The sequence below is a fragment of the Hippopotamus amphibius genome, chromosome X (genome assembly GCF_030028045.1).
Source record: "Hippopotamus amphibius kiboko isolate mHipAmp2 chromosome X, mHipAmp2.hap2, whole genome shotgun sequence".
Lineage (NCBI taxonomy): Eukaryota > Metazoa > Chordata > Mammalia > Artiodactyla > Hippopotamidae > Hippopotamus > Hippopotamus amphibius.
The window spans coordinates 21,852,892-22,427,997 of NC_080203.1; the positions used below are offsets into that span (position 1 = coordinate 21,852,892).

The window sequence follows — 575,106 nt, forward strand, 5'->3', positions numbered from 1 at the left end:
GATGCCTTCATTTGGAATTTTCCACTTTTAATAATGTGGTTTAAAAAGCCTATTACCTCTCTGAGCAGTTTACTGGCATCTAAATTATTATCTCACAAGTTGTGCTAATTATTTATTTTTATACATATGCAGGTTGGACTCAATTGTATCACTATTAATTAATACTTAATAAATTATTTTATATTTAACCCATTATTTCAACCTATCATAACTTTGGGCAATACTCTTTCTGCAGTATACCTTTCCTTGACCGTTGCCATCTATGCTATTGAAAATGAATCCTTTATTTCCTGCCTGTTTGGAAGTCATTTATAGTTTGCCTCCACCACTTCAAGGGATACCAAGCTCTAAATACTGTTTATTTCCTGCTAAAGCTATTAAGAAAGCCTCCTATTTGTCTTTATCTTCCTTTCTAACCTCTAGTTTGACTTCCTTCTCTTGGTATTTTGGGGCTTAGGAAAAAGGTTTTACTTTGAGCTTTCCATGATGATAGATATGTTAGTCATATTCCCCCTTCCTCCGTTTTGGTTATCTATTGCTATGTAACAAATCACCTAAAATTTAGTGGCCTAAAGCAACAGTTTTATCTTATTCACAGTTTCATGGATCAGGAATTTGGGAAGTTCTTGGCTGGTGATTTGTCTCTGATTCATATGGAGTCTGCTGAAAACCTAGGGCTGGATACTCCACTTTCATTATAACTTCTGCACCTAAATGTCTGGCACTTCAAGGTCTGATATCTTGGCCTCTCTTTCTCTCTCTCTCAACATGACACCTCATCCTCCAGGGCCTCTCCACATGACGGGAACTTCTCATAGCACTGGTAGTCTCAGGGTTGTCACATGTTGTCAGTCTTTCAAGAGGTAGGGAGTGGGAACTGTCAGACCACTTAAGAGATATTCCAAGAATGGTCACAGCATCATCTTATTTTATTGTACTAACCAAAGCAGTCACAGATCCCCTGAAGACTCAAAGAAATGGAGAAATGGACTTTACCTCTTGATGGGAGAGTGATGTTGCAGAACAGCACGTGGAATATGAGATATTATTATAGCTATCTTTGGAAAATATAAATTTCATACCTTCTATAGATTTCCAGACTTAAAAGTCTTATACTTTAAAATACATGTAGAAAAAGTGGACAATGAGAGAGAGAGAGAGAGAGAGAGAAATGTTCAAATAACATCACTTTCCATATAGAGGAAACTTCAGGAAGAAAAATTCAATGAATTGGGATATTTAACTGGAAGATAGGATCAAGTAGTGGATAAAGCAGGGATATGAATTCACAAAAATCTGGGTTCAAATCTTGCCACACCTCTTACCAACTTTATATCCAAGGGAAAACAACTCTACACATCAATAAACATTCATTGAGCACTTTTCATATGTTAAGCATTGTGCTGGAGATACAAAAATGCAACAAAGTTTAAGCCTTAAAGAAGCTCAGGGTATAGTAAGGAAGACTGACACGAACAAATATTTGTAATAGAATGTAAACAGTAATATAATAGAGGTACCGAGTACTTTGGTGGCTCAAAGAAAAGGAGTTATTATCCTGGGTTGTTCAGCAAATGCTTCACAAAAAAAATGAACTCTTGAGCTGGCTCTGAAATGATAAGAAAGAATTTGCCATACAGAAAGGTAAAAAGGATATTTTAGGAGGAGGGAACAGCCTAAGCAAAGACATAGAGTTATGAAACAGCTTCTTCAAGGAACTGAAAATAGTCATCCTGGATTACTTACATAGAAGATCTATAAAAATTTATATTAGTGAAGTAGGCAAATGATCATGGGAGCTATTGTATCCTATGTGAAGAAATATGAACTGTGTTTTGTTGTCCATAGGAACTTAAGATAATGACATGATCAGATTTGCACAATAGGAAGTCATTCTGTAGTAGGCAGAGTGCAAGAAAGATTGGAAGAGACTTATAAAGGCAGGGAGACTTGCAATTATATAGATGAGAAAGACCTGGAATTTGAGCCAATGCAGTTTTGTTTGTTTGTTTGTTTTTTATTGCCTGCATTGGGTTTTCATTGCTATGTGCAGGCTTTCTCTAGTTGTGGCGAGTGGGGGGCTACTCTTCATTGTGGTGCAAGGGCTACTCATTGTGGTGGCTTCTCTTGTTACAGAGCATGGGGTCTAGGAGCATGGGCTTCAGTAGTTGCAGTGCATAGGCTCAGTAGTTGTGGCTCGTGGGCTCTGGAGCACAGGCTCAGTAGTTGTGGTGCACGGACCTAGTTGCTCTGTGGCATGTGGGATCTTCCTGGACCAGGGATCGAACCCATGTCCCCTTCATTAGCAGGTAGATTCTTAACCACTGTGTCACCAGGGAAGTCCTGAGCCAATGCAGTTTTAATAGAGAAAAGCAGAACAACATGAGTCATGTTAAAGAATAAAACTGACCAAATGTCATCATCAAATACATATCAGGGTTGGAGAATAGGGGAGTATTTGATAAGACTCACATTTCTGGTGTTAGTAACCAGTTGTTTGTGTTGCTAATAAAACATACAGGAGAAGGTAATAGTTTCTGTGTGAGCTGAAGTACCTTTGAGTCAAGCCAGGGAAAATGTCAAATAGACAGTCAGAAATACTAAAATACTAACGGTCTGGACTAAAGATAGAGTTTTATCAGTTATCAAAATAGAAATGGTAACTGAAACCCTGGAAGTGGATCTGTGTGCAAAGTGAGAAGAAAAAGTAGGAAAGACCCCTAGGGGAACATCACTGTGTAAGAGATAAATAGAGGAAGAGGAACCTGCAGAGAAACAATTACAAGACTTGAAGGCATAGCATTAGAAACCATCGAAAATTAAACAGAGAGGAAAAAAAGATAAAGTTAACACAATGAGTAGTGGGACAATTTTAGTCAGCCTGAACATGTGATGTTCATTAGAAGGAAAGAAAAGCGGAGGGAGGGGGAGAACAGGAAAAAAAATTGGAAGAAGTAATGACTGAACATTTTCCAAATTAGATGAGAATTATAAACCTACAAATTCAAGAATCTCAATATCCCAAGCACAAAAGCATGAAAAAACTGCACTGAGGCACATCATATTCTAATTAATTAAAATTGTAAAAGAATCCAATGGGGGAAAAGCACATATTACATACAGAGGAACAAATATAAGAAAGACAGAAGACTTCTTATTGGAAACAATGCAAGTCAGAAGACATCAGAAGAAAATATCTTTTAAAAACTCTGGGGAAAAGAAAAGGCTAATCATGCCAACAATAGACAAAAGAAAGCTAGATTGGCTGTATCAATACCTGCAACATAGACTTCAGACCAAAGAGGGTCGTGTCATTCCTACAAATTCCAACATCTTGGGAAAGTTCCACCAATGTAACTACCTTGGCTCTGTGGCAAAGATTTTTCTGTCACAGAGAACTGACATGTTTGCTCTTGAGCCTAGATTTAAATGTATATCCCAGGCAGCTTTCTGAGTGCTCCCTCTATCTGTGCTTCTGTATACTAACTGTAACTCTTCCCAATAATAAGTTTTAGTCCTCCAAAGTGCTCCTAGTGTCATCTTTACTATTTATGACAATAATAATTATCATAATTATTATTATTTAAGACTGTTCATCTATTTTTTTCCTGTTTTAAAAGACAAATAAAAATCTGTTACATGCTGAGAATAAGAAATAATGAAGATATGATCTGCAATCCCACTCCTGGGCATATATCCAGAGAAAACGATAATTTGAAAAGATACACACACCCCAGTGTTCATTGTAGCACTATTTACAATAGCCAAGACATAGAAACAACCTAAATGTTCATCGACAGAAGAACATATAGAAGATGTGGTACATATATAAAATGGAACACTACACACCCATAAAAATGAATAAAATTATGCCATTTGTAGCAACCTAGAGATTATCATGCTAAGTGAAGTAAGTCAAAAAGAAAAAGACAAATGCCATATGATAGCACTCATATGTGGAATCTCAAAATGACACAAATGAACTTATCTGCAAACAGAAACACTCCCAGACATAGAGAACAGTCTTATGGTTGCCAAGGGGGAGGGGGTATTAGGGATGGATGGATTGGGAGTTTGGGATTATCAGATGTAAACTAGTATACATAGAATGGATAAACAACAAGGTCCTACTGTATAGCACAGGGAACTATATTCAATATCTTGCGATAAACCATAATGGAAATAATATGAAAAAGAAGGTGTATATATACATATATATATGTATAATTGAATCACTTTGCTGTATGGTAGAAATTAACATGACAATGTAAATCAACTATCCTTCAATAAAATAAATTTAAAGAAAAAAAGGAAAAGCAAAAGAAAGAGAGTCATTTCATAATGTTAAGGAGTCAGTTCATCAAAAATATGTAACGATCTTAGATATTATGCACCTAATAACAGAGATTCAAAAATACATGATGTAAACACTGGTAGAGCTGAAAGGAAATTAGGCATATTTACAATTAAGGTTTGAGATTTTAATAACTTTTTCAATAATTGATATAACATGTAGACAGAAAGTCAGTAAGGTTAAAGAAAACTGGAATAGTACAATCAATAAAATTGACCTACATGACATTTATAGAATACACCATCAAAAAGTATCAGAATAAATAAGCTTCCAAGTACATATCCTTTTATCATGACAGACCACATCTTGGCCCATAAAACAAGCCTAAATATATTTTTTAAAGATTAAAATTATACAGATATGTTCTTTGACCAAATTAGAATTGAAATTAGAAATCAATAACATAAGGATAAATGAAGAATCTCCAAATATTTTAAGACTAAACAATATACTTCTAAATAACCCATGAGTCAAATAAGAAATCACAAGAAAACTTTAAAATATTTTGAATGGAGTGAACATGATAATGCAAGATATCAAAATTTGTGGGTTTCAGCTAAAGCAGCAGTTGGAGGGAAATTTATACCATGAAAGCTTATATTAGGAAAGAAGAAAAGTCTTACATCAAGTTATCAGAAATCAATAAAATATAAAACAGAAACATATTAGGGAAAATCAATGTGACCAAAGCTAGTTCTTTGAGAAGACTGATGAAATTAATAACCTGTAGCCAGACTCACCAGTTAAAAAAGGAAGAAGACTCAATTTACCAATATCAGGAATGAGGTGACATCACTACAGATTCAACAAGTAATAAGGGATAGAAAAGAATATTACAGACAATTTTAAGCCAATGATTTCAACAGTGTAGGAGAAATGGACAAATCTTTAAAAGACAGAAACTACCAAAGTTCACTCAAGAAGAAAAAGATAACTTGAAGTGTCCAAAATGTATTAAAGTTATTAAAGAATTTGTAGTTTAAAACCTTCCTACAAAGAAAATTCTAGCCCTAATGGCTATTCTGGTAAATTCTACCAAATATTGAAGCAAGAAATAATACCAGTTCTACACAAACATTTCCAGAAAAATTAAAATGAGGGAATACTTTACAACTTCATCTATGTGCCAGCATTACCTTGATACCAAAACCACTCAAAGTCATCACAACAAAATATAGACCAATATCCTTCACACACATATTTTTTAGCAAATCACACCCGGTAATATATTTAAAAGATATTACATTATGGCCAAGTAGAATTATCAGAAGATTGCAAATTTGGGTTAGTGCTTGAAAATCAAGCACTGAAATTGAAAACTATTATAGGCACCAATGTTTGGAGTGCTGCTCCTTTCTCCCACAGTGGGCATTATGGGATTAGAGAAATCAGAGGTTTGGGGGGACCCAAAGCTGAGGCTACATAGTGCAGACATTGTATTCAGAGGACAAGGGGATGAAGATGCAGTCAGTACTAAATAAATGTGCCCCAAGATCCTAGTTAGACAAGGAAGGAAATGAACAGAAAAGGAAGGACTTGAGGCACTGGAGCTCTCGTAAGGCCAAAGAGCAGGTGACATGGAATTCAGCCATTGCTGTGAGATTTTGGTCACAATGGAATATTGGAGTTGAGTCTCCTAGGGGGTGAAGCCATGTCCAGTGATGTCACATGGCTGGTGATAGTTGAGGTAGTAAGAGGTTAAAGGTCAGGGAGGTATGAGGCCAGGTTGTGTGGGATGGGTCTTCCGCATAGATATTGTTGAGGTCACCTAGGATGATGGCAGGACCTGGGGTGTCAAGGAAACCAGAGATCCAGTCCTCATAAAATGGGGATGAGTGACCAGAGTTCAAGAAATGATAATCACAAAGGGAGGTAGATGATGGTATAGCAGGGTGCCCAATGCCCTAAAAGAGCATCGTGCCCTTGTATCTAGTGAAAAAGTAATACTACTATTGAAAAGATGCATCTTAATTTAGTTAAATTGTAGGGGTAAAGTTTTTCAATGCAGCCGACTTTGTTTTTCTGTTATGCCAGTTTTGGGAAGAGTTGGTTTGAAAACTTATCTCACTGCATCTCTGAGAGAACAAATTAAGATAATGGATTTAAAATGCTCAGCACAGATCCTGGCACTTAGTAAGTGATCAGTAAATGTGAGCTGTGACTATTAATATTATTATATTTTTGATTTATTTGACCCATTAAGTAATGTTATCCCTTTGGAAATTTCCTTCTATGGGCTAGTGTTTTCCCTCTGGAGCTACAAGGCACAGTTATGTCTTTGCAAATGACAAATCTTCAGACATCTAGAGACAGCCAAGACATCCCTCATCTCTAGGCAAAATACCTCCAATTTCTTCTGTTTCTCCAAGAACCTCCCTTTTAGAATCCCAGTGAAAGAATATATAACAAGATTAGTCGTGGAGCCTGATACACAGTAAGTTATCAGTATATCTTCTTTCCCTTCCTCACTGCACTGGCAACAGTTCATAGCCTCAGTCCCTAAAAGGATTGTTCAGGTGTGGCTACATGTTAATTGACTGACTTCAAAATGTCAATGCTAGGTTTAATTTTGAGAATCTAGAAACTGGTTGACAATGAACTCTTTGAGAATTAAGGATCATGGGATTTTAAAAAATCTTTTAAACTCAATTCTAGGCTTACAGAGGATACTCAATAATGTTCAGTAAAATGAAATAAATCCCCGATCTATGTTGTGCCCTCAGGACAAATATGTCTCTTATTTTATTAGTAAAATCTAACGGGCAAAAGAAAAATGTGTTTTATACTTAAAGTCAATTAACTGGCATACGCACTCACAATTATGATTCTGGAACTTTCATGGCACACCCAGTGTATTTTGTTATCAGTCTCTTATCATTTCTTCCCCACCAAAATGGAACCAGTGAGCTAGGCAAGCCAAGCCAACTCCCCGCCACCCACCCCTGCATTTGGGATCCTAGTTCCCCAACCAGGGATCGAACCTGCATCGCCTGTAATTGAAGCTTGGAGTCTTAACCACTGGATCACCAGGGAAGTCCCACCAAGCTGACTTTGACAGTGACCGTATGGCCTGTCCCATCAGCTTTCAAGCCACATCCTATTGTCACATGCAAGAAAGAACAGTAACACTGCACAATGGAGTGCGTGTTGGGGTGGGATCATCAGAGTGATTCCTCTCAGGCTGATTGGCACCTAGGCATAAAAGACTGAGATTTAAATGTTAGATTCTTGATTCTTATTTAGAAAAGTCTCTCTCTTCTCCTAACACCTCTCCTCAAATTGAGCACATTCTCTAATATCCAAGTCTCTGATCAGCACAACCTCTACTCTCTCTTCCCATCCATGACTATTTTTCTCATTCTGCTCCCCTTTTGGAAGAACTTTCTCCCTGCCCCCAAACAACTTCTTTTCAACTGTGTCTCCTTCCTCCCACCTCCACTCCCACTCCCGAAGTCATTCACACATCGCATCATTTATCTACCTTTTTGGGGGCTGAGTGCTCTTGAATTTAATTTTACAATGTTCTTCTTCAGAGATCACTCTCCTGCCTACACACAATCTTCCACCATTGCATTGTCTTTGGAAAAAACCATACCCCAACTTCAGACCTCATTCTCATTCAGACAATATGTAAGTCTTGATTTTAGAATCCAATCTTAGAATCTAATCCCTCATTTCCATAGAAATCATCTTGACTACTTGCACACCATTCATATGATCCTCAGGTAGGCACAGAGGTCTTCTTCATCTGTAGAATTAAAAAGTCCATATCTTAAAGGCCAGGAAAGATTTTAGGTCTATTTATAGGAACTAGTATTGAAACACAACAATATATCCCTTAAATTTATAAATACTTTTCTGGTTATTTTGACCTCAAAATTCATAGACTTGAGTCATTCATATTCCTTGGTTAATGACAGTCTTCATCACAAGGTATCTCTTTTTTGTTTTAATTAATTTTATTCTTTTCCTCTTTTCCCAACTCCAATCCCATTTCCTTTCTGCTCCCATAGACATCCACCCCAATATACTTAAAAAGCACACTTTCAATCATCATATGCATATTAATTTAGATACATGTGTAATCATGAAATTTTATAGTGTTTTTGCATAAATTGTATTGCACTGCGAAATTCCCTTTATTACTTTTTCACTCAGCATCATTTTTGTTTAATGATGTTGCTTTAGGTGTATTATTACAAACTAAATGCTTATGCCCCACCCCCAGCACCAGTTCATATGTTGAAGCCCTAAACTTCAATGTGATGTTAGTTGGAGACCAGGGCCTTTGGGAATTAATTAGAGTTAGATGAGGTCATGAGGGTGGGGACCTCATGATGAGATTAGTGCTCTTATTGGAAGAGACACCGGAGAGCTTGCTTTCTCTCCCTCTGCCACATGAGGATACAGGGAGAAGACACCATATGCACGTCAAGAAAGAGCCCTCACCCCCCAGAAACTGACCATGCTGTCACCCTAATTGGACTTCCCACCTCCAGAACTGTAAGAAAATAAATGTCAGTTGTTTAAGCCACCCAGCCTATGGTATTTCATTATGGCAGCCTGAGCTGACTAAGACTTGTATCTAGACTATTAGTTCTAATTGTCCATGGTAGTCTCATCATGTGCATGTATCACATTTTATTTGGCAGTCCACTAGTTATAGATATCTAGGTTTCCCTCAGTGCTATCAAACACAAAAATGATTGCGTAAGCATGCTTGCATGTGTCCCCTGATGGATCTGCTCCAGAACTATAAACTTGGTCATAGAGTTATGCATATTTAATTTCATTAAGCACGTCCAGATTACTCTCCAGAGTAGGTTTGCCAGTTCACATTCCTGCCAGCAATACATGAGAATATATGATTCCCCATATTGTCACCAGCTCATAATATTATCTGACTTTCTAATTTTGCCATTTAAATATGCATTTAGCAATATCTCATGGTTTTTCAACTTTACATTTTTCTGAGTACTACTGCAATTGGGCATTTCCCCATAATTTCAGATTCCCTGTTCTGTGAAAAGTCAATTCATTTTCTATTGAGCACATTTTTTTCTTGTTCATAGATTTTGAATGATTTATGTTTTGTATGTCATTAATAACTTCATCTACTTCCAAAATGAATTTGAGGAAGATTAACATAAAAATTCAGAGAGATAGGGCAGGTAAAAGAAGATCAAAAGAGTGATATAGAAAATGTCTATCCCAGTTCTTTGTCTGATTTTTTAAATTGGGTTGATTTTTTGCTATTGAGTTGTAAGAGTTCCTTATGTATTTTGGATACTAACCCATTGTCAGATAGATGATTTGCAAGTAGTTTCTCCCATTCCATCAGTTACCTTTTCATTCTGTTGATTGTTTCCTTTGCTACACAAGTAAAAAGCAGAAGCTTTTTAGTTTGATGTGGTCCCCATTTACCTATTGTTGTTTTTGTTGCTCTCGGTGTCATAGCCAAAAAAATCACTGCCAAGACCAATGTCAAGGAGTTTTTCCCTATGTTTTTTTCTAGGAGTTTCACAGATAGGCACTGAAATATTTATTAAGAGGATAGATATATTAAGTGCTCTTGCCAGAAAAAAAAAACACCCCAACCAACCAAACAAACAAAAAACCAAAGGGATACCAGGAAACTTTTGGATGTGATGGATATGTCTATTACCTTGATTGTGGTGAAGGATTCACAGGTGAAGTCAGGTGTCCAAACATTTAATTGTATACATTAAATATGTGCTGGATTTTGTATATCAATTATACCTCAATAAAGCTGCTTTCTTAAAAAATGTAGAGAAAGGCAGAACCAGGGGTGAAATAGTTACTTCTACATAACCAAGGGTAAAATACTTACCTCTACCTACGTAACTGTCTCCTGGAAGCCAGGACAAAAAGAAGAAATGATTCATTTTTTTAACACATGTTTTATGCTGAAGCTTTAAAATTTTAAATTCCCTTGGTCTCTTGGCTGAGTCTGAAGATAGAAAATAAATATGGTTTTGAGACAATAATCTGACTAAATCAAGCCTGAAAAATACAATCATCAGAACAACACTAGAGCAAATATTCTTTGGGGTTGAATCATCTCACTAATCATCATATCTGCAAAAAGCTTTTGAAACATTTGTTTTGGTATAAAAATATTTTCAAGATATGTTGGTTTTTAAGTTTTTCTTAAATTTGTTTTGAACTGTGGGAAGTAGAATGCATAAAAACGTTTGAAAAGGTTTTCTCAAAACACTGTGATGCTAAACAGCGTTTAAAGAATTTTGATTTGCAAATGTTGACTTCAAATGGTCATAAAAATTGCACTCCTCAGTGACAAATGAGTCTTCCACTGCTGGACTGGGGCCAGCTTGCCATGGATCCTGGCAGAAGGCTGCACGGAGTCAGCCTTTCAAGGGAGAGTCCCACTTGGGGACCTGGGTCACTAGGAGTTAAGGTTTATGAACAACAAAAAAAGCATGCTTGGGAGGTTCAGAGGCACAGTCCATAGACCAAAGGTCACTGGTGGTGCTTTGAGTGTCTACTAAGGAAATGTAGAGGGGTAAAAAGAAAGACATGGCCCCTCGGGCTTCAACAGTCATCTTGGGGGTTCTGCTACTTGTTCAACTGGAGTGGGTGAGGTTTTGCAAGCCACTTAACCAACCCTGGTTGACTGGTACTTCTGGATCTTTATGAATCCTAATATTCCAAAGTAGGAAAAAACACAGCAGAAAATACCACCATTTTAGTGTATACTGTGTTCCAAGCCCTGTGACAGGCACTTGGCAGGCACTTGACATATCAATGTTCTCAGCAATCCCATGAGATAGATAATAGTATTAACCTCATTCTATGATGTAGAAACTGAGGCTTAGAGACTTAAGTGACATCCCCAAGTTCACACAACTGGTAAGTGGGGAAACTGGAGCTAGAACTGAAGTCCCATACCTCCAAAACCTATGCTTTTAACCATTTCATGATATTGCCTGCCTCCTCTTCAATCAGCCATGGGATTAATAATTGATATTATTATATTCATTATATTAATAGTATCTTTAATATTGTCATTTACTGCTTATCAAGCACTTTGTATCCTTGTCTCCCTAAGTAGATTATAAGCGCCTTAAGAGTGTGAACTGCCTTTTTTTTTTAGAACTTTTATTGAGATACAGTTAACATACAATAAATTGCATATATTTAGAGTGTACTATTTGGTATCCCAATCTCTCAGTTCATTCCCCCCCAACCCTCCCCGCTTTCCCCACTTGGTGTCCATATGTTTTGAACTGCCTTTTATTCTTATACACCAAGAGTGCCTAATACAGCTCTAAGAACTTAGAAAGGAAGTAAGGAAGGAAAGAACTAATATTTATTCAGTACACACTACAACCCAGGCACTATCCTGAGCATTTTATATGCTTTATCTCATTAAATCTTTACAACCCTATGATGTGAGTGCTATTAGTATTCCTGCTATATAGATGAAGAAACTGAGGCTTAAAGAGTTTAAATGACTTGCTCAGAAATAAGTCAGACACAAAAGAGTGCATTCCGTATAATTCCATTTACGTTAAGATTAAAATAGGCAAAACCACTATATGGTGATAGATGTTATCACAGTGGCTACCTTTCCAGGGGGTACTGACTGTGAAAGGGCATGAGGGAGTCTCCTAAAATGCTGGAAATATTCTACATTTTGATCTGGGAGATGCTTACATGGGTGTATGCATATATAAAAATTCATCGGGTGGCACACTTAAGATTGATGCACATTTTTGTATATAAGTTATGCTTCAATCAAGAACAAATAATAACTTTAAAATGAATTACTTAGAGTATCATGATTAGTAAATGGCAGATCTGAAGTTTGAACCCAGTTCCATATATTGGGTTGGCCAAAAAATTCCTTTGGGTTTGTCCATAACATCTTACTGAAAAATCCGAAGGAACTTTTTGGCCAACCCAATACTTCAACTCTCATGCTTCCAGAATCCCTGCCTCCTCTCACTTCTCCCATTTTTTACATCAGCTTGGTCCTCCTCTAGATAATTTTCACTTCTCCTCACAGCTTCACTAGCTGAACATGAGCTGTGAGAAGAGAATCCACTCAATATCTCACCCTCCAGCGCCCTCCATGCCCCTCACTCAACACATGAACTTCCTTTTAATTAAGGGAACACATTTTAATCCTCATGATGCCAATAATTCAAGAGGAGGCATCCATCAAATGGACTTTAGTAATTAAAAGCTGGCGATGTTGAAATAATTCTTCGGCCTACCTTCTAATGATTATAGAGTTTTGCAACCATACACTGGAAATAATAAACAGCTTCAATTTAGTTAATCTATTCAATCTCAACAGTATTTATTGGTTAAAATATTCTGCACAAGCCATTGTGCTGGGTCCAGTGAAGACTAAACAGATGACAATAACAAAGTCCCTGAGGAGCTTTAAGTCAAGATGGGGAGGTAGATGTGCACAGGTAGTTCTGCTCTGCCAGAAGGTAGAATGCTCTTATTAGCATTAAACAGCTGCAAAATGCTATGGTAACTGAAGAGGAGAGTTTATTTTAATGGTGGTAAGATAGGGTGTGTCATGGAAGGCTTCAAAGTGCAGGTGGCTTTGAACTGAGTCATGAAGAATGGGACTTGAACTGGATAAAATCCTCAGCCTCATCCCTGATTTCTCTCTTTCTCTCTCTCTCTCTCATACACTACATCCAAACTATCCACAGGTCTGATGGCTCTGCATTCAAAACATATCTTGTCCAACCACTCTCTCCTCACTTCTACTACTAACACTCTGGACCTAGCTGTAATCATTTGTTACCTAGCCTGTTGTACAAACTTTCTAACTGGGTTCTCTCCTCCAAGTTTTGCCTCCAGGATTTTCTTCACCAGTGTTCACAGATCTATTAAAAACATCAATCAATTGTTGTCATTTGCCTACTTTTGTTGACTTATCATTTTATTTAGAATAATATCTCAGCTTTTTACTATGGCCTCCATAACCTTACATGATCTGGCCCCTGCCTAGCTCTCTGATCTTGTCTCTTCCTCATCTCCTGGCTCAGTACGCTTTAGCAACTCTTGCCTCTTTACATTTCTTGAAACTTGTTAAGCATGTTTCTGCATCAGGGTCTTTGCACTCTTAGTTCCCTTTGTTTGGAATGCCTCATCCTTCACCTCATTCAGGTGTCTATTCATTTGTCACCTCCTCAGAGAGGTCCTCCCTGAAGTCTCCAGCTAAAACAGGAATCCCCTCCATCATTCTCTACCCCTTTGTCCTGCTTCATTTTTCTTCATAGCTCTCATCGCCATTTGTCATTTGCTTATGTAAATATATGTACATTGATTTAACAACTGTCTTCCCCACTAGAATATAAGCTCCATCAAAGCAGGAGTTTTTCTCTGTTTTGCTCACTGTTAAATTTCCAATGCCCAGATCACTGCCTTAGCACATCAGTAGGTGCCAATGCATAATTGCTGAATGTAAAGTCAGAGATGGAGGGAAAATACATTCCCAGTGGAAAATTCATTCATTCAAAACAGTGTAAGTTTCTGGGAATAAGGTATGTCAGAGAAGGTGAACCTGATAAATGTGGTCTCTGTCTCCATAGAATTTCCAGTCTAGTAAGAGCAATTACAAACTGTGGAATAAATTCTTTGATAGGGATGAACACTGTGAACTACAGGAGCACACGGGAGGCCCTCACTACAATGACTACTACAGTGACTGGCCCATGGTATTCATTCTTTCATTTATTCATTTATCAAACATTTGTTGAGTACCTCCTCTATGAAAAACATGGTGCTTGTCAAAGGGAATTACATAGCTCACAGTCAAGTAGAGGAGACATATGCTCAATGCTGGGATATAGAAAGATTAAGGTGAAGGGTGGTGAATAGAAAGGAGGCAAGAAGCTGGAGGCAAAGAGGCCTGGGAAGAGGTTTTTGCAATAATCTAGTCACAAAGAAAGAAGAGCTGGCTTGAGCCAGAAGGGTTGGGGGTGGACCCAACTTTGCCCATGACCAGTCAAGTAAGATATGGCCATTTTCCCCAAGACCCCCTTTACATGACCTGAAAACCCCTTTATTGGGCCTTTAATTCTGTCTCCCCTTCCATCATTGTGCATGCTGGTTTCTCAATTGGAAGTGTCCCCATTCATCCTTTCTGACATTTCATGAGGTCATCAACACTGTCATATTCCATTGCACAAAACTGAAATCTTCCACTGGAAATAAAGATGGTGTGTGGAGATGTTTTCCTATTGCAAGGCAGTACTGCAAAGCCCTACTGCAGAGCCCTACTGAGCAGTGAAGTAGAAGGGAGGTAGAAGGCAGGCGGGAGGCAGACAGGAGCCAAGAGGGGTGTGAGAGGAGGAAGGCCCCTCCCCTGAACCAGCCAACTGGGACTAGAGAGCCTGACCAAGGGCCGAGTTTCCAGGGGCCCATTCCATTTCAGACGACTCATTTAGGCATCACTTTATTTATACACCTGCCTCATTCCACACTGCCTTCTGATCTGATCTGTTGATCCCCTCTGCGCCCCTCACCCTTTCAAATTAAAAGTCACCAGGATAGATTTCCTTGGGGGCCCAGGCTACACCTGTTTCTTGCACGTGCTCAGATGGGAAAATGGCCAAGGACTAAATACAACCACTTCGTCGTTGGGGAGAAAACTGAGACCCAGAGAAGTTGACAAAACAGTTTGAGGTCACACAGCCAATAAGTGGCTAAATCCTGATTTTGACTAAATGTGAGCCTAGGTCTGCTGATATTTCTAGTTTGGAGACAACATTTTCTTATCGTTCCAATGACAGGAACTCACTTCCCAATGGAGAGCTATCCTAAATCGAGGAATGTCATTTAGTGGACAAAGAGGATTCACTTTACAAGTTGGATTGCATTCAGCTTTGCAAGAAGCTAGGTGTATAGGTGTGAGAGTGTGGGAAAGAGGTGTACACACGCTAACTTCCCCACTCTTCAGCCACCCAGAAAACTGGGCCCATTACTAGTGTAAAAGGCTCTTTTTGGGATATGATAACTTTTTGAAGCCTGATTCCCACAGTAACCTGTAGGACCTCAAAGTTAGTGAGAGGTGATCTCATTATTTGAGCCTCTTCCAGTCCAACTGCAGGCCCCAGCCTCTCTCTTTCTCCCTCCCACTCCTCTATTGTCTCATTTTGTCTGTCACACTCTGTTACTCTGGTCTCTGCCACAATTTGTCCCTGTTTCTCTCCTCTATCTCTTGCTCTCTCCTCTTTCCTCTCTACCTCTATCATTCTCTGTTTGCCATCTCTGTCTCTATATCTCCATGGCTCTGTGTCTTTCTCTTTTTCTCTCTCGATGACATTTTTTTTTTCTCTTACTTGTTCACTCCCTCTTTCTCTCTCTTTCTCTCCCCTTCCCTTCCTCTCTCTCTCACTTCCAAAAAGCCCTCAAAGAATTTCAGGCTTCTAAGCTAACCAGCCAGAACTGCCCTGTTCAGCTCTTAACTGGCTATCTTCCTTAATCTTTCCATAAAAATAAATCATATTTCCAACCTAGATTAAAGACCTTCCAGGAAAAAAATCTGAATCTTTGCTCCTGGGCATCCCCTTCCAGAACTAGGAATAGGGTTGACAGCATACCAGGTGTTCAGAGAATACCCATTCCCTTGCCTTGGCCTACCCCATTGACTGTTCAGCAATCACAAAGCTATTCTTAACCCCATTACCTCCTCTTTGGAGCTGAAATAATTAATGGCAGCTGGAAAGGAGAAGAGCCTCCCATATGCTTTGAGATGTCTCCAACTCTCCCTCCACCCCCAGCAGCAATACACCATTGGTCCCAGGGCCTGGCCTCCTGGAGACAGAGTTGCCCATCATGAGCAAGAATATTCTGGTCTGATTCCCACAACACCTGTCACCTCAGTCCCTTCACCATCCTGCTTACAGCTTTCCCCTACTCTCAGATCCCAGTTTCAGTCTTACTGCTTACTAGTTGTGTGAGCTCATTTTTACTGTCTGTCTCCCCCATTAGACAGTGGGCTTCATAAGGGCAAAGTCTGTGTCTGTCTTTTTATCATTATATCTTCAGCACCTAGCACAATGCCTGGCACAGATTGGGCATGCAATACACATTTTCTGAATAAATCAGAAAATAAACCAATTATGCTCTGTAAATTATGCTCTGTAAATCTCCATTTTCTCTTCTATATGATGGGTGAAATACCAACCACCACTTCCTAGGACCCATAGAAAAGTGAAAACCAATAATATATGTAAAGTGACGGACATACAATAGGTGCTTAATAAATTTAAGGACCTTGCAGTGTTGTTGGGAGGACAAAATAAGATGACACGTAGAAGCTTGACACACAGTGCCTGGCACAGAGGAGGCCCTCAATAAATGTCTGTGCTCTTCCACATCTTTGCCACAGCCTGCAGCCAGAGCTACAGCGGGGCAAACTGGGAGTGAGCCCCCTCCCAACTCCTTCTAGGAATGGGGACTCGCACGTTCTGGTAGCCTCTTTCAACAGTTCTAAGCAGGTGGACACTTGGGGGACTGTAACTCCCAAGGCCCTTTCTTCAGCCCCTGCCCAGCCTTTCCTGGCTAATTAGATGAGTAACGGTGTTTACTGTCTCTGGCTGGGCAGCTGACGGATGGTTGAGGCTGCAGATCATTAACCTTTCCTGGGTTCCCAAATGTTCTCATTAAGGAGCCCTGTCCTATGTCTTTTTCCAGCCCCAAGCTGAGGGCCAAGGGGCTGGCTGGCAGGGTGGGACATGACTGCAGTGGTTCTGGAGAATCCCCTGCTACAGCTTCAAGGATTCTGTCTGCTTTTTTTCCCACTTACCCCTTCCTTCAGAAAGCCTCCTCCCAGAGATATACTCTTGGGAAACCCCCACCAATAATTTATCATCTTTCTTGCCACCCCTACATCTCACCAGAGTGTGAGGATAGATTTGGGACTGAAGGGCTGCTTGAAGGACCCTCAGAACTCCAGAATGTAGATAATAGAACCTCAAAAAGAATAGATACATGTATATGTATAACTGAATCACTTTGCTGTATGCCTGAAACTAATACATTTTAATCAACTATACTCCAATATAAAATAAAAATTTGAAAAATAGAGCCACAGGACACTTGAGGCTTACCCAAATTCTGCCTCTAATTGGCTATGTGACTTCAGGCAAACTACTTTGCCTCTTTTTGCCCTGTCTCCCTACTTTTGGAATGAGACTTTTGCTCTTGAATGGCTCTTCCAGCTCTTGGGACCTCCGTTTCAGAGGCAGAGGTGATGGCATGTTACTATAAGACAGGAATCAAGAGATGGAACTTGCAAATGGTGATCCTACTCCAGTCCACCAGCCTATCTAGTTTTTATCTAAGGGGACTCTTTAGTCCCTTGATGCTCCTCTTAAGGTCTCTATGCAAGATCATCTGCTCCCAGAGGCATAATACATGATGAGACTGTAAGAAAGTGAGTCCAAAAAGCTGGTGGTCAGGATTACTATGGAAAGTAGTGGTGGGTTTGGGGAAGCTGAGCATGTAGCAAGATAGGATTTGGAGGACTGTTACAAACAAACAAATCAATCAATTCTCCAAGCGCTCATGGCAGAAATATGCCTCCAGTTTCTGTACATGACTAGTTGTGTGACTCTGGATGAGTTGCTTAACCTTTCTGGGCCTTAGTTCCTTTAACTGTAAAATGGCAATAATAACAATCAGAGTGGTTTAGAATATTCAGTGAGAGAATGGATATAAAACTCCTAGCTCAGAATCTGCATTTTCCCAAAAGGAGTCAGAACCTGCCCCATTTGATCTTGATCAAGCCATCCCCTTCTCACTGAAATTGAAGGGGTAAAATTTTAGCACAGTTTCTCTCAACCTTTCCCCACTAGTCAGCCAAGAGGCTTGAAATACCCACCAGAAGTATCATTCTTTGAGGACCTATGGTACGTGTGTACTTTAGCTGGGTAAAGGTAAATTTTACCAGAGAGGAAGATGGAATGGAGTGAGCGAACACATTTGTAGGAAGAAGTTTATCTGATTATTCTTTTAGTACACAGGCACAGTGATGGGATCTAAACGAGAGAAGTGGAAATAACTGAGTCATGGAAAGACTTAAACAAGACATTAAAGGAAGAAATCTTCTATAGTTTTCCCTCTTCCTCTCCCCTCACTGTATCTAATCCATTATGGAGTTCTATATACCTCTTTGAATAGCTCATTTATCTTAAACTCAGTATGTCCAAAACTGAACTCAAAGTCCCACACCCAACCTGCTGCTCCTCCCTCTGTGCTCCAATGGCACCACCATCTACTGTAAGTCCCACGTAAGACACTTGGCTATGTCTTTCACTCATTCATCTCTCTATAGTTTGTGGTCAATCTCCAAACCCAGTATATTTCACATCCAAAATATGTCTCAGATCTGTCCTCTTCTTTCTGCCTTCATTTCCAAGGCCCCAGCTGTACTCCAGATCAGTTGAATCAGAATCTTAGGAGGTAAGACTCAGAAATCAGTATTTTTTAAAACTCCCCAAGAGATAGACCATGTTCTTAGATTGGAAGAATCAACATTGTGAAAATGACTATTTTACCCAAAGCAATCTACAGATTCAATGAAATCCCTATCAAATTACCAATGGCATTTTTCACAGAACTAGAACAAGAAATTTTATAATGTGTATGGAAACGCAAAAGACTCCAAATAGCCAAAGCAATCTTGAGAAAGAAAAATGGCGCTGGAGGAATCAGGCTCCCCTGACTTCAGACTATACTACAAAGCTACAGTAATCAAGACAGTATGGTACTGGCACAAAAACAGAAAGGAAGATCAATGGAACAGGATAGAAAGCCCAGAGATAAACCCAAGCACCTATGGGCACCTTATCTTTGACAAAGGAGGCAAGAATATACAATGGAGAAAAGACAGCCTCTTCAATAAGTGGTGCTGGGAAAATTGGACAGCTACATGTCAAAGAATGAAATTAGAACACTTCCTAACACCATACACAAAAATAAACTCAGAATGGATTAAAGACCTACATGTAAGGCCAGACACTATAAAACTCTTAGAGAAAAGCATAGGCAGAACACTGTATGACATCCATCAAAGCAAGATCCTTTTTGACCCACCTCCTAGAATAATGGAAATAAAATCAAGAATAAACAAATGGGACCTAATGAAACTTAAAAGCTTTTTGCACATAAACAAGACAAGAAGACAACCCTCAGAATGGGAGAAAATATTTGCCAATGAAGTAACTGGCAAAGGATTAATCTCCAAAATATACAAGCAGCACATGCAGCTCAATATCAAAAAAACAACCCAATCCAAGATTGGGCAGAAGACCTAAATACACATTTCTCCAAAGAAGACATACAGATGGCTAACAAACACATGAAAAGATGCTCAACATCACTAATCATTAGAGAAATGCAAATCAAAGCCACACTGGTCAGAATGGCCACCATCAAAAAATCTAGAAACAATAAATGCTGGAGAGGGTGTGGAGAAAAGGGAACCCTCTTGCACTGTTGGTGGGAATGTAAATTGATACAGCCACTATGGAGAACATTATGGAGGTTCCTTAAAAAACTAAAAATAGAACTACCATATCACCCAGCAATCCCACTTCTGGGCAAATACCCTGAGAAAACCATAATTTAAAAAGATACATGTACCCCACTGTTCATTGCAGTACTATTTAAAATAATCAGGGCATGGAAGCAACCTAAATACCCATCAAGAGATGAATGGATAAAGAAGATGTGGCACATATATACAATGGAATACTACTCAGCCATAAAAAGAAGTGAAATTGCATTATTTGTAGTGAGGTGGATGGAACTAGAGTATTTCACACAGAGCGAAGTAAGCCAGAAAGAGAAAAACAAATGCCGTATGCTAACACATATATATGGAATCTAAAACAAAACAAACAAACCAAACAAACAAACAAACAAAAAAACAGTCCTGATGAACCTCGGGGCAGGACAAGAATAAAGACACTGTGGCAGAGAATGGTCTTGAGGAAGCGGCAGGAGGGGGTTGGCGGGCAGGGAGTGGATGCTCGGATGAAGTGAGAGGGGAGCATAGACATACACTACCAAATGTAAAATAGGTAGCTAGTGGCAAACAGCTGCATAACATAGGGAGATCAACTCGATGCTTTGTGATGACCTAGGGGGGTGGGATAGGGAGGGTGGGAGGGAGGTTCAAGAGGGAGGGGATATATGTGTAAATACAGTCGATTCACTTTGTTGTACAGCAGAAATTGCACAACATTGTAAAACAATTATACTCCAATAAAGATCTGAGAAAAAAAACTCCCCATATGAGTCCAACATGTAGCCAAAGATGAGAACCACTGCTCTACACATTATCCGTGGTGATATTTTCAAAAACATAAATCATACCCTGTCACTCTCCTGCTGAAAACTCTTTACTGGATTGTCATTGCACTTGGAATAAACTTCAAGCTCTTTCCTGTGGCCTACAAGACCCTTTAAAAGATGGGTCCCTGTTGATCTCTCTAGCACCATCTATATCCTCCGCTTTTATCCTTACAGTTCAATCATATTGGCTTTCTTTCTGTACCTCCTATACACCTAATTCATTCCCATCTCAAGGACTGGCACTAATTGTCTCAATATTGCCAAGCTCAAAGATCAACCTTGAGGTCCCTGATCCATTTCAAGGAGAAAACTGTCTTATCTGTACAAGGAAGAAAGGTAAATCCAAAAACAGTGAAGAAGCTTGGTTCTCCCTTGAACTTTTCTCCAGTCATTCTCCACCCAGTGCTCCACCATATCATTTGAGATGGTTTGTACAGTGTTTACCTTATCATCTGTCACTGGTTTGAGGGCCTTGTGCTGGGCATTCCCATCTCTCCTGCACAGTTTTACACTATGCAACCTAGTTAAGATGGCCATCCAAAATGCAAATTGAAACCACAATGAGATATCACACACACACACACACACACACACACACACACACACATCAAAATAGCTAAAATTTAAAACAAGAACATCAATACCAAATGTTGGCAAGGATAAGGAGCAACTGGAACACACATACTCTCCTAGTGGGAGTACAAATTCATATAACCACTTTGGAAAATTGTTTGGCAGTACCTAAGAAAGTGAAAAAATACATACCCTATGATTCAGCTATTCTATACATAGGTATCTAGGGAAATGAGTGCATATGTCCACCAAAAACATGTACAACTATATTCAAAGCAGCAACATTATTCATAATTGCTCCTAACTGTAAATAACTCAGATATCCATCAACAGTAGAATGAATAAGTAAAATGTGCTGTATTCATACAATGAAATGCTACAAATACGACAAAGAAAGAAAAGAAAAAAGAACTACTGGTACATTCAACAACATGGGTGAACTTTACAGACATAAGGATGAGTGAAAGAAAGCAGAAACAAAAGAGGACATTGAAGAATAACAAAACTGATTGATGCTGATAGAAGTCAGACTATTACAGTGGTTCTTAAAGCACCAGAAGTACCTGAGAACTTGTTATAAATGCAAATTTATGGGCCCCACCCATATCTACTGAATCGGAATCTCTGAATGTAGGGCCCAGTCATCTGTGTTTTAACATGTCCTCCAGATGATTCTGGACTAATGGTTACCACCTAGGGGAGTATTGACTGGGAAAGGGCATGAAAGAGACTTCTGTGGTGCTTGAAATATTCCACAGCATCCAAGACAACAGGTACTATTATATAAAAAGAGAGGAAAATTTCAGAAAGGAATAGGAGGGGGTTGGGGTGTGGAAATAGGACATGGAGCAACTGAGGGAATTACAAGTGGCAGGGGTGAGGAGTGGAAGACAGTAACTCCAACTAGTGCTACTTGCATTTGCCAGGCTGGTTCTCTCCATTTGAACTCAGCTGCCTCTTTGCTCTCCACCCCCCACCAGCAAGCGTGCATAAGCCCTTCCCCCCAATTTGTTCTACCCACAGAGTAGTATTTAGCTGTGGGCCCTAGTTGCTGACCTCTCTGCCTTTGAAAGCTTCTTCCCAATTCATAGAACTCTCATCTCCTTAATGGGATGAGCCAGTTCTGTTCCAAGAGCCATTTCATTTGGCTGTGGCTCTGGGTGGTGATGGCAGGGGGAGTAAGAGATCTCTCTGAGTCTGCCAGAGTTATCATTTTCCTGTCCATTTTATCAGTCTACTTACTTTAAAAGAGTGTCAGGAAGAAGATGAAGTGCCTAATTGGGCCAAGGCTGACTGCTAGGGTGTATGTCCCTGCTGACACTGACCTGGGAGCTGGCCCAGAAAATTCACAGCACCCAACAGATTAGGAGCTGGTCAATGTTGGGCACCTAGAACTATAGATGATTCAAACTATAAGGACGTTAGAGGGTTTCTGGTCTATCCTCTCATTGGGTTCATGGGAAACTGAAGTCCAGGAATATACAGCAAGCTAGTGGCTCCCAGGAAGGGTGCTTAGTAAATGTTCCAGGTACATCATCCATGTGTCTCCCCAAAGAAGACCATTTGGAAAAGTGACTGCAGTTTCAGCTCCTATCTCTGCAAAGCTTGTCTTTTTCTTAGCAATGTTTGTCCTTCAGAGCAATGGGCTTCTGATTGGAATATGTTTCCTTATTGAAAAATTGTTTTATTGCTAGAGAAGGAGCATTCCCTTAGAACCCTAAGAGGTGAAGATGCTTACCTCAGGGACCAGAAGACTCAGGACCACGTGCTACAAAATGGTCTGACTCTCCCAAGAACCATATTCACACCAGTACTGGGTCCTAAAGTTTGGATTGGAGCAGCCTGATGCTCATTCCTTAGTTTGTCTGTGCCTCATACTGAACAGCACTGTGAACAATGCCCCTTCTTGCTGTGGGAAATACAGAGTTCTCTGCTTGGAGAAGTCTGATCTGATGAGGGAAAAAGAGATTGCATGGTGTGGTAGAAAGATTATCAAACCTAAAGACAGAGAAACATGGATTCACAGTCCCAGGTCTATCACTGATTAATCATGAGATATCAGTTAAATCATATCATCTCCCTCAGTCCAATCATATCATCTCCCTCAGTCCCAAATTCCCCACCTCTAAGATTGAGATCATGTCATTTACTTTCCAGAGTTGTCGTGTAGATAAAACCATGTCCATAGAGTACGTCACACACTGCCGGGCAATACCTCACACACTGCTAGGCAATAAGTAAAAACTCGATAAATGATATGTTTTTTTAGCTGGGTAATCTTGAGCAAGTCCTTCTAGCTCTGGAGCCATCAGGTTCCATATAATATTTCAAATGGAGATTATAGTATCTGCCAGAAAGCGTTGTTATAACAGTTAAATGAGGCCATGTTTCTAACAATGCCTTGCAAGATACCTGGCACATGACAGGCACTCATCGCCTGTCCACTGAATTTTAATAGAGACCACAGAGAACATACACCTAGGTAGGGGTTGGGCAGGTAGGGCCTAAGCCACTGGTTTCCCAAAAGCAAGGGTCTCAGCATTCAATTAGAAGAACTGGTAATTGCAGAGCCATCAGTGCTGGGTCATTTATCTTGAAGACAGGAAGCTGATCAGGGCTTGTTATGAGAAGATTTTATCCAGCAGCACCAGCTTGTTCAACATCAATTCCTGTCACCTGGATTTTTCTACGTTTCTCAAGTTCCCTGGGGGACCGTGACTGAATTTGTTTTGGAAATACAGGAAGAGCAGAGTCCAGGACACAGACTGGCCACAACCGGATGCCTTGACTCTATTCCTTGGACTATGGCAGCTTAGACTGACTTCTACGGGGGATGGGAAACACTCGGGCAAGTGGAATAAATAGACCACCTTTAGACAGCAAGAGAAGTGCTGGACTGGGGGCCTGAATAACTGCTTTGGGAGCATAAGTAGGCACCAAAATGTCTGCTTGGGAGGGACAGGAAGGACTTCCCAAAGAAGGTCACACTCGAAGCTGGCTTTGGAGGATGAGTAGGAGTTCAACAACTAAGACTAGAGAAAAGAAACAGTGCATATAACGGCAGGGGGAAGTGAAATAGCATGGCATATTGGGGTAAGGGATTCAATGAGGCTCAAGTGAAGACTGAGGAGTGGACAGAAGGCTGGATACGAAGAGGATTATGAATTTCCTTAGAGGACAAAACAAGGAGTGTGGATTTTATCTTTAAAGAAATGGGGAGTACGAAGTTTCAGCTGGAGCACAGTGACATGATCAGATTCGTGTTTTTGAAAGCTTATCTGGCTACACTGTGGAGAAGGGGCTGCAGGAAGGAGAGACAGAAGCATGGGAACCAGTTAGGAGGCCACTGTAATATCCAGGTGAGAAACAATGAAGGTCTGTTCTAGTGTAGAGGCAATGTGAGGCAACCAAGGATAAAGAAGAGGAAGTAGACCTTGGTGACTGGTTGGATGTGAGGGCTGAAGGAAAGCAGGGGTGAGGATGACTATGAAGTTTATAGTTTAAGAAACTGAGTAGTTAACATTAACTAAGATAGCAATATATGATGGGGGAGTAAAGAGTTATGTCTCATTTAAGGTATACAAAAAGATATCTAGGTGAAAATGACAAAGGATACTATTTATTTGCTATTTGTCCAGCATGGTAAATTATCTATGGCTCTTTTCCTGAGATGTTATTGACACATAATATATGTAAGTTTAAGGTGTATAGAATGATTCTTTGACTTTTGTATATATTACTATATGATTACCACAATAAGGTTAGTTAATTCCTCCATCCTCCTACATAATTATCTTATTTTTTTGTGGTAATAACATTTAAGATCTACTCTCTTAACAACTTTCAAGTATATAATGTAACATTGTCAACTATAGTCACCATGCTATACATTAGAAACAATTCTATGAGGTAGATACTATAATTACTCCAATTTAATGGATGAAGAAACTGAGGCCCAGGAAGGTTGAGTGACTTGCCAAGTCTAGTCTAACTCTAGACTTTCAGTATTTGTACTTGATCACTCTGCCACGAGAGACAGACAAAGCCTTAAGGACAGGTCCCAGCATACAAACTGTGAGGTACCTATCACTGTTCTGCAAATGGCCACCTGGAACCTAAACTGGCCACGTGCCAGTTTTCAAAGTCATTTCCTATCAATCATTCCATTTGAAACAACTTCTGGGGGCTAATCTGGGAAAAGGTACATTCCAGCCTGGGAGGCTTGACGCCACTTGACTGTTGACCACAGAAAAGACCCTTAGAGGCCCTTCCACCTGACCAATATCTAGAGGCTTTCATGGAGTGCCATAGCTCCTCGCATTTGCTCTGGACCTGGGCCCAGACACATTCCCAGTGGCTGCTAGGAAAACAACTAGTGTCGCTGAAACACACACAGGCATGACACCATTTATAAAGAAGCGTGAAAGTGTTGGGGAGTTTTTAGTACCAAGAGGAGGTATATCAGGGAAGACTTTTTTTGGAATTGCTCTATTTTGCCCATTTGCCTTTTGCCCAGTTTTAGACACCTCTCCTTGCAAGAGACATCCCTTCAATGATAACCCCCTGAACGGTCTTTCTTGGCTTTATTCTTTATTTGCCTCCTATCGACCATTTCCATCCTCAGGGGCTTTTCGGAGTCACTCCAAGACCTCTGTGGTTTTAATTAACCAAGTGGTTTGGTGCCATCAGCCTCCTTCCATCAATTTATTAGTCATTTCCTTCTTGGGCTCATTAATGAACATACTTAATAACACTATTTCCAGCCCCAAGTCTCTGGAGCCCTCCCCTCTTCGCCCCCCTCCGCCCCCCCAATGCCTTTCTCCTTGCCAGGAACTGATGGACACTCATACCTTGGCCCTTTCCTTCGGTACCAGTTTGAAATTCATAAATATGAACTTACTCTCCAGGGTTGGAGAGGAGTCTCTGGGCATGTGTGTGGGTGTAGAGATGCATATGCATGTGCTAGAGAGAGAGAGGTGGGGGGAGCCTGAGAGAAACAGACATAAAGAGAACAACAGGGAAAGATAATGAAAAATTTTCCATAACAGGGTTTTTATCCACAGGCCTTTTGAAAATCAGTCAATTAACATATAATGCATATCCTTTATACCCTCATCCACAACCTGCTCTCAGTACTGTCACTGTGCCACCTCCCCCCTCCCCAAACCATGAATTACAGCCTCATAAAATGTCATAACTGGAAGGGGCCTTAAAGACCAGCTAGCACAAATTCCTAATTGTTCAGATGAGAAAACTGGGGCTCATAGGGGGCCAGGCTATTATTCACCAGGGGTTGCCATGGAGGCCCTCAACCACCTTCCCCAATTGAACGTGAGAGGTATTAGACAGGCTGTTGGCTGCTGGCTGTTGATACCAGAACACACACACACACACACATACACACACACACACACACACACACACACACACTGAGGCATCTTCCATCCAGACTCCAAGAGCAAATCCCTGCTCTGGGGTTAAGAGAACAGGCTTAGGAGCCTGCTGTTTGGGTACAAATCTTAGCTCTACAAGTCACTGCATTAGTTTCATGGGGCTGATGTAACAAATTACCACAAGCTGAATGGCTTAAAACAAGAGAAATGTATTCTCTCCCAGTTCAGGAAGCAACAAGTCAGAAATTCTGATGTTGGCAAGGTTGGTTCCTTTTGGAGGCTGTGAGGGAGAAACTGTCCTATGCATCTCTCCCAGCTTCTGGTGGTTGCATGCCATCTATGGTGTTCCTTGGTTTATGGACACGTAACTCCAATATCTTCCTTCATCTTCACATAGCCTTCTTCTCTGTGTTTCTGTGTGTCCTCTCCTATTCTATGAGGACATCAGTCATTGAACTTAAGACCCACCCTAAATCCAGTATGATTTCATCTTAAGATGTTTAACTAATTACATCTGCAAATAATGTCACATTCTAAAATTCCAGGTGGACATAAATTTTGGGGAACACTAACTCACTACATCATGAAACCTCTCTAAGCCTCAGCTTCCTCCTCTGTAAAATGGTAATCATAATACCCCTCACATTCCTTGTTTGAGGTTTTGAAGATTAACTAAGTTAATAGATAGGAAAGCACTCAGAACAGTACCTGGCAAGTAGTAAGCACAATACTGACATTCCAGCCCCATTGAATCCAGGATTCACGGAAAATTCTGGTTTTTTTCCTTTCTTTTCCTTTCTTTTCCTTTTCTTTCTTTCCTTCTTCTTTTTCTCCTCCTCCTGCTCCTTCTTCTTCTTTTTTTTTGGGTAAACTTTATGTCTCCTATACTGAGAAACAATGTTTGGCATATAATAGGGGCTTATTAAATATTTGTGAGATGAATATATGGGTGTTTTCAAATCACACCCAAGGGAAGTCCATCTCCACAAGCTGATGGAACCCTGGAGGATTCACCCACACATTTCTCCAGTTGGAGAAGCTAGAATTTATCCAGTCCCTTGGGGAAACAACTGAAATGGCATGGGAGGTGTTGGGGGGTGCAGGCTTACAAACACTGATGAAGGGCACGCCTGGGCCACACACAGCACCAGGGGAAACCACAGATTAGGGGTGTTTGAATCACTTATCTGTGTGCGTACAGCTACAGCTACTGGGGTGGGAAGAGAGGTGGAAAGGGGAGGCAGGCAGGCAGGCACCAGCTGCTGGATGACCGGGTCAATGAGTGCCAGCAGGTCTCTAAATACAATTCCCCAAAAGGGTTCTGGGGACATTGCTAGCGGGGCTAAGAGAAACAGTCATGGAGCTTCCTCAGGGCTGTATCTTCAATTGGATATTGTCACCCAAAGGATGCCCTTACTAGGGAAAGTGCCTGGCAGGGGCTGAGCCAGCTGCCCAGCTGTCCCACAGGGCTCAGCTACCTTTCACTCCCTCCCCCCTAGGCAGGAATTTGTTCCTGGAGTTTGAGTGGAAGATGCCTCTCTGTGTGTGTGTGTGTGTGTGTGTGTGTGTGTGTGTGTGTGTGTGTGGTGTTCATGTAGCTGTTTGTTGAGGGGGAGGTGTTGCTCTCCAGGGCAGAAATGTGTAATCTAAGCCAGTTTCTAAGTCCAAGGCTAGCAGGGAAACTGAGATCCAAAATTAGCACACTGTCCTGAAGCCTTAGCTTGAATATATAAGGGTACACATGACAGGGTGCTGGCCATGGTGGGCATGGGGGAGAGGCATCAGGGAACCTGGAATTGGGTCACACTTAGTAGGAATGCAGGTCCACAAATCCATCCCCCCACCATCTTTCTCAGGACCGGATACAGTGTGAGATGGCCAGCTGAGAGACAGTCAGTGGCTAGGATTTGGAGCTCAGTGTATGACCTGATTAGGAATCAAGTTGATGGCCAGGGTAAGGGCTCAGAAATAGCTAACATTTATTGAGTATGTACCAGGTGTCAGGCACTATGTTAAAACTCTTCACAAACACTCCATTTGTTCCTCAGAATCTTCCTGAGATAGTTACCAATGGTATCTCATTTCTTCAGTAAAAAAGCTGAGGCTTAGAGGGCATATAGCTAGGAAGTGTTAGAGCCAGAATCATACCCTAAGCAGGTTGACTCCAAAACCCATGATCTTAACCATTAAGCTGTACTGTCCTCAAAATACGACCCATCCTGAGGCTGTGGCCAATGCTGGGGGTTTGGGCTTCAGGCAAATTTGGGGGTCTGCTTATTCGTGATTAGTATTCTGCCAGTGTCTCAGTTTTTGACTAATCGCTGCAGCAAATATGTAAGAATTATATTGAGGTAGCGCCCCCTTGTGGGTAGAGTGGTGGTAGCAAGTAAATAAGGTATTTTTGAAGTTTTTTTTCTTTATGGATTTTTTCTTTTCTTGGTGCGTGGTTGGGCCTAGGCTGCTTGCAGTCCCAGGAGGGCTGACTGGTGAAAAGAACATAGTTGTCACGAAAGTGCTGAGAGAAAGGCCTTAAAATGAGCCGAACTGAAGACAAGGGTCTGAGGCATCTAATGTGCTTAAAATCAAAGATGCTAAAAGGGAATTGAGAGAAGAAACCAAGAGATCAGGCTTAGTTTCTGGGGGAAACTGAGAAAACAGAAGTGAAAGAAAACCTGTTTGGGAAACCCCTAGGTCACACCTGTTACGATAATAAGCCTATGCTATTATCAATCAATCAATGTGTTTAATAATATTGTGTTACTAATGGAAATAATTCTAATTTATGGAATTCCTATGATGTGATGAGTGTTAAAATATGCAATCCTCATAAAAATCCTGCACTGTACAAATTATTCCTTCCATTTTACAAGTGAGGAAGGTGAACCTCAAAGGGTAAATAATTTGAGCAAGCCACACACTAGGAAATAGCGTAACCTGGATCTAGACCCAGATCTCTCTGGCTTCAGAGCCCCGGCTTTTTCTATTGTACAATATTTCCCCTTAAATTGTCATTAGCATCTGCTAATTCTATCACTTTTTTAATTTCCAATGGTATTTATTACATGTCTTCCGGGTGCCTGGCACTAATCTAGACTTATTTAACTCTCACGACAACCCTATGAGGAAGGCACTATCATTATTTTCTTTCTACAGATTAGGAACCTGAAGCACAGAGAAGATATGTAACTTGCCAAAGGTCACAGAGCTAGCAAGTGGCAGTATCAATATATTCTAATTCACGTCTATCTGACTTGAGGAGGCATGTTCTTAGCACTCTCATATACTGCCTCTCCAGAGACAAAGCAGACCCCCCAAAAGGCATCAAGCCACATTTCATTCTGTAGATGTCCTCAGAGTCAACTTGAGGAATTGAGTGACCAGATCCGTGATATCTAAAATAGTGCCCTCTCCTACCTCTCCCCTCTACATTTCCTTACCCGACTTCACTTGTCTTCACATTACATATCACTTGCTGATATTATTTCTACATTTTTATTCATCATCTGTCTCTCCCACCAGGCTGTGAGCTCCTTGAAGACTGGGACTTTGGTTGGTTTGCTCTACACTCAGCCCATAGGATGGTGTCTGGAAAGTGGCAGGTGTTCAGCAAATGTCGACAGGCTGAACCTGAGCCTGCAGGTTCTTCTCCTGGACTTCTCTGACAACCTCTCTTTTAGGTTGAGACTGAACTGGACAGATTTTTTTGAAGGCCACCAGTGACCTACATGTCACCATAGCCAGAATATATTTTAATTCCCCAACTATTGGACCTCTCAGTAGCATTTGGCCAAATGGACTTCCCCATTATTCATTCAACACATATTTCTTGAGCATCACCTAGTGGTTAAGTGCACAGACTCTGAAGTCAGACAGCCTGAGTTTGAGTCTCTGCTCTGCCACTGCTTAGTTGTATGACTTTGAGCAATGCACTTAACCTCTCTATACTTTCATTTCCTTATCTATCAAAATGAAGACAATAAGTGTATTCATCACATTCAGTTGTTGGTGAGAATTGAATGAGCTAATATTTTTAAAGCTCTTAGAATATACTGTGTATAAGCATTTGTTACTTAAAATAAAGTCATAGCAGCTATGGGGGATACAATGGTGATGAAAATAGACAAAAAGTCTGCCCTCGAAGTTTGCCATCTAGTAGGAGAGATAGAAAATAAACAAAGAAATCCATAACTTCGCTGTCTCTTTCACTTCAATCTAACCATTAAATGCTGAAATTCCTAGGCTATCCTTTTCTCTACCCCTTCCATTCATTCCCTCTTTCTTTCTCTCTCTCCCTTTCACAACCCTCTCCCTCTCTCTCTCTTTCTCTCACCCCCACGTGTGATCCCATCCATCTATTGTGTTCAGAGCAGAGCAGCCTGGCCCTGGATTCAGACTGCCTCTGCTTGAATCTTGTCTCAGAAATTTACCAGCTATATGATCCTGGATAACTTATTTAACTTCTCTGTACCTCAGTTTCCTCATCTTTAAAATGAGGATAATGAAGCACCAACTTCATAAAGTTACCATGAGAATTAGAGTTGTTAATCCACATAAATCTCTTAGGACAGCACTAGCACATAGTGAGTACCTAATAAATGTTAGCTATTTTAATCTATATGTTAAAGAGTCCAAATCTCTCCTCTGAATTCCAAACCACATATCCATCTGTCTTCTTGGCATCTCCAATTGGATATCTCAAAGACACCTCAAACTTGATATATCTAAAAGTCAAGCTAACGGCCCCTCCACACATCCCAAACTAGTCCTCTTCTAGTGTTGTTGCCTTCATGAATAACACCATCAACCCTGCAGTTACACAAATCCTATCCTAGGAGTTATCGCCCCTTCCTCTCACTCAGTCCCCACAGCTAATCCATCAATAAGTACTGCATCAATGAGTGTAAGGAGTTTAGCATCATGGTTAAGAATAAAGACTTTGAAGCCAAACATGGTTAAAATCCCAGTTCTACCACTTATTAGCTGTGAAGCCAGCCCTCTCTGAGTCTCAGTTTCTTCATCGGCACAATAGGGACAATAATGGTATCTATCTCATTGGATTGTTGTGAAGATTAAATGATTATCAATGTCTTAGAGCAGTGCCTATGATACAGAAAGCACTTGAAAACTGTTAGGTACTTTTTAAAATTAATGTGGGGTTTTTTTTTTGGTAGCTGTAACCTTATGATCATCCCTCCATATGTTTCTTCTATAGGAGTAGAACTGCAGGAAATGAATGCATGAAATGCTAGTGGTAAAATCTATATGGTAAAGCCGCAGGTGACCTTAAATCAAACAGAACAGCACAAATGGCTCAGACCCTCATCTACATTCTATATTTGTTAGAGGGAGATTGGTCCCGACCTGGTACTTCTGTCACTTAGAGGAGACAGAAGCCAGCCCAGAGTAAAATGATTTGAAACATTAATTCAATCAGTAAAATTTTATTAACTGAATACCTACTATGTGATAGACCCTGGGGGGATATGTGAATCAGCCCCAGGCCTGTCCTCAAAGACCTCACAGAATCTGAAAACTGGACAAGAAATGTGGAGGCTTCAAAGCACAGTGCCACTCCCCCCGGCCCCCGATAGGCCATGACCTAAGTGAGTCACTGAAGATTGCTCAGCACTAATTCCCTCATCTCTGCAGTTGGACAATTGATAGACAAATCTCTCTATTAAAAACCTCACTTAACTACTTCAGAACCCCTGCCCTGAGAAATAGATTACAATCCCAAATCTTGAGTCACACAGTCCAAGGATCAAATCCCAGCTTTACCACTTAGTAGCTACGTAATTTGGACGTAGTCATTCAGCCTCCCTAAGCCTCTGTTGCTTCATTTGTACAATAGAGTTAATAATAGTACCTACCTCAAAGAACTGTGGAGGAGTAAAAGAGCTCATCTGTATAAAGTAGTGAAAATAGTGCAAGGAGTAAGAGCTTCATTGCTATTGGCCATTATTCTTAACTACAAGTATACAGAAATATTCTGAGAAGGAATGGAAAAGACCATAAGAATGTTCATATATTGAAAACAGGGAAGAATATTCACAAGAGAAAATATTGTCTAATGTGCGAAAGCTCTGATCACAGCCCAGGTTTATCACACAATACCCAGCTGGGTCATAACAGGGCTCCAGTGTGAAAAGTAAAGCTAATTTAGGGGCTTAAAGTAATGAGATTAGAGGTCAGAAAGCCCTGGCTTTGAACCCCACTTTGTATTCCAAGGACAGCTTTCTAGAGGTGACATATTTGTTCCACAGTAATTTACAGTTCAGATGTGCTGTCATTAAGGAGAAAGTGGCCCTGGGTTGGGGCATAGAACCAGGATTTTCAGACTTCTTTGGTGGTGGAACAGAAATAGCATGCTTTTTCACTCAGTTTTGCTGTGGTTATCGTTTTGTTTGTTTGCAAGCAGATAGTGTCGGGTAATTGTTATGAGTATGGTCTCTGGAGCCAGACTACCTAGGTTTAAATTCCAGCTCTGCCACTTACTTGCTCGGTGACCCTGGGCAAGTAAGTTAGCTTTTCTGAGCCTCAGTTTCATCATTTACCAAATAGTAATAATAATATACCTCACAGGTTTGCACTGAGGATGAAATGAGATCACATATATAAAAATCATCTGCCCCATGTCCGGCTCTCAGTAAGCTGACAGCTCTACTATGCAGATGAGATACTGAGGAAGGGGGAGGCTGACAAATCCTCTTTACCCTAAAGCCTGTCCTCAATAGTGCTTAAAATTCTGTGAGTACAGCCTCATATCCTGAGTTAATTTCTCCAGATGCTTCCTATTGAAGGCAAATACACCTGGAAGAGGCCACACCCTCAACTAAAACCAAACTGAGTAGAGATTGGGTGACTGAGAGCTAATGGTCAGGCACAGAGGAGGGCTGGTCACCAAGGATAGAGGGACCCTGAAAAGAGGTAAGCTGGTATCAGAAAAGAATTTCACCAACCTCTCAACTGTACCTGCAGATGCCCTGGGTGCTGTGGGATGACTGGAAGGGCGCCTGTGCTCAGTGAAGGTCCAGGTGTCGCTTGTAAAATTATGAGATAGAGTGAAAATGTGCACTATTTCCCCCCATGCATATGCATGGTTTTCTTAATCAACTTACCTTTGCACCATTCATTTTTATTGCTTGTTCTCTCCACACCTCCAGTAGCTCTGCCAATGGGCACACCAGCCTGACATTTCCAATCTTGTTCCTACAAAGACTATTTTCCCAAAATTGCATTGTACAGTCCACTCACCCCTAACTCTGGTAGGTCCCAAATAAGCAGAATTTTATTCAACTAGTAGTTTTTAGATGTTTCTGGGATCTTTTTTGGTAAAGTGGAAGGAAAATGGGCTGACTACTAAGGATTTCTAAGTTTGAACCTCAGTGTTGCTGTGTGATCTTGGCAAAGTTGCCTAACATCTCTGAATCTCAGTTTCTTCATCTTTAGAATAGGTATCATGACACACTGCTGATGATTGCTGTGAGGATGAAACAGTATGGCGTGTGTAAATACGCCCTTCTCAGAGGTTACTCCTTCTAGGTTCTGGAATCACTTAGCATGTAATGGGGGATGAAGAATGGACAGGAGGCAGTGAGTGGAGTCTGGAGGGAAAAGGGGAATAATAAAGAGAGATGCAGGTGTGAACAGAGGAGTGCTAGAGGGAGTGTACCACCTTATAGTTTCCATGTTCCCTGTGAAAGAAGAGAAGCCACTGAGTGCAAGAAAGTGGGAGTGGGCAGGAGGCTGGAGGTATCTTGGGATCAATCTTTAGTGCTAATTTTCACATGTTGATTGTGTATAGCTGTTGGCCCCTCACTCCGGTGATCTCAGTGCCCACAGCTCTAGAAATTTCCTTCTTCTCCAAAAGATCTGCTTGGATTAGCACAGCACAGATTCTCCATGACAAACATTGTGCATGTAGCTGCTACTCTTCCCAATTGCCTTGTCCCAAAGATTACTTTGGCCCCACCCAGAGCTCTTCCAGGCATCTTATATGCCGTGGCTTGTCATGAATTTTTCTCTTCCACTGTCCTAATGTATATGAATGCAGTGAACAATCAGCAGGTCTGTTTGAACTGGAAGCTTCCTAAAGACAGGATCAGGTTGGTGTAGTTCTCTCCATGGAGAAGGCAGAAGCTCAGAGACTCCTTAACAGTATTGCCTCCTGTAATCCTCTTTTATACCACTTGGGGGCAACACAGAGGCCCATAAGCCCCTCTTCCACTTGTCGTCATCTTTTCCACATGTTGAAATGTGTCTTTTAAATTTTTCTATCTCCCTTTCTTCTCTCTCCTCTTTTCTCCTCCTCCCCTTCCCCTCTTCTTTCTCTTTGGTTGTCTTTTTCTGTTTCTCCACCTCTCTTTCCCTCTTTAAATAAATATCTCAATAAATATCTCTTTCCATCTATCTCTCTGCCTCGTGTTTGTATGTGTATGTATATGTGTCTCTCTTCTCTCTATATATATATATGTATATGTATGTATGTATATATATATATATGTTGTTTTAATATAAATCTTTGTTTCAGTCTATCAGCCTCTCTCTCTTTGTCTCTCTCTTTGTTTGTGTCTCTGTCTCTGTCTTTCTCCCTCTCTCTCTCCCTTTCCTTCACCTTCTCTCTTTCTCCCCCTCTCTCTCCCTCTTTCTTTCTCCCTTTCCTTCTCCTCACTGATTCTTTCTCTTTCACCCTGATAGAGTGTTTCTCAGGATTTCTTGAACCCTGTGGAATTCCCACACAACAGATGGAGAATGTGAGAAAGTGCTTGAAGGAGGTGGCAGTGGCTGGAGCTGAGGAAGATTTACTGCTGCCAGAAAAGGAGAGGGAAGGAGCTTTTCTTCTCTCCATCTATAAGTGGCCTGAAACAAGCCCTTTGGAATCAGCTCCCCCACCCTTCAACTACCTAGCTTCAAAAGAGGCCCTGCCATCCATTGCAGCCCCTCTGTCCCATGAGAAACAGGCTGCCCTCCAGGTTGCAATACAGTGAAAGGAGCCTGGAAGGTGGACATCATCACAGGCCAAGGGGAGCTGTGGCTGATGGTCTAGGGAGCCTTACTAGGGACATGGGAGAGGATACGTTTCCATACATTTGGCCCCAGGACCTTTTCCACTTAGCCAATGTTCCCATGAACATACTCAGAAAATATCCCAAGGACACCTGATGTCAGGGACATAATATTTGAATCAAGCCTCCCCCCAAATGCTTCTTTATGTTACCCTAAACTGCCAGTCTCATCCTCACTCCCTGACCCAGGCACTTGGCATGTAGAGAGGCTCAAACTTCAGGCAGGAGGCATGCCTGTGACCTTTATGAGCTCCTCCAGTGTTGGACTTCTCTGATCATATGCTATGTTTAGGTTCAACACCTGTTTTGCAGCAGAGTTCTGCCTCCCCCTCATCAAACTTTGGGGTGAAAAGAACCCTGAAATTGAAGCCAGAAGCCTTAGTTTGGGGTTCCAACTCCCACAGCCCCCCTCTATTGCCACAGTGGTCCCCAGTGGTTTTAGAAAGCATCTCCCAGTTGAATAATTCTTTCATAACGTATATATATATAATCTCCCCCAATTATTGACTCACTTTCATTACACTGTTAAACTATGAACTATGTGCAAAAAGACAACAGGCTGCAAACTCCTGATTCTTATGGCTGATACCCAATTATAAAGCTGAAACAAAGTTCCAAAGAAGTGTAAAACAAAACTACAAAACCACTAAAATTCAAACGAGCAACAATGATTTTAATAAGGTGGATGATGTTGTTTTTCTAAAATTAAATTGCTGTTCAGATCGTGACTGCAGTGCTGACTGGGATACAGGTTCTTTTCAGTTCGTCGTGCTGTATTATTGTGTGCCAGGCGATGACTCAGCTCCCGCATCACTTTTTTCCTATTAGATCTACTGCTAAACTGTCATTCTTACAGCCCTCAGGGACATCATTTGGCCTTCACTGGGACTAAGCCATCATTTATGTATTAAGTCTTCCTATGTTCTTTTCTCATTAGTCCTTGACAATGCAAGTAGGACAATGTGAAGCTAATGAGATCTTTTATACAAAATGTGGCAGAGATTGCTAGTTATCTACCCCACAAACCGCCCCCTTCCTCCCATAATGTGTCCAACTAAAACGTTGTAATCCCTGGCCTCCCTTGTAGGTAGGTGTGGCCCTGCCACAAAGCTCTGGCCAATGAGATATAAGTGGAAGTGTTATTTGGGAGTTTTTGGAGATCTCCTAAAAGGGGTGGGGGCTGGTCTTTCTTTGCCTTTTCCTTCCTGTTACATCTTGAAATGAGCAAGTATTAGCTGGAGCTATAGCAAACAAGTTGGATCAGGAGGATGAAGGCCACACCTGAAGGATGGCACAGCAGAGAGCTGGGAATTACAGTCCCTAACAACTTCATGGAGCTACCATACAAAACCTACACATCTGATCTCTGGACTTCTTGACATGATAGAGAATTAACCTTCAACTTGTTTAAACCAACCATTTTAGATGGCTTTTTCTGTTACATGCAAACTAATCTGATCCTAATACACCAACACAGATATAAATGAGGGTCCAAAAATTTTATGGCCGCCCTTAATTTTATGAGGTAGCCATCCAGATTGATGATTCAAAATAGGCTTATATCATTCATTTTAGAGTTTCATTGTAATAAAAACACAACTTTAAAATTATCACAGAAAACACTCTAACCCCTAAGAATATTCCATACCCCAAGAGATTGCCAGAAGAAACTTTAGCTTAGTGGTTATGACCCAGAAAGGATCTAGGAACCTAACCCTCAGGTGATGAGGTACAGACCTTTGAAATTCTATTAAGGATCACCTGACCTTGAGCTTGTGTCTCAGTCTAGCACAGGGCTAAGTGGGAAGCTTACGAGAGAAGGGCACAAGTGTGGGGCAAGAGGGCAAACAGTCCCATCCTACCAAAACCTACTCCCCAGCCTTCCATCAGACCCAGCTCCCTTTGTCTTTGCCCCACATAGCTGCACAGAAGACAGCTCCTGATGGAATGAGAAACCATAAGCCAAAAGAGTGACTATCATTGCTTCCTAGAACACCAGGGGCATGAAGCAGGTGACAGGAAGGTTGGGGCCAAAGCACTAGCCAAGAAGGGTCAGCTTTCTATTCCTCCATGGGGACCCAGCTGCTGGACTTAGCCGTGGCCCTGGAAACTTGACTCCTGTGACTGAAATCCCCATGCTAATTTCAAATTTAGCCCTGGGCCTTGGGCCACTTCATAAACTGCCTCCTCATTTGTTCCCCTCCCCACCACCGCCTCAGAGTTCAGGGCCAGAATTTGGTAGACGAGGGGGGGCTATGAAATATGAACCTCAATTTGGCCTGCTTAACCTGTCTCCAAAAAATAAATCTTAATCAAGTCACTGGAGAGAATCCCTCCTGCCCTCACCACAATTCTTTCTCTCTCTGCTCGCTTTGTCCGCCTTCCACTCTCACCACCCATTCTGCCTTCCTGGAGTCCTTGCCCTTGGCCAGCCTGCCTTCTCTTCCCCTCCACGCTTTGCTGGGCCCCACAGGGCGAAGTAGTGGAAAAAGCACGTGTTTGGGCTACAGAATGAAAGTTAATCCCGGATCTGCCACTAACTAGCTGTGAGATCCAGGGCAAGTCAATTCAATCCTCTGAGTCTGTTCCCACTCCTGGGAAGGGGGGGTAGTAATTCTCCCAATAAAGTTGCCATCACGATTTAATTGACACAAAAATATGTAAATGTTCCCAACACCTAGTAGAAGTTTTCAATCAACACGTGTGAGTGTGTGTGCACATGCGTGCATTGTCCCCGCTAGGCATAGCTATTCCCGAAATCTGACTCTCTTCCTCTGCTGCCAGCCTCAGTGAATGGCAACTGCTGCCAGCCAGAAAGCAAGGAATCATTCCTGACTCATTCCTCTACCTTGTCTTCCACGTTCAATCCATCACCGACCAAATCCTGTCAATTTTACCTCCTGGTCTATGTCAGATACTGTCCCATAATACCATGTACCTCTGGCACTGCTTTGAAAAGTTGCAGTTTTGCATAAATGGCTGTGATCATTCATGCTCACCTCCCTTCTCATCACTGTATTCCCAGTGCCTAGCACAATGCCAATTAGGTGCTTAATAGATATTGTTGAATAAATGAATGAGGTAAAGGTAAGCCATTTGAGATTCAGAAAAGTTAAGCAACTTGCCCAGAGTCACACAGTAAGCACCCAAGCCAGGATGTGAACTAAGATTTGTCTGATTCTGAATTTCGTGCTCTTAATCATAGTGTTGGCAGTGGTGAGACCAATATAGCAACAGAGTGGGACATGGTACAGGTATGAGGTAAGGCAGAAGGGTTCTAAAGTAACCCTTTGTATATTTTTGCTTGGGGACTAGGCTTGAACTCTTTCCCTTTCCTGGTTAGGGACTGCAATCAGTGTAAGTCTGGATCAGGATCCTAATCTGGTCAAGATGGGGTCTTCACCCTTTTCTATGTCCATGCCACGGTGATGTGGGCATAGTATAAGCGCGCGCACGTGTCTGTGTGTGTGTGTGTGTGTGTGTGTGTGTGTGTGTGTGTGTGCGCGCGCACGCGCGTGTATGTAGGGATCAAGGAAAAGAGACAGTCAGGCCTAGACCAGGTAAAATGGAGCAAGATATGATCGATACAGAGGTTCCCTAAAGCCTGAAGGCAGTAGGGATGGGGAGTTAGCACCACCTGGTGGACTCCAGGCTCATTTCAAGTAAAAAATGAGTGGTGAGGAAAGTATTGGAGAGTCTGGGCTGAAAATGCAGGAGCAGAACCATAATAGAATTCTATTCATTATTGATGAAACTAGCATGCTACGTGCTAGTTTAATCCTCACAGCAACCCAGATCAGGAACCAAAGACCAGAGTGGTTAAGTGACTTGCTTGAGATCACACAGCTAAGGGATGACAGAGCTAGAACTTGGACCCAGGTCTTCCTCTCTAGAGCTCACCTTTCTGCTATGCTATATGTTGTACGATGAAACCATGAGGAGCATAGGAAGGAACTTTTAAGGAAGAACAGAAGTCAAATCTTAGGTTGGTTCTGCTCAAGAAAAGCACCAAGCCACAGGCTTCTGGGCTCTGATGCTCCCAAACTCCCTCTCAAGCTGCTGATAAACAGCTGGCAATAATGTTAAGACGAGCTGTCATGTCCTGAGGGCCTGCCACACTGGCCCAGTACCCTATTCCGATGCCATCCCCCTCACTCTGCCTCCTATTTGCAGCAAGTTCTTGATGCCTGAGTGTATCAAAATGTTAATGGCTACTCTCTTGGATCTTTTCCTGTCCCAGCATCTCTAGGGAAGGAAAATAAGAAAGTTTAGGAAATCCACAAACCATAGGGATTTGATTAAATTCAGTTAAATTAATAACATTGATTGTCTGTTCTAGTCTGGTTTTGTGTGGTCTTTAAGGTTACAAAATAGATATGTACCTGAAATATTTAGCTCCTGGCTCTAACACTTATCAACTGTGGGGTCTTAGGAAAGTCACTTCCTTTCTCTGATTCTTGGGTTCCTCATCTGTAAATGGAGATAACCATTCCTTCAGGGGCATTGGGAAAGTTAAGGGAGGATGTATACAAAATACTCTAGCACAGTACTGGCACATGCAATGCTATTATGAATGACCAGCCACATCCAGCATAATATACCCTGTTCTAGCAGATCTTAATGCATTCATACATTTCATTGTCAACACAATTAACAATCTTATTCTATCTATTAAGCTACAATCCATAAGGAACCCAATGACCAAACTTCTGAGTGATCAAATTCCTGAGAGATCAGTCAGTCTAACTGGGACAAAAGATGAACTGGAAAGGTGTAAGCACTTTCTGTCAAAGGTCTGTTCCTAGACTCAGAAGTGCACACAGCTCTAATAAAGGCTTTCATACACATTAATTTTTAAATAGATGAAATACATTAAACATTACACATGCTAGGGAAACAATGATTCATTTTTAAAACAGAAAGAAAATAAGTGGTCAGCAAGGCCTACAGTCGCATGCTTGAAATATGTCAGTGTCAACATTTATAAACTGAGAGGCTTGGTTTTCTCATGATCACTGGATGCTTGGCACACATATTAGCTGAAGACATCTATGAAAACCTCACTTAGCTGAATATTAGAGACCACACCTGACTGTTTGATCTTGCTAGAAGAAGATAGCAGATGGCACTTTGGAGGCTTCCAGTGATCACAGCTGGGCCTATAGGCTTTGACGATGAATGGGTCCATAGCAAGACATACAAGTGAAACTGCAGTACCACAGCCACCAGAGATATTAATAACAACTCCAAGAGTACTATTTACAGATACCATGGAATGAATGACTCCCTCTGGAGTCCTATGCAGAACAACAGAGGAGAGGGGATGATATCCCAGGTAAACGGTACACAATACATTGTCTAGACTGTGTGGCTTCTCTGGGTTGGCCAGAGTCTAGCCTAACTATCCAGGCCAGTCCATGGCTCTGCTTGGTGGGTGGAGTTATCTGCTTGGTATGTCTGGAGTTATCAGTCCCTCCAGAGTGGTCAATGTTTCTAGTTTATCAGTGTGTCCAGAGTGTTCTTTCTGTCTGGCAATCTCAACCATTGGTCATACCTCTGGATATCTCCTCTACCTTTCCTAGGCCTGTATGATGTTTCTCCAGCTGGACATACAACCTGAGAATGGTCATGGTTAAGCTTGGGAGCAGGGAAAGATTTGAGGTGGTTCACAATTCCTTCCAGGACTCAGGGTCCTTTGGCCTTAGCAGTATCTCATTAGCCTGGCCCCTTAAAGGAACTGTCTCTACTAGGAGGCAGCGATATACATAAGTCAGCTTCAGAGGGAAACCTGACCCACTCCAGCATGTACTCCAGGTGACTCAGGCAAAAGGGCTCCCTCTCTCTCAACCACAGCTTCTCCCCAAACCAGCCTTTCGCTCCAATACAGCCTTGCCTGCTACCTGACCTCTATGGACCCAAGACCTGCCCCCTGCAACCTTCCAACCTTTGTACAGAAAGGGCGGGTAGGGCAGCTCTATGACAGCCACAGCCATCCAGTCACAAGGGAGCAGGGTTTTGGAGTCAGATACTCTGGATTTGAGGTTCTTCTTTGCCACTTACCCAGCTATATGACCTTGGGCAAATTGCTTAACTTCTCTAAGACTTTATTTCCTTGTCCATAAAATGGGAGTAATAATAGCATCTACTTTGCAGAGTTGTTGATAGGGTTAAAAGGGATAATCCATTTAAGCTACAGCATAACCTTGGGCAAATTACTTAGCTTCTCTCTGCCTCAGTTTCCTCATCTTTAAAATACAATGAATAATAATATGTATCTTATAAGTATATTACAAAAGTTAAATGAGTTAAAATGTGTAAAGCACTTAGGGCAGAGAGTTACAGAAGTGCTTTGTAGGTGTTTGTTACATAAGGCAATATCAGATTCTTCTTCATTCATTCCACAAATATCTAACAATTACCTGTTATATGCCAGGCATTGTTCTTGTCCCTAGAGATGCGTAAATGAATAAGATCAGCGAGATTTCTTACTTTTGTGGAGCTCAGAGGCCAGTGAGGTAAGACAAACGACAAATAAGCTAACAATAAAATACACAAGGCAAATATAAAATAATTTCTAGGGAGAAATGAAACAAGTTAAAAGGAAAGAGAGTGATGGAGAGAAGGTGTGGGGCACTGTTTCATAAGGTGGTCAGAGAAGGCCTTTATGAGAAGGTGACACTTAAGCTGGAACCTGAGTATGAAAACAGGGAGCCAGATCTTGAGAGACAGGCTTCCAGGCAGAGGGAAGAGATAGTGCAAAATTCCTGAGGTTTGGTTGGAATAGAATAAGGGAAAGAAAAAGTAGTAGGAGATGAGGGCAAAGAGGGGGACAGAGGCATGATCATGTAGGACCCTAGGGGCCAGGTAAAAGAGTTTAAGTTTTATTATAAACACAATAAGGGAACCAATTTCATAGTCTACTGCTTGTTTTACATAGGGGAAACCAAGGCCCAGTGATGAGAAGTAATTACCCAAGATCACACAAAGAATTAGCAGCAAACCTGGGGTTAAGACCAATCTTCCCTCATTCCCCAGCATCACGCATTCGATTCCTGGTCACATCATATTCTGTGCAAATTATAGCATAACATTGCAAATTCACTGAATACAGTTTCCATGAATGAAATTGATGACCTGAGAATGGGTTTCAGATCATTTATTCATCAAGTCCTATTAAGCACATAATAGTGCTCAGTCCCATGCCAGATACTGACGATGGGTAAGCACAACAGAGTTTCTGTACAGAGAGGCACTGAAAGATGCCAGCCCAGCCCCACTTTTTCACGTCTCCTGGGAAGGACAAGGAACTCTTGCATCAGTAGGTAGTACGTGGGAGTCTGGCAGGAGGAAACTGGAATGTGGTCTCATACACAAGAAGGCAGCAACTTGATGTAGGGAATGAACTATATATTCATTACCTTCTCAAGGCAACTAAAAGAACTTATTTGTAAGGGAATGCCGTCTCACATTGCAGAGTCCAGCATTAGCCAAAGAGAAAATGTCAGCCTGGTGCTCGTTTGTTCAGACTCTACTTCTATAATGCCGCACTAATTCAATCAAGTCTATCTGAGACATCCTGTCATTCCCTTCCTGGAGCTTAAATAATCTGGTATTTTCCAAAAAAATTCTAATAAATAATTATTTATAACAAAAGGTAAATAAGTTTAGAATTCATGAGAGGGACAAACAATTTTGCCTACAAGATATTAGTTTATGATGTATTCTTTTGGGGTTATTTAAATAATATGTTTACTTTGTTAAGAAAAATTACAAGATTATAAAGAAGAAATTTAAAATCACCTGTAACCCTACGACCATTAACTTTGTAGTCTTTCTACTGTTCTTTCCCATGCATAGAAAGAGTTAAACAATTAAGATTATATTTATATGCAAATGTATATATTGTTTTCACTCTAAAATTGTGAATATTGTACCAACTCATTAGATATTCTCAAAAATCATGATTTCACTAATTCCTGTATAATATTCCAATAAAAATACATGCTTCAATTTATACAGTCCACCCCTAGTGTAGCAGTTCCCAAAGTGTGAAGATATTGTAGCATTTGCTTAAAAAAATAAAATAATATTTATATTTTAAAAGGTGATCCAAGGTCAAATGAGTTTTCAAATCCTGGTTCAAACAGTTCACAAGTTTCTTTTCAGCAAGACTGATCTCAGAGCCTTATTACATCAATATGTGTTGGACTTCCCAAGGGAATATGGAATGCAGCATTTCTTGTTTGTTCATGGATCCCTTCACATGTGGAGCACCTCATTGGACCCATGCTCTATAGAACAAATATAGTGAGATACCGCCCCAGTGTAGACATTTAGGATGTAGCAGTGTTTTACTCTTATAAATCATTTTGCCATAACCATATTTGCATGGAAAGCCTTGTGCACGACCTGACTTTCTCTCTAGGAGAGATTCATTGGGCAGGAACTATTGGGGCAAAAAAAACAGAGTTCTGATTCTGCCCTGTTTAGCTTTCTTGCTGGGTCTTGATGGACCCCATCTCACAAGGGAGCCCAAGAAAAAGAGCCTTGGTCTGAGTTTCTCCCTGACCATCTCAAGGTCTGCCTCTCTGTAGTAGAGGTTTGTTTGGTTTTCTTTTGATAAAGTTTTTTATTTTAGAATGGTTTTAGGTAAAAACTTGGAAGGTAGTTTTTGGAGAAAGTTCCTATATACCCAACATCCACTTTCCTCTATAATTAACATCTTATACCAGTATGGCCCTTTTGTTACAATTAGTGAACCAATATTGATACATTACAATTAACTAAAGTCCATACTTTGTTCACATTTCCTTAGTTTTTACCTAATGTCCTTTTTCTATGCCAGGATCCCATCCAATATACCATATTACATTTATCAGATCTTCCTTGTTTTTGATGACCTTGAAAGTTAGGTATTTTGTAGAATGTCTCTCAGTTGGGATTTGTCCAATGTTTTTCTCATCATTAGACTGTGGTAATGTGTCAGAGGTCAAGTGAGAAGTCAAAGGTCAAATGCCATTCTTATCACATCATATCAAGAGTATACACTATTGATATAACATCACTATTGATGTTAACCTTGATCAATGGACTTCAGATACTGCTTGTCAAGTTTCTCCATTGCAAAATTACTCTTTTCCCCCTTCCCACACTGTACTTTTTGGAAGGAAGTCACTGCTCAGAGCCCAGACTTGAGGAGTGGGAGTTATGCCCCACTTTGGAGGCCATTTTCAAACAGAAGATAGAGTTATTTATTTGTGCATTCATTCTTTGAATGGTTTCTTTGGGTCCATATATTGTGCAGGATGTCATGGATGTATTAAATCCAGTCCTTCTCCTCTAAGAACTTAATATCTATTTGGACACATGGTCCAGAGATGATATCATGTAGACAAAATGTAGCATTGACAACCGTGAAAGGTGTTTTCTTAGAATTCAGAATTCGCTCATATTATAGAGAAAAGCAAGCATCAAACAAGTACATGATAATAAGAGCACTCACTTCCCAGTAAAACAAGCATAACTGGTAAAGTTGTTTTTTAAAAAGCAACCATTTAAAATTTTTCTCAAAATTGTTCTAAGGCAATATAACAAGTGAAGAAATATTTATTTAAGAAAATCTACTAAATCTTGGTAAGAACAGACAGTCTGTGGCACTTGAGCCATAACACACTCCCTCCCTATTCCCTCTCCAGCTGAGCCTGACAGGGCTCCTTCTCCTTTCATCTCCCACTCAGGGGACTCAGTATCTCACCAGGCAGAGCAGGACTCCAATATTCATCATTCCCCCTCCCCAGCTATGAGTTGCAGAGACTAAATTCCTGGTGAGCATGGCCAAGAGGAATGGTGAAGGATCCTTTCCTTCACCCAATCCCCACTCATAGGGCAGAGGATCTACCCTAGGTATGGCTGGATAAGAATACCAGGGCCCCAATCACCCTTGGCCCTGCTTCCTCATAAAGCAGCAATCCCACATGGGAGAGGCAAGCAGAGACCAGAGGCTACTGCCCCTGCCAAACAGCTTCGTCATAAAGCTTGGGTGTCCTTCCAAGAAAAGTGGCCCATTGTCCCCACACCAGCTCTGGAGCTGTGGCTCAGAGATTTTTGCCCGGTGGCAGGGGCAAAAATTATGAACAAATGACTGATTCCTGGAAAACATATTTTAATGCACCACCAGAGTCATAGTCCTAGAAGAAGAAAGATATATAAGCAGTAATCAAGCCTCATCATCTCACAGAGATGTCCTCAGCTTACTGAACACCGCTTCCATGGACGCACACACAGAGGGTCCAAAAACAGCCCATCCTTTGAAAGTGAGAGTCCTCTGTGGGCTCAGTCACAGGTCAAAGTGCTATCACTCTTGAGAGCAGCGAAGGGATGGTAGACCTAAAGCTGGATCACACATCTCCAGGCTGGGATTCTACATATTAGATTACCTTTTTTATATGTCTCTTCAGGTTCTCCTTATTTTCTGCCTTACAGTTTAAGAAATGGGGCATGGCTTGGGAGGAATAAATCAGCTCATGGAAAATTCCTTTAGCCCATAACTGGCACACAGTAGGTACCTAATAAGTGGGAGCCATTATTACCTCTCCTACTAGATTGAATTTCCTTCAGACTGTAATTCTTATTCTAGGTAAGCAGTTCTCAATCTCATGAAACCTGTTCTCTTTTTTTAATACACTTTGTGACATCTCCATTATTATCCTGAAATGAAATTCACAGATAATGAAACCCACCTACACACATGACTTCAAAAATATCAGTATAATGCTCTATGATGTAAAAAAAAATGAAGGGAAATAATTTATAATTATTCACATATTTATGTTACATGTGAATCAATATGTAAATCTCAGGCACTGACAACAGTAGAACACATAAGATGAAGTGGTCAGTATGAAATCACCAAGAAAACACCAATTACAAATGTAGACTGATAGAGAAATGCTGTATCAGTGACTAATACTCCGAATGTTATTGATGTTGCTAACATGATTTTTCAAAATAGAGAAAAACTTATATAGTCCCTAAGAAAAGAAGTACAATTCCCTCTCAATTTACAATGTAGTTTGGCTCCTAGAAATTCAGTGTCTACCAAAACACCTTATATCATGTAAAACAGATTTTGATTCTAGGCTCTGATAATTTACAAGCAAGTTTTTCACCTACATAAATTTCCAGCAGGACATTTGAAAGTCTAATGACACACAGGAGTATTTTTCATTATGAGGACTGTCCTACAATTGTATTTCTGGATTCTACCTGACATGTGTCAATAAGAGCCTCCACTAACTCTGAAGAACTACTTAGGGTATGATATCTTCTCACTGAGAACCTTTAGAATCACAGATCCAAAGCTGAAATCATAAGCAAAAATGTACGTGTGTGCACAAGTGCAATGTTAATTCATGCCTGTGTGGGGGTGCATAACTTTCAGATTCTCAAGGAAGTCCATTAGCCAAAAAGGACTAAGAATGTCTGCAGGGATCCTGCAGCATACAACTCTCTGTGTCTTCATCCCCACAATGCACTCAAACGATATAGCCATATGTCACTGAATTGAACAGGATAATGTAGGTGCTGCCCAGCAGCATGAGGTGGGTGTGAGGTTAGCTCAGTTGGGTGGCAGAGCAGAATGTGCCTCTGCAGGGAATTGTGTAGTTTATTGTTTAGGAGGGCTGGCTCTTGAAGTCACATCACTTATTATTGTAGAGCTCGATATGTGGAGATTTAATCCCTCTTCTTGCTGCTTCTTCCTTCCCCAACCAAATAAAAACTTTTGTTTTAATAACCAATCACATTCAAAGGCTCATTAGAGTCAGTCCTTTGGTTAAAGCCCTGAGACTCCAAGAAGTTCCTGAAAACATGCACATCTGTTTCTTGAGAGGAGCACCACAGCAGCACTTCATCCAGCACAATGCCACCATGCTGAAGCAGGTATTCAACTTGGGAGTGGTGAGCAAAACAAAGAGGAAGGCACCAAATGCTGGACCACAGGATAAGGAGGTGACTGAAGCCTGGATTGGGAAGCAGGCAGAGGAATGTCAGGAGAATGGGGTTGAAGGTGCTGCCCAGACAGAAGGGGAAAGCTACGAAAAGGAATTTTCAACAATGTACACCAGCCTGTTCTGATCAATTAAAAAGCTAGTCATTTAGGCATCAAATACTAGTTACAGTGGGTATATACCTCAGTGGTTAAGAGAGCAGGCTCTGCACTCAGAAGGTTTAGGTTCAACTCCTACCTCCACCATGTACTGTGTAACCTCTTTATGCCTCAGTTTCCCCTTTTGTACACTGGAGAGGGTGATAATACTTACCTCATAGAGTTATTAGGAAAATCAATACATGTAAACAGCTTAGAACAGTGCTCGATGTACTTGATAAACGTTAGCTTTTACTGTAAACACCACCTGGAACCCTATGTGTACCTTGGTTTGAAAGAAGGAAGAATCTGAGGATATTGGTCTCACCTACCCCATTTCAGAGGGTCTGTGATTGGTATCTTCTTACTTTTAACATTCAACAGATACTTTGTGCCAAACCCCTCTCCAGATGCTGTGGAGGATGTAAAGATGAACAAGTTAGCTCCATGTCTTCAATTACTATTTATTTGCTAACAGCTTCCAAATCTATAGCTCCAGCTCAGACGTCTTTCCTGAGTTCCACAGACATCAACTGATTCTTGCTGAACCTTTCCACTCAAAATGCTGACATGTACTTCCATGTCATTATGTCAAAGAGAGAACTCTTCCACACACCTCCCAAACCAGTCTATTCTCCTGTGTACTTTACTGAAGTTAATGGCACTATTATTCACCCAGTCAGCCAAGCTAGATACCTAAAAATCATCATTGAAGCCTTATTCACTCCTGACATCTAACCATCAAATTAAAGCCATTGATTTTACCTACTAGATACTCCTCAAATACGTTCATATCTCACAATACCCCCCTACAACTACTTTAAGCCCAGCCATCATTACTTGCTTGGATGACTCTAACAGTAATACTCCTGCTCCCTCCAGTACATTCTCCAGTGATCAGTTGAAATGAACTTAAATATATATATATCATGTCACCACCCCACCACACACACATACATTTAAAACTTCTATGGAAGAAAGTGCAAATTCCTTAACCTGGCCAACAAAGCCTTCTTCATCTCTTTCTCTCAAGTTTCATCTCAACAATGACCCATCCTACTTCCTTGGCACCTTCTTTCCTAATGTTTCAGCCACACTGCCCTTCCTTCACTTCTTCCAAGATGTCAGGCTTTTTCTCACCTCAAGACATTCACCAAGCTGTTCTCCCACCCCAACAACTAATTTTTACTAGTTATTCAAGTTGCAGATAAAATAACACATCATCAACGATTTCTTCCCTAACCGCTCAGATTAGGTCACACCTCCCAGTTAGGTGCTTTTACTCCCTAACACTTATCATGCATGTTTAATATCTGTCTTCTCTAATAGGTTATAAACACACTAGGGCAAGGACCATGCTTTAGTCACCATTGCATCCCCAAATACCTAGCATAGTGTCTTTGTACACAGTCAGTGCTCAATAAAAATCTGAGATGAGGAAGGAAGGAAGGGAAAGGAGGAAATATGGAGGGAAGAAAAGAATGAGGGAGTGAGGGGAGGACTGCAGACATTTTACTACATATGAAATAAATACAACAAGTTCCCAGATTCTGGAGAGCTCCTAGAGTGGGTCAAGCAGACAATTCCATACACTGATATAAGTGCTATGGTAGAGGTATGTACAGGGTGCTAGGAGAAGTCAGAGGAAGAAGAGGATACCCTGTCTGGTAGACCAGGAAATGCTTCACAAAGGAGAGGACATTTGGGCTGGTTCTTTTTCTAACAGCTTTATTGAGACATAATTCACATACTATGCAAGTCACATATTAAAGTGTAAAATTTGATAGTTTTTAAAATATATTCACAGAATTGTGCAACCAATCACCAACAATCAATTTTAGAACACTTTATCACCCCCAAAAGCTCCATACCCCATTAGCAATTATTCTCACTGCCCCTTCCCTCCAGGTCTTGGCAACTACTAAACTAATCTATTTGCTGTCTCTATAGAGTTGCATATTCTGGATATTTCATATAAATGGCATCATACAAAATGTGGTCTTTTGTGTCTGACTTCCTTCACTTAGCATAATGTTTTCAATGTTCATCCATTTGTAGCATGTATAAGTGTTTCATTCCTTTTCATAGCTGAATAACATTTCACTGTGTGGATGTATCAGGTTTTGTATATGCATTCATCAGTTGATGGACATTTGAGCTGTTTCCACAATTTGGTTATTATAAAAAAGCTGTTATCAACATTTAAGTGCAAGTTTTTGCATGAACATATGTTTTCAATTCTATCTATAACCCATGGAATTGCTGGGTTATATAGTAAGACTATGTCTAACATTTTGAGGAACTTCCAAACTTTTCCAAAGAAGCATCACCATTTTACATCCCAATCAACAGTGTATGAGGGTTCCAATTTCTCCATATCCTTGACAACACTTGTTATTGTCTGTCTTTTTTTATTATAGCCATCCTAATAAGTGTGAAGTGGTATCTCATTGTGGTTTTGATTTGCATTTCCCTGATGGGTAATGATGCTGAGTATTTTATGAACTTATTGGCCATTTGTATATCCTTTTTGAAGTTATATATATGTTCAGACCATTTGCCCAATTTTTAGTTGGGCTATTTTAATTTTTTTTGAGTTGCAACTATTGTTCATATATCCTGGATGCAAGTCCCTTATCAGATTTAGGCTTTTCTACATTTTCTCTCATTTTATGGAATGTCTTTTCACTTTTTTGATGGTGTCATTTGAAACACAAAAGTTTTTAACTTTGATAAAGTCCAATTTATCTATTTTTTTCTTTTGTAACTTGTGACTTAGGTGTCATATCTACAAACATTGCCTAATCCAAGGTCACAAAGACTTAAGGTCATAAAGAGCACTCTTCTTGATGTGTAGCCCATCTTCTGGGCTGGTCCCTTTAATTCCCATATCCCACCCAATTGTCTTTTCCTGATCATTATATTCTATTCAGTACTTTCTGGTTTTCTTTTTTTTAAGTTATTTTTAATTTTTTTTTAAATTTTCATTTTATATTGGAGTATATTTGATTTACAATGTTGTGTCAGTTTCAGGTGTGCAGCAAAGTGATTAAGTTATACATATACAGGTAGGTATTCATTTTCAGATTCCTTTCCCATTTAGGTTATTATAGAATATTGAGCAAAGTTCATTGTGCTATACAGTGGGTCCTTGTTGGTTATCTATTTTATGTAAGGGCTAGTCAAAAATTATCCACACTCTGGCTGTAGAATTGATAGAAGTTTTAATATAACCAGAGTGAGGATAATTTTTGACTCACCCTTGTATATAGTAGTGTGTACATATCAATCTCAAACTCCCAATCTATCCCTCCCCTCCACTCTTTCCTTTCTGGTTTTCTTAATTGATTAGGTACTGCTTTGGGGACAATAAAAATGGCCTCCCTAATTCCCTGTTCTGCATTGATCAAGCCATAGGCAGCTGGTTCTGTAGGTACCAGCAAAATGATAAAATTGATTTCCCCCATTATTTACATCTATGCTGACCAGTGTCCCCCCCTTCACAGAGTTGCTGAGAACATCTAATGAGATAATAAGAGGCCTACTCTGACCACTCCATCCAATGTATCTGCTACTCAATTCCCTCTGTATTATATTTCCCTGTTTTATTTACTTTATAGCAGAATCATTACCTGACATCTTATTTTTTTTTATGTTTATAGTCAGTATCCTCTAAGACATCTAAGACTTCATCGAAGAGCAAGAATCAAGTTTGTCTTGTCCATTTCTATATCCTTAGCCCCTATAACACTGCCTTGTGTATAGTAGGTTCTCAAACATTTGTTCAATTAATGAATAAATGAGTGAACATATAAGGCAGCTATTATGGTGCCTAGTGCATAATAGATGCTCAATAATTATTAGCTGCTGCTGCTGTTATCATTACTGCCATTACCATCATCATTACTGTCATTTTCATCACCATTACTATAAGACCTGAGCTACATCAATAAAATGAGACTCTACTGTAGTCCTTACTTCCTGTGAACATACTGGATTCACTCCAAGAATAAATGTTATTATGTAGGCCCACTAAGTGGTTAGGTGGCCTTGGGCAGGTTGCATTTCTTTCCGTCCCAGAGCCTCAGGTTCATTCATATATGTATATATATATATATATATATATATATATATATATATATATATAGCAATATTGTATAGTGATTCCATGCACAGGCTCTGGAGCACATACCTGGGTTTAATACTAGCCTTTGTCTTTTACTAGTGATGTGATCTTGGACTAATTACTAATCTCTTTTAGCCTATGTTTCCTTATCTGTAAAATGAAGATAATAATAGTATCTAACACCACAGGGTGGTTGTGAGAGTTAAATGAGATAGTACAGGTAAAATGATTAGCACAGTACCTGGCACAGAGTTAACATTCAAATAATAACTATACCCCAAAGCCTTAGCCTCTGGCAGATCTTATGAGAAAGGCTTCATCTAATTATGGCAACGCAGGTCAGTGGGTGGAAAACTGCCAACTCTCAAATGCCATTCCTGGCTTGGAGATCATGGGATGTCTGTTTCTGCTGCAGACAGTGCCCCTGGACATTTAATCACTACTTTCTAGTGGTCCACTTTTCCCCATTGGCATCACGATTTGAGCCAAGCCAAAACAGCAGGGGAAATTCAAAGTCACATTCTCCATTCTGATGCACACCCCACATTCCTGAACCTTCCTCTAACAAAATATCATGGTGTCTGTGTCTCTAAAGCCCAAGATAAGTCATTTGGACACTGTTCCTATTCAACATATCTGCAAACATCTTCACCTGCATCAGAGGAAATAATTTAAATGTCACATAATTTCTTATATCAATATTCTTCTGCACTTGATTCAGTTGGATGATCATGAAACTAATTCCTTGCACTTACATAGCTTGATAGCTTTCAAAGAAATTTTACATTTGTCACTTGGAAGGATACAACCAACTGCAGAATGAGGAGGGTTGGAGTCATTCAGCCACTTTGAAACTGAATAAAGAGATATCACAGACTTCCTGACTTTTAGTCTGGAGAATTTCTCTTTGGTACCCTAACTCCCCAGGGAAGACTAAATAATTTACTTCTCTCAACAGCTGGAAAGTTATCTCTTCATCTTGTAACAAAATCTGCCCACTTTTCCACTGAGCAAATTCTAGCCACTTTCAGAGTAATTCGTATGTGACCCTCAGTGTGGACGTCCCTGCTGGATTATTGATGCTTATTCCCCTGCATGGAAACTGCAGTCCGTCCCTTTCTGTCTTGGTCTTTGCCAGTTTGACCCATTTGTCAATTTTTAATCTTTAGTTATCAGTCCCCACCCAGGCGCTTATTATAAGCTGCCAGTACATTTCCATCTTGTCCATCTTCTCAGCTTCTGAATCTACCACATGAAAGGTCATATTTCTCTATTTCAATTTCTGCTAATGGCCTTAACAACACTTAATGGGAACAGAAAGGGATTTCACCTTTCAAAAGGTGTCGATCAACTTTCAACAAGTTCCCCATTAATTCTGACTGTGTTTCCAAAGATTAAATGAGCAGGACTGTTGATGTTCACTACCCTGGGGCTGCTTCGTGATGTGCAATGTTCCACTGGATCCTTTTTGCTGTCTGAAGGCCACTTGTGGTCTGGCAAGTTATATTTAATCATAATCATCCTGTTTGACAAATGGTCTTGGGGGCCAGTCATCTCACAAGCACATTATCTGTCCTCTTACAATTGAGTAGCACCCTTGAGCTACCAAACCACCCCACTTTTTGTCAAAAAGCCTAAATCAAACTTTCCAAGCTCAGGAGTTAATGAACCTTCCCCAGCGCTATATCATGCTTCTGGTGTGTTTGGGGGAGTTGAAGAAATGAGGTGCTCAACATGCAGTGCTCATTGAGTTGGTGGTGGGGGGCTGGAAAATAGAGCAGCATATACATGGAGCCTTACAAAGGGGTCTTTTAGTTCTTACAGACAGGGTTCTGGGACAAGACCAGCAAGAGCTGTAAAGAATTTTTCAGAGTGGCTGCAAGTGTCTCACGTGACATTTTGGACACATATTCCTTATCTACTGCCCTAACTCTTGTTTCAGCAGACTTACATGGGAAAACAGGAAGAAGGTGAAGATTACTGAAGGGAAAGTGCATCCATTTGTTGCGTCAGACTTCTTGCGAGTCTATGGTGAGACAACGTTGGAGACAGACACAGTCTGTGCCCTCAAGCACTGTAGTCAAGTCAAGGAGACAGACAAGTAAGTAATTATACATTAGAAGACAGTGGAGACTTAACTATTAAGGGGAAAATGCAGGCTGCTGTGGAAAGATGGAAAGGGGTACCTAGGAGATCAGGGAGGATCTCTTTGAAGACGAAACAGCCAAGCTGAGCTCTAAAGAATACCAAATAGGTGGACCAGTGAGCGAAACTGAGTGAGAAGGAAGAATGTCCCAAACATTGAGAATAACATGTGCATTCAGCCAGGAGACAGAAAGGAAGAGAGAGAGAGAAGGAGAGAGAGAGAGAGGCGAGGGAATATGCCTGGTATAATGTCACTAAGTATGACTGAAGGTCAAAGATGAGGCTGGCATAGTGTGCAGAGATGAGACCACAGAATTCCACCTGCATAGGCTGTGCTGGGAAATGAGCTGGGATTTGAGTAGCTCTACAATTTCTGTTTTCTACTGTATATAGAGTATCAGTATGAGGCATCTCAGGGCCAGAAGAAGTGAAAGAAATTGAAGATGCTGTCCTTGTCCTCAAGGTGTTCAGAATTCATCTCGAGTACAGAGTCCAGATTTGAAAAAACTTCAGAAGTCTGCAAGGCATAGTGGTAGGGATTTGGTGTGTCTGTAAGGCTTAGATATCTACATAGTAGCTGGAGGCACCTGAGTGAGCCATAGAGAGTAAGGAAAGACTTAGGGAAAGGATGGAGCCTTACTCAGAAACTCAGGCTCCTTCAGCTCCCTCACACCAGCCTCTTGGCCCTAGACCTCTGTCTTCTTGGGGTTAGTAACACACTCCAGCAAGCCAGCTAGGGCCCTTGTAAACACGGTGAGGCAGACACTGACCTTCAGCAGCTTCTGCTAATGCACTGAGCTTCGCTATAATTATCCATAAAATAAGCACAGGTGAGAGCAGAGTTGGTTGCAGTCACCCTGAAAATTCTTTCCAGAGAAAACCTTCTACACCCTGCTCTCCAAGCACTTCATACTGCCTCCCTATGGTGGTAGTTTATCAACATAATTACCATTAATTTTGTCCTTCCATATACACTGTTGCTCTTTCCCTATACAGAGATAGAGTTTATTCCTCAAGTCCCCTTAAATATGGGCTGGCCTAATGACTGCTTTGACCAAATGAATAAGGTGGAAGTGTCATTATGACAAGCTTAGCCTTTAAGAGAACTGGCAGTATCTACTTCCTATGCTTGGAATGATCCTTCTGTTAACCTAGCTGCCATGCTGTGAGAAATCCAACCTAAAGGGAAAGGCCACATGTAGGTGCTCTAGTCAACAGCCCCCACTAAGCTCTGAGCTGAAATCCAGCATTAACTGCCAGCCATGCAAGTGAACCATCTTGGATGTTCAACCCAGTTGAGCTTTCAGGTAACTGTAGGCCCAGTTACCATCTGATTGTAACTGCATGAGAGACACCAAATGAGAACTTCCCATCTGAGCCCACTAAAACCCCAGAACCATTAGAGATAATAATAAATTGCTGTGGTCAACTACTAACTTATGGTATCATTTGTTAAGCAGCATCAATCTCAGGGCCTTGCAACTGGGTAAATCCAGGGCTCGGCAAACTTTCTGTAAACGGTCAGATAGTAAATATTTTTGGCTTTGCTGACCATATATCCCTGTCACAACTACTCAATTCTACCAGTGTAATGAGAAAGCAGTCGTAGACAAATGGGTGTGGATATGTTCTGATAAAATGTTATTTACAAAATCGGGGGGAGGGCTGAGGCCTTTGCCTTAGTTTGTAACCCTTGGGCTAATTGGATAAAACAGTCATCACACAATATCAAAGACTGATAACTAGGTAGGCCTTTCCAGTAACTTTAGCCTTCTAACAGGAGTTTCCTGGAAACACAAAGCTTTAACCCAATGTTTCCCAAAATGGATTTTGTAACACAGGCATTAAGGGAGGGAAATGTGCTGTTGACAAATTTCTTAAAGCTCTGGATTAAATCTAAGTTATACAAGATCTTATATTGCCAGATTCCTCAGAGCTTTTGCATGCTTATCCCAAAGAAGTACACTGCTTGAATTTCAGACCCAGTGCCAGGCTGCTGGGGGGAAATTTTTTAAATTAATTTATTTATCTATGGGAAAATTTTTAAATGAGGGAATTTGGGGTGTCAGTTCTTCCTATAGGTAAAACCAGAGCTGCTGCTTTTATCTCACCTTCTCTGACTGCTCTTCTTCAGGCTCACTTTCTCTGTAACACTCCGGCTTTACCAAGAATATGCTGCTTGTTATTGACATTTACTCTCTTAAAGCCCTGCCTTCCCTGATATGTAAAGCTAACAATTCTTGCAATAACTGTACGCCAAGGCCCTATTCCAAATTGGCGGAGCATTTTTAGCAGAGTGAAGAGTTAGAGTAAAAGCCCTAAAGAGGCAGTGTGCCTGTTGTGCTCATGGAACATCAAGGAGGCCAGCACGGCTGGAAGAGAGTAAGTAAGGTGGAGAATACTGAGAAATGAAGTTAAAGAGGTAACTGGGAGCTGGATGTTATAGAACCCTATAAACTATTTTTTTTTACATAGATATATTTATTTATTTATTTATTTATTTATTTATTGGCTGCGTTGGGTCTTTGTTGCTGCACATGGGCTTTCTCTAGTTGTGGCAAGCGGGGGCTACTCTTCATCGTGGTGCACGGGCTCCTCGTTGCCATGGCTTCTCTTGTTGCGGAGCACAGGCTCTAGGCATGTCGGCTTCAGTAGTTGCAGCACATGGGCTCAATACTTGTGGCTCATGGGCTCTAGAGTGCAGGCTCAATAGTTGTGGCACACAGGCTTAGTTACTCAATGGCATGTTGTATCTCCATGGGGCAGGGATCGAACTCGTGTCCCCTGCATTGGCAGGTGGATTCTTAACCACTGTGCCACCTAGGAAGTCCCCTATAGACTATTATAAGGAACTTTACCTATAGTTCTGAATGAAATAGGGGATCATTGTAAGGTTTTTGCAGCAGAACAAAAGCATGATCTAACTTAGGACTTAAAAGCATAATCCTGTTTGCACCAAAATACAGAAACTCAAAATAAATGAAACAAAAATGGACAGAGCTGAAAGAAGACGTAGACAAATCCTTAATTAGAGTTGAGGACTTCAACCTTCTCTCAACAACTGGTACAATTATTAGATAGAAAATTATCAAGGATATAAAAGATCTGAAAAACAAAATCAACCAGCAGATTGTATATATATGGAATCTAAAAAATGGTACTGATGAACCCAGTGGCAGGGCAACAATAAAGATGCAAATGTAGAGAATGGACTTGAGGACACTGGGGGAAGGGGAAGCTGGAACGAAGTGAGAGAGTAGTATTAACATTTATATACTACCAAATGTAAAATACGTAGCTAGTGGGAAGCTGCTGCATAACACAGGGAGATCAACTCGATGATTGCTAATGACCTGGGGCAGGGATAGGGATGGTGGGAGGGAGGCTCAAGAGGAGGGGATACGGGGATATATGTATAAATACAGCTGATTCACTTTGTTGTACAGCAGACACTGGTACAACAGTGTAAAGCTATTATACTCCAATTAAGATCTGAAAAAAAATAAAAATAAAAGATAAAGTGGCATTTTCAAAAGTATGTTCAGCTCAGCTCTAGCCTTGTAGACATGTTCTATGTAACATACATTTCGGGGACATTAGTTTGAGAAATGTACATTATGACTTCTCTGAGATGTATAATAGGCAATAGTGCAATAAATGCTGTATGAAATAAAAACAAATCAACCAGCAAGTTCTAATGGACATGTATAGAACACTTCATCCAGCAACAGCAGAATACACATTCTTTTCAGGAGCCTATAGAACAAAGCCAAGATAGATCATATCCTGGAATATAAAAAAAGCCTCAACAAGTTTAAGAGAATTAAAATCATACACAGCAGTGTTCACTAACCAGAATAGAATCAATCCAGAAATCAATAACCAAAAGATAAGCAAATACCCAAACACTTGGAAACTAAAAAACACTCTTTTAAATAATCCATGGGTCAAAGAAGAAAACTTTTTTTTTTATGGCAACTGTAAGCACTTTATTTGTTTATTTATTTACTATTTTTTGGGGGCGTACACCAAGTTCAATCATCTGTTTTTATACACATATCCCCATATTCCCTCTCTCCCTTGACTTCCCCCCCACCCTCCTTCAAGTACCCCCCACCCTCCCCGTCCCAGTCCTCTAAGGCATCTTCCATCCTCGAGTTGAACTCCCTTTGTTATACAACAACTTCCCACTGGCTATCTATTTTACAGTTGGTAGTATATATAGGTCTGTGCTACTCTCTTGCTTCATCTCAGCTTCCCCTTCACCCCCCGCCCCCCCCAAACCTCGAGTTCTCCAGTCCATTCTCTGCATCTGCATCCTTGTTCTTGTCACTGAGTTCATCAGTACCATTTTTAGATTCTGTATATGTGAGTTAGCATACAATATTTGTCTTTCTCTTTCTGACTTACTTCACTGTGTATGACAGACTCTAAGTCTACCCACCTCATTACATATAGCTCCATCTCATCCCTTTCCATAGCTGAGTAATATTCCATTGTATATATATGCCATATCTTCTTTATCCATTCATCTGTTGATGGGCATTTAGGTTGCTTCCATGTCCTGGCTATTGTAAATAGTGCTGCAATAAACATTATGGTACATGTTTCTTTTGGGATTATGGGTTTTTTCGGGTATATGCCCAGTAGTGGGATTACTGGATCATATGGTAGTTCTATTTGTAGTTTTTTACGGAACCTCCAAATTGTTTTCCATAGTGGCTGTACCAACTTACATTCCCACCAACAGTGCAGGAGAGTTCCCTTTTCTCCACATCCTCTCCAACATTTGTTGTTTCCAGATTTTGTGATGATGGCCATTCTGATTGGTGTGAGGTGATACCTCATTGTGGCTTTGACTTGCATTTCTCTGATGATGAGTGATGTTGAGCATCTTTTCATGTGTTTGTTAGCCATCTGCATGTCTTCTTTGGAGAAATGTCTACTTAGGTCTTCCGCCCATTTGTGGATTGGGTTATTTGCTTTTTTGGTATTAAGCTGCATGAGCTGTTTGTATATATTGGAGGTTAGTCCTTTGTCTGTTGTTTCATAGGCAACTATTTATTCCCATTCTGAGGGTTGCCTTCTAGTCTTGTTTATGGTTTCTTTTGCTGTGCAAAAGCTTTTAAGTTTCATGAGGTCCCATTTGTTTAATCTTGATTTTATTTCCATGATTCTAGGAGGTGGGTCACAAAGGATCTTGCTTTGATGGATGTCATAGAGTGTTCTGCCTATGTTTTCCTCTAGGAGTTTTATAGTGTCTGGCCTTACATTGAGGTCTTTAATCCATTTGGAGTTTATTTTTGTGTATGGTGTTAGGAAGTGTTCTAATTTCATTCTTTTGCATGTTGCTGTCCCATTTTCCCAGCACCACTTATTGAAGAGGCTGTCTTTTTTCCATTGTATATTTGTGCCTCCTTTGTCAAAGATAAGGTGTCCATATGTGTTTGGGCTTACTTCTGAGTTCTCTATTCTGTTCCATTGATCTTCCTTTCTATTTTTGTGCCAGTACCATACTGTCTTGGTCACTATGGCCTTGTAGTATAGTTTGAAGTCAGGAAGCCTGATTCCACCAACTCCATTTTTCCTTCTCCAGATTGCTTTGGCTATTCGGGGTCTTTTGCATTTCCATACAAATCGTAAGATTCCTTGCTCTAGTTCTGTGAAAAATGCCATTGGTAATATGATCGGGATTGCATTGAATCTGTAAATTGCTTTGGGTAGTACAGTCATTTTCACGATGTTGATTCTTCCAATCCAGGAACATGGTATGTCCCTCCATCTGTTTCTGTTGTATTTGATTTCTTTCATCAGTGTCTTAAAGTTTTCTGCATACAGATCTTTTGCCTCCTTAGGCAGGTTTATTCCTAGGTATTTCATTCCTTTTGTTGCAATGGTGAATGGGAGAGTTTCCTTAATTTCTCTTTCGGCTCTTCCGTTGTTAGTGTATAGGAATGCAAGAGATTTCTGTGCATTCATTTTGTATCCTGCTACTTTACTAAACTCATCAATTAGTGCTAGCAGTTTTCTGTAGAGTCTTTAGGGTTTTCTATGTACAATATCATGTCATCTGCAAAGAATGACAATTTTACTTCTTCTTTTCCAATTTGGATTCCTTTTATTTCTTTTTCTTCTCTGATTGCTGTGGCTAAAACTTCCAAAACTATGTTGAACAATAATGGTGAGAGTGGACACCCTTGGCTTGTTCCTGTTCTTAGAGGGAATTCTTCCAGTTTTTCCCCATTGAGAACGATGTTGGCTTTTGGTTTCTCATATATGGCTTTTATTATGTTGAGGTAATTTCCTTCTATGCCCATTTTCTGGAGAGCTTTTATCATAAATGGATGTTGAATTTTGTCAAAAGCTTTTTCTGCATCTGTTGAGATGATCATATGGTTTTTGTCCTTCAATTTGTTGATATGATGTATCACGTTGATTGATTTGCGTATATTGAAGAATCCTTGCATCCCAGGGATAAACCCCACTTGATCATGGTGTATGATTTTTTTAATGTGCTGTTGGATTCTGTGAGCTAGTATTTTGTTGAGGATTTTTGCATCTATATTCATCGGTGATATTGGTCTGTAATTTTCTTTTTTTGTGACATCTTTGCCTGGTTTTGGTATCAGGGTGATGGTGGCCTCATAGAATGAGTTTGGGAGTGTTCCTCCTTCTGCAACATTTTGGAAGAGTTTGAGAAGGATAGGTGTTAGCTCTTCTCGAAATGTTTGATAGAATTCGCCCGTGAACCCATCTGGTCCTGGGCTTTTGTGTGTTGGGAGATTTTTAATCACTGCCTCAATTTCCATACTTGTCATGGGTCTGTTCATAGTGTCTATTTCTTCCTGGTTCAGTCTTGGAAGATTGTATTTTTCTAAGAATGTATCCATTTCTTCCATGTTATCCAATTTATTGGCATATAGTTGCTTGTAGTACTCTCTCATGATCTTTTGTATTTCTGTGGTGTCTGTTGTTACTTCTCCTTTTTCATTTCTAATTCTGTTGATTTGCATCTTCTCCCTTTTTTTCTTGATGAGTCTGGCTAATGGTTTATCAATTTTGTTTATCTTCTCAAAGAACCAGCTTTTAGTTTTAATAATTTTTGCTATTGCTTCCTTCCTTTCTTTTTCATTTATTTCTGCTCTGATGTTTATGATTTCTTTCCTTCTGCTCACTTTGCGGTTTCTTTGTTCTTCTTTTTCTAATTGTTTCAGGTGTAACGTTAGGTGGTTTATTCGATAATTTTCTTGTTTCTTAAGGTAGGACTGGATTGCTATAAACTTCCCTCTTAGAACTGCTTTGGCTGCATCCCATAGGTTTTGGGTTGTTGTGTTTTCATTGTCGTTTGTTTCTAGATATTTTTGGATTTCCTCTTTGATTTCTTTAGTGATTTCTTGGTTGTTTAAGAGTGAATTGTTTAGCCTCCATGTGTTTGTATTTTTTGCAGTTTTTTCCCTGTAATTGATACCTAGTCTCATGGCATTGTGGTCTGAGAAGATGCTTGGTATGATTTCAATTTTCTTGAATTTGTCGAGGTTTGATTTGTGACCCAAGATGTGATCTATCCTGGAAAATGTTCTGTGTGCACTTGAGAAGAAAGTGTATTCTGTCATTTTTGGGTGGAATGTCCTATAAATATCCATTAAGTCGAGATGATCTGTGTCATTTAAAGCTTGTGTGTCTTTATTTATTTTCTGTTTGGATGATCTGTCCATTGATGTAGGTGGGGTGTTAAATTCTCCCACTATTATTGTGTTACTGTCGATGTCCCCTTTTATAGCTGTTAGCATTTGCCTTATGTATTGAGGTGCTCCTATGTTTGGGGCATAGATATTTACCATTGTGATATGTTCTTCTTGAATGGATCCCTTGATCATTATGTAGTGTCCTTCCTTGTCTCTTGTAATAGTCTTTACTTTCAAGTCTAATTTGTCTGATATGAGTATTGCTACTCCAGCTTTCTTTTGACTTCCATTTGCATGGAATATCTTTTTCCATCCCTTTACTTTCAGTCTGTATGTGTCCCTTGGTCTGAAGTGGGTATCTTGTAGGCAGCATATAGAAGGGTCTTGTTTTTGTATCCATTCAACCAGTTTGTGTCTTTTGGTTGGAGCATTTAATCCATTTACATTTAAGGTGATTATTGACATGTGTGTTTCTATTACCATTTACTTAATTGTTTTAGGTTTGTATTTGTAGTTGTTTTCCTTTTCTTGTGTTTCCTAGTTAGACAAATTCCTTTAGCACTTGTTGTAAGGCTGGTTTGGTGGTGCTGAATTCTCTTAACTTTTGCTAGTCTGTACACCTTTTGATTTCTCCATAAAATCTGAATGAGATTCTTGCTGGGCAGAGTATTCTTGGCTCTAGGTTTCTCTCTTTCAGGACTTTCAGTATATCCTGCCATTCCCTTTTGGCCTGAAGAGTTTTTGTAGAAAGGTCAGCTGTTATCCTCATGGGTTTTCCTTTTTACGTTATTTGTTGCTTTTCTGTTACTGCTTTTAATATTTTTTCTTTGTGTTTAATTGTTGTTAGTTTGATTAACATGTGCCTCAGTGTATTTCTCTTTGGGTTTATTCTGCATGGGTCCCTCTGTGCTTCTTGGACTTGGTTAATTATTTCCTTTCCCATGTTGGGGAAGTTTTGCACTATAACCTCTTCAAATATTTTCTCAGACCCTTTCTTGTTTTCTTCTTCTTCTGGGATGCCTATGATTCAAATGTTGGTACGTTTAAGGTTATCACTGAGGTCTCTTAGACTGTCTTCTATTCTTTTTATTCTTTTTTCTTTTTCCTGCTCTGTGGCAGTTATTTCCCCCATTCTATCTTCCAACTCACTTATTCGTTCTTCTGCCTCAGTCATTCTGATGGTTATAGCATCTAGAGTATTTTTAATTTCAGTTATTTTGTTATCCATTGCTGTTTGTTTTACTGAGTTCTTATGAACCGTTTCTTGTACTTTCTCTATTTTGTTATCGAGATTTTGTATCATTTTTACTATCATTACTCTGAATTCTTTTTCAGGCATTTTTCCTATTTCCTCCTCATTTATTTGGTCTTGTGGGGTTTTTTCCTGCTCCTTTGCCTGCATGGTGTTTCTTTGTTTCCTCATGGTTGTCCAACCTTTTGGGGTTGCTTGTCCTGGCAATAGAGGTGTTTATAGAAGACTGTCCAAGCCTCAGACTAATGTCCAAGTGTTGGGTTAAACAGATACTAAGTCTAGGAAACACATACATGTATAAGACACACAATTACTGAATCCATTAGGACATAAGGCTCTGGAAAGACCTGACAGAACCCCAGTATGCTATCAGATATTCAAAGAGAAACCTAACAGAAATTGACAACGGAAACAGAACAAATCAGAGACAAAAGCAAAAGCAAACAAACAAACAAATAACACCTTACACATACAAACACTAATCCAGGGAGATTTTGTAAGCTAGGATCAAATATAGAAAAGAGCTAGAGTACCACCAGACAGAATGGAGATTCTCAGAATGAAATTAGACAATTGTACTAAGAACTAAGATAAAGACAAAAACCTAATATTAAATACCAAGGCGGTGCATCATCTGGAGAATAGAGCAAGGACTCTGAGCAGATCAATAGTGTTGCTTATACGTATGTTAAGATAAAATAAACTAAAAATGGCTGGGAGAAAGGGGAACAGAAGAGCATAGTGTAATTGGAAATATGCAAATAAAAGGAAAGGAATAGAAATGTATAAAAGATAGGGATGAAAGGAATGTACGAGAGATATATTTTCCGTACTACCAAAAACTTAGAAATAGAAGTATATTAAAAGGGAAAAAAATAAAAATAGAATAAAATATAGCATTAAAAAAATTATGTTATAAAACTTGTAGATCCCTTAGGACTAAGATCGTAATTAATAAAGAAAAAAAAAAATCCAGCACTGATCCCAGAATGGACCAGTTCAATAGAATTGATACTAATATTTCTGTTTCCTTAGAGTCTCAGCTGTAAGTGTCCTTCTACTTGCCTTGGGTTTTTTTGCATTATTCTGTGACCAGCAGAGCTTCCTTTATTGTTCATCTGTAAGCATTGGTGTGTAGGGAGGGAGAAGGTACAATAGTGGCTCCTTCCCCTGGGAGTGAGTGAGCAGTGGTGCAGTGTTGTTTCAGTTGGGCTTGGAGGTGCCTGTTGCAGAGGGACACCGGTGGCTCAGGTGTAAACAGAAAGTCTCAGAGTTGGGCCTCTCTCGGTTTTTTTTTTTTCTTGGCAGCCTCCCTGCTGCTGGCTAAGGGGTTTTAATCTAGCCCCACCCGAGTGCCTGAGGGTGCTTGTTATCCCTGAGTGCCTTAGGTGGCCCACAGGGCGTCTCTCCACTGCCTGTTGCAGAGGCACCTAAAGAGAGAGAGAGGCTATTCCCGCGGCTCCTCCCCGCCGCCTGTGAACCTGCAGCTTCCACCCGCCATCATGGCCAGGCAGCTCTCAGGGGCAGGCAGTCCTAGCCGCGGACCTCTTCCCTCCTGTCCTCTCGGTCCATCACCTTACTGGCAACAATGTTTCTCACCCTGAACCAGCTCTCCGGTTCCCACGCTCCTGCTCCCGGACCCTCTGTTGAGCTGTGAATCGACGTCTCCGTCCAGGGACACTGAGCTGCAGTGCGGACCCTCCGTGTGTTTCTCACTCCCTCCCATCTGCCACAGCTCTGCCGCTTCACCCTCTTTGAGCTGTCGTAGATGCCTCCCTACCGGTTATGTCAGGATCCTTGCGGTCCTTTCTGGTATCCAAGGTCGTCTGCTGGTGTTCAGCTGGTTCTCTGTGGGAATTAATTGCATCCTTCGGAGCATTCCCAGTGCATCTGTGGAGAGGGATGCATTCCACATCCCTCTACTTCACTGCCATCTTTTTCTCCTGTCCATGGAAGGAATCTTAAGGAAAATCAAAAAATACCTTGAACTGAATGTAACTGAAAATACATCATATAAAAAATTGTGGTGGAGGAAGAAAGATGGTGGTGAAGTAGAAGGACATGGATTGCATCCCTCTCCACAGATGCATCAGGAATACACCAAAAAACGCAATAATTCCCTCAGAGAACCAGCTGAACACCAGCAAATGACCTCAGACACCAGAAAGCACTGCAAAGATTCTGACATAACTGGGTAGGACAGAGGGAAAAAAAGAAAAAAAGAAGGAGAAAGAGGAGGAGAAGAAAGGAGAGGGATGGATCCCACACCCTAGGAAGGGGGGATCTGAAACAGAGGGGAGATTGCCGAATTCAGGGAAATGTCCCTTATCTGACAGGGAAACCCATTCTCCAATGGGAAATTTCCCTGGGTCAGAAGGGAGGCATTTGGACTGTTCAAAGAGGGTGAAGCAGCTGAGCTGAGTCACACGGGAGAGAGTGAGAAACGCACGGAGAGTCCACACCACGGCGCAGCGTGTCCAGACTGAGATGTCAATTCACAGCTGAATAGGGGGTCTGGGAGCTGGAACTTGGGAACTGGAGAACTGGTTCAGTGTGAGAAACATTGTTGGCAGTGGGGAGATGGACTGAGAGGACAGAAGTGAAGAAATCTGCAGTGGAGAGTGCCTACCGTGGAAAGCTGCGTGGCCATAGTGGCAGCTAGATACTGCTGACTCACAAGCAGAGGGGAGGAGCCATGGGTGTAGCCTCTCTCTCGGCCCCTGCGAGGGACCCCTCTGGGCCTAGCTAATGCACACAGGGATAACAAAGTCCACCGGGCAGGGCTGGCCTAGAGTGCCTGCAGCTGAGAGCCAAAACCCCGCAGTGTGGCCCAGCTCTGGAGACATTCTGTTTACACCTGAGCCTCCAGCGTCCCTCTGCAACAGGCACTGCCATGGCCGACTGAGCTGCCATGACCCAGGCAGGGTACAATGGCGGAGTCATAGCAGGGAGGAGGAGCTGCGGTTGGAGTCTCTCTCTTGGCCTGACCAACCAAGCCACCATGACCCAGGCAAGGCGCCACTGCTCACTCACTCCCAGGGGAAGGAGCCACTATTGTACCCTCTCTCTCCCCACACACCAGCGATTACAGATGAATAAAAAAGGAAGCTCTGCTGGTCACAAAATAATACAAAAAGCCCAAGGCAGGTAGAAGGACACTTACAGCTGAGACCCAAAGGAAACAGAAATATTAGTATTAATTCTATTGATCTGGTCCATTCTGGGGTAAGTTCTAGTTTTTTTGTTCTGTTTCATTTTGTTTTTTTTTATTAATTATGATCTTAGTCCTAAGGGATCTAAACATTTTATAACGTATTTTTAATTCTATTTTTATTTTTAGCCTTTTTAGATATTTCTAATTCTAGCTAAGTTTTTTGTAGTGCTGACTGTATCTCTCCTACCTTCCTTTCATCTCTATCTTTTATACATTTCTATTTCTTTTTTCTCTTTTCATATTTCCAGTCACACTACGCTCCTCTGTTGCCCTGTCTTCTATCCATTTTTAGTTTATTTTATCTTAATATACTTATAAGCAATATTATTGGTCTGCTCTGTTTCCTTGCTTTATTCTCCAGATGACACACTGCTTTGGTTTTTATTATTAGCTTTTGTCTTTATCTTAGTTCTAAGTATAATTGGCTGATTTCATTCTGAGAATCTTCAGTCTCTCTGGTAGTAATCTTGCACTTTATTATATTTGATCCTAGCTTTCAAAATCTCCCTGGATTTGTGCTTGTGTGTGTGTGCTGTTTGTTTGTTTTGTTTTTTTGTTTGTTTTTCTTTAGTTCTGTTTTGGTTTTGATGTTTCTGTTGGTTTTCTCTTTGATTGTCTGATAGCATACTGGGGTTCTTATGTCAGGTCTTTCTAGTGCCTTACATTCTATTGGATTCAGTATTTGTGTGTCTTATACATGTATTTGTTTCCTTAACTTAGTATTTGTTTGACTCAACACTCTGCCATTAGTCTGGGGCTTGGAAAGTCTTCCTTAAAACCCTTTATTGCTGGGACAAGCAACGTCTCAAGTTTGGACTACTATGAGAAAACAAAGAAATACCATGCAGGCAAAGGAGCAGGAAAATGAACACACAAGACCAAATAAATGAAGAGGAAATAGGAAAATTGCCTGAAAAAGAATTCAGAGTAATGATAGAAAAGATGATACAAAATCTCACTAACAAAATACAGAAAATACAAGAAACAGTTAATAAGGTCTCAGAAGAAATAAGGAGCAAACAAACAGTAATGAACAAGACAATAACTGAAATTAAAAATACTCTAGATGCTATAACCAGCAGAATAACTGAGGCAGAAGAACGAATAAGTGAGTTGGAAGATAGAATGGGGGAAATAACTGCCACAGAGCAGGAAAAGGAAAAAAGAACAAAAACAATGGAAGACAGTCTCAGAGACTTTGGTGACAACATTAAGTGCACCAACATTCGAATCATAGGCATCCCAGAAGAAGAAGAAAAAAAGAAAAGTTCTGAGAAAATATTTCAAGAGGTTATATAGTGGAAAGCTTCCCCAATATGGGAAAGGAAATAATTAACCACGTCCAAGAAGTGCAGAGAGACCCATACAGAATAAACCCAAGGAGAAATACACTGAGGCAAATATTAATCAAACTAACAAAAATTAAACACAAAGGAAAAATATTAAAAGCAGCAACAGAAATGCAACAAATAACATATAAGGGAAAACCCATAAGGATAACAGCTGATCTTTCTGCAGAAACTCTGCAGGCCAGAAGGGAGTGGCAGGATATAATGAAAGTCCTGAGAGAGAAAAACATACAGCCAAGAATACTCTGCCCAGCAAGAATCTCATTCAGATTTGACAGAGAAATCAAAAGCTTTCCAGACAAGCAAAAGTTAAGAGAATTCAGCACCACCAAACCAGCCTTACAACAAGTGCTAAAGGAAATTTTCTAAGCTGGAAACACAAGAGAAAGAAAAGACCTTCACAAACAAACCCAAAACAATTAAGAAAATGGTAATAGGAACACACATGTCAATAATCACCTTAAATGTAAATGGATTAAATGCTCCAACCAAAGGACACAAACTGGTTGAATGGATACAAAAACAAGACCCTTATATATGCTGCCTACAAGATACCCACTTCAGACCAACGGACACATATAGACTGAAAGTAAGGGGATTGAAAAAGTTATTCCATGCAAATGGAAGTCAAAAGAAAGCTGGAGTAGCATATCAGACTTATATCAGACAAATTAGACTTTAAAGTAAAGACTATCACAAGAGACAAGGAAGAACACTCCATAATGATCAGGGGATCAATCCAAGAAGAAGATATAACAATTGTAAATATCTATTCACCCAACATACGAGCACCTCAATGCATAAGGCAAATGCTAACAGCCATAAAAGGGGAAATAGACCGTAACACAATAATAGTAGGAGACTTGAACATGCCACTTACATCAATGGACAGATCATCCAAACAGAAAATAAATAAAGACACACAAACTTTAAATGACACATTAGACCACCTTGACTGAATTGATATTTGTAGGACATTCCATCCAAAAATGACACAATACACTTTCTTCTCAAATGCTCACGGGACACTCTCCAGGATAGATCACATCTTCGGTCACAAATCAAGCCTTGGTAAATTCAAGAAAATTGAAATTACATTAAGCATCTTCTCGGACCACAATGCCATGAGACTAGATATAAATTACAGGGAAAAAATATAAAAAATACGAACACATGGAGGCTAAACAATACGCTATTAAACAACCAAGAAATCACTGAAGAAATAAAAGAGGAAATCAAGAAATATCTACAAACAAATGACAATGAAAGCACAGCAACCCAAAACCTATGGGACACAGCAAAAGCAGTTCTAAGAGGGAAGTTTATAGCAGTACAGTCCTACCTTAAGAAACAAGAAATATATTGAATAAACAACCTAACCTTACACCTAAAACAGTTAGACAAAGAAGAACAAAGAAACCGCAAAGTGAGCAGAAGGAAAGAAATCATAAAGATCAGATCAGAAAGAAATGAAGAAGAAAGGAAGGAAACAACAGCAAAGATCAATGAAACTAGTATCAAGCAGTATCAGCAGTATTTCATATTGTGGAACTGAAAACCACAGCCACAGAAAGATAGAGAAAATGAAAATGCAGAGGACTTTGTACCAGATGAAGGGACAAGATAAAACCCCAGAAAAACAACTAAATGAAGAGGAGATAGGCACCATTACAGAAAAAGAATTCAGAATAATGATAGTGAAGATGATCCAGGACTTTGAAAAAAGACTGGATGCAAAGATCAAAAAGTTTACCAAAGACCTAGAAGAATTAAAAAGCAAACAAACAGAGATATGCAACACAATAACTGAAATGAAAAATACACTAGAAGGAACCAAGAGCAGATTAACTGAGGCAGAAGGGCGAATAAGTGACCTGGAAGACAGAATGGTGATAATCACTGATGTGGAAAACAATAAGGAAAAAAGAATGAAAAGAACTGAAGACAGACTAAGAGACCTCTGGGACAATGTTAAATGCACCAACATTCTCATTATAGGGATCCCTGAAGGAGACGAGAGAGAGAAAGGACCTGAGAAAATATTGGAAGAGATTACAGTTGAAAACTTCCCTAACATGGGAAAGGAAATAGCTACCCAAGTGCAGGAAGCACAGAGAGTCCCAGGCAGGAGAAACCCAAGGAAAAACATGCCAAGACATATAGTAGTCAAATTGACAAAAATTAAAGACAGAGAAATGTTATTAAAAGCAACAAGGGAAAATGACAAATGACATACAAGGGAACTCCCATAAGGTTAACAGCTGATTTCTCAGCAGAAACTCTACAAGCCAGAAGGGAGTGGCAGGATATATTTTAAATGATGAAAGAGAAAAACCTACAGCCAAGAATACTCTACCCAGCAAGGATCTCATTCAGATTGGATGGAGAAAGCAAAAGTTTTACAGACAATCAACCACTAATAGAATTCAGCACCACCAAACCAGCCCAACAACAAATGCTAAAGGGACTTCTCTAAGTGAGAAACATAAGAAAAGGAAAGGACCTACAAAAATGAAAGCAAAACAATTAAGAAAATGGTAATAGGAATATACATATCGATAATTACCTTGAATGTAAATGGACTACATGTACCAACCAAAAGACACAGACTGGCTGAATGGATACAAAAACAAGACCCATATATATGCTGTCTACAGGAAACCCACTTCAGACCTAGACACACATACAGATGGAAAGTGAGGGGATGGAAAAAGATATTCCATGCAAATGGAAATCAAAAGAAAGCTAGAGTAGCAATACTCATGTCAGATAAAATAGTCTTTAAAATAAAAATTGTTACAAGAGACAATAAAGGACATTACATAAAGATCAAGAGATCCATCAAAGAAGAGGAGATAACAATTATAAATATATATGTACCCAATATAGGAACACCTCAATACATAAGGCAAATGCTAACAACTATGAAAGAGGAAATGCAAGGCAGAAATAGAGACATAGATGTAGAGAACAACACATGGACACCAAGTGGGGAAAGCAGGGATGGTTGGGAGGGAATGAATTGGGAGATTGGGATACCAAATTGTACACTCTAAATATATGCTGTTTATTGTCTGTTAACTGTATATCAATAAAAGTTAAAAAAAATCAATGAAACTAAAAGCTGGTGCTTTGAGAAGATAAACAAAATTGATAAACCGTTAGCCAGACTCATCAAGAAAAAAAGGGAGAAGATGCAAATCCACAGAATTAGAAATGAAAAAGAAGTAACATTGGACACCACAGAAATACAAAGATCATGAGAGACTACTAGAAGCAACTGTATGCCAATAAATTGGATAACCTGGAGGAAAAATGGATAAATTCTTAGAAAAATACAATCTTCCAAGACAACCAGGAAGAAATAGAAAATATGAACAGACCCATCACAAGTATGGAAATTGAGACTGCGATTAAAAATCTCCCAACAAACAAAAGCCCAGGGCCAGACAGATTCGCAGGTGAATTCTACCCAATATATTGAGAAGAGCTAACAACTATCCTTCTGAAACTCTTCCAAAATATTGCAGAAGGAGGAACACTCCCAAACTCATTCAACGAGGCCACCATCACCCTGATACCAAAACCAGGCAAAGATGTCACAAAAAAGAAAATTAGAGGCCAATATCACTGATGAATATAGATGCAAAAATCCTCAACAAAATACTAGCTAACAGAATCCAGCAGCACACTAAAAAGATCATACACCATGATCAAGTGGGGTTTATCCCTGGGATGCAAGGATTCTTCAGCATACGCAAATCAATCAACGTGATACATCATATCAACAAATTGAAGGATAAAAACCATATGATCATCTCAATAGATGCAGGAAAAGCTTTTGACAAAATTCAACAACCATTTATGATAAAAGCTCTCCAGAAAATGGGCATAGAAGGAAATTACCTCAACATAATAAAAGCCATATATTGAGAAACCAAAAGCCAACATCGTTCTCAATGGGGAAACACTGAAAGAATCCCCTCTAAGAACAGGAACAAGACAAGAGTGCCCATTCTCACCATTATTGTTCAACATTGTTTTGGAAGTGTTAGCCACAACAGTCAGAGAAGAAAAAGAAATAAAAGGAATCCAAATTGGAAAAGAAGAAGTAAAATTGTCACTCTTTGCAGATGACATGATATTGTACATAGAAAACCCTAAAGACTCTACCAGAAAATTGCTAGCACTGATCGATGAATGTAGTAAAGTAGCAGGATACAAAATTAATGTGCAGAAATCTCTTGTACTCCTATACACTAACAACAGAAAAGCCGAAAGAGAAATTAAGGAAACTCTCCCATTCACCATTGCAACAAAAGGAATGAAATACCTAGGAATAAACCTGCCTAAGGAGGCAAAAGACCTGTATGCAGAAAACTATAAGACACTGATGAAAGAAATCAAAGACGACACAAACAGATGGAGAGACATACCATGTTCTTGGATTGGAACAATCAACATTGTGAAAATGACTGTACTACCCAAAACAATTTACAGATTCAATGCAATCCCGATCATATTACCAATGGCATTTTTCACAGAACTAGAGCAAGAAATCTTACGATTTGTATGGAAAGGCAAAAGACCCCAAATAGCCAAAGCAATCTGGAAAAGGAAAGAGTTGGTGGAATTAGGCTTCCTGACCTCAAACTATACCAGAAGGCCACAGTGATCAAGACGGTCTGGTATTGGCCCAAAAATAGAAAGGAAGATCAACGGAACAGAACAGAGAACCCAGAGGTAAACCCAAGCACCTATGGGCACCTTATCTTTGACAAAGGAGGCACGAATATACAATGGAAAAAAGACAGCCTCTTCAATAAGTGGTGCTGGGAAAATTGGACAGCTACATGTCAAAGAATGAAATTAGAACACTTCCAAACAACATACACAAAAATAAACTCCAAATGGTTTAAAGACCTCAATGTAAGGCCAGACACTATAAAACTCCTAGAGGAAAACATAGGCAGAACACTCTATGACATCCATCAAAGCAAGATCCTTTTTGACCCACCTCCTAGAATCATGGAAATAAAATCAAGAATAAACAAATGGGACCCTATGAAACTTAAAAGCTTTTGCACAGCAAAAGAAACCATAAATATGACTAGAAGGCAACCCTCAGAATGGGAGATAATACTTTCCAACAAAGCAATGGACAAAGGATTAATCTCCAAATTATACAAGCAGCTCATGCAGCTTAAAACCAAAAAAGCAAATAACCCAATCCACAAATGGGCAGAAGACCTAAGTAGACATTTCTCCAAAGAAGACATCCAGATGGCCAACAAACACATGAAAAGATGCTCAACATCACTAATCATCAGAGAAATGCAAGTCAAAGCCACAATGAGGTATTACCTCACGACGGTCAGAATGGCTATCATCAAAAAATCTAGAAACAACAAATGTTGGAGAGGGTGTGGAGAAAAGGGAACTCTCCTGCACTGTTGGTGGGAATGTAAGTTGGTACAGCCACTATGGAAAACAGTTTGGAGGTTCCTTAAAAAACTACAAATAGAACTACCATATGATCCAGTCATCCCACTCCTGGGCCTATACCCAGAGAAAACTGTAATCCAAAAAGAAACATGTACCGTAATGTTTATTGCAGCACTATTTACAATAGCCAGGACATGGAAGCAACCTAAATGCCCATCAACAAATGAATGGATAAAGAAGATGTGGCATATACATACAATGGAATATTCCTCATCCATAAAAAGGAATGAAATGGAGCTATATGTAATGAAGTGGATAGACCTAGAGACTGTCATACAGAGTGAAGTAAGCCAGAAAGAGAAAAACAAATATTGTATGCTAACTCATATATATGGAATATTAAAAAAAATTGTGCTGATGAACCCAGTGACAAGACAAGAATAAGGATGCAGATGCAGAGAATGGACTGGAGGACACAGGGTTGGGGGGGCGTGGAGTGAAGGGGAAGCTGGGACGAGGTGAGAGAGTAGCATAGACATATTTATACTACCAACTGTGGAATAGATAGCTAGTGGGAAGTTGCTGTATAACAAAGGGAGATCAGCTCAATGATGGGTGATGTCTTAGAGGGCCGGGACGGGGAGGTTGGGGGGCAGTCGTGGGTGGGAGGGAATATGGGGATGTGTTTAAAAATACAGCTAATTCACTTTGGTGTACCTCAAAAACTTGTACAAGAGTGTAAAGCAATTATATTCCAATAAAGAGCTTAAAAAAAAAGGAAGTGTTGAGAAAGAATTGTCTGACACTGTCTGCTTATATTAGAAATAAGGAAACGTCTTAAATCAATAGTCTAACTTCCTACCTCAAGAAACTAGAAAAATAAAATAATTCCAAAGGATGGAGAAGAATGTAAATAATAAATACAAAAAGAGAAATCAATAAAATTAAAAATAAGAAAACAATAGAGAAAATCAATGAAACAAAAAGCTTTTTCTTTGAAAAGACCAATAAAATCGACAACCATTAACAAGACTGAGAAAGAAAAAAAGAGAAGGTACGAATTACGAATATCTGGAATAAAACAGGGAACATCATTACAGTTCCTGCAAACATCAAAAGAGAATAAGGTAATAGTATAAATAACTCTATACATATAAATGTGACAACTTAGATAACATGGATCAACTCCTCAAAAAACACAAACTATCAAAACCAGGTTGAAATAGTCATTCCAAATATACCTATAATTATCAAAGAAATTGAATTCATAATTAAAAACTTCCCCTCCTGGAAAAATCCTCCTACTAAACATTTAAAGAAGAATTAACACTGATTTTACACAATCTCTTCCAAAAAATAAAAGGAGGAATCCTTCCCAGCTCATTTTATTAAGCTAATATTACCCTGATACCAAAAATCACGCAAAGACAGTTAAGAAAAAAAAAAGGAACGAAGAAAGGAAGGAAGGAAGGAAGGAAGGAAGGAAGGAAGGAAGGAAGGAAGGAAGGAAGGAAGGAAGGAAGGAAGAAAAAGAAAGAAAGAAAGAGAAAGGAAGAAAGGAAGGAAGAAAGGAAGAAAGGAAGGAAGAAAGAAAGAAAAAAAGGAAGAAAGAAAGAAAAAAGAAAGGAAGAAAGAAAGAAAAAAAGAGAAAGGAAAATTAAAAAAAGCTAAACAACAATATTTCTGGTGAAACTTGATATAAAAATCCTGAATAGAATATTAGCAATGGAACCTAGAAATGAATAAAAGGATTATACACCAATAACAAGTGAGATTTATTCTAGGCATGTGAGGCTAGTTCAATACTTGAAAATCAAATAATATAACTCATCATGTCAACAGGCTAAAGAAGAAAAAGTATATGATTATATAACTTAATGTATAAAAGGCATTTGACAAAATCCTATACCCATTCATGCTTTAAAAAAAACACCCTTAGGAAAATAGGAAAAGAGAGCAATTAACCTATAGATCATTTGAGGGAGAATTGATGTGCTTACTATGTTTATTCTTCTAATCATAGTCTTCTAATCCATGAACACAGTATGTCTCTAGATGTGATATGAGCATGTTATAAGGAGCACTTACAAGAAACCTACAGCACACTATACTTAATGATGAAAGACTGAATGCTTCCCTAAAAGGTCAACAACAAGGCAAGGATATATACTCTCACCACTCTTATTCAACATGGTACTGGAAGTTGTAGCCACTGCCATTAAGCCAAGCAAAAGGAATAAAAGGCCTACGGATTAGGAAGGAAGAAATGAAACTGTCCCTATTTGCAGATGACATGATGGTCTAAGTAGGAAATCCAAGGGAATCTATTTTTAAAACTCCTAGAACTAATACATATTTCAGCAAAGTCGCAGAATGCAAGATCAACACACAAAGATCAATTACACTTATATATACTAAAAATGAACATGCAGAAACTGAAAATAGAAACACAATACCACTGGCAGTCACTCCAAGGAAATGAAATACTTTTGTATGCACTTAATGAAACTTGTACAAGATCTGTAGGTTGAAAATAACAAAATGCTAATGAAACAAATTTTTAAAAGACCTAAATAAATGGAGGGATATACTGCGCTCATGGATTAGATGACTCACTACAGTAAAAATGTCAGTTCTACCCAAAATGATTTATAGGTTTAATACAACTCATAAAAATCCGGGCAAAGTTTTATGTAGACTTAAGAAAGCTTATTCTAAATTTTATATGGAAAGGTGCAAGCCCTAGAATAACTAAAACAATCTTGACAAAGAAAAACTAAGTGGGAGGAATGACTACTCAACATTATAGCTACAGCAATCAAGACTGTGTGGCATTGACAGAGATCAATGGAACTGAATAGAGAACCCAGAAATAGACCCACCCAAATATGCGCAACGGATTTTTGACAAACTTCCCAGAATGTTTTAATGGAGGAAGGATAAACTTTTCAACAAATGTTGCTGGAGCCATTGAACATTCATAGGCCAAAACAACAGCAATAAAAACAACAACAATGACAATAACCTTTAAATAAACCTCACACCTTATCCCCCCCCCAAAAAAAAGCCCCACAAAAAATGCTTAAAATGCATCACGATCAAGCACAAACATCAGTTAGCAGTGCCAGAAGGGGACTACAACTTCATGGAAGATAGCAAAGATCATAACTACGTCAACCACCAGGATCTCGGTACTGGAGTCTTCAAGGAAAACACAATACAGTCAAGCACTGGATGAAACAACACTTTACTCACCTAGAGAAGTAAGAGCAAGACCAGCTCCAATAGTGGGTATTGGTCGCTCCCAGCAACCACAGCAGGGAACTTGGCCTACACTAACCCCTCATGTCCCCACAGGTGACAGATACAGCAATGGGGTTGGCCAGGTGCCATATGACGCACACACTTAAGCAGAAAAAAGGAGTCACATTGAGTCTGAAACAAAGAAAGATATTCCCACACAAGGCGATAAGAATGGCACAGGCTGTGAGGGTTTCTTATCTTTTGGTTAGGAAGTGTTCTAGGTCCAAGGCTCTGAGTGGGCAAGCCTGGGGAGGGCCGACAGGTCATGCAGTGACTGCTTTTCCAACAATGGACTGAAATGTAAAACACAAAACTATAAAACTTTCTCTAAAAAGTAAGAGAAAATCTTCAGGGTCTAGAGCTAAGCAAAGATTTATTAGACTTGACACCAAAAATGCGATCCATAAAAGGAAAAATTGATAGATTAGACTTCATCAAAATAGAAAACTTTTTCTCTACACAGGACTCTGTTAAGAGGATGAATCAACAAGCTGCAAGGTGGGAAAAAATATTTGCAAACCATATATCCATTAAAGGACAAGTATTATGAGTATATAAATAACTCTCAAAGCTCAACAGTTAAAAATAATCAAATTAGAAAACAGGCAAAATACATGAAGAGAGATTTTACTGAGGAGGATACATAGATGGTAAATAAGTACATAACAAGATAGTCAACATCATTAGCCACTAAGGAAATGCAAAATAAACTACAAAGAAATGTTATTACACACCTATCAGAATGACTAAAATTAAAAACAGTGACAACACCAAATGCTGGCAAGGATACAGGGAAATTGGGTCATTCATACACTACTGGTGGGGATGTAAAATGGTACACCCTGGAAAACTGTTTAGTAGTTCCTCAACATGTTAAATATAGAGTTCCCAAATGACCGTGTTATATAAATGAGTCAAAGATGACCTCAGTATATTGGCCCTATGTTTTTTGTTTATTTCTTCAAAACAGGTCAGCACCCATTCTATCAAAAGCTCATCAGCACCAAGCTTTAATTTTTTTTGGGGGGGGGTACATCAGGTTCAATCATCTGTTTTTATACACATATCCCCGTATTCCCTCCCTTCCTTGACTCCCCCCCCTCGAGTCCCCACCACCCTCCCTGCCCCAGTCCTCTAAGGCATCTTCCATCCTCGAGTGGGACTCCCTTTGTTATACAACAACTTCCCACTGACTATTTTACAGTTGGTAGTATATATATGTCTGTGCTACTCTCTCGCTTCGTCTCAGCTTCCCCTTCACCCCCCGCCCCCTCCCATACCTCGAGTTCTCCAGTCCATTCTCTGTATCTGCATCCTTATTCTTGTCACTGAGTTCATCAGTACCATTTTTAGATTCCGTATACGTGAATTAGCATACAATATTTGTCCTTCTCTTTCTGACTTACTTCACTATGTATGACAGATTGTAGTTCTATCCACCTCATTACATATAGCTCCATCTCATCCCTTTTTATAGCTGAGTAATATTCCATTGTATATATATGCCACATCTTCTGTATCCATTCATTTGTTGATGGGCATTTAGGTTGCTTCCATGTCCTGGCTATTGTAAATAGTGCTGCAATAAACATTATGGTACATGTTTCTTTTGGGATTATGGTTTTCTTTGGGTATATGCCCAGGAGTGGGATGACTGGATCATATGGTAGTTCTATTTGTAGTTTTTTAAGGAACCTCCAAATTGTTTTCCATAGTGGCTGTACCAACTTACATTCCCACCAACAGTGCAGGAGAGTTCCCTTTTCTCCACACCCTCTCCAACATTTGTGGTTTCCAGACTTTGTAATGATGGCCATTCTGATTGGTGTGAGGTGATACCTCATTGTGGCTTTGACTTGCATTTCTCTGATGATGAGTGATGTTGAGCATCTTTTCATGTGTTTGTTGGCCATCTGTGTGTCTTCTTTGCAGAAATGTCTGTTTATGTCTTCCACCCATGTGTGGATTGGGTTATTTGCTTTCTTGGTATGAAGCTGCATGAGCTGCTTGTATATTTTGGAGATTAATCCTTTGTCCGTTGCTTCATTGGCAAGTATTTTCTCCCATTCTGAGGCTTGTCTTCTTTTCTTGTTTATGGTTTGTTTTGCTGTGCAAAAGCTTTTAACTTTCAGTAGGTCTCATTTGTTTATTCTTGATTTTATTTCCATTATTCTAGGAGGTGGGTCCAAAAGGATCTTTCTTTGATGTATGCCATAGAGTGTTCTGCCTATGTTTTCCTCTAGGAGTTTTATAGTGTCTGGCCTTACATTGAGGTCTTTAATCCATTTGGAGTTTATTTTTGTGCATGGTGTTAGGGAGTGTTCTAATTTCATTCTTTTACATGTTGCTGTCCCATTTTCCCAGCACCACTTATTGAAGAGGCTGTCTTTTTTCCATTGTATACGCGTGCCTCCTTTGTCAAAGATAAGGTGCCCATATGTCTTTGGGCTTACTTCTGAGTTCTCTATTCTATTCCATTGATCATCCTTTCTATTTTTATGCCAGTACCATACTGTCTTGATCACTATGGCCTTGTAGTATAGTTTGAAGTCAGGAAGCCTGATTCCACCAACTCCATTTTTCCTTCTCAAGATTGCTTTGGCTATTCAGGGTCTTCCATACAAATCGTAAGATTTCTTGCTCTAGTTCTGTGAAAAATGCCATTGGTAATTTGATCGGGATTGCATTGAATCTGTAAATTGCTTTGGGTAGTACAGTCATTTTCACGATGTTGATTCTTCCAATCCAGGAACATGGTATGTCCCTCCATCTGTTTGTGTCATCTTTGATTTCTTTCATCAATGTCTTAAAGTTTTCTGCATACAGATCTTTTGCCTCCTTAGGCAGGTTTATTCCTAGGTATTTCATTCCTTTTGTTGCAATGGTGAATGGGAGAGTTTCCTTAATTTCTCTTTCTGCTCTTGCATTGTTAGTGTATAGGAATGCAAGAGATTTCTGTGCATTCATTTTGTATCCTGCTACTTTACTAAACTCATCAATTAGTGCTAGCAGTTTTCTGGTAGAGTCTTTAGGGTTTTCTATATATAATATCATGTCATCTGCAAAGAGTGACAATTTTACTTCTTCTTTTCCAATTTGGATTCCTTTGATTTCTTTTTCTTCTCTGATTGCTGTGGCTAAAACTTCCAAAACTATGTTGAATAATAGTGGTGAGAGTGAACACCCTTGTCTTATTCCTGTTCTTAGAGGGAATTCTTCCAGTTTTTCCCCATTGAGAACGATGTTGGCTTTTGGTTTTTCATATATGGCTTTTATTATGTTCAGGTAATTTCCTTCTATGCCCATATTCTGGAGAGCTTTTATCATAAATGGATGTTGAACTTTGTCAAAAGCTTTTTCTGCATCTAATGAAATGATCATATGGTTTTTATCCTTCAAGTTGTTGATATGATGTATCACGTTGATTGATTTGCGTATATTGAAGAATCCTTGCATCCCAGGGATAAACCCCACTTGATCATGGTGTATGATTTTTTTAATGTGCTGTTGCAGTCTGTTAGCTAGTATTTTGTTGAAGATTTTTGCATCTCTATTCATCAGTGATATTGGTCTGTAGTTTTCTTTTTTTGTGACATCTTTGCCTGGTGTTGGTATCAGGGTGATGGTGGCCTCGTAGAATGAGTTTGGGAGTGTTCCGCCTTCTGCAATATTTTGGAAGAGTTTGAGAAGGATAGGTGTTAACTCTTCTCGAAATGTTTGATAGAATTCGCCCGTGAACCCATCTGGTCCTGGGCTTTTGTGTGTTGGGAGAGTTTTAATCACTGCCTCAATTTCCGTACTTGTGATTGGTCTGTTCATGGTTTCTATTTCTTCCTGGTTCAGTCTTGGAAGATTGTGTTTTTCTAAGAATGTATCCATTTCTTCCAGGTTATCCAATTGATTGGCATATAGTTGCTTGTAGTAGCCTCTCATGATGTTTTGTATTTCTGAGGTGTCCATTGTGACTTCTCCTTTTTCATTTCTAATTCTGTTGATTTGCATCTTCTCCCTTTTTTTCTTGATGAGTCTGGCTAATGGTTTATCAATTTTGTTAATCTTCTCAAAGAACCAGCTTTTAGTTTTATTTATTTTTCTTATGGTTTCTTTCCTTTCTTTTTCATTTATTTCTGCTCTGATCTTTATGATTTCTTTCCTTCTGCTCACTTTGGGGTTTCTTTGTTCTTCTTTCTCTAGTTGTTTGAGGTGTAAGGTTAGGTTGTTTATTTGATCATTTTCTTGTTTCTTAAGGTAGGACTGTATTGCTATAAACTTCCCTCTTAGAACTGCTTTGGCTGCATCCCATAGGTTTTGGGTTGTTGTGTTTTCATTGTCATTTGTTTCTAGATATTTTTTGATTTCCTCTTTGATTGCTTTAGTGATTCCTTGGTTGTTTAAGAGTGAATTGTTTAGCCTCCATGTGTTTGTATTTTTTGCAGTTTTTTTCCTGTAATTGATATCTAGTCTCATGGTGTTGTGGTCTGAGAAGATGCTTGGTATGATTTCAATTTTCTTGAATTTGCTGAGGTTTGATTTGTGACCCAAGATGTGATCTATCCTGGAAAATGTTCCTTGTGCACTTGAGAAGAAAGTGTATTCTGTCGTTTTTGGATGGAATGTCCTATAAATATCAGTGAAGTCAAGATGGTCTAATGTGTCATTTAAAGCTTGTGTGTCTTTATTTATTTTCTGTTTGGATGATCTGTCCATTGATGTAAGTGGGGTGTTCAAGTCTCCCACTATTATTGTGTTACTGTCGATGTCCCCTTTTATAGCTGTTAGCATTTGCCTTATGTATTGAGGTGCTCCTATATTGGGGGCATAGATATTTACCATTGTGATATGTTCTTCTTGAATGGATCCCTTGATCATTATGTAGTGTCCTTCCTTGTCTCTTGTAATAGTCTTTACTTTCAAGTCTAATTTGTCTGATATGAGTATTGGTACTCCAGCTTTCTTTTGACTTCCATTTGCATGGAATATCTTTTTCCATCCCTTTACTTTCAGTCTATATGTATCCCTTGGTCTGAAGTGGGTATCTTGTAGGCAGCATATAGAAGGGGCTTGTTTTTGTATCCATTCAGCCAGTCTGTGTCTTTTGGTTGGAGCATTTAATCCATTTACATTTAAAGTGAGTATTGACATGTGTGTTCCAATTACCATTTTCTTAATTGTTTTGGGTTTGTATTTGTAGGTGTTTTCCTTTTCTTGTGTGTCCTACTTAGAGAAGTTCCTTTAGCACTTGTTGTAAGGCCGGTTTGGTGGTGCTGAATTCTCTTATCTTTTGCTTGTCTGGAAAACTTTTGATTTCTCCCTCAAATCTGAATGAGATTCTTGCTGGGTAGAGTATTCTTGGCTGTAGGTTTCTCTCTTTCAGGACTTTCAGTATATCCTGCCATTCCCTTCTGGCCTGCAGAGTTTCTGTAGAGAGGTCAGCTGTTATCCTTATGGGTTTTCCCTTATATGTTGTTTGTTGCTTTTCTCTTGCTGCTTTTAATATTTTTTCTTTGTGTTGAATTGTCGTTAGTTTGATTAATATGTGTCTTGGTGTATTTCTCCTTGGGTTTATTCTGTATGGGACTCTCTGTGCTTCTTGGACTTGGTTAATTATTTCCTTTCCCATGTTGGGGAAGTTTTCCACTATAACCTCTTCAAATATTTTCTCAGACCCTTTCTTGTTTTCTTCTTCTTCTGGGATGCCTATAATTCGAATGTTGGTACGTTTAAGGTTATCACTGAGGTCTCTGAGGCTGTCTTCTAATCTTTTTATTGTTTTTTCTTTTTCCTGCTCTGTGGCAGTTATTTCCCCCATTCTATCTTCCAACTCACTTATTCGTTCTTCTGCCTCAGTCATTCTGCTGGTTATAGCATCTAGAGTATTTTTAATTTCAGTTATTTTGTTATCCATTGCTGTTTGTTTTTCTGAGTTCTTATGAACTGTTTCTTGTACTTTCTCTATTTTGTTATCGAGATTTTGTATCATTTTTACTATCATTACTCTAAAATCTTTTTCAGCCATTTTTCCTATTTCCTCTTCATTTATTTGGTCTTGTGGGTTTTTTTCCTGCTCCTTTGCCTGCATGGTGTTTCTTTGTTTCCTCATGGTTGTCCAACCTTTTGGGGTTGCTTGTCCTGGCAATAGAGGTGTTTATAGAAGACTGTCCAAGCCTCAGACTAATGTCCAAGTATTGGATTAAATGAATATTAAATCTAGGAAACACATTCATATATAAGACACACAATTACTGAATCTGTTAGGACATAAGGCTCTAGAAAGACCTGACAGAACGCCAGTGTGCTATCAGATATTCAAAGAGAAACCCAACAGAAATTGACAACTGAAACAGAACAAATCAGAGACAAAAGCAAAAGCAAACAAACAACAAATAACACCCTACACATACAAACATCAATCCAGGGAGATTTTGTAAGCTAGGATCAAATATAGAAAAGAGCTGGAGTACCACCAGAGAGAATGGAGATTCTCAGAATGTAATTAGACAACTGTACTAAGAACTAAGATAAAGACAAAAGCCTAATATTAAATACCAAGGCAGTGCGTCATCTGGAGAATAGAGCAAGGAGTCTGAGTAGACCAATAGTGTTGCTTATAAGTATGTTAAGATAAAATAAACTTAAAAAGGCTGGAAGAAAGGGGAACAGAAGAGCGTACTGTGGTTGGAAATATGCAAATAAAAAGAAAGGAATAGAAATGTATAAAAAATAGGGATGAAAGGAAAGTATGAGAGATATTTTGTCCGTACTACCAAAAACTTAGCTAGATATAGAAGTATATAAAAAGGCAAAAAAAAAAAAAAGAATAAAAAATATCATTAAAAAATTATGTTATAAAACTTGTAGATCCCTTAGGGCTAAGATCGTATTTAATAAATCAAAAAAAAAAGAATAAAATATATCATTAAAAAATTGTTATAGAACTTGTAGATCCCTTAGGGCTAAGATCGTATTTAATAAATCCAAAAAAAAAAAAAAGAGAGAGAGAGAAAAAAAAAAATCCAGAACTGATACCAGAATGGACCAGTTCAATAGGTATTGATACTACTATTTCTGTTTCCTTAGCGTCTCAGCTGTAAGTGTCCTTCTCCTTGCCTTGGGTTTTTTTTTTTTTTTTTTTTTTTTTGCGTTATTCTGTGACCAGCAGAGGTTCCTTTATTGTTCGTCTATAAGCGTCGGTGTGTGGGGAGGGGGAGGGTGCAATAGTGGCTCCTTCTCCTGGGAGTGAGTGAGCAGTGGCGCACTGTTGTTTCAGTCAGGCTTGGACGTGCCTGTTGCAGAGGGCGCTGGTGGCTCAGGCGTAAACAGAAAGTCTTAGAGTTGGGCCTCTCTCGGGGGTTTTTTCTTATTGATGCTGTTGTTTTGTTTTTTTTTTTTTCTCTCGGCAGCCTCCCTGCTGCTGGCTTGCAAGGGGTTTTAATCTAGCCCCGCCCGAGTGCCTGAGAGTGCTTGTTATCCCTGAGCGCCTTAGGTGGCCCGCAGGGCATCTCTCCACTGCCTGTTGCAGAGGCACCGAAAGAGAGGGAGAGGCTATATGTGCGGCTCCTCCCCCCCGCCCGTGAGCCTGCAGCCTCCAGCCGCCATCATGGCCGGGCAGCTCTCAGGGACGGGCACTCCTCTCCGCGGACCTCCTCCCTCCTGTGCTCTCAGTCGGTCACCCTACTGGCAACAATGTTTCTCACCCTGAACCAGCTCTCCGGTTCCCACGCTCCTGCTCCTGGACCCTCCGTTCAGCAGCGGATCGATGTCTCGGTCCGGGAACGCTGAGCTGCGCTGGGGACCCTCCGTATGTTTCTCACTCCCTCCCGTCTGCCACAGCTCCTCCGCTTCACCCTCTTTGAGCCCTCGTAGATTCCTCCCTACCGGCTATGTCGGGCTCCCCACGGTCCTTTCTGGTGTCCGAGGCCGTCTGCTGGTGTTCAGCTGGTTCTCTGTGGGAATTACTGCGTCCTTCCGTGCATTCCCAATGCATCTGTGGAGAGGGATGCACTCCACGTCTCTCTACTTCGCCGCCATCTTTTTTCTCCTTAAGCTTTAATTTTTTTTAAGCTCTTTATTAGAGTATAATTGCTTTACACTGTTGTGCCAGTTTCTGCTGTACAACAAAGTGAATCAGCTGTATTTATACATATATCCCCAGCTTTTTAGCCATTTAGAGCCTGCCTGCTTTGCATATCCCACAGAACTACACCCAACATCTGTTAGCCACAGATTAGATAAAAGCCCTCAAGCCACTGTTGTCCTTCAGAGTGCTCTGACCCAGAAAGTCCCCACCATATTGTTGAGCAACATCACCTAGGCATGTAAGCTCTCCTTATCTTCCCTTGAAGTCCACTTGTCATTCACCACTTAATAAAATTAAAAGGGAGAAAGTTGGATCCAGAAACAGATGTTCACAGAGGGAAGATGATGTAAATATGGCCAAGTGATGATACAGGTAGAGGGACTGATGCAGCTACAAGCCAAGGATTAATAGCCATCACCAGGAACCAGGAGGAGACAACAAAAGGTTGAGTCTCATAGGGAGCATGGCTCTGCCAACACCTTGATTTTGAACTTCTAGCCTCCAGAACTGTGAGACAATAAATTCCTGTTGTTTTAAGCCACACAGTTTGTGATACTTTGCTGTGGCAGCCCTAGCAAACTAATAGTCCATGGAATATCACTCAGCAATAAAAGGAATGAACTACTGATAAACATAACCACCTGGAGAATTACGCTGAGTAAAAAAACAGCAGCAAAAAGCCAATCCCAAAAAGTTAGATGCTGTGTAATTCTCTATACATCATTTTTGAAAGGACAACATTTCAGAAATTAATTGTTGGTTAATGGTTGCCAGGGCTTAAGGACAGGGCAGGGGAGTGGTGTGGGAGGGACATAGGTATGGTTATAAAAGGGCAACACAAAGAATCTTTGTGGAAATGTTCTGTATCTTGACTGTGGTGGTGGATACATGAACCTACATAAGTGATAAAATTGTATAGAACTTAATACACACACACAAATCAGTACAAACAAAACTGGGAAAATCAGAATAAAATTAGTGAATTGCATGCCAATATCTTGGTTGTGATGTTACACTGTAGATCTGCAAAATGTTACCATTTGGAGAATTGACCAAAGTGTCAGTGGATCTCTCTGAATTATTTCTTACAACTACATGTGAACCTACAATTATCTCAATAAATTTTTCAATTAAAAGAAAACATTGCTTGGTTGTTAAGAACAGATTATAAGTGCAAAGAGTGACAGAAGGGAGAACAGTTAGGAAACTTTTGCAGAAATCCAGGATAGAAATGGATGTTGTCTTCAATGAGGAGCAATAGGGTAGAAGCAGTAAGGAGAAGTAGTTGGATTCCAGATATATAGTATTTTGAAGGTAGAACTAACAGAATTTGCTGACAGATGCATGTAGGATGTGAGAGAAAGAAGAGTGTCAAGGATGACTTCAAGGTTTTAAGATGGAGAAGGCTATAGGTGAAGAGGGTTTGGCAGTAGAGTTGGGGGAAGGGATCAAGATAGTAAAGCTAGGGGATTACATATCATCAAGAGAATAATTGTAGATAGAGAAAAGGAAAGTCTAAGAACTGAGACTTCAAAGAAGGTTCTCAAGGAAGGGACTCAAAAAAGATATCTCAAAAAATTTAGGTTATCCAACTATGAAAGTATGGAACATCCAAGTGTGTGGATTCACAAACTAGTTGCAATAAGGAGTCTGCAGCGCACAAGCTAAAGATTTTTGGGCTAGGCTATCTTGAGTTGGGGCATGGGCCTCATGACTTGAGTTTATATGCCACCTAAGAAACCCAGGAGAAAAGTACCCTCCCTCCCCTGCACCCACTCCTCCAAAAAACCCCTCAAACGACACAAAGCAAAAAACAGCAGGTCCAAAGTGGCTGATTTCAAATTCTGTAAAGAATTCCCTGAGTGGGCAGAGACTCACTGTGTAAATATTGTGAAGAACTACTTCATTCTGCCACCTGATCTTATCTTTCCACTGGGAGCTTGGCTGTTTCCCCCAGATCCAGCCTGTCAGTCTTATGGTTGATACAGACTCCAGGAGATGTACAATCCTGGCTGCCACCCTCCCCATCATGCTTCTCACCCCATCTATTGGCTGGTTCTTAACTCTCTGTACTGGTATTAGAATTTCCCTCTGGGAACCCAATTAGGGCGTGCTCACCAAGCAAAACTAATGTGCCCTCTGTAGGAAGTATATACAGCAGTGTTCAACATGTTGGCCTGAGGGGACTTGAAGCAGCAAACAGACAGTGTTCCCATAACACCTGTCACTCCTGGACAGAACCAGAGGGAAAGTGGAAATAAGGGAGGAAGGGAGAGAAAATGGGGACACTTTGGGACACAGCTGCCACATACTGCTGCTCTGTCATGCCTGGAAAAACAATGAAAGCTGAAGGCAGTTGCTCAATTTTCTCGGCTCCTGGTGAGACTGCAATATCTCTAAGCCAATTAGTTACATAGACGGTGGTAAGGTTGCTCAGTCTGGAGATGCGAAGCATGGAAAGAGTTAGGGAGGAGACAGGAGCTATTTTCAGTTTTAAGGAACATGGCTGTCACTGTTGGTGACCTGTGAAGGAGGGAGAAAACTGGTGTTCTGCATTGTGGCTTCAAATCTCAAACCTAGTAGTGTTAGCAGGGTATGGGAGGCAGAGGAAATGGGCTTAGCTGGGGACAAACCTTTCTACAGCCAGAGCCTGCTTGCTATCAACCTGCCTCTCCATCCTTGGTATAAGTGGTTGGTGCTTTCTAGGGAATTCCATGATTGCAGACATGAGGGGGAGGTGCAGAGGACCAGAATCATCTGAGGCACTGGTCAAAAACACAGATTCTCAAGTCTCACCTCGGGCCTCCTCAAAAAGATTCTCTGTAGGAGGGCTCCCCCAGATGATGCTCATCTGAAGCCTATCCAACAGTAGTCTTTGAAAATCCCTGAGCGAGTGGCTCTTTAAGACCCTTTTCAACTCCAAGAAGCCAGGACTATTGTCTCTAGACCCAATGCCAGCCAACGTAGCCTAGAGAGAAGTGGGTCCAGGGAGAAGTTGCTTTGCAGAGCCAAGGAAAAGGAGACAAATGCCTTTCAAGAGGCTCCAGCTCTTCTGGCAAAGGAAAGTACAGGAGTGTCAAGAATCACACACCACTCCTGCCTTTGGTGACTATACTTTAAGCATTAATAATAGCTCACATGCTCACATATATTGAGAGTCTATTATGTACCAAACACTTTGCTATGCACTTTACATTCCTTTTCCTTCCTTATAATAACCCTCTGAGATAGATATTATTGCCCTATTTTATGGAAGAAAAAGCTAAGACTCAAAAAAAGAAATACACTTGCCCAAGACCACACGGCTCTTAACCACCGTGCTAGGCCTGGGTTGCCTCATTCAAGTAATAGAGGAGCACATTGGCAAAGGCCTTTTGGATTCATTAAAACTAAAAGAACCACTCTCATGATTTTACTCTCAAGTCCCAGGCAGAATTGAAGATAAGTTTTGGGGATGTCTTGAGTTTTATTAACCTTCAAGTCCTACCTGCTTGATTGTAAGGGTGATTGTATACCTCTGTCTGCCCTGAGTCCCACCACTTTCCTGCCTCCACACCATGACCCACACTAATCTACAAAGTGCCTTTGTGAAAATTAGAAAAAGGTGTCCCTTCTAATACATGTTACCCAATGGGCACAGGGCTTGGAGAGCAGTTTGAGACTTCAGACAAATTAGAAAACGATGGCACTCTATCTCTTTGAGTGGATGAACCTCTGCATCAGTTGTATAGCTTGGGAAGAGGAGAATGGGCTGGATTACAGCCTTCCTAAACTCCCTTGGCCTTATATCTTTTCACAGGGTCCAATCTGCTCAAATCTACACAGCGGACCTTGTGGCCACCCTGTCCAATACCTCCTCTGGTCTCTAGCCCCAAGGGTTGCCTAATCTCAGGGAGGTGAGAAAAGAAGGAGCTCCTCACTGAGGGACACCCAGGCATTGGAGAAGAAAACCAGAAAAGTGCCTATTGAGCTTCTTGGATATGTAGATTAATATTTTTTGTCAAATTTGTGAAGTGTTCAGTCATTAGTTCTTTGAGTATTCTTTCTGTCCCTTTCTCTCTCTCCTTTCTTTCTGGGATTCCCATTATGCATATGGTAATACACTTGATGGTGTCCCACAAGTCTCTGAGGCTTTGTTCAGTTTTATCATTCTTTTTTCTTTCTGTTCCTCAGACTGTATAATCTTGATTGATCTGTTTTCAAGTTTGCTAATTCTTTCTTCCGCTAGCTCAAATCTGCTACTGAACCCTTCTACTGAACTTTTCATTTAAGTGATTATAATTTTCAACTCCAGAATTTCCATTGTGTTATTTTTATAATGTCTATCTCTTTATTGATATTCTCCATATAATGAGAAATTGTCACCATACCTTCCTTTAATTCTTAAAATGTTGTTTCCTTTACTTTATTGAACATATTTATAAAAGTTACTTTAAACTCTTTGTCTGCTAAGGCCAACATCTGGGCCCACTCAGATACAGTTTCTGTTGACAACATTCCCCCCCCCCCCGAATATGGATCACACTTTTCTGTTTCTTTGTATATATAATAATTTTTTTTTGTTGAAAACTGGGCATTTTAGATAATATTGTAGCAACTCCAAAACTAACCTCCCTCTGGGGTTTGTTGTTTGTTTGTTTGCTTAGTGACTTGGCTGGACTAATTCTGAGAAGTTTATTTTCCCTGTAGTGGGTAGCCTCAAATATTTCTGCTGAGATTTTTTTTCCCTTTCTTTTTTAAGTCTGGATTCCTAGGGGTTGTTCATGAGTCAGCATCACTTAGTGGTTAAGCCATCAATTAGTCAGAAGTTGTGCATAAGTCCCTAAATCCAGTGAAGTTTTCATCCTTTACTGTTGGATCTTGTGTGGCTTGGAGACTGCTTCCACAGTTCAGGGGAAAACCAATCAGTCAGGGACTTGTATTTTGGAAGCACTTTCTCTAGTCATCCCTAAGAAATTGCAGCATGGAGTACAGAAGTCTTCCACACCACAGAGGATGAGTGTGATTTTAGCGGCCTCTCTTAAACTCTTTCCCTGATATACCTGTTAAACTTATGTCTGGTCTCCCTCTATTGGTATCACCAAGCTGTTATCCTCCTCTGATTTGCTAGCCACTGTGAGCTTTATAGTGTTAAACAACACCCTGGGGCATGAATTCCTTCACTCTCAGATCCAAATGAAGTCTACTCTCTCTGGCTGGGCCAGATCTGCCAGTCTCTGTAGCTTGCCTCACAACTCCTCCCAGGAAGAACCTCAGTGCTATGGCATACAAGGATTTGGGGGACACTGTTCTTCACTGACTAATCCACCCAGATCCTCCCTATAGAGCTGGTGCCATGAGTTAATGAAACAGGCACCACCAACTGGTTCCTGTTGCCCACCCAGTATAGATTTCTATAGCACAGAGATGGGAGAAGTGGGATATTCACCAGGTTCCACCACCTTTCCAGTATAGATGTTCCAGACCAGGCAACTGGGGAAGATACAAGTTGTTTACTAGGCTGTATTTGAGTCAGCCCAGTCTGCCCAGTGTAGCTGGAGTAGTTTTTCTACAGATGGAGCTGGGGGAGGGATGGGTGCTGCTCAACAGTCATGGCCTGCCACTGTTCTTGCAAGTTTCAATCAAATTTGTTGAAACAGTGTCTCTCAATTTTGTGTAAACCTGTTGGTCAATCTCCAGAGACTTTAAAAGGTTTTTTTTTTTGATAATTTCGACCAGTTTAATAGATGCTTCTCTGGAGAAGAGGATTCCATGAGCCCTCACACTAGAGAGGGGATTGTGTGAACTTTTTCTCTAAGCCTAAGATCAAGACCATAGCTGCAGGTGATTGACAACCAGAACCAAGGCTGGGTAAGTAGTTGGGTGAGAAAATAAAATCACCATCATTATGACACATGCAAAATATGTATGCTATAGCCACACTTGAACTGAGTTTAGGCCTATTTTATCTTCATAGGATGTCACAAATCCTTGTTTATATAGCCAAAAACAGACTCATAATCCATCAAACTTGCATAGCACCTGCCTTCTGGGAAGCATGATACTTTCTCTGGGTTTACTCTTCCACCCTACTATAGCCAATAAGTGTACATTCTGACACAGTACAAGTCAGCACTAGGGGGAGGAAAAAGCCCTCAGAGTTTCTCCCAGTCTAATGGAACAGACAAGACATACATGTTAAAACAAACAAACAAACAAATAAACACCACGTTGCATGGAAGAGGTGAAAGAGGAGACACAGTAAGGCAAAAAATGAGGCCAAATCCTAGTTTGGCCTTTTAACAAATTTGTGGCCTTGAGCAAGACACTTAACCCCACAATGCCTTCACATTGTTCACACCTTTAAAATGGGGGTATTGATGCTTATTTCACAGGGCTCCTAAGATAATTGAATAACCTACCCCCTGCTTAACTCCTAAACCTATTTCAGAGCTAACAACCCTTTTTGCCTGATACACTCAGGCCACACTGATTTCTTTATGATTCTTGAAAATACCAAGTCCTTGCCTGCCTTGGGGTCTTTGCACAATATATTCTCTCTGTCTGAAGTGAATTTTTACCAAGTCTTCATGAGGCCAGCTCTCCTCTCATCATTTAGGTCACAGTTTAAACATCACCTCCGCAGAGTGGCCTACCCTGAAAATGAAATCTAAAACAAAACAAAACCAAAAAATCCCTGGCTTCTTCCCACTCCAGTCACTCTATTGCATTATTTTATTTCCTTCATAATGCTTACAAATACCTGAACATAGAAGCAATATACTTAGTGGCATAGTGCCAAATTGCCTGGGTTTGGATCCTGGCTCTACCACTTTCTAGCTCTGTGACTTTGATCAAGTTATTTAATTACTCTGAGCCTCAGTTTCTTCATCTGCAAAATAGGAATAATAATAGAATCTACCTTACAGTGTTGCTATGAGGACTAGATGAGTTAATACAGGTAAAATGTTCAGCACAGTATCTGGCATTTGGTAAGACTGTCTCTCAATGTTAACTACTATGGTAGCCAGCCTCCAAAGTGGCTCTCTTAAATGATCCCTACCTCCTGGTATTCAGAGCAGGGTTGGTCTGTGTGATAAGACAGAAGTGATGGTATGTCACTTTTGAGATTAGATTATAGAAGATCTTATCTTCCATCTTGGACACTCTCACTCACATCTGCTCTCTGTCTCTCTGGGATCACTCACTCTGGGAGAAGGAAACAACTTGCCATGTCATATAACTTCATGGAGAATTCCACGTGGCATGACAAAACATAGAAGCCTCTGGTCAACTGCTGGAGAGGAATTGAGGCCTTCCCACAAACACATGAACAAACTTGGTGGCAAATTCTCAATCCCTTGTTGACAGCTTGACTGCAGTCTCATGAAAGATCCTGAACCAGAAGTATCCAGTTAAGTCTCTCCTGGATTCCTGACTCTCAGAAACCATATGAAATAATATTAGTTGTTTTAAGTCATTAAATTTTAGAGTAATTTGTTATGCAATAATAGTTAACTAATGCAGCTATTAAATTATCTTGTTGGTCTACCTGATTATTATCAGTCCTCTCTTCTCTACTCTATCCCTAGACACTTTTAGTGGACTGCTGAGTTTAGAGTGAGTACAAGCATTTTATGTAGTGAGTATACTTCAACATTTCTCTAGAGGGTTTGAATAGCTCTTGTTTTGTTGTTACTATACTGTTTATGGTGTCATGGAAAGAACACTGGGCTACAAATGGAAAGTATTTTTACTAGATACCTGAGTGGTCTTGGATAAGTTATTTCACACCTCTGAACATTCTCATCTCTCACATGGGGGAAATAATACCTTCTATACACACCTGTAAGGGTAGCTATGAAGATGAAATAATTGATGGGAAACCCAATGAAAGAATAAGCAGTATCAGGACAATATCAAATCCCCTCTAACAATTGTTGTTATTGCTGTTGTTGATATTTATAGCTATGGGGAAAAACATCTTCCGAATTTAAAAAAATTATTATTAATTTATACAGTGATATGTGGAATTAAAACTCTTAGGTAGTTATATTATACCAGTGTGTTTCATTCAGCCTCCAATATGGCAGTTCCTTAAGTAGCAATCTTTCTGTCAAAGCAAAGATTTTCCCCTAATGAACCAAGACATCATTCTCTTTCAACGACTGTAATTTTTTCCCCATCATATTAATTCCCTTCACTCTTAGTCTGATTTTGCAATTCCTTCTTGCCAGCAAACAGCTCAGTATTGAAATAGTTCCCACATCTTTCAAGCAACTTTCTCTTTGAGCAAATAACAGCCCAAATAATAACTGCCCAAATAAATCCACATAACTGCAAGTAATTTGGAATCCACACTTTTCTTTAATGCCCTGAGTTCCTCATTCCCTGGTCTGCTGCGTGATGCCCTTCCATTAAAGTACACGCTTTAGGGATTGATTGAATAAACTATTTCTATCTGCGCAAGGAAAATTATGTAGCTGTAAAAAGGAATGAAAAATCTTTCAAAGTACTGCCACTAAATGATTCCAGGGCATAATGTTTGGTTTTTAAAAAGTGCAGACTAATATATAGGGTATGCTACCTTTTGTCTGAGGAAGAGGGAGAACAGGAATGTGTATTTATATCTATATTTTAAAACAATATTAGGAAGATAAGCCAAAAATAGTAAGTTGGCTACCTATAAGAGGAGGTGGAGAACAGGATGAAAAGAACAGCTAAGCTTACATAAATGTATCTTATTTTGTACATTTGTCTTTGGAACCATGTAGATGTTTTACAAATTATTTTAAAAATTAAATGTCAAAATATCAAAACAATCACTAAAAGTCAGAACACAAAATGAAACTGATGATGGAGATGACCTAAACTTAACCACTGAGAAAGGAATTATTTCAAGTGATTTTAAAACAATAATTTGACTATACATTACTAGTGGGTTATACCTTAGCAACAAAAGCGACTGCAAACAAATCTTAAAGTGTTATCAATAACCATATTGTTAGCAAAATATTGGCATTGTTATGAAACTTTAAAATGTTTTAGAATAAAACAAACAATTTTACTAATGTCATTGGGAACCAAGATTTTCAACATTTGAGAAAAGAGATACAAATATAAAATAGAATAAGAAAAAATTCTATAATCCTATATTTGAATTAGAAATATTAGCATGAATTCATAATGCAGTTTTTTCTTAACAGATATTTAATTCATAGCTCTGATCATAGAAAAAGCCTAGAAAATATGAACATAATAGCAAACTAACCACCACAGGCATTCAGATTGTGGTCTCTAAATTCTTCTTAATTTTATCCATTTCAGTGTGTGTGTAGTAGTATATCATTACCATTTTAATTTAATGGCTAATGTTGCTCAGCATTATTATTAGCCTTTGGTGGATACTCTTCTGTGAAATGTCTAAGTATTAAGTCCACCTTTTATCAGGTTATTTTTATTATTGGTTTGTATGAGTTCTTTAAATGTGTGGATGTGAGCATTTTGTCAGTCATATATTTTGCACATATATTTTCCAGTACAATGGTTTGTCTTTTCATTTCCTTAATGATGTCTTTTGATGTCTTGACATTTTTGAGTTTTACAAAATACAGATACCACTTTTTTCCTTTATTGTTAGTGATTTATGTATTTGATTTAAGAAATTGTTGCCTACCTTCCAGTTCACAAAGATAATCTCCTATCTATGGTTTCTTCTAAGAGTTTTGCAATTTTAATTTTTGTATTTAACTTTATGATCCATTTGGAATTAATTTTGTATATGGCGTAAGAAGTGAATCAAGGCTTTTTTTTCAATATCAATATCTAGTTGTTCCAGCACTTTACTGTTAAGAAATAGACTCCATTTTGTTCCATTGATCTATTTTTCTTATGTAACTACTACAACTGTCTTAATTATGGCAGCATTATTTTAGATATTAAATCAGATAGTGTAAGTTCTCCTACTTTAATCTTTTTTCAAGATTATTTTCACTATCCTAGCCAAGATGTATTTGTATATAAATTTTAGAAATAGCTTGTCAATTTCTACCAAAAAAAAAGCCAGCTGAAACTTCAATCAGAATTCCATTGAAAGTAGTCATCAACTTGTGGAGAATTCAAATCTAAAAAATATTGAGTCTTCCAAGTAGTGAACATGTTATATCCCTCAATTTATTTCGGTCTTCAATGTTTTGAGTATTCAGTTTAGCAGAACTACACATTTTTCATTAAATATATGCCTATTCATCTTATACAATATTTTTGATGCTTTTGTAAATATTTCTTTACTTTTCATATTCGAATTATTTGTCACAGGAACACAATTGATTTTCATATATTACCCTTTTATCTTGAAACTTTTCTATTTTTTGAAGATTCCTTAGGATTTGTATTTAAATAATCCTGTTGAGTATGGGGGGAAAAGTTTAACTTTCCTTCTTCTCAATCTTTGTGCTTTTTTTAATTTTATTTTTTATTTATTTTTTATTTTTTTAACTTTATTTATTTGTTATTTCTTGGGGGGTACACCAAGTTCAATCATTCGTTGTTTTTTTTTTTTTTCCCTTAATCTTTTTTATTTATTTTTTTTGGGGGGTACAACAGGTTCAATCATCTGTTTTTATACACATATCCCCGTATTCCCTCACTCCCTCGACTCCCCCCACCCTCCCTGTCCCAGTCCTCTAAGGCATCTTCCATCCTCGAGTTGAACTCCCTTTGTTATACAACAACTTCCCACTGGCTATCTATTTTACAGTTGGTAGTATATATATGTCTATGCTACTCACTCACTTCATCTCAGCTTCCCCTTCACCCCCCGCCCCCCCCAAACCTCAAGTTCTCCAGTCCATTTTCTGCATCTGCATCCTTGTTCTTGTCTTGTCACTGAGTTCATCAGTACCATTTTTAGATTCCATATATATGAGTTAGCATACAATATTTGTCTTTCTCTCTCTGGCTTACTTCACTGCATATGACAGACTCTAAGTCTACCCACCTCATTACATATAGCTCCATCTATTCCCTTTCCATAGCTGAGTAATATTCCATTGTATATATATGCCACATCTTCTTTAACCATTCATTTGTTGATGGGCATTTAGGTTGCTTCCATGTCCTGGCTATTGTAAATAGTGCTGCAATAAACATTATGGTACATGTTTCTTTTGGGATTATGGCTTTTTTTTTGGGTATATGCCCAGGAGTGGGATTACTGGATCATATGGTAGTTCTATTTGTAGTTTTTTAAGGAACCTCCAAATTGTTTTCCATAGTGGCTGTACCAACTTACATTCCCACCAACAGTGCAGTGAGTTCCCTTTTCTCCACACCCTCTCCAACATTTGTTGTTTCCAGATTTTGTGATGATGGCCATTCTGACTGGTGTGAGGTGATACCTCATTGTGGCTTTGACTTGCATTTCTCTGATGATTAGTGATGTTGAGCATCTTTTCATGTGTTTGTTGCCATCTGTATGTCTTCTTTGGAGAAATGTCTATTTGGGTCTTCCGCCCATTTGTGGATTAGGTTATTTGCTTTTTTGGTATGAAGCTGCATGAGCTGCTTGTGTATTTTGGAGATTAATCCTTTGTCAGCTGTTTTGCAGGCAACTATTTTTTCCCATTCTGAGGGTTGCCTTCTTGTCTTGTTTATGGCTCCTTTCGATGTGCAAAAGCTTTTAAGTTTCATGAGATCCCATTTGTTTATTCTTGATTTTATTTCCATGATTCTAGGAGGTGGGTCACAAAGGATCTTGCTTTGATGGATGTCATAGAGTGTTCTGCCTATGTTTTCCTCCAGGAGTTTTATAGTGTCTGGCCTTACATTGAGGTCTTTAATCCATTTGGAGTTTATTTTTGTGTATGGTGTTAGGAAGTGTTCTACTTTCATTCTTTTACATGTTGCTGTCCAATGTTCCCAGCACCACTTATTGAAGAGGCTGTCTTTTTCCCATTGTATACGCGTGCCTCCTTTGTCAAAGATAAGGTGCCCATATGTGTTTGGACTTACCTCTGAGTTCTCTATTCTATTCCATTGATCTTCCTTTCTATTTTTGTGCCAGTACCATACTGTCTTGGTCACTATGGCCTTGTAGTATAGTTTGAAGTCAGGAAACCTGATTCCACCAACTCCATCTTTCCTTCTCAAGATTGCTTTGGCTATTCGGGGTCTTTTGCATTTCCATACAAATCGTAAGATTACTTGCTCTAGTTCTGTGAAAAATGCCATTGGTAATTTGATCAGGATTGCATTGAATCTGTAAATTGATTTGGGTAGTACAGTCATTTTCACGATGTTGATTCTTCCAATCCAGGAACATGGTATGTCCCTCCATCTGTTTGTGTCATCTTTGATTTCTTTCATCAGTGTCTTAAAGTTTTCTGCATACAGATCTTTTGCCTCCTTAGGCAGGTTGATTCCTAGGTATTTTATTCTTTTTGTTGCAGTGGTGAATGGGAGAGTTTCCTTAATTTCTCTTTCTGCTCTTTCGTTGTTAGTATATAGGAATGCAAGAGATTTCTGAGCATTAATTTTGTATCCTGTTACTTTACTAAACTCATCAATTAGTGATAGCAGTTTTCTGGTAGAGTCTTTAGGGTTTTCTATGTACAATATCATGTCAACTGCAAAGAGTGACAATTTTACTTCTTCTTTTCCAATTTGGATTCCTTTTATTTCTTTTTCTTCTCTGACTGTTGTGGCTAACACTTCCAAAACTATGTTGAACAATAATGGTGAGAATGGGCACCCTTGTCTGGTTCCTGTTCTTAGAGGGGATTCTTTCAGTGTTTCCCCATGTAGAACAATGTTGGCTTTTGGTTTCTCATATATGGCTTTTATTATGTTGAGGTAATTTCCTTCTATACCCATATTCTGGAGAGCTTTTATCATAAATGGATGTTGAATTTTGTCAAAAGCTTTTCCTGCATCTGTTGAGATGATCATATGGTTTTTGTCCTTCAATTTGTTGATATGATGTATCACGTTGATTGATTTGCGTATATTGAAGAATCCTTGCATCCCAGGGATAAACCCCACTTGATCATGGTGTATGATTTTTTTAATGTGCTGTTGGATTCTGTGAGCTAGTATTTTGTTGAAGATTTTTGCATCTATATGCATCAGTGATATTGGTCTGTAATTTTCTTTTTTTGTGACATCTTTGCCTGGTTTTGGTATCAGGGTGATGGTGGCCTCATAGAATGAATTTGGGAGTGTTCCTCCTTCTGCAACATTTTGGAAGAATTTGAGAAGGATAGGTGTTAGCTCTTCTCGAAATGTTTGATAGAATTCACCCATGAACCCATCTGGTCCTGGGCTTTTGTGTGTTGGGAGATTTTTAATCACTGCCTCAATTTCCATACTTGTCATGGGTCTGTTTATAGTTTCTATTTCTTCCTGGTTCGGTCTTGGAAGATTGTATTTTTCTAAGAATGTATCCATTTCTTCCAGGTTATCCAATTTATTGGCATATAGTTGCTTGTAGTAGTCTCTCATGATCTTTTGTATTTCTGTGGTGTCTGTTGTTACTTCTCCTTTTTCATTTCTAATTCTGTTGATTTGCATCTTCTCCCTTTTTTTCTTGATGAGTCTGGCTAATGGTTTACCAATTTTGTTAATCTTCTCAAAGAACCAGCTTTTAGTTTCATTAACTTTTGCTATTGCTTCCTTCCTTTCTTTTTCATTTATTTCTGCTCTGATCTTTATGATTTCTTTCCTCCTGCTCACTTTGGGATTTCTCTGTTCTTTCTCTAATTGTTTGAGGTGTAAGGTTAGGTTGTTTATTCGATATTTTTCTTGTTTCTTAAGGTGGGACTGTATTGCTATAAACTTCCCTCTTAGAACTGCTTTTGCTGCGTCCCATAGGGTTTGGGTTGTTGTGTTTTCACTGTCGTTTATTTCTAGATATTTTTGGATTTCCTCTTTGATTTCTTTAGTGATTTCTTGGTTGTTTAAGAGTGAATTGTTTAGCCTCCATGTGTTTGTATTTTTTGCAGTTTTTTCCCTGTAATTGATACCTAGTCTCATGGCATTGTGGTCTGAGAAGATGCTTGATATGACATCCGTTTTCTTGAATTTGCCGAGGTTTGATTTGTGACCCAAGATGTGATCTATCCTAGAAAATGTTCCGTGTGCACTTGAGAAGAAAGTGTATTCTGTCGTTTTTGGGTGGAATGTCCTATAAATATCCACTAAGTCGAGATGATCTGTGTCATTTAAAGCTTGTGTGTCATTACTTATTTTCTGTTTGGATGATCTGTCCATTGATGTAAGTGGGGTGTTAAAGTCTCCCACTATTATTGTGTTACTGTCAATTTCCCCTTTTATGGCTGTTAGCATTTGCCTTATGTATTGAGGTGCTCCTATGTTTGGGGCATAGATATTTACCATTGTGATATGTTCTTCTTGGATGGATCCCTTGATCATTATGAAGTGTTCTTCCTTGTCTCTTGTAATAGTCTTTACTTTAAAGTCTAATTTGTCTGATATGAGTATTGGTACTCCAGCTTTCTTTTGACTTCCATTTGCATGGAATATCTTTTTCCATCCCCTTACTTTCAGTCTATATGTGTCCCTTGATCTGAATTGGGTTTCTTGTAGGCAGCATATAGAAGGGTCTTGTTTTTGTATCCATTCAGCCAGTCTGTGTCTTTTGGTTGAAGCATTTAATCCATTTACATTTAGGGTGATTATTGACATGTGTGTTTCTATTACCATTTTCTTAATTGTTTGGGGTTTGTATTTGTAGGTGTTTTCCTTTTCTTGTGTTTCCTACTTAGAGAAGTTCCTTTAGCACTTGTTGTAAGGCTGGTTTGGGGTGCTGAATTCTCTTATCTTTTGCTTGTCTGTACACCTTTTGATTTCTCCATAAAATCTGAATGAGATTCTTGCTGGGCAGAGTATTCTTGGCTCTAGGTTTCTCTCTTTCAGGACTTTCAGTATATCCTGCCATTCCCTTCTGGCCTGCAGAGTTTCTGTAGAAAGGTCAGCTGTTATCCTTATGGGTTTTCCCTTATACGTTATTTGTTGCTTTTCTGTTACTACTTTTAATATTTTTTCTTTGTGTTTAATTGTTGTTAATTTGATTAATATGTGCCTTGGTGTATTTCTCCTTGGGTTAATTCTGTATGGGTCCCTCTGTGCTTCTTGGACTTGGTTAATTATTTCCTTTCCCATGTTGGGGAAGTTTTCCACTATAATCTCTTCAAATATTTTCTCAGACCCTTTCTTGTTTTCTTCTTCTTCTGGGATGCCTATGATTCAAATGTTGATATGCTTAATGTTATCACTGAGGTCTCTGAGACTCTCTTATATTCTTTTTTCTTTTTCCTGTTCTGTGGCAGTTATTTCCCCCATTCTATCTTCCAACTCACTTATTCGTTCTTCTGCCTCAGTCATTCTGCTGGTTATAGCATCTAGAGTATTTTTAATTTCAGTTATTTTGTTATCCATTGCTGTTTGTTTTACTGAGTTCTTATGAACCGTTTCTTGTACTTTCTCTATTTTGTTATCGAGATTTTGTATCATTTTTACTATCATTACTCTGAATTCTTTTTCAGGCATTTTTCCTATTTCCTCCTCATTTATTTGGTCTTGTGGGTTTTTTTCCTGCTCCTTTGCCTGCATGGTGTTTCTTTGTTTCCTCATGGTTGTCCAACCTTTTGGGGTTGCTTGTCCTGGCAATAGAGGTGTTTATAGAAGACTGTCCAAGCCTCAGACTAATGTCCAAGTGTTGGGTTAAACAGGTACTAAGTCTAGGAAACACATACATGTATAAGACACACAATTACTGAATCCATTAGGACATAAGGCTCTGGAAAGACCTGACAGAACCCCAGTATGCTATCAGATATTCAAAGAGAAACCTAACAGAAATTGACAACGGAAACAGAACAAATCAGAGACAAAAGCAAAAGCAAACAAACAAACAAATAACACCTTACACATACAAACACTAATCCAGGGAGATTTTGTAAGCTAGGATCAAATATAGAAAAGAGCCAGAGTACCACCAGACAGAATGGAGATTCTCAGAATGAAATTAGACAATTGTACTAAGAACTAAGATAAAGACAAAAACCTAATATTAAATACCAAGGCGGTGCGTCATCTGGAGAATAGAGCAAGGATTCTGAGCAGATTGATAGTGTTACTTATATGTATGTTAATTTAAGATAAACTAAAAATGGCTGGGAGAAAGGGAACAGAAGAGCATAGTGTAATTGGAAATATGCAAATAAAAGCAAGGAATAGAAATGTATAAAAGATAGGGATGAAAGGAAGGTATGAGAGATATATTTTCCGTACTACCAAAACCTTAGCTAGAAATAGAAGTATGTAAAAAGGCTAAAAATAAAAATAGAATAAAAGATAGAATAAAAAAATGTTATAAAACTTGTAGATCCCTTAGGACTAAGATCATAATTAATAAAGGAAAAAAGAAAAAAACAAAAAAAAACAAAACAAGAACAACAAAATAACCAGAACTGATCCCAGAATGAACCAGTTCAATAGAATTGATACTAATATTTCTGTTTCCTTAGAGTCTCAGCTGTAAGTGTCCTTCTACTCGCTTTGGTTTTTTGTATTATTCTGTTACCAGCAGAGCTTCCTTTATCGTTTGTCTGTAAGCATTGGTGTGTGGGGAGGGAGAGTGTATAATAGTGGCTCCTTCCCCTGGGAGTGAGTGAGCAGCAGCGCACTGTTGTTTCAGTCGGGCTTGGAGGTGCCTGTTGCAGAGGGACACCGGTGGCTCAGGTGTAAACAGAAAGTCTCAGAGTTGGGCCTCTCTCGGGGTTTTTTGTTTTTTGCTTTTTTTTTCTCGGCAGCCTCCCTGCTGCCGGAGTTCCAAGGGGTTTTAATCTAGCCCCGCCCGAGTGCCTGAGGGTCCCTATTATCCCTGAGCGACTTAGATGGCTCCACTGCCCGCTGCAGGCACCGAAAAAGAGAGAGAGAGGCTATGCCAGCGGCTCCTCCCCCCTGCCTGTGAGCTTGCAGCATCCAGCCGCCATCATGGCCGGGCAGCTCTCAGGGGCGGGCACTCCTCGCCATGGACCTCTTCCCTCCTGTCCTCTCGGCCCGTCACCTTACTGGCAACAATGTTTCTCACCCTGAACCAGCTCTCCAGTTCCCACGCTCCCACTCCCGGACCCTCTGTTCAGCTGTGGATCGACGTCTCAGTCCGGGAACGCTGAGCCGTGGTGCGGACCCTCCCCGTATGTTTCTCACTCCCTCCCGTCTGCCACAGCTCCACAGTTTCACCCTCTTTGAGCTGTCGTAGGTGCCTCCCTACCGGTTATGTCAGGATCCTTGTGGTCCTTTCTGGTGTCCGAGGCCGTCTGCTGGTGTTCAGTTTGTTCTCTGTGGGAATTATTGCGTCTTTTGATGCATTCCCAATGCATCTGTGGAGAGGGATGCATTCCACGTCCCTCTACTTCGCCACCATGTTTTTCTCCCTGCGCTTTTTATTTATTTTTATTTCTGTATTGTACTTATTACAGCCTCCAGTATAATGTTGAATAGAAATGGTAAGAACAGATGTTTTTACCTTCTTAACTTTAAAGGGAAAGCATTTAATATTTTACCACTAAGAATTATGTTAGCTGTTGGTTTTTCTAGGTACCTTTTATCAGGCTGAAGAGGTTCCTTAGTCTGATGAGATTTTCCTCTTAATTCTGAATTGATGTTGAGTATTGTCAAATTTTTCTGCCTTTGTTGTGATTATCATGTGGTTTTTTAATCTTTATTCTGTTAATATTATGAATTACCTTGATAGATTTTTGAATATTAAATAAAACTTTGATCCTTGAGGTAATCACTTATTGTTTATGATGTATTATCCCCTTTATATATTGCTGGATTCAAGTTGTTAATATTTATTAAAGATTTTTGTGTCTATGTTCATAAAGGATAACGGTCTGTAATTTGCATTTCTTGTAATGTTCTTGTCAGGTCAAGGCTGGGTACATAGTTTGTGGGACCTAGTACAAAATGAAAATGCAGGGACCCTTGTTCAAAAGTCAGGGAAAAAGTGTTGTTAAAGGTACAAAAATATCAACGTTTTCCCTTAAGATATTTTATTGTATATAAAATGCAGTAACGGTAACAATGACACATGAATAACAACACAAACTTACAAATTGCAAAAAAAGTGTCGCAATTTTATATAATACAATAAATAATATTTTATTAATGTAATATCTTGACTGGTCATAATGTTCTTCTGGCTCACTCTGCAAAATCCTTTATTGGATATTCAAAATTTATACTTTTAACAATCTTATTTTCAATTATAATGAAAGCAACATATATTTATAGGCTGTGATAATATTGGAATACATTTCTGATAAATAATTTTGAAATATAAATTGTGATACACTTAGAGTTGATGATTCTCAGGGAACAATTTTTCTATAAAGATCTAACTCTTCACAGAAATTAGCTTTCTGCAAGTGTGAATTTACTTTTCAATGCAAATTTATACAACGGTGTGTTGAGAACTCTAACAATGGCCCCTAAAATGTCATGCCCTAATCCCTGGAACCCATGTATATGAAGAGATACCACTCTTGTGATTGTAATATTATATGGTACCGTTGGCCTTTATTCAGGTGAGCCTAGCCAAATCACATGAGTACCTTTAAGTGCATAGAGTTTTCTCCAGGTGGTAACAGAAAGAGAAGTCAAAGAGATTTGAAGCATATGGGGGATTTGAAATGAGAGTTCCTACTGCCAGCTCTGAGGTAGTAAGATGACATGTCAGAAGTTAATTTTTTCCTCAGGTAGAAACAAGTCAGTAAGTCCTGCCCACACTGATGGGGGAAGTAGGGGGGTGGAGGTTGGTAATAATTAAGTTCCAACTCCTGGAGGGGAGAATCTACATAAATTATGTGTAATTCATTTGTAAGGATTATTTTTCTCTATTCCTCCATTAATTTGTTCACTCATTTATTCCATTAAAGACTCATAAATATTTTGTATTTCAGGTTATAATCCAGTACTATGTTATTTATACTTTGTTGTCCAGACTTTTCCATCTTTGGCCATTGGGAGCTCTTTCAGATTCACTCCCATGTGCCTTTGACATGCCCCACCATTTTTTTTAGCACTTCTTTACTTTTTAATACTACAAGATGCTCCAGGTTCATCTTGCATTTTGCTTGAACAATTTTTTTAAATAGTAAATTAAACAGATTCATATTTATTGATATGACTAATAGGTTTACTTTGAACTTTGTCATGCTATTTTATTTTAAATTTAATGTGTGTATCAGTCAGGGTTAATACAGACAAGTAGAGTAAGTAGGATGTGTGTGTGTGTGCATTCATGTGTGTGTGTGTGTGTGTGAAAGTGTGTGCGTGGAGAGAGATTTATTATAGGAATTGGCTTATTCAGTTGTGGGGGTGGCTAAGCAAGCCTGAAATCCATAGTCATAAAGGAAAGATCACGGGCAGGCTCAGACTCCACAGGTACAGGTCAAAGCTATTGTCCACAGGCAAAATTTCTTCTGTCTTTCGGAGAAAACTCAGCCTTGCTTTTAAGGCCTCTCAATTGATTCAACTGGGCCCATTCAGATTATCCAGGATAATCTCCCTTACTTAAAGTCAATGGATTAGGGGCTTTAATTGAATCTGCAAGTTTTTTTTACATCAACACATAGTTTTTGAATAACTGGGGGCTGTAGCCCAGCTAAATGCACACATTGCAAGAGCAATCATGTTGTATGTTATCACATATACTGTGTTTTTCTATGTGGTCTCTCTTTTTTTTCTTCGTATTTAGGTAAATTTGTAGCTGTGTTCCAAAGGTTACCTTTCTATTACTACCTTTTATAATACCTGTATTCTCCTTCCATTACCTGATTTCTCTGATTTAATCTTTGATATCCATCTATACCCACATGTTCCCTATGCAAAAAAAAAATAGAACTAATCTCTAAAGGTATAATTAAAATTTAAAAATCCATAAATAAAAGGAGACCTGGATCTTCACAGTAATATGGCTCAGCATGTACCTGGGAAAACTGACCCAGTTAACACCAAGAAAAATGCCAGTGCAACTATTAGACTTTATAAAGGTAAAGAAATAATCTTTAGAGCCTCTTGGCAAAAAGTGAAGTAACTTCAAATGAATTAAAATCAGCTTAGCATCAGACTTCTCAATAGCAACATGGAAAGCAGGACCACAACAGAGTAGCATTTTCAGGAAACTCAGAGAAATACAGTGTGAGCCAAGGATTTTACATCCAGCCAAGCTGTCCTTCAATTATCAATTACAATTTATCCAGCATTTCTATGGTGATTTTCAGTTACAATTTAATCATCATTTCTATGATGATATATTCCATCACTTTCCTGAATTTAGTCAACTCATTTCATCTTTCTGTTTTTATGTCCACTTGATATGTGTAGTTTTTCATATATCAATTACACCTCAATAAAGCTTTTAAGATAAAAATATTTTAAATACACATATACATAAAAACTAAAAATATTTTTAAATAAATAAAAGTTAAAAGCTGTATAAAAATTTAAAAATAATGAATGTCTAATTGAAAGTATTTTTTTTTACTATTTTGTGATATATTACAATTTTCTTTTGCCTCATGCTTGATCTGGAGAGAAATTTTCATCACTGAAATATTTTGATTTTAATTTTATGATTTTGTTCATATCAGATTTCTGTTCATTTTTAAACAATATATTTCCCTCGATAAGCAATAACAGTTGCATTAGAATGTAGAGATTAATTATGCTTCTTGATTCAGGAGTGCCTTTTTGTTTTTGTTTTTGGTGATGGTGATGGTGATGATGGTGATGATGACTGTGGAGTGTTTTTTGATTGTCATTCATTTTTTGTTGTTTCTGTAGGATTTTTAATTTTTCCCTCTCCTTCTTCCCTTCATCAAGCCTCCATGGGGTGCCTCTTTTCCAATTTACCTCTTTTCCCCAGAAGAGGTAAATTACTGAGACTTCCTTCTGTGGTCCAGGAACTTTTTTAAATTAAATTTTTATTTTTAGATAATTGTAGATTCACATGCATTTGTAAGAAATGATACAGAGAGATCCTGCATACCCAGTTTCCCTCAATGGTAACATCTTGAAAAAGCATAGAAAATGCCACAACCAGAATACTGATATAGATACAGTCAAGATATAAAATATTTCCATCACCAAAATGATCACTCATGTTGTCCTTTTACACTCACATCCACTTTCCTTCTACCCCACCACTCCCTTCTTAACCTTTGGCAACCACTAATGTTTGCAATTTTTATAATTTTGTCATTCCAAGAATGTTACATAAATAGAATCACACAACATGTAACTTTTGGGGATTGCCTTTTTTTTTTCTCAGCATAATTCCCTGGACATTCTTGCAGGTTATTGTATCATAGTTTGTTCCTTTTTATTGCATGCATATACAACAGTTTAAAGATTCACTCACTGAAGTATATTTGGGTTGTTTCCAATTTTGAGCTGTTTCAAATAAAGTTGCTATGAATATTTGTGTACAAATTTTTGTGTCAGCATAAGTTTTTATTTCTCTGGAATAAATGCTCAGGACTATGATTGTTGGTTATATAATAACTATATGTGTAGTTTTTTAAAAGAACTTTTATTGAGATATAATTGACATACAATAAATTTCATGTATTTAAAGTGTACAACTTGATATTTTTTTCTTATTAGTAATGTATATATGGCAATCCCAATCTCCCAATATATGTGTAGTTTTTTAAAGAAAACATCAAGCTGTTTCCCAGAGCAGCTGTACATTCCCCACCAGCAATGTATGAGAGATTCAGTTTTCCCGCACTCTTGACAGCCTTTGGTATTATTGTTATTTTTTATTTTAGCTGTTCTATTATGCATATAGGGATATCTCTTTGTGGTTTTAATGTCCACCATACCAGTGGCCAATGATGTTGAATATATTTTTCGTGTATAATGTTAGCTGTAGGTTTTTTAGTAGATGCTCTTTATCAAGTTGAGGAAATTACTCTCTATTTCTATTTTTCTGAGCTTTAACCATGAATGTGTTGAAATTTGCAAAATGATTTTTCTGCATTAATTGATATAATCTATGATTTTTTTTTCTCCAACTTGATGGTGGATTACATTGATTACTTTTCAAGTACTGAACTGGCCTCTTAGCCCTGTATTAAATTCAACTTGGTCATAGTGTGTAATTTCTTAATGTATTAAAGAATTCTATTTGCTAAAATATTGTTGAATATTTTCATGTCTATATTCATGAGGGATGTTAGTCTGTAGTTTTCCTTTTTATATTGTCTTTGTTTGGTTTTGGCATCAGAAAAATACTAGCTTCATAAAAAGAAGTGTTCCCTCCTCTTCTATTTTCTGGAATACATTGTATAAAATTGCTAATTTTTCTTTAAGCATTAGGTAGAATTCTCCACTGAAAGCACTGGAGCTTTCTTTTTTCAGAAATTGGAAAATTATGATCCAATTTCCTTGGTAGTTACAGAGCTATTCGATTATCTATTTCATATTTGATGAGTTACTATTGTGCTTTCTGATGAATTGGTGCATTTCAAGTTTTCAAATTTGTGTGCATAAAGTTTTTCATACTAGTCCCTAATATACTTTTGCTGTCTGCAAGGTATAAAGCAATATTCCAAGTCATTCCTAATATTGGTAATTTATGTCTTTTCTCTTTTTGTTTTTGTCAGTATTGTTAGAGGTTTATCACTTTCATTGATCTCTTAAAAGAACCAGCTCTTTGTTATATTGATTTTCTCCACTGCTTTTCTGTTTTCAATACCATTGATTTCTGTTCTTATCTTTATTATTTCCCACCTTCTGCTTGTTTGGGGTTTATTTTGCTCTTTTTACTTTTTTAAAAAAAATATTGAAGTATAATTGACTTACAATATTATATTAGTTTCAGGTATACAACATAGTGATTTGATATTTTTTACATTACAAAATTATCACCATAAATCTAAGTTACCATCTGTCACCATACAAAGTTATTACAATATTATTGACTCTATTCCTTATGCTGTATATTACATCCCCTTGACATTTATTTTATGACTGGAAGTTTTCATCTCTTAATTCCCTTCACCTATTTCATCCATTACCCCGCCCTCCTCCCCTCTGGCAAACACCAGTTTGTTCTCTATATCTATGTGTCCTCTTATGTTTTGTTATGTTTGTTTGTTTTGTATTTTAGATTCTACCACATATAAGTTAAATCACTTGGTATTTGTCTTTCTCTGTCTGATTCATATCACTTAGTATAACACCCTCTAGATCAATTTGTATTGTCACAAATTGCAAGATTTCATTCTTTTTCATATTTTCACAAATGGCTGAATAATAATCCTATATATGTATATATGTATATATAAATCCCACATGTTTGTCTGTTCATCCATCGACGGAAACTTAAGCTGCTTCCATACCTTGGCTACTGTAAGTAATGCTGGAATGAACATAGAGGATACATATATCTCTTCAAATTAATGTTTTTGTTTTCTTTGGGAAAATACCCAGAAGTGGAATTGCTGGATTGTATGGTAGTTCCATTTTTAAATTTTTGAGTAAACTTCAGACTGTTTTCCACAGTGGCTGCACCAATTAACATTCTCATCAAGAGTGCCCGAGGGATCCATCAAAGCAAGATCCTTTTTGACCCACCTCCTAGAATCATGGAAATAAAATCAAGAAGAAACAAATGGGACCTCATGAAACTTAAAAGCTTTTGCACAGTGAAAGAAACCATAAACAAGACTAAAAGGCAACCCTCAGAATGGGAAAAAATAATTGCCTATGAAACAACGGACAAAGGATTAACCTCCAAAATATACAAGCAGCTCACGAAGCGTAATACCAAAAAAGCAAATAACACAATCCACAAATGGGCAGAAGACCTAAATAGACATTTCTCCAAAGAAGACATACAGATGGCCAACACACACATGAAAAGATGCTCCACATCACTAATCATCAGAGAAATGCAAGTCAAAGCCACAATGAGGTATCACCTCACACCGATCAGAATGGCCATCATCACAAAATCTGGAAACAACAAATGTTGGAGAGGGTGTGGAGAAAAGGGAACTCTCCTGCACTGTTGGTGGGACTGTAAGTTGGTACAGCCACTATGGAAAACAATTTGGAGGTTCCTTAAAAAACTACAAATAGAACTTCCATATGATCCAGTAATCCCACTACTGGGCATATACCCAAAGAAAACCATAATCCCAAAAGAAACTTGTACCATAATGTTTATTGAAGCACTATTTACAATAGCCAGGACATGGAAGCAACCTAAATGCCCATCAACAAATGAATGGATAAAGAAGATGTGGCATATATACACAATGGAATATTACTCAGCTATAAAAAGGGGTGAGATGGAGCTATATGTAATGAGGTGGATAGAACTACAGTCTGTCATACAGAGTGAAGTAAGGCAGAAAGAGAAAGACAAATATTGTATGCTAACTCACATATACGGAATCTAAAAATGGTACTGATGAACTCAGTGACAAGAACAAGGACGCAGATACAGAGAATGGACTGGAGAACTCGAGGTATGGGAGGGGGTGGGGGATGAAGGAGAAACTGAGACGAAGCGAGAGAGTAGCACAGACACATATATACTACCAACTGTAAAATAGATAGTCAGTGGGAAGTTGTTGTATAACAAAGGGAGTCCAACTCGAGGATGGAAGATGCCTTAGAGGACTGGGGCAGGGAGGGTGGGGGGGACTCGAGGTGGGGGGAGTCAAGGAAGGGAGGGAATACGGGGATATGTGTATAAAAACAGATGATTGAACTTGGTGTACCCCCAAAAATATAAAAAAAAAAAGAGTGCCCGAGGGTTCCCTTTTCTCCACTTCCTCAACAACACTTGTTATTTCTTATCTTTTTGATAATAGCCATTCTAACAGTTGTGAGGTGATATCTCATTGTGGTTTTGATTTACATTTCCCTTATGATTAGCGATGTTGAGCATCTTTTTATGCGACTGTTGGCCATCTGTATGTGTTCTTTGGAAAAATGACTATTCAGGTCCGATGTCTATTTTTAATCTGTTGTTTTATGTTGAATTGTATGAGTTCTTTGTATATTTTTAACCTCTTATCTGATATACCACTTGCAAATATCTTCTCCCATTCAGTATGCTGCCTTTTCATTTAGTTGATAGCTCCCTTCACTGTGCAAAAGCTTTTTAGTTTGATGTAGTCCCATTTGTTTATTTTTGCCTTTGTTGTCCTTGCCTAAAGAGACATGAACAAAAAATATTGCTAAGATTGATGCCAAAGAGCATACTGCCTATATTTTCTTCTAGGAGTTTTATGGTTCAAGTCTTACATTTAAATGTTTAATCCATTTGGAGTTTATTTTTTATATGGTGTGAGAAAGTAGTCCAGTTTTGTTCTTTTGCATGAGGCTGTCCAGTTTTCCCAACACCATTTATTGAAGAGGCTTTTCCCCTTGTATATTCTTGCCTCCTTTTGTCAGAGGTTAATGACCATATAATTGTGGATTTATTTCTGGGCTCTCTATTCTGTTCCATTGATCTATGTGTCTGTTTTTGTGCCAGTACCACACTGTTTTGAAATAGGAAGGGTGATACCTCCAGCTTTGTTCTTTCTCAAGATTGCTTTGGCTATTACGGGTCTTCTGTGTTTCCATACAAATTATAGAATTATTTGTTCTAGTTCTGTGAGAAAGGCCATTGGTATTTTGATAGGGATTGCATTGAATCTGTAGATTGCCTTGAGGAATATGGGCATTTGAACAATATTAATTCCTCCATTCCATGAGACTGGTATATCTTTACATTTGTTTGTGTCATCTTCAATTTCTTTCATCAATGTCTTACAGTTTTCTGAGTATAGGTCTTTTACTTTCTTGGTTAGATTTGTTCCTAGGTATTTTATTCTTTTTGATGGGATTGTAAATCAGATTGTTCTTTTAAGTTTCTCTTTTTGATACTTAATTGTTAGTGTATAGAAATGCAACAGATTTCTGTACATTAACTTTATTATTGTGTTACTGTCAATTTCTCTCTTTATGTGTGATATTATTTACTATATGTAATTCAGTGCTCTTATCTTGCATGCATATATATTTACAATTGTTACATCTTCTTGTTGGATTGATCACATTAGCATTATGTAATGTCTTTCTTTGTCTCTTGTATTAAAGTCTTTGTTTTAAAGTCTATTTTGTCTGACACAAATATTGCTACCTTGGCTCTTTTCATTTTCATTTGCATGGGATATTTTTCCATCCTTTCACTTTTAGTCTTTGCGTGTCTTTAGATCGTGAGTCTCTTGTAGGCAGCATATATATGTATCTTGTGTTTTTGTCTATTCAGCCACCCTATGTCTTTTTATTGGAGCATTTAGTTCATTTATATATATTGTTATTTTAAGTTGATGATCTCAAGTTTGAACTCATTCTAACAACCCTACACTTTTACTTCCCCCCTCAATGTTTAATGTATTTGACATCATATCTTTTTGTCTCTTAACTACTTATTGTGGATATAGGTGATTTTACTACTTTATCTTTTAACCTTACTACTAGGTTTATAAGTGGTTGATCTACTCCTTTATTTTATGTTTATGTTTAAAATGAGAAAAAAATTTTTTCTTTCATAATTTTCATATTTTTAGTTGTAATCTTTCCTTTTCTGCTTAGAGAAGTTCCTTTAACATTTCTTTTAAAGTCAGTTTCATGGTGTTGAACTCTTTTAGCTTTTGCTTGTCTATAAAATTGCTTATCAATCCTTCAAATCTGAATGATAGCGTTACCGGGTAGACTATTCTTGGTTGTAGTTTTTTTTATTTTCATCTCTTTGAATATATCCTGCCACTCCCCTCTGGCCTGCAAAGTTTCTGTTGAAAAGTCAGCTGACAGTCTTGTGGGAGTTCCCTTATACACAACTATTTGCTTGTCTCTTGCAGCTTTTAAGATTCTCTCATCCCTAAATTTTGCCATTTTAATTATAATGTGTCTTAGGTTCATCTTGTTTGGGACTCTCTGTGCTTTCTGGACCTGAGTGTCCATTTCCTCTCCCAAATTAGGGAAGTTTTCAGCTATTATTTCTTCAAATAAGTTCTCTGCCCCCTTTCTTTCTCTCTTCTCCTTCTGGGACCCCTATAATGCAAATGTTAGTGTGCTTGATGTTGTCCTGGTGGTCCCTTAAACTATCCTAAATTAATTTTTTTTCTTTTTTCTGTTCAGCTTGGGTGATTTCCATTACTCTGTTTTCCAATTTGATAATCCATTCCTCTGTACTATCAAATCTACTGTTGATTCTTTCTAGCATATTTTTCATTTAGTTATTGTATTCATCTTTGTTTGGTTCTTCTTTATATGTTCTAACTCTTTGTTAATCTTCCCACTAATCTTCCCATCCATTCTTCTCCTGAGCTTGTTGAACGTCTTTTTGTTGCTGTTGTTGAACATCTTTATAATCACTACTTTGAACTCTCCATTGGGTAAATTGCTTATCTCCATTTTGCTTAGTTCTTATTTTGGTTTTTATCCACGTTACTTCATTTGGAATGTATTCCTCTGTCTCTCATTTTGCTTAATTCTCTGTGTTTATTTCTACATATTAGGCAGGCTGGTTACGTTTTCCAATCTTGAAGGTGTTACCTTATTTAGGAAATGTCCTATGGGGCCCAGCAGCACATTCCCCTCTGTTCACCAGACTTACATGCTCTAGGGGTGCTCCATAGGCAGGCTGCATGGGCCCTTCTGTTGTGGTGGGGCCAACTAATGTGGTTTCTCTGATGGGCAGAGCTGTGTCCTGGGGCATCTGGCTGCAGGGCCAGTGACCCTGGGACTAGTATTTGCCCGTTGGCGGGTGGATAAGACCCCAGAGCTAATAGGGTAGAGGGAGGACTCCAAAAAGGCTCTTGCCAGCACCAGTGTCCTCATGATAGAATAAGCCCCCAAAGATGGGTGCTGTCTGCATCTGTATCCTCAGGAGGAATCCCAGTTCCCTCCTGCTTGTCTTGGAGGTTCTTTGAGATCAGCAAGTGGGTCAGGCCCAGGATCCTTTCAAATTACTGCCTCTGCACTCAGTCTCAGAGAGTGTGAAATTTTGTGTACACACTTTAAGTGTGGAGTCTCTGTTTCCTAATACCCTCTGGCTCTCCTGTATTCAAGCCCTGGTGGCCTCAAAGCCAGATGTTCTGGGGGCTAATCTTTCTCATACAGGACACCCAGGCTGTGGAGCCCAATGTGGGGCTCAGACCCCTCGATCCTTGGGGGGATCTTCTGAAATTGTGATATCCTCCTGTTTGTGCATTGCCTACCCAGGGGTGTGGATCTTGACTATACCATGTCTCCAACCCTCCTACCTGTCTTGTTGTGGTTCCTTCTTTATATCTTTAGCTGTGGAACATCTTTTCTGCTAGAATTCAGGTCGTTCTCACAGATAGTTTCTCTGTAAATAGTTGTAATTCTGATGTGTCTGTGGAAGATGGTGAACTCCAGATCTTCCTACTTACTGTTTTGGCCACATCCCTTTTTCTGCTTTCTTGAGGTGGGAATTTAGATTGTTGATTTAAAATATATCCTCTTTTCTAATGTAAGCTTTTTAGTGCTATACATTCCATTCTCAGTCTTCTTTTACTTGTGTTCCACAATTTTTCATATGTTGTATTTTCATTTTTATTCAGTTTAATGTATTTTTGTATATTTGTGCTCATTTTAAATTTTGCTTGCAAGTTTCTCTTTGGCTCATGGCTTCTTTATAAAAGTGTCAATTAATTTCCAAGTGTTTAGAGATTTTCCTGTTATTTTTCTTTAATGATTTCTAAGGTTTTTTTCCCATTGTAGTTAGAAGACAATATCTGTATGATTTCAACTCTTAAAATTTGTTGCAGTTAAGTTTTATGGTACAGAATATTGTCTATATTTGTATATTTTCTGTGGACACTTGAAATAATGTGTATTTTACCATTGGGTGCAGTGTTCTATAAATGTTGATTAGAAAAAAAAAAAAAGTTAAATTCCACTCCCTATTCTGATTTGCACCTGTGTGAGGCTCTCTTCCTTGTTCAATTGAAAATTAGTTACTCTTGGGAGCCTTATTGGAGCTGGTGGATGAAAACATTAAAATTATTGAGAACTGTGGTTGTAGAAAAAGCTTTATAATGTGAGGGGCCAAAATAAATGGTTGTAAAGGCATAAAATTTAAAAAATGTTGATTAGATCCTGTTGGTTGATGGTGTTCTTGAATTCTTCTATATCCTTGTAGATATTCTGCCTAATTGTTCTACAATTATTGAAAGACTGATGTTGAAATTTCTAACTATAATTGTGGACTTGTCTACTTCTCCTTTCAGTTCTTTTAGTTTTTGCTTCATGTAATTTGCAGCTGCATTGTTTGCTGCATGCACATTTAAGATTGCTTTGTCTTCTTGGTGGATTGGTCATTTTATCATTATACAATGTCCCTCGCTGGTAAATTTTTTTTTGCTCTGTAGTCTACTTTTTCTAATATATGTATAGTGGTGAAAAATTTGAGTTGCCCAAAGTACATGTTTCCAGCTGAGGTAGAGCAATACAAGGCTCTGCCTTCTTGTTTCAGCTGTCATAGAATTGATGGCCAAAGGATGGAGATGATAGGGGGCAGCTCAGAGTAGTTCAAGAAATTCTGTCTCTGGGGCCAGTTGGATGGCATTTGAACCCTAACTCTGGCACTTATTAGTAGGGCAGCCTCAGGCAAGTCACTTAACGCTTTTGAATGTTTCTCCTCCGAAAAATAAAAAAAAAGTTTCTATCAGGATGAATTGATTTTAGGATTGAAGATTATAATCTATGTGAGAAATGTGCAGATGTGTACTAGGAATAATAAACATATAGTTGGTCACAGTACAATAAATTGAACTATGTCAAAAGTAAAGCATTTTCTCTTTGAAAGACACCAAAAAGAAAATTAAATGGCAAAGCACAGATTAGGAGGAAGTATATAAAAAACAAATGTCTGGCAAAGCAATTGTATCTAAAATACATAAACATCTTTTATAACAATAAACTAGGCAAAAATATTTTAAGAGACACTTCACAAAGGAGATAGTATGGGGATGGCAAATAAGCATATGGAAAGATGGTCAACACTTGCCAAAATGGTTAAAATTCAAAGACTGTTCATAAAGAGTGGTGGCAAGGATGTGGAGAAATAGGAAATCTCATAAACTGTTAGAGGGTATGTTAAGTGGTACAACTAGTTTGGAAAAAAGTTTGGGAGCATTTTACAAAGTTGAATATGCACATATCATACAACACAGCAGTTAAACTCCAACATATTTACCAAAGAGAAATGAAAGTATATGCATATACAAAGACTTGTACATAAATGTTTGTAACACCTTTGTTCATAATAGCAAAAAACTAGAAACTCAAATGTCCATCAACAGGTGAATAAACAAATGTCTGTATATCCATGCAATAAAATATTACTCTGCAATTAAAAGGAACATACTACAAGTAACATCAGCATACCAGGACTCCTGAGGGGGAAATACCTTAATACACCACAAAGCCCTCGATAGTGTAGATGCCTACAACGTGCTTATTGGCTGAAGGAGTTGGGGAGTGGGGGCAGAGAACTCTGGATCAGCCTTTGTTTGGTTTCTTCATATTTGAAAGTGGAGTTGGTAAAGGCTGTAGTGTGTATACTACTCCTTAGCTCCCCCTCTGCTGGCACCAGAGCCTACTTGACCCACACTTGAAGTACTTAAGTCTTCTCCCTGGTCTAATTGAACAACATGGATCTGAACTGCACTGGTCCACTTACATGCTGACTTAACGTACTACACGATCCGTAGATGGTTGAATTGCTGATACAGAGATATCTGTAAAGTTATATACAGACTTTTGACTGCGTGGAGGGGGTCGGCGTCCCAACTCCCACGTTGTTCAAGGGTCAACTGTAACTACCATTGGAAGTTGTTACAATTTATGACATCACGGTTAAAAACTTAAACACTGTTTCACTAACTAGCTCTGTGAGTTAGTTAGTTAACCTTTCTGAGTCTCACTTTACTTGTCTGAAAGATGAAGATGCTGAAAAATGTGGCTGTCAGGATTAGATTTTTTTAATGCCTTAAATTCTTAGCTCAGTCCTAGCATGTGGTAAGAACTCAGTAGTACTTTTAGTGCAGTTGGGTCTGTAGCCCAGAGGCATTACACGTATTATCTCTAACATTCTACACTCTTCAGACTCCTTTCCATGTCTCGCCAGCCTCAAAAGGCACCCACTTATCCTTAGGGTGCCCTGGATTCCCACAGTGCCTGTTGACCACCGCTGGTCCAGTCTCACATCCTCTCTGAGCTTTCCCTCCAAACTCAATTTCCTATACTATCCTATTCATTATCTCTTGGTATCCACCAGGTGGCAGCAGAGAATGGGAGAAGACCATAAGCTCTGAGCAAAACTTCCTAAAGGCTTTTGAATTCTGAGGGGGTTTCCTGGAGAACCAAACAAGACTTTCTTATGGGGGAGAGATTTTGTCTTTTATTTGTTTAAAGCCTGCCCCAAAGCAAAATGCATGGACTGTCTTAGTCCATAAGTCAGGTTATGGCCCTGCGCATACTTTTCATTCATGCATTTCTACCTTCCCTCACCCTTCCTTTCAAGCATTTGGGCCAGGATGACTTTCTTTTAAAACAAAGCATGTCCCTGACACACTTTCAAAAGGTTCTCTAAATCTTTTTAATCCTTTTGGTTGGGAGACAGCCTCTCCCCGTTGTTTTCCCAGTCACTAGCTGGTACTTCCTGGAAGATGTCCCATTAAAGACATTTCTATGAGGTTGGGAGGACAGAAGGGAGGATTAGCTGACTATGGTTGGCTAGATTTACAAGGTACCTTGACTCTGGGATCCTTGAAATTCTAGACTTTGGGCATTTTATCTTATACAGTAGAACATTATTGGAATAAAATATTATCCAAAGACAGGCAGATAATTAGTGAGGTTCAAAGTGGAGGGAGAGAATTAAGAGCTCTGAGAAAAAGAGGTGGATAAAGAGTGCATAATATACATCATTTTCCACAATTGTAAAATGCGGAAAATAACAGGTGCTGTCACATAAGGTTATCATAATGAATAAAAGAGTTATTCCTTGTAAAACACTTGTGAAAGCACCTGACGTAGAAAGTGCTATCTTTAATTTACTTAATTGTAGCACTACAATTATCTTATTATTACCAGTCCTTCATCACACTGAAGCCCTCCAGATAGGGTGCTTTAGGAGGCTAACCTTTTCCTGGTTCTTAGGCACTTCAGTGACTCCTGATTCCTACCACCGTGAATTCTTTCTGACACACCACAGGATCGGTGACATCCTCCTCTAAGAAATCTTTGTTGATTAACCCCCGCTTTTAGATAAAACCAGTGAGCAGCAAGGGGGCTGGTGATGAATGAGTAGAAAGATGTCTCAAAAAGCCAACATATGGCCTATTTGTGGGACCATCACACTTGTGGGTATCCGACTGAGCAATTTTTAGCACCAACAAGAGAGCTAGGACTTTCTCTCCAATTCCATTTCCCCGGCTTCTTTCTTCACAGTAGCTCTAGCCATTTGGACTCTGCAGGAGCTTCCCAAGCTGGCCTGAGTGATTATTTCCTCACCCAACTATACTACATCTTCATGTGCTGTTTTCTGTGATTCGACGTTTATTTATTTCTAGGAGAATGGGAAACATAAAATGTCTGCGGTCATAGGGTGCAAACCATTATTTTATAGAAAAGGCTTCAGCCCAGAGATGGGAGTGGACTTGCTTAAAGTCACAATGCTAGCATGCTTATTTCTTCCAAAGAGTCTAGGCTCCTTGAGGGCAGGGACCATGATTCCTACTTGATTAGTATTTCTCTCTACATAGTACCTTACATGGTGGAAAGCTAATGATATTATAAATACCAACTCATCTTAAAGTCAGAAGACTTGGTTTGTGAGAAGACATCACTTATAACTCATGATCTAAGTTGAGTCAACACGCTCTAGACTTTGTTTTTACCTCTGTGAAATGGGGTTAATTATCTCTGACCCATCTTCTTCACAGAGTGTGGTAAGGACAAAGTGAGGGAATGGGCATAGAAGTTACTTATAATCTATGAAGTGTCAGCCAAACTGAGGCACTTAATAGGTCTGAGCTAGGCATAAAGAAAATACCAAGCATATGCTCTCTAAATGAATGGAAACCTTCTCCTGCCATAGGGCCACCAGCAGAGTGGCCAGGACTTCAGAAGGCAAGGTGTACAGAGTCGCAGGTAACTGAATCTCTCTCTCCTATCTTGGGAAAGCTATCCAAGAGCAGCAGCCCATCCCTAGTTTTCCTGAGACACAGGACCTATTGTCCCAAACCTATCCTGACTTTCACTCACATTGTCTCTAACCCGTTTCACCTTTTCAGCTTTCCAGGTTCTTTAAATCCTTCTCAGGGAGTGAGGTGATAGGCTACAACCAAAATTCCTGGTCATAGTAGCCCCCCAAGAATTGGCCCCTCCCCACCTCTTCACTATTTACTAGCATGCACTAAGGACAACTGCACTGCACAATTCTGGGCTGAGGGGTGGTGAGAATCATGATGGTTGCCATGATCCTTGTGGTCTAGGTGACTAGTGCCCTCTGGTACACAACTCCAGGAATACAATGTGACTGGTGCCGGCTGCACATACTCAACATTCCCATCTCTGTGCCCTACACAAGGCTACTTCCTTTGCTTCAAATGTCGCATTCCTCTCCTCTCCACCCATTCAAACCCACCCCATCCACTGAGGACCTGCTTGACTTCTAACTGCTGCATGAAGTTTTCTCTGGTTTCTCTAGCGCAAGTTGACATCTTCCTTCCATGAACACCTGACATGAGGAAAGTGCTATCCTAATTTATATACAGGCAGACCTCAAAGATACTGCAGGTTCAGTTCCAGACCACTGCAATAAATGAGTATCGTGATAAAGGAAGTCACATGATTTTTTTGTTTCCCAGTACATATAAAAGTTATGTTTACACTAGATTGTAGTCTATTAAGTGTGCAATATGCATAATATATGCCTAAAGAATCTACATAGCTTAATTTAAAATTTTTTTATTGCTAAAAAATTCCAAAACAATTACAATAGTAACATCAAAGATCACAGATCACCATAACAAATATAATAATAATGAAAATGTTTGAAATATTGCAAGAATTACCAAAATATGACACAGAGATATGAAATGAGCAAATGCTGTTGGAAAACTGGTGCCAACAGAGTTGCTCAATGCAATATCTGTGAAGCACAGTAAAGCAAAGTGTGATAAAACTAGGTGTGCCTGCAATTTTAGTACTACAATTATCTTACTATTAGCAGTCCTTGGTCACAGTGAAGCCCTTCAGACACCATGCTAAACCCTTCTTGGCTCTCAGTCGCTTCAGTCTTAAGATTCCTATTTACTCCCCTCCCTTAAAGTCAGCATCCCACAGTCTAACATGTTTAAATGTCCTCAAGTTTCTTCATGTGCTTTAGTCTTCTTAATTGTATTACAGGGCAGAGACTATGTCTTAGATTCCTCCTAGTGTTGTGATTAATATAAATAGCATTAAACAAATAATAAGAGCTACTGTTTATTGAGCACTTATGGTAGGTCAGACTCATCAAGTGAGACATGCTTTAAATCAATATATGTCATTCAATCCTCATAGCAACCTTGTGAGGCCAGTACTATTATTCATTTTTTTAGGCTCTTTATTGGAATATAATTGCTTTACACTCTTGTAGCAGCTTTTGAGGTACGCCAAAGTGAATCAGCTCTATTTATACATATATCCCCATATTCCCTCCCTCCCACGACTCCCTCCCACCCTCCCTGTCCTGGCCCTCTAAGGCATCACCCATGATCGAGTTGATCTCGCTTTGTTATACAGTAACTTCCCACTAGCTATCTATTTTACACTTGGTAGTGTATACATATCTGTGCTACTCCCTCATTTCGTCCCAGCTTCTCCTTGGCCACTCCCCCCAATCCCGTGTCCTCCAATCCATTCCCTGCATCTGCATCCTTATTCTTGCCCTGTCACTGGGTTCATCAGTAACATTTTCTTAGATTTTGTACATATGAGTTAGCAAACGGTATTTGTTTTTCTCTTTCTGGCTTACTTCGCTCTGTATGACAGACTCTATGTCTATCCACCTCATTACATATAGCTCCATTTCATCCCTTTTTATGGATGAGGAATATTTCATTGTATATATGTGCCACATCTTCTTTAACCACTCATCTGCTGATGGGCATTTAGGTTGCTTCCATGTCTTGGCTACTGCAAATAGTGCTGAAATAAACATTATGGTACATGTTTCTTTTTGAATTATGGTTTTCTTTGGGTATATGCCCAGTAGTGGGATTACTGGATCATATGGTAGTTCTATTTGTAGTTTTTTAAGGAACCTTCAAACTGTTTTCCATAGTGGCTGTACCAAATTACATTCCCACCAATGGTGCAGGAGAGTTCCCTTTTCTCCACACCCTCTCCAATACTTATTGTTTCTAGATTTTTTGATGATGGCCATTCTGATTGGTGTGAGGTGATACCTCACTGTGGCTTTGACTTGCATTTCTCTGATTAGTGACGTTGAGCATCTTTTCATGTGTTTGTTGGCCATCTGGATGTCTTCTTTGGAGAAATGTCTATTTAGGTCTTCCACCCATTTGTGGATTGGGTTATTTGCTTTTTTGGTATTAAGCTGCATGAGCTGCTTGTATATTTTGGAGGTTAATCCTTTGTCTCTTGCTTCATTGGTAAGTATTATCTCCCATTCTGAGGGTTGTCTTCTTGTCTTGTTTATGGTTCCTATCGCTGTGCAAAAGCTTTTAAGTTTCATTAAGTCCCATTTGTTTAATCTTGATTTTATTTCCATGATTCTAGGAGGTGGGTCAAAAAGGATCTTGCTTTGATGGATGTCATAGAGTGTTCTGCCTATGTTTTCCTCTAGGAGTTTTACAGTGTCTGACCTTATATTGAGGTCTTTAACCCATATTGAGTTTATTTTTGTGTATGGTGTTAGGAAGTGTTCTAATTTCATTCTTTGACATGTTGCTGTCCAATGTTCCCAGCACCACTTATTGAAGAGGCTGTCTTTTCTCCATTGTATATTCTTGCCTCCTTTGTCAAAGATAAGGTGCCCATAGGTGCTTGGGTTTACCTCTGAGTTCTCTATTCTGTTCCACTGATATTCCTTTCTATTTTTGTGCCAGTACCATATTGTCTTCATCACTGTGGGCTTGAAGTATGGTTTGAAGACAGGAAGCCAAATTCCACCAACTCCATCTTTCCTTCTCAAGATTGCTTTGGCTATTCGGGGTCTTTTGCGTTTCCATACAAATCGTAAGATTTCTTGCTCTAGTTCTGTGAAAAATGCCATTGGTAATTTGACAGGGATTGCGTTGAATCTGCAAATTGCTTTGGGTAGGATATTCATTTCCACAATGTTGATTCTTCCAATCCAAGAACATGGCATGTCTCTCCATCTGTTTGTATTGTCTTTGGTTTCTTTCATCAGTGTCTTACAGTTTTCTGCGTACAGGTCTTTTGCCTCCTTAGGCAGGTTTATTCCTAGGTATTTTATTCTTTTTGCTGCAATGGTAAATGGGAGAGTTTCCTTCATTTCTCTTTCTGCTCTTCTGTTGTTAGTGTATAGGAATGCAAGAGATTTCTGCGCATTTCTTTTGTACCCTGCTACTTTACTACATTCATCGATTAGTGCTAGCAGCTTTCTGGTAGCATCTTTAGGGTTTTCTATGTACAATATCATGTCATCTGCAAAGAGTGACAATTTCACTTCTTCTTTTCCAATTTGGATTCCTTTCATTTCATTTTCTTTTCTGATTGCTGTGGCTAAAAATTCCAAAAATATGTTGAATAATAACAGTGAGAGTGGGCACCCTTGTCTTGTTCCTGTTCTTAGAGGGGATTCTTTCAGTGTTTCCCCATTTAGAACAATGTTGGCTTTTGGTTTCTCATATATGGCTTTTATTATGCTGAGGTAATTTCCTTCTATGCCTATTTTCTGGAGAGCTTTTATCATAAATGGATGTTGAATTTTGTCAAAAGCTTTTTCCACATCTATTGAGATGATCATATGGGTTTTATCCTTCAATTTGTTAACATGATGTATCACATTGATTGATTTGCGTATATTGAAGAATCCTTGCATCTCAGGGATAAACCCCACTTGATCATGGTGTATGATCTTTTTAGTGTGCTGTTGGATTCTGTTAGCTAGTATTTTGTTGAGGAGTTTTGCATCAATATTCATCAGTGATACTGGCCTGTCATTTTTTCTGTGACATCTTTGCCTGGTTTTGGTATCAGGGTGATGGTGGCCTCGTTGAATGAGTTTGGGAGTGTTCCTCCTTCTGCAATATTTTGGAAGAGTTTGAGAAGGATAGGTGTTAGCTCTTCTCGAAATGTTTGATAGAATTCGCCTGTGAATCCATCTGGCCCTGGGCTTTTGTGTGTTGGGAGATTTTTAATCACAGTCTCAATTTCCGTACTTGTGATGGGTCTGTGCATATTTTCTATTTTTTCCTGCTTCATTCTTGGAAGATGGTATTTTTCTAAGAATTTATCCATTTCTTCCAGGTTATCCAATTTATTGGCATATAGTTGCCTGTAGTAATCTCTCATGATCTTTTGTATTTCTGTGATGTCCATTGTTACTTCTTTTTCAATTCGAATTCTGTTGACTTGCATCTTCTCCCATTTTTCCTGAGGAGTCTGGCTAATGGTTTATCGATTTTGTTTATCTTCTCAATGAAGCAGCTTTTAGTTTCATTGATCTTTGCAATTGTTTCTTTCCCTTTCTTTTTCATTTATTTCTGATCTGATCTTTATGATTTCGTCCCTCCTGCTCACTTTGGGGTTTTTTTGTTTTTTCTCTAATTGTTTTCGGTGTAAGGTTAAGTTGTTTATTAGATATTTTTCTTGTTTCTTAAGGTAGGACTGTACTGCTATAAACTTCCCTCTTAGAACTGCTTTTGCTGCGTCCCATAGGGTTTGGGTTGTTGTGTTTTCATTGTCATTTGTCTCTAGATATTTTTTAAGTTTACTCTTTGATTTCTTTAGTGATTTCTTGATTGCTTAATAGTGTATTGTTTGGCCTCCATGTGTTTGTATTTTTACAGTTTTTTTTTCCTGTAATTGATATCTAGTCTCATGGCATTGTGGTCAGAGAATATGCTTGATATGATCTCAATTTTCTTGAATTTACTGAGGCTTGATTTGTGACCCAAGATGTGATCTATCCTGGAGAATGTTCCATGTGCACTTGTGAAGAAAGTATATTCTGTAGTTTTTGGATGGAATGTCCTATAAATATCAATTAAGTCGAGATGGTCTAATATGTCATTTAAAGCTTGTGTGTCCTTATTTATTTTCTGTTTGGATGATCTGTCCATTGATGTAAGTGGGGTGTTAAATTCTCCTACTATTATGGTGTTACTGTCGATTTCCCCTTTTAGGGCTGTTAGCATTTGCCTTATGTATTGAGGTGTTCCTATTTGGGTGCATAGATAATTACAATTGTTATATGTTCTTCCTGGATGGATCCCTTGATCATTATGGAGTGTTCTTCCTTGTCTCTTGTGATAGTCTTTACTTTAAAGTCTAATTTGTCTGATATGAGCATTGCTACTCCAGCTTTCTTTGACTTCCTTTTGCATGGAATATCTTTTTCTATCCCGTTAATTTCAGTCTGTATGTGTCCCTTGGTCTGAAGTGGGTTTCTTGTAGACAGCATATATAAGGGCCCTGTTTTTGTATCTGTTCAGGCAGCCTGTGTGTTTTGGTTGGAGCATTTAACCCATTTACATTTAAGGTGTTTGTTGACATGTGTGTTCTGATTACCATTTTCTGAATTGTTTTGGGTTCGTTTTTGTAGGTCTTTTCCTTCTCTTGTGTTTCCTGCTTAGAAAAGTTCCTTAAGCAATTGTTGTAAGGCTGGTTTGGTGGTGCTGAATTCTCTTAACTTTTACTTGTCTGTAAAACTTTTTATTTCACTGTCGAATCTGAATGAGATTCTTGCTGGGTAGAGTATTCTTGGCTGTAGGTTTTTCTCTTTCAGGACTTTCAGTATATCCTGCCACTCCCTTCTGGCCTGCAGAGTTTCTGCAGAAAGATCAGCTGTTATCCTTATGGGTTTTCCCTTAAATGTTATTTGTCGCTTTTCCCTTGCTGCCTTTAATATTCTTTCTTTGTGTTTAATTTTTGTTATTTTGATTAATATATATGCCTCAGTGTATTTCTCCTTGGTTTTATTCTGTATGGGACTCTCTGCACTTCTTGGACTTGGTTAATTATTTCCTTTCCCATGTTGGGAATGGAACCTCTTCAAATATTTTCTCAGACCCTTTCTTTTTTTCTTCTTCTTCTGGGATGCCTATGATTTGAATGTTGGTAAGCTTAATGTTGTCACCAAAGTCTCTGAGACTGTCTCCCATTATTTTTGTTCTTTTTTCTCTTTTCTGCTCTGTGGCAGTTATTTCCCCCATTCTATCTTCCAACTCACTTATTCATTCTTCTGCCTCAGTTATTCTGCTGTTTATATCTTCAAGAGTATTTTTAATTTCAGTTATTTTGTTGTCCATTACTGTTTGTTTTGCTCTTTAGTTCTTTAATTCCTAATTAACTGTTTCTTGTATTTTCTGTATTTTGTTGTCAGATTTGATGTCATCTTTATTATCATTACTCTGAATTCTTTTTCAGGCAATTTTCCTATTTCCTCTTCATTTATTTGGTCTTGTGGGTTTTTTTCCTGCTCCTTTGCCTGCATGGTGCTTCTTTTTTTTCTCATTTTGTCTAATTTATAGGATTTGCTATCTTGTTTCTGCCCTCTGCCCCTTGTGGTGGGGTTGGTCCATTGTCTTGAGTAGGCTTCCTGGTGGCGGTTCTGGTGTCTGCTTTCTGGTGTGTGGCTCTGTGTCTTTTCTCTCTGATGAGCAGGGTCGTGTCAGGTGGTTTGTTTTAAGGTATCTGTGACGTTAATATGGCTTTAGATAGTCTGTGTGCTGATGGGTGGGTTTGTGTTCCTGTCTTGTTTGTAGTTCGGTGTGAGGTGTCCAGCACTGGCAGTTGCAGACAGTTGGATGAAGCCAGGTCTGATACGGGGCTCTGTGAGAGTTCCCTGCAGTTAATCTTCCCTGTTTCTGAGGACTCCCTAGTAGTCTAGCATCATGGATTCAGTGCTCCCTCCCCAGAGCCTCCTACTTGAACATAAGGCACTAGAAAGACCTGACAGAAGAAACCCGGTATGTAATCAGACAATAAAAGAGAAAGCCAGCAGAAATTCATAATCAAAAACAACAACAACAACAAAAACCCACACACAAACAGAAATCCAGGGAAGTTTTGAAAGCTAGTATTAAGTATAATGAAGAGCAAGAGTACCATCAGACAGAATGAAGATTCCCAAAACAAAATCAGACAAGTATACTTGGAACTAAGATAAAGACAAAACCTAATAATAAAAACCAAAGCAGTGTGTCATCTGGAGAATAAAGCAAGGCAACAGAGCCGAGTGATAATATTGCTTATAAGTATATTAAGATAAAATAAACTAAAAAAGGATAGAAGACAGCGCAACAGAGGAACATAGTGTGACTGGAAATATGAAAAGAAAAAGAAAAAAAATAGAAATGTATAAAAGGTAGAAAATAAAAGAAGGTAGCAGAGATACAGTCAGTACTACAAAAAACTTAGCTAGAAATAGAAATATATAAAAAGGCTAAAAATAAAAATAGAAGAAAAAGAAAGAAGAAAAAATTATATTATAAAACATGTAGATCCCTTAGGACTAAGATCGTAATTAACTAAAAAAAAAAAAAGCTAGAACTGACCCCAGAATGGACCAGATTAATAGAGTTAATAATAATATTTCTGTTTCCTTGGGGTCTCAGCTGTAAGTGTACTTCTACCCACCTTGGGCTTTTTGTATTACTCTGCAACCAGCAGAGCTTCCTTTATTGTTCATCTGTAAGTGCTGGTTTGTGGGGAGAGAGAGGGTACAATAGTGGCTCCTTCCCCTGGGAGTATGTGAGCAGTGGTGCCCTTCCTGCGTCGTGGTGGCCTGGGCAGTGGTGGCGGTGTCTGTTGCAGAGGGACACCAGTGACTCAGGTGTAAACAGAACGTCTCCCCAGAGCTGGGCTACTCTGTGGACTTTTGGCTCTTGTCTGCAGGCACTCTAGGCCAGTCCTACCCAGGGGCCTTTGTTATCCCTGAGTGCGTTAGCCAGGCCCAGAGGGGTCCTTCCTTTGGTCGTCACAGGTGCTGAGAGAGAGAGAGGCTACACCTGCGGCTCCTCCGCCCTGCTTGTGAGTCAGCAGTATCCAGCCGCCACCATGGCCGCCCAGCTTTCAATGGTAGGCATTCTCCGCTGCAGATTTCTTCCCTCCTGTCCCCTCAGTCCATCTCCCCACTGCCAACAATGTTTCTCACCCTGAACCAGTTCTCCGGTTCCCACGTTCCAGCTCCCAGACCCCCTATTCACCTGTGAATCAATGTCCCAGTCCAGACATGCTGTGCCGTGGTGCGGACCCTCCATGTGTTTCTCCCTCTTTCCCATCTGCCACAGCTCAGCCGCTTCACCCTCTTTGAACAGTTCCAAATGCCTCCCTTCTGACCCAGGGAAATTCCCCGTTGGAGAAGAGGTTTCTCCGTCAGATAAGTGATGTTTCCCTGAATTTGGCAATCTCCCCTCTTTTTCAGATCCCCCTGCCCCAGGGTGTGGGACCCATCCCTTTCCTTTCTCCTCCTCCTCTTTCTCCTTTTTTTTTTTCCCCTCTGTCCTACCCAGTTATGTCAGGATCTTTGCAGTCCTTTCTGGTGTCCGAGGTCTTCTGCTGGTGTTCAGCTGGTTCTCTGTGGGAATTATTGTGTCTTTTGATGTATTCCTGATGCATCTGTGGAGAGGGATGCATTCCATGTCCTTCTACTTCGCCGCCATCTTTCTTCCTATTATTCATTTTTCACAGACAAGAAAACTGAGGTTAAGAAAGGCAAGCTGACTTGCCCATGCCTAAAACCACTCACAAGGAGCCTGGCTCCAGAGCTCACTCTAAACCATTATCTTATTGTTTCTCAAAATGTGGTCTGCATAAACCACCTGCATTAGAATCACTTTGGGTGCACATAACAAACCATTTGCACCCTATGCCAGCTGAGCTGAATCAGAATCTCTGACAATACACTCCAGAAATATTTGAGATTTTATGCACGTAATTGATGTTAGACTAAAGTTGAGAACCAATGTACTGTACTTAACACATACATGCTAATTGACACAGAATCATGCATGTAAATGCATACCCATGCACGCACGTAAATAAAAACATACCCATCAACACAATAATATTTTATATCAGAGTGGTCCTTAGGGATCAGTGAGGGAAAGTATCCATGGAGTCTGCTTTTCCAGTCAAATCATGACATTAACAAATCCGAATAATGAATTTTACATTCCTGTCTCCATAGGAAAAATGGGTATAAAAATATCTTGGCCTTGCTGGATCTTGGCAGTGGAGGGTGGGTGGCTGGCTAGCTGCCCAGACCTACAGCCCATCCTACCCCCTCCCCACCCCACACAATGTCTATGAATCTGTTCATTCAGTTATGCCATAAGCCAATTTCAAAAGAAAGGGAAGGTGCAAAAGAGACACAAGGTATATCAAAATCTTTGCTTGGCTAAATCTTAGCTGTTTTGGACTTGAATAAATTACTTAATCTCTCTTGCTTCAATTTCTTCATCTGAAAAATTGAGATGATAATAACAACAGTAGCCATTTCATAAGATTTTTATGAAGGTTAAATAACAGTACATTTAAAGAGCTTGGAGTCTAAGTCTTAGAACAAGAGCTTGACAAGCTATAGTCCATGTTAGTAGAGTAGTATTGTCAGGTTTTGAGCTTAGCTTCCAGGCCCTGTTTCCAGCTGGATTACAAGTGGGTCTTTAGGTGGAGGACCCTGGAGTGTTTGTTAATGTGGTGTGGAAGGATATGTTTTTGGGTATGAAACTGGGAAGGAAGAAAAATAAACATATTATTTGCTTATCACTTCCTCTCCTGTCATAGTAATTTATTATTATTTATTTTATGATGTGAGGCTTTACTGCAAAAAAAATTCAGTGTCCTGACAGCTGAATTTCTAGCTTTCAAGTCAAGCCTCATATATACAAGCTAGGGTGGCATGTAAAGTAGTCTTGAAAGGAATAAGGGACCCTCATTTGGGTGAGGTCTACATCATCATCAACTTTATGCATTTATAAATTATGAGAGTGGCACATACTATATTAGGTCCAGGTATAGACACTATTCCCAGTTATTACATTCATTTTTTCTGGTCTAGGCAAACACTTTGTAAAGATGTTTCACATTTTCTATTGAATTTGTTTCTAGGAAAAATCTCATTTTATCTCTATTATAGATCTCAATTAATTAAAGATGTATATTGTAAACTCTAGGAAACCACTCAATGTTTAAAAAGAGGTACAAATTAAAAGCCAATAATAGAGGTAAAATGGAATAAAAATGCTTAATGCGCAATTTTTAAAAAGTGTAAAAATTTAAAAGTCAAAGAAGAAATGGAATAAATAGAAAACAGCTAGCATGATGGTACATTTCAAGCAAACTGTATCAATAATTACAGTAAGTGCAAGTTGTCTAAATATACCACTTAAAAGACACAGATTTTTCACATGGAATAAGAAAGCGAGACACAATTGTGTCCTCTACAAGAAACCTACTTTTAAATAAAAAGACCCATATAGGGTAAAAGGAAAGGGAAAAAAAATGTTGTTTTCTTTCCCTGGCTTTGGCAGACATTGCCAGGTGTTGGATAAAGTGAGGAAGGTGACATCAGAACAAGACAGCAAGGAGGAAAGAATATACATGTCTAAAACTCCTCATATAAAACCCTTAGGGTTTGACGTTTTCTGAAATTCAGAATTTGGGGTATTTTGGACAGGCAATATGTTGAATATATGGTATATTATATAACACCTCTGGTAGGTGTTACAAACACATTAGTATTTCATAGTGAAATGGAGAGTCACATAAACAGGTTAAATAAAGACTATACACAGCCTCATATCAATTCAGGTCAAGTTTTGCTGCCTAGTGAGTTTTGGTGGCAAACTTATGAAACGTTTGGTTTTTAGAGATTACTGAATTTTGAAATTATAGATAATGGATCACGGTTTATGGTCAGTTCAATCAAGGAGGAGAATAAAGAAAAGTACTGAGACCCACGAATGAGGCCCTGCTGAAGCCTCCCTGGTTGTGGGTTAGTGGCCCATTCTTCACTTTTTCCAGGCAGTGATAGCACTTGTCCTCCAGCCTGAAGCCCCCAAAGTGCACAGTACTTTGAGTGTAGGGTTGTGGATCACTTAAGGAAAGGTTTATGCCCACTATACATGCAGAGAACATGACCTTAGGATAGAAGCACTGCATACACCATGGCCAAGTGCTGACCATGGGTGTCATCAGGAAGGACTAGAACAGAGCAGCTCTGATGTGCTCTTTTAATATACTGAATTCATGCACAAGATTTTATCTGGAGAAAGGGTAGTAAACTACAGCCAAAGAATATGTGTCAACCATAGCATTGAAAAGTACATTGGATTGTTTCATTGAAATTGGCTAAGAGAGTAGAACTTAAATGTTCTCCCTAAAGAAAGGGAGGGAGGAAGGAAGGAAGGGAGGAAGGAAGGAGTAAATATGTGATGTGTTAACTCATATATCTAACCATCATGTGTTCACTTTAAATATCTTACAATTTTATCTGTCAATTATACCTCAATAAAGCTGGAAAATAAAAAAAATGGCTTCTTTAATTTTATTCTATTTGAAATTTGGAGATGTGTAGATTCATGTGTTTTATCAAATTAGGGAAGTTTTTGGCCATTATTACCTCTAATATGCTTTCTACCCCTTCCTCTCTCTTTTCTCTCCTAGGACTCCCATTGTGATTATGTTGGTCTTGATGGTGTCCCTTAGGTCCAGTAGGAGCTTACTCAGCCATATTGAAGGCAGAAATATAATCAATTCCTCTTGACCTCAGCATATAAATTTCCTAGGGGAATATTTGGATGCCTGATATAATGTAGATAAGCCAAGTCATGAGAAGACTGTGGAAATGATGGAAAGTTGGCCGTAAGTTTCATAGAAATACAGTTGGCAGGGCTGGTCCTTAGGTATAGACAAAAATATAGAGGCCTACTTCAGTGACCATCTACCTTTTTTCCACTCCTGTATTCATCACATGCATAATACACCATTAGTAATTCTCATTTTACACTTAGTGGTTCTCGTGGAGGGGGTGCCCTAGAGCACGTCTACCCCCATGGAGCTTACGGTATGCCCCCTTCTGTGCACTCTCAGTCCCTCATAGGTTCACTGCTGTAGTGAATGGCATAGTAGAAGCCTCACATCTTCCTACCACTAAATCCTTCCTGACATCAGCCTGCAGCAAAGTCCACAATGTCCATCAAAAGTCATTTCTGGAGGCTGGGGTATTCTGAGGCAGCATGATAAACCAGGGAAAACTTCAGCTGACGTTTGGACATATTTAAGTTCTAATCTCACCTCTGCCAGTTATTAGCTGTGTGACTTTGAGAAAAATCACTTAACTTCTCTGAATGTATTTCCTCAACTGTAAAAGGGTGATAATAATAATACGAACCACTCTACAGAGTTGTGAGAATTAAGTGAAACGAACTTTATACAGTCAAGGGGTGAAGGTGAGATGTAAATCTTACAAACTTAATACAGGCCAAGTGGTGACATGCAAAGAGCATAGCATGGAGTAAGATAAAACTGGATTTGAAACCTGGCTCTATGTTTACCAGCTGTGTGACCCTGCTAGTCTCTTAATTAGCTTAACTGGTTTCCTCATCTATATAATAGTGATAAAACCACTTACCATAAAGGACAGTCATGAAGATTTAATGGGAGAATGTAAGTGAAAAAAACATGTGTGCATGCATTCCACAAATATTTTTTGAACATATGGGACTATGATGAAGATCAGTGTAGTGTGGGGAAAGGTGGGGGAGTACTTTAGAAAGGGTGCTCAGGAAAGCCCATTACTGGCACTAAGAAGGTGATGGAAGAACTTAGCAAATGGGAGTTTCCATCCTTTGCAAATTTTTAAAACTTGCACTACTTCCACCCAGACAACTTTTAAAAGGTTCTCTCTTTCAAGAAGCACATATCCACTTCCCTGGGGTACAGCTCCCTGTTGACCAGTTTTTTCCTTTCATCTCAGTCTCACGTGTTGCCCTTCCAAAGCATAAAACTCTGAGACAGCAAGGACACTGTTGGTTCTGATTCAGTAATCAGCCTCTTTCCATGATTCCTTCTCTGCATTATGCCTGCTATTTTGTTTATAAGAATCCTTGTCTTTTTCAAAACTTTTTTAATGACAACTTTATTCAGATATAATTAACAAATCACTATCACTGACCATAGGCTGAGGAGCAGGTTATCTTAAGTCTGGTCAGAGACCAAGCTGCTAACACTGAATATGGTGCCTGTGTTTAATCCTAGGCTCCAACCAAACACCTAACCTAAGACGTAGCCTGAATACGTAACTCTGGACTTGGAGACTTAACCCTAATTTCAGACTGAGCCCTTAACCACGGTCCCAGATGGAGACCTCAATTCTATCCATAAACTGAGCCTCTTTATGGCCGTACTCCAAGGCTTTAATTCTGATTAAATTGAGTTCCTAAATCTAGTCACATACTCACTGCCTATGTCTGGTCCAAGACTAAGTAGTTATGGCCAGTCCCGGACTGAGTCTCTAACCTTGATCTCCTATTGAACCCTAACTATGGACACTGATAAGCCCTTAATTCATGATATAGAGATCCAACCTATGATCAGACATAGCTTCTAAACCTGTCCCAGGCTGAGTCTCAAGCTTGAGCTGCAGACTGTGACCTAACTCTGGGATATACTTAATATCCTCCACTGACCACAAAATGAGTGCTCAGCATACACACTCACTGAGCTCTAACCCCGACCACAAACTGAGGCTCTAACTCCGTCACAGCCTGAGATCTGATCTTGGAAACCTACCCAGCTACAATTTCCACCGACTTAGCACTAACCAGAAAATGACCCCAACATTGGCAACAGAATGACTACTAAACTTGGCCTCACAGAGAAACAAAAACATGTACAGAGGCTAAACTCTAAACTTGGCCGAAGACTGTGCCTTAATCCTGGCCAAGAAATGAAACCAAATCTTCTTCAAAACTTGAGGATATATTCCGACTGCATCATATGCCCTAATCCTGTTCACAGATAGAACCCTGAACATAGCCACAGCCTAAGACTTAATTCTGTTCAAAGCTCAAGTTCTAAACCTGACCAGATACTGAGTTAATAAAGTTGACCATGGAATAACCCACTGAACCTGAGCCCCACCACTGGCCACTGATTTTGCCTCTAAATCCTATAGCCTCTAACTGCTTACAAACTCAGTTTCCGGTCACAGACTGAATTCTTAACTCTCATCACAGACTGAGCCCATAAGATGAACCTCCAGCCTGAGTTTCCACCCTGAAAATAAAAGTTATGCTTCCAAAATGGCTAATGACTGATCCTGAATCTTTGAGGTAGACAGAACCCTATCTCTGGCTAAATGCTAGCCTCAGACTGAATCCCAACTTCGACCACAGCTTTAACCTTAATCCTAGCCACAGACGTTGCGAATACCAGAAACTGAACTGTTCAACAAAACTGGGCAAAAACTGAACCCAAACTTTGAATATGAGTTAAGGACCAAACAAAATAATTACTTTTCAAAGTCTTTGCTAAAAACCTATCAAAAGATTAATTTTAATCCTGAGCACACATGCAACTCACCATGGCAAAGGGTGCACCATGGGAGCTCTGTTCCTGGGTACATTCTGAGCACCGCCGTGGGACAAAGACTGTAAATCCTGCCCATAATCTGAGACCCATAGACTGAACCCCAAGCCTGGCTAAAGAATGATTCCTAACTCTACAAGGTTAAATCAAAACCCTCCTCATATTATTAGAACTAACAACAGGCTAAGATTGAGTACTAACCTCTATCACGGACTGATTATTAACCCCATAAACAAAGCTCACGATATCAGTGGCCACAAACTGAGCCCTAGCACTAGCTTTAGATTAAGCAATCAGTCTGGCCACAATCCTAGCCCTAAACTGGGGAGAGATGTACCCATGACACTGGGCAGGGTAGGGGTGCTAAAAACTAACACAGACTGAACTCTACTACTGATACCAGAATGCCTGCTACACTAGCCAGAGTCTAAGTCCCAAACTGACAACAGGACATGAACACTCTGAACTCAAACGCTGGCAACAGCCTGAGCCCCAAACCCTGATTGCAGCCTGAGTCTCTAAATCTAAACACAAGCTGGATCCTATGTGTTGTCCATTCTCACACTAACTTTATTTGTAGACTGACATGTAACATCGGTAGCCAACCTGAGAAACATGTTTACACTCTTATCTTAGCTCTAAGACCTTCTTCATAGTAAGTCTTAACCTGGCCATTGGTAATCCTCAAACTCTGGTAAAAGGTAATTAGATACAAAAATCAGTTGCATTTCTATACATTAACAATGAACTATCTGAAAATTAAAGTAAGAAAACATCTCATTTACAATAGCATCAAAATAACAAAATATGTAGGAATAAACTTAACCAAGGAGGTGAAAGACTTGTACACTGGAAACCTATATAACACTGATGAAAGAAATTTAAGAAGATGCAAATAAATGGAAAGACATCCCTTGTTCATGGATTACAGACTTAATATTGTCAAAATGTCCATACTACCCAAAGTGGTCTACAGATCCAATGAAATACCTATCAAAATCCCAATGGCATTTTAAACAGAAAAAGAAAAAAACAATCATAAAATTCATATGGAACTGAATGGATAGTTGTCCAAAGAAGACATACAAATGGCCAACAGGTATATGAAAAGATGTTCAGGGTCATTAATCATCAGGGAAATGCAAATCAAAACCACAATGAGCTATCATCTTACACCTGTTAGGATGGCTATTGCCAAAAAGGCAAGAGATAACAAATGGGACAACATCTAACTAAATAGCTTTTGCACAGTGAAGGAAACTATCAACAAAATGAAAAGGCTGCCTACTGAATCGGAGAAGATACTTGCAAAAATATATCCAATAAGGGGTTAATATCCAAAATATACAAAGAAATCATACAACTCAACATCAAAAAAACAAAAAAGCAAATAACCTGATAAAAACTGGGCAGAGGACATGAATAGACATTTCTCCAAAGAAGACATACATATGGCCAACAGACACATGGAAAGATGCTCAACCCCACTAAATATCAGGGAAATGCAAATCAAAACCACAATGAGATATCACCTCATACCTGTCAGAATCGCTATTATCAAAAAGAACACAAATAACAAGTGCTAGGAAGGATGTGGAGAAAAGGGAACATTTGTGCACCATTAGTGGAAATGTAAATTAGTGCAGGCACTATGGAAAATAGTCTAGAGGTTCCTCAAAAAATTAAAAATGGAACTACCATACTATCCAGCAATTATACTCCTGGGTATTTATCCAAAGAGAAGGAAAACACTAATTCAAAAATATCTATGTGCCCCTATGTTCATTGCAGCATTATTTACAATAGCCAAGATATGGAAGCAACCTAAGTGTCCATCAATAGGTGAGTGTATAAAGAAGATGTGGTATATATTTATACAATGGAATATTATTCAGCCATAGAAAAGAATGAAATTTTGCCATTTATCACAACATGAATGGACCTAGAGGACATTATGTTAAGTGAAATAAGTCAGGCAGAGAGAGACAAGTACTGTATGATTTAACATATATGTGGAATCTAAAAAAACAAAACAAATGAATGAACAAAACAAAATGGAAACAGAATTATAGATACAGACAACAAACAGGTGGTTGTCAGGGGGGAAGAGATGGGAGGAGGAGAGAAATAGGTGAGGGAGATAAAGAGGTACAAACTTCCAGTTACAAAATAAATGAGTCGCAGATATGAAATGTACAGTGTGGGGAATATAGTCAATAATTATATCTTTGCACGGTGACAGATGGTAACTAGATTTATCATGATCATTTTGAAATGCACAGAAATTGTGCTATATGTGCACCAAGAACTAACATAGCGATGTAGATCAATTACTTCAAAAACAAACATAGTAAAAGAGATCAGATTTGTGGTTACCAGACACAGGGGTTGGAGGGTCGGCAGCAGGAGGAATTGGATGAAGGCAGTCAAATGGTACAAACCATTAGTTATAAGATAAATAAGTACTAGGGCTACAATGTACAATATGATCAATACAATTAACACTGCTGTATGTTATATATGAAATTTGTTAAGAGAGTAAACCCTCTGCCCTTTGGTAACTATAAGTTTGTTTTCTACATCTGTGAGTCTGTTTTTGTATATAGATTCATTTGCATTATTTTTAGATTCCACATATAAATGATATCAAGGTGAGAGGGAGGGAGAGAAGAACAAATTAGGGGTATGGGATTAATAGATACAAACTACTATATATAAAAGATAAGCAATAAGGATTTACTATATAGCACAAGGAATTATATTCAATAACTTGTAATAACCTATAATGCAGTATAATCTGAAAAAAACTGAATCACTTTGCTGCATACGTGAAACTAACACAATGTTGTAAATCAAGTATACTTCAAAAAAGAAAGAAAGAAAGGAAGAAAGAAAGAAAGGAAGGAAGGAAAGAAGAAAGAGGAAGGAAGAAAGAAAATAATCAACTTTTGATTGAGAGAGAGAGTACATCCTAATAGTTCTCATCACAAGGAAAAAAATTGTTTTCTATTTCTTTAATTTTGTATCTATATGAGATGATGGATGTTCACTAAACTTATTGTGGTCATCATTTCATGATGTATTTAAGTCAAATCATGGTGCTATACACCTTAAACTTATACAGTGCTGTGTGTCAATTATATCTCAATAAAACTGGAAGTAAAAAAATCAGTTAAAAAAAGTGTCAGCGAGGATGTGGAGAAATTGGAACTCTTATACACTGTTGGTGGAAATAGAAAATGGTATAGTCACTATGGAAAAAAGTAGGAGGTTCCGCCAAAAATTGAAAATAGACATATCATTGACATATATATATATATATATATATATATATATATATATGATGTGATATATTTATGTGTATATATATAAAATATTATTCAGCTTTTAAAAAAAAGGAAATTCTCCAAATTGTAATGTTTCCCTTTGTGCTATAGGAATAGGATTAAATGGGGGAAGGCTAGGATTCATAAGGCCTGTATATGGGGGGAGGGCAGAGATGAAACAATGAGGGTTGTGATGATAGTGAATAGCAAAGAGTGAATTCTGTGTGTTTTTGCTGTAGCGCTGAAGTGAAGAGATATTAGCTTGGGCTGTTCACAGAATAGAGCATCATGATTTTCAGTGTTTGAGAGAAAATTGATGGAAAAAGTTTGCAGTACTTGACATGTATTTGCATGCATGAAATAAAATTATTTGTCCACCTTAAAAAAAAAAAAGGAAATCCTACCATTTGTGACAACATAGATGAACATTATGCTAAGTGAAAAAGCCAAACACAGGTGGACAAATATTCATAATTCCACTTATATGAGGTAACTAAAATAGTCAAACTCATACAAGCAGAGAAAAGAATTATGGTTGCCAGGGTCTGGGGAGAGGTGGAAATGGGGAGTTATTGCTCAGTGAGTATAAAGTTTTAGTTTTACAAGATAAGTAAGTTCTAGATTTACAACATAGTGCCTATTGTTAAAAATACAGTTTTATGCACTTTGAAATATGTTAAGAGGATAATTTCATGTTAAATGTTCTTACCACACCAAAAAAAAAAAAAAAAAAAAGAAAAAGAAAGAGAAAAAAAGGAGAAAAAAAAAGAAGAAAAGAAAATTCACAAAAGAATAGAAGGAAATTTTTGGAGGTGATGTATACGTTCAGTGCCTTAATTATGGTGATGGTGTCATGGGTATATGCATATGTCCAAACTTATCAAAATGTATACATTAAATATGTGGAATATTTTGTATATCAATTATGCATAAACAAAGCTTTTTCAAAAGAAACAGAAGGGGCATTGCCCATGATTTTTGTCCCTTTAATCAGGAAAATAAATTTTTCCATAAGTCAAAGCATATTTCTTTTTGTGCCTCTGATGAAAAAGCACCTGAGAAAAGTAGTGTGTGTGTGTGTGTGTGTGTGTGTGTGTGTGTGTGAGCTTTTAAAGTCTATATTTTGAGGAAGATAAGGAAAAGTGGTGCTTCAAAGGTTTTGGGTTAACCAATCAACAGTATTTGCCACAGCAGGAGCTCTCTAAAATTAATATCATTATTAAAGAACTTATCTATAAATGTTTGACAAATTATTCTCCCAACACTCAATCCAACTACAAATAATTATAAGCTTCTTTCAAGTGTCTAAATAAGCAAAAATAAGTGTATTGTGTATGGAACAATACTGGAATTATATAAACCAGAACGTTAGTAGAAAATCAAGAGCTTAATCAGATAGCACCAACACGAGCACTCAGTGAACAGAAACTCTACACAGTCAAAATGGGACAACTACCAGCAGAATCAACTCTGACACAGGCCAAGTTGAAATGCTAACACAGGTCGCTGACTGAATCAGGCTCTGGCTGCAGAATGAGCTACAACACTGGCTACTGTGACTTAGCTCCTCAGATCATTCCAATATCAGCAAAGACAGAACCCTGACACTGGCTAAAGTCAGAAAACACACCTTGGACTTACTTTGGCCAAATACGCATCCCAAATCCTGCTCATATTCATAGCTGAAATCCTGGCCACAAACTATACTCTAATACTGTCCATAGATGAAATGTTAACTTTGGTCTGAGACAAAACTAGGGCACATCATAGGTGATATCTCAACATGGCAACAGACTGAATATTAAACTTAGACACTGACTGTACATTAACAATAGCCACAGACTGAGGCCTAACACTGGACCAAAAATGAACTCTAACCATGAACACTAATTGAAACTTTACCAGATGAGAGACTGAACATAAATCCTGTTCAATTTTTAATTTAGCCTGTCCCAAAGCAACATAATCAGCATGAACTGCAAACCCCGACAGAGTTATGATACTGGCCTTTACTGATTCTCAAACCTAAAAATGAAAGTGATTCCAACACTGACCAAAAACTAAAGTCAAACCTTGAGCTGAGCGCTAACCCTGAATATGGTTTGTCTAAGGCTGGTGCACAGACTGAGCCCTAACACTAATCTTAGAATAAGTCCTCTCTTATATAAACTAAATTCTAATACTGACTAAAATTTGAACCCAAATCTTGTACATTGACTTCACAATGAGTATAACCCAGGCTACACTGGACTGAAGGCAATCCCAGAGTGAGCTTCCACACCAGTCAGAAATATACTCTGATCCTTGTCACAGACAGAACCACGGCTATAACACTGGGGCCTAACATTGATAACAGGCTGGGCCCTAAACTTGGTTCCATGGTCCTCTAACCATGGATCCATACTGACTTGTAACAATAGCAACAGATTGACTAAGCCTTAACCTAAGCTGAAGATTGAAGCCAAATACATTCCACGTTATTAACCTAAACCCTGGCCGTGACTTCAGCTGTACACTGGCTCTTAAACCTTAACCTTGGCCTACTAATTGCTCTATAAATCCAGCCAGACTGATTTATTCTGGGTCACTATTTCACAAATTCATCTTCTTAAACTCAAGCATTTTTTCCTGGATGTATTTTCAAGCATACTTTCTGCCAATATTAGATCAAGTCTCACCTTTATATGTGTAAACACACATACACACACACATTCCAATAAGCCTTGTAGAAATATTGTGTCACTGCTATGTGTTTTTTTCTTTTTTTCATTTTTGGCCACACTGCAAGGCTTGTGGGATCTTAGTTTGCCAACCAGAGATCTAACCTGGGGTCCCAGCAGTGAGAGTGCAGAAGTGCAGAGTCCTAACTACTGGACCGCCAGGGAATTCCACTTTTATGTATTTTAATTATTAACCTTATTTATTAATAGTTTCCCCCTATTAGAATATAAGCTCCAAAGGTAAAGGATATGGTCTGTTTCTCTCCCCCCCCATTCTCAACATATAGAATTGTGCCTGGAATGTTGTAGGTACTCAATAAATATTTGTTGAATGGATGAATGAGTAGTTCCTTGTTACTCTTCTGTCCTCTCATTTAACCTCTCTGCACAATATTCCAGTGATTCTACTTTGTTTTCTGTTGGTTCATCTATCAGGCCATTCCTTCTCAGCTTCCTCTGAAGGCACGTCTTCCTCTACCTACTACTTGAATATGGTTATTTTCTAGGGTTCCATACTTAATGTTTGTCCTTCTAAAAATTACTATCTAAACACTGTCTACATGTAATTTAATTTGTATTTACTTAATTACCATTTATAATTGATGTATCCCAAATGTTTAGTTCTAACCCAGATCTCTCTCCTGTGCTTCCAGACCTACATTTCCTTACAGCCTACGAGGCATCTCCACACAAATGTTCCACAGATTACTCAAATTTTTAAATGTCCCAAACTGAATTCCCCCTATCCCTCACAAAACATGCTACTCTTTCTGGGTTCCCTATCTCAATGAATGCTACTACCATTCACTCTTCCACATCAGAAGTTGGGAGTCACAATGGATGCCTTCCTTTCCCTCCCTTTTCATACCCAAATTATCACCTAATCCAACTGATCATATCATTTCCTCACTTAAAATCCTTTGATGGTTCTTTACTGCTCTCAGGTTATATTTTGAACTCACTGGGTTGGCCCCTATTCCTGCCCCATCTAGTTCCTGCAGTTTGGAAGTTTTCTGGTTGTTTCGGGCACTCTCTCACATGCTTATTTCTCTGTATGGGATGTGACTAACTTCCCTGCCCCAAAGCTGACAAATATCTTACTGGTTCTCCAAGGCTCATCATTCAAGCATGGCTTTCTCCAGAAGTGGAATGAGTTCTTCTCCTATGGTCCTACACAACCCTACATAGAACTTTTTAGAACACTCTGCACATTGTATAGTCTATCTCCCTTCTTGGATTGTGAACTATTTCAGAGGAAGGACTATTTTCCAATTCTGTAGCAATTGTGCCTAGCCCAGGGCCTTGCACAAAGCAGTATGCTGCATAAATTACTGAATCTATTAAATCATCTTCTTCCTTCACGTCAGTTTTTAAAATTTTAGGCAATTACCTTAGCAAAGTGCAATTCCTCTTTCTGTCCTTTCATTCCATTTGTGAGTCAAAAAGTTGTCCTTATCAGTAAAATTGTAGTAACCCAATTGTAACAATCCATTCAGCTATAAGGATTCACCTCTAACAAAGATAAGTCAAAAGTTAGGCGTGAAATTAGCCCTAATAAACAACCATTTTCTTCAACCTTTTAATCACTTGAAAGTGTTTAGGTGTCCCACATACTCCTTTACCCACATCTGTAAACATATTTTTTACTAAAAAGATAGTTCCTTAAAGAAATATACAGTTATAAGTTGTATATTTGTTCTAAACTGTTGCATTTACTCCAATGATCGCAGCCAGTGTTCATCATAGCATGGCTTCATTGTAGGTTAAACAGGTTTCTTCTGGCTGGCTTCCATCACATTTCTATGCCTATTATGACACCACTTCAAAGGAAGAAATATGATTCCCAATTAGAAACAAAGTATACATTTTCCAGAAACTTTAAAGTGATTCTAATGCACATCGTCCACACACAACACACTTTGACAATTTTAAAGGACCAGTCAGAATTCTAAGCTTACCAGAGCATAAATATTTTTTAAAAAGCCACTGAATCAAAACTCAACGAGAATTTCAAATCACGATATAAAGTGTTTACCCCCCAAATGCTAGTAGCTTAACCAACAGTAAAATCAACCTAGAACCTTCACCTGTCCCCACAAGAACAACCCCATACCCCAAGACGGGAGAATTCGCTAAGACAGCACACTCCAAACTACAACATCCAGAATACCCTCCTCGAGCCGAAACTCTGGGGACAACAGGAACCGGGGGAGAGGCCTGGCGGGGAAGGAATTGTGGGTATATAAAAAGAAGTGTCTTGACTCCATCTACCACAATCCTCTGTCTTCACTTGAGTCTCTCCGCCAATGTCAATATTGGATTCCACCCTCCCCATCCCGCTCCCCCTACTAGGAAGAACCGCCTCCAGCGACTTCAAACTACATTTCCCATGAGGACAAGGGCTCCGGCCGCCGGCTTCCCTGGTGACCAGTAGCCAATAAGAGACGCGGCAGCGGCCGCGAAGTTGGGGAGAGTCTAGCCTGGGCCTAGGCGCCGGGCCTAAGCCGGCAGCGCCAGGTGGGAAGTTAAGACTGTCGCTCGGCGCGGGGCGCCGCAAGGGCACCGCCTGCCCGGAAGCTACCGTGCCGGCCCGATTTTCCGCGGCTCTATGAGGAGTAGCGCTTCGGTAGCCGGGGAGCTGGAGGTCAGAGAGACAGAAAGCCTGGACGGCTGAGGCTGGGGACTGTGGGACTGAGGGGGGCCTAGAGAGGAGGGTGCTTCCGGGGCCTCGGGCCTCGGCCCAGACTCCGCCCAGCTCCGCCTCTGCGGGTGTGGGGGTGTCCGGCCAGGGAGGCCGGGTGGGCACCTGAGCTAGCCGTGACTGTTTCCCTGGATCCTCGGGAGCGTGCCTGCTTTTCTCTTTTTCCTCAAATCCGCCCGCTGTCTTTTTCCTCCACAACGCCATCCCGTATCTCCCACCCCGGCCTTGTGCCTCCTCAGACATCTGAAGTTACGGTTCTCCACCAGGGTCTTCCCTGGGCTGCTTCTGGACTCTCCTTACTGCTTGCAGGAGTTGGGCGATCTCTTTTTCCTCTTTTCTTTCAATTTGCACTTCAGGTTTGGGCACACACCCGTCCCAATGCACACACACCGCATTCCTTTGGGGGCATGGGAATTCCTTGGCACGCCCTGGGCGTGAGTTTTTGTCAGCTTTTCACTTTCTGCCACTTTGATGGTGAGATCCGGATCGTCGCCATCTCTTCATTGGCCCCTCCAGCCGTTTGCCCCTTCCCTGACCAGGTCTTTGGAGCGGAAAGGGTTTCCCCTCAGTTTCCAGAAGGGATGGGGAGCAGAAGAAGGAAGGAATCTCGCTTTTGAGAAATATGTGTTTAAGGTTCAGTGCAGTGTTCTGATAAGAATAAAAGGCAAGTTAGACCTATTGTAAAAACCGAGTGCTTCAGGGCTTTCCAGCGAGCATTGAAGTTGGCAAATATTTAAGGGGCACATCAACTACAGAATAAAGTAGACTGTGCAAAACGAGACTGTATTATTTTATTATTACAAACGCGTGCAAAAAGTGCTGAGGGGTTAGTGGAAGGGGATACTGATGAGGTGGGGGGTTGACCTATGGAAAGTCAAGCCGAACCCTGGAAGTGCTGAAGGCTTGAAACTCTCATCTAGCTTCCAGATCAATCCTGGTCAGCTTTGGGAAGGAGATGAATTTTAATTTGGGTTCCAAAAGAGTAAAGGGGACTTGAAATGGGCAAAGAGGAGGGAGAAACTGCTTCCTCATACTGGGCTTGGAATTTGAGAAGGGTAGATAGAAGAGGCAGCACTTGTATAACAGGTGGGCTTCCCTGACTGGAGTAAAACATGTCAGTAGGGATAGATTGGGAAAGAAATAGTATTGAAACGCTTGGGATCATAGTAATAGGACACTTTAAAGCATCCACATAGTTTGGATATTATTCTGTATCAAATAAAAGCAAAAAGTTAAGATTGGGTGATTTTTGTTTTTCTCATCCTAGGGGAAGCTGGTTTGAGATCAATTCTTGGAGAACACAAAGAAGTGTGGTGGTATGTTCCAGGTGTGAGTTTAAACCCAAGAACTTTGTCTTATAGACTGTTTTGTTTGTGGCTATTCTTATCTACACTTTATAGTTGTTACTTTTAAAGCCTGGTGATATAAATTAATTTTCTTAAGAAATGCATTTGCTGTCTTTGTGCATCATATTACCTGAATTGTAGTCATTTCATTGGGCAACAATAATGATTGTTATTTATTGAGCCCATGTAATGTTCCAGGTGCTTCATAAGCACTTTGTCACATTATCTTGAGTCTTATGAAGTAGGTACTGTTCTTCCCACTTTTCTAGAAGAGAGAACTAAAACGTCAAGAAGTTAAACAACCTACCTAAAGTCACATAGATTGTAAGGAGTTGAGTTGGGGTTTGGGTAATACAGATTTCTGACTCCAGAGCCCATGACCTGTCCACCATAGTTTGCTGGTTACTTTTGTTCTTGACTTTCCATTTATGGTAAGGAGAGATTATTGTGAGATGTATTTGATCATCTTGGCAAAAACACAAGTGATTCACTTTTAGTTTCTATGTCAGTATGTGTCTGCTGTAAAGTAGCTGCCAAAAGCAAATTAGCTTAACTGCTACTGCAGCCGTGGCTAGTTGTGTCTGCCAAAACTGTAGTCAGTATTACTATCTTTGAATTAGATGATTTTCTTTATAAAACATGTCATACCTCTAAGCTATTTGGACCTTTGGCAGTACTTTAGGTTTTATTTTATTTTAGACTTTAAGTGACCTTCTAGGTCAATTGGTCTCCTCCATGACCTTTGCCCCACATGAAGTGTTGAGGATACAACAGAGTAGGAGGTGTGAGCTCTCCTAGGTTTAGTTGAGGAGATAGGTGCCCATCATTCTGAGATAATGTAGTATGCAGTATAACAAAGACAGGTGCAAAGTGCTATGGGAGGATGAAGGAAGATGTGACTAACTGTAAAGGGGAGTCAGGAAGAAGGCTTCTGGGAGGAGGTGACGTGACAGATAGGTCTTGAAGGATAATGAGTTTGCCAGGCAGAGAAGAGTAGAGGGGAGGCATTGTAGATAGAGGAAACAGTCTGTGAAAGACATGGGGTTTTTACAAGAGCAAAGAGTGTCCATTCAGTATTGAGGAATTCAGCATGATTGGGGTGCAGATTTGGGAAAGGAAGGTATAATGGTAGAAGAGTCTGGAAAGATAGGTCAGGGCTGATTTGTGAAGAACTTTGAACACAATGATAAAAAGTTTAGATGTGCTCACATAGGCCAGTGTTTCTCAAAATGTATGGCATCTACCATGGTAGTTATGTTGTATTCCCACAAACATTTAAAATTTTATTAATTATATATTCTAATGTGGCTTACAAAAATTAAAACTGAATTACATCATCAAATCTAAGGTTACTTAGGATACAGCTTAGTGAAAATAGAAAGTAACCAGTTTTAAGTTGATTTAAAGAGAAAAATTAAATAATAGTACACATGGCGTGTAAATATGGGAAAATCAGCAAGTAATACTCAAATGACTGACACTTGGAAAATACTGCTTGTTGGCAATAAAAGAAAAACATTAAAATGTTTTAGATGAGGCGTGCCATGATCAGGTTTTCACTGTATTATGCACTGGAAGGGGACAATGCCAGTTAGGAGGCTGGTACTCTGCTCCAGAGAGAGTTGGTGAGTACCCGAGGGAGCAACATATGAGAGGAGGGAACAGAGTTGAGAGACATTTGGGGGTAGAATTTGTAGGACTTGGTAGACTTGAATATTATTATTTTATCAGTGTCATCTGAACTATTTTAAAAGCCTGTATGCCACTTGCCTATTATCCTCTATATGCTAAAATGAGCATAGGATGGCCTAAATCAGGCTGTGTACATATATCCATTAAGGTAACAGAGGAGGCTGTTATCACGAATGGGTTTGGGTTACACATGAGCATCCTCACTGCTTTACTGAGTGTCCTTGAGAGCAGTGGCGCAAACATACAAAGAGTATGAATATGATCTGTGATCCTTAGCCATCCGAGAAACTCCTTCAAGACTCATTTCAAATATCAACACCTCTGTGAAGCCTTTCCTGCAACTCCCCTCCCTCCACCACACACACACACACACACACACACACACACACACACACACACACACACACACACACACACACACACACACACACACACACACACACACACGTATGCACACAGGAAGCAATAGGCTCCTGGCTTCCACAGGACCCTGCACCTAGCTCTGTTCTAGCCTTGTACCACACCATAGTGTGTTGGTCTGTGGATGCGTCTGTCTCTTCCCTAGACTGGGAGCTCCTTGAGAGCAGGGACCAGGTCTCATTTATCTCCACACCCAAAGCATCCAGAATAGTACTTGGTACATGGTAGACACCTAATAAATGGTGATTGGATGAAAAGAATGAACCAACATATTCACATGAATATAACTGCAGACCTTGGTACCATAGAGTGCCAAACACTAAAAAGGAAAAAAAAAAAAAAAGATTAGCTGTTTGCCACATTTGCTACTTTTGCAGAACAAAGCAGTAAATTAAAGTGACCTGGGTGTATAATTTCACTAGAGGTTTCTTTCTTTCTTTCTTTCTTTTTCTTCATTTTCTCCCACTCTCCTGTGGTTGCTGTTCTTTTTTTTTTTTTCCTCATCATTTATCCACCCAGTCTCCTGTTCCTCAGGCCTGCCCATTGCTCCTCTCCTCTTGACAGAGTTCACATTGCTCCTGCCCTGATACTCTGCCAGGGATCCATTGCTCTTCTCCATCCACCAAATCCAGTTGACTCCATCCTTGAAATCACTCTGAAATGGGTCTCCTCCTACTCATAGACACTGCTAGTGGGACTGTAATTTGATACAGCCCTTCTGGAAAGAGTTTGTCAATATGTATCAAAAATCTTAAAATCGAACATAGCTTTCAACCTCCTGCTTCAACTTCTAGGGCTTAATGCTGAGGAAATAAATGTGAAGTTTCTAAAAATTTAGCTCACAGCATGTCTAGCCCAGAATTTGTTTATAATAGCAAAAGAAAAAAGAAAGAAGGAAAGAGAAAAAAATAACATTTTATGGATAAATGTCTAATACTAGAGGTTTAAATTAAATCAGTTATGGTACATCTGTGGATTACTAAGTAACCATGTAAATTGATGTTACCAAAGAATATTTAATGATGTGGAAAGTTGTTTGTGATATATTTAGAGAAAATTCAGGTTATAAAGCTGACACCTCACTTTGCACACACACACATCACACATGCACACCCCCCACATCTGTGTGCACATAATAGGAAAAGTCCCATAATGCTAAACACACAAAAAATTATTAATAAAGTTTTCCTGTAAATAGAAAGATTACATATGAGTTCTGTTTTTAGCCTTTTCCGTATTTTTTTACTAATCCTCTATAAGGACGTATTTTTACATTTTTAAAAAGTTATTTAAAAATGCTTTCCCTATGTCCACTCCTATTACCATTGCCTTAGTTTGGGGCACACTGCCCCCTCCTACCCCGCAACACACATATGACTTCTACCCAGGATTACTGCTGCCTCCTGCCTGCCTCCCTTCCAATCCTCTCTCCACCAATGCTGACATAATGAATGATGTTTCTAAATCACAAGTCTAAAGCTATCCAGCTCTATATAAAATAGTTCAAAGGCTGCCCATTGTCCTGAAGATAAAATCCAAATTTCTTAGACTGCTTTATAAAACCTTTGAAAATCGGCTCTCTGCTTTTCTTTCCAGCGTCACTTTTTCCTCCCACGATTTACTTTTTCTTGGAGGCTTAGGCCAGTGCCTGGCACATAATAGATGTTTAGCTAATGCTAACCAAGTATCGGTGTGGATTGTATGGGTTGACTATTGTGTGCCAGGCAGTCCACCAGGGTTCCATTTCATCCTCAGAGTAAAAATGTTAAATACACACAATAGTTATCCCTATGTTACAGATGAGGAAAGTTGATTAAATGAAAATGGAAAGAAAAGTAATCATAATAAAGAACATTTTTTTGAAGAAAAAAATCAAACTCCCCTGCTATAACACAGCTTTCATTTTCCTACAGCCCCTGCCAGTCTTTGTCAGTATGCACACAGACTTTGTTCATTCCCTTGGGCAAGTTATATGTGACCACAGCATAGCAAAAACAGCCCAGACCGGCATGATCTCACCACATCACGATTCACATTGTGTTAATGTACAGAAATCTTTCCTTTGTGTGTATAACACTTCATGCAGGAGAGACAGAAGAGCTCCAATTGCTCTGTTTTTCTTTTTGTTTTGAAATTCTCTGTCTTTTGGGATGAGGATGTCAGCAGAGAGCTACAGAAAACTGTGATAGAATTGAATGTACAAGAAACAATGTGTCTCATGGGAGCCAGTGTCATTGGTTAATTTATTTTTTTAAAATGTCGTGTAGATGTATTTTCCAGCAATCTGTCCCCAGGGAAGACCTTGGTTGAGTTTAACTGTTAATCGTATTTACAGAATGCAGCCCATGCGTGCACTGTACTCTTGCATTGCTAAGTGATCTTAGACATATGTAGTGGATTACCATAACGACACACAATCAGGTGAATATCTGATTTTCTCTACAGAAACATATTGGTGTCCATATTGTCATTCAGGATCCTGCCATGTGGTCTTTCCTTCATTTTCCTTACAAATAATACCCATTGTGCAAAAAATGGATGCTCTTTTAAGGATAGAAGTCCTAAGCATGAATTGTCAGAATAAAACGATATCACCTTGTAAAGATTTCTCACTGTTAAATACTCCAGGAAAAAGAATGCATAGTTCTGCTCCATGATCAAATAAGTTGAACAGAGAAATTATAGGTAGAGTTTCCATTCGTTTGATGAATTATTGTGGGCTTATTATGTGCAAAGCACTCTGCCAGGCACTGCACTATATACTTGTAAATACCCCTTTTTCATGCCTTCCAGACAGACAGACAGACAGACAGACAGACAGACAGAGAGATCTAGTGTACATCCAAGAATGAGTGTGAAAGAGCAAATGAAAGAAAGAGAAGGTTTCAACAAGCAGGTCCATCATATAAATGAAAATTTACTCCACTGAAAGCTGGTATACCGGCCAGTAGGGATTTATTCTTTCTTTTTTTTTTCCTGTCTCTTTCCTCTGTAGGATATATAGGCAAAAATGAGCTACCAGATAGCTGATAAGCAAATGATCTACTTCTCTGTTTACAAACAGTTTGAGGGAAGGAACAGTGACTTTCTGTACGTCCAGCCCTGCACAAACCTGCTGGTGATGTTGTGAGAGTTATGACTATGTCAGCTTTTCCAGGGTTCTGTCTCTGCTGTGGAGATTTGGCAGACACCTCAGACAAATTTTATGTCTCTTAAATCTTCCTTAAGCTAGGCTTGGCTTTTAGATTTATATGTACAAAAAAAGCGAAGTGTTTACCAGTTTGACGTTTTTGAAGATCAAAACAGACTCTGGTTTAAAAAATAATTCAGCATACACCACTTTAGTCTACAGAAAGGGCTAATTGCTTTTGCTATTTGTTTAAAACAGCTGAAATGTTTGCTTTCTAGAAGTGGCAACTGATCATACCTCTAAAGATTTATATGCCAGACCTCAGTGTTGCTTCCTCTCTTTCATGCCTGCAAAGTGTAAAGTTTTGCTGAAGTCTTCATTGTCCTTTTTTGCCTTTATTGATACACAGTATAAAACAATGTAGGACGGGAGGTGCGGTGAAAGATATTGGCAATCTAGGAGAAAAATAAAAGATGGTTTTTATTAGCTCCTCCCTGCCCCCCTTTTTGGCTCTCAGTTTTTCAATGGTCCTTTAAGCATAATAATGATAGGTGAGAATAGGAACTGGAGAACTTTCCATGACTACTCATTAACAAGGCTTGTCCAAATGTATCTGCAGGCAGAGCACAAATACAAGTTTGGCTATAATTCAAAAGAGTTGAAACACCATGTAGAGAATGTTACCTAAACAACATTGCTTCAGTGGTGAACTGTGAACATAACTTGGGGGAAATCCCCAGTAATGGCCCTTCTCATCCACTCCAGCTGCTCTTCTTTTTAGCCAGCAACAACTGCCAGTAAGAGCTTCCTAGGGTAGAAACTGTGCCACAGTAAGGCCCCAGAATATGTCCTACCATTTCTTCTTCAGTCAAGTCCTCGAACACACTTCACTAGGATTACTTTGGTCACATAATATTCTAATTTTCACCTTTCAAGAGATGCTCTCTTTGAATTCAAGGGGCACTTGATATTCAAGCTCATTTACTCAATAGACATTTAAGCACATATACAGGACCAGACCTTATGCTAAGCGCTAGGAATGCAGTGATGAATTAGAAGTAGTCCCTGCCTGCCCTTAAGGAGCTCTCAGTCAAGTTTGGAAGATGGACACCCAAACCAATAATGATATTACAATGGCAAAGGTGCTCAGAGAAAGAGCTATGTAAGGCGCCCTGGGAACATGATGGAGGAAATTACTGCTAGGGGTGGGCTACTTACAGACCAGAGTCTTAACTATGCTGAATCACAAAGGATGAGTGGGCATTGCCTAGAATCTCAGTGGACAAGGAGGTGGTGGGAAAGAATTCCAGAAAGAGGGAATGCCAACACATGCGAAGCAGTCATGGGTAAAAATGGACAGTTAAGAAAAAGGTGAGATACTGTGTATGAACCACTGGGAGTGTGGAAGAGGGGACAGGATAAGGATCTGGAAAGCTATCTTGTGGCCAGTTGGTGAAGGATGTCTGCTTGTTAAGGAGTTTGACCTTTATCCTGTAGGTGGGGATGAGCCAGCAAAGGGTTTTAAATGGGGAGTAACATGATTGGATTGGAGGATGGGCTTTATGGGGAAAAAACTGGAGACAGAGAAAGTCCACCTTTTGATCTGGCAGTCTGAGAGGCCTTCCCTAATCACTTGCTGCTATTCAGGAATGCCATCTCCATGAGGTTTTTGTTCAGTATACAAAGATCACTTTGAATAATTGTTTCCTTCTACACACAGGACATAGCTTCCTGCACTCCTTCACATGTTGTTTGGCTGAATATTCATTTTTTCCAACTCAAATCAGTGATCCCAGTAGTAATTGGGGTTTGATTATCATGAAGGAAATCAGAGTTTCAAAGCATAGCTACTAGTTTAAGATACTGTATGGGGCTTATTTATTGCTTACTGAGTCGGTAGGGCAGAGATGAGTGCTGGTAAGCTCCCTTTGGGGGCTGAGGGAGGGAAAGGGACAGAGGCTGAAGAGTTGGCTGTTTAAAAAATGGGCAGCATCCAGAATGTTGGAAATCCCTAAAGGCCACATCCAGATAAGGGAAGTAGATATAAGGGCCAGAAGTACATGAATATAAAACAAATGCATATTAAAGGCAACTGTGCCCAAATTGTTCTATCTAGCCAATCAGTTTTGGAGCATATTGTTTCTATGACTCAGATACTGTAAATGGTTTCCCATTATCCATAGGATGAAGTCCAAACTCTTTAGCCTGGCATTCAATACTTTCCGCAGTCTGGTTCCATTCTGTCTTTCCAATCTTCATACTTCTGTCTTACAGAATTTATCTGGCCAGCCAGTTACCCTTTCAGACACTGCTTTGGCATTCCCTCATCTGCGCTGTGAGCACTCTCAGGGCAGTGACTGTGTTTTTAACCTCTTTGGGTCTGCCACAGTATCTAGCACAATGTCTTGCATATAGTAGGCATCCAAGTATATCTACGGGTTGATTATTGTTCCCTCACCCCATTCTTTCCAATTTCTGTACTACTGTGGACCTAATATCCTCTCTACTAAAAATGACAACTGAGGCATTAGGTGAAAGGGGTCAGTTTTCAATAAACTTACTTTTAAGTTTTTATTTTGAAATAATTGTAAATATAGAAAAGTTAAAAGAATCATATAACGACTCATATATCATTCACTCAGATTCACCAATTTTTAATATTTTGCCCTATTTGGTTTATGCTTCTCCATGTAAATATGGTTATTTTGTTCTGAAACATTTGAAGTTGAAAAAGCTGTACCCCTTACCTACCCCTCTCCTTTTTCCCTTGACCTTTTATGATGAAAGAAATTAAATATACAGAAAAGTTGAAAGAATCATACAGTGAACACCCATATACCCACCATTTAGAGTCTATAATTAACACTTTATTTGCTTTATCACCTGTCCATCCATCTATCCATCTTGTTATGCATTTCAAATCAAGTTGCCGACAACTGTATAATTCTTTCTAAATTCTTCAGTATGCACATCATTAACTAGATGAACAAACCATTTTGTGCTCTGAAATCAACCAAATCTTCCAATTATACCTGCATTTACTGTGTTCCCAAAACTCTGGTCTACCTGTGGATCCTAGATCTGTTTGGCCTTGGGACATGTCTCTTTGATTAACTTCTGGATGTCCCTCCACTTCACCTAGTGCAGTGCCAGACACACATTCCATAAATACCACTTGATGCTGATGAGCAGAGACAGAGCTAGAGCCAAGGGAAGAATCACAAATAAAACTAGAATAAACTGAGGGAAGAGAGGAGTATATGCTAAGAGGGCCATGGGTGAATGAAATAGAAGCTGGAACTTGAAGAATGGGGGGGAAAGGGGGCCTTAGACCACATGGTACTTCCAGCAGTACTTCTATCTGCCACTTTCCAACCCTCTCTTTAGAAAGATAGATTCCAGGAAACTAGGGACAATTGCTGCTCAGTAGAGCACATGACAAGTCTCCTTGCTACTACTTAGGCACCACCAATTAGTATAATCATGTTGCTTCATGAATATGCTAATCTACTGCAAGATGCAGCTTACTTTTAAAGGGTATGGATGGGCCACTGAAAACCTCTTTCAAACTAAATCTGTGCTACAGGCCAAAGAGCACTTGAGTTCAATGAATCCTAGTTTCCTTTCTCTTTATAACCTTTCCTTTCTTGCTCTGTTACTTGTGAATGCAAGTATAGCTCTAATATGCATTTATTGAATAATTATTTTGTGTCAAGCTCTGTGCTAGTTGCTGTCACATCATTAACACTTTCCAACAACCCAATGAATAAGTACTACTTCTTTCTCCATTTGCCAGGTAAAAAAAACTTGAGACTCAGCATGGTTAAGTACCTTGTTAATAAGCCAGAACTCAAGAAACTCAGGTTTGTCTGACTCCAGAGCCCAGTGGTCTTTTTTTTTTAATTTAATTAATTAATTAATTAATTATTTATTGGCTGCTTTGGATCTTCATTGCTGTGCGTGGGCTTTCTCTAGTTGCAGAGAGTGGGGGCTACTCTTCATTGCAGTGCGCAGACTTCTTCTTGTGGTGGCTTCTCTTGTTGCAGAGCATGGGCTCTAGGTGCATGGGCTTCAGTACTTGTGGTACGTGGGCTCAGTAGTTGTGGCTTGCAGGCTCTAGAGCGCAGGCTCAGTAGTTGTGGCACACGGGCTTAGTTGCTCCACAGCATGTGGGATCTTCCTGGGCCAGGGCTCAAACCTGTGTCCCCTGCATTGGCAGGCAGATTCTTAACCATTGCACCACAAGGGAAGCCCCAGAGCCCAGTGGTCTTAACCACATTGTTGGATGAAATTTTTTAGAAAGTCGTCTATCCAGTATAAATGCAAGGAGGTTTAAATTCACTGTATTGACTCAGCAGGTGATTTATTCACTAAGCAAATCCAGTTGAATCACTGAATTAAGAAAATTCAGTCATTCAGACTTTAATCATTAAAACGTTGGTATAGTAATGGATTCAGATTGCTTGAGTTCAAATCCCAGATCTATCACTTACCAGTTGAGTGACTTAACATCAGTAAGCCTCAGTTTCCTTGCCTATAAAATTAGGATGATAATACCTACCATACAGCTGTGTTGCAAGGACTGATTAAAAAATATAATGTAAAGTATCATGCCATGTTTGGCATGCAATAGGTGCTCAGCATAATTTAGTGCACTTTCTTCCTTCTTCCTTTGTGGGACCAGACCACTCACCTGTAGCTTTCATTTGAGGAAAACAAACTGCTCCTGAAATATTTTTTGAAGAGAAGCATTCTGAAAAGGAATATTAGGCTGACTGTTCCCAAGGTACATTTGCCCAATGAGCAAAAACAGTTGCCCAACTCTTATGTGAAGCATATTCAAAAAAGCAAGAAACATGAACCCTTAGGAGAGTTGAGGTGGTCCATCTCTCTACTTTGGAAGATTAGGGCCAAATTTTGACATAATCTATTTTGTCACTAGACTAAATTTCATAATTGGCATAGAGTATTAGACCTTGGATATTGGTCATTTCAAAGCAAGCCCAGTCATTTCAAAGCAAGCAAGCCAAGTCTAAAAGAGTATAAGTGACTTGACCAAGGTCAAACAGTGAAAAAATAGGAGAATGCAGTTTTCTCAACTCCTTATTTAGTGCCATTCTGTGGTTCATTGTGGGCTCTCAGGTGAAACCAAGTCTTGATGTGTGCTCTTTGAACTGATTGGACTCTCAGGATTTGGTACAAGTTTGATTGATTCAGAAAACATGAAGCTTTGGTCTAGTTCAAATCGATTCACTAGTTGTTGCTTTCAAACTATTAACATTTCTGTTTTGTTTGGGGTTTAGAAAATTAGTCTTGTTTCTCTCAGTTTAGGTTCATGGTTTGGTTCAAGTTCATCGTTATTTGAAATCTTCCACTGGGATTTTTGTTTTTGACAAAAAAACTCAGAATCCAAGGAGGTTAACAATAGGAATTCATTTGAAAAGATCAGTCAGGCTTGGTAACAGCTGCTGAGAAGTTCATGTGGATTAGGAAATCACTAGTGCTTACATTCTGGAGATTGAAATCAAGATGATGGAAACATTGCAATGGATTTTGGTGTATATGTTTGTGTATTTGTTTTTATCAGTATTCTCTGATGCTTTAATTTCCATTCTTGCTAATCTAGGTTGAAACTGCTGCCTTCCACTCCACTTTATTGTCTTTTGGTACATGCTGTCAGTCATGTTCTGGATATGATCCTCATCTTTTGATGGTGGGGAAAGAAGCTAACAAAAAATTGTCTTTCTTGTCCTTTTCCCTTTACTTTGAATGGCCCTTTGAGGAACTTGGGGAATATGAATTTCAGCTTAAATGTATGGAGGAGTTCAGTTGCAATGCCCAAAGACAGAACAGCCTAATTCTGAAATAAAGCCTTTGTTCCTTTCTTACCAGTGGGTTTTTAAAAGTCTCAGGCCAGCTTCCTTTGCCGAACCTGAAATTGGGCTGACACCTTTATTAGTGGCCAGCCATGCCACAAGTGAGGCTATGGTAGAGGGTTTCAGTGATGAGACTCCTAGAGAACTGTGTCCCACCTGCCTGGCTTTCCACATGCCAAAGGAAAATGAGTTCTGATGCTAGGTCTATCAGTGCTTTTTCAAGCTCTTGACTGTTTACCTAAGCAGTCAGGAAAGCTAGGGTTGCAGCTGTGGTGGTAAATGGACCATTCCCAGTACCTCAAAAGATGAGCACTTTCTAGGAGGTGAGGTTTTGGATGATTCCAGCAAATGTTTTTCTGCTTAGAAAAAAAAAAAAAAAGCACTCACTTTAGATTCTTTCACTCTCCTTCCCTCCCCTCTCTTCTCTACTCCTCTCCCCACCCTTTCCCCTCTTCCCCCTTTAATGGCTCACTTGCTACTAGCTACCATTCACCTGTCTTTGTGATTCATATTACCTATTTTACCCATTGATTTTATATTGATTTTGGATATTTACGAGAGTGAGTCAAAAATTATCCGCACTCTTCTTATATTAAAACTTCTGTTGGCTGCACTGTCTTATCGGCACTTTCTGTTTAAGGCTACTGTCTCCCTAGTCACTGCTGTGCAGGTGTGAACATGTTACATCAGTTCATTTGTAACTGTGGTGTGAGCAAAAATGGATGCCCCACTTGTGATTTGCATGAAAGAAGAGCAGCGTGCGGTGATTTGTTTTTTTGTGATCTGAGGGTGTGCACGTCCGCACACTTCTGCCCACACTGTTGACACTCTGCGAAAACTTCATTTTGAGGTGTTAAAGCATCCTCCCTATACTCCCGATCTTGCTCCATCAGACTTTCACCTATTTGGTCCCCTGAAAGCAGCCCTACAAGGATGAAGATTCACTTCTGAAGAAGTGAAGACAATGATGCATTCATGGCTCACAGCTCAGCATAAAACATTTTTTAATGAGGGAATGTGAAAGCTTGTTTACAGATGGACAAAGTGTATTGAAAACAAGGAGATTATGTTGAAAAATGATGTATTTGTCTTTTCTAAAAGTTAATTAAAATAAATTCTATAGCCAGACTGTGGATAATTTTTGACTCACCCTCGTATTTTACTGGAATTTTCAGTATGGCAATGACATTCAAGGGGGCAGCTAGAAAAAAGTTTTCTTTCTTCTTACAGGAAGTGGGCTGGGCACTTGTTTGAGGACACAGATGGCATTGGAGGGGGCCAAAGGGAGCTGACATCTGATATTTCTGCTATAGCTCCCACCTTTCTTTTGGCTGCTTCAGATTTGGCCCATGCGGACAGACACACACTTGGGAAACCACCATACAGGTGAAAATCAGGACATGTGGGATTTGGCTGAACCAAAGGTCCCCAAACATTGCCTGGAATATTTAGTGCCCCAGGTGTAGCCACCCCAGGACTTCGTGTGCTAAAATTGTGTACCAGCTGAAGCCAGCTGGTCACTGTATATATAGTGTATCAAGGCAGCTTGGAGCCTCATGAAGCATGAGTTTGGATTCTTACCTTGTGAATTTAGGTTTAGGTAATCAACCTGAATCCTTTTCCACACACTGGGCAGTGAGGATGTACCAGGTTAATAGAAAGATTTGACAAAAGGAGGTGCTCATTGTCTGGTAGCTTGCATTCCAGATGGGACATGATACTAGACCTTACAAAAAATTAACTGACTTTTTGTAAAGGAAAGAAGGAATTAGAGGACTTTCATATCTTTAATAAACTTTTGATGTATTATATATCAGATTTAAATTTTTTCTTTTCAAAAAATTTTCCTTCTGTGGAATTTTAAGAACAAACAGTACTTCCTTTTAATTTTAAAATTGGAAGAATTGGATAATGTTTCATGAAATTATATTGGTCCTTATTATTTTCCTTATATGATAGAGGTGCCTCATTTCAGTCATTTAGGCAAGATTTGTCCCAGGGTATAATAATAATAATCCTATACAATTTTATAGCTCTTTACAATTTACAAAAGTGTTTTCATATCTATTATCTTATTAGCTCTTCACAGCAATCCTGTGATGCAGTTAGAACGGGTACAATTTGTAAAATATGGGAACTTATGCTCTAAGAAGTTAAGTGACTTGTCCAGGGTAACACAGCTAGAAAGTTGTAGAACTGGAACCTGAACCCAGGTTTCCTGATACCCAGACCCAGTACTCCTCCAATTGTGTCATGTTTCCTTCCTAAGAGACTATCTCCTTTTTGTTCCTACTCATGATTCATTTTGAAATAAGTCAAAAAAATGTGCTTCAATTTAGCAGATGAGTAAAACTAAAGCACTTACAGGTAAAGTGCCTTCCTAAAGGTCACCTAGCTTCTCACCTTGACTTTAACTGAACTATTTTTAGGTATACATAAATTGTTTTTCAGTGTTAAATATATGCACAAAAGTTGTGTGATCCATTGATTATAGGTATGAAAGCTGCACCTGGGGAATGGGACTAGGGATGAAAAGTTGGCTTAAAATAATTAGCTTCTTGCCTTTTTGTTAAGAGATGTCATGTTCAATATAATTTAATTTCTTTATACTTCCTTTGCTTCCAGACTTTTAAATAACAGTTCTTTAGGGAAAATTAGCACATATTCATTCTGAATGTTGATCTCTTAGGAACAAGGGTAGCTGGAGGAAAAAGAAAGCAGAGGGGTGACTTTCCATGCTCTATAAGAGTGGACAAGCATTATTTTGTTTGGGGCTACGAGCTAAGATTTCTTCTAAGGCATGCAAATCGTAAAGTTCTGATTTGTCAACTGCATGCTGTGTCTTTAGGCACTGATGTATGAAATCCCGAACGAATTCTCCGATGAGCATACTGCTAATTGCTTCTCCACCTGCTCTCCAACCTCCGCCACTCCACCCCCTCCACTCCCAATTCAGCGTATAAGTGTCCGTCATTGGAGATGGATGGTGACACATGCAGTAATAGCAATTCATAAAAGCCAGTTCCAGCCCTTGTCTTCAAGGCTCCTGGATTTTCCACTGCCTGCTTTTGTGTAAGTGAAGTGGATGGAAGTGCTACTGGCATCAGAATCCACCTCCCTATGCTCCGTTGCTAGAGCTCAGTTGCTCGGCTGGAGCTGAGCTAAACAGAAGCATCGGATCTGAGCTGAATTGTAGCTGCTTTTTTTTCTTTTTTCTTCATTGGGGGGGTGGGTTAGGGATAGTGTGTAGTGGGGGTTTGGGTGCTTTGGCTTTTCTTTCTGTGGAGAGAAGAGGTTAAGGGGAGAATAACTCACGGTAGAATACAACGTGAAACAGTTCCCTGAAGAGTGTCACGATGTTCCTAGTACAATATTCAGGTATAGTATGTTTTGTTTTATCTGAAATTTTCCTTTGGTTTCAAAGTGCATTCCTCTCTTATTTTGCCTCCAGTTCAACTGTACTGAAGGACAAATAAGGTTCTAATGAGCTAAACAAAATAGCTGCATAAAATATGCCTGCCCCTAGCTATAATGTTTGTAGCAGATTGCTATGTAAAATCTGGGTTCTCTGTTAAATTGGTAGTCCTGATCCCTTAATTGTGCATGCTTCTCTGCTGTATTCTTGTATTGAATTTCTCAAGTCTTATGTCTGCAACTGGTAGTATGTGATATAGCCTAGAGTGTTTGCACAGAAGACAGTGATTTGGAAGCAAAAAGCAATTTTTAGAACACTTAGTATGTTGTGTTTCTCTTGAGCTTAACTCCTGTATTTGTTAATTGGTTGTCTAGATTTGAGATATAGTTAAGAGTAAGTAAATTTCAAATAGGAAGCATTCCAGAACACATTTGTCTGGTAAATTTATTTTTATTTCATTATTTAATTCATATTGATGAACATTATATTATTTTTGTTTGTTCTCCTGGTAGAAAAAAAAAGTGCTGAAAACAGCAAGGCTAAATATGCCAGCTCCAAACCATCTGTATTGTAAAATATCATTGGACCAGAAGTGTTCCTTAAGTATTCTCTTAAGCTTTCAGAAACATATTGGTCCATAATAATGAAGAACTTGGAGACTGATCAGGTATTGGTGAATGTTGTTGGAAAGGCTTCTTATACAGCAGTTAGACAGAAAGGATCCTTCCAAATAATAAAAAAAAAAACCTTGAGAAAGTTTCACTTTCTTGCTGAACAGAACAGAAGCTTAGTTTCTACAACCACACGTTTTGATAAGTTTGAATATCATTTATTGTCAAGGACTTACACCTCCATTCTTGCTTTATTGTCCTTAAAATATTGTGCTCCTGTGCTTAAGAGCTAAAAGATCATGTTCTGTTTTGATACGTGGTTTGACAGTTGATTTCGCTCCTCATTAATTGGACAGCATGCAGATGATGTGGAGAAGTGAGTGAGTGACAATATTTCAAGGTTACGCTGAAGAGCATACAGTGAACCTTAGTGCCTGGACCAACAGCTGCTGAATTGAATTGTCTGCAATTAAAGCAACAGCAGGTTTGTGTAGTCTCCCTGCAGCCCGTTTATTTGAATTTATAGCTTCAGTTTCTTCTTTGGGTAGCGGTTGGTTTGTTTCACTAAGTGTTGGAGAGTTGTGCTTGTTGGATGTTTTCTCCGTACTCTAATGCATGCTTGACTCCAGAAGAGCCGTCTCTGTACATTTTTAATGTGCGAAGTTGTTGAGGTTTTTCTCTTTGGATTATAACCAGAGAATATCTTGTTTTCTCCACTGCAAAACTAAATAGATATATTTTCATGGAAAATATTGCTTTACTCAATAAGTAGAGGTTTCTCATGGACCTGTGTTACTGGTTTAAATTTCTGGCAGTGAAAAATGCTGGAAAATGTTATGCTACTGGAATTACTATATCTGGAACGAAGTTCTCTATGCTAATAAAAGTGTTTATGTTAAAAAAAATAATGACATTATCTTCTTGCCGTCTTTCAATTCCAGGGTGACCTACTGAATAATGTCAAAGCTAACTAGGTGGCATTTATGACTGAATGTTGTATTCGTATCCTAATAGTGAATACAGGCTTAATTCTGTCATGGTTTTATTTTATTAAAAATCAACTTATAATTCCAGTATAGTTGTTGGTTATTGACTCATAGTGGATATGATATAAAACGTTTACACAATGATTTAACATACACTTGATCAGTCTTTTCTCATAACCACCCTGTGTGAAGTCAGTGGCATTATGATCTTCATTTCAGAGGTAAGAAAACTGAGATTTAGAGGATAACTGACCTGAGGTCTCACATCTAACAAGTGGCAGAGCCCAAACTCATAGGTTAATTGATCTGATTCAAGAATCTGTGCTTCTTCTTACCCTTATACCAGGCTGCCTCTCAGTTGATGGATCCAGGGTAAATTTTACTTAGGCTACTAGTCAAGAACACCAAGTTCAGTCATTTACTTAAAAAATGTGTTATTTGATAGAACTCTAGAGATTTTTTCTGAGCTATTTTTAACACAACATTTATTTTACTATGTGAGTGCTTTCCAGATTAATTTTATAGATTATGTGGAGAAACATTACTATTTATTTTGGTTAATTTATACATCAGTATGAATGAAGGTAGAGCCTTGTAAAGTTATTGGGAATTAAAATGTACAATTGAAAAGGTTAGTGTGGAATATTTTCCTTCTAAAACAAGCTAGTTTGTTTTTAATATTCTGCTCAACAAACATATACAACTGTTTTGGTAAAAGTATGTGTATACTTTAAAATATACTGGCCAAATATGAAGGGCTATATTTTAAAATTTGTGTGTTTTATCTAGATCAACAGAAAAAATATATAGCTAACTCAGTTTTACACTTTTCTATTTTTATCTATCTATCTATCTAAAACAGATGAACTTTCTCATCTTTTAAAATTTGCAAATGGTTTCTCAATTTTAAATTCATTCATTTAAAGGGGAAAAACCACACGTTCTATACCACTGAAAAGAATACTGTTTAAAACTGTGTTATCGCTTCAGCAGATGAATCTAGATACTTGACTAGCTCATACTAGTTCTCTGGTAAAACGTTCTTTAAAACCTCTACAGGAAACATTCTTGAAGCAGTCATTCTTAGATCTGAATTTATTAGAGACTCTGCCATGTACTGGGGAAATGGCTGCATGTTCACACCACAGACAACTCTTCTTCAGCATTTGACAGTGACTATTTGAGAATATTGTCAAGAAAATGAGTCAGAGATAGTGCAAGTATTGTTATGACTTGTTTATGAGACTTTTAGAAAGATGGTAGTAGAAATGTTGTCTCAGATACCATGTAATTAGAATTTACCCTTATCTAAGATATCTTTATACTTTAACATATCTTAAAGTAAAGCTATTCTTTATTTTCCCCTTCTAGTGAAAAGGAAAGGAGGATGATATAAAGCCCTCTTGTCATTATTTAACTTAAATGGAATTTGACACTTAAAAAAATACAGGAGGGAACTTGAGGGAATGGGTCAGGGTTAGAGGGAAAACTAGGCATGTGACTGGAAGCTCCATGTTAAACTTGGTTTCAGGTGGCAAATTTCCTGTGCAGAAGCTCTGGCTAACACCCCTCACGCCATTCCTTTTTCTGGAAGTAAGCACTTTAAATATAAATGAAAAAGAGCTTATTAGGGTTTTTAAAGAAATTGATATTTTTTGATTGGTGAAAGAAGGTCTTTTATCTGCAGAATAATCATTTTTCCCCCTGCTGTTTGAGGCCAAGAGAAATTAGAGAGGGAGTAGATTTCTCGGTTCTGGCTGTTTAGGCTGGTTATCCGATGGATTTTTCCCTTCATTGTACCTTTGAGTGTGTTTTAGGGAAGTGAAAAACAGGTCTTATGGATGGGAGTGTAATGGTTAGTTTACACCAGCCAGTGGTTTGCTGGAGCTGACTTGGCACTAGTTTATTTAAGGGGAATCACTAGGAATATTTATAAGCTGAAAAACTTACTCATATCTGTCTTTTTCCAAAAAGGACTTAAGATACTCATTTTGAGTAAAATTAAGGCATGCTGCCTATGCAGGACAGTATACTGCAGATGTCCCTTGGGCTGCTAAATTATACTGATCACCATTCCTTAGATATAGCACTGATACTTTCAATGGTTATTGAGCATTGAACATACCGCAATTAAGTGTGTGTCTTTCGCTCATACATACACATGATAATAATAGCTAACATTTATTGAGTGCTTACTATGTGCCAGGCCATGTTATAAATGCCTTATATGTATGAACTGATTAACCTTCGCAGCATTCCTCTGAGGTAGGTAATATTATTTCCATTTTAAGGGTAGAAAAAAATGGGACACAGAATTTATCAATAAGTAACCTGCCTACAGATCACACAATTACTAAGTAGCAGAATCAAGATTCGATTACAGGAAGTCTGTCTCCAGGGCCTAAGCCCTTAATTACTACTCCATTGTCTATACCTTCAGAAGACATAGACGGTGTAGAGCTGTCTGCCCACCAGACTGCTGAGAAATCTACTTTCTTTCTGACCCTCATTGCTGGTACTTTCTATTGTCAGAGTCTTGATGGATCATTGCATTCCCAACAGCTTCTAAACACTGCCACTACCCATGCTCTTTCAGATTTTCAGCTTAAAAAAATCTTTCATATTCTGTTTTTTCTCTCTTGATTCCCAGCTTTTTGCAAGAACAAACATTGTCAACTAGAGTGCAGGTTTTCTTCCATGCAGCCAAATGACCAAATCACAGCACCTCTTCCCAGCATCCCCTCTCTTCCCACTCCATTTTATGCCTAGCTGTTAGTGTCCTTCCTAAATGCAAATCTTATATCACTACTCTCCTCAAATACCTTCTAAAGGATTTTTTTTCCCAAACAGGCATTCACTGCTGTCCGTGGTCTTGTCCCAGGTACCTAGAATGCATCCATACCCCTATTTCCCACTACACAACCTTCTCTAAACCCTATTCACTAGTCGCTCTAGATCGCTTGTAGGTCACCAGGTATGCTCCAAATTTTCAAGCTCTTGTGCTTTTCTTCATGTTGTTCTCTACATTTTAATTGCCATACTATCTCTCCAGTAACCCCAGAGCTACTCAACATTTAAAGTTCAGCTGAAATGACACCTGCTACTATATTATACTTATTTTTGGTCTCTCTTCCCCCACTAGATTGAGTTCCTTGAAGTTAAAAACCTTATTTTACTAATCTCTTAGGACATAGTCTAGTACCTTGTACTTAGCATTTACATGCAATATTTAGATCTTCAGAAACTACACCACCAAAGAGATTTTCTCCTCTCCTGCTAGCTCAAGCTTCAGAGCTGTTCTTAGAGCCTTAGAGTTCCAGAAGCTGAATGGCTATACAGCTTCCACCCTGCATAGATATTCTGGAATATTCTATTCAAAAGATCTGTTTTGTTTCTAATATGTCTATCTTCTTGATTTTTCTCTCTGTGTTCATCCTTACTCAGATCTACTATACCTTGAAAGCTCCTTCTTTTGCCTTTGTGGAACTGTTTGCACTTTTGTAGGAAACAAGGGCTTGCCTATGTACACATTAATACCCATACAAGAAAATGAATCAGAATGTATAAACTGATCATTGGGATTTTTTGATGCATAATCACAGTGTTTTTCTTTTGTTTTCCTTTTTTTAAAATTATTTATTGACTGTATTGGGTCTTCATTGCTGTGCATGGGCTTTCTCTAATTGTGGCAAGCGGGGGCTCTAGGCACGTGGGCTTCAGTAGCTGTGGCACGCAGCCTCAATAGTTGTGGCTCGTGGGCTCTAGAGTGTAGGCTCAGTAGTTGTGGTGCATGGGCTTAATTCCTCTGAAGCATGTGGGATCTTCCCGGCTCAGGGATTGAACCCTTGTCTCCTGCATTAGCAGGCGGATTCTTAACCACTGCACCACCAGGAAAGTCCCACAGTGTTTTCCAAATGTGGTTTAGGGACTACCTGTGTCAGCATTACCTAGGACATATGTTTAATATGCAGATTCCTGGATCCTCATTCCAGACCTACTGAATTACTCTATGAGTTATCTGTATTTAGCAGACTCCACAGATGATTCTTCTGTACAACTGACTTTTGAGAACCATTATCCAAAGTCAAAAGTAAAATGTTCAGTCCTAATCTATATTCTCTGTAAATATGAATATTAATCACATTGTGGAAAAACTACCATTAAAAATATTTTGAATTATTTGGTCTAAACGCAGTCTTGACCTCCTGGCGTCTAGCCCAGTGCTGTCCAATAGAACTTTCTATAATGATAAAATAATCTCTGTCTTTATTGTTCAACACAGTAGCCTCTAGCCACATGTGTATGTTGAGCACTGAAGTGTGGCTGCTGCAACTGAGGAGCTGAATTTTTTTATTTTATATAAATTTAATTGAATTGAAATTTAAATAGTTACATGTGGCTGCTGGATGCAGTGCTGGAAGTGCAGAAAGCTTGGCTGTCTAGAAGGAATAATTCTCTTAAGAATCTATATGGCTACAGTGATCATTGTATGGATGGGAATCAAACAGGAACATTGTTTCCTTTGACACATAGGACATTGCATTTCTTTTCTAAATAGTTTAAATATTTTTAATGTCCTGAGTTATCCTCATAAATGATTTAACAAATTAGGTTCTCAATTAAATTTAAATGAGATCTACACTCTACATTTCTATCAGTACTATTTTCCTAATCATATTGGCTTGCTGTTGAGAGTTAACTGTTAAGCCTTGATTTCTGAGCTAGGGATAAAAAAGTAAAGTTAATCAGAAGAAAGAGCTCCTAAATCTGATGTTTAGATCATAGACATTTTTATACATTTTAGCTCTCCTACACCCTTTTACTCTTCTCTTTTGGATTGATCAGCCCCTTAACCACTCATTACTTTTCAGCTTCCATTTCTTTCTCTGACAAATCTTCTTTGAACCAGTAGTGTACCCTTTTCAGGATGATTTCATTATTTATAGCATTAATACTTTGGAAGAATTGAATAAGAAATGGATTGCAGTCTCTACACAAAGAGAGATAAATCTAGGCACTCTGTTTTATTATTGTGTGGAGTTCGTCATGTGTATTAGTTATACTTGGTGGCTTTCTAAAAAGAACCCAGTGTCAAAATCTATAGTATTAAGAAAAAACACATAGGTAAAATAATGTACTTGACTATTGCCATCTGTGGAAACTATATGATAAACTATTATGCCTGCTTGACCTGCCCTCTGTTGCCTAGATCCCAGTTCTTTGTACTCTTTTCAGTTCCTAAAAATTTTAGCACATCCTGAAATTCACTTCTCTCCTTTCACATTCTTCACTTTCTTTAGCTCTGCTTTCTGTTTTCAATGGACAGGAGACACCCCCCCCTTTTTTTGTACCATTCAGACTCACTCCCAGAATCTATTGTTGTATCGAGAGCCTCACTGAACTGCCTAGAGCAGTTCAAAACGGGTGTTTTAAAGTGCCACTCAGGGCCACCCTGGAGCACTCTGCAAATAGGTTCTTTTGTTTTGAGGACTAAAGAGATAGTGCCACAGCTACAGTTTTGAGAGAAATGCATAAAGACAAAACCCATTTGGAGCTAAAGGAAAAATTTAACCCCTTGCCTCTCACTTCCCCCAAACTACATCTACAATTTTCAGTGACATTTTTACTTTATTTAAGAAGCCAGACATTTCAATTTTCAATGAAAAAGTTCACTCTGATCAGGATGCTTCATAATTCAAACCAGGGTAGAGAAGAAAGCAAATATGTTTTAAAGGTATGTTATAGGACTGTGCTAGGATCTTTCCATAAGTTGTTTCATTTAATCCTTATTAGCCCTCTCAGTAAATGTTGGTTGTCCTCCTTACCCAAGGCTACATATACCATTAACTTTTCTACAACTCTGTGTCTAGACTCCAAAGTCTGCATTCCTGTTGTTTTTTACTTACACGTATACTTAGGAATATGATTGTCTTTTCCACTGTATATGTGTGTGTGTGAGAGAGAGAGAGAGAGAGAGAGAGAGACAGAGACAGAGACAGAGACAGAGACAGAGCTCGAGTGAGACCGGGAGAGAGAGAGAGAGAGAGGAGGTTCTCAGCACTAGGGTGTTGTTCCCTCACAAAACAACTAAGACTAGTCTAAAGTGGGAAAATGTAAAGAAAACACTCCCTGTGTTAACTGTTTACTAAACAGGGATTGGGATGTACCCAGTTAAAGCTTCCAATGAAGAGGTTATAAAGCAAACAGTTTTTAGATTCTTTATACACTTTACTCATTGCCACTCCCATCCCCTATGCTAGGCTGCTAGCTCTTGCTGATAAATATGGTTGGCATTTCCCCAAACACTGCCCTTTGGTTTGGAGGTGGGGCAGGAACTACAAATAACTACAACTCTAATATGCTTTCCTGAGTCATGGAAACTTGCCCAGCTTATTCAGTGGAAGTTGTACAATCTGTATTTACTTAAATTTGTGATAAATAGTGTAAAGAATATGAAATAATTGTGACAATCCATATTTAATAAAAATTCAGATTATTCTGGAAAAGTTTTTGCTTGGCATATTACATTTTTTCATGGTTATAAATATCACACAAATAGATCATCATCAAAAGTAAAATTGATTCATGCTTTTTAAAGTCTACAGGTGATAGGAGATAGTAAACTATATTAAGAGTGTGCAATATGATATGGCATTTAAAAAGCCAATATGGTTTTGAGTAACTGACATGGATATGGGCAAATAACTTCTTAGAGCAAAGTAGTGAGAATCCCTTTTTAATTGGTAATAAGACTATGCCCAAGTTTCCATTCTCTGGAATTGAGATGCTTGAAATGGAAAAGAGCAATTGAAATGCTTAAGGGATCTAGGGAGAGTGGTTTATGAGGGTGGGATACAAAGTAAATACAATAAAGACAGCTTGAGTAGTTGGTGAATATTGGTGCTCATGGCTATTTTGAGTGGTGTGAGCAATAAAGAGCTCAATCTGGCAGAAAAAGGGATAAGCACAGGCAGAAACATGACCATTAGAGAAATGAGCCTAGGATTCCAGTAGTATCTTTCCCCCTCCCAAGTAGCGTTCCTGAGTGCCCTACCCATGGGCCTCATGAGGCTTTTAACAAGAAGGGAAAGAAATGGTCTGGGAAGAAGTGGTCTGGAGGAATTGAAGTGACAAGGGCACAATTGTTTTGTCAAATGTTTACAGCTATTTAAAATAAAGAGAACCCCTACCATGCAGCAGACTCTCCAGAACATTTCCTTTGCTGGCCTCACATCAAGACCAGATGAAGCACAAGCTGTAAAGAAGAACCTCACTCTAACATGAAATATGATCTAAGGCAATACCCTTCTTGGAACTTCTCCATGGGGATTTATTACTGGAAGTAACAGAAGGGCTATGTTAGAACATTAGGACACAGTTCCAAGGCATGAACCCTAAGGTTGGGATTTATAGTAAGGCTCTGGTGTACTAGCTGGACAATGAGTACAAATTCATTGCAGATGTTTTCCATTTAAGATTTTTTGATGTAGGGTTTTTGTGTATGCCTAGGATGTCAGTGAGGCAGCATAATTCAGTCAGCACTGCTTAACTAGCACCTACTGTGTGTGTTACCTATACTTGACCAGTCCAATGAGGGAGGTACTTAACTTGAAGCTGTTTAGCCATTTCTGATCCCATGCCACTATTGGTAAGTTGCCCCTTGCAGGATATTAAACTGCCCCTTGCTGTTGTGAAACAGATGATGGATAAGCAGCTTTTCTCTTTGTATCTGAACTTCTCTTTTTCAGTATAGAATCATTCCCATTAGCTCTAAAATGTGGTCTTAAATCTAGATCATAATGGACCACCTGACAAATGATTCCACTTTATGATCCCAAGTTAAAGCTATTGACAGAGAGAAAAGCATTGCAGAATGGAGTGCCAGTTTCTTATGGCATTTGTGGACTTAGGCCAAAATATTTGAAAACTTCAGCCAAAGGGTTCATTCTCAAGCCTTGGAAGCAACTTATAAAAATCAGCAGACTACATATTCCATATCTGGTGAAAAAAACAGAGAAGGGTGGAAAGAGAAAAGACAGAGTCTAGGATAATTTGTATTAATTATTATTAGTATTAAGTACAATGTAGGATCCTGTTCTTATCAATATTTATGGAGTGCTAGCCTTAAAGCTGTAGACTACAAAAAGCATAATCCAATAGATAGGCCCATTGCTAAATGGTTGAGCCAGAGACAGCATATAACTATTAGAAACAGCCTAACCCACAACATCAAGTTTTATTATTTCATAGGAAATCACTATTGGGACTTATGAGTCTAGTGGGAATATTTAAGTACTCATTTATTCCTGGCTAATGAGGAAATGATTAAGAATGAGAAAAAAGGTTTACTGATGAAAGTTAGTAATATATGCATTTTAATAGAGTCTTAGGGTTATAAGAAAACTTAAAGGCTATCCAGTCACATCTTCCCCCTCCAATACATATATATGCAATCTGTTATGTGAACCTACCTACTCCACCCTCAAGGGGTAATCCAGCTTATGCTTGGATATTTCCAATAATTTGGCACTTTCCACTATGAGGTAGCACACTGATCTCTGAATAGCTCCAGTTATTGAACGTTTGCATAAATAAACCCAAATCTCTCTCTCTCTTCAGCCTCCACCCACTGCTCCTACTCTTAGGCCTAGAGTACAAACTACAACATGAATTGAGCCCTTTGGAGTTGTATTCTGTGGTGGCCCTGATTATTCTTACCCCTTGGAGTTTACACTAAGCAAACTCACACTGCTTTCGTATGGTAACCATTCAAATATTGGAAAACAATCATATGCTTCCCAAGTGACTAATTTTTTATTAACAGCTTTAACAGCTTTTTTGGGGGGTATAATTTACATAACATACAACTCACCTGTTTAATTATATAATTTGATGATCTTTAGTATATTCAAAGTTATGCAACCATCATTAAAAATCCAATCTTATAACATTTTTATTATCCCCAAATAGATAAATTCTGAGGAGTTTGCCACTATCTCCTTTTCCCCCCATTCCCCTCCGTGCTAGATAACCACTAATCTGCTATCTCTCTATGAATTTGCCTATTCTGGACATTCCATATGAATGGGATCATGAAATGTGTGTCCTTTTGCATTTGGCTTCTTTCATTTAGTGTAATATTTTCAAGGTTCGTCCATGTTGTAGCATGTATCATGACTTCCCTTTTATAATTACATACTATTCCACTGTGTTGCTATACAACATTTTGTTTTATTTGTGAGCTGATGGACATTGGGTCATTTCCACTCTTTGGCTATTGTGAATAATGCTGTTATAATCATTCATGTACAGGTTTTTGTGTGGACATATGTGTTCATTTCTCTCATGTGTATACCCAGGAGTCATATGGTAACTCTACACCTACTTTTTGAGGAGCTGCAAAAATTGCTTTCCACAGTGGCCACACTATTTTTTTTCTTTTTTTTTAATTATTTAATGTATTGGTTGTGTTGGGTCTTTTTTTTTTTTTTTTGCTGTGCACAGGCTTTCTTTTTAGTTGCGGTGAGTGGGCTCTTCGTTGTGGTGCGTGGGCTCCTCATTGCCCTGGCTTCTCCTGTTGCAGAGCACAGGCTCTAGGCATGTGGGCTTCAGTAGTTGCAGCACATGGGCCCAATAGTTGTGGCTCACGGGCTCTAAAGCGCAGGCTCAATAGTTGTGGCACATGGGCTTAGTTGCTCCGCGGCATGTGGGATCTTCCTGGAGCAGGGATTGAACCTGTGTCCCCTGCATTGGCAGGCGGATTCTCAACCACTGCGCCACCTAGGAAGCCCCCACACAATTTTTCAAATCCCACCAACAATGAATAAGGATTCCAGTTTCTCCACAATCTTGTCAACACTTATTATTGTCTAATAATAAGCAGCCATCTAATATGTGTGAAGTGGTATCTTGTGGCTTTTCAAATATTTCTAGACTCTGTAGACTATCTTTTCACTTTCATGATGATATCATTCCCAATTCCAATGAAGCAAATTTATCTATTTATTTTCTTTTGTAACTTCTGTTTTGTTGTCATATGTAAGAAACCATTGGCTAACTCAAGGTCAAAAAGATTTACTCTTATGTTTTCTTCTAAGAGTTTTACATTTTCAGCCCTTGCATGTAGGTCTGTGATCCATTTTTAGCTAATTGTCGTGTGTGATATGAGGTCAGGGCCCATGTTATTTTTTGCATGTGGGTATCCAGTTGCCCCAGCACCATTTGTTGAAAAGACTATTTTTTCTCCCAACATTTATTGGAGTGTAATTGCTTTACACTGTTGTGCCAGTTTCTGCTGTACAACAAAGGGAATCAGCTGTATTTATACATATATCCCCATATCCCCTCCCTCTTAAGCCTCCCTCCCACCCTCCGCATCCCATCCCTCTAGGTCATCACCAATTATCAAGTTGATCTCCCTGTGCTATGCAGTTGCTTCCCACTAGCCATCTATTTTACATTTGGTAATGTATAAATGTCAGTGCTACTCTCCCACTTTGTCCCAGCTTCTCCTTCCCCTCCTCCCCCTGTCCTCAAATCTGTTCTCTACATCTGTGGAAAAGACTATTCTTTCTCCAGGGACTTCCCTGGTGGTCCAGTGGTTAAGAATCTGCCTTCCAATGCAGGGGATGTGGCTTTGATCCCTGGTAGGGGAACTAAGATCTCACATGCTGCAGGACAACTACTGAGCCCATGCACCACAACTAGAGAGAAGCCCACATGCCACAATGAGAGATCTCATGTGCCTTAACTAAGACCTGACACAGCCAAATAAATACATTAATTAATAATAAAAAAGACTATTCTTTCTCCATTGCATGATCTTAGCACACTTGTTGAAAATCAATTGATGGTAAACATAAGGGTTTAATTTTGGACACTCAATTCTGTTCTGTTGTTCTATATGTTTGCCTTTATACCAGTACCATGCTGTCTTGATTATTGTAGCTTTGTAGTAATTTCTAAAATCAGGAAGCGAGAGTCTTCCAACTTTGTTCTTTTTTTTCAAGATTGTTTTGGTTATTCTGCATCTCTTACATTTTCATATGAATTTTAGAATATGTGTCAATCTCCTTTAAAAAAAAGCCACCTTGGATTTTGAAAGGGATTGCATTGAACCCATAGGGTGAATGATTTTTTTTCTATAGTAGTTCATATCTATCTATATTTTTATTTTTTTAAGTTCTTTATTGGAGTATTATTGCTTTACACTGTTGTGCCAGTTTCTGCTGTACAACAAAGGGAATCAGCTGTATTTATACATATATCCCCATATCCCCTCCCTCCCAAGACTCCCTCCTAAAGGCACAAACCTCACTTAAAATGAGACCCCATAAGAGTGGCTCCATACACAAAGTAACACCCCTTCGGAATCAAAGCTTATACCTTTTACAACTAACTTTTTTTTAATTAATTAATTAATTTATTGGCTGTGTTGGGTCTTTTTTTGCTGTGCGCGGGCTTTCCTTAGTTGTGGTTAGTAGGGGCTACTCTTCGTTGTGGTGTGCGGTCTCATTGCTGTGGCTTCTCTTGCTGTGGAGCACGGGCTCTAGGCACGTGCGCTTCAGTAGCTGCAGCACATGGGCTCAATAGTTGTGGCTCACAGGCTCTAAAGCGCAGGCTCAATAGTTGCGGCACACAGGCCTAGCTGCTCCGTGGCGTGTGGGATCTTCCTGGAGCAGGGATCGAACCCATGTCCCCTGCATTGGCAGGCAGATTCTTAACCACTGCACCACCTAGGAAGCCCTACAACTAACTTTTTATTTCTGAAGTAGCCAGAATCCACATGGTGTAAATATGTAATATGAGACAACCAAAATGAAGTGCCCTATTCAGTGAGAAACACATCTCTTGCATTGGACTGGGATTAGTCCTATCTAAGTGAAGAAACCAAGAAACAGAGTTGAAGGAGAAAATTAACTAAGTCAGAGATGATTTCCTTTCATTCAGTCCCATCCTGGAGTGCAGGCATCTGCGTGTATATGTGTGTGTGTGTGTGTTTGTCTGTGTGTACTTGTGTGTACTTGTGTCAGTGTCAGTGTCAGTGTGGTGGTGAGTGGTTGTGCATGTGCTCTCTATGCATGTTTCTGTTTTAACCTTTGTGCACAAATATGTGCATATGTGTATGTGTATGTATGTGTGGTTTTTGTGTCTTCTGTTTTCTCCTTCTTTTGAACCCTAGAAACAATACATTTTGATAATGGAATAGAGTATTTCAAATAAGCTTTGTGGCATTTCATACTTTTAGCTGAGCTTATTGAGATTTCAGGGTTACACATGAATTTGGCTGTCCCCCCTGAAAAGGGTGTTTATAATCTGTTTTTTATTTCTCTGCTTTCTTTCCTTTACTTTATTCCCTTGCTTGAAACTAGTTTCTCCATTTGCTTCTTGGTTGTTAAGCTGCATGCAGCTCCATATGATCTTCATAGTTTGACCTACCTCTTTGCTCTGCTGTGATCACCTATACTGCCAATCTTGCAATGCTGGTTTATTGGTCTTTGTCCTTCTTTCCACTTCTTACTACCAAGGGATCAGTTGTTATACAGAGCCTTTCTTTTTTTCTTTTCTTTTTTTTCTTTTTTTTTTTTAGAGCCTTTCTAATTCCCTCACACCTCATATCTCAGGTGGTGCCAAAAGTGTTTCCCAGTTACAGATGTAACAGAGCATTTGCCATTCTAGTCCATGGCAAATGCTTCTCAGAGTATGGAGAACAGAAGCCAGTTCTTAAGAGTGAAGAGAATGCAATCAGGATTTTAAAGCTTACAACTAGGAAGCTAGTGTTGTATATTTCCTTTAGTTTTTTAAAAAAAAAAACAAACAAAAAACCTTACTGTCTTTTGTCCTTCTTTCTTTTCCTTTCTTTCCTTTCTTCATTGTTCTCATTAGCATGATGATCTGTCATGCAGAGGTAGATTGGGAATGAAGGTAGGTAATATGTTGTAAGTAGTAAGTCTAGGCTGATGCTGAAATCAAGTAGATAGGGAATATACTACCTTGGGGAAATATCAAAACATCAGAGGTTGGAGAGACGTAGTTTGAAAAAGATTTCTTGGAGATCCTGATATGATCTTCAGTAAGTATTATACCAGCCTGGTAAAGAATCACTGAGATAAATAAAAATGACTGCTATATCATTCATGAACATTTTATTTTTATCAACCTAAAATGACTCTCTGTATCTTTATCAATGTTTTTGCCTTACACAATAAAACAGAAAAAACTAATGCTGAAGAAAATAGAAGCTTACTTAGAACAACCAGCTTCACAGATGGTTTCCAACATTTGCAATTTTCTATATCTAGGGGCCTAAAGAGGTAAAGAAGTTCTTGTAGGGGGATAGTGAAGGGGGTGGGGTGGTGGGATGAATTGGGAGGTTGGGGTTGACATATATACGCTAATATATATAAAATAACTAATAAAAATAAACAAAACAAACAAAAATAAAAACAAAACAAAACGAAGTTCTTGTAAATAAGGGGAAAGGCATGTGATACTGTAGTGATCCTGTATATCTTAAGTTCTAGCAGGTTATGTGGGGGAAGGAAACACCACTGTCTGAAATGGACAAAGAGAAGAAAAATGCTCGAGGTGGGAGGACAGACCTCTCCCAGCTTCAAAATGCTTTTTCCACATAATTGTACTAATTAGAGATTCTGTATTGGTTGATTATCTCCTCTTTTAAGATACAAATGTCTCGTGGGAAGGTTAAACCTCAATCATATTTTAACATCAATTACTTTAATCAGATATTCAGATCAATTCCTATCTGAGGTTTCTGTTCCCCAGTGGCTTAGAAAGGAAAGTGTAAGGGAGCTGTGTGCATCTATTTATCTCCTCCTTTACCTGTTCGATGGTATTATGGGGAGGAATTTTCAAAACACTTCTATGATAAAGAACTCAAGTGTTGGGATAGGATGAAGGTGCATGATATAGATTGATTTGATTATTAGTTTGTCCTCCTTCTTCTCCTTTCTAAATCTTCTCCAACTTACCAAACTCAAATTCTACACATCACAGAAAGCACCCCCCTCTCCTGCCAGCCTGCATTGATTTTCTCCTTCTCTGAAGAGCAAAGCAGTATTTACTATCTATACCACCCAATCCAATGTTCAATTAGGTATTATATCTCCTCCTATTCTTTAGTGAGTTTGTATGTAATAAACTTGTTCTTCTTATACAAGACTAGTGATGTAAGTGTACTATAAATGACTATTGGAAAAAAATTATTGTAAGTTCTTGAAGGCAAGGACTATGCCTTTATTATTCCTTACTTTATTATTTTTCATGGCAAATAGGACAGTATATTTGGATCTAGGGAAAAATCAACTGTAAATTCTGTTTTATTTTATACTGTTATCTACCTTAAAACATACATTTGCAAGTGGATGCTATGATGGATATGCTTGCAGAAATGGCTTCAGTTACTCTGCCTAATCTGGCAGCATTCTTTCCCTGCTTTGTACTAGGCTTAGCTCACGGCACTGGCCATTCCTGATGACTAAGGCCTTGATACTTGGCTCATTCTCATAATGAATAGTGGCAGCACTTAGAAATGCCATTAGGTAGCTTCATGAAATAGGATAGGAGTATTGAAGAAAATATAGTAGCTCTCTCTATAATTTTCCAAATTTTAAAAGTGTTAACTAACCTTATTGTGGTAATCATTTCACAGTATGTACATATATCAAATCATCATATTGTACACAAACTTACACAATGTTGTATGTCAATTATATCTCAGTAAATCTGGGAGAAATATCTAGACCTGATAATATCAATAATTGTTTCTTTGTTAAAGTTCTCTTTGTAGAACATAGAGAGAAAAAGATTATTTAGGCAAAACCATCCCTTTTCTTTGACATAGATTCAAGAGGGCAAACAAAGAATACCCTTCTAGAAAGAGTGGCTTTTAATTCTTCTTAGAAGTTGCTGGAACAGTAAAATACAGTAGCCATTGGCAGAGTGTGTGTTAAAAGGATTTATATGTTTAATCATTTCCCCTCTGCACTTACTCACCCTTGTATTTCTGCTTTGTAACATCAGGTAGAATACAGTGCTGACGATTGCTTCTCTTTCCCCCAGTTGAAGTTTAAAATTATGAACGCTGTATAATGAAATGGTGATTTTTATTCTGTCCTGGTGGTAAAAAGGGATTTGTTGATGTGTAAAATGAGACAAAGATAAATAACAAACAGATGTTCTCGCAAAATGTTCATTAAATCCCTGCCTAGTAGAAGATGCTAGATTACATGTGTTCAAACTCTAAATGTGTTAGAGAATAAGGAGCTTTTATACCTTAATGCTCAATTTAGGAAAAGACTATATAGCTTTCTCTGTAAAAAAAATCATAGTAATCAGTGACTTATGGTTTCTTCTTCATTTCAGAGTGGCTTATCATGACTGTTTTTAAACTTTTCTTATTGATTTTGGCAGTTCCAATTATCTAAACAGACATCACCTTATTGAGGGATTATGAAGTAGGTTTAAGCCTTCTCCTGATTATAAGGCCCCAGATAGGAGTTATGCAACGTGTAGAAGTTATGACTTGTGGTTGGATCATCTCTAAAGGACTATCTGCCATGGGGACGTGCTGGTGATTGTCGGGGAGTGAGGTTAGGAAGGGGGCTTAGAAACAAAACCACCTTCACCTTGTTCCTCTCACTTTCCCATAAGAAATAGAAATTATAATTCTTGACATAGTGTACTGCTTACAGCAAGGACTACTTGCTACTGGTAAGCCACTGTTCCTCTGTGTTAAGTGCTAGGCAGATGTTTATTTTTGGTGAGTTGTAATATGTAGTTTATGTTCCAAAGGTAAGAAGAAATATCAGCTTTACCTGTGGAAGGGGATAACTACAGAAGATAGCTTTCAGATAATATTTGATGTGAATCTTGAAAGATGGTAGATTTGTTAGAAAACAAAAAGCATATTGGTCAGAGAGAATACCATATACAAAGACACAGAATCCTGAAACAACGTAAGCAACTTTGAATGAATTCCTAAGGATTCACTTTGGCTTTGTGCTTCAGTTTCCTCATCTGTAAAATGGGCTTAGTAATGATACCTATTTTATATAGTTTTGAGGACTAATGAGTTAATATATGTAACTTAGAGCAGTGCATGGCATATAAGTAGTGATTTAAAAATCTTAGCTCTTATCATGATATTGATAGCTGGAGTTTGGGATTTGGATAGGAAAGTGGAGAAAAGCAAAACTAAAGTAATAAGTGGAAGGGAACAGATTATAGATTAACACTGTGCTAAGAAATGTGTATATTTTCCTTACAGAGGATTGGGAGCACCCTTAAGATGTTTACATCCTCTATAAGGATTTTAAGCTGGGGTTTCAAATAAGTAACCAAATTTGCCTTCTGAAAGATAAACCTGGGTGGGGCAGGGAAATGGGAGTATTTGTGGAAACTGGAGTCAGAGGATCAGTTATAAGGCTATTGCAGTAGTGTAGGTAAGAGATGATGGAGGATCTAAACTAGAAGAAGGGCAGTGGAAATGGAAAGACAGGTGCAAATTATATATTTCAGAGTTAGCAGGTATCACAGACTAGCAGCTAACAAATATGTTCTGCTTGGCACACGCAGTGTTTGAATTTGAATGCCTTTAGGTGAAACATGCATTCTCTACTTTCACTTAGGTTTTGCCGCTCCCTATTGTGTTACAACATTGATGTTATCACAATATCATAAATTGATGTTGCCTTGCTGGCCCTTTATGGGTGAGGGAGAGGAAGAAGTTAAGGATGACCGCTAGATTTCTAGATTGGGTGACTGGATGAAAAAGATGCTAACAGCTTAGATTGGGAATTCAGGAGTATGAAAGAATTTGAGAGAAAAGATGAATTATGTTTTGGGTATATCAAGTTGGAGGTATCTACAGGATATTAATCAGGAACATAGATCTGAGGGTCAGAAGATAAGTATGCATTAGAGATATAGATTTAGGGGAATCATTAGTTTATAGGTTGTAGCTGAAACCATTTAGGTAAATTAGGTATATAAGAATATATTTAGAATGTTAAAAGAAGAGGACTGAGCTCAACAAGAAACCAGTGAAGTGACCAGAGGTAATGCTAAAGGAGGAAAGAGTTCCCAGAATAGTGTAGACCTCAAAGAGTAGACTCATAGTGTAGATTCAAGTATAGACTCATAGTTTAGAACCACTTTGAGTGGTTCTCAATATGTAGTCCATGGATCCCTGGGCTACCCAGGACTCTTTCAGGGAGTCTGAGAGGTCAAAACTCTTTTCACAATAATTCTAAGATGTTATTTGCCTTTTTCCCTGTGTTGACACTTTCACTAATGATGCAAGAGCAATGGTGGGTAAACTCTGGTGCCTTGGCACAAATCAAAGGAGTGGTATCAAATGGTACTTGTTAGTAATTCTGTTCTTTACCACCACACACTCATGGTTAAAAGATCCATTTTCACTTAATAATGTCTTTGATAAACCAGTAAATATTATTAATTTTATTAAATATTGATCTTTGTGCACATATCTTTTAAAATAGCTTTTTTGAAGTATAATTGATATACAAAGAACTGCACATATTTAATGTGCACAATTTGATGAGTACATATCTTTTTAATAATCTATGTATCAAAATGAGAAACATGCATAAAGCCCTTCTCATACATACTGAAATATGACAGTATCTGGAGGTAAAACACTTGCATGATTGAGTTGTAAAGTGAACTAGCAGATTTTTACACAGAAATTTAATTTTACTTGAAAGAAAACTGACAAACCGTGGTTATTCAGACCTGAGTATTTGGAAGCCATTTTCTCAAAAATAAAGTAAGCCTGTCACTTTAAGGAAAATAACTGACAGTATTTGTTGTCAACAATAAAATTGGAGCTTTAAGTGAAAATTAGAATTTTGGAACACTTGTGCCTGCCACCATAAGTTTGAGAGGTTCCCAACATTTATAGCCTTTTCTGATGAGATCAGCAGTGATAATAACCAATGTGATTTAAAAAATATTATGTAATGAAATGTGTCACCATTTGGAAGATCTGCATAGCTCAGTGAAACCGTATTTGTCAGATTATCAATGCATGATATTGTAAAATCATGCCTGGGTAAAAGATTCACTTAAAGTACAAGGCTGGCCAGTGGATTTTAATATAATAAAGTCCAAAACATTCATTAATATGGATTCAGATTCCCCACTGCATTTATCTTAAAGAAACTACCACTGTCAAATTTTGGTGTAGTATTAAAGAAGAATATCCACAATTATCTGAAACAATTATTCAGATACTCCTCCATTTTCCAGTTACATATTTACATTAGGCCAGATTTTCTTCATGTATTGGATTAGCCAAAAAGTTCATTTGGGTTTTTCCATAAGATGTTACAAACTTTTTGGCCAACCCAATACTTCAAAAGAACATATCACAAAAAACATATCACAACATACTGAATGCAGAAGGAGACACAAGAATCCGACTGTCTTCTAGTAAACTCTCTTCTATAAAAAAGATTTGCAAATTGGCCAAACAATGCTATTATTATCACTTTTTTATTTTTGTTTTGGAAAATATAGTTATTTTTCATAAACATGTTTACTTATGTAAACATATATATGATTTATTGTTGTTATATTTAAATGAGTAAATAAATCAATACTTATAAAATGTCACAGTTGTAATTTCTAGTATAGTAAGTATTAATAGATATAACCTGTGAAATTCAAAGACTCTGAGATTCTCAGTATTTTTTAAAACTTTAAAAAAAGTTTTAGATCTGCTGTTGTAGACTACTGAAAAAAAGTGGTAGAGGGAACAAATGATGACACTTGTCTTACTGTTAAGTAGCCTAGACTCCTACAAGGGAAGCTGAGACAATGAAAAAATATAGTACGGAAAAATATGACTAAGAGGCAAAGCAAGTGACATATACAGTAGGCACTAAACAAGCAAAAGAAGAGTATGGACTAAAGTGGTAAGGGATTTGTCAGAAAGAGAGACTTGAACATAAGTGGGATTTTTGTAGAACAAAAGAGTGGGGAAGACTCTTTCCAAGCTTGATGGCTCTCATAAGCAAAATCCTAGAGGCCCAGATAAGCATAATAGGCTCTAGGGACGTTAAGGAGACCATCCTGACTGGAGTAAATAGTTTGCATTGGTGAATAGCAAGAAATTAGTTTAATAAATAGGCTAGAGGCAGATTTGAAGAGCTTTAAATGTCAGGATGAAGAATTTAGATATTTATGGACAATGGGAAGCTATTAATGGTTCATGATTCAGGATGATAACATGATGAAAGTGATATTTCATAAAAATTAACCTAGAAGTACTGTAAAGGAAAGATTGGAATAGAAACACTAGAAATCAGTTAGGACAATATTATAGTCAATCCATTCATGAAGTGATGAGGACCTAGTCATGGAGACGGAAAGTAAATAATGGATACAAGAGACATTGTAAAGGCAAAATGATCAGGACTTGATTGATTACAAAGAGAAGATTAATTGTGAGACTGGATGACTGGGAGAATAGTTCTGTCACTGATGGAATATAAAGAGCATAAGGAGACCCATTTTAGGTAGTTGATGATGATTAGGTCATTACTTGAAGGTGTAAGATTTTCCTAATAGAAATGTGTATGCATAGGGAATCACTAGATAGGAAATTGGATGAGAAATATAAAACTGAGAGGCTGCATTTACAGAGATGATTATTGGGTTTGAGGAAATGAATGAGTTTTCTGAGGAACAAATTATATAAATCAGTAGCCTAGGAACTAAGACTTATGATCTAAAGCTATTAAGTTTTGATAGGAGAAGCCAGTGAAGAAGACTGAAGAAACAATTGAAGACTATTAGGAGAACAGAATAATACCAGACTGCAGAAGCCAAGGGAGGACAGATTTTCAACAAGGTGGGAATCAACCACATCAGATTCCACAGAAAATAAAAGATTTAATATATAATGTAAGTTCAGTGAAAACAAGAATCTTTGTATTGTATTTATTATTCAATGATGTTTCCTAAGTGCCTAGAATTATACTTGGAACATAGTAGGTAATGAATAAATAAATGAATATACAATTGACCCTTGAACAACACGGGTTTGAACTGCATGGGTCCACTTACATGTAGATTTTTTTAACAGTAAGTACTACAGTACTACACGACCTATGGTTGACTGAATCTGTGGATGCGAAATTGCAGGTACAGAGGAACTACAGATATGGAAGAACTGTGTATATATGGAAGGTCAGTTATAAGTTATACGCAGATTTTTGACTACACAGAGGATCAGCACCCTTAACCCCCATGTCATTCTAGGGCCAACTATACTTGGGTATGGCTGCGAAAAGTTTTGCAAACTTTGTAAATATAAATACATTGAAGGAAAATAATTAGTGAGCATTATCTTCAGATACAAACCTCTGTAGATATAGTGATGCTGTCTATTTGCCTATCAAGCACTATTTTGGGGAGCTAGCACAGTGTTGTTGAAATGTACAATGAAAATGGAGGTATTTAGCCTTGCTGACTTGCATGCGAGGCAGCCAGAAGGAAGTAGATGATGTATATCTATTTGCGTAACACTACAGACCAAAGCACAGTTGGTAGCCTTACCTTCTAGCCCTGTTTAGCATATGGTATTTATCTGTGTAGGATATATTCTTTTGCTGGTGATGTCTGGTGCAATAATCCTGCATTGAAGTGAGTAACCACTTTAGAATTTAAACAGTCATAGTCATAGCCATTAAGAAATTTGATTTCATTTCAAATTTATTTTGGTATTGGTTCATAAATTTTAGTTGTAAGTCTTTCAGAAGACCAGTGCATTGGTTAGGTTGAAAAGACTATGTCCAGTTTGGTGGTTAAAGTAGTTTGTTTATTTCAGTTTTTGGCATGAGTTATTATGAAGGACATACTAGAGGAATATGGGCAATTTTACTGGAGGAGATAAATTATTTGATATTCATATGGCTTTCCTCATACACTGTGAGGAAATAGCAATATAGCAATAACGGTGTTTTGAGCTTGGATTTTTGTATTAATTATCAACTGCTGTGTAATAAATTATCCCAAAACTTAGCATGTTACACGGCAAACATTATCTCAATTTCTGTGGGTCAGGAATCTAGAAATGGTTTAGCTAGATGTCTCTGGCTCAAGATTTCTCATAAGGCTGCAGTCAAGCTTTTGGCTGAGGCTGTGGTTTCATGTGAAGGCATGAATGGATGATGGGGGTCCACTTTCAAGCTCACTTGTGTGGTTGCTGGCAGACCTCGGTCCCTTCCCACATGGGCCTCTCCAGAGGGCTGCTCTGTAACATGGTAGTTTGCTGTCCCAGAGAGAGCAATTCAAGAAAGTGAGGAAGAATGCCCAAGACAGAAGCCAGAGTCACTGTATAACCTAATCTTGGACGTGACATTCTATCACTTCAGCCATATTGTAATTGTTAGAAGTCAGTCAACACATCCAGACCATATTCAGGGGGAGGAGATTAAACAAGCGTTTGTAAATACCAGGAGGCAGTGATCATTGGGGACCTTCTTAGAAGCTTCCTACCACAGATTTGTTGACAGATATTTTACCTTCAAAACACATAGCTGAAGTTGTAGAAAGAGAGAAAATAGACAGCTGAAGTCAACTTTTAGTGATAAAACTAGGAACACATCCTCTATCTTGAAGTATGAAAATTTGTCTTTATAAAGGATAATTTTAGAAAAATGTCTAAAGCTTAGATTTATATTAACTTATATATATATATTTTACACACACATATACATATATATTTAAATATTTTTAAAAGACATATTGTGTTTACTAAAACAGTGTGAGAAGAAACTGAAAAGCCAAGTGAGAAAAAAAAGTTAATATGAAGAGATAAAATGTATCTTCAAGTGATTTCCTCAATTATAAAACCATCCTGAAATACAGCAGAAAATGTTTGACATTAACAGTAACTTCATTTTAATTTCAATGCTATTATCCAGTTAATGTAAGTTAATGTGAAACATGATACAAATAGTTAAATGTAGCCCCCATATATTGTTTTTAGTGCATATTTTGCAAAGATAGAAAAAATAGACTAAACCAGTGAGAAATTGAATTCTAAGAACAGGTATTATAGTTTCTCTCATAGTTCATATGTCAAAATTATCTATCTTTTCCTCTTACCTTTTCTTTAGTTCTATTACATTTTAATTTAATAACTAAAATTATAAAAATACACATTTTGATGATAAAATGGTAATTTAGCAGGAAGCAGAACAATGCTGTCTTGCAGCACATCTTTAAATTCAATTTTTAACTAAATTTCATGAGGGCTGGGTTTTTCTATCTAAATCCAGACATTATAGATATTCATTTAGATTCATAAACCATATCCCATTTACTCCAAATATAAGATATAACCCTATTCTTGTCTACAGAGACAAAGAAAGGAGTAAGGTAAGAGAGAAAAGTGCTTTATTAATCATAACAAAATCAGATGCCTATTTGAAACCGAGGAAGGAGAAAATATGTATAATATTTAAAAGAAGTGTGTTTGTGTGTGTGTATTTCAAAAGGGAAACATTAATGAAGCAGTTATTTCTTAGTTGGAGTGATAGATATCTTTGCTCTCAAAAAGAAAAATAATAAATGATATAGGAAGAGTTTGGATTAGATGATCTCTAAGGTACCTCCTAGCTTTACCATTCTATGAGTCCATGTTCAGATTATACATTTGAGGTATAAGTCTTGTTTATTTGTGTTAAGGAGAATGAGAGAGCATACATAATTAAAATTTGTAGATCATCCCTAAACTTCATTTTAGCCTAAATTTTATTAGAGTCAATACTAAATGTGTGTGTGTGTGCATGTGTGTACACATGTGTTCAAGGCATCTGGGCTTGGAGGTTATGGGAGTAAGGCAGTGCTGTGTAACTTGCAATAGGGTGCTCAGTCTTAATGTGTCCTGGGAAATGTAGATAATTGCTTTACAGACATAACCTACCTTTGTATTCTCTGTAGCTCAGGAATCCATTAGAATAAGAGGGAAGCTATGATTAACCCTCCCTATGCCGCTTGGAAATTCTCTTCAAATAGGCTTGTCTTTTCAAATTCCCCTACTCTTATCAGATTTAACTAAGGTGGTTGCTGCATATTTCTCATCCCCCATTAGTTCTGTCTCATACTCATTCATTTATTCATCACATATTTATTGAGTGCCTACTATGTGCCAGGCCAGTTCTTTTCTTGGTGCTGGAAAAACATCTGAATACAAAAAAAAATAAAAGTCTCTGCCCTATTGTTTAGCTTCTAAAAGGAGGAGATAGCAAATATTACACATACACACAAAATCCTGTTTTATATATATTATCTATATACATATAGTGATAAGTGATTATGTGTATGTGTATATATCTGTATAATTTTCAATATGATATGGAAGGAATAGAGCAGAATTAGGGGGATCGAGAGCATTGGTGGGATGCAGCTTGCAATTTTAAATAGGATGTTCAGGGTAACCTCACTGATAAAGGACATTTAAACAATTATTTAGAGGAGAGTGGCTATCTGAGGGAACAACATTCAAGCAGAGGAAACAACTAGCACTGAAAGGACTTCAGTCAAGAGAGTGTCTGGATTGTTTAAGGAACTCTTGTTCAAGGAGTTAGTATGGCCAGAGCAGAGTAAGCAAGGAGAATAATAGGAGATTAATTCAGAAGAGTATAACTGGGGGAGAGAGTAGCTCTAATAGGGCCTTGAGACCATTATAAGGACATTGGCTTTTACTCTGAATAAAATAAGAAAATATTTTGGAGGGTTTTAAGCACAAGAGTGATGTAATCAGGCTTTCAAAAGGATCATGCTGGCTGCATTCTTGAGAATAGATTATAAGGTTATGAGCAAGGTGGAGGTACTTAGACTAATAGAAAGCTGCTGCGATAGTCCAAGCAAGAGACAATGTTGGCTGGGAGCAGGGTGGAAACAGTGTTAGATGGTGAGAAGTGGTTATACTGAGGATATATTATAAGGGTACAACAAACAGGATGTGCTGATAGATTGGATATGGGGTATGCAAGGGAGAAGTCAAGGATGAGTTCAAAGTTTTGCCTGAGCTATAGAAATAAAAGCAAAAATAAACAAATGGGACCTAATCAAACTTATAGGCTTTTGCACAGCAAAGGAAACCATAAACAAAATGAAAAGACAACCTACAGACTAGGAGAAAACATTTGCAAATGATGTGACCGACAAAGGCTTAATTTCCAAAATATAAACAAACAACTCAACAACAACAACAAAACAACCCAATCAAAAATGGGCAAAAGACCTAAATAAACATTTCTCCAAAGAAGACATACAGATGGCCAAGAGGCACATGAAAAGATGTTAACATCACTAATTATTAGAGAAATGCAATTCAAAACCACACTGAGGTACCACCTCATACCGGTCATAATGGCCATCATTAAAAGTCTACAAATAACAAATTCTGGAGAGGGTGTGGAGGAAAGGGAACCCTCCTACACTGTTGGTGTGAATGTAAATTGGTGCAGCCACTATGGAGAACAGTACGAATTTAAAAAACTAAAACTAGAGCTACCATATGATCCAGCAATGCAACTCCTGGGCATATATCCGGAGAAAATTCTAAAAGATACATGCCCCTCAATGTTCATAGCAGCATTATTTACAATAGCCAAGACATGAAAGCAAGCTAAATAACAATCGACAGATGAATAAAGAAGATATGGTATATTTATACAATGGAATACTACTCAGCCATAAAAAAGAATGAAATAATGCCATTTGCAGCAACATCAATGGACTTAAAGATTATCATACTAAGTGAAGTGAGTCAGACAAAGACAAATACCATATGATATATGTGGAATATAAAATATGATACAAATGAACAAAACAGAAACAGAATCACAGACATAGAAAACAAATTTGTGGTTACCAAAGGGGAGGGATAAATTAAGAGTTTGGATTAGCAGATACAAACTATTATGTATAAAATAGACAAAACAACAAGGTCATACTGTATAGCACAGGGAACTATCAATATATTCAATATCCTGTAATAAACCATGATGGAAAATAATATAAAAATATATATATATAACTGAATCACTTTTCTGTACAGTAGAAACTAACACAACATTTTAAATCAGGTATACTTCAATTTTTTAAAAAAATTAAGTTTTTGCCTGAGGAAGGAGGTGACATATACTGAGATGAGAAAGACTATAGGCAGAGTAAGCATGCCATACAGTAGTTCAGTTTTGGACATGTTAGTTTGAGATGTTTATTAGACATCTAATTGGAAATGTCAAGCAGGTAGGTGGGCATATGAGTCTGCAGTGCAGTGGAAATGTCTGGGCAAGAGCTATACATTTGGGAGTCTTTAGCACATACCTAGTATTTAAAGCCAAGGGAGTGAAGACAGAAAAGAGATTCAAGGTCCAAGCCCTGGGTTAAAAAGCTGTAGAGAAGAGGAGGGACAGCAAAGAAAACTGAGAAGGAATAACCGGTAAGAGTTAGGTGGAGAATCAAGAGAACATGGCATCTTGAAAGCCAAATTAAGTACATTGATCACTGACCATAATTTCTTCTGTCTTCTATTGCCCTCCCTAGTTCAGCACCACATCATTACTGTCTTAACTGGTCTTCTTGCCTCCCTTCATATCCCCTCAGCTGCACCCCCATGTTGCCTGACTTTTCTATTTAAAACACAAATTGGATCCTGTCATTCCCTTGCTTAAAACACTTAATCTATTTGTAGTTTATGCACACTCTGCTACTTCTCTCCTCCATGCCTCTGCTTTTGCTTAGCTAGTACTTTGTGCCTGAAATGCCCTCCCTACATTTTTCATCACCTAGCTAACTCCTACTCACCCTTCAAGACTCAGTTCAGGTACTGTCTCATTCAGAAAGTCTTCCCTGGTCTTTCCTCTGTACTTTAGTTATGCCTTGTGCATATTTTTGTTGTTGCCCTGACCATACTATTTTATAATTATCTGTTTATGTATCTCTTTCTCCCATTTAAGCTGTTATTTCTTAAAGGGAAGTAATGATATTTTACCCATCTTTAAATGTTTGGCGCCTAGCACAGAGTCTGACACACAGTAGGCACTTAGTAAATGTTTAATAAATGAGTGAATAAATGAGTGGTCACTTTTTCTCCTTGCTCTGAATATGTCAGTTTCAGTTTACAGGGTTATAAGTTTTTCTCTACAACTTTGAATTGTTTCCAATTCTTCCATTTAAAATTCTAATATAACTAGTTATGAGACAGAATAATTGATTTGCATTTAAGATGCAGAAGCAGCATTCTGAATAACAATATGCTATGGATTTGATAGTACTGGGATATCATCTCCCCTGGTGTAATCAATACACATCTGAGTTACTGTATACAGCTAGTCCTCACAAGTTGGATTTGTTAGGTTACTGCATTTACCTCTTTGGGATACTTTTACCATGTAAAATAAATTCTTATGGGAAGATTCAAATTTGTTTGTACCTCTGAGGAGAAAGAAGATATTGCCATCCTGGACTTTTTAAAGGATATCTAATACATTTATCCTAAGCTAAAAGGATAAAGCTAGATTTCTTTTCACTATTGGCCTTTATTTCATAGGTAGAAATGTAAAAATGACCATGATGAGGCATACTTGTCATCCAGTATTCTGTTTCTGAGACGGTTTCATTAGGAAATCATCATATGTCTCCCTAATACCAATCTCAAAATAGATAGAGGTGAACTTCTTTTCCCATTTAAGTTGTTACATAATATTGAGCAGAGTAAAATAATATAACTGAATCATTTTGCTCTACACCTGAAACTATCAGAACATTGTTAATCAACTATATCCCAATATAAAATAAAAAGTTAACAAAATAGATAGACGTGTTCCTGGGAGAAAAAAATTCTAATTTCTTTCAATAGTCCATTATGAATCTATTGTCTGTTATTTTAGTTAAAATTATTTGAATTTATTCACTTGTATTTTTTTAGAACTTTCTACTATATTTGAGACAAGAGTTCTCTAGTTACATTTTGCTATTTTAAGAAATACTTTTAAAATATTGAGATAACATTTATATAGTGATATTCACAGATCTTAAGTATACAATTGGACAACTTTTAACAAATGCATATACCATTGTAATCAACACCACAGTGAGAACATTAAACATTTTCATCACACCAGAAAGTTCCCCTATGATCCCTTTCAGTCAATATCCAACCTATACAGGCAACCACTATTCTGACTCCTATCACCACAAATTCTGTTACTATAAACTTTATATAAATGAGATCACACACTATGTCCTTTTTTGTGTAAGCCTTATATCAAGGTTCATTTTTTTGCCTATGCATATCTAATTGCTCTAGCACCATTTGTTGATTACTATAGCTAAATAAATCTTGAAATTGGATAGACTGATTCTTCTCCTGTGATTCTGCTTTTTCAAAATTGTTTTTGCTATTCTAGTTCCTTTGTCTATCCACATAAATTTTAGGATGTTTGTCTGTATCTAGAAAAAATCTTACTGAGATTTTGACAGATACTGCATGCAACCTGTATGTTATTTTGAGGGAGAATTGACATCTTTACTATGTTGGGTTTTCCAGCCCATGAATACAGTAGGTGTTTCCATTTATTGATACCTTCTTTAATTTATTTCATCATTTTTTTGTAGCTTTCAGCATACAAGTCATGCACATGTTTTGTTGGATTTATACCTAAGTATTTCTCTTTTTTTTGAAAATTGTAAATGGTGTTGTATTTTTAATTTTGGTGTTCATATGTGTATTGCTGGTATATAGAAATACAATTAATTGATTTTTGTGTGTTGGTATTGTATTATCTTATCTTGCTGAATTCCAAATTATTTCTAGGAGGTTTTCTACCTAGACTATCACGTCATCTGCAAATAGGGACAGATTTATTTCTTCCTTTCTAATTTGTATGTCTTTTCTTTCCTTTTCTTGCCTATTGCACTGTCTAGAAATTCCAGTACTATATCAAATGAGAGTGGTGACAGAATATATCTTTGCCTTATTCCTAATAATAGGAGGGAAATATTTAGCCCTTCACCTTTAAGTAAGATGTTAGATGTAGGCTTTTTGTAAATATTCTTTACTAAATTAAGGAAGTTCCCCTCTACTCCTGTTTTCTGAGACCTTTATCATGAATCGCTGTTAAATTTTTCAAATGCTTTGTCTCCATCAATTGATATGATTATGTGATTTTTCCTCTTTAGCCTGTTTATATGGTGGATTCCATTGGTTGATTTTTAATTGCTGAAGCAGCCTTGCATCCCTGGAATAAACCCCACTTGGATGTGATATATAATTTTGCTTATATACCTGCTATCATTCTAATTGTTTTTTTCCCTTAAAGGTAAAGGCGTTGTTTTTCTCTCAGTGCTTTCAATATTGTATCTTTGTCTTTGGTTTTCAATAGTTTGATTATGATATATGTTGGTGTGGATTTTTTGTTTGTCCTATTTGGAATTAGCTCAGCTTTGTGATCTTATAGGTTTATGTCATTAGCCAAATTTCTGAAAATTTTATCCATTTTTTCTATGACTACCTACTCTCCTCTCCTTCTGCGAATTCAATCATACAAATGTTAGATGTTTTGTTATTGTCCTAGAGGTCCCTGAGGATCCGTTCACTTTTTTCAATCTATTTTTTCTTCGTTACTCATATTAGGTAATTTTTGTTATTCTGTCTCAAGTCCACTGATTCTTTTCTCTGTCATCTCCATTCTCCTCTTGATCATATCCAGTGAGTTATATTTTGGTTATTGTATTTTTCAGTTCTGAAATTTCCATTTGGTTCTTCTTTACATCCTCTGTTTTTTTTCTGAAACTTTCAGCAAAGTTTTCATTTGTTTTAATCATGTTTGCAATTGCTTTTTTCAAGCATTTTTATGATGGTTTGTTTATTTATTTATTTATTCAATCTTTATTGGAGTATAATAGCTTTACACTGTTGTGCCAGTTTCGCTGTACAACAAAGTAAATCAGCTGTATTTATACATATATCCCCATATCCCCTCCCTCCTGAGCCTCCCTCCCACCCTCCCTATCCCACCCCTCTAGGTCATCAGCAATCATCGAGTTGACCTCCCTGTGTTATGCAGTTGCTTCCCACTAGCCATCTATTTTACATTTGGTAGTGTGTGTACGTCTATGCTACTCTTTCACTTTGTTCCAGCTTCTCCTTCCCCACCTCCCCATGTCCTCAAGTCTGTTCTCTACATCTACATCTTTATTCTTCCTCTGCCAGAGTTCATGGTGGTTTATTTAAAATGCTTGTCAGATAATTCCAACATTTGTGTCCTCTTGGTTTTGGTGTCTGTTCTCCTTTAATTTGAGATTTTCTGGATTCTTGATATAACAAGTGATTTTTGTATTGAATTCTTGACATTGTGGGTATTATGTTATGAGACTCTGGATCTTATTTAAATCTTTTCTTTTGGTAGGTCTACTCTGAAATCATGCTGGCAAGGGAAGTGGTCACCACCTCATTACTACTATGTGGAAATAGAAGTCTGGGTTCTCCACTAAGCCTCCATTGACACTCTGGAGAAGTGGAGGGGCACCCTATTACCGCTGGTTAACTTAGAAGTTTAAGCTCCCTTCTAGGCCTTTGCTGACACCACCCTGGCTGATAGAGAGGGAAGGGCACCTGATTTCTGCTCATCATGTGACCTCCACTGACACTGGTTGGGAATGAAAGATCCATTTGGCCTTCTCTTATACACTACCCCAGTAGGCAGATTGGGTCACCTCATTAGAGCCTGGAGAGGGTGGAAGTCTAGATTCCCCCCTTAGCCTTTGTTCATGGGAGTGAGGGTAAGGCACAAGTTTTTCCTATATTGTTTGGCTGGAGTAGGGTGGTTAATATCTAAAAGTTTTCTGAATTACTGTTTGCCCTTTTCTTGGTCTTTTGGCTAGAGCGAGCAGGCTTTCTTGAAACTATTTTTGCCTGTGCCCACTGGTGTTTCTGGGTTGCTGGCTTCTTCAATACCTAGTCTGGGATATATGAAGTAAAAGAACACCCAGGGAACTCACCATTTTTTTATTCCTTGGATCCCAAGTCCCTAGCCAGTCTGTCTTTTTTTCTCCACCTTTCAGAGTCTTCTTATGTTTGTTTCATATATAATGTCCAGGTTTTTAGCTATACTTATTGGGAAAAGTAGGGAGAAGTGCATCTCTTTATCTTGTGCTGGAACCAGAAATTCAGATAGACTTTTTTTTTTTTATTGGAGTATAGCTGCTTTACACTGCTATGTCAGTTTCTGCTGTACAGCAAAGTGAGTCAGCCATAAGTATACATATATCCCCTCTTTTTTGGATTTCCTTCCCATTTAGATCACCACAGAGCACCAAGTAGAGTTCTCTGTGCTATGTGGTACGTTCTCATTGGTTACCTATTTTCTTACATAATAGTGTATATCTGTCAGTTCCAATCTCCCAATTCATCTCACCATCACCCCCTTGGTATCCATATGTTTGTTCTCTACGTCTGTCTCTACTTCTGCTTTGCAAATAAGATCTCAGATACAATTTTTATTATTCCAATTTACCATTTGCAAGGTGTTTTTCTAGAATTGGATGTATCAGCCTACAGACCCCCACTCATAATGTTCATAATGGTCATTGAAACTGTGTATTTTAAGCATGTTACCTCTCAGCCTTCTTTCATCCCTTGAATCATTTAGTTGACCTTCAATAGATGATCTTCAACTCTATGATAACTTCTTTGAATATCCTGATGGTATTTCCCAAATTTCTCAACTCTTATGTCTGTTCTTACTTCTAACTCTGAACATAGTAATTTTAGCGACTGCCTAGATTTTTTTAATGAAAAGAAAAACTGAGATGAATCCTCACTTCATTCAAAGCTATGCTCAAATGTCACCTCTTCAGAGTGGCCTTTCATGACCATTCTCTGTATACTTACTCTGCTTTATTGTTCATATCACTTATCACTATTTGATATTTTATATCTACGTATTTGTTCATTGTTTCTATCCCCCCAAATATAAAGACTTTATTAAGACAGGGGCACTCTTATATCCCCAATGCTTAGAAAAGTCCCTGGCATATAGCAGGCTCTAAGTAAATATTTTAACTGACTGAATGAATAAATACTTCACAAGGGATTTGGGTGAAAGAAGGAGAAGAGAATGGGAAATTCTGGACACTTAGTCTAAAGAATTCTGACTAACTTATATGATACTAGATAGTAACCTCCAGATTAGACATACATAGACCAAACTAAGATCAAAATGTATGAGGGGCCAAAAATAACTTTTTCTCTTTTTGGTTCTTTTTTCCTCTCATCTAAACCATATTTCTTATTCTATGAAAATACTTTAGCATTAGGAGCAAAGTCTTTTTAAATATGGTAGTTATAGCCCTCTGATGGGAAATGACAAAGTTGAAGACTTCTGACTGGAAATTTCCACATTTTGCTTAGATGATGGAAGCAAGTGACAGTTTGGCCAACTGCCCCAGGTGCATTGAAACTCATATGGTCTCTGGAGTAACTGTATTCATTCCAAATACAGGTCTTTCAAATGAAGCTCAAGACCTTGTGCTGAATCCAGTTTTTACAGGCGAGTAGTTAAAATGAATAGAAGAAAGCAGTGATGTCATCTGTTCTGTGCATTCAGGACCCCATCACATTTCTACTCACCATATGACTTTTGTTGCAGCTACCTGTGGAGCTCCACATAGACTGGGATCTCTTTGCTTGTCACAGCAAAGGAAGGGATGCAACCTTTTCCCTAAGATATTACTGTACTTTGGAGGAAGACTACAAAGCGATGTGATATTTCTCATTTCATCTGTTAGTTTGATATCTCTCTAAGCAACTCAGGTGTCAGGTATCATAGATTGAAAAAACTATTTTACACCCTCCCAGTATATTTGTAAAAATATGTCCATTCATAAAGCCTATTGAGAATAGGAGCAGTATATATTATACTATAATAAAATATTAGGGCTATGCTAAAACAAAAAATGGAATTTAAATTCACCTTAATGTCCTTTCAAATGTAATAGCCTTCTAGGGAAACACAATTCAGGTTTGAGAACATTAGTTATATACAACACCTGTCCTAGATAACTATTGCCTGAGCTATAAAACTGAAGAGCCACCTGGCCCTTTCCAGAAAGATTTCCTCCAGAAATTATATTGTTCCTTGAACAGGCAAAGCTTTTACTCAAATGAGCTGTCTCCACCAAGCTTTCCATCAAATTCTCTGCCATTGGTGCAGCTGTCTTAATTTTACTTAAGTGCTTGCTGGCTGACTTTGAGTCCAAAAAGACAAAGTGTATCTTATGGGACTGAATTCAAGTTTGGGAGGAAAAAGAAAAACAGCTGCCTTCTTTTTGATCTCCCTGCCTTCTTCCCACTACTAATGGAGATGAGAAGGAGATGAGAGCCAAAATGGCCCTCGCTTCTATCTTGATTTACCTACTTTGGTGACTTGCTTACTTGTAGCACATGAACGACCTCCATAAAAATACATTCATTGAAAGAAAGATTTCCTGCCAAAGCAAACTTTAGTCTGATTTGCTCCCACTCAATTACATTTCAAATGTTTGGGCTGAATTTTGCCTTTATTTCCTCTGCTGACTCAAATTGGAGAGCTAATGTAATGGAGTGTAATTTTGCATTGTTTTTGTTCTAATAAAATATCACCATTTAATTGTAGGTAGTGAGTAGTAGAATGAATAACGAAGAAATGTGTTTTCTTTCCTTGTAACACTGTGCTTATAAGAAAAAATCTCTAGCATATGGAAAATACTTTTAACTCTACAGAACTTTTGGCTGAATTTCCATGAACATGAGTAAGATAATAGTCTTATACATCCATCCATCCATCCATCCATCCATTCAATTCATTTATTCATTTTATTTGTTGAATTATATTGAATACCTGCTATACCAGGCATCAATGATACAGCCACAAAAAAAGATAGAAAAGTGAATCTTCTACTCCTTGGGCCCTCGATGGTGGCCTGCTCCTTAAAACCCTCTTTCCTCTGAAGTGCATCTCCATTTTATTTATTTTGTTTTCCCCAAAAGGATGTTGAGCTCCTCTAAGGTGGAAATCCTATCTTGTGTTTTCTATGATGCTAAGCATTCAACAAATACTTGTTGGACTAGATTGAACAAAGATTTTTGAAGATGTAGGTGAAGAAAATTTCAGATTTTCAAAGGGTATTTTTATAGATACCTTTAGGGTTGCTTCCAGGGAATGGGGGAGGCCTAGTAGGGGGTTGATGGGACTGTTATGATCTTCACTGTGCTTCAAACATAAGATTTGCGCTTTCAACCCTTTCACATGGAGGACATTCCTGTAAGATTTTACTTAAAGAAAGGTTTGGCTGCTTAAAAAAAAAGATAAAAACCACTGATTGGTCCAACACCTCTATCTTATAGATCTTTTAGATAGGCCTAAGAAGATTAGGTAATTTGCTCAAGATCATACATATAGTTATTAATACCCTTAGAACTTAAGCCTAAATATTCTAATTTCCAATCTGAGGTTCTTTCTATGACATTCTATTGTTAACTAGTTCACAACTGTTGTTTGACTAACACACTGCTTGACACATAAATGTCATAACTGAAAGAAGGACTATTAAAATCTACTTTGACAGCACTTTATTTCTCCTTGGACATAGCTCAGTATCTCTGCACTTAGCAAGGTGACTGTCATACAGTAAGTGCTTAATTGTGGTGGTTGTACTGGTGGTGATTATTCATGATTGCTTGTTTCATCTTTCCAGATTAATGCACTCTAATACTTTTAATCTGTTCTCATAGTCTCCCCCTTCCCATCCCTTTAAACAGCTTTCTTGCTCATGATCTCCGACTGTAGTCCTTGGGATGGACTGGATATGGAAATTGGAAAATACATAGGAAGTTCTAACCATAGATGCTTACATATTTTAGCTTACATGTTTAATTGTGAAACACTTAGTAGTTGTCTATTGTCAAGATTAAGAAAATAAATGACTGTAAAGCACAACTTGTACTAAAAATGCTTTTAGAGTTTAGTTAGGGTTTTTTGTTTGTTTGTTTCAAAATGTAAGTATTGTTGCACCATCATTTGACTTTTCACTGCATCTCCACACCTGCACGTTTTGTTTTAATTAGTGCTTTTAGCACTTGCTGTGCTAGCTTCCCTAGTTTTGTGGGTTTCATTGGTCCCCTCTTCCTTTGCCTCCCCTGTTGCCTACTTACTCTGTTTTTCAGTTGGATGTCTTCTCCAGTCCAAATTACCAATATTACTGACAAGGATTTTGAGCTTTCCTCAAGGGGAGGTTACTTAGGACTGCAGTTTTTCACAGCTTTCAGACAGATCCTCTAGGACCAGTTTGGTTAGAAAGTTTTCTCTCTGACAGATTTTGAGAGTGCTTTATGGAGGGTCCCCTGCCACCAGCCACTGCTGCTACTGCTATTGCCAGTGCAGTGGGAGAGAGTAGACTAGCTTTGTGGCCAAACAGAATTGGGTTTTGTTTCTCTTTCCAGTTTATTCTTGCTTTTGGATGCCGTTACCTCTTTCTTATTAGCACCCCAGTAATAGAAAAAAAGCATTATAACAAGAGTTTAGAATTCAAGGGTAGAATTTCAGTCTCCATTTGGTAAAAAAACAGGGCTTCCCCTTTAAAAGTTCATGCTAGTTTTGCAATATTTAATTTAAGGCTACTTTCACAGTTTTCTTTTACCCCCCACTTTTTTTTGCCTTATGATTGACTTTGTTGTAGTGCATGACAAGTATATCCTATCATTGCTGATTATTTTTAAATGGATGGATTTTCATAGAGCAGTGGGTCTATTATGGTATAGATTTTGATCTTATGTATTGAGAGTTTATAATTCAATCTTTTCAGGTGTTCACTTTGATGACACTGGTAAATAGAAATATGACTTTTATATTCATAAGATCTTCTAACTATACTTAATTGTAATTACTGTGAAGTTATCATTTTTAAAGCCTAGAGGTTCAGGGAAACCTGGACGGGTTTCATCATTTCCAGATAGAGGATATCCAAGATAGTTTTAGAAAAGATTTGTTACTGGGGTTATTAGATGATTTGAAGGCATGAGACTATATGACCTAGTTAGAAACTTGGGTAGTTTATCAGACTGAAAGTTGATTTTCTTCCCTAGAATCATGGTGGAACTAAGGTTTATTTAGAATGACTTTTAACACAATAAAATCCTTGAACATTATATAATGTTAAACAATAGTTTGCATTTATCATAGTTAGTTAACAAACATTTATTATCTATGACCCTTCATCTTAGGAGTTAAGGTATTAGTTTCATAACAGTTGATTTAAATGTGTTCTGTTACTAACTCAAGCTTTTATACTATTGATGTAAATCAGTTATTCTTTAAGATACGTGTCTGAGTTAGAAGAATAGGCAGCTGTCTGGGTTTTAGACATGATATTTTCTATAGATCCTCTGTCTTCTGGCCTTTTTTTCTTAGAGGTCGCCTAATAGATATCAACCTGCTAATGCATCAACTTGACTTTTTTTTTATAGATGGACTCAATAAGACAACTATCATTAATGGAATTTATATCTAAGCACTCTACACAATAGAAGAATATACTTTTACAAACTTGAGACATTTTTAAAAACACTGTATTCTGGTAGAAGCCACCAGCTGCCACACCCAGCCAGAAATTATGCTTGTAGAGTAATATCCATAGACAATGAAGAAAAGACTTGGGGGTCCCTCAAAAGAATCCTATTTATATGTATTTATTCATAGATCTTGTGTGTCAGACCAATAATTAGATACAGTATAAAAAACACTTTATCTTCCATTAAACTAGAACTCAGTGCTTACCTCACTCTGAGCTCTCCACAGAGATTCATCTTTAACTCAAAAGTGAAAACACACTTCTTTCCAAATATAAACAATGCAATTCACCCTTTTCAGGAGCCTTTTAGGGACTGTCTTACCTCGCATGTATTACATTCTCCTGAATTTGGCCTCAGGCCTTTAAAATGTTTCAAGAATGTCTTCTCATTCACTTTTTCATGAAACTCTGCTTCCTCAATGGGGACAGTGACTAGTTGGACATAGTCTCAGGCTCCTGGTTTTGAAGTGTGGATTTCCTTCCTCTGCTTGTCCCCCATAGAACAGGCACTCTAGCTTTAAGGAGAATCAGTATGACAATAGTCAAATTTACAAAAGAAAAATCAAAAGCAAGTCCACCTGAAGCTGGGTGGTACAGGGATACCTCACTTTATTTTTAAAAAATGTATAAGAAACTGAATATATAAATTCCATATTTGTAAAAATAAATCTTACTTAAATGTTCAATATTAGCTTGACACTTTAAAATATTGCTATATGGAATGCTTTTGTAATGAAAATAACCACTCCTAATTTCTCTGATTTGTAGACTGGATATAGGTTTTCACAAAATAGGGCACAGCTATACTCTGGATCCCCACATAGAATTTTTCAAGGAATGACCCTTTTGTTAGACCCTGATTTCTCAACCTGATCTCCTACGGTTTCTTGTGGTTTCTTCCTTCTTCATTATCCCAGTGACTCAGGTGTACTTTCCTGCCCCCTGATCGCTACTTTGCTATCATATATTAATATATCAAATTATAATTATATATTTGTATATTTATATGTGAGATATAGTGGAAATTTGTATAGGAGCCTTATAAACATATGTATTTATGTATTTATCCAAGTTCCATGGTATCCAAGATCAGCAGGCATAGTGTGCATTGCTAAGGTTTTCTCTTTTTTTCTGTATGTTGCTATTTATTCTAAATATTTTTATTTTGCCTCTTAATCGTTTACATGACATACTAACTCTATCCACTACTGTGGTATAACCACTTCTGAAGTGAAATGGAATCTATCTAACAGAGTTAAAATTGCTATTGGTTTTGTTTAGAATAGAAAGTAGACACTCTTCTTTGTTCTTTGCACTGAAAGAGTTTAACCCATCTCCAGTGTTGGCAAGGAGAATGGTTCTTTTGATTTGCTTTTAAAAGGGTATGCACTAGTAATCTCATTTTAGCCTTTCATTTTCCTCCTTACTACTCTGCCCCTTGGCTTCATTTGCCTCTTTATGGGGAAGACTGCATCTGAGGTTTTCTTTGCTTCTACTCTTGCCATGATATGTAGACTAGTTTATGGAGAAATACATCAGCTGCCTGCTGTACATTTAAATTCCCCACTTCTCTGCTGCATTTGTGTGCAGCAGCTGAAAGACAAATAGATGAATGCAGGGCCGTTTTTGTCAGTGCAAGTTTTTGGATGCATACATTACCAAGCACACATATCATTAAATACGAGCTTAATATCTGGAATCAAAAGTGGTAGTACATCAACTTTGTCCACAGAAGAGAAAAGGGGTCACTGTTTATGAGAACTAAATGGAGGCATATCCTTCCTTATCAATCAAAGAAATTAAGAGATGAGAATTGGTCTTTTAGGCCATCTGGTTCCTGCCCCAGGGACCAGTAGAAGATTGGTCCTTGCATGTTATTATATTCTAAGTGCTGGTTATTTTTGTTACATATTTCCATAGCTTTGCAGTAACTTCAAATGCTTTTGTAACCATAGTTCCTCACTTCTCTTGAGCAAAGAGGTTCAGGTTGTATCTCATTTCAAAGATGTCCCCCTTTTCAACTTTCAGTAAGCCTTATTCCACCAAACTGGGTTAAGTTACTGGGATTTAGCCTTTTTAAGATAACTTATATCTACCTGACCCTAACTTTTCCTTACCTTTTTCTCCCCTGTTCTGAGTATTCTTAAACAGTTTTAGAAATTTCATTACCATATAGAAATTTAACATTGTGAACATCTTAAGATTACAGATTACCTTTGAGACCAACTATCATTCCTTACAAAGGGTAGAAATGGGAAGGGAAAGATGTCCAGGAATTGCCTCAATATCTCTCCTTTCCTTCTCCCCCTCATTCTCTCACTTTCTCTCTTGCTCTTTTCCCTCTCACACAAACATGTGCATGCACACACACACAAACACATTGGACTTATGTCAAACCAGATCATCACAGTGCAGTTTGGATGGAATGGGCATGTACTGAGGGAGATGGAAGGCCTGAAGGGGGGTTCATGGCATGAAAATGAGATACATTAAGGAAGCAGTGAAATAGAGAGTTTCCAAGTTGTAAAGGACCATAGAGAATGTTTCCTTAGTTATGCACATGAGGAGAGTAAGACCCAGGGAGTTAATGACTAAATCAGCTAACTTCTCTGGAGTCTACTGTTTTGTTTCCTACACCAAGCTGAAGGCAAAGATTGTGGGGATTGAGAGTATAGTGTTAAAGTCCTGGATTTGCCATCTGTCCATTAATTCATTCAGTTAATCAACATATATTTATTGACCAGCTGTGATGTACCAGACATTGTGCTAGGTGCTAAGGACACCATATAGTCCCTGACCTCAAGGAGCTTATAGTTTACTCACCAACCTCTAGTGGGAAATAGAGAAGTGAAGAAATATGCAATCACAGTACAGAATGAATGATATGTTTCTATAGTACATAGCATATAAGAGTTGCCCCCTAACCCAGCTTTAGGGGGCTAGGGATAGCTTCCTGGCAGAGATTTCCCAGGCCAAGGTGGGGCAGAGTGTTCCAGGCTGATGTTAAAGTATATGCAGTCCCTTAGGCAAGAACTGAAAATAGTTCAGTATGGCTAGAGAATATAGTATAGTTAAGAGTTGGGGGGAGGGACTGTTAAGCAGGTTTGTTAAGGTAACTGTAGAGTATGGATGAGACTTTAGAGATAAGGAGCCAGGTCATAAAGGACCTCATTTGCCATGTCAGGGAGTTTGAAGTTCTGCAGTCTAATAACAATATAGAAGTCAATGAAGAGTTTTTAAGTGAGGGAATGACATGATCATATTTGCCTTTTAGAAGGATCATTCTATTGGCAGCTGGAGAGTTAACTGGAGACAGAAAGTCATGAGAGGAGGCTATTGTAGTGATCTACCTGGAATGAGATAATAATGGTTGGGATGAAGAGAAGGGTCCATATTTGACATAGGAGGTAGAGTCCATAGGACTTGGTTACTGGATTGGAGAATGAGGGAGAGGGAAGAGTATGGATAACTCCCAGGCTTCTGGACTGAACAGCTAGGTGGGTTGTGTGCCATTTACTGACATGGAGAACATGGTAGAAAGAGCAGGATTGTTGAGTAAAGATAATGGGTTAAGTTTGAGGTATCCATGGGATGCCCATACTGAGAACAATCTGGACTTGAGATACAGATATCAGAGTTATCAGCATAAATAGAGATATGATTTGAAGTCATGGGATCACCCAGAGCCAGTCTGAAGATCAGTTGCCCTTAGACCTTATTTGGTCTTAGACACCCTTTCCCCATATACAATTATGCATGCAGTTTTAGGAGGTTCATAGACTTCTTGAAGCATACCTGCGAACCGTTATGATGTCTAGATGAAGAACCCTTGGTTGTGGAGTAAGAAGAAAAGAGGCATAAGGATGAAACACTGGCATTTAAGAAATGAGTATTAGAAGAGAAGTTCGTGAAGGAAACTGAGAAAGAGAAACTACAGAGTTAAAGGGTGTCATAGGAGGCAAGGAAAGAGTTTCAAGAAAGCCGAAATGGTCAGCAGAGTTAAGTGCTGCACAGAGAAAGTAAGATAAGAACTGAAAAGTCATCACTGGCTTTAGCAACAATGAGTGTCAGTGACCTTTGCAAGGGTTGTTTCAGTAAAATGCTGTGGACAGAATCCAGAATGCAGTGATTAAGGAGTGGATGAGAGAAGAGGAAGTGGGAACAGCAAGTGCTGGCCACATGTTTCCAAAGGGGCAGGGTGTGGATGGGAGACTTGTCTTTTGTTCGTTTAGAACCAGATTGAGGTGCTGAGTATCTTTTAGAATTTTCTTTAAATTTGTCATGTCATTTCCTGATCTCTTACAATTAAAAAGAAAAAAAGAATTAATAAACCAAGGAAATCAGGTCTATAAGAAGTGGAGTTTCACAGATTTCCAATGCTTCTGTCTGATATTAATAAATGATGAATTGTGGTTTTAAATCTGTACAGTTCTATATCTCTTCCTCAGCTTCGCTTAAGGTGTCTATATACCCAGAATCCACAATGCCTCAGGCAGTACTAAATTAGCACTATAGGTGTATTCAGGTCAGACAGGCTGGGAATGAGAGCCAATAAGGCTGGCTTTAGACCCTTGACTGAGGAGCCAGCTTTGTAATACCCAGCTTAGTAATTATGAGGGCTTTATGTTTGCATGCGTGAACCTTAGTTAAGCTTTGTCATAGGTTTTCCAAAACAGCTGGGGCTTTTGGTCTATAAAGACATTAATTTGCATCTCTAGGGACTATGCATAAATCAAACTGGGAAAGAGGGGAGGAGGAGCGAATTTCTTTGTGTGAATCCCAGCTCCCTGTTAACTGTTTAATTGAGGAGAAGACAAGAGTCCTATGACAATTACTGAATTAGGGATGCATTATTATCTTCTGCTTGATGTATTCTTGCTTGGTGTATTTATGCTAAGAAAGGCAGTAAACTCTCTCTCTCCTAAGAATGCCCTGCTTTGTTGACCTTAAACAGAAATGTAGACTCAGATTTCACAGTTCCTGTTGTTTCAAAGGGAGGCTTAATGTTGGTGGTGATGGTTAATTTAAACTTTAGTCTTCTTTTCTTACCATCTGCTGTGTAGTGGCCTTTCAGTCACAGTTCAGGGATAACAGAAAGGATCCCACCTGGGGAAAGCAGAGTAATGACATAGGCCTTTGGAAATTCTGCTGTTTCTTCCCCTCTAGCCAGAGAGAAGATTATTGGGAAACCTCGTCATCACAGAAGCAATTGTCATGTTGGAGTGAATTAACGATGGGAAGTTAGCCTCAACCTAAATTCTTCTTACCTTTAGAAATATCAGCATAAGTGATGCTGTGGTGAGCCAAGGTTTCCCCCTCCCCTACTATTTTGAATTCATCTTTCAGCCACTGCATGAATCTAACCGAAGAATACCAAAATGTAGAAAAAGAGAGGTTCTTCATAGTTTTCTTGTTTTCATATGCACTGCCTTTTTAGCCTGATAAAGAAATAGGTGATAATAAATAGAATATACTCCACAAAATATTATAGGAACTCCTACCCACCAGTGTGTGTGTGTGTGTGTGTGTGTGTGTGTGTGTGTGTGTGTGTGTTATTTACTAAACATTCTTAGCATTTACGAGCATGCTCATAAAGGGGAAAGGCAATTTTCTCCTCTAAAACAGTCCTATGATGCTACTGTCAGGGTCCAAATACCATAATTCATAGCCATGACTGAATCTGGTGTTTCTTGAGTTAGAAGCCACAAAGATACAAGTTTTATCAGAGTGTTATGGTACATTTTTTATTAATAAATACCACCAGCAATGTTGATTCTTAAGACTGTAGGTTTCATACAAGTAGAGTAAGAGCTTTAATAGCTGTTTTATTACAGGATTGTAAAAAAGAATATAGCCTATCCAAAAGATAAGCCTGTGTATTGGAAATCTCTTACAAATTAATAATTTTATAGGCCCTAGGGGCAAAAAGACATTGCTTTACAGTAGTTTTGATTACTACCTTAAGATTTAAATTAATACCAAAAATTTAAAATGTGTTTATTGTGTGATTGCTAATTCAAGATTATGGATGATATATGTTCTCAGATGTTCTCACAGCATATTACTAAGTTGAGCTGTGAGGAATATAATGTTTACTCAAAGTCAAGTTCTAAGGCATTTCACATGGTTAATACATCATAAATGGTCTTGTTCAATGTAACTCTCTCTGTCGTACCTCAATTGTAGATATTGAACTCTCCCCTTCAGCTTGCATATATAATGATAATCTTTGTAAAACACAATTTAATTAATTGATTTAAAATTATATAAGCAAGATGATGAGAGAAGGAATGTTCAAATGTTTCAGTTTATTAAAATTACAAAAATTGTTTAAAAATCCTATTTTGTCTGGGCTATTCCTCAGCAATAATTGATTGAAAAAATAAGGATGGTGTGGGAAAATATAATTCTTTAATTGGTCATTAGGCCACAGAACAGATCAATACATTATTGGACCTGGAAGAGACATTAAAATTTATCTAATCCAACCCTCTCATTGTACAGATGATGCAACCATGATCCAAATAGGTTAAATGACTTATCCAAGATCATACACTAAGTTAGTGGTATAGATAGGGCTCTATCTCAAGTTCCATGATTCTTAGTGATCCTCTCAGTATTCTATACTATCTCTAGAAAATTGGAGAGGTGGAAGCTGAATTCTGGCCTTATACTTTCAAAGCATGCACTCTACCTCTCTACATGCCTAGAGGTGATTAATCAGTATTAACCAACATGATTAAAATTGTTATCTTTTTAATTCAATAAGTTGCTTTGGAAAACAACCACATAAAATGGATTGGAAGAGACACTTTGGCAGTAATGCCCCTCAATATATGTGGCAGGAATTAGATTTGCTGCATTATGTATGCATCGCAACCTGCTAAGAAAGCAGAGTCCTAGGAAAGAGCTACTGGAGCTGGCCAGTACAAGTGCTCTGATTCAATAAGTAGCGAAGTTTTGATGGAATCGATCACTCATTAGCCCGTGGGCCAGGAAAAAAGAAATCAATGAGCAAAAGGAATCATGGTGATAAAGAATATACCTAACCCCTGCCTTGCCCACATATGCCTTTAGCTGAACTGTATGTTCCCAAGATTAAAGAACCTTAAGACTGAGATTTCATTCTACTCTGCATGGCATACTTGGATCACACCTCTGGAATAATGCTTTCTGTTCCGGGCACTATATCTTAAGAAAGACACTTGACAAACTAGAATAAAACAAAGATGGTCAGGGACTGGAAAACCCAATTACATAAAGCAAGGTTAAAAATTGGTGCTTTTAATGCCTGTAAAAGAGAAAACTTAGGCATGGAGAAGGGTAAGGGAACTGACATATATTTACATACTGTGTGCCAGGCACTTTGCATATATTATTTCCTTTCATCCTCATACCACCCTATGAAGGAGGTATTATCTTTCTTGGCCGTATGTGGTTTGAAGGTGTCAGATAACTTACCTATTACAGAGTTAATAAGGAGCAGAAATAGAACGCACAGCACTAAAGCTCATGCATTAGATAGGAGTCTTCAAATATTTGAAGAGCTGATATAAAGAAGACGATTAAGATTGATATGGTCATGATAGTAATAGTTGTTTTAAAAGTAGCAGTAGTATTAGGATTAAAAACAATAGCTAATGCCTATTGAGCACTTATTTTGTGCCAGGAACTGTGCTAAGCACTTGATTTATATTAACATGTTTAATCCCTACAATAATCCTAAAATGTAGGTACTATTATTACTTCCATTTTACACATAAGGAAACCGAAGCACAGATTAAGTAATGTAGTCAACATCATACAAGTGTGGGAGCCTGGATATGAGCTCAGGTGGTCATAGGATGTCAGATTTTAGCCTAGCATAAGGGGAAACCTTTCTACTCAAATTGTCTGGCAGTGGAATGGGTGTCCTGGTGAAGCAGGGACTTTTCCAGCCTTGAACGTATTTAAACAGGGTCTAGGCACTGCTTTCAGGTATGCTGTGCATAAGGTTACATCATTGAAAGTGAGGTTAAGAGTAAGGTAAACTCAAAGGCCCATTTCAACTCTAAAATTATATGAAACTAGGTTGACACATCTACTGGTTAGTGAGCAGCCATGTCCTTTCTCGGCCTTTTGTGGACTTGGTTGGGTACTCGGAGCTCCTAGTTAGTCAGGCTTCCCTTGTGTTACTATGTAGATGAGCTATTGGCAGAGGAAAAGTATAAGTTGATGCCCTGGTCCATCGAATGGAGAGAAGCCATTCCAAGGATTTGTTGCAAGAACAAATTTATAAATCACTGGACAAGGTCAAAAGAAATCCATTAAGGAAAATTGATTAACCTTCAGGGTTCTCTTTTCTAATTGCAATAGTTTATAATCCAAATGAAATTAGCACCCACTTTCAAGTTCCAACTCTTTCATCTTAATAATTTCTTGCATTAATCTGCCATATGGTTCTTCCCTTTCCAATCTTGTGATAATGTCACTTATTTATTCATTCAGACACCTTTGTATTTCTAATATTGACCAATTACAAAAGCCATCTGTGATTCATATAACATTCTCACCCAGAACACAAAGGGTTTCATTTAATTGAAAAATACAAATGTAGGGTACCATGAGGAAAATAACCCTCAGATATAGCTAAATAGCTAACCCTGTCTTCCTCTCTCTCAGCCTCTCTTTACCTTTCTTTGGCTACCTTTCTAAAATAAAGTATTTCAGGGAAAAGTGAGCTCTTTAGGAATTCCATCGCTGTCAGTGGTAGAAGTGAGACGACACTATCATTAACCTCCTTTGTCTTGAGAGAATTGGAAAGGCATCTAGGAGTGTCGCTTATCACTACTTCCTATGGCAAAGATGACAGCGGAAGATGACCTGGGAAGACAGTGGGGCTGAAGAAGCTAGTCAAGAACTTCTCTGGAGAAATACAAATATAAAAGCATAAAATTTTTCAATCACTTGCTTCTCAAACTGGCTGGAATCCCCATTGAAGGCCAATTGAGTATTTGAATGTGTCCATTCTTTCTGGAGACACTGATCAATTTGACATGTGCATTGTATAAATGATCAAAAGTCAGAGTCCATGTACACTGATCATGAGTCCATGTATCTTGCCAACATTACATGTATTTGTTATAAAATTCCCAGAGTCCCAGTCCCCTAGAGAAGGGAATTATCTACATGTGGTCTAGTTATGTTTCACAGCTGGCCTTTCTCTCAATGCAACTTTAGTTAAAGCACCAATGATATTTCAGAAACAATGTATGAGGCATATATTATTAGAAACATTTTTATTGACCTAACTGAGGCCTTTGATTTAGTCACCCATAAACACTTTCTTCAGAAACCCCATGATTCTGGGCTTAGCAGTGACCCTGTAAAATGGTTTTCTCTTCATTTAGTTCTTGCCAACTTAGCCTCGACCTGGAGGTCCAAAATACTTGCAGACTGTCATTTTTAGTGAAGATTAACTGAAGCCTCTCTTTGGCTGATGGTGAAGGAGAGTTCAAAGACTATGCTATAGCAGCTCCATTTGCTATCACAAAAAGTTTCTCCTTTTGAAATCATCTCCCTCTTCCTAATAGATCCACTTGTGTCAAGGGTACACTTTTTAGCAAAATTTATTCCTCGAGTTGCTTTTAGTGTATGTTATCCCCAAAGGCAAAACATTCATGGTAATACATGTGACATAACTCATTTCAGTAAAGTAATAGAATGGCAGAGCTGACTGGTATGTTATAGAACTTTAGCCTGATATCCTTGTTTTATAGATGAAGAAACTGAGGTCTGGAGGTGTTAAATGACTCATCTGAAGCCAATACAATTAATTGGAATCAGAACTTAGAGTAGCACGCAGGTCTCAGGACTCTTAATCAAGTGCTCCTTCTCCTCTGCCATGCTGCTTCAGTGACTAGCTAATTCATTTAGAATTTATTTATTATAAATATATAGATTTATTATATGTAAGTATATATCATATAGATATACATTTTTATATATTCTGTGAGTGGCAACATAGCCTAGCAGTTAAGAGCAGACTTGGGTCTGAATTTTACTCCTTATCATTTGTGTGAATTTACACATCTAACTTAAGCTCTGAGTTTCAGTTGCCTCATCTGTAAAATGGAGATAATAAGAACACCCACCTGTTAAAATTATGGTGAGAAATAAATGAGAAAATGTATATAAAGCACTTTGAAAAGTGCCTTGCACATAGTTAACTCTCAGTGAGTTTCTCTATTTTTCCTGTGTAGCTTTTTTTTCTATATAACTCATTCCACTCCCCCTCCCCATGCCCTAGGATGAGAATTTTCTTGGAAATCTTAATTTTATTAAACTAGTATGCAAATGTGTTAAAATGCAGCAACATTCTTCTAGCTAAACTGAATCTTGTATATCAGGTTTTTTCTAAGTTAATTGCAGCCTGATTTTGTTCTGTTCAGTATTACATCTATTTCCACAAACAGGAAATTGTCTTTTCTAGATTTTGATTGGCAGGGATGATTTTATAAACTTTATTGAATTACATTAGTGTTGTTCTATGGTGGAGGAGACACTTTTCATGATAAGCCTCTGTTCCTAGGTACTTATCTTCATAAAATTACCCTTTGGACTGAAATATTTCCAACTTCTTTTCTATTTCAGATGGGATGGAAAAAATTGGAGGGTGGGGAAAATGGGCAATTTCTTATAACACTTTATTTGACTACTGAGTAATCACATTTTAAGATTTTCGTGTTTGCCCCTGTGATTTCAAAATGTTAAAACCCCATAAGAACCCAGAAACACACAGCACAGTTATTTTAAAGAACAGCTTGTGGAAATTCCACAGGAAGCAACAGTATATATATGAGATCAGAATCTTATGAAGACATGGTACCTGACCTCCGAAGCTTTCTTTCTCAAATCATCTTTGATAATCCAGATTTTTTTAAAACAAATAGATTTATTTAAATTGAATCCTGCTCTTTCATATTCCCAACTATCTTCCTTTCACAACTTGGTTGAGAAATGTTTGTCAGGAAAAAAAATAAAAGTACAAAGTAAACAGAAAGAAAAGATTAGAGTTAAGGAAAGTAAGGATTTGTAAATGCAGTTGGAGTTTCAGCTTAGACGCTAATCAGAGATTCCTAAGACCAGAAGCCAGAGTCCAGTGTCCTGGTACTTTTGGTCAAATTACTGTCACCAGTACTTAAGAAAGATGTGGAAGCACTGTAAGGAGAGCTCTGTTCATTAGGGATAATCATAACTAAAGGGGATGTGTCTGAGGACCTGAAAGAGGAGTAGAGGCAGCTGAAAGAGAGCATCAAGGCTATATATAGGAGTGGAAGTGAAGTATAGAAACATCAAAACACCAAGAAGGTGAAGTAATTATTGATAGGAATATACTTATTGCCATTTTATTATAAAAATCGCAAATAACAAATGTTAGCAAGGATGTGGAGCAAAGGGCTCACTTGTACACTGTTGGTGAGAATGTAAATTGGTGCAACCACTGTGGAAAACAATATGGAGGTTCCTCAAAAAATTAAAAATAGGGACTTCCCTGATGCTCCAGTTGTTAAGATTCCTGCTTTCACTGCAGGGGGCACAGGTTGATCTCTGGTAAGGGAACTAAGATGCCACATGCCACGCAGCATGGCCAAAAAGTAAAAATTAAAAAAAAATGAAAACTAAAAATAGAACTAACATATGAGGTAGCAATTCCACTCCTGGGTATATATCTAAAAAAATGAAAATGCTAATTCAAAAAGATACATGCACCCCACATCATTTTAACAAATTGAAGGATAAAAACCATATGATAATAGATCCAGAAAAAGCATTTGACAAAATTCAACATACACTTATGATAAAAATTCTCCAGAAAATGGACATAGAAGGAAATTACCTCAACATAATAAAAGCCATATATGACAAACCAACAACCAACATCATTCTCAATGGTGAAAAACTGAAAGCATTCCCTCTAAGATCAGGAACAAGACAAGGGTGCCCACTCTCACCATTATTATTCAACATAGTTTTGGAAGTGTTAGCCACAGCAATCAGAGAAGAAAATGAAACAAAGGGAATCCAAATTGGAAAAGAAGAAGTAAAATTGTCACTCTTTGCAGATGACATATTATACATAGAAAACCCTAGAGATGTTACCAGAAAACTGCTAGCACAAATCGATGAACTTAGTAAAGTAGCAGGATACAAAATGAATGCACAGAAATCTCTTACATTCTTACACACTAACAACGAAAGAGCAGAAAGAGAAATTAAGGAAACACTCCCATTTACCATTGCAACATAAAGAATAAAATACCTAGGAATAATCCTGCCTAACGAGGCAAAAGACCTGTACACAGAAAACTATAACATACTGATGAAAGAAATCAAAGATGATATGAAGAGATGGCAGGACATACCATGTTCTTGGGTTGGAAGAATCAACATTGTGAAAATGGGTATACTACCCAAAGCCATTTACAGATTCAATGCAATCCCTATCAAATTACCAGTGACATTTTTCACAGAACTAGAACATGAAATTTTACAGTTCGTATGGAAACGCAAAAGTCCCTGAATAGCCAAAGCAGTCTTGAGAAAGAGAGACAGAGTCAGTGGAATCAGGCTCCCTGACTTCAAACTATACTATAAGGCTACAGTGATCAAGACAGTATGGTACTGGCACAAAAACAGAAATATAGCTCAATGGAACAGGATAGAGAGCCCAGAGATAAACCCACACATATATGGGCACCTTATCTTTGACAAAAGAGGCAAGAATATACAATGGAAAAAAGACAGCCTCTTCAATAAGTGGTGCTGGGAAAATTGGACAGCTACATGTAAAAGAATGAAATTAGAACACTCCTTAACACCATACACAAAAATAAACTCAAAATGGATTAAAGACCTCAATGTAAGGCCAGACACTATAAAACTCCTAGAGGAAAACATAGGCAGAACACTCTATGACATATACCAAAGCAAGATCCTTTGTTATCCACCTCCTAGAATTATGGAAATAAAATAAAGAATAAACAAATGGGACCTAATGAAACATAAAAGCTTTTTGCACATAAACAAGACAAGAAGACAACCCTCAGAATGGGAGAAAATATTTGCCAACAAAGCAACTGACAAAGGATTAATCTCCAAAATATACAAGCAGCTCATGCAGCTTCATACCAAAAAAGCAAATAACCCAATCCACAAATGGGTGGAAGACCTAAATAGACAGTCCTCCAAAGAAGACATGCAGATGGCTAACAAACACATGAAAACATGCTCAACATCACTAATCATTAGAGAAATGCAAGTCAAAGCCACAATGAGGTATCACCTCACACCAGTCAGAATGGCCATCATCAAAAAATCTAGAAAAAATAAATGCTGGAGAGGGTGTGGAGAAAAGGGAACTCTCCTGCGCTGTTGGTGGGAATGTAAGTTTGGTACAGCCACTATGGAAAACAGTATGGCAGTTCTGCAGAAAACTAAAAATAGAGCTACCATATGACCCAGCAATCCCACTCCTGGGCATATACCCAGAGAAAACCATAATCTGAAAAGAAACATGTACCATAATGTTTATTGCAGCACTATTTACAATAGCCAGGACATGGAGGCAACCTAAATGCCCATCAACTGATGAATGGATAAAGAAGATGTGGCACATATATACAATGGAATATTACACAGCCATAAAAAGGAATGAAATGGATCTATACATAATGAGGTAGATAGACCTAGAGTCTGTCATACAGAGTGAAGTAAGCCAGAAAGAGAAAGCAAATACCATATGCTAACTCATATATATGGAATCTAAAAAAATGGTACTGATGAACCCAGTGACAGGGCAAGAATAAAGATGCAGATGTAGAGAATGGACTTGAGGACACAGGGTGGGGGGGAAGCAAAGGGGAAGCCGGGATGAAGTGAGAGAGTAGCATTGACATATATAAACTACCAAATGTAAAATAGGTAGCTACTGGGAAGCTGCTGCATAACACAGGGCGATCACCTCCATGATGGGTGATGACTTAGAGGGCTTAGGGAATGTGGGAAGGAGTCGCGGGAGGGAGGGGATATGGAGATATATGTATAACAACAGCTGATTCACTTTGTTGTACAGCAAAAACTGGCACAACAGTGTAAAGCAATTATAGTTCAATAAAGAGCTTAAAAAATAAATAAAAAAACAAGCAAAAAAGATACATGCATCCCAGTGTTCATAGCAGCACTCTTTATTGTACAATAGCCAAGAATACAGGAGCAACCTGAGAGAGTCCATCAACAGATGAATACATAAAGATGTCATATATATATATATGCACAATGAAATATTACTCAACCATAAAAAGAATGAAATTCTGTCATTTACAACGACATTGATAGACTTGGAGGGTATTATGCTTAGTGAAATAAGTCAGACAAAGACAAATACTTTATGTTATCACATATGTGGAATCTAAAAAACAAAACAAATTAGTGAGTATAACAAAACAAAAACAGACTCACAGATATAAAGAACTAACTTGTGGTTACCAATAGGGTGAGGGAACAGGGGAGAGGCAAAATAGGGTTATGGAATTAAGAGATACAAACTACTACATATAAAATAGATAAGCAACAAGGATATATTGTACAGGGACTTCCCTGGTGCCCCAGTGGTTAAGAATCTGCCTGCTAATGCAGAGGACACGGGTTCGATCCTTGGTTGGGGAAGATCCCACATGCCGCGAAGCAACTAAGCCAGTGCACCACAACTGCTGAGCCTGTGCTCTAGAGCCCAGGAGCCACAACTACTGAAGTCCATGCGCCTAGAGCCTGTACTCTGCAACAAGAGAAGTCACCACAATGAGAAGCCTGCGCACCACAACAAAGAGTAGCCCCCACTCACCACAACTAGAGAAAGCCAGTGGGTAGTAATAAAGACTCAGTGCAGCCAAAGGATATATTGTACAGCACAGGGAAATATAGCCATTATTTTATAATAACATTAAATATAGTATAATCTGTAAAAATATTGAATCACTGTTATATATCTGAAGCTAATAGAATATTGTAAATTTAACTACACTTCAATTTTTAAAAAAGCAGCAAAAAGACATAAGCCTAAAGGCTGGGCTCTGTAGTAATAGCTAGAGAAAGGAAAAACAAGAAGGGAATGTGTAATCACCTGAACCACTATTAAGCTGTGGGGTTATTGCAAAATTAACTGTAAGTTACCTCAACAACTCCCATTTAAATTGTAAACTCCATGAGAGTAGGGCTTAATATCAGTCTGTTCACTGATATAGTCCCAGCACCGAGAGCCATCCCTGGCACATAGCAGGTCCTCACTAAATATTTGTTGAAGGAATAAATGATCTGTGTAGAAGTTCACTTTGTTTCCTCTCACCAAAATAAAGATAATTGTGTACTCAAACTGCTTTCATGTGCTGCAGTAGAAGGATGGGGAGAAAAAAGGTGACCTTAAACCCCAAATATAAAGCAAGCATCAGTGGAGAACTGGGCTCAGGCCAGGGATGGTTTGGGGAGCTGGCATTAGAAAGTGTTCCATTTGTCTCGGTTACTCAGCACAAAATTGCCTTCATTTTTCAGATCTCTTTTCCCTGGATCCTGAGGTGCTATGCTGGAATTAGAAAGGAGGGAAGCCGAAGTCAGGGTGCCCTAAGGAAGAGACCCCTTGTTTGACATCTCACCTGCTACTGACAGCCTGTGACAATTGCTGTCCCATTGCCTGATTAAAAACAAAAAAGGAGCAGCCTTTAAAATAAGATATCCTTCTCTCCTTGTTACTCTCTTAAACTCATTTGAACCTGTGCATCCCCTCTGTGGGCTTGTTATGCCGGCCTCTAGAACAGTGCCTGGCACCTAGCAGGTACTCAGCAAATATTTGTTGAAGGAACAGCCCTGCCTGGTCATGCAGTTTTATAAGACCACCTGGTGTGTTGGAACTGTTTCTACAATCCCCTAAAGAACATAGGGCCAATATCAGGAAGAGCAATTATAAGGAAATTTGAGAAAAGGAATGGAAAGTAATTACAATTTCATATATGCCCAAATTCCGGTGCATTTTGGGGAATCCCCTAAGTGTCTCAGATGAGTAGCAACTCCAAATCAACATGTAAAGCAGTTATTTTAAATGTGCAATACTAAGACTCAGGAAAGGTTAGCACCTGCTTTTCTTCTAAGGTGAAAAGGAAATTTAGCCCTGTATGTATGTGTATACGTGTATGTGTATGTATACATGAATACCTACACCTTGGGTGACACTGTTAAAATATTTCTGTCTTTCTTGTGTTTCTCTGCCCCATCAGTTAATGGGTTATACTTAGATATGTAATTCAAGACTTCCTTACTCCTAATCCCAAAGCATTTGAGCATAACCAACATTTTGCTAAAAGGGAGTGGTATGTGTAGGCAGATGTGCTTTCTACAGGATGAAAGTTGGGATTTGAATGCCTAAAGGTTTATAGGCAGGCCTTGGAGGCACCCGCTCTAGAAGCCAGGAAGTAAAATATAATGGACAATATTTTTAAAATTAGGGCTAGATGGGTAGGATGTGAAACTAGTACAGGAAATGTAGAACGAGAACATTTGGCAACCTTGTGCTTCCTGTCTAAAACAACTGTTATGGAACATCAGTGGGAGGTAGTAGGCTATAGTGAATTCTAACACTTTCCTTATTAGACTCCTTATACTACTGAATTCTTCATATGTTATAGAGTTTTTTTCTCTTTTATTTTCGGTTCTTAGAAAGGTCACATCCCAAGTGTGTGTGTACGAGGGGATATCTATATTTAGTTTCTAACTTTAGGTGCATTTGTTTTCCTGAGTTACATCTTCAACAACTGACATGGTATTGCTTGGGCAAGACATTTATTTTGAGCACTATAAGATTTCTGACAGGAATGCTGTAAACTCCAGCTCTAAATTGATGTTGAAGAATCGATAAAGTACTTAGCAGAGGAATAAATGACTTGGGGTAAAAATAACCAAGTAAAATGTAACTCCAACTTTCTGTTCAAGTGTGTGTAGTGAGAAGAAGCATATTTGACAAATGATTTTCATCCTCAATGTCCTGTCCCTTATATGGGTTAACTTTTGTAGATATTCCTTTTTTTCCACATTCAGAAAGAGATCACCACAAGGAGATCAGAATCTGCTGTCTGCTGATTACAGTTTGGCAAAAGATTTAGGATCATGAAACCAGCCAGATTCTTTCCCTAAAGAAGTCAGAGTTATTTCCCCCTGAATGGAGTACCTTTGATAGCAATGTGTTGAATAAGTGATTATAGAAGACCTGAAGAAGAGCATCCATGTTTTGGATGGCGTGGATTGACTTCCTCTTTGGTTTATTCTAAGTACTGTGTCCCTCCCCATTTAACCATTGTTTCAGATATTTTTCAATGGGATCCAGTAATTAATTCATTGATTTCATAATTCAGCAAAAATTTATTGAGCACCTGCCTGGTGCCAGATGCTCTGTTGGATATTATAAATACAACAGTGGAAAAAAAAGATATACAAAGCTCCCTGCCCTCATTGAGCCTTGAAGCAGACATGTGAACAAAGAAATAAGTACATGTGTAAAAGTTTTACTGATGGTGGTAAATGCTAGCACAGCTATTGATGAAAAAAAATTTGGCAGGACCTACATAGATATCATGGAAGGAAGGTTTCTCTGAAAAGATGCATTTCAGGCTGAGATCTGGTAAATGAGACAGTATCTGTCACACAAAGAGGGACAGTAAGCACAGATTTCTGAGGCAAGAAAGCACTGGGTGTGTTGTAGGAACAGACGGAGGGCCAGCACAGTTGAGTGAAAGGAAACACGCCATGAGATAAGTTTGGGAGAAGTAAATGTTTATAGACCTCAAGAATTTTGGATTTTATTCTAAAAGCAGTGGTAATCCATAGAAAGGTTTTAAGCATGGGAGAAATATGAATTTTAAAATTTATTTTATAAAGACTAATTTGGGGACACAAATCAAGGTGGCGGAGTAGGAGGATGTGCGCTCACTCCCTCTTGCAAGAGCACCGGAATTACAACTAACTGGTGAACAATCATCAACAGAAAGACACTAGAACGTACCAAAAAAGACACCCCACATCCAGAGACAAAGGAGAAGCCACAATGAGGCAATAGGAGGAGTGCAATTGCGTTAAAATCAAATTCCATAAATAGGTGACTCGCAAACTGGAGAACAGTTATACTGCAGAATTCCACCCACTAGAGTGACGGTTCTGAGCCCCACGTCAGGCTTCCCAACCTGGTGTCCAACAACGAGAGGAGGAATCCCCAGAGAATCAGACTTTGAAAGCCAGCGGGATTTGATTGCAGGACCTCCACAGGACTGGGGGAAACACAGACTCCACTCTTGGAGGGCACACAAAAAATAGTGTGCTCACCAGGACTCGGGGGGAAGGAGAAGTGACCCCATAGGAGACTGAACCAGACCTACCTGCTGGTGTTGGAGGGTTGCCTGAAGAGGTGGGGGGCAGCTGTGGCTCACCAAGGAGACGGAGACACTGGCTGCAGGGGTCCTGGGAAGTGCTCATTGGCATGAGCCCTCCCAGAGTCCGCCATTAGCCCCACCAAAGAGCCTGTAAGCTCCAGTGCTGGGTAGCCTCAGGCCAAACAACCAACAAGATGGGAACAAAGCCCCACCCATTGGCAGACGAGCAGATTAAAGTTTTCCTGAGCTCTGCCCATCAAATCAGATTAAAGTTTTACTGAGTTCCACCAACCCATTCCAAACCACCGTCAGTCCCTCCCATCAGGAAGCATGTGCAAGCCTCCTAGATACCTTCCTCCACAAGAGGGCAGACAGCAGTATCAAGCAGTATCAGCAGTATTTCGTTCTGTGGAACTGAAAACCACAGCCACAGATAGAGAAAATGAAAAGGCAGAAGACTTTGTACCAGATGAAGGGACAAGATACAACCCCAGGAAAACAACTAAATGAAGAGGAGGTAGGCACCCTTCCAGAAAAAGAATTCAGAATAATGATGGTGAAGATGATCCAGGACTTTGAAAAAAGACTGGATGCAAAGTCGAAAAGTTGCAAGAAAAGTTTACCAAAGACCTAGAAGAATTAAAGAGCAAAGAAACAGAGAAATGTAGCACAATAACTGAAATGAAAAATACACTAGAAGGAACCAAAAGCAGATTAACGGAGGCAGAAGGGCGAATAAGTGACCTGGATGACAGAATGGTGATAATCACTGATGCAGAAAAGAATAAAGAAAAAAGAATGAAAAGAACTGAAAACAGCCTAAGAGACCTCTGGGACAATGTTAAATGCACCAACATTTGCATTATAGGGGTCCCAGAAGGAGAAAAGAGAGAGAAAGGACCTGAGAAAATATTGGAAGAGATTATAATTGAAAACTTCCCTAACATGGGAAAGGAAATAGCTACCCAAGTCCAGGAAGTGCAGAGAATCTCAGGCAGGATAAACCCAAGGAGAAACACGCCAAGACATATAGCAGTCAAATTGACAAAAATTAAAGACAGAGAAAAGTTATTAAAAGCAACAAGGGAAAAATGACAAATAACATACAAAGGAACTCCCACAAGGTTAACAGCTGATTTCTCAGCAGAAACTCTGCAAGCCAGAAGGGAGTGGCATGATATATTTCAAGTGGTGAAAGGGAAGAAGATACAAACAAGAATACTCTACCCAGCAAGGATCTCATTCAGATTCGAGGGAGAAATCAAAAGCTTTACAGACAAGCAACAGCTAAGAGAATTCAGCACCAGCAAATCAGCCCTACAACAAATGCTACAGGAACTTCTCTAAGCGGGAAACTAAAGATAAGAAAAGGGCCTACAAAAACAAAAACAAAACAATTAAGAAAATGGTAATTGGAACATACATATCAATAATTACCTTGAATGTAAATGGACTACATGCACCAACCAAAAGACACAGACTGGCTGAATGGATACAAAAACAAGACCCATATATATGCTGTCTACAAGAGACCCACTTCATACCTAGGGACCCATACAGACTGAAAGTGAGGGGATGGAAAAAGATATTCCATGCAAATGGAATCAAGAGAAAGCTGGAGTAGTGATGCTCATATCAGATAAAATAGACTTTAAAATAAAAACTGTTTCAAGAGACAAGGAAGGACACTACATAAAGATCAAGGGATCAATCCAAGAAGAGGAGATAACAATTATTAATATATATGCACCCAATATAGGAGCACCTCAATACATAAGGCAAATGCTAACAACTATGAAAGAGAAAATTGACAGTGACACAATAATAGTGGGGGACTTTAACATCCCACTTACACCAATGGACAGATCTTCCACACAGAAAATTAATAAGGAAACACAAGCTTTAAATGACACAATAAATCAGCTTGAATTAATATATATCTATAGGACATTACATCCAAAAACAGCAGATTACATATTCTTCTCAGGTGCATCTGGAGCATTCTCCAGGATAGATAATATTTTGGGTCATAAATCAAGCCTTGGTAAATTCAAGAACATTGAAATCACATTAAGCATCTTTTCCAACCACAACGCTATGAGATTAGATATCAGTTACAGGAAAAAAAAAACTGTAAAAAACACAAACACATGGAGGCTAAACAATATGCTACTAAATAACCAAGAGATCACTGAAGAAATCAAAGAGGAAATCAAAAAATACCTAGAGAGCAATGACAATGAAAACACAATATTCCAAAACCTGTGGAATGCAGCAAAGGCAGTTCTAAGAGGGAAGTTTATAGCAATACAATCCTACCTCAAGAAACAAGAAAAATCCCAAATAAACAATCTAACCTTACACCTAAAGAAACTAGAGAAAGAAGAGCAAACAAAACCCAAAGTTAGTAGATGGAGAGAAATCATAAAGATCAGAGCAGAAATAAATGAAATAGAAACAAAGAAAACAATAGCAAAAATCAATAAAACTAAAAGCTTGTTCTTTGAGAAGATAAATAAATTTGATAAACCTCTAGCAAGACTCATCAAGAAAAAGAGGGAGAGGATTGAAATCAATAAAATTAGAGATGAAACAGGTGAAGTTACAACAGACACTGCAGAAATAAAAAGCACCATAAGAGACTACTACAAGCAACTATATGCCAATAAAATGGACAAACTTGATGAAATGGACAGGTTCTTAGAAAGGTATAACCTTCCAAGACTGAATCAGGAAGACATAGAAAATATGAACAGACGGATCACCACTAATGAAAGTGAAATTGTGATTAAAAATCTCCCAACAAACAAAAGCCCAGGACCAGGTGGATTCACAGGTGAATTTTATCAAACATTTAGAGACGAGCTAACACCCATCCTTCTCAAGCTCTTCCAAAAAGTTGCAGAGGAAGGAACACTCCCAAACTCATTTTATGAAGCCACCATCACCCTGATACCAAAACCAGACAAAGATACTACAAAAAAAGAAAACTACAGACCAATATCACTAATGAATTTAGATGCAAAAATCCTCAACAAAATACTAGCCAACAGAATCCAACAACATGTTAAAAGGATCACGCACCATCATCAAGTGGGATTTATCCCTGGAATGCAAGGATTCTTCAATATACGCAAATCAATCAATGTGATACACCATATTAACAAATTGAAGGATAAAAACCATGTGATCATCTCAATAGATGCAGAAAAAGCTTTTGACAAAATTCAACACCCATTTATGATAAAAACTCTCCAGAAGGTGGGCATAGAGGGAACCTACCTCAACATAATAAAAGCCATATATGACAAACCCACAGCCAACATCATTCTCAATGGTGAAAAACGGAAAGCATTCGCTCTTAGATCAGGAACAAGACAAGGATGTCCACTCTCACCACTACTATTCAACATAGTTTTGGAAGTCCTTGCCACAGCAATCAGAGAAGAAAAAGAAATAAAAGGAATCCAAATTGGAAAAGAAGTAAAACTGTCACTGTTTGCAGATGACATGATACTATACATAGAAAATCCTGAAGATGCCACCAGAAAACTACTTGAGCTCATCAATGAATTTGGTAAAGTTGGAGGACACAAAATTAACACACAGAAATCTCTTGCATTTCTATACACTAACAATGAGAAATCAGAAAGAGAAATTAAGGAAACAATCCCATTCACCATTACAACAAAAAGAATAAAATACCTAGGAATAAACCTAAACAAGGAGGTAAAAGACCTGTACTCAAAACTCTATAAGACACTGATGAAAGAAATCAAAGACGACACAAATAGATGGAGGGACATACCATGTTCTTGGATTGGAAGAATCAACATTGTGAAAATGACTATACCACCCAAACCAATCTACAGATTCAATGCAATCCCTATCAAATTACCAATGGCATTTTTCACAGAACTAGAACAAGTAATTTCACAGTTCGTATGGAAATGCAAAAGACCCCAAATAGCCAAAGTAATCTTGAGAAGGAAAGACGGAGTTGGTGGAATCAGGCTTCCTGACTTCAAACTATACTATAAGACTACAGTGATCAAGACAGTATGGTACTTGCACAAAAACAGAAATATAGATCAATGGAACAGGATAGAAAGCCCAGAGGTAAACTACGGTCAACTAATCTATGACAAAGGAGGCAAGGATATACAATGGGGAAAAGGTAGCCTCTTCAATAAGTGGTGCTGGGAAAACTGGACAGCTACATGTAAAAATGAAATTAGAACACTCCTTAACACCATACACAAAAATAAACTCAAAATGTATTAAAGACCTAAATGTAAGGCCAGACACTATAAAACTCCTAGAGGAGAACATAGGAAGAACGCTCTTCGACATAAATAACAGCAAGATCTTTTTTGATCCACCCCCTAGAGTAATGGAAATAAAACAAAAATAAATAAGTGGGACCTAATGAAAATTCAAAGCTTCTGCACAGCAAAGGAAACTATAAGCAATATGAAAAGACAACCCTCAGAATGGGAGAAAATATTTCCAAACGAATCAACAGACAAAGGATTAATCTCCAAAATATATAAACAGTTCATGCAGCTCAATATCAAAAAAACAAACAACCCAATCAAATAATGGGCAGAAGACCTAAGTAGATATCTCTCCAAAGAAGACATAAGGATGGCCAAGAGGCACATGGAAAGCTGCTCAACATTACTAATTATTAGAGAAATGCAAATCAAAACTACAATGAGGTATCACCTCACACCGGTGAGAATGGGCATCATCAGAAAATCTACAAACAGTAAATGCTGGAGAGGGTGTGGAGAAATGGGAGTGCTGTTGCACTGTTGGTGGGAATGTAAATTGATACAGCCACTATGGAGAACAGGGTGGAGGTTCCTTGCAAAACTAAAAATAGAACTACCATATGACCCAGCAATCCCACTACTGGGCATATACCCAGAGAACACCATCATTCAAAAAGACACATGTACTCCAATGTTCATTGCAGCGCTATTTACAATAGCCAGGACATGGAAGCAACCTAAATGTCCATCAACAGTTGAATGGATAAAGAAGATGTGGTACATACAATGGAATATTACTCATCTGTAAAAAGCAATGAAATTGGCACATTGGTAGAGACGTGGATGGACCTAGAGACTGTCATACAGAGTGAAGTGAGTCAGAAGGAGAAAAACAAATATCGTATATTAACACATATATGCGGAATATAGAAAAATGGTACAAATCAAGCGGTTTGCAAGGCAGAAATAGAGACACAGATGTAGAGAACAAACATATGGACACCAAGTGGGGAAAGCAGGGAGGGTTGGGGGAGAATGAATTGGGAGATTGGGATACCAAATTGTTCACTCTAAATATATGCAGTTTATTGTATGTTAACTGTATCTCAATAAAAGTTCTTAAGAAAGAAAAGACTAATTTGGCTGCTCAGTGGAGAATTGGTTAAAGGTGGGAAAGAATGGAAGCAGGTCATCCAACTAGAAGGCCATTATTTTATTGCAAGAGGCTAGGTAAGAGAAAATGGTGACTTGGATAAAGATGATGTTAGCAAAGTTGAAGAGAAATGGAGAGATTCAAGATGTATTTTGAAGTTAGAATCAAAAGGCAGGATTTACTCATGATTGAGAAATATAGGACATTGAAAGAGTAGAAGTCAAGGCTGACATCCATTAAAAAGGGGAAACTGATGATGCAGAAGAAAAGGGATATCTGCAGGAGCAAAGTCTTTGAGCAGGCAAGGGAGGATGGAATTCAGGGACACTATTTTAAAAGGACAGAAGAGATAGAGTATACATAAAGATATAGGTCAGTTTGTAGATTTGGCGGTGGGAAGATGAGAGAGCTCTTCCTGATGACTTTTGTTTTCTGCATAATATGAGGCACAACCATCAGCTAAGGGCAGTAATTGCGAGAGGACTGGGAAAGATGTGGGAGGATTGAGGAGAGTGGTGAAGATATATCATAGTCACTTTGAAGAGTGGGAAAGCAAGTTTAATGCAGAAGTAGCACTGCTGCACAGAGATGAGTGCTAATTTGAGGTTTGTGATCGTGGTTACTTTAAATGAAAGGGAAGCCTGTCAGCTCAGCTCTGGGAATGTTCGCAACCCATGTTCAATAGCTCAGATGAAGGCCCAGAAAAGACAGTATAACTGAATTCTACTTGTATTTTGCCATATGAGTGTATCTGGGAGAGCATAATATGACGTGGAATGAATGCTTGACTCGGATTTAGAAGACCTGCACTGTAATGCAAGTTCAAGCTACTTGCAAACCATGTGACCTTAGGCCAGTTGTTTAACCTTGCTCTGCCTCCCTTTTCTGATTAGTAAGATAAGAATGTTGGACTAAATAATTTTTAGTGTTCTTTCCAGCCCTAAAACTGTGTGTGTGTGTTTTTTTTTCTCTTGGGACAATTCCTAGTTTCAAGCAATTTGTCATGAATGTAGTGTTGTGGTTAAGCATGTAGACTCTGGAGCCAGACTGCTTGGATGTGAATTCTAGCCCCACCACTTCCCAGCTGTGTGACCTTAAGTAAGTGATTTCACCCTTCAGTACCCGTTTCTTCATCTTTGTAATGGGCATTACAATACCACATACCTTAATAAGGTTATTGGAAGGATTAAATGAGTCGATGCATTTGAAGCTCTTAGAACAGTGCCTGTACCATGCTCTTAATAAATGTTAGCCATTATTATTATCCCAACAAGTTCTACATCATCCCTTTCGCCATAAGAGATACGAAAGCTTAGGATTTCTTTTGCTTGTAGGCATGCATACCACCTGACACCATATTTACAGTACGTGCTTCAGGGTGGCAGTGTGGCATGTAGTAGGCATTTAATCAAAGCAATTATTATAATTATGGTACCCTGCCCTAATATTTACCTTCTTGTGTCAGCTCTTGAGGTATAGGTAACTTTTGTCATTATTACCTATCATTTTTCTGAAGCACAGAGAAACAAGTAGTCCATCAGAGAGGAAGACCTAAAAGGAAAAGCAGGATCAGCAAGTACATTAGAGATAGGGTGAAACTAGAAGGGCTAGAATAAAGGAGTGTACATTGATATATGTTACAATGCATATTATAAACACATAGAATACATTTACATTGAAATTTTCCTTTGTAGTTTGAATATTATCTGCCAGTGAGAATTGGTTAATAGTGACCATGACAATAGTATGCCTGATCTCCACTGCGCTCAGTCTAAGAAGGTCACCTTTGCCTTTCACTTCTGAACAAAGGCACCTTCCATGGATCCCTGCTGATCAAACTCCAGGGAAGTGGCCATTCTTATGAAGTCCTTGAGTTCTTTGATGGAAAAGTGTCATGTGAGGCTGAAAATGTAATAAAATATTCATAGTTGACCCTCAGAATTGCTTTGGGAGCAGTACCTACTTTGCTCCCTGGATTTGAAAACACCCTACTGAATTTTACTGATTTTCTTAAGGAAAAGAAATATGGAAAATAGGAGCTCATTTCAGTGCTTTTGTGTAATGGTAATTAAATTAGATCATATAGGGCTCAAAAAGGAGCTCGATTAATATAGATATTTTAATCTCAATGTGATTTTTCACATGGTATTAATTACAAACATAAATCAGGCTCAACTTTTTTCTTATCAATTGTATTTCATAAAAATATTAGATTTAATTCTTCTTTCTGAAATCTTGGTCATTCTTGTTAAATGCATTTCATCTAATCAGACTGTTTATTTCTTCTATTAAACTGAATGACTAATGTTAATACAAAATTTTATCAACTTAAAACTCAAAGTAAACTTCCCTCCCAGCCCTAATATCTCCTTCTTTGTATGTGCTAGTCAAGTAAGTAACTTGAACTCAGAAGTAAATTACCTTTGCTAGAGCCTGCAAAACAGATTAGTGAGTATGAATTATGAGATTTCTTTGTCTCAGATGTTTGCTCATATCTGTTTCTCCCACTCTAAGATGATTGTGATAATAATTGTAATCTTGCCGGGATACACTATTCTAGTGACTGGAGCATTAACTCGGATATTGGGATACCATTTGCAATTGGGCAAGTTCACTTCACTTCTCAGTCCATTTCTCCTTCAGAAAAATAACAGTGATGATATCTGTCCTTATCTATTTTTCTTGGAGGTTGTAAGAATAAATGAAACATGAATGGAAACAGTTTGAGCATAAATACATAAATCTGAAAAATTATGACTTCTAAGGATTTAGATATACTAGTATCTGTTTTTAGAAAGTCCCTCCCTTTTCATAACTACATGCATAATACAATCTGTCACCATCACATTTAAAGAAACATACACACAAACCCTTATGTTATCTAATATACTTTCTTAAAATGGTTACTTTGCACTGTGTGGAATTTGATCAACACATTAACATACTTATATCTGGCTATGCATGCATCCATTCATTCATTAATGTATTCCATAGATATTTGTCAGTTTCCTACTAAGTGCCAGGTACTGTGCTTTGCTGGGGGAAAACTACACCAATCAAGACAGGACTAATTCTTGGTTCATGAGATTAAGTCTAGAAAGGAAGATGACAGTTAAAGTTTAAAGTACTATAATGGGTGATTGTTAGAGTGTAATAGAATACTTAGCAGGAGTATAGACCCTGAAATGTGGAGGGTAGAGAAGGTAGAAAGACTTCCCATGAAAGTGATGTTCAGAGGGGTGGCATGGGGAGGGTGGGAGGGAGGCTCAAGAGGGAGGGGATATGGGGATATATGTATACATATAGCTGATTCACTTTCTTGTACAGCAGAAACTAACACAACATTGTAAAGCAATTATAATCCGATAAAGATGTAAAAAGAAAGGAAGGAGGGAAGGAAGGAAGGAAGAGAGAGAAAGAAAGAAAAAGAAGAAAGAAAGAGAGAGAGAGAGAGAGAGAAAGAAAGAAAGAAAGAAAGAAAGAAAGAAAGAAAGAAAGAAAGAAAGAAAGAAAAAGAAAGAAAGAAGGAAAGAAGGAAAGAAAAAGAAAGAAAGAAAAAGAAAGAAAGAAAGAAAGAGAAAGAAAGAAAGTGATGTTCATGCTGAGGCTTAAAGAATGAGTAATTGTAGCCTAGCAAAGAGGAGTGGGGAAGAGTATTCCAATCAGAGGGCACAGTATCACTATAGAGCTTTGTAGTATTTTGGAGAGTATATCCACATTTAGAAATCAGCCCATTTGTAGATAGCTGTGCCTCTGCCTAAATTTGGAGGAACTTCATGGCTTTTCAAACCCTGTGGATTATTGGCTCTGTTCCTAGACACAATGTATGAATGAAACCCTGCCCTAGCGTGAACTGGTTTTGCTCTTTGATTACTTTTCTAACTCCTAAAAATCAAGTTCTCAATCTCAAATGTTTTGTTAGGGCTTTCTTACGGTTCTGAGTGTTGTTTATTTGGGGTATTACGATTACAGATAATTGCACATTTACATTTGACATGAATTTAAATGCCTTTAATGAATTTCTAAATTTTGGGCTGGGTTAATTAGTCTGTTAGTAAAGAGTTGTGTCCATCAATACAGTCTGTTTTATCTATATAAACCCCAGCAAGCGTGTATAATTACCTGATATTGACATAAGCTCAGAAACCACTAGTTTATGTCATTTGGATAGTGGCCATTTCTTTACAAATAATTTTTAAGACTATGTAAATTACATTCTAAAATTAGTTGAAGTTAGTTCCCTTTTAAGCTTTCTAGGATTTTCTTCCTCACTGAGCTTTGGGTACTAAAGAGCTTGCAATTGTATATGTTTGAACTATCTCATTTTGACTTTTAAGAGTTTTTCTATACCATTTGCAAAGCATCAGGCTGCTGCCTTGTGTTTTCCTCAAACTAAAAACAGTGTACACGCCAAATTAATGTCTGGACCTAATCCAAGCACAGGAACGTTCACTTGAAAGTAGAGAACGTTTTATATAGTTAACAGAGGGCATGGTGACTCATCTCATTGGCTTCAATATGGAGCTAATGTCTGCAGATGCTGTCACTTTTGAGGCACAACAAATGAATGATTTAAAATGTCCCTCTGGTATGCACTTGACTATATATAGTAAAAGTTTATGATGTGTAATTGTATATGCTTATGTCTTCGAGGGACTTTATTTAAAATAAAAAAGGGAACCGAAGCCCAGCTTTCTCTCTATTTGAACTGCATGCTGATGGCTGACATAACAGGGTTCAGAGTTGACATAATGTCTACCATATGGCTAGCTTTAATTTTCTAAAGTGAGCATCAATAGTTGTAAAGGAAATGTACTTCTTCATTTTTCCAGAAAGTACTGTATTATGAAAAACTTTAATACATAGAAAAATATGGTTATACATATTATAACCACCATACTGACTTACCAAACATTAATTTTTTCCATATGTATTAACAATCATTTAAGAATACAGATAGGGTTGACCAGTTGAAGTTTACTTTGTGCCTCTCCCTATTCACATTTTCCTCCCTTCCTCCCCAGAGGAACTATCATCCTGAAGTTGGTGTGGGTCTTTCCCATCCATGAGTTTGTATACATGTATGCATCTAAGCATTTGACATAGGCTTAATGTTTACAATATTTATGTCACACTTTACATATCATTAAGCAGCTTGTTTTTTCACTCAATGTTAGTATTTCTGAGACTTATCTATATTGATATACATACCTATTCATTTTAACAGCTATAGAGTATTTCATTTTATGAATGACTGCTTATCAACATATTCATCCATTTCCTTTTCAATGGACTTTTTAGGTGTTTTCTCAATTTTCACTATTACAAATAGTACTCCAAAACCATCATTGTATGTGTCTCCTGTGTATGTGTGTCTTTTTCACCTTGAAGCGGCATTTCTGGGTTCCAGAGTGTGTGCATCTTCAGCTCTACTAGACATTGCCAAGTTGTTCTCCAGAGTTGTCATACCATCTTACAGCTCGGGCTGCTATAATAAAGTATCATAGACTGGGTGGCTTATAAACAACAGAAGTTTATTTCTCACAGTTCTGGAGACAGGAAGTCTGAGATCAGGGTGCCATCATGGTCATGTGCTGGTAAGGGTCCTTTTCCAGGTTTCAGACTATCAACTTATATATCCTCACATGGCAGAAAAGAGGCCTGGAGAACTCTCTGGGGTCTCTTTTATAAGGACACTAATCCTCCTTCATGACTTTATTACCTCCCAATTTCTCCACCTCCTAATACTAACACATTGGGGGTAAAGATTTCAACATATGAATTTTGGGAAGACACAAACATTCAGTCCATAACGACTATTTTATACTTCCACAAGTAGTGTAAGAGGGTTCCTGTTTCTCCACACTTTACAGCACTCAGTATTGTCAGACTTAAAACATTTTGCCAATTTTGTGGGTATGAAATAATGTCTCCCTGTGTTTTATTGAGTCTTCTCTCATTTACTAGTGAGGTTTAATATCCTTCTGTGTGTTTATTGGCCATGTGGGTTCCCTCTTCTATGAACTGCCTATTCATATCATTTGCCCGTTATTCTATTTGGTTGTTAGTCTTTTTTTCTTATTGATTTGAAGGAGATTATCTATTCTGCATACTATTCCCTTGTGCTTTGTAAATATCACCTCCCAGTTTGCGGCTTGTCTTTTAACTTTGTTTATGCTGCCTCTGTTGAACAGAACTTTTAAATTTTAATTGAATAAAATATATCAAGGTCCTATTCTTTAAATATAAAATTGTGTGTAAGAGAGTATCATTCCCATACAAATTGGAGTCCTCATTAAATTAAAATGAAGCAACTTGAAGTAAGACACCAAATTATATTGATATGACTTCATATAAAATAAGCTTAAGAGGTTACCTAGAAAGTACAGGCATTGCCATCATTAAAAATGTAACTTCAACAGACCATAATGAAACTAAAGTTATAAAGATGAAAAAGTTCTAGAGATCTGCTGTACAAGAATGTGCATATTGTGCAGTAAATAACAATACTGTAATATAGACTTAAAAATTTGTTAAGAGGGTAGATCTCATGTTACATGGTGTTTCGTTTTTTGGGTTTTTTTTGCTATAAAAAAAGAAACTAAATAATTCAGTACACGTCCTTTCGGCCTTACAAAAAAAACAACAGTAATTTCGCAAGAAATCTAAGTGTTAGTTCCTTTATTTATCAATAATTGTGTTCCTTGGACAAGTCATTTTACCTCTCTACTAATTATTTTCATATATAAAGTGAGGATATTGTATTATGTGGTCTCTAAGGCCCATTACAGCTCTAAAAGTTATATGGTATGTGGAAATAAAGAATGGTTTATCTGTGTTCTAATGATTTCAAATGTTCATTAAGAATTTTCCCAATTTCAGATCATGCAGATTTTCAAGAATTCCACTAGTATTTCTTGAAGGTCTTCTAGTACACATCTGTACTCCCTTTTGAACCTTTGGCAAGGGGGTCATCAATAGTGCTAAAACAACTCCTGTAGATGTTCTTGGAAGACCTAACCTAAGATAAAATAATTAAGAAAGAAGACAAATTGTGTAAGGTCAGAAAGGGAAGAGGGAGTGAAGATAGTGAAGATAGTGTGTTTGGAGGGGAAGCCTCAGGACTATTCCATAACACCAAAGGCATTGGTGTCCTATGTTCTCAAAGTCGGAAAAAAATGCTTTTGATTTAATAAGGAACAGAAGGTCTACTATGTGGAAGTGAATGATCAAATATGTGGATCTTGGTCAAATGCATCCATCAGCAGTATCTGACTTACAAAGTAGTACCCTTGGCATTTAAATATGACCCTTATCATGGCTACTGATCTCTGTTGGCAAATGACTGCCTTTTGCACTCTACTTCCATGTGAAAACTACCCCTTTATTTGCAGTCAAAGCTACTGCTAGACAACTTTGCAAAAATGTGACTGTGCTTTTAATATTCTAGGCCCAAATCCTGGCTCAGAAATAACTATTCTATTCCTAAGATCTACTGCCACACCCCAACATTGTCTCTGGTGTGTTTGAAGTGAGCACCCTTAAATCATTCCTCTACTTTCCATTCTCCAATTTCTTTTTCCTGATTATCTTTCATTTTGCCTTTTTCCTGCCCCTTTATCTATCTTCCAGTAGCCCAGTTTCATTAGAGAATCTTAATGTGGGTGATATTCTTCTGCAGGACATGATGCTAATGAAACTATGCAAGAAGCCAGATAGCATCCAGGTCTCATAGCAAAATAAAAGGATAGGCATGGCTGCTCTGCTCCTCAGCACCCTTTTACATTATATTCAAACCTCACAGACCACTAACTTTTTCTTGAATTTACTTTTGCACTCTCTGCACTGCGTGTCTTTGCTCTAGAAATCCCTTTTGCCTGAAATACTCTGCTCTCTTTTTCCTTCCCCCTGTCTGCTTTACATATTTTTTAAGAACCAGCTCAAATTTGACTTATTGAAGAGGTCACTGAAGAATTAGCCACTGCATTTTTGAGCACTTTGTACTCAACACATTGTGTTTTTTTTTTTTTAATTTTATTTATTTATTATTTTTGGGGGGGTACCCCAAGTTCAATCATCTGTTTTTATACACATATCCCCGTATTCCCTCCCTTCCTTGACTCCTCCCCCTCGAGTCCCCCTCACCCTCCCCGCCCCAGTCCTCTAAGGCATCTTCCATCCTCCAGTTGGACTCCCTTTGTTATACAACAACTTCCCACTGACTATCTGTTTTACAGTTGGTAGTATATATATGTCTGTGCTACTCTCTCGCTTCGTCTCAGCTTCCCCTTTACCCCTGCCCCCTCCCAAACCTCGAGTTCTCCAGTCCATTCTCTGCACCTGCGTCCTTGTTCTTGTCACTGAGTTCATCAGTACCATTTTTAGATTCCGTATATGTGAGTTAGCATACAATATTTGTCTTTCTCTTTCTGACTTACTTCACTCTGTATGACAGACTGTAGTTCTATCCACCTCATTACATATAGCTCCATCTCATCCCTTTTTATAGTTGAGTAATATTCCATTGTATATATATGCCACATCTTCTTTTTTTTTTTTTTTTTTTTTTTTTTAATTATTATTTTCTTTTATTTTTTTGGGGGGTACACCAGGTTCAATCAACTGTTTTTATACACATATCCCCATATTCCCTCCCTTCCTTGACACCCCCCCCTCGATTCCCCCCCACCCTCCCTGCCCCAGTCCTCTAAGGCATCTTCCATCCTCGAGTTGGACTCCCTTTGTTATACAACAACTTCCCACTGACTATTTTACACTTGGTAGTATATATATGTCTGTACTACTCTCCCGCTTCTTCTCAGTTTCCCCTTCACCCCCCGCCCCCTCCCATACCTCGAGTTCTCCAGTCCATTCCCTGTATCTGCTTCCCTGTTCTTGTCACTGAGTTCATCAGTACCATTTTTAGATTCCGTATATGTGAGTTAGCATACAATATTTGTCTTTCTCTTTCTGACTTACTTCACTCTGTATGACAGATTGTAGTTCTATCCACCTCATTACATATAGCTCCACCTCATCCCTTTTGATAGCTGAGTAATATTCCATTGTATATATATGCCACATCTTCTTTATCTATTCATTTGTTGATGGGCATTTAGGTTGCTTCCATGTCCTGGCTATTGTAGATAGTGCTGCAATAAACATTATGGTACAAGTTTCTTTTGGGATTATGGTTTTCTTTGGGTATATGCCCAGTAGTGGGATTACTGGATCATATGGTAGTTCTATTTGTAGTTTTTTTAAGGAACCTCCAAATTGTTTTCCATAGTGGCTGTACCAACTTACATTCCCACCAACAGTGCAGGAGAGTTCCCTTTTCTCCACACCCTCTCCAACATTTGTTGTTTCCAGATTTTGTGATGATGGCCATTCTGACTGGTGTGAGGTGATACCTCATTGTGGCTTTGACTTGCATTTCTCTGATGATGAGTGATGTTGAGCATCTTTTCATGTGTTTGTTGGCCATCTGTATGTCTTCTTTGGAGAAATGTTTATTTAGGTCTTCCGCCCATTTGTGGATTGGGTTATTTGCTTTTTTGGTATGAAGCTTCATGAGCTGCTTGTATATTTTGAGCAGAAGGAAAGAAATCATAAAGATCAGAGCAGAAATAAATGAAAAAGAAAGGAAGGAAACCATAGCAAAAATAAATAAAACTAAAAGCTGGTTCTTTGAGAAGATTAACAAAATTGATAAACCATTAGCCAGACTCATCAAGAAAAAAAGGGAGAAGATGCAAATCAACAGAATTAGAAATGAAAAAGGAGAAGTAACAATGGACACCTCAGAAATACAAAAGATCATGAGAGACTACTACAAGCAACTATATGCCAATAAATTGGGTAACCTGGAAGAAATGGATACATTCTTAGAAAAATACAATCTTCCAAGACTGAACCGGGAAGAAATAGAAACCATGAACAGACCAATCACAAGTACGGAAATTGAGGCAGTGATTAAAAATCTCCCAACACACAAAAGCCCAGGACCAGATGGGTTCACGGGCGAATTCTATCAAACATTTCGAGAAGAGCTAACACCTATCCTTCTCAAACTCTTCCAAAATATTGCAGAAGGCAGAACACTCCCAAACTCATTCTACGAGGCTACCATCACCCTGATACCAAAACCAGGCAAAGATGTCACAAAAAAAGAAAACTACAGACCAATATCACTGATGAATATAGATGCAAAACTCCTCAACAAAATACTCGCTAACAGACTCCAACAGCACATTAAAAAAATCATACACCATGATCAAGTGGGGTTTATCCCTGGGATGCAAGGATTCTTCAATAGACGCAAATCAATCAACGTGATACATCATATCAACAACTTGAAGGATAAAAACCATATGATAATCTCAATAGATGTGGAAAAAGCTTTTGACAAAGTTCAACATCCATTTATGATAAAAGCTCTCCAGAAAATGGGCATAGAAGGAAATTACCTCAACATAATAAAAGCCATATATGAAAAACCAAAAGCCAACATCGTTCTCAATGGGGAAAAACTGGAAGAATTCCCTCTAAGAACAGGAACAAGCCAAGGGTGTCCACTCTCACCATTATTAGTCAACATAGTTTTGGAAATTTTAGCCACAGCAATCAGAGAAGAAAAAGAAATAAAAGGAATCCAAATTGGAAAAGAAGAAGTAAATTTGTCACTCTTTGCAGATGACATGATATTATATATAGAAAACCCTAAAGACTCTACAGAAAACTGCTAGCACTAATTGATGAGTTTAGTAAAGTAGCAGGATACAAAATTAATGCACAGAAATCTCTTGCATTCCTATACACTAACAACGAAAGAGCAGAAAGAGAAATTAAGGAAACTCTCCCATTCACCATTGCAACCAAAAGAATAAAATACCTAGGAATAAACCTGCCTAAGGAGGCAAAAGATCTGTATGCAGAAAACTTTAAGACATTGATGAAAGAAATCAAAGATGACACAAACAGATGGAGGGACATACCATGTTCCTGGATTGGAAGAATCAACATCGTGAAAATGACTGTACTACCCAAAGCAATTTACAGATTCAATGCAATCCCGATCAAATTACCAATGGCATTTTTCACAGAACTAGAGCAAGAAATCTTACGATTTGTATGGAAAGGCAAAAGACCCCGAATAGCCAAAGCAATCTTGAGAAGAAAAAATGGAGTTGGTGGAATCAGGCTTCCTGACTTCAAACTATACTACAAGGCCATAGTGATCAAGACAGTATGGTACTGGCACAAAAATAGAAAGGAAGATCAATGGAATAGAATAGAGAACTCAGAAGTAAGCCCAAACACATATGGGCACCTTATCTTTGACAAAGGAGGCACGAATATACAATGGAAAAAAGACAGCCTCTTCAATAAGTGGTGCTGGGAACATTGGACAGCAACATGTAAAAGAATGAAATTAGAACACTTCCTAACACCATACACAAAAATAAACTCCAAATGGATTAAAGACCTCAGTGTAAGGCCAGACACTATAAAACTCCTAGAGGAAAACATAGGCAGAACACTCTATGACATCCATCAAAGCAAGATCCTTTTTGACCCACCTCCTAGAATCATGGAAATAAAATCAAGAATAAACAAATGGGACCTCATGAAACTTAAAAGCTTTTGCACAGTGAAAGAAACCATAAACAAGACTAAAAGGCAACCCTCAGAATGGGAAAAAATAATTGCCTATGAAACAATGGACAAAGGATTAACCTCAACACATTGTTTTATGGCTACTTGTTTACATCTGTTCTGCAGGTCTCCCAAATACACACACACTATGCACATTCTGTAAACTTAATTTTCACCTGTCATAAAGATGTTCTCCTTTCCTATTGGTAACTGTGATCTTCCTTATAAATTGTTCTACCCACAGTTTTAATACATAAAGAATGATAAGGGGAGGACACATATAAGAAGTGACTTATTTGTGGACAACGAAAACAAACTTCATATTAGCCCAGTGCAAGTGCTATAAAGCTTAAACCATAAGAAGAGAATAAAAACAGTATTCTAGGACATATGCCTTGGCCTTGTTTAAAAGACCATGAAAGAGTGAATTTTCACTGCCACCCCAGTAGAACCTAGTACTGTAGCAGTGACACCAATCTTGGCAAATGTGGAACTAGCATCATTACTTTAGGTAGTGTACTGTAAACTTTCTTCATGACAGTGTTATAGATGCTATCTGAAGTGGGTATTCCAGCATCAACACTTGTTAAAATTGTGGTGACTGGTTCACTGTGTTTTCAACAGCTACACATAAATCAGCTCCTCCTCTGTAATGGAACAGCTAGTGCAGCTACCAAGAAAGATGAAACAAATTGTAATTTTCTGATATCTTTAGGTAACTAAAGCAATATGTCTCTATTAATAAACTTAATAAAACTCTCATGAATATTATCACTCGCTCCTTTTGTCACCTTTATCACCATTTCTTGTTGGTCAATAGAACATAACAGGAACTCACTTCCAGGCCAGAGGATTTTAAAGAAAATATTGATCAGCCTTAGCTAATTAAAAACAACTAAAAACCTACTGATCTTTACATCACACACTAAGGCAATTGGGAGCCTATCATAAACGTGCATTCTACGGTATACTAAGATATAAAATTGATAGTTTAGTCTCTAGTTCTGTGAAGTGGGTAGCAATATACAAAATGAAGAAATATACATTCCATAGCTCAATGATGTGATACAAACTGCACACGCTTGGATAATACACATTAAGGAGAGGTCCTTATGCTATGGTTATTCCCAGAAGGCTTTTTTGAGGGGTCTTATAAGACTATTTTCTATCCCACTAAAATCATATTTGCCAAAGTTTGAGGACTACTTTTCTTGCTACAATGAGTAGCAGATATCTGAGAGCTTTGCGGGTATTACAAATTTTGAAATCTTTCCAAAGTTGCATATGCCCTTCTTTTCTTTTTTTGTTTTTTTGCGTATGCCCTTCTTTATACCAAATTGGTGGTGCTTTTGTGTGCATTTTTGTTTGTTTATTTATTCTAGCTTTATGGCTAAATATTGGAACCTGCTGTCCTATTAATTCAGTAGACCAGAAACATTTTCTAACCCATTCACAAATACAACTCACTTACCCATCTTTTATCCCACTTATCTTCACATCTCAAGACTAGAAGGGTGTATGTAAAGAAGTCTTAGCTTTTTGTGTGTCCTAGTTCTTAAAAAACAAATGGAGAAGACAAGAGACACCAAATGTTTCCTGGAAAATGAGTAGGTCAAAGCTTTTGCTAATAGACCTAATCTAATCTACTTCCTGTATTTGGATGAAGCAGTTTATCACTATTTGATACATAATATGTTTTACCTATTTATTTTATTTTTTGTATACACTACTAAAATGTGAGCTCCATGAGGGCAGGATTTTTAATGTTTTGTTTGCTGTTGTATTTCCAGAGCCTAGCATGCAATAATTGCTCAATAAATATCTGTTAATTGAATGAAAGGAAAGTTATCCAAGTCTCTCCAGAGGCCAGTGTTAACACAAGTGCTTAGGGTAACTACAAGTAAGGAAAAGTGAGTAAAATGTAACCCATTTTTATTGAGTATTTAACTGTGTATTAGATCCTCTGTTGACTATGCTTTCCTTGGATTATCTCAAAAGTTCTGTGAAGTAGACAATATCCTCATTTACATTCAGGGAGTTAATTATCTTGTCCAAAGTTACATAGTCAGTAAGAAGCAGAGCAGGATTGTTATGCTAGACAGTTTGACTCCAGAGCCTTTGTTCTTCTACCACACTACTATGATCTTCTGGGAAGGCCGGGAAGCATTTATCTATGATACAACCTGCTGACACCTAAACTGTACTCTAAGGGAACCATATATACCCAAGTAGAGATATACAATGATCACATTGGTTAGGGAAGGACTTTAGATGATAGAAAATCTCTTTAGATGGCACCTATAGAGAGGATATAAATCCCAACTGCTCCTATGAGGAGTTATGTCAGTAAGGAGACTGGAGTCTAGTCCTGGATTTCCCATTAATGAGCTATGGCTTACACTTGCAACCACTCCAGAGCTCTCAGCGAAATGGCAGGTGGGGAGGGTGTTAGACCAGGTGACTTCCAAGGTCCCTGCCAGCTTTAAGACTTCTTTTCTCTGATTGTGAAAGAATGTAAGGCCTAACAATTAAGACGCATTGTTTACTTTCATATCGGAAGCTCCAATGCCTTTCCAAATTTTACTTTTCCCACTCAGTCCCTCCCCCAGAAAATAATCATGATAATCAGTTCATCACTTTTTAAAGATCCTACAACATTTTCACCAACTCTATTCCAAACTTAACAATGGCTGAACACTGACTATCTTATCCTTTTAGCTTACAGACCTTATGCTACCAAAATACATGGCTGCATTAATCTTCACAATGGCTTTTTGCTTCCTTTTCAAAAGTAAAAGACATTATCAACTACTCTGGAATGTAGCTATTGAACTGTTTTCAAATGAGTAAATGTAGTTAGGGGAGGTAGTGTGATATATTCAGTCAGTCAATCAGTCAACAAATATTGAGTACTCATACGTCAGGCACTGCATTAGGTGCTAGAATACTAAATTTGCAGCCTTGAGACCAGTTTAACTGCTTACAAGCTGTATTGGGCAAATTAATCTCCTTAAACCCCATTTTTCTCATTTTTCAAAAAAGTAATAATAATACCTGCTATACCTACTCCAACCCCTAGAGTTATAAAATTTCAATATGAAATGATGTGAAATACCTTTGTAAACTGCAAAGCACTATTTAGTGTTGGTAGTTTTTCTCTTGGACTCCATGTGTAGGATTTTAATTAATGAGGTTCTTTCAGTCTTTGGGCCCCATTGGGATATTTTAAAATAAAAATGAGGAACATGAGCTCTAGTTCAGTGATTTTTCCAAAGTCTCTTAGTGCGTCATTAGTAATTCTAGAAGCAGAACTCGAGCTCTACTAATGATAAAGTTACATTGTAGTATCCCTTGCTGATTTGGAAAGACTCCTTAAAAACTCCTTATGATGCACAGTTAATTTTTTAACATTCTAGAGACCATTCATTGCTCTTCATTGCCACAGGAATTTATAGAAATATTTATGCAATTATATATTCCTTATTCATTTGTTTTTAATTACTTTAGTTTGTACATGATGTTAAATTTATTTGAATCTGTTAAGTGGAAGATGCTTTTTTGGTAAGTCAGAGATAGCAATTCCCTACTCATTCACACAATGGCTGTATTAATGGTGATGGTGTTCTGTAACAGTAGAAAGGTTTGAATGAAGTAAGAAAGTGTGCTATAGGCTGCTGGCATGACGGGTTGTAAATTTTTCCTCTTCCCTGAGCAAAGGTTAAATATGAGCCAAAACTTGTATACTAGAACAAGAGCTTCACTGGTTCTATCTGCTATAATCCATAGCATCCTTTATTTAAATGATGATGCACCCTAAGACCACACCTTGCTCAGTCTAGTAAAGGGAATTGCACAAACAGATGTTGATATGTCTGTATGAATTCTACCAGTTAGGCATATCACTGCAGTTGATGTACAGCAAATTATGGATCACTTGTTTCTAATAAAATTGCTTATTTTTTTACAATAAAGCTTTTTGCGAATAAACATTTCCAATTTGGTTTTCCTCTCTTCCCCTTTAACTACAAGCAGAAACAATAATTGTCATCACAAAATAGAACTCTGCTTTGGGTTTTGACATCAGCATTTCTCCCTAAGTGAAGGAGACAGTAACTCCATTCACCAAGTCTACCTCAGTTCCATTTCTCTAAAGAAGTGAGAACAAAGAGTGGTAGAAAGAGAATGAGTTGTTACTTGGGAAAGGTGTCCAAAGGACTGTTATAATATATGTCACCAGGCATGTATTGTGTTTATGGAGTACACAGTATGGTATGATATACTATTGTGTGTGAGTGTGTGTGTGCACACCTGTGCAAGGAATAGAGGCATGGTGAGCAGATTAAGATGCCATCTGCTTAGGAGAAAGAAATTGTACTTATACAACATGACTTGGAAACAATTATAAAACAAAAAGGAGTGCAAGTAGGGCATGGGATAGGCAGCCATGGTAGGAAAATGTGCTAATAGTGTTGGCATAGTCAGAAGGAATACTTAGTTAACTGGCGCCATCTCAGACATCTTCCCTAGGAATCTACCTTTCTATAAGTTAAGGAATCCTGGACTCTTTTTCCTTGCCCATCCACCACATTCAGCTTAAATTTCTTCAAGAAGTGGTAACTGTTTTCCCTTTACCGATGACATTATTTGTAGAAAGAACATTTTTGAGAATATGGAAAAGCAATTTTGAAGTCCAGAGCTGTCTTGAAACCATCATTGTAGTGGAACAGGCAGTTTTACTAGGAAGTGTAAGATCTCTGGGAATTGAGATATTAATGGTTTATGTAGCAGGAAAGATACCAGATTTGAGAATGTGGAGCTGAAAAAAATGAATCTGTATCTGAGTAGAGCAGCTACAACAGGGAGCCTGTCATAGATCGATATGATGATATAAATTCCAAAGATGAAATCAACTACTTAGTGGCAGGGGATGGATAGTATTTTCGTGCAGAGGCCCCATTACATTAAGGAATATGCAGTTAGAGAAGGGGGAAAAAGCTATAAAGCAAAATCAAAGAGAAGCATTATAGGTAAATGCAAAGAAACCTGTCCTTCACAGCTGAAGTTTGGTATACACACTGAAAGAGAAATCTCATTCTTAATTCCTAAAAGACAATTAGCCAATATACTAACATACTGAAGTTCCTGGAATGTTGATTCCTAATGAATTGACTCATCCTTGCTTAAGGGAACGAGAGAGGTACTACTCCAGTTGTCAACCATCTCTTGTAGTGTTCAGGGCTCCTGTAAAGGTTAGCAGCACCTTTGGGTGCCACAGACAAGGGAATTAATAGAGGGAGTGTCAAGAGAGGCTGTTAACAATGGTCCCAGTATCAAAGTTTGGCCATTACTCCCCACCCCTATTTCTCCAAACAAGGACTTAAGAGAGAAACTGCAATTCTGTGTGTAAAGTGCTAAAGAAAAGTATAGTCTGATAGGCTTAAGTAAGAAATAATTGAGGTTTAAGTCAAATCTTGATTACTCAGGAGCTCATTATCTGGTTTGTAGGTTATCCATACCCTTGCTAGTCTTTATTTTCCATTCTGCTGTTTAGTTCTGCTGTTTACCAGAGGGTGGGCAGGGAACGAATAGGAAAATGGTACTTTTATCAGACAATTTTGCTGCCTATTAGTGCTCTAGTAAAGATTCTTATGGGAAAGGAGGCAGAAACCATGGACCAAAATGAGAAATTTGAGGTCTATATGAATTTCATTTTTCTTCACAACCTCTATCCCCTGCAAAAAGGTGAAATAATTGTATAGCTTTGGGGGAGGGGAGGGAAACAACTTCCTGATAAGGAAGAAAAGTCAACGCCTTAAAGAAAGTGCTGAAAGTATTGTTTTTCAGACCCTTTTATCAGTATATTAAGCTAGAAAAATATATTATACCAAGCAAAACGTCTATTGGTCCCTGGGAAGGGGTAGATTAAACAATTTAATGTGACAATTACAATAATATGTGACATTTACAATAATATGTCATGATTTTTTTCATGACGGTGGTGGTAAGCATTTTTCATTTTTGTGAATTACCTCTAACAAGTTTATTAATACTATCATACACGTTTGCTCTCTGTTATCTCAGCTCCTATCTGTAATCCCCTTTCCTAGGATAGCTGGGCTGTGTTCCATTTAATTTATTTCCCTACTCCCAGACTAATTATTTGGGGTTGGTAATTAAGCCACATATGTCATTTTCTGGCTTATTTATGAAGTGCAGACCTAATCATGTTATAATACATGTTTTTGAAATGTAAAGAGTTTTCATCATGTTTAAATTGGCTTGGCTCACAAAGGGTTATCCTTTGTGGTGGTCTAGGAAGCAATAAAAGTGACAGTTATTTTAATAAAATGTATGTGTGTAATATAGCTTGTGGTTTACTTACAGAGATGGAGAAAGAAGTCAGAGACTTAGAAAAACTAGTTAATAAAATCCTATGTAATCTTCAAGAAGAAAAGGATTAGAAAGATGAAGAAATGTAATTTTACTTAAAATATTTTAAAAACAAACTGTTGGGCAAATCTATTTTGTATAATTAAATAACAGATGATAATAAAAGTCAGAAGTCCCTCAGTTTTTTAATATAAATTCTTGACTTTTTAAAATATTGTATATGCTTCAACAAAAATGTTTTGTGTCAAGTATATGTGAAGCCAATATTCTTATATTTTAGAGGAAGCCTAGAAACAACAAAAATGCCTCGTGAGTGGTATCAGCCACTCACAAGCAATCTTCATTGTTTGTGAGTAAAAGATGTATCATGACATAAGTAGCTCCATCCTTGCAGAACTAAAAAGAATTCTAATACAGAGAAAATATTTGTACCATTGTTTTTGTTTATTTGTCTTACCTTTTTGGGCTTAATTGATGCTCAGTTTGGAAGGATTGCAATTAAGGCTCAGTCTGCTTGAAAGAAGTTTCCTGTTCAGAATTGTCTGCTTACCATTGCCGGTTCCCTCACTTTTTGTTCCCAGGAAATCGTTTCTAAATAACAACTAGGCGATGGTACAAACTGAGATAATTGCTTTTTCATGACTCATAGGAATTTTTAAAATTACAACTCTCCTTATGACTAGGCGCCCTAACAGCCTGATCCCTGGAGTGGTAGTTGGGAGACCCAACTCTGCCACTGGCTTGCTGTGGAACTTGAAACAAATCACTTAGCCTCTCTGAGCTTTAGAGTTTCATATGTTAACTGTAGAATCATACCTTCTCTGGCCACCTCACAAGGTAGCTTTGAGGTGGATGTGAAGGAGAGTTGAAAAGGTAAAAGCAGTCTCTGAATATGTTATTATTGTTAAAAGAAGAAAATCAAGCATCTACTTAGTGATAGCAGTAAAGGAATGTTCCTGATTTTGCAGCTATTTTCAAATTTATCTGCATCTTGCCCATAAGCTCCTACTTCTCACTGAATCAGACGAGGCAGTACATTTGGTGATGCAGTTCACCAGTATGCTGAAGGGCAGAAGCAACCATTTAAAAAAAACATGTAGCTTGCTAGAAGATATCTGGGAAGCAGCAACAGATATATTGCTGTTTTGAGCTGAATCATTTTGTTGACCACAAGGCAGAACGGCAGCAAGCTCGGATGGGAGAACTGTAGTCATTATCCAAAGGTCAGACTTGATAAGCAGACTCTGCTATTTCTTCCCCCAACTCCCATATGTCTGGAGGGGCATGTGGGTGGCAGAGGAGCCAGAAATCTTACTGTCAAAAGAGTGTTTAAGTGATTTTCTGCAAATAGAACTGGCTATATTCTGTGCAAAATGACAGGATCCCTGTCTTCAAGGAGTTAGTCTAAGGAAGTAAGGCAGCAGCAGGAGCTTCAGGTAGAGTCCACATCAGTCATGTTGCTTGGCTCAAAGTAGGCATTCCATAAATGTCATTTGGATGATTGGATAAATGAATGTGTGGATAGACAAGTAATGAATGAACAATGAACTTCGAAAGGTAATTCCTTGGAGTAAAAAGCAGAGGTCGCAACTTAAAAACCTTTAGCAATGTAACTTAGAGCCAAGCATCTACTTCCACTAGAAATTTAAATATTTGAAATCTAGACAAAGGGTGGGGAATACATTTATTATTTTTACTAATTTGTATGTAAAATGAAAACAAAATATGAAATTAAGAATTCCAGCTTTAACACATGAAGTTACACTTCAATGAATTACTATATTATGAAGATAAGTTATGTTGAATAATTTATCATAAATATTTTTAGTCAATTTGATTTATTTACTGCCAAAACATCTTGCATGTAATTTTTACAATTTTTATTTCATTAATGGTGAACTATGCAACAGTAAAAACATTCATCCCAACACAAATCGTACAGGTAAAGCAACATGGTACAGGGGAAAGATTTGTAGCCAGAGGATCCGGGTTCCAGCTCCTCCGTACATTCATGTTATAACTTTGGGTAAATCACTGAAGCTCCCCTGAGCTGCAGTTTTTCTCCTTTATAATCCAAGGACGTTAATCCCTTCCTCTATCATAAAGGTGTTGTGTAAGCACTTGATAAGATGTAAAATTCTATAACGTCAGTTGTTGGAGAAGGAATTAGAAATAATGTCCTAGTGCTCCAAGACTTTTTTCTGGCTTTCTGGTATACAGGGTGGAGTGAAGTTTCTGAATGTTTGCCACAACTCTGAGAGCATTCAACTTCATGGTACTTACATGAAAGATTCCCTAAAGTTACCATTAAACAAAATGTATTTAACATGGCAGTTGAACAGATTGTAAGGTACAAGTTTTGGCTCCATTTAGATGGTACTACTCTTTTGAAGACGTCTCATATTTGCCAGTCCACATGGCACGTATCAATACCATGCATTGCTCTGGTTTGCAATGACCAGAATGGAGTTGTTTCACTGAAAGGCCCTCATAGCATTTGACAAGCACCAAAGTTGTTAGAAGCTTTGCTTCAACATAATTGTCACTCTCACTAAACTGCAAAATGGCCATTTCAATTTGGAGGATTATTATCCTACTAAACATAAACCAATTCACTGTCCTCTAAAATGTAACTGTGTTTAAGAGCAGCAGGCAAGCCACAGCCTTTCTCTGTGTGTTGGATGAGGTTATAAGAATGTTACCAAATGCTCAAATCAGGTTGTTACTGAAGCACAATTCTACAATCCTGTATCCAAGAGGGTAGATAACTATTAAGAATGAACTTAAAAAAGACATTTTATGGATGTATTAAAATAGAAAACATAAGCTTATTAGGCAAAGTTCCAAAGATTCATTAGTTTATTAAAGTAGATTGAAATGAATGTTTGAGAGATTTAAATAAATTAACCTTTAATGAGTACCCAGGGGCCAAGGAAAAAGAATGACAGAGGATTAGAAGTATTTTGTCTGATTGTTGCATAATGCACACTGATTAGTTTTTTTATGAATGCTCATTGCTGTATAACAATGCTAATAAGTAAAAACGATTAAATTTAAAATACCTCTAGATTGTAATTGTTGTCTGCTCTTATGTGTACACAAATACCATACTTGGATTTCATAGCAGTCCCTATAACTTTGGCAGAGGGATACAAGAATTTTTGTGAGCACATCATTGCATTTTGAAATGTCTCATATGTGAGCAAAGCTTTGATCAATTAGGGTAATTTATTCCTAACATGTTAGACATGCTTTTAGCATTTCAGCATTAGATTCTTATTCTGAGTTTCACAATACTTGTGCTCTAAGTAGTATTAATTGATAGCAAGTTGCTTAGATGATATATTGGCATTTAAACATCTTATTTTTAAAAAAAAAACTTTTCTGCACTTACAGGTTCTCATTTATAATTAGCAAAATTCTTAAGGAGATTTTTTTGGAGCAATGTTGGAAATGCTTTGATTTTTTTCAGGATGCCTTAACTGTACTACCATTAAATCATTTACTGACTGCAAAAGAAGTTTTGAGTAGGTGGTACCAGGAAGGCATTCTTCCAGGCCTCCCTTCTCTCTCGTTTTCTACCCCATTACTGAGTTTTATATCAGGTTTCTATTAATGTCTTCCATCTACACTTCTGTTATTGTTGTTTTATCTTAAATGCAGAGCTTAGAGATCACATGGTTCAACACTCATCTCTCAGATGAGGAGACTTTGACCAAGAATGACTTGCCCAAGGTTCTCCACTAAGTTAATGGAAGAGCAGAGACCAGAGTCTTTGTGGCCTGTTCTTCCACTATACTTAACTTCTTCCTCTGCATTTTTTACAGTTTACCAGATCCTTCCTAAAGTTCAGTGGAGTCACTGAGGAATCATTGAGGTGACAGATAATATAGGCAAATCACACTGCAGCCTGATTTTATTAAATGTAGTTTAGACTCAGTACTTCCCAACATCCTTCATGATGTTGTACATAGAGTGGAATGATCTACTTGAGAGCAGGGGTGACTGGTCTGGGGTCCCAAGGGTTGTGAAATTGGAGACCAGTCCTGAAGGCAGTGTGGAATCTTTCTCTGGAGATAAGAAAAGAGACACAATATTTCTGAAACATTTTAGCTATTATCTCCTGGACCAAGGGAAAGAATGCAAACCTGTAATTACATTTTGCCTGAATTTTTTCCAAGACTTCAGGCTTTGGTTTGGGGTTATTTTGGTTGCCAGCAACCTTTTCATCTTTTCTCCATCTTTTCCATAGAAGGATCATAAACCAGGCAAGTTTAGGTCTAACCTATTTATACCACGCAACCAATACAGAGCCCTGCATATTGTAGGTAATGAGTAAATGAACTTATTCTCTACGTATTATTTGGTTTTAACTTTAAAAAAAAAACACAAAACTTTGGGTGGTGTATACTCATTTGCTCCATTTAGACAAGTGGTTTTCCGTCATGGCTGCACATGAGAATCACCTGGCAGATTTTGAAAAACAAGCCACTTAGGTCCCAGCCTGACCAATTAAATCAGAATTTCTGGGGGTGCGGCCCAAGCATTGGTATTTTTAAAAAATTCCCCAGGTGATTTTAACATGTAGCCAGTGATGAGACACTGCCTTGAAGTCTCACTCTCTTCTGGAGATACTCCTAACAAGTCTATGAGTTTCATGACTGAGTTGAGGCAGGAAGTAGCTGGTGAAAAACAAAAGAATACAGGAACTGCTTTTGGTACCATTCACTTTATAGAAAACCAGATTTGGGTCACATGTATATCAAAGAAAACAACTGCCTTGTAGAAGCCCAAAGGGAGGATTCTTAAATAGAATTGGTTTACTGCGCAATGGCTTTGTGCTCATGCTTGGCATCTGTCCAGGAGGCTAGGCTGCTTGGTCAGGTATTCAGGGCCTTATTTCATTGCTATTCCATTTCTTCTTTCCACAATCAACCTAGGCAAGTGCCCAATTTCCAGGAAATTCTGAGCCTGTTAATTTACCAAAGCTATAAAATTTACCAATCCAAATCTGTCTCTAAATGATGTCTTTCCTCAAACCTTGAACAGGAGGGACTCAAAAAATAACAAAGCAACAACAATGGAAGATGGAGATGGATTCAATTAGGGAGGAAGTGAAAGTTGAATTGATCTTTGGCTATTGAGACCATTCTAAGATTCCAATGACACCAGTTGGAATAAGAGGATTCTTAAGTCTTTTTCAGTCCTGGATTCTTTTTAAACACAATTTTGGAAAGTTACTATGCTTTCACACTCAGACTTCACCTGGTATGGCATCTTCCTCTATTGTTTAATCAGAATAATTATGTTGTACGCTTGTTGCTTCTGTCGTACCTAGAACTCTTAGATGTTAAGAATCTGCAATGTTTAAGGCCTATCTTTCTGAATGGAACATGACTCTAACTCCCATACAGTGCTGTTTCGTTGTAGAGAAACTCTTAAGTTGAAAATGTTCACGGAATTGAATTCAGCTATGGCGTTCTCTTTGACTCAATCCATCACTTCACAATCTCCTAGGAGCCCTGATTTGCTCTGTCAATTGTTTGTCTCAAAGCATCTTCCTGAAATGAATTTACTTTAAAGTTAAAGATGATTAGAGTGCTTCTTCTCCAGGAGACAATTACAATGCTATATTCTTTGGCAGGGAGAAAAACAATGTAGCATTAATTTTTTCAAGCTTTCTTTGAGCATTGTTAAAAGGAGAATTGTCAGCTTAATCCAACATACGATAATAACCAAAAGACAACTGCTATTAAAATGCAAGGTTTTCTAATAAGACCATTTTGAAGAGTTGTTAGGGAGGAGGAGAAAAGGAAGAAGTATGCAGGGGAAAGGGAAGGAATCTATTAAGTATTCCTGACCTTCAAAGACACTTTCGTCAGTGAATGCTGCAGACAAAATAAACCAAGTCTGAGACCTATTATTAAAATGTTATTCTCCGTCCATAGCCCAATACTATGTTATCCTGCCTCTTAGACTATTATGCTTTATTTTTTTCTGGATGAATTGATATCTTTTGACAGGCTTTGTTAAAAATACATAGTAAAGGTCAAGTGTAAGCCATTTGATGGTGTTTCCTGGCAGCCTTTATGCCATGGCAAATAGAGATTGGAAGCAGTTTTCTTTTTCAGTGTAGCTTTGTGGATATGCTTCCAATGAATTGTGCTTTTTCTCATACTGAACTCCCAAACCTAGCAGGATTTTCAGGACTGCAACTTAAGAATTTTAAAATGGATCATCTCAGACTCCTCCCTTCCCCTCAACTTTCAGATTCAATCAGACACCAAATCCAGATGATTCTACTTCATGAATATCTCTGAAATCCACTTCTTTCCATTCATTGCTACTGTCTGAGATTACACTACTGTCATCTCTCTACTGTGTGACTTTGCCATTGTAACTGGTCTGTCTCTGGTGCTTTCTCACCTCCAGCCCGTCCTTCATTCTGCCATAGCATGAACTTTCTAAGACAGATATCAGATATTGACAACCCCTCACCCAGAACATCTGCAAACCCACAAACATCGAGAATGAACCCTGAGGTCCTGCAATAAGTGCTCTGATAAAAAGGCTCTGTATATTCCTATGGAGAGAGCTTTTGGGGATTAGGAAACATTTCACTGAAGAGGTAACTTTTCAAAAAATTTTTATTTGTTTTTATTATTTTTTAAACTTTTTTTTTATATTGGAGTATAGCCGATTAACAATGTTGTGATAGTTTCAGGTGCACAGCAAAGTGACTCAGCCATACATATATATATATATATATATATATATATATATATATATATATATCCATTCTCCCCCAAACTCTGTTCCCATCCACGCTGCCACATAACATTGAGCAGAGTTCCCTGTGCTATACAGTAGGTCCTTGTTGGTTGTCCATCCATTTTAAATATAGCAGTGTGTACATGTCGATCCCAAACTCCCTAAATATCCCTTCTCCCCATCTTTCCCCCCAGTAACCGTAAGTTCATTCTTTAAGTCTGTGAGTCTGTTTATGTTTTGTAAATAAGTTCATTTGTATCATTTCTTTTTAGATTCCGCATGTAAGGGATACCATACGATATTTAAGAGGTAACATTTGAGTGGGGTTTTGAAGGCTGAGCAAAAGCTTTCCAGGTGGAGAAAAGGGAAAACTGTATTTCAAGCAGAGGGAATGGTATGTACAGAAACACAGAATAGAAAGCCCAGAAATAAATCCATCCATATACTGTCAGTTGATCTTCAACAAGGGTGCCAGAGTGCACAATGGGAAAAAGTATGTTCAATAAATGGTGATGGGAAAATTGATATCCACATACAAAAGAATGAATTTGGACCGATATCTCACACTATACACAAAAATAAACTCAAAATGGATTAAAGATTCAAATGTAAAACCTGAAAGTATAAAAATCCCTAGAAGAAAATCTAGGGGAAAATCTTCATGACATTGGCCTTGGCGGTGATTTCATGATATGACACCAAAAGCACAGACAATAAAAGCAAAAATAGACAAGTGGTACCCCATCAAACTGAAAAGCATTAGCATAGCAAAGGAAACAATCAACTGAGTGAAAAGGCAACCTACCGAATGGGAGAAAACAGAATGGGTTAATTTCAAAAATATATAAAGAACGTCTATAACTCAATAGAAAATAACCCCTAAAACCCAGTTTTTAAAATGAGCTGAAGATTCAAATAGCCATTTCTCCAAAGAAGGTATACAAATGGCCAACATGTATATGAAAAGGCGCTCAACATCACTAATCCTTAGGGTAATGCAAATCAAAACTACGAAATATTATTTTATATCTGTGAGAATGGCTATTACAAAAAACAAAGATAAGTGTTGGCAAGGATGTGGAATGATTGGAACCCTTGTATGCTGTTGCAGCTGCTATGGAAAACATATGGAGGTTCCTCAAAAAATTAGAAATAGAACTACCATATGCCCCAGGAATCCCACTTCTGGGTATTTATCCAAATGAATTGAAATCAGTATCTTGGAAAGATATTAGCACCCCAATGTTCATTGAAGCATTATTCACAATAGCCAAGATATGGAAACAACTTAAATGTACAATAAATGAATGAAGAAAGAAAACACGGCATATACCTACAATGGAATATTATTCAACTTAAAAAAGAAGGAAATCCTTCAATATGCAAAAACATGGATGAAGCTTGAAAATATTATGCTAAATGAAATCTGCCAGCCGCTGAAGGACAAATATTACATGATTACTCTTGTAAGAGGTATCTAAAATAGTCAAACTCACAGAACCAGAGAGTATAATGGTAGTTACCAGTAGCTGAGTGGCAGGGGAAATGGGAAATTGCTAGTCGACAGGCACAAAGTTTGAACTATGCAAGATTAATAATTTCTAGAGATCTGTTGTATAACATCATGCTTATAATTAACAATACTGTATTGTACACTTAAAATTTTGTTAAGAAGGTAGAGCTCATGTTAAGTGCTATTACCACAATAAAATAAAGTTTTAAAGAAAGAAACAGAGACATGAATAGGCATAGTATGTTTGAGGAATTTGAGAAGTTTGGTATGAATGAAGTAACGGGTACTTGGGGGAAGTAGCAAGAGATGAAGCTGATGCAGTAATTTGGCCCAGATATGCTGTGTATTTATCTGCCCTCCTTTCTGGTTGTGATATTTTTGAGGAAGGAAACTGTGTCTTATCAAGTCCTAAAATCCCAGGGCCTAGGATACTGCCAAGCACACAGAATTGTTTGAATGAATTGGATGAATAAAGAGAGAGGCCGTCTGTCAATACTGTTTGATTGATTCATTCATTCCAATACGTATTGAATACCCCAATTAGGCTCCAGACTGGAGCAAAATTAAGATACTACTTATTCTCTTATACAACAACAATAGTAAGACTTGTTTCAGACACAGATTAGTTCTTTTTTGCAGGCTTTTCCTTTACAGTCATGTTGTTTTCTCAAGGAGTAGATTCTAGCTTTCTCCTCAGTAGTAGGTAGATTTGATTTCAACCCAGGGACCTCTCTAAAGGAGTTAATCACTTGTCAACACCCTATACTGATACTCCTGGGGTGGAATTGTTATAAAGGAGGTGTGGATCTATAAGGATGTATTAGCATATTACAGGAATCTCTGTTTTCTCCCATGTGTATAATTTCATAGCCAACAACAGGGTTGTTTATCACACATTCTTGAAAAACTAGTTGAAATGAGGATCAAACCTTAGGAATACAGAAAGCATAACTACAGAACACTAATAATACAGTATAGCAAAATTATTGGTGTAGGGGGAAGGAGAGAGGGTAATATTTTTGAATGTGTAAATGAAGGTTTACTGTATTTATGTAATTCTATATTTAGGGAATGCTAAATCACAAACTCATCATTGGTTAATTAGAAGGTAATTAAAATTGTAGCACAGTGATTGGATAAATAGTTAATGAAGGCTAAATGAATGAATAAAGGAAATCTGGCGAAAATAGTGTGTCTATCTGGGGAAAAGCAAAGATACAAATTTTATTCATACAGTGCATCAATCTTAAAGGATAACCAATATCCTTCTAGTAGTAATTGATAAAATTAATTCTGCAAAGACCATTCTCCTCTTCAAAGCATCCTACACAGAAATGCAGATTTATCTGACTCCTAGGTCAATTTTTCACTCACTTACAGCATGTGAAATTATTTTGCTGAACTTTGTTTACAACTTATTTATTGGCATCTTAAGAATCTATTAGAGTAAATTGGTGTGTGTAGTAACTTTTCCTATGGAAGGAGCTGGCTCAGCCTAGGCTCCTGACCAGATCCAGCTGACTAGCTAGTTTTCAAAACCAGTGTAGTTTCTGCAGGGAGAACTGTGCTTGCTTTTGATAATTACCTCAGCTTTATGTAATCAATCAGCCTGAAGGGAGGACCTCATTACAGATCTGACAAGATAGACTCCAATTTCAATACCAGAACAACTCTCTGCCCTCAGGCTCTGAAATCTACAATTATTTATTTTATTTAGACAGAGACACCCATAATACAGTACCTCTGGGCACATTCTCAGGCAAGTATTAAACAGATAACCTAATGGTCAGTATGTTAGAAACCTGCCCCTTTCCTGTCACTCAAGTAGAAAATTGGTCAATAAGAATTGCAGCATGGCCTAGAGCCAGCTCAAAGCAGACACTGATGAATCACCACCTTTCTAATCCTCCACCCCCAAAAGATGTGGAGAGAAGGGTAGTTGCTATAACCATTCCCAGGGCTAAACTAGAGGAAAATAAGACTTTCTCTTCTCAGTTTCTCTGAAGACTGCCAGACTTTATCCTAAGGAAAATGATAGATCGCCTGTCTACCATCTGTCACTTTGAACTGTTCTATCAAATCAACATTTTTTTGAACTTTGTTTTCATTGAGGAATGTGATTTTGCTGTGTTTCCCAAGCCTTAAACTGAACAGGGGAAAAGAGTCCTGAAGCGTTCTTCTTCCTGAAGTTAGAAATATGTATTTTACTTTCCTGCTCACGGAACTCAAACACCTTAACAGATTTAGTTCCGACTTTTTTCAAATAAATCACCTTTACCAGACCTGGGAGATGTCAGCCTCCTAGGAAAAACACAGAGAATGTTCTGAGCATAGGAAAATAATGGACTTAGAGAGAAATGGACCTTCTCTATTCCAGCTCTAGTGTCACTGTTAGCAGCGTTCTAATAACACAGCAACCAGCTGAAAGTGAGCACTGATTAAAGCTTTGGGAGGAGGCATTTCAGTTGTAAGGAGAAAATGTGGTTCTTTCATGTTGGAAAGTTCAAGGTGGTGACAAATATGGTCTCCTTTCCTAAAAATAGTACAAGCAAAGAGCAATCACTGACTGCTCCCAGAATTATTTATTAATGTTTTACCTTGATGGCTGTGTATTATCTGAAAAAGGGGGTTATAAAATGAATACAAAGCTAACATCTTCTAAGCCATAAATAGGACATAGTGTGGGGGCCTAAGGAGCCACACTGTTCAAATTTTCTTATTCCATTTTTGGACAAATGCATTTAAATCCCCAATTGAGTTAGAAGAAGGGAGCTAACGCTTATTTAGGGTCTGATATGTGATAGATCTTAGACACATATTATTTCATTTAATTTTCCTCACTTCCCTGTAAGGGGAGTCATTATCATCCCCATTCTACAGTACAGAAACAGTCTCAGAGAAATCAAAAGACTTGTTTTATACTTGTAAGTGGTGCACCTAGTAAGTGGCAGGTATGGGTATGAATCCAGGTTTGACTCTAGAGCAGCATGTAAGATTTTCTGTGATGATGGAAATACTTTATACTGTGCTGTTCAATACAGTAGCCCATAGCCACATGTGGCTATTGAGCACTTGAAATGTGGCTAGTGCAGCTGAGGAACTGAACTTTTTACAGTAAAACCTTGGTTTGCGAGCATAATTCATTCCAGAAACATGCTTGTAATCCAAAGCACTTGTATATCAAAGCAAATTTCCCCATAAGAAATAATGGAAACTCAGATGATTCGTTCCACAACCCAAAAATATTCATATAAAAATGATTACAATACAGTAATATAATACAAAATAACAAAGAAAATACAAAATATAAAGAAAAATAAACAAGTTAACCTGCACTTACCTTTTAAAACCTTCGTGGCTGGTGTGAGGGAGACAAGAGGGAGGAGGGTTATTGTGTAGGACGACTTTCACTATCATTAACGGAATCACTGCTGTCTATTGGCTCAATGGAATCTTTTTCTTTTCATGCAACTTTAACAAGGAACCTATCCAAAGACACTTACTTTTGCCTCCTTTTGAGGATTTTGCAGAAATGTGACATTGCATTGTCATTAAACAGATTCATTGCTTGCACTGCTACAGCCTTATTCGGGTGATGCTTTTCTACAAAATTTTGCCCTGTTTCCCACATTTTACGTATCTCCCTAATCTCATTTGAAGTGAGGGATTCCTCCGCCTTTTTCTCCTCCTCCTCTGCAGATGAGATCTCCTCCATAACTTCTTGCTGTTGCCTGCGATGCAAATCCATCAGTTCATTGGTGGTCAGCTCCATTGGCTCAGTTGTGATCATGTGACATTCGGCGTCACGTACTACTCGTGTTGCAAGACATCACTTGTTTATCAAGTTAAAATTTATTAGAAATGTTTGCTCATCTTGCGGAACACTCGCAGAACAAGTTATTCACAATCCAAGGTTTTACTGTATTTTATTTTAATTCATTTAAACTTAGACTTAAATGGCTACATCTATCTAATGGCTACTGTGTTGGGTGGTACATCTCTAGGGATTGCCTTTTCTTGACTGTAGTTTGTAAAGCAGGAATCTGTAAGCTGGTGTCCATAGAAATATTAAGAGAAGATCAAGATATGGGGTTTCTTTTATAGTGTTTTCTTTTTTTTTAATAAATAAATAAATAAATTTATTTATTTATTTTATTGGCTGTGTTGGGTCTTTTTGCTGTGCATGGGCATTCTTTTTAGTTGCAATGAGTGGGGGCTACTCTTTGTTGCGGTGCACAGGCTTCTCATTGCCATGGCTTCTCTTGTTGTGGAGCACGGACTCTAGGCGCATGGGCTTCAGTAGTTGCAGCACATGGCCTCAATAGTTGTGGCTCATGGGCTCTAAAGCACAGGCTCAGTAGTTGTGGCACATGGGCTTAGTCGCTCCACAGCATGTGGGATCCTCCTGGAGCAGGGATCGAACCTGTGTCCCCTGCGATGGCAGGTGGATTCTCAACCGCTGTGCCACCTAGGAAGCCCCCTATAGTGTTTTCTTATAGAAAGGTCTTAGTCATTAGTAGGACTGTTTTGCTTCTTGGAAAGGGAGAATGAAGTTATGCAGAGTCATAGTCAGGGGTACAGTGTGTGATAGTCTACCACCACTCCCCAAAGAGTCTTCAGGGAGCCTAGGATAGAGGGGATACCAGGAATGCTGAAGGAACCCCCAAAACCATATTTCCTTCTCCTTTCATAACAGCCCCAGAAGCATGTTGGTTGGCATCTGGGGTGGGAAACACAACTATTATATCCAAAGTTGTAGCTGAGCTCAGTTCCTCACACATTTCTGGAGCGCTTATGATATTGTATAAGTCACCATGCCAGGCATCTTGAAGGAGGAGAGATTTTAAAAATGACTGAGGCATAAAGTCTGTCCTCAAGGAGTTTACAACTTAGTGGTGATGGGCTAAGGCAGGAGGGAAGGGAGAATAAGACAAATACCCAAAGAACTATAACACAAGGCATGCTCTGAAAGGCATAGGAAAAGTACAGATTAAGATCTGAGGAAGTCCAGAATAGTGTTTATTAGTAATAATGCTTATTAGCTGTGTGACCTTGGGAAATTTAAATTCTGTAAGTTTACCTTTCTTTGTTGTAAATGGGAATAATAACTAGAAAATAAAATAGTGAGATAATGAATATAAGGCAGGACACATTCTTAACAGTCAATGAGTGGTACTTTCCCTGGTGGCCTTGCTCTGTTGCTGTGTATGTATTGGGTTGGGTGGAGGTGGATAAGGGAAGGCATCATGAAGGAAAAGGCATCTGAGATAAACTCTAAAGGAAGGATAATCTTCTGAAGGTTGCAAATCAAGAAGTAAGTAGAGGAACAGCATGAGCCAAAGCTGTGGAAGTATGAAAGTACTGGAATGATTCAATGAATGCTACGTAGTCCCATTCTGCTAGAGTGTCAGCCTTTTCTACCTAAAGTGAAATTCCCCACACCAGCAGGATCAGCATCACCTGGGAACTTGTTAGAAAAGCAGAACACAATCCAGTCTTATTGAATCAAAATCTGCATTCTAACAAGATCCCCAGGGAACATGTGTGCACATTAAAGTTCAAGAAGTATTGGAGTAGAGCACAAGCTGGGGCAAGGCTCAGAATGGTAGGTTCTTATTAGGAAAGACTTGAATGCCTGACCAAGTAGTTTGGGGAGTCATTAAAAGTGGCTGTAGGATCACTGTCAATGAAAATCCACCTGTGCCCTGTATCACACCTTGAAAAAGGTGACTTAAGCATCATTTTGGCTCTGAAAATTCTTATGCTCACCACCATTCAAGCAAGCTCCTTAGTAGAAGAGGACTTTGGCCCTTTTCTTTCTCATCACTTCCCTATTCCCTTCACACACCCATTAATCTTTTACAGTTACCCTTGCTTCAGCTAAACCAGTTATACAGAATATTGAAGTCTCAAAATTGACAAAGTAGGTTTCATTTGTTTGACATCAGCTAAGACCTGGAACTGAGAAATGTTCATTTGTTTTGGCTGCTAACCCCTGTGGCTGGAGAGTGATATTGCAGTCCAACTCTTTTTAGAAATTGTAAATATTCCCTCAGAAGTAGCAGGTGGAATTCCGGGGTAGTGAGAGCTAAAAATGTGGAGTCAGAAATTTTCAGGCCAGGACTGAGGAAGGAGGAGGGGTTGCCAGGGGTGGATAAATCCTATAAAAGCACCTGCCAACATATCAAGGGCCTGGCTATTATTCTAACCCCTTACTTCAAGAGTTTTGAATTAAAAAACTAATTTGGAGACCCTCTTTTTCCCTTTACCATGGAATCCCATATCTGATTGCAAACTGAAGTCAGTTGGAAAATAGGACTCGGATTACAGAAATTTGTTTTATACAATTAGCTTTTGCCAAGAATTGATATTCTAATTTTTCAACATGAATGTCTGTCTGGAGATTGCTGCCTTGAATTGAATTTACCAGATTTCTCAGGATCTGACCATTTTCTTTTAAAGAGAACTAATCCAGAGTAGAATTGTGTTTCTTTTTGCTAAGGTTGAACCACCATAAGTCTGTGGGCTGCAGGGACCCACAGGGTCACGTTTTGGTGCTGTAACCTAGGGCAATCATTAAAAGTGTTAGATTGCATCATGAAGGTTAGTCCTAATTTGACCTAATAGTTGAAAGCTCTGTAAAGTGAATTGTGTCAGTAACTATTACAGCAGCTGGGCACAAAGAGATCATTGACCTTCTTTCACAAGAATCATGAAAATTCTTCAGTGGTTTTGTCAAAGCCCAGGAATCATTTGCATCTGTATCGCAGACAGCATTGCATGTGAACTCCTTGACCTGCAGATTGGAGGATTCACTGGGAACCATGCTTCATTCTGAGATGTTTAATTCCCTGGTTCCATTGGATAATAAATGTCATTCTCCAAGGATCCCATCCCCACTTTTCCCCTACATGCATACTTTCTAAAGTGGCCTCATGTGTGTTATGAAGTCAGAGAATCTGTATTTTGATATGACATGAAATAACAGCTAGTCAGCTGTCTAAACCAGTCAACCTAGTTTTATTTATTTATTATTATTATTATTTTTGGCTAGTTGGGTCTTCATTGCTGCGTGCAGGCTTTCTCTAGTTGTGGCGAGTGGGGGCGACTCTTCATTGTGGTGCGTGGGTTTCTCAGTGTGGTGGCCTCTTGTGGAGCAACCTGGTTTTAGGCGAGATTACATTACCACATGGATTTCAATTGTGAATATAAGATACAGAAATAGCAGAAATCTATAACACTAATGTTTATTAACTATTTTCCTTTATCAATTCGTGCTTCCTTTTAGACAAACTGTATATTTCGTGGGATTAGGTGATGAGGGGACAAGATGGGTGGAGAAATGAATAAGCAAGGATCAAAGTTTTAGTAAATTTATCCTCAGGAATCAAAGGGCAAATACTATGAGAAATATATAAGACTTTGGAACATTTCTTTGTTCTGTTAATTGCTGGTGACTCCATTTATTTTTCTTGCAGCGATTATCGGTAGAGTCCTTAAAAAGTTAGACATGCCATGTGCCTATTTTATGGACAATAAGCAAGTTAACAATTGAACAAAATGTATCCTACTTCACAGGCAGTTTTGAGGAGATGAAAGGAACCCTCAAAATAGAGTAAATGGTAGTTTTAAAGAAGGTAAGGGAAGCAAGCTGAATCCCTAGGAGCATAGCAAGGAATGGTCCCTGGGCTAAGAAGTACCCCCTGGATTTAGGCCTGTTAGGAAGACTATGGATAAGATTCCTGCTTTGCATAGAAGAATGAACTAAATAGCCTCAAAAGTTTCTTCCTAGGGAATTCCCTGGTGGTCCTGTGGTTAGGACACTGTGCTTTCACTGCTATGGGCCACACGGCACAGAAAAAAAAAAGTTTTTTCCTAATCTAACATTTTCCTAATATTTTCCTTATCTAATAGTTCCATCATGTCTAGTAGAAAATGTAGAAATAGCTTCCATAAGAGGTTTAAAGATAAAATCTGTAGTTTGGATGAGAATTAAAATATCATAATTGTTAATTTTTATATTCAAGTCATAATTGAAATTTCTGCAATAAGAATTTTTGAAATTAAAGTGGTGGTGGTTTTCCTTTTAGAATTTAGATGATTTTAATGGGGCTATTTTACTTAAAATAGCATTCTCAACATGGATCACATTACATGACACACAAAAGATCCTATAAGTACCTATTGATTTACTGATTTATTGGTTGATTTAGCGCTATCCTAAAGGAGGAATGAAACAATACAATAAAAGTAGCACTAGTGTCATAGAATTTTGCTATGTCTATAGCTCTTGTTCTTAAACTACAAATCTTTGGAGACTGTATTGAGCCTTGGATAATGTAAAATGTGGATTTGTATTCAATGGATCAGCCTACTGAGTGGGATGTCTCTCTCTCCTTGATATAATATCTTTTTCTATAAGAAACATGGCCTTGAGAGCTCGTTTGGAGGTGTGCTGAATTATCAGGATTTTCATATATTTGGATCATTTATGAAGTCGATACACAGAAAGTACTTGAAATCTCAGTCTTATTCAGTGCCAAACAAAAATCTGTAGTATACATTAGTACAGGGAACAAAATACCTAAAGCCCTAAAGTTACCATCTGAGACTAAATATAAGGGAAGAATGATTATAGCCAAATGTCTATGACTGAATACATTTAATTCATCAGATTTTATTCCTGGACTCCTTCAACTTTTAGAAAACAGTACAAATAGCAATAAAAATGTTCAGTGATGAAAGTAGGGTATATCCGTGGATAAGGGCAAATTCAGACCAATCTCCTCACACTGTACATCAAAAGTTCTAGAAATTAAAAATGAAAATTAGCAATTAATATTTATTGAGCATCTGCTATATGCCAGATGTGATGCAGAATGTTCTACATACATGATCTCACTTAATCCTTTTAACAGTCCCACGAGTTAGGTACTGTTATTAGCCTCCTTTTACAGATCATAGCTCTGTAGCTCTGTAATATCCTCAGCCATCTGCTTAATAAGGCAGGAAAATGGACTGATATATTTTTCTGTAAAATTATCAAGTGCAAAAAAAATGTTCTTGTTAACCATTATTAATCAGAACCTCCTAATTCCTGAGCATTCCTTTGATCAAGATTTTACCATCCTGCAGTATAGTACTCAAATGGTGGAGATGCATTTGAAATCTAGTTATTTTAAGTGATGTTGATATAATCAGCATCAGAACTTTTGTTCATTAATTCTTTACTCTAACTACATGAGTTAATGGAATGTCACCTACCGCCACCCTATTGAGAATTAATTCATTCAACACTCACTATGTGCCACGCATGGTGGCAGGCACTAGGCATACAGTTGTGAGAGAGAGAGAGAGAGAAAGGATCCTTCTTAGAAGAGCTGCTTACAAACTTCAAACTTACAAGGGAAAAGTTTAAGTCACTTAGAATATATATATATATATATATATATATGTATGTATTTGCTTATCTTTGCAACAACCCTGTGCAGTGTTGTTATTCCCCTTTCACACATTATGAAACTAAGACTAAGGATGATTACATGAATTGCCAGGAGCTACCCAGATAGTAAAGGACAGAGCCAGGATTTGAACCCCAATCTGTCAGGCTTCGAAGCATGTATTGTTTCCACTAAACTATTCTATCTTCCATGGAACTTGTTTTAGTCAGTCTGATATTGCAGAAAGAAATATCAAGAAAAGTTTTGGAATAGTGCACTAATCACATTTGACTCTGTGACTACTCAGGTGGAAGAAACATCTTCATTTGTAAATTGTATAAAAATCTAGTCTTCTTTGAAAATAGTCTTGGTCATGATCTGAATGTTTTCTAATACATAGCAATCGGTGTTTGTTTCTTTAGTTCTAGTCATGGTAGGAATTTAACAGCACATGGATATAATTCAGTGAATGGTTGACTTGAGACACAGAAGCAGGTTTTCATTCTTTCACTAACTCACTCAGGTGGTGTAAAGGAAAAATGTTTGACAAGTCCCAGAAGACATTTAATGGAGGTGTTCCAAGTGGAATCTGATTGCAGAAGAAATGGTATTCGTTATGTGAGCTGAAAACAGCATAGAGATACTTTTTATTAAAACAAGAATGTAAAGCCATTTTGTTAGAACCTTAGCATTCATTTTACTGAAACTTGATTGACCTTTAACTGACTGGATTACAAATTTTCATTGACATTTTACAACATTACCTTAAGAGAATTGTACAGCTGCGGGCCATAGAAAAATTGAGGGTTAAAGAGTGAGCCATAGCAGGCTAACTTGATTCCTCTTTTGATAGGATTAGAGGACCAGTAGATAAAAGGCTTAGGAGAGATCACCTAACTTTGGATTTTAACAAAGCTTTTGATTCCACATTTCATGAAGTTTTAATTGAAGCACTTGAAATTCCAGGTGCTGCTGCCAGAGGAGTAAGAAACTATCTCTGCTCATCCGTGGCTGAAACGTGTAAGACTTGGAGAATAGAAAATGCCTTTTGCCATTTTACATGGTGCAGCAGCAACTAGTAAAGTGACCGTGCTCTGAGATCATTTGAAGAGGATGGGATTAACGCTACCCAAACTTGGGTTGTAACTCCCCATCACTCCAATTACTAAATAACCCCCTTGCGACGTCTATATCTTTGCTTCCTTTTCTAGTTGGCTATGGAGTTATGGTTTTCTTTTTTGGAAACCTCTATGTTATCGTTGAAAGTGCCTTTGACACTAGGATATTCTAATGATTACATCTGTATCAATTCAACAACCTTACAATGAAAGAATGGAAAAAACGTCGAGATAATCTAAAAAATACATGGCCAAGCTTTTCAAAGGAAGAGTGGATCCATCTGTAGCCACATTTAAAGAGGGTCCTATCTCTTTAAGGGAGAAGGTAGAAGATAATTGATAGCTTGTGGTCAAAAATGTTAATTTCCCAGAAACAAGAGGGATCGTACAAATGACAGTCACAGTCTTATAAGAGCCTATATTTTAATTCTGTATTTATCAACAAGATTTGTAAAAATTGCAGAGGGCAACTGGCTTTAAGGAATTCACCTGTTACTGCTAGGCTCTTAAGATTTAGAGAGTTTTCTTCTAGTGGCTTATATAATAAAATCTGGAGACATCCTGTCCTTAATGGAGTCTGGATTTTGGCTTTCTTTTTCTTCTTTAGGGTTGAACCAGCTGCCTTTTGACCCTGCCAACAACAACGAGCCCCTGCAGTTTGGTAGTGCCAGTGGCCCTCTGGTCACAGAAGGCCTCATTGAGAATGGAGGGGAGTCAAGCAAGAAAAGAAAGAGAACAAATCCTCCTTCAGGTAAGCTAGGTGATAATTCATTCTCTTAGGCTGGTGCCATTGAGTCAACATTGTCCCAGAGCCTAGTATGTAGTGGGCACTGTGCTAGGATTTGTAGGAGTTACAGAAATGAGAAGGAGTCCCCTGCCCTCGAGGAACTCATGGTGAAATAGAGGGCAGAAAAAAGCACATACTTGAATAACTCTAATAATAACATAGAATATCATCAGTGCTCTGGTAAATGTGTGAAGGAAAAGAAAAAAACTATGGGAGCACAAACAGGGGAAGAGTTTAGTTCAGCTTTGGGCATCACAGAACACTTCACAGCGGAAGTGGCATTTGTAGCTGGCCTTTGAATGGGTAGGCTTAAGATAAAAAGAGATGAGTAAAGAACACTTGATTTAGGTATAAGGGATTACATGAGTGAATGATGTCACTGTACATCTTTCTTTGTATGTGCAAGTGGTGGGTATCCTCACTTGTACTTCTGATGTGGATAACTGCATATATTTGCATCTCCCCACCCCACCCCAGTTTCCCCCAGTACACACTATGGCTGCATGTGTTCTATACCTGCATAGCTCTCTTAGAACAGCTGATGAACAGATTGTCCTAAATCCTGTATAACAGCCAACTGAATTTTTAGCCTCCACTGCAATTCCCCCCATCCTTCATGCTCTGTTGGCCTATTCTCATGTTAAATTTCTCCAAAATGAATGCGGAAACAATGGGAGAACTAGATCTTAACTGATCATCTGATATTTTAAAATTTCATCTCTTTGTTTCTTGGTTATTCATTTGAAAATAGTATCCGTAGTCTATAGAGACTGATCTGAGATTTTAAGATGAGCCTATTAGACATGTTCAAGGGGTTTTTGATTTGGTTTTGTTCTGTTTTTTTGCTATTACTCTTACATTCAGCTTATTAAATGGAGCGTATTTACATACATATAACATCATACCTGACCCTTAGGTCATAGGTCTTTCTGCTTATAAATCAAGATGTTTGTTAAATACAAGTTTGGAAAACAAAAATACAGTAAAGCAGTAGCTATCTGGAGCCCTCAAGACAAGCGTGATTTTTAGAGAGCTGTATTTTCTGGAGCATAGTATACAGCCAAGGAACTGGCCTGAGTTGTAATCCTAGCTCTCTCTGTCTGTCTGTGTCCTGGGGTATGTCCTTAACCTCTCTGACTTTCACTTTCTTCAACCGTAAAGTTAGAAATGGTACTAAAACCTCTCAGGATTGTTAGTAGAGTTAAATGAAATTATGTAGGTAAAGTGCTTAGCTTGAAATCTGCACACACTTCATCACTTAATAAATGTTGCTATCATTATTATATGATAATATGAACTTCATTGTTTTAAGCATCAAGGCATTTCGCATTTTAACCATTATGAATACAAATCGTGTGTATGTGTGTGTGTATGTGTAAACTTATCTGTCTTCTTAAGGCATATATTCAACATAAACTAAACTAAACTTTGCTTGACCATTTACAGGCAAAGTCATTAGTCATTGTACTGCTCTATAATACTCTATTATAGTTTTCTGGGTTTACTAAGGAATATAGGCCTTTTAACTCTACACTAAATTGTCGTAGACTGTGGTGGCTTTTTAGTTATTACAGCCACATCAGCCACATTTTATCTATGTCCTGTCTCCTTTCTGCAATTTGCAATAATTTTTAGTTTCTTTCAGTGTCCCTTCATGTAACAGCCCTTCTTCTTCTTATCAGTTACAAACTTAAAAAAAAAGAAACAAGCAAGATTTCCAAGCTGGTATGTCAACTTAGTGTGTTAAGTAAGAGTTAAATCAGCTATGAGAGAACCTGCTATAAAGAGAGATATAAGGTTACGGTATCAACATTAAGACATCTATTTTGGCTGCTCTTGAGGCCTTTTTTGATCAGTTACTAGTTTTTCCACCATGTTTATGGTAAGTGATGTGCTGGCTTAGCATAACACCTCCTAAACATTGGTTAACTCATGAGGGTAGAGAAAGGAGGTATGTATTAATCTGATCTATGAGCCAACTTTAAAGAATTTGCCGTTTTATTTCTAATGAGCATATTCTGTGAGAGCAAAGTAACTGCTGAAGATATAGGATTTCTGCAGTAGGTTATGTTAATCTATAATTAGCAGAATCAATTTGCATTCAAATAATGAATATGCCTAAATTCTTAAAAAACAGTATGTTTTTAAAAATAGGTGAACTAGGCCCCTGGCAGGCTAAATTAGCTTCTTTGTAATCTTTTTCACACTATTTGCTTAGTGAACACTTTTCCTTGTAAATAGTACAAAGGTAACTCTAGCCCAGGTTAAATTACCACAAATTCCAAATTAGCGTGGTCCAAATTAATGAGGTTTTACTATACAGAGAGTCTCATAATTGTTCAGCTGGCAATCTTATGCTATTGTAAATGGGCAGATTGTTTTATAAAAGTATTTTCTTTCTATGCAGTTCTAGACAAAAGGAAGAAGGAAGATATTTCGTGAGTAGGAACTTCCTTCTTCCTTTATCACCATTCCCTGCATCTTGGCAACGAGGAACACTAGGGTTAGAAGTCCTTACAGGAGTTACCAGCCATTTCAATTCTAAGCTGAGATACTTATCCAGCCATTATATCACTCATCCCTGTGACCCCTTTGAATCAAAACCATCTCTCTCTCTGTTCTGTCACTACAAATGATGGAGGGGTCTGTGCCTGCAGCTCCAGTTCCTCACTATTCATTCTATTCTTCTTCCTTTCTCACCCCTCCTACCTCACCCTTTTCTACAAACTGCCTCTCTCCTTTTATACTAGAATTGATCTCTTAAAGGTCACCAATGACCTCCAAATTGTCACAGTCAGTGGCCTTTTGACAGGTCTCAACTACCTTGACCTGTTTGCTTCATTTCATGCTGTTAACAACCTCCCCTTGCTTGAATTCTTTCTACTTCTGCTTTCCTTGGCAACACACTTTGCGGATTCCTTTTCCTTTTCTGACTCCTTCAAGCATTCTTTCTCCTTTTCTTCTTACCTCCACTTTGAGTGTACTATTGTCTACATTTATAGATGAAGAAATAAAGGATAAATAAACTTACCCAGGAACGAACATGTAGCAAGTGGTTTAACTAGGCCTCCAACTCCAAAGCCTTTCTCTAACTACTCTCCTAGAATTACTATGTCTGTAGATATTAGGAATCCGGACCCACTACTAAAATGCATATTAAGCATTGGTGGCACACTAGGGAAAGCTGTGTATGTGAGAATAAGGTGAGCAGAACTTAGATTTGATCATCTCTATGATCCTTTCAAATTCTGAGATCCTATGGTTCCTTCTTTTCAGCTTTCTTTCTGCTACTCCCCCAAACAAGTCTATTCCAGCCAAGGTTGTCTGCTACCTTTCTCCAGATAGGCACTGGGCCTGCCTACTTCAGGACCTTGCTCATACCATTTCCTTTGCCTAGCATGCTCATCCTCTTCTTTCACATGGCAAAAATCCTATCCAACTGACAGCACCTAGCACAAGTCCTACTTTCTCCAGGAAGCTTTCTGGATCATCCCAGTTAGAATTGTTCACTTGTACCTCTGAAACCCCTTGTTCATTATATTCATATGAATCACTTGACACTGATTATAGACCACCTTGAACTATTGGCTATCTGTGCACACTAATATGTCTTAACCTTTCAACTCAGTCATCAGCCCCTGATTGGAAGGGCCCCTGATTCATATGTCTTTTGGCAGAGATACAGTGTCTTGCATACAATAGATGTTCAAGAAATATTTGTTGAATGATCACATATCTGGCTGAGGAATTGCTTTCCCTTCACCTTAATATTCTCTATTATTCTCTTATCACTCCCAGGCTGGAGCTGTGCACAAAACTGGGCACTCGGTATCTATTGTTGATCAACCGACCACCTCACTTATCCCTAAAGGTCAGACTCCAAACATCTGTGAGATTACCTCCTTAGAGCAACCACACATCGAATCTGGGTGCTTGTGAAACAAATACCTAGCCCTAATGGAATCTCTTCCTCTTAACTAGGTGAAATTTCATGAGTGCCCAAGGGAAACTGATAGGTGGAATTAGGTGTCCTGTCCCAACTTCTTTGTGAAGTAGATCAGCAAACTGCATTAGATATTACTGCAATATTTGGCCATAAACTCTTGCTATGTGGATCTGGCTGCTTTGCAGCTTTTATCTTAAGGTGAGCTCAGAATTTTTCAGTGTATTTGCTCTCAAATTTCACCTTTCCTCATGGAAATATTTCCTTGGTGATGCTGCAGCTCACAAATTGTCTAAGATTGTTGGTGAGTCCATTTATTCACATCATGCTCCATGGCCAAAGAGTAGAAGATTTTTAAACCCTTGTCAAATCATAATGCCAAGTTCCTGTCCAGAAGATACCAACTGTTTCCTGTTTTGAGATCCACTGGATTTGTAGAAGCAGAGATACCAATCTTCTTCTCAAATACTTCCACTAAAGTGGAAGAATCCATGAGTTAACAAGGCCAACCAGATGATGACTAAAATCAAATACACCGTTTTAAGCACCAACATCACAGTACACTGGCATTCTAAGAAGGTGCCAGCTCATTGTAAGAGTGGACAACTAACCTGTGGATAATTATGATACCAGAATGATCATCCAGATGTGGACACAGTCCTACTTTTATTGTCTTCTCTCATAGCTCTGTTTTGAAAGGTAGGTTTGCACTTAATTATGTGATGCCTAATACTAAGCAGTTTTGCCAAAGTTCATGTGAATAATGAATAGCTCAGTATGAAAAGAGGAATCTTTAACCATTTGCCATTTGCAATAATGATTGAACCCCAAGAGTTCAAGTTCTCCAGGAAGACCCTTCAATTCAATAATAATTTATATTAGTATTGTGATTCTTTCTTTCTCAATATATTTTCATATTCATTTTACTTTAGAGATAAGGTGCTAATAATAAGAGAGGAGAAATAACTTTGACTGAGGTGGAGTAGCATAACCAGGAATGTTAGAATATGATGAGGACCACCAGATAGTATCTAAACTTGATCATAGACCCCTAACTCAGTTCTCAAGATTTCACTTAGAATTCCTGGAAGTCAGAATGAGACTTGACAATATGAAAGACAGTGAACAGTTCTAGCACTGCCAAGACTAAATTAACAAGAGGAAGTAGGCTTGCAAACCAGCAAGGAGAGGTTCAGTCAGACATAAGGAAGAACTATATTGGAATGAGTTATAAGGGGAAGTTGTTTAACCCTGCTTGGAAAAGAAATATATAAATGAGATGAACACTCATCTGCCTGGGTGTACTTTTGTTTCCTTTCTTACCTAGAAGAGGGGCAATGAACCAGGAAACTTTTTTATGACACTTACAGCCCTTTGATTTACCTCTCCAGCTCACAGGGCTGAGACTTTTATTTCAGATGTACTTTGAAGTCCACAAATGAAAGCATTGATTGTTTTTAAAGAGAGAAAATGCCACTGTTTTATATCTTGGTGTGTGGTATTTCTAGCATGTCAACTGAATTATTATATTGCCAAAGGCAAGAAGAGCCTATTGTTCCTTCAGATGGATTTAAACTAAGAAAAAGAGTAGACTAATAGCCCTACTCAGTTTCTTTAGTCCTTTGGACATTTTTATCTGATTACAGTTTCAAAAAAATGAAACCTCATCTTGATAACTAGAAGATCAAAAAAGTAAGCTGACTTCTTTCTTTCTCAGTTCTGATAGAAATTCAGTGTGAAATTTTTTATCTTTAAGGATTGTCAGTGGGAGGGGAGATTGAGGGTGGCATGGAAGAGGCAAGATAGAAAAATGCAAATACTTTTCTCTTAAATTGGTCCTACCATTGGAATAGCTTTGAAATGATTTTGTGACTTCATTGTATCTCATAAGTTCCTCTCTCACAGACGTGAACTATGAGTCAGCTTCATGTGTTGGTAATATAGAGGCAAGTGGTAGATGTTGAATCATAGTATTTGAGAGTTGGAGGCAATCTTGTCTAACTTCATCATTTTCACAAATGAAGAAACTAAAAGCCAGAGAAGGGACTTTTCTAACGTCATGTGGTTAATTAGTAGCAGAATCAGAACTGATTATTACCAGATCTTTATAATCATTTCAGGTTGGCTAGGACTGTGACATGTGATTGACTCATTTATATTGCAGAAAGTATATCTATAACCTAGAGGAGCTGGCTTCCCCCATGCTGAAAGTATTACATGATTTGTAGCAAGCTAACCCAGTGGTGTATGAGGGCCCATATCTGTTCTGTCTGCCACACAGGGGAGCGCCCTTTGATCTCAAACTAGAAAAGGAATTTGAGTCTGGGAAACACCTGTGAGGGAATTGCTTTTGTAGAGCTGAACTCCAGCAGCTCAGCAAATCACAGAAGAAACTCTTTGTAATACCTGCTTACTTGGCAGGGGCCAGTTTGTGTACCCTATCCTAGCCCACCCTAAGGCCACTCCATCCAAATAAGAAAAAATTTTATAATCATGTTTTATCTGTTATTTAAACTTTGTTGCATAATTTTGTGTAGAGGATCTCTTTCAATTTCTCAATTTTTAGGTAAAGACTTGTCTGATAAAAATCAGTTTTAGGTCAGTAAAACTCAGTTTCACAGTAAAAGGATTCTTAGATTTGAGGATGTTCTTTTCCTCTCCTGTTAGCTTAGTAAAGTTATCAAAGCAACTGTTATTCTTGACTGAGGCCTATAAGGGCCTCCCTGGTCTCAATAAGAGAAAGAAGCATACTCAGACGTGTAGTGAAAAGAATACTGAAGACTGTGATTTTACTACTTGATTTTCTACTTGTTATTAGTATTTTCCCCCTGAGCAAATCACAAAAGCCTTTCTTTTTAAGCTTCAGTTTCCACATCTGTTAAATGGGCAAAGAGTTTTGAAAACTGTCATATACTACTCTTATAGTTGCTGTTACTGCTTGTTAGGTTTGAGAGCGTGAGTGCTTTTCTCCTTCCAATTCTGAGTCAAACTGAGAACAAACACAAAAAGCCATGTGAGGAACAAAATGTAGTATCAGCCTTATTATAAGTAAAACTGGATTGAAGAACGTGGCTTGAGCCTAAGGCCTAATGAAGCTTCCTACCATCTCCAGCTCCAAATCTATGCATTGATACCCACCAATAGGGAAGATTGAGTCTGGAGAACAGACCATTTACCCTGCCAGTGTCATTGAGAGTGATGGTCTGTGTCACAATTCAGTGGAAACTAGAAATTAAGAGCAAGATGGGCCCGTGGGCCTGCCAACTGGAAAACAGTACCTGTGCCCTGACTAAGCTCTGCTCACTTTATAAGAGAGAAAGGGTCATGTCAACTTGAGGACATTCTGACCCGAGAGCCAGAATGCAGAAGTTAAGCCAGGAATGAGCACTTATTTTTATTCTAATCTTACTAATCAGGTAAGTCGATGCTCCTCCTGTGCCAAAGAGCAAGCAGGGGTGGAGAGAAAGCCCAGAGAAGTTTCTATTAGTATTGTCTGTCCTCTCTCACAAGTAGAATGGATGTTCCCTCCTCCCCATAGAATGGTGCCAAGTGTGAAAAAAAAAAACCCACCATCCTAACATTGTGGTTTATTTGCAGATAAATATGACTTTGGATTTTTCTATCCTTAGAATTTCTTTTTAACCAGGGGAAGCTAGCAATGATGGTCAACGGCAGGGTGCAAATAAATAGGGTTGCTCTAGCACCATGTGTTACATTTAGATTTTTACTTCTCCATGTATAAAGTCAAGACAAATTCCAGATGAATCTCAATTTATATCATCTGATTTTGCCTCAGAGTAGTGCCTGACACTGAGGAGATTTCATTTTCATGAATTTCAAACACAGATACCTTTGCTGCCATTTTAGCATTATCATTCCATGTGTGATTGCACACTCTACAAGTCTTCCTTTCTCTTCCACGACACCAGAATATAATAATTAAAATACTTTATTACTACTACTGCTAGTGTGCTAGACACTGTTCTAAGTATTTCAAATGTGTTAACTTATTTGACTTTCATGGCAACGCTATGATTATCCTCATTTTACTGCTAAGAAAACAAATACAGAGAAGTTAAGTAATTTGTCCAAATAGTAAGTAGAGGAGATAAGATCCAAACCCAGGCAGGATAGCTCTAAAATTATTGTCAAAAACCAGTTGAATCAGAATGGAAATTGAGGAAGAGCCAAGCATCAATGTTCTTTAAAAGCACTGCGAATGATTCCATTGTGCAGCCAGCCTTAAGGAGCAGTTCAGCTACCCATACTGCATCAGAGCAACTAGGTGTACCTAGGCCACTGTGGTTCTGAATGTTGGACATTTGTAGTGCAGTAGTCCCCTCTTTTCTATGGGGGATACGTTCCAAGATCCCCCAATGGATGCCTGAAACTGCGGATAGTAGCAGTCCCTATATATACTATGCTTTTTTCCCTATGCATGCATACTTATGATAAAGTTTAATTTATAAATTAGGCACAGTAAGAGAATGTCTGAACTGCCAGAATCACTACTCTTGCACTTTGTGGCCATTATTAAGATAAGGATTACTTGAACGCAAACACTGCTGATACCATGACGGTTGACCTGATAACCTAGGTGGCCACTTAGTGACTTACATACAGGTGGGATACGCTGGACAAAGGGATGATTGGTGTCCCAGGTGGGATAGAGCAGGACAGTGTGAGGTCTCATCATGCTACTCAGAACAAAATGCAATTTAAAATTTATGAATTGTTTATTTCTGGAATATTCCATTGAATATTTTTGGACCACAGTTGACCTTGGGTAACTGACACCACAGAAAGCAAAACAATGGATATTGTATTCTATGATAAAGTATGTCTAGAGTCTTCTGTCAAGAACTAAAGTGACAGTCAAGCAGTAGACCAGAAAGTGACAGATAAAGTGGTTGTGTGTATGTTGACCACTCTAGGTATTTCAACTCAGAAAGAAGAGACCTCCTAATTTGCAGTTTTCTCTTTCTCTGCTCTATTTCCTGATATCCATTTACTATCTATAGAAATGAAAATCTATAATGATGAAATTCCCTCTTGTAATGGGTTGGGAGACAGTCTTGATTTTTTTCCCATTCTCAATTTCCTTGATAATGTGAGCTATTCAATTTAAGCAATGCAGGTTGTAGTATTTCCATTGAGCAATTGCTTGTGTAATAGAATTAACTTTAAAATATTTTGCTTCTCCCACACTTGAATTTTAAGCAAAAGTAACTTTAACATGCAAGCTGTTTTATGGAATGTGATGAGTGAAAGTTGATGAGAGTGGCACAGAAAACCATTGCATGTGTCCAACTGCTCAAATGGAATGTGCTATTTTGCAGGGGAGACAGGTTTCAGCAAGTGGCATTCCCTAGCTACAGTCCCTTTCTTCTGCATATTTGATTCAATAACAGCAATACAGGAGCAGCAGCTTTTATTAAATGTTGATTGTATGCCAACCACTATAAGCAAGTGTTTTATATATATAAACTCAAGCAAACTTCATAACAAATCTGTAAAATAGATACCATTTTCTCCTTTGTTTATAGATAAAAAAACTGAAGCTTAGAAAACTTATGAAACTTTCCCAGGCTACAGCTAGTATATAGTAGAATAGGACTTAAAAGGAGGGAGGCAGGATACAATAGTTTTTAAGAGCACATGCTCAGAACCCTGGCTCTGACCTTAGGCTAGTTATTGAGGCTCTTTGAGCCTCAATTTCCTCACTGATAACATAGAAATAATAACACCAAGTATACAGGTTGTTTTGGGATTAACTGAGAAAATGAATAAACAGTGCTTAGTACATGGTGTTCTTTTGTTCAATGAATATTTGAGTATTAAGTATGAAGCATTGGGGTGTGTATTAAGAGTACAGCTGTAAATAAGACAGACTCTGACCCTAGCCTTGTGATGCTCACCGTCTAGTAAGGAAGACAGTCATTAAGGAAATAATTATACAAATAATTATTTTTAATTATGCTGAGTGCTATCAAAGAGTGACTGCTTATAGTCAATACTCAGTAAATAAGAGCAAATATTTACTAAGAGGCTTTTATGTGCTGGGCACTAAGCCAGGAAGAAATTGAGTGCAAGTGCATAATTGGATAAAGAGTAAAGGCATTTTCATGGAATTTTATTTCAGACCAGAGTGAGGTTAATGAAGACACCTTCATTCCTCTGGTCGATCAAGGAAGCTTTGGAGGGAAGGAGGTGAAATTTCAGAATATGCTTGGTTGAGTTTCCTGGGAAGAAGAAAGATCAAGTTAGGAATGTGCCTTCTTTCCCCAAAAGTAGTGCTTGGAGATCATGCAAGTCATCTAATGTGAAGGGCATCCCCAGCATGAGTGGCCTTTGTATCTGGCAAGATACAGATTTTGAGAGGCTTGTGTAACAAGGAACCAGGCTTTCCCTCTGAAATGAATGCCAAGTGCTGAATTTGCTTCAGAACTTGGCATAAAGTCTGAGCAGGCAACGAGTCATAACTACGTACTGTTTTCAGATGCTAATTTAAATATCATCTCATACAAATATAGTGGTTCTGCTGGCAAGCTGTTTTCTAATCTGGCCTTTTTTATTCCTCTCCATAATTACCCTGATCTAGAATGAACGGCCTGAGAAATATTGACTAATGCATCCTAAATTATCTCAGCAGGGTAACCACAAGATTTTAGCTTCTTTTGATTTTGTGCCAGATCTCTGTTAAGCAGTTCTTACCAATGTTAGGTGTGTACAGAGAGGTCTATAGATCTTCCAGGCTGGGCTTTCCATCAATTAAGACTGTTGTCCTTTGCTGTGAGGTGCCACTCTCTCTGTGGCAAAGCCTGCAAAGAGGGAGGTGCCTTTCACTTTTTGTTCTCCTGTCAAACAGCCAGTCAGTTGTAGAGCTTTGTGTTGAAGCTCTGACTGCCCAGAAGTGTTCTCTCTCTTGATGGGAGTGAGTAAAGTAAAGTAAGAAACTTGATTCTCTGCCTTTACACTGGGCCCCTAGCAGACGATGTTAAATGTGACTTGGAACTTGACACATCAGTAGCTAAAAGTCTGTTCTTTGTACATGGAACATGTAGTAACAGAAGAAGTTCCCATAACTACTCTCATTTCACAGATGAGGTAATGGAGATTCAGAGGCTCAATGGCTTGCCCAAGATGAGACAGCCAGTAAGCTATTTAAACCCAGATTTTCCAATAATGGGTCCTGTGCACTTTGCACCATGCCCCACTGATTTCTAAGGTTTCTGAAGAAGGCAGTGACATGATTTGAGCTGTACTTTCAAAAGATACTCTAACCAAAGTGTTTTTATTATAGATTTTAAAGGGGCAGAAATGGAGAGACAAGTTTGAAGACTTTTGAAATATCCCAGGGAAGTGAAATATGGGCCTGAATCAGTGTTATGGGAGTAGGGATGGAGAAGAGGGGATAGATAAAAGAAACTTAATGGAGGTAAATCATCCTGAACTATTATGGCTTAACGAGCCATAAAACCTAGAAATGAAAAAGATATGAAAATCATTGGGGCCAGTTCTCTGTCTTTCAGCAGAATATAATTATCCACACCTTGAGAGGTGAGTCAGCTGCAATTCAGCCCACGTGACTTGCCCAAAGTCCCAAACTAGTTTGGGCAGAAAGGAGCTGGAACTCAGAACTCCTTCTCCGTAGTATAGCACTCTTTCCACTAAAGTGCGGGGTCTCCCAAATCTGTTTTTTAGTTTGTTAATTTTTTAAAAAAACATATTTTATGGATGTGCATAAAAGTTCAAAATCTTATGTGTACACCAATGAACTTTCACAAACAACACACTTATGGAACCGGCACCTAAGATAAGGTACAGACCATTTCTGGCACCACGGAAGACCCTGGTGCCCTTTGGTTTTCACTTACTTCCCCACCACGGATAATTTCTTCCCTGACTTGCTCTCTCTTTTTTTAATAACTGCCTGGTGGACCATGTTAGAGATTGGGAAATTTATTGCTGGTATCCTCTTGTTGATGGATATTTAGATTATTCCTATCTTTTGGCTGCCACAAAAATGCTGCAGAGAACATCCATGAGCATGCTCGTCTGTACGTGTGAGCAAGTGTTACTCTAGAATAGAGTCTAAGAAGTAGCATTGCAGAGTTGAAGTGTTAGGGCTTTGTACATTTTGATGGCCAGTACCATGATGACTTCTACAAAGGCCTCACCAAGTCAACCTATCCAGTGTTGAGAAGGCCATCCTTTGTCTTGCCAACACACAATATCTTTAATCCTATGACTTTTTACCCATTAGACAAGTGATGAATTGCAGCTCTTTATTACTTTAACTTGCATTTCTCTAATAAGCAGTGAGTTTGAGCATCTTTTTCAAATGTTTACTAATCCTTTGCGTTTCTTTTTTATATCACTTGTGATATGCTTTGCCCATTTTTCTATGGTTATTTATCTTTAAATTTTGGACTTGTAGGGGTTCTTTTTATGTCATGCAAATTAATCTTTTTTTGTTAAATGTGTTGTTTCACGTGTATTTTAACATTGTTTATGCTGTGTTCTTTCACATCAAATCTATTTTATAAAGTAAGACCCTCTTGTAGATTTTCTTGTCATTCCTGCAAGTATGGAAAAACCACATATTTTGGATTTTTTAGAGCAGCCACAGTGTTACATGTTCTATCCCATTGTCCTCAAAAGTACAAGTCCATATGTCAAATCATGCTTTTCCTATTATAGAGTCAGAAAATTTAGTCATCCCACATATAGTGATTGGCAGTGCAGTTCTTGATCTGTTTTACAGACAGGATCCAGGTGCTCTTTGAGGGAAAAAGTAGGGTAGCAGGACACACCTGTCTTTAAAGCTGTACAATCTGGTATGTGCTAAAGGGAATGTGAATATGGTGTAAACACTGGTCATTCTCAACATCGTGTCCCCAGCTGTCTTCTGCTATGACACTCAGACAGCTTAGGCATTTTGGAATGTTTGGTTGCTACTTGAAAGTGTTTGGTTACACAGAAGGAGGTCTGGAAAAGTTCTGTCTGGTGTCTATAAAGGGAAATGGAACTTCTGGCACATGAAAACAAATCTCTTAAATTCCTATCCATATTCTTCAGGACTATAAAAATTAGTTGTATCTAAGAAATAGAAAGTTTTGATAATCAAAGTTTTTAAAATGTCAGGATAGTATTTAGCCTATTTATGCAGCCAATTTAAAAGCATTCTCAGCAGTAAACAATTACAAACAAATAATATGCTAATATATTTATTCAGCAAACATTATTGGATACCTATTTTGTGTCAGGTGATATTGGATGGAAGGATAGATGAAAATACTGATTTCTAGCAGGAACTGAAAGATGAATAAGATGAAAGATGAATAAGGCTCACACCTACAAGGTGCCTACATCTGGTAAATAGAAAGTATTCTCTTGCATTGATGAAAAACACATCCCTGGGAATTCTAAAGGGACCATATTGGTTAGTTTTTAGTTATAATTACTGAGCTTGCTTAAAAGCAATAAAACTGAATTCACCCTCATTTAATCAGTAACATTGCCTGTTTCCTGTATTTTTCTCTTAGGAGCCCCATTATTATACTCTGTTTTCATAAAAAGCTGGTATAAGCATTCAAGTAAGCAAAAAATATGCCTTGTCTCTTGCCAAAATTTTCTTTGTCCACGTGTCATTGACACCTTAAGGCTATGAAATAGTGAAAATAATCTTGGCTTGGATTGATGGGTATTTAGATGGTAGAAATAAGAGAAAATGATGAGATAGGGGCTTTAAGCCTGCTTAGGCCCTAAGTGTCCTAAGGAATGACACATTTTTCACTGAAAAATGTTCTGGGGGTGATAATTGGCTTCCTGTTGCACACTGAACATGGCTTGAGAAGAAAATGCTTCCCCTAGATTATGAACTAGGCAGTGTTGGTATTGCAGTTTTTAAATTAATTCAGTAAACATTTGCTCTGATAATTAGACCTCATAGAGCTTCATGTTGAGGGTACATTTTCATTTGTATATGCAATTTTAAAGTTTCTTAAGAGTATAGGTCAGCTTAAAAATGACTATGGGTGTCAGACTGATCATTTTTGCCCTCTCTAACCTACCCTCTCACCTCCATCCAAACTTTGAAGTTTAGACCCAGTGGGGAAGTTCTAAAGCATCATAACTTTGAAGATAGCTCTGCAATTTTGAATTCCATCTCTCTGCACCCTGCCCTACCCATAACATTCATACTCACACCATTGCTCACAACTGTTCTTTGAAAGGATCAGTGTGCCTTTGCTTCCAGGAGAGCTCAGGAGTTATTTTTGCAAGTTAGCAGCAGCCCAGTAATTCTATCTCCTTTCCTATGGAGCAGGTGCTCAAGTCTTTCAGATTTCTTTGGCCACTCTTGATTAGTTTTCTTCCAAGACAAGAATTTGTGGCCCTGAGCACCTCCAGAAGGGCCAAACAACTTCTACAGGGGGTGTCCACTGTTATACTGAAAGCTTAGTTGGGAATAAGAAAAGAATCAGAGCACGCACAAGGTATTGGGAAGAATGAATGGGAGATGTGAAAGAGGGGACACTTAGAGATCATCTAGACTTTGTCTTTCCTTTACAACACTACCCTTAATCCTACCTCAAACCACTAAGTAGCTAGTACAGAGCTAAATGCATAGTACACTGTCTGTGACATTTACTGACTTTCACAACATCCTTATGAGGTAGTAGGGTAAGAGCCAGCATCGATTACTGCTTAAAACCATGGGCTCTGGGGTCTTGGGCTTGGAGCTGCCATAAACTAGTATGTGATCTTGAACAAGTAACTAACTTCTCTGAGCCATAGTTTCCTAAATCTGTAAAATGGAGAAAATAGCACCTCCCTCATAGGATGATTTTTGTGGATCACATGAAATAATCGATATTAGATTGCTTATTATGGAGACTGCATGGAATAATGAATCTAAAATTTTTACAAATAGGGAGCCCAGAAATAAACCCATGTATGTGTTATGTACGGAGTTACGATATATAAAAGAAGCAGCATGGCAAATCAGTGGGAAATGTAGAGACTGTTTAATAAATGAAGCTGAAAAATAGTTATTCATATGGAAAAAGATGAAAATGAATCTTATACCATATACAGGATCAATTGAGTATAAATTTCAAAAACAAAAATTTTAAATTCTTAGTAGAAAATCTCAGTGAATATCTTCCTAACTTTGGAATAGAGAAAGCTGTCTTAAGTCTCAAAAACAATACACCTGAAAGCATGGGGAAAGACAAATTACAAACTGGGAGAAAATATTCACGAAACACAACTGACAAAGAAATAATATCAACAATACATAAAGGAGCTATAAAGACTATTAAGATAATAATAATTATTAAGATGATGGATGACTTAGTTTTTTCCTTCTTGTGTTCTTTGGTTTCCTATTATGCACATGTTAATTTTTAAGAAATAAATGTTATTTTAAAAACCATTAAAAAAAAGCACAAGTAACCCCATAGAAAAATGGGCAAAAGACATGAACAGACATTTCACAAAATTGCAAACATATGTGGCCAGTTAACTTATGAAGAGATTCAACATAGTAACTAAGAAAATGAAAATCAACACATAATAAGATGCCATTTTATATCCAATTGGTTGGCAAAAAAAGTAAAAGGTAATAATACCAAGGAACCTTTCTCAATTGAGGTTCCTGGAGAGAAAAAAGTGCTAATGCCCTAAGGTATCCATTACATGTAAAGAACTAACTTGTCTCCTATGCATCTAGAATGGCACCATTTATGTATCATCCTTGAGAGAAGTGAGAAGATAGTCACTCAAATTATTTTCTGTATTCTGTGGTTCCGTTGAGGAGCTCTGACAGAGAAAAGCAAGTGTTAGAGAAGATGCAGAGTCACATGATTTCTTATATATTACTAGAAGGAATATATATATATGTATATTGCTGCAAGGTCTTTGGGTTGCATTTTGACATTATACCCTATGACACAAAAATTCTACTCCTAGATGCTAAGAGAATCTTATTCATGTATAACAGGAGACACATACAACTATGTTTATAACCATGTAATTTACAGTACAAAAATCTAGCAACAAACTAAATTCCATCAATGTTAATAATGGAATAATAAGCTATGGTATATTCATACAGTGGAATATTATGCAGTATTCAGAACAAATGAACTACAGCCACATAGAAAATATGCATTAATCATAGCAATATAATATTAGATGAAAAAGTAAACCATAAAAGACTACATAGAGCATATTATATTTTATAAAGTATACAAATATTTAAGTTTTATATTACACGTAGGTGTAATAAAACTAATTTTAAAAAGCAAAGAGATAATGAATGCAGGATTCAAGATGATGGTTACCTTGGCTGAGAGGTGGGGTGAGGGAGCATGTAGGATGGGGGTGAAGGAATCCTTATACTTAGGTGGAGATTATTGTCAAGGTCTTAGTTTTTATTTTGGGGCTGTGAGTTTGCAGGTACTTATTACATTATTAAAAATAACTAACTAAATAACTAGGGGACCAGTGCTGAAAGCATGTCATAAACTAAGCATCATGATTAATCTAGTTGTATGCACCTGAGAGCCTCAAAAAATACATGTAAAATAAAGTACTTAGCCCTGTGCTTTTAGTACAAAATAAGACTGGGTAAATGGCAGTTGTCATTGCTAGCATTTCTTCTTCCTCCAACCCCTCTTCATTTTACCTCCTGTCAAGCAATCATAATTGTCATGTTGTGCCTGAGAATTAATGATTAGAAACATTAATTTACATGAGGTCGCTCCAAATGACTGAGAGAACAAAGTTCAAAATTTAATTGTTCCTGAGTTTTCAACCTTTTATAAATCCATTAGACCTCTTTCATTGAATTATGCTTTTTTTTAAAATTATCAAAGTGCTCTGCACATCTACTTCTAGGATGTTACCAATACCAAAAAGCTTTAACCTCTGCATATTATGACTTTGGTACTCAAAATCATAATAGTAATTTAATATAATAGCAGCAGATGGTACTAAATTAGGGCACTCTGCTGGAAGATTATAGTATGTGATGAATGGGTAGTTAGAGAAAAAAACTGTGCTCTTAGCCTGAATCTGTAAGTCTGTTAGCTATGATTATGTATTAGACTTTACATAGTACCTTTTCTTCATTCCCTTCCACAAACATTCCTCTATTCCCACTATCAAAAGAGCTGAACTATAACTTGTTAGGAGAAGATGTTTTTAATGTCACATTGGGAGTAAAAATGACTTGGAGATGGCTGTCTGATCTCAGTGTGTGTGTGTTTTTAAAACTTTTTATTTAAGCTCTTTATTGGAATATAATTGCTTTACACTGCTATGCCAATTTTTGAGGTACACCAAAATGAATCAGCTGTATTTATACACATATCCCTACCCTCCCGCGACTCCCTCCCACCCTCCCTATCCTGGCCCTCTAAGTCATCACCCATCATTGAGTTTGTCTCCTTATGTTATGCAGGAACTTCCCACGAGCTATCTATTTTACATTTGGTGCTGTATATATGTCAAAGCTACTCTCTCACTCAAGGTGGAGGGTTTAGTGCAAGAAAATGGAAAACAGAAGGACTAGCAGAAGATGAAATTGTATGAAAGAAAATGATAAGAAAGACAGGGTAGTATGGGGGAAAATATAGGAATGAAAAGCCAGAAGACCTGGAGTTTAGTCTAAGCTTTTGCCTTTATATCATTGTTTGACCTTAGGCAAGTTACTTATCTTTTCTAAGTTTTCATTTTCTGGGACAAAGTGAAGATATTAGGCTATATATGTCCCTTCAAGCATGAGCATCTTAAAATTAAAGACAAATAGGGGGACTTCTACTTCCAGGAAGATGGAGTAGACACAGTTTTCCCTATTACTCCCTCTAAGTACAACTAAAAACCCTGGATATTATATATAAAAAATTAATAAGAAGGCTGAAAGGTACAGAGGAGAAGGCAGACTGTCTAGGAAGCTTGAGACCTGAAGAATGACATGGTGGTGAGTTCCATGGGTTTTCTTTTTACCTCATATATCTCATACTTGGAGCTGAAGAAGCTGGCAACCCATAAACACAAATGAGTATAGACCCAAAAAATCCCAAACAAAAGCTGGCTCTCTCGAGCCAAAGGACCAGGAAAGAGCAGCCTAGTAAGATGGAAAATTTACAGACAATATAGCTAAGTGCTCTACTCCACACAAACAGCACAGAAAAAACTGTGGCCCTATTCCCACCCACTCCCAGCCAAGAAGGGAACAAGGCTCTAATGAGGCACTCCAGTGCCTTTGCCAGGGACTCCTGCCAGGGTAGTGTCAGAGAATACAAGGTACCTAGCTGGAACTTTTATTGCTGGCCAGCAATAAACCACTCCCCCCCCCAACTTTTTTAGGGAAGACCATATGGGGAGCTTGGACTTCTACTGCTCTCTGACAATTGGAAGTTATAAGGCTGCCGCTTCTCACTGCTGTGGTGTCGGAGAAAGTAATAGAGATTCATGACTGTCATCATCACTCAGAAGTAACAAGGCCACCCCCAGCAGGTGTCAGTGGAGACTACATGGGGAGCTGGAACTCAGACCCCTGCCCATCAGTAGTAATGAGGAGACCACCTCCCTCAGATGTCAATGGAGGGTAAGTGGGGAACCCGAACTTCTACTTCCACCTGGCAGTAATGAGGCAATGCCGCCTAACCCCTGCTAGAATGATGTTAAACAATGCCAACTAAAACAGCAAATTTAAATAAGATCCAAAGTCTCATAACATAATATGCAAAATCTACAGGTTTAAACTGAAAATCATTCATCATACCAAGAACCATGATGATTTCAAACTGAATGAAAAACAGCTATCAATAGATGCAAGCACTGAGATGATAGAGATGTTAGAATTATCTGATAAAAATTTCAAAGCAGCTATGATAAAAATCTTTCAATGAGAAATTATGAACATGCTCCTCAGATAGATGGTTTGCAAGTATTTTCTTGCATTCTGTAGGTTGCCTTTTTCATTTTGCTGATTGTTTCTTTTGCTGTGCAGAAGTTTTCCAGTTTGATGTAATTTCATTTATTTATTTTTGCCTTTGTTGTTTGTGCTTTTGGTGTCATATCCAAAAATTTGTTACCAAGACAAATGAAGTGAAGGAGTGAAGGAATTCTTTCTCTATATTTTCTTCTAGTACTTTAATAGTTTCAGGTCATACATTTAAGCCTTTAATCCATTTTAAGTTAATTTTGTGAAAGGTGTAAGACAGGATCCAATCCCATAAGACTAGCAAAAAGGCAAGGATGTCCACTCTCACCACTCTTTATCAACATAATGTTAGTAATTTTAGCCAGTAAAATACGGGAGAAAAAGGAAGTAAAAGGCATACAGATCAGAATGATTGCAGATGACATGATGATCGTCTACATAGAAAATCCCAAAGAATCTAGCAATGACAACAGCAAAAGACTCCTAGAACTAATACATGAGTTCAGCAAGGTTGCAGGATACAAGATAATCAAAAATCAATTGTATTTCTATATATTAGCAATGAGTTCATGAACACTAAAATTAAAAATACAACCATTTAAAATTATCCAAATAAAATGAAATACTTAGGTATAAATTAACCAAAACATGTACAAGATCTATATGCTGAAATTTACAAAACACTAATGAAATCGAATAAAACCTAAATAAATGGATAAACACACTATGTCCATGTATCAGGAGACACAAGCAAAGATATCAATACTATCCAAATTGATCTTCAGGTTCAATGCAATTCCTATCAAAATTCCAGCAAGGTATTTTTGGAGATATAGACAAGTTTATCTTAACATTTATATGGAAAGGCACAGGACTAAGAAGAGCTAATTCAATCTTGAAAAAAGAATATATTCAGAGGAATCAATCTACCTAATATTGTCTTGCTATATACCTACAGTAGTCAACACTGTGTGGTATTGGGCTTCCCTGGTGGTGCAGTGGTTAAGAATCCGCCTGCCAATGCAGGGGACATGGGTTCCATCCCTGGGCCGGGAAGATCGCACATGCCATGGAGCAACTAAGCCTGTGCGCCACAACTACTGAGCCTGCGCTCTAGAGCCCATGTGCCACAACTACTGAAATCCACGCACCTAGAGTCCATGCTCTGCAACAGGAGAAGACACCACAGTGAGAATCCCATGCACCACAATGAAGAGTAGCTCCCACTCTCCACAACTATAGAAAGCCCGTGCGCAGCAACAAAAGACCCAACACAGACAATAAATAAATTTATTTTTTTTAAAAAAAGACTGTGTGGTATTGGTGGAGTGATACATACATAGATCAATGAAACAAAATAGAAAACAGAGAAATACACCCACACAAATGCACTCAACTGATTTTTAAAAGGTGCAAAAGCAATTCAATGGAAGGAGGGTAATCTTTTCAATCACTGATGCTGAAACAATTAGACATCTGTTGGGGGAGAAAATAACCTAGGTCTAAACCTCACTCCTTATACAAAAATTAACTCGAAATGAATGATGGGCTTAATTTTAAAATGTAAAATTATAAAACATTTAGGGAAAAATAGGAGAAAATCTTTGGGACCTGGGGCTATAGACACCACTAGTTTACTTAGATAACACCAGAAAGCACAATCCATAAAAGGATAAAATTGACAAATTAGACTTCATTAAAATTACACTTTAATTCTGTGAAAGACCTTAATGATAGGATGAAAACACAAGCTACAGACTAGGAGAAAACATTTGCAAATCACATATCCAACAAAGGATTAGAACATAGGATGTATAAAGAACTCCCAAGTTGAACAGTTAAAAAGTGAAATAATCCAATTATAAAATGGGCAAAAGACATGCATAGATATTTCATTGACGAGAATATACAGATGGCAAGTACTTGAAAAGATGCTCAATATCATTAACCATTAAGGAAATGCAAGTTAAAATCACAATGAGATATCACTTAGCAGAATAATTGAAATTGAAATATTTGAAATTGAAATAATTGAAATTGAAAATAATGGCATTGCCAAATTCTGGCCAAGTTGTGGAGAAATTGAATCACTAATACATTGCTGGTAGGAATATAAAATGGTACAGCTTTTGTGGGAAAGTGTGGTTGTTTGTTAAAAAAAACTACATATGCAACTAACCCAACACAAGCCAGCAATTGCACTCTTGGGAACTGACACCTGAGATACAAAAACTTGTACATGAAAGTTTATAGCAGCTTTATTTGTAATAACCAAAGACTACAAACAACCCAAATGTCCTGCAGTGGGTGAACAGTTAAACAAACTGTGATATATCCATACCATGGAATACAGATCAGCCATGGAGAGTATCAAAGTATTAATACATCCAACAACGTGGATGAATCTCCGGAGATTTTTGCTGAGTGGGAAAAAAAAAGCCAATTCTGAAAGATTACATGCCATGTGATTCCATTTATATAACATTCTTGAAACTAAAAAATTATAGAAATGGAGAACAGATTGGTGGTTGCTAGGTGTTAACAGGGGAAGTAGTAAGAGAGGGAAGAGGGTATGACTGTAAAAGCGCAATTTGAGGGATCCTTGTGATGGAAATATTCTGTATCTTGACCATATCAATGTCAATATCCAGGTTATTATTTTGTACTATAGTTTTGCAAGATGCTATCATTGAGGGGAATTGGGTAAAGGATGTCTCTTGTACTATTCCTTTTACCTGCAAGTGAATCTATAATTATTTCTAATTAAAAGTTTAATTGAAAAGAAGAAAATAAGGCAAATGAATGACCAACCAAGGTTCAGGATGCTTTAGTACTGGTGAATTCTCATTCTGAAAAGCTATGGTAAAAAAAAACAATTGAAACAGAGGTGTTTTTGAATTGGTGACCTCTTCACCCTTTCCTCTCTGGCCATTTTAAAGCATGGACAAATACTTCATCCGCAACAGGTTACTTATTACTGCCTGTCTATCTAGGCTTGTTGCAGAGAAGGTGAAGGTGTAGGAACTAAACAGGATGGTTCCTGGAAATTTTCTGTGTAAATTATATGGATCTGCCCCCCAAGGTCAATATTCCTTAGTACATGACCTTGCTCTTTCACCTGTACAGCTTGGACAAAATGCATCCTGTATGACTGCAGGGATGAGGAGCATGAGTTTGTGAGGGAGCAAGCATGTGTATGAATGAGCACAGGTATGCTAAAGCTGGCAAGAGTAAGAGAGCAGGGACAAGACAGGTGTTAAGGATAGATGAATGTTGTTACATACCTACAGGGAATTTGACATTTTCATTCCAAGACAAATCTTGAAGATGAAGAAAACAGAAGATTTGAGAATTCTTGTAGAATGTATGAAAATTTTATACTTTAGTCATAGGAAATATTCTGAAAAATTATGTTGCTTCTAGAGGTAAAGATTAATTTACCACAGTGCAGGGTACATTATGCCAAGATATTTGGAAGTAATGGCTTTTGCCTGAATAAATATGCTTTGTGCTTCCACAGTTTTCATCTTTTTCAGAGGGTGACCATTGCCGATTGCTTTGCCTAGCTAATAAGTTAGAAATTTTATGCCACAGGCTGTTTTCTCAGGTCTGAAGTCATTTTGCTGATTGATGTTCTTCCTTTTCCCCCATAGGCCCCCATCCCCCTGCTATCCATCCCGAAAATGGGAACAGTAGGCCAAATTATATTTATTGAACACAGTTTTAAGCATAGAGATCCACTCAGTCTGGAGAATGTATTAATGAGCTTGCCAATAGTCAAGTTATGAACCCAAAATACAAGAAAAGAAAAACACAAGTATACACTAATACAGTTCTCCTTCTGAAGCTGCACAGGACAAGGAGCTTCAAAGAGGAAGTCAAGGTTGAACAATGTTCGAGAGTCCCTCAGCGTGGGAGATGACTTAGCCACAAATTGCATCCAAAGTAAAGTACACTATCCACAGACAGCATTCTGAGGCAAAGTACAACATTCATGGACAGCATTCCTAGGGAAGGTAGAACATGCATAGACACCATTCCCAAGAAAGGTACCGCATCCATGAACACCATTCCCAGGAAAAGTACTGCATCCACGGACAGTAATTTGAAGCAAAGTACACATCCCTATTGAAAAGTATGGCACTCTAGCTAATAAGGGATCCAAGTCCTCACCTCTTTGTGGGAGTGTCAACTGCCCCAACTGTCTGATATGGGCAGCATTGGAGAAAGAATGAGAATGAGCATTGTTCCTGAATTTATGTTTTCTTTTGTGATCCTGTGAGAGGTAAATAAGTCACTGAGAGAGCAAAGGTTTGCATCTATCATATTGGACTTAGAAATGTTTGAAAATCAACAGTTTATCCTCATGGCCTTTTTTCTTTCCTTTGTAACTTACAGATGTGAGACAGTTTTGAGGATGAAAATTGTATCATGGAGACTGATACTAATATGACCCCATGTGCTTAGTACTCAGAAACACATGGACTTCTGGAACCATAGAACCATAAATTATCTTAGAAGTACAGCTTCGTTTTTTAGATAAGGAAACTGCCTAAAGAGCAGATCTGCTGTTTAGATGTTTATATAATAATTTCAGTGACAACAATTGCAATAATAACAATAGAAGTAATAATAGATAACATTTTTTGAGCTCCTACTATGCCAGGCACTGTTCTAAGACCTTTGCATGGATTATTAATTTATTCCTTATAACAAATATCTGGGATCATTTATTATCATAAGCCCCATTTTATAGACAAAGAAAGTGAGACACAGAGAGGTTTAATGACATTGTTCCATAATGCCTCTAAAGATTTCCTTATTATTGGGACTTGAACCATAAGATTACCAAACTAGATTGTCAGGCAAAAATCAAGTGGTTGTTCTGATGTAATACTGTCTGCCGAATTCTGGATTGCTTTATGTTTCAGTGAAAATATAATTTTCAAGGACAGTCTGTGCAGGGTCTATATTTTACGTGGTCTGCTCCTTAACTCCTATTCCAATTATAATAGAGTTTCTTAACCTCCTTGATTTCTGGAAGCTTACTTAAGATATAAGTCCAGTGAAAGGTTGACAAAATGTGCTTTGAGCACATAGATTTTGTTGTATTCTTCAATAATGAAGAAATAAGTAACAATGTTTGAAAGCCATCACAGTTATTGTATACCTGTGTTTTATTTTTTTTAAATATGTTTATTTGTTTATTTACTTATTTATTTATTTATTGGCTGCTTTGAGTCTCCATTGCTGCACATGGGCTTTCTCTAGTTGCGGCAAGCGGGGGCTGCTCTTCCTTGCTGTGCTAGGGCTTCTTATGGTGGTGGCTTCTCTTGTTGCAGACCACGGGCTCTAGGCACATGGGCTTCAGTAGTTGTGGCATGTGGGCTCAATAGTTGTGGCTCGAGGGCTCTAGAGCACAGTCTCACAGGCTTAGTTTCTCCGTGACATGTGGGTTCTTCCCAGACCAGGGATCGAACCCACGTCCCCTGCATTGCCAGGCAGATTCTTAACCACTGGGCCACCAGGGAAGTCCCCATATACTTGTGTTTTAAAGGTACCCAGTTGACATATTAGACATATTTCAGAAAGTCAGTATAATCCATGCATTTTTGTCAAGCCAGAGACTGAAAGTCCTTTCTCTGAGATGCATGTGTTCAACTGGCAGAGGTTGTGAAGCCATTTACAGTTCAGCTTTTATAAAAGACTAGTGCCATTAACATCAATATCCATAGCAGTTTAAAAGGAGAGGCAGAGATGAACAGATAGATGGCCAGTGAGATATAGACAGACAGGCACAGAAATAGGAATGGACAGAGTTGGACAGAGGCAGGATGGGCAGGTAGGGAAGGGCAGACCAAGAAAAAGAGACAGAGATGGACAGATGGAAAAAAAATAGAGACAGAGGGAAACATAGATAAAGGGATAGAGATCAACAGACAAATATAGAGTAATGGAAGCATATCAAGAGAGATGGACAGATAGACACAGAGATGCAGATAGGAGGAGAGGCAGACAAACTGGAAGACAAGATAGGGAGCCAGAAAAAGAAAGGAAAGAGGAACAAAGATAGCAGTGTGGAATAGGGAGAGAGAGATGGAGACAGACTGAAACAAATGGAAAAGACAGAATAAGGGAGAGAGTCTAAAAGAGAGAGAGAGAGAAAGGGGTACAGAGATAAAGAGAGACTCAGAAACAGAGAGATCTAAAGAACTGGAGGAAGCCAGAGAGACCAAAACTGAGGGAGGAAGAGAGTCACAAAGGAAAAAAAGAGAATGAAATGGACACAAAGGAAGAGAGTCACTCTCATTAAAGAAGAGAGAGTGACATAATAAGAGTGTGACATAATAGTGGGGAGGAGGAGTTGTAGAGAGAAGGAGAAGTAGAGCTAGAGTTAGGAGACAAAGAGAGAAGCAGAGAGAACATAGAGAGTGAGTGAAGGAGGAGCAAGGGGCAGAGACAGAAGAGAGGGAGGTGCACACAGAGCCAGAGACAAACAAACATAGAAAGACACTACAAGAGACAGAAAAACAAAAAAGCAGACACAGAGAGAGAAACGAATAAGGAGACAGTGAAACAGTTGGTCAGACAGAGATATGTTGGAAAAACAGGGGCGAGAGACAGTGAGCAAGAGACGGGGAAATAGATGGAGGGACAGACTCAGAGGCTGACAGGCAGAGAGGTAGCAGGATAGAGAGAAACAGGAAAGGAGAGAGAAAACAGAAAGAGACCAAAAGAAACTGTTGCAGAGAGATGGCGAGTCAGATCCAGAAAGAGAGAAACAGTCAGGAGAGTTAGAAAGAACAGCCAGAGACAGAGACAGAGACAGAAAGAGACTGAGAGATGTACTGGGACACACACGCTCAGGGAGACAGAGACAGAGGGAAAGGCCAACACAGAGAGAGAGATGCAGAGGGAGAGAGATGTACCAGAAGAGACAGGGGAAGAGAAAGTTATCAACAAACTGACAGAGAGACAAACCAACGGAGATCAGAAAGACACAGAGCCAGATGAAAAGTGGAGAGAGAGAGAGAAAGAGAGCCAACTAAATGCACAGACAGACAGTTACACAGACTGAGAGGTGGCCAAGGGGAGAGAAAAGTAGTGAGAAAGAGGGAGTCAGTGACAGATATGGAGACTGACAGGAAGACAGAAATCCAGAGAGAAACTGAAGAAGAGAGAGAAGAGGGAGAAAGGGAGAGGAAACGGGGGTGGGGGTGGGGGTGAGAAAGAACAAACAAATAGAGACATGACAGAGACAGACTGACACGGAAAGACCAACAGAGAAGTAGTCAGAAACGAGCAATTGGACAGAAAGACTCGATCTGTCAAAAGGAGACAGAGAGAAATAAAAAGAGAGAAAAAGAGATGGATGTTAACTAGACTTATTGCAGTGATCGTTTTGCAATATATACAAATATCAAATCATTGTCGTACACCAGAAACAAATTTAATGTTATATGTCAGTTATTTCTCAATTGTAAAAGTATGAAAATCAAAAGAAAGAGAGAGAAAGAAACAGAGAAACAGACTGGGAGGAAAGATTTACAAAATTTGCAAACCAGATATCTGGTAAGGGTATAGTATGGAAAACATATAAAGGATTCTTACAACTCAATGACAAAAAGACAACTCAATCAAAAAATGGGTTAAGGACTTGAATAGACATTTCTCCAAAGAAGGTATACAGATGGCCACTGAGCATGTGAAAGGAAACTCAACATCATTAGTCATTAGGGAAAGGCAAATTCAAACTACAAGATACCACTTCTCATCCACTAGGGTGGCTAGAATCTAAGAAACAGAAAATGTCAACTGTTTTTGAGGATGTGGGAAATTGGGACCCTCTTAGTCCTACTTGCTGATGAGGATGTAAAATGGTTCAGCTGCTGTGGAAAAGTTTGGTGGTTCTTCAAAAATCTAAACATAGAATTACCATATGATCTAATATTATAATTTTACTCTTAAGTATATATGCAGGTATATATCCTAAGTATATACTCCAAGTATATATACCCAAGAGAATTGAAAATAGGTACTCAAATAAATATATGTGCATGCATGTTCATAACAGCAATATTCACAGTAATCAACAGGTGGAAACAGCCCAAATGTCTATCAGTAGAAGAATAGATAAACAAATTGTGATATATCTCTACACTGGAATATTATTCAGCCATAAAAAAGAAATGAAATAGGACTTCCAGTGTCCAGTTCTACATCTTAGGAGCTTGGAATTCAACCCTCAGTCCTAAAAACAAATTAGATGTTTATGGCAGTTTTATTCACAGTTGCCATAACTTGGAAGCAACCACAATATCCTTCATTAGGTGAATGGGTAAATAAACTGTGGTACATCCAGACAGTGGAATATTATTCAGCACCAAAAAGAAATGAACTATTAAGCCATGAAAAGACACGGAGGAATCATACATGCATTTTACTAAGTGAAATAAGCAAATCAGAAAAGGCTACATACTGTGTGATGCCAACTATATGACATTCCAGAAAAGGCAAAACTATGGGGACAATAAAAAGATCAGTGGTTGCCCGGAGTTGGTAGGGAGAGAAGAATAGGCAGAGCACAGAGATTTTTAGGACAGTGAAAATACTCTGCGTGATATCATAATTTTGGAAACATGTCATCCTACATTAGTCCAAACCTATAGAATGTAAAATACTAAGAATGAACCCTAATGTAAACTGTGGACTTTGGATGATTATGATGTGTCACTGTAGGGTCATCAATTGTAACGAATTGTACCACTCTGGTTGTACAATTCTTTTTTTTTAAGATTTATTTTATTATTTGTTTATTTTGGCTGTGCTGTGCATGGGCTTTCTCTAGTTGCAGAGAGTGGGGGCTACTCTTTGTTTCGGTGCATGGGCTTCTTATTGCGGTAGCTTCTCTTGTTGTGGCACACGGGTTCTAGGTATGCGGGCTTCAGTAGTTGCAGCATGCAGGCTCAGTAGTTGTGACTCACAAGCTCTAGAGCACAGGCTCAGTAGTTGTAGCACACGGGCTTAGTTGCTGCTCAGCATGTGGGATCTTCCCAGACCAGGGCTCGAACCATGTCCCCTGCATTGGCAGGCAGATTCTTAACCACTGCATCACCAGGGAAGCCCTGGTTATACAATTGTGATGGGGATGTTGATAATGGGGGAGGCTATACATGTATGAGGGCAGGGACTATATGGGAAGTCTCTGTACCTTCCTATCATTTTTGCTGTGAACTTTAAACTTCTCTAAAAAAATTGTTTCAATAAAAGAAAAGGGAAAAAAGGTGAAAAAAAGAAATGAAATACTGATACATGCTACAGTGTGGATGAACCTCAAAAACAGTATGCTAAATGTAAAAATCCAGACACAATTTCACAGATTATATGATTCCGTTTGTATGTAATATCCAGAATAAGAAATCTATAGAGACAGAAAGCAGATTGGTGGTTGCCAGGGGCTAGGGAGGGGGAAATGGGGAGCAACTGCTTAATGAGTACTGGCTCTCCTTTTGGGGTGATGCAAATATTTGGGGGCTAGATAGAGGTGGTGGTTGTACAACATTATGAATGCATTAAATGTTACTGAACTGTTCACTTTATTTTTTTTAACTGTTCACTTTAAAATCATTAATGTTTATGTTATCTCACCTCAATAAAAAGAGAGAGAAAGAGACAGAGAAGAAAAAAATGAGACTAAGAAAGAGAGGAGACATAGAGAAAGACAGACAGAGACAATGATAGACAAGTCAACAGAAAGACAGGTGGAAGATAGCCTGAGAGAGAACCAGGCAGACAGACAGACTGCTAGAGGGAAAGGTAAACACAGACAGACAGTCAGATAACAGACAGATACACAGACAAGCAGACAGGCAGAGAGAGGGAAATGGACAGATGGAGTGAGCTAATGAAAGAAACAGAGGGGCACAAATACAGTCTAAAGATGGGGAGATAAAGAGACAGTACAGGTAGACACAGGAGAGGAAAATGCAGAGAGGGGACTAATGTGGGGAGATACAAAGCATAAGACACAGGCAGAGGGAAACAGGCACAGAGAGAAGGAGAGAAAGAAAAGAAAATTGACAGAGACAGACAGAGAGAAAGAATAGACCAAAAGACAGACCATGAGACAGAAAGACAGACCATTGCGAAGGGAGAGAGAGTAACAGACAAGCAGAGACAGTGAAGAGACTGACAAAGACAGACAGGCAAACAGAGGGAGACTGACAGAGACAATGTGTGATAGACCAAAAGACAAGAAATGCAGGAGCTGAGAGAGAAACAGCAAGACAGAGAGACCTACAGAGAGAGAAACGGCAGCAAAAACAGGCAAAGAATCAGATACAGAGGGAGGAAGAAAGAGAAAGAAAAAGACAGAAAGAGAAAGACAGTCAGCTTGACAAAGAGACAGACAGAAGTTTAGACTGATAATAAATACATGCAAACAATCATGTTTCTTAAACAAGCAGACAGAAGCACACTAATGGAGAGACAAGCTGACAGATTGGACAGATAGCCAGAGCACAGACAGGCAGAGAAACAGACAGACAGGTATAGAAAGAAACTGACAAAGAGAGAAACAAAAAGAAACATATACAGAGACAGAATGACAAAGAATTGACAGAGACAGAGAAACAGACAAAGAAGCAAATAAACAGAAAGAAAGAGGCACAAAGTGACAGAAAGAAAGAGGCACAAAGTGGCAGAGAGACAGACAAAGGAACAGGAAGGTAGCCATACAGCACCACAGTCACACCAAAAGACAGACAAAGAGACTGAGAAACAGACATGAACAATTAAACAGAGACAGATATTCAAACAAATAGAGAAAAAGAAATAAAAAGCAGCAATAGTCCGGGATCATTGGTAAGAGACAGAGACAAAATAGAAGGCAGGCAGGCAAAACCAGAAACAGACCAATCGACAGACAAAGTGTGATGCAGACAGGCACAGGGAGGGAGGAATGAGAGAGTGAGAGAAGAGAGATTGAGAAAGAATGCAGGATAGAGACCAACAGAGCTACAGGCAAAGACATATCAACAGATAGACAGAGAGAACCTGAGAGAGAGAGACATACAGAGACAGGAAGCAAGAAGATAGACAGACAGAGAGAGCATCAAGACAGACAGGATAGACAGGAAGAGAGAAAGAGACATGGACAGACCTGGAGACAACAGAGAAACAGGGAGACAGAGACAGAACAAAAAAAGAAAAACAGACATCTGACGTAGAGACAGACAAAAATACAGGCGGAAAAGCAAATTGCAGAATAAACAGAGGTGCCCTTTCTTGCCTCACCCCAACTGTCTCCACCATTACCACCACATATGCCCTTCATTGTTTAGCCATAGATAGAGGACAACAGGGAGGAATTTTCACAAGGTGCCTGCAACATGGTAGAGATTTGTGGGAAGGTTCAAATCATGCTGGGAAGGGGATGAAGTCTGAACTTCTTTGCCTTTTGGAAATATCCTAGGGTCCATGTGCTATTAGGTAGGAGAATACTTGTCCCATGTCAATACTGTGAGCATTTGTTCTTTGTCAGTTCTGTAGGGTTTGGGTTGTTGTTATTTTTGTTTTTAAGCAAACACATGAAATCTCTCAGAAGTCCATTGTTTGCAGATTTCCCATCATGCTTCCTTCCTCCCTGGAGGAAAATGCTTTGTTTCTTTGATAAAGCAAACATTGCTTTTCTCTTTTACAGTTTTCTATTGAGTGTCTTGTTTTCATAGTTTAGAATTCATATAGCTTTCAGGCAAGTTTCTCTAAGATGTTTCTATTTAATATTCGGATGCAGCTCCAAGGAGTTTAACATTATTTTCATTTTTTTAAATGAAAAATCTAGGGGAAACTTCTCTTCTTCCTGTAAGCATTTCACCTTAGGTGTCTTCAACGGACTTCTGGGTTTTTCTTAATTATGACTGGCATCTGATAGTTGCTGCCCACAACTGTATAAACAGTGTGCAAATAAATAAGATGGGCTCCATCTTATTTATAGGTGGCCTTTTTTGTTGCTACCAAATCTCAGGTGATTTAATCAGCCCAGTTCCTACCCAGAAGGAGAAAGCTATGAGCTAGATGCTGAGAACCAGCCTTCCTCCTAGAACCACTGGACATTTGTCATTTGGCCTGAGGGAACTAGAGAGCGAGAGGATGTCTGCATTGTTTGTGCTTTGCTAAGATAGAGTACAGGGGACAGAAGTGGTCTGGTCTCCTGGAAAGTTCCCCAGCCTGCTTTGTGGAGGCCACTCACCCTATAGAGAGAGGAACAGGAAAGTCAGTCCTCCAGGGCATCAGGCACCTAACATTTGCAGGAGAAAAAAATCACACAGCATGTGATTTAAGATGTAAGTTGGAACGCTGTCTACTGGAATTGTATCCACACCTACCTGGAAAAATGTAGCTTTTTTTCTTCTCACTCTTTATGGATTACTAGATTTTTAGAATTAGGCAGACTAATTCATGCAGTCTGTAAGTCCTACTTATAATCAAGGAAATGAAGGAAGAGTGGCAATATAGTATAGTAAATATTGTAGCCTTGTAAGTAGGGAGTTTATGGTCAAAGATAGGCAGGGATACAAAGAGGTTAGGCATCAGGCTAACCTGGGCTATGTGTATCCTGTGTTACATTCAGCAGATGTTTGACCTCTCTGTGCCTCATGAAGAATGGGGGAGATGATAGACTTATAGGGTGGTTGTGAAGAAATAAATGAGATAATGTAAGTAAGGAGTAATGTGCTTCCCACAGTATCTGGCACATAATAAATGCTAAATATGCTAGTTCTTATTATTAGCTCAGAAAGAAGTGACTCAATAGAATTACGGCCTCTTGATTCCTAATCCAGTTTTCTTTGAAAACTGGAATGTATGGAGTGCCCACCAGATGTGTAATGATGTACTTAATATGCACCCTGCCTTTGCAGCACCAACTGTGCCCTTTGTTGTTGTTATTCTGAATTTTCACAACTTTGGGGGAAACAAGAGCCTAATTAGCATTTTCCTCTAACTACATCACTTCACATTTGCTTCTAATCTTTGGTTATTGTCTGCAGGCCTTCTTAAATAGAGGCTACAGCCTGAGTTAGAATCTGAATTGTCCACAGGCCTCCACATGTTGAATAAATACATCTGTCCAAAGACACTGAAGATTCCAAACTCAATCAGAGCCACTTCCCAAAATTGGGGACTTGGTAAATCTGAGTAATACTCCAAGTCTGGTACACATTGCTGCAAATCTCTATTATTGGAAGACACGTAGGATGGGGAACCGTTCGTCTGCTTGTTGAGCCTAATTGCAGTGTGCAAAGAGCTTGCTCAGCGGAGAAGCTCTTTGAAAATCCCTGCTTCAGGGGCACCAGGCCCACAGCTCAGAGCTGCTTTGTGTCTTAAAACAGGTCATCTCTACACAGTATCTGGAGTCACCTGAGGGGTGAAACTCCAAAGTAAATTAATGGAGAAAGTGATTGATATTCTGCTGAAATCAGGGTGCACTTGGCTCCTTTTGTCTTTATGGACTATTACAAAGTTGAACAGAGGAATTAAATTCTGAAAATAAGTTGAAACTCTTGGTATTAAGCTGGAATTGATTCCAATTTCTTTTATGGTTCAGCCTTTTTCATGTGAAAGGCCATTGCCTATATAAATAGGTTTAGGGGAGTTCAAACTTTCTGCTAAATGCTAATTGCTGGCTTAGGTGTATTGGAAAAAAAATAGAAACTTGGTAAACTTGTCTCCTGTCTGCTAGGAGAGTACAATCTAAGACCACAGGTAACTTACAAGGGCTTCATTTAGAATAATTGTTTAAGTTGTGATTCATGGATATTTTTTATAACTTGACTTCCCTGCCTCCTTGACCAAGGAAAATGCTTCAAATCACCCTTCTACCCAAACTTAAAAGCTTGAGTTTGATGGCTGCCATCATCAAACAACTTTGATCGACCCCATGGCACCAGTCTCCTTCATATTCCAGTTAATATTTAAGAATAGGAGGTAAGCGTGTATACCACTCCTGTTACATTTTCACTGTCACCAGCCTATGTCACACTTAAATAGCCTTTTAACTGGCCTCCTAGCCTCCAGATGTTTACCCATCTCTGGCTTACACACAGCTGTCCCATTATGATGAAGAGAGAAGACCCTCATAGGAGCCCAAGTTCTGGCTGTGCCACACCTGTGCCTCATGGACACAACCACTCAGTTTGGTTTGGGACTGGGGATAAGGGACAAAAGGTAATCATCTTCCCCATTCTCCCTTGAATAGATCCTAGTCTCGCTTTTAAATTCCTCATCAGCTAGTTGGAAATGGGATTTCTTCGTGCTTGGAGACCAGCTTAATTGTTTTTCCCTTGTGGTAGGCAGTTTTGGCAATGGGAAATCCTTGGAGGGAAATGGGGATCTCAGATTCATATCAAGTTGGAGATGATGGCAGGGATATTTAAAAGCAGTGCTAAGTAAGGCAGGAATAAATCTGGCCTCTGGTAGACACCAAGAACTGGTTTGCAGCTGTTGTATTACTATCCTCAGCACCTAAAACAAGGAGGGCATTTAGCTAAAACATAAGAGAAGACAAAAAGCAAGGTTCCAATATAAAGATGAGGCTGTGAGTTTATGAGAACTTTTATATTGGCAGTGAAGCAGTTACACTTCAGTCTGCTAGGGAAATAAAGCCATGTCAGGCTACAGATGTGGCTCAAATTCATGATTTTGTAATTGTTCCTGGAGCGTCCTGTCTGGATGGGAAAAATGGTGAGTACAAACAGTGTCTGCTGGCAAGTCCATTGACTCTCATTAACGGGAAGCTTAAGAGGAATGTGTAAGCTGGGAAATGCACTGGCCTTTCACCAATTGCTTGAATTGTCACAGTGGCAATTTCTCTTCACACTACTGATGCCTTCTCGGAAGTGAGAACTTGTGGTCTGTTTGATTCAGGGATTATAATTCATCACAGGCTGTGGAAAACAAATGGCATGTTCTGAAAGGGGGCTTAAAGTTGGAGCTGGCCAACCAAATATTCTTTCCTGGCAGTATTTAGTACCTCATTGCCATCTTTTGTCTCTACTCTTTAAATCCTTACTTAAGAACCATTTGAACTCAGGACTTCCTCTAAACTTAATTCATTTATACTAATGCAGGAGGGAGGATGAGCATTAAGCTCCATCAAAAATATGAGTACCTTTGCAACAAGAGATCTTAGACTGATCAGGAAATTCACTGCATTGCTTTAGAGCCTTCATTAATGGCACCTCTCAACTGTAAATTCACCCGTGGAGGGAACTCGGTCCTTCTTATTCCTCTGGATGTTCATACAGTAGCCATTACAGCGTTCTGCATATAGTGAATAAGCAATAAGTGATATCACATGGACTGTTTGTTCTCTCATGTTTCTCATCTGTCAGCAATTTAGAATCTAGATTGCAGAAAATAGAGGAGCACCTTTTACTATGCCTTCTTCCTCCAATAGTTCAAGTGCTGATCTTTAAATCAAGCCTACAGAACAAGCTAGGAGTCCCCAAATTTCTCCCCATGTGTGCTAGAGTACCAAGCTTTCTGTTTTAATGTAAACTTTTTCAAGGCAGAGATCATGTGAATCTAGATGTTGGATGTTACAGTTGTTTACCAATGATAGCCATTGCCAGTTGTGCTATACTTCACATATTTTAAGAGCTCTGAATTAACAGGAAATAAAAGAGAAGGAAGGCAGTAATTTAGCATAGCAGACAATAAGAAGTCAAAAATGCTTGGGTTCAGATCCTGGTACTGCTGTGTCCTGTGTGATCTTGGATTATTTGCTTCTCATTGAGACTCTGTTTCCTCAGCTTTAAAACAGAAATAACACCTCCATTTCAAGCCTCTCAGGTTGTTGCAAAGATTAAATAGGGTAATACGCTGAAATCCTCTAGCATAGTGATGGACACAAAGTTGAAGTCAGGGGTTTGTAAATTATTATTATGTCTATGCTCTGCAAAGACAGAGCAAGAGAATCATCCTGTGATGCAGTAATTGAGATGAAATCCTTTCTTAAAAAATTTGTTTATTTTATTTTTTGGCTGCATTGGGTCTTCGTTGCTGCACACGGGCTTTCTCTAGTTGCAGCAAGCGGGGGCTGCTCTTCATTGCGGTGCGCGGGCTTCTCATTGCAGTGGCTTCTCTTGTTGCAGAGTATGGTCTCTAGGCACACGAACTTCAGTAGTTGTAGCACAAGGCCTTGGTTGCTCCATGGTATGTGGATCTTCCCAGACCAGGGCTCGAACCCATGTCCCTTTTGTTGGCAGGTGGATTCTTAACCACTGCGCCATGAGGGAAGCCCTGAGATGAAATCCTTTTGAAATTTACATTTCCTAAATTTTTCTCAGTCTCTGCTTTTGAAAGCGTGATGTGTATTTCAATTCCTGCCCATCATAAATGCAGAATATCCTATTTTCTCTCTTATTTTTTAAGCTCTTTATTGGAATATAATTCCTTTACACTCTCGTACCAGATTTTGAGGTACACCAAAGTCAATCAGCTGCATTTATAGACATATCCCCATATACCCTCCCTCCCACGACTCCCCCCCCAAACTCCCCATCCCGGCCCTCTAACGCATCACCCATCATCGAGTTGATCTCTCTTTGTTATACAGCAACTTCCCATTGGCTATCTATTTTACACTTGGTAGTATATATATGTCTAGGCTACTCTCTCACTTCGTCCCAGCTTCCCCTTCGCCCCCTGCCCCCCGCAACCTAGTGTCCTCCAGTCCATTCTCTGCATCTGCATCCTTATTCTTGTCTTGTCACTGGGTTCATCAGTATCTTTTTTTTTTTTTTTTTTAGATTCCGTATATATGAGGCAGCATAAAATATTTGTTGTTCTCTTCCTGGCTTACTTCACTCTGTATGACAGACTCTAGGTCTAGCCACCTCATTACATACAGCTCCATTTCATTCCTTGTTATAGCTGAGTAATATTCCATTGTATATATATGCCACATCTTCTTTATCCATTCATTTGTTGATGGGCATTTAGGTTGCTTCCATGTCCTGGCTATTGTAAATAGTGCTGCAATAAACATTACGGTACATGTTTCCTTTTGGATTATGGTTTTCTCTGGGTATGTGTACAGGAGTGGGATTAATGGATCATATGGTAGTTCTATTTTTAGCTTTTTAAGGAACCTCCAAACTGTTTTCCATAGTGGCTGTACCAAACTTACATTCCCACCAACAGTGCAGGAGAGTTCCCTTTTCTCCACACCCTCTCCAACATTTGTTGTTTCTAGATGTTTTGATGATGGCCATTCTGACCAGTGTGAGGTGATACCGCACTGTGGCTTTGACTTGCATTTCTCGGATGATTAGTGATGTTGAGCATCTTTTCATGTGTTTGTTGGCCATCTGGATGTCTTCTTTGGAGAAATGTCTATTTAGGTCTTCCGCCCATTTGTGGATTGGGTTATTCACTTTTTTGGTATGAAGCTGCATAAGTTACTTGTATATTTTGGAGATTAATCCTTTGTCCATTGCTTCGTTGGCAAATATATTCTCCCATTCTGAGGGTTGCCTTCTTCTCTTGTTTATGGTTTCTTTCAATGTGCAAAATCTTTTGTTTCATTAGGTCCCATTAGTTTATTCTTGATTTTATTTCCATTATTCCAGGAGGTGGGTCACAAAGGATCTTGCTTTGATGTATGTCACAGAGTGTTCTGCCTTTATTTTCCTCTAGGAGTTTTATAGTGTCTGGCCTTGCATTGAGGTCTTTAATCAATTTGGAGTTTATTTTTGTGTATGGTGTTTGGAAGTGTTCTAATTTCATTCTTTTACATGTTGCTGTCCAATTTTCGCAGCACCACTTATTGAAGAGGCTGTCTTTTTTCCATTGTATATTCGTGCCTCCTTTGTCAAAGATAAGGTACCCATATGTGCGTGGGTTTACCTCTGAGTTCTCTATTCTGTTCCATTGATCTTCCTTTCTGTTTTTGGGCCAATATCATACCATCTTGATCACTATGGCCTTGTAGTATAGTTTGAAGTCAGGAAGCCTAATTCCACCAACTCCATCTTTCCTTCTCAAGATTGCTTTGGCTGTTCGGGGTCTTTTGCCATCCCATACAAATCGTAAGATTTCTTGCTCTAGTTCTGTGAAAAATGCCATTGGTAATTTGATAGGGATTGCGTTGAATCCGTAAATTGCTTTGGGTAGTACAGTCATTTTCACAATGTTGATTTTTCCAATCCAAGAACATGGTATGTCTCTCCATCTGTTTGTGTCATCTTTGATTTCTTTCATCAGTGTCTTATAGTTTTCTGCATACAGATCTTTTGCCTCCTTAGGCAGGTTTATTCCTAGGTATTTTATTCTTTTTGTTGCAGTGGTGAATGGGAGAGTTTCCTTAATTTCTCTTTCTGCTCTTTCATTGTTAGTGTATAGGAATGCAAGAGATTTCTGTGCATTCATTTTGTATCCTGCTACTTTACTAAATTCATGGATTAGTGATAGAAGTTTACTGGTAGAGTCTTTAGGGTTTTCTATATATAATATCATGTCATATGAAAAGAGTGACAATTTTCCTTCTTCTTTTCCATTTGGATTCCTTTTATTTCATTTTCTTCTCTGATTGCTGTGGCTAAAACTTCCAAAACTATGTTGAATAATAATGGTGAGACGCTTGTCTTGTTCCTGTTCTTAGAGGAAATTCTTTCAGTGTTTCACCATTTAGAACGATGTTGGATTTTAGTTTCTCATATATGGCTTTTATTATGTTGAGGTAATTTCCTTCTATGCCCATTTTCTGGAGAGCTTTTATCATAAATGGATGTTGAATTTTGTCAAATGCTTTTTCTGCATCAATTGAGATTATCATATGTTTTTTATCCTTCAATTTGTTGATATGATGTATCACATTGATTGATTTGCATATATTGAAAAATCCTTGCATCCCAGGGATAAACCCCACCTGATCATGGGGTCTGATTCTTTTAATGTGCTGTTGGATTCTGTTAGCTAGTATTTTGTTGAGGATTTTTGCATCTATATTCATCAGTGATATTGGTCTGTAATTTTTTGTGTGTGTAACATCTTTGCCTGGTTTTGGTATCAGGGTGATGGTGGCCTCATAGAATGAGTTTGGGAGTGTTCCTCCTTCTGCAATATTTTGGAAGAGTTTGAGAAGGATAGGTGTTAGCTCTTCTCTAAATGTTTGATAGAATTTGCCCGTGAAGCCATCTGGCCCTGGGCTTTTGTTTGTTGGGAGATTTTTAATCACAGTCTCAATTTCTGTACTTGTGATGGGTCTGTGCATATTTTCTATTTCTTCCTGGTTCAGTCTTGGAAGATTGTATTTTTCTAAGAATGTATCCATTTCGTCCAGGTTATCCAATTTATTGGCATATAGTTGCTTGTAGTAGTCTCTCATGATCTTTTGTATTTCTGTGGTGTCCATTGTTACTTCTCCTTTTTCATTTCTAATTCTGTTGATTTGCGTCTTCTTTTTTGCTGATGAGTCTGGCTAATAGTTTATCAATTTTGTTTATCTTCTCAATGAACCAGCTTTTAGTTTTATTAATTTTTGCTATTGTTTCCTTCCTTTCTTTTTCATTTATTGCTGCTCTGATCTTTATGATTTCTTTCCTCCTGCTCACTTTGGGATTTCTCTGTTCTTTCTCTAATTGTTTGAGGTGTAAGGTTAGGTTGTTTATTCGATATTTTTCTTGTTTCTTAAGGTGGGACTGTATTGCTATAAACTTCCCTCTTAGGACTGCTTTTGCTGCGTCCCATAGGGTTTGGGTTGTTGTCTTTTCATTGTCATTTGTTTCTAGATATTTTCTGATTTCCTCTTTGATTTCTTTAATGATTTCTTGGTTGTTTAATGGTGTATTTCTTAGCCTGCATGTGTTTGTATTTTTTGCAGTTTTTTTCCTGTAATTGACATCTAGTCTCATGATGTTGTGGTCAGAGAAGATGCTTGATATGATTTCAGTTTTCTTGAATTTACCGAGGTTTGATTTGTGACCCAAGATGTGATCTATCCTAGAAAATGTTCCATGTGCACTTGATAAGAAAGTGTATTCTGTCGTTTTTGGATGGAATGTCCTATAAATATCAATTAAGTCGAGATGGTCTAATATGTCATTTAAAGCTTGTGTGTCCTTATTTATTTTCTGTTTGGATGATCTGTCCATTGATGTAAGTGGGGTGTTCAAGTCTTCCACTATTATTGTGTTACTGTCGATGTCCCCTTTTAGGGCTGTTAGCATTCTCCTTATGTATTGAGGTGCTCCTATGTTGGGTGCATAGATATTTACAATTGTTATATCTTCTTCTTGAATGGATCCCTTTATCATTATGTAGTGTCCTTCCTTGTCTCTTGTGATAGTCTTTACTTTAAAGTCTAATTTGTCTGATGTGAGTATTGCTACTCCAACTTTCTTTTGATTTCTATTTGAATGGAATATCTTTTTCCATCCCTTTACTTTCCGTCTATATGTATCCCTTGGTCTGAAGTGGGTATCTTGTAGGCAGCATATAGAAGGGTCTTGTTTTTGTATCCATTCAGCCAGTCTGTGTCTTTTGGTTGGAGCATTTAATCCATTTACATTTAAGGTGATTCTTGACATGTGTGTTCCAATTACCATTTTCTGAATTGTTTTGGGTTTGTATTTGTAGGTGTTTTCCTTTTCTTGTGTTTCCTACTTAAAGAAGTTCCTTTAGCACTTGTTGTAAGGCTGGTTTGGTGGTGCTGAATTCTCTTAACTTTTGATTGTCTGTAAAGCTTTTGATTTCTCTGTTGAATCTGAATGAGACTTTTGCTGGTTAGAGTATTCTTGGCTGTAGGTTTTTCTCTTTCAGGACTTTCAGTATTTCCTGCCACTCCCTCTTGCCTGCCGAGTTTCTGCAGAATGATCAGCTGTTATCCTTATGGGTTTTCCCTTATATGTTGTTTGTTTCTTTTCTCTTGCTGCTTTTAATATTTTTTCTTTGTGTTTATTTTTCATTAGTTTGATTAATATGTGCCTCAGTGTATTTCTCCTTGGGTTTATTCTGTATGGGACTCTGCACTTCTTGGACTTGATTATTTCCTTCCCCATGTTGGGGAAGTTTTCCAGTATAACCTCTTCAAATATTTTCTCAGACCCTTTCTTTTTTTCTTCTTCTTCTGGGATGCGTATGATTCGAATGTTGGTATGCTTGTTATCACTGAGGTCTCTGAGACTGTATTCCATTCTTTTCATTCTTTTTTCTTTTTCCTGCTCTGTAGCAGTTATTTCCCCCATTCTATCTTCCAACTCACTTATTCGTTCTGCCTCAGTTATTCTGCTGTTTATACCATCTAGAGTATTTTTAATTTCAGTTATTTTGTTGTCCATTACTGTTTGTTTGCTCTTTAGTTCTTCTGAGTCCTTATTGACTGTTTTTTGTATTTTCTGTATTTTGTTATTGAGATTTTGGATCATGTTTAGTATCATTACTCTGAATTCTTTTTCAGGCAATTTTCCTATTTCCTCTTCATTTATTTGGTCTTGTGGGTTCTTTTTCCTGCTCCTTTTCCTGCATGGTGTTCCTTTGTTTTCTCATGGTAGTCCAAACTTCAGAGCTTGCTTGTCCCGGCAATAAAGGCATTTAAAGAAGACTGTCCAAGCCCCAGACTAATGATGGAGTGTTGAGTCAAACAAATACTAAGTCAAGGAAACACATACATGTATAAGACGCACAAGTACTGAATCCAGTAGAACATAAGGCACTAGAAAGACCTGACAGAAAAACTCCAGTATGCTATTAGACATTCAAAGAGAAACCCAGCAGAAACTGAAAACCAAAACAGAACAAAACAGAAACGAAAGCAAAAACTAATAAACAAACAAATAACACCACACACACACAAAGACAAATCCAGGGAGATATTGAAAGCTAGGATCAAATATAATAAAAAGCTAGAGCACCACCAGACATACTGAAGATTCTCAGAATGAAATCAGACAATTATACTAAGAACTAAGATAAAGACAAAAACCTAATAATAAATACCAAAGTGTGTCATCTGGAGAATAAAGCAAGGAGACAGAGCAGACCGATAATATTGCTTATAAGTATATTGAGGTAAAATAAACTAAAGAAGGATAGAAGACAAGACAACAGAAGAGCGTAGTGTGACTGGAAATATGAAAATAAAAAGAAAGAAATAGAAATGTATAACAATTAGAGATGAAAAGAAGGTAGGAGAGATACAGTCAGTCCTACAAAAAACTGATCTAGAAATAGAAATATAAAGAAAAGCTAAAAATAAAAATAGAATAAAAAAAGGAATTAAAAAATATGTTATAAAACTTGTAGATCCCTTAGGACTAAGATCATAATTAATAAAAAAAAAAAAAACTAGAACTGACCCCAGAATGGACCAGTTCAATAGAATTAATACTAATATTTCTGTTTCCTTGTGGTCTCAGCTGTAAGTGTCCTACTACCTGCCTTGGGTTTTTTGTATTATTCTACAACCAGCAGAGCTTCCTTTATTGTTCGTCTGTAAGCGCTGGTGTGTGGGGAGAGAGAGGGTACAATAGTGGCTCCTTCCCCTGGGAGTGAGTGAGCAGTGGTACCCTGTCTGGGTCACGGCGGTTCAGTCAGGTGTGGCAGTGCCTGTTGCAGAGGGATGCCAGCGGCTCAGGTGTAAACAGAATGTCTCAGAGTTGGGCCTCTCTGCGGGCTTTTGGCTCTCGGCTGCAGGCACTGTAAGCCAGCCCCACCCAGGGGCCTTTGTTATCCCTGAGTGCCTTAGCCAGGCTCACAAGGGTCCTTCCTCTGTCCATCTCAGGTGCTGAGAGAGAGGCTACACCCGTGGCTCCTCCCCCCTGCTTTTTAGTCAGCAGTATCCAGCCGCTGCCATGGTCTCGCAGCCCTCTGCGGTAGGCACTCTTTGCTGCAGACCTCTTCCCTCCTGTCCTCTCGGGCAGTCTCCACACCACAACAATATTTCTCACCCTGAACCAGTTCTCTGGTTCCCATGCTCCCGCTCCCAGGCCCCTGCTCAGCTGAGAATCGACGTCACAGTCCGGGCACACTGAGCCATGGTGCGGACCCTCCGTGTGTTTCTCACTCTTTCCCATCTGCCACAGCTCAGCCGCTTCACCCTCTTTGAACAGCTGTAAATGCCTCCCCACTAACCCAAGGAAATTCCCGTTGAAGAAGGGGTTTCCCCACCAGACAAGTGACGTCTCCCCGAATTTGGCAATCTCCCCTCTATTTCAGATCTCCCCACCCTAGTGTGTAGGACCCATCCCTTTCCTTTCTTCTCCTCCTCTTTCTCCTTTTTTTTTCCCCTCTGTCCTACCCAGTTATGTTTGGATCTTTGCAGTCCTTTCTGGTGTCTGAGGTCATTTGCTGTTGTTCAGCTGGTTCTCTGTGGGAATTATTGCGTCTTTTGGTATATTACTAATGCATCTGTGAAGAGGGATGCATTCCACGTCCTTCTACTTTGCCGCCATCTTTCTCTGAGGTTCTCGCTTTATTGCATGGGCTTAATTAATAGATTGAATATTGTTAGCATTCCAAATTATTTGAAGCCTCCACATATCCAAATGGTAACACTATCTTTCTCCTTAAACCCTGGTGTGTGTATGATTTTTTTAAAAATGTATATGAGTGTATGTGTGTATGTTCATATAGACACAGACACATAGCAACAATCTTATGAAAAATTCAAAATGCTATATTTGCCATAAAAAGGAATGAAATTGAGTCACTTCTAGTGAGGTGGATGGACCTAGAGTCTGTCATACAGAGTGAAGTAAGTCAGAAAGAGAAAAACATATACCATATGCTAACGCATATACATGGAATCTAAAAAGATGGTACTGATGAACCTAGTGGCAGGGCAAAAATAAAGACACAGATGCAGAAAATGGACTTGAGGACACAGGAGGGAAAGGGGAAGCTGAGACAAAGTGAGAGAATAGCACTGATATATATACACCACCAAATGTAAAATAGATAGCTAGTGGGAAGCTGCTGCATAGCACAGGGAGATCAACTCGATGCTTTGTGATGACCTAGAGGGGTGGGATGAGGGGTGGGAGGGAGGCTCAAGGGGGAGGAGATATCAAGATATATGTATAAATACAGCTGATTCACTTTGTTGTACAGCAGAAACTAACACAACATTGTAAAGCAATTATACTCTAATAAAGATCTGAAAAAAGAAAAAAATTGCTATATCTGGACCACCAGATTACAATATTTAATGTTATAAAGTTGAAAACAGGTAAAGTAAAAAATTTACTGATTATTAGCTTAGACAAAACTTCACACAGTCATCTAATTCAACTCCTATTCCCTACCTTACCACCTCAATACAGAATTACATATGGCATGCATTCATTTAGCTTGTGTTTAAATATTCCAAATGATATTAAGATCACTGCTTTACAGTGTAGCAGTCCCTTCTGCATGGACCTCATGGGTTGTTGTGGGGATCCCATGATATGATACGTCAGTGGTAGACTGTAGTGCTGGGTACCTAAAGGTTACCTGTTATCATCAGTTTGTAGTGGGACCACTCTAATTATTAAAAATGTATTTCTTATTTTTTAATTTAAGCTCTTTATTGGAGTATAATTGCTTTACACTGTTGTGCCAGTTTTTGCTGTACAACAACGTGAATCAGCTGCATCCATACATATATCCCCATATCCCTTCCCTCCCGCGACTCCTTCCCATCCTCCCTGTCCCACCCCTCTAAGCCATCATCGAGTTGATCTCCCTGTGTTATGCAGTTGCTTCCCACCAGCTATGTATTTTACATTTTGGTAGTGTATATGTGTCAATGCTACTCTCTCACTCCGTCCCAGCTTCACCCCCTACCCCGTGTCCTCAAGTCCATTCTCTACATCTGCATCTTTATTCTTGCCCTGTCACTGGGTTCATCAATATCATTTTTTTAGATTCCGTATATATGAGTTAGCATATGATATTTGTTTTTCTCTTTCTGGCTTACTTCGCTCTGTATGACAGACTCTAGGTCCACCCACCTCACTACAAGTGACTCAATTTCATTCCTTTTTATGACTGAGGAATATTTCATTGTATATATGTGCCACATCTTCTTTAACCACTCATCTCTTGATGGGCATTTAGGTAGCTTCCATGTCCTGGCTATTGTAAATAGTGCTGCAATGAACATTGTGGTACATGTATCTTTCTGAATTATGGTTTTCTCTGGGTATATGCCCAGCAGTGGGATTGCTGGGTCATATGGTAGTTCCATTTTTAGTTTTTTAAGGAATCTCCATACAGTTTTCCATAGTGGCTGTACCAATTTACATTCCCACCAACCGCGCAGGAGGGTTCCTTTTTCTCCACACCCTCTCCAGCATTTATTGTTTTCAGATGTTTTGATGATGGCCATTCTGACCATTGTGAGGTGAGACCTCATTGTGACTTTGACTTGCATTTCTCTGATGATTAGTGATGTTTAGGGTTTTTTCATGCATTTGTCAGCCATTTGCATGTCTTCTTTGGAGAAATGTCTATTTAGGTCTTCCACCCATTTGTAGATTGGGTTATTTGCTTTTTTTGGTATGAAGCTGCATGAGCTGTTTGTACATTTTGGAGATTAATCCTTTGTCCATTGCTTCTTTGGCAAATATTTTTTCCCATTCTGAAGGTTGTCATCTTGTCTTATTTATGGTTTCTTTCACTGTGCAAAAGCTTTTAAGTTTCATGAGGTCCCATTTGTTTATTCTTGATTTTATTTCCATGATTCTAGGAGGTGGGTCACAAAGGATCTTGCTTTGATGGATGTCACAGAGTGTTCTGCCCATGTTTTCCTCTAAGGGTTTTATAGTGTCTGGCCTTACATGTAGGTCTTTAATCCATTTTGAGTTTATTTTTGTGTATGGTGTTTGGAAGTGTCCTAATTTCATTCCTTTACATGTAGCTGTCCAATTTTCCCAGCACCACTTATTGAAGAGGCTCTCTTTTCTCCATTGTATATTCTTGCCTTCTTTGTCAAAGATAAGGTGCCCATATGTGCATGGGTTTATCTCTGAGCTCTCTATTCTGTTCCATTGATCTATATTTATGTTTTCTGCCAGTACCATACTGTCTTGATCACTGTAGCCTTGTAGCATAGTTTGAAGTCAAGGAGTCTGATTCCTCCAGCTCCATCTTTCCTTCTCAAGATTGCTTTGGCTATTTGGGGACTTTTGCATTTCCATACGAATTGCAAAATTTCTTGTTCTAGTTCTATGAAAAATGCCATTGGTAATTTGATAGGAATTTTGTTGAATCCATAAATTGCTTTGGGTAGGATAGTCATTTTCACAATGTTGCTTCTTCCAATCCAAGAATATGGCATGTCCCTCAATCTCTTTGTATCGGCTTTGATTTCTTTCATCAGTGTCTTAAAGTTTTCTGCATACAGGTCTTTTGCCTCCTTAGGCAGGTTTATTCCTAGGTATTTTATTCTTTTTGTTGCAGTGGTAAATGGGAGTGTTTCCTTAATTTCTCTTTCTGTTCTTCTGTTGTTAGTGTATAGGAATGCAAGAGATTTCTGTGCATTAATTTTGTATCCTGCTACTTTACTACATTCATCGATTAGTGATAGCAGCTTTCTGGTAGCATCTTTAGGGTTTTCCATGTGTAATTTCATGTCATCTGCAATTAGTGACAATTTTACTTCTTTTCCAATTTGGATTCCTTTTATTTCTTTTTCTTCTCTGATTGCTTACAACTGTATTTCTTATATTGAACTATAAGCTGACTCCTGGGTCCTATCTTTGCACTATAAAACATATTGGACCAAGCATAATCTTTTCTCCACATGATGGTCCTCTAAATATTTGAATACAGCTCAATTCTCTCAAGTTTTCTCCTTACTAAGCTAGGTATTCTAGTTACTTCAAAATGCACCTCATAAGAGATGGTTTCCAAACATTTCACCTCACTCACTTCCCTCTGATGATGTTTCAGTATTGCTCTTATTACTTGCCCATCACAACAGAACACCACAGCCGGAGCAAAAGACAGTGTGTCTGTTACTTCTCAGCCTCTAGAGTCCACTTAATTAGGCTTCTATTAATATAGCCTGAGTCACAGCTTCTTTTATGGAAGCTACTTCATATTGTTATCTCATATTCAAGTTGAAAACTAATCCCCTAGATCTTTGTAACATGAGTTACAGTGAAGTTATATTTCCTCCATTCTGTTCTTCTATGGCTACCCTTCATTTTTTCCTATATTACATTCCACTTTCATAATTTTGAGTTTGTCATACCAGCTACTTTTCCTCACATAAATAAAGATAGATATAATAACAAAGCCAGGAAGTAGTAGCATTCACTGTCTTCTAGCTCAGAATATTCTCAGCAACTTTTTAGTCCACGTGCTGTTTTTCACCATCACATTAGCACCACTCTGATTCTTCATGAAAGTCATAGTGAATCACGTGGTCTGATTCTTTCTTGTTTCCCAGAGCTTTCAGCCTCTGCTCAGTCCTATCCTATCTTCAGGAGAAATCACAATCTACTCTAGCCTGTCAAGACAATATAGAGGAGTGGCTGGCAGTATAGTGTATGAGAAAGAGCATGAGATTTAATAACAGACAGTTTAGGATTTAAATCCTAGCAATGCCACTTACTAGCTGTATAGCTTTGGACAAGCTGCTTAAAACATCTCTAAGCTTTAGTTTTCTGTGGCTTTAAGATTTTAACAAGATAGCTTGTATATAGTAGTGCCTAGAAGATACTCAATAAATGGTGGTGACAATTGTTTTTGAAACTCAGTTCTGTCATCAAGTAGGTTTACTCCCCAGCTATGTCTTATCTACAGTTGTAACAAGCAAGCTTGTTATAACTTCATCAAAAAATCATATATTAAAATATTGAACAGGACATGGGCAAGTAGAGAGCCTTGCAGCAACTGCTAGAGGCCTCCCTCCAAACTGTTGTCAATCCATTCATCACTACTCTTTGAGTATAGCTCTTCAACCAGCTAGGAATACAGCTATAACTAAGTTATCATCTGATCCATATTTATTCATCTTTTTTATAAGGCAACTCTGAAGGATTTGCTGTAAAGCTGTCATTCTAGTATCTTTTTCAAAGAAAAAAAATATCTTTACTTAACCAGACATGTTCTTACAGTGGATTCTCTGGTCACCACTTACTTTCCTAAGTGCTTGTACATCATCTGTTTAATAAACCATTCTTTAACAGTGATAGCCAGCAAGCTCAGCAAGCTGTCATTTAAAAAAATTTATGTTTCCCTTCCCTTTAAGAAAGAAAGGGGAGAAAAGCATAAGAAAAATGGTACAAGTGGTCATAAGGATGACTTCCCAAGCTTTTTTTTACTTCCAAAGCAACACTGCAATACACCCTGGACCAAGGAAAATTATATATGAAGATTATTCAAAAATACTTAACTCTGCATAGGTTTCTGGGAGGAGGGGGCAGTGGTTAGAGCTACCTGGAGTTAAAAGGCTAATTTTCTTTATCAGAAACAGAGCTAGTTTGACTCTCTTGAGTTCCTCATATTTAAATATTACATTGTTCTCTGTCTCTCCCTCTCCATCCCTCTTTAATTAGTGTATCCATCTGTTTTCCTGGTACTAAGGGGAGGTTCATTGGTTGGTAATTACAGTGATATCCCTGGGCTCCTATTTTGAAAATGTGCTCCACATTCATGACCTTCCAGGCTCAGGTAACACTTGCTCTTTTCTGGGATTCTGTTGCTTATTGTTGTTGACACATGTTATTTCCTCCTGCTTCACTCAAGCCAGGAATTTACTTCCCTAGAGTTTTTCGGACTACTCCTCAGTGAATCTGACCCTTTGCTTAGATGTCCCTGACCCCTTATTAGAAAGTAATTATAACCTAAGGCCTCCAGGACAAAATTAGGATCCAAAGTTCCCATCTATCAGAAAGTATCTGAGGGAAGGCAACTGTGCCCAGCATACCATACCTTTAAGAAATACTCATTAGAGAAAATGAGAAGATTCCAGAGTGTCAAGTGGATGAGTGAATGGAGGTAAGGATGGGCAGTTTGCAAGCTTGGAACACTTTTCCCAGCAGTTGGCTAAGTGCCCTTGCACTGATTCCTCTGGCTCCTTCTCCTCAGTCAGAAGGCATATGTATTCCTCACAGGGCAATCTTCTCAAACCAGCCATGAAGATCTGGCAGGATCTGATCTTAACTTTTCTGTTCAGTACCATCCCCCACTGTGTCCCCATTAGCATAGTCATCATGGTTTTTAAATCAAAATTTGAATAAAAAATTAAAACAAGTGTTTGGACCAAAAACACTTTTTACTTTTTAATTTATCCATATGAAGAAACTTAACAAGGATATAAAAATGAAGTCTCATTAAATGGATCACCTTTATTATAGTTCCCATTTAACAGCGCTTACCATGTGCCTGTACGTTGCTGGGTGCTTGATGGGTGTTATGTCATAGGCTGTGCATTGCAGCCCTGTTTTACAGAGAAGGAAACTAAGCTCCAAGAGGTTAATTAATTAACCTAAGGTAATACAGCAAGTAACTGGCAATTCTGGGACTCAAACCCAAGTCTGTCCCACTCCAGAGCCAAAGCTCTTAACCATCATTGTGTCTACCTTCAATGCCATTTTATTCATGAGTGGATAGAATGCTGTGAAAGGCAAACAACCCTCTGTCTAAACAGTTAGGATGAATTGTAGCTTTACCAAACAGTCCCCCACTGCTCTCCACTCAGATCAGTATTCTCACAGATGTCCAATCTCATGTATGCCTGCCCCTTTGGTTTAGCTCATGCTGTTCCCTTCCCACACTCTTCACGTGTCCTTTAACCTCTTCCTCCTCTCTGCCAATGAAATTGTACCCATTGTTTAAATTCCATTTCTTCCGTGAAGCCTTTCTCACCAACTTCTCCCCTCCCCATGCCCCTACAGCACTTGTTGCATCTCCAACATTTATCACTTTATTATACACTATTAGTGTTTACAACCCTCTTTGAGGTCAGGAATCATGTTTTATATTTTTGTGTATCTCTATATCACCTTGCACAAGGCCAGTTTTATAGATCTTCAATAAATATTTGCTTTGACTCTAGTAGATATATAATAATCATTTGAATTCATTGTGATCAGTATGTATTTTCTCAGAGAGTTCTCCTAGCCATTCTTTCTATTATGAGAAATTAAACCTATGCCACAAGTCTTCAAATGAGTGTAAAAGTATTTTGCAATATCTAGACACAGTACTAAAATCTATCTTTAGCTTGTACTCCTGACAACACCTAACAATTAATATAACAGCACAGTTGAAAAAGTATATTGGTGAATTAACTGAACCAGTCAAGATATGGTTTCTACTGTCAGCTCTGACACTTACTATGAGACCTGGGATATGTCCTTAACTTCTCTGAACCCTAGTTTCCTTATCTAGTAAATGGGGATGATAATACCTATTTTCCCCACTTTAGTGGGTTGTTAAGAAAATGTAAATGAGAAAATAAATTTACTGGCATGTGTCGTAAAATGTAAAGCACTATGCAAAACTAAGCTATTAGAATATTATATTTTCTAAGCATTTTTAATTATCTGGGAAAGAGAGCCACAGTTATCAATTATTTAGAAGTAATTCCATTACTTCCTGTGGAAAGGACTCCAGCTTAGTCCTCAAAGCAAGTATTAGACTTGGCACAGTGTTTCTGTGAGTTGGGCAGGATTCCTTCAGTGATAGAATCATATGTTCCTGATCTAAAAATTGACCAGTGTGGGCACAAAGAGGAAGCCACTTTGTTTTCACTAGGTAATAGGGCAGCTCTCTCTGGCTGCACTGTTGGGGCCTTTTGTAATAGTACTTGCTTGCTGTGCTGCCCATGGGGTGAGTTAATGAACCACTAGAGAGCTGCTCTGAATTAAAAAGGTCATACCTGACATGAGCCATTTCAGCACAAACATCCTGTTCTTTTCCCCTCTTCAAGGGGGAGATTTTATTTAAGACCATCTGTGATTTACCAAAAACTTAAATTGTGTGGATGGCAGAACGGCCCTTGCAAATAAACGTCAGGAGAGAAAATCCACCAGGAATAACAGGATCATAAAATGTGAGAGGTGAAAAACTCTTTAAGGATTATGGAGTCCAACTGCCTCATCTCACAGGTGAGGAAACTAGCATCCAGAGAGAGGAAGTGACTTATTCAAGATCACACAATAAACTTAGTAACAGAGCTGACACTAGAAACCTTCTCCAAGTCTTCATACTTCTTGTTCATCGTACTTTCCTCCACATCCGTTCGTTTGAGTTAGACTTTAGCAACTTTTTAAGCAGTGATAGCAATTTTAGTGTCATTCTCTAAATTGGAAAAGCTGCCTCTAGTCTACTAGCCAGGAACAGCTGGAATGTCCCATCCCCATTTATTCAGAATCAGGTATTTACCATTTTTAGGGAAATCATTTTCCACGCCTTAAAATTTCTGTCATCTCCACAGAGGAGTCAAGCAACTATTTCACATCTACATACTACACAGTATTTCTAGGTTGTTTAAATCTTCAGGAAAATGAACAGGCACTAGCTTCGTGAGTAGCCGGGTGGCATGGGATAGAACATCAGAGTAGAAACTGAAAGAGTGAATTTAATTTCAAGATAATTGACAGGGACCTTGAACAAGTCACTTAACCTCCTCTGTCAAATGGAAACCACAGTACTAGCAGCACGGCTGTGTTCCCTCTCTGGTCTGCCCTTTTGCCCTTAGATCACACTTCAACCAACACCTTGACTCTAACCCCCACTTCCTTCTGAACCTTCAAAACACTGTCCATCAATTTTCTTGCTTCTCTTGAAGACCTTTTCCTGCTTCCCCTTCCCTTTATCCACCTTAGCCAACTGGCCACTCTTCTGAGTGTTGTAGCGGGCTCCTCCACAAGTACCCTGGGCTGCTTACATGTCCCGAGATTCTATCATTAATATTTGGTGCTGTGTGCCAGATTTTCCCAGATTAGGAATTCAAGACATCTAGCTCTGCTGTAACCCCAAATCCTGAGTATCTGGCTCTGGTTCCCTGGATCCTGTACCTAATACATTCTATTCTTAGGTGACTTCCTTTGAGTGGCCAGACCATTAAGTGTGATTGAATAATACTTTAAATAACAGGATTGGGGTGATCTGAAAGCTATGTAATTTGGAAGCATTTCATGTGTGTGTGTGTGTGTGTGTGTGTGTGTGTGTAAGTAATAATTTAATCCCTCTTACCTCAAAGAGAAAAGAGAGGTAGAAAATATTCTTAACAGATTGGATATGTCAAGTAAACTGCTTTAAGAATCCTCAGCATTGATTGTAACTTAAGGCAAAGGCAAATACGTGGACTAAATCCACACAGTTAACCTTGTTCCAGTGCTCTTCTGGGAATCAAGGTGCTGTCTGTGACTAGGAGTGGCTGCCCCTGTTCAGCTAAAACTTCCTTTTCTCCCCCATGTGTATGTAAGTCTTTTAAACTTCTAAATTAGGATGTTGTTGAACACTTTAAGACTCCTTAAAAGCTTTCCTGTTGACAGACTATAATAATCTGTCTCCTTAGAAAACTGCTTTATGGAGTGTGTTAATACTGGTGAGCTATAGGAAGCACTGATGCTTCTGGGCTTTCTGGTTCTAGCTAAAGTCACTCACTTGGCGGTTGTGAATTCTTCAACCCTTTTGAGTCACTTAGGGGACTTCTATAGCTATGGCTTTATCTGTGGCAGGTCTAGGGTTCACTTTGGTGGGCAGAGTGGCCCTATATAAAGCATGTCCCAAGTATGGAGTAGGAAAACTCTCAAACCAAGTAGCAAAAAGTAGGAAGTTCCAGTGATGTTTCCAAGTCACTTTGGCCTCAACTTTGGAGAGCAGCAACTGGTAATATAACCTGCATTGACCCAGGAGAACAGAGGAAGCAAGAGTAACTCTCAAGGCACATGGGACTTGAGCCTCCTCTATTCAGCACTCTAGAGCACAGTTCAGTAAACTCTAACCTGTAGGTGAAATCCAGCCCACTGCCTGTTTCTATAAATAAAATTATATTGGAACATAGCCATGCCAATTGTTTACATATTGTCTCTGACTGCTTTAGCACTACAGGTACAGGGTGGAGTAGTATGACAGAGGCTGCATGGCCCACAAAGTCTAAAATATTTACAATTTGGCCCTTTACAGAAGTTTGGCAACCTCTCCTCTAGATTAAAAATGGGGCTTGAATGGAAATATAAAGGTAGCTTGGACTGCAATGTTAAATGATAGTAATTTGTAGATTGTATAGCTACAATCCCATAATACTTTTTAAACAAAGTAATTTTGCCATGTATGCTTTCAAAAAGTTCAGACCGTAAAGAAATATGTGCAAATCACAATAACAACACCCAGAGAGAACACCTATTAACGTTTTGGCATATACTTTTTATGGCTTTATGGCCAGTGTGTCCTTTTTTTATTTTTAAATAAAAACAATTGAAACATGTTGTACATACTGTTTTTTAGCCTGATTTTTTTCAATTATTAACATATCTTGGTATTTTTCCATGTCAGTAAGCACAGATCTATGTCACTATTCGTACTGGCTATAGAGTATTCCATTTATAAATATATCATTTAATTTGTTTAACCAATCCTCTATTATTGGACAGTTGGGTTGTTCCTAATTTATTTTATTCTTATGCCAATGCTGTAACAGACATTCATCATATGTACATCTTTTCACAATTGTATTTTTTATATTCTTTTTCAATTTTTCAGAAATCATCAGTTACTTTTATGATGTCAAAAAAAATCCTACAACCCTCTCTTCTAAGGTGAATGGATGTTTCCATAAATGGCAAGAGATTTCAATTATATTAATGTAGACACAGAACCAGAGGGACTAGGAGGTCACCTTCCCTCACGGGTAGGTTGAATTAGTGTACCCACCCAAGATCATTAAATAACAGCTTTGCCACTTAAAGCATGTGCATCTCAATAGGTTTTTGTGAAAGCTTCTAGTCACATTAAATATTAATGACCGATGGCAAAGCATTGCTTCAGGAGAACATAATTGCCCAAAGGAAACTGGCAGGCTCTATTTAAAAAATGGACCAAAAAAAGCCCCACAGCACTTCTAGCAGGATCAAATTTCTGTTGGAGATAATAGAGCTGGGAGTCAGAAGAGAAGGTGAGAAAGGCAGGAAGGCACTATACCCTGTGTGGAAATGGGCTGAACACAAAATACACCCGGAGGCCCAAGAAGCTCCTCTGTGCCCCTGGAGCATTATTAGGGAAGATGGGAAATGGGCACAGAGATGGTACTATCCCTGGACCACTCCTGTGAGACAACCACATCCCAATTGCTGCAGCAGGCATTCACATGAATGGGGTTCTTAGTTCACCTTAAAATGCGTTAATTCAGACTTATTGGAGATTCACCTGAACCCAAGGAACTCTGCTGATTGTAGGTAGACTGCCTGGGCTGGGCATTTCTCGTCGGATTTGGTAAACAGGGGACCAGTGTTTGACGAAGCATAAAAGTCAGTGTTAACCAAATCGAGTAGTTTAATGACATCATGGAAAAGAAGGGAGCAGCATGAAAGACTATTGTGTCTGTTTGAAAATACTCAACCAGTGGTAGAAACACATTCTCCTTGTAATGATCCATCATCCAGATGGAAAAGCAGACTGGGCTTTAATATTCTGCACAATCATTCACATGTGAACAGTCAGCCTTTAAAAATGAGATGTCAACACTCAGTTGGTCTTTACCCAACACTTTTCTTCCAAGTTGCCTGAAGTACTATGTGGCAACCATGATAGGTAAAGAGATGCCCAATTACCCAGACACAGGGAGGCAGAGAAATTTCTGCTTTCTTCCTTGTCAAGCATGTGATCCTCAGTCTTTTCTCCTCTACCTCTCTCAGGCTTCTCTTTTCCTTCTCCACGCTGTCTTCAAGAAGAGAGCCATCCTATTGCTGCCCTCCTTTGTCTCTCATCTCCAGAGGCCAAGCAAAAGAACACAATTTCCTATGAGAGTGCCCTCTGCTTAAATGATCTCAAAGGAGGCTTCTTTAGTAGCAGCCTGGGTACCAGCAACAGAGCTGCTTGGAGGACTTCCAGGAACTTTACTGACTCTAACCCAGAGCTTCCTAATCTTCATTAATTGTATCATATACCTACTAGTTTGCAAACTTGCGAGAGCAATAACTAATATCCCAGTGAGAGGAGCAAGTGCTATCTCTGCATGAAAAGCCTGCCTTGCTTTCCTACACTGAGTGGATGTCTGCAGTACATTGGATAATCCTGCCAAGCTGGAAACCCTGCTATAATTTGGGACACATATCTGAACTGTATTGGAAACAACAGGGTCTATCTCTACATTGTTTCTTCTGTCTATCCACATCTTTTTTTCCTTCCTTTTTTTAAAAATCAAACTTTTTTATTTTGTGTTAATTGAAGATTCACATGCTGTTTGTAAGAAATAATCCAGAGATCCTGTACACCCTTCACCCAGTAACATCTTGCAAAACTGTAGTACAATAGCACAACCAGGATATTGACATTGGTGCAGTCAAAATGCAGAACAGTTCCATCACCACACAACCCCTCATGTTACCCTACCTCCCTCCTGCCATACACCAGCCACTAATATGTTATCCATTTCTATAATCTTGCCATGTCAAAAATATCATATAAGTGGAATTGTATAGTATGTATGTAATCTTTCTGAATTGGCTCTTTTTTTTCACTCAGTATAATTCCCTCGAAAATCATTCAAATAATGGTGTGTATCAGTAGTTGATTGTGTAGTATTCCACTGTATGGATGTGCCACAGCTTAACATTCACCTGTTGAGAACATCTTGTTTTTTTCCAGTTTTTTTGCTATTATGAATAAAACTACTATACACATTCAGGTACATGATTTTGTGTGAACATAAGTCTCCATTTCTCAGGGATAAATGTCTAGAGTACAATTGCTGAGTCATTTGGTAGCTGAATATTTAATTTTTTAAAGAAAAAGACAAACTTTTCCAGAATGACTGTACCATTTAACATTACCATCAGCAGTGTGATTTGGTCGCTTCATATCCTCACCAGCATTTGGTGTAGTCAATTTTTTATTCTTTTAGCCATTCTGAAGGTGTGTGGTAGTCTCTTATTGTGATTTTAATTTGCATTTCCCTAATGGTTAATGATGTTGAACATCTCTTCATGTGCATATTTGCTGTTTGTATATCATCTTTGGTGAAATATCTCTTCACATGGTTTGCTCAATTTCTAGCTGAATCATTTTGTTTTTCTTTATTTTTCTATTGACTTTTAAGAGTTTTTTTTATATACTCTAGATACCAGTCCTTTGTTAAATCTGTGGTTTGCAAATATTTTCTACCACTCCTCAGCATGCCTTTCATCCTCTTAATAGGGTCTTTCACAGATCAAAAGTTTTAATTTTGATGAAATCTAGCTTATCAATTTTTCCCTTTATGGGTCATGTTTTTGGTGTCAAGGTTAAGAACTCTTTACCTATCACTAGATCTCAAAGATCTTCCCCTGTTTTTCTTCAAAGTTTTACATTTAATGTTTAAGTCTATGTTTCATCTTGAGTTAATTTTTGTATAAGGTGTGTGACTTAGGTCAAGTTTCTTCCTTCCCTTCCTTCCTTCTGTTTCCTTCTTTTCTTTCTTTCTTCCTTCCTTTCTTTCTTTCTTTCTTTCTTTCTTTCTTTCTTTCTTTCTTTCTTTCTTCCTTCCTTCCTTCCTTCCTTCCTTCCTTCCTTCCTTCCTTCCTTCCTTTCTTTCTTCTTTCTTTCTTCCTACAGATGTCCAATTGCCTGAGCAGCATTTGTTGAAAATCATTGAATTGGTCTTGCACCTTTTTCAAAAATAAATTTTGAGTATTTGTGTGGGACACATCTTTTTGACCCCTGACAATATCACCTCCATCCACATGTCCAAAACTGACAAAAGAGAGCAAGAGCCAAGGATGCTATGTCGGTGTGCTTTTTAGTAAATAATACTATAGAAATAATAGTAGCTAACATATATGGAGTGTTTCCTATGTGTCAGAAATTTTACATACCTTATTTTATTTATTCCTCACAACGTCCTATAATGCAATACTATTATCACCATTTTGCAGATGGGAAAACTGACTCAGAGAAGTTAAGTACCTTGCTCATGGTTAGTGGTAAATCTGAGAGTCAAACCCAGATTTTGATTCTAGGGCCTATTTTAACCACTAGGCTACCCTTTCTCTCAACACCAGTTCTTCATGTGCCACATTGTCCAACCACCCTGGGTAAAAACCAATACTCTAATCTATAATCATTAAATGAGAGAAACAAAGGATTTATTCCTGTTTTGAAAGTGATGGTAAGTCTGCACTCATTTACAACAACCCTGGTTTATATAAATGACCTTCTCACTCTTTAGGAAAAATTCTGACTGGGGCAACAAACCCCTACATATCACCAATTCCACCTGTCCTTACCAGCTTTACAGTATAAACCATCAGACTGCTCTGACGCAGTGTTCCTTTCCCCATTCCATTCTTGGCTGTGTGATCCCTCTGTATGTATGTGTGTGTTTATATGTGGGGGACAGAGGAAAAGAGGGAAGGCTAGTGAAGGTTTGCAGGGACTTGGTCCAAGGCCAGGATTGGAAAGAGCAAACAGAGGAAGGGAAACAGAGACTATAGTGGGACCAATTTTCTGAAACTTCACTTTATTGGTTTTCTAGCAGGAGAATCATGCTAAAATACTCAAACTTCCCTCTTTCATCCATGTTGCTTGGGCTCTTCACCCAAACATGAACATATTGGTGCCCTGGATGATCCAGAAGACTACCTGGAACCCCCTCAATGACCACTCTGGCTAAACACTCTTTATTGAAAGCTGCTATGGCTCCAAATGCATTTGTTATTGCTGTGAGACCTCAAATACATGGGAAGTGTATATGGAAAACTTCCTAGCAATTGAGCAGGCTGACTGATTAGCTATGAGGCTTTTAGTGTCTCTGAATTTGATCTGGGCCAGTGCTTCCTAAATTCTCCAAAGATGACCTTGTATCATGTAAAGGGAACATTTTTTTTTTTTTTTTTTTTTTTATTTTTTTTTTATTTTTTTGGGGGGTACACCAGGTTCAATCAACTGTTTTTATACACATATCCCCATATTCCCTCCCTTCCTTGATGCCCCCCCCTCGAGTCCCCCCCACCCTCCCTGCCCCAGTCCTCTAAGGCATCTTCCATCCTCGAAAGGGAACATTTTTGTTGATTATCAGACCTTGAGATTCACATTCCCTTATTCTCTCCTACTTAACTGCTTGCCTTCCATTTTGCATTCATTGAGCATCAGGGAAGCAATATTGTAGTTTGAGCTGGTCGGAGGGGTGGGGAAGCATGAAGGCATAAAGACGACAAAAGTAGAAAGGTAGTTGTTAATTAACAACACATGTTTTGGAATGTTTTATTCAAATTCAAAAAGAACTCAGCTGCGCAAATCCATGAGGAATATAAAAACCATGATGGAGTTCTGTCACTGATGAAAACCATTCCTCCTTTTGGCACTTGGAAAATACCCTGACACTCCGAGTCCAAACACACTTAACTTCTATCCTGGTTTCAGAAGTTTTTCCAGAATTCATGACATTTTAAGCTGTCTGAAAATGTCTATAAGTGTGTCCATGGGAAAGCCAGGATGGGAATGGAGAAAATATTTTATCTCTGGAAGACAACTTTGAGCTTTGAAAGAAGGGTTCTGCGGGCAATGATAGAGATTTTGAGTTTAACATTCATTGTTTTCTTAAAGAGGGTGGTCAATCTAAGTCTGTCATTACAAATACCCACTTATCCCTTGGAGCACTTGAGCTATAGAACTTCAAGTACTGTTTGGACTAGGAATGATCATAAGCCCTTTGAGTCTCATTGCCTAAGCATTCTTCAGGATTCCAATTGCCTTTCCTATCTTGTAGATTCTTTCCTCCTCATTGAAAGAATTCCAGCAGCTGAGAGGCCACAGGCATTCTAATTCATTTTCTTGTACTGGAAAGCAAGACAGAGAAGTCATCTCCTGCCTCCTGAAAAAATAAGATATTCTTTTCTATTTAGAATTTGTCTCTGTGGAAAAAGGCCATCCTCCCTACCTGCACTTTCCTTCTAAAAGCATCCCTTTGCTCAAGGATCACCTTACTTTGATATCTGGGAAGAGGGAGTAAACTGTATCGGTCTGGAGAAATTTAAACAGTAATTTAAACAGAGGAAGTTGACTTTAAGTATTAACAAAGCAGGGGATTGGCTAGTAAGAAGTAAAGAGAACTGTAAAGAATGTAGGAATAGCAAATATAAGCAGCAGTAAGCCTCAGTTAAAGCACCCAAGGGAGAACCCTTCCCAAAGGGATGAGATCGAGACCTTGTAGGAGAGGGCACAGTTGTGGTTCACTGGATAGCAGAGAAATTGCTGTGGTGCTATGCTGGCAGAACTTGCTGGAATTCTGACTCCTGGAACTTTCTATAAATCTACCCAGTGGAACTTTTGGAAAATCTACCCGCTACAGTGCCAGGGAGAGCTGTTCACAGAGAGGTATCTCAGCATAAGTACTCTACTACAAGACTGCCTGAGGCAGGAGTACTGGGAGAAGCTGCTGGGTGCTGCTGATTACGGCGTACTACAGAAACTGCATGCCAGAAAAGCTGCAAACACTGCAGGAACCTAGTGCTGGGAAAGCTGTATGTGCTGCTGGAGATAGACACTGGGGAAGCTGGGTGCCTACACTGCAGGAGCCTGCCAAGTGGGCACACCAGCACACTGGAACCAGGAAATAAAGCTCCTTCCCACTGAAATGTCTCTCTCATGCCCTCTACTGACAAATCTTAACACTGTGCCAACTGGCAAAGGTATAATATTTAAAGGGCCCAGAATTCTTTACATAGAGCAAGCGATAAGGGTGAATTTGAAGCTAAGAGGCAATAAATTGATAACTGGCACACCAACCTAGCTCAGATAATAGTAACCCTCTAACAGTGTTAGCTCCTAGCCTCAGCTCAGCTCATGTTCTGAGTGGTCTCTCTTCATCTTACAATTTGAAATGAGGAGATAGAAATCAGTTACCTTTTGTCTCCCTGTCTTTTATCACCTCTCCCCACATCTTGTATAACACCAGCCCCAGGGGAAAATAGTAGCTATAGCTCTATCTCCACTAGTCAACCCCTCCTTCTCTGACTACTAAATTCAGATTACCTTCAACTCTTTGTTTTCCACCTACCTTCACTGTGCCAGTTGGAATGGGGACAAACATTTACTTAAAGTCTAGCACATAGCAGATTGCAGTAGAGGTGGCAGAGTTCAGTGGTTAGAAGCATGGGCTTTGGAGTCAAGCTTGGATTAGAATCCTCACTCTGCCACTTACTGCCTGTGTGATCATGGGCGAGTTGCTTAACTTCTTTGAACCACCATCTCTTCACTTGTAATTGGAGATAATCACACCTGCAACTCAAGAGTGTTGTGAGGATTAGGCATAAGGAATGTACCAAATATAATGCCTGACACCTATTTCTCCTCCATAAAATGAGAATCACAATAATACCTGCCTCATAATGTTATTGTAAGGATAAAATGCATATAAAACGCTTAATGCAGTAAAATACACAGGAAAATGCTCAATCAGTGGTAGCTCTACATAGAAGTGTACCCATCAGGCATTGTGCTATATACTTTACATTTGTTAATTTGTTTACTGTCTTATTTTCCCTTTGTATTCCCCACACTCACCCTAGCCTCCCCACTCCAGTGCTTCTGCCTACAGAAGGAACAAAAATAATATTCTTGACCAGCTAACTGCCTGCTGCTCTCGTGAGCAAACCTAGACCACCCGCCAGACGCTCAGCCCAGAGGCCCTCTTGAGATGGAGACAGAAGGGCTTAGTTATGCATTCTGGATTATGACAAAAGATCTCCATCCCTTGGCAAAGAACTAATTTCCTTAGTAGTTACACAGTTGCTTCTTTGACGTTGGTTACACACCAAGGGAAGAAAAAGCCAACTCACAGACCTCTAAATTATCCTAAAATCGAAGTCTCATTCTAGTTCCAGTCATTAAAGAGAGACTGGGAAGGAAAAGGAAATGAGACTAAATTTTGTTGAAAAGAGCACGTTTTTCTACTGTCAGAGCGATATGCCCCTGGCAGAGTGCAGACCAAGTGACACATACAAAATTCCTCCTTTATTGAAAAAACTTCAGGTGCTTCATAAGCAGCCATTTATCCTAATGTATGAATATTTGGTTTGTCTATTGCAGAAGTAAGACATCTTAACCTTTGTGTTTGAAGCTGGCACAACTTAGCAGGAGGCAGGGATAAACGTAAAAACTGGAGAAGTCTGTAACTGTCTAATCAGTCTCTCCCACTGGGCATGCTTGTTAGAGCTCTTACATTCTGTAGACCCTGTGCCATTATTTTCAGTGTATATTCCATAGGCATCGATCCTACCCAAGGAGCCACTGCTTCACAAGGAAATCCTATACATAAGGGAAGGGCTTTGCTTTGTTGGATATCTCTTTATATTTCGGTTGATGAGGAGTGAAGTGGCCATTTCTGGGATATTTCCTTGGAACTCACAAATAGATACTTGTATCAAGTCCTTTGCCTCCAGGCTACTATGCAACATGACATTTGAAACTGTTCATTAGTGTGCACTCCAAGTTCCTTTGTATGTCCAACTTGCAATCTGAGAGGTGTCCCAGAAAGTAAAGTATACATGATATTCCTGAGCTTTTTTTTCAAACGTACATTTGTGAGAATTCCTACTTTGTTGATTTTATTATTGTTCATTGTATTATTTTATTTATTCCTACTTATTTGATTTTATTACTAAGCAAGAATTTCAGATTTGATACCTCAGTACTAGTATATGCTGAACACTTCATGCCCAGTGTTGTTGCCTAGACATTCCTTCCAGGCAGAAATTGTGATTCTGACTCATCCATTTACCCAGCCTATACCTAAGGAAATTTGCAACTGATATCTACTCACAATAGCTAGGATAGCTGCAGCCATCACCTCTAGAGAAATAGGAATTAGTCACCTTGCCAATTTCCCACACGTCCTATCCAACTTTCTGAGCAATTTCATTAGCATTCCTACAAAGTGAAATTAATGCTAAATGGCAAAGACAAGCTTACCCAAACCGAGGCCTTGGAATCCAGCCAGTCCCCCAACAAAGAAGCAGTTGCTACTCATTGTGACACAGTGAGTGGACATGTGCAGGTGGGGATAGATGACAATGATATGCCTAAACAGCTACTGCAGGTTGAGGCGGAGTAGATCTACTACCCAGAGACCTGGATATTGGACTAGCATAACAAAGGATTTTAAAGGGCACAAAAACATGGCACTTTTATTTCCTTTGCTTCTAATGGTTTGAACAAAGAACTCCCTGTTGTCCAGCCTCTGCTTTTTAAAAAAAAATTTTTTTCTTTCTCTATTCAAGCAGGAGACAGCAAGCACAGTTAATCAGTCTCCTAATATATGTCTCTGCTTCCCAGCTACCCCTACCTGACTCACCTTCTGTTGCATGGGTGGAAAAACTATACATGTTGGGATCTTTTTTCTTTTTAGGCTCAAAACATGACTGAGAGGTATTTTTAAATAATTTCTTTACAGGAAAAAAAGCATGTTTAACACATAAAAAGTGATTAGAAGATCATCCTCTGGGGAAACAGAATAATGGGAGCTAGATTAATATTTCTGTATAAAAGCATTTTGGGTTTGTGTGTGTGTGTGTTTGTTGTTGTTGTTTTGCATTGGGGATTAACATAAGGAATAACTTTGATCACAGTGGTTTTCTTGAACATTAAGATAGGTTACTTAAGGAGACTACAGCTGTAGGTAGGATTATCTGCTTATTATGCTGCATTCCCAGGTGAAGATAGGTCCACAGGCTCCAGGGTGATATTCAGTCAATGTGCACTTGATGGTCATACTAGTTTTAAAATATTGAAAAACTTCTGTTCCAGTTGGTAAATAGGTTTGCCAAGTGCACCCTAAGTGATCACCAGCCATTCCTGCCAATAAGTAATCATTGTCCAGATCCCCCCTAAGTGACTACCTGTCACCCAGGCCACCCTGATCCTCCTGGTATCCTCCAGGTTCCCACAGTCTAGCAATAATGGATTGACCTCTGACACAACATGGGGATTTCCTGGGCCCTACTCCAGTGGTAAGGTTCTGTTTGGTTGCTCATGCCCTACTGGTGTTTGAATATTTTGAATATCTTTCCTAGTTCCCCTGATCTTATTCTCATGACTTGAAATCATTTTTGTAGACAGAACCAACCAACTAACCAGAGAACCCCTAGTAGATTTTAATGCTCTCATGTAGGCTAACTTCAATTAGTGAAAGAGAAATTAATATGGAAAATATTAGCAAGATTAACTTGGGGAAAATTTGTATAAAAGTTAGGGAAAGCATTTTTACTTAAGAAAATAACCAATAAATAGTGTGAGCCACAATTGTGTCAGGCATTACAGTGCTGTGAGCAAATTGAAGGAGATAAAACTGGGCTGTTTGTTCGTTCGCTGTGCATATCCAAGAGCATAGTTAACAGTATATAAGGTACCATCCCTGCCCTCAAAGTTCTTACAACCCAGCAGAGGAAATATTGCAGGTAACCAGTTAATTATTCATACAAGGTAAAGTACTGATAGCCATTTAGAGAATCATACGAGTGCTAAGTATCTCTTAGATTGGTATTGAATACAATGTCAGCATACTTTCTGTTGTAGAGGGGAGCCCCCAGACTGGAAAATGTTCAGTTCCTATGAGAAAAAAATAAGAGGGGGTTCACTTAGACAAAACCAGACTGTCTCTGTGACATTAAATTAGTACTGACTCTACAATGACGAGTAATATTTAGTGCTACAAACCCTGACTACTAAAGAAAAACATTGAAATCAGTACAATGATGCAAAACAGACCACTGAAGGATTCCTTCTGCTCCTATGATGGAAACAAACTGTATAATTTTGATTCCCTTGTCATCCTCTATGAAGTCATATTTGCCAGCAGAATGCAGATATTATTGGTAAAGAAAGAAGAACAGAGATGAATCATTATAATGAATGTTCAAATAAAGAGCATCAGATTCAGAAAGTACATTATTATATTGCCTAAATAAAAGCAACCAGGATTTCCCACTGCAAATACTCAGGCCTTTGTGTATAATTCACTTGTTTAAAGTGCAGTGACTGGAACAGTTCTTCCTCCTGGGTAATGCTGGAGTTGTTACTACTGTTGCAGAGACTTTCTGGAAACCCAATAGAATTCTCCTATGTGAGGTTCTCTTAGCCATCTTGGAAAGGATGCATGCTTCTTAATTTGTTGGTATCCATTTGGCTTTCTTTATTTCTGATTAGCAATCTTCTACTCCAGACTTCCTACCACCAGCTGGAATGGGAAGGGAAATACAGGCTGATATGTCTTGTACCATCATTAACCCACTCACCTTCCAGCCTCATGCTGGGGTCTCTGCCACTTGCCAAATGGCTTCCCTATGTGAGAAGCTCATAGGGATGGAAGTTGCATCAGTGGGTGGTAGGGAAGGGGCTCTCTAGGTGTCAGACATCACATTTGTCCATTCACTGAATCAATTCTCACTGAGTGCCTACTATGCACTGAATGTAGCCTCTTTCCCTTTATTCCTAGAGGTCTATATTCCTTTCCTTTCCCACGTGTTTTGGCCAATTTGCTGGTATCCTGAAATATATTAACCTCAATTCTCCCTGCCGATGAGCTTAAGTAGAATTTAATAATCCCTGCTCAATTGTCTTGTGACTCTGTCATATGAATAAAGGCTGTGGACTCTAGGTTAGATTGTAAGCATCAAATTAATTTTACTGCAAAGGTCAGGCTGCTCTCCTGGTGTTCTGTTGTGCTTGAAGGTTATTCACTGCATGCTTGACCAAGACCTTCCTATCTAAGCTGTATTCAAAACAGATTTCAAGATATAGCCAGATTGAAAACTAGACATTTGGAGATAAAGACTGTGTACTCTGACCCCCTGGAAAAGAGCAAGCAGCTGCAGTGATTTTATGTATATATACAATACATCATCATCTCCAGGAGATGATAGGCATTAAGTTCAGCATCTCTTGCTCCCAAAGCAAATGTCTGCTCATCTTTTCCACCTAGCTTCTCATGTCTGAGGAAAGGAATATTTCTTCCCAAATGAATTCTAAACTTGCTTGCCTGAGAAGTGCTGCCCTTAGGGAAGCAGGACCTATCAGTGGAGTTTGGCTCAAAAAAAAAGACATAATCGTATTCAGATAATGGCAGACACCTCCATCCTGGTTCCTTTTAACCTTCATCTGTCTTCCTAATTTACCACGGGTTCTCTCTTTCCAGCTCATCTCTCTTGGCCAAGGCTGTTGTGAGTTCATGCACTCCTGACGTATGTGTCTAATATACTCATCAGTTCATGTTCTACAAGTAACATTCGTGTAATAATAACTTGCCATTTATATTCCTGGAAAAATCCAAAGATGGGCTCTAAGGATATGAGGTCATATCCAGGCTATTGTCAGAGCTAGAATACCTTGAGGCTATAGGAGCTGGGGTCACAAATTTCTTATATCATGATAGTTCCTTTGAGCATAATTGTGATCTCTTTCAAATTTCCTTGAAAGAGACAGCAATGGTCAATTTTCTTTCCCAGAGAATAGGTCCTATAGACGGAGATATAGTCAGACTGCAATTCTGAATTTAATTCTTCTCAATGAGAAATTTACAAGTAGACCTAGGGAAGCTCTGTAGCCTGTTGTTCCTTACAACTTTCAGCTTTCACCTGTGATAGTCATACTGCTGACCCACTGTGTGCAGGACATGTGTGTTCAGTGGTTGAGTCTTTTTTTTTTTTTTGAGTAATCCTCATCCCCTGCCGAAGTCTCCTATAGCCAGCTGTGTTCGCAGTACAAGGCCAGGTGAGATGTATAGCCTGAGGCTGTGAAGCAGAGGAAAACAGAAAGTGAAGTGACTCAGGAAGGCATCGTCTGGAATACTGATGAACACCAGCTAAGCCACTAAAACAGACCCAATATGGTTTTTTTCAGGAAAATTCAATCCTTCCTTGCAGATACCCTATGAGGGGGCTAACATTTCATCTGGACAGGCACACAAGTCAAACACCTTAATTTCTGAAACAGAATGACAGCTTGGCCAGTTTTTATGTCTAATAGTTAAAACATGTGGGTCTCTCTTCAGCCCACAACAGACTATCTGCCTTCCATGTGCTCACCAGAGCATTCCATCTTGAATTACTTGCCCTATAGCTCTTAGCTATCTATAGGGACATGCCAACCAGATGTGCTTGCCCAAGAAGTGCTGTTTGGTTCCAAAATGACATTATCACATTCAAATAATGGCAGACACCTCTGTCCTGGTTCCCGGTAACTTCATCTGTCCTTCTCATGTACCTCATGCTCTCTCCTGTCCACTCACATCCCTTTTGTGAGTACATTCACTGCTGATAGAGATATCTAATATACTTGTCAGTTTAAGTTCTCCTGGTAACATTCATGGAGGAAATTACCAACATCCCAAATTTCAGATTTTCTCTTTCTTTTCCTCTAACCAGTAGGACAAAGAGGATTGTCAGTTTATACTTAGGCCTTCTATGGGTCTAGTTTGGTCTTTGTTTTGTGTGTGAATTTGCCCACCTCTACCTCCAAGTAGATTATAAACTCTCTGAGGGAAGTAGCTTTCTTTTGTTTCTCACGTGTCCCTCTTAGACTAACAAAAACATAACAGGGACTCAATAAGTACCATTCGTTCATTCATGAAACTAGGAAATACTATTCAAATGGACTATACTGTCTCTGGATTCTAGTGTACTCTTTTTTTCTTCTTAGAAATGAAAATTTACTCTGTGGTTGTATTATACTCTGCCAGAAGTAAAAATGTACTCTGTGGTTCTGTGCTTTGAGCTACAATCAGATATTCCAGTTATAGTGGCTTAAGGAATCAACACTTCTCACTGTAGCTGAGAGAGTGGCTGAAAACTGTGATCTACTGCATTCAGTAGGCGCTGCCATCATCAAAGGAGCAGCCCAAAGCCCTTTGCCTCTGTACATTGGCTCTCTTTCTAACCCAAATTCTGTTGTGGAATGGTCACACTGCCTCTGCTAATTTTCACTTAACCTCTCCATGCCTCCCTGTTTTCTTCAAAAAAGCCCATCAATATCGACCTGCCTTCTAGGGATGTTTTGAGGACATAATGCTGATAAAACATTCTCTATGAGAGAATATTGATGACAGTTGTTTTGTAGCCACAGAAAGAGAGGGCACTCAGCAGTAATTGGGGGCCATGTTTAGCCACCGAACCACCCATTATTATTAGTACTCAGATTGATTCTAATGCATCATAATAATGCAGCTTGTAATCCACATGTAGGGGGGTAATTTATTGTCAGGTGGTGATTGTTAGTAATAACAAGCTGTTTGAACGTATTCAGAACATAGTTGTACACATCTCTTGTTTTTCTTTCTTCCTTTGTTTGCAAGTCTAATTTTATACCCTTTTGCCTATCCTATTTTCTCCTTTTACACTGAATATTGTAGTATTGTTTTTATTCTTTAAATAAGCTTAGTGTCTCAATGAACAGCTAGAATGCAGGAGACTGATTTGGAAAAGCAGCTTAAGTAGCCAAGTCCAATTTAAGAATGGTGGTGGATTTTATCACTCAGCTTTATTAATGGGCCTCATTCCCACTGTATCGTGTTTCTTTCCCTAACACATATGTATAAAAGATCTTGCCTCTCCCATTAACCCCTTTGGCTGGTGTTAACTCATTCCGGGGCATTTGTTGCCATAGCTGCAGCCACCCCTCAGCTGGAGCCCTCATGCTAGCCCCTGCAGAGGCCATGGGGGGCTGGCCTGCTTATTCCACGCGTCAGCTGTTAGGCAGGGGGCAAGAGCCTTGCAACCTCAGAGGTCAAACAGCCTCTCCCATGCATTTAAGCCCTGTCTTTTTTTTTTTTTTTCTTAGCAGCAGATGGGTATGTGGCTATCCAGCCTCAAGGCTGAGAAACATATGTGAGAATATTACCAGCACTCTTCCTCCCTCACCCCCTCCTGAGCACCCAAGCAGGTAGCCTAGCACCATATTCAAAAAGATGATCAATATTTCCCCTCTGTGGTTTGAATCTCTTCCTTCAACACCTGCAGCAGCTGTGGGGAGCTGTGCACAACTTGCGTCTGTTCACTGAAATAATTGCCAACAGTTTTATGGAGCGTCTCTTGTGTGTATTTTTGCTCATTTACAGATTTGATTATATCATTTATAGAATGGAAACGTGGCTTTCCACTGCTTACTCTCATTCTCATAGATCTTCAAGGAGAGACCCTTTTAAAAACAAAATGGAAATGACATGCAAATGGTTATATTAATATCACACAGGCAAAAAATCAGGACCTTCAGAAGTTTCTTTGGGCGCAAACTGATCAGGTGATGAGCACATCCTGTACACATTGCTATTTGAGTCACCAGCAGGCATCGTCCTATGAGAAATAACTAGGAAGAGAAAATGTTAGATGCCTGTAATGTGTGACTACTTTATGCCCTAGGCTTCAGCACTGACGTAAGCCAACGCAAACACGACTCCCACACATGCAGATTCGGCAGGTTCAGTGAGATTTGAGGAAAATGTTCGAAGGTGGAAAGTTTCCACATAGACCAGTAATACAGAGTTGGAAAAGAAATTTTAATTTTGTCTGTGCTGTGCCAGCTTTGCCAGACAGCTGGCAAGGATAAATCTGTGGATTAGCTCCAGACTTTAGAAAATTCGTAACCGCTTAGTCCTTTACCTTGACTTTAACAGAACTGATATTATAGCATCAACAACAGTAGCAGAGCCGTAGCAACATTAACAGCTAAAATGTATAGAGTATCCTATACCTTTCAAAATACTTTTACAATTAATATCTCTTGTTTAACCATCTCACCAACCCTGTAAGATCAGTATTATTGCTGTCTGTGTTTTTGAGATGAGGGAACCAAGGCTCAGAAACATTAAGTGACTTGCCCAAAGTCACATAGCTAGCAAATAGCATAGTCATCTGACTCCAAAGCCCTGAGGTACCCCTGCTAGGCAATACACACAGCCCTGTCACCCTGTTCGCTAGCCCACTGTCACCGCCATGTCCCCAAATCTCCGGGTAAACAAATTAAGACCCATGCAGGCATTCGCTTGAAAAACAAAAGGAAAGTAGCCTTGTTACAAAAGAAATACTGACCTTCCATATGGGTTCACTACTAAATGATACCTTTGACACTTGTGCTTGTTCATGGATTACCAACTACTGGGCAAGCTGGAGGTGTGGGGGGGAAGCCAGGCAGAGGAGAGGAATGTGAAGGAGAACAGCACAAATTAAACTCCTGGCAACTGAAGAATCCTTCCAAAATTCAGATAAAACATTTCTGAAGAGACAGAGCCATTATACATAGTAGTACTATAAAGATAAGCAAGGAATAATTAACACAAAATTCAGAATAGTGCTTATCTCTGAGGGGAGATGCAAAGAATTAGGGGAGAGGCACATGGTGGCCTTTAAAGGTAATAATTATATTCTTTTTCTTCAACTGCATGTTGGATATACAATTTTCATTGCACCATTGTTTTTTATACTTCACACTTTTCTCATAAATTCCTCTTTATACTCAATATTTAATATTAAAAAGATAGAAAAAAGTGTGAGTCAGTGAAAAAATAGGATTTGCTATATAGAAATCAGCTTTACATTTTTAAGGAACACTGCTCTTGACAACTAGGTGCACTTTGATAAAATCCTTAGCCAGCTTGCTCTGACAGTGTCTTCCAGTGACCTACCAGTTAGTTTCTCAAGAAGCTGTGATTTGTGAGGAGGGCACGCTCTTCCAAAATTTTGCTTGGGTCACTGAGCATTTCAGCTGCCTTACCCCTCCCCTCCCATCCCCTCCTTTTTGACAGTGAACTTCTAGCTTCTGGAAGAGGAAAGAACAGTGGCATGGTCATTGGGGAATTTGCATTTAAGTGCTTGAACTGTAACCGTGGATTTATGTGTTGTTACCCAAAGACATATTATCTTTATGGCTTTCTTTGGTGTTGGACCTGACAGAGAATGCAGTGAAATGAGTGGGCTTATGTATTTATTTTTGTCACTGGTTGGTTCCTCTCTGGCCAGTCTAGGCATGCTGTAAGCACAGGCTGACAGGAATTATGGCTTTTCTTCCATGTGGAAATAAGTGGATAAGCAAATACTCCCAGCCTGATTTTCTTTCCAATTCATTATTTACAGGGAATTCACCATTTGTAATCATTTTCAAATCAAATTTGTTCTACCAATCCCTGTAAGGTTTGCTCTGGAGATCATCACCAGCCTAAACATCTTTTATTTTTTAACCACTTATGTCTCCTCCATGTTAATGCCAATTAAAAAAAAATGAAACACAAATGGATTAAAGGTGATGTCACTAGTGGCCTGGGGATTCACTCAGGAAGAAAATTTAAGTTACAGCAGAAATGGATAAAAAGAAAGAAAGTCAATAACTCACATGTGTTTGCTATTTGGACTACTATTGCTGTATTAAAATATTCAGGAGAACTATTGAATCAAATGGGGAAAAATATGTCATATATAAGAAAGATTCCAGGAAAGGCACTATTATTAATTCTGTTCCAGGATCACAAACTGCTGACCAAATCACTTGCATATGGATTATTTCTGGAGTAGGCTGATATATATATACAGTGGGTGTTCTCTGCTCGGCTGTCACAGAGGTGGCAGCCATGACCTCCCTTTCTCACCTCCCTTTGTCTTATTGGAAAACTGGCCATGAAGAGCAGCCTCTTCTCCTGCCTACCCCACTGCATCCCATCCTGGTCATGGATAATCGAGACGTGATAGTAAGTTATTCTGGCTTTCCTCCATCACAGACGGGGTGATCATGGGAGACAGCCTGGATACAAATGCCATCCATGCTTTTGGAGAAAAAAGCAAGTGGGTTTTGGCAGCAGGTCTGATGGGTTTGGGGTATGTATATACAGTGGGGGAGGAGGGTAACACTGGAAAATCTTTTGAGGATTTTATTAGCAGTAGCACTTTTAGAAAATGCATCAGATGAGAGGCATATAAATTAGTACTGCTGTTCTTTCTAGCAGTGCTCTTGGTAAAAAATTGGTTAAAGAGAAGTCATCTTATTCTTTTTTGTTTAAATACATTCCCCACTGTTATTAATGGCTGGTTCCTCTACTGGTACTTTCCTGTCCTTTTCACCTGAAGTAATCATAACACTCCCCTCTCTCCTCATCAACAATGGCCCCATGTTTTCCATAAGGTATCAGAGGTAATGCCCACTATGGTTAATATATTAATAATAATTACTAGTATTCTACTACTACTTATTAAGCTAGGCATTGCAGTGGGTCTTTTTATTCACATATTTTCTCCTTTAATCCTTACCACAACCCTATGATGTAGGTACTTGTCACTATACTCATTTTTCAGATGTGGAAAATGAATAACAGAGACATTAAGTCACTTCCTTAGCATCACACAGCTAATAAATTGCAGTCCAAGATTAGAACTCAGATCTAATCCAAAGAGCATAATCTTAACTGCTGTTACAACCCCATTTTTTCTTCATTCAAGGTCATACAGCATTGAGGGTTGAGAGTTTCTTATGCTTGGTCTGGCCAAAGGCATGATGGGGAGTGTGTTGGGAGTGTGTTGCAGTTTCAAAAAAACCTCAATCATTTTGAAACATGAATGGTAGTGGGGACAGTGTGAAGTATGGTAAAGGCTATCGTTTTCTCATTATTTGTCAAACTGAGGTGGAATTTGAAAACGCAAGTTAGGCTGCCTGTAGAGGTAAAGAAGCTAGAAGGGAGCCAGGGCTGCTGGCCCAAAGCAGAGCCATTAGTCACTGCCTCCTGCGGCTGTATGAGTATATATAGCATTGCCCTTAATATTTGAGGATGACTCTGCTGAGGCAGCTAGTTCTCAAGCCAAAGTTCCCATTATCAGTAGGATTTAACACTTGACTTGTTTATAGTGGTCATGGCCAGTGTCCCACCCCCCTGACTTAGACCATGGCCTTGCAGTTAGTGACTTGCAAAGCAAGTCAACAACATAGTCTAATACCCATCTTCTCAGAGTCCAATGAACTGGAGAACACAAAATGACTCCAGTTTTTTAACATGCTACTTTTAGGAGCGAGGAATAATAAGTAAACTGATATGGAAAATATTCTCCACTCATGCCCATCCCCCAAACAAGAACAATTTCTATTCTAGGTTTTAGACTTAGCACAAATACAGCCTTATCTCCTACACTTGTAAGATATCCACAGTACCATAATTGACTTATCTGTCAAACCTCACTTTAAAATAACCTCCAGTTTAACATCACTTCCTCTATGCTCCCCTCCCTCCTCTACCACCACCTCTCATCCTAACAATATGTCTACCTCCCCTTTCTTCACATTTGTTTAGCCATTATCAAACAATAATTTTGTTTTCACGTTTGTCTCTCCCATTAGTCTATGAGCCCCTCAAAGGGCAAAGAAACATGGATTTTTCACCTTGGTACCATCAAATACTGCATGGATTTAACATGTTTGTTAAATTAATATTCAGAATGTATCCTGAAGGTTTGCCATAACCTCACTCAAAGATTCAGGTACACCTAGCACGTATTGACCACCTGTGTTGTTTTTACCACAACCCTAGGAAAAGGATGGTATCATTTTTATTTATAGATGAGAAAACTGAAACTCCATGTTTCTCAGATTTGTAGTGGGCATAAGAGTTATCTAGGGTGCCTGTTCAACAGGCAGATTCCCCAACACCACCCAGATGAAAACCTCAGTAGCAAACCCTGGAACTTGGCTATTTAGCAAGTGCTCCAGGTGATTCTGATGCACATGGTTGGAATGCACTTGGACAAACATGGGTGTAAGTGATTGCTGCACCACAAGTAAATAGTGGAGCCAGAGTTCAAATTCAGCCCTCCTAATTCCAGATCTAGCCCATGCTATATTTATCTTTGCTGTACTCTATCTCCTATGGCGAGGAAGTGGACTGAAACATGTTGGAAAGATTTTCAGCAACAAGGGCTAAAGCAAAATGGCTTGTGGATTAACCCCCGGGCTGTTTATTTTTTTCCTCCAAGAGATCTTGCCAGACTTCCAACAGCATAGCAGCAGTGTTGCCAAATCATCTCTTATGCAACTTACCTAAGAAAAGCATTGACCACAGAGTTTTGGGAACTTTCAGAGTTTATGCTTATATTTTGTTCTTTCTCCATTCCTCCCTGCACCACCAACCATGCCATTAACCTAAAGAGTATGCTCAGTACCTGAAATGCAATTAGTTGATTTGTTAAATATTAAGATTTCTAGTTGAATATCAGTAGCTACAGTATCTGGGATCTGACAGTAATATTAATGTGTCTGTTTCAAAACCAGGAAAATAAATGTGTGGCTTAACAGGCAATTAGTGGAGATGTTAAAGGAGCTGATATATGGTAGCATTTTTGTGGCACAATTATGCTTTTGGTGGTTTTTAAAAAATATTTATTTATTTATTTACGCTGTGCCAGGTCTTAGTTGTGGCATGCGGGATCTTTAGTTGCGGCATGCAGGATCTTTTAGTTGCAGCATGTGGGCTCTTAGTTGTGGCATGTGGACTCTTAGTTGCAGCATGTGAACTCTTAGATGTGGCATGCAGGTGGGATGTAGTTCCCTGACCAGGGATGGAACATGGGCCCTCTGAATTGGGAGCATGTAGTCTTACCCACTGGACCACCAGGGAAGTCCCTGGTATTCTTTATCTAAATGTTAGGTGAAGAAATATGGAATGAATGTGATGATGCAATCCTAATGACTAAGACTAATGGCCACAGTCAACCATTCACCCTAGACCAGGGTAATATGAGTTCACTGGTATTTCAGAAGCCCAAGAAGCCAAGAGTGGGAAATTATGGACCTTAGTCTGGAAAAGCCCAAGAGAGCCTCTCTAGTACAGCTAGCCACTGCTCTTACTGACTGAGGAAGCCCTTCAAGATTCACATGGTGGAGCCTGCTGTGATTCCAGGACCCCTGCATCTGACTTCAGCCTATTCTCCTGGCTCACATTCAGCTGATAACCTTGAAGTGACAAGCACTATCTCTGAGATTCCTCAACTCACTCATGCCAGCCCACCCTGAAATAGCAAAGGAGGCCCCTGGCTCCAACTTGAGGAAGTGAGAGAAGGAACCCTCACGTGGTAGCTGAATGGTTTCTTTCTTAAACAGAAAAATAAAAGGAAGGGAAAGATAAAGGAAGTGGGGTTAAATCATGATTGAGTACTTGCTCTGTGTCATGTCTCAGGTTCTGCATTCTTTATACTGTAGTGATACGATATAGCTCAGTGGCTAAAAGTGTGGGCTCTGGAGCCATACTGCCTGAATCTGAATTTCACCTCCAGCGTTAACTCCATCTCTGACGCTGGGCAACTTCCTAACTTTTTTGTGTTCCATTTTCCTTATCTGTAAAATGGGTCTAATGATAAATCTTACCTATCTCATAGGGTTGTCATTTGGATTAGATTAAATAATAATAAAAAGCCTTGAAACAGTGTTTGGAACATAATAAACATTTAATCACTGTTAGGAATCAACATTATTATCATTAGCTTAGTACCTGAAAGATAGGTATCATTATCTCTAACTACAGGTGAATAAAGAGGCTAAAGAGTTTTCGAAACTGAAACTTGCCTAAAGTCACACAGCTGGTAAATAATAGAGCCAAGACTTAATTTGAGATCTATCAGGCCCCAAGGTCTATACTCCTCCACTATACCCAGTTCACTTCATAAATGTAGGGTATATACTGTGAGTTCCTTGGAGAGATGTATGCCAAAACCTTTGGCCTTCTTCTTCCTCACTGCACCCCCACTCCACTGCAACTGCCATCTGGCAGGCTGGCTTGGTGCCCTAGCTTCTTATATACCTAGTTTAAAACCTTGAACATTCTTATAACTGCTCCAATATGGAGGTGGCTCTCTCTCAGACCCTTCAGCTTATAGACTAGAACAATGAGTCTTCCAGCATGAGGATTAGTTTGTGAAAGCACCCTCTACCCTGAGGTTCTCATCTGCATACCTGAAGATCAAGCTACTCTCTCCTACCCCAACCCCACCACACTCACAGCTCATGTGAGAATAATTACCTACTCTTTAGGCTAGGATAAAAACCTTTCCCTATCCCTTTTATTTTTCCTTTCCCCTCTCCTTCTCTCTGGCCCCCTTCCCCAAGGAAGAATATATTGTGAACATCCTGATCCCCTTGAGTGGCTCTTTGATCCGTCCTTGGTAACACTCATAAGAGATAAAGCCCTTGCTTGCCTAATAGCCTCATCTCTCTCAAGTCTCCTGGGAGCCTTGTCTTAAAGCCCCCTTCAGTTCTCTCGCCCTGCATAGCCATGATGCAAGCTGTGGTGTCACTGCTGGTGACGTCTATGATCAGAGAGACAATGGGGGTGTGCCTGGGGCGTCAGTGCATTGTTCACAAACAATGAGGGATTGTTGATTTTCAAAGAAAATGAAGAGAGATTCAAAATAACACCCACAACGCACAATATTGCTTCCTAAGCAATAAATACCAAACAGATGATAAACCCTTGAGCCCTAGGCTTAATGTAGACCCAATACATGATTTATCCTGCTGTTTCCTTTCCCTTAGCCAGAGAACAGAAAATACAATGTTATTGAGTTCTGGAACACCCTATCCTACCCTTGTGCCATAATCTTCCACCAAATATACTTCTTGTATGCCTACTGTATGCAAAGTCCTATGTGATATGCTAGAAATGTGGTTTTCTTCTGTGTTCCACGCAAGCATTTTCTACACTTCCTCTCTTTTCCTTTGTCATAGTATTCCTACTGCTATTTCCAGGACCACTCTCTAAACAGTACCCCATCAAGCCTTCCACAGCACCTGGATTCCTCACCATAAAGATCCTTTCTTTGGTGTGAAGCATAAAATTAACCATGCTAAAGATGTTGATAGATCCCTGGTTGAGGGTGGGAGGGGTGTGATCATATTAGTCTTAGCACAGTGGCATAAGGGGGTAGGGTATAAGCTGCAGAAGTTGGGATTGGCTGCACATGTGGTGAGCAAGAAGAAATTGTGAAGAAATCAGAAGTATAAGGAACTTTCCAGTAAGAACATATGAAAATTGCTGCAATAGAGCTAGGTTTCTTAAACTTGGCACTATTGACATTTGGGGCCAGATAATTGTTTGGGGGTGGGGGGTTGTTCTGTATGCTGTAGAGTGTTTAGCATTATCCATGACCTCTATCCACTAGATGTCAGCAGCACCTCCCTACTCCCATTGTGACAACCAAAGGTGCCTCCAAATATTACCAAGTGTACCTGGGGGGGGGGGCAGGTTGGGGAAACTCAGCCCCCATTAAGAACCACTACAATAGAGAACATGGGGAGCACCCATCTGTAACAATGAGCTCTATAACCCTCCCAGCTCAAATATTCTATAACTTTTTGACTCCTTCGATTTTGTATAGGATAGTGGTTAAGAGCATGAACTGTGGAGCTAGACTACCTGGGTTTGAATCCCAGCTCCACTGCAAGCTAATGTATGACCATGGGCAGGTTGCTTAACCTCTCTGTTCCTGTTACCTCATGAGTAAAATGGGGATAATGAGAGGTCCTACTTCATAGGGTTGTGAGTTTTAAATTAATGTACATAAAGCGCCTAGGACAATGCCTGGCACATAATAAGAATTAAAGAAATGTTAACTATTATTAGTCTTGTTATAATTACTATCATTAACACTATCATTAACCATTTACCTAAGTCCTAGTATGTTCCAGAGGGTCTGATATCTCACTCAGCTTTGAACCACTATTTTCCTTCTTGCAGAATTGACTAGAGAGCTAAGTACAGGACTACACGATGTCAACAGTTTTTAAATTGCTATGGGCCTATGAAATAGGCATTGCAGGTAAGCCCCACTTTGTACAATTATTGAGTTCTTGCAGGGTTCACTTATTGAAAAGCCCACTTATTGACACCTACTTTGAGCTAGTCACTGTAGAATATACAAAAGTAAATGAGGTTTATATCCCCTGCCCTCAAGGCACTAACAAATATGGCTGCTACATGCACATTTATTTTAGTAAATTTAATAACCTTAAGTTCAAAAAGAAATTCCAGTCATTCCTTCTTACCTATGAAGAATTTTTCTGTGATGAAAATTATCTCCCCATCTCCAGACTTATCTTTCTTAAAGTTTGTATTTTTGTAATTCTGATTCTCTTATATTATCAGCATGTTTGAATAATACCCCATATTACCACCATTTTATCTGCTCTCTCTCTCCATTTAAAATATTCATAAGAAGCCCACTAAAATATATTTTATCTTAATACGACAACAGAATAGTATCCCATTCTAAATAGCTTGACATTTGCTTCTGGGAGGAACAATATCTGTGCAGGACTCCCTTATATACACTCATAGATTTCCTTATTAATTTGTTTAAAATTGCTGAACATCTTCTCTATGTCAGACACGGTGTCTAGGCACTAGGAATAACAAGGAGGAATAAGGGATTCTAAAGTCTAGGAGGAGAGACAACCACAGAAAAAGGTGATAAAAGTATAATGTAGTAAGAGCTGTGATAGTAATGTTTTTAATGACCTAAGGGAACACAATAAATAAAGGGGCTCTTTGGGAGGGAATTTAGTATGATGGATAAGACTGTGGGCATTGGCATCAGAGCTGTCTGGGTTTGTATTCCTGTTATACCACTTATTAGCTGTGTGATATTGAGCTGATTACTTAAACTCTCTGTGCCTCAGTTTCATTATCTGTATAATGTAGTGCAATAATTCATATACATGCTGTGTCTTTCAGTAGACTTTGAGCCCTTCAAGGCTAGGACTACATCTTCATCATAATCTTAACTATTACCATGTTATTATTATCACTTACCAAGTGCTCAATATGTACACCAAATATGAAAGGAAGGCTGGAAGTCAGGATGGCAAAAAGAGAAGAAAAGAAGAGAGAAATAATGATCATATTACAGTTTCTAAGCAGTAGAGCTAGGCTCTGGTCCAGAGCCATCTGACTCCCAAACCCATGCTCTCGATCACTAGGCAAGATTACTTTCTACTCTTGAGATACTTTCAATAGATTGTTGACAAAATCCTCTCCTCAGCTTTGTACAATACTGTGTAATAAAGTTATAGCAAGCATAAAAACCAATGGCAGTAAACCTGAACAAAAGAAAGAAAATTATAGGAGAGTAAATTGTCAGAGAAGAAGAGTTTATGTCTTAATAAAATGTATTTGGCAAGATGGCATCAACATACTGAACTTGTTTCAAAGGAAATAAGGGAAACATTTGAAATAATTAACTCCACTACAGGATGAGATATATCACAGACTGTGTGTGTGTGTGTGCGCACGTGCACGCATGTGTGTGTATGCACATGAGCACATGTGTGTATTGTCTTCAAGATCAAATAACTTTGATAGCAATTGACTACTTAATTAGTGAAGCATAAACAATGCAAAAATAAACAGATGGCAATAGTGATTTGATAGTTATGGGGTGATATCAGCTTAAAGTGAATGTTCACTTCCCAATCTTTTATTTTTTTGTGCTAATGAACTCTTGTTCCAAAGTGCCATATCTTTAATCAGCTTACCTAGAGGGCACTCATTTACAACCACTCTACAGATTGTGATGTCTTGAGGAATTGCCACACAAGCAGAACAAGAGAACCAGCATAGCAGAACATGATCTACAGACTTGAGTGAGATAGTTTGAAGACCATTTGACAACCACTAGCACTTACCTTCTGAATATTCTTGGCTGCTGCCAGTGAGTATAGGACTCATGGGAAAATGAGCAATCTCTTTCTTTAGTGACGTGGGACTACTTTTATAAAACACCTAAAGAAATTGTTCGATGTCCATTTTTAGTCTGAAAAGTGAATCAGGACTTAACTTTTCCACCATTAAGTGATGATTTGTAACAGATGTTTAGCGCAGCATGTTTTGTTAGTACAGACCTTAAATCCAGATTGCTGCCAGAGATGATCATCTGGGATTTCTCTTTGAAAGTAAAAATTTACAAGCTTGCTTATATATATGACTGTGCCTGTATGGGGAAAAGATTATAGCTAATAAGATCAAACTGAATTATTAGTTGGGTGCATTTATCCATGGTTGTAACTCTAAGTAAATTTCTGCATGTAAATTCAGTTGTCCTGGAGAGAGAATCAGTTTAGCAATTATACCATCCTTTTTAAGACAATTTATCATTCTGTAAAGGTATACAAATAATCAATGAGTGTCATTGCATAGATTGCTTATTGTGCCCCAAAGCAATGTAAGTTGATTTTTTTTCATTCATTCAAATATTTCTTGAATGCCTACTTCATACCAGACACTAAACTAAGAAATGGGGAAGCAAAGATACCTAAAACCCAGTCCCTGATCTAAAGGAGCATGCAGGCTAGCAGAAGAGAGACATATATCTAATAACTATAATTCAAAGCCGTCAATAGTAAATGTTCAGTTGTTCTTGCTTTCCTCTAGGTGGTGAATCCTCCATTCACCACCTAGAGGAAAATCCTATCCCTCCTTAAAGACTCACTTCAAGTGATTCTTTGCCAGTGAAGGCTTCCCTGAGTATTCCTCATCTCCTCCACCTCTCGACCCCAAACACATATGTCCAAACCCATTCCAGCAGATTTCATTACTCCTTCTCTGTTCCCATAGCACTTTACTCATAGTTTTCTTACAGTACTTATTATAATGATTTGTATTTAGTTGTTTATATGTTATGCCTCTCATTGTATTATGAGTTCTTCCAGAGCAGTAAATGAATTTTGTTCATTTCTGTATTCCTAGTCACTAGCACAGAACGTGGCATATACTAATGTAACAGGGAACAGCCAGATCTGACTACACATTGGATCTGTTTCTTTTACTTTAACCTTTGCTTCCCATTGCTTTTGTTCACTAAAAGCATACTGTCTATACACAATAGCCTGCCTCGGGGAACCCTGCCCCTCTGCCTGAATGTTAAACCAAAATGCCTTTGTTCTGGGGGAACATTCTGACCCTGTCCACCTGTGGATGGCTGCAAGAAAGAAGAAATAAACACATCCCCTCCCTGAGGCTGGTCATTCCAGGGGACATTTGCAAAACTTATGGCCTTTTTACTTTACTTCCTCATCTCCTCCCCTTCTCTGTGCTATAAAAGAAACTGGTATCTGAATCCCAATAAGATGGTTAGTTTTGAGACTTTAGTCTGCCATTTTTCAACACCTCATCTCCAATTTATCGGCCTGTTGCTCAGTGAGCAGAGTGAGCTTGGACCCAGTAACACTAAGACTCAATAAAAATTTGGTTTGGGAAGAAGTGAGAGAATAAGCAAATTCTAGATAAAATATTATGAGAACACCTAGGAAGGAGTAATGAATTCCAGTGAGGTAGCTTCACAGACAAAGTGGCATTTGAGATGACCCTTGAAAAATGAGTAGGATTTGACAGGTGGAGATGGGTGTTGGGGGAAGGGAGGGAGATGGGAAGGGCATTTAAAGCAGAACTCCTTAAGGACTTAAGAACCGGGTTCACTGTAGCGAAATAATGCTGTTAATTACACATGTTCCTCATCTGTTCATTGTAAACAAGCCTAACAGGAACTCTACTTGCTAACATTTTAACAGCACTGTGAATTAATATATATTTTGAAAATAGTGACACTGTGTTGTCCTTTAAAAAAACTGGTAATTTAGATCATTCTCCCCCCTCCACCCCCACCAAATTAGCCCAGAGTTTGGCTAGGTGCATTGTAAATTCTTATTCTTTCATCTCAAAATTCTTTATTGAGAATAATTCCTAATTCTTTTATATATTCCCAGGCCTATAAGAGCCAATGAGAAGCCAAACTGTTGCAAAAAATTATTTTTGGCATTGGGGCCCAGTCCTTCTAAACCTAGCTGTTTCCTCTGAGTCATTCTCCAGCCAGCAGAGAAAATCAAAATGCAGACTCAGTAATATCTAAAGGTCCCTTCCAGCTGTAACATTCTCTGAAAGCTTGTCTCCCCTAGTTGGGGATTGGGAGTCAAGATGAGCCTAATAATCACTATATAAACTCTTGACCCAAAGGATATTTGATGCCCCATGTTTGTTTTCTTGATAATATTTACAAGAGGCTATTTCTAGCCTTCTTGTATGCCTTTGAGGAGAGCACTGAAAACTGGGTGTGAGGACTAGAGCTCCTACAGATGGAGAAATCGCCAGTTCTGAAATGTGACTTCTGACTGTGGTAACAAATGCTTAGGACCATCGATCACTCTGTTGGGGTGTGTGTGGGGGGGGGGGGTGGTTTATGGAGAGGAAGTATAGGCTGTATAGGAGAATAATAAAAACTAATATTTCAGAAATAATGTTTCTGGCCATTTGCATTTGCTTGTAATGACCAATCAGTGAGCAAAATAGCACTTGTATAAATAACCTAGCCAAGGATCATCCCTCATATTGCCAGGTTGGAAGGATGTGATGGACGAATGTTAGCAAGCTAGTATTAGAATAGAGTTGCCTTTGGGGGTGTAATTGGCAGGAGTGCATACTGGAAGGTAGGAGGAAAGCAATGGAAAGTTTTTTTTTAATGGCTATCAGTAGTCAGAGGGAAATTTACCAAAATAAAAGACTTTTTGTGCTCAGATGACTTATGACTATGTCTCTACCAACTATGCAGGATATACATGCACATGCATGTATAACCCACTTCAATGTCTTTGCTTATGTCATCCCTGCTCTGGAATGTCTTACCCCCTCTTCTTTGCCTATTTAATAACTACCCATAACTCAGGACATATTCTATAGAAATCTGGCCCATTCTTTCAAATCCTATCTTCTCCACAAAGCCTCATTCCTTAAATTTCAATAACATTCCTAGTCTATACTGTTTTTGTTTTTCATTGTTTCCTAATTGTTTATTTGGAGATACTAAAGCATGATGCCTAAAAGAACACATCCTGTGTGACCTCGGACTAAATGTATAACCCTTCAAAGTCTCTCATCTGTTAAATGGAGATACAAAATGCCCCTATCTCATAGGGTTGTTTTGAAAGATAGATGAAAATAACGCATGCCAAGAGCTTTACCTAGCATATGGCAAGTATTTAATGGTTAGTGGTAGTAATGGTTGGAGGTGGTGAGAGAGTGATGATAGTAATAATCATCACCATCATCATCAGTCTCTTCAGTTAGATTGTATAACCATTGAAGGTAGGGACTGTGTCTCCTATCTGCTTGTATTCTGCTATCCTAACCCCCAAAATACTCAATTGGCTAAATTGATGTTTGTTGATTGTGTGTACAACTCAATAGTACTGCCTCAAAGATATGAAATTCCATCAGGAATATAATTTTTCCTTTTCATTGCTACTATGGAAACCCTTGGATATTTTTTCTTGGTTTGCATGCATGAGTAGTTTAGATGGAAGCCACTGGAGTAATGATATGCAACTAGACTATGAGAAGAATGGGAAATGTCTTAATCATTCCAAGCTCCTGCGGTGTGTACACTTAAAAAAAAATCGGAAACTAAAAAATTCTGATGAAAAAAGTCAAAGAAGAACTAAATAAATAGATATTTCATGTTTGTTCGTGGATAGGAAGACTCAATATTGTCAAGATGTCAGTTTTTCCCAATTTGATTCAATGCAATTTCAGTCAAAATCCAAGCAAGTTATTTTGTGGATATGAAAAAAATACTGATTCTAAAGTTTATGGAGAGGCAGAAGACCCAGAGTAGCCAATACAATATTGAAGGAGCATAATAAAGTTGGAAGACTGACACTACTCAACTTTAAGACTTACTGTAAAGCTACAGTAATCAAGACAGTGTGATATTGGTGAAATAATAGACAAATAGATCAATGGAACAGAATAGAGAGCCCAGAAATAGACCCACATAAATAGAGCCAACAGATCTTTGATGAAGGAGCAAAGGCAATACAGTGGAGCAAATAGAGTCTCTTCAACAAATGTGCTGGAACAACTGGACATCCACATGCGAAAAAAGAAAATGAATCTAGACACAGATCTTCTACCCATCACAAAAATTAACTCAAAATGAATCATAAACCTAAATGTGAAATGCAAAACAATAAAACTCCTAGAAGACAACTTAAGAGAAAACCTAGATGACCTTGGACATGGCAATAACTTTTTAAATATAACACCAAAGTTATGATCCATGAAAGAAATTATCGGTAAGCCAGACTTCATTAAAATTAAAAACTTTGTGAAAGACAATGTCAAGAGAATAAGACAAGCCATAGACTTGAATAAAATATTTACAAAATATACATCTGATAAAGGACTGTTATCTAAAATATACAGAGAATTCTTAAAACTCAACAATAGTAAAACAAACAACCTAATTGAAAAATGGGCCAGTGACTAATAGACACCTCAACAAAGAAGATATATGGATGGTAAATAAGCATATGAAAAGGTGCTCCATATCGTATGTCATCAGGGCAATGCAAATTGAAACAACAATGAAATACCACTGCAAACCTATTAGAATGGCCAAAATTCAGAACACTAACAACACTAAATACTGATGAGGCTGTGAATCAACAGGAGTTCTCATTTATTGGAGGTGGGAATGCAAAATGATACAACCACTTTGGAAGACAGGTCGACGGCTTCTTACACAACTAAATATGCTCTTACCATGGCATCCAGTAATTGCATTCCTTGGTATTTACTCAAAGGAATTGAAAATGTACGTTCACATAAAACATGCACAGAAATGTTTATAGCTGTTTTATTCGTAATTGCCAAAACTTTGAAGTAAACACAGTGTCCTTCAGTATGTGAAAAGATAAACTGTGGTATATCCAGACAATGGAATATTATTCAGTACTAAAAAGAAATGAGCTTTGGAGCCATGAAAAGACATAGAGGAAACTTAAATGCATATGACTAAGTGAAAAAAGCCAATCTGAAAAGGCTGCATGATTCCAACTGTATGACATTCTAGAAAAGGTAAAACTATGGAGACAGTAAAAGATCAGTGGTGGCTGAGGTTGGGGGAGGGGAGAAGGATGAATAAGCAGAGCACAAAGGAATTTTAGGGCAGTGAAAATACTCTGTATGATACTATAATGATGGATACATGTCATTATACGTTTTTCAAAACCTGCAGAATGTAAAACACCAAAGTGAAACCTAATGTAAACTATGGCTTTGGGATGATTATGATGCATCAATGTAGGTTTATCAGTTGTAACAAATGAACCACTCTGGTGGGGGATGTTGATAATAAGGGAGGCTATGCATGAGTGTGTGGGGGGGTATATGTGAAATCTCTGTGCTTTCCCCTCAGTTTTGCTGTGAACCTAAAACTGCTCTAAAAAATAAAGTCTTCATTGACTTTAAAACAAGGATGAAGGAAGAAAGAAAGGAAGGAAGGAAGGGAGGAATGGAGGGAAGGAAGGAAGGAGGGAATGAAGGAAGGAAGGAGGGGAGGAGTGGAGTGAGAGAGAAAGAGGGAGAGAGAAAAAGAGAAAGAAACACTAAAATGCCATCTGGTAAACTGCATTCAAATTCTATGACTTCCTGCCAGTACAAGCTGTATTGTTTTAACTCTGGTAAAGAGCTGAAATTAAGGCCGTATCCACCACTTGTCCAGCAGTCCATTTCTGTAAAGAGTTTGCCAGAGTTTGCATTGATAAGTGAACTAGATACTGAAACCTTAATACAACAAATTATTTTGCTTGTCATTTCTCCTTAGCTGATAATAGTAGAACTTTGAATGTGGATTCCACTGCAATGACGCTACCTATGTCCGATCCAACTGCATGGGCCACAGCAATGAATAATCTTGGAATGGCACCGCTGGGAATTGCCGGACAACCAATTTTACCTGGTATGCTATTTTAAATCACCTCACAAGTGTTTCTTTTTATTGACCATGTGGACATAAATATAACAGTATGACACAACTTATTTTGAAGTTGACATTTACCAGATTCTGCCTAGAGTGTGCATTTTTGTAATATGGACTTTATAGGCTGGGTGGCCTGTAGTTACTAGTATACTCCCTATTGCACCCTGGGCAAACTGGGGGTATATCTGATGCAGGATATGGTCATTGAATATTTAAATACCTCATTGGAATAAAAATATAACGGGATTTGACAAAGAATTACAAAGTTTGACTAATTTTATATATTTCTTAGAGGAAGCAAATAAACATGAAGCTAGAATGAGAACTGACTTAGACATATCCAAAATCTTAGAAGGACAGGAGATAATGGGGAACATCCCAAAGACTATTGTTAACATTGAATAACTGATCATATTTTTTAAAACCAAGTAACCTGTAAGAGAATGGGCACCATGTACTAACTCCATCTCCACTAAAGATAAAATTAGAAGAAAAATGCCATATTAATAAAGATGTAAAAAAAAAAAAGAAAACAAAAGAAAAATGCCATATCATCTGAAGGGCTTAGTTTAGACACAAAAAAGCTTTCTGGACTGTCAGAGCCATTAACCATAAAAATGCGTTTGTGAATGTGCCTTGGGGCAAGTCAAATTTTTTATTGCTCTCCATATGACCTTAAATGACCATGAAAGTATTGCAAGTATTAATTTGGGGGGTTATAAAGAAATTTTAGCAAGTAGGCAAATTTGCAAATATAAAATCATGAGTAATGATATAAATGATATAAAATAATCATAAATTTGATCAAAAAATGGGTTTGTGAAGACAGTAGGGAGTTGCCATATCAGAATGCCTGGGGTGCTTTTTAAACATCCTAAACATTAATCTCCTGGATTCAGATTCACTTAATTGTGATCCTACTTAAAAGCATGACAGGACCAGGCCAATCTAGGCCAATCTAGGACCTTGCTACCCAAAGTGTGGTCTGCATAACCAGGGAGCTGTTGAGAATCCCAGAATCTCAGGTCACATCCCAGAGCTACTGAATCAAAGCTTCATTTTAACATGATCCCCATGTGACCATAAGCACATTAAAGTTGAGAAACAGATCTAGAGTGATGCTACTTAGGGTTGTTATGAGAATTAAATTGTGCTTAGCATAATTCCTGGCACATAGTTAGTGCTCAAAAATTTTGGCCATTAAAATACTTAAAAAAAATCATTATTATTATATATTTCTCATAAACATTTCCAAAGGGAGTAATGGTTTTTCCTTTCATTTTTCTTCATTATTTCATTATAATAGAATTTAAACTAACATCTTATATATTATTTTATAGCTTTATATAGAGTGGTCCTGAATCACCATCTCTTATAGTCTAGAGTGACTAGATTATCTGATTTGGCTTAAATATTACCAATTTACAGAAGTCTGAACTGTATGGGTATATGTCCCAGAAAAAATCTTGAGGGCAGATCTGCTCTGATACCAAGGGGACTAAATGTTAGCTTATATCAGATTATTTGTAAATTACTACATTTAAACATAAGTCTATGCTTACAAAGTAATCTTCAGTGTTTAGGCACCCATCTATAATGTGGAACAAAAAAAAAGCCTAGCATTGAGAGTAAAAAATCATCCAAGCCATCATTACAGGCCCAAAGCTTGTACTGGGGTCAATACCAGGCCTAGAAAATTGGAGTAGCTTTTCATAACAGTAGCTCAGAGGGCTATTTCTGCAGAGATAGTACCTTGCTTAGTATTTAGTAACCCAGGCCTCAAAGACAAACTGCTTGGGTTGAGTCCTGGCTCTGCCACTTGCTAGCTATGTGACCTTGAGCAAGTTACTTGACCTATCTGCACCTCAGTTTTATCATCTGTTAAATGGGGATGCTTAAAGTATCTACCTCATAGGATTGCTGTGAAGGTTAAATAATATACTTCGCACAATGCTTGGTATATAACAAGCACTCAATGAAGGTTAACTGGTGTCATTATTATTGCTATTAATCATATTATATGTTATTTAAGATAAAGAAAATACTAACATACTTCCTTCAAATGGCTGCTAAGCTACCATTTAGATTGAAAGTACTTGGGTCCTAGGCAGCCAATGTCAGCTCTAATGAGTGTTCCTCACATCCACCCCAACTAGACATTTGAAACCTCAAGAGTGATTTTAATTTCTACTTCAAGCCCCTTTGCCTCCCTCTTGTTTTCTTAAGGACTATGAAGAAATGGCTTCTCAGGGTCCCCTTCAACCTTGTGACTCAGTGATCATTTAGCTATGCTGCAACGAAAGTTACTTGCACTTTTGGAAACCTGGTCTTAGAAATACTGATATTTAGTTCAGTAGTGTCCTTCTCTTAAAAGTATATGAGGCAATAATACTAGGCTGAGACATACTGTGTAAAGCTACATGTAAAAATCACTTCAGTTATATGTGAAGTGATTTTTCTCCTCTCTGTATTGTTGTAGGGAAGCAGTTTACTCATCAAGATTAGAGTGTGGGTTCTGGATATAGACTGCCTAGGTTCGGATAAATCCCTGGTATGCTATTAAGTGGTTGTGTAACCTTTGGCAATTTACTTAACCTCTCTATGTGTCAGTTTCTTCATTTGTAAAACAGAGATAATAATAGCACCTATGGCACAGCACTGTTATGAGGATTAATGAGTTAAGACATGTAAAGTCTTAGCATGATGCCTGACTCACAGTAATTCCTCAGTGAACTCAGCTGTGATTATTATTGTTTCAAGTTCACATCTGATATTATGGCTCACAAACTGTTGAATTATGGTTTATTTCTATTCTTAACAACAATGAAGTATGATGAATGCAGGGAGGGGCAAATTTTTCCCAGGAGAAGCACTGGACAATGGCAGGTGAAGAGAACAGTATGTGTCTGACAGTGCTGATGACCGCTCCCTGTGAACCTGGTGGAGGGTGTCCAGAGAAGTAGAAAGTTGGCACCACACTCCAATGCTGCCTACCCTTATTCTTGTTAGAGTCTGGGAAACAGGGGGCCTGCTACCTTTTTGTGTAATGTTTTAACTGAATGGGATAATACATCCCCCTAATCCTCTTCCTACTGCCCCAAATTCCTTAAAATGGAAAAGGCAGCAAATGAGCTACATGGAACTGTTTCCTGAGGTCACCCATTGATGGTTTAGTAACTTAGCTACTTTTCTGCCCCTTAGAAGGTTTCCTTCTTAGCCACTAGATTTTTTCTTTGTCCTGTGTCATCTGGCCTATCTGTGACAACAGAAAAGGCTTTTGGTGTTGATAAGAAACAAATGATACATAAGCTCCTTGACTTCCCCCAGAGAGCTCAAATACGTACTGTCATGGATGCTGAATCTCTTGGACACATACTTGTCATCAGGGCAATGTCTAGCTTTTTATATTCATTGAGCAGGGAGCAGAGACAGGCCATCTCTGGGGTTTGGTGTAGAGCTCCCTTTCATCTAACATGGTGGTTTTTGTACAACTGCTGTTCAATAAAGTTAATCCAAAATGACGGCAGATTAGAAGGTCCCCTCTGGCCAGCACCTGTCTATCCTGCAAGAGTATTTGCTTTTCCAAGCTGGTCAAATAAGATTAATGTTAGTTTTTACATGAAGGGAGGCACCAAAAAGAGTCAGGCCACCTTTTTAAGGAGCATTGTTCTGCCCATCATCCCAGATGAATCTAAGAATGGACTGATTAAAAGGTACTCACTGAATACTGTGTGCTGCTTCCTTTATTTCCCCCGAAATTAAAATATCCTTAACATCCAAATGTGGAGTCTGTGAAGTCCCAAAGAAGGAGAAGTGTCCCTCATTATGGTATCTCCACAGTATTGATTATGCCTTCTCCATAATGAGAGATATTTGAAAATATGGACTCATAGACCCTATTCCCAGGGCAAGACTCTGCCATCTATGAGAATCATCCTTCTTAAGGAGGCAGTTCTCACTGGACGCAGCAGGCAAACTGTGATGAGAACAGAAAGAAAGAATGAAGATGTGTGACACATGATAGGCCACTCTTCTCCAAGCTCCTTGAGGAGACCTGGACTTGGGTTTCTTTTATTTTAATATCTTCCACAAATAGAATATGCCTTCAGTAGCAGATAAGGTTGAGATCCTGAGAAAGGAGAGCACTGTTCATCATCATGGTGGACACTTCACCAAGAGCCAGTAATATATAAACCACTGTACCAAATAGAACTAATGTCTCTCCAAAACAAGCTTGACTCCTACCAAGTGATGGGACTCTCAAGATTTCCGCATGGAAACTATTATGAAGAGTCCAATAGAATGAGATGGTTTATTCATTCATTCATACAAGAAATATTTGCTGAGGCCTGCTGTATGCAAGTTACTGCAAGATGCTCTGGGGATAAATCAGTGAACAAAGACAAAGATTCCTTCCCTCATAGTGACTCCAGTACTTTTAGAACCCCCATACTTTCTCCCTAATAAAACCTGTTCTCGTATATGAGCTGCCTTTTAACCCTCAACAACTCAAAGACTTCCTAAACATTGTGTTCATTTGTGCTTTTATTCACCCATCCATGCATTAAAAATATATTGAGCTAGGTCAAGGGGATAGGCGAGGTCAAATGGGCTTGGCTCAATCATTGCCTTTAAGCTCAGAATCCAGGGGCAGAGGCAGCAAAGTCCACATCACTACACTACAATGTAGCAAGTGTCATAGTAGATACATGTAGAAAAGTATTGTTTTAGCCAGGGTAGGATGGAAGGTGTGCTAGGTAGTGATGATCAGGGAAGGTTGACAGAAGTGGCAACATTTGAGCTCAGTGTCTAGGGATATATAGGAAAGTGTCAGGTGAAAAAAAGAAACTAAGACCAGCCCAGACAGAGGAAGTGGTACACCAATGACTGGAAGGTATGCAAGACTATACAGTGTGGGGACAATGTTTAAATACTGAGCTGATTTACATCACCCCATTCCACAAAATACTTGAGGCAGCTTATAACAAAGATTACAGTAAAAGAGAAAAATTACAAGTAAAATAAACCATCATCTGGGAAAATATAAACGAGGATAGAAGGTGAAGCCCAGGTAGGGAGGTTAATTATAATTCGGATGTGTAGGTCGTAGGATCCCACCGAGTTTCTAAAGGTGAACTGCACTTGTGACCAGGTAGCCAAAACAAAAAAGGAAACCTGATCAGTGATACAATTTGCATTTTCCCTGAAAAGAAAATATACCAATCCTCTGGAGAAGTCAAAGTTTTCATGGCGCTTAACATGTGTGTGTTTGACACTTTAGTTCTGAAAGAATGTTTTCATAGGGATCTTCATACATAGGGGTTCAAACTGAGTGAGATACTTGAGTCATCTCCAGACCGCAAACACTGGGGTGTGGCCCAGGACCAGCTGTTATTGCTTTCCCTCATCCACTGCAAAATGTAGAAACTAAGAATACAGTGAATTTTTCATGAAGCTAAATTTACTCAATTGAAAGGACTGTGCTTTATTTGGAGATTATAAATTTCCTATATTTTTGGTTTTAAAATGTTCTGTCTTTTATAAATTGCATGAATGGTACATGGTTAGTTTTTGTTATTTTTTTTTATGTTTATCTCGGCAAATTAAGAGGTTGACAACCTTAAATACACACACACACACACACATTCATATCTAAAATCCAGAAATGTAGGAACCAAAGATGTAGTGTGAATTGTCCTCCCTAATGCGTTGCCAAAGGTATTCACGACATCCCTAGGTGAGAGTCAGGGGCATGACCCTGAATCTGTCAAATGTTCTAACAAGGCAAGAACACAAAGAACAAAATAGGAAGGAATAGGGGAAGGTGGACTAGAAAGATAGATATTTGCAAAAACTTATACTAAGGAAATAAAGCTTCATTGGTTTGAAATTTGGGATCAAAGTTGGTATTTACTGGAGAGAGTCTTTATGGGCTGAAATTATGCCACATAACCCACCCAAGCTCAGCTTGCCACCTCGTTTGGCATTGTACATGAACCAGGCCCTGCCTCAACTCTCCAACTGGCCTGAAACAGGGGTTTTGATGATCCTCTGGAGAAGCTGGACAGATTTTGGTAGAATTGAGAGTCAGTGTGCAGAAATTTAGAAACTTGTGTTCTATTTCCAAGGGGGCTTGTGGTAAGTTCATGATCATCTCACAGCTTGGCCAAGCTGTCCTTAGTCCTTAGAAATCTGTGTTCCCTCTTCAGGTTGGCTGCCTGAAAAGTCTTTTCAAGCATCTGTGTAGAGAGGAAGCAGCCAGGACTGTAGTGAGTTAAAATTTCTCAATACCCAGGCATAATTCTTAATTTTCCAATGAATTTTGTAGGAACTGAAAGAAATCACAATAATGTACCAGAAATGTATACCTGAATTGGAATCATAATTTTCTATAAAATAGCTTAATTATGCATATATAATTAGATCCTATTTGGAACACTTATTTTAGACTAATCCGTAGTTGCATAGTGGTTTTGCTGTGAATACAAACTACCTCCTGGTGATCAAGGGTCTCTGGAATACCTAAAAGATTGGAAATGCCTTTAATGGACTTGGTGCACTTGGATGGGGAGAAGTCACTAAGTATAGAGAGAGGCTCTCTGAGGATACGAAGGGGCCTCCAGCCAGCCAGAACCAGGGTCCAGTTCTGAAAAAGGTAAGCAGGATAGTAAATATATCAGCTCCTATATCTGCCTGTGTCGTTTATACATTGCCACAATTCCAACTTCTCCTGTGAGTCAAAGTTGAGACTCTGGATTTAGAACAGAGGCCTGTAAATACCGTATGCTAACTCATATATATGGAACCTAAAAAAAAAAAATGGTACTGATGAACCCAGTGACAGGGCAAGAATAAAGATGCAGATATAGAGAACGGACTTGAGGATACGGGGTGGGGGGCAAAGGGGAAGCTGGGACAAAGTGAGAGCGTAGCATTGACATATATACGCTACCAAATGTAAAATAGATAGCTAGTGGGAAGCAACTGCATAACACAGGGAGATCAACTCAATGATGGGTGATGACTTGGCTGGTATAGCGAGGGTGGGAAGGAGTCGCAGGAGGGAGGGGATGTGGGGATATATGTATAAATACAGCTGATTCACTTTGTTGTACAGCAAAAACTGGCACAACAGTGTAAGGCAATTATATTCCAATAAAGAGGTAAAAAAAATTTTAATTAAAAAAATAAAAAAATGAAAATGAGCAGGAATTGTTACAAATTAAAAAAAAAGAATAGAGGCCTCTAAATTATCTGATGCTGTGAGAATACATATATTTAATATTTCAACAGGAAATTTTGGCTGTAGAGGTAAGCAACCCTAAGGTAGCCTTTTGGACAGGAACATTTGAAGGACTGTACAGGTTGAGTAGATAGATAATAGAGCTTAATCCGATAAGAAGTATCTTTTATTCCTGTGGACGCATGGACTTTCTGAGAAGCAGAGTAGACTAATGATTGAGAGCATAACTGCTAAAGCCACCTACTGTGTGGCCTTACTGTGTTATCGCTGTAAGCTTCAATTTCCTCATCTGTAAAATAGGGAATAATAATATTGGCCATTCTTTAGGATTGTTGTGAAATTTAAATGAGATGATGTATATAAAACCTGGAAATTCATATACACCCAATCAATGGGAAATAGTGTTGTGGACACCATCCTCCTTCCCTGCCACAACAGTTGGTTGCTGTCTATAGGAAGAAAGCCATCATGAACTGGTCTGCCAGAAAATATCAATGGTTGAACCATAAAATTTGCCTATGTGGTGTCTTTGTCAGGCATCAAATATGGGCAACCTCTAAAGTTTCTAGTGTTTTGCAGACATCTGTAGCCTTAGTACATTTGGTAGTGTGTTGTCATCTGGCATTGTTCCAGCTGGTCCTTCTACACAGCAATAGTACAGTGACAACAATTGCTCAAGACAGTGGCTCTGGGGCCCTGCTGGATCCCAAAGCACCTTTTCAATAATCAGAAAAATAATGTCAGTCTAGTTAGGTGCTTAGTGTACTTTCTATTTTAATTACTTGAAAATAGCTAACTCTGTTAACCCATCACACCCCACTCCTCAGGTGTGCTGCATATTCTGCTTACCTATTGCTGTATGACAAACACATTATAACTTAGTGGCTTAAGACATAATGACTTTATTATATTTTAAGATTTCTCCGGATAAAGAGTTTAAGCAAGACTCAAATGGGCAATCATCCTGTTCCATATGGTATCAACTGGGATGCCTCAGCTGTGGCAGGCTAGGCTGGAGGTTCCAAGACAACTTTATTCGTACACATGGAACCTTGGCAGGGACAGATAAAACACTGGGCTCAGCTTGATCCTTCCCTTTTCATTTATACCAAGGCCCTCTCCACATGGTCTCTCCATCATGGTAGTCAGACATGTTACATTGTGATTGAAGCTCTCATAGCAAGTGTTCCCAGAGATAAGTGGAAATTTTCTCTCTCTTAAGGCCTGACCCTGAAAACGGGCACAACATCCCTTCTGCCATATTCTATTGGTCAAAGTGGTTCTAGAGCCCATACAAAATCCTCAAGGGTATGGAGCATAGGCCTCACCTCTTGACGGGAGGGGAATCAAAGAACTTGTATCCACCTTTAATCCACCACACTTGGAAAAAAAAATTATATAGAAGCATTTTGTTATTTGTCTGCCATGTTTTTCAGGTGTACCTGCTTCACCTTATACCTGTAATTAAATTAATCCGTTAAAACAATTGCCATACTACATTAAGAGGCAGTGAGGTGGTTAAAAGCATTAGAGTTAAACCAACATGGATTTGAATCCTTGGTCTTGCCTGGGTTACCGGCTGTGTAACCATGGGCAAGTAACTAAACCCTTCTGAGCCCCAGTTTCTTTATAAAATGAAGGATAATAATAGTACCTAGTCCACAGGTCTTTTTGAATGAGATTATATAAAATGCTTAGCACAGTCCCTAGCTCAATGTAAGCACCCAATAAAGAATTATAGTGATGATAATAGTTGATGATAAAGCATTATAACTGTTTGCATGGCTGTTCCTAAACTAAACTATGAGGTCAAGGATTTTATATTACTCATTCCTTCAACCCCAACACCTGCAGAGGGGCTGGCATCAAAATATTGAAGGACATGCAAATGGATAGACGTATGGATGACTGGACAGCAGCACAGAAATGATGTTTGCCTCCGTTGTAGCTCCCTGGCCTAGATGTGTACAGAGAATGGAGGATGATAATATCACTAGATAACTACTCTAGGTTGAGTTAAGTGCAAGTTGCTAGGCAGCAGAAATACTTAAGGCTACACTGAAACATTACTTAAAATTATGTAATAGAGATGTAATAGAGCTGCAACTCGGAGGAGCAAGCTGGCCTAACTGAAAAGTGGCATTTGCAGCATTTCTAGTAAGCTGGGAGTTTGGAAAGTGTATGAATCAGAAAAGGGAATACAAACCAACATCTTATGACTTTCCCACCAATGGCCATGCCAAGAGTCAAGAAGGTAGTAGGGTAGGACTTCCCTGGTGGCACAGTGGTTAAGAATCCGCCTGCCAATGCAGGGGACACAGGTTCAATCCCTGCTCTGGAAAGATCCCACATGTCATGGAGCAACGAAGCCCATGCGCCTGTGCTCTAGAGCCCATGAACCACAACTACTGAGTCTGTGTGCCACAACTACTGAAGCCCACGCACCTAGAGCCTGTGCTCTAAAACAAGAGAAGCCACTGCAATGAGACACCCAAGCACCACAACAAAGAGTAGCCCCCACTCGCTGCAACTACAGAAAGCCCACACACAGCAACGAAGACCCAATGCAGCCAGAAATAAATAAATAAATAAATTTATTTTTTAGAAAAAAGAAGGCAGTAAGGAAAAGGTGTTAGAAGAAGAGATGGTAAAAACAAAACAGAACAGGGTATTTATTGTGAAAGGACTTTCGGGGAATACGTTGGCCTTTTCCACAACCCTTTTATAAAATGATTTCAAATCTCCTTTAGAAGTTTAAATTCTTTTTTTCTTTAATTTATTTATTATTTTTGGGGGGTACACCAAGTTCAATCATCTGTTTTTATACACATATCCCCATATTCCCTCCCTCCCTCAACTCCCCCCCCCCACCCTCCCTTGAGTCCCCCCCATCCTCCCTGTCCCAGTCCTCTAAGGCATCTTCCATCCTCGAGTTGGACTCCCTTTGTTATACAACAACTTCCCACTGGCTATCCATTTAACAGTTGGTACTATATATATATCTGTGCTACTCTCTCGCTTCGCCTCGGGTTCCCCTTCACCCCCCGCCCCACCTCCAAACCTTGAGTTCTCCAGTCCATTCTCTGCATCTGCTTCCTTGTTCTTGTCACTGAGTTCATCAGTACCATTTTTAGATTCTGTATATGTGAGTTAGCATACAATATTTGTCTTTCTCTTTCTGACTTACTTCACTCTGTATGACAGACTCTAGGTCTAGCCACCTCAGTACATATAGCTCCATCTCATCCCTTTTTATAGCTGAGTAATATTCCATTGTATACATATGCCACATCTTCTGTATCCATTCATTTGTTGATGGGCATTTCGGTTGCTTCCATGTCCTGGCTATTGTAAATAGTGCTGCAATAAACATTATGGTACATGTTTCTTTTGGGATTATGGTTTTCTTTGGGTATATGCCCAGGAGTGGGATTACTGGATCATATGGAAGTTCTATTTGTAGTTTTTTAAGGAACCTCCAAATTGTTTTCCATAGTGGCTGTACCAACTTACATTCCCACCAACAGTGCAGGAGAGTTCCCTTTTCTCCACACCCTCTCCAACATTTGTGGTTTCCAGATTTTGTGATGAGGGCCATTCTGATCGGTGTGAGGTGATACCTCATTGTGGCTTTGACTTGCATTTCTCTGATAATTAGTGATGTTGAGTATCTTTTCATGTTAAATTCTTAACATAAGTGATAATACTATGTACATGTTGGCTGTACTTCTCAAGCCAGAATAGGGCCTGGAAAAGGAAGAGAATTTCTCTGGTGTTCTATTCCCAATGTATTTTAAAGTGTTGGACTTTGATTTTTTTCAATTCTGCAATACTTGTATAAGGCCCATGATTTCAAATGGTTATTTTCTTGGTTGGTATTGGAAATTCAAGTCTACTTTAGTCTTAATGGTTGAAAATAAAAGAAATAATCAATGTGATAGGAGCCCTTGAAATGTCATTTACAATGTACAGCCTGCCCTCTAGCAAGCCCTGCTAGGCAGTGTAGCCTATGGAACCCTTGGCATATTGAATGCAAAGAAGAAAGGGAGATTATCTACTCTGGCTTTAGCCATATGTCATGAATACACTTGCTTTTAAATGAATTTCATAAAATATTAATGTAATCATACCAAACAGCACAGTGGTGAGTACATCAGTCAGGAGTTATATTTATCCTGTGTATTTGTTTTTTGTTTGTCTCCATTTATTAGTAGACAGTACATAGAGACAGGCATTTCTTTCTCAGTCGAAGTGGCAGAGCTTGTTTAATGAACTGATGTTTCTGTAATCTGTGGTAAGGTAGAGTTGTGAGTGACAGAACTATATGAATAACAATGAGGAGGCAGGCAGAGCAATAAAAGGAAGACAAACATTTCTGTGGGAGGAGGAAAATAGATGGGATTGTTTAGTTGGTACACAATCTAATCTGATCTTTTCCTACTGAAAATTAACAGTTTGTAAATGGGGGAGATGATGTTAACAATTTTTCCAAAATCTTATACACAAGGAATCAAATTTTCCAAAGACATAAATGGCATTCTTAACCACAGTGCTCTTATTCTACAGCATAGAAACACAGAGTGTCAGGGGCTCTAAGTTCTCCAGGATGGAAAAAAAGACCTGGACCCCCGTCTCCCCAGCATAGAGCCTGACATGTAGGAGGGTATCACAAATGTTTGTGGGATGTGTAAGTGAATGCCTGAATATGTGAATTTATTACTATGTGGATGCATGTTTTGAATGGAAGGAAACTTACCTATCAGGACCACCATCTATCATGCCAGAGGTTTTCGTATCTGTCTGTTCTTTCATCCTTTGGGGTAAATGTCATTATTTATCCCTACTTTTACCAAAAAGGAGATGGAGGCACACACATATTAAGAAACATCCCTCAAGGTCATAAAACTAGCATGTGGAGGAGAATAGAGAGATGAAAGTCACAGGGAGGAAGGGAAGGTGTGTGTGTGTGTGTGTGTGTGTGCACAGGCATGCATGGATACTTACATGTTGGGTGAGATAACATATGAGGGCTAAAAGTAAATTTGTTTTCAGAAAAATAAAATTTCCTCTTAGAAGACAATTTTCCCTTCCCAAACATGTTCAGGGCCTTGGCATCTCAGCATGACAGGCATGTGGGAGGATGGGGAATGCTCTGCTCTCTTGGACTGGCTTGCAGTGGGGGATGCTTATGTGCTACCCACCTGCCTATCTGCCCAGTCACAAGACTCCCTCCTTCCGGGCCTATTGTACTTGAAGTTCTGCTTCTGTATGAACCGCAAATTCTTCCCACTGTTTAGATACACCTCCTTCAACATCATAGAGAAACACCCCAGGGGTTCAGAGCCATCTTGAGGACACACTTAAAGGCTCTGTCCCTTGGGCCTGAGTGGTGAGCAGGGTAAAGTTTTGGGGAGTAGGACCTGCCACTGCTACCATGACTACCCCTACATTATCAGAACACCTTATGAAATACTTTGCAGTACACTGTGCATTCTATAACAGAGGGCAGGGGTGAGAGGTGGGGAAATGAAGTAGAATGCACTCCCTTCTCTCAAAAAACATGCATTTTGTTATAGAGACAAAATGTGAACAATGAAATCAGTACCGCTTTTAGACCCAGGCAAGCGGGGCCCCTGCTGTGGGCCCTCACCATCAGGGGACCCCATGCTTTGGAATGACTATGTAAATATTTTCTAAGTCCCTCTCCAGACCTGAGGACTGGCCAGGTAGGTAGTGCCATCAGGGTAGGTGCCCCAAGTTCAGAGCAGCTCCTCTGTGGGTCTTGATGGCAAGAAGCACCTTTCTCAAAATTTTCTAGGTTCCCCTCCAGTGCCTGGGACTGACAAAGGCCTGCAGTGTCATCTAAGCAAGGAGCCCCAATCTCAAATTGAACCTATGTGGACCTCAGTCCCCATTTCTCCCCTTTGAGGCACTCTTCAATCCTTTACCCCACATGTGGACTCAACTAGATGCCCCAAGAAACTTCAGAACTCGTGCCTGTGGAGTCCTCCCAGAGTCTTGGTTCCAGGAGAGTATCCTGGCAAGTAAATCCCTCCAGCTATATGGTATGGTATTTCTTTCATGGTCTCCAAGGGGCTACCAGAATAGTGTTGATGCTGATTTGGGGTGAGTCAAATTGTGTATCTAGACAAGCCCCATAAAATATTTGTTTGGGGGCTCTCACACATCATAGAAGCACCCCTGAATGAAACAAAAGATGATGCAAAATAAAATTTGGTGGCAACAGGTGTAGAACAGTTGTAGGATAAAGAGATAAGAATGAACCAGAATTATCTGGAAGGTGTTCTTCAGGGACAGTGGGACTTTAAGCCAGGCCTTGAACCATGGGGAGAATTTGGGGAGGCTTGAATGACTCCAGGCAGGCAGGGAGAACAACAGGAACAAAGGCACAGAAAATAGTTATTTATTGAGCATTTTTGTGCTATGCATTATGCTAGGCATTTTTCATTCATCATTTTGTTTATTCCTCAGAGCTCCCTATAAAAGTAGGTAGAATTAACCCTGTTCTGCAAATGAAAAAATGGACATTCACAAGATTCATCCTGCTAATCAAAGGGCAGAACTAGGACCCAGGTCTTCCTGAACCCCCAAACTGTATACTCTTAACACCATGCTATACTACAAAAAGACAGGAAGTGTTACAAGAAGCCTTGTCTGAATGGAGCAGCAGAAGGCAAGATCAATGGACAAGGCACAGTAATATTAGAAAAGGCCTTGGATGTCAAAATGAGATGTAGTGACAAACAGGCCCTGGTCAAACAAAAACAAACAGCCCTAGCCCAAAAGGAAAATGTGCAATTATAATATTTAAGACTTGGTAATGCTAAGAATATGTTTTCTTAAATATTTTGCCTCTGTCTTAGAAAGACCTTTGGTTTGAAGCTTATAAGGTAGCATTCTGCCTCTACTTGATCTTGCCTGGTGTAATTTATTGTCCTTTCTTTCCTCTCCTTTTTTAGACTTTGATCCTGCTCTTGGAATGATGACTGGAATTCCACCAATAACTCCAATGATGCCTGGCCTGGGAATAGTACCTCCTCCAATTCCACCAGATATGCCAGTAGTAAAAGAGATCATACACTGTAAAAGCTGCACACTCTTCCCTCCAAATCCAAGTAATATTCTGCTTTTTCTCCACACAAGTCACAATGTTTTGGTGTCTCAATCCTTTAATTATTCATCTTTGTGTTAAGAATGCTGTCAGGGCAATTAGTGCCTGTAAAGTAGTGGCTTCTGGGAAGGAAACTGGCTTTGAAATTGAATTCAAAATATAACACTCCTGATACAGCTTAAAGTAAACCGGTGTTCTAGCTCCTTTTTAGAACTTGAATTTTGTTGAAAGGGGGCTCAGGTTTTTTGGGTCGGGAAAACACTAACAGAGAAGCCTCCCTTGTTTCTCTGCTGAGAGTATGGCAAAAGTGCCATTTTTGTTAACAGCCCCAAGACTTTGTAAAGGTGAATGGAAAGAGCAAGTTTGATGCGAAGAGAAGGAATTTGGTATGATTGACTTATCTTCTCCAGAGCCTACCAACCGTGTCTGATAAGGCCTTGATTATAAACCCCAATACTTACTCCCGCCTGTCTTTGGTATATTCTCTTGCTCTCAGTGGCCTCTCAGCAATAAGGTCATGTGATTTAGGAACTCTCACAGTCTCTTTATGCACCCATCTGATCTGCTTCTGTCTTGATTTTTCATTAGAATGTATCTTTACCATCCATTCTTTCCCCTCTCTCCCACCTAACATTTTATCTGGGTCCTTGTCACATATACAGAACACTAAAAGTCCTGGGGCTCCCATTGCCCACAGATTCAGAGTCCAAATCCTGGACTTCAAAAGCCTTTCAGTGGTCTGCTTTTTCAACTTAAAGACGCACAACATAGAGTTGTGAGTTTAAATTTTCTTCAGGGTCTTGCTGAGGACTAAAGCCCAGGAGACAAGCCACTCAGTTAGCTATGAGTAAAACTACTCTGAACAGTAGGGGAGAGGCCAGTTTATCTATGATTTTTGGTGAGGAAATATGTGCAGTCTAGCATACACCTTAGTAAATAATTACCGCTAATCCAAAGAACAGATATCTCAAGTTAATGATTTTAACTGTGCTTTCCTATGTATGGGAAGCTTCAACAATCTGGGGTCATTAAAATTCTTCCTGAAATATGCATCTAACTATCCATAGGGCCTGCTTATCCAAATCACAGAGTGCCTTATCCTGTTTTTCATCTTGAATTCTTCTCAGGATGCATTGTCGGTCAACAAATGCAGTGCTAAGACTTAACCCTTGTAGAACTGAGTGGTAAGAAATGCGATCTTAATTTTTCAGCCTCTGTAGCATCATGTGACCAACCATCTTCAATCTATCATTTCTACTTGCCATTTACCCACAATTTAGTGAAGTTCAACCTTTTTTTTTTTTTTTTTTTTGGCTGTGTCCGGTCTTAATTGCGGCACGCAAGATCTTCATTGTGGCATGCGGGATCTTTCATTGTGGCATGCAAGTTTCTCTCTAGTTGTGGCCTGCGGGTTTTCTCTTCCTAGCTGTGGTTCACAGGCTCCAGGGCTCATGGGCTCTGTAGTTTGCAGCAAGCAGGCTCTCTAGTTGAGGCACGCGCAAGCTTAGTAGTTGTGGCATGCAGGCTTAGTTGCCCTGCAGCATGTGGGATCTTATTTCCCTGACCAGAGATCGAACCTACATCCCCTGCATTGGAAGGCAGACTCTTTATCACTGGGCCACCAAGGAAGTCCTAAGTTCAACACTTTTCTAATCTCACTCTCCTCTCCAGCCCAACTCCAAGGCTACTGTTTCCCAAACATTTCCACGTGGAAGGTACCGAAATTAAAACAGTAGTTAATCATTCATCATTCTAATGCATTTCCAGTAAAATATTAGGGGCTAAATCCAATAGATACTATTTAGTCCTTAAATTACTTTATTTCTTTACTATATTTAGAACTAATGGCCCTTCATCCTTCTTGAAACATTAGGTCATTTGAAGGTGTTAGAATGACCATCAGAGAGATTATATAGAACAAGACGGAGGATAACCAAGAAGGGCACCCTAAGGAATTCTAACATTTCAAATTTTAGGAGAGAAAGGGGAGTTTGCATTTCTGTATACCCCTTAGCAGCAAAAGTCCTCAAAAGTATTAATCTTTACTAACTGTTTCCAGTTCTCCACTTCTTTCTTAAATCTTCTTCATTTGGGCTTTTGTCCCACCCCTCTATCAAAATGTCCCTTGCTTAAGAACACCAATCTATGTAGCACTATTAATGTTAGTTACAGAAGTTTTCTCATTCATACCTGGAAACCAGTCTATTATAAGGACAATAACAATTATATTTACATAGTATGCTTTTAAAATGTTTGATAAATTGATAGACAATAATCATACCACATTATAATATGTATTTATTTTATGTTACTAGTTGCTGTAAACTTTTTTCATACCTTAAAAAAAAAAGAACACTAATGACCTCACAATACTAAATCCAGTGGTCACTTCTCAATTCTTTTCCTAATTGACCTAACAGCCACATATGACACCGTTGATTACTCCTTACTCATTGATATATGTTCTTCACTTAGCTTCCAGGACACCACACTATTGGTTTTCCTCCCCACACTGGTTGTTCCTTCTCAGTCTCCTTTTCTGATAACCTTCTGTTCTCACTGACTTCTTATCATTGGAGAGCTCCATGACTCAGTCCTTGGACCTCTTCTCTATCTGTACTCATACTGTTGATGAGCTCATCCAATCTCATGGCTGAAAAAAAGTATGCCAATGATACTCTAAATTATATTTTTAGCTCAGAGCTTGTCTCTGAACCCCAAACTCATATCCTATTGCTTATGTGATATCTCCACTTAGATGTCAAATAGACATCTCAAGTTTAATATGTTCAAAACAAAATCCTTAATATTTGCCCCCAAACCTTCTCAAGCACTATCCTTCTCCATCTCAGATAATGGCAACTGCATCCTTTCAGTTACTCAGCCAAAATTTAAGGATAATCCTTACCTACTCTCTTTCCCTCACACACATATTTAATCTGTTTGAAAACTCTGTCAGGTCTACCTTAAAATATGTAACTAGAATTCTACTATTTTCATAATTACTGCTATGACCCAGTTTATACCCATGATAATACATTTTCTGAACTATTTCTTTACCCTTCTAATTGGTCTTCCTCTTTCACCCTTGCCCCCTACAGTGTATTCTCAAGAGAGCAGGCAGAGTGATCCTTTTTAAAACCTAAGTCAGACCATGTCCCTCCTCTACTCAAATTCAAAATAAAGGCCAAAGTCTGTTTAATGGCACAGAAAGACCTCCCTCTCTCACACTGTCTCTTTGACTTTGTCTTTACTACTCTCCTTTCCATCACTCATTGTTCCAGTTACACTGACCTCCATGCTGTTCCATAAACACACCAGGCACTCTTCCACCATAGGGCCTTTGTATTGGCTCTTCCTCTGCCTAGAATACTCTTCCCCTAAATACCTGCATGGCTAACTCACCTGCCTCCTTCAAGTCTTTGCTCAAATGTCTCTTCTTCAGTAACCCTGACAACCTATTTAAAAGTTCAGCCTTCCCTGCCACACTCCCAATCCTACTTACTCTCTCTATTTTTCACTTAATATTTATTACTTTTTAACAAACTATGCAATTTATAGAATCTAAGCTCCATAAAAGCAGGAATTTTTGTCTGTTTTGTTCACTGATATATCCCCAGCACTGAGAAAAGTATCCAACATATAGTACATGTTCAATAAATATTTCTTGAGTGATGGAGGGATGGATGGATGAATACAAAAGGAGAAGTCAGAGGTCTAGAAATCAAACCAAGAGAGCATGAGGTAATTACATCACATGCTGACAACTTCTGAATCTATTTTTTCTGTCCATGGCTCTCTTCTGAGCTTCAGACACATTTACCCAACTGACCAATTGACTTTTCTAAATGGATTTACATCAAATTTGCAAAAAACAGAAATATAGTATAGTGAACAAACTACCAGATTAAAAGTCGAGAGAATTGTGTTTTACTCCCAGCTCTGTCACCAACTACCTGAGGGATCTTGGGCTAGTCACATGACCTCCGTGGGTCTCAGTTTCCTTGTCTGTAAAGTGAGGCTATTGGATTAGATTAGCCTAGATGCCTCCAAGGTTTCATCCAGTTCTAAAAATATGATTCTTAACATTAAAAATGTAGTTACCACAATAATTATTCACCTAGGCGAAAGTCCCTCAAAATGTATTAGGAAAAGCAAGGGCAAATTTGCCCTTGGTAGGTGGCCCACAGAGCTTTGTGCCTTCAGTGGAACAGGCAGTATGGTATAATAATTAAGATCCCCAATGTGACATAGGCCTGTTTTCATATCCCAGATCTCCATCACTAAATAACCATGAAATCCTGGGTAAGTAACTTAACCTTTCTGATCTAGACTAGGCAAAATCAGTTCTGGTCTAAAAATTCAATAGATCAAACTAGACTGGAGCTGACTGTGCATCAGCTTCCTAAAGATAAATGGTGAATGAGCACCCCATTGTCCTAGAAGCAACATCCTCTGATTCCTAGGAGTCAGAGATATGGCAAAAGAAAGCTCTCTGGAACACAGGTACTTTTTTTCACAGGGTGGCTATCAGAGATTTACTGCATTCCCAATTAACAGTCCTCAGTTGGTGGTATAAGAAGAGGACAGCACCCTCTCTCCAGAGAAGTCAATTCTGTCAATATTTTTCACTTAAGCTGATAGACCTTCTGTATGGAGAGGTTGCATTTTTCATCTACTGTGAAATAACAGTGAACGTGAAATAAATGGTGGAATATCATCTGCTATCTGTGTGCAGGCATGTGGGAAAGCACCCAGGAGCCAGAAAAAGAGCAATCATTTCATCTTACCATCTCAAAACAGGCTGAACTCATTTTGGCTCCTAGGGCTGGGTTCTATAAAGAAAATCAGGGAAAGTGGATAAATTGAGAATTAATAAAGATTCGCTGGCCTTCTGATTACTTCCAATCAGTTGGGATTACATTAAAATATATCTGACCCCTGCCGATTGTCTAGGGGACCTTCAATCTTGGGCTGTCTAATAAAATCAACTCAAAGGTTTTGCACTATGCAAATTCTGGCAAACCAGTTGAGTGATCTGTGATGCTTCTTTGAAAAGCAAGATGCAAGTGGTTTATTGGGCCTCTATGTTGCTCCCTGCCTCACTTCTCAAAGATCAGCAGTGACTTTGATGTTAATGCTGATTGCCCCAACACAGCTCCCCAGAGTGGGTGCTTAGTTGTAATTAGAATTACTAGAAGCTCCTCCTTTTCCATTACCAGAGATTAGAGTGCTTTATACTCCCAGTTATCTTGAATCATTTTATGTGGAAGTTTCTTCTTCTCCATCCAGAGTGGTGATCTGGGTGTTACAGAAGCTTAGCACGTTACCTGATTAATAGGTAGACTTTGAATTTGCTCTCCTATGAAGTTAGCATTGCTGTGCCCAGATCACTGTTTTTCAGTGGGATTAGAAAATCAGACCCAGACAAGAAAGTACTTTGAGCTGTTAATTAAAGAACAAGTATCAATACTATCCATTAAGGAAGATAGTACAGCCCATTGCCTTGCTGGTAGCATACACCTAAATCTCAGCAAATGCTACATTTACCCAAGGAAAATAAATAAATCCCCAGCATTCTTGACACTACTCTTAGTGGCTTTTATGTGCCTTTACTTAGCAGACAGTTACCACAGAATAATCACAGCATCTAAAAAGGGTAATGATTTCATCACAGAATTTCTAAATCCCACAAATGTAGTCAGGTAAAGAGCCTTTGTGTTGTCAGTATTACATGTAACTACAAGCAGTAACCAGACATTCCTTAGAGTCTCTCTAGACCTAAAGGTAGTCCTAACTCAGCTAACTCAAATAATATTAAACGGTGATTATTTGCTTCATAAAAAGATTATTTACCATCAAATTCATTTAAATAGTAAACCTCCAAAGGATTCTAAGATAGGATTTTATTCTAAAGCCTTAGATTTGGAAACATGGCTCTAAACAGATGTTCTTGAAAATCCTTTACCTATACAGTCAGTGGCTAGGTTGTGTTCCATGGTCAAAATCATATGTTTCTTCACAGCTGTAGATTCTGAAACTGAGCAGGACCCTGCAAGGCCCTACAGGGTACAAAAGGCCCTCTGTGTCCCCTGTTTCTTGTTTGTAGGAAAAGGCTTTGGTCTCCTACGCCTTCCCTGAGTGCCAAAGAGCAGGCACAAGCAGTTACTAATTGGAGAAGTGATGGAATACAGAAACAAAGGAAAAGCAGTTAACCAGGATAGCTTGAACGATAATTCAGCAGTAAAACAGTCCTAGTTCCTCCTCAAGGAATATGCGTAACAGTCTGACACATATCTTTGAGTTGTTATGCAGAAGCAAAGGCACCCTCTTCTCCCTGAGCCTCCCCCCACCCCAGGTGGAAGATGGTGACTACATGCTCACCACATGTAGACCTCAGACTGGTTGGAACCAGAAGGTTGATGATTAAGATTCCTGAAACACCACCCTGTTACCGCACCACCAACCAGTCAGAAGAAAGTCATACACCCTACAGCCCTCACCCCAAATGTTGCCTTTAAAAACCCTTCCATGAAAGCCATTGGGGAGTTCAGGTCTTCTGAGCATGATCTGCCCATTCTCCTTGCTTAGTGCATGCAATAAATGCTGTACTTTCCTTCAGCACAACCTGGTTTTGTAGATTGGTTTTCCTGCTGAGGGTGGGGGTGGGGTGTGAAACAGACCCAAGTTTGGTTTGGTAACAGTTTCTCTACGCATAAGCGTGATTCCTTCCCAAACCCAGCCTTATCTAAAGATTTGGATAAAGCAAGGAGATGAGAGTTTAGAAGTCCAGGTCTTAGCTATCACTCCACTCCAGACTTGTGGTAGCAATTTAGACAGCCTCAGATTGGTAATTAGGAAACCCCCGTTCTATAATAGTAAATAAAAATAACATTGTAATAACTACAATTTATTGGGAACCTGTCAAGTGCTAGGCATTATACCACATGCAATATAGGCAGTAGATTATCAATTATCCTACAATAACCCTTGTAAGGTAGAGGACAGTATCCCTATTTTAAGATGAAAAAACAAAGTTCTCAGAGGTTATATAAGTTTCCCAAAGTCATACAGACAGTGAGTAATTAAAGTTTAAATCCAGGTTTAACTGCTCCAGGTTCATGTTCTTTTTCTTTCCATCTGATTTGGTGACCTTGAATACGTCACCCAACCTCACTCAGCTAAGATTTTTCCTCTGTAATATTAGAAGTTTAGGCCAAGTCAGTGGTTTTCAACTATAGCTACACATTAGAGTTGCCTGAGGAGCTTTAAAAAAAAAAGTAATGCACAGGCTGCACCCCAGAATAATTAAATCGGACTCATTGGAGTGAGACCCAGGCATTGTTTGTCTGTTTGACTCCCAAGTTGATTCTAATGTGCTACCAGAGTTGAGTATCACTGGAAGTGTGATATCTAGAATCCTTTCCAGTTCTTAAAAACTCAGACGCATAAGTCTCAAGAAATTCTGGATCTCCTTTTTCCCTTTTTAGCTAAAACTATAACTTCTCCAATGTCCATTTCAGATTCCTGGTCACGAGGCTATCTTCTTTTTCCCTTTAAACTTCTCCTATGGAACAAAAAAACCAATACAGTGAGTTCTTGAAATTACAGACATTTAAAATTTTAACAGAAATTTTGTAGGTTCCCTGAATCCCTCTACCCCTTTTATTGACTAAATGGAGGGAAAGAGGTCATCATGAGAACTTGATTATTCTGACCCACACTGATAAGACAGACAGTGGTACCAAAGTGAGGAAGCTTAAGATGCTAAGCGCCAAGGCAGCTCTCAAATCATTTGCTTGCCAACTTGGATAAGAGTCAGATGGGGGTCTTGGCTTAATCTACAAATGAGACATTTATTTTTGCATGTGAGCTGGTTGTTGAGCTCTCCAAATCTTGAGCTGGGAGAATTATTGTTAAGAGCTGAATGGGAAGAACGGATTACACAAAATAAATCCTTGTAGATACAAACCAACACTAGAAAAACCCTTGACCCTCATGCTTTGTTTTGTTGGGCTACGAACTGTAGGATTTTGCTTGGAAAATGCTTTGATACGTATAAATAGCAACAAGGAGCTGGCAGATACAACAGGCTTTATGTATAAGTGAGTAGAAAGCACATTTTTAAGCAGAAGGAGAATCATCTCATTAAGTAGGTTTTTAATAACTCTGTACAGCCAAATTTATCTCACTTTATTTAGTGACTTCCCAGACTAGATTACTTTCCCTCTAAATGCTGCATGATTGGCTCTGGACCTCACCTCTCCAGCAAAGAATCTGAAGAAAAGCTCACCGGTATTAAAAAACAAAAAACCTAAAAGGGATGGTTTGTACTCTGGCTGATTTTGTCAACCAAATTATTCTGATAGCTATAAATATTTTTGTAAATGTTCACCCCTTCACTGTCAAATTAATCCTGAAATAGTTCTTTCAGTAAACATGAACAGAGAGAATACAATAACTACAAGCTGAATTAAACAAACCCTTCTCTCAAGGACCCTGGTTCTAAGAATTCCCAAAAGTAAGAGTTTAAACCGAGTGGGATTTCTTTCCACTAACTGTCTTCTTAATAAAAATGACTGAAAATTGGGCATAACTTGGTTGTCACAACAAAAATAAAGAACAAAATTAAAGAACTTTTGATGGGACAGATGGGTCTGAGTCTTTATCCCGTATACATAAATCACAATGACCAAATCATTAAATAAAAATTCTCAAGTTCATGCAACCAATTTGCTATGGAGCAGAGATGAGCATCTTGGAGGACATATGCTTCTGGGACTCTTCGGCAAAAGTCTGACGTGAACAGTAGGGCTATCTCTGGGATGTGTTAAGTTTCCAAGAGGTCTGTTCCAAGCAAACATTTTAATTTCAAATACTTTTACCCTTACACTTAGATCTTCCACCTCCTGCAACCCGAGAACGACCACCAGGATGCAAAACAGTATTTGTGGGCGGCCTGCCTGAAAATGGGACAGAGCAGATCATCGTGGAAGTGTTCGAGCAGTGTGGAGAGATCATTGCTATTCGAAAGAGCAAAAAAAACTTTTGTCACATTCGCTTTGCTGAAGAGTACATGGTGGACAAAGCCCTTTATCTTTCTGGTAGGTGTTAAGTCATGAGGATTGTGCCCACCAGGCACAGCACAGAGATTGAGGATCAGTGTATTTGCATCTGTGGCAGCTAAAGTTTGGGCTTAATGGCAACTTCTCTTGCCTTCATAGATGGAAAATGCATGTTACTACCCAATGTATTCCTTTAAAGTTCTTAAGTAGTTCCCAATTGCCTGTGGGATAACTCCAAATCTCCTTACTTATAGCATTAAAGGCCTTGATTATCTGTTTTACCTCTCAACATTATTTCCCAATCCTTCCTTCACATACCATGTCCTAACCACACTAAATTAATTCTGGTTCCCAGAACGTGCCCATGGTGTTTTATGCCTTTTACTCTGACTAGAATTACCTTTTCCACCCCCACCCACCAAACACATATCTTCATACCCTAAAGCTCCAGTTCAATTATAACCTCTTTCTAGAAAACTTTCCCTGACCTCTTTCCCCACTCTGCCCTAGGCTGGTTTGGGCACCACTTCCTCAGTGCTTCCGCCACGCCTGGTTCTTCCTGCTACCATGACACTGTCTCTTTCCATATCTGTCTCCTGCAACAGTGTGAACTCCTTAGGGGAAAGACTGTGTCTTATTTAACTTTGAATCCCCATCATCTAGTACATAACCTGGTAGACGTAGAGAATGGACTTGAGGACATGGGGGTGAAGGAGAAGCTGGGATGGAGTGAGAGAGTAGCATTGACATACATACACTACCAAATGTAAAATAGATGGCTAGTGGGAAGTTGCTCCATAACACAGGGAGATAAACTCGATGATGGCTGATGACTTAGAGGGCCAGGATAAGGAGGGTGGGAAGGAGTCCCAGGAGGGAGGGGATATGGGGATATATGTATAAATACAGCTGATTCACTTTGTTGTACAGCAGAAACTGGCACAACATTGTAAAGCAATTATACTCCAATAAAGATCTGAAGAAAAAAAAAGTAGATGCTCAAAAACAACTATGGAAGTCAGTTATTAAATATTAATTTATTGATAATCAGAATGCTAAGTTGCTGAGGATATGGCAAAGACTGAGGCAGACAAAATTCTTGCCATCAAGAATATTACATTCTGAAGGTGGCAAAATATGATATATATGTAAACAGATGATATCAGGTACCAATAAATACTATGAAGAAGATAAAAACAGCTAACGTACCTGGAGTTGCTAGGAAAGCAATTATTCTCTGACATTTGAATTGAGATTTGAACAATATGAAGGGGATTTCCCTGTGAACATCTATAGGAAGAGCATTCCAAAATAAGGAAGAACAAGTCAAAGACCCTGAGACGAAAACGGACTTGGCATGTTCAAGCAGAGGAGAGAAGGTTAGCATGACTACAGCACAATAAGTGAGGGAGAGGTAGTGAAGGGAAATGAAGTCTGAGAGGTAAACAGTACCAAATTATGTTGGGCCTTTAATCTATACAGGCATACCTTGTTTTATCGCATTTTACTTTATTGTGCTTTGCAGATATTGTGTTTTTTACAAATTGAAGATTTGTGGCAACCCTGCATTGAGAAAGTCTATCAAAGCCATTTTCCCAACAGTATTTGGTCACTTCATGTCTCTGTGTCACATTTTGGTAATTCTTGGAAAATTTAACTTTTTCATTATTATTATATTTGTTATGGTGATTTGTAATCTGTGATATTACTATTGTCATTGTTTTGGGGTGCCACAAATTGCACCCATATAAGATGGTGAACTTAACTGATAAATGTGTGTGTTCTGACTCCTCCACTGACTGTTCATTCCCCCCATCTCTCTCCCTCTCCTTGGGCTTCCCTATTCCCTGAGACACAACAATATTGAAATTAAGCCAACTAATAACCCTACAATGACCTCTAAGTGTTCAAGTGAAAGGAAGAGTCTCACACTTTAAATCAAAAGCTAGAAATGATTAAGCTTAGTGAAGAAGGCATGTCAAAACCTGAGACGGGCCAAAAGCTAGGCTTCTCATGCCAAACAGTTAGCAAGTTGTGAATGCAAAAGTAAAGTTCTTGAAGGAAATTGAAAGTGCTACTTCAGTGAACACACAAATGACAAGAAAGTGAAACAACCTTATTACTCATATGGAAAAAGTTTTAGTTACCTGGATAGAAGATCAGACCAGCCACAACATTCCCTTAAGCCAATGCCTAATCCAGAGCAAGGTCCCAACTCTCTTCAATTCTGTGAAGGCTTAGAGAGGTGAGGAAGCTGCAGAAGGAAAGTTTGAAACGAGCAGAGGTTTGTTCATGAGGCCTAAGGAAAAAAGCTATCTTCATCACATAAAAGAGCCAGGTGAAGCAGCATGTGCTGATGTAGAAGCTACAGCAAGTTATCTAGAAGTCCTAGCTAAGATCATTAATGAATGTGACTACACTACACACCAGATTTTCATTGTAGATGAAATAGCCTTCTATTGGAAGAAGATGTCATCTGGGACTTTCATAGCTAGAGAGGAGAAGTCAATGCCTGGGTTCAAAGCTTTAAAGGACAGGCACACTCTTTTTAGGAGCTCATGCAGATGGTGCCTTTCAGTTGAAGCCAGAGCTCCTTTATCATTCTAAAAATCCTAGGGCCCTTAAGAATTATGCTAATTCTACTCTTCTTGTGCTCTATAAATGGAACAACAAGGCCTAGATGACAGCACATCTATTTAACAACACAGTTTACTGACTATTTTAAGCCCACTACTGAGACTGACTGGTCAGGAAAAAAAGATTCCTTTCAAAATATTACTGCTCATTGACAATGTACCTGGTCACCCAAGAGCTCTGATGGAGGTTAATATTTTCATGCCCGCTAACACAGAATTCATTCTGTAGCTCTTGGATCAAGGAGTCATTTCAACTTTCAAGTCTTATTATTTAAGAAATACATTTGGTAAGGGTATATCTACCATAGATAGTGATTACTCTGATGGATCTGGGAAAAGTCAATTGAAAACCTTCTGGAAAGAATTTACCATTCTAGATGCCATTAAGAACATTTATGATTCATGGGAAGAGGTCAAAATATCAACATTAACAGGAATTTGGAAGAAGTTGATTCTAACCCTCATGGATGACTTTGAGGGGCTCAAGACTTCAGTGGAAGAAGTAACTGCAGATGTGGTGGAAATAGCAGGAGAACTAGAATTAAAAGTGGGGCCTGAAGATGTGACTGAATTGCTGCAATCTCATGATAAAAGTTTAACAGGTGAGGAGTTGCTTCCTATAGATGTGCAAAGAAAGTGGTTTCACGAGATGGAATCTACTCCCAGTAAAGATGCCATGAAGATTGTTGAAATGACAACAGGAGATTTAGAATATTACATAAACTTAGTTGTTAAAGCAGCAGCAGAGTTTAAGAGGATTGACTCCAATTTTGAAAGAAGTTCTACTGTGGGTAAAATGCTATTAAACAGCATTGCATGCTACTGAGAATTGTTCATGAAAGGAAGAATCAATTGATGCAACAAACTTCATTGTTGTCTTAAGTTTTAAGAAATTGCCCCAGCCACCCCAATCTTCAGCAACTACCACCATGATCAGTCAGCAGCCATCAACATCAAGACAAGACCCACCACCAGCAAAAAGATTACAACTCACTGAAGGCTCAGATGATGGTTAGCATTTTTTAGCAATAAACTATTTTTAATTAAGGTATTTACATTTTTTAGACATAATGCTATTGCACATTTCATAGACTACAGTACAATGTAAAAATAACTTCTATATGCACTGGGAAATCAAAAAATATGCAAATCACTTTATTGCAATATTCACTTTATTATGGTGGCCTGGAACTGAACCCACAATATCTCCAAGATATGCCTGTAGTAATGAGTTTATTATTCTGGATACAATGGAAAGCAATTGAAGGGTTTTAAGGAGTAGAGTGACATGATCTGATATACATTTTAGAAATGTCACTTCTGGGTAAAGGATGGACTGAAGGGTATGGGCAAGGGTGGTGACTAGTGGTTAGTTAGCGAAATATAGCATTAGTCTAATCCAGAAGTGATAGTGGCTTATATACTATGGTAGTTGGAGTGGAGATAGTAAGATCTACTCTGCATAAAGTCACTTGTTCCTGGTAAAAGTTCAGATTTGGGGAGACTGAGGCAATTGGAACTGGAATGATTTCTCTTAAATATAAAGTGAAGCCCTTTGCCTTTTAGGGTGGTTTGAAGATAAAGTTTCATGGTTGATCCTTTGCTTATTTTGGGTCGTTATTTTTCTCTATGGGACAGTGAACAAATAAGACTGAAGGCAGAAGATGGACTAATTGGAAAGGACATAGAACAATTAACTACTTCCTTGCCTAAGGGTTAACAGTTTGGAAGAATTGGGTCCAAGTGCTAGACATTTTACAGAATCTTCATTTGTGTAAGAGGCGCCTGTTGGACATCTCCTTTGTGTAAGCTATTGTGCTAAATGTTGTGCAGAGTAGAAAATGGCTAAAACCAAGTTTTTCCCCTTAATGAACTTAGGGTTAGTATGCAGTCATACATTCATTTATTAAAGAAACATGGAGCACCAGGCATTGCTCAAGACAGTGATAAGACACACTCAGTGCTAATAATAGTGACATTTGAAAGTTATGTGTACTATATAAGAACTATGGGTAAAGTGTTATGGAAGTTCAGAGGAGAGAGGGAGAGAAGAAGGGAGTGGAGAGAGAGGGAGATTGAAATTGTCTGGCTTCTGACTGGGATTATCAAAAGAGGCAGCATTTAGACCAAGTCTTTGACAAAGAGAAAGCATTTGAATGTGAACAATGGGACATAGATACAGCATGAGCAAAGGTAGAGAGGTGGTAGGTTTTGATGAGCATTCAAAGAAACAATGAGTAGTGGTCTGTGTACTGAGTAGACATGAAAGGAGGATGGAAAACATCCGTTGCTAGCACACTTTGAAAGGCTTAACAGATGGAGTTTTTACTCTTCAGGTAATAGGGAACTGTTGAAGAAATTCTTGAACAAGGAAGAAAATTGTTTCTGAAAGAGTAATCTGACAGCTCTGTATAAAAATGGATAAGAGGAGAGGAGGTCAGTTAGATACCTGTTGCAATAAGCCAAAGAAAAAGTAATGAGCACTGGAAAAAGTAGGCTGGTAACATGGGAGAGGAGAGGAGGAGGCAGATGTAGAATGCTCTTTTTACATTTGCTAAGTGCTATAAAATCCAACTACTGAAGATTTAACAGCCCTTAGCAATGATAACAGAGCATTCCACAATAGACTGTTTTAATAAGAACTTAAAGGTCTTGAAAAGCCCTGAACAGTTGTACATAAAAGACAACATGCTGCTCAGGAGGCATCCATCTAAACGTCATTGAAATCAGCTCTCTGGTAACAGCCACCTGGAAACAGTCTCACGGCTGCCAAAGAAAGGAGATTGCAATCAGTGATGTGAAAACAACTAATTTTTCCCCTTAAATTCGAACCTGTTCCCTGAAAGTTTACAAGTGCTAGAAAACTCCTGAATTGGGTGGCTATTCTCCCACATTGTAAAAGAAAGAGGTTAAAGCAAACAAACAAAAATCCCTTAGAAAGGGGGCTAGAAATGTAGAAATAATTCTTTTTTCTACTGGAGTTTGAGCACCTTTGGGAGCTGGCATTGTGCATGGTGCACACCTTATAGCATCACAGTATCTCATGTGTGTTTATGCTAAGGTTTCATATCATCTTCTCATTTGATCTTCTCCACAATCCTGGGAGAATAGCCAAGGTAATCATTAATAGCCCCATTTTTCTGATGGCTCAGATGATCAAATAAGATGAATGGGTGTGAAAGTGCATTGTAAACTGTAAAGGGCCCTAGCAAAGTTTGTTTATGAAATGTATTTATTCTTCCTTTTTCTAAAAAGAATGTTTTAGTGTGACTGGGAATTATCCTTTATTTAGGTAAAATAATCGACATACAATGAACTTCACATATTTCAAAAATACAATTTGATATTATTGACATACACATACAGCTGTGAAATGATCGCTATAGTCAAAATAATGAGTACGTACACCTCTCCCAAAAGCTTCCTTCATGCCCCTTTTGCAATCCCTTTTTCCTTACCCTCCCAAATTCTCTCCCCAGGCAACCAGTGATCTATCTTCTGTCAGATTAGGGTGCATTTTTCAGAGTTTCATATAAGTGAAATCATATGTTTTACATGCTCTTCCTTCTTTTGTATAGACCCAGATTTCCATTTGATATCATTTTCCCTGTAATTGAATTTCCTTTAACATTTTTTGTGGTGCAAGTCTGCTCCTGATAAATTCTTTCATCATTAGTATGTATCAAAAAAGAATGTATTCCACTTTTTTAAAAAGATATGTTCTTTGGGTATAGGATTCTAGGTTGACAGTTTTTTTTTTCCTCTCTCTCTCTCAGATGTTGCTCCGCTGTCTTCTTACTTGCATTGTTTTCAACAAGAAATCTGATGTTATCCTTCTTTTTGTTTCTGTGTACATAAAATGTGTCTTTTGTCTATGGCAGATTTTAAGATATTCTCTTTATTGCTGGTGTTTAGAAATTTGATTGTGATGTGCCGTTGTGTAATATTCTTCATGTTTTGGTACTTGGGGTTCATTGAAATTCTTAGATCTCTGAGTTTTCATCAAATTTGCAAAATTTTCCTTCCTTATTTCTTCAAATATTTTTTTCTATTACCTCTCCTGTCTCCAATTATGGTTCCAATTCATGTATTGGGCCCCTTAAAGTTGTCCTACAGCTCACTGGTACTCCATTTCTTTCATTCTTTATTTTTAGTCTTTTTTTCTCTGTGTATTTCATTGAGAATAGTTTCTATTGCTTTGTCTTCAAGTTCATTAATCTTTTCTTCTGCAATGTCTCATTTGTCACTGGTCCTGTCCAGTGATTTTTTTCAACTCAGACGTTGTAGTTTAAATCTATAAAAGTTTAATTTTGGTTCTCCTTTTGTGTTTCTACTTAGTATGTTCAATCTTTTCTCTAGCTTCTTAAGCATATGAAATCCACTATGATAGTTGTCTTTATGTCCCTATCTATTAATTATATTATCTGCATCACTTCTGGGTCTGCTTTGTTGATTGATTTTTATCTTTATTATGATTTTCCTGCTTCTTTGCATATTGGGTAATTTTTTATTGGATACCAGACATTGTGAATTTTACCAGGTGATAAATATTTTTCATTCCTATGAGTATTCTTGACTTTTGTTCTGGATGCAGTTAAGTAACTTGAGAATTTTTTTATCTTTTTAGTTCTTGTTTTTAAGTTTTGTTCAGCAGAGCCAGAGCAGGGTTTAATCTAAGGCTAATTTTTCCTAAGGCAAAACTCTTTTGATTACTCTATCCGATGCTCTATGAATTATTAGATTTTCTCCTCTGGCTGGTGTGAAAAGGAAATATTCCCAGCCCTGTATGAGCTCCAGGGATTATTACCTCTAATGCTTGGGTAGTTTATAGACACACATAGACATCAATACTCAGCTACATAATAGTAGAGGACCCTCTGCAGATCTCTGAAGTTCTTTCTCTGTGTAGCTTTCTTCTTTCCAGTACTCTGGCATAGAAACTCTGTTTGCAATAATCTCCCTGGATTCCCAGTTCAATCTCCTCGACTCAGGGAGATCACCATGCTTTGCCTGAGTTCCCCTCCCTGTGCTGAGGCCTGGAAACTCTCTCTGTGCAACACGCTGGGGAAATCATAGAGGTCACTTCATTTTGTTCTTGTCTCTTAATGATCTCTGTCTTCATTGCCTAATGTCCACTGTCTTAAACTGTTGTTTCACATATTTTGTCCATATTTTTAGTTGTTTAAGGCAGGAGTTAATCTGCATGCTTGTGCTGAGAATTAAATGATATAAATGTGTTTGGAAGCAGCTAGCTCAGCTTCTGAAACTTAAAAGGTTAATAAAAACTTAATATTTTTTTTTATTTTTTTGTTAAGAAATTTAACTTGGGTGCTATAGCGGCACCAAAAGTGGAGGTGTGGACTTGAATCCTGGTTTTCTAAATCCTAGTCCTATACAAGTGTACTATAAGCACACTAATTATATGTCACCTGGATCACATACAACTTCCCATTATATCTATTCCCCACCCGCCTAAAATGGTTCTGAGTCACCAAATACATCTAGGAAACAATTTGGGGAATTGAAATGTCAAGCTGATACACTTAAATTTTATCACAATTCTGTGTTGTTATGACTGACACTCTTGAAGTTATCCAAAGACACCATAATTTGAGGCCACATTTTTCATTCTTCCCAGCCCATGGTGCCATATAACGCTTATTCTTGATACTGTTACCTACAGAGCCTCCCTCTGTCACAGGTAAGGTGGCAGTCTTTTTTCTATGAATAAGACTAACCCAAACCATGGAATAATAAACTATTATCAGAGATAGAGACTATAACTCAAGTCTTTAATGTTCACCTTGCTAGTAGGGGGGAGAGAATTTGGCGTTATGTGGTCACTTAAAACTGCTGCGACTGCATCTGAAGTGCGGAACTTGGAAAGCTACTTACAGCTGCTCACTAACTGGGCTGCCCCTGTACTCCTCTCTCTCCCTCTTCTGCACTTAGGTTACCGCATTCGCCTGGGCTCTAGCACTGACAAAAAGGACACAGGCCGGCTTCATGTTGATTTTGCACAGGCTCGAGATGACCTGTATGAGTGGGAATGCAAACAGCGTATGCTAGCAAGAGAGGAACGCCACCGTAGAAGGATGGAAGAAGAAAGGTTACGCCCACCCTCCCCACCTCCAGTGGTCCACTATTCAGACCATGAATGCAGCCTTGTTGCTGAAAAACTAAAAGGTATACAAAACACTCGAGCTTTGAGATTAAAAGAACTCTTTTCTTTGGCAAAATTTAATAAATATATTTGTATTGTTGGCAGTTATCATTGTATTTCCCACTGAGGGATTTTAAGCATTTCTTGTGTCGAAGACTTGCAGATAGAGAGATGTACCTAGTAATTCAAGAGCTAAAAAATGTGTCCCTCCCACCTGTGTCTGTGATCCTTCACTGTCTCAAGTGATGTTGCTTTTTCTCTCCATACATCAGATGACTAGGAAGAAACAAGTTTTTCCCACTTTCCCACATCAGGGAATTTTAGTTGTGGTCCACTACTTGGGACCTGTCAGCGCCTCCACCCCCTTTCATTGTGGATAGCAAGGTGGTTTTGAATTTTAAATCAGAATAAATCAGAACAATAGAGTTTGATGTGACCCCAGAAAACTCTGATAAAATTCCATCTTATAGATGAGAAAATGGAGGGCCAGAGAGTAGTTACAGGGTCCACTCTTCTTAGATTACTCAAAGACTTAGCTATCACCAACTAAAAGAGGACTTGTTTAATCACAAAATGTCCAACTTATTTTACACAGTAACTACAGAGACTTCCAGAAGTTGCTAAATCAGACTGCTTTTCCTTTAGTTTTTTTTTATATAAATTTATTTATTTATTTTATTGGCTGTGTTGGGTCTTTTTTGCTGTGCGTGGGCTTTCTTTTTAGTTGCGGTGAGTGGGGGCTACGCTTAGTTGTGGTGCGCGGGCTCATTGCCGTGGCTTCTCTTGTTGCGGAGCACGGGCTCTAGGCGCATGGGCTTCAGTAGTTGCAGCACATGGGCTCAATAGCTGTGGCTCATGGGCTCTAAAGCGCAGGCTCAGTAGTTGTGGTACACGGGCTTAGTTGCTCCGCGGCATGTGGGATATTCCTGGAGCAGGAATCGAACCCGGGTCCCCTGAACTGGCAGGCGGATTCTGAACCACTGCGTCACCTAGGAAGCCCTCCCTTTAGTTTTGATTCCTGTTCCCCTTGCTTGACTCTCAGAGCCATTTTGCTAATTTAACCTAATTGCCCTGCCTAGTCTCCTGTGTTAGTAGCTCAAATCCAGTTTTTTCATTCTATGAGTATGGTTGATTTTATTGAATGAGTGCTGCTGTCCCATTGATCTTATTGGTGACACCAACCCAGCTCTAACAGTATGAATTTTCCTTGCTTCTTGTGCTCTAGGCTCAGCAAGATGCTGCTAATTCCACTCTGTAAATAGGTCTCATTCACCAAACTTGTTTGCACCATATAGCCTAAGGGTTTCACACATTAAAGAAATCCTTTGTTTGGATTGATTTCTCTTCCTGTAAGAGAAAAGCAGAAAATATACAGTCTGGAGTAGAGACACAGAAATAATGGTACACTTTGAAAAGCTGGAAAGGCTGAAAGCATTGGTAAGATGCCAGGTCCAAGACTTAAGTCTTCGCGTAAGACCAAACAGCTCAGTTTGAATTTTTATTTAAAAAAACGAATTTGCTGGTTGTGTGGACCTCAAGCAAAAAGTGAGCATAAATAAATTAACTATACATCAATAATTTTTTTAAAAACTGAGCATCAGCATAAAGACTGTATGTAAGTGATGAAATGGAAAGCTGCTATAACAGTAAGGCTGACCTCTCATTACACATCTGCACTTAAAAAGCCAAGCGGAAAGAAGTTCATATTACGGTGAGAGAGAGTTCCACTGGACATACGGCTTCCTGGCTAGAAAGGGATGTGGAGTCCTACAGTGGGCCTTCAATGGGATGTTAATGGACTCTCCCTCTCAGGAGTCTTTAAGAGCAGAATATGGAAGTGGCTATCTCAGAAAGCTGAACCAGAGGCTTTGGAAGAGCTGTGCTACTATTTTAACATCAGAGAGTAACTCCTAACTAGCTGTAGAAATCTACTTGGAGGGTTCCTCAGATGAGAGAAACAGGATGTGGAGAAAGGTAGAAATAGAATGAATTACATCAAAATAGATTGTGACTGGGACTAAGTGGAAGGCCTGGGGCTGTGGATTGGATGCAGGAGTGATTTTACAAAAGGTCAAAGATGAAAGTGTTTATACCTAAAGAATTGCCATTTAACTCTTTCTTAAGGCTCCTTCAATGTTTTAATTCCATGGATCCAGGATAAAGCTATTGTCAAATTCAAGTTAAACTCAAGACTCAAATTTACTTGCGCTTATTAAAAAATAAGATTGTAGAATTATGAAGTTCTCTCACTGCTAATTTATACATTACACACGTGCACACACACACACAGTGGTTAAGAAATTTGCAACATGTGAAAACTATGTCAGTAAAGAACACTTTAAGGAAAGAAGAGACACTCTTGTTCTGTAAATTCTTCAAAGACTACAACCAATCTGACTGCTTTTGAAATCTTTCATTCTTTCACTCTGTCAGCCCACCTGCTGCCTGTGTATGCACATGTGTGCATGCCTGGCTGCTTGCACTCAGCAATTCATTTCACAACTGTTGCCAAAAAGCCATGGTGGCCTCCTTGCCAGCATGTTGGGAAAATAGATGGAGATTTGGTTACTTTTGATGACGCTAAAAATAAATTCTCTTTTTTCAGATGATTCCAAATTCTCAGAAGCCGTGCAGACCTTGCTTACGTGGATTGAGCGAGGAGAGGTAAACCGTCGCAGTGCCAACAACTTCTACTCCATGATCCAGTCAGCCAACAGCCATGTCCGCCGCCTGGTGAATGAGAAAGCTGCCCATGAGAAAGACATGGAAGAAGCAAAGGAGAAGTTCAAGCAGGCCCTCTCTGGAATTCTCATTCAATGTGAGTGGAAGTTATAGTTCTGTTGGAATGGTGAGAGGGCACTTAACTTAGTCATCACTCTCTCTACACAGGAGCCAGGCTTCCAGAGTCATCCTGTGCCAAGGAGCAACGCCCTCTTCATCACTGCCTTATGCTCCCCTTATATTGCCAAATGCCCAAGCTCCAGTTTCATGGGAATCGTGTGTGCACCTCCTATGTTCATTTTCTCTGGTATATCTACTTCAGCTCCTTAGAAACACTGACGCTTAGACCACAATCCTGTGCTTCTACTTTCGTTTGTTCTCAAAGTAAGTTACAAGCAGCCTCAGGCCCCAGTGGAAAAATCGGGATTTCACTGCTGAAGTTAAAATGTAGCATCAGGATTTGTAAGCTTCTTTGCTTCAGATTTGCATCATTATTATTGCATAATATGCTTTTCAGTTACTCCATTTTAGGGATAAATGAAATTATATTTTCCAAGGTAATTGAATAAAAGACAAATTTGGTACTTCTACCATTTGTTTTTAGTTTCCTTTCTTCGACATTTCCTTTATTGGATATCAGTAGACACTGAGAGGGAATGAGAAGCCACTGAAATAGCCATTTTCAAAAAGTAGTACCACTCCAAACCTATCCAAGGTCTCTTAAATGAGACAGAGCGGAAAAAATTCTCAAATAATGTTTTTAGTTCACCATATTATAAAACTATGCACTCATCTTTTGATTAAGCAACTGTATTCACATTAGGAATAAGGGTACAGTTTTATGACTTTGCTTTTAAACAATTATGGCCCACTCTTCTCATACTTGACTTCCCATACTTGACTTCCCATACTTGACTTATACATAAATGAGACTAAGGAGGAGTTGTTTCATTTTCCATCTTTATTTTGAAAGTGTCTATTGGCATAGAATCCAGGAGGAGAATGCATATGTTTTTAGGAATAAATAAATAGAATAAATAGAAAAAGAAAGCAGCAAGCATCATGGAACTATAAATACTTAAATCATCAGTAGACTGGGTACAAACAGGGCTGTAAAGAGAGAAGTAACACCTCTGAATTTTCTTACTGTGAACGCCCAGCCAGGCAGAGGATCTTGTCCTTCTTTTCTTTTCTGAGAAAAAAGTCATAGCTAAGTTTTCCTTCTCTTCAGCTGACTGCAATAAAGCCCCGGAATATTTGTACACATTTCTTTGTTTGAGATTTTAAGTGGCCCTTAAAAAATACTCTCCAGGACTGCACTGGCACAGTATTCTTCCATAAAACTTGTATTTCTCCAGTCAACAAGCCTATCTAGGTAAACTTAAAATAGATCCCATCCATTTTAGGTTTTGATTTTCTGCTTCTGGTTAAACATACCTCAGAATAGTAAAAGGATGGATTCCATTGAAATGAAGCATCCAGGCTCATCCTGAAGGGCTAGTTTATGAAAGAAGCCAGTGGTCAAAAGGAGCTGGTACAGTTCACCACTTGCTGTCATGCTGTGCAGGGTCAGTAGTGCTAAATCACTTCACCACAACTTTTGCCTCTACTGCCTGAATGAATACAGACTACCTATATTAAAACTTTAGTCACCATTTTACCCTAAACCTTCCAGAGTTCATTTTTTCTTTCTGTATATTGAGATCTTTGCCTTTGAGTCCCCTTTAAACTCATGGTACCCCAACAGGCATAGCCTTTTTTTTTTTTAGCACAACCCTAGTCTAGTAGTGTCATAGGAGACACACCAAGCCTGATGCTTCTCTTATGTCTTTTCTCCTCTTTTTTGCCATCCCTGGATGATGCTCTGGCTGAATTCAACTCTTGATCTGACACTGCAGTTGAGCAGATAGTAGCTGTGTACCATTCTGCCTCCAAACAAAAGGCTTGGGACCACTTCACAAAAGCCCAGCGTAAAAACATCAGCGTTTGGTGCAAACAAGCTGAGGTTAGTAACTGTTTACTCTGGTAGCCCCTCAGGGGGACAGTTTTTTTCTTTAACAAGTTATTGATTTGGAGTTTAGCTAGAATTAAATAGTGCCAAGCTCCCATGGCCACAACAAGGCCCTAATGAAACACTGAGACATGTTCTATAGCCTGTCACTGTGTCCAGACCATCTGCTGCCAGAAGGGTAATAAATGTGCACGTGTTGTCTTGAATGCATTCTGCTGGATGGAAACCTTAGTAGTGAAAATGTAGCTGTGATAATTATAAGTTTACTTTTCTAAGCTAGCTAGTCTTGGGTACAACAATAATTACTGACCTGTGCGACTAGTGTTAGTAATATTAGGGCTGTCTTACATTTATTAGAGCATCTTGACAGTTGAGGCTGAAAGCTGCCTGGTGTTACATTGCAGCACTGAAATTTCTGAGCTTCTTTTATCAGACCCACTCAGCCATCTTTATAGGTAGCAGTTTTAAAGGTAACAGAAGACTCTGATTTCAAATTAAGATTGACACACACCTCTCTGCTTGTGCTCAAGTGACATTTTTAGCGTAACACTAGAATATATCTGATGTGATTAGGTTGCAATTCTAAATCCAAGATTAAAAGCTGAGGTGGGAGGTTTGTTTACACTGAAATGCCTTTGGTATGGTGTTACATAGGCCTCAAGTTCTTCTCTTCATATGGTAGCTTCCTTACCCAGCCAGCCCTGACACTTTCGATGTATGTATGCAGCAACTTTTCCAACTTCGTTTCTGAGTCCTCTTTGCCAGTGTAGTAGCAGTCCCATTATATCTATCAATGCAGGTTGTCATATTCCTTAATATTTAAATAGCATTTGTAAAGAATTTACATATTATAAGACACTTTCACATTGGGTTATCTCACCTACATGAGCCTCTCCATAGATATGGTGCAGTGGAAAGAACCTTGGACTTGGAGTTGACCTGAATCTAATTCTCAGCTCTGACACATTATAGCTGCGTGACTTTGAGCAAGTTAGTCAGCCTTTCTCAGTCCTTATTTCTTCTCCTGGATTAAATGAGATAAGAGATATGTAGACAGTATGAAAATGTAAATGCTATATAAATGAGAAACAGTATTATTTCAATTTATCATTAAAAACTCCATAAGGAATAATAAGTAAGTACAGTGTCCATGTTTTACCTGTGAGGAAACTCAGACATAGAAATGTTAAGTGATGTACACAAAATCACACAGCTAGTAAGTGGTTAATTCATGACTAGAAATTCTTCTTCTTCGCTCTGCATTCTGTTATAAACTGCCTTCTGGTCTTGAGCCAGTCATTTAATCTTTGTGAACCTTGGTTATAAAATGAAAATAATAATCTATTCCTCTGTCCTTCGTGAGAATACATGACATAGTTTGTGTGGCAGCAATTTGAGAACCGTGAAAAGAGTTTAGAGGAAGATAAGCCCTCCTCTGTTCATAAACTGACAGTCTCTGAGCCATCAGTTCTGACTTGGCAAATGGATCTATGAGTCACTAGGGAGAAATCCCTGAAGACATCAGCCCAGTGGAGGGTAGAGTCATAAAAAGCCAGTAAAGTTTTTAATTGTTAAAAAAACTAATTAGGATCAAAAAAGGGAGTGATTATCTTACTGTAGCACAAAATGATTTCAGAATGCTAGGGCTACCTCATGTTGTTGAGCACAATGAACAAAATTCAACATTTCAATTCAAACGTTTACTGAGCACATTCTTGGTCTCAGATATCATGACAGGCAATTCGGGATGAGATGGTCTTTGCCCTCAGGGAGTTAAAAAGGTAACAAAAGTGACCTAGGGGAGGGTTGGAGTTTAGCATCTAAATTTATCTATTTGTTTTTTTTTTTAATTTTTATAGGGGTATAGTTGATTTACAATGTTATGTTAGTTTCAGGTGTACAGCAAAATGAATCTGTTATATATACACTTGTATCCACTCTTTTGTTTTTATTCTTTTCCCATATAGGCCATTACAGTGTGCTGAGTAGAGTTCCCTATGCTATGCAGTAGGTCCTTATTAGTTATCTATTTTAAATATAGTAGTGTGTATATGTCAACCCCAGTCTCCCAATTTATCCCTCCCCTCTTTATCCCCTGGTAACCATAAGTTTGTTTTCTGCCTCTGTAACTCTATTTCTCTTTTGTAGATAAGTTCACTTGTGGCCTTTTTCTAGATTCCACATATAAATAATATCATATGATATTTGTCCTTCTCTGTCTGACTTACTTCACTCAGTATGACAGTCTCTAGGTCCATCCATGTTGCTGCAAATGAGATTATTTCATTCTTTTTGATGGCTGAGTAATATTCCATTGTATATATGTACCACATCTTCTTTATCCACTCCTCTGTTGATGGACAATTAGGTTGCTTCCATGTCTTGACTATTGTAAATAGTGCTGCAATGAACATTGGCATGCATGTATCCTTTTGGATTATGATTTTATCCGGATATATGCCCAGGAGTGGGATTGCTGAATCATATGGTAGCTCTGTTTTTAGTTTTTTAAGAAACCTCCATACTATTCTCCATAGTGGCTGTACCAGTTTACATTCCTACCAACAGTGCAGGAGGGTTCCCTTTTCTCCACACCCTCTCCAGCATTTATCGTTTGTAGATTTTTTGATGATGGCCAGTCTGACTGGTGTGAGGTGATACCTCATTGTAGTTTTGATTTGCATTTCTCTAATAATTAGTGATGTTGAGCATCTTTTCATGTAGCACCTAAATTTAAAATATCCAGAATCTTTAATTGAGTTTGAATAATTCAGAAAAATAAAAGTTGAAAGAAAAATGCTCAATATGTCTTCCAAATGTAGAAAAGCAGTATTAGTCTCTACCTTCCCTTCAACACACATATGTGTGTATCCCTTTTAGGGGGTGGAAGAGGCTGCCTGAAGTGCCCCACCCATTACAGAAAGCCCTTCCAATACAATATTTCCTTTTTCATAGGAGGAGTGGAGCCTCTGGTTGGAGAATTGACTTGTTTAGGCCACAACCCTTTTGTAAATGAATTTGCAGTAAAATAGTCTCCATTAATATTATTCATCAAATCTCTCTATAGTTATAGCAAGCCTACCTATCTGGTGGGTATATGCTTGAGTTTAATTACCTCCTCAGTAAAGATAGCTATGCCAGTGAGCTGGACATTTCTCTGGGGCTATAGAGAGCTGAGAGCTGTACATCCTATCACCTAATATTGTAGCAGAGCTTCCTTGGCACAATGATGAGGATAAGGCACACGACCAGCGTGACTTACTACATGTTTTGTGATGTGCCTTGTAGACTTTGTAGAAACCCAGAAAAATGCTTCCTGCCTGTTGGATTGGATTGGACTAAATTAAGGTCTACCCTGAATAACTCAATCTTTATTATAAGTAAAACTACTGACAGTGGAACAGAGCTCGTGAACTTTCTCTGGCATTGTATTCTCTAAACCTGAAAGATTTCTTCTGCTTTATATTGGTGCCTCTTTGAATCATAGCTTTAAGTTTTTTTAAACTTCTGCATACTTTCACTTGATGATAGGCAACTCTGAGGACTAGAAGGAGGTATCCTGTAGAAAGTGACAAAACTGCCCTCTTAAATTGGGGCTGCCTCTTAGCACCCCACTGAGAATCAGAGCATCTCAGTGACCTAATCAAGTAAACTGGCTTCTTCTTGACCTAGGAATCAAAGCTACAACTCCTAAGTTAGGGGTTTCATCAAGGTAGAAGGGTCTGAAATTGAACCTTTTCTACCAGTTGCCTCGGAGAATAAGCCAGCTGGTGACCTCCTCATGTCACAAAGTACCTGTTCCTTGTCTCATTGTCATCCTCCTTCCAGCAGCCAACACTGTCTCACTGTGGTGAGGAGAAGTTATGGAGTAAGAAGAAAAAGTCCCCACCTCAGGGAGCTAAGGCAGTCACTCTGGTAGCATCCGCCAGGCAGACTAGTTTGATAGAGTCTTTTTCATTGATTTACTTCCCTGATTCATATATGCGTAAGGCTCCTGCTGATATAATTTGAAAGGGTAACAAAATAAGAGAAGGCTGAAGTCCCTTCCTTACTAAAATTTAGCATCTACAGTGACTTTACTGACAGTTCTGTGTGTTGTGGGAACTCTTTTTCTATAGAATAATTTAAAACCTGTGTGTTTCTCTTACCGAGATCCTGGCCTAGGTTACAAGTTAAACCTTGGATGGTATATGAGAAGCTAGAGCCATAGCAGTAGGCACCAGAAGAAACTCCCTTGCATTCTCTATAATGTGAGATTTTATACCATTGGACCAGAGGAAAAAGGACATGGTGATTACGTACTAGCATTCTCATGAAATGAAATACTGTGATTGCTAAAATACCTTTCTCACTAGATTCCCAGGCCTATCATTCCAAACTCTGAAGAAATGGTTGCAGATAGATGTTCAAGTTATCTGCATACCCTCATTTTAGGACCCATTTGCACTAACACTAGCTATTGCCTTTCAGCCATCAAACCCCATGCTAACAAAATTTGGATCAACCTAATTTGTATTTCCATTATGTAGCATACAATAGACATTGATTAAGGGCCTGTGTTTGTACTTTGCTTCATTGACTTGAATGATATCTCAGAATCAAATTTCTACATAAGTGTGGGAGCTATCTCCCGATCCTCTTCTCCTTTCTGTTCCTTCATCTGGCCCCTCCCCCACCAAGTATCCTGTTAATTTTCAAAGTCTGGGTAAGTACGATTTTGTTACACAATTCATAAGGAGCTTTGCTTTTCTTATAGCCATGTTTCTACATAAAACATGAGTAAGATGAATTTAAGTCCACATAAATTTTTTGGAAACTATATAGGTAGATAATTAATGTTCAATGATTTATGATTTTCCTACTTTAAGATAAATCAAAAATGTCAGCTGGTACAAAGATGATTCTTTTCATGCATTTTCCTCTGTCTAGGGTTTCAATTTTATTCTATATTGAAAGTGCTTTATCCTCCATTGTGGAGCAGTATGTGAATTTCTAAGCTTCAGAAAAATTTACCACTAGAATGGACTCAAAGGCATTATAATGCATCTTGAGAAGTCGCTAACAGTTCACTGTTTAGATAAAAATTTCACAGGTCTACCGTGGGCAACAGAGTGGTATAAAAACTTTAGGAGAACTATCTTACATTTTTTGTGTACTCTATCAGTGATGTGACCCAGTCAATTTCAGGTAGAGATTTACAAATGAAAATTTCTGGAAAATGTTTTTGCAGGTCATTGCCACTCTTTTGGCTTCAGCACTGTATCCAACTGTCAGGATGGGAAAAGGGGCAAATCTAGGAGGCAGCTATTTCTCTTGCTGCCTGCACTTCCGTGGCTCAAAGTCCTCCTGCTGCCTGCTCCTATGTCCAAGCTAGGTAGAGTGCCTTTCTTAGGTAAATGCCACCTTTTAGCCCTTCATTCGGAAAGTATTTGTTAGGATTTGATTCCAAAAGTAGAGCTTTTTTGATCCACAAGGGAATATAGAAAATAGGCATCTTAGATATCAAGAGCTTTAATGGTAAGGTTTTCAAAGAATTAAAATCTCACTTGCTTTACTTACAGGTGGTGCCATTTACTGAATGATCTCCTGAAGTTTACTGTACTATGGTATCCAATAGCCTCTGTTGTTCTCTTTGCCTTATCTCCCATTCATGTGACTCAGTATTGATATTTATAGAAAAGTAATGATACTGACCTTAGTTTCTTTGTACCTAAGAAGGATTGTCTAGTGGTTAGAGGGCTCTAGGCTCTGTCACTTTGCCTGCCTGACTGAATAACTTAGAGCAAGTTTCTCCTTAGTTTTTCTTACCCTCATTTCATTATCAGCTAAAGGTACTGGTAACTCTTGTTTCTGAAGTATTTTGAAGCATTGAGGTTAAAATTTTCCCATAGGTCCATTATTTTTCTAGGGATTTTATGAAGATGTGAAAGATCTCTAGATAAGCTGTATCACTTAGTTATTGAACATTTTATACTTCTGAGAAGAGATTACGCTTTCTTGCCCAGCTGGAAGCAGAAAAGATGCTTTGCGGAAGCTGAGCAGCTACAGGGCATGTCTTAGCTATCAGTTAGATCTTCCTGCCCTGGGACATTTCCCTAGAAGGAACACAATTTACTCTTCTGAGAACACAATAACTTTCCCAGAGTTAGATGACATGTTTGTGAATTGAGACTTGATCTCTGCTCATACCCTCTGACAGTCTATATTTTTGTTAGGCAACTAGGAGAGCCACGACTTTTCCTGATGAAGTAAGTTATACAATATTCGAATTTGCCAGTGTCAAACCTCATTATGATCACCTTTCCAGTAACAGCTCTTTGATAACTGAAATCCAGACTCCTGAGATAGAATGAATTCTTAGAAATGAGCAATTCCTTTATTGTTCTCTGTGCAATGAGTTTGAATAAGACATAGCAAATCTCTCTCTTGACACAGTCCTTTAAAGTTCATTTTTCTCAAGCAAGTCATTATTTTCTTCTATTTTAAGAAATGCCTCTGCAGCACATGAGGGATCCTATGTTAGTATTTCTATTTTCTATTTCTCCTATTTTTCCATTACTTAATTCTCAGTGATAACATTAAATAGCTCACTTTTTAATAGGTACTTTTATTTATATTTAGTGTAAACTTAACTTGGTATAGAAATCATTATTTTTCCTAATAAAAGGAATAAAGAAGGAGAATATTAGTTGAGATAGTGATTAACTGTAGCATTAATTATTAAGAAATCCATTTGAAATATTTATAATCTCCCTAAATGGAGACAATTTTCACCAGACAGCTTTGGACATTTCCTGTATTATGGCCCAATTGGGGCTAACCTAGGCAAGGAATTCTCAGCTTAGTGCTGAGGAGCCTCTGACAGGCATCAAATGGCCTCTAAATAATTGCAAGCTGTTCCAAAATGGAGTTCTCAGGCTTGATTTTTTTTTTTGAAAAAATGACTTTTCCCGTGTGATCTCAATCATTGCCAACATTCTTCATGCTTTCCTGCAGATCTGTGTTTACATCTGGTAGCACTTCCCTTCAGTCTGAAGAACTTTCTTCAGCTTTTCTTATAGTACAAGTCTTTGGGTGACAATACTCTAATTTACATTTGTCTGAAAATATATTTATCTCATCTCCATTCTTAAAAGAATTTTTCTCTGAATATAGAATTCTGAATAAATAGATTTTTTTTAAATTTCTTCTTGCACTTTAAAGAATTGTTTCCCCAACTTCTGGCCTTTATTGTTTCTGAAAGAAATCAAAGCATTCAAATTGTTGTTCCTCTGTTTATAATATGTTGGTTTTTTTCTGGCTGCTTTTAAGAGTTTTTCTTTTTTTCCCAGTTTTATTGAGATATAATTGACATACAGCACTGTTTGTTTAAGGTGTACAGCATAATGACTTGACTTACATATATTGTGAAATGATAATCACAATAAATTTAGTTAACTAAAAAGTTAAAGAGTTTCTCTTTATGTTTCACTTCCAGCAGCTTGACTATGGTGTTCCTAGACATACTTTTTTTCCACATATATTCTGCTTGGGGCTCACTGAGTTCTTTGAATATATAGATTAATATATTCGATCAAATTTGAGAAATCCTCAACTATTTTTTCTTCAAATATTTTGAATCATTTAATCTTTCATCTCTTTCTATGATTCCAGTTAGTTTCTCTCTGTTCTTCAAATTTGATAAATTTGTATTCTTCTCTCTTTAAGCTCTCTCTTTATACTGTCATCTCTATTCTACTGTTAAGCTCATCCAAAGTTTCTATTTCTCTGCTAAGATTTCCTATTTTTTCATTCATTATTAACATATTTCCATTGTATCACTGAGATAGTTGTGGTAGCTGCTTTAACTCCTTGTTCTGCTAATTTCCATGTCTAGTTCATTTCAAGCTTGGTTTCTGTTGATTGTCTTTTCTCTTGAAAATGGGTCATCTCATACTCGTTCTTGTAGGTATGTCAGTTAATTAGGGGCTTTACCTTCTTATTGTGAATATTTTACTCTTAAGTCTTTGGATTCTGTTATATTGTTTCAAAAGAATATTGATTTTGTTTTCTTTTGTTTTAATGGTCAATTTACTTCATTGAATTTAAGCTAGAAATTGTCTCTGTTAGATTGCAACTCAAATCTCAGTTCAGTTTTTTAGCCTTAACTGGATCATTTGGAATCTGCCGTGTGCTTTCAGGGTTCAGGGGTCATGCAGAAACTTGCACAATACTTATGCACAGAATTTGGATCCCTCTCTCTTTGGCTACCTTCTTTCTGGGATCCCCTCCTCACTTTCCAGTGGCTGTCCAGTGGTTGCCCTGAACTCTTTCCTTTATTTCTTTAGGATATGAAGAATTTGGATTTCCTATTTAAAATTTAGCCACCCTATGAGGTGCTAGCTGTGGTCTGCTCTCAGACTAAAAGTCTCCTTAAAACTGGAAGGCCCACACCCTTCTTCCAAGTGTCAGCTCCTCTTCAGAATATGCCTGTTGCTGTTCATTCTGCAATGCCATCGAGTAGTCAGGGATTTGGTTTGGTTTGGTTTTTTGTTCACAGAATATAGTTATTATCCATGGAAAGGTTGATCTGGTAGGAGTTCAGTCCTGAGAGCTCATTTTTACTCTAACTACTAAACCTGCAAATGTTTGATTAAGAGTTCTATTGAGTAAGACTGTAAAGGGAGAGAGAAGAGGATAGAAAGCAGCAAAATCAAAAGATTTGACATGGGAAGGTGAACATGGCAGAATCTTAAGGGAAAGTCCAGAAATCCGTGTAAGAGGTGGAAGGTATTTCATGGTCAACGGTACTCTCTAAAATGGAAGGGATACAAGAATCTTCAGCTGCTAAAGCTGTGGATATGGGAGGAAAGCCTATGCAGGACAGAGTGTACAAAGTTTGCTTTATCTTTTGAGACTGTCCACAGCCTCAATCTGCCCCTTTGCCTTTGCCTTAAGACTACTCTGAAGTTTTGTTATACGTTTAAAAAGACCCTGCTTTACCTTGTCCTTAATTCTGTTTATTTCCTCAACATTTTCAAGGCTTTCCCACCTAAAAAGTATACCTTTTAACCTTAGGAAATTCGCAACATACATAATGATGAATTAATGGGAATCAGGCGAGAAGAAGAAATGGAAATGTCTGATGATGAAATAGAAGAAACAACAGAAACAAAAGAAACTGAGGAATCAGGTAAAGATAATTCTGCTTCACTTTATTTAACTAACACCTACGGGAAGGGATGATGTTTTAAAACCATTCACAACCTATAAGGTATGGGCACAAACCCATCAGACTGGAAGCAGCTGAAGACAATTGGTGAGGCCATATAAGTACACACTGGCCGAATGTCAACCCTGTGGCTACAGGACTTACTGTAGTCTTAATTTACTCCCATCTTTCATCATAGTACCTAACTAAAAGTGGGCTTTCTTTTCCTAGGAGCATTGGACATTTAGGCAGTATTGTTCTATATTTGGCTTGAACTTATTAATAATATGTTCTACAGTAGAAACCATAAGACAGTTTATGTATAAATAGGAAACTAGCCAAACTTTTAGGAAAAATAGATCCCTACATCACTTATACTTTACAACAAAATTAATAACAGATGGATTGAAGATTCAAATGACAAAATATATATATATATAGCAAAAGAAATTTTGGAAAATGCAGGAGTTGGTTATATAATTTGGGATAAAGATCTTCAAAGATAGTAATCATAAAGAATATTTTTAAGAAATGTATGTGCATAAACATTAAATATTTATCTTAAAGTTAAAAGAGAATCTACAAACGAAGTGGAAATATCTATAATATATGAGTCTACCTATCTGCTGCCTTCCACTGCAGTTACTTGGAGGTTTATTAGGAACCAAATGGGGGTCTAGAAACAGTTGTCTGGGTGAAGGCTTTTGCTCTTACCTAGTATAGTCAGGACCTCACTGTAAGACTATGGCCATGGTGTGGGTCCCCAGTGGAACTCAAATGGCAAAACTGTTGAACAATATAACACACCACCCTTCAATTTCATAATAAACCATCTTGGAGGAGGGATTACCATGAGAGAGATTAAAATATCAGCTAAAAGATGAGCAATTTTCAGGTAAACCATTCTAGACAATCTTAGCAGTCAGTAAAGCACAGTGGACAAGACACTGGACCTAAAGTTAGAACATCTGAGTTCTAGTCCCAGCTCTGCCTTTCTTGACATAGGAAGGATTTCTTCCTCAGTGAGCCTCAGCTTCCACACTTATAAGAAATACGTTATAAAAACCGTCTAACAAAGATTTTGTAACAGTTAAGTGAATTCATTCATTCCTTTAATAACTATTACATTCCAAACACTGTGCTAGACATTGGAGATATGATAGTATACTGCCCCCACTGTGTGTGTGTGTGTGTGTGTCTGTGTGTGTGTGTGTGTGAGAGAGAGAGAGAGAGAGAGACAGAGACAGAGACAGAAAACAGATTGATTATAATGCAAATCAGAATTTATCGATTCTAGTACTTGCGTATTGAAGTGAGCAGCTCTAGCCACTTGAGTGATCCCAGAATCTTCACTCCATGAACAAAAACTCTTAAGGAAAGAAAATCATCACCAAGTTAGGCTTTCTAAAAGCATTCTTTAGCTGTTACATCTAAATTTCCTCTATTTTTGCCGTACGTTAGATCCCTAAACATATAAACCTCTATATATATTAAAGAAACCCTTTGTAATCAGTGGATAGTTATTTTCAGAACAGTGAACTAATAACTGCAAACACATAATATAAACTTATAGCCAAAGTAAACAAAAATATTAATAATAATTGAGCTATTCAAATTATTTGAGTGTTCAGCCAGGATGTTTTATAGCTGATTAATCTTTGATTTGTAGGATTGTCTCCACCTCAATATCTGCAGTATTGTATGTTACCCTGAAATGAATGCAACCATAAGTTTGAGTATCCACTTGATAAGTTGCTGAGTTTGAGGAGTTATTGTGGGAGGAGAGGGGTATATGGGAGATTCAGAGTGAATGTGCTTACTAGGGTTATATAATTGCATTTTGCTTCTGTATCTCTTTTGAGTTAAAAGCTGTATTGGCTACTGCACAGAATCTTATTCGTTTAGAGACTGGAAACTCCCTGACAGATCGTCTTATAGCTATTTTCTTTCCTGTTCCACATGCCAGGATGCTGCTTTGTCAAATAAAGCTATCTACAATAGACTTAATGGAGCTTACCAAATAGCTTTTCTCCCAGAAGGTTTCAATTCATTTTAATTCAAGGACTTTTGTGCATTTTTCTTCCCCTCGATCGTATCTAATTTTGTTATCACGTGTCTGTAGTACTCATCTGCAGAAATCCTGCTCAGTGTGAGCTGGTGAGTGGGCCCTCAGTTTTTATTTAAATCAGCTACATGTTTTAATTATCACTTGGTTCCAATTAAAAGCTTAAGCAACTAGATCTCAAAGGTTTTTTTCTCTCTCTCCATGCTACCAAACTTGAATTTCAGGATCCTATAGCGTGTTTTTGGTTAAATATACTTCCCAGTGAAAGTATGAGTCAAAGCTAGCAGTCTGTTACCTTCCCTTGAAGTGCCACGAAATTTCTATTCTGTGAGATCCTCTATGCTAGCTAGCCCATATTTGTGATTCAGAACTGGAAATACTCTTGCCATGGAAGAAAGGACTGCTGTACTCAAAGCAATGTGTTGAAGAGAGAGAATCACATCAAAGCAAATCATGATAGTGTGAAATTATTTCATTCTATTATTAACCATGATGGAAAGTACATGTACCCAGTAAACATAAGAATGGCTGTTCTCTTTCAGCATCTATCTTTTGCCTTCTTCACTTAAACTGGTGGTTTTCAGATTTGGTATATATATATATATATATACATATATAAATCATTGGGTTAGCTTTTAAAATTCTGATTTCTGGGCTGCAGAGTCTGATTCAATAGGTCTGTAATAGGGTTTGGAAATCTAAAATTTATCAGGCATCCTAAATGAATTATATGATCTGGTCCAGGGAACACACTTGGAAAACATTGACTTAGACTAAAATTCTCCACTGTTCTAGCCAAAGTCTTCTCTTCCATTGGTATCCAATCTCCTTCCTTCTCTCTTCCTACCTCCCATTATTCCCACTTTAGGAGTTTGATCAGTTAGTTAACAAGCATTATGTCCTATAAGCTAATAGAAATAAAGATGTAATATATGTAAATATACATAAAATATAAGAAATACCACTTGTTGCTAACCTGGAAGGTATTGGTTAGAATGCAGCTAGGGCAAGAGATAGTGTGGGCCAGGGTAGTCACAGTCAGTGAAAATTGATCAAGACCTTAAGATGAACAGGTTTGAATGAAAGGCAAAAATGTAAGAAAGCATCTTGATGCAGAGAGGAAGAAGGAGCAGGGCTCAAGAAGGGAAATAAGAATGACGTGTATAGGGGTAAAAAGACTGAGTGGGCAATGTGAGCCTAGACCATAGGGGACCATGAATGTCAAGCTTAGACTTAGCATAGTAGGCAATATGTCACTATAAGCATGTCTTTCAACCATGGCACTTGTATGATAAAAACAACATGAATTATATATTTTAGGAAATAATTTTGGATTGATAGAGACAAACCAGAGACTTTTATAGGAATTGAGATATAAAATAATAAAGATTGGGACTAGTGAAGGCAACAGGAAATGAGAAAAAATGGTAGAAGGAAAAGAGGTAAACAGAGATGCTAGGAGTCATTTTGGGGGAATAAACTAGTCTTTGGTGCCAGATTGGATATAGATGATGAAGAAAGGAAAGAACTCAGAATGAGCCTAGGTTTTCTAATTTGGGAGAATGGAAGGTTGGTGATTGTGTTAGTTTGCAAGGGCTGCTATAACAAGTACCACAAACTGAGTGGCTTAAACAACAGAAATTTATTCTCTCACGGTTCTAGAAGCTAGAAATCTGAGATCAAGGATCTAGCAGGGTTGGTTCCTTCTAAGGACTCTGAAGGAGAATCTGTTCCAGACCTCTCTCCAGCTTCTGGTGGTTTGCTGGCCATCTTTGGCATTCCTTGGCTTAACGATGCATCACCCTGATCTCTGTCTCCCTGTTCACATGACATTTTCCCTGTGTGCATGTCTATCTCTGTGTCCAAATTTCCCCTTTTCATGAGGAAACCAGTCATATAAATCTGTAAGCCCGCCCTAATAACCTCATTTTAACTCGATTACCTCTGTGATAATCCTATTTCCAAATAAGGTCACATTCTGAGGGCTGCAACATATCTTTTTTGGGAGGACAGATTCAACCCATAACAGTAGAACTGATATAAATGGACTGATGGGTGGGACTGACTTGCAGAATTTAACGAGATCAGCTTCAGACAGTAGGTAGTTAAGAAATAGGTATAAAAGATTTGTATACAAATCAAGGTTGAAGAAAGTAGAAGGAATAGAAGATAGTAGTACAGAAGTGTTGGCTGAGGCCTGGAGAATATGAGTAAATGAATGTGAAAGACAAGTGAGAAAGAAGAGCAAATGACTGAATACAGAACTTTGGGGACTACCCACAATAAGGAAGAAGGGAAGGATGAGGAGTTTGCAGAAGAGTTTGCAGAAAAGAACAGTTTGAGAGGCTAGAAGAAATCTAGAAAAGCATTGGATTATAGAACCCACAAGAAGAATTTATAGAAGTAGGGAATAAATAACATTATCAGACACTATAAAGAAGAAAAGAGAACAGTGCTGAGCAAGGGCTATTTTCGTGAAGTGATAGAGGTAGGCACCAGAACATATGACATTAAGGAGAGAAAATGGACAAAGACGACAGGTCACCAAGTCAGGTACTGAGCAAAAACAAATACACGCATTTTAAATGGTGACTAGAATTGATGACAAAGTTAAAGTTAAGTTGTTTGTCATTCAATAGAAGAGAAGGAGGCCATGGAGAGTGTGAGGTTGAAGATGCCCTCTTCTTTTGAGATAAGAGAGGTAAAGCTAAAAGCATATATGCAGCCCATATAGCAAGAGCTTGGTCATCCATGGATGAGAGAAATGATTTGGACCTTAGACCATGAGAGAGAAGCAGATCTGTAATCAATACTCTGGGCAGGATGGAAGGAAGGAATCAGTGAGAGGTGAGAGATCCATCAGCAAGGGCCGACATGAGTCTGTGTTGACCAGGACCACCCAGCTCTTCAACATCCCATAAAGGTCCTCTGCAGCCCAGGATGACCAGCAGAAAAAGTTGAGTTAGGTGACCATGAGTTAGGGATTGGCATGATGAACCTGGTCAAAGGTTTTCAGGAGAGTGAAGAAATAAACGGTACTGAGGCGTTTGCAGCAGAATCTGTTTAGCCAGAAAGCAGTTAATGGACTGGGTGAAGTTGGCCACTCCAAGAGATAAAGGTCCCAGCAAGGAAAGAGAGCAGAGTTTCAGGGTGATGAGGGGCAGTGACATAACTGACAAATGAGCATACTGTGTTTAAGAGGGGAATTTCGATATCGCAGAGAAGAAACAATGAAATCCCAAGTGCATCCATGCTGGCAAAAACCTGATTGAAGTGATGACCTGCAGGGAAAAGGAAAGCAAGGCATCATAAGTTCAGGGTACACACTTGAGATTTTTATCTGAACTGGCCTGCAGCCACCCCCATGGGTTGTGCTCATAGCTCCCACTTTTTCTTCCCACTCTGTATTCTTTTGAGATTTTTTCTCTTTGTGAATTATTCTAGCTCCAACCTTTTTCTTTATGAACCTTGAGAGGAATGTTCAACATTTTTCCTTCTATAATTTGGTAACATTTTTTAGCATCTTTCTTCTAAAATCTGGTAATATTTTTAAGCATCTCTTGAAATATGGCTTTGTAAGGGTGGCTGACTCCCTGAAATTACTTCCATTAAAATTTTTTTGTTTTCTTTGCACCACTGAAGAAACCTAGGTATTAATTTTTTAATAGCACAAGACCCTTTTAGATCTTTTGTTGTAGAAAAACATGTCCGAGAATTTGCTCCGAGTGGCTCCTCTAAAAGGAGTAGTTCACAGCTGCCTTCATACTTTCATATTGCCATGATGAACTGGCAGCCTTCAGATCTGAGGAGCAATTCCCATAAAGAGAAACATTTTTCCTACATAGGAAATAATCAAAAAGGAGAAGCTGGGAACTAATGATGGCAAGATATGAATAAATTCACTGTACTATACTCTTTAGTATCAGGACTGACAGATACACTTAAACATATTATTAAAAGATAGTATTGAACTTTTGAATGTTCTGACGATGTACAAAGAACTCCAAATTCAGCAATAGACTCAATTAACATTGTCTGTGAAAGTGCTGTCCTCATTAAAATGACAAAACCCTCATTTTAAAGAGTGGGAAATATATTTTGTAAGTGAGGTCCCCCAGTAGCATTATAGGAGATCACATTTTCTTTTGCTTAGTGACAGGTCCAAACTGAGGAGATTATTATCTGCTCCCACTTGGCTACAAGTATCCATCTCTGCTCATCAGCATGCCCTTTCCCCCAGGGGGGAAGCACTCTTGCCTCCTCATTTTCTCAGAGGGAAAATATTTTCACATTTCAACTGGAGAACATGCCTCTAACCATTCTCCTAGATCTCTGCCCTTTTCTCTGCCATGTTTCTCCACATGACTTGTAGCACATAAGCATAATTACTGGCCTGCAGTACAAGAAGAAACAAGAAGAGAAAGATGAGATATCACTATATTGTATTTAGCTGTGTGGCTTGCCAGAGGACAAACATGCAAACCAAAGCAGAAATAACTAACTGTCCATCTGGAGCAGTTACTGGATTTGCAGAGTAACCTCTGTGCTATTCAGCCCTACTACAGCTCTGGATACTATCATTGGTACTGACCCAGCAAAGCAAATCAAATATTTCTTCCCTTGTTTGGCAGATAGTCAATGTCCCTTTTTCCATCCAGTTCCCAATATACAATCATCTTCATTTTTAGCATCTTCTTTTGGTGTTGTGATTCTTGAGAACACTGCCTGTCTAATGACAAGTATCCCAGCCACTGGGAAAGATAGCAAGCATAGATGTTATTTAGAGTGCTGTGAATCCAACTCTCTGTGTAACAGCTTTCACTTCAAAGACACAAGCATCTGTGTGATTACAGCAAGAACTAAAGTCAGTAATAAAACCAAACATAAAATGAATGTATCGTGCCAAAGGTCTTTTGTAAATTTTTAAACTAAAATGCAAGGTTTAAAACTGCCATATCAAGATAATTACGTTGCCATTCGCAGAAAACAAATGTGGACATTGAGAATATGTCTCAACAGCACTCTGGTGAGAGGGTATTTCTCACCAAAACCCTGCCTGTTACATTGTCATTCTCTTCTTTGGATAGACAATCTGATCGCATCAGCCTACATCAGTACCTAATTGTTTTAGGAAAACCCTCAGGTTCAAGGCATTGAATTAAACCCAGTACCTCCCTAGAGGCAGCTTTCTTTTAGGGATAGGGAATATTTTCACCCTTGTAACATGGTTTTCTTCTATATATTTCATCTTTGTAAAGCACAGCTTCTTTCCATTCATTATGTAGAGGGTGAATCTTGCCTTTGCAATCCCATTAAAAGGCTATTTTTCTACCATTTATAGGTAGTAATCTCAAAGATTTGATTTCAATTACTTTCTTTACTTTCTTCTACCAAAATTCCCTTCCCATAGGTAGCTGAGAAAATTCACACCTTTGTCAAATTGCCTTTTAACATTCTTATATATCTAATTCACAGATTTGTAATTTTGACCTGTTTTTATAATATCTCTTTTGTGAGCTCTATACTCTGCTAGGAATCAAAAAAGGGATAAACTACAAGTATTTCCATTAATTTGGAGTATAAACAATAGAGATTAGTGTAATCTCCTTTACCATAGTCATAAGCCTGGAACATGGAAAGAACTCAATAAATGTTTGTTGAATGAATGAAAATCTCCTTATTAAATATTTTGAAGTAGATTTTATGATTTTTTTGATTTTGAAAAATATGCCATAGCCATAAAAAATTAAATTTAACCTAGGTTTCCCCACGTGTCTTATTTTTTTCAGTTAATAAACTTTAATTTTTAGATCAATTTTAGGTTTATAGCAAAGTTGATCAAGAAGTGCAGAGTTCCCAAATACTGCCTGTACCCACATACACAGTGTCCCCCACTAGCTACATCCCACACCCCAGGGGTGCATTTGTTACAGGAGCTGAATATATCATCATCACCCAAAGTTGATAGTTTGTGTTAGAGTTCACTCTTGCTATCCATTCTCTGGTTTTGGAGAAATACATAAAATTAAATATATATGTCCAGCATTGTAGTATCATACAGAATAGTTTCAGGGACCTTACAAATCCTCTATGCTGAACCTATTCATCCTTCCTTTCCCCCAAATGCCTGGTAACCACTGATCTTTTTACTGACTCCATAGTTTTTCCTTTTCCAGACTGGCATATAGTTGGGATCATGCAGTATGTAGCCTTTTCAAATTGACTACTTTTACTTAGTAATATGCATTTACTTTTTATGCATGTCTTTTCATGGCTTGATAGCTCATTTCTTTCTAGTGCCATTTATCATTCCATTTTCTGGATGCAACACAGTATATCAGTGGTTAGATAACCACCAAAGAACATTGTGGTTGCTTTCAAGTTTTGGCAATTATGAATAAAGCTGCTGTAAACATTCATGTGCAGGTTTTTGTGTGGACACAGTTTTTAGCTCATTTGAGTAAATACCAAGGAGCATGATTGCTGGATCATATCATAAAGTATGTTTAGTTTTGTAAGAAACTGCCAAACCATCTCCCAAAGTGTCTGTACCATTTTGCATTCCCACCAGCAATGAAGGAGAGTTCTTGTTTGCACCACTTCCTCACCAGTCCTTTGTGCTGTCGTTGTTTTGGATTTTGGCAATTCTGATATGTTTCTAATGATATCACATTCTTATTTTAATTTGCAATTCCCTAATGACATATGATGTTGAAATCTTTTCATATGCTTACTTGTCATTAGTATGTCTTTGGCAAGGTGTCTGTTCAGGTCTTTAGCCCAAATGGGTTGTTCATTTTCTTATTGTTGAGTTTTAAGGATTCATTGTATCTTTTGGATAACAGTCCTTTATCAGATGTGTCCTTTGCAAATATTTTCTCTCAGTTTGTGGCTTGTCTTCTTGACATTGTCTTTCACAGAGAAGTTTCTATTTTAATTAAGTCCAGGATATCAATTATTTCATGGATATTGCTTTTGGTGTTGTGTCTAAAAAGTCATCAACATACTCAAGGTCACCTACATTTTCTGTTATCTTTTAGGAGGTTTATAATTTTGCATTTTTCATTTAGGTCTATGATCCATTTTAAGTTAATCTTTGTGACGTCCAGTTGTTGCAGCATGTTGGTTAAAGAGTCTATCTTTCCTCCATTGTATTGCCTTTTCTCCTTTGTCAAAGATCAGTTGACTCTATGTATGGGGGGGTTTATTTCTGGGCTATCTAATCTATTCCACTGATCTATTTGTCTATTCTTTCACCAACACCACACTGTCTTAGTTACTATAGCTTTTTCTGTTAAGTCTTGAAGTCAGGTAGCATCAGTCCTCTAAGTTCATCCTCCCCTTTCAATATCGAGTTGGCCATTCTGGGTCCTTTGCCTCTCTTTATAAACTTTAGAATCAATTTGTCAATATCCACAAAATAACTTCCTTGGATTTTGATTGGGATTGCATTGAATCCACAGATCAAGTTGGAAACAACTGATCATCCTATCCATCCATAAACATGAAATCTCTCCATTCATTTAGTTCTTTGATTTCATTCATCAGAGTTCTGTCGCTTTCTTTATGTAGATCTCGTATGTATTTTGTTACATCTGTACCTAAGTATTTCATTTTTGATGTGCTAATGTAAATGGTAGTCTGTTTTTTGTTTTTTTTTTTTAAGAACTTTTATTGAGCTACAGTTAACAGACAATAAACAGCACATATTTAAGGTGTACAATTTGGTACCCCAATCTCCCAATTCATTCCCCCCCAACCCTCCCCGCTTTCCCCACTTGGTGTCCATATGTTTGTTCTCTACATCTGTGTCTCTATTTCTGCCTTGCAAACCAGTTGATTTGTACCATTTTTCTATAGTCCACATATATGTGTTAATATACGATATTTGTATTTCTCTTTCTGACTCATTTCACTCTGTATGACAGTCTCTAGGTCCATCCATGTCTCTACAAATGTCCCAGTTTGTCTACCAGCTGTGGGTTTTGTTTGCTCTTCTTTCTCTAATTTCTTTAGGTGTAAGGTTAGATTGTTTATTTGGGATTTTTCTTGTTTCTTGAGATAGGATTGTATTGCTATAAACTTCCCTCTTAGAACTGCCTTTGCTGCATCCCATAGGTTTTGAATCGTTGTGTTTTCATTGTCATTTCTCTCTAGGTATTTTTTGATTTCCTCTTTGATTTCTTCAGTGATCTCTTGGTTATTTAGTAGCATGTTGTTTAGCCTCCATGTGTTTGTGTTTTTTACAGTTTTTTTTTTCCTCTAATTGATTTCTAATCTCATAGCTCTGTGGTTGGAAAAGATGCTTGATATGATTGCAATTTTCTTGAATTTACCAAGGCTTGATTTATGACCCAAAATATGATCTATCCTGGAGAATGTTCCATGTGCACTTGAGAAGAACGTGTAATCTGCTGTTTTTGGATGTAATGTCCTATAGATATCCATTAAATTAAGCTAAATTATTGTGTCATTTAAAGCTTGTGTTTCCTTATTAATTTTCTGTGTGGATGGTCTGTCCATTGGTGTAAGTGAGGTGTTAAGGTCCCCCACTATTATTGTGTTCCTGTCGATTTCCTCTTTCATAGTTGTTAGCATTTGCTTTATGTATTGCGGTGCTCCTATATTGGGTGCATGTATATTTATAATTGTTATCTCTTCTTCTTGGATTGATCCCTTGATCTTTATATAATGTCCTTTCTTGTCTCTTGTAACATTTTTTATTTTAAAATCTATTTTATCTGATATGAGTATCACTACTCCAGCTTTCTTTTGATTCCATTTGCATGGAATATCTTTTTCCATCCCCTCACTTTCCATCTGTATGTGTCCCTAGGTCTGAAGTGGGTCTCTTGTAGACAGCATATATATGGGTCTTATTTTTATTTCCATTCAGCCAGTCTGTGTCTTTTGGTTGGTGCATGTAGTCCATTTACATTCAAGGTAATTATCGATATGTATGTTCCTATTACCATTTTCTTAATTGTTTTTTTTGTTTTGTTTTGTTTATGTAGGTCCTTTTCTTCTCTTATGTTCCTTTCGCATTTGTTGTAGGGCTGGTTTGGTGGTGCTGAATTCTCTTAGCTGTTGCTTGTCTGTAAAGCTTTTGCTTTCTCCGTCGAATCTAAATGAGATCCTTGCTGGGTAGGGTATTCTTGGTTTTAGGTTCTTCCCTTTCATCACTTTAAATATATCATGCCACTCCCTTCTGGCTTGCAGAGTTTCTGCTGAGAAATCAGCTGTTAACCTGATGGGCATTCCCTTGTAAGTTCTTTGTCATTTTTCCCTTGTTGCTTTTAATAACTTTTCTCTGTCTTTAATTTTTGTGAATTTGACTACTATGTGTCTTGGCATGTTTCTCCTTGGGTTTATCCTGCTTGGGACTCTCTGTGCTTCCTGGACTTGGGTAGCTGTTTCTTTTCCCATGTTAGGGAAGTTTTCAACTATAATCTCTTCCAATATTTTCTCAGGTCCTTTCTCTCTCTCTTCTCCTTCTGGGACCTATAATGCGAATGTTGGTGTGTTTAACATTGTCCCAGAGGTCTCTTAGGCTGTCTTCAGTTCTTTTCATTCTTTTTTCTTTATTCTTTTTGGCATCAGTGATGATCACCATTCTGTCTTCCAGGTCACTTATTCGCCCTTCTGCCTCAGTTAATCTGCTTTTGGTTCCTTCTAGTGTATTTTTCATTTCAGTTGTTGTGTTGCATATCTCTGTTTGTTTGCTCTTTAATTCTTCTAGGTCTTTGGTAAACTTTTTGATCTTTGCATCCAGTCTTTTTTCAAAGTCCTGGATCATCTTCACCATCATTATTCTGAATTCTTTTTCTGGAAGGGTGCCTATCTCCTCTTCTTTTAGTTGTTTTTCTGGGGTTTTATCCTGTCCCTTCATCTGATACAAAGTCCTCTGCTTTTTCATTTTCTCTATCTGTGGCTGTGGTTTTCAGTTCCACAAGATGAAATACTGCTGATACTGCTAGATACTGCTGTCTGCCCTCTTGTGGAGGAAGCTATCTAGGAGGTTCATTGGTGCTTCATGATGGGAGGGACTGATGGTAGGTAGGGCTGGGTGGGCGGCGCTCAGTAAGACTTTAATCAGATTTGATGGGCAGAGCTCAGTAAAACTTTAATCTGCTTATCTGCCAATGGGTGGGGCTGTGTTCCCAACCTGTTGGTCATTTGGCCTGAGGCCATCTAACACTGGAGCCCACAGGCTCTTTGGTGGGGCTAATGGTGGACTCTGGAAGGGCTCAGGCCAATGAGCACTTCCCAGAACCCCTGCTGCCAGTGCCCCGTCTCATCGATGAGCCACAGCTGCCTCCCACCTCTGCAGGCAACCCTCCAACACCAGCAGGTAGGTCTGGGTGAGTCTCCTATAGGGTCTGCTCCTTCTGCCTGGGTCCTGGTGGGCACAGTTTTTTGTGTGCCCTCCAAGAATGGAGTCTCTGTTTCCCCCAGTCCTGTCGAGGTCCTGCAATCAAATCCTACTGCCTTTCAGAGTCTGATTCTCTGGGGATTCCTCCTCCCGTTGCTGGACCCCCAGGTTGGGAAGACTGACATGGGGCTCCGAACCCTCACTTTAGTGGGTGGACTTCTGTGGTTTAACTGTTCTCCAGCTTGTGAGTCACCCACCCAGCATTTATGGGATTTGATTTTAATGCAATTGCGCCCCTCATTGCCACTTCATTGTCTCTGGATGTGGGGTGTCTTTTTTGGTGAGTTCCAGTGTCCTTCTGTTGATGATTGTTCAGCAGTTAGTTGTAATTCCGGTGCTCTTGCAAGAGGGAGTGAGCGCACATCCGCCTACTCCATCATCTTGATCTATCTCAGTAGTCTGTTTTTAATTTCAAATTCCACTTGTTCATTGTTGGTATATAGCAAAATGATTTACTTTTGCATATTGGCTTCTGTATATTAACTTTTTTATATATTCTGCAACCTTGCCTTAAGTGCTTATTAGTTCCAGGAGTATTTCTGTCAGTTCTTTCAGATTTTCTCCATATATGACCATGTCTTCTGCAAACAAAGGCAATTTTATTTTTTCCTCTCCATTGTTTACACCTCTTACTTCCTTTTCTTGTCTGATTCCATTAGCTAGGATTTCCAGTACAATGTTGAAAAAACAGTGGTAAGAGGAGACATCCTTGCTTTATTCTTAATGGGAGAGATCCGAGTTTCTCACCATGATGTATGATGTTAGCTGTAGGTTTTTTGTAGATGTTCATTATCAAGTTGAGGAAGTTTATTCCTAGTTTACTGAGATTTTTTAATCACGGATGGGTGTTGGATTTTGTCAAATACCTTTTCTGCATCTATTGATATTATCATTTGACTTTAACCTCTTTAACTTCTTAATGTAATGGATTACATTAATTGATTTTCAAATGTTGACCCAGCCTTGCATACCCAGGATAAATTCTACTTGATTGTGATATATTTCTTTTTATACATTCTTGGATTTGATCTACTAATATTTTGTTGAGGATTTTTGCATCTATGTTCATGACAGATATTAGTCTATACTTTCTTTTCTTATAATGTCTTTGCACAGTTTTAGTATTAGGGAAGTGCTGACTTCATAGAATGAGTTAGGATGTATTTCCTCTGCTTCTATCATCTGCAAGAGATTATAGAAATTTTGTATTATTTTTTCCTTAAATGTTTAGAAGAATTCAACAGTAAACATACGTGGGCCTAGTACTTTCTGTTTTAGAGAGTTATTAATTATTGATTCAATTTCTTCAAGAGATAGAGGCCTATTCAGGTTCTCTACTTTTTTTTAATTAAGTATATTTGCTTTACACTGCTGTGTCAGTTTCTGCTGTACAGCAAAGTTAATCAGCCATAGGTGTACATATATCCCCTCTTTTTTGGATTTCCTTCCCATATCTACTTCTCGTGTGTGTTTTAACAGATTGTGTATTTTGAGGAATTGGCCTACATCATCTAGGCCAATGTGTGTGGACATAAGGTTGTTCATAATATTCTTTTATTATCCTTTTAATGTCCTTTTAATTATCCTTTTAATGTCCATAGGATCTATAGTGATATCCTCTCTTTCATTTTGGACACTAGTAATTTGTGTCTTCTTTATTTTTTTCTTAGCCTGGCTAAGGTTTTATCAATTTTATTGATCTTTTCAAAGAACCAGCTTATGGTTTCATAGATTTTTTGCTATTAAGTTCTTGTTTTCTATTTAATTGATTTATGATCTATTTTTATTTTATCTTTTCCTCTGCTTACTTTAGATTTAATTTGCTCTTCTTATTCTAGTTTACTAAGGTGGAAGCTCAGATGATTAATTTAAGATCTTTCTTCTCTTCTAATAGATGGTGTATTCAATGCTATAAATTTCCCTCTAAGTATGGCTTTCACTGCATCTCACAGATTTTGAGAAGTTGTGTTTTTATTTTCATTTAGTTCAAAAATTTTTAAATTTCTCTTGAGATTTCTTCTTTGACTCATGTGCTCTTTAGAAGTGTGTTGTTTGAGCTCCAAGTATTTTGTAATTTTCCATCTATCTCTCTGTTGTTCATTTCTAGTTTAATTTTGTTGTGGTCTGATAGCATACCTAGTATAATTTCTATTGTTTTAATGTGTTAAGATGTGTTTTGTGATGCAGAATGAGATCTATCTTGGTGAATTTTGCATGTGTGATTGAGAAGAATGTGTAATCTGCCATTTTTAAATGAAACAGTCTATACATGTCAATTATATCCAGTTAATTGACGGTGCTGTTGAGTTCAACTGTGTCATTACTGATATTCTGCCTACTGGATTGCTCCACTTTTGATAGAGGGGCATAAAGTCTATTATAATAGTGGATTCATCTGTTTTTTTTTTTTTTGCAGTTCTATCAGAATTTGCTTCACTTATTTTGACACTCTATTGTTAGCCTCATACACATTGTTTGTTATGTCTTCTTGGAGTACTGACGCTTTTATCATGATGAAATGCCCCTCTTTAGCCCTGATAACTTTCCTTGATCTGAAATCAGCTCTGTCTGAAATTAATATAGCTACTCTTGCTTACTTTTATTAGTGTTAGCATAGTGTCTTTCTCCATTCCTTTACTTTTGATCTATATGCATTTTTATTTTTAAAGCGTGTTTCTTAAAGATACCATTATATAAAGAAGACATGCAATAAATTGGATAACCTGAAAGAAATGGATAAACTCTTAGAAAAATACAATCTTCCAAGACTGAACCAGGAAGAAATAGAAAATATGAACAGACCAATCACAAGTATGGAAATTGAGTCCGTGATTAAAAATCTCCAAACAAACAAAAGCCCAGGGCCAGATGGATTCACAGGCGAATTCTATCAAACATTTCGAGAAGAGCTAACACCTATCCTCCTCAAACTCTTCCAAAATATTGCAGAAGGAGGAACACTCCCAAACTCATTCTACAAGGCCACCATCACCCTGATACCAAAACCAGGCAAAGATGTCACAAAAAAAGAAAATTACAGACCAATATCACTGATGAATATAGATGCAAAAATCCTCAACAAAATACTAGCTCACAGAATCCAACAGCATATTAAAAAGATCATACACCACGATCAAGTGGGGTTTATCCCTGAGATGCAAGGATTCTTCAATATATGCAAAACAATCAACATGATATATCATATCAACAAATTGAAGGATAATACCCATATGATAATCTCAATAGACTCAGAAAAAGCTTTTGACAAAATTCAATATCCATTTATGAGAAAAACTCTCCAGAAAATGGGCATAGAAGGAAATTACCTCAACATAATAAAAGCCATATATGACAAACCAACAGCCAACATCGTTCTAAATGGTGAAACACTGAAAGAATTGCCTCTAAGAACAGGAACAAGACAAGGGTGCCCACTCTCACCATTATTATGCAACATAGTTTTGGAAGTGTTAGCCACAGCAATCAGAGAAGAAAATGAAATAAAAGGAATCCAAATTGGAAAAGAAGAAGGAAAATTGTCACTCTTTGCAGATGACATGATATTATACATAGAAAACCCTAAAGACTCTACCAGAAAACTGCTAGCACTGATGAATTTAGTAAAGTAGCAGGATACAAAAGTGATGCACAGAAATCTCTTGCATTCCTATACACTAACAACAAAAGAGCAGAAAGGGAAATTAAGGAAACTCTCCCATTTACCATTGCAACAAAAAGAATAAAATACCTAGGAATAAACCTGCCTAAGGAGGCAAAAGACCTGTATGCAGAAAACTTTACGACACTGATGAAAGAAATCAAAGATGACACAAACAGATGGAGGGACATACCATGTTCTTGGATTGGAAGAATCAACATCGTGAAAATGACTGTACTACCCAAAGCCATTTACAGATTCAATGCAATACCGATCAAATTACCAATGGCATTTTTCACAGAACTAGAACAAGAAATCTTACGATTTGTATGGAAACGCAAAAGACCCCGAACAGCCAAAGCAATCTTGAGAAGGAAAGATGGAGTTGGTGGAATTAGGCTTCCTGACTTCAAACTATACTACAAGGCCATAGTGATCAAGACAGTATGGTACTGGCACAAAAATAGAAAGGAAGATCAATGGAACAGAATAGAGAACTCAGAGGTAAGCCCACGCACATATGGGCACCTTATCTTTGACAAAAGAGGCAAGAGTATACAATGGAAAAAAGACAGACTCTTCAGTAATTGGTGCTGAGAAAACTGGACAGCAACATGTCAAAGAATGAAATTAGAACACTTCCTAACACCATACACAAAAATAAACTCCAAATGGATTAAAGACCTCAGTATAAGGCCAGACACTATAAAACTCCTAGAGGAAAACATAGGTAGAACACTTTATGACATACATCAAAGCAAGATCCTTTTTGATCCACCTCCTAGAATAATGGAAATAAAATCAAGAATAAACAAATGGGACCTAAAGAAACTTAAAAGCTTTTGCACAGCGAAAGAAACCATAAACAAGACAAGAAGGCAACCCTCAGAATGGGAGAAGATACTTGCCAACGAAGCAACAGACAAAGGATTAATCTTCAAAATATACAAGCAGCTCATGAAGCTTCATACCAAAAAAGCAAATAACCCAATCCACAAATGGGTGGAAGACCTAAATAGACATTTCTCCAAAGAAGACATCCAGATGGCTAACAGACATATGAAAAGATGCTCAACATCACTAATCATCAGAGAAATGCAAGTCAAAGCCACAGTGAGGTATCACCTCACACCAATCAGAATGGCCATCATCAAAAAATCTAGAAACAACAAATGTTGGAGAGGGTGTGGAGAAAAGGGAACTCTCCTGCACCGTTGGTGGGAATGCAAGCTGGTACAGCCACTATGGAAAACAGTTTGGAGGTTCCTTAAAAAACTAAAAATAGAACTACCATATGATCCAGTTATCCCACCACTGGGCATATACCCAGAGAAATCCATAATGCAAAAAGAAACATGTACCATAGTGTTTATTGCAGCACTATTTATAATAGCCAGGACATGGAAGCAACCTAAATGCCCATCAACAAATGAATGGATAAAGAAGATGTGGCACATATATACAATGGAATATTCCTCAGCCATAAAAAGGAATGAAATGGAGCTATATGTCATGAGGTGGATAGACCTGGAGTCTGTCATACAGAGTGAAGTAAGCCAGAGAGAGAAAAACAAATATTGTGTGCTAACTCATATATACGAAATCTTAAAAAAAAAAAAAATGGTACTGATGAACCCAGTGACAAGACAAGAATAAGGATGCAGATGCAGAGAATGGACTGGAGGACACGAGGTTGCGGGAGGCAGGGGGCGAAGGGGAAGCTGGGACGAAGTGAGAGAGTAGCCTAGACATATATATACTACCAACTGTAAAATAGATAGCCAGTGGGAATTTGCTCTATAACAAAGGGAGATCAACTTGATGATGGGTGATGCCTTAGAGGGCCAGGACGAGGAGGATGGGGGGTATTCACGGAAGGGAGGGAATATGGGGATATGTGTATAAATGCAGCTGATTGACTTCGGTGTACCTCAAAAATTGGTACAAGTGTGTAACGCGATTATATTCCAATAAAGAGCCTAAAAAAAAAAGACATGCAGATGGCTAACACACACATGAAAAATGCTCAACATCGCTAATCATTATAAAAATGCAAGTCAAAGCCACAATGATGTATCACCTCACACCGGTCAGAATGGCCATCAACAAAAAATCTAGAAACAACAAATGTTGGAGAGGGTGTGGAGAAAAGGGAACTCTCCTGCACTATTGGTGGGAATGTAAGTTGGTACAGCCACTATGGAAAACAGTTTGGAGGTTCCTTAAAAAACTACAAATAGAACTACCATATGATCCAGTAATCCCACTACTGGGCATATACCCAGAGAAAACCATAATCCAAAAAGAAACATGTGCAATGTTCATTGCAGCACTATTTACAATAGCCAGGAAGTGGAAGCAACCTAAATGCCCATCAACAGATGAATGGATAAAGAAGATGTGGCACATATATACAATGGAATATTCCTCAACCATAAAAAGGAATGAAATTGAGATGTTTGTAGTGAGGTGGATGGACCTAGAGTCTGTCATACAGAGCAAAGTAAGCCAGAAAGAGAAAAACAAATACCATATGCTAACTCATATATACGGTATCTAAAAAAATGGTACTGATGAACCCAGTGACAGGGCAAGAATAAAGATGCAGATGCAGAGAATGGACTGGAGGACACAGGGTTGGGGGGGCGGCGAAGGGGAAGCTGGGACGAAGTGAGAGAATAGCATAGACATATATACACTACCAACTGTAAAATAGATAGCTAGTGGGAAGTTGCTGTATAACAAAGGGAGATCAACTCGATGATGGGTCATGCCTCAGAGGGCCAGGACAGGGAGATCGGGAGGGAGTCGCAGGAGGGAGGGGATACGGGGATATATGTATAAATACAGCTGATTCACTTTGGTGTACCTCAAAAACTGGTACAAGAGTGTAAAGCAATTATATTCCAATAAAGAGCTTAAAAAAAAAGATACCATTATAGTTGTTTCTTGTTTTTTTTCTCACTCTGGCAATCTCTGAATTTTAATTGGTGTATTTGGACCATTGATGTTTAAAATGATTATTGATGTAGTTGGATTAATATCCACCATATTTGTTACTGTTTTCTATTTATTGCTCTTGTTCTTTGTTCTTCTTTTTGTCTTCTACACTTTTCCAGCCCTTTGTGGTTTTAATTGAGCATTTTATATGATTGCATTTTCTCTTCTTTCTTGGCATATTGGTCATACTTTTTTTTTAACTATTTTATTGGTTGCCCTAGAGTTTGCAATTTACATTTATAACTAATCCAAATCCACTTTCAAATAACACTATACCAGTTTGTGGGTAGTGCAACTACCTTATGATAACATAATCCCAATTCCTTCCTCCCATTTCTTGTACCATTGCTGTCATTAATTTCACTTATACCTAAGCATGCGCACGCAAGCAAACACACACACACACACACACACACAAGCATACATAATTGAATGCATTGTCATTATTATTTTGAACAAACTGTTGTCTGTTAGATCAAGTAAGAATAAGAAAAGTTAAAGTTTTTATTTTACCTTCACTTATTCTTTCTTTGATGCTCTTCCTTTATGTAGATCCAAATTTCTGATTTATGTCATTTTCCCTCTGTCTTAGGAGCTTCTTTTAACATTTCTTGCAAGCCAGGACTAATTTCAACAAATTCCTTCAATTTTTCTTTGTCTGAGAAACTATTTCTCCTTCACTTTTGAAGAATAATTTCACAAGGTACAGAATTCTAACTTGGTAGATTTTTTTTCTCTCAACACTTGAGTATTCTCTCCATTTTATTCTTGCTTGCATGGTTTCTGAGGAGAAGTAGGATGTAATTCTTATCTTTGAAACTTCTCTATAGGTAAGGTGTTTTTTTCCTCTGGCTTCTTGCAAGATTCTTTCTTTCTCTTTGATTTTCTGAAATTTGAATGTTATATGTTTTGGCATTTATACTGCTTGATGTTCTCTGAGCTTCCTGGATCTGTGGTTTGAAGTCTAACATTAATTTAGACATATTCTCAGCCATTATTATTTTACATGTTGCTTCTGTTTCTTTCTCTTTTTTTTTCTCCTTCTGATATTCTCATTTTGTATACATTACATCTTTTGTTGTTGTCTCACAATTCTTGCATTTTCTGTTCTTGGGGGGGGTGTAATTTTTTTTTCTTTTTGATTTTCAGCTTAGGAAGTTTCTACTGTCATATCCTCAAGCTCAGAAATTCTTTCCCCAGCCATGCTCAATCTACTAGTAAGTCCATCAAGGGGATTTTTTCATTTCTGTTAGTGTTTTTGATCTCTAGCATTTCATTTGATTCATTCTTTGAATTTCCATCTCTCTGCATACAATATCCATCTCTTCTTCCATGTTCTGTACTTTTTCTGTTAAAGCCTGTAGCATATTAATAATTGTTTTATTTTATTTTATTTTATTTTATTTTATTTTATTTTATTTTGCTGTGCCACACAGCTTGTGGGATCTTCGTTCCCTAAGCAGGGATTGAAGCCAGGCCCTCAGCAGAGAAAGCGTGGAGTCCTAACCACTAGACCACCAGGGAATTCCCAATAATAAGTTGTTTTAAATCCCCAGTCTGACAACTCCAACATTTCTGCCATATCTGACTCTGGTTCTGATCCTTGTCCAGTCTCTTCAAACTATGTATTTTACTTTTTAGTATGCCTTGTAGTTTTTGTTGAAATCTGGACATGATGTATGAGGTGAAAGGAACTCTGTTATATAAGACTTTTGTGGTATGGTGGTAAGATGCGGTGGGAGGAGAATCATTTTATAGTCCTATGATTAGGTCTCAGTCTTTTAGTGAGCCTATACCTCTGGACTTTGAACTTCACAAATGTTTCTCAGTTTTTTCTCCTCCCTTAGGTGGGACAGAATGGCTAGAGGGGGCTGGAGTTGGTTGGTTTCCTGGGTTGGTTTGGCTCTGGTACTACCCCATTAGGTTAGGCTCTGATAAAATAATTTCTTCTGAAGGCAGCCCTTTTGTACAACATGATGCTTTGGCATATTTCAAAAGGGTTTCTTTTTCCCCTCTCCTGCTGGAAGCACATAGGAATTTTCCTCCGATGTTCAATCTAAAGACCAGGTGGAGCTCCTGGAGATAAAAGTCACAAAAGTCTAGGGACCTAGCTATTACTGGGTCTGCCTGGAGTTTTTAACTCTCAGACTTGTCTACACTGAGCCTACAGCAAATAGTCAAGTACAGTTTAGGTTTTCCTACTTTGGCACTGTTTCCTGTGGTGATATCTGCTCATGGGTTTCTGATCTGGTAAGTTGTGATTCTCTGTATTCACCTGTTTGTCTCTCCAATTTTGGGTGTATGAGTTTGCCCTGTTACTTCACTTCTCTGTTGTATCCAAGAAGAGTGGTTGATTTTTTTCAGTTTGTTCAGCTTTTTACTTGTTGTTAGGATGGAGTGTGACTTCTAAGCTCTTTACATGCTAGACCATAAACCAGAAGTCTTTTTTTGGGTCGGGGGTGGGGACTCTGTGCAGCTTGTGGGATCTTAGTTCCCAACCAGGGATTGAACCCAGGCCCTCGGCAGTGAAAGCATGGAGTCCTAACCACTGGACCACCAGGGAATTCCCCAGGAAGTCTTGTGTCTTTTTACTTTTACCTTTCCTCTATAGGATCAGTCAAGGCTGCATTTTTTTTTTTTTTTTTTTTTTTTGGCACAACGGGTTTAATTGCTCTGCGGCATGTGGGATCTTCCTGGAGCTGGGATCGAACCCGTGACCTCTGCATTGGCAGGCGGATTCTTAACCACTGCGCCACCTAGGAAGCCCCAAGGCTGCATTTTTTAAAAACAACTGTCAACAAAATTATTGTGTGGACAGTCATCAGGTCAAGACAATTAGCCTTCTATTTTATTATTACAGGCTCTTATCATTTGCTGCATTTCAAGTAAAAGTAAGTGACATTACCTAGAAATATTTTAGTGATGTTTGAGGTGAAGAATTTGAAACATGATGAGGACTTTTGTGTGTTTGAATTCTGTGTTCATTTACAAAAACAAGTCTCTGTGCCTTTGTGTCCATCTCTTGCTACCATGGCCAACTCAGATCTAAAGTTTCTCGTTGAAAGGCTTTTTATACACATCATTTTAAAACACCAAGTTTTCATGGTACTAAGGTGAACCACAACGAAATCTGGATATAAGGTTTTTACTACTTTATGTTGATTGTTTAGCCTTAGTATCACAGGCAGAAGCTCTGAAAGAAGAAAATGACAGCCTCCGTTGGCAACTTGATGCCTACCGGAATGAGGTGGAACTGCTCAAGCAAGAACAAGGCAAAGCCCACAGAGAAGATGACCCAAACAAGGAACAGCAACTGAAACTCCTGCAGCAAGCCCTGCAAGGAATGCAGCAGGTAAAGACATTTTGGTTTTCTGAGCTTTTTGGAAGCATAATAATCAGCTTGTCACCTGTAAAAGGGTCCCTGCAAGCAAATAATATATCAAACCTCTTATTCTTCTTAATATTCTGTTCTCTGGCATGGCTGAAGAAGGGATTCATGAAATATTCTGGTAAATACAGAGATAACAATGGATCACCAATTTTCAAAGAATGTGGATTCAGTAAAAAATACTTAACAATAAAACTACACTGAGCATAACCTAATCTTTTCTTTATGTTACGGAAGGTGCTTTGGGATTTGGACAGGATCTCAAGGTCATTATGAAGAAGCTTAATTACCTAGATATGCAAAAGTGCTGGTGAATAAGTATCTAGTTGATACAATGCTAAATAAGACAGTCTTTTAGAAGAAATGGCAGGAGTCCCACCTTTGATTTGGGTGGAAGGAAGGGTGTTATGAGTTTTTAGTTCTTTTGGGCTCATAATACCAATTTGCTTTTGATTTGTTTTGTTTTCAGTCATTTATGTGAATGAGCTCACCTGCACATTATCCCAAGTATAAAAAGTAAAGTAAATAAGTGCATCCAAGTGTAATTGCATTCAAATACAACATTGTGTAATAGATGCTCAACATCTAGAAGTTTTATGTAACCATCACTAGAGCGAGCCTACTGTTTAAAAGATATCAACATCTGTTCCCATTATAGTAAAGGAGTAGTACTTCTGAGTAAGGGTACTATCCTCTTCTGTCTTGCCAGACTACCAGCCGTTTTCCTTACAACTTAAACTGTGTAATAAGTTTTTCATTGTGTGCCTTGGAATTATCTAGGGCAAAGCTTATTGATGGTTAGAAATCACGAATTGTGAACAAGGAGTCTCTTCTGGCACTAAGAGCCCCATGTTCTTATTACTTCTGCTATCATTGTCTTCCTATATGACAAGCAATATCACATTAATATTTCACCTTTCCTATTAACACAATGTGTGAAGTAATACTTACCTTCCTTTTACTGTCACCATGGAGTTTAATTAGAACATGTAAATTACATCAGAGATCTTTCCACCAAAAAAATACCTCTCCTCAGCTAGACTTCAAAGAATTTTGACAATGTACATTGTATTGTGTGTCTCTTAGCCCTCCCAATGGTCTTTTGCAAGGCTCTGAAAAGCAAAACTTTTGAAAACATTTTGTTGTTTTCCTTCTTACCTTGAATTTGAAACCACTCCACATAAGAATGGAGTGGTTCAATTTAAAACTAATGAACTTTTTTTTTCTTTCCATCACTTCAAAAACCTCAGTGAGACAATTAGGTCTCTATTTCCTGAAAAATTAATTTTACTCATTTTGAATGCTTTTTATTGGAAAATAACCTTGTAAACAATGGTAAAATTTCTCCCATCTTATCCCCGATAGTGGTATAGTCTAATATGATGGTTAAGAGCATGGGCTGTGGGTTTGACTCAACCTGGGTTTAAATCCCAACTCTGGCGCTTACTATCTGAATAACCTTAGCCAAACCACTAAACCTCTCTAACCTTCAGGCTTATGTGTCGTAGGGTTATCGTGAGGCTTAAATGAGATCATGCATATGAAACCCTTTGCACAATACTTGGCACATGGTGGATGCTAAATACATAGTGTTTGTAGTAATCATTAATGATGACTACTGATAAGGGAACTAACATTTGTAAAATTTGGATTCTTTACTACTTTTCTCACAGAAATTGAACTTGCTTGGAAAATGGCTATTTGCAAGAATGCTTTACATCATTAAGTTCAGTTCTATGCCAAAATCAAGATATTGCCCATATAGTATTAACTGCACCCCACCCTTACACCTGGCTGCAATGGGAAAGCTAAGTGATTAGATCAATTAGTTTCTCAGACTCTTTCTAAAATATGAACAAATCCAAAAGATTCATAAGAGCCAAATAAAATAACTTCAAGTGAAAAGTATCTTGATTTTCCCTTTAGCATCTTTGCATGGAAAAATGATGTGTGTGCTGGGGGAAAGTGAGCCAGGCCTGCCTTTTAACTTCAGCCAGGGTTTTTAAGTGAAGTGTGGCTTCTTAAGACTTGATTGTCTTTGGTCTTTCTTGTAGCATCTACTCAAAGTCCAAGAGGAATACAAAAGGAAAGAAGCTGAACTTGAAAAAATCAAAGATGACAAGTTACAGGTGGAAAAAATGTTGGAAAATCTTAAAGAAAAGGTATATGAGTCCTAAGTGACCCTTTTCACTTGTCCCCTTTCCCCTTTTCAGTGAATGAAAATGCCCTGGAAGTTCCTACCAATAGGTATCAATGTGGAATGCTTGGTTGATTGGGGATTTAAAGCCCCTCTCCAGGGTAATTCTTGAATCAAGGGCTCTGCATTTAGGTATGAGTCCTTGGCATTTCTAAAGTTTCTGGAGAGTGGACCTTTCAATGAATAAAATGTCCGTCCATCCCTAACATTTCTCAGTTTTCCTTCTTAGAGAAGATCAGAGTATACACCTCATCTCTGCTTCATCTAGTCAAGCAAATAAGAACAAAAAAGCCCATGTGACACAAAATACTTTTAATTATGCATTTCATTAAACGAAGAAACACAAGTACAACTAGATCATTGACATTTCTTTGCAGACACTCCATCTAGTGTAATAATGAGCTGCTGCAGGTTGAAACAGCCAAAACCAAAAGGGGGGAAACTTAGAAAGCAAGCAAGGAGACACATTATTCTAAAGCTAGATAATAGCAACAGGGAAGGGAAAATGGGACTTTGCCTAATGAAAGCCTGCAGCCATAAGAACCACCAGTGAGGACCTCTGAGAAAATCTACCACCTTCTAGATGGATTAATGTATCTCAACCGTGCATTGGGTGCCCAGTCTATTTAAGATATGTAAAGTCTACTTATGGCATCTTCCTGTCACACCTCTCTAATTTCCTTTATGCCTGAACATTCAAGTGAACTTATCCTCTGAAAAGAAAGGCCCATTGACCAGAGCTGCCTGACTTTAATGTCTCAGAAGGAAGAGAAGATTAGGAGCTTAGACCAAGAATCAGAAATCAATTCCACAGTTCTACAATTCAATGAGAGCTCATGCCCTTTCTCTTCTGTGCTCAGCTCAGGAAGATGCAATGCATACAGGCCCTGGGTGTGTTTGCCAGCATAGTGACTTCCCCCCAGGGTGTGATTAAGAACTGGCAACCTTGGTGTAGTTGAAACAAATGATTGAAAGTGTTTTCTTCCAGAGGCCATTTGCAATATGCTTTTAATTCTTCTACTTCATAAAACCAACTCACTTTCCAGTTTTGTGGGTGCTATTAAAGAAACGAGCATAATCCCAGACAAATTCATTTATCAAGCATTTAACTGAAAAGTGCCAAAGCTGCTCGATTTAGCAGGACTTTCCTCATAATATCAGAGCTTCTAAAATGTCCCAGAGCTACTGCTCAGCTCTGTTTCGCTTCTTGCATAAGACAGAGTGTGTAGTGTAGCCAGAAGACTATAGACAGATGTGGGGTTATACTAATGACATTAAGCTTAAAATCAGTCTTCAGGATTGACATCAAAAATTGACTTGAGGACATTTTAGTGTGAGCAGCCCTATGCTTTGTCAAGTATTTCATTTAAAGAAGTGAAGGGTCAAATGGTATAGAAAAATCTTGTGATGTTATACCTAAGTGTTTCCCATTTTGAAACTAAATATACCATGAAGTGGCAGCTAAAGAGGACAGGGAGAGAGATCCAATTGATAATCAGAAAAATGTGAGTCAGAATATGTTTTTGTCCTGTTATTTTTTTAAAGTGAGGCTTCCATCAGAGGAAGTTGTGACAGTTCATTATAATCTGATCTTCTCTGGGAAGCTGATTTGTGACCAAATATTTCAAACTGACACAATTAGGTTAGGAAGCAAAGTACCATCACATTAGACTGCAAAAATAATTTCAGGTTGAAAGGAAAGCAATAAGTTTTGGTGAGGAGGGATCTTTTTTCTTTCCGTTTGGCTTTCTTGACAGTAAACCACAGTGTGAGTTATTGTCAGTGTTTTGCAATATAACAATGTGACTTATGTCTGTCTTACTGCAGAAAGAACTAGCTCTTTGAATCTGCTAGTAAAATTCAAGGTGATAATCATGCCTTCAATATACCGTCTAATTTTTAAAATGCCAGCTATAGTAAAATTGAAGTCAGGTTTTTAGTAAGGCTACATTTCATTTCAAGATGGCTAAAACTTCTCAGGGTGTCTTCATATCTTAAATCAACCCCAATCTGTTAAACTCTCACACTTAAGAAATGGCTTACTGAATCATGTAATGTTTTGAGGGGGTTAGAAGCAGATGTATAGCCTGTGGCTTAGAAGAGAGCCAGCAGTTTATATCAAACTTGGCCTGATGGTTACTGACTGGATTGGATTCTAAAGGCCAAAGATTGAGTAGGTCATCAAGAAAGGTTTCCCTTCTGACTACAGCCTGGAAGCCTGTAAATCCACAAAACAACATGTCTTGCAGCAAAGACCATTAGCTTCATTCAGGGGCAGCATCCTGGAAGCTTTGAAGGCATCTCTAAAGAAAAAAGAAGGAAACCTGTCCCTGCTGAGGGCTTGTGGAAGGAAAGAAGTGACAAAGCATCTGAGTCATCCATGATCTGCTCCCCCTTGGGAACATTTCCCCAGCCCTCTCTTTTACAACAGAAGTGAGACTGAAGCAGTGATTTCTTTTATTCCTTCTTCTGAAAGCTCTTCCTTCACATTTATAATACGGAAAAGATGTTCTCAGTACCCAAAGAGAGAAAGAAAAATCTGAAAAAGGTCTGGGGGCATTTTTCAGTTAGGTTGCTGGTCATGGATTTCACCTGAGTATCTCTTATGAAACATACACACTGTGCTTAGAGAAAACTTTGAACAACAAGGAAGGCCACTGACCAATGATAGTTTTGGTCATGGTCATTTCTTGCTGTAAAGTCATAAATATCCTAATTGATAGTGTCGTTATCCAAGAGGAGAGAGAGAGAGCTGATAGTCAATAAATAGAGACGCTAATTTTTAGTTCAAGAGCCAACAGTTGATTACCTGTGAGTGGATCAGCTACACTGTAGATTCTCCATTCAGGCATGGGACTGACCTTTAGCAGAGTGTAGACCTAAAATAAAAAGAATGGTCCTTTTCACATTGGGTGGCCTGGGATGAAATCCTGGCTGTATCATTTTCTAGCAATGTGATCTTAGGCAAGTTACCTAATTTATCAGAGCCTCACTTTCCTCACCTGTAGAATGGAGATAAAAGCTATCTAACTGTGCCTGGCATCTCAATGACAATAAATGTTGAGTCTGGTTCCCCAGATTACTTACATAGAGTCGAGAATGATGAAGGCAGAAGGAGAAAAAAAAAAACTAGTAAAGGTGAATGTCTAAATTTGTGTGTGTGTTTTGAAGCCTAATAAGGAAGCTTTGGATTATCGGTGATGCTTTCCTAATTTATGCTATTTTCCCTCCCATTCAATAATCAAAATTGCACAGTATTGCTATGGAGGTGCTGTTAAGAAGTTCCCTGTTGGGCTTCCTAGGTGGCGCAGTGGTTGAGAATCCGCCTGCCAATGCAGGGGACACGGGTTCGATCCCTGATCCAGGAAGATCCCACATGCTGCAGAGCAACTAAGCCCGTGTGCCACAACTATTGAGCCTGTGCTTTAGAGCCCGTGAGCCACAGCTGTTGAGCCCACGTGCTGCAACTACTGAAGCCCACATGCCTAGAGCCCGTGCTCGGCAACAAGAGGAAGCCACGGCAACGAGGAGCCCGCGCACTGCAACGAAGAGTAGCCCCCACTCACTGCAACTAAAAAGAAAGCCTGCGCACAGCAAAAAAAAGACCCAACACAGCCAATAAAATAATAAATAAATAAATAAATTTAATAAAAAAAAGTCCCCTGTTGTATAATTGAAGTCTGTTACCATATACGTTACACTGACCCGGGTGACATATTATTCCCACAGGAAAGCTGTGCCTCTAGACTGTGTGCATCGAGCCAAGATAGTGATTACCCTCTGGAGAAGACCCTGAACAGCTGCCCTATCAAATCTGAACGCGAAGCACTGCTAGTGGGTAAGGAAGCTAACACACACATTCAGCGTATAGAGTGCAGTGGAGTGGGGGGAAGGATTAGCCTGAGATGAATATGCACATGCCAAGCATTTATGAAGCATGACAGTGCAAGGACCCAGAGTCCTGAAGACGACAGGATAAGAACAAGTACAGATTTCAATCAAAATGGTAACAGCAGTTCCCAGCCTTCTTCAAACTCCTGGTGGCTACTGCCACATCAAGTGAGTCACTATAAGCACTATGCTAAGAGGGGGTCCACTGGAGAAACACGTTGTAGATTTTTTTAAATCTCTAAGCAAAGATAGGTGAACCCTCTCACTCCCACTCAATGGACAGTGCCGACACTGTTTGGCAGAGAGCTTCCTCAGATGAGCCTCCAGAGGAGGTGTGTGTCTCTCTTAAGTATTTCTAGGTTACTGGCAGGTGACTCAGGAGGCTGTCTATGGGATGTTGGACACTGGTGGGCTCTGATGAGTAAATGCTAGAATTGCTTTCATTACATAAAAGTTTATTCACAGTGGCAAGATAGCATAAGTGGTTAAGGAATCAGACAGAACTGGCTTTCTGTCTTGACCCCACCATTTCCATCCTGAGCTTCAGTTCCTCCATTTGCAAAATGGGCATATAGTATTATCTGTCTCAAAGAAGTTGCAAGTATTAAATACGACAATTCATCTAAATCACTAAACACAGTGCAACCCATAGTAAGCCCTCAATAAATGAGAACCATTTTGCACTTACGGCACTATTCACAAATGCTTGTTGACTTTATATTCTATTTGGAGAACAGTGGCAGATTGAGGTCCTAAAATATTCAGTCATTTCAAAGGAGCTGGTCTTGGGCCTCAACAGGCAACCCCAGCTGCCTTCTAGGAGGCTGAGCCACACAGTAGCCCCACCCCAATCTCAAAAGTTCTCCACACTAATTAGCTTCGGCATATGATAAAGATATATCCGCCTCCTTCAGTAATGGATATTGTACTCAGATTTAACACTTTGATATGTTAATAAAGATGCACAGGGGGATCTGCCAGTGAGTCTTCAAGAAGAGTGACAACTTATTTTCGTTTTCCTGCTCAAAGTTCTTTAACAAATTGGCATGGCAACAGGGAGACCTGTCAGAGAAGAGCCATGGGTAGGAGGAAGCCTTTGTAAGTGGATAGTTCTAGAAACAAAGATTGCTAAGATAAGTGTTTCATGTTTTGTTTTTTAAAAGAAAGTAGTCTTGAGCTGACAGAAAGGAAAATCTATTTTTTAAATTGGTTATTTGGGTGTGAACCCACAAAAACTACTTCATATTTTGAAATCTATGGAGTTATTTCTTGGCGTTTGACAGCCTTTCTTGGCCATAGCATCTAGAATTCCTTTGAACACGGACTGTCTTCTTCAGAATTTAAGTTTCTCAGCTTGAGTCAGTGTTTAGAAATTCAATTTACCAAGTCATTTAAGAGTAAAGTACTGTTATAAATAATAGTATCCATTTTGAATAGAGTTTTGAACCCTACCATCAGTTCCTCCTGGATCCTCCAACCCACCCACCTGCCATCTAATATTTGGAGGATTTTTACAAAGAACTGATTTGAACATCAAGCTACAATTTAAACTCGTGATACTCTTTGTCAACTGCTTAAAGGGATAAGCAAGTTGTAGTTTATAAACCAAATCAAATTCAGTTTTTATTTCCTGGCAGTTTTCAGCAAACTCAATTCTGGGTCTGTTTGATATGCCTAAGATCTGATGAAAGGAGATGAATTCATAAAAAATAAAGAAAAAAATAGTAGACTTCTGAACAGTTTATATTCTACCTGTTGCCAGAGAAAGTAGTATTAGCACAATTAACCTGATGCCAGAATAATCAAGGCAGTATGTGCAGCTGCCAATCACTTCAGAGTTATCCCAAGTAGAAATCATGCACACTCCAGGAAGCTGTAAATTGTTATAAGAACTCTGTTACTTGAATAGATTCAGGGCTCTGAGAACAAACAGAATGCTAGTCACCACTTGAGTGAATGAAATGTTTGGCTTTTCTTTATAGAGCTACTCACAGAATAAAACCCAAATACAACAGCAAATTCTCTTGTGAGAGGCACAAGGTTAATCAGGAAAAGTACATGATTTGTACTTTTGCCACAACAGCAAGACATTATTAAATGCATAAGAAGCTAAAACCCAATTTAAAGATGGTGCAGAGGAACTGCAACAACCCAGCACAATCTAAATTCATTGTAAAATGTAGAACTCAGATGGTGTTTAGCCATCGTGAATGATGGAAATGACTCCTCAAATGCCAGCTTTTCTCCATGCAGTATAGTGTAGTGAGAGGCAGTACACATAGTGGTTGAGAGCAACTGTCTGGGTTCAAATACCTGCCACTTACCAACTGTGTGATCTTGGGCAAGTTGCTTAAACTTTCTCTGCCTCAGTGTCTTCTCATATGTGAAATGGGGATGGTAATACCTACCTCACAGGTATGTTGTAAAGATTAAACGAGTAAAATATATATAAACTTAGAATAGTGCCCAATACATAATATGGTGTACATGTGAGTCGGCTCTTGCTAGACACTGTCATGAGGCATCTTGACGAATACAATGCTCAAGTGTAACTTCCATGCTATTGTCTCTATAGGGATTATCTCCACATTCCTTCATGTCCACCCATTTGGAGCAAGCATTGAATATATCTGCTCCTACTTGCACCGTCTTGATAATAAGGTATGTGGGGGCCTGAGATGGGCATGCAAGGCGATACAGGGTTCTTTGTGAACAGTGGCCTCACTCCTCAAACACAAATAAGTCATTTGTAATCACTGTAAGGAAATTTCCCTCACCTATTCTCTCACTGTGATTCAGTGTAGAGTTTTTCTCTTGCAAATAGGGTGACCATCCTTCCCTGTTTGCCTGGGACTGGGGGGTCTCCTGGGACTTGGGACTTCTAGTACGGACACCAGGGAAGTCCTGGGCAAATCTGAAATGAACTGGCCACCCTACTTCCAAGATATATTGTAGAAGAATTTTCCTCCTTTCTTTTAATTTACATATCATATGCTAATTAACAAATATTTCTCACCAATCAAACTTTTGCCCTGGGCCTTTAGCCATTAGCAAATGTTAATTTTCAAAATTGGAAGTCTTACTCCAACCACCTCCCCTACCGTCTCCATCATCACTGCCATTATCTACAATGACACAATCAAGGCAGGGACAAAAAAAAGTTGGAACAATAAGTCTGTAATATAGCCTGAATATTTGCTCACAGCTGATCTCATGGGCCAATTCCTTCCCTGGATGCTATCCTGTGGGGGAACTCACAAAGCATGAGGAACAAGGGTAAGTGCCAGTTCCCTAGAAAGTCAAAGATGCATGCCTCATATAGGCAGGAGGGAACTCTTAACCCCTCAGAATAAACTCATGATAGATTTTCTTCAGAAGCAGCATTCAGTTAAAGCTGCTCATGGATTGTACTCACTATTTCACAGGATCTGGGCCTTTTGAGAAGTGCCATTGAAATATAGATTCCTGACAGATGTCTAAAATGTTAAGCCATTTAAGCATGTGTCCTCGTAAGAGAGTCAGTGGCTCATTTGGGAATCCAGCTGTGGTGATACATCCTCCTCATAGCATTTGTTTTAGTTCTAGCTAGCACTCCCCTGTCATTTATGTCTGGGAAGTGATGCTATTCTTTAATTAAGCCGCCGGCCCGTTTGGCAGTGAGGGGAGGAATGGAATGAGAGCACCAGAACCAAGTGGTCTGTTGAAGTGGTTTGAAATTGAACTCTGTGTCAGTAAAAACGATCTGGTTTTTTTAATTGCAAAGATAATGCAAACATTTTCTCTTTAAAATGTAAGCAATATAGAACTACAGTAAAGGCAAAGGGAGAGTTCCCCACAATCCCACCCCTCAAGGATAACCATTGTTAACAGTTTGGCATATCTTATTTTATACCCTTTTTTATACAATTGCTGCACCTATATTGTATGTATATAAACATTATCGATTTATGTTTTTTGAAATGGGGATTCAACTCTACATGATACTCTACAGTGTGCTTCTTTCACTTAACTGGATACAGTCCACTAGTAGCACCAGGGAGAAGGCATGACCTCACTCCTAGTCTAGTGCCCGTTCTTCCTGAGCAGCTTCCTGCCAGGGTAGTGCCAGGGCCTCCCGAAGAGAGCCTGCAATGGTACCAACAGACTTTGGGTGTCCCTCCTACCAGTTAGGAATATTCACTGTGGCAGCAACTTGGGGTTTCTTTAAGGATCCCTTAGTGCTCTTCAGCCAAGCTCTAGTGCCCAGGTTCACAGTTAGGAAAGTTGCTACTAATGTAAAGATGAAGCAAGCCCTAAGGGTCCACAGATTTATTTTTGTTCTTGTATTGATGTGTGTGTGTGTGTGAGAGAGAGAGAGAGAGAGAGGAGTGGGAAGAGGGAGACAATGCACAGAAGTAGGTATACAGAGCATTCTCTATTCCTGTCACTTTTCCTTTGTGAACTAAGACATGTGTGAAGACTTCTGCTCTGGTGGCAGCCATTTCTGCCTCCCTCCACTCCCCAACGGCTTCGCAGCTTCAGTGGGCCTGAACATAACATCAGCAGCACTGATAAGCCATCATTCAGCTGGCTACAGACCCAAGCCTCTCCACACGACTGGCACCAGCTCTTTCCCAGAGAAAGCTTGGTGGCAATCAATCTCAAAAACATGCTAAGTGAAAGAAACTAGTCACAAAAGACTACATATTGTACAATTACACATATGTGAAATTTCCAAAAAATGCAAAACCACAGTGAAGAAAATCTGAGTCAGCATTTAGAAGTAAGGATTGACTGCAAAGGGGCACAAAGGAACCTTTGGGGGGGGTGATCGAATGTTCTAAAACTGAATTGTAGTGACAGTTGCACAATGGTATAACTTTACTAAAATTCATCAATGTGTACATGTAAAATAAGTGAATTTACTGTATGTACATTATACCTAAATGAAGCAGTTATGAAATACAGAAACAAAAAGAAAGCTCAGTAGACTCAGGTGGTCCAAGCAGAAGGCGGCTTCCATCTGGAATCCACTCAGCTAACACACAGACACACACACAGGAATGGGAGGGTCAATCCCATGCCCAGCACACATGTGCGCATCAGCATTCTAAAGCAACATCGGGGGGGAAAAGCCAGATTAGGAAGATGGGACTGGTTTTGAATGGAAATGTCCTCTCTGTCTCACAGATCTGTACCAGTGATGTGGAATGTCTCATGAGCCGACTCCAGCATACCTTCAAGCAGGAAATGACTGGAGTTGGAGCCAGTCTGGAGAAGAGATGGAAATTCTGTGGCTTTGAGGGCTTGAAACTGACCTGAATCCCTTTGCCTAACAATGTGGGATCCTGAAAATAAATGTGTGTTGGACAAGCTTAGAAAGTGATTTGTATTTTCAATGGTTTTCAAGTGAAAATTGTTCTAAAGTTGTCAGTTCATTCCTGGAATATCTTTTGAGTTAAAATAAGGATCCTAGAGCATCACCTCGAGCTACAGGCCCTGTAAAGAAATTGACTCAAACCTCAAGTGCTGTAACTTCCTCCCTTTCTGTCAATTGGTTGTCTCTTTTTATTAGTAGTATTAAAAAAGGCCTGAGGCTGAAGAGTATTTGAGGTGTTTTCAGTGTCTGTACTACTGTTGTAGATTTTAGTATTTTTTAAACTGTTAAACGAAATGTTTTTGATAATTTGTATGTGATTTGTGTTTCAGAACTTCTCTTCACATTAGGGTTGCTACTGGTGAGAGGAATGACAGGAGCACTAGGGACTCCATAACTGACATTGTCTTTCCAATCCCCAGTAGTCCAGTAAGTGTCTTCTAGAAGGTGCTTGACCAGGTTCACCTTTTAAAAGACAAAGCATGGTTTGTGGCTTTTTGCAAAATTACTGTGAACCAAAAGTTGACAAATGTTTCAAAGTTATTTTCTCTAATGTATCAGATAAAAGGTTTATTTCAGAATTTTAAAAAAAACTAGATGTATTCACAGTATGACTGGCATGTGTATGTGGTATTCAGAATCACCTTGTAAATAGTCTGCTTTTAAAGGAGGGCGTGATTAGTTTTCTATGAATTAAAACACACGTGTGTACTCATGCACACAAACACACACACACAGAGAGACATACAGACACACATACACATTAGCAGAAATGATTTATTTTGATATGCTTTCCCCTCTGGTCTTCTTACAAAGTCTGGTGGTCCCTTTTTTTCTGCTGTCAGTGTTGAATTGCAAACCATGTACTGCTGTAAATACTATGTTTACTTCATGCTGAATGTTTGCAAAGAGTTGATATGAGTATTAATAGAAAATTCCTGGTAATGACTAAATAGTGGGCTAGGGTGTGTGATGCTTCACGCAGATAGGTCGGGCCCACCTGGAGTGCTGAGTGCCAGGGACTCCTCCAGTTCTGCGGCACCCATCAGCAGATTACAATGGCAGAGTGTGCGTGGACCAGTCAGGAAGTCCTGCTTGATGGAAAGAAAGGGAAAGGATGAGGACTGGGGGCTAATATCCTAAGGCACAGATGGTCTTTTCTCCTGTGGTGTTGATGGTGCTTGTAATAACATAAGCATGCCCTCCCTTGAGTCTTGATTGAAAATAAGAGAAGGTACTAAGTAAGCAAAGCCAATGAAGAGTATTTCAGGAAAATACTTTGTAAATCAGATGTCAGTAGTGTTCAAAGTTGTATTTTTAAAAGATAAATATTCCTTTTTTATACCTCAGTTTGGTGTCCTGTTTTGAATTGCTTGCTCTGTAAGTAATCCTTTAATAAATCATCTCAGTTTCTTCCTTTGAGTTACCAGAATATTGGAAGAAGACGCTAAACCTTCTGCTTTGACAGCTAGAAATAGGATTCCACAGCAGCCCATTCATGCTGAAAGCTGGCTTTCCCCAAGCACCCAGCTGTGGCACCAGCAGGAAGCGAGGGTTATTTTTACACTAGCTTCCTCACTGAAGCATCTCTGTCATCAGCGCTACAGAAGGCTTTGATTCATCAGTCTCAGGGGTCCTGGAATGCGTTGTTTTAATAACATCTACGAAATCAGGGGAAATTTGCCACTTATCAATTATTTCTTATTTAAATAAGTTAAATAAAATGTATTTAAAACAACAACTGCCACACCCAGCTCCCTTGCTCTCCTTCATTTGATCTACTTGTAGTACAAATGCTCTCTTCTTCTTATTCCTGCCAATTTATTCCAGGTGTACTTCTCCTAAGCCTTCCCGAATATACTAGTTGTAATTTTGTGTGTCAAGTTGGCTACACTGTAGTGCCCAGTTGCTTGGTCGAGCACCAGTCTAGATGTTGCTGTGAAAGTATTTTTTGAGATGTGATTAATAGTTAAACCAGTAGATTTTGAGTAACATATCTTACCCTCCATAATGTGGGTGGGCCTCATCCAATCAGTTGTAAAAGACTGAAATCCTCCAAGGAGAAAAGAATTGTGCCTCTAGATTGCTTTGGACTCAAAACTGCAGCATTAACGCCCGCTAATGCCTGCAAGAATTTCCAGACTGCCAGCCAGCCCTACAAAGTATCAAGCTTGCCAGCACCCACAATTACATCAGCCAATTCCCTAAAATAAATATATATATATGTGTATATATATATACACACACACACATACGTATACATATGTGTATACACATACAGATATATATGTATGTGTATGTCTATATATATATATATATATATAGTGTGTGTGTGTACACACATCCCATTGATTCTATTTCTTTGGAAAATCCTAATGCACTAGTCCAGAGTTGTTAAAAGTGTGTGAAAATAAGTATGTTTGCATTATATTACATAAGCAAATTGTAGCACATACCATCTCTCACAAACATTTTTCATTCACCATAGAAATCTATTAAAGGAGCTATGTTTTCTTTACAAATGCTCAGTGCTATTTATTGTTCTGTTGTTCCTCCTGAATTTTGAAATTTTACTGTTTTGTTATTTTTAGGAGATACAGTAGTTAGATTTTTTCCAGATAATAATGAATAGAAGCATTCTTTTATTTTACAAATGGTTGTTTCATCTCCCTTCCTAGTCCTGTGACATTGCCAGTTCTGATTTTTTAATATTACCAAGTGGCTTGTTAAATGTCTTCAATGCAAATGGAAAAGTTAGTTTTCAGAGCCAATTGGACACGTCTGTGTTCAAATTATACAGTTTCATATTTCATTGTGCCCCAAAATGTATGCTTTTCATATAATGCAGAATAAACTGTGTTACTTGAAAAGACAGCATAGATGTGCAAGACATTTGACTCACCTGATAGGACTGGGTGAGCCCTTGGGATTCTTAGCTATCTTGGACAGTCTATCAAAAAGACCTGGATTCACTTTTCACCACAACTGCTACCATCTACTGAGCACCTGTTATGCTCTCACGCTGCCTAAAGTCACTTCCTGCCTATGTGTCTTCGGGCCAGTTACATGGACACAATGGGAGTTTACATTTTTTAAAATTAAGGAGAAATATTACCTACCCCAGAGAGGGTGGTAAATATTCAAGACAGCATCTGTAAAATGCTCAGCCAGTGCCTAGGCCAGAGTGTGTTCACAATAAACAGTTATGATTTTATGATTATGGTTCAGTCAAAAGTAATTATGAGTCATGACCTTGCTCTCATTTTAAGAAAAATGTTTTTGTGTTCACACCTAGAGTTGTGGGGCTACATCATGTTGCTGGGCTTCAAGAAAGGAAATTCAGCTGTTTAAACATATTCAGAACTTTGACTCAGGCCCAGGCACTCTGCCAGACACTGTGGTATACAAAAGGAGCATGACTGGCCCTTGCCCTCAAGGAGCTAGAAGGGTAGACTTTAACACACTGAACTGAAATCCTTCATCCTTTACTACAACTGTGAAACATAGATAGCACTTCCCTGTTTCAGCTGAGACTCTGAGATGAAAAGTTCCTAAAAGGCAGAGATGAAATTTGAATCTTGGTCTGTCCAACTGAAAACTCAAAACTTTCTATTGGCCCATTATCTTGGCCCAATATCTTATTTAACCTTCATATCAACCTAATTGGTAAGAATTATTATAAAGCCTACATGGTATTTGATACATTCAGATGCCATTATAGAGAACCTGATATGTACAAGCCTTGGTACTAGAAATTCAAAAGAGAACAAAATATGACCTCTTCCATCAAGAGTGGACACTGGTTTGGATGCCTGCTAAATGACACAGTCATGTACGAGGTGCTGCAGGAGGGATATCAAGGAAAGCTTCACAAATGTCAGGAAGCGTGAAATATGGTAAGAGGAGAAAACAGGCTCAGAAAGTTTAAATTATCTGCTCAAGGTACACAGCTAGACTGTGACAAAGCCCAGGATTTGAACTCAAATCGGCCTGGATCAATTTATGCTCTATTATACCATGGTTCCCAAGGCCACTTTCTAACACTGTCACTTAACCTCTCTGAGCCTTTGTTTTTTCATTTATAAAGTGGAAATCTCAGTGTACTTCCTTCCTTCTTGATTTAAGAAGCTTTGCTCAATGTAAAGTGCCCAGTACTAATCATGCCAGGCAAAATACATGCTCAATAAGGAGCTATAATAATTATTCAACTAATAATCATACTAAGAATATTTTAATGACATCAGAGCTACCTTTCCAGTACTGGGAATCCCATAAGACTACAGGGTAACTCAAAAAAAGAATGAGACTTGCTGGTTCAGAGAAATTCAGAAGATTTTAGTGAACGATACTGCATCAGGGTAAGTAATGCCTGGCCCAAGCCTGACATAAGGAAGAAACTTCCTTCTGCTGTCTTATGATACAGTCTCTAGTATCCTTCCAATTTTATCCCTCCCATCACAGGAGAGACCACATCTCATAAACAAGGCAGCCAGGGGGACTTAATCTTCTCTCCCATATTCCAAGATCCATAACATCATTCCATTCTTTCAGTCTGGCAGGAAGCTTTGAAGATCTCAGCTTGCCTAAATTTTCTACCTGGTGGAATGTCTCAAAGTGCTATGCAGTAGGTCCTTATTGGTTGTCCATTTTAAATATAGCAGTGTGTACATGTCAGTCCCAAACTTCCTAACCATCCCTTCCCCCACCCTTTCAACCAGTGACCATAAGTTCATTCTCTAAGTCTATGAGTCTGTTTCTCTTTTGTAAGTTCATTTGCATAATTTCTTTTTAGATTCCACTTATAAGCAATATCATATGAAAATATGCATTTTACTATGCATCTGGACATTGACAGTTCATCAACATCATACCTGGACATGCATAAAAGTAACTAAATTTGGTTGTATTTGATTAAAAAGAAGCCATACTGAATTACTTAGGGCAACAGAAGGAAAGAAAAGGAATTGATTACACACAAGTATGAGCATTCAAGACTATAGAAACTTATGGAGATGATTTCAGATCTTGGGTGGAAAATGAGATGCAGGACATAAAAAAGAGTATTCTCTACCTAACTGCGTTCACTCCACGTCTGTCTGAATGTTAGATTGCCCTAAAATTAATAGTCCTCTAGGGCATCAGACGTCTGCAACCTTAACTCATTAATATTCCTCAACAAATACTTCACATTGTGCTTCAAAGTGTTTTCAAAGCAACTCTGTACACAGACATTATGTCATCTGAACTTCACAGCACCCTGCAGGGGCAGATGGTCCCCTCCCCATTATTGCCACGAAGGAAAACAAGTCTCAGAAAGAGAAGAGCCATACCTTAGGTCGCACAGCTAAGTGGATGGTGGAGCTGGAGTGAGAATGCAGGACTCCTGGGTCCTCCCAATTTCCACCCCCTTCAGCTCCAGCCTCTGCGTAGTATGGCTGAGAGAATGTAAAGGGTTCCTAATTTTTGGTGCCATGTACCCCCCGGGAAATCTGGTGAAGCCTGTGAACCCTCTATCAGAATAACATTTTTAAATACATGAAATAAAATACAAAGGAAACCAACTGTATTGAAATAATACCGGTATCAAAACATGTGTGACATAGTAACTAACATATGTGCTCCTATAACACATTAAATAGCAATGTGTATTGACAGGTCTAATAACTACTATAATTCTGAAGTAGATGAACGTAAATATTTCAAAAGCTTTGCAATAACTCGTAATATGAAAATATCTGTGATACTTGTGAAAAAGTCATAGGTACTGCTAATACCACTGGACTTTGTTTACCTACATTTAAAATGGAAGAAAACACTAAATTTCAGTTATAGGTTAGTGAAAATCTAAACGTATTTTTTCCACCCAAATTCACACGCTTCCTAAGTTCTTCCCACAGTCTCTAGGTTAAAAAAGAAAAAGACTCCTGCTAGAGGAGATTGATGAAATGTAAAGTGAGAGCCCCCAAAGTGGGACCAGCATTAATTTCATTAAATACATTAATATTTATAAATTACTTAAAACATTGCCCATCACATAGTAGCAATAAATTTTACAAATGATAGATACTGATTTTTTGTACATTTTGAAACGGTGAAATTCTAAGTCAATACAAAACTGACAGGAGGGTCCCTCAAGCCTGTATTTCTGGATGAAGAAGTGACAGATGAGCTTCAGTGTGAGCAAACACAAAGTACTGCATTTAGGAGAAAATGAGCCAAATACTATTCACAAGATGCTAGTCTCCAAACCATCAGTTCTGGCACAGGAAAGGGATCTGGGAGTTGTTGGAGAGAAGTTCCTGAAGACATCTGTCCAAACTGTGGTGGGAATCATAAAAAGACAACAAATTCTAAACACATTAAAAAATAGAAACAAAATATAAGACATTATTGTATTCCCATTTTTAAAAAAAGTTTTGTACCCACACCAATAAAACAGTGTGTTTCCATGTGGCTGGGCTTCAAGACATGAAATTCAACATTTCAATTCGAATGTTGCTCAAGTGTTTATTCTGTCCAAGACATTCTGCCAGCCAATAGGAGATGCAAGGTTGAATATGACAGGGTACCTGCACTTGAGGAGTTTGAAGAGGCGTGCTAAGAATCAAGATTGGTGGATTTTAATACATTAAAGAAATATGTTCTACCCTATCGACCAAGCGAGACTTGGACTACCATATAGTCCAAGAGAGAGAAGCCTAGAATGTTGAATTCAATGTTTTTCACATAATAAGCTCCTTCACCCTCCCCTCTCCTGCTCCCTCTCCCGCTCCCTCTCCTTCTCTCTCCTCCCTCTCTTTCTCTCTCTCTCTCTCTCTCTCACACACACACACACACACAGAAATGTGTGCAGTGCTTGGCAATGCCAGTATTACAATCATGCTTTGTTTATTCAGCAATAGAAGACATTGAGGTATTTAAGTGAGTTTGCCAGATAATTGGAACATGCCCCTTCCAGAACCAATCTTTTTTTTAAACCATTTTAAATGAAAACATTTCTAAGATGTTTTACATCTATCCCATACTGTTAAACAGAGCGTTCTAGACCTGTCTTGATCTTGCTGTGATAACTCCATACTGAGCCATCACAATGACTATTAGCTAAAAACATTAATTATGAGAAAACTACTGAGAAAGAATATTCTTCCCACTAACTCAACCATACATGGGACAATGAAAGGGCTGATTCCCTGATAAATGTCCTTCCTCATTAAATGGCTAAAACCAGCCTCCACCAGCCCTAACTACCTATGCTAACCCAGGCTCACTATTCCAGAAATGCTGGGACTAAGTGCTGCTCGTGGGACCACAAGCAGGGATGTTACTCTGAATCTCAACTGTCTGAAGGGCTAAAGGTGCTTGCCCCCTCTGCTGGCCTAATAGCCTGGGGAAAAGGAGACAATATTGTCTCACCATTCTCCAACCTCTGCCCAAATATGCTAGTAAGAAATACTACTGCGAAATGGCCATTTGGCTTATCTGACAGCTAAGTCAGGAGAATTGGACTTCCTGGCTCTGTCACTGGCCCTGAGACCTTAGGAAGTCACTCAACCTCTAGGTCCCAAGAGTGGGACAGCAGGAGAGAGGATACTGGCATTGCTAGCTAGATTTTTCTTTCTTGCTCACCTAATAGAACCAGTAAGGCCTCAATAGAGTCGATCAGCCTGTGGCAGCCCAGGTTGATGAGCACTGTGTTCTGGCCAGTGTTCAGAAAGTGAATATGCACTGTTATCAACTTGGTGAGCCAGTGACAGCACAGGGCCTGTGGCACTCAAGAATCCTGAGGGAGAAAGGTGGAGGGAGGCACAGGTAGAGACACTTCGTTGCCACCATCTCCCATGTGAACCCTCCAGGGACTGTGTTCACCCCTACCGCCCCCAAATGGCCCATGACTTGCTCCTCCTTCACTTGGAAGGGCGTAGAGACAAAATAAAATCATACCTACTGCAGACACCAAGCCCCAAGGCCAGGCTGGAATAAGACTCTCTATGGTCACCTTAGCATAACTCTCTGCTGCATCCAGCATCAGAGTCAGAGCCTCTAGCAGCAGCTGCTTCAGCTTGTGTGCATCCCTGAGGCTGTCCTCTGCAGTGGAGTAAAGGAGGTCTGCTGAGTCTGTCTGACTCCCAAAATCAGAGTGTTCTCACCCCACTCACTGTAGTGACAGTGGGCTGGAATAGAAGCATCTTAGCTCACGTTCACAGGGAAGCAGGTATGTCTCACTCACGTAAAGAAGTGCACACTTCAGAGTAGGATTGAGTGGCCCCTCTGGTTCTTCATTTCTCTCAGAAACATCAGGACAGGCTTACACGGCATCAAGATACACATTGATTCCTGATAGATGTTACCCTGAATTTACAGGCTAAATATCCCAAGAGGTACAAACACCTTCCAAGTCCCCCTCCCATCTCTTACCTACCCAGCTGGTCCCTGCTGAGTGACTAATACACGTCAGCTTCTAACAGCCAATCTCATGGGCTTTTGAGCTTCTCAGCCCCAAGAACCTTCCTTCCCTGGCCAGGAAGCAGCACTGCACTGAGGGTGTGCTCTGCTCACCCCAGGGCTGAGACTCAGCCAATTTCGGTTGGATGCAGGCAGCTGCCTCATGGTTTTCATGGATGCCCTGGCACATGGGCACAGGGCAATCACACTGTGCTTCTCAGTGTCCCTAGGGCATCAACATTTGATGTGGTCAAGCAAAGCCGTCCTCAAGGTACCATTCTGCTCAGGAGAAAAGGGAATATGCCAAGGTCTCAACCAGGGACCACAAAGCAGACAGGATTGGCTGAGTCCCCTGGTCCTAAAACTTCCTTAAAAACTTGCCCTAAAAGGGAAAAGCTAACCAAAAATGAAAATGAATACAAAAGTTTATGCTTTCCTCCAGTGTTCATAGCAGTACTATTTACAATAGCCAAGACATGGAAACAACCTAAGTGTCCATCAACAGGCGAATGGATAAAGAAGTTGTGAGAAGCTGTGATACACACACACACACACACACACACATACACAATGAAATACTACTCAACCATAAAAAGGAATGAGATTTTGCCATTTGTAGCAACATGGATGGGCTTGGAGGGCATCATGCTAAGTGAAATAAGTCAGACACAGAAAGACAAATACTGTGTGATGTCACTTATAAGTGGAATCTAAAAACTACAAGAAACTAGTGAATATAACAAAAAAGAAGCAGACACAGATATAGAGAACAAACTAGTGGTTACCAGTGGGGAGTGGGGCGAGCGGCAGTAAAGGGGTGAAGCAGTAGGAGGTACAAATTTTGGGTATAAGATAGGCTCAAAAATGTACTGTACAACATGCAGAATATAGCCAATATTTTGCAATAACTGTAAATGGAAAGTAACCTTTAAAATTGTATAAAAATTAAAAAAAATTTAATGGAGGCCATAAGATACATCACTCAAAACTAAGAAAGTTTTAAGAGTGGCAGTGTTGCCACTATTAATTTTGATGAGACACAAGGCCTAGACTTGGACTTTCCAGGCAAAATGAGATGCTTGACCACCTTAAGGGAGCCAATTTGAGTTGTGTGTTGGGATAATAATTATATAAAATATCTTAACTGATATTTAGAATTAAGTAATCCAAATGCAACTATATTTCATCTGGTATGTCTATAAATACAATGTAAGAAAGATAAGAGTTGAGGACTTAGATGTGAAGCTCTTAATTAAATAAAAGAAGGTCTCATAAGAAAAAGTTTATGCTATCCTGAGCATAAGGAAATAGGCACATCCTCTCTGCTGGTGGGAGTGTGAATGGTAAAACCTTTCAGAAGGGAGAATCCTTTAAAAGTGCAGTCATATGTTATTCTAATTTCACTTCTAGAAATATATCTCTGAGAAAATAGCAGAGAAAAGTGCTAAGATGAATGTAAGAAGGATATTTAATAACAAATAATTAGAAACAATCCAGATGGGCAAAATTAGGGCTAAGAGAATACTATATAGCCATTAAAACTGATGTCAGTTTAGGAAATATTCATATGTTTATTGTTAAGTGAGAAAAGCAGTCTATTTCACATCTGCACAGCATGATGTAAGTTTTGTTTAAAATATGGAAATATATATCTATATATGCTTGTGGACATGTGCAAGGAAAGGGCGGATACCAAATTGTTAGCAGTGGCTCTCTCCAGCTGGTAGATAGACACAGAGGGATTTTTTTTCTGTGTTGTTCTGCTTTCCAAGTGTCTTATATTGAATATGCATTACTTCTGTAATCAGAAAAAAGTTATTAAAAGAATATTTAAATGTGGAAGCAAAAATTTATTAGATTATACAGTAACAGAGGTTCTAAGCCTACAATTTAGGGTTTCCATCTTCATCCTTCTAGCAGCCACCTAGCCCTTGTCTCCCTGGAGGTGTATCTGTTTTCAGATTAAATATCTTCTCCCTCTTTTTCCTGTTTGCTTCTTATCTGTGGTAGGTTAGGAACCATATCATTAAGCCTGTAAACAACTTAAAATAAGAGACAATTGAGTGAAGACCTGAAAGTTAAATCAGAGAAAATTGTTGATTTATGACTCAAATTTTTACACCCAATTCTGTAACCTTCATATCTACTCCATTTTATATCACACGTAAAGGCAAAACCTTTAAACTGGCATCCAGGGACCTTCATGTTTTGGCCAAAGACCTCATTTCTAATCTTATTTCTCACTTCCACCACACTTCACATACCCTACTTAAGCCTAACTGAACTCCCTATGCTTCCATCTACATCCACAAATCCAAATACTACCCATTCTTTAAGTCCCAGCTCAAATGCTACCTCCTCCATTAAGCCCTCCTGGATTCCTCTTACTCCCTTCCTATATCTGAATGACCTCTCCCTTTTTCGAGCTCCCAAGAACCCTTTATCTGTACCTCCAAAGGAAGACTTAACCACTCTCTACTTTGTGGTATGATCATGTACCTGTCATCCTGCCTGCAAGGACAATATCTGATTCATTCATTCATTCATTCATTCACTCGGCAAATATTTATGGAGCATCTACTACATGCTGACAACTATGCTAGGCATTGGTAATGAAACAGTAAACAATCAAACAATACTCCTTGACCTTATTGAGTTTATTTTCTAGTGAGAGGGTTTCTCTTAGGTCAGGTTGTCATAATAAAACACCATAGACTAGGTGGCTTAAACAATAGAAATTTATTTCTCACAGTTCTAAAATCTAGAAAGTGCAAGACCGAGGGGCTGATTGATTCATTTCTCCAGTGATGAGTTTCTTTCTGGCTTGCAGATATCAGCCATCTGACTGTGTCCCCACACATGGGAGAAGGGGAGAGGGAGGGGGAGAATCAGGCTCTCTGGTGTCTCTTCGTAAACGGACACTAATCCCATCACAAGGATCCCACCCTCATGACCTCATCTAAACCTAATTACTTCTCAAAGGCCTCATCTCCAAATAACATCATATTGGGGATTAGGGCTTCAACACATAAATTTTCAGAGATACAATTCAGTCCATAGCAGGAAGTAAGTAAATTATATAGTGTATGAGAAGGTACTAAGTGCTAGGGGAAAAGATAAAGGAGGGAAAGAGAATAGGGAACGTTGGTGGGGGTATTAAATTTTAAATAGAGTGATATTTGAGCACTCAGGAAAACATTATTCAAGCAAAGAGTTTCTTAAAGATAAGAAAATGAGCTAGGTGTGTATCTGGAAGGGGAGTATTCTAGCAGAGGGAAATGCAAGTGCAAAGATCCTGAGGCGAGAGCTTACCTGAAGTAGTCGAGGAGCAGCAAGGAGCACAGTATGCCTGGAATACTGGGAGTAAAGGGGAGGGTAATAGGTGAGGTCAGAAAGATAACAAGGGCCCAGATCCTGTAGGCCAATATAAGCTACCATAAGAACTTTGGAGTTTATTCTGAGTGAAAAGTGGAAACCATCACAGGGTTTTGAGCAGAGGAGAAACATAACTAGCATTTTCAAAGGATTGCTCTGGATGCTAAGTGGAAAGTAGAGTATAAGTGGTAAGGGAGGAAATAGGGACACCAGTTGGAGGCTATTGTAGTTATCCAGGTGAGAAACAAATAAAAGTAGTTTTGAACCACAGTGGTAGAATTGGAAGTAATGTGAAATGGAAAGATTCCAGGTATATTTTGAAGATGCAAAATAATTGAATATAGTAAGGGAAAGAGTGGAATAAGGAATGAAGCTTCTTGGCCAGAGCAACTGGAATTTACTGAGATGGGGGAGATTGTGGAGGAGTATATTTGGGAAGGAAGATCAGATTTGGATGTGTTAACTTTGAGATGCCTATCTCTATTTAAGGTAGAAATCTCAGACAGGCAATTGGACAAAGGAATCTGAAGGTCAGAAGAAATCCAAGATGAAGATATACAATCAATGATGACCTCGAAGGGTGGGATAGAGAGGGTGGCAGGGAGGGTCAAGAGAGAAGGGATATAGGGGGGAAAAGCAATACCATTGATAATAGCATCCAAAACCAAAATAGTAATAAATATGATAATAAAAATGTGAAAAATTAAAAAAAGGAAAAATAAAATTTTTAAGAAAAGAAATCATCAGGTTTTAGATGGCATTTAAAGTCTTGAAATTGAATGAGATCACCAAGGGAATGACCAAGGTCCAAGGACTGAGCCAAAGAGAACTCTAAGGTTAAAAGTTCAGGGATATTTTAAAAAAATCAGCAAGTGATACTGAAAAGAAGCATTGAAAACCAAGAGAGTGTAGCATCCTAGAAGTCAAGTGAAGAAAGTATATGAATGAAGAAAGAGTGAATGTTTCAAATGCTGATGAAAAGTCAAGTAATGTGAGAAACTGACTGCTGGATTTAGCAACGTGAAGGGCACTGGTGACCTGGCAGTCTCAGTAGGCATGGGAGGGAGCAAAAGCCTGACTGAAGGGGGTTTCGGAAAGAATGAAAAGATGGGGCTGAAGCTGAAGGGGAAAATCAAGTCAAGAGAGGATTTTTTTAAGTCAGAATATTGACAATATTACTGCCTGCTGTTGAGATCAAGAATATAGGGGAAATGGTCAATAAATGAATTTCCAAAAGATAGGAAGTGAACTGGAGAGAAGGAAGGGAAAAATAAAAGGAGAAAAGAAAAGCAAGTAAAAAGGAGAAGGGAGGCAGCAAGGGAGAGAGCCAGAGAGAATTAAACTTTTAAAGTTGGTTGTAGAAAAGGTAATCTTGTCCATCAGGACTCTTTCTCTTACCTAGGGGTGACTGTAGGGCACTTGAACTGGCTTAGGCAAGGGAGATTTAGAGAAATGCTACAAGGATTTACCTTATAATGTTAAGAGTGTGGAATCTGACTGCGAAGGCACGAGTCATGACTTTGCAACCTTGGGCAAGCTATTCAGTCTCCCCATGCCTCAATTTCTTCATCTGTAAAATGGGGATGATAACATTATCTTCCTCATAGGGTTGTTATAAGGCTTAACTAAATTACTTACAGTGCTTGGGGAATGATATACATATGAGCTATCATCATCACTCTTTCAGGGAATCAAAGGCCAGGAATCCCCCTGGGCCTCAGAAACAACTAAACTTGAGCCACAGGATAAACTGGGCCTCTGCACGTCTCCTGTCTCTACTCCTATCTGCAGCATGACTGCATTCTTTCCTCTCACTGCTATCACCAATGACTCCAGAACCTCACATTTTAACAAAGCCAACTACCCAGAAGAGGGACAACTGAACTACTCTCTGACCTTAAACACAGAAACTCTGAGGAAGGGACTCATTGACCAATTTGATTAAAGTGCCCAGGCAGGTAGCCATGGGACTAATGTCATGTAATAAAATGGACACTCCTAAGGGAACCGTATAAATGGATTGGCACGTCAAATGGTGTCAAGGAGGAATGAAGGTGGCTGAAGGGCTGGGGAAGGGGGGAGAAACGGGAAAATATTGCAAAGGGAAGTGCTAATCAGCTAGAACAATAATTGCCACACCCTCCTCTCCCCATATCTCTCCTTAGTGCCACCATCAAAGAAAAGTGAGCACAGGGAATGTATGAGGATTCCCCATGGAGATTCTGCTAATAAGCAGAGGGTTCTCTCTGATCCAGACCCTTGATAAAAATTGCAACCTGGGTGTTAGGAGCAATGAACCTCCCATTGTAGGGAGTCTCTAAGAGGACTGCATGCTGGTCACAGCCCTTGATAAGTTGCAGCCTAGGTACTAGACCCTCACTCCTACCCAAGGCCACAGCATTTCAGCAAGACTATCCACCTGAGGTTTGATGGTTTTCTCCACCCAACCGAGGCTGATGTGTATTCTACACTCCTTTCCTGATCTTCCTATCTTAGGCAGTCTCTGTTACTTGCTTGAGCCCCCAAATTCTAAAGCCACAGTCTTGCCAAGATGCAAGATAATTAGAATGCCAAGATGCATCACAGAGAAAAAGCAGCTGGGAGCCAGGGAGTCAAGCAAAAGGCTATTAAAATTTGCCAGGCATAAGATGATCAGGGCTTGGATCGGAATGATAGAAATAGGACTGAGAAGAAGAGAAAGATTTGAGAGACATTCCACAAAAAAAGTAAATGGAAAAGTGGTCTCAGAAGTATAACTTAGTTGTACCTTTCCAGTATAACTTAGTGTACCGAGAGAAAAGTGTTAGAGAATGTTTCAAAATGAGAAGGTGATTACTAATATAAAGTTCAGCAGAGCTGAAAGAAAAGAGAATATGAGATAATACAGATTTAAATAAAATTTGCCATTGGTTGATGTGTCATTAGTCTCAAATAAACAGGAATGAAAATATATAATTTAAAAATACCAAGAGTTGCAGGGCTTCCCTGGTGGCGCAGTGGTTAAGAATCCGCCTGCCAATGCAGGGGATACGGGCTCAATCCCTGCTCCAGGAAGATCCCACATGCCTCAGAGCAACTAAGCCAGTGCGCCACAACTCTTGAGCCTGTGCTCTAGAGCCCATGAGCCTCAACTATTGAGCCCTCATGCTGCAACTACTGAAGCCCACATGCCTAGAGCCTGTGCTCCGCAACAAGATAAGCCACGGCAATGAGGAGCACGCGCATCACAATGAAGAGTAGCCCCCACTCACCGCAACTAGAAAAAGCCCATGTGCAGCAATGAAGACCCAACACAGCCAATAAATAAATAATAAATAAAATTTAAAAAAATACCAAGAGTTGCATACCTAGCCTCTCACACTTGATAATTTCTTCCATAACTTGTTCCATTGGTTATGAAAAAATACTGAGGAAGGTAGGGAGAATGAGTTATTGCACAGCCATTATAAGAATAAATACAAAATATAAATAAATGTATTATTCAGGGTTCTCTAGAGAAATAGAATCAAGAGGAGAGATATATGTAAAAAGAGATTTATTATAAAGAGGCTTATAATAAATAACCATAGAGGCTGAGAAGTCTCATGATCTGCAGTCAGCAAGCTGGAGACCCAGGGGAGCCAGCAGTGTAGTTCCAGTCTGATTCCGAAGGCCTGAGAACCAGGAGAAGTAATGGTGAAACTTCCAGTCTGAGTGTGAAGGGCTGAGAACCAGGAGAGGCAATGGTGTAGTTCTAGTCTGAAAACAAGCAGGACTGAGACCCAGAAAGAGCTAATGTTTCCATTTGAGTCCAAAGACAGGAAAATCCCATTTCCCAGTTCAAAGGCAGTCAGGCAGGAGGAACTGTCTCTTACTTGCAGGAGAGTCAGCCTTTATGTTCTATTCAGACCTTTAACTGATTAGATGGGGCCCACCCACATTAGGAAAGGCAATCTGCTTTACTGAGTCTGCTAATGCAAGTGTTAGTCTCATTCAGAAACATTCTCACAGACACACCCAGAAATAATGTTTAACCAAATATCTGGGCACTCTGTGGCCCAGTAAAATTGACACATAAATAAAATTAGCCATCACATTAAGCTATCACCACAAACCTTCCTAGTATAAAGCAACTTGACTGGATTGACACTGAGTGCTTACATTTCAAGTTTCTCCATTATTTCAAGTTTTATGTAGTTTTATATTTATTATAAGTTCACTAGCATAAACATTATTTTTACAATGCAATTATTTGATCTAAGCAGATACTGAGAAACATACAGCCTCTAGGTTGGGTGGGCCCCCGATCCTACATCACTACAAGTCAAAATGACCTTTCCTTTTTGTATTGTCTCACTGAGGCCTGACTCACAGACATTGGTCACCCAGGCTTGGATAATGCCTTCATTTATTCATTCATTCATTCACTCATCAAATTGATCACCTATGTGCCTACCATGGTTCTGGCAACTAGAAATACAGCAGTGAACAAATATATATATATATATATATGTATGTTATATTTATATAATGTCATATATAATACATAATGTTGGATGATGTGTTATGTAAAACTAAAGCAGGGAATACTCCTAAAGATGAGAGAATGTGCCATGCTGATAGGGGAAGGGCATTCCTCCAGAGGGAACAACAAATACAAAAGCTCTGAGACAAGAAGATACCTGGTGTGTCTGAGGTACATAAGGGCAGAGTGAGTGAGGGGGACATTACTACGAGATGAAGTCAGAGAGTTAACTGGAGGAGAGGGGGCAGATCATGCTTGACCTTATAGACCCTAACAGCCTTTGGTGAGATGAGGAGCATTGCAGTGTCTTAAGCAGAGGAGCAACATGATCTAGCCTACCCATTAGAAGAATGGCTCTGAAAGCTGTACTGAGAATGCACTGTGGGGGTGAGGGAGGTGGGAGGAAACAGGAACACCAGTGAGGAAGCTATTGTAATAATCCAAAAGAGGGATGATGGCAGCTTCAGGGTGATAGGTTTGGAGGCCAAGAGTGATCAGAACAGGAGATACATAGATATTGAAGTTTGAACCATCACCATTACCTGATGGATTGGTTGTGAGGTGTCAGACAAAGAGAGGAGTCAAGGGTGACTCAAGGTTCTTAGCCTGAGCAACTGGAAGATGGAAAGACATCTCCTGAGATGGGGAAGACTAAGGGATTAGCAGATTTGAGGGGAAATTCAGTTTTTGACCTATTAAGTTTGAGACATCTACTACATATCCAAATGAAAATGTTGAGTAGGAAAGTATATGTCTGGAGTTCACAGGAGAGATCTCTGCTAGAAATATCAGTTTGGAATTGTTGGCATACAGATCATATTTAAAGATATACTGGATGAAATCACAAAGAGTGGGCACTGCTAGAGAAGAAAAGAAATTCAAAGACTAACCATCGGGGCACCCCAATAGTAACAAATTGGGGAAGTGAGTAGGAAATTAAGGGTTGTCTTGCCAAAGTCTTTGCCCTATCTGCATGAAGAATGGCAGAGTCTAGAGTCTTACCTACAAAAATGAAAGAATAAATGAATGAGTGAATGAAATAAAATCTCTCACTATTCTTGAGCTGCTTTATGCACGTGCCAGTACATTAAGTAGCTGCATGGACTTTAGCGGAATACGTGAGGTCACTGGGTAATTTTGGTAAATTAAACACACAGGTCATCATTTGGAGCAGTCCATTTACTCTTCAACTCCCTCTTTCCTCCCAAAGTTCTGCACATAAAATGCCTGGTTCTTATTTGCTCCATATCTAGATTCCCCTTCAACAGATTCTGTACCCGAGCCTAGCCTTAGAAAATTAGCTCACTCTGAAATACTTAGGGAGCTTCTTAATGAGCTTGATTTTCAGCTGTTAAACTTGATGGAACTCACAGAAATGTAAAAAAATCAACTGTGACAGCCCTGATAGGAGACAGGAACACTATTAGCAGCCCCTATTAGCAGTGAATGAGTGCCAGTTCATACCTGATTTATCCAAGCTGCAAAACAGCGGTGGTTTCGCTGAAAAACAATCACAAGGACAGGTTGGGGCAAAGATAAAAGGCAGGGGCTTTATTTTCGTTTGCTCACTACATTCCCACTTTTCTCACCATTAAGATACACTCATTATATAAACACCTCTGCATAAAGAATGCACAAAGCAACAGCAAAAGGATCTTCAAACATGATTTGCTTCTCTAATATCTACAGATAAGAATATTAACTTTAATAGTACTCCTGTGATGAGTCCATCATTATGGCTGCAACCTGTAGGAAATTCTAATTTTGAAATCCCGCCTCTGAGGATTATTATTGAGAGAAAAGGTTAAAAAAAAAGAAAAAAGAAAAAAGAAAACCTGCTCATGCCAGTGTTAGAAATTTGGTTTTGTGTTTTAAAAATCCACGAAAATAGCATATCTGATTGGAATTACAAAATATCAAAGCTGGAGGAGCCTTTCAAGACTATCCAGTCCAAAAACAAAAACAAAAACAAACAAACACTATCCAGTCCAAGTCCCTCTTTTGACAAATGAGGAAACTTGAGGCCCAGAGAGGGAAAAGGACTTGACCATGATCGCAAAGTGAGAGAATGGCAGAGCTGGGGCATTCTCAATCTCCCACTCCCAGCTCAGTGCTCTTTCTTTTCACTACACTTGAGCGTGTACTAATGGAAAACAAATTAAAGCAAAAGATTGCAATAAGGGTTAGAAAACCGAAAATTGCTCATAAAGGATTGTTATTTTCTCAACTGGTTTTCTACAGCATCAGAAATACTAGCTGAAGTAATCCACAGAGCAAAACAAAGTGGATGACAGTCAAATACTAATCACTACTTTCATTTGAAAGCATTGTATTTACAGCCTTTTTTTTCTCTTCACAGGGTGAGACTCCACATATGTAAAAAATGAATTTAATGCCATTGAATTTAATGCCATTGAAAGTTTGCGGAAAATCACAGGTAATTTGTGCTCCTTTGGCCATACGTGTTATGCCAGGAAACAACTAAAATACCTTACCAGCAAGTTTGGAACCCAAGGGTCAGTCCTGTGAGATGGACAGAGCAAATTAAATCACTGATGACATCAGACAGGAATTTTTATGAACGAGGACAGGTACAGACGGGATTAAGGAGACTGATTCTGTGTGCTTGTGTACGAGGCCCAGTGTGTAGAACTAAATACCACTCTCTCACCAGCTCCACGGGGAGGTGCAGGCCCCCTGGAGTGTGCTATCCCTAATAGCTCCACTGGGAGCTGAGGGTGCACTGAGAACCTCTTTCACTGACAATGGGGATAGAAAATGGGAAGCAGTAGTGCGTTTCCTTGCATACTTTTTCCCTCATGTATTCTCTATGTGCATTTTAAGAAAAATCATTTTAAAAAGCATTTTCCCAATTAAGTTTCTGTCTTCACTTTGTTAAAGCTAGGAAACAGCAGCCACTGCAGCCAGGAGAAAATCCGCTGAAGAGAGTGGTCTTTGTCTTTGTGAGAGTAACCAAGGATTATATTAGGGGGCCTACCTCTTGCCTTTTCCCAATGTCTGAGAAAGAGAATTATTCACTCTCCAGCCACCTGTCTCATTCCTGGTTCACTTCTGGCCTGGAATTAGAGAATATTTGCTTCCCATTCGCCTCCAACCTGTGGAGAGAAATCAAAAATTTGGGTGGAGTTGCCATAGCAGTCTTTCCATAGAAGTACTTCCTCTTTCCAGGAGAACAAAGGCAACAGATAAAGTGAAAAGGCAATTCTAAAAGTAGAAAATATCTTTTTCATTTGAAATTGACACTCTAACCAGTGGAAAAAAATGGTAAAATAAGCCAAGGAAGCATTTATGTGCTTAGCATTGTGGGGGCAGAAGGATATAGTCGCTATTCCAGCCAGGAAGACAAGACATACACATTCAATAACAGCAACAAAGTAAGAAAATACACAGGCTGAGTGGAGCATGTTGTGATAGAAATTCACAATATTAAAAAGCGATTAGTGTAGAGACCTCAATGAAGTCTTTGTAGAAGAGGTAGCACTTGAGGAAAGATGAGAACTGCAGGAAGAAAAAGTCAAGTGGCGGGATTAATACAGGTTGTCACGGAACAGCGAGAACACTAGCCTATTAGGAAGAAAGTTATGTAGAAGAGGTGGGGACTTGAGAGCCAGACAGAAGAGTCTGGACCTGATGAAGCTAAGAGAACTGTGAAGGTCTGAGCTTAGGAACAATTTAGTGAAAGCAGCATTGCAAAAAAAAAAAAAAAAAGAAAGAAAAGAAAAAAAAGAAAGAAAAAGAAAAGGTAGTCAGGCAGGATGGACTCAGGAGAGAAACAGCCAGAAAAGAGATGTTTATAAAGCACCCAGCAGAAGACAATGAGGGCTTAGGTTACAAAATTGGAAAGATGCCTGGAGTTAGCAGGGTCAAATGTGCTAGAGCTAAAAGAAGAAGGGAGAAAGGTTAAACAATCTGCATTTAAACTAATTTTGTCACTGGCTGTTGTGTAACTATGATGATGCTGTATGTCATTGCTCTGGGATAAACAGGAATGCGTCTCTCTCTGTCTCTGTCTCTCTCTTCTGTGTGTGTGTGTGTGTGTGTTACACACTTAGGTAATTTCCCCTAATCATTCTGCTATTCTGAGTGGAAATGTTAGAGGGAAAATAGGGAGGTGGTCAAGAACTAATACATACAGATACTTTTTTTAGCTTAAATTAATGACTGATTATTTTTTAATACACATAATAGGAAGTCTAGAAGTAGAGCAGATTCCAAGCACAATGCAATAAAGTGCTGGAACAACTGGCTATCCATATGATGTAAAGTGAACCTCAACGCTTACCTCATGCCATACACAAAAATTAACTTAAATGATATTCACAATCCAAACACCTGACATAGGACTTCTATCCAGAATTAAAGAACTCTTGTAACTCAATAATAACAAAGTAAAAATCTAACTTTTAAATGGACAATGGATTTAAATAAATATTTCACATATAATATTTAAGAATGGTCAATAGGCATGTAAAAAGATGCTCAATAGCATTAGTCATCAGCAAAATGCAAATTAAACCACAAGATACCACTATTCACCTGTTCGAATGGCTAAATTTTAAAAGACCAATAATACCAAGTGTTGGTGAGCATGTAAATCAACTGGACCTCTTATACATTGCTACTGGGGATAAAATCATCTCTAGCTACTTTAAAAAAAGTTACAAGCACTTTGGAACAGTTTGTTAGCATCTTGTAAAGTTAAACATACACTTACCATATGTCTCAGAAATCTCACTCATGGCTATTTACCCAAGAGAAATGGAAACCTATGTTCACAAAAAGAGACTTACATATGAATGTTCATAATATTTTTACTTATAATGGTTAAAACCAGGAAACAATTCAAATGTCCAACATCAGAAGAATAAACAGTGTGTATTCGTATAATAAAATACTAGTCAGCAATACAAAGGGCCATACTACTGATACACTTACTACATGTATGAATCTCAAAATCCTCATGCTGGACAAAAGAAGCCAGTCACAAAAGCAAACCTAGTGTATGATTTCATTTATATTAGTTGCTATAAAAGGAAAAAGTAACCCATAGTTACATAAAGCAGATCCATAGTTGCCTGGGGCCGAGATGGTGGGATTGACTACAAAGATGCATAAGAGAGAAATTTTAAAGTGACAGGCATGTTCTATATTTTGATTGTGGTAATGGTGTCATGGGTGTGTGTGTGTGTGTGTGTGTGCGTATATATATATATACTCGTCAAACTGTACAATTTGAAAGGGTGCATTTTATTGTATATAAAAATGTTTAAATCTTTATTGTTGATCATGCCCATGTGGACAGATTATGTCATAGTGACAATGAGTACATATCTAATACTTTCTCTCTTTTTAAAAAAAATTATAAAATATGAACGAATACAAGCATACAAATTACATAAAATAATATAACAGACACCTTCATGCCTACCACAAAGATAAAAAAGATGTAAATACTTTGTCTTATGGAGCTCTAAAAAAGAAAGAACAAAAGAACAAAAGAGATGAAACGTTACGATCATAGGTTAAGCTCCATTTTCACCCTATCCCCCTCCCTCACCCTTCCCCAGAGAGAGCCACTTTCCTAAAGTTGATGTTTACTAATCAGCTGCTTGGTTTTGCACATTTACTACAAAAATATATGCCCATAAATAATGCATAGCATTGTTTTGTATATTTTTGAATGTATATAAATGGAATTTACTGCATGTATCTTCTTGTAAAGAAAAGCAGTGTTATCATTTAACATTATTTTTCAGATCATGCATATTGATACAGATAGATCTAGTTCATTTATTTTAACCACTGTGTGAAAAAGGTACAGTTTATTTACCCATTCCCCAACTGAAAAATGGTGCATATTTCAACTTTTTCACTTTCATATAGAATGCTGCAATAAATGTCCCCATATATGTTTTTTATTCACACGTAGAAGAGTTTATCAGGGTAGACATTTAGATGTGGAATTGCTGGTTTGAAGAATTTTTGGTTATTTATGCTATGTAACAAACCAGCTTAAAACTTAGTGGCTTAAAACAGTAACTATCATGTATTTTTGCTTGTGAACCTGCAATTTGGGTGGGAATGGCTCATCTCTACTCCACATAGCATCACCTGGATTGCTCTACTGAAACTGAAGTATCCACTTTCAAAATAAATCATTCTCATTCTTGGCAAGTTGGTGTTGGGTGGTCAGCTGGGCACTCAGGTAGCACTGTCAGCTGGGGACCTCAGTTCCTCTCTACATGTTACTCTCCTTGTGGTTGCTTAGATTTTCTCACAGCATGGTAGATGAATTTCATAAAGTCCCAGGCAGAAGATCAAGGTTTCTTCTGATCTTGTGACTAAAATCTTAGACCATCACATACATTGTATGCCATTAGTCAAACAAATCACTAAAACCAGCCCAGACTGAATGGGAGAAGTGACAATGAATTTAGAGCCAGCTTAAATCTACCACATTCCCCCCCAACCATAAATTATTTACATTTCTCATACATGTAAAACACACCCACCTCGTCACAAGGCCTGAAGAAATCTCAGTCTATTTTGACATCAAGTTTAGGTTTGAGGACCAGGATCTCATCAGCTAAATCAGATCTAGGTGGGGATAAGGCTCCTCAAGTTTGGAATTTCCTTGAATATAGATGCTCTAGATCTCAGGACCTATGAAATAAAGTTATGTGCCCCTAAACTCCCAACATATAATGCTGAGGTAGAAATTTCATAACACAGTAGACTCTTCCATTCACAAAGGATAAGAATAGGAGACATATTGTAGTCCATGGCTACTCTGAAATCCAGCTGGGCGTGTATCACTAGTTTTCTAATTAGGACCCAGTACTGCTCTCTGGATATCATTGTCCATAGTTCTTGACTCCATTCTCTGAATCATCTTTCCTTATATATAAGAAATGGCCCCTGGGGGGCGCAGTCAAGATGGTGGCGTGGAAAGACGTGGAGATCGTGTCTCCCCACAAAGAAAACAGTTGCCGGAGGCTGACGGGGAACCGCAGGAACCCTGCAGCAACCAGGTAGGACCTGGGGGAAGTCAGGGGGGTGGGGAAGGGGAAGCTGGACTGGACTGGTGCCCCTGCGGGGTGGCTGGGTGAGGGGGGAGGTTCCCACCTGGAGGGACCATTGAGGGCTGGGGAGATCAGGGAAACCGCAACTGGGATTCTCTCGCCCAGGAGGCCAGGAGGCCTGCTGATCTCCCCAGCTTGGGAGCCTGCTGGGCTCCCCAGCAGGGTCCTCCACACTCCAGGGCCCCCTCCGGGCTGTCTGGGTCCTGGGGATGTGGGAAGGAGGGAGGAGGGGCGAGGAGGTGGAGAGTCAGACAGGAGGGGCTGGGGGCTTTGCGATTGGGAGACGGGGAGGCGAGAGGGCGTTTCGCCTGCTGTCTTGGCCAGGGAGGCCGACTGGGCTCTGGGGCCTGCACCTTCACTCTCCGGGCCCCCTCCAGCTGCTTGGAACCTAGGAGAGTGTGGGGCAGGGGAGAGGAAGAGAAGCAAACAGGGACCCTACCGGACTGGGAGACCTGGGGAAGTGCCACAGGCGTTACCCTAGCCCAGTTGGCCCCGGGAAGCCTGTTGGGCGTCAGAGTCTGATCTCCTGCCTTTCAGTGCCCCCTGCAGCTGTGAGGGCTCTAGGGGAATAGGAGAGAGGGGGTGAGAGAGAAGAGCAACACAAGGGGGAGGGACGCTAAAAGACTGGGGGACTAGGGGAGGTGCCTAGCATTTCTCCCACCAACTCGGGCCCAGGGAGCCCACATTGACCTGGTCCTTTGCTCCCAGGACCAGAAGTATTCCTGGGCCCCTCTGCCTCATTGGGCCTAAGCCCCATTCCCCACCACCCCCAGGGCCTTTTCTAAGCATAGGCTCTGCCCATTGCCTAACTTCCCCCCCGCCCCCACCCTTGTCTAAGCCCCGTCCTGACAGCCAAGGCCTTTTCTGGCTTTTTTTTTCTTTTTTTCTTTTTCTTTTTCTTTTTCTTTCCCTATTTTTTTTCTTCCCACCTCCTCACTCAAGCTATTGCATTTGTTTTACCTTCCAGTTGTTGCTCCATCTTTTATTTTAATTTTTTCTAACACATTTGTTAGTTTCCTATTATAATATTTATTATCTTGCTATTGTTCTGCTGTTCTCCTACATTTTTAATTTTTTTTTTTCATTTTCCTTGCTCTGTATGGCTTGTGGGATCTTGATACACAAGCCCAGTGTCAGGCCTGAGCTCCTGAGTGAGAGCTCTGAGTCCAAAACATTGGACTAAAACGGAAACCCAGTTCCCAAGGAATATTCTTTAGAGTGAGGTCTCCCAGAGGTTCTCACCTCAAGAGCAAGACCCAGCTATACTCAACAGCCTACAAACTCCAGTGCTTGAAACCTCAGGCCAAACACCCAGTGGGACAGGAACACAATCCTGCCCATCCAAAGTGGGGGGAACATGAGATGACAAAAAGTATATAACAGATGAAGGAACAAGGTAAAAATACACAAGAACAAATAAATGAAGAGGAAATAGGAACATTGCCTGAAAGAGAACTCAGAGTAATGATAGAAAAGATTATCCAAAATCTCAATAACAAAATAGAGAAAATACAAGAAACAGTTAATAAGGACTCAGAAGAACTAAAGAGCAAACAAACAGCAATAGATAACAAAATAACTGAAATTAAAAATACTCTAGATGCAATAAACAGCAGAATAACTGAGGCAGAAATACAAATAAGTGAGTTGGAAGATAGAATGCAGGAAACAACTGCCACAGAACAGGAAAAAGAAAAAAGAATAAAAAGAATGGAAGACAGTCTCAGAGACCTTGGTGACAACATTAAGCACACCAACATTCGAATCATAGGCATCCCAGAGGAAGAAGAGAAAAAGAAAGGGCCTGAGGAAATATTTGAAGAGGTTATAATGGAAAACTTCCTCAACATGGGAGAGGAAATAATTAATCAAGTCCAAGAAGCCCAGAGAGACCCATACAGAATAAACCCAAGGAGAAATACACCAAGGCATATATTAATCAAACTAACAACAATTAAACACAAAGAAAAAATATTAAAAAGAGCAAGAGAAAAGAAACAAATAACATATAAGGGAAAACCCATAAGGATAACAGCTGATCATTCTGCAGAAACTCTGCAGGCCAGAAGGGAGTGGCAGGATATATTGAAAGTCCTGAAAGAGAAAAACCTACAGCCAAGAATACTCTACCCAGTAAGAATCTCATTCAGATTTGACGGAGAAATCAAAAACTTTACAGAGAAGCAAAAGTTAAGAGAATTCAGGTCATCCAAACCAGCCTTACAACTGCTAAAGGAACTTTTCTAAGCAGGAAACACAAGAGAAATAAAAGACCTACAAAAACAAATCCAAAACAATTAAGAAAATGGTAATAGGAACACACATGTCAATAATCACCTTAAATGTAAGTGGATTAAATGCTCCAACCAAAAGACACAGACTGGTTGAATGGATACAAAAACAAGACCTTTACATATGCTGTCTACAAGAAACCCACTTCAGACCAAGGGAACATACAGACTTAAAGTAAGGAGATGGAAAAGATATTCCATGCAAATGGAAGTCAAAAGAAAACTGGAGTAGCAATACTCATATCAGACAAATTAGACTTTAAAGTAAAGACTATTACAAGAGACAAGGAAGAACACTTCATAATGATCAAGGGATCCATCCAAGAAGAAGATATAACAATTGTAAATATCTATACACCCAACATAGGAGCACCTCAATACATAAGGCAAATGCTAATAATGGCCATAAAAGGGGAAATCGACAGTAACACAATAAGAGTAGGAGACTTTAACACCCCACTTACATCAATGGACAAATCATCCAAACAGAAAATAAATAAGGACACACAAGCTTTAAATGACACATTAGACCATCTCGACTTAATTGATATTTATAGGACATTCCATCCAAAAACAACAGAATACAATTTCTTCTCAAGTGCATATGGAACATTCTCCAGGATAGATCACATCTTGGGTCACAAATCAAGCCTTGGTAAATTCAAAAAAATTGAAATCATATCAAGCATTTTCTCTGACAACAATGCCATGAGACTAGATATCAATTACAGAAAAAGACTGTAAAAAATACAAACACATGAAGACTAAGCAATATGCTATTAAATAACCAAGAAATCAGTAAGGAAATGAAAGAGGAAGTCAAAACAGACCTAGAAACAAATGACAATTAAAACACAACGACCCAAACAATATGGGATGCAGCAAAAGCAGTTCTAAGAGGGAAGTTTATAGCAATACAGAACTACCTCAGGAAACAAGAAAAATATCGAATAAACAACCTAACCTTACACCTAAAACAATTAGAGAAAGGAGAACAAAGAAACCCCAAAGTGAGCAGAAGGAAAGAAATCATAAAGATCAGAGCAGAAATAAATGAAAAAGAAAGGAAGGAAACAATAGCAAACATCAATAAAACTAAAAGCTGGGTCTTTGAGAAGAGAAACAAAATCAATAAACCATTAGCCAGACTCATCAGGAAAGAAAGGGAGAAGACGCAAATCAACAGAATTAGAAATGAAAAAGGAGAAGTAACAATGGACACCACAGAAATACAAAAGATCATGAGAGAGTACTACAAGCAACTATATGCCAATACATTGGATAACCTGGAAGAAATGGATACATTTTTAGAAAAGTACAATCCTTCAAGACTGAACCAGAAATAAATAGAAACTATGAGCAGACCAATCACGAGTATGGAAATTGAGACTGTGATTAAAAATCTCCAAACAAACAAAGACCGTGGCCTGATGGCTTCATGGGCCAATTCTATCAAACATTTAGAGAACAGCTAACACCTATAGTTCTCAAACTCTTCCAAAATATAGCAGAAGGAGGAACACTCCCAAACTCATTCTACAAAGCCACCACCACCCTGACACCAAAACCAGGCAAAGATGTCACAAAAAAAGAAAATTACAGACCAATATCACTGATGAATATAGATGCAAAAATCCTCAACAAAATACTAGCTCACAGAATCCAACAGCACATTAAAAAGATCATACACCATGATCAAGTGGGGTTTATTCCTGGAATGCAAGTATTCTTCAATATACACAAATCAATTAATGTGATACATCATATCAACAAATTGAAGGATAAAAACCATATGATCATCTCAATAGATGCAGAAAAAGCTTTTGACAAAATTCAACATCCATTTATGATAAAAGCTCTCCAGAAAATGGGCATAGAAGGAAATTACCTCAACATAATAAAAGCCATATATGACAAACCAACAGCCAACATCTTTCTAAATGGTGAAACACTGAAAGAATTCCCTCTAAGAACAGGAACAAGACAGGGGTATCCACTCTCACCATTATTATTCAACATAGTTTTGGAAGTTTTAGCCACAGCAATCAGAGAAGAAAATGAAATAGAAGAAACTTAAATTGGAAAAGAAGAAGGAAAATTGTCACTCTTTGCAGATGACATGATATTATATATAGAAAACCCTAAAGACTCTACCAGAAAACTGCTAGCACTAATCGATGAATTTAGTAAAGTAGCAGGATACAAAATTAATGCACAGAAATCTCTTGCATTCCTATACACTAACAATGAAAGAGCAGAGAGGGAAATTAAGGAAACTTTCCCATTTACCATTGCAACAAAAAGAATAAAATACCTAGGAATAAACCTGCCTAAGGAGGCAAAAGTCCTATATGCAGAAATCTATAAGAATAAGACACTGATGAAAGAAATCAAAGACAATACAAACAGATGGAGAGACATATCATGTTCTTGGATTGGAAGAATCAACATTGTGAAAATACCTATCTTACCCAAAGCAATTTACAGATTGAACGCAATCCCTATCAAATTTCCAACGGCATTTTTCACAGAACTAGAATAAGAAATTTTATGATTTGTATGGAAACGCAAAAGACCCTGAATAGCCAAAGCAATTTGGAGAAGGAAAGATGGAGTTGGTGGAATTAGGCTTCCTGACTTCAAACTATACTATAAGGCCACAGTTATCAAGACACTATGGTACTGGCCCAAAAATAGAAAGGAAGATCAATGGAACAGAATAGAGAACTCAGAGATAAACCCAAGCACATAAGGGCAGCTTATCTCTGACAAAGGAGGCACAAATATACAATGGGAAAAAGACAGCCTCTTCAATAAGTGGTGCTGGGAAAATTGGACAGCAACATGTCAAAGAATGAAATTAGAACACATCCTAACACCATACACAAAAATAAACTCCAAATGGATTAAAGACCTACATGTAAGGCCAGACACTATAAAACTCCTAGAGGAAAACATAGGCAGAACACTCTATGACATCCATCAAAGCAAGATCCTTTCTGACCCACCTCCTAGAATCATGGAAATAAAATCAAGAATAAACACAAATGGGACCTAATGAAACTTAAAAGCTTTTGCACAGTAAAAGAAACCATAAACAAGACAACAAGGCAACTCTCAGAAAGGGAGAAATACTTGCCAACGAAGCAATGGACAAAGGATTAATCCCAAAATATACAAGCAGCTCATGCAGCTTCATACCAAGAAAGCAAATAACCCAATCCACAAATGGGCGGAGGACCTAAATAGACATTTCTCCACAGAAGACACCCAGATGGCTAACAAACACGTGAAAAGATGCTCAACATTACTAATCATCAGAGAAATGCAAGTCAAAGCCACAATGAGGTATCACCTCACACTGGTCAGAATGGCCATCATCAAAACATCTAGAAACAATAAATGTTGGAGAGGGTGTGGAGAAAAGGGAACTTTCCTGCCCTGTTGGTGGCAATGTAAGCTGGTACAGCCACTATGGAAAACAGTTTGCAGATTCCTTAAAAAACTAAAAATGGAACTACCATATGACCCAGTAATCTCACTACTGGGCGTATACTCAGAGAAAACCATAATCCAAAAAGAAACATGTACCATAGTGTTCACTGCAGCACTATTTACAATAGCCAGGACATGGAAGCAACCTAAATGCCCATCAACAGAAGAATGGATAAAGAATATGTGGCACATATATACAATGGAATACTACTCAGCCTTAAAAAGGAACAAAATTGAATTATATGTAATGAGGTGGATAGACCTAGAGTCTGTCATACAGAGTGAAGTAAGCCAGAAAGAGAAAGACAAATATTGTATGTTAACTCATATATACGGAATCTGAAGAAATGGTACTGATGAACCCAGTGACAGGGAAAGAGTGGAGATACAGTTGTAGAGAATAGACTTGAGGACACAGGGCTGGGGTGGGGGGTGAAGGGGAAGCTGAGACGAAGTGAGAGAGTAGCATAGACATATTTACACTACCAACTGTAAAATAGATAGCTAGTGGGAAGTTGCTGTATAACAAAAGGAGATCAACTTGATGATGGGTGATGCATTAGAGGGCCAGGACAGGGAAGGGGGGAGGAAGTTGTGGGAGGGAGGGGATACGGGGATATATGTATAAATACAGCTGATTCACTTTGGTGTACCTCAAAAACTGGTGCAAGAGTGTGAAGCAAATATATTCCAATAAAGAGCTGAAAGAAAGAAAGAAAGAAAGAAAGAAAGAAAGAAAGAAAGAAAGAAAGAAAGAAAGAAAGAAAGAAAGAAAGAAAGAAAGAAAGAAATGCCGCATGAATAGGCGGGACTTTCAGAATGGTGGTATAAGAAGTTTGATGAAACTTTCTGTAGTGAAACAAACATTTAAGCATTGAAAAACTACTTTTAAAAAACATTTAAAATCTCCAGAAATTGTCTTAAAGAAATAAAGAAAATGAAGGAACATTTATCCAAGAAAATCCACTAAATCTCAGTGAGATTAGTGAGTGTCTGTAGCATCTGACCCACGACCTGCTCCTATGCCCCACCCCACAGTTCTGTACAATAAACTTTCTACCCTAGACAGGTATAGACAGGAAGACAGGTGCTCCCTTTCGCTACAACTCCTAGTTTGTGGCTAGTTTCACCCTGGGAAGGGAAGGTTGCTGGTGTCTTTCCTTTTCCCCAGCTCAATGTTACAGAAGCTCTATTCTAGGCAGATGAGTCTGAGAGGACTAAAACTCTCTTTCCCCATTTAGCTCCAACGCACCAGACAAAGGCTTTACCTGAGGAAAGACAGGTTGAGAATACTTGCACCCAGTTGGCTCCACCCCAGCTCACTCATACAATAGAGATTCCACTATGGCATTGGCAAGCTATCATCATCCCTGGCACCCATTGGTAAAACAGGAGTGTCACTCCAGAAGAAGTAAGCCACTGTCCCCGGTCCCAGATCCAATGCAGTGGTCCAGAGATTCTTCCCAGAGAGAAGGGCAGTCCATAAGGACCAAGAGCTTAACAACTCTGCTTTTATTTAAAAGAGAGCATGGAGAAGTTCATACCTAAGGGCTCCAGGATAGCAATAAGCAAAACAACAAACCATTCAGATTAATAGAAAGAAGCTGAGAAAAAGACAGCCAAGAAGACCCTTTCCTGGCATCACTCTCCACACAACCCTAGATCTCTTTTATGAGACATTGTCATTATGCTTTACTTATTTAAGCATGATTTACTTCGCTTCTTTGAACATATTTATCATACATGCTTTGACTCTTTTGTCTGCATTTTTCTGATCACTTCACATCTGAAGACACATATCAGTTTGTGCCATTATCAATGATGTTAATTTGATCACTTATTTAAGTTAGTGTCCTTCAGACCTCTGCACTGTAACAGTATCTTTTCCCCTTTGTAAATAACACTAAACTCGTCCCAAGACTGGCCAGTGAGAGCCTATTTGAGTCAGTTCTTATGTCCTTTTGCCATGTCCTCTTAGCCTTAGAGCACTTCATTTATTTCTGGCACCATAAATCATTCCTGGCTCACATCTTTTGTTCCCCTGCTAATAATCTGGACTCAATTATTTCTCCAAGGAACTATAAGAGTGTAGCCCTTTTTGAGGGCTCTTGATTTATGTAGGGGTCTCAGCTCTATCTCTTCATTTCAACTAGACCAATGGACTTATGCCCTATGCTTACATAAACTCCTATAAACTCCATTTTCCATGTTCCTTTCTTTACAGCAAGCTATAAGACCTTGGCTTCCTCTTACCTCCTCTCCATAGCTGTTACCTCTTCTGCTCTTCCATAGTTAGGGTTATGGAAGGAGCCATAGCCTCTTTACATTTACCCCTCCTTGAGGTCCCAGATGACCACCCGCATTTAAGATCTTCTCATTTTATGGGATTTATAGTTGATCATGTAAAGATATAAACAGAGGCTAGCAAATAATTAGAAGGGTACACAACCGTCAGTTATGGTCCCTGTTCTGTTGACTTTTTACATAAGAGGGTCCTTTTCTTTCTTTCTTTATTTTTTTTTGGCTGTGTCAGGTCTTAGTTGAAGCATGTGGGATCTTTGTTGAGGCATGCGGGATCTTTCGTTGCAGAATATGGGCTCTTGGTTGTGGCTCGCAAGCTTCTCTCTAGTTGTGGCATGCAGATTTTTCTCTTCTTTAGTTGTCGCAAAGGGATTCCAGAGGATATGGGCTCTGTAGTTTGTGGCATGCAGCCTCTCTAGTTGAGGTGTGCAAGCTCAGTAGATGTGGCATGCAGGCTTAGTTGCCCCGTGGCATGTGGGATCTTAGTTCCTTGACCAAGGATCGAACCCATGTTCCCTGCATTGTAAGGCAGTTTCTTTACCACTGGACCACCAGGGCTCCCTACCTAAGAGGGTCCTAGACACAAGTTTTCCCAAACTCTGAAGACCAGTGGATAGTAGACCTCAAAGAATCAGCTTGGATTCCCAAGACTGGAACAACTACTCTTGGCCCGGCCCTGCCTCCCCCCTACTCAATAAATGATGATTCTGCTGTAGGGGATACTGACATTTTAAAAGACTTCATTGATTATGCATCAACATCTGTATGGCACATGCACCATCTAGGAGCAGAATGTAGGGCACATTGAAATTGTGATTTGATAACAACAACAAAAAGAAACTTGTTCTTCGGAGATCCATCTATGCACCAGAAAACCAGGCTATTGGAATATCCATAGCACATTATATTATCTTAAGATTTTCCTTTATGTTAGAAAAGAGTGATGTGTATGTGTTCAGAGTGGGGTTGCTAATTTTACCTCCCTACATTTATGTAAGTATTAAAAATACATAAGTCAATCTCCCAGAATTTGACTAACTCTCCCTTAGGTAGTTTCATGCCAGCTCTCCACAGACAAAACCAAATCAAAGAACTGGGACAAGGATCCTCACACACATTGTGTAAATGAGCCATTTAATTTTGACTCTAGAAATCAAGCCTTTTAAATGCATCTTCATATGTACAAACATCATTCTGGAAAAGAAAGGAAAACTATGATTAAAATAAAAATTTTTGACTCCAAGAAGTTACTGTTCATGTACTCTAAGGCGAAGAATGAATGGTTCTATGATCAAAATCCCATAATTAGAAAAGGTCCTGCTCTGGAAGGTGTGGCCAAGGTGGCAAAGTAAGAAGACCATGAGCTCACCTCCTCACACAGGCATACAAAAATTACAAGCATTTCCAGAGTATCTGTCAATGAGAACAACCTTCAGACTGGCAGAAAAGATTTTCCACAAGTAAGATATAAAGGAAGAACCACAATGAGATAGGTAGGAGGGGCAGTGACAATGTATAGTCAAGACCCATACCTCCAAGTAGGAGACCCACAAATGGGAGGATAGTCACAATTGCAGGGCTTCTCCCAAGGAGCAAGAGGTCTGAGACCCACACTGGGCTCTCTAGCCTGGAGGGTCTTATGCCAGGAAGATGAGCTCCCAGAAGGCCTGGCTTTGAAGGCCAGCATGGCTTGTGTATGGGAGAGCCAGAGGGCAGTAGGAAACAGAGACTTCACTCTTAAAAGATGCACATAAAATCTCACATACTTTGAGTCTCAGGACAGAGACAGTAATTTGAAAGGAGCCTGTGTCAGATCCACTTGCTGATCTTAGAGAGCCTCCCAGAGAGACAGAAGAAACTGGGACCCCCCCCCCAGGGTCATAGATGCTGGTTTGCAGCTATTTTTGGGTGCTCAGATATCCATGAGGACACTGGTGCTGGCAAGTGCCATTTTGGAGTCCTCCCTCTAGCCTATTCATGCCTACAGCTTACCTGCCCACTGGCTTGTTGGCACCAGCCCTGTGACTGTCCAGGCTAAGCAGCTAGCTGTACAGGGATGCAGATCCACCCACCAGCAGACTGGCACCAGGCCTTGCCCCTCCCCAGAACCCTACAGTCAACCACCTCAGGACCCAGCCCTGCAGCCAGCTGCCCAGGACCCAGCCCTTCCTACCAGCAGGCTGACACCAGCCCTGAGATGGCCTGGGCCACACAGCCAGACATGCCAGGACCCAGCCTCTCCCACCAGTGGCCTGGCAGCCTCTTCAGGAGGCACAGCCCGGCAGCCAACTGGGCCAGGAGCCAACCCCACCTACCAGTGTCCCTGTAGTATTTGGACATACCACAACAGAAGGTCCCATTCAGAGCACATAACAGCATATAGCTCTGATGACCAGAGGGGAGTGTGCTTCTGGGCCCCATAGGACATCTCCTATATAGGGCCACTTTGCCCAAGTATAATCAACCTACCTAATACATTGAAATAAAAACAGAGAATTAGGCAAAATGAGGTGGCAGAGGAATAAGTTCCGAAAGAAGTAACAATATAAGACCTCAGAAGAAGAACTAAGCAAGGTGGAGATAAGCAATCTATACAATAAAGAGTTCAAGGTAATGATCACAGAGATGCTCAATGAACTCAGGAGAAGAATGGATGAACACAGTGAGGAGTTTAATAAAGTGTTAGAAAATATAAAGAAGAACCAACAGAGCTAAAGAATACAATAACTGAAAAATTTTAAAAATACACTAGAAGGAATAAACAGTAGATTAGATGATACAGAGGAAGAGATCAGTGAACTGGAAGACAGAGTAGTGGAACTCACCCAAGTCAAACAGAAAAATGAAAAAAAAATTAATTTGGGATACTTTGAGACCTCTGGCACGATATCAAGCATATGAACATTCAAATTATAGGGGTCCCAGAAGAAAAATAGAGAGAGAAAGGGGCAGATAACTTATTTGAAGAATAGCTGAAAATTGCACTAATCAGGGAAAGAAATTGACACCCAGCTATAGGCATCACAGAGTCCCAAACAAGATGAATTCAAAGAGATCCACTGCAAGACACATTGTAATTAAAATGGTAAAAATTAAAGCTAAGTGGAGAATCTTAAAAGCAGCAAGGGAAAAGCAACTAGTTACATAAAAGGGAACTTTCATAAGACTATCAATTGACTTTTCAGCAAAAACTTTGCAGGCCAGAAGGGAGTGGCATGATTTTTTTAATGATGTAATGAAAAAAACTACAACCAAGAATACTTTACCTGTCAAGGCTATCATTCATATTTGAAGGAGAGATAAAGAGTTTTACAGATAGGCAAAAGCTAAGAGTTAGGGACCACTAAATTGGCTTCATAAGAAATGTTAAAGGAATTTCCCTATGTGAAAAAGAAAAGGCCACAATTAGAGATATGAAAATTACCCAAAAATCTCATTGGTAAAGGCAAATATACAGTAAAGTTAGCAGACAAAAGACTTATAAAGCTAGATGGACCTTAAAAGACAAAAGTAATAAAATTATCTATATCCACAATAAGTAGTTAAGGGATACACAAAGCAAAAAGATGTAAAATATAAAGTCAAAAACATTAAGCATGTGAGGTTGGAGGAGTAAAAATGGCTGTTAGAATGCATTCAAATTTAAGAGCTCATCAACTTAAAATAACCAAATATATAGGTGTTATATATAAACCTCATGGTGACACAAGCCAAACATCTACAACAAATACACACCAAAAAAGAAATATGAAGAAATTCAAACATAACACTAAAGATAGTCATTAAATCACAAAGGAAGAGAGCAATAGCAGAAGAAAGGAACAAAACAGAACTACAAAAACAACTAAAAAGCAATTAACAAAATGGCAGTAAGTATACGCCTATCAATAATTAGTTTAAATGGAAGTGAACTAAAGGCACCAACCAAAAGACAAACAAAAAGATGTTTGTCAAAAGATGTGGCCGAATGGGAAAAAAAAAAAAAGACCCATATATATGCTGCCTACATAATACTCATTTCAGATCTAAAGACACACACAGACTGAAAGTGAGAAAATGACAAAAGGTATTCCATGCAAATGGAAACGAAAAGAAAGTTGGGGTAGTTTATATTAGACAAAATAGACTTTAAAACAAAGACTGTCCCATGAGACAAATAAGAACATTACATAATGATAAAGGGATCAATCTGTTAAGAAGACATAACAATTGAAAATACATATGCACACAACATAGGAGCACCTAAATACATACAGCAAATATTAACAAGAATAAGGGGAGAAATTGACAGTACAAAATAATAATACCACTTACATCAATGGACAGGTCATCCAGATTAAAAAATCAATAAGGAAACACTGGTCTTAAATAACACATAAGAGCAGATAGATTAGTAGACATATAGAATATTCCATCCAAAAGCAGTAGAATATACATTCTTTTGAAGTGCACAAGGAGCATTCTCCAGAATAGACCACAGACTAGGCCACAAAACAAGCCTCAATAAATTTAAGAAGACTGAAATTATATCATGCATCTTTTCCAACCACAACAATATGAGACTAGGAATTAACTACAGGGAAAAAACTGAAGAAAAAAAGATACAAACACGTGGAGTCTAAACAATATGCTATTAAACAATCAATGGATCACTGAGGAATTCAAAGAGGAAATAAAAAAAAAACCTGGAGACAAATGAAAATGGAAGCACAATGATCCAACATCTATGGGACACAGGAAAGCATTTCTTGGATGTATATAGTGATACAAGCCTACCTCAGGAAACAAGAAAAATCTCAAATAAACAACCTTACACCTGAAGGAACTAGAGAAAGAAAAACAAACAAAACCCAAAGTTAGTATAAGGGAAGAAAGCATAAAGATCAGAGCAGAAATAAATGAAAGAGAGACTAAAAAACAAACGAAAATATGAATGAAACTGAGGGAGGGAGGGAATATGGGGATATGTGTATAAAAACAGATGATTGAACTTGGTGTACCCCCAAAAAAAATTTTAAATAAATAAATAAATAAATAAAAAATATGAATGAAACTAACTGGTTCCTTGAAAAGGTAAACAAAATTGATAAACCTTTAGTAGACTAATAAAGAAAAAAAGATATACTTACCACTGTGTATGCTCATTGGTCAAATGTGGTCATGACCAGTGGTGTGAGTAGGGAATCCAACCTGTGGGATACAGTTTTGTCATTGAAAGAAAGTTCACTGAAGAAAATTATACATGAAAAAGCATTTTGATCATTTCATTTCTGGGGGATGATCTGAGGGAAGCTTTTTAACATTAATTTCAAGCTCTCATCCTGCAACTTTAAACAAAAGCTTTAATTTTGTTTGCACTCCTGTTTTGAACTTGTAACTGGAAAAGCATGTCTTGCACTGTTCAACCTTCTAAGTGGTCACTTTAACAACCTCCAAATTGTGTACAGTGGTTATCTTCCCCAGTTGTATATTTTTGAAACAGTCAAATATTACTGTCCTAGTTTTATTTTAATGTACTAAATTATGTAGTCATTATTTGACTAAGCTCTTTTAAATAACTGTTGCCTTGGGCTTCAGTTATTTAAGGTAAACTTGGGTGTAATATAGAATACTATCCCTTTCCAGGTGGGAGTTTGACACCTTTATAAAACCTAAAGTTTTGGTAAGTACCTTAGTTGAATTAAAGCACAAGGTCACTACCTTTTTTTATCCATCCAACATGACGTGGCTATGCATCCTTTAGATTAGCCTCACCAAATGAAACCTCTTCTTATCCATTTTTAATATTGTCCTCACATAATATTGTCCTTAGATTTTGATCAATTCTTTGTCTAATTTTGAAACTGCATTTACAATGTAGTATGTTTTCAATGAAAACCATAAAATAACATCCAAGTGTTTCATGGTTTGTTGGAAAGTTAATTTTATTTTATTTTTTATTTTTTTATAAATTTATTTATTTATTTATTTATTTATTTATTTATTGGCTGCATTGGGTCTTCACTGCTGCACATGGGCTTTCTCTAGTTGCAGGGAGCAGGGGCTACTCTTCATTGTGGTGCTCAGGCTCCTCATTTTGGTGGCTTCTCTTGTTGCAGAACATGGGCTCTAGGCACACAGGCTTGAGTAGTTGTGGTGCATGGGCTCAGTAGTTGTGGCACACTGGTTTAGTTGCTATGTGGCATGTGAGATCTTCCTGGAGCAGGGATAAAACCCGTGTCCCCTATATTGGCAGGCAGATTCTTAACCACTGCATCACCTAGGAAGTCCCAGGGAAGGTAATTTTAAAATAAACAATTTCCAAAAACATTTGTCAGCCAAGGTCATCCATAAAAGTCCCTGTCTGGAACTCATTTTCTCAGCATGTCTCATTTGTTTAAACATAGGGTTTAGCCATATTGTCATAACTTTGGAGGGGGCCTACTGGAATACTCATGGCCATTAATAGTCTGCTTTTCTGGTAACAGGAAGACTTTAAAGTAACAAAATACACGTTTATGGGTTTATGAAGGGATATAACCTCAAATGATCTTCTAAAAGTTGTTAATGAATTATTTAAAGTTTCCTGGGTTTCTTTTTAAAATATATCTGGATACCCTAAATGTATCTATAGTCTTCATTGACATGAGTGTTTGGCTTCCATAATAAGCATTCATACTATTAAAAGATAGATTTTCTGTTTCAAAGTCCAAATTTCTACAGTATACACTTGAATCATCTGCCCATAAGGTTAATGAGTTGCACTTGTTAACGCACAAATGTGGCATAACAGTAGGAGATAATGCACTACAGTTCAGTTGGTTAAGTCTTAAATCTTAACTAGCTAGCACATGTTAGGATATTGCCTTGGCCAATTTAATAGCTGTTATACTTGCATTTGGGCACTATAATGGTATTTAAGTTTCAACAAATTACAAAATATTTCCATCACCTAAAACTGACATATGTTACAGGGAAATTGTAAATTAGCCTCCCAAGAGAGAACCATCCTGCCCTGGATTATAGGTCGGTAATTTAAATGCTGTATGCTAATATTGTGTTGTCTTAGAACAACATTTTATAAAGTATTCCTGTCATCTTCTTTGGCTGTCTTTCAGAGAAGACTTCTCTAATAAGTCATCCCACTTACAAACTGAGTATGGTGCAACACTACAGACAGAGATACAGTGGGGAAGGTCATGTGTAAGGAATGGGGAGGACTGCCTCCTCCTCACCCCCACAGGATTCTCAATTTATCTCCCAAGTGGACTTGGTTTGGTTTTCACATATTCTTGTATTATGTATTATTTTAGAAAATGAGGATATAGAACCTGTTGTTGTTGTTGTTGTTGTTTTCTTTTTTGAGCTCCTCTTGATGTACAGAGCATGGAAATAATGGGGCAAACACAAATGTAATGAGAGTAATCGTACTGTTTTAAAAACTTGGGGTGCTATCAGGTCTAAAGCCATTGGTTTGGGAAACAAGTTTTTTTTGTAAAACGTGTTTTTGGAATACTGAACTTTACAGGGGCTTGCCTTAATCTCTATTTAGTAGTTTCAAGATGTATGTGCTATTATTCTACTTGTTAAAATGTTAAAATATTCCATGTGGCCCCTAAGGTGGGTAAAACAGAGTATAAGTAATATCTAAATAAATAAGCTAAAAGGTGTCACTAAAACAAACAAACAAAAAAAGATAAAGGGCCGAAATAAATATAATCAGAAATGAAAGAGGAGAGGTTACAATCAGCACCACAGAAATACAAAGGATCATAAGAGATTACTACAATTATACACTGATAAAATGGGAAACCTATAAGAAATGTCTAAATTCCTAGAAACATACAATCTACCAAGACTGAACAAAGAAGAAATAGAAAATATGAACAGATTGATTATGAATAAGGAAATGGAATCAGTAATTTAAAAAAAAACTTGCAACAAATAAAAGTCAGATTGGGTTTTTTTTTTTTTTTTTTTTTTGATATTGAGCTGTATGAACTGCTTATATATTTTGGAGATTAATCTTGTCAGTTGCTTCATTGGCAAATATCTTCTCCCATGCTGAGTGTTGTCTTTTTGTCATATTTATGGTTTCCTTTGCTGTGCAAAAGCTTTTAAGTTTCATTAGGTCCCATTTGTTTATTTTTGTTTTTACTTCCATTACTTTAAGAGGTGGGTCAAGAAAGATCTTGCTGTCATTTATGTCACAGAGTGTTCTGCCTATGTTTTCCTCTAAGAGTTTTATAGTGTCAGGCCTTACATTTAGGTCTTTGATACATTTTGAGTTTATTTTTGTGTATGGTGTTAGGGAATGTTCTAAATTCATTCTTTTACAAGTAGCTGTCCAGTTTTTCCAGCACCACTTTTTGAAGAGGCTGTCTTTTCTCCATTGTACATTCTTGCCTCCTTTGTCAAACATAAGGTGACCATATGTACATGGGTTTATCTCTGGGCTTTCTATCCTGTTCCGTTGATCTATATTTCTGTTTTTGTGCCAGTACCATCCTGTCTTGATTACTGTAGCTTTGTAGTATAGTCTGAAGTCAGGGAGCTTGATTCCTCCAGCTCCACTTTTCTTCTCAAGATTGCTTTTGCTATTCTGGGTCTTTTGAGTTTCCATATAAATTGTATAATTTTTTATTCTAGTTCTGTGAAAAATGCCATTGGTAATTTGATAGGGATTGCATTGAATCTGTAGATTGGTTTGGGTAGTATAGTCATTTTCACAATGTTGATTCTTCCAATCCAATAACGTTGTATATCTCTCCATCTGTTTGTGTCATCTGAGATTTCTTTCATCAGTGTCTTATAATTCTGCATACAGGTCTTAGACCTAAACAGACATTTCTCCAAGGAAGACATACAGATGGCCAACAAACACATGAAAAGATGCTCAACATCACTAATCATTAGAAAAAAACAATCAAAACTACAATGAGGTATCACCTCACACCAGTCAGACTGGCCATCATAAAAAAAATCTAGGAACAATAAATGCTGGAGAGGCTGTGGAGAAAAGGGAACTCTCCTGAACTCTTGGTGGGACTGTTAATTGGTACAGCCACTATGGAAAACAGTATGGAGGTTCCTTGCAAAACTAAAAATAGAACTACCATATGATCCAGCAATCCCACTCCTGGGCATATATCTGGAGAAAACCATAATTCAAAAAGATACATATACCACAATGTTCATTGCAGCATTATTTACAAAAGCCAGTCCATGGAAACAACCTAAATGTCCACTGACAGATGAGTGGATAAAGAAGATGTGGCACATATATACAATGGAATATTATTCAGCCATAAAAATGAATGAAATTGAGTTATTTGTAGTGAGGTGGATGGACCTAGAGTCTGTCATACAGAGTTAAGTAAGTCAGAAAGAGATGAACAAATACCATATGCTAACTCATATATATGGAATCTAAAAAAATGGTACTGATGAACTCAGTGGAAGAGGAAGAATAAAGACGCAGAGGTAGAGAAGAGACTTGAGGACATGGGGAGGTGGAGAAGGAGAAGCTGGAACAAAGTGAAAGAGTAGTATTGATATTTATATACTACTAAATGTAAAATAGATAGCTAGTGGGAAGCAACTGCCTAACACAGGGAGATCAACTCGATGATTGCTGATGACCTAGAGGGGTGGGATAGGGAGTGTGGGATGGATACTCAGGAGGGAGGCTCGAGAGGGAAGCTCAAGAGGATATGGGGATATATGTATAAATACAGCTGATTCACTTTGTTGTACAGTGGAAACTGGCACAGCAGTGTAAAGTTATTATACTCCAAGAAAGAGCAAAAAAATAAATAAATTAAAAAAATAAAAGTCCAAGACTAGATGGCTTCACAGTTGAATTTAACAAACATTTAAAGAAGAGTTAACACCTATCCTCAAACTATTCCAAAAAATTGGAGAGGAAAGAATGCTTCTGACATTCTATGAGACCAGAACCACCTCAATCCCCAAACCAAAGACACCACAAAAAAAAAATTACAAATTAGTAGTTCTGATGAACACAGATGCAAAAATCCTCAACAAAATATTAGCAAACTGAATTCAACAATACAACAATTGATCAAGCGGGATTTATCCCAGGGATGCAAGGATGGTTCAATATTTGCTCCATATAAACTAACTGAAGAATAAAAACCATATCATCACCTGAATAGATGCAGAAAAAGCATCTGACAAAACTCAACATCCACTTATGATTTAAAAAAAAAACTCTTCAGAGTTCAGAGTGGTGGATTTTGTAAATTAATAATCCCAGGCTAGCACTATTAGGGCTTTGTATGCAAACAGCCTGAGAGAGTTATGAGATGGGTTTATTGTTTTAATATAGAATTACAAACATCAAAAATAAAAACTCTTGAGAAAGTGGGTATAGAGGGAACATACCTCAACATAATAAAGGCCATATAGGACAAATCCAAAGCTACCATCATACTCAATGGCAAAAAGCTGAAAATGTTTCCTCTGAGATCAGGAACAAGACAAGCATGCTCACTCTCACCACATTCATTCAACAGAGTATTGGAAGTCCTAGCCACAGCAATCAGAAAAGAAAAAGATATAAAAGGAATCCAAATTGGAAAGGAAAAAGTAAAACTGTCACTGTTAGTGGATGATATGATACTATAGAGAGAGAGTCTTAAAGACACCACTAAACAACTATTGGAACTAATAAATGAATTCACTAAAGTTGAGGATACAAAATTAATGTACAGGAATCTGTTTCATTTCTATACACTAACAATGGACTATCAGAAGCAGAAATTTAAAAAAAATAATCCCATTTACAATCACATCAAAAAGAATAAAATACCTAAGAATAAACCTAACCAAGGAAGTAAAAGATCTGTACTCAGAAAACTGTAAGACATTGATGAAAGAAATTGAATATGACACAAACAAATGGAAAGATATACCATTCTAATTGATTGGAAGAATTAATACTGTTAAAATGACCATAATCCTCAAGGCAATCTTCAGATTCAATGCAATCCCTATCAAAATACCAATGGCATTTTTCACAGAACTGGAACAAATAATTCTGTAATTTGTATGGAGACACAAAAGCCCCTAATGGCCCAAGTAATCTTGAGTAAGAACACAGGTGGAAGAATCAGGCTCCTTGACTTCAGACTATACTATAAAGCTACAGTAATCAAAACAGTATGGTACCAGCACAAAAACAGAAATGCAGATCAATGCAATAGAATAAAGAGCCTATAAATAAGCCAACACTCATATAGTCAATTGATCTATGACAAAGGAGGCAAGAATATACAATGGGGCAAAGACATCCTCTTCAATAAGTGGCATTGCAAAAAGTGGACAGCTACATGCAAAAGAATCAAACTGGACTACTTTCTCATACCATATACAAAAATCAACTCATAATGAATTGAAGACTTAAATGTAAGACCTGAAACCACAAACTCCCCGAAAAAAACATGGGCAGTATGGTTTTTTTTTTTTTTTTTTTTTTTTTTTTTGTCAATTAATTTATTTATTTTTTATTTATTTATTTATTTTTTGGGGGGGTACACCAGGTTCAATCATCCGTTTTTATACACATATCCCCATCTTCCCTCCCTTCCTTGACGCCCCCCCCAAGCCCCCCTCACCCTCCCCGCCCCAGTCCTCAAAGGCATCTTCCATCCTCGAGTTGGACTCCCTTTGTTATACAACAACTTCCCACTGACTATTTTACAGTTGGTAGTATATATATGTCTGTGTTACTCTCTCGCTTCGTCTCAGTTTCCCCTTCACCCCCCGCCCCCTCCCATACCTCGAGTTCTCCAGTCCATTCTCTGTATCTGCATCCTTGTTCTGGTCACTGAGTCCAACAGTACCATTTTTAGATTCCGTATATGTGAGTTAGCATACAATATTTGTCCTTCTCTTTCTGACTTACTTCACTCTGTATGACAGACTGTAGTTCTATCCACCTCATTACATATAGCTCCATCTCATCCCTTTTTATAGCTGAGTAATATTCCATTGTATATATATGCCACATCTTCTGTATCCATTCATTTGTTGATGGGCATTTAGGTTGCTTCCATGTCCTGGCTATTGTAAATAGTGCTGCAATAAACATTATGGTACAAGTTTCTTTTGGGATTATGGTTTTCTTTGGGTATATGCCCAGGAGTGGGATGACTGGATCATATGGTAGTTCTATTTGTAGTTTTTTAAGGAACCTCCAAATTGTTTTCCATAGTGGCTGTACCAATTTACAGTCCCACCAACAGTGCAGGAGAGTTCCTTTTTCTCCACACCCTCTCCAACATTTGTTGTTTCCAGACTTTGTGATGATGGCCATTCTGACTGGTGTGAGGTGATACCTCATTGTGGCTTTGACTTGTATTTCTCTGATGATGAGTGATGTGGAGCATCTTTTCATGTGTGTGTTGGCCATCTGTATGTCTTCTTTGGAGAAATGTCTATTTAGGTCTTCTGCCCATTTGTGGATTGGGTTATTTGCTTTTTTGGTATTAAGCTTCATGAGCTGCTTGTATATTTTGGAGGTTAATCCTTTGTCCGTTGTTTCATAGGCAATTATTTTTTCCCACTCTGAGGGTTGCCTTTTAGTCTTGTTTATGGTTTCTTTTGCTGTGCAAAAGCTTTTAAGTTTCATGAGGTCCCATTCATTTATTCTTGATTTTATTTCCATGATTCTAGGAGGTGGGTCAAAAAGGATGGCGCTTTGATGGATGTCTGTTCTGCCTATGTTTTCCTCTAGGAGTTTGATAGTGTCTGGCCTTACATGTAGGTCTTTAATCCATTTGGAGTTTACTTTTGTGTATGGTGTTAGGAAGTGTTCTAATTTCATTCTTTTGCATGTTGCTGCCCAGTTCTCCCAGCACCACTTATGGAAGAGGCTGTCTTTTTTCCATTGTATATTCTTGCCTCCTTTGTCAAAGATAAGGTGCCCATATGTGTTTGGGCTTACTTCTGAGTTCTCTATTCTATTCCATTGATCTTCCTTTCTATTTTTGTGCCAGTACCATACTGTCTTGATCACTATGGCCTTGTAGTATAGTTTGAAGTCAGGAAGCCTGATTCCACCAACTCCATTTTTCCTTCTCAAGATTGCTTTGGCTATTCGGGGTCTTTTGCGTTTCCATACAAATCGTAAGATTTCTTGCTCTCGTTCTGTGAAAAATGCCATTGGTAATTTGATCGGGATTGCATTGAATCTGTAAATTGCTTTGGGTAGTACAGACATTTTCACGATGTTGATTCTTCCAATCCAGGAACATGGTATGTCCCTCCATCTGTTTGTGTCGTCTTTGATTTCTTTCATTAATGTCTTAAAGTTTTCTGCATACAGATCTTTTGCCTCCTTAGGCAGGTTTATTCCTAGGTATTTTATTCTTTTGGTTGCAATGGTGAATGGGAGAGTTTCCTGAATTTCTCTTTCTGCTCTTCCGTTGTTAGTGTATAGGAATGCAAGGGATTTCTGTGCATTAATTTTGTATCCTGCTACTTTACTAAACTCATCAATTAGTGCTAGCAGTTTTCTGGTAGAGTCTTTAGGGTTTTCTATATATAATATCATGTCATCTGCAAAGAGTGACAATTTTACTTCTTCTTTTCCAATTTGGATTCCTTTTATTTCTTTTTCTTCTCTGATTGCTGTGGCTAAAACTTCCAAAACTATGTTGAATAATAATGGTGAGAGTGGACACCCTTGTCTTGTTCCTGTTTTTAGGGGGAATTCTTCCAGTTTTTCTCCATTGAGAACAATGTTGGCTTTTGGTTTTTCATATATGGCTTTTATTATGTTGAGGTAATTTCCTTCTATGCCCATTTTCTGGAGAGCTTTTATCATAAATGGATGTTGAACTTTGTCAAAAGCTTTTTCTGCATCTATTGAAATGATCATATGGTTTTTATCCTTCAATTTGTTGATATGATGTATCACATTGATTGATTTGCATATATTGAAGAATCCTTGCATCCCAGGGATAAACCCCACTTGATCATGGTGTATGATTTTTTTAATGCGCTGTTGCAGTCTGTTAGCTAGTATTTTGTTGAGGATTTTTGCATCTATATTCATCAGTGATATTGGTCTATAGTTTTCTTTTTTTGTGACATCTTTGCCTGGTTTTGGTATCAGGGTGATGGTAGCCTCGTAGAATGAGTTTGGGAGTGCTCCGCCTTCTGCAATATTTTGGAAGAGTTTGAGAAGGATAGGTGTTAACTCTTCTCGAAATGTTTGATAGAATTCGCCTGTGAACCCATCTGGTCCTGGGCTTTTGTGTGTTGGGAGATTTTTAATCACTGCCTCAATTTCCGTACTTGTGATTGGTCTGTTCATGGTTTCTATTTCTTCCTGGTTCAGTCTTGGAAGATTGTATTTTTCTAAGAATGTATCCATTTCTTCCAGGTTATCCAATTGATTGGCATATAGTTGCTTGTAGTAGTCTCTCATGATGTTTTGTATTTCTGAGGTGTCCGTTGTTACTTCTCCTTTTTCATTTCTAATTCTGTTGATTTGCATCTTCTCCCTTTTTTTCTTGATGAGTCTGGCTAATGGTTTATCAATTTTGTTAATCTTCTCAAAGAACCAGCTTTTAGTTTTATTTATTTTTCTTATGGTTTCTTTCCTTTCTTTTTCATTTATTTCTGCTCTGATCTTTATGATTTCTTTTCTTCTGCTCACTTTAGGGTTTCTTTGTTCTTCTTTCTCTAGTTGTTTTAGGTGTAAGGTTAGGTTGTTTATTCGATCATTTTCTTGTTTCTTAAGGTAGGACTGTATTGCTATAAACTTCCCTCTTAGAACTGCTTTTGCTGCATCCCATAGGTTTTGGGTTGTTGTGTTTTCGTTGTCATTTGTTTCTAGATATTTTTTTATTTCCTCTTTGATTTCTTTAGTGATTCCTTGGTTGTTTAAGAGTGAATTGTTTAGCCTCCATGTGTTTGTATTTTTTGCAGTTTTTTTCCTGTAATTGATATCTAGTCTCATGGCGTTGTGGTCTGAGAAGATGCTTGATATGATTTCAATTTTCTTGAATTTGTCAAGGTTTGATTTGTGACCCAAGATGTGATCTATCCTGGAAAATGTTCCGTGTGCACTTGAGAAGAACGTGTATTCTGTCGTTTTTGGATGGAATGTCTTATAAATATCAATTAAGTCGAGATGGTCTAATGTGTCATTTAAAGCTTGTGTGTCTTTATTTATTTTCTGTTTGGATGATCTGTCCATTGATGTAAGTGGGGTGTTCAAGTCTCCCACTATTATTGTGTTACTGTCGATGTCCCCTTTTAAAGCTGTTAGCATTTGCCTTATGTATTGAGGTGCTCCTATATTGGGGGCATAGATATTTACCATTGTGATATGTTCTTCTTGGATGGATCCCTTGATCATTATGTAGTGTCCTTCCTTGTCTCTTTTAATAGTCTTTACTTTCAAGTCTAATTTGTCTGATATGAGTATTGTTACTCCAGCTTTCTTTTGACTTCCATTTGCATGGAATATCTTTTTCCATCCCTTTACTTTCAGTCTATATGTATCCCTTGGTCTGAAGTGGGTTTCTTGTAGGCAGCATATAGAAGGGTCTTGTTTTTGTATCCATTCAGCCAGTCTGTGTCTTTTGGTTGGAGCATTTAATCCATTTACATTTAAAGTGATTCTTGACATGTGTGTTCCAATTACCATTTTCTTAATTGTTTTGAGTTTGTATTTGTAGGTGTTTTCCTTTTCTTGTGTTTCCTACTTAGAGAAGTTCCTTTAGCACTTGTTGTAAGGCTGGTTTGGTGGTGCTGAATTCTCTTAACTTTTGCTTGTCTGGAAAGCTTTTGATTTCTCCCTCAAATCTGAATGAGATTCTTGCTGGGTAGAGTATTCTTGGCTGTAGGTTTCTCTCTTTCAGGACTTTCAGGATATCCTGCCATTCCCTTCTGGCCTGCAGAGTTTCTGTGGAAAAGTCAGCTGTTATCCTGATGGGTTTTCCCTTATATGTTGTTTGTTGCTTTTCTCTTGCTGCTTTTAATATTTTTTCTTTGTGTTTAGTTGTCGTTAGTTTGATTAATATGTGTCTCGGTGTATTTCTCCTTGGGTTTATTCTGTATGGGACTCTCTGTGCTTCTTGGACTTGGTTAATTATTTCCTTTCCCATGTTGGGGAAGTTTTCCACTATAACCTCTTCAAATATTTTCTCAGACCCTTTCTTGTTTTCTTCTTCTTCTGGGATGCCTATAATTCGAATGTTGGTACGCTTAATGTTATCAGTGAGGTCTCTGAGACTGTCTTCTAATCTTTTTATTATTTTTTCTTTTTCCTGCTCTGTGGCAGTTATTTCCCCCATTCTATCTTCCAACTCACTTATTCGTTCTTCTGCCTCAGTCATTCTGCTGGTTATAGCGTCTAGAGTATTTTTAATTTCAGTTATTTTGTTATCCATTGCTGTTTGTTTTTCTGAGTTCTTATGAACTGTTTCTTGTACTTTCTCTATTTTGTTATCGAGATTTTGTATCATTTTTACTATCATTACTCTAAATTCTTTTTCAGGCATTTTTCCTATTTCCTCCTCATTTATTTGGTCTTGTGGGTTTTTTTCTTGCTCCTTTGCCTGCATGGTGTTTCTTTGTTTCCTCATAGTTGTCCAAACTTTTGGGGTTGCTTGTCCTTGGGTTTTTTTGCGTTATTCTGTGACCAGCAGAGGTTCCTTTATTGTTCGTCTGTAAGCGTCAGTGTGTGGGGAGGGAGAGGGTACAACAGTGGCTCCTTCTCCTGGGAGGGAGTGAGCAGTGGCGCACTGATGTCTCAGTCAGGCTTGGAGGTGCCTGTTGCAGAGGGCGCCGGTGGCTCAGGCGTAAACAGAAAGTCTTAGAGATGGGCCTCTCTCGGGGGTTTTTTTCTTTTCTTTTTTTTTTTTTTTTCTCTCGGCAGCCTCCCTGCTGCTGGCTTTGCAAGGGGTTTTAATCTAGCCCCACCCGAGTGCCTGAGGGTACTTGTTATCCCTGAGCGCCTTAGGTGGCCCGCAGGGCGTCTCTCCACTGCCTGTTGCAGAGGCGCGGAAAGAGAGAGAGAGGCTATGTGCGTGGCTCTTCCCAGCCGCCAGTGAGCCTGCAGCCTCCAGCCGCCATCATGGCCAGGCAGCTCTCAGGAACGGGCACTCCTCTCCGCGGGCCTCCTCCCTCCTGTCCTCTCGGTCCGTCACCCTACCGGCAACAATGTTTCCCACACTGAACCAGCTCTCCTGCTCCCACACTCCCGCTCCTGGACCCTCCGTTCAGCCGCGGATCGATGTCTGGGTCCGGGAACGCTGAGCTGCGCTGCGGACCCTCCGAATGTTTCTCACTCCCTCCCGTCTGCCACAGCTCCGCCGCTTCACCCTCTTTGAGCCCTTGTAGATGCCTCCCTACCGGCTATGTCGGGCTCCCCGCAGTCCCATCCGGTGTCCGAGGCCGTCTGCTGGTGTTCAGCTGGTTCTCTGTGAGAATTACTGCGTCCTTCCGTGCATTCCCAATGGATCTGTGGGGAGGGATGCACTCCACGTCTCTCTACTTCGCCGCCATCTTTTCCTCTCGGCAGTATGGTCTTAATATCAGTCTTAGCAATATTTTTTTGGATCTGTCTCCTCAGGCAAGGCAAATAAAAACAAAAACAAAAATAAACAAATGGGACCTAATTAAACTTAAAAGCTTTTGCACAGCAAGAGAAACTATCAACAAAACTAAAAGGTGACCTATTCAAAGGAGAAGATATCTCCAAAAGACATATTTGATAGTGGGTTAACATTCAAAATATACAAATAACTTATGCAGCTCAATAAAAAAAAAAAAAGAAAGAAACTGATTAGAAAATGGGCAAAGGGCCTGAATAAACATTTCTCCAAAGAAGACATACAGATGGCCAACAGACACATGAAAAGATGCTCAGCATTGCTAAGCGTCAGGGAAATGCAAATCAAAACCACAATGAGATATCACCTCCCACCTGTCAGAATGGCTATTATCAAAAAGAGAACAGATAACAAGTGTTGACAAGGATGTGAAACAAGGGGACCCTCATGCACTATTGGTGGGACTGTAAATTGGCGCAGCCACTATGGAAAACAGTATGGAGGTTCCTCAAAAATTAAAAATAGAACTACCATATACTCCAGCAATTCCAGTTCTAGGTATTTTTCCGAAGAAAACGAAATCACTAATTTCAAAAGATATATTCACCCAGTGTTCACTGCAGCATTATTTACAATAGCCAAGATATGGAAGTAATCTAAATGTCCATTGAGGGACTACCCTGGTGGTCCAGTGGTTAAGACTGTGCTTCCACTTCAGGCAGCACAGGTTCAATCCTTGGTCAGGGAACTAAGATCCTGCATGCTGTGTGGTGTGGTCAAAAAACCCAAAAAAACAGTGCTAAATAAATGTCCATTGATAGATGAATGGACAAAGGAGATGTGGAATATATATGCAATGGAATATTATTCAGCCATAAAATGAATGAAATCTTGCCATTTGTGATAACATGGATAGACCTAGAGGGTTATGCTAAATGAAATGTCCAAGAAAGACAAATACCATATGATTTCACTTTTATGTGGAACCTAAAAAACAAAACAAATAAACATATGTAACAAAACAGAAACAGACTTAGATACAGAGGACGAACAGTTGCCAGAGGGGATGGTAATGGGGAGATGAGTGAAATAGGTGAGGGAGATTAAGAGGCACAAACTTCCAGTTACAAAATATGTGAGTCACAGTGATGAAATATACAGCATGGGGAATATAGTCAATAATAGTGTCATAACTTTCTATGGTGATAGATGGTAGCTAGACTTATCATGGTGGTCATTTTTTAGTGTATAGAAATATTGAATCACTATGTTGTGCACCTGGAGCTGACATAGTGTTGTAGGTCAATTATACTTCCATTTTTTAAAAAAGAAATATACATGCACATGTATGTATATAAATACATGTATCTGAGAGAAAATGATTCAGTTAATAAATGGATGAATAAATGCCTGCATTATGGTAATTTCCTACCACATAAGCCTGCTTTCTGATCTATACACATGTTTTTTCAGTTTTTTAAAGATACACATTATATGTATCTAAATATACCATCAGGATGCTCTTGTATATGTTCATATTATGTTCTTGTATATGTTTATATTAATATAAAAATACTAGTGTAAAATATTAATAACAAACATTGCTCTGCATGGTGAGATTATAGGTGATTTTTTTTCTATATGCTTTGCTAAATTTTCTACAATAAATATATTGCTCCTGTAATCAAGGATGGAAACAATAAATATTTCCTTTTATAAAAAGTTCTGTTCAGGGATTCCTATCCTAGGGTCCATGAACCACTACAAGGTCCATAGCAGATTTCAGGAAGACTTTGCACTCCCCAAAACTGTGTACTAAATTGTGTGTGGGGGTGGGAGATTAGAGTTTATGTGTATTATTTTGGGAGGAAGGCCCATGGCTTTCATCAGATTCCCCAACATATTTAGAACTCTTAGCAAAATGGCTGGTCTGGTAAATCAAGAAAAATGATTAAGCCTCTGCCTATTTTACAAAGGCCTTGGGTTTGATTTCCTGTGATTCCAGAGGCTTTCCAAATGGCTGGATTTTATGAATAAACAGTGGTTATAAGTAGGCTCAGACCTGCCAAACGCTATCCAAAATGGCATGCATGGGTCATAGGTCCCACAGTCATCAAAAGTTATTTTGATGTCCTTCAAAACATGCTGAATGTAGGCACTGATGAGCTGGGGCTGATGAATCTCCCAGTTAGGCCCCTTCCTCTCCAAACTCACAGAATTCTGCAGAGCCCTAACAGAACAGGGTGGATACTATATTCTGCAAATCAGTACCCTGGCATCCAGCTAGCTGTTGTGCTTCTACTTGAAACATCAAATTTCAAAAGGAAAAATAATATTTAAAAACAGCAGCTAGTATTTATTAAGGATTTGCTCTATGTTAAGCAGCGTATTCAGTGTTTTTAATATTTTAAATGTCATTTAGTGTTCATGATAACCTTGTGAAACTAGTGTTATTATTAGCTCCATTTCACTGATGAGGAAATTAAGGCTCATAACTGAGGTTGTGACTACCCAAGATCACACAGCTAGTAATAGAAGAAGGTATCAAAACTAATGGTATTTACTTCTAGACTGTAGTGTTCCTTCTTCATCCACCAAATTACCTCCTAATACAGTACATATACCCTCTCCAGGTATTGGTATCCACAGAAATAATAATGAAAGCTTTTTTTTAATACTTAGAATGTGCCAAGCACTTTGCTAAGTGTTTTTCATACACTATTTTATTTAATGCTAAACACAAAATCCAATGCCCTACTAGTTAGTGCAGAATGAAGCAATATGGTTAGTAGTTAAGAGCGTAGGTTTAGGAGTCAGATTAACATTTTACAGATAAAGAAACCAATGCTCAGAGATGTTAAGTAACTTGCCCAAAGTCACACAGGTAGTAAGTGGAAGAGCTGAACCATGAATTTAAGATTATCTGACTCCAGAGGCTTATACACAAGAAAATTCTTTTTCAAATATTTTAATGCAATGTTCAGACAATTTTTCATCAAAGTTTATACTATTTTATGAGGTAGAGAAAAGGTGTAGACACTTAGCTTCATTTTCCCTTTCCTGTGACATATTCTCTTTCCTCTGTCCCTCTCTAGGTGACAGAACTTCACAGGCAGTAATTTGTGGTAACATGAGCATGAGACAGAGCCTAGGCACAGTGCATACATATGCCAAACAATGCACAAAACTTCCAGTCAACTAAACCAGTCATGCCAGCTTTATGAAGAGAAAAGGGCAGAAGATGTGACCAAAATACACTCTCACTGAGAAGCACTTTTTGTCCACCTCCACCCCCCACTCCCACTTTATTGCCTTGTTAAACAAGAATTATGGCATAAAGCACATGGCTTATATCACAGGCTGGTCACATGTGGTGCTGGTGATGTGTAGCTCTTATCTACCCCTAGCAGATTCACTTACAGCTCTCTTCTGTCTCTGCACTTTTTCCTGAATATAAACGTGCTTGCTAAGCGTTCTGTACCTTGCTTCCATTCTTTCCCTGCACTTGCCTTGGGTAAGGAACACACAGCATTCTGGGACCAAACATGAGGATCCATAATGAGACAACAGTGTTCTTTTTAATAAAAAGGGGGAGGTCTACTGTGTCTCTGCTGCAGATGGCATTAGGGGAGGGGGAGAAGTCATCAGAATATTAAATCACCTTTCTTTGTATGCATGGTCAGATTTTCTATTTGAAATCCAGCAAGCTTTGAAAACACGGCTCTGTGCACTGCCTCCAGGCTTGGCAGCTCTTCTTTTTCTGTTGGGATGAGTGCCCAGCCTCAGGGAATAGTTCCTTTAGATGTCAGCTACACACCTTGCCCAGACAAAGCTTCTAACAGCTTGACTTATTCCAAAGAACCCCATAGCAACTGAAAGGCTATTAGCATGGTTAGATGTCAGGTAGGCTGAGCTGCATCTGCAAAAAAAGGTAGAGAAATGGAGATTGGAGGGATATTGGTGATAGAAGCTTTAAAAGTGGGGAAAAAGCCACCAACAATTTGTTGTAGAAGATCTTAGGCTCTTTTCATTAAGGTGACATGAGGATCAACATTGAGGTTAACTTCTGTAGAACTCTTCAACTCCAGTTTTAGTGTTCCAAGAAAAGTATTCTCCTTAAGAAAGATTGAAACCTTTCCAGTATGATACTTGGAAATAGCATTATGAGACTGTCGATTTGAGGATGTCAGCATTCCCACCTACCTGTTGACCCATTTGCACAATGCTTAAGCAAATATTACAAAAATATCACACATTGGGGATTTTCCAAGCATTTCCACAGGAATGCTTTACCAGACAAAAGCAGAACTTACTGTCCATACTTTACAGGCTAATGAATCAGATATATTTCTTGTGAGCCTACTATATACACAGGATGCACAATCATACTAGTTTAGAGTGCATAATGAAGCAGTGGCTTTAATTGTTAAAAGAACATGTTTAGGAGGTTAGACTTACCTAGCTTTGAGTCCTCTCTCTGCCATTTACTGACTGTATGACCTTTAGCAGATGACTCAACCTCTCTCTGGCTCATTCTCTTCACCTGTAGAATGGAGATCATAACAACATCATAGAGTTGTTGTTTTGAGAAGATAATACATGTAAAGTGTTTGGCACAGCACCTAGCACATATCAAGGGTTCAATAAATGGTAGATCTAAGCAGCAGTGGCATTTTAATCACTAGTCACAGTGGGGAAGACAGTAGGTATGAGACACAGCCCCTTCCCTCAAAGAGTTCCCTGTCTAGTTAGGAAAATGAGTTATCCACACTTAGAAAAATTACTAGCAGCACTAGGCAGTAAACATTAAGTGCCACATGAGTGGAAAAGAAGAAATTGTTACTCAATAACAAAAAAAGACAAATAACCCAGTTTTAAAATGTGCAAAGGATTTGAACAGACATTTCTCCAAAGAAGATATACAAATGGCCAATAAGCCCATGAAAAGATGCTCAACATCATTAGTCATCAGAAAAATGCAAATCAAAGCCACAATGAGACACAACTTCACATCCACTAGAATGGCTAGAATCAAAAAGACAGAGGGACTTCCTGGGCAGTCCAGTGATTAAGACTCTGTGCTTCCACTGCAGGGGGGCACAGGTTCGATCCCTGGTGGGGGAACTAAGATCTCGCATGCAATGCAGCACGCCAAAAAAAAAATCTAAGTCCCTAAAATGCTAAATGTAAAATTAAGTTAACCTAAATTAAATTAAATTAAAATTAAATTAAATACAGATAATAACAAGTGTTGATGAGCCCTCATACACTGCTCATGGGAACATAAAATGGTGCAGGCACTTTGGAAAACAGTCTGGTAGTTCCTCAAAAAGTGAAACAAAGTTACCATAGGACTTAGCAATTGCACTCCTAGGTATATACCCAAAAGAATTGAAAATATATATTCACACAAAAATTTGTACACAAATGTTCATGTCAGCACTATTCATAATGAAAAATGAAAACAACTCAAATGTCCATAAAGTGATGAATGGATAAATAAAATCTGTCATATGCATACAGTAGACTATTATCTAGCTATAAAGAAAGGAAGTATTGGTATATGGTAAAACACGGATGAAGCTTGTGAAAGAAGATAGAAGCAAAAGGTCACATCCCATTCATATGATTCTGTTCATATGATTCCACTCATATCAGATGTCCAGAATAGGAAATCCACAGACAGATTTGTGGTTACCTATCACCATGGGATGGTGGTGGTGGTGATAGTGGTGGCTGGGGAGTGATGGCTAAGGTTTTTCAGTTTGGGGGAGAGGTAAAGAAAATGTTCTAAAATCAATAGTGGTGATGGATGCACATCTCTATAAATAAACTAAAAGCCATTGAATTGTACACTTTAAATGGTTGAATCATATGGTATATGAATTATATCTTAATAAAGCTGCTTAAAAAGAATGTGCTGTATGAATTTGGAGGATGATGAAATCACTGCATATTGGGGAAGCAGTTCTTGAGATGAACAGAGGATGTTCAGTATTTCAAGAGCTAGAGAAGAGAAGATAGGACACATGTATCAGTTAGCTATTACTTCATAACAAGCCACCCTATAACTTATGGTGGAAAACAAAAACATTTCTTCTCACTCACATATCTCAGCATCAGCCGGAGATAAGTTGATCTCAGCTGTGCATGGCTTAAAATGGTGGATATGGATCTGGGTCTTTTCCACATTTTTCTCATCTTCCTTGGACCTGCAAGCTACCCAGGGCAAGTTCTTCTCATGTGAGAAGCACACAACGGCAAGCCCAACCATGTAAGCCTTTGCTTACATCATATCTATGAACATCCTGTTGGTCAAAGCAAGTCACATGGCCAAGGCCAAGGTCAAAAGTAGGGAAGAACTGCAAAGTCTCATGACAAAAGGAAAAACACAGAGAAGAATGGAAAATTGGAACCTAACATCCAATCTAGTACAGTACGCCAGATAGAAAGAACATTAATTCATCTGACAAACATTTACTGTCTACTCTGGGAAACAGGATGCAACAGAAAACGTCAGTCATATACTTGCCTTCATGTGGATCATAGTAAGCAGTGATCCCAAAACAGCAGGTTTAAGATGGACCTATAAACTAAGACCTACAAACAACAAACTCAAGTGCTCTGAGGATCCAGACTTGTGAGATGAGTTAGCTGAAATGAGGGACAGGACTAAGATGAGCTGGGAAGTGCAAGTACAGTCTAAAGGCAACAACTATTAGCCTCAGCTGACTGTTATCAGGAAGAAACATGAGCTTAGTGAAATCAAACAAAACTCCTGAGGGCATGATGTAGCCTGAGAGTCACAAGTTTGTTGACATCTGATGTGAAAAAAAAAATTGGGACAAATATGCTAATTGCTTTGATGGAGGTTCATATAATGTGTGAAGGGATTAAAAGAGAAAGAGTTCCTGTGACCACTTAGGGGAACCTAGGAAGGCAACAAAGAGAAGGGGACATCTAAGTCGACTCTCTAAGGGCAGAATTCAGAGAGTTCAGGCAGAAGGAATGCATGCACAAAGGTATGGAGGATTGAAAGAGCATAGTGTATTCAAGGAACTGCCAGTAAGTCGATATAGCTGGAGTGTTGGATTTTGGAAAAGGATGTGAGTGGCAAGAAATGAAGCTGATGAGTTAGAAAGGCACCAGATCAGGGATATTTTTTCAGGTCATGCTAAATTGTTTAGACTTTATCCTGAAGAGTTGTGAGCAGGGTAGGGACATGATAAGATTATCTGCTATGGATGTGATGGATTTGAGGGGGGCAAGAACAGAAGCTAGGAGACCAATTAGGAGACTATTTCACTAGTCCAGGTGAGTGAGAAAAAGAACTGAACTAAAGCAGTAGCAGTAGGTGTGGAAAGATCAGATAGATATGAGAGGTGACAAGCAGGCAAAATGTAGCAAATTTGGTTGAACATTAGATGTTGGTAGTAGAGAGAAAACAATAGAATGAGACCTAGATTTCTGGGGTGGGCAACGATGCAATACAATGTTATCCATGGAGATAGGGAAAACAGAAGAGAGATATTGGGGTGGTGGATTGATTTGATGAGTTCAGGTTTAGACATGTTGTGTTTGGGGAGAGATGTCTAATACTTAGTTGGATATGCATGTCTAGAGCTCAGGGAAGGTTAGGACAACAGATGTGGATTTGAGCATCTTCAGCTATCAGATGATAGTTGAAGCCAAGGGTTTGAATCAACTTACAGAGAGTTAGGGGTATAAAAAATAAGTTAAATCCTAGGGGAAAACTACATTCAAGGGATGAGCTAAAAAAAAAGAGCTTGCACAGTATACTGAGAAACAATCAGAGACATAGGAGGAAAACCAAGAAAGAGTGCCACCATGGAAAATAAATGTAAAGATAATTTCAAGGAAACAATGGTCTCACTCACAGAAGCCAAGATTTGGAAACAACCATTCTTGCCTCCCTCATCATAGGGTGAAAGTATAAAGAAAATGTGATAGATAGATGATAGAGAGATAGAGAGATCTGTATCTATATAACAGAATATTATTCAGCTATGAGAAAGAAAGACATCCTGCCATTTGTGACAACATGGATGGACCTTGAGGGCATTATGCTAAGTGAAACAAGTCAGACAGAGAAAGACAAATACTGTATGATTTCACTTACATGTGGAATCAAAAAAAGTTGAACTCATAGAAACATGGAGTAGAATGGTGGTAACCAGGGGTTGGGGGGGATGGAGAGTTGTTAGTCAAAGAGGAGAAATATCTAGTTGCAAGATGAATAAGTTCTGGGAATCTTATGTACAGCATAGTAATTGTAGTTAATAATACTGTATTATATACTTGAAAGTTGCTGAAAGAGTAGATCTTAAATGTTCTCACCATTAAAAAATGGTAATTATGTGACATAATGTGGGTGCTAGCTAATGCTATGGTGGTACTCATTTTGCAATGTATATATATATATCAAATCAAGTTGTACACCTTAAACATACATAATGTTATATGTCAATTATATCTCAATTTTAAAAAGAAAGAAATGGTCATCATTAACAATTGCCAAGATAGACTGAGTCAGGTGGGAATGCAGATTCCATTGGGTTTGGCAAAAAGAAACTTATTGGAGACCTTGACCTTAACTCAGAGGAGCGATGGGGAGTGAGGGTCGGGAAAGAAGAAGCCTGGTGATTACGAATTAAAGAGGAAGTGAGAAGTAAGAAAATGAATATGGTGAACGTAGGCAGTTTTCTGGAGAAGTCTGAATGAAAAGTAAAGAGTATCTATGGGGGTAGTGAAGAGTTAGAGACATTCAGAGCTAAGAAAGTGTTGTTTCATTTCTGGTTTTGGTTATTTATTTTTTAAAGATATCTCCGAACTTGCTAAATAAATATCCAGTAGAGAAGGAATGATTTAATGCACAGGAGTTAGAAACAATAATATATGGCTCTGATGGTACCCAAAGCAAAGTTGGAGGGACTGGCATTAACAGATAACTCTTCTCTGATAGTAGGACGGAAGCAAGTTTATGTAAATATAAATAGATTGGTAGGTTTATTAGCAAAGAATTGAGGGAGATCCTGTTTGGAGGCTTCTATTTACTATTTGTAGTAGGAATCAAGGTTATCTTATGAGATTATCTTCTGAGGAAGGAGGTGATAGGGTAAAGGGTTTGAGAAGAATGGAAAAGGTTTGAAAATAGCTCCTGAGAAGAACATGAGAGGATGCTAAGGACAAAGAATAGGATAGCTGGGCAGCACTTAGCACTAAGCACTAAGAGCCCTACTAAGGTTAGAAATCATAAATTTACAATGATCCCTATCTGAAAAATTGTGTGATTTCTCTCGCAGTGTACAGCAGCCTGGGGAGAACAAAGGAGTTGTAAGTTTGGATTGATTTGGAGTTTGGATTTCACATGATGGACAAGCAGATGGAAGAATAAAAGCAAAACTCAAGGAGCCATGGAGTCTGTGCTATAGAGGGAAAAGAGTGAATTTAGAAAGAAGATGATAATTAGAGAAAATGCGGTTGCTCCAACTAGATCAAGGAATGGATATGGTTTGGATGAGAATGAGAGGCTGGGAGGAGTAAAAACTTGCGGACAGAGGGATGTCAGAGGATTAGATATCAAAGATGGAACATGACACATCCTAAGGTGTAGTCTTGGGAGTGAATGGCTAAGGTAGAGTGGAGGTGGTGTTAAAGAAGTAAAGAAGGGAAAGACCAGGAGGTTGGATGGATCATCCAAAATGATGACACTTGTGTGGAGATGAAGATAGTGATCTGGATGACAAATGCCTCACCAATAAAAGGAAATATTCAGGGGGGTGGAAAATGACAGCAGTAAGAAGGGATAGAAGATGATGTATCTGGACGACATGAGCCTTAACAGGAAAATGGTTTCTACATAAGAGTAAAGGAAAAGTCACTCAGAAGTGCCACTTGAATCAAATATAATACTGACCTGACCCCAGTCCTGCAGTTTGTGGCCATAGAAGAATGAGCAGCAAGTAGTTAGAATCACCTGGAAGTACCTGGAAGAAAGCCAGGACTCAGTCTGAGGACTGCAGAAGGCACTGTGGAAAGTGTTGGTAGAGAGGGAAGTAGCTGAATGAGCCCAGCGTGAGTTTAGTGTGCAGGAAGCACAAGTTGGTTTGAGAATGACCAGAAACGAGACTTTAGACAGGTTGACCAGAGAGGTAAGCATTTGGGGAGATGGCAAAAAGCAGAGATGAGAAACCTAATGAAATTGGCTAGTATCAAGGTTCTGAAAGGACCTATGAGGAACATTCCCATGCCAAAGCAGAGCCATGCGCTGGGTGCCGCTGAAGCTGTGTGTCATCTGCCATGTATGCTCTCATCAACATTCTGTAACTGAACTCCCTTGGCCCAGGGTTTCAAAAGACTGTGGGCTCAGGAGGTCAGATTCTATCAGGTGCTGACGAAGTATTCCCAAAGTATTTGTACCAATTTATATTCATATTGACTGTGTATGAGATTTGCCATAGCACCTCCTTGCCAACATTTGGTATTTATTTGTACCATGTTTTTATGCTTACCAATTTTATTGAAGTATAATTTACATAGCACAACATCACCCATGGTAAGTGTCAAAATCCATGATTTTAGTAAATGTATAGAGTTGCGCAACTATCAGCATAATCTAGTTTTAGAACATTTCCATCACTTTGAAAAGTTCCCTTATTGCCATTTACAGTTAATCCTCACTCCCACCCTTACACTTAGACCAGTATTTTTCTGCTTTCTGTCTCTATAAACTTGCCTTATCTGGACATTTCATATAAATGGAATCACATAATATGTAGTTTTTTGTGTCTATCTTCTTTCATTTAGCATAAAAGTTTTGAAGTTCACTCATGGCATAACGTGTATCAGCAATTTGTCCCCTTTAATTGCTTAATGGTATTCCATTGTATGGAAATACTTTTTTTCTCCATTCTCTGGTTAATGGGCATTTGGATTCTTTCCACTTTTCACTATTGTGAATAACGTTGTTACAGGCATTCATATAAATGTCTGTGTGAACAAGTGTTTGCATTTCTCTTGGGTAAATACTTAGGCGTGGGACTGCTGAGTCATATAGTATTTGTGTTTAACTTTTTAAGAAAATTTCAGTGGCTGTACTATTTTATATTCCCACCAGCTCCAGTTTCTGCACTTAATAATGTCAGCCTTTTTTGTTACAGCCAATCTAGTGGGTGTTGTAGTGGCATCTCACTGAAGTTTTAATTTGCATTTTCCTAATGACTAATGATGTTCAGCATATTTTTATGTGCTTATTAGACATTCATATATCTTCTTTGGAGAAATTATTAAGAATCTTGGGCTTCCTAGGTGGTGCAGTGGTTGAGAGCCCGCCTGCCAATACAGAGGTCATGGGTTCGATCCCAGCTCCAGGAAGATCCCACATGCTGCGGAGCAACTAAGCCCGTGTGCCAAAAAAAAAAAAAAAAAAAAAAAAAAAAAAAAGAATCTTGCCAATTTTTAAAATTTGAGTTTCTTGTCTTTTATTATTGAGTTGTAAGAGTTCTTTAAATTTTTTAATATAAACCATTTATCAAATATATTATTTGCAAAAATCTCCCAGTCTATGGTTTATATTTTCACTTATTTAATGGTAACTTTTTAAATTAAACTTTTCATTTTGAGATAAGTGTAGGTTCACATGACGTTGTAAGAATTAATACAGAGAGATACCATGTACCCTTTTCCCACTTTCCTCCACTCATAGCACTTTGCAAAACTATATGATATCATAACTGGGGTATTGACATTGATATGGCCACAATACAGAACAGTTCCATCCCCATAAGGATCCCTCATGTTGCACTTGTATAACCATACCCAACTCCCTCCCAATCCCCCTTTCTCATTCTTAACTCCTGGCAAACGCTAATCTGTTCTCCATTTCGATTTTTTTTCCTTTTAAGAATGTTATATAAATTGAATCATACAGTATATAGTCTTTTTGGATAGGTGCTTTTTTCAGCTTTATTGAGGTGTAGTTAACAAATAAAATTGTAATATATTTAAAGGGCACAATGTGATGGTTTGTTATACATATACATTGTGAAAGGATTACCACCATCAAGTTAACTAACACATCCACACATCCATCACTCACATATTCACATATTTCCTTTTTTTTTTTTTTTTTTGGTGAGAACACAACACTTAAGTTCTTCTCTCTTGACAAATGTTCATTATACGATACGATATTATCAACTATAGTCACCATGTTATACATTAGATCCTCAGATCTTCTTCATCTTATAACTGAAGGTTTGTACCCTATTATCAGCCTCTCCCTATTTCCCCTCTCCCCCACTACCGGCCAATACCATTCTACTCTCTATTTCTATAAGTTTGGCTCCATTTTTTTAAAAATTCCACATGTAAGTGATACCATGCAGTATTTTTTTTTCTCTGTTGGTTTACTTCACTTAGTATAATGCCCTCTAGGTTCATACGTGTTGTTGCAAATGGCAGGATTTCCTTCACTTTTAAGGCTGAATAATATTCCTTTGTGTATATATAACATGTTTTCTTTATCCATTCCTCTGTCAATGGACACTTCAGTTGTTTTCGTACCTTGGCTGTTGTAAATAATGCTGCAGTAAACATAGGGGTACAGCTATCTCTTCAACATAGTTATTTTGTATCCTTTGGCTCTATACCCAGAAGTGGGATTGTTAGATCATATGGTAGTTCTATTGTTAAATTTTTGGAATCTCCATACTGTTTTTCATAGTGGCTATACCAGATTACATTCCCTCCAACAGTGTACAAGGATTCCCTTTTCTCCACACCTCACCAGCATTTATTTCTCATCTTTTAGATAATAGACATCCTACCGAGTGTTAGGTGATATCTCACTGTGGTTTTGATCTGCATTTCTCTGATGATTAGTGATGTTGAGCACCTTTTCATGTACCTGTTGGTCATTTGGATATCTTCTTAGGAAAAATGTCTATTCGGGTCCTTTGTCCATTTTTAAATTGCCCATTTTTTGCTATGGGGATGTGTGAGTGCGTGTATTTTGGATATTAACCACTTGTCAGATTTATGTGGTTTACAAATATTTTCTCCCATTCTATAGGTTGTCTTTTCATTTTGTTTATGGTTTCTTTTACTGTGCAGAATCTTTGTAGTTTGAAATAGTCTCATTTGTTTATTTTTGCTTTTGTTTCCTTTGCTTTTGGTGTTAAAAAAAATTGCCAAGGCCAATGTCAAGGAGCTTAACCCCTATGTTTTCTTTCAGGGGTTTTATGGTTGCAGATCTCGACTTCAAGTCTTTAATCCATTTTGAGTTTATTTTTGTGTATGGTGTAAGATAGGGGTCTAGTTTCATTTTTTTTCCCATGTGGATATCTAGTTTTCTCAGCACTATTTTTGGAGAGACTATTCTTTTTTTATTTTATTATTTTTTTAAATTTATTTTTGGCTGCATTGAGTCTTCGTTGCTGTATGCAAGCTTTCTCTACTTGCAGCGAGCAGAGGCAGCTTCATTGTGGTGCACGGGCTTCTCAGTGCGGTGGCTTCTCTTGTCTGCAGATTACCAGGCTCTAGGGATGCAGGCTTCAGTAGTTGTGGCACACGGGCTTAGTTGCTGCTCGGCATGTGGGATCTTCCCAGACCAGGGATTGAACCCATGTTCCCTGCATTGGCAGGTGGATTCTTAACCACTGCACCACCAGGGAAGTCCCTTGGAGAGACTATTCTTTCCCCATTGTATATTCTTAGCTACTTTGTCAAAAGTTAAATGAACATTATATGAATGGGTTTCTTTCTGGGCTCTCTATTCTGTTCCATTGCTATATGTGTCAGTTTGCATGACAATGCCATACCGTTTTGATTACTATAGATAGCTTTGCAATATAGCTTGAAATCAGGAAGTGTGATGCCTCCAACTTTGTTGTTCTTTCTCAAGATTTCTTGGCTATTTGGGGTCTTTTATGGTTCCATATGAATTTTAGGGTTGTTTTTTCTATTTCTGTGAAAAATGCCTTTGGAATTTTGAATCTGTTGATTGCTTTGGATAGTGTGGACATTTTAACAATACTAATTCTTCCAATCCATGAGTGTGGAAAATATTTCCATTTGCACACAGGCTTTCTCTAGTTGATGTGAGCAGGGACTACTCTTCATTGTGGTGTGCGGGCTCCTCATTGCAGTGGCTTCCCTTGTTGCAGAGCACAGGCTCTAGGCGTGTGTGCTTCAATAGTTGTGGCACATGGGCTCAATAGTTGTGACTCTTGGGCTCTAGAGCACAGGCTCAATAGTTGTGGCACACAGGCTTAGTTGCTCCACGGCACATGGAATCTTCCCAGAGCAGGGCTCGAACCCGTGTCCCCAGCATTGGCAGGTGGATTCTTAACCACTGCGCCACCTAGGAAGTCCTATGATCCTTTTACTGTATTGCTGAATTCAGTTTGTTGAGAATTTTTGAACCTATATTCATCATGGATATTGGCCTGTAATTTTCTTTTCTTGTACTGTCCTCGACTGGTTTTGGTTTAAGGGTAATGTAGGCTGATTAGAATCTGGACCCTCCAGCAGCAGCTGAGAAGTATGTAGTCAAACCCCTACCAGGAAGAAACTGGGAGATAGGTGATTTTTGCCCGCTCCCTCTGCATGAGGGGTGCTCCTGTGCCTATTTAAAAACTGTGTCCTTGTTTGCTTTAGTCCTATGGGACTCATGAATGCTAGCCCTGTTGGCTTTCAGAGCTAGGTGATTTGGGCACCTGTCCCTCTGGTGGCAGCCATAAAAGTTATGGCACTAGATGTGTGGACAAGCTCCTTCAAGGGAAATACTAGCAAGTTGGTTTTATTGTTGGAGAGAACAAAAGGGGGAGGGCGAGGAAAGTGACCACCAATTTTTTGGGCTCGAAGGAGGAACACAGTCATCAGCTGCATGCTAATTAGAAGCTTGACCCTCAGGCAGCAGCTTGTAAAATATGCAGTCAAACTCTTTCCAGGGAAAGATTGGGAGATGATCATTTTTGCATGCTCCCTCTGCACTGAGCTCTGGAGGGTAGCCACAGTTGAGTGCTTGCATGCTTGTTAGGAGCTGGTTCTTTGTTTTCCATAGTCCTGTGGGACTCAGGAATGCAAGCCCCATTGTCTTTCAGAGCTAGGTGTTTTGGAGGCCCATCTCTTAATGAGAGTCTTAAAAAAACAGGGCACTAGATTTTTGGTCCAAATCTTTTGTTACTCGGGGAGAAGCTGGGAGTTGGAAGTTCCTTCCGATTTGTATGGTGCAGTGCTGGGAGTGGGGTTTACTACTAGTGTCTCAGCTTTTCCTATCTGTTCCAATGTTGGTATTTCCTCAGTCACTTGATGTTTAGCAGTCACTCAGCTAGTTTCTGGATTTCTCTTAGAGGAAATTGCTCCAAATGCAGCTGTACATTCAGTGTGTCCATGGGAGTAGGGAAATTCGGGATCCTCTTATGTCACCTTCTCGATCTGGAATCTTCCTGGATTGTGTTTTTCACTCAGCATAATTCCCTGCAGATTCATTCAAATAAATGCATGTGTCAATATTTCACTACTTTTCATTACTGAGTAGTATTCCATGATGTGGATGCATGTATGTTTTTTTTTTAATTTTATTTATTTATTTATTTATTTTGGGGGGTACACCAAGTTCAATCATCTGTTTTTATACACATATCCCTGTATTCCCTCCTTTCCTTGACTCCCCGCCTCGAGTCCCCCCCACCCTCCCCACCCCAGTCCTCTAAGGCATCTTCCATCCTCCAGTTGGACTCCCTTTGTTATACTACAACTTCCCACTGACTATCTATTTTTCAGTTGGTAGTATATATATGTCTGTGCTACTCTCTCGCTTTGTCTCAGCTTCCCCTTCACCCCCCGCCCCCTCCTAAACCTCGAGGTCTCCAGTCCATTCTCTGCATCTGCGTCCTTCTTCTTGTCACTGAGTTCATCAGTACCATTTTTTGATTCCGTATATGTGAGTTAGCATACAATATTTGTCTTTCTCTTTCTGACTTACTTCACTCTGTATGACAGACACTAGGTCTATCCACCTCATTACATATAGCTCCATCTCATCCCTTTTTATAGTTGAGTAATATTCCATTGTATATATATATGCCACATCTTCTTTATCCATTCATTTGTTGATGGGCATTTAGGTTGCTTCCATGTCCTGGCTATTGTAAATAGTGCTGCAATGAACATTATGGTACATGTTTCTTTTGGGATTATGGTTTTCTTTGGGTATATGCCCAGGAGTGGGATTACTGGATCATATGGTAGTTCTATTTGTAGTTTTTTAAGGAACCTCCAAATTGTTTTCCATAGTGGCTGTACCAACTTACATTCCCACCAACAGTGCAGGAGAGTTCCCTTTTCCCCACACCCTCTCCAACATTTGTTGTTTCCAGATTCTGTGATGATAGCCATTCTGATTGGTGTGAGGTGATACCTCATTGTGGCTTTGACTTGCATTTCTCTGATGATTAGTGATGTTGAGCATCTTTTCATGTGTTTGTTGGCCATCTGTATGTCTTCTTTGGAGAAATGTCTATTTAGGTCTTCTGCCCATTTGTGGATTGGGTTCTTTGCTTTTTTGGTTTTAAGATTCATGAGCTGCTTGTATATTTTGGAGATTAATCCTTTGTCCATTGTTTCATAAGCAATTATTTTTTCCCATTCTGAGGGTTGCCTTTTAGTCTTGTTTATGGTTTCTTTCACTGTGCAAAAGCTTTTAAGTTTCATTAGGTCCCATTTGTTTATTCTTGATTTTATTTCCATGATTCTAGGAGGTGGGTCAAAAAGGATCTTGCTTTGATGGATGTCATAGAGGGTTCTGCCTATGTTTTCCTCTAGGAGTTTTATAGTCTCTGGCCTTACATGTAGGCCTTTAATCCATTTGGAGTTTATTTTTGTGTATGGTGTTAGGAAGTGTTCTAATTTCATTCTTTGACATGTTGCTGTCCAATGTTCCCAGCACCACTTATTGAAGAGGCTGTCTTTTTTCCATTGTATATTCGTGCCTCCTTTGTCAAAGATAAGGTGCCCATATGTGTTTGGGCTTACTTCTGAGTTCTCTATTCTATTCCATTGATCTTCCTTTCTATTTTTGTGCCAGTACCATACTGTCTTGATCACTATGGCCTTGTAGTATAGTTTGAAGTCAGGAAGCCTGATTCCACCAACTCCATTTTTCCTTCTCAAGATTGCTTTGGCTATTCTGGGTCTTTTGCCTTTCCATACAAATCATAAGATTTCTTGCTCTAGTTCTGTGAAAAATGCCATTGGTAATTTGATTGGGATTGCATTGAATCTGTAAATGGCTTTGGGTAGTACAGTCATTTTCACGACGTTGATTCTTCCAATCTAGGAACATGGTATGTCCCTCCATCTGTTTGTGTTGTCTTTGATTTCTTTCATCAATGTCATAAAGTTTTCTGCATACAGATCTTTTGCCTCCTTTGGCAGGTTTATTCCTAGGTATTTTATTCTTTTTGTTGCAATGGTGAATGGGAGAGTTTCCTTAATTTCTCTTTCTGCTCTTCCATTGTTCGTGTATAGGAATGCAAGAGATTTCTGTGCATTAATTTTGTATCCTGCTACTTTACTAAACTCATCAATGAGTGCTAGCAGTTTTCTGGTAGAGTCTTTAGGGTTTTCTATATATAATATCATGTCATCTGCAAAGAGTGACAATTTTACTTCTTCTTTTCCAATTTGGATTCCTTTTATTTCTTTTTCTTCTCTGATTGCTGTGGCTAAAACTTCCAAAACTATGTTGAATAATAATGGTGAGAGTGGACACCCTTGTCTTGTTCCTGTTCTTAGAGGGAATTCTTCCAGTTTTTCCCCATTGAGAACGATGTTGGCTTTTGGTTTTTCACATATGGCTTTTATTATGTTGAGGTAATTTCCTTCTATGCCCATTTTCTGGAGAGTTTTTATCATAAATGGATGTTGAACTTTGTCAAAAGCTTTCTCTGCATCTATTGAGATGATCATATGGTTTTCATCCTTCAATTTGTTGATATGATGTATCACGTTGATTGATTTGCATATATTGAAGAATCCTTGCATCCCAGGGATAAACCCCACCTGATGATGGTGTATGATTTTTTTAATGTGCTGTTGGAGTCTGTTAGCTAGTATTTTGTTGAGGATTTTTGCATCTATATTCATCAGTGATATTGGTCTGTAATTTTCTTTTTTTGTGACATCTTTGCCTGGTTTTGGTATCAGGGTGATGGTAGCCTCGTAGAATGAGTTTGGGAGTGTTCTTCCTTCTGCTATATTTTGGAAGAGTTTGAGAAGGATAGATGTTAGCTCTTCTTGAAATGTTTGATAGAATTCGCCTGTGAACCCATCTGGTCCTGGGCTTTTGTGTGTTGGGAGATTTTTAATCACTGCCTCAATTTCCGTACTTGTGATTGGTCTGTTCATGGTTTCTATTTCTTCCTGGTTCAGTCTTGGAAGATTGTATTTTTCTAAGAATGTATCCATTTCTTCCAGGTTATCCAATGTATTGGCATATAGTTGCTTGTAGTAGTCTCTCATGATCTTTTGTATTTCTGAGGTGTCCATTGTTACTTCTCCTTTTTCATTTCTAATTCTGTTGATTTGCATCTTCTCCCTTTTTTTCTTGATGAGTCTGGCTAATGGTTTATCAATTTTGTTAATCTTCTCAAAGAACCAGCTTTTAGTTTTATTTATTTTTGCTATGGTTTCCTTCCTTTCTTTTTCATTTATTTCTGCTCTGATCTTTATGATTTCTTTCCTTCTGCTCACTTTGGGGTTTCTTTGTTCTTCTTTCTCTAGTTGTTTTAGGTGTAAGGTTAGGTTGTTTATTCAATAATTTTCTTGTTTCTTAAGGTAGGACTGGATTGCTATAAACTTCCCTCTTAGAACTGCTTTTGCTGTGTCCCATAGGGTTTGGGTTGTTGTGTTTTCGTTATCGTTTGTTTCTAGATATTTTTTGATTTCCCCTTTGATTTCTTTAGTGATTTCTTGGCTGTTTAATAGTGAATTGTTTAGCCTCCATGTGTTTGTATTTTTTGCAGGTTTTTTCCTGTAATTGATATCTAGTCTCATGGCATTGTGGTCTGAGAAGATGCTTGATATGATTTCAATTTTCTTGAATTTGTTGAGGTTTGATTTGTGACCCAAGATGTGATCTATCCCGGAAAATGTTCCGTGTGCACTTGAGAAGAAAGTGTAGTCTGTCGTTTTTGGATGGAATGTCCTATAAATATCAATTAAGTTGAGATGGTCTAATGTGTCATTTAAAGCTTGTGTGTCTTTATTTATTTTCTGCTTGGATGATCCGTCCATTGATGTAAGTGGGGTGTTCAAGTCTCCCACTATTATTGTGTTACTGTCGATGTCCCCTTTTACAGCTGTTAGCATTTGCCTTATGTATTGAGGTGCTCCTATGTTTGGGGCATAGATATTTACCATTGTGATATGTTCTTCTTGAATGGATCCCTTGATCATTAGGTAGTGTCCTTCCTTGTCTCTTTTAATAGTCTTTACCTTAAAGTCTAATTTGTCTGATATGAGTATTGTTACTCCAGCTTTCTTTTGACTTCCATTTGCATGGAATATCTTTTTCCATCCCTTTCCTTTCAGTCTATATGTATCCCTTGGTCTGAAATGGGTGTCTTGTAGGCAGCATATAGAAGGGTCTTGTTTTTGTATCCATTCAGCCAGTCTGTGTCTTTTGGTTGGAGCATTTAATCCATTTACATTTAAAGTGATTCTTGACATGTGTGTTCCAATTACCATTTTCTTAATTGTTTTGGGTTTGTATTTGTAGGTGTTTTCCTTTTCTTGTGTTTCCTACTTAGAGAAGTTCCTTTAGCAATTGTTGTAAGGCTGGTTTGGTGGTGCTGAATTCTCTTAACTTTTGCTTTTCTGGAAAGCTTTTGATTTCTCCGTCAAATCTGAATGAGATTCTTGCTGGGTAGAGTATTCTTGGCTGTAGGTTTCTCTCTTTCAGGACTTTCAGTATATCCTGCCATTGCCTTCTGGCCTGCAGAGTTTCTGTAGAAAGGTCAGCTGTTATCCTGATGGGTTTTCCCTTATATGTGGTTTGTTGCTTTTCTGTTACTGCTTTTAATATTTTTTCTTTGTGTTTAATTGTCATTAGTTTGATTAATATGTGCCTTGGTGTATTTCTCCTTGGGTTTATTCTGTATGGGACTCTCTGTGCTTCTTGGACTTGGTGAATTATTTCCTTTCCCATGTTGGGGAAGTTTTCCACTAGAACCTCTTCAAATATTTTCTCAGACCCTTTCTTGTTTTCTTCTTCTTCTGGGATGCCTATAATTCGAATGTTGGTATGCTTAATGTTATCACTGAGGTCTCTGAGACTGTCTTCTATTCTTTTTATTCTTTTTTCTTTTTCCTGCTCTGTGGCTTTTATTTCCCGCATTCTGTCTTCCAACTCACTTATTCGTTCTTCTGCCTCAGTCATTCTGCTGGTTATAGCACCTAGAGTATTTTTAATTTCAGTTATTTTGTTAACCATTGCTCTTTGTTTTTCTGAGTTCTTATGAACTGTTTCTTGTACTTTCTCTATTTTGTTATCGAGATTTTGTATCATTTTTACTATCATTACTCTGAATTCTTTTTCAGGCATTTTTCCTATTTCCTCCTCATTTATTTGGTCTTGTGGGTTTTTTTCCTGCTCCTTTGCCTGCCCGGTGTTTCTCTGTTTCCTCATGGTTGTCCAAACTTCTGGGGTTGCTTGTCCCAGTGTTAGAGGTGTTTATAGAAGACTGTCCAAGCCTCAGACTAATGTCCAAGTATTGGATTAAACAAATATTAAATCTAGGAAACACATAGATATATAAGACACACCATTACTGAATTCATTAGGACATAAGGCTCTAGAAAGACCTGACAGAACCCCAGTGTGCTATCAGGTATTCAAAGAGAAACCCAACAGAAATTGACAACAGAAACAGAACAAATCAGAGACAAAAGCAAAAGCAAACAAACAAACAAATAACACCTTACACATACAAACACTAATCCAGGGAGATTTTGTAAGCTGGGATCAAATATAGAAAAGAGCCAGAGTACCACCAGAGAGAACGGAGATTCTCAGAATGTAATTAGACAATTGTACTAAGAACTAAGATAAAGACAAAAACCTAATATTAAATACCAAGGCGGTGCGTCATCTGGAGAATAGAGCAAGGAGTCTGAGCAGATCGATAGTGTTGCTTATACATATGTTAAGATAAAATAAACTTAAAATGGCTGGAAGAAAGGGGAACAGAAGAGTGTAGTGTGGTTGGAAATATGCAAATAAAAAGAAAGGAATAGAAATGTATAAAAGATAGGGATGAAACGAAAGTATGAGAGATATATTGTCTGTACTACCAAAAACTTAGCTAGATATAGAAGTATATAAAAAGGTGAAAAAAAATGAAAATAGAATAAAAAATATCATTTAAAAAATTATGTTATAAAACTTGTAGATCCCTTAGGACTAAGATCATAATTAATAAAAAAAAAAAGAGAGAGAGAGAGAAAAAAAATCCAGAACTGATCCCAGAATGGACCAGTTCAATAGGAATTGATACTAATATTTTTGTTTCCTTAGAGCCTCAGCTGTAAGTCTCCTTCCACTCGCCTTGGGTTTTTTTGCATTATTCTGTGACCAGCAGAGCTTCCTTTATTGTTCGTCTGTAAGCGTAGGTGTGTGGGGAGGGAGAGGGTACAGTAGTGGCTCCTTCCCCTGGGAGTGAGTGAGCAGTGGCGCACTGCCATTTCAGTCGGGCTTGGAGGTGCCTGTTGCAGAGGGACACCGGTGGCTCAGGCGTAAACAGAAAGTCTTAAGAGTTGGGCCTCTCTTGGGTTTTTGTTTGTTGTTGTTGTTGTTGTTGTTGTTGTTTTCTCGGCAGCCTCCCTGCTGCTGGCGTTCCAAGGGGTTTTAATCTAGCCCCGCCTGAGTGCCTGAGGGTACTTGTTATCCCTGAGCGCCTTAGGTGGCCCACAGGGTGTCTCTCCACTGCCTGCTGCAGAGGCGTGGAAAGAGAGAGAGGCTATACGCTCGGCTCCTCCCCCCCGCCCGTGAGCCTGCAGCCTCCAGCCGCCATCATGGCCGGGCAGCTCTCAGGGTCAGGCACTCCTCACTGTGGACCTCTTCCCTCCTGTCCTCTCGGTTTGTCACCTTACTGGCAACAATGTTTCTCACCCTGAACCCGCTCTCTGGTTCCCACGCTCCCGCTCCCGGACCCTCTGTTTAGCTGTGGGTCGACGTCTCAGTCCAGGAACGCTGAGCTGCGCTGCGGACCCTCGCCCGTATGTTTCTCACTCCCTCTCGTCTGCCACAGCTCCACCGCTTCACCCTCTTTGAGCCGTCGTAGATGCCTCCCTACCGGTTATGTCGGGATCCTTGCAGTCCTTTCTGGTGTCTGAGGCCGTCTGCTGGTGTTCAGCTGGTTCTCTGTGGGAATTATTGCGTCCTTTGGTGCATTCCCAATGCATCTGTGGAGAGGGATGCATTCCATGTCCCTCTACTTCACCGCCATCTTTTTTCTCCCCCCGCATGTATGTTTTTTTAACCACTCGGCTATTGAAGAACATCTGGGTTGTTACAGTTTGTGGCAATTAAAAATAAAGCTGCTATGAACATTTGTGTGTAGGTTTTTGTGAGAACATAAATTTTTATTTCGTTGGAGAAAATGACTAAGAGTGCAATTTCTTAACAGTGTCTTATGAAGTACAAATGTTTTAAATGTTGGTTTAAGTCTATTTAAATAATGCAGCTTTTCATGGATTATGCTTTTGATGTATCTAAGAACTCAAGGTCATGAGTTCCCAAGGTCATGAAGATTTTCTCCTATGTTTTCTTCTATCAGTTTTACAGTTTTAGCTCTTAAATTTATTTTGATTATCCATTTTGAGTGGATTTTTATATATAGGTCCAAGTTCATTCCTTTTGCAAGTAGATATCCAATCATCCTAGCATCATTTGTTAAAAAGACTAACTTTCCCATTGAATCGCCCTGACACCTTTGTGGAAAATCAGTTGACCATAAGTATCAAAACTTATTTCTGGACCCTCAATTCTGTTCTATTGATCTATATGTCTATCCTTGTGCCATCACTATACTGGCTTGTTAACTGGGGCTTTATAGTAAATTTTGAAATTGAGTAATGTGTGGCCTCAAATTTTGTCTTTCTTTTTCAAAGTTGTTTTGGATCTTTGGCTCTTCTAGGTCTTTGCATATCCATATAAATTTAGGATCTATTTATCAGTTTCTATGAAGAAAACGATAATAGGATTTGATAAGGATTGCAGTGATTTATAGATCAATTTTGCGAGAATGGCCATCTTTACAATATTGAATATTTCAATCCATGAACATGAAATGTCTTTCTATTTATTTAGGTCTTTAATTTCTCTCAACAATGTTTGTAGTTGTTATTGTACAAATCTTTCACTTTTTTTGCTAAATGTATTCCTAATTATTTTATTCTTTTTGATGCTATTGTGAATGGAATTGTTTTCTTAATTTCAATATCTGATGGTTTATTGCTAGTAGTAGCAATACAATTGATTTTTGTACATTGATCTTATATCATGCGACCTTGCTAAAATCATTTATTAGTTCTAGTAAATGTTTTGTGAATTCCTTTTCTACATCATGCAATCTACACATAACATCAGTTTTAATTCTTCCATTCCAATTTTGATGCATTTTATTTATTTATTCATTCATTTATTTATATTCATTTTTGCCTTATTGCACTAGTTAGATATTCCAGTACAATGCTGAAAGAAGTGGTGAAAGCAAGCATCCTTGCCCTGTTCCTGAACTTATGGGAAAGTATTCAGTTTTCACTGCAAAGTATGATGTTAATTGTGGATTTTTTGGTAGATGCTTTTTATTAAGTTGAGGAAGTTCCCTTTTATTTCTAGTTTGTTGCATCATGACTGAGTGTTAGCTTTTGTCACATTCTTTTTGTGCTTCTTTTGTGATTATCACGGTTTTTTTCTTCCTTTATTATATTAATATAGTATATTACATTAATTGATTTTCAGATATTAAACCAATCTAGCATTACTATCTAAAGCTCATTTGTGTCATGGTGTATAATCCTTTTTATATGTTGCTGAATTTGGTTTGCTAATTATGTTAGTTTTCTTTGCTGCATAACAAATTATCACAAACCCAGGAGCTTAAAAGAACATCCACTTATTAGCTCACAGTCATGTAAGTCAGAAGTCTAGCATATCATGACTGGGTTCTCTTCTCAGGGTCTCAGAAGGCTTGAAATCAAGGTGCCAGCCAAGTTCAGTCTCATATGGAAGCTCAGAGGCTCTGGGGGAAAATATGCTCCCAAGCCCATTCTTGTTGGGAGAATTTAGTTCCATGTCACTGTAGGACTGAGGCACTTATTTCCTTTCTGGTTAACATCTGGGAGCTGCTCTGAGCTCCTTGCCCTCTCTATTTTCAAGCAGCAATAGCATATTAAATCCTTGTCATGCTTCAAATCTCTGACCTCTCCTTCTGAAACCAGCCAGAACAATCTCTCTGCTTTTAAACGGCTCACGTTAATAAGTCAGGCCCACCTGTATCATCTCCCTATCAATCAACTGATTTAGGACCTTAATTACATCTGCAAATTCCCTCACATCAATACCTACATCAGTGTTGAATTAAATAACTGAGAAAAGGTGTGTGGACACCAAGGGCCAGGAATCCTGGTGGTACATGTTAGAATTCTATCACACTAATATTTTGTTACAGACATTTGCATCTATGTTCATGAGGGATGTTGGTTTGCACTTGTCTTTCATTGGGCTATTGGGGTCTGACTTTGGTATCGGGTAACACTAGCCTCATAGAATAAGTTGGAAAATGATCCTTTTTCCTTCATTTCTGAAAGTGTTTGTGAATGATTGTATTATTTCTTCTTTAAATATTTGATAGTGACGCCATCTGGGCATGGACTTTTTAGAAAAAAAGTTATTATTATTTCATCTTCTTTACTTGTTATAGGTCAATTCAGATTTTCTACTTATTCCTGAATCAATTTCATTAATTTGTCTTGTCCTACATTGAAGGACCTAGAGATTGTCATACAGAGTGAAGTAGTCAGAAAGAGAAAAACAAATATCGTATAATATTGCTTATATGTGGAATCTAGAAAAATGGTACAGAAGAACTTATTTGCAAAGTAGAAATAGAGTCACAGATGTAGAGAACAAACTTATGGTTACCAAAGGGGGAAGGGGAGGAGTGGGATGAACTAGGAGGTTGGAACTGAAATATATACACTACTATGTATAAAATAGCTAACTAATGAGAACCTACTCTGTAGCACAGGGAACTCTACTCAGTGCTCAGTGGTGACCTAAATGGGAAGGAAATCTAAAAAAGAGGGGGTATATGTATATGTGTGACTGATTCAATTTGCTGTACAGCAAGAAACGAACACAACATTGTAAAGCAACTATACTCCAATAAAAATTAATTTAAAAAAAAGAACTCATACATCACTAGTGAGAGGGTAAAATGTTACAAGCTTTGGAAAACAAATTAATTTTAATTATAAAGTTAATCAAATTCCTACCTATGTCCCATCAATTCCCTAGTTACATATCTGAGATTAAAATAAATATATGTCCACAAATGTTTGTACAAGAATGTTCATAGCAAATTTATTCATGTTAATATGAAGTTAATATTTATAATTCATATTATTTATTCATAGTTAGCCCTAAATGGAAACAATCCAAATGTATATCAAAAGGAGAATGAGTGAACAAATTGTGGTATATTCAGACAATGGAATACTATGAAATGACATGAAGGAATGAACTACTGATGTATGCAACAAGATGGATGAATCTCCAAAATATGCTGAGCAAAAGGAACCAGACATAAAATTATGCTTACTGTATAATATCATTTATATGAAGATCCAGAACAGGCAAAACTACTTTATAGATTTAGATTTCACAGCAGTAGTTTCCTGTGGGAAAGGGAGTTGACTGGGAAGGGACAAGAAGGAATTGTCTGGGGGGAAGGAAAAATTCTATTATCTGGAAAATGATGTGGGTTAGACTTATGTGAATTTGTCAAAATCTTCAAATTATACACTTAAGATCTGTGCATTTCACTGTATGTCAATTTTACATAAATACAATTTTTTAAAAAGGAAAAAAATTGTCTCATCCTAGAAATCTGTCAATTTCATATACGTTGCTAAATTTGTTGACACAAAGTTTTTTGTAATACCCCAATGTACTGGATTTAATAACGTCTCCCCCTTAAATTCACATTCACCCAGAATGTCAGAATGTGCCCTTATTTGGAAATAGGGTCTCTGCAGATGTAATTGGTTAGGATGAGGTCATACTGGATTACAGTGGACCCTAAATCCAATAACTAGTGTCTTTATGAGAAAGCCATGTGAAGACACAGAGTAGACACAATGCATAGTGGAGAATGGCATGTGAAGACAGAGATTATAGTTATGACGCCACAATCCATGGAATGCCAAAGATTGCCACCAACCACCAGAAGCTGGAAGAAGCAAGGAAAGATTATCTCCTAGGGCTTTTGGAGGGAGTGGCTCTACCAACACCTTGATTTCAGACTTCTAGTCTCCAGAATTGTGAGAAAATAAATTTGTGTTGTTTTAAGCCACTCAGTTTGTGGTAATTTGTTACAGCAGCCCTAGGAAACTAATACACCTCCTTATAGTCCTTTTAATTTCTGTAGGGTCAGTAGAGATGTTCGCTTTCATTCCTGACTTTGGTAATTTGTGTCTTTTCTTTTTTTCTGTTAGTCTAGTTAAAAGTTTGTTAATTTCATTGATCTTTTCAAAGAACAACTTTTGTCCTCAACGATTTTTCTCTATTGTTTTCCTGTTTTCTCTTTCATTTGTTTCCCTCTAATCGTTGTTATTTCCTTCTGCTTACCTTAGGGTTAGTTTCCCTTTCTTTTCTTTTCTTTTTTTTCCTCATGGTGGAAGTTCAGGTTGTTGATTCGACTCTATTTTCTGGCATATTTTCTAATATAGGCACTGAAAGCTATAATTTCCCCACATGTCATTGCTTTTAGGTGCATCCCATAAATTTTGGTATGTGGTGTTTTCATTTCCATTCAATTCAAAATATATTCCAATTTTCCTTGTGATTTCTCCTTCTGCTCATTTAGAAATGTGCTATTTAATTGCCAAATATTTAGGGATTTCCAAGGTTTCTTTCTTTTGTTGATTTCTAATTTAATTATGTTGTAATCAGAAAACATACTTTGTATGATTTCAATCCTTTCCAATGTATTAAGACTTGTGTTATGGCCTAATGTGTCCTATCTTGAAGAATATTCCATGTGGGCTTGAAAAGGATATTTATTCTGCAGCTGTTGAGTGAAGTATTCTATAATATCAGTTAGGTCGAGTTGGTTGATAATGCTTGTCTTATATATCACTGCTAATTTTCTGTCTAGCTATTCTATCAATTATTGAGTGTATTGAAGTCTCAAATTACACTTGTCAAATTGTCTATTTCTCCTAAGTCTCTTTTTAGGTGCAAAAACAGGCTTATGTATAGACTTTTTAATCTTTTTGATCTATCTGTCTTTTTCTCAAAGAATATTTCTTAAAATCTATTTTGTCTGATATTAATATAGCCACTCCAGCTCTCCTATGGTTACTGTTCTAATGGTATATATTTTTCCATTCCTTTACTTTCAATCTTTTTGTGTATTTAAATCTTTTTTTAAGCTCTTTATTGGAATATAATTGCTTTACACTGTTATGCCAGTTTATGCTGTACAACAAAGTGAATCAGCTGTATTTAAACATATATCCCCATATCCCCTCCATCCCACGACTCCCTCTCACCATCCCTATCCTACCCCTCTAAGTCCTCACCCATCATCGAATTAATCTCCCTATGTTATGTAGCAGCTTCCCACTAGCTATCTATTTTACATTTTAATAGTGTATATATGTCAGTGCTACTCTCTCACTTCGTCTTGGCTTCCTCTTCACCCCTGCCCACCCCATGTCCTCAAGCCCGTTCTCTACATCTGCATCTTTATTCTTGCCCTATCATTGGGTTCATCACTACCATTTTTCTAGATTCCAAATGTATGAGTTAGCATACAGTATTTGTTTTTCTCTTTCTGACTTACTTCACTCTGTATGACAGACTCTAGGTCCACCCACCTCACTACAAATATCTCAATTTCATTCCTTTTTATGGCTGAGGAATATTCCATTGTATATATGTGCCACATCTTCTTTATCCATTCATCTGTTGATGGGCATTTAGGTTGTTTCCACGTCCTGGCTATTGTAAATAGTGCTGCAAGGAACATTGTGGTACATGTTTCTTTTTGGATTATGGTTTTCTCAGGGTATATGCCCAGGAGTGGGATTGCTGGATCATATGGTAGCTCTATTTTTAGTTTTGTAAAGAACCTCCATATTATTTTCCATAGTGGCTGAATCAATTTACATTCCCACCAACAGTGCAGGAGGGTTCCCTTTTCTCCACACCCTCTCCAGCATGTATTGTTTCTAGATTTTTTTTTCATTTTATTTATTTATTTATTTATTTTTTGAGGTACACCAAGTTCAATCATCAGTATTTATACACATATCCCTATATTCCCTCCCTCCCTTGACTCCCCCCCACCCTCCCCGTCCCAGTCCTCTAAGGCATCATCCATCCTCATGTTGAACTCCCTTTGTTATACAGCAACTTCCCACTGGCTATCTATTTTACACTTGGTAGTATATATATGTCTATGCTACTCTCTCACTTCATCTCAGCTTCCCCTTCACCCCCCGCCCCCCCAAACCTCGAGATCTCCAGTCCATTCTCTGCATCTGCATCCTTGTTCTTGTCTTGTCACTGAGTTCATCAGTACCATTTTTAGATTCCGTATATGTGAGTTAGCATACAATATTTGTCTTTCTCTTTCTGACTTACTTCACTCTGTATGACAGACTCTAGGTCTAGCCACCTCATGACATATAGCTCCATCTCATTCCTTTTTATAGCTGAGTAATATTCCATTGTATATATATGCCACATTTTCTTTATCCATTCATTTGCTGATGGGCATTCAGGTTGCTTCCATGTCCTGGCTATTGTAAATAGTGCTGCAATAAACATTATGGTACATGTTTCTTTTGGGATTATGGTTTTCTCTGGGTATATGCCCAGGAGTGGGATTACTGGATCATATGGTAGTTCTATTTGTAGTTTTTTAAGGAACCTCCAAATTGTTTTCCATAGTGGCTGTACCAACTTACATTCCCACCAACAGTGCAAGAGAGTTCCCTCTTCTCCACATCCTCTCTAACATTTATTGTTTCTAGATTTTTTGATGATGGCATTCTGACCAGTGTGAGGTGATACCTCATTGTGGCTTTGACTTGCATTTCTCTAATGATTAGTGATGTTGAGCTCTTTTCATGTGTTTGTTGGCCATCTGCATGTGTTCTTTGGAGAAATGTCTATTTAGGTCTTCTATCCATTTGTGGATTAAGTTATTCATTTTTTTGGTATTAAGCTGCATGAGCTGCTTGTATATTTTGGAGATTAATCCTTTGTCCGTTGCTTCATTGGCAAATATTTTCTCCCATCCTGTTGTTGTCTTCTTGTCTTGCTTATGGTTTCTTTCGCTGTGCAAAAGCTTTTAAATTTCATGAGGTCCCATTTGTTTATTCTTGATTTTATTTCCATTACCCACCTCCTAGAATAATGTGTATTTAAATAAAGTATGTCTTATAAGCAGCATATGGTTGGATCTTGTTTTTTTTAATCCAGTCTATCCCTGCCTTTTGTTTAGGATATTTAGACTATTCATATTTAATTTAATTCTTGTTATAGTTTAATTACATTTGCCATTCTCAATTTGTTTTCTATATGATTCCTGTCTTTGCTGTCTCATTGACTGCCTTCTTTTGTGTTAAATATTTTTATTGCACCATTTTAACCCCTCTATTGATTTTTGTTATTATATTTTTTGTTGTTTTATAACTGGGTACTCTAGGGATTACAATATTTATCACAATCTACTAATTTATCACAATATATTTCAAATTAATAGTGAATTCTGATAAACTAGGAAACTGCTCCAATATAATTCCATTTTCTGCTCCCACCTTTGTGCTATTTTTGTCATATGTATTACATCTCTGTATATTTTAAGCCCAGCAATACAATATCATAATTATTGCTTTGTATGATCTTACCTCTCTTAAAGAAGGGATGAAATGAGAAAAATATCCCACATATTATCCCACATATTAACCATTTGTGGCACACTTCATTATTCCCTGTGGATTTGAGTTACCATTTGTTGTCACTTCCTCTCAACCTCAAGGACTTCCTTAATTCCTTAAGGATTTCTTGTAAAGCAGGTGTGCTAACAACAAATTATCTTAATTTTTATTTATCTGAAAATATCTCTTTATCATCTTTACGTTCAAAGGATATTTTTATGAGAGATAAAATGCTTACTGAATAGTTTTTTTTTCCTTAAGCATTTTGGACATATCTTCTCTCTGACTCCTGGCCTCTATTACTTCTGATGAGAAAGTTCATAATTGTATTGATGCTCCTCTGTATATAATGGCTCTTTTATTCTCTTGATGCTTTCACAATTTTCTCTGTCTTTGTCTTTAAACAGTTTATGATGTATCTAGGTATGGATCTCTTTGTATTTATCTTGTGATTTTTAGGCTCTTGGATCTGTATATCAATTTTTTTTATCAACTCTGGGAAGGTTTCAACCATTATTTCTTCAAATTTTTTGTCCCTTTCTCTTTTTACTCTTTTTCTGCCTCTCTATCTCTTTCATTCCATTACATGTTTGTTCATAGACTTAATGTTGTACCACAGGTTTCTGTTCATTTTTCTTCAACCCTTTCCCCTCTATTCCTTGTATTGCATAATTTCTATTGGAATTATCTCTTTACATCCACGAATTCTTCCTTCTGCCATCTAGAATCCATTCTTGAGGCCCTATAATACATATTTCATTTTAGTTACAATAAATTTCAACTTCAGAATTACCATTTGGTTGTTTTTTTGTCATTTTATCTCCTTGTTGAGAATTTCTATTTGTTGATTCATTGTTATCACACTCACATTTAATTCTTTCAACATGGTTTTCTTTAGTTCATTATACATATTTATAATAGATGCTTTAAATTCTTTGTCTGCTATATCCAACCTCTGGGGACATTCAGATACAGTTTCCACTGATGTATATTCTCCTGGGTATGGGTCACACTTTCCTGTTTGTAAGTCTTGTAATTTTTTTCTTGAAAACTGGACATTTTGATAAATTTTTTAACCACTCAATTCTGGTAGTTTTCTCCTGAAGATTGTTGTTGCTGTTCTTGTTGTTGTTCTTGTTGTTGTTGTTTTGCTTGTTCATTTCTTTATTTCTTTGTTTAGTAACTTGCCTGGGCTAAATCTGTTAAATCTGTCACCCTTACATTGCGCAAGTGTATGGCCACTGATATCTCTGCTCAGTTGTTTTTCAGTATTCTTGGTTTTATTTTTAAGCCTGAATTCCTAGAGGTTGCCTCTGCATCTGTGTAGCTGAGTAGTCAGAGGTCCTGTTCAAACACCTCAAGCCAATATTATCTGTGGTCTGTGCCTTGTGAGAGTGCATCAAAAGGTCAGATTGTTTTTAGATTCTGCTGCTGATTTTATTGCCTGCCAGGCCTTTTTAATCTCCTACAAGCATGCACACAGCCTCAGAGTTGGCCATTAGTGGATGACTAGCTTGGGACCTCTCAAGGTCTTTGCTGTGCATGTGAGCAGCCTCAGCTAGGAATATGTTAGCCACAACCACAACCTAAAGCTAGTAGAACCAAGCCAGTGGACTTCTCCCACTGGCCAGCTTCCTAGAAGCCAATTCCAATAACAATGATGGTTAGCATCGGCTTTGCCCTCTTCTGCAAATAGAGTGAGCCCAGCACCTTGAAGTTGGCAGAGAAGCTTCCATGTCAAGATCTATTAGAACCTCCACACCAATGGAGCTGAAGTAAGACAGCAGCATCCCTAGGGCAGAATGCCATAGATCCCACTGTTCTTAACCAAATTTCAGTAGTTTTGAAAGTATAAATGTTTCTCAAATTGTTGCATTCCATTTGTTAATTTCCAAAATGGTCGTTTTTCTCATTTTGTCCAGCTACATAGCTGCTTTCGGGGGAATGGATTTACCTATCTCCTCACTCATCCATAGACTGAAGTTCTGATCCTGACAGTTTTAAAACATTTTGCCAGTCAAATGGGTGTGTAGTGTTTTTTCATTATCATTTTCATTTGCATTTTCCTTATTACTAACCAAGTTAGGCACTTTTTCATGTTTATTGGTCATTTGAATTTTCTCTTTTATCCAGTGCCTGTTCAAGTGCGTATAGCTTATTTTTCTATTAAGTTGTCTTTTTCTTAATGATTTTTAAGAGTTCTTTATATGTTCTGGACATGAGTCTTTTATTGGTTTATGGGTGTTGCAAAATCTTCTCTATCTTTATGGCTAGTTTTTAACTCTTATCATGCCTCCTGATTAGAAGCTCTTAATTTTAATGTAGTTGAAATTTTATTAATATTTTCCTTTGGGCTTACTACTTTTTTCTTGTCTTATAAACCCTTCCTTACCCTGAGTTATGAAGTAGCCTCTTGTGTTAACTTCTAAAAATGTTGCATTTCCCATTTAGGTTTTATTTCCTCCTAGAGTTGATGTTTATGTATGGTGTATTTTAGAGGTCAATTTTCATTTTTTCCTCTATGGAGACCCAATTTTTCCAGCATTATTAACTGAAAAATGCATACTTTTTATGCCACTTCAGTTCCATATGAAATATCAATATATTTATGTATCTATGCGTCTCTGTATATATCTCCGGACTCTGTTCCGTTCTATTGGGTTGTTTCTTCTTATGAAAATACCACTTATCTTAATTATTGAAGCTTTTTAATAAGTTCTGATTACACTAGAACTGTAGATTGATTTGAGGAAGGATTGTCATCTTTAATACATTGAAATTACATCTGATTTTTCCCCTTGAATTTGTCAAAGTAGCAGAATTACATCAATTTCTTTTCTTGTGTTAGGCCAACCTTGCATTCCTAGAATGAACCCAACTTGGTCTTTATATATTTTAAACTTTGCTAGTTTCAATTTGCTAATATTTTGCTCAAGATGTTTGGAATAATATTCATGAATGAGATTGCCGTATAATTTTTTCATAGTTTCCTTTTTTGATTTTGTTATCAAGGTTAAGCTAACTTCACAAAATAAGTTGGGAAATGTCACCCTTTCCTATTCTCTGGATACATTTGTGCAAGTTTTGAATTATTTCATTCTTGAATATTTGGTAAAACTCACTGGTAAAGCCATCAGTGCTTGGAGTTTTTCTTCACAGGAAGATTTTTAATGACAGATTCAATGTGTTTAATGCTTATAAGAAAATTCAGATTTTCTGTTCCTTCTTAAGTCAGTTTTGGTAAGATATCTTTTTACCTCTACTCTAGATCTCCTAAAACAGTTTAATCAGCTGATCTACACATCAGCTGATTAAACTGTTGTTCCAAAAAGCAAAGAAAATCATATCATTCCTCTATTTAAAACCTTTTAATGACTTTTGATTTCACTAAAAAACAAAAATGACTTGCCTTCATCTGTAATACCTTGAATGAACTGGTCCTTGCATAAAGTGGATGGAGGGCATGGCTTGGTTAGGAATGAATCAGAAGATAAGCAAATTCACCACAGAAGGTCAACAAAGACAGGAAGGTTCAAGTGGGTCTGATACTAAGAAGCAGTGAACAAACCAGAATTGAACAGAATGTTAGAATAAGGAACTTTGACTTTTATCCTAAATTTAATTGAGAAGCATTGAAATTGTGGCAGGAAGAGATTAAACAAAATGCCCAAGCTCTACTGGCTAATTAATGGCTAAACCATAGTAAAATGAACGTCCTTAACTCCAGTTCCTATGTAGTGGGTTGCTTCTCTAAGTAACAGCACTTGGGATAGGAATATAAAAGCACAGCGGTTAACAATGAAATAACAGAAAGAGAAAGTAAAAAAAAAATCTCATTTAAAATTGGGTCAAAAAAATAAAATACCTAGGAATAAACCTAACCAAGGAAGTGAAAGACCTATATGTTGAGAACTATAAAAACATTGATAAAGGAAACTGAAGATGATTCAAAGAAATGGAAAGATATCCCATGCTCTTGAACTGGAAGAATTAATATTGTTAAAATGGCCATACTACCCAAAGAAATCTGCAGATTTAATATGATCCCGATCAAATTACTGATGACATTTTCCACATAACTAGAAGAAATAATCCCTAAATTTATATGTAACCACAAAAGACCCAGAATTTCCAAAGCAATCCGGAGGAAAAAGAACAAAGTCTGGGAGGCCTCCGAGACTTCAGACAATACTACAAAACTACAGTAATCAAAACAGCATGCTATTGAAACAAAACAGACATATGGATCAATGGAACAGAAAGAGATCTCAGAAATAAACCCACACATGTCATCTTATTTAAGTATACTGATAAGTAATGTTGGTTAATGCTTCTGCAGGGGTATTTTTATAAAAAATAATTTATTTTTAAATAAAAATCTTTAATGTTTATTTAGTGCTATGTGTCAGGCATTGTTTTAATTACTTTATAAGTATTTACTCTTCAAAACAACACTGAGTATGGAGGTTTCTTTAAAAACTAAAAATAGATCTACCATATGATCCAGCAATTCCAATCCTGGGCATATATCCAGAAAAGATGAAAACTCTAATTAGAAAAGATACATGCACCCTAATGTTCATAACAGCACTATTTACAATAGCCAAGACATGGAAGCAACATAAGTGTCCATCAACAGATCAATGGATAAAGATGTGACATAGATACAGATATAGATAGATATAGATATATTACTCAGCCATAAAAAAGAATGGAAGATTTCCATTTGCAGCAACATGGATGGACCTAGAGAAAATCACCATAAGTGAAGTAAGTCAGGCAGAGAAAGACAAATATTATATGATATCATTTATATGTGGAATCTAAAAAATAATACAAATGTGAACTTATTTACAAAATAGAAACAGATTCACAGACATAGAAAACAAACATGGTTATCAAAGGGGAAAGGAGGGGAGGAATAAATTAGGAGTACGGGATTAACAGATACATACTACTATATATAAAATAGATAAACAACAAGGATGTACTGTATAGTATGGGGAACTATATTCAATATTGTATAACAACCTCTAATGGAAAAGAATCTGGAAAAATATATAAATGAATCACAGCTGTACAACTGAAACTAACACAATATTGTAAGTCAATATTTATTTTAAAATATTTATTTTTTCAATTAAGAAAAGCACAGTGGTTAAGCAATTGGGCTCTAGACTCTACCTATGTTCACATGTCAACTCCACCACCTCTTAGCTGTGTCACCTTGGACCCCAGTTTCTACATCTGTCAAATGGGAAGAATAAGAGTACTTATATCATCAGATTATTTTGAGGATCAAATGAGATAGTGTGTAAGGAAATAGTAACTGCTCAATAAATAGTAGTTACTATTAACTACATGTCCTCCTATTTCTTTTTACTTAGTAGTATTTCTAAATACTACAATGAGCATATTTTGTGTGAAAAGACCAAACGGTGTAATTTAGATGAGAAAGACTTTTAAAATAATGGGAGCTTGTAATTTTATTCTTTTTATTTGTGTTTTTTGACTTTTAAAAGAGTAAACCTGCATTAATTTTATAATAAGAATAAAGTTGTTAAAATGTTTAAAAAATAGTATTCCTTCAGCCTAGAGGGACCATCTCATCCCATTTTTTCAGATTCTCACCCAAATCATCTTTTGAAGAGATTCACATGAATTCCCAACAATAAAATATTTTCATTGTCTCTCTTCAATTCTTTCTGATACAATATTTGAGGGAGGAATACCAGGCTGGATTTGAAGCCCCCATTTTTCAAAGATTATAATTCATAAACTTTAAGATGCAGGAGAGAGAAAATTTTAGGGGGAGAGTTTATTCATTTCATTCAGAAATAAAATTTCTGAATTTCAACTCATTCCCTTGTTAAAAAGAGTAGGAAGGATGTAAAGAGAGAATTCTCCAACTGAAGAATTAACTTCCAAACTGCTTGGAATTTCAGGAACTGCTCATGTGAACAAGCTCAATTTCACACTCTGTTCTTCTCATCTTCAATATCCAAGAAAGTAAATTCAACAGGAAACAGTTCTTTTAGGCTAGTGCCACATCAGTTTACTTTGTGTTTTTCAAGTGTTGACGCAGCGGGGAGAGGCAACTTTGCTCAATCCAAAACTGCAGGAACCTGAGCATCGCTGAGTTGCATGCAATGCCCCTAGTGGCCTGACAGGTTCATAAAATACATTAGCCCAGTGGTCCCCAACCTTTTTGGCATCAGGGACCGGTTTCATGGAAGACAATTTTTCCATGGGCGAGAGGGGGAGGCAGGGATATGGTTCAGGCAGTAATGCGAGTGCTGGGGAGCAGCAGATGAAGATTCCCTCTCTGGCCCGCTGCTCACCCCCTGCTGTGCAGTCCCTCTCCTAACAGGCTGTGGACCTGTGTGGACCACTACAGGTCCACAGCCCGGGGGTTAGGGACCTCTGCATTAGCCCATTTCTTTCAGTTCCTTTTCTATAGCTTTGCTGGTTTCCAGAGTTGAGTGGCCTAGATACTTCCTATGTAACAACTTTTGATCTGGGACCCACTGATGGGCTTCAGGGGTTCCATGAACCCACTAAAATTGTATGCTCAGTTTTGTGTGTATGTGCTTTCATCAGATTTCCAAAACACCATGACCCCAAAGCAGGCATTGCTCTAAAAGATGTGATTTTACATCTGTCATTGATATAGTTTGTAAGTGCAAAAATTGAAAACTTACTGGATTTTTAAAGGCATAATGAGGAGGGCCAGCAACCTGAGTTAGAGAGCTGCATAAATTGTTTAAGTGGAGAGACTGAAAAAGCCATTTGCCTTAAATACATCCCTTCCATTGGTTTACCAGGGTACCCAAAATTCTTTCCATCAGCGTAGCCCTGTAGGGGCCTCCCTCGATGAAGTTCAAAAGCTTTTGGAGACTTTAGTTTCCTCCCGCCAAAAACAAGAGAAGTGCTGGATAATATACAAAAACATTCCCTCAAAAATATTTATGTGATTAAAAGATAGTCTGAGAACTGTGAGGTCATATTTTCAGGAGAAAGCCTAATCCTAGAGAAGCAAGCTGAATATCAGAACACCAAAGCCACTTTACCCTGAGACAGCATCTGTTGATACTGCACACTTCAAGCATCAGTTCCACAGTCCCAAGGGGGCCAAGATGGCAAGTACGCCACCTAAGTAAGATAAGGAGTCTTAAAGGAGACCCAACACACATGAAGCTGACACTCTAAAGGGCTCTAAGTCAGGGTATGGGCAAACCATAGCTAAAATAGCTCGCCTATATTAATCAGGGCTCTGTCAGGAAAACAGAAGCCACTCTGTGTACTAAGTATGAAGATTTTTTAAAAAAAATTTTATAGAAGTATAGTTGATTTACAATGTTGTGTAAGATTTTTAATACAAGGAAGCTCAGACTTACACATCTGTTGGAAGGGCTATGGGGACAAAGATCAGGGCAGCTGCTGCCAGAATTTTCATCCTGTAGCACCAAAGCAGGTGATAAGAGCTCACCTGGAATCTCAAGGTGAATCTGTGAATCTCAAGAACCACTGAGTAGCTCCCATCACCATAACATATTTCTGACTCCTTTACAGTGAAAAATCTCAGCTCCTAATAACATTAGCGTACTTATTTGCTTTATCTTATGGTACACATTAAATTATTTGAAAATTGGAATAGTATTAACAATAAACCTAATGAAGAAAACTAAGATGTCTTTGTAGTTATATTTTTCTTAGAATATATCTCACTAAGTATTTACAAAGTACTAGGTTCAAAGGTTACTTGGAAAATGATTTACCTTGCATAAACAATTAGGTTCTTTGAACACGTGGTAGAACCCTGGTGGGGCCATCTATTCCAGAAGTTGTTTTTTGTAGAACAATTTTCCCACAATTAAAAATATTCAAACCAAAAAGTTGATTGAATTGTATAATACATAGCTGTATGCCCTCTACCTATTTTTATTTTTAAAATTTTGCCATATTTACTTTATACAGATAGATAGTAGATGAACATGTTTTATTTTTTGCTGAGCCATTTTTTTCTTTCGATCTTTTTTGGAGTATAATAGCTTTACACTGTTGTACCAGTTTTTGCTGTACAACAAAGTGAATCAGCTGTATTTATAAATATATTCCCATATTCCCTTCCTCCCACGACTCCCTCCCACCCTCCCTATCCCACCCCACTAGGTCATCACCCATCATCAAGTTGATCTCCCTGTGTTACGCAGTTCCTTCCCACTAGCTATCTATTTTACATTTGGTAGTGTATAAATGTCAATGCTACTCTCTCACTTCATCCCAGCTTCCCCTTCACCCCCCACCCCATGTCCTCAAGTCCGTTCTCTACATCTGCATCTTTATTCTTCCTCTGCCACTGAGTTCATCAGTACCATTTTTCTAGATTCCATATATATGTGTTAGCATACGGTATTTGTTCTCTTTCTGGCTTACTTCACTCTGTATGACAGACTCTAGGTCCATCCACCTCACTACAAATAACTCAATTTCATTCCTTTTTATAGCTGAGGAATATTCCATTGTATATATGTGCCACATCTTCTTTATTCATTCATCAGTTGATGGGCATTTAGGTTGCTTCCATGTCCTGATTATTGTAAATAATGTTGCAATGAACATTGTGGTACATGTATCTTTTTGAATTATGGTTTTCTTCAGATATATGCCCAGGAGTGGGATTGCTGGATCATACGGTCATTCTACTTTTAATTTTTTGAGGAACCTCCATACTGTTTTCCACAGTGGCTGAATCACTTTACAGTCCCACCTTGCTGAACCATTTGAAAGTTTCAGGGATCATGAGAGTTCACCCCTAAATTTTTTAGCAAGCATTTCCTAAGAATAAGCACATTCTGCAGAACCACAATATTATACCCAAGACAGTTAACAATAATTCCCTAGTAACATCTAATATTCGATTCATATTAAAATTTCCCCAATTGTCCCCAAAATATAGTTTTTGTAAGAACATAATACAATCAAATTCGTGAAATGCATTTGGTTTTTATGTCTCTTTAGTCTCTTTCTTTTTTTATTGAGTATAGTTGAGGTACAATATTATGTTTCAGGTGTATAACATAGCAATTCACAATTTTAAAAGTTATATTCCATTTATAGTTATTATAAAATATTGGCTATATTCCCTGCGTTGTGCAATCTATCCTTGTAGATTATTTATTTTATACATAGTAGTTTGCACCTCTTTTATCTCTTTTAATCAAGAACATTTCCTTTACCTTTTTCTCCATAACATTCACTTTTTGTGGAGTCCAGGCACATTTTCTTACAGGATGCCCCACATTCTGGATTGATCTGATTGTTTCCTTCTGATGGCTTTAACTTGTTCCTCTATCCCCTGAATTTCTTATAAACTTGGAGTTAGAGATAGAGCTATGCTGTCCAATATGTTAGCCACTAGCTATGTGTGACTACTGAGTGTTTGTAATGTGGTTAGACTAAAATGAAATGTACTGTAAGTATAAAATACACAATAGAATTTGAAGACATTGTTTAAAAAGAATGTAAACTATCTCATTAATAATTTTATATTGATCCCATGATGAAATAATACTTTAGTTATACTTGGTTAAGTGAAATATATTAACATCATCTATCTATTTTTACTTTTAATGTGGCTACTGGAAATTTAAAATGACATGTGTGGCTTGCATTATATCTCTTTTGGACAACATTGGTGGAGGCTTGAATAAATTCAGGTTAAACGTTTTGGGTACGAAAACTTCACTGGTAGTGTTGTGTATTTTATATTGTATCACATAAGGTGACTATATTAGTCCAATTAGACTATTGTTAAAAAAAAACCATAGCCTTGATGGCTTAAAAAACAAACATTTATTTCTCACAGGCAGGAGGCTGGAAAGTCTAAGATCAAGGTGCTGGCAGATTTGGTGCCTAGTGAGAACCTGCTCTTCAGCTAAATATTAATTTCATCTCTTGTAAATTCTACCTTCCACAAAACACTAGAACATGAACACAATTCAGCCAAGTTCTCTACCACTTTATAATACAGATCACCTTTTCTCCATTATCCAATAACATGTTCCTCATTTTTGTCTGAGACTTCATCAGAATGGCTTTTGCTGTCCATATCTCTACCAACATTGTTTATGATTACTTAGGCATTCTCTATGAAGACAGAAGCTTTCTCTACAGCTCTCCTCTTTTCTTTCTGAGCTCTCACCAGAATTGCCTTTAAAATTCTGTGGCATATACCCTGAGAAAACCATATTTCTAAAAGACACATGCACCCCAATGTTCATTGCAGCACTATTTACAATAGCCAGGACATGGAAGCAACCTAAATGTCCATCAACAGATGAATGCATAAAGAAGATGTGGCACGTATATACAATGGAATATTACTCAGCTGTAAAAAGGAATGAAACTGTGTCATTTGTAGAGACGTGGGTGGACCTGGAGACTGTCATACAAAGTGAAGTAAGTCAGAAAGAGAAAAACAAATATCATATATTAACACATATATGTGGAATCTGAAAAAATTGGTATAGATGATCTTATTTACAAAGCAAAAATAGAGACACAGACGTAAAGAACAAACATATGGATACCAAGGGGGAAGTGGGGGGTGGGATGAATTGGGAGATTGGGATTGACATGTATACATTGCTATGTATGGAATAGATAACTAGTGAGAGCCTGCTGTATAGCACAGGGAACTCTACTCAGTGCTCTGTGGTGACCTAAGTGGGAGGGAAATCCAAAAGGGAGGGGATATGTGTATACATATGGCTGGTTCACTTTGCTGTACAGCAGAAACTAACACAACATTGTGAAGCAACTATACCCCCAATAAATTAAAAAAAAAATTCTGTTCACAACAATGTAGGCTTTTCCTTGCATGTACCTCAAAACTCTTCCAGCCTCTACCCATTACCTTATTCCAAAACTGCTTCCACATTTTTAGCTGTTTATTACAGGAGCACCTCACTTCTCAGTATCAACTTCTATCTTAGTCCATTCAGGTTGCTATAACAAAAATACCACAGGCCTAAACAACAAACATTCATCTCTCACAGGTCTGAAGGCTAGGAAATCTAAGATCAAAGTGCCTGCAGATTCAGTGTCTGGTGAGGACTCGCCTCCTCGGTCATAGATGACTGTCTTCTTGCTGTGTCCCCACATAGCAGAAGGAGCGAGAGAGCTCTCTGGGGTGTCTTTTAGAAGGGCACTAATTCCATTCATGAGGGCTCTACCCCCATGACCTAATCACTTCCCAAAGATCCTATTACCATCACATTGGAGGTTAGGATTTCAACATATGAATTTGGGGGGTGGGGAACACAAACATTCAGTCCATAGCAGAGGCATACAGCGTCACATCATCCCACTATTAATTATTTGATTTTTAGGTTAAGGTGATGACCTCCAGATATCTCTCTATCGTTAAAGTACAGTTTTCCTTCTGTAATTACTAAGTAAACTGTGGGGTGATTTATCAGCACTGTGTGAATATGCTTTTTCCCAACAATCTTTTACCCAATGGATTTCGAATACACTGATGATCTGTGCCTGACTCAATCAGCAATTATTACACTGCGTGATAAAATGATATTTCTAATTCTATCATTCTTTGACCCTACTCTGAAGAGGACTTTCTCTTTTTTCTGTTATTCTTTTAGAAGATAGTTAGATAAATAGATAGATGTAAATATAGATACTAGAGTGGACTCATGAATTTTCAATTTAAAAAATCAATGTGGGCTTCCTAGGTGGCGCAGTGGTTAAGAATCCGCCTGCCAATGCAGAGGTCACGGGTTCGATCCCAGCTCCAGGAAGATCCCACATGCCGCGGAGCAACTAAGCCCGTGTGCCCAAAAAAAAAAAAAATAAAAAAATAAAAAAAAAATAAAAAATCAATGTGTTGTAAACAATTATAATCATTATTCTTTTTATATTTGGATTTTCCCACAGTTGACCAGAGGGTTCCCCTTCAAGCTGCCTTGTATGGTCTTTTGATGTGATCCCATTACTCTTTGAGTACTTTGTTGTTTTCTGACACAACAGGATGGACCAGGTTCACTTTGTACTTTCCCTGCCCCAGACCTGGAATCAGCTATTTCAGTAAAAAGCCTTTTTTTCCTCTTAGTAGCAAATAGTATTTAGAAACCATGATCTAAGCGCTAGATGTGTTCATTGATACTGGGGTACCATTGTTCTAGGCCTATGTTTTTTGAATCATTAGTTCATATTCATACAAGTAAAATTACTGTGACAAACATCTTTAAGAAAAGCACATTTTCTTCAATAATCTTTATATTCTTAATACTTATATTTTTCTTACTCTGAGGTTATACTTAATGATTACTAGTTATCAAATGAATCCATTCTCATCTAGAAATGTATATAGAAACATGTAAGAAAAGCAAAAGTAAAAATCACCCAAAATCCCAGAGACAACCACTTTTGACTAGCTAGAATATTTCTTTTCGGTCTTTTGTCTATATATTTTCCTTGATGAGCCTAAGAGCATATTATGCATAAAACTTTATATCTTTATTTTTAGTCTTATAAGTAGCTTCAAAAATCATTCATTAAATTTTATAGACATTTTATATGGCTATTGTATTAGTTTTCTATTGCTGAATAACAAATTACCAAAAAATTAGTTTACAACACAAAATTATTATTTCACACTATTCCTGGCATGAGTTAGCTAGGTTGTCTACTCAGGGTCTCCCCAGTATGAAATCAAGGTGTCAGCCAGGGCTGTGATCTCATCTAAGGCTCAGGGTCCTCTTTCGAGCTCATTCAAGTTTGTGGCAGAATTCAACTCCTTGCAGTTGTTTTCTTGTTAGCTGTCTGTCCAGAGTAGCTCTTAGCTCTTATAGGCCACTCTCAGGTGGTAGCACATGGCCCTCTCACGACATAACTTCTTCAAAACACACAAGAGAATATCTATCCAGTCTGCTCCAGTACAATCATGGAGTGACTATGTCAGACACCTTTGACGTGTAACATAACCTAATCAAGAGAGCAATTATCCCATCATATTAATATGCTTACTCACTCTTTAGGGGAGCAGAGTATGCCAGGTGTGTACACCATAGCTGGAAACTTGGAGGCCATCTTAGCATTCCTCCAGCCCTAGCTATATAATATTTCATTCTCTCATTGTACTATGAATTACTTAAAAAATCTCCTATGTTATGTCATTTAGCTTGATTCCAAATGTTTTTTAATTATAAAGGAATACTGCACTGACCATCACTGAAAACAGCATATTCTTTATCAAAAGTTTTATAGTTTATTTATCCAATTCTAATTCTGAAGATGAGAATTTACATTCGCATTTCATCTTTCCAATGAGGCTTTTAATAGGGTATTGTCCCTTTCCTATCATGTGACCCTTGAACTTTTAAACATTGATTTATAAATAGCATGTACCAGCAACAGACATTGCAAAATTTTTACTCAAGGCTTCTACTTCCAAGCCTTCCCTCACCTCACTTTCTCACAAACATTAAACATGGGGAAAGTTAAGCATGAGAGAATATTTGGGAGGACCTGAAGACAAAGTCCCACCTGTTAGAGTGGACTCTACTGATGTCCATACACTTTGCCCTCAGTTAAATGCAAAGGCCTCTTCTACCTCTAGACTTCAATGTTTCTACAACATTCTGATTTGGGATTCATACCTACTTCTCAAATAATCTGAAATGGGTTTTAAGATTAAACATAATGCAAAAAAAAAAGACCAAAATGTGAAAGCAGAACAGAGGACATCAAGGAAGTAGAGAGACTCATTAGAAATCTAAGGAGAGAAATATCAAGGTAACGTTTTTCAGAAATTTTGAGGCATTTGGAAGCCATCTTCAATATCCCACTAAACCAGCTGGTGTCATTATCTTTTTTTTTTTTTTTCTGCAGAAGAGAATTTTGAACCACTGGCCCCAGGACCACTCTGTCTATGCTACAATCCTTGCTAGCACAATGAATGGCCCTCCATGATCTGCCCCCTACCTGTTCTCCAGTCTCATGTCTTCCAGCATCCCTTTCTTGCACTAGGCTCCAGGCATACAGAAACATTTGCACTTATCCAAAGGTGCCATGCTACTTCAAACTTCCTTGCCTTTGCTCCCATCATCCCCCTGGCTGAAATAACCTCACCTCCACCCCAATGTATCTGTATAGTGAACACCTAGCCATCTCTTATTTGTGAATTTCTCTGGTATAACTGACCATTTCTTCATCTGTGTCCCCACCGTGCATTGCAACACTTTGGAACACTTACATATTTCCTGCTGCAACACTATGAGCTCCTGAAGGGGAAAGAACATGTCTTTTCATCTCTGTCTCCCCAGTGCCCGGCACATAGTAAATGATTAAATTAATCAATTTTGAGGCTGAGTTGTAAAAGTAATTTCATAACTGTTTTTTAACATCATTTAAATTATTAGATAATCCTACAGTGACTACTTTGAAGGCAAGAACATTAATTCAGGGGACTGTAAATTCTGGAAAGTTGTTAAAAATCAGTCACATTAACTTTATCCTCACTTTTCACACTGCGTCCTCAAAGACACTACTAGGTATTAAATTAAGGGACACTTTGATTTTACTTTTTTGGGCATATAAATCAAGATAGGCCAGGTTATGCTGCAATAGTAAATGATTTAAAGAACTAAGTAGGTTAAAACAGCATCAGTTTCTTTCTCTCTCAAACAGTCCACTGCCAGTGTGGGTAACTGTTTAGGGTAGCTGTCCTCCATTTGATGGCTCAGCATTGCATTTCCATTATCAGTGGGTGCTTCCCTGTTTGACAGTGCAGATGGGAAGAGCACTGGCGGGCTGAGAACCAACAATTAAATACTTCTACTTAGAAGTGACACATGTCACTTCAGCTCATATTCCATTTGCTAAAGCATGTCATATGGTTACATCTAACTTTAAGAGGAGAAAAGTATAACCCTACTCTGTGCCCAGAAGGAAAAGCACTAGCAATACTAGTGAGCAGCACTAACACCTACCATAGTGGGGCACTAGTGGACCCAATCAAGGCAAGGAATAATATTCCTTAGGCAACATTTTGAATTATGAGCCCAGTTCATATGTTCTAACTCAATTTCATTCCTCCAAATATCTCTGCATTTTCCTTCATCATCCTTTTATAGAGCACTCTTAGGTACCAGACCCTATGCTAGGTGTTTTCCCATCTATTATCTCACTGGATTCTCACAACTACCCTAAGTAATAGGCCCTATCATTACCTCCAATTGATAGTTATGGAGACTCAGGCTGAGAGAGATTAAGTGACTTCAACAAGGTCATAAGTTAGTAAGTAGTCAAATCAAGAACCAAGTCTGTAATAAGATAAAGCCGGTGTTGTGTGCACTGCACCACACGTATCCTCCTGGCCAAAGCTGAGATCTCCAACTCTACTCAGTTTCCTACCCCTCAGCTCCTCCAGAAACTCACTCCATTAATGATTTACCACCATCACTCACTGATTTGCTTGAACCTGTCTCTCCTCAACTATCCCCTTCCTGTCAATCATTCAAAATCACTTAGTATCCCCCATCCAAAATTTGTTTTCTTCAACCAGAGATCTCCCCTTCCTCTTTGTGCCCTGTCTCCATCCAACCTCAGCATCCACCTGTGCTCTGTTCTCTCACATCTGAATCCTCTACAGTCTGTCCTCAGTCCCCACCACTGTGCTAGCTGAAGCATCCCAAGTGACTAAATCCAACATTGGGGCACTTCCATGTGACCTTATTCACTGCAGTGACTTAAAAGCAGTCAACACTCTTGGCCCACTCTCCTAGAAAGCCCTCCCCTGCCTCATCCTCCAGGTCATAGCACTCCCTTGACCAATGTCTCTGTTTCCACTGGTTCCTTTGCCTCCTGCTCTCTCTTCATGTGGACATTCTCTCAGGATCTATTTGCATTTTCATTCTAACATTCTCTTCTCTTCTCTTCTCTTCCCTTCTCTTATGGACTGAATTGTGCCCCCTCAAAATTTATGTTTGGAGCCCCAACCCCCAATGTGATGGTATTTGCAGATTGGGCCTTTGGGCTAAAGGTTAGATGAGATCATGAAGGTAACACCCTCATGATGGGATTAATGTCCTCATGAGTTTCCTGTCTCTTTCTCTTCCTCCCTATCCCTCTCCCTATCCCTCCCTCACCCTTGCCCTTGCCCTCACCCTCACCCTCTTCCTCTACCTCTCTATTTCCCATCACAAACAGACAAAGCAAGAAAGCAACCTTCTGAAAGCCAGGAAGAGAGCCCTCAGCAGAAAACCAAATCTGCCAGCACCTTGATCTTGGATTTCTACCCTCCAGAACTTTAAGAACTATTTTCCTATTGTTAAAGCCTCCCAGTCTATGGCATTTTGTTATGGCAGCCCTAGCCAACTAAGGTACCTTCACTTCCCTTTTCCTTGCCTCTCCTCTCTTATTTCCCTCTCTTTTTCTGTCCCAGCTCATTTTCCTCCTCAGTGACCACATCTATTCCTGGAGCTTCAACTATCACAATTATGTACACAGTTATGCAATATACTCACAGGACAACATTAGGCAAGTTACTCTACCTCTCTGAAACGCAGTTTCCTCATTTATAAAATGGGGATAAATATAGTGCTCTCCTTTACAAAACTGTTGGGAGGACTAAGTGAGCCACTGAATGCAGATCAGGTTGTACAATTTGTGGCACATAGTCAGTGCCAAAATAGGTGGAGATTTTTTTGGATGCCTGAGTAGATATAGCTACTAGAGAGGAAGCAGTCAAAGGTATAGTAGGGAGGCAATTTTGAGGAAATGGTGCAGACCTGAGACTCTGGCACCAGTTAAACCTCAGTTCAATTCCAGTTCCATCACTTACTCACCTTGAGACCATGGGCAAATTTCTTAGCTCTTTGAGTCTCAGTTTCCTCATCTGTAAGATCAAAATAATTAAGTATGGATTCCTCAGGTAGGCATTTAAGTGTCTCTCCTCATAATCTGGCCTCATTATACTTTTCTAGTTTCCTGACCCATTTTTCTTCTATATGTTTTAGCCAAACCAGACTACTCAGCATCCCCTATGAAGAACTGAATTATTAAACTGAATTCTTACAAGGTAACATGGTGTAGTAAAATCAAACAGACCTAGATTTTAATCCTAGCTCTGCCACTTAGTAGCTGTGAAACCATGGGCAAATTATTTACCCACTCTGAGACTCACTTTCCCTACACGTAGAAAGAAGATAAAAATGATAATAAAACCCATCTCATTACCACAACCTTAGTAGCAGAACTTACAAAGCCCTTTATGATCTGACCTGGCTTAATTCTCCAGCTTCATCATTCATCTTTCCATCCTCATATTTAACTTTTAACCTACTTAACTCTTTTTGTTTCCCCAAAAGTCACACCCTTCCTCCCCTTTCTCTCCTCTGGATATTCATTAAAACTGCTCCTTCTGCCTGGAATGTTGTCTCCTTGCTGTGCACTCCCCCTTTTTTTTGGCCTAACTCCTACCTAAATATCACTTTTCCAAGATACCGTCTCTGCCTCACCCCAGATCCATGAGAAAAGGGACCATATCTGTCTTGTTCCCACAAACTTTCAGCTTCTAGAAGAGAATCTGAAACAAGGAGGATATGTCTGAAGTTGGGTTTAATATATGCAGGGGGTAGAGCGAATATCATCCAAGTTTAACAAGAGTCACATACAGAGGTATTTGATACAATTTATTTGGAGTATAGGAGCATAAGGACATAATAAACAGGAAAACTGTGAACAGCTTGGGATGCTAAGCCAAGGCATTTTTAAACTTAACCTGGTACACAGAGGTAGTTGCGGAGAGTTTTTGCACTAAGGAGTGACATGACGTGTAAGGTATGCACAGCTGTGCATACATATTTGAAACACAGGAACCAATAGGATGATTAGAAAGCACCCAGAATTTTACCCTTGGCAAACAAAAGAGGGACTGCTTAACCAACTGTATTAGTCAGAACTCTCCAAAGAAACAGAATCAAAAGGGTGTGTGTGTGTGTGTGTGTGTGTGTGTGTGTGTGTGTGTGTGTATGTATGTGTGTGTGCTTGGAGAGAGAGAGAGAGATTATAAGGAATTGGCTTATGTGATTGTGGATGCTTGGTAAATCCAAAATCTGCAGGGTAAGGACTTCCTAGGTGGCGCAGTGGTTAAGAATCCGCCTGCCAATGCAGGGGACACAGGTTCGATCTCAGCTACAGGAAGATCCCACATGCCACGGAGCAACTAAGCCTGTGCGCCACAACTATTGAGCCTGCACTCTACAGCCTGTGCGCCACAACTATTGAGCCCATGTGCCGCAACTACTGAAGCCCACATGCCTAGAGCCTGTGCTCCACAACAAGAAAAGCCAAAAACACCTTCACAAAAACATCCAGAATCTTTGACCAAGTATCAGGGCATTGTGGCCCAAGCAAGTTGATATAGAAACTTAACCATCATGCCCACAAAGAGCCAATGTGTATACTGACAACTTATTATAGGGACTAACTAATCTGTTCATGTTCAGAAAACCATGCAGCCTACTAGAAATCTAATATTTTCCTGGCAGATTCTAATTTACATTTTTAAAGTAGAAATGCTATCCATAACTTCCCTATAAAAGCCCCTTTTGCTAATCTTTTGCTTGATATATTAATTAACCCTGCAATAAGAGTCTCTACCAACCCCTGCCATTTCAGAAGTAATTTTCCTTTCTATATGTCAGAGTCTTTTTGAATTTTTTGGTATTAATTGCTTTGAGTGTGTGTGTGTGTGGTGGCGGGACTGTGGAGAGTGGCAGGGTCGGAGAGCAGGGAGGCAAATGTGCTTGGGGAATGATATATATATGAGTCTATAATTGTATTTGTAAAATATAGTTATTTTATATATTAATACTTGGTGATGAGTGCATTTATATTTGCTATATTATTCTTTTTTTACCTTTGGAATGTTTCAAATTTTTCATATGTTTTTGAAATCTGAGGCTCAGTAGATTTAGGTCATAGTTCCAAAGTAATACAGAATTCAAACCCAAGACTGGGTGATGCTAAAGCCCTTGCTGTTATCATGCTGCCTTATAGTACTCCATTATTAATGCCCTCTGTACAGTTATACAAATTTTCATCTTTGATTGTTTTAGTCATGGATAGATAGCCCCTCTTTCTTTTCCTTGACCTCAATGCAGTCTTTGCAGCACATTATTAACCATTTAAGTTTCCACAGTACTACAAACACAGACCTGTAAAAACATCATAAAGAGTATTAAAAGCTAGCAGAATGATTTATAACAGCCAAAATATGGAAACAACCTAAGTGTCCATCAGCAGAAGAATGGATAAAGAAGATGTGATATGTAGATACAATGGAATACTACTCAGCCATAAAAAAGAATGAAATTTTGGCATTTGCAGCAACATGGATGGACTTGGAGAGTATTATGCTTAGTGAAATAAGTCACATAAAGACAAATACCATATGATATCACTTATATGTGGAATGTAAAAAATAAAACAAACTGGTGAATATAATTTAAAAAGAAAAAGACTCACAGATGTAGAGAACAAACTAGTGATTACCAGTGGGGAGAGGGAAGGGGGGAGCGGCAAGATAGGGTAAGGGATTAAGAGGCACAGACTACCATGTATAAAATAAGTAAGCTACACAGATATATTGTACAGCACAGGGAATAGAGCCAATATTTTATTATAACTTTAAATGGAGTATAATCTATAAAGATTTGAATCACTATGTGATACATATGAAATTAACGTAACATTGCTAATCAACTATACCTTAATAAAAATAAATAACAAATTTGAAAATAATATTTTTGAAGGCACATTTTATTCCATACTGTACAGTTACAAAAAATCAAATGATATAGAAGAATTTAAAGTGAAAAGTAACAGTCTTCCATCCCCCTGCCCCCTCTACTTCCCCAGAAAATAATTTATTTTTTAAATAAGAGGATTAAAAGTAAAGATGCCTGTTTATGAAAATTTCCAAGTATCTGTCATGAGATCTAGCTTGGGTATTTCCCAGTGTAGATTACCACTACATATATGTTGACAATTCTTACTAACTGCACCAGTACCAGGGTGGGGAAGAATGTAGTTATTGGTATGAATTTCTTAACTTTGATGCTTGTCAAAAAACACCATCTTTTGATCCTGTCACTGTCCTGTGAAATTACAGTGACAGCTGTTTTACCAAGGTAATAATATAAAGAAACTTACGTTAGCATGGCCCAGGTGCATTGGCTTGAAAGCAAGATGAGGGAACAAAGGTATATATGGAGAGTGCCACATAAGTAGGGAACCTATAACAATCCTTGAAAACTATAACTATACTATACAGGAGCAGTGTTGGCCAGCACATCCACCCTCTGTAAACGCCAATCGAAACACATTCTTCAGATATCCTGCAAGTCTCAGAATAAGCACAAGCAACAAAACAATAACAATATGATTTTACAGATTCAGTAGAAGGCTTGGGAAACAGTCATAACACTGATACCATGGACATTTTGCTTGGCTCCCAAGTATAAATACAGTGTAATCTAAACTAGGAAAGTCTTGTGTGCTACATACTTGCTCTTTTGATAAATTTCTCTGCCTGGCTTTAATACTATTTACACTTTGGAGATTACAAGAGTATCCGAGGTGGGTATATTAGCTTCCTAGGGCTGCCATAGCTAACTCCCACAAACAGGGTGGCTTAAAACAATAGAAATTTATTGTCTCATAGTTCTAAAGACTAAAAGCCCAAAATCAAGGTGTCAGGAGAGCCATGCTTTCTTTGATGGCTCTAGAGTAGAATCCTTCCTTGCCTCTGCTTAGCTTCTGGCATCTTCTGGCAATTCTTGGCATTCCTTGGCTTGTAGATGCTCATTCCAGTCACATAGCCATCTCTTCCTTGTGGTTTTGCACCATCTTCCCTCTGTGCATGTCTGTCTCTGTGTCCAAATTTCCCTTTTTATAAGGACACAAGTCATACTGGATGAGAGTCCACACTAATGACCTGATTTTTTAACTTGCTTACTTCTGCAAAGACCCTATTTCCAAATAAGGTTACATTCTGAAGTACCGGAGGTTAGGACACAATTTGACCCATAATAATGTGGGAGCCAGAAACAATAGAAAAAAAATGGAGATCTTTGGGATAAATAAAAAGAGCAGAATTATCTGTAACTTATGTCTTAATAGATTTTAAAAATCTTAAAAAGCAGCTTGGACTTATGGTCTCTAAATGTCTTCCAAACTCTGATATGCCATGATTTATTCACTTAGAGAAAAGTAAACTAAAAATGGAATTCAATAAAATACATGGTGGTGGCATAGAAATATAGCACTTGGTTTAGCACACTCTTCAGTCTTGAATGCCACCAGCAGGGTTATGCAAAGTAAAGAGAGGCAAGGATGAGAAAAGAAAGAGGTAGAGGGTGGACAATGATTTCCAAAGGTAACCTTTGCATCAACCATCACCAAGCCCTGGAGTAGTCCATACAGAGGGTGATACAGAATATAATATAAGGGTTCCCAAAAGGGGAGCTGGCCACACAGTGAGGAAGACACAGAGCCTTCTAAGGAGTAAGAGGAAATGTGGTCTATTCCACTGAATAGGTCAGGTACATTTGACGATTTGATCTCATTAGTGCAAGCTGGCCTGATTTTGAAGAATCCTTAAATCCTTGATTTGGGATCCAGTGACATTTCTTCTTCCTCTCCATTCTGTATCCTATTTTCCAAAAAAAAAGCAACTGGAAAGGGAGCAGTTAATTCTTTTGCAACTACCCAGGTTCTGTTCTAAGCTAAATATTTATACACATTATCTCATTTTTTTAAAAACCAAGTGTGGTAGGTATTAAAACAATGAGCAGCATTTATTAAGTGCTCATTCTGAGCCTGGCACTTTCATATGCATAATGTATTCCTCCAAACAATACTGCAAAGTACGAAATGCTGTAGGCACAACAATACTCACCTTATAGACAAAGGACCTTAAGCTCAGAGAAGTGAGATAATTTGCTCATGTTCACACAGTTAGTAAATGGCAGAAATGGACTATGTGACTTCTAAGCCTAGGCTTCTTATAACTGTACCATGCTAATTCCCCATTTACAGATGAGGAGAGATGGGGTAGGAGGAGAGAGAGAGAGAGAACACCATGGACCTGATTCTGTTAATAGAGAGAAGAGACAATGAGAAGGACAAAACAAAGCAAAGGAGATGCTACGCAGTAATGGAGAAAAATAAATCCATCTTCTATTGAAGTGATTCACAGATCATTTTTATCAATTCCATTCTAAGTGACCGTGAGGCTTAGAGGGATTGTTGGAGGAAGGAGTGAGCCCAAGAAGGAGAACTAGCCATGAGAGGCTGACAATTAACAACAGAAGCACCAAGTGAGATTGTGTGTGGGGTGTGTGTGTGTGTGTGTGTGTGTGTGTGTGTGTGTGATGGGAAAATCGAGACAAAATCAGCAGCAGATGCTGAAGTCATGCTCTCTCTTTGGGGGAAGGGAAGTTGAGACAAGACATGCAGCTACAAGGCAAAATCAAAAACGTCCCAAGGAAACTGTTATTGTGAGCACTTATTATCACATGGAAATGACCTTCAATCAGGATGCATAATCACCATATTGCATCCAATTACAAGTTGAAGATGAAACATGATTGCTGGTGTCTTGTTTGTGTCTAATCAGAAGTCGGGAAACGATTATGGTAATGATGCAGGGTGCAAGAGGGAACTCGTATCAGGAGGAGAGGGCAAATCTTGCTTAAGGACTCATCTCTACTCTGCAGGAGACTAGTAGTGGTGAACTGGGACTCTAAAGCCATGCAACCTGAAGAATACAAAAGGATCTCAGACTGCAGCATGGAATTGCCAGCGGTGCCACTGGGATAGGGAGAGAATAAGAACCTACTTGCCCATGGTTTTCAAAGTCTGACTTTTGGACCCTGGCATCTCAATCACCTGTTCTGATTCCTGGGCTCTATTCCAATCCTCCTGAACCTGAACCTCTAAGGATGGAGGCCCAAGAGACTGAATTTACACAGGATATGCAGGTGCCAATTGTTCCGACGTGTCCACTAAAAAAATGATGGATCAAAGAGGAATAAGGGGACTTCCCTGGTGGTCCAGTGGTTAAGACTTCGCCTTCCAATGCAGAGGGTGTGGGTTCGATCCCTGGTCTGGGAGCTAAGATCCCAGATGCCTCTTGACCAAAAAACCAAAACAAAAAGCAGAAGCAATATTGTAACAAATTCAATAAAGACTTGAAAAATGGTCCACATCAAAAAAAAGTCTTAAAAAAAAGAAATGAGATGTTGCATAGCTCAGCTAATACAAAATATGGGCCCCTGGGTCCCATTGCTTGATATATTTACAAAATATATGCATTGTTACCATCAGTAATAGTGATGTTATAAGCCGTGGGTAACAAAACACAGAAGTTCTTTGCAGTTTTCTCTTGAGTTTTGAGGATCCTAGCAAGGGCAATTGCACCCTTCTCACTTAGTTTAAAATCTTAATTGTGACACTCTCAGATGCAAAGAAAACAGACACATAAATATATATTACTTACTCCCTCTGTCCTTACATTTTTGTCCTTTTCAAAACACCTTTAATCAGATCAAATAAAATTAATCAACCCCCAAAGTACACACACATACGATTCATTACATATTTGCTTTAAATGGCTGTTATTGTTATCCTTAAACTATAATTTACTTAGTGCCTACTGTGTGTTAGGTGCTGTGCCAACCACTGCAACTGCATGACTTCACTGAACACTCTCAACAATCCTCAGAGCTAAGTCCCATTATTATCTCCATCTTACACAGGAGAAACTGAGGTTCAGAGGAATTAAATAATTCAGCCAAGGTCACACAGCCGGTCAGGGGGGGAGCCAGGATAGTAATAAGCTCCTGTGTGCCTTGCCCTGCAAAGAAGAATGAAAGCAGTAATACAGATGATGCAAAACAACAGAAACTCCACAAGCCCTTTAGCTTTGGCTTTGGAGGGCAGTTGGTGATTTTTGGCTGCAGAACAGCCTCCCTAATTAAGTTTGTTTAGATCGGCATTAAAATTAGTCTGCTGGTGCTGAAGTCTTGTCTGCTGGGGCGACTAAAGAAGGAGGTCTGACCTTGTTTTAAGAGAACCAGTGAATAATCCAAACTTGACAGTATTTCAAAGAGTAAAAAGTGATATGAGGTCAGAGTAAAGCAGGGAGTCTGAGCAGTCCGTGGAGTGGTTTGGTGTTCACATCTTGAATAGAAGCACTTGCTTTCATATTGAAATCTCCTACTTCTAGCCAATTTATCGCTTTCATCTTTGTGCTCCCCACAGATTTACTCTTTATAGTAATATCCATGTCATCTGACAAGATGCGATAACTAATGTCAGCTTGTGCCTGACCCCTAATATTCCCACACTGAAACTCTATCAGATTCCACACTGACAGCTCCTTCTGACTCCAATCTACCAGCTTCTCACCGAGCCAAAGAGTACAAGGTCCCTCAAGAGCAAAGCAATTTATTTAAATAACACAGTTAAGTAGATGGGAAAGTGTGTTACATTCAGAAAGTCAACATTCTCCTGCAAAAAGCAAAGGGCCCAGTGTGGCCACTCCTGATGCAGTAATATAACTGGCACACTTCCCTCTGCCCCCGCCCCCCACTTCAGTCCTTCTGATGGGTCATTTCCCAGTTCATCTCAGTGGAATCAGCTAAATTGGTTTCTGAAAGATATATTTTCAAGAGGGTTGTAACCTTTCTATGGGGAGAACCCAGACTTTGGCTTATAGAGCTCAATACCCAGGGACCTCACTTAGGAATCCCCAGGAAGGACAGACACTGACAGCAGACATGCCTGTGTCCAGATGGTGCAACAGAGCAAAAAGCTTGAGCTTCTCACTGTTTAAAGAACTGGCTGGACTCCTTCCTCTTCAGAAAGATTAAAGGGATTTTGCCTACCATCTAATGAGTAAGATCTTCTGGGACTCTTCCGTAAAGAAAGTGAAAGAATCTACTGTTCCTAAGGTCATGTTTACATCTTCCCATTGCAGTGGTTGGGAGCTCCTTGACTGTAAGACTGTAATATGTGTAAACATGGAAATGCAAAATCTACTCAAGCAGACCTTGAACTGCTATCGATTCCTTTCAACTGATAGCGGTTTAATTGATTGTGTAATGAGGCTGCCTAGGCACCAAGCATAGCCTGCTCTCAGGAGACAGCCATTTATACTGTCTTTGAAGCCTACCAGAAATGGTCTCAACTCACTGCAAGAAAGTCTGAGACAACTGCAGTTGTCAGGTTTTCTCTGACTGAAGCTGAAGAGAATTGATCAGGCCATAAATCTTTTGAAAGAAGTGTAGGTGATGGGCAGGCTTTGAGAAATGTGTTCTGAGGATTCTGCCAAGGGAGTAAGGCTCTATATGCAGGCATGAACAAGCTTCTGTTACCCTTTCCTTTTCTTGTGGCTCATTCTCTTCCTCAAAACGTTTCCTTTCAATTACTCTTCCTTTCATCCCACACCTGAAAAAGAAAATGCTCCTTTCCAAGGAAAACTCTTCCACTAATTCCCATCTCAGCCCTCCTCCTCTGTGAATTCTCTGTATGAATTAGCCAGTCTTTGCCACATTTCCAGAGTCTCCCTATCCACAGGACTCTTCCTCTCTGCCTTCAAAGATGCTCGATTCCATAAAGATGCAGATGTAGAGAATGGACTTGAGGACACAGGGTTGGGAGGGGGCGAAGGGGAAGCTGGGACAAAGTGAGAGAGTAGCATTGACACAGATACACTACCAAATGTAAAATAGATAGCAAGTAGGAAGTTGCTGCATAACACAGGGAGATCAACTCGATGATGGGTGATGATTTAGAGGACCAGGTTAGGGAGGGTGGGAGGGAGTCGCGGGAGGGAGGGGATATGGAGATATATATATAAATACAGCTGATTCACTTTGGTGTACCTCAAAAACTGGCGCAAGAGTGTAAAACAATTATATTCCAATAAAGAGCTTAAAAAAAAAAGATGCTTGATTCCATAAGCCTGCCCTTCAGGCCCCTGGGCCCTCACATTGCTAAGGCTTACTCATCTCCCCTTCATTGCCACACACTCGTCCCTGTGTATCTTTTTTTTCAATAAATAAATAAATTTATTTATTTATTGTCTGCATTGGGTCTTTATTGCTGAGCACAGGCTTTTCTCTAGTTGCGGCGAGTGGGGGCTACTCTTCATTATGGTCCATGGGCTTCTCACTGCGGTGCCTTCTCTTGTTGTGGAACACAGACTCTAGGTGCATGGGCTTCAGTAGTTGCGGCACGTGGGCTCAGTAGTTGTGGCTCGCGGGCTTAGTTGCTCCATGGCATGTGGGATCTTCCTGGACCAGGGATCGAACCCGTGTCCCCTGCATTGGCTGGCGGATTCTTAACCACTGCGCCACCGGGGAAGTCCCTCATCCCTATGTATCTTTGAAATTTGGCTTCTGCCCCCACCATTCTACCAGAAGTATTCTGTTGAGAGGTCTTGAATTCATCCAGATCAGCAAATATACTGGCCTTTTTCTTCATGCTCATCCACTTGACCTCTCTCCAACTGTTGTTAAAAATAATTGGCTACCAATTCTATCATCAGGTCTATCTAATGAAATAAATCCATGTCATTATTCTGTTGCATAAAAATCTTTAGTGGCTCCCCAACGTCTGCTGAATAAAGGGCACACTCCTTAGTCTGTTATTCCAGGCCATGACCCTCCTTCCCAGGCTTACTTCCCACTCACCCCTGACATATACCTTTTGATCTGGCCTAAAGCACTTTCTGTTTCCAGCACACCTTGTGACCATTCTATTTTTTTTTTCATTCTATTTTATTTTATTTTGGTAAGAACACTTAACATGAGATCTACTCTCTTAACAACTTTAAAGGGTATAATACAGTGTTTTTGACTCTAGGTGCAATGTTGTACAGAAGATCTCCAGAATGTATTTACCTTGCACAAAAAAATGTTGTACCGTTTAACCATCATCTTTCCATTCCCCCTCCTTCCAACTCCTGGTAACCACCCTTCCACTCCTTGATTCGATGACTTTGACTATTTTAGATACCTCATATAAGTGGAATAATGCAGTATTTGTCTTTCTATAACTGGCTTATTTCACCTAGCATAATGTCTTCAAGACTCATCCATGTTGCCACATTGCATTGCAAAATTTTCTTCTTTTAAAGGGTTGAATAGTATTCCATTTATGTATGTGCCACATTTTCTTTAACTGTTCTTTTTAATTAATTTATTTATTTTTGGGGGGGTACACCAAGTTCAATCATCTGTTTTTATACACATATCCTCGTATTCCCTCCCTCCCTCAACTCCCCCCCCTCCCCCGAGTGCCCCCCACCCTCCCCGTCCCAGTCCTCTAAGGCATCTTCTATCTTCGAGTTGAACTCCCTTTGTTTTATGACAACTTCCCACTGGCTATCTATTTTACACTTGGTAGTATATATATGTCTATGCTACTCTCTCGCTTCGTCTCAGATTCCCCTTCGCCCCCTGCCCCCCCCAAAACCTCGAGTTCTCCAGTCCATTCTCTGCATCTGCGTCCTTGTTCTTGGCACTGAGTTCATCAGTACCATTTTTTGATTCCGTATATGTGAGTTAGCATACAATAATTGTCTTTCTCTTTCTGACTTACTTCACTCTGTATGACAGACTCTAGGTCTAGCAACCTCATGACATATAGCTCCATCTCATCCCTTTCCATAGCTGAGTAATATTCCATTGTATATATATGCCACATCTTCTGTATCCATTCATTTGTTGATGGGCATTTAGGTTGCTTCCATGTCCTGGCTATTGTAAATAGTGCTGCAATAAACATTATGGTACAAGTTTCTTTTGGGATTATGGTTTTCTTTGGGTATATGCCCAGGAGTGGGATTACTGGATCATATGGTAGTTCTATTTGTAGTTTTTTAAGGAACCTCCAAATTGTTTTCCATAGTGGCTGTACCAACTTACAGTCCCACCAACAGTGCAGGAGAGTTCCCTTTTCTCCACACCCTCTCCAACATTTGTTGTTTCCAGACTTTGTGATGATGGCCATTCTGACTGGTGTGAGGTGATACCTCATTGTGGCTTTGACTTGCATTTCTCTGATGATTAGTGATGTTGAGCATCTTTTCATGTGTTTGTTGGCCATCTGGATGTCTTCTTTGGAGAAATGTCTATTTAGGTCTTCTGCCCATTTGTGGATTGGGTTATTTGCTTTTTTGGTATGAAGCTGCATGAGCTGCTTGTATATTTTGGAGATTAATCCTTTGTCCGTTGTTTCATAGGCAACTATTTTTTCCCATTCTGAGGGTTGCCTTCTAGTCTTGTTTATGGTTTCTTTCGCTGTGCAGAAGCTTTTAAGTTTCATGAGGTCCCATTTGTTTATTCTTGATTTTATTTCCATGATTCTAGGAGGTGGGTCAAAAAGGATCTTGCTTTGATGGATGTCATAGAGGGTTCTGCCTATGTTTTCCTATAGGAGATTTACAGTGTCTGGCCTTACATGTAGGCCTTTAATCCATTTGGAGTTTATTTTTGTGTATGGTGTTAGGAAGTGTTCTAATTTCATTCTTTGACATGTTGCTGTCCAATTTTTGTATCTACTTTACTAAACTCATCAATTAGTGCTAGCATTTTTCTGGTAGAGTCTTTAGGGTTTTCTATATATAATATCATGTCATCTGCAAAGAGTGACAATTTTCCTTCTTTTCCAATTTGGATTCCTTTTATTTCTTTTTCTTCTCTGATTGCTGTGGCTAACACTTCCAAAACTATGTTGAATGATAATGGTGAGAGTGGACACCCTTGGCTTGTTCCTGTTCTTAGAGGGAATTCTTCCAGTTTTTCCCCATTTAGAATGATGTTGGCTTTTGGTTTTTCATATATGGCTTTTATTATGTTGAGGTAATTTCCTTCTATGCCCATTTTCTGGAGAGTTTTTATCATAAATGGATGTTGAATTTTCTCAAAAGCTTTTTCTCCATCTATTGAGATTATCATATGGTTTTTGTCCTTCAATTTGTTGATATGATGTATCACATTGATTGATTTGCGTATATTGAAGAATCCTTGCATCTCAGGGATAAACCCCACTTGACCATGGTGTATGATTTTTTTAATGTGCTGTTGGATTCTGTGAGCTAGTATTTTGTTGAGGATTTTTGCATCTATATTCATCAGTGATATTGGTCTGTAATTTTCTTTTTTTGTGACATCATTGCCTGGTTTTGGTATCAGGGTGATGGTGGCCTCGTAGAATGAGTTTGTGAGTGTTCCGCCTTCTGCTATATTTTGGAAGAATTTGAGAAGGATGGGTGTTAGCTGTTCTCGAAATGTTTGATAGAATTCGCCTGTGAATCCATCTGGCCCTGGTCTTTTGTTTGTTGGGAGATTTTTAATCACAGTCTCAATTTCCATACTTGTGATAGGTCTGTTCATAGTTTCTATTTCTTCCTGGTTCAGTCTTGGAAGATTGTATTTTTCTAAGAATGTATCCATTTCTTCCAGGTTATCCAACGTATTGGCATATAGTTGCTTGTAGTAGTCTCTCATGATCTTTTGTATTTCTGTGGTGTCCGTTGTTACTTCTCCTTTTTCATTTCTAATTCTGTTGATTTGCATCTTCTCCTTTTTTTTCTTGATGAGTCTGGCTAATGGTTTATCGATTTTGTTAATCTTCTCAAAGAACCAGCTTTTAGTTTTATTGATGTTTGCTATTGTTTCCTTCCTTTCTTTTTCATTTATTTCTGCTCTGATCTTTATGATTTCTTTCCTTCTGCTCACTTTGGGGTTTCTCTGTTCTTTTTCTAATTGTTTGAGGTATAAGGTTAGGTTGTTTATTCGATAATTTTCTTGTTTCTTAAGGTAGGACTGTATTGCTATAAACTTCCCTCTTAGAACTGCTTTTGCTGCATCCCATAGCTTTTGGGTTGTTGTGTTTTCATTGTTGTTTGTTTCTAGATATTCTTTTGATTTCCTCTTTGATTTTTTTAATGATTTCTTGGTGTTTAGTAGTGAATTGTTTAGCCTCCATGTGTTTGTATTTTTTGCAGGTTTTTTGCTGTAATTGATATCTAGTCTCATGGCACTGTGGTCTGAGAAGATGCTTGATATGATTTCAATTTTCTTGAATTTGTCAAGGTTTGATTTGTGACCCAAGATGTGATCTATCCTGGAAAATGTTCCATGTGCACTTGAGAAGAAAGTGTATTCTGTCATTTTTGGATGGAATGTCCTATAAATGTCAATTCAGTCGAGATGGTCTAATGTGTCATTTAAAGCTTGTGTGTCTTTATTTATTTTCTGTTTGGATGATCTGTCCATTGATGTAAGTGGGGTGTTCAAGTCTCCCACTATTATTGTGTTATTGTCGATGTCCCTTTTTAGGGCTGTTAGCATTTGCCTTATGTATTGAGGTGCTCCTATGTTGGGGGCATAGATAATTACCATTGTGATATGTTCTTCTTGGATGGATCCCTTGATCATTATGAAGTGTCCTTCCTTGTCTCTTGTGATAGTCTTTACTTTAAACTCTAATTTGCCTGATATGAGTATTGCTACTCCAGCTTTCCTTTGACTTCCATTTGCATGGAATATCTTTTTCCATCCCTTTACTTTCCGTCTATATGTATCCCTTGGTCTGAAGTGGGTGTCTTGTAGGAAGCATATAGAAGGGTCTTGTTTTTGTATCCATTCAGCCAGTCTGTGTCTTTTGGTTGGAGCATTTAATCCATTTACATTTAAGGTGATTATTGACATGTGTGTTTCTATTACCATTTTCTTAATTGTTTTGGGTTTGTATTTGTAGGTGTTTTCCTTTTCTTGTGTGTCCTACTTAGAGAAGTTCCTTTAGCAATTGTTGTAAGGCTGGTTTGGTGGTGCTGAATTCTCTTAACTTTTGCTTGTCTGTAAAACTGTTGATTTCTTCATTGGATCTGAATGAGATTCTTGCTGGGTAGAGTATTCTTGGCTGTAGGTTTCTCTCTTTCAGGACTTTCAGTATATCCTGTCATTGCCTTCTGGCCTGCAGAGTTTCTGTAGAAAGGTCAGCTGTTATCCTAATGGGTTTTCCCTTATATGTTATTTGTTGCTTTTCTCTTGCTGCTTTTAATATTTTTTCTTTGTGTTTAATCGTCATTAGTTTGATTAATATGTGCCTTGGTGTATTTCTCCTTTGGTTTATTCTGTATGGGACCCTGTGTGCTTCTTCGACTTGGTTAATTGTTTCCTTTCCCATGATGGGGAAGTTTTCCAGTATAACCTCTTCAAATATTTTCTCAGACCCTTTCTTGTTTTCTTCTTCTTCTGGGATGCCTATAATTCGAATGTTGGTACACAATGTTTTCACTGAGTTCTCTGAGACTGTCTTCCATTCTTTCTATTCTTTTTTCTTTTTCCTGCTCTGTGGCAGTTATTTCCCGCATTCTGTCTTCCAACTCACTTATTCGGTCTTCTGCCTCAGTCATTCTGCTGGTTATAGCACCTAGAGTATTTTTAATTTCAGTTATTTTGTTATCCATTGCTGTTTGTTTTTCTGAGTTCTTATGAACTGTTTCTTGTACTTTCTCTATTTTGTTATCGAGATTTTGTATCATTTTTACTATCATTATTCTGAATTCTTTTTCAGGCATTTTTCCTATTTCCTCCTCATTTATTTGGTCTTGTGGGTTTTTTCCCTTGCTCCTTTTCCTGCATGGTATTTCTTTGTTTCCTCATGGTTGTCCAAAGTTTTAGGGTTGCTTTTCCTTGTGATAGAGGTGTTTATAGAAGATTGTCCAAGCCTCAGAGTAATGTCCAAGTGTTGGGTTAAACAGATACTAAGTCTAGGAAACACATACATGTATAAGACACACAATTAGGACATAAGGCTCTGGAAAGACCTGACAGAACACTAGTATGCTATCAGATATTCAAAGAGAAACCCAACAGAAATTGACAATGGAAACAGAACAAATCAGAGACAAAAGCAAAAGCAAACAAACAAACAAATAACACCTTACACATACAAACATTAATCCAGGGAGATTTTGTAAGCTAGGATCAAATATAGAAAAGAGCCAGAGTACCACCAGAGAGAATGGAGATTCTCAGAATGTAATTAGACAACTGTACTAAGAACTAAGATAAAGACAAAAACCTAATATTAAATACCAAGGCAGTGTGTCACCTGCAGAATAGAGCAAGGAGTCTGAGCAGATCGATAGTGTTGCTTATAAGTATGTTAAGATAAAATAAACTAAAAATGGCTGGAAGAAAGGGGAACAGAAGAGCGTAGTGTGATTGCAGATATGCAAATAAAAAGAAAGGAATAGAAATGTATAAAAGATAGTGATGAAAGGAAAGTATGAGAGATATATTGTCCATACTACCAAAAACTTAGCTAGAAATAGAAGTATATAAAAAGGCAAAAAAATAAAAATAGAATAAAAAATAGCATTAAAAAATTACGTTATAAAACTTGTAGATCCCTTAGGACTAAGATTGTAACTAATAAAGGAAAAAAAAATCCAGCACTGATCCCAGAATGGACCAGTTCAATAGGATTGATACTAATATTTCTGTTTCCTTAGAGTCTCAGCTGTAAGTGTGCTTTTACTCGCCTTGGGTTTTTTTGCATTATTCTGTGACCAGCAGAGGTTCCTTTATTGTTCGTCTGTAAGCGTTGGTGTGTGGGGAGGGAGAGTGTATAATAGTGGCTCCTTCCCCTGGGAGTGAGTGAGCAGTGGTGCACTGTTGTTTCAGTTGGGTTTGGAGGTGCCTGTTGCAGAGGGACACCGGTGGCTCAGGTGTAAACAGAAAGTCTCAGAGTTGGGCTTCTCTCAGTTTTTTTTTTTTCTCAGCAGCCTCCCTGCTGCCAGTTCCAAGGGGTTTTAATCTAGCCCCGCCCGAGTGCCTGAGGGTACTTGTTATCCCTGAGCGCCTTAGGTGGCCCACAGGGCATCTCTCCACTGCCTGTTGCAGAGGCACCGAAAGAGAGAGAGAGGCTAGAGGCTATGCCCATGGCTCCTCCCCCCGGCCCGTGAGCCTGCAGCCTCCAGCCGCCATCATGGCCGGGCAGCTCTCAGGGGCAGGCATTCCTCGCCGTGGACCTCTTCCCTCCTGTCCTCTCGGTCCATCACCTTACTGGCAACAATTTTTCTCACCCTGAACCCACTGTCCGGTTCCCATGTTCCCACTCCCGGACCCTCTGTTCAGCTGTGAACCGACGTCTCAGTCCGGGAACGCTGAGCTGCGGTGCAGACCCTCCGTATGTTTCTCACTCCCTCCCGTCTGCCACAGCTCCACCGCTTCACCCTCTCTGAGCCATCATAGATGCCTCCCTACCGGTTATGTCGGGATCCCTGCAGTCCTTTCTGGTGTCCGAGTCCGTCTGCTGGTGTTCAGCTGGTTATCTGAGGGAATTATTGCGTCCTTTGATGCATTCCCAATGCATCTGTGGAGAGGGATGCATTCCACGTCCCTCTACTTCGCCACCATCTTTTTCTCCTCTTCTTTAACTGTTGATGGACATTTAGGTTGTTTCCACTTCTTGGCTATTGTGACTAGTGCTGCAGTGAACATGGGGGTATATATATATATATATCTTTGAGATCTTGATTTAAATTCTTTTAGATCAACACACAGAGGTGAGCTTGATGGGTATGGGGCAATTCTACTTTTAGTTTTTTGAGGAAGCTCCATACTGTTTTCCATAGTGGCTGCAAAATTTTGCATTCCCACCAACAGTGCACAAGGGTTCCCTTTTCTGCACATCCTCACCAATACTAGCTGCCTTTTTGTGTTTTTTCTATAATAGCCATTCTGACATTGTGACTGCTCTTGACTCCACAGCATTGCTCATACCATTCCCTCCATTTATGATGCTCTTCCTCATATTTTATCTGTGTAACTCCAATTTAATAAGTATGTCTTGAGCACCTATTTTTTGCCAGACCCAGATCAGATATCACTTCCTTTGTGAAGCTTTATCTGTTCCTACGGACAGTGAATCCCCACAGAATTTCGTTTTCCTTTCTGTATTTTCCTTGTGGAACTTCAAACTCTACAAAGACTTGATAGATTGCTTTAGCCCACTATTAACTTGTATTCTCCGTAAGGACAGAGACCATGTCTTTGTATTCCTGCAGTGTTTCAGCACAATGCATCTTCAGAATACACTATCAATAATTTTCTGTCAAATAAATTCAGACTGTGCAATTAATAATGATTCCCAATTGCAATTCCAATAATTTCCCTGAGACATTAATCCTACTGAATTCTTGCTCTCCCCAAGTTCAGCAAGATAAATGTGCTCATATTCACCCTTCTATGGGGTAAGAATAGTGAAGCTTTAGAAACGCCATATGCTAGCAATACTAAACAGGACATATGTGAGCGATACTTTAAAAGGGCATGCTATTTCAAAAAAAAAAAAAAAGAACACCAGATCTACAGAGATCATCAGATGCCAGAGCCAGCAATGCCATATGCCAAACACTAAAGCCAAAGGTGTGAGTGCAGCATCGTGTAGGGGATGAGAGAAGCATGTAGGTCTTCTGAGAATATGTCTAGAATCCCCTATATAGAAGCTCAGCACTAGCATCATCCTCACAAAGATATTGAGGTGCTAGAAAAATCCTTAGACCTGAGGCCCTTGTGTTTGGGTCAGGAGTAATTTACCTGAAAATAAAAAGCTGCCAGAAAGTGGATGTTTAGCAGAAGATGAAAAGGCTGAAACATCAGAAACACCTTTGTTTCATGGAAATAACACTAATTTAGTGAAAAGGGGAAGTGGGCTTTAGAGAAAAAAAAAATAGCTCCACCAAAATGTAGATAACAAACAGCTCCTTCTCCCTAGAGTTGAAAGCGTATGAAATGAGTAGCCAGGGTACCTCAAGTGCTAAGGAGCATGTTTGGGGTTTGTTATTGTTATTATTTTAAGGTGATAGCTGCCCTTGTGCTTCTCATTTCTGGAATAAGAACAATGTTTCTGGGAAACATCATGGAGTGGTAGAAAGATCACAGGCTTTTGGGCAGATCAATCTCAGTTCAAATTCTAGCCTTGTGCTTATTAACTGTACCTTGGACGAGTTATTTAAGCCCTGTGAGTCTCAGTTTTCTCAACTATAAAACAGGGATAATCATACCTATTTAGCAGGGTGGTTGAAAGGAGAATGATAATAACAACAGCATTTACTATGTGGCAGGCACGCTAAGGTTACCTCACATGTATTATTATCTCACATGTGTTATCATACAACCCTCTGAACTAAGTTCTATTAGCTTACCCATTTTATAGATGAGGAAAGTGAGGCTCTGAATGGTTAAATGATTTATCCAAGATCATACAGCTAATGAATGACACAGGTAGGGCCGAAACCCAAACCTGGCTATGCTCTTATTCACTACAACAGTCAGCCTTGCTAGAGACCACCTTCAAAAGTTGTCACACCTATCCCCAGGGCTGGTAATTGGAGCAGTTCTCAGCCTATCCCTTGCTTCCAGACCATTATTCCTCTGCCATATCTCAGGAGTACTATCCTATTCCCAGCTGTCTTGCTGTATCTAGCAAGAATCTTTGGTTACTAGACCCTGAATTTTGCTTTTTCAAGGCCACTGGTTGTGTCTTATTCTAGTAACACAATAGTAGTAGTAGTAGTAGTAGTAGTAGCAGTAGTGACAATAACAGTAGAAGTAGCTCACTTTTATTGACAGCTCGCTATGTGCCAGGCATTACACTCAGCCCTTCATAAGCATAAGCTTATTTAATATTCACAACAACTCCATGGTGTGGGTACTATTATTAAATAAAATAATGTATGTTAAGTCCCTGGCACAGAGTAAGCTCAATAACTGCTAGTTCTTATCATGAATATTATTTCTCAACAGGTTTGCAGGATACAAAGCCATCACAGAAGGGATGGGCAATCTTTTTTCTATTAAGAGCAACTGTCCCAAAGAGGGGAAAAAAAACTTGAAAAAATTTAACTAGGTAAGGTTTTATGGGGAAGAAATATAAGAAATCCCACTCACTTGCTTTTACAATAAAAAGTAAAACTCTCTTCAATAAATAAAAGCAAATAAAGAAAATTTTGCTTCCATTTTACGTCTAAATAAATGAGAGAAGAACTAAGGGAAAGAAAAGACTCAAGGAAATGGGAACTTTCAAAGACGAGGGCTCTAAAGGTGCATATGGAGAGACCTTGGATTAGATGCGAGGCAAAGCAAAGAAGCAGCTCCCAGTCTTTTGGGGATTCTGGATCTGGGCAACTCTGAGAAGCTTACACAAACTATAGATCCTTCCCTTTAGTGAAATTTCAGTGAGCTCATAGCCTCTCTGAAGCCCATCCTTGGCACTCCTACCTCAGGAAGAAGAGGGAGAGAGAACGAAATCAAGCCAGAGAGAGGAGAGAAACCTGAGAAGAGAAAAAAATTAAAAGAACAGCCAGCATGCCCTGCCTGACCATTTATCAGCCACTGTTTTCAGAAGCTTTTACCACTATGCCCTTTCCAGCTTTACCACCTTAATGTCACCTCCAGTTACCACTCAGCAAGGTTGACATACCCAAGATCAGCAAACCCCCCTCCACTAACTTCCGCTCAAACTTAATCTCACTCAGCCCAAAGGTGGTGCAGACTCCATCCCTTCTCCCATTGCTCTCATCCACCCAACTCCTCCTCCTGAAAACTAAGTCTCTGTGCAAAACACCTCTCCCTCTCAAAGGCTATCTCAGTGCCCTGGGGCCAGTCTTTTTAACACCCAGAGGTCTCTTTTGAATTCATGCAGCTTTCATGTTGAACTCGATTGAAGAAATTGTCTGTATATGTGTGGGGGTCAGTGTAGGGGGAGAAATGTAAGAACTCAGAAAATTGCTTCAAGTTGTACTAAATTAAGCCCAGGGTCACACCCAAATGACAGGTCAAATGCTTCTTATATTTGCACTATGCTATAAAAATAGTTTCTCCTTGTTCTTGATTCTTCTCTATGAGAGTGGAAATAGAATTATTTTCCCCAGATAATCTCTATTTTCAATTCAAGTCTTTGATGCACAAACCTACTTTACTCCTCTCTGAGAAAGCAATACTATGATACATTATAAGACTTCCAGGGACTCTAAGCACTAGAATTCAAGTGCACTGATGGAGAATGGAAACAAGTGGATATTTACAACCTCTACGTGAACAATGAATATTAGTGATCAGAAGATCAAGGCCACGAACTGCTACATGGAAAACCCTTGCCTTCATACATTGTGCCTGTGGAATATTCATGATAAAAGGTGAACCTTTTCTTAAAATGAAATTTCTTTTTCAGTCAGAAGGAATATCTGTTGGACAAGTAATTTTCTGGAAGGAATGGAATTTTACACCTGTCACAGAGACCATTCCCTGTTAGGCCTTTTAAATTAGAAAAGGTTAATTATTTCATGTCTGGTTATAATGACTTCATTGAGGCTTCTTGTGAAATCTGATGAGAAGGCAAATATCTGATTGTTGGCAGGATAGAGACCACCACTGTGTCTTCTGCAGCTGGGTCGGGATGCCTAAACTGAAAGGAAAGCACATGTGGTGTTTGGCAATGAACAGTAGTGAGTTGACAGTAAAGGGTTTAGAGAGTTGGCATTAATCAAACATACATTACTGTGGCGTACTCTTGTATCTAGGGAATTTAAAAACTGAAAATCTTGGAGTTTTCCAATTTTAGGCATGCTACAAATCAGTCTTATTTAGACCATATCAGGGTATTGTTTGTTTGTTTGGTAACACACTAACTTAACAATTGAGGTTAAAAGACCATGAGGCTCTAAGTATTGCTTCCATTTCCAAAATTATAGGAATTATGGGACACTGATCCAGATGATGTGGTTCTCATGGCCCATCAACTTTCAACCAATGTTGGCATGTTCTTCATTTTTCTACCCCCTTGCCAGCTGCTCAGTTGGCTACTACATTCAACTTTGGCCTTGTGTCTACAACATACACGAATGCGCCTCCCTTCAAGGGCTTCATTAATAGCTTTCAGCATCTGCTCACATTCCAAGCATCAAGTACTAAATCCAGAGAGGGACTGGCATATGGCTGCATTGTTCTACTTGTAGAAAATGAAAACACAGGAATGAGCTCTCAACTACTGAACTTTAAGCTTCCAACCACTGCTGGCTTAAAACAAAAAACTCAGAGTCCCTTTTGTTTGCATGTATGTGTGTGTGTGTGTGTGTGTGTGCACACATTTGTTTCTAACTGCATAGAAAAAGATCTGAAATTATTCACATCAAATGCACATCACTATGTTAATGGTTACCCACTAAGACTGGGATTGGGGATGAGGATGTGACAAACTTTCACTCTTTATACAAACTTCCATTTTGTTTTCCCATAACCGTTGGAGGATTTGGGGTTATAAATAAATTATAGTTACAGGAATCTTGGCCTGATGGGAGGAAATTAAGAAGTGAAGCATAAACTTTCTGTGCATTCTATAGAATGTAAGCATCACAGGGTCACAGATCTTGTCTGCTTTGTTCACACCACATCCCTAACGGCTATCATTTTTGCTTGGCATATAGTAAGTGTTCAATAAATATTTGTTGAATGACTTGATGAGTGAATATTTGAATCAAAAGACAAAGTGAGCCCTTCAGAGATCTGCATGGTGAAAGAGCAAGGGGTATGCCATGTAGATGGTAAGAGAAGAAAAGAGGAAGCATGGTTTAATAGGGAAAAAAAATGAACTGGGGAGTCAAGAGACCTAAATCTAATTGACTAGATGGGTGACCCTGGACAGGCCTTTTCCTGTCTCTAGGATTCCACGTCCTCATTTGTAAAGTAAGAGGATTAGAGTCAATCTATAGTATTCAAACTGTTTATAACAATGGGCCCATACTATTGAAAAGAAACCCAAGAACACATAAAATAGTTACAAATGTAAAAATTCATACTGTTGTCTGAGATGATGTTCACCTAGTGTTAATGATGGTTATTTATGGAGGGTTTTTTTTACTTCAGTTTTCTCCATTACTTGAATATTTTATAATGATCATGTATAATTTTTATAAAAACAAACATCACTGTGCTACTGTGCTATTTTAAAGTGATGAGCAGCATATGAAAATAAAAGGAATAAAAGAAGTATTGCAATTAGCCAAGAGGATTAAAAGGGAGGCCCTGAGAGGTACAATCCCTCCTGGTAAGATCAAGCCTCCTCCAGACTTGACACCCCTCTGGAAAAGATCAAAGGGGGGCCCAGTATTCTACATGCTTCTGATAAGACCACTGCTCCACTTCCCCCTATAATCTCCATTATCAACCGCTATGTACAACATAAGACACCATTCTCAAGAAGAGGCTACATTTAAAACTGACCATCTGCTCCCAGCCAAGAGATTACAGGGACTCATCATGCTCTAAATGCCTATTCACCTCAATCATTGCAAAAAGTTCAAACCACCTAGATCATCCATTATCACTCACATTCTTTTTTAAATATTTTTTAAAAATTATTTTATTGAAGTGTAGTTGATTTACAATGTTGTGTTAATTTCTGCTGTACATCAAAGTGATTCAGTTATACATATATGTACACTTTTTCATATTCTTTTCCATTAGGGTTCATCACAGCATATTGAATATAGTTCCCTGTGCTATGCAGTAGGACCTTGTTGTTTATCCATTCTATATATGCTAGTTTGCATCTGCTAATCCCAAACTCCCAACCCATCCCTCCCCCACCTCCCTCTGCCTTGGCAACCACAAGTCTGTTCTCTATACCTGATCACTCACATTCTTTTGCACATGGAAATAACTCCTACATCCCCTAATCTGGCTCAATCTACCACCCCTTCCCAAAACTCCCTAACCCTTCTCTCCTGCTCTCTGCAAAATCCCCAACATCCTCAATTTCTACAAAACCTCCCTTGAACTTCTTGCTTTATTAAAAACTAGGCTCCCCTCTGACGATCCTGCTTTCTGTACAGCCTTCTTAAGTGGTGGCCATTTTTTCTCACGCCTGATGAAGCACTGAACACAGGGGTGGGGTATGGGTCCTTGCTCCTCCTTGGCACCTTCTGTCCGTGGGTCCTCCCTAAACCCCCTGGCCCACCCCCTGTCAATCAGTTTGCTATCAGACTCTATTGCCTACTACACCTCCTTATTGCAGTTATCTACCCTCCTCCTGTTCAAGCTCCCTTATTCATTGACAAGTTTAGCTCTCAGTTCATTGTCTTTCTCACAACTGCTCATGTCATCATTCTTGGAGATTTCAACAATTATGTGGAGTCTATATACATATATTATCTACACTGTAAACAGTTCATGTAATACTCTGGCCTCTCAGTTGCTTGACTTCTACTCATAGATCTTGTCCTCTTACCAACCCGCCCACACTCATTTCCTAGCCCTTGTTATAACAAATTATCACATCATCTTAAAAATCTCAATTTTAAGCATGCCACTCTTCTCTCTTTCTATCTAATTCCCTCTAATAATGCCACTCCAACAATCCTCCCAACCATTTTTTGCTCTCCACCTCCTCCCTCATATCTTCATTTCCATGTTTATCCTGCTTAGATTCCACAGTCCACTATTATAATCACTTCTAGCATCCATCTTCAACTCCCCAACTCCCTCTCCCACCATCATACTTACCTGGAAATACCTGAATCACGGTTAAGTTCAACTCTCCATCTTCTCAACATCTGCATCCCAGCAACTGATCCTAAATGTAGTAAGTTTCATTTTAAGCTTCATGACCTCAAATTGTAAGTGGGCTCTCATGCTCCTTACAAATCACTCCCAGATTTTTGTCTTTAACTTGAAACTCTTTCCTGAGTTCCAGGTTCATATAGCTAACTACCTACTACACTGGACATCCTCACTTGAATACCTAATAAGCATCTCAAATTTAATTTGTCCAAAATCAAACCATGATTTTCCCCTAAATGGACTCTTCTATATTCACCAGCTCAGTTGTTGCTAACTTCATCCTTCCAGTTCCTCAAACCAAACACCTTGGACTCATCTTTGATTCATTTCTTTATCTAGGCCTTACTCTCTGTTCATCAGCAAAGCTTTTTGGCTCTACCTTAAACATACATTCATAACCAGATAACTTCTCACTACCACTATCATTGCCACTCTGGCCCAAGCTCTCATTATCTCTTGCCTAGAGTACCACAATACCCTCCTGTTATGAGTAAAATGTGTCCCTTCAAAAAATGTTGAAGTCCCTACAGATGGCCAACACACACATGAAAAGATGCTCAACATCACTAATCATCAGAGAAATGCAAGTCAAAGCCACAATGAGGTATCACCTCACACCAGTCAGAATGGCCATCATCACAAAATCTGGAAACAACAAATGTTGGAGAGGGTGTGGAGAAGAGGGAACTCTCCTGCACTGTTGGTGGGACTGTAAGTTGGTACAGCCACTATGGAAAACAATTTGGAGGTTCCTTAAAAAACTACAAATAGAACTACCATATGATCCAGTAATCCCACTACTGGGCATATACCCAAAGAAAACCATAATCCCAAAAGAAACTTGTACCATAATGTTTATTGCAGCACTATTTACAATAGCCAGGACATGGAAGCAACCGAAATGCCCATCAACAAATGAATGGATAAAGAAGATGTGGCATATATATACAATGGAATATTACTCAGCTATCAAAAGGGATGAGATGGAGCTATATGTAATGAGGTGGATAGAACTACAATCTGTCATACAGAGTGAAGTAAGTCAGAAAGAGAAGGACAAATATTGTATGCTAACTCACATATACGGAATCTAAAAATGGTACTGATGAACTCAGTGACAAGAATAAGGATGCAGATACAGAGAATGGACTGGAGAACTCGAGGTATGGGAGGGGGCGGGGGGTGAAGGGGAAACTGAGACGAAGCGAGAGAGTAGCACAGACATATATATACTACCAACTGTAAAATAGTCAGTGGGAAGTTGTTGTATAACAAAGGGAGTCCAACTCGAGGATGGAAGATGCCTTAGAGGACTGGGGCGGGGAGGGTGGGGGGGACTCGAGGTGGGGGGAGTCAAGGAAGGGAGGGAATACAGGGATATGTGTATAAAAACAGATGATTGAACCTGGTGTACCCCCAAAAATATAAAAAAATAAATAAAAACAGATGATTGAACCTGGTGTAGCCCCCCAAAAAAATTTAAAAAAATAAAAAAATAAATAAAAAGAAAAAAAAAATGTTGAAGTCCCAACACTCAGTACCTCAGAATGTGACCTTGGTTGGAAATAGAGTCATTGCAGATGTAATTCAATAAGTTAAGATGAGGTCATTTGGAGCAGGATGGGTCCTTAATCTAATGTGGCTGGTATCCTCATAAGAAGAGACGAGAGACAGAGAGAGGAGGTGATCATGTGAAGGCAGAAACATACAGGGAGAAAGCCGTATGATGAGAGAGGCCCAGATGGAAGTGCTGCAGCTGCCAGCCAAGGAACTCCAAGGATCTACAGCCACCACCAGAAGCTAGGAAGAGGCAAGGAAAGATTCTAACCAGAGTATCAGAAGGAACATGGCCCTGTTGACACTTTGATTTCAGACTTCTAGCTTCCAGATCTGTAAGACAATAAGTTTTTATTGTTTTAAGCCACTCAGTTTGTGGCACTTCATTATAGCCACAAATGGAAACTATTAAAAATATACCTCCTAACTGGTTTCCCTGTTTCTACCCTTGACTGCCCACTGTCTAGTTTCAACCCAGCAGTTGGAATAATCCTGCTAAACCTTTGAGTCAGATCATGTCTCTCATCTGTTCAAAATTCTGCAGTGGCTGTACTTTTCATTCAGAGTAAAAGCCTACAAGTAAAAGGTCTATAAGTCCCTATAAAATCCAGTCCTCTTTTATTAATCTGGTCCCTTCTATTACTCTCCCCCTCATTCACTCACTTCAGCCACATGGGCCTATTTTGCTGCCTCTCAAACTTCCACACAGGCTTCCATCAGGTCTATTCACTCAGTGTTCTCTGTTGTATTGAGAGCACACACCTAGTGCAAGTTCCCAAAGGCTTCTCTAGCTTTAAGCTGAGTGTGGCCCAGATGTGCCTTTTGGCTTACTTGTTTATACAACTTTATATAAACAGATGCATACAGGCTGGTATTGGGGGGAAAAAGTATAGTGTTACAAACTACCTATATAGGAAGGCCATATAGTTTAATGGTTAAGTAAATAAGACTTAGAGTCTGACAGACCTAAGTAAAGTGATCAAATCACTCAAAGGTGAAAAAAGAAAAACAACCAATCTGATTTTTAAAAATCACATTAAAAAATCACTCTCCACCCCCAGGCCTCTGTTTTCTCAACTGTAAAGTAGGAAAATAACAGTGTTAACCACACTATTAAATCAGATGATGCACGAAATGTGCTTGCTACATCGTAAGCATTCAGAAGTATCAGACATTATTAATAATAATTATTATTAATTGTCAATGAAATTTAAAAGAAGCTTGAGTACTGAGATACCAAGAGTAATTATTTTGAGGTATAACCCAGAAGAAGCTAGCCTGGCATTTGAGTGGACAAATTTTCCTTTAGTACAAGTTTGGGCTTAAAAACTTCTTAAGAAAATTTACGTCAAATATTTGTGCAACCCTAGGATTTCACCAAATACAGACAGGAAATGATGTTGTTTGTTTAGGTCTCTCTCACTGCTGACACTCCTTATGTCTCAGTGATGTATGTATCATAGCAAAAGTGAACTGACACAGTCTTGAGTCTGGCAATGGGCTTGCTTCATGGGAAAAGTTCCCCTAGCAAGTATTGCCACCCCCATACACATCACCAAATAAGCCCAGCTCCTTCCCCCCTCCCACACACCCCAATATCAGGATTGATTTGGCTTTCAAAGGAAAAAATCCTTTGCCTTTTTCTTAAAAACCATCAAACTCACAAAAGAATATTTTTAATCTATAAAAAAAATAAATAAACTGGTCTCATAACTCCAAAGGGAGCGTGACAGGACCACTGATAAGGTAGTTGTGACAATTTCACCTCTGTGGAAGTGTGAGAAAATTGTAGTGAGAATCTACAGAGCCTCAATAGGGTTCATGCTACTACCTAGGGCAAAGAGGTAGAATTAGTCTTAAATAGAAAAGCCAATATTTTGACAGCCATAATGTATACAACAGTAGATTCCACATCTTCTAATTCTAAAAATAAAGTAAGCAGACATAATATAAATGAAAAGGATACCAGGATACCACGCTGGTCTTTAAAAAAAAAAGGATGAAAGTTTATTTAATTTTTTTGTTTGTTTCAAAAAATGTTACAGTATTTTATTTTCAGAACTTTGTATGGTCTTTGAAAGGAGTGCGCCCTCTAGTGACTCCAGCAATGACTTGCAAGTGAACAGGCACCTAAGTCCAACACTAACTTGAGGAATTTCAAATTTTCCTCTAAAGTTGAAAAAAGGATATTGACCTGTCTGATTTTAATCTTAAAAAATTGGCTGCTCTTCAAAAGCTTATACCACTAAGTTCAGTTTCCTTTTATAATTGCCTTTTTTCAACATAAAGGAAATATACACAGTGTTAACACTGTCCTTGGACAATGGGTTCATGAATGATTTACTTCCTTCTTTTCTATAATAAGCATGCATTACCTTCCACTTTTTAATATTTTTACTTTGAAGTGTTATAATCAGAAAACTAGACTTGTCATAATACTATATCATAATATATGTGGTACATCCAGTTCTCTAGAATTATAACATTTTGCCAAATTTACATCAGAGTTTTTATTTTCTATTTTAAAACTTACAGAAAAGTTACAAGTACATCCAAAGAGCTTTTCTTTAGTTGCTGACTTAATGTCTCAAATACTTTAGTATTTAATACAAGCAAAAACATTTTCCTACATAAGCACAACACAACCATGAAATTTTCAGACCTAATTTAATTTCTGCCAGTAGTCTCAATAATGTCCCATGATGGCTCTGACAACCCATGCCAGGCTGTCCACACACACAGTCACATTTCTGACCTTTCTTGGACTCTAGCACTCCAAGCTAGTTCATCCCTCCTACATGGATGCCATTCCCACCCCATTAGGTTCTGACAATTCATATCAAACTCCTCCCCAACCTCCCATGTAGAGCACAGCCTTGCTCACCCTGTTCAGGCGCAGAAGCCCAACATGCCTCTCACGGTTGCTCTCCTCATCCTGTTTGGGCTCAGACCCCCTCACTAGGCTGTCCCCTGCACAGATGCCTTGTTCACACTGCTCAGGATCTGACACCCCACACCATGCCATTCACATGTGTGGACACCCTCCGCACCTGCTCCAGATCTGACTCTCCAGGCTAGGCCATCCACACACAAGAAGACATTCCTCACCTTGTTTGGGCTCTGTTATGGCTTAAATTGTGCCCCCAACCCCTAAAAAAAGATACACTGAAGTCCTAGCCCATAGTACCTTAGAACATCACAGATATAATTAGTTAAGATGAAGTCATATTGGAGTAGGATAGGCTCCTAATCCAACATAACTGATGCCCTTATAAGAAGATGTCTGGGGGGAGAAGAAAGATGACAGTGAAGTAGAAGGACGTGGAATGCATCCCTCTCCACAGATGCATCAGGAATACATCAAAAGACACAGTAATTCCCACAGAGAACCAGCTGAACACCAACAAACGACCTCGGACACCAGAAAGGACTACAAAGATCCCGACATAACTGCGTAGGACAGAGGGGAAAAAAAAGGAGAAAGAGGAGAAGAAAGGAAAGGGACGGGTCCCACACCCTGGGGTGGGGGGATCTGAAACAGTGGGGAGATTGCCGAATTCAGGGAAACGTCCCTTATCTGACAGGGAAACTCTTTCTCCAATGGGGAATTTCCCTGGGTCAGAAGGGAGACATTTGGGACAGTTCAAAGAGGGTGAACTGGCTGAGCTGTGGCAGATGGGAAAGAGGGAGAAACGCACAGAGAGTCCGCACCACGACACAGCGTGTCCGGACTGAGACATTGGTACACAGCTGAAGAGGGGGTATGGGAGCTGAACAAGGGAACCGGAGAACTGGTTCAGGGTGAGAAACAGTGTTGGCAGTGGGGAGACGGACTGAGAGAACAGGAGGGAAGAAATCCACAGCAGAGAGAGCCTACCGCGAAAGCTGGGTGGCCATGGCGGCAGCTGGATACTGCTGACTCACAAGCAGGCGGGAGGAGCCACCGGTGTAGCCTCTCTCTCAGTGCCTGCAACGGAAAAAGGAAGGACCCCTCTGGGCCTGGCTAACACACTCAGGATTAACAAAGGCCCCCAGGGAGGGCTGGCCTAGAGTGCCTGCAGCCCAGAGCCAAAAGTGCGCAGAGTGGCCCAGCTCTGGAGACATTCTGTTTACACCTGAGCCACTGGCATTCCTCCGTAACAGGCACCAGCATGGCCAACTGAGCTGCCGTGACCCAGGCAGGGTGCCCTGGCAGAGTCGTAGTAGGGGGGAGGAGCCACGGTTGGAGTCACTCTCTTGGCCTGAGCTGCCCAAGACGCCATGACCCAGGCAGGGTGCCACTGCTCACTCACTCCCAGGAGAAGGAGCCACTATTGTACCCTCTCTCTCCCCACACGCTGGCGCTTACAGAAGAACAATAAAGGAAGCTCTGCTGGTCACAGAGTAATACAAAAAACCAAAGGTGGGCAGAAGGACACTTACAGCTGAGACCCCAAGGAAACAGAAATATTATTAATTCTATTGATCGGGTCCATTGTGGGTTCAGTTCTAGTTTTCCTGTTTGTTTGTTTTTTCTTTTTTTCTTTTATTAATTATGATCTTAGTCCTAAGGGATCTACATGTTTCACAACATTTCTTATTATATTTTTATTCTGTTTTTATTTTTAGCCTTTTTATATATTTCTCTTTCAAGATAAGTTTTTTGTAGTGCTGACTGTATCTCTCCTACCTTCTTTCATCTCTATCTTTTATACATTCTATTTCTTTCTTTTTCTTTTCATATTTCCAGTCACACTATGATCTTCTGTTGCCTTGTCTTATATCATTTTTTAGTTTATTTTATCTTACTATACTTATAATCAATATTATTGGTCTGCTCTGTTTCCTTGCTTTATTCTCCAGATGACACACTGCTTTGGTTTTTATTATTAGGTTTTGTCTTTATCTTAATTCTAACTATAATTGTCTGATTTCGTTCTGAGAATCTTCTCTCTGGTGGTACTCTTGCTCTTTATTGTATTTGATCCTAGCTTTCAAAATCTCCCTGGATTTGTGTTGGTGTGTGTGTGGTTTTCTGTTTGTTTGTTTGTTTTGTTTGTGTGTTTATTTCTTTTGGTTTTGAATTTCTGCTGCTTTTCTATTTGATTGTCTGATGGCATACTGGAGTTCTTCTGTCAGGACTTTCTAATGCCTTAAGTTCTATTGGATTCATTATTTGTGTGTCTTATACATGTATGTGTCTCCTTGACTTAGTATTTGTTTGACTCAACACCCTGCCATTAGTCTGGGGCTTGGACAGTCTTCTTTAAACCACTTTATTGCCAGGACAGGCAACCTCTGAAGTCTGGACTACTCCATCAGAAGTCAAGTAGGAGGCTCTGGGGAGGGAGCACTGAATCCAGGATGCTAGACTACTAGGGAGTCCTCAGACACAGGAAAGAATAACTGCAGCGAATTCTCATGGAGTCCTGTATCAGAGTCAAAGACCCAGCTTTGTCCAACTGTTTGCAACTGCCAGTGCTGGACACCTCACACAAAACTACAAACAAGACAGGAACACAAACCCACCCATCGGCACACAGACAACCTAAAGTGATACTAACCTCAGAGATACTATAAAACACACCACCTGACAAGACCCTGATGATCAGAGAGAAAAGACACACCGGAAAGCAGGCACCAGACCTCCCCACCAGGAAGCCTACTCAAGACACTGGACAAACCCCACCAGAGAGGGCAGAGGGCAGAAACAAGAGGAATTACTACTAGGCAGCATAGGGAAAGGAGACAGCAAAACCTATAAATTAGACAAAATGAGAAAACAAATAAACACCATGCAGGAAAAGAAGCAGGAAAAAACACACAAGACCAAATAAATGAAGAGGAAATAGGAAAATTGCCTGAAAAAGAATTCAGAGTAATGATAGTAAAGATGATACAAAATCAGGACAACAAAATAGAGAAAATACAAGAAACAGTTAATAAGGACTCAGAAGAACTAAAGAGCAAACAAAGAGTAATGGACAACAAAATAACTGAAATTAAAAATACTCTAGATGGTATAAACAGCAGAATAACTGATGCAGAAGAATGAATAAGTGAGTTGGAAGATAGAATGGGGGAAACAACTGCCACAGAGCAGGAAAGAGAAAAAAGAATAAAAAGAATGGAAGACAGTCTCAGAGAACTCAGTGAAAACTTTAAGTGCACTAACATTCGAATCATAGGCATCCCAAAAGAAGAAGAGAAAAAGAAAGGGTCTGAGAAAATATTTGAAGAGGTTATACTGGAAAACTTCCCCAACATGGGAAAGGAAACAATTAACCAAGTCCAAGAAGCACAGAGAGACCCATACAGAATAAACCCAAGGAGAAATACGCAAAGACACATATTAATCAAACTAACAACAATTAAACACAAAGAAAAAAATATTAAAAGCAGCAAGAGAAAAGCAACAAATAACATATAACGGAAAACCCATAAGCATAACAGCTGACCTTTCTACAGAAACTCTGCAGGCCAGAAGGCAATGGCAGGATATACTGAAAGTCCTGAAAGAGAAAAACCTACAGCCAAGAATACTCTACCCAGCAAGAATCTCATTCAGATTTTATGGAGAAATCAAAAGTTTTACAGACAAGCAAAAGTTAAGAGAATTCAGCACCACCAAACCAATCTTACAAAAATTGCTGAAGGAATTTTTCTAAGTAGGAAACACAAGAGAGGGAAACACCTACAAAAACAAACTCAAAACAATTAAGAAAATGGTAATAGAAACACACATGTCAATAATCACCTTAAATGTAAATGGATTAAATGCTCCAACCAAAAGACACAGTCTGGCTGAATGGATACAAAAACAAGACCCTTCTATATGCTTCCTACAAGACACCCACTTCAGACCAAGGGACACATATAGACAGAAAGGAAAGGGATGGAAAAAGATATTCCATGCAAATGGAAGTCAAAGGAAAGCTGCAGTAGCAATACTCATATCAGACAAATTAGACTTTAAAGTAAAGACTATCACAAGAGACAAGGAAGGACAATTCAAAATGATCAAGGGATCTATCCAAGAAGAACATATCACAATGGTAATTATCTATGCCCCCAACATAGGAGCACCTCAATACATAAGGCAAATGCTAACAGCCCTAAAAGGGGACATCGACAGTAACACAATAATAGTGGGAGACTTGAACACCCCACTTACATCAATGGACAGATCATCCAAGCAGAAAATAAATAAAGACACACAAGCTTTAAATGACACATTAGACCATCTCAACTTAATTGATATTTATAGAACATTCCATCCCAAAACGACAGAATACACTTTCTACTCAAGTGCACGTGGAACATTTTCCAGGATAGATCACATCTTGGGTCACAAATCAAACCTCAACAAATTCAAGAAAATTGAAATCATATCAAGCATCTTCTCAGACCACAATGCCATGAGACTAGATATCAATTACAGGAAAAAACCTGCAAAAAATACAAACACATGGAGGCTAAACAATTCACTATTAAACAACCAAGAAATCATTAAAAAAATCAAAGAGGAAATCAAAAGAATATCTAGAAACAAACGACAATGAAAACACAACAACCCAAAACCTATGGGACACAGCAAAAGCAGTGCTAAGAGGGAAGTTTATAGCAATACAGTCCTACCTTAAGAAACAAGAAAATTATCGAATAAACAACCTAACCTTACACCTCAAACAATTAGAAAAAGAAGAACAAAGAAACCCCAAAGTGAGCAGAAGGAAAGAAATCATAAAGATCAGAGCAGAAATAAATGAAAAAGAAAGGAAGGAAACAATAGCAAACATCAATAAAACTAAAAGCTGGGTCTTTGAGAAGAGAAACAAAATCAATAAACCATTAGCCAGACTCATCAGGAAAAAAGGGAGAAGACGCAAATCAACAGAATTAGAAATGAAAAAGGAGAAGTAACAACGGACACCACAGAAATACAAAAGATCATGAGAGACTACTACAAGCAACTATATGCCAATACATTGGATAACCTGGAAGAAATGGATACATTCTTAGAAAAATACAATCTTCCAAGACTGAACCAGGAAGAAATAGAAACTATGAACAGACCAAGCACAAGTATGGAAATTGAGACTGTGATTAAAAACTTCCCAACAAACAAAAGCCCAGGGCCAGATGGCTTCACAGGCGAATTCTATCAAACATTTGGAGAACAGCTAACACCTATCCTCCTCAAACTCTTCCAAAATATAACAGAAGGAGGAACACTCCCACACTCATTCTACAAGGCCACCATCACCCTGATACCAAAACCAGGCAAAGATGTCACAAAAAAAGAAAATTACAGGCCAATATCACTGATGAATATAGATGCAAAAATCCTCAACAAAATACTAGCTCACAGAATCCAACAGCACATTAAAAACCTCACACACCTGGAATGCAAAGATTCTTCAATATACACAAATCAATCAATGTGATACATCATGTTAACAAATGGAAGAATAAAAACCATATGATAACCTCAATAGATGCGGAAAAAGCTTTTGAGAAAATTCAACATCCATTTATGATAAAAACTCTCCAGAAAATGGGTGTAGAAGGAAATTACCTCAACATAATAAAAGCCATATATGAGAAACCAAAAGCCAACATCGTTCTAAATGGGGAAAAACTGAAAGAATTCCCTCTAAGAACAGGAACAAGACACTCTCATCATTATCATTCAACATAGTTTTGGAAGTTTTAGCCACAGCAATCAGAGAAGAAAAAGAAATAAAAGGAATCCAAACTGGAAAAGAAGAAGTAAAACTGTCACTCTTTGCAGATGACATGATATTATACATAGAAAACCCTAAAGACTACCAGAAAAATGCTAGCACTAATCGATGAATTTAGTAAAGCAGCAGGATACAAAATTAATGCTCAGAAATCTCTTGCATTCCTATACACTAACAACAAAAAAGCTGAAAGATAAATTAAGGAAACTCTTCCAACAAAAAGAATAAAATGCCTAGGAATAAACCTGCCTAAGGAGGCAAAAGATCTGTATGCAGAAAACTATAAGACACTGATGAAAGAAGTCAAAGATGATACAAACAGATGGAGAGACATACCATGTTCTTGGATTGGAAGAATCAACATTGTGAAAATGACTGTACTTCCCAAAGCAATTTACAGATTCAATGCAATCCCGATCAAATAACTAACAGCATTTTTCACAGAACTAGAACAAGAAATTTTACGATTTGTATGGAAAAGCAAAAGACCCCAAATAGTCAAAGCAATCATGAGAAGGAAAGATGGAGTTGGTGGAATCAGGCTTCCTGACTTCAAACTATACTACAAGGCCACAGTGATAAAGACACTATGGTACTGGCACAAAAACAGAAAGGAAGATCAATGGAACAGAATAGAGAACCCAGAGGTAATCCCAAGCACATATGGGCACCTTATCTTTGACAAAGGAGGCACGAATATACCATGGAAAAAAGACAGCCTCTTCAATAAGTGGTGCAGGGAAAATTGGACAGTAACATGTCAAAGAATGAAATTAGATCACTTCCTAAGACCATACACAAAAATAAACTCAAAATGGATTAAAGGCCTAAATGTAAGGCCAGACACTATAAAACTCCTAGAGGAAAACATAGGCAGAACACTCTATGGCATACATCAAAGCAAGATCCTTTTTGACCCACCTCCTAGAATCATGGAAATAAAATCAAGAATAAACAAATGGGACCTCATGAAACTTAAAAGCTTTTGCACAGTGAAAGAAACCATAAACAAGACTGAAAGGCTACCCTCATAATGGGAGAAGATACTTGCCAATGAAGCAATGGACAAAGGATTTATCTCCAAAATATACAAGCAGCTCATGCGACTTCATACCAAAAAAGCAAATAACCCAATCCACAAATGGGCGGGAGACCTAAATAAACATTTCTCCAATGAAGACATCCAGATGGCCAACAAACACATGAAAAGATGCTCAACATCACTCATCATCAGAGAAATGCAAGTCAAAGCCACAATGAGGTATCACCTCACACCAGTCAGAATGGCCATCATCAAAAAATCTAGAAACAATAAATGTTAGGGTGTGGAGAAGAGGGAACTCTCCTGCACTGTTGGTGGGAATGTAAGTTGGTACAGCCACTATGGAAAACAGTTTGGAGGTTCCTTAAAAACTACAAATAGAACTACCATATGATCCTGTAATCCCACTACTGGGCATATACCCAGAGTAAACCATAATCCCAAAAGAAACATGTACCATAATGTTCATTGCAGCACTATTTACAATAGCCAGGACATGGAAGCAATCTAAATGCCCACCAACAAATGAATGGATAAAGAAGATGTGGCATATATATACAATGGAATATTACTCAGCTATAAAAAGGAATGAGATGGAGCTATATGTCATGAGGTGGCTAGACCTAGAGTCTGTCATACAGAGTGAAGTAAGTCAGAAAGAGAAAGACAAATATTGTATGCTAACTCACATATACGGAATCTAAAAATGGTACTGATGAACTCAGTGACAAGACAAGAACAAGGACGCAGATGCAGAGAATGGACTGGAGAACTCGAGGTTTGGGGGGTGGGGGATGAAGGGGAAGCTGAGATGAAGTGGGAGAGTATCATAGACATATATATACTACCAAGTGTAAAATAGATAGCCAGTGGGAAGTTGTTGTATAACAAAGGGAGTTCAACTCAAGGATGGATGATGCCTTAGAGGACTGGGATGGGGAGGGTGGGGGGGGGGAGTCGAGGGAGGGAGGGAATACGGGGATATGTGTATAAAAACGGATGATTGAACTTGGTGTACCCCCAAAAAATAATAAATAAATAAATAAAACAAATGAATGGATAAAGAAGATGTCGTATATATACAGTGGAATATTACTCAGCCATAAAAAGGAATGAAATGGAGCTATATGTAATGAGGTGGATGGACCTAGAGTCTGTCATACAGAGTGCAGTAAGCCAGAATGAGAAAAACAAATACTGTATGCTAACTCATATATATGGAATTTTTTAAAAAAAGAAAAAGGTACTGATGAACCCAGTGACAGGGCAAGAATGAGGATGCAGATGCAGAGAATGGACTAGAGGACATGGGGTTGGGGGAGCAGGGTGTGAAGGGGAAGCTGGGATTAAGTCAGAGAGTAGCATTGACATATATACACTACCAACTGTAAAATAGATAGCTTGTGGGAAGTTGCTGTATAACAAAGGGAGATCAACTCGATGATGGATGATGCCTTAGGGGGCCAGGACAGGGAGAGCGGGAGGGAGTCACAGGAGGGGGGTGGATATGGGGATATATGTATAAATACAGCTGATTCACTTTGGTGTACCTCTAAAGCTGGTACAAGAGTGTAACGCAATTATATTCCAATAAAGAGCTTAAAAAAAAAAAGATGTCTGGGACTTCCCTAGAGTCCCAGTGGTAAGAATCCGCCTGCCTATGCAGGGGACACCAGTTTGATCCCTGGTCCAGAAAGATCCCACATGCCCAGGAGCAACTAAGCCCATGAACCACAACTACTGGAGCCCACATGCCACAACTACTGAAGCCCACGTGCCTATAGCCCATGCTCCACAACAAGACAAGCCACTGCAATAAGAAGCCTGCACACCGGAACGGACAGTAGCCCCTACTCGCCACAGCTAGAGTGAAGCCCACATGCAGCAATGAAGACCCAATACAGCCAATACATAAACAAATTAATTGATTAACTTTAAAAAAGGAAGAAAATATCCATGTGAAGACAGACGTACAGGGAGGATGTCCCATGACAATGAAGGCAGAGACTGGAGTTATGCAGTTGAAAGCCAAGGAATACCAAAGATTGCTTGCAAATCACCAGAAGCCAGGAAAAGGCAGAGAAGGATTCTCCTGCAGATTCAGAGGGAGCATGGCCCTCTTGACCCCTCGATTTCAGACTTCCAGCCTCCAGAACTGAGACAATAAATCTGTGTTCTTAAGCCACCCAATTTTCAGTACTCTGTTAAGTGTGTTCTAGAAAACTAACACTGGGAGAAGAAAGATGGTGGCGAAGTAGAAGGACGTGTAATGAATCCCTTTCCACAGATGCATCAGGAATACATCAAAAGACACAATAATTCAGAGAACCAGCTGAACACCAGCAGATGACCTCGGACACCAGAAAAGACTGCAAAGATCCCGACATAACTGCGTAGGACAGAGGGATGAAAAAAGAGGAGAAAGAGGAGAAGAAAGGAAAGGGATGGGTCCCACACCCTGGGGTGGGGGGATCTGAAACAGAGGGGAGATTGCCGAATTCGGGGAAACTTCCCTTATCTGACGGGGAAACCCCTTCTCCAATGGGGAATTTCCCTGGGTCAGAAGGAAGGCATTTGGGACTGTTCAAAGAGCGTGAAGTGGCTGATCTGTGGCAGATGGGAAAGAGGGAGAAACACATGGAGGTTCCATACCACGGCGCAGCGTGTCCAGATTGAGACGTCAGTTCACAGCTGAACAGGGGGTCTGGGAGCTGGAACGTGGGAACTGAAGAACTGGCGCACGTATTTGTTTGACTTGACACTCTGCCATTAGTCTGGGGCTTGGACAGTCTTCTTTAAACCCCTTTATGGCCGGGACAGGCAACCTCTGAGGTCTGGACTACTCCATCAGAAGTCAAGTAGGAGGCTCTGGGGAGGGAGCACTGAATCCAGGATGCTAGACTACTAAGGAGTCCTCAGACACAGGGAAGAATAACTGCAGAGAACTCTCAGGGAGCCCTGTACCAGAGTCGAAGACCTGGCTTCGTCTGACTGTCTGCAACTACAGGTGCTGGGCATAGAGATGGCCAATAAACACATGAAAAGATGCTCAACATCACTCATCATCAGAGAAATGCAAGTCAAAGCCACAATGAGGTATCACCTCACACCAGTCAGAATGGCCATAATCAAAAAACCTAGAAACAATAAATGTTAGAGAGGGTGTGGAGAAAAGGGAAGTCTCCTGCACTGTTGGTGGGAATGTAAGTTGGTACAGCCACTATGGAAAACAGTTTGGAGGTTCCTTAAAAAACTAAAAATAGAACTACCATATGATCCAGAGTAGCATAGACATATATACACGACCAACTGTAAAATAGATAGCTAGTGGGAAGTTGCTGTATAACAAAGGGAGATTGACTCGATAATGGGTGATGCATTGGAGGGCCAGGACAGGGATTGTGGGAGGGAGTCGCAGGGGGGAGGGGATATGAGGATATGTGTATAAATACAGCTGATTCACTTTGTTGTACCTCAAAAACTGGTACAAGAGTGTAACGCAATTATATTCCAATAAAGAGCTTAAAAAAAAACTAACACCAATTTTGGTATTGGGAAGTGGGGTACTGTACTGCTGTAAAAAATACCATAAAATGTGGCTTTGGGATTGGGTAATGGGTAGACACTGGAAGAATTTTGAAATTCGTGATAGAAGAAGCCTAGATTGCCTCAAAGAGAATGGTGCTTGAAGTATTAATGTTAAAGGTGCTTTTGGTTAAGTCCAAAGAGAAATGAGAAACAAGTTGTTGGACACTAGAAGAAAGGTGATCCTTATTATAACATGGCAAAGTACTTGGCTGAATTATCTTCTACTGTGGGGAAGAAAGTAGAATTTCTAAGCAATAAACTTAGATAGTTAGCTAAGGAAATTTCCAAGCAAAATGTGGAAGGTATAGCCTGGTTTCTTCTTACTGGTTATAGTAAGATGAGAGAGGAAAGAGATAAATTAAGGAATAAATTGTTAAGCAAAAAGGAACCAGAGGGATTTCCCTGGTGGTGCAGTGGTTAAGAATCTTCTTGCCAATGCAGGGGACACGGGTTTGAGCCCTGGTCCGGGAAGATCCCACATGCCATGGAGCAACTAAGCCCATGCACCACAACTACCAAGCCTGCACTCTAGAGCCCACGAGCCACAACTACTGAAGCCTGCACACCTAGAGCCTGTGCCCCGCAACAAGAGAAGCCACTGCAATGAGAAGTCCACGCACTGCAACAAAGAGTAGCATTTGCTCTCCACAACTAGAGAAAGCATGTGCGCAGCAATGAAGACCCAACGGAGCCAAAAATAAACACATTTATAAAAAAAGAAAAAAGTATTCTCAGCCTAACCATATTGCAAAATATGAGAAAGTTTGCTCTGGAGAGAACAACAAAGATGTGGCTGGACAACCTTTAATAAAGAGGTTACGAGTGTGACTTCAGGATCCAATCAACCATCTTAGAATAGAGATGTAGTTAACCAGTAAAGACCGGTGGAGAATCCTCTTTTCTGATGGCTTGGACTCCTGTGAATTGCAGGGATGCTGACAGAGTTTTTTGAGAATTTCACACTTCAGAAACATTACCAACCCAGACTGGAAGGATCGGAGAGGAACAATATGAAGGAAGAATAACTGGAAGAGGCACGGATGCAGACACCTGGGCCAAACTTGTGGTTTTAGAGGGCTGAGCCACCACTTCCTTCTAGAGGGCAGAGCCACTGCCCAGGCATGAGTGGGTGGGATCTCTGCCCAGAGATCAGGGGTTTGGGTCACTGCCCAAGGATCAGGAGGCAAAGTTGCTACCCCAGGCTGAGGGGTCCAGGCTGCCTCCGGTTTTCCAGAAGGCAGAGCTGCCTCCTCCGTTGCAGAGGGCAGGGCTGCTGCCCAGGATGAAGGCAGGCTGCCACCCAGGGCCAATGGGACTGGCTGTGTTCTGGGTTCCAGAAAGTGGGGCTCCCTCCTGGGTCCAGGGGTTGGGGTCCCTGGACAAGGCTAAGAGGTTCAGACCTCCTCCTTTCCTGAGTGCAGGGCCTCCTTCTGGGTTCAAGAGGGAGGGGCTACTTCCTCAAATGCAGAGAGCAGCTTAGCTACCTGCTCTGAGGTGGCAGAACCACCATCCAGGGTGCAGGGACACCACCAAGGGCCAGGGGGCCAGGCCATCTCTTCTTTACAGATGGTGGGCTGCCACCCAGGGCTGGGGAGAAGGGCCAGTGGATAGAGCCACAGGGAATTTTTCTAAAGTCATAAATCATAATAGAATTTGCCCTTTGGTGTTACAAATTGCTTTAAACCAGCAACACCTTTTTTCCTTCCAATTTCTTCCTTTTGGAATGGAAATGTTTATCCTATGCCTGTCCCACTATTATATCTTGAAAGCAGATAACTGTTTTCTAGGTTTCACAGATCCATAGCTGGAGAGGAATTTTGCCCCAGAATGCACCATGTCTTACCATACCTAACTTAGATGATATTTAGATAAGATTTTGGACTTAAGAGCTGACGATAAAATGGGTTAAGACTTTGGAGGCTATCAGAATGTGGTGAATGTATTTTGCATGTGGAGAGGACATGAATTTGGGGGTGGGGAGGCAAAGGGCAGATCATTATTGGCTGAATTGTGTCCCCAGAAAAGGATATATTGAAGTCTTCACCCCCAGTGTCTCAGGATGTGACCTTATTTGGAAATAGGGTCATTGCAGATATAACTAATTAAAATGAGGTCATATTAGAGTAGAGTGGGCTCTTAATCCACTATGGCTGGTGTATTCATAAGAAGACAAAGATGTGACGACAGAGACACACCACAACTCCATGTGACAATGAAAGCAGAGGTTGGAGTTATAATGCTGCAAATTAAGGAACACAAAACATTGCCTACAACCATCAGAAGCTAGGAAGAGTCAAGGAAGGATTCCTCTACAGGTTTCAGAGGGAGTACGGCCCCACCAACACCGTGATTTCAGGCTTGTAGCCACCAAGACTCTGAGACAACAAATTTCTGTTGTTTTAAGCCATCCAGTTTGTGGTACTTTCTTACAGGAGCCCTAGAAAACTAATACAGATTCTGATACTCCATGCTGTCCCACACATTACTAATCCCCCATCCTACTCATGCTCTGAATCTGCATGTTAGACCACCCTTCCATATAAATACGCTCATTGACTTTCTTGAGCTCTGACACTCCACACTGGTTTGCTCATAAATGGCTCATAAATGTGGATGCCTTTCTCCCTCCTCCTGGATCCTGATTCTTTACACCAAACCAACCCCTATAAAAAAACAACCTTTTCACTCTCCTCAGGCTCTGACTCCACTCCAGGCTGCCTTCATCTGTAGTTTTCCCCCTTACCACAATTGAGCACCCCCACCTACTGTGCTCTGTCCCATCTATTGACTTTAGGACTAAATTTTTATAGAAGAGATGGGAAGCGAAGGAAAGGAAGGGTTAAAAGAAGAGTCACACTTGGTTTTAAGAAATAAAATATGAAAGATGAAGTCAAAGTCTCTTTTATATTCCTTCTTGATCTCATTCACCTCCCTTTTTCCCCAGGACAGTACTATCCTAAATTTTTCTCTTTTTCATGCAGGACTTTATACTACTACTACATAAAGGGCTGTCCATAAGCATGATTCAAACTTTAAATAGATTATATCATCCTGCAGCTTACTGGGTTTTGCTCAACATTATGTTTTTAAAGTACATGTTGTTGGTCGGAGGAGAACAGATGGCGGCGAAGTAGAGGGACGTGGAATGCATCCCTCTCCACAGATGCATTGGGAATGCACTAAAAGACGCAATAATTCCCACAGAGAACCAACTGAACACCAGCAGACAACCTCAGACACCAGAAAGGACCGCAAGGATCCCGACATAACCAGTAGGGAGGCATCTACGACAGCTCAAAGAGGATGAAGCTGCTGAGCTGTGGCAGACAGGAGCAAGCGAGAAACACACGGAGGGTCCGCACCGCAGCTCAGCATTCCCGGACTGAGATGTCGATTCACAGCTGAACAGAGGGTCCAGGAGCAGGAGCGTGGGAACTGGAGAGCTGGTTCAGGGTGAGAATAATTGTTGCCAGTAAGGTGACAGACCGAGAGGACAGGAGGGAAGAGGTCTGCGGTGAGGCATGCCCGCCCCTGATTGCTGCCCAGCCATGATGGCAGCTGGAGGCTGCAGGCTCACGGGCCGGGGGGGAGGAGCCGCGGGCATAGCCTCTCTCTCTCTTTTGGCACCTGCAACAGGCAGTGGAGGGACCCGTGTGGGCCACCTAAGGCACTCAGGGATAACCAGTACCCTGAGGCCCTCGGGTGGGGCTGGCATAAAGCCCCGGAAAGCAGCCGAGAGCAGGTTTGGAACGCTGGCAGCAGGGAGGCTGCCGAGAAAAAAAAAAAAAACCCGGAGAGAGGCCCAACTCTGAGACTTTCTGTTTACACCTGAGCCACTGGCATCCCTCTGCAACAGGCACCTCCAAGCCCGACTGAAACAACAGTGCACCACTGCTCACTCACTCCCAGGGGAAGGAGCCACTATCATACACTCTCCCTCCCCACACACCAACGCTTACAGACGAACAATAAAGGAAGCTCTGCTGGTCACAGAATAATACAAAAAACCCAAGGCAAGGAGAAGGACACTTACAGCTGAGACTCTAAGGAAACAGAAATATTAGTATCAATTCTATTGAACTGGTTCATTCTGGGATCAGTTCTGGTTTTTTGGTTGTTCTTGTTTTGTTTTTTTTTTCTTTTTTTCTTTTTTCCTTTATTAATTACGATCTTAGTCCTAAGGGATCTACAAGTTTTATAACATATTTTTTTAATTCTATCTTTTAATCCATTTTTATTTTTTGCCTTTTTATATACTTCTATTTCTAGCTAAGTTTTTGGTGGTACAGACTATATATCTCTCCTACCTTTCTTTCATCTCTATCTTTTATACATTTCTATTCCTTTCTTTTTATTTGCATATTTCCCATCATGCTACGCTCTTCTGTTCCCCAGTCTTCCATCCATTTTTAGTTTATTTTATCTTAACATACTTATAAGCAACACTATCGGTCTGCTCAGACTCCTTGCTCTATTCTGCAGATGACACACTGCCTTGGTATTTAATATTAGGTTTTTGTCTTTATCTTAGTTCTTAGTACAATTGTCTAATTTCATTCTGAGAACCTCCTTTCTGTCTGGTGGTACTCTAGCTCCTTTTTATATTTGATCCTAGCTTACAAAATCTCCCTGGATTAGTGTTTGTATGTGTAAGATGTTATTTGTTTGTTTGTTTGTTTGTTTTTGCTTTTCTTTCTGTTTTGTTCTGTTTTGGTTTTCAATTTCTGTTGCTTTTCTCTTTGAATATCTGATAGCATACTGGGGTTCTTCTGTTAGGTCATTCCAGAGCCTTATGTCCTAATGGATTCAGTAATTGTGTGTCTTATACATGTATGTGTTTCCTAGATTTAGCATGTGTTTAACCCAACACTCGGACATTAGTCTGGGGCTTGGACAGTCTTCCATAAACAACTCTATCACTGGGACAAGCAACCCCAGAAGTTTGGACTACCATGAGGAAACAAAGAAACACCAAGCAGGAAAAGGAGCAGGAAAAAAACCCACAAGACCAAATAAATGAGGAGGAAATAGGAAAAATGCCTGAAAAAGAATTCAGAATAATGATAGTAAAAATGATACAAAATCTCGATAACAAAATAAAATACAAGAAACAGTTCATAAGAACTCAGAAAAACAAACAGCAACGGATAACAAAATAACTGAAATTAAAAATACTCTAGATGCTATAACCAGCAGAATGACTGAGGCAGAAGAACGAATAAGTGAGTTGGAAGATAGAATGGGGGAAATAACTGCCACAGAGCAGGAAAAAGAAAAAAGAATAGAAAGAATGGAAGACAGTCTCAGAGACCTCAGTGATAACATTAAGCATACCAACATTCAAATTATAGGCATCCCAGAAGAAGAAGAAAACAAGAAAGGGTCTGAGAAAATATTTGAAGAGGTTATACTGGAAAACTTCCCCAACATGGGAAAGGAAATAATTAACCAAGTCCAAGAAGCACAGAGAGACCCATACAGAATAAACCCAAGGAGAAATACATCAAGACACATATTAATCAAACTAACGACAATTAAACAAAGAAAAAATATTAAAAGCAGCAAGAGGAAAGCAACAAATAACATATAAGGGAAAACCATAAGGATAACAGCTGACCTTTCTACAGAAACTCTGCAGGCCAGAAGGCAATGGCAGGATATACTGAAAGTCCTGAAAGAGAGAAACCTACAGCCAAGAATACTCTACCCAGCAAGAATCTCATTCAGATCCAATGAAGAAATCAAAAGTTTTACAGACAAGCAAAAGTTAAGAGAATTCAGCACCACCAAACCAGCCTTACAACAAATACTAAAGGAACTTCTCTAAGTAGGAAACACAAGAAAAGGAAAACACCTACAAATACAAACCCAAAACAATTAAGAAAATGGTAATAGAAACACACATGTCAATAATCACCTTAAATGTAAATGGATTAAATGCTCCAACCAAAAGACACAGTCTGGCTGAATGGATACAAAAACAAGACCCTTCTATATGCTTCCTACAAGACACCCACTTCAGACCAAGGGACACATATAGACAGAAAGGAAAGGGATGGAAAAAGATATTCCATGCAAATGGAAGTCAAAGGAAAGCTGGAGTAGCAATACTTATATCAGACAAATTAGACTTTAAAGTAAAGACTATCACAAGAGACAAGGAAGGACACTTCATAATGATCAAGGGATCCATCCAAGAAGAACATATCACAATGGTAACTATCTATGCCCCAAACATAGGAGCACCTCAATACATAAGGCAAATGCTAACAGCCCTAAAAGGGGACATCGACAGTAACACAATAATAGTGGGAGACTTGAACACCCCACTTACATCAATGGACAGATCATCCAAGCAGAAAATAAATAATGACACACAAGCTTTAAATGACACATTAGACCATCTCGACTGAATTGACATTTATAGGACATTCCATCCAAAAATGACAGAATACACTTTCTTCTCAAGTGCACATGGAACATTTTCCAGGATAGATCACATCTTGGGTCACAAATCAAACCTCGACAAATTCAAGAAAATTGAAATCATATCAAGCATCTTCTCAGACCACAATGCCATGAGACTAGATATCAATTACAGGAGAAAAACTGCAAAAAATACAAAGACATGGAGGCTAAACAATTCACTATTAAACAACCAAGAACTCATTAAAAAAATCAAAGAGGAAATCAAAAGAATATCTAGAAACAAACGACAATGAAAACACAACAACCCAAAACCTATGGGACACAGCAAAAGCAGTTCTAAGAGGGAAGTTTATAGCAATACAGTCCTACCTTAAGAAACAAGAAAATTATCGAATAAACAACCTAACCTTACACCTCAAACAATTAGAAAAAGAAGAACAAAGAAACCCCAAAGTGAGCAGAAGGAAAGAAATCATAAAGATCAGAGCAGAAATAAATGAAAAAGAAAGGAAGGAAACAATAGCAAACATCAATAAAACTAAAAGCTGGGTCTTTGAGAAGAGAAACAAAATCAATAAACCATTAGCCAGACTCATCAGGAAAGAAAGGGAGAAGACGCAAATCAACAGAATTAGAAATGAAAAAGGAGAAGTAACAACAGACACCACAGAAATACAAAAGATCATGAGAGACTACTACAAGCAACTATATGCCAATACATTGGATAACCTGGAAGAAATGGATACATTCTTAGAAAAATACAATCTTCCAAGACTGAACCAGGAAGAAATAGAAACTATGAACAGACCAAGCACAAGTATGGAAATTGAGACTGTGATTAAAAATCTCCAAACAAACAAAAGACCAGGGCCAGATGGATTCACAGGCGAATTCTATCAAACATTTGGAGAACAGCTAACACCTATCCTTCTCAAACTCTTCCAAAATATAGCAGAAGGCGGAACACTCCCAAACTCATTCTACGAGGCCACCATCGCCCTGATACCAAAACCAGGCAACGATGTCACAAAAAAAGAAAATTACAGACCAATATCACTGATGAATATAGATGCAAAAATCCTCAACAAAATACTAGCTAACAGAATCCAACAGCACATTAAAAAGATCACACACCATGGTCAAGTGGAATTTTTTCCCTGGGATGCAAGGATTCTTCAATATATGCAAATCAATCAACATAATACATCATATCAACAAATTGAAGGATAAAAACCATATGATAATCTCAATAGATGGAGAAGAAGCTTTTGAGAAAATTCAACATCCATTTGTGATAAAAGCTCTCCAGAAAATGGGCATAGAAGGAAATTATCTCAACATAATAAAAGCCATATATGAGAAACCAAAAGCCAACATCATTCTAAATGGGGAAACACTGAAAGAATTCCCCCTAAGAACAGGAACAAGACAAGGGTGTCCACTCTCACCATTATTATTCAACATAGTTTTGGAAGTGTTAGCCACAGCAATCAGAGAAGAAAAAGAAATAAAAGGAATCCAAATTGGAAAAGAAGGAAAACTGTCACTCTCTGCAGATGACATGATATTATACACAGAAAACCCTAAAGACTCTACCAGAAAAATGCTAGCACTCATTGATGAGTTTAGTAGTAAAGTAGCAGGATACAAAATGAATGCACAGAAATCTCTTGCATTCCTATACACTAACAACGGAAGAGCAGAAAGAGAAATTAAGGAAACTCTCCCATTTACCATTGCAACCAAAAGAATAAAATACCTAGGAATAAACCTGCCTAAGGAGGCAAAAGATCTGTATGCAGAAAACTTTAAGACACTGATGAAAGAAATCAAAGACAACACAAACAGATGGAGGGACACACCATGTTCCTGGATTGGAAGAATCAACATCGTGAAAATGACTGTACTACCCAAAGCAATTTACAGATTCAATGCAATCCCGATCAAATTACCAATGGCATTTTGCACAGAACTAGAGCAAGAAATCTTACGATTTGTATGGAAACGCAAAAGACCCAGAATAGCCAAAACAATCTTGAGAAGGAAAAATGGAGTTGGTAGAATCAGGGTTCCTGACTTCAAACTATACTACAAGGCCATAGTGATAAAGACAGTATGGTACTGGCACAAAAACAGAAAGGAAGATCAATGGAATAGAATAGAGAACTCAGAGGTAAGCCCAAACACATATGGGCACCTTATCTTTGACAAAGGAGGCACGAATATACAATGGAAAAAAGACAGCCTCTTCAATAAGTAGTGCCGGGAAAATTGGACAGCACCATGTAAAAGAAAGAAATCAGAACACTTTTTAACACCATACACAAAAATAAACTCCAAATGGATTAAAGACCTCAATGTAAGGCCAGACACTATAAAACTCCTAGAGGAAAACATAGGCAGAACACTCTATGGCATACATCAAAGCAAGATCCTTTTTGACCCACCTCCTAGAATCATGGAAATAAAGTCAAGAATAAACAGATGGGACCTCATGAAACTTAAAAGCTTTTGCACAGTGAAAGAAACCATAAACAAGACTAGAAGGCAACCCTCAGAATGGGAAAAAATAGTTGCCAACGAAACAACGGACAAAGGATTAATCTCCAAAATATACAAGCAGCTCATGCAGCTTCATACCAAAAAAGCAAATAACCCAATCCACAAATGGGCAGAAGACCTAAATAGACATTTCTCCAAAGAAGGCATGCAGATGGCTAACAAACACATGAAAAGATGCTCAACATCACTAATCATCAGAGAAATGCAAGTCAAAGCCACAATGAGGTATCACCTCACACCGATCAGAATGGCCATCATCACAAAATCTAGAAACAATAAATGTTAGGGTGTGGAGAAGAGGGAACTCTCCTGCACTGTTGGTGGGAATGTAAGTTGGTACAGCCACTATGGAAAACAGTTTGGAGGTTCCTTAAAAATCTAAAAATAGAACTACCATATGATCCTGTAATCCCACTACTGGGCATATACCCGGAGTAAACCATAATCCCAAAAGAAACATGTACCATAATGTTCATTGCAGCACTATTTACAATAGCCAGGACATGGAAGCAACCTAAATGCCCATCAACAGATGAATGGATAAAGAAGATGTGGCATATATATACAATGGAATATTCCTCAGCCATAAAAAGGAATGAGATGGAGCTATATGTCATGAGGTGGCTAGACCTAGAGTCTGTCATACAGAGTGAAGTAAGTCAGAAAGAGAAAGACAAATATTGTATGCTAACTCACATATACGGAATCTAAAAATGGTACTGATGAACTCAGTGACAAGACAAGAACAAGGACGCAGATGCAGAGAATGGACTGGAGAACTCGAGGTTTGGGGGAGTGGGGGTGAAGGGGAAGCTGAGACGAAGTGAGAGAATAGCATAGACATATATATACTACCAAGTGTATAATAGCCAGTGGGAAGTTGCTGTATAACAGAGTTCAACTCGAGGATGGATGATGCCTTAGAGGACTGGGACAGGGAGGGTGGGGGGGAGTTGAGGGAGGGAGGTAATACGGGGATATGTGTATAAATACAGATGATTGAACTTGGTGTACCTCAAAAACTGGTACAAGAGTGTAATGCAATTATATTCCAATTAAGAAAAATAAAAAGTAAAATTAAAACAGAGCAAAAAATAAAAATATAAAAAAATAAAGTACATGTTGTTAATATATGTAGCTCCAAGTCTTTCACTTAAGCTACTGTGTAGGCATGAGTATAGCATAATTTTTATTTATCAAATCTCCTGTTGATAGGCATTTAGTAAGTCACACATTATAACTGTGGATTTGTTTTTTTCTCCATTCATCTCTATCATTTTTTAAGCTCTTTATTGGAGTATAATCACTTTACACTGCTGTGCCAGTTTCTGCTGTACAACAAAATGAATCAGCTGTATTTATACATATATCCCCATATCCCCTCCCTCTTGAGCCTCCCTGCCACCCTCCCTATCCCACCCCTCTAGGTCGTCACCAAGAATAGAGTTGATTTATAATGTTTTTTAATATGTCACTTTGTATACTTTTTTTAATGATTGCTCTAGGAACTACAATATACATAGGTAACTTACCAAAGTCTACTTTGAGTGAAACATAGGAACCTTACTTCCATTTATGTCCCTATACACTGCCGAGTTTTTAAATATAATTGTCTTAAATATTTCCTTTATATATATAACCACCACATTGGATGGTGTTATAATTTTTGCTTCAACCATCAAATATGATTTAAGATACTCACGAAAAATAGATTATATTTATCCCTATTTTTATCCATTTTGATGTTTTTCTTTCCTTTCTGAAGTTCTAAGCCTTTTTCTAATTTCTTTTCTGATTAGAGAACTCCTTTAGCCATTTTTTAAGGATAAGCTTGCTAGAATAAAATTTCTAGTTTTACTTCATCTAAAAATGTCTTTTTCTTCATTCCTGAGGGATATTTTAACTAGGCATAGAATTTATAGTTGACAACTCATTTCTTTCAGCACTTGAAAAATGCTGTGTCACTTCCTTCCGTCCTCTGCGATTTCAGATGATAAATACTCTGTCATTCACATTGGTGTTGCCCTACAAGTAATGTGTCATTTATCTCTGGCTGCTTTCAACAATTTTCTTGTAGTTAGTTTTCTGAAGTTTAATTATGATGTGTCTTGGGTTTATCTTTGGGAGGGGTGATTCTCCACTTGTTGAACCCATAGGTTTATGTCTTTCACCAAATTTGGGATGTTTCCAGCCAATATTTTTTTAAGAACTTTTATTGAGATACAGTTAACAGACAATAAACTGCATATATTTAGAGTGTACAATTTGGTAACCCAATCTCCCAATTCATTCTCCCCCAACCCTCCCCGCTTTCCCCACTTTGTGTCCATATGTTTGTTCTCTACATCTGTGTCTCTATTTCTGCCTTGCAAACGGGTTGATTTGTACCATTTTTTAAAACATTTTATCAGCAACACCGTCTTCCTCCTCTGATGATATAAATGTTAAATCTCTTGTTATAGTATCACAGGTTCTTTGAGATCTGTTCATTTTTTTAAACTCTATTTTCTCTCTATGGTGTATATTGGGTAAATTCTATTGATGTCTTTAAACTCTCTGAATTTATCCTCCATTATTTCCACTCTGCTAGTGAGCCCATACAAGTGGGTTTTTAAAATTTCCTGTTATACTTTCAGTCAGTCCTATAATTTCCATTTAGTCCTTTTTTTCAGCTTCTATTTCTTTGCTGAAATTTTTCTATTTTTTGTTTGTTTCAAGAAAATATATAATTGCTTATTTGAAGCATTTTTTGGTGAATGCTTTAAATCCCTTGTCAGATAACTGCAACATCTGATTCATTTCACTGCTGGCGTCATATTGAAGTTGTGATTTTCCTAGTTCTCAGTATGATGAGAAATTTTCTATTTAAACCTGGACGTTTTAAGTACTATAAGATCTGGATCTTGTTTATATCTTTTGCTCTAGGAGGCCTCCTCTGACACTGCTCTAGCAAGGGAATGGGGGAGGGAGCACTGCCTCATTAATGTCAGGGTTGGGTGAGGGGTGTCCTGAATGTCCACTAGGCCTCCCATGCCACCACTCTAGCAGAAAATGGGAAAGGTGCTTTGTTATTGCCAAGTGGTGGTGGAAGTCCACGCTGCCTATGTCACCTCCACTGTGACTAAGGTGGAAGAAGAGGAGGTTAAGTGGGAAGAGGGAAAGAAGGTTGTTACTACCCAATGAGGGTAAAAGTTCCAGCTCCTGAGTTAGCTTCTCTGACTACCCCAGCAGCAAGGGCTGGGACACCATATTACAGTCTGTCAAGGGGGAATGCTAGGTGTTCCACTCAGCCTTAGCTGCTGTGGGTAGGGATGGAACCAGAGCTCTGTCTGTGGTGTTTGGGTGTTACACAGTTATTGTCTAAAAGTTTTCTGTCTTGCGAGGCTGCCCCTTTCCTAGTCCTTTGGCTGAAGAGAGCAGGATTTTCTTGAGACTCTTTTTGTTTGCACCCATTAGCATTTCTGGGTTACTAGTTTCTCCAGTATTCAGCCTGGGACATATGAAGCAAAAAGGAAACCCGGGGAACTCACCTCAGGTTTCTGGGTCTCTAGCAGGTTTTCTTTCTTCTCTTTCAGAGAAGATTATTTAGAGTCTTCTCATTCAGAGAAGATTATTTAGTGCTTGTTTTATATATAATGTACAAGATTTTTAGCTATATTTAGTGGGAAGAATAGGGAAAAGTATATCTACCTTTCCAGTAGTGGACATCTTCATCTCTGTTATTGGTTTCTAGTTTATTTCCATTACGGTCTGTATCAGATTACTAGGGCTGCCATAACAATGTACCAAAAACTGGGTAGTTTTAAGACAACAGAAATGTGTCCTATCACAATTCTGGAGGCTAGAAGCCTGAAATCAAGGTGCCAGCAGGGCCATGCTCCTTCTAAAACCTACAGGGGAAAATCCTTCCTTGCCTCTTCCTAGCTCCTGATCGTTGCCGGCAATCTTTGACATTCCTTGCTTTGCAGCTGCAGCACTTCAGTCTCTGCCTCTGTTGTCACATGGTATTCTCCCTTCATGTGTCTCCTGTGTCTGCTTAGAAGGACATCAGCCATATTTGATTAGGGACACCCCACTCCAGGACCTCATCTTTATTAATTACATCTGCAATGATCCTATTTCCAAAGTCTGTCACATTCAAGGTATGTCTTCAACATACATCTTGGGAGAACACAATTCAACCAGTAACATTATCGAGGACCATACTTTTATCATTTAAATGCTTTTAAAGTTAAGACTTGTTTTATGGCCCAGAATATGGTCTGTCTGTCTTGGCCTATATTCCTGGGCACTTGAAAAGGATGTGTGTTTGGGGGCTGTTGGGTGAAGTGTTGTATAAATGTCACCTGGGTTATGCTGGTTGACAGTTTAGTGCAGGTCTCCTATGTCCTTTACTGATTTTCTGTCTACTTGTTCTATCACTTACTGAGAGAAGAGTGTTGAACTCCCCACATATAATTGTGAATCTATCTATTGCTTTTCTCAGGTCTGTTGGTTTTTGCTTCACGTATTTTGAAGCTCTGTTTCCGTTTCTTATCACTTCAGGGTTTTTTTTTTGTTTGTTTTTTTGTTTGGTTTTTTTGGTGGGTTTTTGTTTTTGTTTTTGTTTTTTTTGCCTTCCTGTGGTTTACTTGCACGTGATTCTACAATTCCATCTTGATTTATTTATAAGTTCCACCAGGACCACCACCATATTCTTAGCTGTGAAGCCACAAAAAGAGTAATAACCCGAATGCTCCAGCTTTCCTCCACTCCACCAACTCTCCCTTCACTGTCTCTCTTCACTGACTAAATGTGCTTAGCTTCTCAGATGTCCCTGCAAACTTGTATTTGTCCACCCATGCCAGCACTTCAGCATGGTTGCTTAGTGATAGTTTCTCGAATCTTTTGACTCTCCAGCTAACTCTTCCACAGTTGTGTAAGGTCCAATGTTATCTCATAAAACATATTGTGGCTCTGCCACTTCCCTGGCTGAATCCTGAAGGAGGATAAGAGGACATTTGGAGAGAGGGGCTCAGACATTGCAGCTATTCCAACCTTCATAGCCAAGGCCCCACATACATGAGTAAAGCGATCTTAGACCACGAAATTGGTACTTAAAAGTAACGTGCTATTATAAAAAATAGAAAGAAAAAAACTAAAAAACAGGTAAATTAACTTTGGGACTGAGTGGTGGGTAGAGGCTAGAAAAGCAGCAAGGAAAATGTTAGTACAGGCTGGGAAATGGGTGAACAAAGTAAAAGCTCTAAAAGTGGTGAGGAAACTGTAATAGAAGGTTGGAAAATGACATCTCATGTCTTGTAGTAGCAAAACAATTGGCAAAACTGTCACCTGTACTAACATGGAAGATGGAAAAATGTACCTAATGAACTTGTCTATCTAGCTAAGGAGAATGTCTGGTCATGCAGAATGTTGATAGTGTCATTTGACATTTAGCTGCACAGAAATGTACAGAAAGAGAGAGGTGAGCTTAGCAGAATTTGCAAACAGAATTTTAGAGGAAATATAGAAGAGCCAGGATTTTCTGGGCCAGAAAATAAAACTTTCACATTTCTAGTTTTCCAAACCAGCAAAGATTAAGAGTGTAACTGTAAGATCCTTTGTGAAGACCTCAGAAAGATATAAGTTGGTGCCTAAGAGACCCTTTCAATAGAAAAAAGGCATTGTATGCAGGCAGAACACTCTTTGACATAAATCGTGGCAATATTTTTTTTGGATCTGTCTCCTAAGGGAAAAGAAACAAAAGCAAAAATAAACAAATGGGACCTAATTAAACTTAAAAGCTTTTGCTCAGCAAAGGAAACCATCAACAAAAGAAAAAAACCTCCCGAATGGGAGAAAATATTTACAAATGATATGACTGATAAGGAGTTAATATCTAAAATATATAAATAGCTCATACAAATCAACATCAAAAAGACAAAGAACCCAATTAAAAAATGGACAGAAGAATTGAATAGACATTTTTCCAAAGAAGACATACAGATGGCCAACAGGCAGATGAAAAGATGCTCAACATGGCTAATCATCAGAGAAATGCAAGTCAAAACCACGAGGGGACTTCCCTGGTGGTCCAGTGGGTAACACTCCACAATCCCAATGCAGGAGGGCCAAGTTCAGTCCCTGGTCCGGGAACTAGATCCCACATGCTGCAACTTAGAGTTCACGTGCCACAACTAAGAAGTCCGCATGCCACAACTAAAGATCCCACATGCTGCAACTTAGAGTTCACGTGCCACAACTAAGAAGTCCGCATGCCACAACTAAAGATCCCGCATGCCACAACTAAGACTCGGCACAGCCAAAATAAGTAAATAAATAAATAAATAAATATTTACAAAAAAAACCCCACATGAGATATCACCTCACACCTGTCACAATGGTTATTATCAAAAGACTACAAATAACAAATGTTAACAAGGATGTGGAGAAAAGGGAAACTTAGTACGTCATTGGTAGGAATGTAAATTGGTGCAGCCACTATGGAAAACAGCATGCAGGATCCAAAAAAAAACTGAAAATAGAATGATCCAGCAATTCCAGTCATGGGTACATATCCAACAAAAACAAAAATACTAATTCAAAATGATACATGTACCTCAATATTTATAGCAGCATCATTTATTGATACAATAACCAAGATATGGAAGCAAGATATATATATATATATAATGGAATATCATTCAGCCATAAAAATAGAATGAAATTTTGCCACTTACAACAGCACGGATGGACCCAGAGGGTATTATTCTTCGTGACTCAAGTCAAACAGAGAAAGACAAATACTGTATGTTATCACTTATATGTGGAATCTAAAAAATAAAACAAATGAATAATATAACAAAATAAACAGAAACAGATTTACGGATATAGAGAAAAAGCTAGTGGTTACCAGTGGGGAGAGGAAAGAGGAGAGAAGCAAGATAGAGGTAGGGGATTAAGTGGTACAAACTACTATGTATAATCTATAAGAATATATTGTACAGCACAAGGAATATAGCCAATATTTTATAACTTTAAATGCAGTATAATCTATAAAACTATTGAATCACTATGCTGTACACCTGAAACTAATATAACATTGTAAATCAACTATAATTTAAAAAGAAAAAGGGTATTGTCCCACAGCCCTTAACATACTACCCAAAGTAGAGAGAAGTCCGTCTCAAAAAGTGTTGTGGGTATAACTTCTGTTCAATGGAGTCACATTCATGTTCAGTGGAGTCAGCTTCATATGAACCCACATTTTTAAGAGAGCTGAACTAGCAAAACACTTTCAAATAGACCTAAGAAGGCCTGAGATTGCTCAATTTGCAAATTCCGACTGGGCCCCCAGCTTTCTGTGGGCAGGGAGGGAGCAGGCTGAGAAAGCCACTAAGCTGCAAACACAGGCCATTTCTTATATAAAAGTATGACCTATGGGGCCAAGTCAAGAGCCCAGAGGATGAAAATAAGAGCTATGGATAACAGTAAACTAGAAAGCCACTCCCAGGGAATAGAATCAGGATCTAGTCAAGGATTTCTCTGCTCCAAGAAAAGGGGGACCTGGCAACATGTACCCAGGTGGATTCCACAGTTGCTATGGGCCAGTGACTCCTTTGTACCTCTCTTTTCAAATGGGAATGTTTACTGTAGTTATCTTGTCCCTGTATCACCATTGTAGGTTGGCGGGTGGTGCAGATAACTTGTATGGCAGATTGTATTTTTCCAAAGATGGTCACATCAATATATAGATTATCCTACATGCTGTTCTCACAATGTGACATTGACAGCTCTCCATCAAGATGGTGGCATTCATGTTCCTTTCCCTTGAACTTGGATGGGCTTTTGTAACTGCCTCAAGCCAGTAAAATGTGGTGAAAGTGATGCTGTATGACTTCTGAGGCTAGGTCATGAAAGGCAACATAGCTTTCGCTTGGCACCCTCTCTCACATGCTCTTGCTCTCGCTCTTGCTCTCTCCCCTTGCCCTTGGAATGTAGTGCTATGTTGTGAGGAAGCCCAGTCAATACGAAGAGGTTAGTGTGGGTGTTCTGGCTAACAATCCCAGATAGGCTCCTAGCCAACAGCTACAAGCCACACGTGAGTGAACAAAGTCTTAAGATGCTGCCAGCCTTCATCTTCAACTGAAGGCGTCTTCCAACTGAAGCCCCAGACATCATGGAACAGAGACAAACTATACCCTCTGATGCCCTGTCTGAAACAGAAGCCAAGGAGGTAATAAATGATTTTGTATTGTTTTAAGCCACTAAATACAGGGGTAACTTGTTACATGGCAAGAGATAACTAATGCAAATTATTTTGCAGTTCATAGATCTCTGGAATAACAAGAAGCTACCTCTGGGTATGACTGTAGATGATAAAATCCTGGTCTTTGAGCTGATGCTATAATTGGATGAAACTTTTGGGGTCTTGGGAGAGGTAAATATATTTTGCATATAGGAGGAACAGAAATCACAGGGACCAGAGGGAGGACAGTGCTATATTGTCATATTAATCACCAACAATAAACAACACCTCTCTGTATCCATGCCCTTAGTTAATCCTCCGCTATATTGACTCTGGGCTTGACTGTGTGACTTGCTTTGGCCAAGGTGATGCAAACAAAATCTTGAAAGTAGTTGCACTTTGGGGCTTGCCCTTTCTTGCTGCTGGGAACCCTAAGACCGCCATGTAAAGAAGCATGGCCTTAGCTCCTAGAGGATGAAAACACTCATGGAGAGAGAGCTCAATCATCCCAGCCATTCCAACTGAGGCCCCAGAATTAGCCAGGCAAAGAAGGGGCATAGTCATGCAAGGCAGAGGGAACAGCATGAGCAAAGGTACAGAGTCACGAACCAGTAGGTTGTGTGCAGTTCTATACTACTGTAGGGTCAAATTTGAGAGGTGGTATTGTAATAGTGTCTTTGAGAGGTAGACAGGGAGCAAGTCACAGAAACGTTTTATGCTTTGTTTTCTTTCTTTTTTCCTTACGATCATTAGGAGTTTTAAGCAGGGGAGAGACATGATCAGTTAGCAGTTTAGAAAGATCACTTTGGTGGCAGAATGAAAGCTGGATTAGAGAGGTGAAAGGTGGGAGATATTAGGATGCTGTGATAATGGTGCGGACAAGTGATGAGTGACTTAATTGCAGCAGTGGTAGAAGAAGCAGCAAGGAGAGGAAAAATACAGGAAATACTTAAGAGGTAAACACAGTAGGACTTAAGGACGGATTGAATGTCAAGGTTGTGGGGAAAAAGAGGCATCTAGCAACATTCTCTGGTTTCTAGTTTCAGTAGAACTGATACCAGTCACTGAAAGAGGAAATACAGGAAGAATAATAAGGCCTTGTTTTTTGTTCTGTTTCAGTGAGGGGAGGTTGAGTTTTGAGTATGTCAATTTCAGTTACTTGTCAGACATCCATGTAGAGAGGTTTGGCTGGCAATAGTATATATAACCAGGCTACAGTTTTAAATGCAGGAGTTGTAATCATATATGTGGAATTAAAACAAGAACACATATAACAGTACAGTGTATTGATTAAGAATATAGCTTTTTCTAAGCTCTTTATTGGAATATAATTGCTTTACACTGTTGTGCCAGTTTTTGAGGTACACCAAAGTGAATCAGCTGTATTTATACATATATCCCCATATCCCCTCCCTTCTGTGACTCCCTCCCACCCTCCCTGTCCTGGCCCTCTAAGTCTTTCAGAGTCAGCTAACTTGGATTCAAATCTCAGTTCCATCATGGATTAGCCATTGTCATTGTGAATCATGTGTTCATCTACAAAGACAGAGTAAATATAGATGGGGTTGTTGTGAGGATTAAATGAGGCAAGGTGTAGCATACAATCTAAAATTAGTAAGTTCTCAATAAGTGGTAGGTATTGTTACTAAATGACCAAGAGCTAACAAAGTAGACCAAAAACATGGAGACAAGAAATGGCAAAAGGGACATGAAAAGATGATCAACATCACTAATCATCAGAGATATGCAAATCAAAAGTACAATAAGATATCACCTAACACCCATTAGGAGAGCTAGTATAAGAATGAAAAAAGGAAGGAAGGATGGAGAGAAATAACAAGTATTGGCAACAATGTGGAGAAATTGAGACCCTTGTGTACTGTTGGTGGGATTGTAAAATGGCATAACCACCATGGAAAACAACAGAGATCCTCAAGAAATTAAAAATACCATTACCATATGATCCAGCAATCCCACTTCTAGGTATATATCCAAAAATGTTTGAAGTATGGTCTCAGAGACATTTGAACACCATGTTCATAACAGTACTATTCATAATAGCCAAGAGGTGGAAGCAACCCAAATGTCCATCAATGGTTAAATGGATAAAGAAAATGTGATATATACATATAACAAAATATTATTCACCCTTAAAAAGGGAATAAATCATAACACATGCTACCACATGTATGAACCTTGAAGACATTATGCTAAGTGAAACAAGCCAATCACAAAAAGACAAATATTCCTTGCTTCCACTTATATCACTTATATAAGGTATCTGAAGTAGTCCAATTCATAGAAACAGAAAGCAGAATGGTGGCTACCAGGGGCTGGGGGGAAGGGAGGAAAGGAGAATTTTTTAATGGTATAGAGTTTCACTTTTGCAAAATGAAAAAGTTCTGGAGATCTGTTGCATAACAATTTGAATATATGTAACGGTACTGAATTGTACACTTAAAATTGTGAATATGGTAAATTTTATGTTATGCATTTTTAGCACAATAAAAAGATGCATGAAAGAACATGGAGACAAAGTACAAATTCCCAACAAATCAAGTGCAGTCTCAGCTCTTAATGTATTTAGCATCCAGTGAATTCCTAGGCAGCAAGGACTATGTTTTACCCACTGTTGTATCCTCAGCACTCCTCACAGTGTCTGGCATAGAGCAGGCACTCAATAAATGTTGGCTAATCTAATGATATTGAGACAGAAAGGGGGCAGGGCACAACCTTTAAAAAAATGACATAGCCCAAGGACCTGACATAAACTGATTTGAACCAACTAGGTCCAAGCAGACCATGACAGTTCCAAGGTCTACCATGCTAAGGTCAAAAGTGAGTGGTGGCCCAATTCCTGGAAATCCCCACCCCTTCCCCAAAATAGCTGGAATACTCCTCCCACTCATTAGCCTATGATATTACCCACTCCTATAAAAACTGACAACCCCATACCCTAGTGCCTCTCTCATCTTCCAAGACGGCCCACACTCTGTCTACAGAGTTTATTTCTCCCTGAATAAACCTTCTTTT

The 575,106-nt window shown here is 38.7% G+C and overlaps 1 protein-coding gene across 7 annotated transcripts; it reads left to right on the top strand.

The window, feature by feature from the left end:
• Positions 1-140,902: 140,902 nt before the first annotated feature.
• On the top strand, positions 140,903-422,674 carry ENOX2 (ecto-NOX disulfide-thiol exchanger 2). Of its 7 annotated transcripts, none has more exons than XM_057718169.1 (16): positions 140,903-141,097; positions 142,422-142,483; positions 255,680-255,823; positions 259,658-259,730; positions 339,561-339,695; positions 353,940-354,095; positions 362,989-363,195; positions 371,745-371,978; positions 374,561-374,773; positions 376,575-376,681; positions 385,745-385,859; positions 408,203-408,384; positions 410,475-410,582; positions 414,347-414,455; positions 417,084-417,169; positions 419,678-422,671. In XM_057718169.1, the coding sequence occupies exons 3-16, from the start codon at positions 255,776-255,778 to the stop codon at positions 419,807-419,809; spliced, it is 1,905 nt and encodes a 634-aa protein (XP_057574152.1). In that variant the 5' UTR covers positions 140,903-141,097; positions 142,422-142,483; positions 255,680-255,775; the 3' UTR covers positions 419,810-422,671. The 7 variants fall into 7 exon arrangements, with proteins under 7 accessions (XP_057574152.1, XP_057574154.1, XP_057574153.1 ...); XM_057718171.1 differs by lacking the exon at positions 259,658-259,730 and adding an exon at positions 331,646-331,727 and having other exon boundaries at positions 142,422-142,481; XM_057718170.1 differs by having other exon boundaries at positions 142,422-142,470.
• The last annotated feature ends 152,432 nt before the right edge of the window (positions 422,675-575,106 follow it).

Bases quoted from the DNA above. Each gene is read 5' to 3' on its own strand.
- ENOX2 (XM_057718169.1), top strand. From the start codon at position 255,776: ATGGAGGGGAGTCAAGCAAGAAAAGAAAGAGAACAAATCCTCCTTCAG. The intron at 255,824-259,657 runs GTAAGCTAGGTG...TATCACTCCCAG, and splicing joins GAGAACAAATCCTCCTTCAG to GCTGGAGCTGTGCACAAAAC. The intron at 410,583-414,346 runs GTATATGAGTCC...TTATTCCCACAG, and splicing joins TGGAAAATCTTAAAGAAAAG to GAAAGCTGTGCCTCTAGACT.